Source organism: Colletotrichum scovillei (genome assembly GCF_011075155.1).
Source record: "Colletotrichum scovillei strain TJNH1 chromosome Unknown Contig00002, whole genome shotgun sequence".
Classification (NCBI taxonomy): Eukaryota; Fungi; Ascomycota; class Sordariomycetes; order Glomerellales; family Glomerellaceae; genus Colletotrichum; species Colletotrichum scovillei.
Window position 1 is genome coordinate 2303533 of NW_023336260.1, and position 500190 is coordinate 2803722.

Here is a 500190-nt window from a genome sequence, read left to right on the forward strand (position 1 = left end):
TGTTGAGGATATTTCCACTCAGCAAAGGTGTTAAGGAGAATTTCCACGGACACAGTAATTCAAGTAGAAGGACCCGACTAATGTGAGGACACTGAAATCATATAGGTCTACTTGATATCCACAAACGTATTAATGAGCAGGCTTAGGTTCGTGGAATAGAATCGCGATGCCGATATTTGCCATGAAGATGGTTGACTGCACCATGGTGTTGACATACGAATATCACAAAGGTGAAGCACCTTTGGATGGGGTGATCCTGACCTCTAGTTCGCTTCGCGATAACTTTGTAGGGGAACAGGCGGACGTTTACTACTCATTCATATCGTTTACAGGCAGGACTCAAGCCTTCCTCGACAACATTACAGGCCCAAGGGCTACCTACAGCTGCTTGACAAACATGAGTAGCGCTATAAAGACTACGGCAATGTCTCTCAATGTGGTGAGAATAGAGACGATGGAGGTCCAGGACCTATGGAAGACTCATGAACGTGCATTCAGATATAGTGCTAACACATGGCTCATTAGCAGGTATGGCCGGCACACTCGTAACCTGAACTCTGGCAGGCATTGAATCCGACGCAGGCAACCACCGAACCCCATAACGAAGAATAATCAAGTAAGTAAGCTCTCGGATCAGCCGTACATTCGTATTTTTTCTCTGAGAAAGTCTGATCCGGGAATCTTGTAACGCCACCCGGCCACTTGAAAATGCCGGTTTCCAACCGTTAAGAAATCCACCGCCAGTGGATTCGGGAGACTTCCGCCTCCATTTCATCTCGCCAAGGACAGACGGACACCTTGCTCCTCGTCTCTCTGAGAGCCGCCCGTTGCCGAGGTTTATTCGCCGCAGATCAAGCACATAAGAAGGACAACCAAAGACTGACTGCATAACCAACTCGCCGTGTCGATTGGTCTGGGTGTAGTATGGTTAGGGCCAAGTCCCCTACTAGCGACACAAAACTTTCTCCTGAGAGCGCTCTGGTTTTTGAGAAACCCAGCGGTGGTGTGTTGCTAGTCTCCTGCTGCGTGCAGTTCACCAAGGAAGGATATGATATACTAAGGAGAAGCAAAAAAACTGTCTACCACGCTAAGGTGGCACATATCCACAACTGCTGTTGTCATAAAGCACCTAGATGGGGCATGACACACAAGAGTTTGACAATCCAAACCCTTCTCTGTACATCGGTTCCCCGGACGGTAAAATTGGTACAACACTTTCAGTGGATTCCAGACTGCTCTTTAGGAAAGCAGAACGCCTTTTGGATCTACTACCTTGAGTTTAAATGTAGGCGCCGCGATAGGCTAGCCACGAGTAATCTTTGCGACCCATGCTCTGCATAAAACCATGCCGGCTTCATCTTTCCGGCTCTGGCAGCGTTGATCAGTTCCAGGTGAACGTAGTCGGACTGAATTCGCTGTTCTAGACGCCTGTGTTCTAGAGCGACGGCTTACGCATATGCTACAAGTGACTTCACGACAGCTCCGGCCCCGATCATGGCCCCGGCATGGCCCCGAGTGGGGCCGTGATTATTTCCGGAGCGGCTATTTTATCCAAAGAATTGGCCACGGGCCATGTCTTCCCCTTCCCCCGTGTCCAAAAACACCAGAAACCCCCCGACTCCCCCCCGAATCCACAATCCCGTTGCCTCAGGTCTAAGAATGGCCCCCGAAACGAGGGAACGAGCCTCACGCCGTGTCCGAATGCTACGCTATCTCCTCCCCAAGACGGGAGGATCTTTACATAGAAACAAAGATCTCCCCCAATGCACCCTCCCCTAGGTAATCATCAAGTCCACCCCCTTTGTTGCGCCGCAAGGACCGTTTCGCAGAGGGCCAGCGCATCCAAACCGCCAAGATGATAGATTGCTTCACAACCTTGTGGATCAGCAATACATCCCACCCCAAGAAAAAAGCCCCCCCACGCTCTGGCTCTCTCGAGTCTCAGTGTTTGGGGCCCCCCAATTGTCATTGTCGCTCGAACAATAAGTCAGCTTGGCGTGGAACCTCACGAATCGGCTGCTGTCCCGGGGGGCCTTCCAGTGGTTATAGCGTCTTTTTCCTGGTCATCGCGCTTCAGCTTACTTGTAGGTTCTTTGGTCGGCTGTAACCGTACGGACGGACTACCGTGCACCTCGCTGTAAACGCTTGCTACTATTTCGATAAATCATCAGACAAGGAGGAACGGTAGACTTGGGACGACAAGCGGCCGGCATTGCACATCTTTCGTCCCGTCCAATCTTGGCGCGTGTCGGAGGGCCGGGCCCGGCCCGCTGGCCGCTCGAGTTGGCCTGCCACGCTGTCTTTGCCCCCCGACTGGTCAGGTACACTGCGAAACCCCCCCAATATCGAGTTGCCCACTGCTTGCTTCCTTTCAGCATCTCTGTGCGCCGTTCAAGGGACACCTTGATAGGTACAGTCGTCAAGTCCCAGATAAGATGCCACATGCCAACGAGTACCAGCACATGTTTGGACAAGCAGGCAGGCAGGCACACAACTCGTCTCATCATCGTTCGTGACGTCAACAGAGGCTCAGATTGTATCATCCACGGAACATCCGTAGAGCCTCTCGCCCATCTCTTCCTCGCCTACGGTGGCCTCGGTGCTAACCCTCTCAACTCGACTCAGTCGCGGGTTGTATCAAACCTGAAGCCCAAGGACTTTCCAGAAGCGGTAATTGCGAAGCAGGGTTGAAGGACTCGGCAGGCCTGCCAAGGGCGGTCACATGCCAGATGCAAAGCCCCGTCGATCTTCCTTTCTCGTCCCACCTAAACCTTTTCGCTTTCTTCATTTACCTGACAACATTGACAGGTGACCAGCGTGTCGGAGATTGAGCAGAGGCCGGCAAACAAAACATGCCAGTAGAGAGACGTGTGTGTGCAAAAGGGCAGATTGGGCGCCCGTCCCAAACAATCTAGCCAAAGTTGCCAGACTAGATAGGAAGCAAGGTAGACCATAGAGCAAGGTAAACCCCAAGTCAGTAACGCAAGATAAGAGCTTGACTCGCAGACAGGCGAACCAGATATGACGTCCGCATAAGTGCCAGAGTCGTCTCCGAAACTCTCTCAATTGTCTCTGGCACTCTGTAGCAGTAGGACCCTCTACTTAGAAATTTTGCGAGCCAAGTCCGAGTCTCTTGCGCGACTGCGATTAAACTCCAGGTGCTAGCAACCTCCCCCCTTCTCCCGAGTCCCCTTCCCCCCCCTTTCATAGAGAAACTCTAGACTAGACAAGACTCTAATACAACCCTTCTCTACCCACGCCAAGTTTGCACGTCATAATTACCACCTACAACAACACCACCTTTATGGCACATCGTGAAAATTGAGAAGAATCACCAAAAGGATCAAAGAGAAGGGGGAGAAAACTAGTTTGTGAAACTATCGAACCCGCTCAGCCTCGGCATAGACCAGGAAATCAACACACCGCGACACCCCGGTCGTGATACCCAGTCTCTACCCCACGCGCGTCTCGTCGAAAGCAGATGTCTGTCTATCTCATCTCCCCCGCCTCCCAGGAAATCGACCATCGGTGCCCCCTCCCCCTCCATTCCACCCGCGCACTCTCGTCCTGGTAACGAGTTCCAAGTAATTAATAGGGCAGACACTCGACAGCAACAACGTTTGCGTTTCTGTTCGTTCGTTATCATTCCACGCACGCCAACGTTGCGCAAATCAAGGCAAAAACCGTGCCGGCTTACTCCAATCAAAACCATCACCCCACACCCTTTGAGAGGTCTCGCAAATCAATGGGTGTGCCGATGAGCTGTCTCTCCCCCAGACTTTTTGTCTTTGCACAATCAGCAATCATTTCCCCAATCCGCCAGCCCGGATTAACAAGACACGACGCGTTCTACTGCATTCCACTTATCCCACCTTGGTCAGCCGGGGTGTTCGGTTTAGCATGTCAGATCATTGCATGAAGAGCGGCCCACATCGCAGAAGCTTGGTCTTTGCTCCCTTCCCCTCCCCTTCTCTGTTGTGCACTCCCATTCTTTCTCTTCTCCGTCTGGAACCTGTAAGTGCGTGTAAAGATAGTCATGTTACAATGACTGTATTTCCAAGCAACCTTCAGAGAGCAGGGAAGGTCTCGGCGAGTTGGTGTACCCCCGACTTTGACAGCTCCAAGCCTCTGGCTCTCTCTTCCCACCCCATGTCGCTCTCGCTCCTCAAAGTCCTTCCTCCTTCCCTTCCCTTGATCCGCGTAGCCCGGCAATGTGTGATGTACCTACTCGCAGGCTTCCCGAGAATGCGGCACAGCCGAAGAGAGACTTGAGGTGATGTGCCCACCACACCACCATGCCCCTCCAACTCTCTGTAATCTGGGCTGCATGACGACTTTTTTCTTCTTCACCCGCTTGTTGCCGATTGTATGTTGTAAGAGAAGAGACCGGTCCGGTCCAGTTCAGTGGCTTTTGGCAATCGTACCAGACTCACACAATAGGATTCTCAGCACATGCAAGCATAGCAAATCTTCACACGATGATTTGTTTCCGTCAAAAACTCCAATTTAGTATTTTTTTCTTCTTCTTTTGTGTGAATTGGTCCCGTGTTCCGTCCCGTTTCCCCAAGACTCTATAACCGAATGGGGGGTTGTGAAGTTGTTCATCCCGGCCCAAGAGACAATCTGCCCTACTTTCTTCAGGTGTTGTACTCAATGATGTGTAAAAAAGAAAAAAAAAAAAAAATGGAAAAAAGATCCAGCGCCTATTCGCTCATCCTCCCAGAGCTCCCCTTAGCTCGTCTAGTCGCTTGTTTTTGGGCACAAACTGCCTTGTTGGTTTCCTGCACCTTTGGTATCCAGACTTTGATTGGCTTGATGCGATTTGGAAAAATCATGAATTTTGGCTTGCTTTAATGATGTGAAAGGAAAACAATTCAAAAAAGAAGAATCATCATCATCGTTGAATGAGCGGACCTAGCCCAGGAGAGCAGGGTGCCAGTCAGACTTGTGCTCGTCGGGGTGCTCGCCGTAGTGAACGGGACCGAGCTTGAGGAAGCGAAGGCCGTTGCTGCCGTCGCTGCTCATGCTCGAGGTGCGGCGCTTGAGGGGCGCCGGCTCGGTGGTGGTGGTGGTGGCGGCGGCCTGCTGCTGCTGTCTGAAGGGGTAGGAGGACGAGGTGGTGGGGGCGAGGGAGAGGAAGACGGAGTTGTCGACGGGAGAAGACATTTTGTATATGTTGTTTTTTTGGTTGTGTTTTGGTGTGGATTTGGTTTGGTTGCGAGAGTTGGCAATCGGCGTGTGGGAGAACAGATCAACTGCTTTTGAAAGACACTGAGAGTTTTGGCGAGTAGAGTCGAGGAAGGATGAGAGCGTTGGGATACAGATAGAAGGAGAGGTAACGGATGGGAGGGGAGGGCCGTCCAACTTTATAAGTTTGGATTTGCACCGGAGGACACGGGAGGTGTGAGCTTGGCTGACCTGGTCGCAGACCACCACCTTACCCCTTCCACCCGGCCCACGGGCAAGACTTCAGAGGTAAGGTGACGGGTGGCTTGCCGGGTCACACGGTGGGTGCCGTCTCAAGCCGGGTTTGCTCAGAAAAACAAAAAAAGGTTGATACTGGGGGTCCTCGGTCGCAGATGGAGAAGGGGGACAGGACAGGGAAGGGGGGGAACGGACGATGGACATGGAGGGAGGGAGGGGGAGGGGCAAGGTCACCGCATCGTATCGTATCGCACGCTGCCTATCGTCCGGAGTACACTACTCTTGTCAAGAAATGAGAAATTGTGTATGGCGCGCGTCGTACGCACCAAAGGTGCATCTCCCGGATCGGCCGTCTGGGCAGAGGGCGACTGTGTTTGGACGACGCAGCAGGCGATGCAGAGAGACACAGACCACAGACATCATGTTACGGTAACGCCATGGTGAAGAGTCAGAGGAGGGCGTGAAATGCGGCGGGCATTACCATAGTCACAAGCTCAGAACACAGGCAGGCACTGCACAAAATAGGAAATGCCGGGATCTGGCGTTTCTCAAAAGCCATGACACATGCACGGGCAAAAATGATGTGTTATTGTTATGTCCATACTCCGTACCCGTCGTCGTAGAGAGTTGACTGAGACTCTTTGCGGTGGGTATTAGAACAAGCTAGTAAGGTGCCTTGGGTAAGGTACGAATCAATTAGACCGAAGACTCTTGCGCGAGACCGGGATGGTGTTGCATTTTGATCTTCTCAAACAAAAAGCTCGTCCAGCCAAGAGATCTAAATTTTGATATTGCTGAGGTGTGTTTCTATGCGAATGGGCTCCGCTTTCGACCTTATCGCGCTTGAATTGAGGTGTTCTGCGACAAGACGGATGGGGGTTGGGCATCCGAGCGTCTCAACTCTCAGTCACTGCTTGGGGCGGCCATGGGGGGCGTATTGCGACTTTGCTTCACGCATTTAGATCTAGAGAAGTTTCCTAAACCCGCCAAGAAGCATGAGATTTTCGGATCAAAGTCCTCGAGATAGTCCAGGTCCAGAGACAAGCAGGAACCAAATGGGACAAAAATAAAGAGGAAATACGGGCCTCTACGCGCGGTCGCTTCCGAAACCCTTATCAACCAAGTATCAAATCGGCCCTTGTTTGGGAGGGTTTGGATAATTATTTTGGTGGCCTTTTCTAGAAACTTGTATCTAGACCCAGAAGCTAGAGACATCCTGAAGCTTCCAAAGCGGGAACAACGTTGCACGTGGGCCCGTAATTGGCTGAGCTCCGTGTCGCGACAGCAGCGCTGGAGAAGTTTGTAAGTAATGTGAGAAATGCTCGAGTCTCTCTTGCCTTATCCGCAGCTGACGTGGGGTTGGTGCGCTTGAAAGCGAGAGAGAAAAAAAAAACACGAGACACCCGCCGCCGCCGCCGCCGCCGCGAAAAAAAGCAAACTCGCTGCGAATAAAATAAAAATAAGTAAAGCACAAAAAGCGCAGGGGGTTGGTGCAGAGTGTGGGTACTCCAAAGTCGTGAGTGGGCGTGGGGAACATGGAAGGCGCGAAGGCTTGCCGCAACCTGCAAGAGATGATGAAGTTTGTGGTTGTGTTGTGAATGCCCTCGCCATCACCAGATCTGATATCACGAACAACTGGAATATCCGGGGAAAGTGGAGAAAGCCTCGGTCGGCCCCAATTGAGGCTCTTTCCCAATTCTCCAACGTCGTTCGAAAATGGAATGGGAAAGTAAAAGAGGAAGCCGAAGGGGGCCAAGGTTCTTGCCCCCGGGTCCCGTGGAGCGGGTGGCTCCTCATTGGCCGCGTCGGAGGCCGCAAGAGGATTTCTCGGAAGGGACCACGAGAACCGGCGCTGGGGCCTTCCCTCCATCCCTTCCTATATGGGCAACAACGAACGAAACCCAGATCCATCGCAAGACAACCCGACCACAAAGTGCCCATCTCATGATCCGGGGAAAAGGAGCCAACGTCACTGCATGGGCCCTTTCGGATGTGACGCCGAGGTGGGGAGGAAATCGCGGGGGACGCCGGGGACCTTCAGCGCCGTGACTTTCCTCATCCTTCCGCATCCGAGAACCTTCGGCAACACCCTCTCTCTCTTTCTCTCTGTCGCTCTCCCCCGCACATGGTTGGCAACAAGAAATGAACACCCCATCTTCCTCTTGGGCCTCGGTACAATGTATCCAACCGTAGGTATCATACTCTACCTGTCTCGCACTCGGCCGGACACAGTCTGCGGCAAAGTGGACACAACACTCCGAGACTAGCCGGCCCGTCATCACCGCCGTGCCGCTGGCTTGAACCCGCCCGTTGGTTCCTGCTGTGCCCCGGCGGGAAAGCACACACACACGCTGTGGCGCGGCGCGGCGCGGCGCGAGGGCGCGGGCGGGTTCAGATCCTTTTGGCTTTGTCTTTGCCCCTTCAGCCATGTCCCATGTGGTGTGTGTAGTTCGTAGGATTCAACGGGCGTTTCGGGAGGGAAGAAGGCAAAATCCTGAGATCGCCTTTGCTTGCATATTCTCTAGCAATAGCATTTTGATCCTTCCGCGGGGTGCAGTCCAACGAGTGAGTGCCTTGCTCATTGTTTGGTATTTTCCCCGCGATCAACGTTTGACTTCAAACGTTTCTTCTTGTGTTAGCCCTGATGATATTCCAATCCCGCTTGGACAGACAGAGGTCTTTCAATGTGAAAGGCAAAGGAAGAGTAAAGAAGAAAACGAGAGGGAGAATGAGGCAAACGCCGGAGGAGAAGGGAGACACCACGGCATCCTGTGTTCTGGATGGTGAAGAGAAACGAACTGAGAGGTTTTCATACCTTTTACTCCTTGCCATCAAGGAACAGACACCGCCTCCTTCGACCCATTCGCTCGTCATGTTTGCCAGACTTTCTTTCGACAACAAGAAGGGCAAATCCTGACGTATTTCAAATAAGACTTCTCTGGACAATGCCTTGTTTCCTGCTGCCTTCAAACACAGCCCGGGTTTTGGAGACAAAGAAATGCTGACTTTGGGACCAGACTCTAGCGAGCCTTTCCGAGGCAAACCTTTGCCTCGTTCCACCGTCCCCCCCTTTCTCCTCGTCTCTCATCTCTCATCCGCGCCGAAGGTACTCTCATCCCCTCTTCCGCAAACGTGTTCTTTCCCTCCTCGACCGCAGCTCCAGGAGGCAAATCATTTCCCCAAGAGGCCCAGTCTGTTGCGCGATATCTTTCTGCAATCTTAGAGGGGGTGTTCCAACGGAGGTCGTCGTACCAGAGCAAGAGAGCCAGGGTTCCTTGAAGTCGACAGATACGACTCCGCTTCTCGATCGAGCTTCAAGGCAAGCTATCGAAGGCAGTTGGCGAAGAAGGGTGTTGAAGCCTGCCTCGTATGCGACCGGCGGGCCGCCCGCAGAATCCATCGTGAACCCTGGCATGGAGAGAGAGGTGATTGCGGTGCGTGAGGTAGCACGACATGGGCAGTAGTGGTGTGTATGGCGTGTGAAAGAAGCGGTGATGGGGGGAAGCATCGAGACGTTGCATGAGAAGACGAAGTGTTGCCACCAACACGAGAAGGCATCTCACTGCCTGCCTGCTGCTTCTGCTGCTGCTGCTGCAACTCTTCCCCTCAAAGCTTCGTCACAAATGTGCCGCAGTTTGGGTGATTCCAACTTGCATTAGTGGACACATGATGCGAATGTTGCGTGTGGATGGCCAAAGTACTGTACGAAGAAAGGGACTTCGCGAGAATCGTTCCAGGGATGCGTAGTGGCAGTCCAGCTTCCTTTCCGTTCCTAGAAGGTGTGTGGAAGCCTTCGTCAGGGGGGAGAGGCATACCCATCCGCGGGCTGTGATGAATGATATCCACCCTTGATCAGGGTTAGTACCATGTTGATGTGGTCTTGGTACGGATAGGGGGCAGGACAATCGAGGTAACTCACATCGGGATCAACGGTTCATAGAACGATTTTGACCGCTACAACATCCGCAGTCCGTCTCCTACGGAACCGTCCTTCCGCATATGCTTCATCAACGCTAGGAGCTGATGACATCCGGTTGGTGATGGGCACCGACAAGGTGCAGATGCCATCTAGACCATGCCCGCATGCCCGGTCAAGACCTACGGATTCCTTGATCTCCTCTTCATACTGTCCTGTCGAGGAGACTAACACCCAAGCACCCCTGTCGAGTGACCGCTATCGAAGTCTTGCGTTGCAATTTGACCATCTGCAGCAGTAGAAAGGGTACGCTTTCCGCGCGAGATTCGCTGGTAATATTGGCAGGAAGTTGAAAAACGGTCGATTCTTGCGGCAAAAAGTGTATAAGTCTGGCCGAACGCTATTGAATTTGAGCCGCCGTCATGGGCGGCTACCGGAAGAACGAGTGGTCGTCGGTCGAGTCGGGCCAAGCCGCGAGTCCCACGAGGCGCTTATAACAGGGGGGTTCGTAATGGTGATTGGCTGGCATGCGACTCAATCACACCTCGCCCGCTTCGTCGAGGGACAGTCCAACAACAACACCTGCGCCATGCTCGACTTCGCGGGGCATACTGCTTATTTTCCCGCGATAAACCTGTTGGAACGGTCGACAAGGGCGCCTGATGGTGTCGTCTTGCTCTCATGCCGCGACAGTGTTCCAGTTGGTTGTGAATGGCGGCACCCGTAATCATAAACGAGCTCTGCCCAGCCGCCACCTGCATGCTCACTCGTACAGGGATGTTGGTACATCTTGTCAATACTCAACTCAATGCCGGTCGTGAGTGAAGCCCAGCAAAAAGGATATGCAGATGTGCAATAACTCGCAAAAACACCCCTGGATCTGCTCTCCAAGTCCTAAAGAAGAAGTTGCGGAGCTAGACTGCGAAGTGATGGGATAACGTCTTGCCCTTTCCTGATGTGGTCAAGAACGTGAAAGACATGCGTGTCGAAGGCACTCGGTTGTCAAGTCGTCCCGATGTCCGTCTCGTTGCCTGGTAATGACAAATGTATTGCCCCTTGTCCAAGAGAGCGCAAGCAAGGAGTATTTGAGTTGATGCAGAAACTCCTTCATTGAGGTGTCAACTCACCGTCAAAATGACCCGCAGCTAAACAGACCTCAAGCCTGTCATCCAGATTACATAACAAACAAGTCTACCTACAGGGGCTGACTGGACAGGGTCTGGTCCGAATATGAGTCCGTTGGACTACGATGGGCTTTTAGAATTGAAGAGATCTCCTGGCCTAAGATGTCATATTTCTAGGCGGGTATGAAAAGGGGGAACGAGGTCTGCTTCGCCGCCATGAAATTGGTGTACCCGGACTGACCACTTGGCTTCCCACAAGTGACATGCCCAATGGGGAAGTTTTCTTGGCTCAAGAGGAGGACGGCAGTCCATCGAACATCGATGGAAGTGAGGCGACCGGGACCAGGGGGTGCGGTACCCCATTGTTCGGAATGATTGGCAGGCTAGATGGCCATGTGAGGTATGCTGCGGGCACAAGGAGTGTTGGGGTGTTCGAAGAAGCTTGCCTAGTCAGACTGTCGGTAATGATAGGCCGCGCACAAGGCCGCATGAGGGCACTGTGGTGTGTTGGACTCCCGTATGGTCCAGTGGTAAGGTCCTAGCAAGCTGAGAACCCCAGCACTTGAACCAATACATCGCCTTGACTGTGGGCCAGAAGGTCTTGCGGTGAGGCAGCTTCTTCTCAGGACTCGGAAATAGATGATAGAGCTAGTGCTCCAGATACATGGTATCCACGAGGTCGGGATTACTCTTCGTCAACGGTGGTTTGCCATGATGTTCGCCTCCAGACGGCCATGAAGGAGACTAAGTGGACGAGCGCGCCCCCTCACCTCGGTTTGCCCGGGACGCAGGAGCAGGCATTAATGGTTCGATTTACGAGAAAGAGGGTGTGGCTTGCAGGCTCGAGGTACTTTGCCAGCTCGGACTTGGAGTTGGGAGGCGCCACCGTTGCGACTATTTCGCATTGTGCCTTAGGGTGAGACGCCGTTGACGATGAGGTGCTGTTGCATCAGCACGCCACGCCGATGAAGAGTCCCTTGACGTTTTCCGAAAGCCGCAGAAGACGGGAGAGTGACGAGGGATGGTGGTGTGTATGATGATTCTGACAAGCCACGTTTGGCATATGGGGCCGTTGGCATCGGAGACGGAGTGAAGACTGCTCGAATAGCCGTCTAGCTCTACAGTAAGCTTGCCATCAACAGGCTGAGCGGACAGTCGACACCGCACCAACGGCCGTATTACAGTGGCTAGCTCCAATTCGGCAGGGTCTTTGAAGAGATTGAGACTGGAGAACACTGAAGGATAAGTCGAGGCAGCTTAGCCTACGGAGAGGGAGTTGGTTAATAATTTAGCATACGGACGTATGTCGAGGTGCACTAAAATAGTGCGTAGCTAATCCGACTAGCTGGAGACGTTGGCTCGATGACCTCAACTATTTGGTATAGTCATTCATCTCAAAAAGGCTAAGTTGCTACCTAGTCCTCCTCATTCGATGGTGGCTTGCATTCTCTAACGCAAGAAACCTACACATTCCTCAACCGCCTCAAACACAAAGAGAAAAGCTCAGTATACGTACCTTTCTTCTTTTTCGCCAAATTCAACGACAAGCCATCGAGCAGAAGCTGGAGATGAAGGGGGAATTGAACATGCCTGAGTAAAGGGATAGAGAGGTAAGGGGGAAACGAGAGCGGCATAGGGACGCAACGCATAGACGTGGAGCACATTGTGTTTGCATCATCTGACGGCAACAATGGAAAAGGCGGGGGATGGTTTGCTTCCGTGCCAATATTCGAACCGCAATACTCTGCCGTTGGGACCTTGTGTGGACCATTCCAAATGGCAAGATGGGATGTTTGACGGCAGTTTGAAAAAAGGCAGCAAATGAAATCACTGTTGTTGGTGATGAGAGAGGAAGTGGCAGGCGAGATGACAGGGACGAGCAGCAAGATTCGGGGGATGGCAGGGAAGGAGTGACGGGAGAAGGAAGAAGCAGAAGAGCAGCAGTGAACCCAAGGAAGGAAAGAGAGAGAGAGAGAGAGAGAGAGAGAGAGAGAGAGAGAGAGAGAGAGAGAGAGAGAGAGAGAAATTCAACATAATCACATCGAGGTCATTTCACGAATGCAGTTGCCCAGATCTGTCACTTGCTTCCTTGTCCACTCGGTCAAGTCCAACCAACACCGAACCAACGCCTCATGCAGGTTTCGCACTGTTCTCTCATCGTGCTCTCCCACATATTCTACAGTGCGTAGCCCATCCCGACTTGGAAACTTCATTTCGCCTGCTTTGCTCTGTTCTGCTCCCGTCTACGAATATTCCTCCATTCTCTCTATCCCACACTAACGGCAACACCATACATCCCAACCCAACCCAACGCTACCTAGTTCATCAACTCAACCCGGTCAGTGGTTTCTCATCCCTTGCCAGCCACAGCCCAGGAAACGCCATGTGCCCCCCGATCAAGCCATCGGGCTCTTTCGGACACTGTTGCTGGCCACGTTTATGGCTGGCTTAGCTTCCTCGGGCCCTGACGGCGAGCATGCCCTCCCTCTCTGCATCTCATCTGCGCAAGGTCAAGGTTTCTCCTTTTTGAAAGCATCGCGCTTCGGCTTTGCACTCGCCTCGCCCGCGCCGTCCTTCGCTACCAGGAAACCTCCCGACACCTTCAGACGGGCAATTCACATCCTTCGCCCCTGCACTCTCACATCACACCGTCAACACCCCAACGGACAAGTCTGGCGACCCCAACCGAGCCGAGTTTCGCCCGCTCTTAGCCTCAGCCGGCCCATACTTGAACCTCATTAGGCTGTCCTGGTCTTGGCCATAGATCTATGTGGCGTATTCTGTCCTCCGCAAGGAACAACAAGAACATGGACCGATGAGGGACGTGACGACCTTTCCTCTTGGCATCTTCGTCTTGCAAGAACCATGCCTCAGATGTCGACTCCACTCTTTTATGTGAACCCCTGGTCAATCGTGGCATTCGCCCTACCACTGTCACCATTACCTGTTCCAGCGCCCGTTCTCATCAAAGGAACTGTCCTGTTTTCACAATTCTGCTGTCTTCAATTCGTCACGAACATTATGGACCGTCTAGGGTTTAGTACGAGACGACGGGTACGTCTTGGTGGAAAGGCGTCCCGCCGCCTACCTACCTTCATTACTCCACGTTGACTACGTTTCGCCTCAGGAACCCTATGCCTATCCCTGGACCTAAACTTGGACCCGGAATTGGACCTGGACCCAGGCCTGAACATGGACTCGGCTGGGGCAGGATTGACAATCTGGTCAGGAACCTTGATGCGGATATCGATGAATACGTCGACCGGCAGCTCGATCGACCATTCTACTGACACCTTTGGTCTCTGCTTCTTTGATCCAATTTGAAATGTAGCCAGGCGGGGTCATAATCAAGTACTTCGTTTGAAAGCGGCTGCTGTTCTACTGTAACTTCCTCATGCTGCTGTCGTATGGTTGTCTGCTGCTTTGACCCCCAACTTGCACTCTCCGCCGTTCCAACTCGGAGCGGAGGAGCATCTCAGTGCCTGTACGCCTGCCTGTGGTGCGGCTCTGTCATTGAATTGGAAGCTCGTGTCTGGACGAGTTGATGTTCAATCTAACGTCTTCCTTGCGGTAGCATTGCCCCCAGTGGGTTAGAGTAGTAACTCCGGCAGGGAGAGTCAAATCCGCGAGCGATCTAACGGTACCTGTTCGCCCTTATGATCAGGACAAGGTGCCTAGAGAATCGGCAGCGCATTGAGGAATAGATGGGAAATACCTTAGCTTTGGCGGATACAAAGGGCGCCATCAACGGAACGGTCTTGCCCAAACTAGACTAATAAACAGGGCTTGACGCGGATCGCTCATGTGCGACATCGTCTGAACGATCCACTCAACACAGCGGCCCATCTCTACGCTTGACAGTACAGTCGGCTTGGGACGCACTAGGAACTAACTGTCCACGAGGGGTCTCCCGACACCATCAGGTCGAGGACAAACACAACTCAAGCCAGGGACATGGGTCACCCATTCTTTGTAGGTACTTATGCTTGCCCTACCTTATGCTGAGGGGACTGACCATACGGCACGGCACCAGTACGCCCTGCAAAGAGCTCAGTGCTGGTTGCTGCTGCTGCTGCTGCCACGCCAAGCTATCCCCGGTCGAAGTGGCCGATGTTCTGTGTTCCCACGTTCCCCAATAGAAAGTGCGGCCAGTGGGTGCCATGCGACAATAGGAACACACGAGAGGTGCACCTACCTGCCCTACCCTGCCCCGAATACCCGTCACCAGTCAGTCATTGAACCGGGCGGGGCGGCTGAGGACATCCATCTTCCATCTTCCTCTTTCTCTGTCTCTGTCTCTCCTACACACACTTTCTCGCTTCCTCTTTCTTCCTCTTCCAACATCTCCAGAAACTACATTTGGATGACATTGTCATGCCTTGGCAGCCCACCACCAAAGGCTCTTGAAGAACCACCTGCCAGACGTTGAGCCGGCTCAGTAACGTAGTCGTCGAAACCAACATCTTGGGTCACGCGTTGCCCATACAGCACTCGAGACGGAACACCAGAAAAACGAGACATTGCGTCAACAGACCCAACTTTGGCTGGGCTGTGCCTCTGAGGTGCAGATTGGGGGCTCTTTCGTTCTAAGTGGATATCACGTCCAACAACACCCATTGTCTTCCAGAAAGGCCGCCTGCGTGATACCCTGGTCTTACCAACACAACAAGGCGGGACAGTACCCGGCTATCACGTCTCATTTCGAACTAGCGTACGACTTATCAAAAGGGCAAAAAGACAGGCCAGAATCTTTCACCCAGTCGACCAACCATTGCACTGTTGTGCGTTGGAAGTACACGGGTGCTTGCTAGCCCTGTGCGGGAGAGCCAACGGCCTGGGCTGAGTCGGATTAGGCTGGTTTCTCCACGGCCGCCAAAGCATCTCCACAACCAGGCAGCTTGTCGACCACCTCCTGCAAAGGGGCGGATCAAACAACCCATCTGCCCGGTCCGCACCCGCAGCCAGCATCTCTCCCAGGTACATCGACTTGCAAGGTACAAGCCATTTTCACGACCCGTTGCATCTTCCACATTATTTCCCTCCACCAAGTTACAGCCCTCCCTTGCGTCAACTTGAAGACTTGCCAGACAGACGCTTGACGCACCACTATCTCCCGACTGGCATCTTCCAACACCAGAACAGAGAAACTTTGACGCGTTGGCGAGCAACCAACAGCCAAGCTGCGTCTACTTACATTTGGCATCACCGGTGTGATAGCTGCCTGTTGGTCCTCCTTCCCTTGACTGGCAGATTTGACGATGGCAAACAAGTCAGCCCACTCCCGACAGTCGATTTCAAGCCAATAGCCAGTCTTGAGCTCGTGTCACGACGATATATAAGACAGACGACATATCCCGTCTTGAGCTTCCAAACAATACACTCTTCATCCAGCCAGAACAACAACTATACAACACACGAGACCATCTCTCTTACCAGTCACTTCTAAGAAACAAGTCGTTCGTCTCACTGATTTATTGCAAGACGAGTCTTCCACGCCCGTCACTATCGAGCTTTACAGACAGAAGAAACAAAGCCTCACTTGGAAGCCCACCGCCCGCGGCCTAAGAGACCTTCTCACAACAGCTTCGGCTATTCTTCTTCTTCTTCCTCTTCTTTCCACGGAGAAGAATCCCTCTCCAGCCAAAATGTGCTCCAGAGTCATCATCACATGGGGTTGTGGCTGCACCGAGACACGGCCTGTATATGCGTGCAGCTCTCACGGCAATTGCGGAGGTGTCGTAGACAAGCCGCAAAGCCAAGATGGCACTTGCTTCAACTGCCAGAAGCAAGGGAAATCGTAGGTCCGTTACAGACTCATCACTCGGTGAGAAGCCAACTAACGGTCTCTTGGGCATTAGATTCGACGACGGGCTGAAAGTAGACATAAAGCCGAGGGAAAGAAGACTATGAAGAACTTCCTTTCACCGGACTCGACCAAATTATGAGGCTCACGCCTGCCGTTCCGCTTCTCTTCTGTGGCGTTATCATTGCCAACGACTCCAGCAGAATAGAGCTTTGAGAGACACCATGCTGTCTCTATTATTCCGTTCATCAGTACGCTGGTTTATTCATCAACCTTTCTCTATTTCCTTCCTAGCAACCTACGATGATGGAGTATCGCATGCGGACTTTTCTAGACTGCGTGAAGCAGCAGCCTAGTTCGCAAGGTCGGGCATCTCGACTCTCACGAACACTCTCCCGGTCAATAGCTCCTCATTGTGGAGATATCAATTCAATCATTTAAACTCTAATCCACGTGCTTTGCAAGTCGATGCCTACCTTACATATGCAGAGCCAATGTTGGTGACTTGACTGTCCATATTATGCAAGATACGGGAAAAGAATTTTCACTGCCAGACAGTTTGAGAAAGCAAATTGGCAGGGCAGGCTCAATTTTTTTTTTTTTTGGTCCCCGGTCATAGTCAAGCCACATTCGCGGGATACTTGCATTTGTTGTCGGGCCGTACTCAAGCATCCCGTTTTATTTTTCTGTTTTTTTTTTTTCTTTTTTCTTTTCTTGAACAACGCCTCTTGGACCCCGAGACATGGTTTCAAAATGGGGCTGGGGCGGCAAGAAAACACATCAGCATGCGACCGAAAGTTTGGCCTACTGGACACTTGACTACTGAACCTGTCAAAAGAAGAAAGATAATCGACAATGTGGTACGGCAGTGAACACACGGGAGCGGTCCGCCTGCGACAGCACGTTGCCTCGCTCGACGGGCAGTAGCATTTGGCTGGGTGGATGTTTTGGCCTCACAAGACATGTCGGCCCCTGTCGGTTCCCGGAAAGGCGATTGATTCACTTGCACACACGCACACACACATACACACACAAATTTGTGGCTAACACGACAAACAATACTTCGCCCTCAGAGACTGCGCCCGGCAAGCGCTTGATTATCCTCCAACGGCATCCATAAGGTTGTTCGAGAAGGAAGGGCGAACCCCCTAGGCAAGCCACAAAAGACGCCCCAAACCAGCATGAGGCTGGAAATAGATGGCTGTAGTTACGGCGCGTAGCGGGTAGGATTCCCACGACCCAGCATGAGCATTGCGTCATGTGATGGCAAGCGAGTAGTTCAAGTTTGGACGCGAAATTATTGACGCGAAGAATACGCGCGACAAGCGACAAGCTGTTTATTTGCCTGGGAACAGAATCGAATATTGTGTACCACCTTTTCTTCATTTCGGTTTTTTCGAAAACAAAAAATTTCGCCGTAATAGATGCGTATAGTGCTTACTGAAAGTCCGGATTTATCGAGTCAGGAAAAGGAATGGGGAAGGGAAGGAGACAGGGATGAAAAACTAAAGAAAGCAGATTAGTAATATCCATCACGAGAGAGGAAAAAAATTGAGAGGGAAGAAGAATGAAAGAAAAAACAACAACAAGGGGACCTAGGCTAAAGGAAAAAGAGAGAGGGAGAGAAAGAGAAAAAAGCCATAGAAGCAAAGAGGAGGGAAAGAGAGTGACGCTGGATTGACAATATAAGCCCGACTCGCAAGCTAGCGAGCGGTAGGGCAGAGTGCAGACAGACATGGAGGAAACGAGACACCATGCCATCAAGCTTGGACCAATGCTACGCCACGCTGCGTTAGCGTAACGGCGGAGACCAACGTCAACCTAACCTTCCATTGAGGAGAGGTCTGGAAGGTAAGGTACCGTGCTTCGCAAGTTCGCAGATGGGATGGCCTCTTCGCAAGGTAAGGTGCCTGGCCCTTGTTCATGGCCATGTCAGTGATGGAGGATATCCATGGATGTGTATGACGAAGCTAGCGGAAACACACACCGGCCCGGTCAGGCGTCCCGGGTACCAAGATGCTGTGAGGAGCCGAGAACTACAACCGCGATAAATGCTCGACAGGGAAATTGAAATTCAGCGAAGAAAGAATATTACGGCGCTCTCCTGTGTCTGGGAGGGAGTATGATGTACCCGCACAAAGTGTTCCGTATGGATACACCTCGTGATCCTGGACTGAGCCAAGGCAAGACACCGCAGGATAGGACGAGATAGGACGCTCTCGCCGGATGTAACCCGCCCTTCCTCCCATTCAATGCGCGCGGCGTGCGGCGTGCCTCAAAGGAGAGCGAGCGAGTGCGTCGTATACTGACGAGATAGAGAGCCTCTCGAGACAAGGCAAGGAGAAGCGAGGTGAGGTGGGCAAAAGGCAGGACAAGGCGAGAAGAGGAGGGGAGGAGGATCATGGATGAAGAAGAGAAAGTTGAGGAGACGGCGGCACAGAAACAAAAAGATGAGATGAGGATGGAGACGAGGAGAGAGGGAGCTGCATGAGGACAGGACCAGGGTAGGAGCCTCCAGCAGACTACCTTACCTTAGCACTTCTGCCAGGCACTAAGCTAAGGTACGTGCGTACCTTCCCCCTGTCATCCGTGTCCGCAAGTGGGTCGGGAGATTGACACCTCTTTCCGTCTTCCTAGCTCCTTCCTGCCTCCCTAGCTCCTGCCCCCATAAGGTAAGGTAGGTACCTTACCCCGGTACGAAGTTCCTAAGGTACTTACCTACCTAAGGTAAGATACAACGGTACCTTGCCTCCTGCCTGTGCTGCACTTCACCTCATCCGAATCCAATGGAACACAGGGCCACCAAAGATGATTGCACTTGCATTCGTCTGTCTGAATGTCTCCTCTTCTCTCTCTTTCTCTTACACACAGTTCACTTCTACTCCTCTCCATGCTTGCTCATGCAAATCTCATCCCCCTTCCCCTTCCTCTTCTCCCATGCTCAACATGGCAGGGAACATGCGTACACTACGACCTTCCTCTCCAAAACTTTGCCCTGCCCTGCCTTACCTACATCTAGGTAGCCCTGACCTTGTTCTTTCATCTTGGCAGGGCGTTCACACAGCATCGCTGGAGCAATTCAAGCTGCAGATGAAGTCACCAAGACTGACGACCGGGGACAGGAAGGCAGCACGTCTCATTGAATGCGCCCCCCTTCCCCTCGCCCCTGCCAGCTTCGCTCCAGCTACCTGGCGTCGAGGGCCCAGAGAACAGGTCTTTGGAAGGACCATTGCAACTAGTTTGCCAGACATGCTTTCCTAGTTTCCACCCCGAGAGATCCTCGCCCTCATATCTGACCCAGCATGTCGTTTCTCGGAGACTACCTACCTAGAACGAGAACCAGGAATTAGAATCAGTAGGCCCAACCCAAGGTAGAAACCGACGCTGCCTTACTTCTGCTGCTTCCGCTTCAGGACCCAGGAACTGACATGTGGAACAGCAGCTATGAATAGCCCCGTACAGACGGATATGTACCTTGCCTTGAACTCGCCAGGCACGATTTGGTGTGATAGTCCGGCCAGAGGATAGACAAACCGAATTTTGGGGCGAGGACAAATATCTCAAGTATACAAGGTCACGCATGCACCAACTCTACTTTATGCTTGTGTTCTGCCGGCATCACAAAGCAACCTACTTCATCGTACCGCACCACATTCCTTGCTTGACATGCGCCGTACGACATCGAACGGACATAGGCACGCGCTCTCTCCTCCATGGACACGTTTTTATCCTCTCACAACCCCCTCAACCTCCATCTGCTACAGTGCCCGGCTTGACACGCGGCATGGCAGTGAGACTCCGTCTTGCTACTGTATGCAACCTTGTACAACCTGGCCGACCCCCCAAAGAAGGGGGCTAATGTGGTCTCATTCCCGCGTCATATCAACGCAGCATCGCGACGCAGACGACGTTGGTTCCTAGTTCTTGCCAAGCGGCGACTTCTGTCGCACGCCCACTGCCGTCCTTCATCGCCATCTCGCTTTTGGCCAGGGACCCCAAACCAGCTCGGTAAGCTGGACTTCCAAGGGGGTCAAGTTGGCAAAGCAATATGGCTGACTGGCGATGCGAATGGGTTTCCCGATCTGCCTTTCTTCGTCAATTCGACAGACATTTCCACCGGAAAGTGGAGTTGGCAGAAAACTGTTAGCAATAACCACTATACGGAGTACATAGAGCTGTCCCTGGATTTTCGACAAGGGCACTTGCACGCGACGGGAGCCCGTTCCTTTCGCACTGGCCAGCTCGTGGTCGAGGCATAAGGCAAAGCAGACGGTCCGTTTTTGTTTTAAGCAACAACCCTGATATATCAAAGCTGATCATGTTTGGCAGACGGCTTAGACAACAGCAAAGATTCAGTTTGTCCAACCATTTCGAGATACGGATAGTCCACCACGAGGACAATAGCCGAACAGTTTGTCATGTCTGTTTTCTCTCTTCTCACCCCTCCAATATCATTGCCCATGACTTCGGCCCGCAAGCGCAAGTCACTGTGCGCAACAAGCATAACACAAACAGAGACTACCTTGCCGTTTCCTTCATGTCAAGGTTGAGCAGCGACACCACGACGGCTACATACAGACGAGGTGACCGGGGGCCATTGCTCATCTTCACTTGGCCAGCCAGTACTTTTCCGCTTGTTGCGGATCATCGGCCAGCACTGGGGCACCCCTCCCTCCTCAATTCCCCCATGTGCCTTGGGGGCACAGAATGAACTAGCATTGCTGACAGGCCTATCGCGCCCGCCCGCATGGTCTTCGGCGGCTATGCACATCGCTTCAATCCTGCATAACACCAATCATTGACATTCAAAAAGTTCACAAACCTCATTGATTGTGCCGCAGTTCTGCACTTTGGACTTCGTCTTCCGCTCGTCGAACAATACCAGCCGCGCCGTCCACCTGCGTCAAGTATACCTGCGACGCTCACTGCACTGCCGTGTCTTTATCAATTCACGATGTTTTATACCCTTCTCGAGAATCTTTGAAGCCAGTGAACGGCACCTGAGTCTTCGCTCGCCAGTCCGAGCCACAATCAGCGACGGGAAGCGGAATCCAGTCCGCAAGCCGGCTGCTAGCGGTTGAACGAATAACGAGGATGGCACGGTTGGCCGCTCAATCCCCTCTTCCGTTTCCTTCCATCCCTGCATGGACCCATCCATGCCTAGATGGCCGGAGGATGAGGAATAGTGTGAATGAAGAGACCTGCTCGAGCTCGCAGCAGCAACTCAGCTCGCGGCAATCCTTCGCCCCCATCTGCAAACCTCAAGCCTCCACCCAATGCCTCCATAACATGCTAGGGGCAGGGCAGCCCCTGTCTTGATCGATCTTTGAGTCCCACGGTTCGAAGTCTAGCGCTGTGTCCGTGTCCCGCATCAGCTTGAGGTTTCACTCCTTGCGACTGATCGATTGATACTGCCCGTGAGCTTTGGTCAAGACCAGAGGGGAGCCTAGGAAAAATGTTGATTTGGCAACGCACAAGAACCGCCTCATGATGGAACCCGAGTCCGATGCTCTGTTTTCTCTCTATTTCAACTCATTTCGTTCCAGTCATTAGTATTCAAGCCACAACAAACTATTCTTTCCTTTCCGCATTCCCGGCTCAAGGCTCTTCTTGTTGGGGCCCTTGCTCACCGGCTCCGGCTTCCTTGGTCCGTTGACCGGGTTCGTGTACGACCCGAGACCAACAAGCACGATGAGAAGTCCATCGGACCCTCACCCCCCTCCTTTCTTCATTTTTCTTCTATCCGTTTTTGAGATTCGGAATTCCACGCTGTAGCAATTTACAGTGCTCGGTAAAGGCGCCTGTTGGGAAACAGTCCTTCATCAGCGAACTAATGAGAAGCTAAAGGCGTAGAAATGGCTGTGTTCGTCGGTCGACGTTGAACGCGGCCATGGTTTGACACTTTGAGGTCTTAGCGGCCTGTTCGGCGGGACTTTTTCTTTTTCTTTCCCCTTTCGCAACTACACCCAACGCTCCATCTACCTGGTAGCTGCACCCCGGCGTTTCTCGGGCCTCGGGGGTAGCGGCACACCCTTCGTTACCTGCGACCCCATAAGGCACTTTTCCTTCATTTCGTTTGTCTCTGGAGTACGGCGTAGAGGGATTGGAGAATGGGTGTGCCACACGTTATGCGTATGCGCATGTTGGATCCAGACAAGCCAAAGAGACGCGGCTTGGCGTCTTCACACGCAGAGCGTGAACAAACCCGCGAATCACAAACGAGTTTGTTGACCGCGTGTTGGTGTGGCCTTGTAAGCGAGCGTCCATACACCCGTACAAGCGCCGCCGACATTATCGTCGTCACTGCTAGCTATGAGAGTTCCTTTCAGCCCATGCACCCAAACTGATTCGTAGATTACTTGCAGAGTTATGGGTGATGACTCGTGGAGCTTGAGTCGTTGTATCCGTCGATGTGATGAGACCGGGATTCGAGAGGCGAGATGGAGAAGAGGCAGGGGCCCCGTCCGGAAGAGGATTCGAAGAAGACGCGTCTCGGACGTACCCATGGTATCCACGATACCCATGAGCATCATCATGGGCCATGATCCATCCTGGAGATTCTCCCACCCTTTCCCTGTTCTTTAGAGGAAGAGGTAAAGCCCGTCTCCGTTCTTTGCATCATCGCTCCTCTTACATACTGGGCCCCTCGCCTACTTATCCTGCCTTGCCTATCCGCATCACGAGGGGGAAGGAACAACAAGAATCTTAGAACAAGGAAGGCGTGAAATGTTTGGATGAACGCCTTGGGTGCGGGTGGCGCCGCTGTCGCCCGCGCCGCCCACCGGGCTACGAGTTCTCGTTGTCGAGCGAGCTTTTCCCATTGCGTCTTGGTGCCCAGTGTCTCGCGATGTGACGTGTAACTTTTTCGTTGCACGCCTTCAAAAACCCCCATCTGTCTGCTTTCCTTGTGCGCGTGCCTGGAAAATGCATCGAGAAAGTCTGAAATTAAACAGAGGCAGTCAGTACAGGGTCGACCGACCGACCAACATCCTACATGACGATCCCGGTCCCCCTCTCCAAGGGCCCAGAGGCCCAAAGGGAACAATTGGGTAGTGAAATGATGACAAGGTGCAGATCCAGACCCGGCCGGGTTGGCTCTCCTCTTAGCCTCACACCCTCTTTTTCCTTCTTCTTCTCTTATCCTTTTTGCTGCCTGTCTTGCCCTGGGCATATGCCAATCTTCCCCATCCGTGCTCTTTCGGGGGTGGGAATCCACACACCTGCTGTTGTTACTCAGCCATGACAACTCTTGTGATGGGTGTAAGGGCGCAGCATCTCCGGGTCATGGGGTCGGTCGGAACTTGGAGCATCCGTAAGTGGGAAAGGGCTGCGGCGCTGCGGCAGCGGAGTCGGAAAGCAGGCAGAACTAGGCAGGCATAGGCAACAGCAGCGCATCACGAACGTACAACAAGTCGAAACGGGCAATGGCAGACGATTTCATCACGATTCGCAAGCATCGAGGTGACGACAAAAGTGTCTCACAATCTCGTGATTGCAATGTACGTTGTGCATCAACAAGTCACGAACCAAGCCCCGAGGGGGCGGCCATCCTCTTGTAATATCAGTCTGGTCCAATTTCATGAGGTGGTTCAATCTGCGGCAAGATAGAATAGGAAACAAGGGACTAATCATCCCCCCTCTCATAGCGAGATAATTCCAATCTGTGGTTTTTGTGTGTGTGTGTTCTTCATCCTCTCAAGAAAAGGGGTTCCCAGGTATTGCATTGCTTCTTCGCTCTCTCCCCTCTTCCACACATCAAGCCACCAGGAGCCAACCCCATTTCCTTGGTTTCTCATCGTGCCAGTCCCCGACCGCCCCCTTGCTCTTGCACCCCCTTAATCGCCTTATTGTACAAAAATCAGCTTTTTACATAATTCACCGCAAGCCCTTTTTGCTTCTTTTGAGTGGTTTTTTTTGGTGGATGTTGTTTTTGTGTATGAGGGTATGGTTGCTGTCCTTGCGTCTCCCCAAGTCTGGCCCCTCTATCGTCTTTGCGTGTAGCAATCTTGCTTTGTGTGATGTTGCTTGTCTCTGAGAGCACTTCTATAAATGCAATATTCCTTATCCTCCACGCGAGAAGAGAAAATAAAAGAGGCAAAATCTCAGTGACAGCCTGCGTCTGTAATGAGATGCGATATTCCAATCGACCAGAACCAGTTAAGCCGTAGAATCATTAGTCGGCATATTAGGAAAGTGAAGGATAGTGGCGAACCGAGGACGCGATTGGATGCTTCTTCGTAACTCGGCGCACTATTAGTTGCCGGAGCCGCCGGGTCCAGGTGTCCGGGGAGACCAAGAGGGAGACTAGACTATGTTAGAACTTGCTCAAAACATCAGTCAACAGAAGTGTAGCTTACAGTCGGCGAATAGCTGGGGCTGGTCGGAGACTGCTGGGCTCCTGGAGTCTGTTGGAAACTCGGGCTTGTAGGCGAATACTGAGCCGGTGAAGTAGGAGACCACGTAGGCGACGCAGGTGAGTACGACGGTGACGTGGGACCAGCCCCATGGAGGTTGGGGGATGCAGGGCTGTAGTTGGGACTGGCTGGCGAGTAGCTCGGGGAAGTGGGTGAAGCATACTGCGCGGGCGATGTCGGGGAGTAGTGCCTAGGTGAAGAGGGCGATGCCGGTGAGTAGCTTGGCGATGTCGGGCTATAGTTGGGGCTTGCAGGGCTGGTGGGCCGGAGCATGGGCGATGTTGGCGAGAAAGAGGGCGACGAAGGACTGAACTGCGGCGAGGTAGCCCCGTAACGCCCAGCAGCACCGTCAATGAGCGGCGATGTGGGCGAGTAGCCGGCGTTGGGAGACGACGGCGAGTATCCGCCATAACCGCTGCTGAATGGTGACGTCGGGGATGTACTGAATGGGCTCGTCGGCCGTCCAGGACTGGCGCTTGAATATGGGTTGACAGGAGTAATGCCAAATCCACCGCCATTGTAGTCGGTATTGAAACCGCTGGGACCATCGGGGCCAGCACCAACAATGGGGGAGAAGTTGCCGGCGGCAGGCGAACTGAGAGACATGTAACCCGAATCCGCCATGGGAGACCCAGAGTCGTACGGGGTGGCAGCACCGCCAGCCTCGCCGCCCTTGACCGGCATGCCAGGCATGAGACCCATGCGCGAGTTGTCGCTGATGACGGTCTCCAGCATCTTGGGGTCAAGGAGAACGTCAAAGTGACCAGTTCCCATGGGGGCCATCTGGCCAAGCATGACGTTCTCGGAAATTCCACGGCAGTCGTCCAACTCACCGACAGCTGCAGCCTCGAGAAGGATTTCCACAGTCTCCTCGAAAGAACAACGCATCAGAGCACCAGTGTCGGCTCTGTTGATACCGTGACGGGTGACGGCAGAGATGGTACCTCTGTATGTCATCACGTCACAGAGAAGAGCAAGATGTCTGTGGTTGACGTAGGAACCGTCGAAGGCAAGCACCTGAGTCAACTCACGGATGAGAGCCGCTCTGGCACCCTCAATACCGAAGACTTCGACAACCTGCCACAAGTGATTGGTGTACGTGCGATTGGAATCGACGCCATCAACTGCCAAGACCTGACGCAGAGCTGTTCCGGAGGTGTCCAGGTACCACTCTGAGCAGCGCTCGTCGGCCTTGGCAGCCAACAGAGCTCCATCCTCGGTCTCGATGAGCTTAACCTCCTTGTTCAAGAAGGCTCTTTCGATGCCCTTGACACCACGAAGAGAGAGAGTGTCGAGCAAATGAGTTTCAAGTCTCTTCAGCATGACGTCGTCCTCAATCTTCTTCTCGCCATCTTCGTCCTTGTCATTGCCTGCATGCATGGGACGAATACGAATGATTTGCTCTTCAGCGTTGTTATCACTGAAGATGACAGCAAGATCGTTGGGGTACTCCTCCTTGATGCGCCTAGCAACGTCCTCAACAGTCAGCTCCTTGTCAAGAAGCTTCTGGCGGTCCAGAGTGAGACGAAGCAGCCATCTAGATTGGTCTTCCGTCTTGTCGTGCGACTCGTCGGGGATAAGGTAGTAAGACTCAACCATATCCAGATCGTCGGGAATGTTGGTCGAAGTGATCTCAGGGTCGTAGTAAATCTCGGTGACAGCCGTGACGGAGCGCAGAGTCGTGTGTTCGACCGTGCTTCGAAGTTGCTTGGCAGCTTCTTGACTAGCGTTGTCCTCACCACTCAGATAAACAACCATGGAAGGAGTCTTGATGTTTTGGGCCAAGTTGAGAATTTCCTTGAGACGAGGGACACCGAGAGTGACGTTCTTGGAAGAGACACCAGCGAAATGGAAGGTGTTCAGTGTCATCTGAGTGGCAGGCTCACCAATTGACTGGGCCGCGATGACGCCAACCATCTCACCAGGACTGACAAAGGCTCGGTCCCAGCGGGTTTCAAGCTCTCCCAAGACGTGCTCGAAAGCCATCTTGTTGAGGCGTTGCTGGCAAGCAATACGCTTGAACGCGAGTCGAGAGCGGATCTGCGCCTTGAAGAGAATTGTGGCGCTGTAATCAGCCTCCTTGGAGATGTCATCCTTGCCACGGACGATAGTCATTCTCTTAAGCATCTCCTGTACTTTGGGGATGACATCTTGAGGTCGCAAGTCGCTGCGCTGGAAATCTTCAACAGCAAAGAGCTTCTTGGCAGTCTCCATGAGACGAATCAAGTTCAAGGGCAACTGCATCGACTCATCATCCTTCCTCTTGAAATTGATCTCGCGAACCTGCTTGCGATCAGAAAGCAAAGCTTCGAACTCTTCATCCAGAAGCTGCTGAACGGCCGGGTCGCCTGCCATCTCGTTGCCGTACTCGAGCCACTCAAGCTCTTCCGGCCTGTTCTCGTCCATGACATCCAGACGGAATCGGTCGGCGAACTTCTTGTGGGACATGTTGAGGTGGTCCATACGCTGCTTCTCGATGTAGATGGCATCGAGACCATCCTCACCATACAGAAACTGTAGGATATCACCCAAAGAGTTTCTGACGGTACCATCGTACTTGGCACTGACGTCCTCGAGCGCCTTGACAAGACGACGCTGGATGTAACCGGTCTCAGCGGTCTTGACAGCGGTATCGATCAAACCTTCTCTACCAGCCATGGCGTGGAAGAAAAATTCACTAGGCGTGAGACCACGGAGATATGAGTTCTCGACGAAACCACGAGCCTCGGGCGAGTAGTCGTCCTTTGTGAAATGCGGCAAGGTGCGGTACTTGAAACCGAAAGGAATGCGCTTTCCTTCGACGATTTGCTGTCCGACCAGGGCAGTCATCTGGGAAATGTTGATGGATGAACCCTTGGAACCGGACGATGCCATGGTGACGGCATTGTTCAAATCCTTCAAACTCTTCTGCGTAGTTGTACCGGCCTTATCACGAGCGGTGTTCAGGGCCTTCGAAACCTTGCTCTCGAAAGTCTCACGAATGTTCATACCGGGCAGAGGCTCCAGCTCGTTAGCAGTAGCTTGTCTTGTGAACTCCTCGACTTCGGCCTTGTGCTCGTCAATGTGAATCTGGACCTTCTCAATGGTGATCTTGTCGGGAATCGTGTCGCCGATACCGATGCTGAAGCCGTTGTGTAGCAGCCAGTAGTTAACTGTTTGCTGGACACCAACCAGGAACTTCATGGCCGCTTGAGGTCCATGCTCATTGTAGACGATATGGACGATACCACCACTGGCAGCACCAATGTTCTTCTTGGAAAGCAGACCGTACATGATCTGTCCTGACTGAATCAGGAGACCCTCATCCTTCAGGGGGTTCTCCTCCTTCGAATCGGGGGCACTGTGCAAGCTGACAATGTTGGGAACTGCCATGCTCATGATCTGCTTTCCAGTCCACCTTGGTCTGGGCCGAATGATGGCGGGTTGGGGAATGTTGCCATCCCAGTTGGGAACCCACAGCATAATGTTCATGACTTGCTCCTTCGTGAGGAACACATCACGACGACACAGCTTGTAGGCACCAGCAAGAGTGTCTTGCACGATACCCATCAGAGGACCGTTTCTTTGCGGGGAGACGATGTTGATGGGGACCAAGCACAGCTCCTTGACTTCAGCCCTCGTCTCTTCACTTTGGGGGACGTGAAGATTCATCTCGTCACCGTCGAAATCGGCGTTGTAGGGGGAGGTAACGGACAAGTTTAGACGGAAAGTTGAGTAGGGCATGACGCGGACTCTGTGACCCATCATAGACTCCTTGTGCAGAGATGGCTGACGATTGAAAATGATATAATCGCCCGTAATCAGATGACGCTCGACCTTCCAGCCGTATTCCAAAGAAATTTGTCCAGCTCTGCGGTGGTGGCGCAAATCAATTCTTGTACCGTCGGAGCGAATGACGTACTTGGCTCCTGGATGCTCGTTGGGCCCGTTTTGAACAAGCTCGTGAAGCCTGCCGATGTTGTACGGAGTAACGGTCTCGGGGTAGGTGAGAGTTCTTGCGATACTGCGAGGAACACCAACCTCGTCAAGAGACAAGTTGGCATCACCGGTAATGACAGTACGTGCCGAAAAGTCGACACGCTTTCCCATCAAATTGCCACGAAGACGACCCTCCTTGCCCTTAAGACGTGCACGAATAGCCTTGACGGGACGACCACTCTTTTGCAGCGCACGAGGTTGGCCGGCGATGTCGTTGTCCATGTATGTAGCCACGTGGTACTGCAAAAGCTGCTCGAAATCTTGCGCAATATGAGCAGGTGAGCCTTCGCGAATGGCCTGCTTGACGTTGCTGTTGGCGCGAATGATATCACCGAGTTTGTAGGTCAAATCGTCTTCGTTTCTAAGTCCCTGACCGGTTCCGTCCATAGAAATACTGGGACGGACAGGCGGGGGCGGAACGGGAAGAACGGTCACGATCATCCACTCTGGGCGAGCGTACTCGAGGTTGAGGCCCATATCTCTCAGATCGTCGTCACTGATGCGACGCAAGATGTTGTGGGCCATCTCTGGAGTGATTGGGGGCTCCTCCTTCTTCTTGACGCCATCTTCACCTTGAGCTTCGTACTTGGCAATGAGCTGCAGAGCCTTGTGCCGTACCCTGGGCTGAATGTTTCCACAGCCGCCATGGTTGACGGGAGCCTGCTTCATGTTGAGGCCGTACTCTCCATCATCGGGCTTCTGCTCCTTAACCTCGTTTTCGCAACGAGTCTTCTTCTTGCAAATGTTCCAAATGCGGTTGAAGCGAACCTTGGGGTCTCTCGTGTTCACAGCTTGGAGAAATTCAGGGTCGCTCTGAGAAGCCAGGTTAGCAAAATCAAGTCAAGGCGGCTGTCAGACATCGTAGAGTAGACTAACTCTGTCGGCCAAGACCTTGCTGCAGTTATGACAGACGATCTCCAAAACCTTCTTGACTTTCTTGATAAAGCCAGGATGGTAGACGGGCTTCGCCAGCTCGATGTGGCCGAAATGTCCAGGACATTCACCCATCGCCTGGTTGCAGGTCTTGCACTTGAATTGACGATCGATGGAACCAAGGAGAGGATCATTCAGACCGCCGTCGCGAGGCTTTGTCCGCGTCTCGTCCATGGTCTCGGGGTAGACACAGTGACAGACACTCATGTTCTTGATCTCCTCAGGAGCCATGAGGCCGAACTGAATCTCCTCGACCGTTTTGATCGGCGCACTCGAGTGCGTGAAGTAAAGGTTCGCCATTTTGATGGTGTTTTCGATGTCGTTGGGAAAGAATGTGTCGACGGGAAATCACGAGGTATAGTGTCGGAAAACAGGCAGAAGTCGCCAATAGTCGTTACGCGACCCGGAAATGTCGCAAACGAGGCGCAAAAAAGTCGGAAAGCGAGAATCTATCGCGCGAAGCGCTTTTCGAGATGGAAAAATCGGACAAGGTCGTCTATCGATGGCGCTCTTGACTACACCAGTCCCCGGCCAGAGGCCCAGGAGAAGGTTCCACTGATCCTCCCAATCGCCGCCACCGTAAGTGCGTCGAAGAATCGAAAAATAATCGCGATCGTATCAAGTCGTGTATCGTGTCGGAAATGAATGTGCGGTCCAGGGGCGCGATTTCCGACGCGCGTGGTGATTATCGATGCGTGGATTGACGGAGTTGTAGAAGTGAAGACCGTGGAGGCGAGAATGAGGAGCGAGGTCAGAAACAAATCTTGCCTCCAGGCGGCTGGCGCAGCCGGCAGAACTACGCTAGCCGGATTTGGTAATTACCCTCCTTTACCTTCTTCAGGCTGGATACGCGTGCCCGAGGTCGAGGATACCCACAAAAGTCATGAAACTGCATGGGCAATCGCCGACGGACTTAAGTACTGGGTACTCCATATTCTCCGTTCTGCCATGTACATTTCCCATAGTGAATCGCTCACTGTGCGAGGAGAAAAGTCCTGAGGAACTTCAGCTGCAAGCCTGCATCACGCCGATGAGTCAAGAATTCCTAGGGAACCTTTACAGCGGTAAAGATGAAATTGGCGTTGACCAGACTTGATGGCTGAGGATTTTTGAGACTCGACTCCCTCGCTAACATTTCCTCCAATGGCTGTCGAAGTCTCGTCATTATTAAGCAGCCACCCAGCTTCGAGAGCTTTTAGAGTCCTGGATCATTCTGGTCTACATCACTGCAAGCCCCATCGCGCTAAGTCCGAGCAAGGGTCCGCACACCAACGAAGCTCGTCCCATGGCGACGCGATCCAACGCCATGTCACGCGTTTTTGGTGTTCACGCTTCAACGTTAGTTCATTAGAAGCCTGCCTGTCAACGTAGAAACCACCAACGCCTGGGGGTATTATTTCCTTCATCTTCTCCGACCTTTGCCACCAATCCTACCCTTTCGAGAGGTCATCTTATCCTCCACGACTTCGCTGTCCGGTATCTCACCATCCGCACCCGGACTCCTTCTCCGCATGGTACCGGTAGATACCGCAACGAACTCTTCCTCGCTATCGCTCTCTCCGAGATCGAAGAGTATCGGCATTCGGAAGGCTCCAGCATCGCTAATGTGCCCATTGATAACCGTCGAAGTTACGACATCCACTTCCTCATCCTCCGCGTCTAAGCGTCTCTTTTGCAGCTCCTCCTGGCCGTATATGTCGAATTCGTCCTCTAGTTCCTCGTACTCCTGGTTCTCCTCAACCTGCGCAAAGTCGGGCGCAAGTCTGGACCACTTCTGTTCGGGTATGACGGACCAGATGTATATTCTCCCCGTCTCGAGGCCGCACGTTGCGATGAAGGGTCGATCCGGGTGCCATTCCACAACGCCTTGCTCTTCCTTGGGGCCGTCCAGTATTCTGATCAGACCTGTACTGCCCATGCCTCTGTCCCAGACATATATTTCGTGGTTATTGTACGTTGATGCTGCGACGTACTCGGACGCGGAACTGAACGTGACGTGGTTCCATGACAGCCTGTTAACTTGGTCTGAGAACTTGTGTTCTTCTGTGAAGTGTATGGTATCGAGATCGAGGTCCTCAGCCGCGAGATTCGGAATATGGAAGGTTCTGACAATGCGGTCTTGGGCGTTGATCAGGAGAACCCTCCCCGAGTTGTTCAGGCGCAATGTTGTAATAACACCACTGCATGGCTTTTCTGAGTATATCGTCTTCCGAGTCTTTGCATCGATGACATTGATCCATCCCTTGTTGGTTCCCGCCAGGATATGCTCTCCCGTAGAAGTGAATATCGTGACGGTGGTCATCTGTTTGGCGTCGTCTTTCAACTGTTTCTCGGTAGGTTCGCCGTCGATGTCGGGGCGTTTCGGTGCCGAGCTGAGGGGGTATTTGACATCGGTCACCTCTGACACATCGACGAGGATCGGCTGATCCTCAAAAATCGAGGCAACAAACTGGTGACTTGCCAAGTTAGCAAATTCTCAACTTCACGGATGTTGGGGCTATTCAACTCACTGATTGAAGGGATTGAGCTCCGCGATGTATGCCGGAGCCCGGAAACGGACCTCACGATACCGTTTGCCATCTTTCAAATCCCATAAGACAGCCTTCCATCCTTGGCACGCTGACAGCAGATACCGGCCGCCCCTAGACCAACTCAGCGAAGTGATGCTTCTGTGGTGGCCGCGCATCTTCCTCGCTACGCCCATTGTTTCGATATCCCAGATGACCACTGTGCCGTCCACCCTACCAGAGGCCAAGAGGTCACCCGATCGGTTGAATCGTAGGCATGTTGAATGTCCGGATCGGATTGTGTTCGTGTTGTTGATCGCGTTGATGGCTTCGACCGCGGCGATGGCCTCATTCTCTTCATTACTGAGAAGGAAGTTCATAGTCGCGGGAGGCTCAGCTGCTTCCGCAAGCTGGCGATCTGGACGAGCTCTGCGTGATTTGGATTGAGGGAAGTGATGGTGCAGGTCGCAAGCTTGGAGTGGGCTGGATTCGCAGAATAGATAATTGTTGGAGTGCAGCCGTGCGCATGCTACTGCCTTTCTTGCGCCTGCAAGGCTGAAGTGCTCCAGGGATCAGGCCCCACAACGCTGCCTGCCGCCGGATACCTCAGATATACCTACAGCACCTCTCCGAGCCTTTGCGCGTGCGAATTCAAAAGGGGATCTCAGAAAAAAGAGGCTTACATATGGTAGAGCGAGTCAAGTTCTCTTAAGAGCTACTTGCCGCTAAAGATCGAATTTAATTGGCCATCGAATATCGTCCTTAGACGCTGAATGCGCTTCACATTCTACTTTCCTTCTTCGACATAATAGGCACGACCAAGAGAGGATTAGAAGACGGAGACGTCTGTCTACCATATTCATGCTACTTTATTTCTCTAAGAAAAGTGGGAGGAACTTTCCCGTTTGCATACTTTTGAAATTGACAGAAAATTAAAGTAGAGAAATGAATAGTACAGCATGTCTATGGTGAGTTACATGAAAGGGGACTGCTGCCTTTCCACATCCCTGATCCTTGCACACATCTCAGCTCGAATTTAGACCCCGCTGAAGCAGCGGCAGAACAACCCCTCCCCCGCCATCCCGTCTACTGGGCTGTCTGAAGTTCGTCTCCAACACTGCCTTGCAGTAGACCTCAGACGGTTAGTTCTTCCCCATCTTCACAATGGCGAACTCCAAGTAAGAGTCCATGGTCAATTTGCACCGCCCTGTTGAATTTTGATCTGACCGCCTCTCCAGATTCGAATACGTCAAGAGCTTCGAGCAGCCCGACTTTCTCTTGCCCAACACTTGGATCGTCGTCCGCATAGACGGGCGAGGTTTTACCAAGTAAGTCAGGAGGTTCGAGGGGAGATCTGCCTTCATCGACGTTGCCTTACACCACGTAGATTATGTGCAAAGTATGGCTTTGAAAAGCCCAACGACAAGAGGGCCATCGACCTCATGAACGCCGCCGCGAGGGTCGTCGTCACCGAGCTCCCCGATATCACCATCGCATACGGTGTCAGCGATGAGTACAGCTTCGTGTTTCACAAATCATGTACCCTCTTCGAGAGAAGAGCCAGGTAAGCGAGTCGTTCTCTCGGGGAATCCTTACTGGTTTTGCTCCCAGTATTTCAAGCTGTATTTGCTAAGTTTCTTTAGCAAGATCTCAAGCACAGTCGTGTCCACGTTTACTGCCAACTACGTGCACTTATGGTCGCAGTATTTCCCAGATACCCCGCTCACCTCGCCTCTGCCGAGCTTTGACGGGAGAGCAGTGTGCTATCCTACCGTGTCGAACTTGAGAGACTACATGAGCTGGCGCCAAGTCGATTGTGAGTGCCCTATTAACGTGCTTATTCGTGCTCTGAGGAAACTAACCTAGTGAAAAGGCCACATCAACAATCTCTACAATACAACATTCTGGGCTCTAATCCAATTAGGTGGTCTAGACAACAGAGAGGCAGAGAAGCTTCTGGCAGTGAGATTTCCTTAACATAGGCGTACTCATGCAAAGATGATCTAACTATATCACAAGGGTACCGTATCCGGAGACAAGAACGAGATCCTCTTCTCAAAATTCAAGATCAACTACAACAACGAACCCGAGATCAACAAGAAAGGCAGTGTAGTCTTCCGAGACGTGAGTCATACCAAGCTGTCTCATTGACAGAATGCGTGAGACGCAGAAATTCCCCTGACCAAGATATCATTCTACAGTACGAGCTCGTCGAACCAGGTACGCACAACGCCGCGCAGGCGGCAGATGCGCTCGCGGAGCCTGTACAACAGAGCAAGACACAAGCGGAGAAGGACAAGAAGAAGCGCACCAAGGCCCGCGTCGTCATCGAGCACCTCGACATCATCAAGGACGACTTTTGGGATAGGAGGCCGTGGCTGCTCTCCAACAAGCCAGGGAAGACCCCCAAGGAGACTTGAATGCCTTGAACCTCTCGAATAAGAAACCTTGGCTCTATTTATCGTCTGGTCTAGAAGTCCCTCTAGTCTACACGCCGTCAGAGAGACATAGATAGGTCTGTATCCGGATAGACACGGCAGACTGCTTAGAGAAGGACGAGGGGGTGGTAGGCATGAGGTAGAGCTATCCACAGGGGGATGCCATATCTAGCTCTATGCCTGCCGATCCTCCAAAGGGAGATGAGGTATACATCACTTTAGAAGGCTGAGGCCAAAATGCAGAGAACAAGAACATCGTGAATCCTGGTTGATGATTAAGCCTTCCAACGTTGAATCTATTATCTTCGAAGCAGCAGCAGCCTGTGACTGCAATAGAGCCCCTTTTGCTCTGGCGTCCTAGCTGGACGGCGTGACCTTTATCTTCTATCTATGAATCAATGCTTTTTGGATATACCTTGCGCCATATGATACCGTAGTTCTCTGTTATGAACAGGATCGCCTTTCCACCGCCAGAGCCCTCGAACCAAGCCGTAAAGCTGGCGGCTGATGCTCAGCGACGTCGGCGCCGCACAGCCTGTCGCTCTTCGGCAAAGTAGGCACGGCGACGGGGTCTCGTCTTCGGGTTGGTGATGCGTGGCGGAACATGTCCACGTTTGTCACCCCTTTTTCGCTCCAGAAACCCATCCTCATCTCAGCCCACAACATCAGCCAGACACCCCCTTCTTCGCCTTCTCCGCTTTCCTCGCTTCCCTCTTCGCCTCCTTTGCCTTTCTCCGCGCCCTCTTCTCATCCTTCAACACCTTCTTCGCAGCCCGATCAACCCTCCTCGCTTCCCTCGCCGTCTTCCTCGCCGCCTTAGCAGCCTTCCTCGCTCTCCTCTCCTCCTTTGTCTCCCCCTCTTTCCTCTTCCCGTCCACCTTTGTTGTTGCCATCGTCATGTTCGCAATACTCGTACTGAAACTCTGAGGCGCCACAGCCCCAGTAACCTCCCTCACCCTCTCCTCCACCTCCCCCTCCTGCTTCATCCTCTCCAACCCCTCAATCGTCCCCTCCAAGAATCCGCCCTTGACAAAACTCGCATACAGCATCCACTTGCCCCCCGAGACTTTCTCAATCTGGTTCAGCCGGCCCGCCGTCACCGTCTGCGTCACCTGTCCCGGTTTCGACGTATCCAGCCCCTGTAGCTGCTCGTCAAAGGCGTTCATCCACCACGTGTCGCTCGTAAAGTGCGCTTTCGTGCCCAGGCCTTTGGTGTTGTCTTTGCGGTTCAGGAGGAGCGGCTTCGCGAGGCCGATGCGGTCGTCTGTCGCGTGGAGGGAGTGGCCGCTCCCGCGCCATCCTTGCGATTGGAGGAGGGCGCGCGCGTCCATATTTCTTTCTTTCTTCCTCTCTCGTCGGTTGTGGGAGTTTGGAGGGGTTGTGTCGTTTGATCGCTTTCGATGGTAGATTCTTCGGTTTCTTAGGTTCGCAACCGGACGGAGAGAAAAGTAATCAGTAGAATATATGTCGGTAGGATCGAAGGTGTCATGAGCGCATGGGGGGCAAGTTCATGGCTGAGCATTCGTTAGATTTTGTCTTCGTTGGGCGGCTGCAAATGGAGGGAGGATTGCGACGAGGTACTCGATCAAAAAGTTGGTCGGTGAACTGGAATTTTTCTGCTCTGCCGTTCTTATCTTATCTTATCTTAGCCTCAAGCCAGCCATGAGACCCAGCCCCACCAACATCAATTGTCGACCCAACCGACAGCTGACCATTTCACGTCATTACCTCGATGACAGGAAACATAGAGCCCTTTTTGATTGAGTAACTAGTTCATGTTCCAATTAAAAGTCTCTTTGCATGACTGGGGACTAATCAACGTAATGCGCCTTGGTTGCTCCCTCCAAATCTGTGAAAACTCTTGCTGGTCGACAGATCCAAAAACACTGGCGCTCGAGAGCTAAGCGATCCAATTGTGTAATACCGTTTCGACTTTGAACGTTTCTTCGTTGATGAGGTATCTGAACTAAACACTTTTGTAGCTCTCCCCTCTATGATTGTACAAGCAGATGCCCCATTTTTTGGTGTCCCATATGCATCCCGAAAATGTGAAAAAAATTTACGCCTTAACCTTCTTAGCCGCGGGCTCCGCGGCAGCCTCATCCAAAGCACGCTTCTCAGGCTCGCCAGCAAGCTCTCTCTCCGCCTTCTCGAACTTGGCCTGCTCCTCGGCGGTCAAGTTGGGCAACAGCGGCTTCTCCTCACCCTCCGTGATGTTCAAGTGGAAAGTACGGATGATGGAATCAGCATCGTCAATGGCAATTGGCCTGACGTCTGCCAGGGCCTTGATCTTCTGAGTGACAACCTTGACCTGAGCATCGGTCATGGTGAGACCAAGCTGCTCCACACGCGACTTGATGGCGTTCCAGCCAGTCAATCTTGATGCGAAGTGGACGTATCTGCTCATACCGAAATCGGCGGGGTTGATGATTTCTGCATATAAGTTAGCCATGTCCCCCGTTACGAAACAGTCCAATGAACATACCGTATGTGCTAGGGTTGTTAAGGATGGCCTTGGCGTGGATACCGGCCTTGTGGGTGAAGGCACAGAAACCGGTGATGTAGTTGTTGAAGGGAATGTTGATCTCGACTGCCTCGGCAACGAGATCCTCAAGCTCCTTGAGCTTGTGGAGCTTATACTTGGACTTGGTGTAGTCGGGGGCGGCGACGATCATGCGAGCCATCAGACCACCGAGAGGGGTGATACCGTTGCGCTCACCGATACCGATGACGGAGGTGTCGACTGGAAGCAAAACATTAGTCTGTGAGAGGTACGAAGCCGTAAAGTATTGAACTCACTGTGGGTGGCACCGGCCTCGAGCGCGCAGTAGGCGTTGGCAATGGCGCATCCAGTATCGTTGTGGAACTGTTCAGGTGTAAGCATTAGGTATGCGCCGTGCTCACTCGGTCCGAAGATGACTTACGTGAGTCTCGATATCGCAGCTGACGACACCTCTCAGAGTGCGGACAAGGTCGTAGACTTGTCTGGGGCTGGCGCAGCCGACGGTGTCGGCAATACCAACTCTGTGAACACCAACCTTGTCGACGGCACTGTAGACGGAAAGAAGGTCGACGAGGTCGGAACGGAATGAGTCCTCGGAAGAGAAACGGATCTCGAGGCCCTTGGACTTGACGAACTGAATAACCTCGATGGCGGTGTTGATGATGTAGGTCATGTCCTTGCCGTGGGAGTGCTCGCGGAGGTATGAAGAGGTGCCAATGACGACATCAACACCGTCAACACCGGTCTCGACGGCGAGGCGGGCATCGTCCATCTGTGCACTATTAGCCTTTGCGTTGCCTAGGCGTGCGGATGCAGAGAGCTCTTACGTGGCAGCGGACGTGAGTCAGGATCTTGGACTTGAGGCCGAGCTTACAGATGGCCTCGCAATCCTTGCGGGACTGCTCAGAGGCAGCGGGCGAGGTAAGCTCAATGTAGTCGACTCCAAAGTCATCGAGGGCCTTGGCAATCTTGATCTTGGTCTCGGTGTCGAAGAAGGCGTTGGCGAACTGCTCGCCCTCTCTCAGGGTGGACTCGACTATACGTCACACGTCAGTGGGGGTCACTCGAAAGAAGCCCGTTCGGCAGAACACACTAATCTTGTATCGGTCAACGTTGCTGAGGAAGTCGCCGACCGGCTGGTAAGGGTTGCTGTGCTTCTGCTTGGTCTATATCGTGGAGGTTAGAACAGTTCGTCACCGGAACCGCGAAAGCGGTTTTCGGAGGCGATTGATGGTCCTTACAGGAATGGCAGTGTAGCCGGGGTGGTCTAGACGCAACAAAGTCAGTCATCAATTGACAACGATACAACGCACGAGAAGCTGCGAAACTTACCAGCCTTGTTGGTACCGTTGGCAGCGCCATTGCCGTTCGCATGGCCATTGGTGCCATTGGCGTGGCCATTGGAGGCCGGGACGTCAGGAGTAGGGCACATTTTTTTATGTTCATGCACCGTATGTCGTATACTAGAGTGGATTGTTCGAGGATGGATTGATCGAAGCTCGGGATAATGGTGGGATTTATAGACGGAGGTTTGAGCAAGTTGAGTCACAGTTCAAAGATGGACTGGGAAGATGGACGGTAGGCCAAGAGTATATGTAAGGAAAAACTGGAAGTAAAAAAAAAATAGCACCGGGCGAGGCGAGGCGGTACGCAACAAGGTGTGGATTGGGCGGGATGGCCAGTGATGACCGAGTACGGCGTTCGCTGTTCCCAAGGTCAGCCAGTCAATGAGCGGAAAAAAAGAATTTTTTCCACTCTTTAGCCCCGCTCATGGCACATCCCCGACCGCGCTGCAGCACTGTGCCATTGACTCTTAATCAACATTTTCCAAGGGCCGGTCGTTACGTCTGTCCTGTCTGTACCCCGCTAGATGCCACCTGAAGTGGGCTGCATTCGACCTCTCTCATTGGAGAAAGGCCTCTCCACACAGCTCGCAGGCCAATCAGCCCCCCGTTATCGGAAGATCGATCTCCCACTTGGAGGTCCACGCTAAACCTCACGCGGTAATTCCACATGCTGCAGCTTGCCTGGGTTCATGGTCCGTGTCCGTTTCTGTGCCATCCTCCCGCGCAGTCCTGCCACCTGCTGATGGATCATGGTCCTGCAGCAGTGATGGCCCTGCGTGAAAAGACACCGCCTTTCGTCCTCCTCGTCGGATCCTGCCCCCCAATATGATGTCTCTGCAGCCATTGTTGGCTGATTTGTGAGCGGCGAGAGGGGCCTGGCCTACCAGTTGACAAGGTTCCTGGAAGCTGCAAGGTCAGCTACCTGGGCGGAGCGCCGACCTCCTGCAGCAATGCAAAGAGCAGACAGTTGCTCTGTCGCAATGGTGCCGTCGGAAGTCATGACCTGACCGAACTGTCCTTGGAAGCTTCAATCAACTCTTCCCCCCACGAATCTGAGTGGCGCTAAGCATCAAAGGCGATAACTGGGACGAAGTTTGACAGAGTTGGCCCGGCTGCGCGGTCCTCCTCGTGGGTTCACGAGCAACACGCTCATGAGCCGAGCGTGCCTCGCGCCAACCAGCTACCACGTATTAAACATCAGACCAATTGCCGCCAGCCCGACCTATACTAGTGATGCAACTTGCCGTGCTTAATCCGGACCCCAGTCGGATATCTCTTCAAAGACAGTGATGATGTGAGGAGCTGTCCATCTTCATGCTCGTTAAACAAATCGAACAAGCAATGGAAAACGAGAGGATTAGCTGGGCACTCGAGGTCGTCGTCGGACCCTAGGTACCGCGACGCCATAATATGGTTAGGTCGCTTTGTCGGATCCTCCGAAGAGCCCCCCGTCCGCATTACCGACATACTCCCAGACATCATCTGGCTGCCGGTTGCTGGGTGCTGGGGTAGACGCTGCTCCAGTTTTCCCACGAGGGTCCACACTTCAATAACGGATCCCCAGACGACGTCATGCAAGTATGACTCCTAGAGTCCTTGCGATGTCCGTACGGATTGGATAGGTATTGTAGGTATTTCAAATTATCTGATCTACTGTCTCCGCATCTGCTGCGTTATACCTGCGAAAGAACAAAAGCATTTACAGTGAGTCACTTCTGGTGTGCAGCCGCACCTTGATAATATCTCATGAGCCAGAGAAACCTACCTGTCTGGTGTTTCGTTGGTTGCCCTCATCGTGAATCAATTCCTCATTGTGTCCCATCTCAATGAGTCGAAATACATGAAGGCAACTCAGTGATCACGAAGAAACCACCAGTTCACGCCTCGCTTTTACTGGATTTGGACATACAACTTGGTATGTATATAAGCTCATTTCCTATCTAATGATAGCGATTTACTCTACAATGGAGGTTCCATGGCGATATTATGGCGGCTACAAAGCCATTCCAAGCCCAGAACCGAGAAAGAGTACCCAGACGGGTACGAGGCGCGAAAGCGCACAAGTCCATCCCAGAAAGTGAAACCCACGAGAACCAGAAAACCCTTATCACCCCAGCAAGTGCTTAGATATCCACCAAGAACATGTCGCCGCTTGAGGCAGAATGGATGTGGCCCCGCAAGAAGGTACGGCCTGGCCATCAAACAGACCAGACGTACTCACCATCAGGGTCGCCCTCCAGCGCCGGTCTCTTGGGCTGAGGACCAGCGGTTCTCTCGCGCTGCCTAATGGCCATCATCTCAGTGATTGAGTAGTATCCCATGTAACCGTAGTCCTCTCGGGTCACTGCCACGTACTTTCGTCGATAATGCTGGCTCTCAAGATCTCCCAGCGTCTGGGCCCCTTGCTTGATGACCTTGCCCACCTGGTTGTTGACGGACGGATTCTGAGCATCCTGACTAGGCATCTGAGTACCCTCCTGTTTGACTTTCATCTCAGAGCGCTGCTGAGAGCGATCCGGGGACTGCTGGTATTGAAGATGCACTTGAGACTGGAGATGCTCTCGAGCCCGCCGGTCATTCTCCCAGGCAATCTGCTCTTGCTGAAGTTGCAGTCGCATGTTTTCGCCTGGTAGTCCGGAGTTGACAATGCGAAGTTGCTGCGGTAAATGGCCATAAACTCCATTGGCAGCTTGCGCACCCGGGAACTGTTGTGTGGCGTGTGAAGACTGGCCAAAGCCCGCATTTGGCTGGTTGTTGTGACGAGTCTCTGCAGTATGAGCCTCTCTAGTTGGTGTTGACGCCACGTGTGCCTGGGAGGCGGCATGACCCAGGGGCTGAACAGCTCTGGAAGACCGGGGCTGCAACGAGTCACTCAGAAGGGGTTGATGCTCTGCCTCTTCAGACATCAGCCTCTGTAAGCGAGAAAATACATGAGATCCATCCTGAGGCGAAGCAGCTGGATGATCGTTGTGTCCATAGTTAGGAGTCGTCTCCGAAGTTGTCACCGGAGCCATCGCTGCGGGCTGATGAGCTGTAGGCACATCATCGTCTTCAGGCCAACTCGGGATGGGCGGATAGAAGGTGGTCAACCCTTCGTTCGTCATGTACTCCCGAAATCCGAGTGGGTTCGCCGCGGAAGCAGCTGTCGCGTCCTTAAGTTCAGCTTGATCCCAGACATCTTGCAAGGTGATTGGAGGCAGTAGAGTAAGGGCGGAAATACCCTCATGCGCCTGACGGTTCTCAGAACGCACTTGGGCGATAGGCTGAACGTCCGCCTCGTTTCCGTGGATGTTTTGGGTGCCCGAATAGTCGCCAGACGGAACAGCTTGACTAGTGGTGTTGGAAGACTCCTAGTTCCGGGGCACATTGGCAAGCAGTGTCATTGTCTCCACCTCGAAATCGGCTCCATTCGGCAGCTTTTGTCCCTTAGGCAGAGCAGCCGCGACGGAGACGTCGATTTCATTGACCATTCCAGCCTGGAGCTGAACGTCAAAGACTCTAGCGTTGACGGGGAGCACCTGACCCTGAATGGGATGAGATTGCTGTACAGTAGACCGGTTTACCTGCACCCACAATCGCCACTGACGTCCTTCCTTCTCAAGGAACAGCGGCAAAGTTGCAATGACCTGAAGTCTCAGCTGGGTGGCGGGAATATGAACGGTCACAGACTGCTTGCACTCTCTTTCGAGAGGCTTTAAGCTCATGTTGAAGCGGCTTCCGATATTGATCATCGGATGAGCCTGGATAGTCAGATTGGTGATGAGTGCATCGGCAGCGCCTGTGAGCTTGATTAGTGATATTGTCATTTTCATCTCTCTCACACTATACGTACTCTTGCCAGGCGCGCGGAACTGCTGATCCCACAGAGGCTTCGGAGGCGGCTGTGGGATGACATTCACCTGCGGCTGAGGCTGCGCAACACCAATGGGTTGGAACGTCGCGCTGGATAGGTTTGCTGTCTGGCCAGCAGGCGGCGGGAAAGCAGAAGGCGTACTGGGTTGACCGGGCGTCACCGCAGGAGAAGGTCGTGCTGCGTCCTCGCGCTTGATGTTGTTCGCGACAGAGGGGCTCGGGGATGCGACCGATGTGCTTCGAAGTCTGTCCATCGTAGCGGAAGCAGCTGGTAGTCCACTCTGGCGAGCGGTACCATTGCCAAGCGGCGCTTGATCACTGACGGTGGCTCCGGCTGCCTGGGGAACTGTGGGGGCTGGCGAGTCCGCGGAATCACTCTTGCCCCCAACATGGATGGTAATCTTCTTGGATGTGGACGGCTGCTCAGTGGCTGACTGCTGGACCTTAAGCTTGATCTTGGGCTGCGAAGGCTCCGGGACAGCTGCCTTGGCCTTTTTGATTTCATTGGCGAAGAATTCCTACATCCTTGTCAAAAGTTGATCTCGTAGTCGTTAAGGTGAGACATACCTGAAGTTCTCGCGCAAGTTCATAGATTTCGCTTCCTTCTTCGTTGTAGTACTTGGCGTTATCCCACAGCAAGCTAGCTGCTTCTTCGAATGCCGCCCAACTCTTCAAGTCGCTAATGCCGGTGGCCTCGTTGCGCCCATGAACGCCCTTCGTGGCCTTCTGAAGCTTTCTCAGCGACATGGGATCCTTGACGACTCTGTAATAGTCTTTCAAGGCCCGCGGAGGAAGGTTGATGAAGGGTTCAAAGTAAGCCTCGTCCTCGCTAGGCGGCGTGTTAGCATGATCCATAGCAATGAAGAGAAAGGGTCACTTACTCAGCTTCTTTCTTGCGAATCATTTCCTCCACAATCTTCTCTTGAGCTGCCTGGAAGTTGAGGCCCTTGTATGGGACGCCCTCGTAATCATAGTCAGGGCGACTAGGCGTGGCATTTCGAGCATGCGATTTGCGAGATGTCACGGCCCTGGACGATGACGATCTACCCGGTCCTCTGCGGCGGATAAGAATAGTTGGCTTGGAGTTCTGGCTTCCCTCGTCATCGTCCTCCTCGCCCTCCGCATCATCATCTTCCTCTCCGTCCTCTTCGTCTGCTTCAGCTTCTTCTCCCTCTTCCTCATCATCTTCCTCAGCATCTTCCTGTTCCTCAGGGGATTCTGCGGCACCCTGTGGCTTCTCAATATCGTCGTCTTCGGCTTCGTCCACGCGGTGGGCGGGCAGAACGGTCGGGACCGCAGTATAGCCGCCTCTAGCATAAGCCGGGTTGGTCTTGGTCATGAAGTTGCTCAGAGCTTTGCGAACTCTCTCAGCGTCGTCAAACTGAGGAGTGCTCCTCGAGTAGTAGTCCTTGGCGTTGGAGACCATGCGCTTAAAATAGCTCTCGAGTTCGGTGAGAGTCGAGAAATCGCCATTCTTGAGCTTTCTTTCGATGATCGAAAGCGAAATCGGCATCCTCGTCTTCTTATAATATTCGGCGTTGCCCTCTCTCGGCATCAGCTTCTCGAAATAGACTGCGACCTTGCGACCACTAGAAGAGTTGGAAGATTAGCACACGCCGCTGCGTCTGATTTGCAGATGACACCACTGCAATCAAAGTCCAAGACACTTCGAGCCGATGCGGAAATCGACTTGAGCTATGCCATAGCTAAGATGAGTAGGTCGGTAGACTCACTTCTTGTCTTGAGTCCGGCGGATCTGCTCGAGGAAGTATAGGCCATGTTCGGTAGTTGACTCGACTGTCTCCCCCTTGCTGAGGTCATATTTCTGCGAGGGAGGAGGAAATGTTAGCTATTTTGTTGAAGAGCCGTAGTGTCTAGGAGTCCAGAGAAGAGAGTGCGCCGCGAGGGTCTAAAAAATCGGGAAACAGCCGGATATGGGCACGATGGAGGGAAGTGCAGGCGAAAGGATGCCCGGGCCAATGTCACTTGTTCCGGTACCAATGGATCGCAAGTCAGATTCCTCGTGAAGCCCTGTGAAGGGCGACACAAGCAGAAAAAGCTTCCGTCGACAGGTGAGGGGTGCATTTTGGGGTTATGAAGCACAATGGGAGCTCACCTCAGTCAGTCTCTGGCGCTTTGCAGCGCGTTCGTCAGCTTCATTCGCGCCATTGACGGCGGATGATCTCCGCTTGTTGTCCATCAAAAAGGTGAGGACAATGGTCGCGGACGCATGCGCTCTTTGCTGAGAAAGTAAGAAAGAGCTGTTTGCTGTATTGTGCCTGCAATGGGTGACGGCAGGTGGTAGCCTTTGGGTGGGTGAGGTGGTGGTGATGCTGCAATTGCGACTGGATTGCAGAGACGCGTCGGGTTGGAGATGGAGACGGAGCGGGTAAGGAAGGCAGGTTCGGGGCAAGGTTGGTGGCAGACAGGGCTGTAGACGGAACCTCGTAAGGTAAGGTACGTAGCGCAGACCGAAGTTTGGAAGGTAGGTACCTTAGTAGGCAGGTCCCCGGAAGTGATGCAGCTCTCCCCACGTTTTTTTCCGTCGGGTTGAGATGGGGGTAGCTTGAGATCTGAGATACCAGAAAAGCCCAGGCACTTGAAGTGGGATTATTTTTTTCTGGCGCGAAGAGCTTTCGCGCGAAGGTGCAGGTGGCAGGTGGTGAGTAGGTAAGTCTTTCAAGGTTGGGGATGCTAGGGGGATTTCCTCTGGTGGGAATTTCGGGGCGGTGGTATTGACCTTTTGCGCTGGCCACTGAACAACAGGAGCACCCAGAAGGAGAAGGTACGAGGACGAGGTACCTCTCTCGGCGACTTCCTGTTACCTTGTGCCTCAGGAACCCAGTACAAGGTGCGTGGGTGCCTTTTTCTCAAGGCGAGTTCCCAGCTCCAGCAAAACTGAATTGACGGGCTGGCGGTGCCGCTGCCAGGTGGCAGGAATAGGACGGGTCCCGTCTACGCCGTTGAGAACTGCAAAAGGGTAAGGTAGGTTGCAAAAAGTTACACCGCCCACAGCATGGACTGTGCTCATTCTCAAATGGAAGTAGGTATCTACCTTAGTCAGTGGAGGGGATCTCTCAAAATTGCAGTGAAATCAGCTGAAGCTGGACCGCATGCACAGCAGCACAGCATCCCGAGTACAAAGTAGATTTAAATGTCTTCCAGGTTATTCGAGGCATGTAAGAATGCAGCACCATAGCACTTGAGTACTTCTTCTAGGCCAGGCCAGACCGGGCCTGGGGCGGAAGTTGCCGGCAAAAACGCCTCGGACCCTGGGGGCCAGCAGATGATGGCAGCGCTGGGGTTCAAAGTACCTCAGTGAAATCCAATCCGACTTTTGTTTACTGCTCCGTATCTTTGCCCACTCTTTGAATAATAACCCCTCGATGCTGCGCGCGCCAGCCTCCCTCGAACATCATATTTCTGACCTCGAGCTCCCTCGTTACTTCCCATCTCCTCCTTCGAGTCAGTGGTGCAGCTGAACCGTTGTTTCAGTGCCAATTCCTGCCTACCCCGCCTGCATCGTTGTTTACCTTTTTTTTTTTCTCTTCCTCCCCTTCCTCTTCCCCTCCGACTTGGCTTTGTGTGTGTGGTCGCCTGACCTGCCGGAAGAACTGGATCTTTCGCGCCCTCAGACTCCTCTTCTGCGCCCGAGAGCATATCGCCAGTCTCCGACAGCTTCGCCCGTCACTGAACCCCTTCGTCCCTCGCAAACGAGCTACCCCGCCGATCGCGTCCGCGGTTACGTGCCGAGACTCGACGCCACTCTCGATCCCACAGACGCACACCCCCATCACAAGATAGACGAACCGCCTCCGCCATGGATATCGACATGAGCCGTCGTAACAAGGTCCCGCGGGCTTTGTCTGATACAGAGAGGGCCCGTTTGGACGAATTCATCGACTCTATCCACTACTCTGCACGGTAGGTTATCGTATTGTTCTCACCCTACCGCGATTCCATTGACCGTTGACTAACTTGCTTGTCTTTTCCCTTCAAGATACTCTGACAGCGAGTACGAGTACCGGCATGTGCAGCTGCCCAAAGCCATGCTCAAGGCCATCCCTAAAGATTACCACGACTCTTCCCACGGAACACTGAAGCTGCTCTGGGAAGAGGAATGGCGAGCGCTCGGCATCACTCAGGTATGCCCCGCGGCCCCCACGAGGCCCCTCTGCGACGCGCAATAGAAGGCTAATGTTGGGAACACAGAGTTTGGGTTGGGAACACTACGAGGTCCACGAGCCTGAGCCGCACATTCTACTCTTCAAGTTGGTATACCCCTCAATCCGGTCAGTTGTGCGTGTTACTCACACCGACCAAAATAGGCGCCCACTCAATTACCAGCCTCCCCAGTGAGAACGGCATAGCGAGAAACGTCTCGTTACCCTGCAATCGCAGTACACATTCCCGCTCCCCGCCCAGCAGACTTCTGCTTGGGCGATGCTCTCAACGACACGAATGACGGCCAATGATGATGGAACTTTTCTCTTTAGATATTCAGGAGAAGAGGTTGAGAGATAATGATACCTCGTCCTTGCAGACCACGGCACACGGTATAAAGACGGCGCATACCACTATGGTTGTTGCATTTTCTTTTAGGTGGTTTGAGTCATTGGGGATCTGTCGGTGTTGGGTTGTTTGCTGCATGTCTTGGAAGTTGAGAAATGGTCTCGTCTGATGAGAGGTCTATTGTCCTGCATCACGGCCATCGTCTATGCCACGCTGCCGCTGTTGTAGCGGACACTCAGTCTCCCCAATCGATGAGACGAAGGTCATCATGGACGAGTGATTGCTTCGTCTGGAAAAGAAGGGGCGGCGTGTCGGTTGTGTAGATGGTCGCTGTTGGCTAGTACCTGCATAGCTGGACCAACGACAGTAATGAACAGAGCTCAGGAACCAGGAGATAGATACTTGAAGCTAATGCAGTGTTACAAGATGCAAATAGTCTCCAAAGAGCATGGGACCTGTGGGTGGTAATTTCGAAGGCATGCACGCAATTTGAGCTTCGACCACCTGTATTTTGAGACATAACAAGATGTCGTCGAGGCACGCGTATGGGCTTGGGTGAATAATCTACGGATCATAACTACGAAATGATGGCACCACTACACTACGATGATTAGTCGAGCTTTTAGACCTCCTAGATCTCGAGCAGTGCTGTATGAGGCTTTCGGATTTACGAGCGCTACCGGTAGGTAATGCAGCAGAGTGCTGTTAAACGCCACTTTGTCAATGCGAGAGTCCGAAGAACGGAAGCATTTTAGCGCTTTTCAGGCATCTGAATGGGAGTACTATCAATCGGTCGACACGTGCAAAGTTGCAGGGAATGAGCGGAGGCCAGGCGTATGACAGAAGCTCCGTGGTCTGCAATCGGCAAGTCGGCGGGATGCACCAAGCCGGAACGAGCTGAATGGCGGCGGCGGCATCCGAGAGACGAGCTGGAACGGCGGCAACTTATTTTGGCGCCAGAGTGGTCCCAATTGGCTCCTACATCTGCTGATTTTCCACCCCAAAGAAGGACACCTTTCAACCAGGCCATGGGGGCTGGAGGTACCCGACACCAGTGAATACCGGACCACCCTCGCTTTCTCAAATTAGCGTTTGGTGCCCCGTAAGAGTTAAGACAGCATGCCGGCATTAGACACTTTGGAGTGAGGTTTAAGGTACGGGAAGCTGGAGTGCGAGGCCCAGACATACCAGGATACTTTGATGTTAGTAGCAGGTCCCAGTGGTCGCATTTCAGGATCAGCCAATCCTCGCCAGATAAAGTAACACGATAATTACCTCGAGGTACGGATACTTTGAGGGACCCCTCAGCTGCATATTAATCAGCTCGGGGGGTGCCATTGCTACTTCCCCGTTTGTTTGCCTTCCTGCCATATTCGTATACAGTTGAGGACAGATTCGCATGACTCTGTAGCCTGCCAGCGTCCTTTGACAGGAAGCGTCTAAAAAGGCCCGACAGTCCCGTTCTTCCAGAACATCCCATTTTACACTAACTCTGTCCTCTCTGCCCTGCTTACATCACCTTCTTGAATTCCTTCATTTCAGTTGCTCCGTCGAGCCAGAAGGAGAAGAGAAAAGCTCAAGGCCCCAGCTCATGACATTGATAGGGAGACAAAGGCGACGCCACTTCTGCCACTTGCATCTCCGGTCTAAGACTTGAGACAAGAAACTGGATCGCCCCCCCATTTTACCTTTCAATTAACCTCCAACGTCCTCGGCCGTTTCTCCGAAACGAACCTCACCGAACCTAAGTCGACCCTGCTTGAGCGCTGCAGCATTTCCATCTCAGCCTACCCAAGTCTCGGATCTGCGCTGCAGAAGCCCGGACACTCGCAACGTTTCAGCCGAACCTTTGGAAACTTGTCAACTTCACCAACGATCTCCGTTAGAGTTGCGCGAGCAATTCACAAGCTGGCAACCGCCTGTTCTTGCTTTGCAGCTGCATATTAAACCCTCCGATCAGCCACCCGTTCCGCGAAGCTGGGAGCTTCGGTTGATCACCATGAAGTCTGCCAGCAGATTATTCTTCCTCTCTGTGTTTGCACTCTGGGGTTCTCCAGTTCAATGCGAGAGCGCACAAGATGATTGTGCGGTATGCCGCCGTTTATTTTCTCCTTCTCTTTCTCTCGAGGGCCTACGTCACCGCCGCAGTGTCTGAGTACCGAATTTCTCTCTCTAACTCGTCGTACCAGATCTCCCCAAAGGCCATTGTTTCCGACGCATGCGCCTCGTACTCTACCCTCGATAAACTAAACACCAAGGTCAAGCCCCTAGTCGACGACCTGACGAGATCGACCGACTTCTTCTCACACTACCGACTGAACCTTTTCCACAAGAAGTGCCCTTTCTGGAACGATGAAAATGGCATGTGCGGCAACATTGCCTGCGCCGTAGAGACCCTCGACAATGAGGAGGACATTCCCGAAGTCTGGAGGGCGAGTGAGCTCGGAAAGCTGGAAGGACCGCTGGCGAAACACCCTCCTCGAAAAGTGCAACACGAGCGCCCCGAGCGGCCGCTACAAGGAAAACTAGGCCTGGAGGTCGGCGAGAGCTGTGTGGTGGAATACGACGACGAGTGCGACGAGCGAGACTACTGCGTCCCCGAAGACGAGAGCGCGAGCTCCAAGGGCGACTACGTGAGCCTCCTCCGTAACCCCGAACGATTCACTGGATACGCTGGCATGGGCGCCGCTCAAGTCTGGGACGCCATCTACCGCGAGAACTGTTTCCAGAAGAGCTCTTTCCCGCACTCAGCGTCTCTGGGACAGTCGCAGATCCCCCACAAGGGCCCCGCGGCACAGGACTTCCGTCAGGTTCTGGAGGCAGTCGGGCGCCAGCAGGCCCTGGATCAGATGCGCGAGACGCAGCCCAATGCTCCGTTTGCAGCCCAGACTGGTCTAGAGGCCGGTGACGAGTGCTTGGAGAAGCGTGTCTTCTATCGTGTCATCTCTGGCATGCACGCGAGCATCAGCACCCACCTCTGTTGGGATTTCCTCAACCAGACCACCGGTGAATGGCAGCCCAACGTGGCATGCTATCGCGGCCGCCTGCACACCCACCCCGAGCGAATTAGCAACCTCTACTTCAACTACGCCCTCGTCACTCGCGCTGTCGCTAAGCTTGGTCCCTTTCTCCAAGGCCGCGACTACACCTTCTGCTCGGGCGATATCGACCAGGATGCCGCGACGCGGTCCAAGGTCCTCGAGGTCACCGAAGGAGCGGCGAGCGTGCCTCAGATCTTTGACGAGAGCCTCATGTTTAAGAACGGTGAGGGTCCGTCGCTGAAGGAGGACTTCCGCAACCGCTTCCGCAACGTCAGCCGCGTCATGGACTGCGTTGGCTGCGATAAGTGCCGCCTCTGGGGCAAGCTGCAGACCAATGGCTACGGAACCGCACTCAAAGTCCTGTTCGAGTTCGACAATGCCAGCGAGGATATTCCCGTCCTGAAGCGCACCGAGCTGGTGGCGTTGTTCAACACGTATGCCCGGATCAGCAGCTCCCTCGCGGCAATTAACAAATTCCGCGCGATGGTTGATTCCGAGGAGGCCCTCGCCGCTGCTGCGGCAGCCAAGGCGTCCAGCCCGATCCCCGACCGGGCCAAGAAGCCGCACAACGTGGTGACTTCACCAGACGCCGAGCCCAAGAAGGTCGATCCCGATGATGAGTACGGCGAGGATGAGCCTCTCCAGGAAGACACCCTGGCGGACATGTTTGACGAAGAGTTTGGCCGCATTTTCAAGGCCTTCAAGTTTGTCGTCCGCCGATGGGTTCAGGCTCCCAAGACTATGTAAGTTTGAAAATATCACCACAGAGAAAAAACGGTGGGGAACGGAAGACTAACAGCTCTCAAACAGCTTCAATGTTGTTCTTTTCGAGATACTGCGATTCTACCAGTACTTTGTCGGCCTGCCCCTAACACCTAGAACTTGGCACTTTGAGCGGCCGGACGTAGACGAATTGTAGACGAGTCGTAGATTGGTCGGTTGCTCCATTGTCTAGTTTTCGTTGTTGAACATCTCAGCATGGCATATCATTATACTTTGCATGGCCGGGCGGTGGCAAAAGGCGTTTTTTATTCATATTCTTACGGAGCTAGAATGCTCCATAGACTAGTATCGTGACCAGTCTGTACATATAAATCGATGCAAGCACCCCAAAAATCGGCTTCCGTTTCCTGGGATCATACAAATGTTTATGGATCCTTTACTCGTACACGCCGTCTTCGGTGATACTGTTCCTTCTCTTCTTGGACGAGTTATTTAGAGGGATGTGAGTGACAACATTGCCAATCTTGGCCTTGACACCCGAAACATCAATTTGCCACCTCCGAATGCCACGGAACCGCGGCGTCTTCAGCAGGCCATAGGTGCGCAGACACTCGTCTTCTCCGGGAAGGCCGAATGCCCAGCCGATGCTCACGTGGAACGCGTCGTCGACCAGCTCCGTCGCGTGGGCTTGGTACAAGGGCGGATGGTCGAAACGGACGGCGACACCGTTACATTTGTTGAGAAGCGTACGGAGCTGCGGGTTGCTGCCGGTGGTGCTGGTGTCACTTTGCGAGGAGGCGGCCGGGCATGCTACGCGGAGTACGAGAAAGGCCCGGTCCGAGTCTGGCGATTTGAAGAAGCCCAGGCCACGGGGCGATAGACTGAACTCGCCGGTAGCGGAGGACAAAGAAGACGTCAAGGCGGAGAGAAATGCGTCCTTTTGAGTCGTGGTGAGGGACAGAGGCCGCGAGAGCGAGATGTGGAGTGGCAGGGGGGCTTTGAGATCCGAAGTTAGAAGCGAGGTCAGCTCCCGCGTGCCAAGCAGAGGCGCGATTTCATCCAGCAGGGCAGTGAGGAGAGAATGCTGGTCCGCAGAGGGGTGCCCTTCATGTAGAGATTAGTTGGGATGATTTCAGGCGGGTGTGGCAACGAGAGAATGGAATGGTTGAGACTCACACTCGACGTATACGTGAGAAGGCCAGTTGCCGACAATATGGGGGATGGTCCTCTTTCGGCCCTGGTGCAGGGCTGGGTTGTCGGCAGTGGCATTCCGGACCGTAGAAGCGTACAGGTCGTGGAACTCGGCCGGGAGGGGCGGAAGCGTCAATGTGCCGGCATTTGTCTCCTTCGTGGTCGACGAGGCGGGGGGGTTGTGCCGCGTTCCTTTCTGACCGCCGGCGCCAGTGCCAAGTGCAGGTCCGGCGAGCACGGAGCCATTGGTATCCTCTTTGCGCCGCTTGGCCGGAGGTGACCCGGCCTCTGAAGCTGAGTCAGAAGACGAGTAGTCCACCAGAGCCATTGCCGGGTGCCAGGGACCGACAAGAAGAAGGCCGGAGAGAAGATCCTTGTGATACGTGTTTCTGCGTCAGTAACGAGGTAATCGAGCCAATAGGCATTGAGCAAGTCTTGATCCAACACCTCGTCGCCTGAAAGCGTCTAATGGTGATTGGGAAAGGTGGCACTACAGGACGAAGGCATTTGGTGCCCGTAAGTGGAAGAGGGTGAAGCGGGCACCGGTCGCAGCGGGCTGCCTGTGTTGAGAAGCACAATGCGGTCGAAGCTTTGTTGCAAGATCTCGATCGAGGTGCGCCGAGGCACGCAACGCAGAGCAACGCCTTTCCACCCACTGGTACCGGGCATCCGGGCTACCGAAAGGCTTTTCTTGCCTTACAATATGTTCACGATTTCGGGAGGCTCCTCTAGCACATTATCTGACTATACTTTGATCGCAAGTCTGTCACTGCCATGAATTCGGCATAAGGTTGCGCAAATGAGAGCCCCATTTCTCGGTTTTTCTTTTGGCCTGTAAGGAAATGCCGATGACCGTAATTTTAAGCTCATTGCCCTTAGTTGCTGGCGGTGAAGGCCGTGCCCGGTTGGGCGACGTGTTCCCTCCAGGTATCGCGAGCAAGCATTGCCCTGACAAGAGGGGCGATGGAACGTGGACCGGACCCTTCCCGTATGCCCCCGTTATGCGGTCTGAGTATGCCGCGAGTTCCTTGCGTGTTGAGTGCTTACAAAGTGGAAGCAGCGGAGGCGGATGGAGCGTACGTGGACGCTTCGGCCACGGAGGCTCCGTTGCATCACCGTTCCTTTGTTCATACTGGGTGCCGGTGTCGGTCCCGTTTACGTCCAAATGTCCGCGCAGTCCGACTCTATTTTTGCGCAGCACTACTAAGACTAAGTCTGATTAGTTTTCGTGATTTTGCGGCTGCCACATCAGCCCTGCGACATTTGCGGGATACCAGGAAGCTAAAGGATACATACGTAGTAATGTACTCGGTACACTACAGAGTAGAAGCTAGGTGGATTGGTGGAAAGGTGAAGTGGGATGTTGCGGTTGCCGATCCCCTGACTAGAGGATTTTTTTTACTTTTCCAATGGCATGACGTAGGGCTCAGTAACCAATGCGATGTCCGACTATTGTGCAGTAGACGTTGTTCAAGGGTCCGCGTGTCCCGTTATCGGGTGCCTGTGGCTGAGCTAAGTCAATTTAGCGGGCAAATGTTTCGTTTCTTCTCGTGTCTTGCCCTACCTATTCGCGGTCCCTCGAGGATGCCGTTGCAAGACCCTGCAGGGATCGTGACAGTCTGAGCGGAGCCGCTGAGGGGAAGAGGAGAAGATGGAACCGCACGTGAGAGATGTCGGAGAGGCTGGGGGGACAGTAGTGGTTCGGCGCCAATCTCGTGATGCTGGATCAAGGGAGACTTGCGAAGTTCTGATCAGCGAACATGTTAAGGAGAAGTCAGCGATGGGTGCTGACATTCTTTCTTCAACCTGTTCAGGAAGGAAGGCAAGATAATGCAAGGTACGGCAGCAGGTATCGTACGAGGGAGAGCCTCCAATCAGTTGGTCCTATTATCCTGGACAGTGACTTTCCGTCCTTTGAGAAAATTGCCCAACACTGCAAATGGAAGGCACCCTCGGACAGTAAGGTAAGATGGGTAGCAGGTTCCCCGCCGTGTCGCGTACTTGCCCACACCATTCAGTCATGCGGTCTCGGTCCAGTCCCTTTCTTTCCCCTCCATCCCTTCCCCTCCTTCCCACCAGACATGAAAGTTCCCAAGTCCAGGTCCTTGTCACTGCAGCCACAAATCACAAAAAACACCACAAACGAGGTTGCTACCTTATGCAGTAAGGCATGTAGTGAGTGTTCAGGTCACCAATGGAAAGCTCGGCTGCCCCGGTCAGCGCAGGTCCCATGATGGTCACTTCCTATGCTGGCATCTTCCCGGAAGTCCAAGCAACAAGCGCAGAATTCTCTGTGCTTGCTGCATTCGCACACTGAACACGCTCACTTACTCACACTCACCTACACTTACTTTACCTTGCTGTGTACATCATAGGGTACGGATACTTTGTAGTCTCACTCACATGCAGCCGACCTGCCCTACAAGGACGGGGTCTAGTGTACAAGTCCATGGTAGGAACGGGCCTGGACTGGCTGTGCCTGTCGTCGGCATCTCGCCCACCCTCATGCTCATGACTCTATTGCCCCTCGCCTGGCAAGCACCTTACTTCTTTCCCACCAAGCGGAACAACGGACGACGCTGGAAACTATCAAAAGGGCACCCGCGCCTACTTTGGTGCGACCCAGGATTCCACGTTCTCTCAACTCTCGTCTCTTGTCTGCATTGCATTGCTTCGCTCTGCATCTCGCATGCTTCTTTTTTGACACAACACCTCAACTGTCCCACTACCATCAGCAGACTCACCTTCGGTGTGTCGCATACACCGCCCACACCGAGATCACTTCATTGTCTTGGCAAAGGACGGACTCGCTTTCGGATCATTCGAAATAAACATCGCAATCTCCAGTAAACGAGCTGCCGACCTATTTTGAGGCTCCCGCTAGACCACTTGCTCATCTCTATCCCTACCTTGACTCCGTCTTCGCGACTTCGCCTGTGCACCGGGTAACCCGATTACCTCACCGTAAGGATACACACACCCGTTCACCGGTATCGTCGCATCGACGTCAGTAGCCATGGACGGATCCGACAAGCAGTGGGTAAGTCAATGGCCTGGCCAAACTCCAATTCACTTCCATCTACCCCAGCGCAGCGCGCACTATTGCAAGTGCCAGTTGCTGCTGTTGTCAATATGATCTTTTTGCTCATTTCCCGATTGCGCGCTACTGCCAACATCGTCATCGCCCACGGTTCTTTTTCTGCTCTCGCTTTTCTCCACATTTCCGATCCCGTCACCGTCGCATCTGTGGCCTTATCATTGCCCTTCTAGCCTGTCTCCCAACGTTCCAAATTCCGTCACTCCCGGGTACCCAAGCAAGTCTCGACCCAACCAGTCACCTTGTTCAAGTGTCGTCAGCCTTGGTCGAAGCCGATCGTCCCGTCTCGCCCATCCTTTCTATCCTGTCAGGGCACCCGACGGCCCCAGCTGCTTGCGCCCGAACTTGTTCTTCAAAGCCACCCTCTCCGTCCAAGCTACCCCTGCCAACTTAGATGTGCTGTCGCTAAGGTACGGACGGGTCCCCTGCAATGCACGGCTCAAGCCACCCCGACCACGCTGCTTTGGAGTCCCTTCTTGCGTCACTGCCCATCCAATCTGCCGGATTTCCAAGAACAGCTCCGAACTCTGCCTCACATCATTCGTACTGCAGCTAAGCCCTTGACGACGTAAATAATACGGGTCCCTCCACATAAGCATGCGCGGCCTCTGGTTGCTCTTATACTTCTTATCTCCTCATGTTACTTAACCTTGACTCATATTTGTTCTACCATTCCACACTCAACTCATCAATTAACTCAACTCTTGTAGGCTAAAGCATACTTGCTCGACCCTCTTACTGCTCCCGAACCAAGCCAAGAAACAGGTCCCGGAAGCTCTTTCATAAACCCCGATCCACTGCTTCGAACTTTCTCGCAGAAGAAGAAAGGCAAAGAACCAGTTCAGAATAGCGACAAGAGCCAGACCAGCCATAAAGCTCATAGCCGTACCTCATCGTATCCCACTCCGCCTGCATCCGCAAGCCCAACTCGATCCAGCTTTCACTCATCCAACCCGTTTTCACCGACTTATCAGCGCGCTTCAGTGTCCGTGTCTAGAGGACCTGCTTCTCCAACATCGCCTTCTTCACCGGGCCATCCCTTAGGCCGCAGTACCAGCGTTCGAAGCAACGGTCTCCGAAGCCCGTCTTCGCCGAGCAACCGCTTTCCACCAAGCACAAGTGTCACTCGAAGCATCAGCGCACGCACTCGCTCTAACGCTGAGGCAAACGGCACCCAAGCCGATTCTTCAGTTCAGCGCAGCAAGAGCGTGAACTCACACCAAGGCTCCAGCGGTCTTAGACGTTCCGGTTCCATCAACCAGAGATTTCCCGGCGATATGTCTCATCGACCTCTAGACATGATCAAGCGCGAGCAGCGCGCCGCGGACCGCGCGCCTCACCTTAGAACGCGCAAATATGGCCCCGTGACGGACACCATTGACTCGCTCGACAGTATCGGCGGCGTCTACCATCACGGCGGTCCCTATGATGCCACTTTGGCATCCCGCAACCGCAACAAGAAGTATGCGCCTGTTGAGGCTGTGAGGGAGTCCAACATGGAGGCCTTGAGGGCTACGCCTCGCGAATACATTCAGGATTCCCTGGACAAGCATGTGCCGTTGCAAGGTACCGGCCTTATTCCCGCCGGTGGCACTGACATGAGCGGCAATGTTATGAACTATGAGGAAGGAGCCGATCTCATGCGTGAGCCCAATAACCAAGGCGGCGCTTACAAGAGATGGGATGGAATCGTAAGTCGACACCGGCCCTGGAAATTTGCAACGCGATTTGGAGACTAACGAAAGACAGCAATATCACCCTGATGATTTGAAGGGAAAGGGAGAGCCTTCCTACACCTACGAGAGAGACCTTAAGGAGAAGAAGCGCATGCGTAAGGCTTCTCTCGGCAACAGCCCCGCAGAATACGAGATGCGCTCCGGCATCAACGCTCAGTCACGTAAGGATAACGGGGCAATGGTACGTCAGCGCAGTGTCAGCAATGCTGCAGACGGAAGACCCGGCCCCTCCGAATTGCCTAAGGGACATTCCAACAGCGCCGACGTCCATCGCCACAACAGCACCGGCAAGCATTTCGGCGACAGCCTGAAGCGTCGTTTCGGCAGCATACGTCGCAAGAACCACGCTGCGGCGTAGATGTCTTTTGCGAAGACGGTTCGATTGTTTTCTATATGGCGTTGAGACTTAATGATTTAACAAACGCCGCCTTTCACCAGCATTTCAATTAGTGTCGCTTATTGCGGCAAGTGTACGATTTAGAGGTCCGGTACCCGAAGGAGGATGCCTCGTGGCGGGAAAATTGTTAGAGCGAAGACAGAGTGCGCAGTGTGCATTTGTCTGTCAATGAGCAAAGGCGTTGATGGAGACGAGCTGGCGTCAACATTATGCCAAACAGCAAGAGCCTGCAAATTATATACCGCATCACCAAAAGAAACGGGAATTTTCTTAGTTTAAGTAAATAGTATACCCATCAGTATGAATATTTTCTACATCTTCTATACCATGTGCGTCAATAATCGTCCCACATCCTAATATACTCGCTGTGATGGCATTATTTCACAAAGTCTTTGTCAATCACAAAAATGACGCCTTAGAATAGAGGATACTACACGAGCGCTACGCTTTGCTCTATCTCGGATGTTTGCTTATCCCCAGTAAGAGAACGCTGCCAGAAGACCAGAAACCCCATCAGCAGCTAGCTCCCTGTCTTGCTTTTCGTTCTCGACCCCCCGTTCTGTTCTCTCAAACATTCGCCAAAATTCCAGATTCTCACCTCATTTTTAGATCTATCTAAAAGAATGGCTGAAAATTTTCTGCTTCTTTAAAAGTAGGCCATGCCGCTCCATCCCAAGACACCTTCCAACTCGCCCCTGACCTCGAGGACGTCACCGTAGCCGCCCTTTCCGGCGACTTCGAACCGGCGCCCGGCGCCGAGCTCGTTCCAGCGGGCGAGGAGCGCGCCGTCGACGATGCTGCGGCCCGCGCTGGTGTCGACGCCGGGCGTGCGCGCGTCGAGGGGCTGTAGGCGGTGGGCTTTGGGGTTCGTCGCCGCGGCCTGGGGCACGGCGCCGGCGATGCTGTTGGCGAGGGACGTCAGGCGGCGGTAGGCTTGTTCCCCGAGGGGATTGAGCGAGGCGAGGGCGCCCGTCGGGGAGGCCAGGAGGAGGGTCGTTGGCGGGTTCTTGGAGGCGTTGGCGGGTGACGGGGATGCTGAGGTTCGGGGGAGGGAGAGGGCTGCTGTTGGGTGGTTTGGTGCCGCAGAGAAGGAAGCACGGTTTAAGAGGAGATGACCCTGGAGTGATTTAGGATCTGTAAGAAGTGTCAGTTTTCTGAGACCTTGGACGGCTGGATAGTGCTCAAGAGTTGGACTTACGCTCTGGATCGAATTGCATCACGTGAATTACACCGTCCTTGTCGCAGACGACAATGTGCAGCTCGTCGCCGGCAACAACAAAGTCGGCCGTCGAGACCTCGAACTTGCCCGCGCTCTTGCCAAAGAGCATCATCTTGTATGGCTCCTCGGCGTACCCGACGAACCAGACACCCTTGAAAGCGTCCGTCATGAGACAGTAACCCGTGCCGCGGACCTCGCGGACCGCGGTTACGTAGCAGTTCATGTCCATGAAGGCGACGGGCAGTAGTGTGCCGTCCTCCTTAAGACCGCGCACCATGCACTTTTGTCCCTGGGCGACGAGCATGAGCCCTTGGGAACCGACCTCGCAGATAGCGGTGACGGCGCCGCGAGGGATTTCCTCCTTGGCAACGAGCTTGAGCTTCTTGTTCGTCTCCGGGCGTCCAGGTTGCGGGACGACGGGGACGACGTCGTAAACGAGGATACGGCCGCGGATGGGCAGGTCCTCGCCGCGGTTAATAGCGGTACCGATGGTGATGAGCATACGACGCTCCTTGGTCTCTTCAGAGACTTCCAAGTGAAGCGTCTTCATACACATCGCTACCTCGTGCTGCTCGAGCTCTACCGTGTCGATGACAGACCAGGTGGTAGGACTCATGAGCTTGATGATGCCGCGTTCGGTCCGGGGGTATATGGTTGTGGTCTCCTTAGCCCACTCCTTGTGGTAGTCGTCATCCTTCGGCAGCTCAAAGGCCTCGGAGACACTGCACGCAACGGCGTAGGTTTCCATTGGTGGATGATAGGCAATCAGGCCAACCGCATCTCCCACGGGAATTTTGCGCACAGAAACGCCCAGTTCGGCAAAGTTCGCGTCCGTGGGAAGCTGTGTAACTCGCGTTTGGCCCTCGGAATCAGCGTAAATGAAGCCACGCTCACAGCCTTCTGTATGGAATGAGCTCATGCCACGCACACCAATACCCTGCAAGCCGACAACCTTCGGACTGCTCTTGGCGGATTTGATGATGAAGGACGGCGAGGCGCCAGGCAAGAAGACGGTGCTGTAACCGCTGATGTCACTGCAAGCCCGAAGTGGGACAAACCGCGGTTGCTCGTTGGCGTCGTCATCGGCAACTTCGACAGGACTCTTGGCAAGAGAAGGATTGTTGACTTTGCGGAAATGAAGAGTCTTGGCCAGACCAACGGATTCGTCTTGTTTTGTGAGACGAATCGGTTCGTATATAGTAAGATCGTCATTTGCATGACGAAGCTTTTGCGACAAATGATTAGCAGAAGCTACCATCTCCTTCGATGCTAGAAGACTTACGATGAGGTGTGGTGAAGTCGCGGTAGCGTCCCCAAGGTCGGCCATCAAGATTTCAGTCAGCGTCTCTTGGACGGTGCCTCGTCGGACGGCATAGTCTGCAGAGAGGAAAGGGGGGACGTAGGTCAAGCCAGCAGCAACGTAGACTGGCTTGGAAAGGTCAGGGAGAGCGTATATCTGTCAATAGGTTAGCAAAACGTGTCCCAGCTGGATGATGCTTGATACTCACATAGAGAGCCCCTGCCGCGCTCAGCAAAAACATAAAAATGTGGTGGTCTCCTGTCGCGGCCTCATTTTTTGTCCTTTGGCCAAAGAGATCGTGGGTGTCCTTGTACAGGCATCCGGCAAGCCACTTCGTAGAGAGAATTGTGTCGTCTTCTCTTTCCATCTCCTCCAACTCACAATTGCTGTCTATCTGAGCCACCATAATGCTCGAGTCGTCCCGTATGAGAAGAAGGTAAGGGTCAACGATGCTGGCGCTGATCACCCGGGGCTCAGCACCGGTATCCTCATCGAGCATTGGAAGGATTTGACTCAGCCCGAGATCTGATTAACGTTTAGCGACGATGGCGAAACTTCAGACAGAGTGCAACACAACTTACCTCCATCGTAGCACCGTACTTCCGATTTGAGAACCTGAATGATCCTCAGATGTTTTCCCATAGTACCCGCCTCCACGGTGAAGCCAGCCGCGGGATCAAATTCGGTCCCTGACAACGCCTCGAAGCCTGCACCAGTAAGAGCATAAACGTCTGACGTCTCGTATCCATCTAGATCGACCTTGGAAACAATCATAAACTTGTCGTATATAGATGAAGCGTCAAACTCGCTGCCCACTGCGGCATTGGCCCCCTTATCGCCTTGCAAGGATTTCGGAATGGGTTTCTGGACGCACATGGTCCAGAATCCTCTAGCCTCTGGAAACTCGAATTTGCCGATGACCTTCGGCTGGATGTTCTGATTCATGATAGCAACAGCGCCAGCAATGCCCTTACCCACCGCACAGGCGAGCTGCAGATCAGATACGACACCAAATGAGTTCTTCTCCTCCTCGCTATCTGGGACGAACGCTTGCTTGCCTGATACCATATCCTTGATAGGCGCTATGCTCAGCAAGGAATCATGGATGCGGAAACTCAAGTCTCCTCCTTTAGAAACCCCATTGGCAGTCGCACCGTGTTGAATCGGTGTTGTCGTCGTTTCACCGTACAGATCGTCGTCGTCGTCATCATCCATATCCTCATCGTCCAGGTCGTACTCGAATGAATCGTCGACCAACCGTGTTTTTTTGCGTGCATTCTGCGCCTGCTTTCGTGTCCAGCCGAGAACAAGTGAGTCACTTCCCGTAGTACCTAGGAAGAAGACATTCTTGCTGAGCTTCGAGATGGAGGAAACACTGCATTGAACAACATTGCCGCCAACTTCGACTGGGACGAGCTTAACGCTGACCCCTGAGACTGTGCGTCCATCGATCTTGAAGGTGATGATGGCCAGTCGCCCGTCGCTTAGGACCATGAGCAACTCCCCATTCTCTGCAGACATGAGTTCAATGTAGCAATTCTCGAGCCGCAAATCCAGATCGGACTGATCTGCAAGAGGGAAGTTTGTGGTTTCCTTTGTGAAAGCATTGACAGCCACACCATTCGGCTAGCCCCAGCTCCCGCGCAACTTACGCAGATTAGGAGATTTGCCTGCGGAAGTCCCACTGAACACTGAACGGATACAGACTTGAAGCTTCTCTGAAGCTTCGCTGAACCATAGTGACGTTGTTGGATTCGGGTTTGCTGCAAGTCGAGCGTGAAGACCTTGTAAGAGAAGTGGTCCTTGCGAGGTAAGGTGTGGGAGCGGCGCTGTGTCGAGGATATGATGCCAAAGGTGGGCTCTCTGTACTCATGCAAGAAGGCGAGGTGCACAGGATGAAGGAGACTGGGATCAAGCTGTGGTAGAGGGAGGACGTATGATGTTGAGTGTGGTACATCTGCTATGTTGCTAGTTCCATTTGTGGCCGCTGCAGCTGACGGCTCTTTTGCCGGCCGAGGTCCATCCACATCTTCATCCCAGTCATCCATATCTATGTCCTCATCGACTTGCTTGAAGGGTAGAAAGGCGATGTATCTGGGGCCAAACCTGAGAGCGGCGCATCGCGAACCTGGATCGGCAGCAAGATATGTGCGGTAATTGTTCAATGGACCATCGAACGGCGACCCTTCTAATTCTTCTTTCTCGTAGTAGTGAATGGAGATATCCTCGAGTGCGTGTTTCTCAGGATCCCACTGGACCAAGCTCAGCCTGGCAACTCTTGTAGCAATCAGGAGAGCTTCACCCCCTGACTTGGAGTGTTGCAATTTTATTCTTGCCAGTCCCGTCACAATGCCAAAGATTGGGAATTCGGCGACAAGCACGAGCTTGGTGTTGTTTGATCGGTCGGCGCGAACCAGCATGCCGTCGCCGCCCAGGAAGGAGGACTCGAGGCCGTCATCGTCGTTCAATCGGCGGTCGTAAGGTTCTTCGGCTCTCGAAGCCTGCTGCTCTCGGGTCTGCGATGTGTCGACTTCGGAGGAAATGGTCTTTGTCGAGAAGATCTGCAGTAAAGAGCCCTTTGCGACGACCAGATTATTGCTTTGCGCCGAGATGAAGGGCAAGCTGAGACTGTACTGCACACCAGTGGGTGGCGTGAGCTCTGTATAGCACTGCATATTGACAGTCTCAGTCAATTGCCTCCAGGATCCTTGCTGTCATTAGTGTATAAGGGCGATGTATAGGATCGTAGACTTGCAGAAGCGCAAGGCAGGAGGTTGTCTGTCGCAAATCAATTGAACAATAAGATAGCTCCCGTCCTTCCAAGAGCTCTGGTCGCGCAAAAGCCCATGAAAGCGTGTCACGCATTCTGATTGGTGAGATCTGGGCAGGCGGATCAAAGAAAGAGCCGAAGCTCCGGGGCGTCCAATATTGCTTGTGTAGGTAGGTGCTGCCGCAGGCCTACAGCGATCTAGACTTCAGCACTTGCAGCATTCAGCAGCCCCCGTGGCCCCTATCAGCAGTGTGACGCTCAGGTGCAGCACACTAAGGCAGGCAGGCAGGCTACCTAGGTACCTTCCTGCCTACCTTCGAGATTGACTGGGAGCTGGGGCCTCGCTAAACCTGTCGCCACGGCAGGAGCTAGCAGCTCAGGCAACTCTGCTGCCCGTGTTACGTCACCCGGCGCAACCTCTACTGAGGCATGCTAAGCTAGAGCTCCCCAAGCACCGAGGAATTGAGCAGTGAAACAATGACGATGCCCACAGCTCTGCGCCAGCTTTATTGATTCTTCAGAAAACATCAACAAAGGTCTAAGGTCCAAAGAATCGCCATCGAACGCTACAGCCATACGGCCAAACCACGATTCATCATGGCCAACGCAGGCCTGCTCCAGACCAGTCTCATCTGGGTGGCCTACGCCGCCGCAGTCGTCTTCTGCCTCCTGGCTGCCATCATTACCACCTTCACCTGGCAGACGCCCCGGGAGCGATCCGCTATAGTCAGCATCGTCGCTATTGTCAGTCTGACAGCCCTCCTGGCAACCGTTCTTCTGCTGCCTGTCGATATCGCTCTCATCTCATCCACAACACACGCATCGCTTGGCGTGAAGAAGGACTGGGCTACCGAGGCGCGAGTTCACGACATCCTTCAGACACTGCGCATCGTCTACTATTCCCTCTATAGCTTCGATGCTCTGCTGTGTCTCTTGATCATCCCGTTCGCCTACTTCTGGCATGAGGAATACGATGAGATCGAAGTCGAGGAAGGTCGGTCATTCGGCAGCCGCCTCATCAGCGCGCTGAAGTACACACTCGTCTTCGTTATTCTGGTCCTGATCCTTTTCTTGGTCGGCTTCTTCGTACCGGCAGCTGGTGATCACAACGGTGCTCACTGGGACCTGGATTACTTCAAGCGCATCTTGGTCCAGAATAACGGCCAAAAGGCGCTTGCCTTTGCTCTTGGACTCCTCGTCACCCTCGGAATTCTGCTGTATGTTATCTACACAGCAGCTGGACTGGCCCTGCTTCCCATGTCCTTCATCAAGTCTGCGCCGTCAATTTCTGCGCCCCAACTTACTGAGAGCACCGCAACCGCTTTGGAACAGAACCGTGAGCGCCAGCGCCAGCTTGAAATGCGCAATGCCGGTCGTCCTGAGGGTATGTCGTCCAAGGACAGGCGTGAACTTGAGGCACTGGTTCGCGAGGAGCGCACCTTGACGCGTCGCGAGAGGCTAGCAGCCGAGGCCTCCGGAGAAGGTCGCAGCACCATTTACAGATTTTGGCTCAAGGTCTGCGCCGTCTTCCGACCCATCAAGCTTCTCGGCGGTATCCTACTGCTCTTGCTTTCCGTTCTGATCTGGGTTTCCATGTTGATCACGGGTATCGACAAGGCAAAGAACTCCTTCTGCAAGGGCAAGTGCGGATATATCCTGGGTCACATCAACATTTTCCAGCCCATCAACTGGATCTTCATTCAGTCTGCCAAGGCCTTCCCGATTGACTACGTCTTGATGGCCCTCCTGGTCCTCTTCTTCTTCAGCAGTTCAATCACGGGCATCGCCACCATCGGCATCCGATTCTTGTGGGTTCGCATCTTCCAGATCCGCAAGGGACGTACTGCGCCGCAAGCCCTCCTCATTGCGACAGTCATGCTAGCTCTGATTATCCTTGCCATCAACTACACTATCGCAAACATGGTTGCTCCCCAGTACTCCATGTACGGCACTCAGACATACTGCACAGCTCCTCACCACGCTGGTGAGACTCCCGATTGCAAGGACAGACCGGATTATATGGTACAGTGCTCTGAAGCGCTGGATCCCGAGGCCCTTAAGGTCTGCACGCCTTCCATCATGGCCGAGTTCCTCAACCGCATCGCAATCACGTGGCCCTTCTTCGGCCTGGTAGACTTCTGGGCCCAATTTGTCTTCCTCGGTATCTTCCTCATTATTTTCGTTACTGGACTCTTCCGCGCCCCTAAGCTCAACGTTTCCGAGGTTGACGAGGACGCCGAGGAGGACGAAGAGGAGGGATTGCTGGCAAGCACCGGTCGCAGGTTCGGAGCAACGTGGCAGGATATCACGGGACGCACGAAGAAGACCAGTTATGGTACGCAGGAGGGAAACAACGGTGCCGGGTCCTCCGAGGCCTAGTTGAGTCGTAGGAATACGATTGATAACAGAAGTATTGTGCCGAGCATATACGGAAAGGGTTGTAAAATAAGCACATTGCATATCATCGACGGTATGGGAAGCGTGGAATTTTGTATTGAAACATGGGTCAAGGCACACACACGACGGCAGGAAGGGAACGGGCTGGGTCGGTAGTCTTTTATTTTTCCTTTAAGCGACACAGAATGCAGAAACATTGTTTACACGTTCTCCTCATGACGCTCCCAACATAACCCGTCTTTCGCTATCCTTGCCCGGCTTGACAAACCGGACAGCTTTGTGCGTCCGGTCATCAAAGGCCGCGGCCGGGCCGACGTGCATCTCGTGCCAGCACCTGGTGCAGTAGACGTCCTCGCAGCCCAAGCACTGCAGCGTGCCATCCTCCAGACAGACCGTACACCACGTCGCGGCATCCTCGTCGGTGTAGCCCGTCTTGGACGTCAGCCGCTTCTGTTTCACGGAGCGGTCTGCGGGCTGGAAGGTCGGTACGGAGGGTAGACCCATGCCGCCGCTGCCGCCGTCTGACGAGGGTCCCCCGAGACCGCTGAGCGCTGCCATGCGGGCCGCGATGTCGTTGTCAAAGTCCGATGCGGCGTCGTGCTTGGGAGCGCTGGATGGGACGGAGGGAAGTCCTAGGTCGGGGAGGCCGCTGGCCCCGCCGCCTTGGGCTTCATCGTCTGCCTTGAGGGCTGCGATGGTCAAAGGTACCGAGGGGAGGGAGAGCTCCGTGCCTCCATCACCTCCACCTTGATGATCTGCTTTCTGCAAGGTATCTTCGCCCTCATCGCCCGACGTTGGCGGAATGGGCTCACGCCGAGAGTTATACTTCGCCTCCTCCAAAGCCTGTGAGAGCAGGTCATTCACCTCACGGCCCATTTCCCCGCCATCCGAGTCGTCATCATCATCATCGGAGTGGTCCTGCTCATTGCCCCGGGATGGGTCCACCGAAGTCTTCGAGAGCTCTTCTAGAAGGGCGTTCACCTTGGCGGACTCATCTTTGGGGTCGGATTGCCACTGCTGCGGCGCACCACCAAAGTCCTCATCGCTGAGCAGATCCTCGAGGGTCTGGTCATCTGTTTGAAGGAGGGGATCGACGTCATCATCCCCCGCTTCTACCGTCGGAGCCGCCGGAGCCGGAGCGATGGTGGACGACAGCGCGGGCGATCTCGACGACTGATGCTGCTGCTGCGGCTGGGACTGGGGCGGTGCTGCTGCCTGTGGTCCGCCCGTGTGGGACCATGCCCGAGATGGGGACGCCGGAGACTGCTGACCGAGACGAGAGCTCGCTGGTGTGGTGACCTTTGCGGACTGCTGGGGCGGTTCCTCGCGCTCGGGTGTGTTTCTCAGAGACCTCAACCGAGCGGCCAGTGCATCCTCCCTCGAGGGCGGCTTTGCTGGCTCGATGCCCGTGAGGGAGACATTCAGGGCACTTGTGATAGAAAACCTTAGCAAATTGGTGGTCCCGAAGATGCCGGTGGTCTTTTCTTCTTATTTACTTTGATGACCTGTCCAATGACACTCCGGGACTGCCGCCTTTCAGCGCGTTCAGGCGGTCCAGCAGACTCTTGTCGGGGCTGCTCATGTTCAAGGCCTTTTCTGGTCTCCTTTGGACCTTTGACCGAGACCGAAGAGGTAGGTAGGACGCGGGTATAAGGGTAATCAGAAAGATGACTTTGGTCAGACAAATCGAATCAGAGTAGACGAGACCCCGCACATCGGTGTGATGGGTTGAATCGAATGAGCTTGTATTGATGCGAGGGGGTTGAGGTGTCCGCCCGATTGTGGAGGCAACAACACTATGCAGGAAGCACGAGGTCTGAAAGGTTCGAGAAAAGTGGCGCAAGGCAACCCGCGAGGCATCCAGGGACGAGAGAATCAATGCTGAAGAATATGGGGCCAAAAGTTCCACCTCAGTGTTGTCTCTGGGGTATCAAGGTCTGGCACTGATAGGCTAATTGATTGTACAGCTCGTACCAGTATGACCAGTATGACCAGTATGACCAGTATGACCAGTATGACCAGTATGACCTTAATGCAACAGGGCCGGTGAGCAAGTCAGATCATGGGGGTGAGAGTGAGAGGGTACGATTGCCCGTGATGAGACCTCGTCCCAATAGCAGGCACGTTGGCACAGTGAGTGACGAAACTGAGATGAGAGGCGAGCAAGTGCGAGCTGTCCGCTCCGCCAACTGGGCGGGCGGAATGTGATGGATGCACTGCATGCACAGCCTCAACCTATGGGAGTCATTGCTGAACGTGACAACCACAGCATCAAATAAGCTTGAATAAGCGAGATGGGTGGGAACATGGTCATCACTAGACTCTTATTAGGCAGAAACTTGTGCTGTGGCGGGCGGATGGCTGTGTGCCAAGGTACCTTTCAAGCTTGCTCTTTGGGTCAGCAAGTCCCTAAGCTAGTCCTATCAGCATCGCCCGACTTTGCTCTGCTGGAGATTCTCGCTCGCTAAAATTTCAATTAGTTATTCGATTTCTTCGATTCCGTAGAGAGGCGGCAAGGCGGTAATAAGAACCAAGGAATGATCTATTGAACTAGACAGGCGATCATCTACCGCGGTTCGTGGCGTAGCTTCTTTCCACTTTGCTTTGAAGGGAGGCACGGAGGGCTCACTCTTTATGTACCCTGCTGGAAACAACCTTGTCAACTACAAACGGGCGGCGGAGTGTGGTGGGCAACTGCGTTTGTCGGTATGTTTTTTGATATCTAGTAAACTGTGGATCGTGTACCATCGCAATCGATGCTCGTTGCCTTGGTGGCGCCGTCTCCGAAGCTTATGTCAGGGCTCAGGGGGCGCCAGCCATGGATTTTCCAAAGAGAAACAGCCTACGGTGAGATTTACGATGGGAGCGGATCCATGAAGGATCGTTCAGCTGTGCCACAACCTTTTGGCTTTACCAAATGCTTATTGCCTGCCCATCGTGATGTAAAGGAAAAAGGCAAGCGGCATGCTGATGCTGCCTCCACTGTCTGCAGTTATAAAGATATCCAAGGCTTCCGCTTTCCTCCTCGTCATCGTTCCTTTCAAGACCTTCGAGAACACCATCTCACCCAAAGAGCCTCCTTACTTTACCAACTTTACCAAGCGACAGGCAACGCCCCTGCTTGCATCATAGACTGCGGCACCCCTACATCCCAAGAAAGACACGCACCGACCCCAATCCTTCTTTCAACGGCCTGACTTCATCGCGCATTCCAACCGCCGCACACCTAAGAAACTCTTACTGCGCCGATCCTAAAGTACCTTACCTTACCGGTAAACCGTACTTCGTCTTTACCCAAATCCTACCGAACACAGCCAAGCAATCAAGAGCGGAAGGAGGACAAGGGAAGCAACCACACAACTTTCAGGGCGTACCAATTCTTCCGGCCTTCCGTCATACTTGGTAGTGTGGTGGCAACCAGACCACACAGTCCATTACACATCACATTGCCCATCGTCTGACGGCATATTGGACCAGTCCGAGCATCCCTGCCAGTGTGGATAGACCGTCACACTTCGAATCTCTTGGCACTCTGACACGCCCTGCCCATCACTCTTGAAACGGGAAAGAGACAAAATTCCACTCGCTCCCACTTCCGCCAATTCCTGCAACCTTTTTACATCTTGCATCTTGCTCATACCAATCTCAAACTTTGGCCTAATCACTTTCGAGTCGCACACGAGACTTGCAAGGCCTTATTCCGTACTGTAGATTGGGATTTCTGCAGCGTCGCATTTCGATCAGCGTCGCATACACACCTACCTTCCTTCCTACCGAATAGTCGGGCCTAGCCAAACACATCACAGCGAAAGCGAAAATGAGATTAGATCTCGCAGTCGTCGCGCTGACGCTGCTCGCGCCCGCGTGGGCCGCCGCCGTGGAACCCGGTCTCCACGGCTCCGACGTCGCATTCCTCGCCCCCAAATCCGAGCGCGACAACGCCCAGCAGGACGAGAAGCTGTGGAAGCGCAAGGGCGGTGGTGGCGGCGGCGGCGGTCGCGGCGGAGGCTCTTCTTCAGGTGGGTCCCGGTCGGGAGGTGGCAGTCGCTCCGGCGGCTCCAAATCCGGTTCTGGTTCTTCAGGGTCAAGCTCATCAAAAGGCGGTTCATCAGGTGGCTCAAAAAGTGGCGGCAGCAGCAGTGGTGGTTCCAGGTACAGACCCCCGTCTTCTTCTCCTTCTTCGTCAACCGGACGGTGGAGGTGGCCGTCCTCAGGCAGAGGCAGAAGCAGCAGACAGCAGACTAACACGAAATCAAGTACCTCGAGAGGCGGTTCTCGCGATAGCTCTGGCGGATCGACAAGGACAGGAAGCGGACCGGTCCCGGCGTATGGAGGTGGTAGATACTATGGCGGCGGCGCGACGGTGCCCTACACGGCTGGCGCAAGGAGGGGCAACATGGTGCCGTTCCTGCTCGTCGGTGGTGCGTTGGCCTTCTGGCCTGGGCTTTGGCTCGGCGCGCACATGTATCCCTACAGCCACCCGTACCGGTACTACAACGAGACAGCCCGCCAGAACCAGACGAAGCCAGTACTGTGCGGTTGCCAAGAGTACCAGCCCTGCGGCTGCGACGAGAACAACAGCACCGAGTACATGAACTCGCTCCTCGGCAACGGCAGCTATGCCGCGCTGAACAAGTCCGTCGTCAACATTGGCGAGTACAACGGCAACGAGACAATCCTCATCAACGGCTCCCTGCCCAACGGCACGACAGCTGCCGGCGGTTCCGACGAGGTCGGCTCCGCTGCCTTCCGCACCGCTGTGGAGACGCTCGGCTTCTGGCCCGTTGTTGTGGTTGTTCTCGCTACCGTCTTCGCGGCATAATGCGCAACCGATGTTGGATGTATGACCACGCCTTTGTACACTAATGATGGATGGGTTTACATGCATAAGGGTTGGCTGTATGACTTTTTTGGGGTTTCTTGGAGTTTTATTTTGGAACAAGATACCCTACAAACGACGCTGGAAGAGTCCCATGATTATGAGGGCGGGTTCCATCGCTGGGGTCGGCAAAATGAAGCAGTAGTTAGTGATGAACAAATACAAGTATGATATGCTAGCTGGTCGAAAATATGCTGAGTGAAACTGCGCCAGATGCTGCTGAAATACCAACTTAAGGTAAGCCGGCGTCCGCATTGAAAAACATCAACGCCAACTACGATGTAAAATTGCTGTTACCGCCTCGGACTGTCGGGGACGCTGTTGACCGCTGCACTCAAGCTTCGGCTACGGCCTCTCTTTCAGCCCGTCTTCGCTCACACCAAACACCCAACTCTCTCCAAATCCTTTCCTTCTCAGCCGGGCGGAGCGATGCAGCAAGTCCGCTCGTGCTTGTAGCAACAAAGACCTTGGCGCCAGCCCACGCCTGAAACGCCTCTACACCATCTCCTTCGATCCCCTCATCCTGCTCCGCCTTCACAACGACACCCATGTTCTCGCTCTCGTCCTGCCACCCGTACCGAAACTCCTCCTTCTTGATACCCCTTCCGTGCCTCACCCGCCAGATGCTCTCCCAGATCGACTTGCCCACGATACAGACGACCTCGGGTCTGCAGCCCCGGACCTTCTCCTCGAGGGCCCCGACGCCCTCGTCCATCTCCGCCTTGGAGAGCTCGGCGCCGTTGCGGCTCGGGCGGGCGACAATGTTGGTGTTGCCCAGCCCGTACAGCGCCGGCAGGTCGCGGTCCTCCGTCGGGGCGCAGAGGCGCGGGGTGATGCCCGAGGAGTAGAGGAGCTTCCAAAAGAGATTGGAGGGGTGGGCGTAGACGTGGCCGAGGGCTGCGGTGCGGAGGCCTGGGTTGAGGCCGACGAAGAGGACGAGGAGGTCTGGTGCGAGAATGTCGGTTAGGTGGGGGAGGTGGGCGTAGGTTGAGGGTGGCGCGTAGCCTCCGGCGGCCTTGCGTTTGCGTTTTGATTTTGGTTTTGCGGTTGGCTCTGGCTTTGGGCTTGGTTTGTTGGAGATGTCTTGTAAGTCTTCTTCTGCTTCTTCGAATTTGAGAGAGATGGATGTTGAAGCGGACTCGAGGGCTTGCGATTTGGTGCGGCCGCGGGTCGTCTGCTTGGTGACTCGGTTCGGGGACGGGACGGGGCCGAGTGGAGTCTGCTTTCGCGGACTACGACGGAGGGGCCGCCGCGGGGGATCTCTGGGAGATGTAGAAACGTTGTTGGCAGTGATAGTACTGCCAATGCTGGTGCTGGGCGGTTCGCCTGTCGGGGTGAACATGAAGTCTTGCATCTGAAGTCGCCCCTTAAAGCTCGCAGCCTTGGGTTGAGGCTCCGCGTCAAAGAACGGCGAGTCCATAGCTGATTTTGATTGTCGAACGTTGGAGAAACAACTTCAGATTCCAGTCTGTATGGCGGGCTGGGCTACCCTGTCAGGTCTCAACCGAGCCGGCCGTCTCATCAACAACAAGGTCCTAGTTGTGATGTTTGTTGGAGCCACTGTTGTACGTCTCTGTACGAGGCTTTAAGTGTTAAATCTCGTCAAATGAGGGAGGAAAGAATCACGCAGCCTCAGACATGCGTTGACGTGCTGCGTAATACGAGGTTCAAGACGAAAGAGTTTGGGTAATATGTATTTTGATATCGAGAATGCGCCTCCAGATGTGCTCACTTGCAGCACATCGGCTCTATCCCTTGATGTACTCAGCAGTGTCGGGCAAGGTATGATTCGGGGTATTGAGGGTGTCCTTGAAGCAAGACGATGAATACGGCACACCGTTGATGGGATCGGGTTTGGGGAGAAGTAGTTCGATTTTGAGTTTGAGGCAAGTTGAACTAAACGTTGCTTGACAGGTCCTGGCTAGAACCTCGCCAACATGTTAGGACGAAGTAGCTTAAGGTAATTTGATTTAGGGGTCCTGCCTTCCTTTGGCGTCATCCGTGCTACTGGACCCACAAAACCTCTACAGTTGTTCAAAGGCAGGAGCGACTCGCAATAAAGAAGCTTCAGCTTGACTTTTATCCAGCAGCAAATCCGTAACGACTAAGATAGCTCTCGTCAGCATCTTGATAAGTCAGCGGCAAACCATCATCATAGAATGACGGATATTCCTTCGAAGATTTAACGTTTAGCTTAATCAAGTGCTCAGGCTTGTTGTTGTTGATTCTACATCACCAAGATAAAAACCAAGACTTGCTTTAACGGCCAAAATTTCAAACTGCAATTCAATTTCAATTGATCAAGCAAAACGGAAACTCCTCCACATATGGTATCTATCATGCACCTCCAGACCCGTATATACAATGTATCGCTATGCTCCAAAAGACCATGAACCTCCATTCAACGAGTAGTACCCTCTCCTTTTCAACTCTGACGGCATCTTTACCCAGTTTACAGGACAATGATGTTATCCACCCTCCGCCCTTGGGTCTCAATGAAGTATTTTCTCCGAACCCCCACACCGAGGGCATTGCCAAATTTCTCATATGCCTCTGGTCCACCACCGCGAATCATCACCATAGCGATGGGGTGCGGCCGCCGCAGCCCCGACGGTGTGACCTGCTCAACGTCCAGGTGAGGCTTAATCATCTCATATTCCCACAAGTCAGGGGCGCTGAACACATAATTGGTCTCGAGCTCCTCCTCGTCGACAATGATGACAAGCTGTAGAGATCGCGGCGAGGGTGTGTAGGAGGGAATGTTGGCAATCTTTTCACTGAATGAGCAGCCCCCACGGCGCAGGACAATAATCTGGTGATTGCGAGGCGCTTCGTCAGGCAGGCGACCGTCACACCCAAAGCCTGCTCGATAGACTGTCTGCCAAGAAAGGTTCGGAGGGGTGTCGTCACTTGGGATAGAAGCATCAGTAACATCGGGAAGCGGAACAGCCCCTTTGCCCACTGCCAAAGCACCCATATAGCTCTCAACATGGAAGTTTGCCTTGGCACCAGCGGGGAGTGGCGCCGGGGTATTGGTGGGATCAAAGACAGAGGTGACAGCGCGGATCATGGACTTGAGCATGGACCTGTAGGCAGTGTTCATACTCTTGCCGGAAGTCTGGTCTTCTACGAGCTCAGATTGCGCCTCTTCAGTGAGCTGAACTTGATCGTCAAGGTCACTAATTTCAACCTCCAGCCCCTCGGCGGGGGCAGGTGCACTGGCGTTACGCTCTTCCGGCTCCCCGTGCATCATGATGAGCTCGACAAAGCCATTGTATCGAACACGATTGAATAGAGGATCGGAAATGCCTTTCAAGAGGTCCGCGTCAATGTGAACTGGCTCATCTCTTCCTAGCGGCATATGGTTGACCTGGGTGACCCTCCATGTATGATCGTATGCTGAATCAAACGAATCTTCCTGAACGAAGTGGACTTTCAATCCACTCAGAGCAGAGATCCTGACGCCTACAGGTGTCTTGAAGGCGGCAGTGTTGGCAAACAGGCTATTGAAGGCGCTCCCAACGCTGCCCTGTTGAATATTTGCCGGAAACTCAATGACTAGCGTAGGCTTGAAAGGCAGGGCGGCACAGGTGCCGTTGTCTGGGATGAGCGTGCGTGGAAGTGTCCAGGGGAAAAAAGTATGGTTTGCCTTGTATCTCGATATCGAGCCATTGCTGCCTTTTCCGGCGGGAACCAACTCAACTCCACTACGTGGGTTGGAGATGGTGTGAAGATTGACGAAACTCGCTGCGTGAAAGACATCGGGCCGCGCAGCCAGAACAGAACCCGTAAGAGGAACTTGCTTTGGGATAGGGCAGGTATTCGTAAAATTCTCGTCGTAGTAGACCTCGACGCTGCTGTGTTGTTTGCGACGTTCCTGCTTCTTGTTTGGCCTCGTTCTTCTCCGAGGGATGATCAGAGGATGCGCCTCTGTAGTGAAGACATAAGCGGCATCGAGCTTGTTCAACGGGTGGTCTGGATCGAAGAGCAGATATAGATACTTGGTGGTCTCTCCAAGAAAAAAGCTCTGCATACGGTCGGCCTTCTCCCCAGTGTCGACATTCTGGAGGCCGGACCAACCGCATTTCGTGTAACACAGTCTCTTGATGTCACTAAGGACCATCTCCCCGACGTGCACATACCAGGGGTCGTTCGTAGCGCGATACAGGTAATAGTTGGACTCGATGAATTCAGGGCGGCCAGGCCACCAACCAATGCCTGAGTCGACTTGTCTCTCACGTACAGACCATCTCTCGGGCAACGCCCCGTAACGTGTCCATAAAGCTGTATATAGTAGGTTGGCTTCCTCGGCCTCCTCAATCTCACCTGCCATCGCAAGCAATCCAGGATAAAAGGCTGCTAAGCTGTCAATCCAGCTTGTGAAAGCGTACCCGCGAGTTCGGTGACCAGTCATGTAATATGGGTGATGCGCGTCATTGTACAGGTGGCGCTTGATAGCTGCGTGCGCATGGTGCCACGCCTCCAGGAAAGCACCAGCAGAGTTCTCCTCAGGCGTTAAAGGTGTGTCGTGTAATGTATTGGGATCGAGCCACTGCCGATCAGTGGGTGGCTCTGAGGCGGTGATATTCGGTAGCTCATGACCAGACAATAGAATATGGCTTTTCAGTGCATATTCAAAGAAGCTGTCAACGCCAGCGCCAATCCCCGAGTCAAAGCTGACCCACTCGCCCTTTTCAGGGTCAATTGCATTACCAACAAGACCAATGTCGCTCTTGGCCTTCCACACTGCCCAAAACGCTCGCTTCGCCAACTGTTCGAACCTTGAGTCGCCTGTGAGCCTGCTGAGAACGGTGAATTCTAGGACAAGGCTTCCGGCGCCGGCGCTACACGTATCCGTCTTTTCGTTCGTCGCTCGAGTTGAATCCGGGTCATCGCGAGAGACTTTATGCAGTGGAGAGTTGACGTAGAAAGGTATGCCGTGTCGCAGGTTGACTCGTGGATACGGCAGCCCTGTGTTCGTATAGAAAGCAGGCAAGAGTCGCTCTGCAAGGTCCAAAGCTAGTCTGAGAAGCTGCCCATCGTACTTGAAGTTGTTTGGCCATGCTATGGGGTGCAGCTCCAGCGGATCAGAATCCTCGTCTTCGTTGAAAGTTTGGCCCGGGTTATAGCCAGGTATAGGCAACTCTCCTATAGCAAACAAATGCGCGCTCAGCAAGCCGCCGACTCCTCTGATGACTGTCTCGAAGACTTGAACTTTGCTGTCCAGATCAAAGCCTCGCGCCCTTCGCCCTTCCCCAGACGGCCCGCGTCTTCCGTCGCCATAGTATTCGACGAAAGCTGCGACGCTCTGCTGGAACTCCTGCAGAGCCCAGACAGCAGTATGTTCATCGGAGGGTGTCCCTGCGAGGATAGCCAGGGTCGAAAGGCTGTCGATGAGGGTAAGGGAGTAGTTGCCAAGGACATCGTTCAAATCGTAGTTTCCGGGGTTCGCCGGGTCGCGCGTCAACGGTGTACAGGATATCGGGCGTAACTAGATGCGAAGTCAGTCTGTTTCCAATGCCTCACAGATGCTAGGTGTTTGCGTACCTCGTCCTCGGGGAATGCAACGCGCATGTAGTTGTCCCAGCCATGGTGGAAGACCTGGGTAGTTGCATTTCGAAGTTCGGCAAGGTGAGCGTGACTTAGTGCAAACACAACTGTCGGCCATAAAAGACACAGGTAGCCCAGGATGGATGATCGCGATAACATGGTGATGCTATCTCTTGTGGCGCTGGGCAGGGTTCCCATCAATCAGCCGGCTGCCAGCGGCAGATGCCTCTCGATTTATGCGGGACTGAAGTCGAGGCTCTTCATGGAATTTGGGCCATCAAGCAAGTTGTTCTTTGAAAAATAACATGGGTATCACCGAAAAAAAGACAATATTCGCAGAGAAAATATGGAACAACGTTGAACTGAAAAACGTCGCCCGCCCTTGATAGGTCTCGTGTCTGACGTCGAACATCAAAGTGGGATGCGATGTCTGTCATCTTCCTCCCATTGGTGGAGCTGCTGACTCAGCACGCCTATTTTCGGTGCGTTGCTGCTGTAGTGCTGCACCTCAACTTCTGGCACCTACCGTAGTGTATAGTCAGATTGGACGAACGTGTCTTGAGTCAGTTGCCGATCAGGCTTCTAGAAGGTGTTGATAAAGTCGTGATGTTATTCCCTGCCTTCTATAGATCCGGCCAACGGCAATAAAATCTTACTTTCAATTGCCGTTTGCATGAGGCACACAATCATTTATATGCTCGATCAGCACAGATATAATACCCGATTATTCCCCGAGAACGCAGCAAGAGCAGCTTGGAAAAATGAAGAGCAACATGATTGGGGTTTATGCGGTAAGGTATGAAACTGAAAAGAATGATAGTACTTGCTGGAAAAAGTTGCAAAATCAACTGACCTTTGGAATTTCTACCAAGGTGGTGGGGGAAATGGATAGAAGGCATAGGCAAGCTTCGTAAGAGAAGCTCTATCTAGTGTAGGTTGATCAGGCCGAGAAGGAATGGAAGAATCTACGTGACCCTCTTATCTTGCTTATCGCAAAATCTTACCTCATCACTGAGAACAAGGTGTGGCCAGTGCACTCACCACCGTTCGCGCTAACTGACGGGAAGCTTTCTTTCTTCCAACAACCCCACAGCGCCAAAATCCTCCAAAGTCAACCTCATCGAAGGATGCTTTCTCGAAGCGCTTCTGTTGTTGGGCGACAGGCGCGCCGCATAAGCGCGAAACCTCTTCTTCTACATGACCAAGTTCTAACCCACAATATCGAGGCTATCTAATGAAGACTTCGATACGATGCACGCTTGCCTCACGCCCAGGGCCGATGATAGTCAATGTCGGAGCGCAGCGGTCCATCACCGGTGCTGCCCCCACAACGTTAAGCCATTCCGATCAGAACCGTGTCCCAGTTTCAGGCAGCATTGAGGGGAAGCGAGCTTCAGCATCGACTTTGTCGGCGAGGGCCATTTTGGGGCAGAGTTACCGACAAGCTGTGACGTCTGTTCGGCCCACTTGAACTTTTCGTACAGCCGGTCATCACCCCTGGGTATTTGTGATGGAACCGCAGCTGGCCGCCAAACGGGCCGCGCACACCGCCAGGCCAATTCGGCAGGCCCTGGCTTCAGCCTTCCGCGCCCATCTCGCAGGCTTAGCAGTCGAACATCTGCCATTCACCATGATCGTTCACCAGCTATACTCCAGCCCCGATACTTCGCGCATGATGTTCCGCGTACCAGTCGTTTCTTCCGAAGTAGTGAACGTCTCTCGAGTAGGCGGAGTTCCTCATTGAGCGCGCGGGGTATGCGGCTTGACATACACTGATACGCGGCTGAGGCGACGCCGCCTGGACACCGAAGTTACTGCGAGAGTAGCCCGCTACAGTCTACCGTCATGAACTTTACTATAACGCCCGTCGGCCAGGATTACATCTCGCTTCACAAAGCTACATCCCACATCTTCATTTCTCAGTGGTACATCAAGCAGGAGCCTCTTGCTGTATGCACCCTGTCAGTCAAGGTGCTCAGCCCTCGGGCTGAAGATCTCCTTTGACAGTCTGCGGCGTAGTTCTTGTCGTCCCCCGATTCCAAATCAGAGAAATTTCAGAGAGCTCTAGATCACGAAAGCGGACCTCGCGGTGGATGTCGCAAAGCAGTCATTAGAAGTCTGGAAACCTGGAATGCGGGCGCAATCTTCCACCTCCGTTCCCTCTTCCTGGGAAATGTTCGATGCCATGTCGATTGCCAGATGGCGAACCATTCAACTCGGCACCGGGTCTGTTTCGAACATCCAAATGAGGCAGGAGCACAACGATTTGGATTCCCTCCCGGAACAATAACAATCTTGTCTTCACCGACTTTGGACCCGATGCTCTGGAACGAGGCCTGCAAAGAAGAAAAAATGAGGCAGAAGCTGCAGAAACTCTGGACCAGAGTGCGTGTTTGCAGTCATTCCATTGGCAGTACGGAAACAGAGCGTCTACTGGTGGAAAAGGGGAGAGCAGGGTGAGCGATTGTCTCCATGACGCCGCTGGATGGCGCGATTGGCTTGCTTGCTGTTCTGCTTGTACGGATGCTGCGACTCCTCTGCAAGGGAAAGGTTATACCCGGCAGGCGGTTCTATTCTGCACTTCTGATTCGTCCCGAGAAGACGGATAGCCATTTGACTGGCTAGGTTTTGCATGAGTAGTGGCTTAGCCGCTGCAGATGAGAATTACCGACCACTCCTTCGCCCGTTTGGTGGTGATCTGGCAGGCTCATTCCGGATATAGTGCATGGCAGATGTGATGGATGGCATGATCGTCTCTTCGGCCTGGCACACGCGCTTCGCGCTTCGCAGCTTCGCCGTTGGATCAAGAAGACCGGTTGGAACAGGCGCAATACGGGTTTTGGGCGGCGCCTGCGAAGACCAGAATCCGGGGTTGACACTCTCCAAGTGTTACTCGATGTCACACAATAACTTACTGGGCTACTGCGACCAGAATCATGGGTTGAACAATGGGCTGCGCACACCTACGACCCCATGATACGACCCCATGGAGGCGGCCGCCGACAATGGCGTGAGGTGACAAACGATCTTGTCCTGGAAAGATCATCGGAAAAACGAAGTGGACGACCTTGACGTGTGTATTGGTGTATTGGGCAAGGTTAGCCTGCCTAGGCACGGCAAGTTGCAACAGAGGGCTACATCGCTTCGAGGATGGCAGCTCAGCCCAGTCAAGCACCCCCAAGTTGATCAACACTATCGGAAACCCCATGGCTGACAGTGGCCCGTGAGCCAAGCAAGCGGGGGGGATGCTCTCGTCCCCAGTTCCCCCTCTCTGATCATTGGGGATCATTGGGGCTGCGGCGTCTCTAGACGAAGCAGCGAAACGGAAGACCACGGACGGCAGCCGAACAATGGCAATTACGAGAGAACAAATCAAGTGAAATCTCTAGCGTTGAGCTCGACTCCGCGAGGGACCCGTTGAAGGACAAGGGAACAGGCACCAGCGGCCCTCTTTCTCTTGATTCCACCCACCCCTAGTCGCCTCTCAAAGATACCCGGCGCAGGCCACAAACATAGTCTGGACAAGATGAGAGTTTGCGTTTTTATCGCGCTGTCTCCATCCAATTTACCGAATTCCTGGGACGGTTGATGAAGTGTCTCTGCAGACCAGACCGGACGTGGACTCGAGAGGGTGGGGGCTGGAAGAGGAAGAGAGGTTGAAGGCTCCACACCCAAGGCGCGCGAGCAAGGGAACGTTGCGACTGCGGAACGCCTAGTGGTCCATGCAAGCCTAGCACCCGTTGCCGTACGGAGACGAAAGAGGGTACGGACTACGGTACGGAGTGCGGAATACGCACGCACCATTACCCGTGATTCGCACCATAGGATGGGCATCCAAGGCACACCCCCTCCCCCGGCGAGGGCTGGTGTCTGTCTGTCTTGTGAGCGTGCGTTTTTGTGGTGCTTCAAGCAAAGCAGGGAGGTTCGTCGCTTCGTCACCCCTTCCGGGCCCCTGGTCGCGGTGGTTCCCTCTCCTCTCGCCGAAGGCTTTCTCTCTTCCCGGATTCTGGAAAGCAGAGGATCAATCACAGGTCCGCAATCGCATTCCCGTCACACACCCGCACCGGTCAGCATTCTAGGTCAGGATGAGCATCCCATGAAAGCATAAGAGGGAGGGGGAAAGGATGGGGGGTGAAGAGGAGATTCCCTCCGACCCGTCAGCCGTTTCCTTTTTTTTGCAACATTCGTTCAACGGGGACCCCCGCTCGATCAGATGAGACGATGGATCATGAATGCGCTCCATGAATGCGATTGAGATTGTGAGATTGCGCGCGCAATCTTCGGGCCCGCGCTCGACTACGACGCAAAGACGACGACGACGACGACGACGACGATGATGATTAAACCATTCATGGACACCAGGAATTGTGAGACAGCATTAAACCGAAGCGGATTGACGTCCGTCCCCGCGTCAAGCCGGCTACGAAAGAGAGAGGGAAAAAAGGGACCAAGAGATGTTCCACTAGACTGGACGTAGTCACGTCCGGACTTGATTGCATAATTCCGGCCCGTCTAGCGTTCACTTTTTTCTTATTCACATTCGCCTACCCACGCTATCCTACCCGATGCCCAATGCTCAATGCCCCATTGATCGGGGAGGGTACTCTCTTCACCCATCGTCATCTTGCCTCGGATCGAACCTATCTCGTCAACGGCCGAGAGCTTGGTTTGCTGCCAGCCTGCCGCGCCACTGCCGAATTACACGGAACAGCTGCTTGCCCTCTTATACACTTTTTTTTTTTTTTTTTCTTATTCTTCTGTGCTACACAACCTAAAGTTTTGCCGTACTACGTGACTTGATTACTTGCTTTAACTTTGTTGGGGAGATGTAGAGAAACGGGTTGATAGGGAAGCAAAGACGATCGATGACTTACAGGATCTCATTACCTACCTTGCCTCACTTTACCTGCCACATTTGAACTCCCGGCAACTTCACCCAAGCAGCCAGGCCAGGGCAGGTCAGGCCAGGACAGGACGGGCCCCCGGAAATTCGGAATTTCTCACAGCCTTCCCACTTCACGTGAGTGACCGTCCGTCCGCGAGAGCAGCTCGCGAGATTTTTTGGAACAGGAAATGGGCATAATGGGCACAGCAATGGACAAGAACCTTTAGTCCGGGAAGCCGAAAATGCCAGGTCTTGGCGGCAAAGGGCGACAATCACAAAGTGCGCGGAAGCCGCTCTGCGGGGCCGCCGGCTGGGGTACCCACCACTCGCCGTCTCTTTCACGTTCTGCCTCTTTGAGTCTACCTTACCTATTGTGTACTCCGTAGGTAGACACGGAGAGAGTATCGTCGTCCTGAATGTCCCTCCGCCCCCGTCTCTTCATCATCTCTCTCCCCCTCCTCTCTTTCCGTACGGATACACATCAGGGTCCAAAGCGGACCACCACCAAGGCAGCGGGCAGGCAAGCAATGGAGTCTATCAGGCAGAAAAGTGTACCTACTCCGTAGCCTACGGGGATGATGCCCCGGGGAAACATCAAAGAGGGTACGGATACTCAGTGAGAATCTCTTTTCCTTCTCGTCTCCCATCTTCCCCCACCCGTGCCACCCTTCCTTTGCCTGGAGCGCGCCGCCGCCGCCATGCTTGTCCCTGCCTTTTTTTTCCTTCTTCTGGCCCTGTGCGCCTTACTACGTATGTCCCCTGGTCACAAAGACACCGCGCTAGATATGCCCCTCTGCGACAGTGCGACTAAACCCCCCATAACCTTGCAATGCCTCTTTACGGTTACTGCAAAAAAGCTATGGGACTCTCTGACAGTTGAACCTCTGTGATCCTCTTTCCTTCTCCCTCTCTCACTCTCAGTCTCTCAAGGGCCCCCCAAGTGATGGCCTCTTTTAAACACTTTCTTGCTACGATCCATCCCTCCCCCCGTCCCCTCCCCTTTCCCCCCTTGACCCTGAACGGACCCGATATCCACTATCCCGTCTGAAAAGGGTAAAAGTTTCGACTTCTCAGGCTGCGGAAAAGCAGCATGTCGCATCCGGGCCAGAAGGGCCGCAGACACGGCCTGGCTGTGGATGTTAGTCGCTCTATTCATCGTATGAGAACTTGAAGCGGGTGCTTTATAGCGTACTTTTCTTGCCGGTGTGGGTATCCACCACCACCCGCGCCGCCGTTGAGGAAAAGCCACACCCGCAACCGCAGCGCAGGGCACATCTTTCTTCTCTCCCTCCATGCCATCTGGTCTGCCTTTCCTGGTCTCCGGGTCGTTCATACCCTTCCCACAGCCCAATCACCCTCGCCTTCGCCTGTTCCTGGGCAGTAGGGGGGCAGGAGGAAGAGAGAGCACGGACGGGGCGCCCGTTGAAGAGGGCTAGCCCCCCCCGGGGCCCTCCCTCCAGCCCGACATGAAGCATGAACATGGGTTTGATGTGACGAACAAGGCGTGCTAACTCGTCTCTCAACGTCGTCGTAATTGCTGTTCGACAGTGGTGTAGCAGTAGAAGAGGAGAACAAGTCGCTTTGTTTCTCTTGGCGTATCCTGATGACGATGGCATGAATGGGCCAAAGTACGGGTAGATGAGCTGTCTTCCCAGTCCATGGTCATGAGACGACTCCGAGCGTAGTCCCGTTACATTGGGCGCGTCGGCGAGTGCAAATGCTGCCTTGGTCCCGAGAACTCGGAAATCCTGCCTGGAGATAGATGAGTTGTGACTCTTGGCCCATCCCACGGTGTCATAACGGGCAGGCGGATTGGACGGCGAGTCTCTTCCTCGTCGGGTAACGGCATCGGTAGGTATCAAGGCAGCCTATTCACAATGGCTGAGGACATTTACATGGAAGATTCGCGACGATGGCGATGTAGCTGGCCTTGTGTGCACAGTGGTTCAATGTAAGGTGATATTTGATGAGTGTATGTTTGTGAATAAATGTTGCAAATGGCATAAATGAATATAGACAGTGAAATGTAAATGTACGCGAGATAATGATATGCGGAACCCAGAAGAGCCCTTGCCGCCTGTCGTCCTCCTTTCCCTCCCAGGATGAGAAACCATACGAAATGAGTGGTATCTTTTCAGCCAAAACAAGAAATCCAAGACCAAACCAAAAGGAAACAGAATGCAAAATGACAAGGAACAATCTATACGTCATCACAGCCGCTTGGGCTTGGGAATAGCATGCTAAGGCCAACCTCATAGGAGGCTACCGTCGGAAGAAGTGAAGGTCACCATCACAGTTGGTGTTGATGTGTGCGTCGTAGATTTTGTCTGAACCTCGACGATTCTTCAGGCCAACTTGGGCTTGGGTGCCGTGCGTGCTCTGACGGCCCTAGGCTTCGCTGGTGCTCTTTTCTTGGCAGGCTGCTTGCCCTTGGCCTTGCTGGACGAGGATGCCGTCTCTTCCTCAGGGCTCTCCTCCTCCATCTTGATCTCTACTTGGCGGCCGCGTGGGCGAGCCCTGGCCACTGTCTTGAACATGGGCTCTTCGTCGACACCGTCTTCGGGATCCTCGCCACGGTACTCATATATTTCATCGAGTATTTGTTGTCGCCGTTCTGGGTTCTGCCGTACTTCGACTGTGTCGTCAAGCAGGACGGCGCTGCTTGTGGCGAGGTTCCTCAGGCGGGTTTGCTGCTTCTTTGTCCTCCGCGACTTTCCCGGCTGAGTAGTAGGCTCGGCCGTGTAGCCCGAATCTACCATGCCACGCTCGACTGCCAGATACTCGACGTCACTTGCGCCCCACGCAGTTGTTTGTCCACCGCCGAGCTCCTTGAACTTGCGGTGGACCATCTTGAAATAATGCGCATCGACGAAATCGAAAGCCATTTTGACCTTATGTCTCTGGTACCTTGTTAGTTGTGTTGCTCACAAAAGAATCCCTACACCATGAGCATGACTTACGTCTCTGAGTGACCACTCCAGAAAGTTGGATCTTCCTCTCGTCACCTGCATTTGCAAACGTGCAGCAGAGCTTGTCATTCCAAACCTCTCTCTGTGCTCGCCCGCAATGATATCCCACATTCCGTTACCCTTGCCACCTGAGATAATCATATCCCTTTGACGATGGAAGAGAAAGGCAACGTCTTCAGGGCATTCCGGTTTGACGACGAATTCATCGGGGAGCGAGTTGATATGCGCCATCTCGTCATCGGCGGTCGGCTCTTCAGATGATTCTGCCTCGGACTGTTCCGCTCGACCTCTCAGGCGAGGAGATCTTTGGCACCGGCCCGCTGCTTGTTGGCTGTTTTGACGGGCTCGGGTAGGTCCCCGAACGACTTCGGGACGTTGTATCTGTGTGCTTGGAAGGGCGTATCCCATGTAACGTCTCCTAGTAGCCTCAGACTTGAAGGCTGTGATATCAGAGTCCTCTACCCAGGTGTGAGTCGGAGGCTGGGCATAGTACTGCGCCTGGGCTTGCGAAGGATGCGGAATTTGTCCCATGGAAAGCTCGCCCATGATAGGCTGCGGCTGCATCATTTGCTGCTGGGGTTGAGACATGTAGTAGCCGTGGGGTGGCATCTGAGGGGACATAGAACCCTGGTCCGATTGAGGTTGCGCGGAGACCGTGTAGTTACCAAAGTAGTAGTCTTCGGGAGGTTCGCGTTCGTGCTCAGGTTCTGCTTGGATGTAGTTCATCTCGAAATGACTCTCGGTTGTGGGAGGGTTCATGGCCATAGGGGAGCCAACCTGGCTCTGGGGAGCACTCATAGCCACAGTGTTATGCCAAGCCATCCTGGAGGATCCGGAAGGACTGGACTGGGGCTGCATGGGAGCCATCGCTGATGGGTACTGGGGAAGAGTTGTTGTTTGTTGCATGCAGGGCGAGCCGCCACCAGATACTGGAGTCAACATGTGGGATTCACCAAGTTGCGACTGATGGTTGAAAGTTGTGACCTTGTATCTGTCAGACACGTCTGGATGGCTGCTTGAGGACATGGGATATATCGACTTACTGCAAAAGGAGGGCTTCTGAGGTCTGGATAGATTGTGGTAGGAGGCTGTGCCACTGAGGTGCGCCTGCTGGGCATGGGGTCTGATAGTCCGTCTGAATGCATAGTGGTTTGTTCGACGTAGTTCTGGCTCGTCATGATCAAATGGTGACCAAGAGGAGTTTGTGGACAGTTGGAGTAGATGTGGAATGTGGAAGTGAAAGTGTTGAGGTTGTGGAGAGTGGTGTGTAAGTGGCAATGGGAAACTCCAAAGAGTTAGATGTAGGCAAGAGCTTTGATGGTTTGTGGTTGTGTGAAGCTTGTCTTGTCTTATAAGAGGATGGGAAGGGGGGAAGATGGACGGTAATAAAGAATTCAAAGAGTCAGTGAAGTCTGCCTCTCCGTAATTGGACTTGTCAAGTGGGATGAATGAGAAGAGAGCCTCGCGAGGACGAGATGGCCGCGGCCTATTAATGACGAGCGAAGTGGACAGCGATGGTGCCGATCTAAAGGTTTGTATTTTTTTCGCAAGGGGAGCCTGCCAGTCGAGACGATTTGAACGAGTGCCACTCTCCAGGATAGAAAGCAGCGGGGACCATCGCCAGGGTTCGAGGAAGGGACAGGGGGAAGGATAGTGTACACGAGGTACATGAGGCCGTTGTAGTCTGGAAGGTAAGGTAGGTGTAGATAGGGCCGGGACACAGACCAAGAGAGCAGGAGACGAGGAAGAGCAGCAGGAGGAGGGGTTACCTTAGGCAGGACAGGCAGGACAAGCACAGCACAGCAGAGAGAAGAGACGGCGACAACGATAGAGGCAGAACCACAGACAGAAGCAGAGACAGACTTGCATGCGGGGGCATGGGTGAGTATGGTTCCTCGCAGACGATAGCCGCCCGGGGCTGGTATGTACGGGTACGCAGTAGTGCAACTCTGTAGATGCGGGTCGATTCAGTCGGCCGAGCAGCTTTGGGGCCTTGTCTTGGGGCTTGGGGGGGGCGTGTGTCTGGAAAGACCAGATAGAGCGAGGGAAAGAGAGAAAAAAGGGCATGGGGCGTGTGTATCCACAGCTCCATGGATGGGGGTAAAAGAGAAAGAGCAGGGGATAGAGCGAAAGATTCTGAGAGGCTACCATTGCCAGCAAGAACCACACCTCATACACACCTACATACACGACAGAGTAGCAGCAGACCAGCAGCAGCAGTCCCGATGACATGACAGTCACACTCGCAGATGCAGCCCAGTCCAGCCCAGTAGGCTGTATCCGTAGCGATGTTACAGCCCACCGGAGTAGGACGTCTACCAGTCTCCCAGAAACTCGTCCAACGTACGTACTCCGTACGCAGTAGAGTAGTTTGCTCTGTCTCATCTCCGTCTCTGGCTCTGTCTCTTTCCGTGCGGCCGCCTTACAGCGCCTAAATGGCTGACAGGTGTGGGACCAGTGGGGAAGAGAACGACTGATAGAGCAAGGCTCAGCATAGTAGAGCTTGATAGTGAGTCCGAGCCTCTGAGCATACATACCTACCCAGTATTGCATTTCTCGATTATTTGAAGGTACCAATGAGAGTGGCGAGGGTATAAGTCGGCTGCAGTATAGAGCGAAGAGGACAACCGCTTGTTTCTATGGCCTGGCTCATCCGACATTGATACGTCTTTGTTTTCTGAAGCCTGTGTGCTTCGAAATCCAGGCCTACCAGCATCTTCACTCGGCTACCTGGACTTCGTTAAGTAGAAGGGGCAAAGTTATTGGGCAGATTTGTACTTACGTGAATGGCGTGGACAGGCAGGTAGATGGGGTCTAGAATATATTAAACGTCCATTGGCGATGGAGACACTCGATATGTGATGCTCCTTGTGCGCGGGCGAAGAATCTCCAAGGAGGAGGGGGATGAGCGTTGACCTGCGCCGCATGTGCTGCCTTCTCTGATGGATCCTAGATCGTACGGCTGCACGGCACACAGCTTTTTCTCACTCTTTCTAGCTGTAAGGCAGAGCACGTCAGGGATGAGTATCGGCGATGGGGTCTAGTTCAGCGTGAGAAAAACAAAAACCCCGCGATTCCGCTGCTCTGAGTCCCTTGAGCCATGATGAATGTACTTGGATGGGGGCGGGAAGCATTGTCTACCTAGGCCATGAACCTTGATAGCATTGTGTACTGGTAGTCAGTATCCGAGATCACAGACTTGGGAAACGAGGCGGCATCAAGGAAGTAGTGTAGCACGGAAGCTGTAGCAGAAGAAACGACATGGGCACAGGCTAACTCCTGCTGGGGTTGTGGGATAACTTGCCTCTTTCTTCCCCCATACTCTGTATACAGTACGAGGACCACTTGCTTGGGACAACCCCGCCAGCCGGAGGTTACACTGGATGGTAGGGCTCTCGCTGAACTTTGTAAAGTGCAGAATCGAAATGGACTTAGCGGAGTTGCGTTGCCAAAAAGCAATGTTATCAAGTTTAAATGCTGGAAGGGCATTATGTTTGGTGTGGGAGAAATGCAGACTTGGATCGAAGTGTGGGTGACTGTAGCAGAACGGTTGACATTGTGACGTCTGGGGGCTATCAATCTGCGTCCGAGTTGTACACTACGCACGTAGTTACGCACGTAAAGGACCCAGATACGCCAAGATTGACGTGGACCATTACAACGGGGTTGCCCCGGGACGGGACTGATACGGGTTTGCTCCCGTGGTGGATTAGTTGATAGACGAGAAAAGAGGAATCAAATCGATCTTGACGCTATGTCAGTGGGTGAACTCCCTGCTCTTAGTGCATCGCTGTCCGATTGGAGAGAGCCGCGAACAAAGTATAGCATTGAGGAAGTCTTGGAAATGTTAGCATTCTCCGGCGACGGCGGGCATGGCAATGCGAGTGAGTGCCAGTCGTTAAGGTGTAGTGATGTGTGTCAAAAAGAGGCGATGGGGTATTATGTAGACTTCAACCATCTCATAAGTGTGTAGGTTGAAGATATCCGGAGCATAATTCCGGGGTTCAAGTAATGAAATGGCCATCAGATTAAGGTAGCTAGAACGACACGGTAATCAAACTCGCGAAAAAATGCCCAGTACAATTATCAACGAAGAGAAAAAAGGAAGTTGTGAGGATATGCTACACTCGATGTCGGGAGCTGGCCCTGGTCGACGTTTCGGTTCCGGGTCGGGTTCAAAATGGGGGTTGGTGAAGAGAGAAGAGAGGAAGAGAGGGAAGGCAAAGGATGTGAGTGAGGTGAGCATGGACTCCGTCTGTACCTCGGGGGTCAAGCCAAAGAGACTCAACAGAGGACAACGGCCGAGTCCACGGGTGTCATTGCATGAACCGTGTGATTGGCTCCCTGAGCGGCCGCAACGGGGTCGGCAACCTGGGAAAGCCGGGGGTAGGAAAAGGCAAGTGGGGTCTTGCGGTACGTATCTTGCGCGTGCCTGCCTCATTCTCATTCTGCTCTCATTCTGCTTCTCATTCCCATTCTCGTTCAGGTCCTAAGTGAGTCCTTCCTTCCGTTCCGACTCCCTGCGGCCTTCCTACCTTCTTGACTTCCTGCTGTGTGGCGTGCCTGCCTTCCATTCGACACATGCGACATACCGCAACTGTACATACCCAAGTAAGTACCTTACCCGTCTGTCTGCACGCGTCAACTGTGCCGTCCTTGAGCCGGATCCGCTCCTTCACCTTCTCCAGTCCAGGTAGGTCCAGTTTCCTGGAGTTCAGAATTCAGATAACTGATTTCTCCTAACCGGCGTATCGTTGCCTTAATTTTGATCATCACATGGTCAATGAGTCTAAGGGCTGACATGTGTCTTTACCACCAAGTCCTTTTCCACTTGTGAAAACCTTGACTCAATGATAAGTCAGAAACTTAGAATCTCTTTCAGCGGCACTTCCCAAGGTACATTACACTATGACTCTCCTCTCTCTCATGTCTGTCACATTTGCCTACTTGCTATCAGTTTCGTGGGCGGGACCCTTACGATAGCTAAGGGTACCGTTGCCGAAATCTGCATTGCCCTAAGGTCTGGTCACCTCAGGCCCGCCCTACGCCAAGAGTCGCGGAACAGAACGGCCAGTGCCCAGCTACCCCCAGCACCATCCACCAGGTGAGAATCTTCGAGAGACAGGGGTGGTGGGGGTATCCCTAAGATAGACCTCTGATGTTTGGGCGTGTGGGTTTTGAGGCTGCAATTCCTCGGACAAAGCGGGGGCACAGTTCCCATAGGACTCGCTTGTCGACCTTGACTCCCCGTCGCTGGGTGTGACCGGGACGCGTCCCGTCAACTTGGAGTCTTGGACATTGCTTGAGTGGGCACCGAACTGGACCGCACTGGAGTGGGCTGGAGTCACTGGAAGAACCCGGGCCCTTCAGGATGGAATTGCTTAAACTGTTATCCGAGAACTAGGTACTCGTCGTTGAAATTGCCTTCTTCCTGGACTACCTTGCTCTTCTCTTCCCAGCGTCCAGAGAGACATGCTCATGTCAGGCCATGGCTCGTTAGAAAAAAGAAAAAAGTCAGGGGGGCTTCCCTTGCCTGTGCAGAACTTGTTGCAGCATCGGTAAACACGCGCCAGTGGAACAAAGCTTTCACATTGTCTCGACTCTCGCCTCCCACCATGGCATTGAGTCTCCATGTTATTCCCATTCCTTGGCCACGGCGATTATTATGCGATCAAGCCACTGTCGATCAAGGCAAGCATACTGTGGTACATGCTCCGTACAAGCCAGGCCATGCACCCTGGTGTACGCACCTAGCCAAGCTAGCATAGTGAAGGCAGTGATGGCATACGGAGTACTCTGCTTTGAACTGGGCAGTCCCCATAAGCTTGATGGACACGGGACCAGCAACTTCACAGTGAAGGCGACAGAGGATTGGACAAACGAGCGGGAAGAGGCGGGAACCGTTCGATCCCGAGGGCCCATAAGCATAAGCTGCCGCCCGCCACGATCTGAGATCCATTTCGTGCCACGAGAGGGTTGCCGCATAATCTGGCTGACTGGCACAGACACTGTTCTCTTTTGTGATTCCTCGGAGTATCCCGCCCGTACCTTCATACAGTCGATGTCTTACTATGGGGATGGGAGTCGAATTGAGGGGGGCCCGATCACAGACTCGACTCTGAACTTCTGAAGAACCGGTTGATGCCATGCTTGCCCCCACACAGCGGGCGTTCATACGCCTCCCCCCTACCTGGCTTGAAGCTCGTTCGAAAAAGGGTGAGTTGCCACAAGGCAAGGGAAGAATGGGCTGATATTGACTGCGATGCATGCAACTTTGAGACCCTCGACCATGCCTTTTGATTGAGCAGGAAAGAACAATAGCCACGTATGGTCGCCGGTGCGAAACAAGAGGAGAGGAACGCGACTTTGCTGCAGAGAGGGAGGGGGGAAACGGACGCTGAACCAATACGCTCAGTTCTCATCTCTTTAGTCGTCAGGGATATCCTTACACAGTACTAGCGCGGACCCGACAGTCTGGTTCGCGCTATTTTAGCGTCAGAACTAGATGAAGTCCACCCTCATTTGAGGCTTTCATTGGCTCGCCTCGAAAGCATTCTGTCAGGGCTACCGGGATCAGTTTGAAGCCTGAGGCCACCAAAACACCATCCAACACCCCCCTCCCCCCCATCTTCCCCCTCTCACTTTGAGTACGTACTGCCCACCTACCGTCAATTCCCGTTTTATTCACCCTACCCCTACCGTGCCTTCTCCACTTCCACAAGCACACCTCAGTGGTCAGAAACCGATCCTATTCTTCGGACTTAGCGCGCGTCTGTTCTTTCGAATTGAAGCTTAAGCACATTCAACCACTCATGGTGTCGCTAGTGACTCCCAGATAAACCATTTCACTTCCAACAAGCGGCCAGACTTCATCACCAACAGCGCAAGGTCAATAGAACGCAACTTTGTCAACTTTTTAACCGCGATATCACACACCCACCCACATTCTTCTAGACTTCACACGCCGCTGCCTCGTAGCTACCTGCCATCACACGCATTCTTCCACACCACCTGCGCCTTGCTGCAGAAACGTGCCCCAACTTTGTTGCTCCTGGCCGCTCCCTTCCGCGATCCCATGGTTCCAGATGCGGGTACTGTACCGGAAGCCATGACGCATCCTTGATGAGCCAAGTCAAGCTGAACCTGTACGTCCTGCCTCGAGAGGAGACGACACTGAAGCCGTCCTGCCTTCGCGTGCCGGCCCTTCCTCATGTTCCTCAGACCGATGGTACCTTGCAGATCGCCGTTCTATGGATAGATGCCGAAACAGAAGGCTGAGGTGCAGTCTGATCCTCTGGCCTTTCTAAGCCCCCCAGCCTGTGCCACGTTGAGGTTCGAGGAGACCGCTGTGCCGCCTTAGCCTCTCAGTCCCACTCTCTTCGACATGTCGTTACCATGATATCTCCCATTCGGTTGCAGGGACGACCGCTTGACGAGTCCCGAGGTGCGGCATCAGAAGCAGGCGACATGGCCGCGAGCCCGAGGTCAACTCTCTCTGCTCATGGTCGCTTCTCGGGTCGTCGACTTTTCCAAAGGAAAACTTTACCGGCCGCAAACAGCCTAATGAGGGACTGGCCGTATCCCCATTCCCTGAAATTTTACGCTCTTAGCGCCCAGGTCGCATAGTTCGTCGCCCCCATTGGCCGTCACTGCCTCATCACGCCGTTGGTCGCGTCTGTCACTGTCCCTGACGCGGTTATGGGCGTCCATATTCACAACCTGGGTCCGAATCAAGCCAACACTGCCTCTTCTTCGCCTGGATTTCTGGTTTGCATTGCATTGCACATTCTCATGCACTTTGAGCGCTTCCGATCTCTCGGGTCGCGAATGCAGCTGGTCTCCGGCAAGCGTCCTACTGGATATGCCAGGAAACAGGTATCCACCGCAAAGCATCGTCTGCTAGGGTTTGGTACTGCAAATTGTCTAGGTCCGTCTTCAAGCAAGTCAACACATTCTGGCGGTAAAACAGTATCAAATCAGCCGAGAGGAAACGATATTCCTTTGGTCGGACGGGGTGACAAACTGTCTGGACGTGGCAACCTCCATCTTCATGCCAAGCCATGCTATGGATTCAAGAACCCTGACCAGAGGTATCCGTCCGAGGCACCGAAGTACGCTCAGACTGACAGCGATCTTGCCGCTCGCCATGTGAGCTTTCCGTCCGAGATTTCCAGTGGGCAGTGGTTCGATGGCGCTTGCCATCGCTGCACCATGCAACCCCGAGACTCCACCATCCATTGCAATCAACGAAGTCTGACGCCCCCCTTGGACGAGGACTTGCTGGCCATTCCTAGGGCACCATGAGAAAAGCCTCAGGGTACAAGGAGATACACCAGGAGACTTCTTCCACACTTTCAAGGTCTCTCCCGGCCACATGCGGAATATGGCAAGCTCCACGCCGGGTTTTTGGGCATCCATTCGGCTTCAAGGGCATGAGCTCTTTGCGGCTAGAAGCGCGTATCATGGAAATCCGTGCTTGATCCTAAACCTTGGGCAGCTTTATTTTCACTGAAGAACTGCTCAATGAAGGCAATCACAGTTACTTATTCTGGAAAAAGGCGCAGCGATGGTAGCTGATAACTGGGTAGCCGGACGGCCTCGCTCTCCCGTCGGACTCTGATCTGAATTCCCCAAAGGCAAGCCCTGCTACACCCACGCGAGGTTTCCATAAACACAAATACCTCCTGGAGGACGGCGCCTTGTATTCGTGGTGTCTGCCTGCTCGTCAACGATTGGAGAAACGAGGCAAACCACCTGTCTTCAGTGATGGCGGTCCTCTGTACACGGCAACCTGCTGTCGCCATCTCCCCCGGCTCCCGCGAATCAAGGACGGCACAACCGGTCCGCGGCGTGACGAGGTTCTGCAGTTGTCATGGATTGCCAGTCTCCGGGACTTCACCGTTCAGTAGAGGGGGTGGACATACTGGAAGCCGCGGTGGTTCTGTGGAAGAGCTGCCAGGAGTGGTCCAGTGTGGACAAAGGCGGGCGTTAGGCCCTCCGCCGGTTGCGCCCGTAAGAACATCTTTCTCCATGTCGCATCTGGAACAGCGGCAAAACGGTCCCCGGGGAAAGAAAGAAATCCCTTCTGCCCCCTTTCCAGGGTCAAGCTTTGTGATTGCGTGGGAATGTCGAACCAGACAATGGCCTGAAAGATTCGCAAAAGGCGCAGCCGCCACCACCACTACCACGACCTCACCCATCTGCAGGATGGGCATACGAAGAGGGGGAGCAAAGCATCTCGAATCCTTCGGCAATTAATTTCAGCCCCCAATGCTGCTCATCTCTGTCCGGTATCATGTCTCTACCCGAGCCGTTGACTGCGAGGCTACAACCAACGGCCGTAACGATTGCTCCGGCCGTTTTCAAAAGCCGCTGCTGGTGTGCGCGCTCTCGCTACGCCTCTGTGGGGATAATCAGCACTCTAATCTGTACAAGAAGCTCGAATGTACATTGCCGGGGAAGCTCTCTCATCTGATCTCGAGTTGTGGGTAGGGCGGTGTTGAGTCAATTTCCAGTCTGGCCCACTCCCAGCACTGAACTGGTCATCACTACGGATACTACCCCTCGTTGAATGAATATGGTTACGTCGGCACAGTTTGGTGACGGATTTTGAGCGATGTTGTTCTTGGTAGAGGATAACGCCTCGCAAGGCATTCTCTTTCGATTTGGCCTTCTACCTTATAGCTCATTGATCACGTTGTTTTGACTGGTCGTCAATCCACGAGGCCACAACAGAGGCCCGAAAAGGCGGCCAAGTGCCTGCAAAGCCCCCTCCTTGCTGCCCCGGCGACTCCGGGTATCTGCGAAGGAGAAATCGCTGCCAAGAAGAAATTTTCCATGGGCAACCCAAAAGTGTATAGTTTTCGTGGTCGAGTTCAGAAGCTATCGCGAGGGCGTATTAGGGTGCCCAAGTGGTCATCACCGGCAGCCCCTCCAGCACACACGTGTTGAGGCCTTTGAGGTCTCTCTCTGCACCCCAATATTTCGGCCGCAGTATTGGAGCTGACGTCGGGGTGCAGAATCCTTTGCTATTTTCTGCAATCCTCCTCTTCCGCAACTACAGCATTCCCGGAGCTGCAGCTGCGCCGCTTGAGCGGTCAAACGGGCACTCACTTCAGCTTGTCTGCAGGAACAAGGCATTCGAAACGTCATGTCAACCTCCCGTCGAACTTGTTTCTATTTCGTATTCTGTCCTATTCCTACCTTGCGGTGAAAAAGCGTTCCAAGTGGCGGAGCGTCGAGCCCCACGGGTGAGGCTGTGAAGCCCTTCTGCGTGGGAAAGAAACACCATTAGCCAACAACACCAACGCCCAAACAGCCCCCAATGACTTCCGACCACGCCCAAAGCAGAAGACAGAACAGCCCCTTCGTGCTTCGACCAACGATAGACGACGGAAGCGCACCAGGAACCCGTCATCTTCTTCTCCTTTCGTATCCACAAGCATCAAACAAGCGCAGAACGTCCCATCAATACGTTACACACACTCGAAGCCATCGTTTCCGCGTCCACTCGACAGCCCCCTTCCCCCCTTCTTCCTCCACGCGATCGAGAATAGTAGCCAGACAAGATGCAGCCCGCCATAATCTAAGGTTAATCCCGGCCGCCACTCCCGCTGCCACGGGTGGCGCAGTACCTCGAGAGAGACAGAGACGTCTACGGAGCGTTTACCGCAGGCTGTTGGTAAAGCCCATCATGACTGGTTCTTTGTTCGCCAGGCTAGGATGCCATCACCCTCGAGTAACGTGCAATGATTCGTCCCCTTTCCATGATGACTCTTTTGCCTGATATCGTGCCTCATATCGATCCCTTCGCCAGAACGAAACGGCCTCAGTCACAGGGCGCAGGGCCGAGCGAACGAGAATTAAGAACACGGCGAATCAGAGCAGCTGGACCAACATCCCTCACGCCTTCGCCCTGGTTCGATTCTCTCGTCACCTCTTGGCCCCCCTAATTCCATGAGTGGAAAGTTGACAAAGTAGACGAAAGGTGTGCGTCTAGACCGGGAAAACCTGTCCATTCTTGCCTTCCCATTCGACGGGGAGTGAAAAGAAGGCATCTCTAGTCCCTGTCATGATGGAGATACCGGACGAACGCCCTCGCTCTCGTCCAAGCGAACCATAGCCCCCCCTCCCCTTTCTCCCTTCACCCCATGATCCCATCATCTCGCCGCCCCTCTCGCCAGCCCTACGATTCTCTTTCTGAACGATGAAACAAGCGACGATGGCGATGTTCCCAACGCCCTCGAGAAAGAAGATACTTGTCAAGCTTGTACCGATACAAGATACAGAGCCCAGACCGTGCTTGACTCCTTGACTCCGCGATGATACCCCCTCCATCAAGGCGGAGAGTGTCACAACCGACAGATACTCTCTTGTCCTTCTCTCCCCACCGCCGCGCCGATACAGCCACTGGCGGCCGCCGAACGAGACGTAACGGAAAGGGAATCCTGGCCAGTGTGCCTATGCTATTGATCATACATTATCAGGTCTGTTGGGCCGTCACATACGCGACCGGCGGCTCTCTAGCGAATAGGAGCTACCTCCGAGTTCCTTTGAAAAAAAGACTTCATCCCCCCTCGGTCAATGGAGTCCTTTTACGAGGCAAAGAAGGGGAAGGTGGTCGGTCTTGAGGGGGGGTTGGAGTCCTCGGACTTTCTCTCGATACCCGCTCCAATGCGACTCTCATTGCTCCATGTGATGATTGGGGAATCGAGCGCTCTCAGGTCTAGGGACCTATCATTCACACGAACGTGCCCATCGTCATCATCGTCGTGATCATCGTTCGTCCACTTCGTGATCGTAAGGCAGAACTGAGGGATACCATCCCCCCCCAAATTGCGTTTCTGACAAAGGCGAATGAATGGGGCCGTTGAGATTGAGCTGTTCTCCTCCTGACGCCCGCTGATGCCTGTTACGCTTGACAGTACCTGAGGCTGATTGATTTCCATGTGAAGGTCCATTTGGGAAGGATATGATCATGTCTTCCTTCGCATTGTGTACAGTCTCGGCGTCAGTGCGGTCACGATTATCCGTAGTCCGAAGTAAACTCAGAGGGGGCATCATCGGGAGACTGATTCACCGCTGGACACATGTCAGCCACCTCACTCATACATCACCATTGTTTGACGATGCATCCAAGGATTGGAGAGGGTTGTCATCGTATGCGTCAAGTGTTTTCGGTCTTCTCAGACACAGGCATTGACAGGTGTCACAGCAAAAAATTGCTTTAATTAATCTTGTTTATTTCGGAAACTGAAACAAAGCTACAGCTAATCACAGCGTTCTTTTGCGCAAGTGTGTGCTCGTGGAAAAGAAACCTACACCTTCACCCGCTATTGCCAATGCTTTGATGATCCCAGAAAGGAGAAAAGAAACCAGACACTAGAGCCTCCGAGGAAAGAAATGAAAACGTACAAGACGACCGCCGAAACCGAAGCCGCAACCCGATGTCGCCTGATCATATCGTGGAGCTCATTGTCGAATATACGCGTGATTATACCGTCATCAACAGACTGTGCTAGGAAACCCGAGATGTAAAAAAATGAGGCAAATAAGTGTAGTGTACCAACGAGAATCGCTTGTTGGTCGAGAGCTTCCATTCTGGGATACCAATGGCAAAAGCAGGTGTATAACGTAATAGAAAGATTTCCGTCTTTCGCTGGTCCAAATATATCCGGTTGCAATGCAGTCGCAAAGCAGTGATGTTGCGCATCTCGGAGCATGGAAGGATCGCTGAGAGCTGCAAACCTAGTCACTCATCCCCGGACCCCAACGGAGGGGCCTAATACAACGTCTGCCGAAGGGGCATTCACTCACTCCTTTCTGGCAAGCTGTGATCGAGCTGTCCGCTGCTTATCTGCAGATCTTGAAACTCGCCCCAACGTATGTGTTCTGCCTTCGTTCGCACTCCTGTGGGGATGTTATAACGCAATGGCTCTCCCATATCGTATCTCTGTCGACTTCTATGCACCCTCGAGTGGTTGCACAAAATTATAGTTGAAGTCCAAGAGGCCGTCTAGCATCCAATGCTGTGGGTCAAAGAAATCGTAGTTGGTCTCACCGTAGCTCATGCCGCTCAGCATGCTGTTGCTAGGTGGTTGACTTCCGATCCCGCCAGAGTTGCCAGGAGTGAGTGCTCCATTGGCAGCGAGCAGGCTGTTCGCTTGCAGTCCTTGGGTTGCCGGCATGAGTGTGCTGTCCAAATGGGTCGATGACGCTGAGGACTCGTTCGCTGAGTCTGGATTAGTAGGTTGTTTCATGGCTATTCCGGGTGGCACGTAGGTCAGTCATCACAGTCACACCGAAGAGAGACGTGGATGCAATGGCTCGAGCACTGGGTGGGGAGGGGATAGAGCTTTATAATTACCATCAATTGAACCTCTTCCTTGGGCTTGGTATTCTTCCCTCCATCGCCAGACAGAGTCAAATACAAGACTCATGCTATGGCGGCAGCGCACCTTGAGCTGTAAGGTGTCGTCAATGAGTAGTGGTGAATCGTCGTTGTCGTAGGAAGCCGTGCTGTTGTTATCGAGTCGAGCTCCGTTCCACATTTGCACCATTAGCTCTGCTAAACGCCACTGCAGGTCGTTGTTCACGACGCTCGTAGCACGAATGGCATTGATTGTCTGGTGGAAGAGATTGCGGCCACGATCGAAATCAATCGTTTTGGCAAAGAACGACCGCATGAGCTTGAGTAGGGCAAAACCCGCCGCGATCAACATTTGCTGGATGTAATTCGTCGCATAAAGCAGGATTGTTCCGGGAGAGTTCTGTCCGGGTGATGTGACCTTGTCGACCTCAAGAATGTTATCCAAGAAGCTTGTGGTAGCCCTCCAAAGACCCATGAGATCATCGATGTAGCCAGGTGTGGTACTCGAGTCAAAGAAGCCAGCTAGACGCAAATGGAGTGCTGCGGCTCGCATATGTAAGTTGACGATTGGTCCCAGATGCTGCGAGAGGACCGACGCCTGAAGTTCGTTAAAGTCCTTTCTGTAGACTCTCATCAACATGGCTCGATGTTCGTCACCGGCAACCCCGCGAGGATCGCTAGCGTTGCTGTACATTTCCTTGGACACCTTGTCGCAGAATCTTTCGACTTGGAGTCTAGCCTCCAATTCCGGGGTCAATCGGAAGGGACCATCTTCGCCTCGTCGAACGGCCAAGGTCCAGTCGTACAGGGTCGATGCCGGCTGGCCGTAGCCAGTACCAATAGTCTGAGCCACAATATTGCAGACAGCCCATGTTGACACACGGTCATGCAGCTGCTCTTTATTGAGGTCGACCGATACTCTGGAGAAGTCTTGACTGTGGTTTGGTCTATGTAGGCCAATACCCGTCGCAACCTTCATCATAACACCACAAAGAATGTGCGTAGGGTCAGCACTTGTCGTGCTTGTTGGCAGAGGCCAAGTGCATAGCAGACAAAGAGCTTTGACGACAAAGTAGCTGCTGGGAACATCTCCAATGGTTGACCACAGCAATCTGGTTAGAGGTCCAGATATCGAGGTCAACAACGTAGTGTCTGCGCTATACCGGCGAGCAGCAACCGAAATGATGGACCAAAACAAAAGGGCGTGTTGTTGGAAATACTGATCAGGCGTCTGTTGCGGGTTGAGGAAAGGCAAGAAAGGGTGGTAGTATGCGAAGAATTGACTGAAGAGCTGATTGACTGACTCCTCGGTCAGGCGTACGTTCTCCAGCTCGTGAGTGTAGCGTGGTAGGCTGTACGACCCTCCTCTCTTGAGGTGCAACAGGGAGGATACAGCCTCGTCGGAGCCCATCAGGGAAGGGTTTCTAGTGTGTGTGTACACGCTTGTCGCAACCGGGGATTGGAGGTCTTGTTCGTCCTCGTCGACGGTGTAACCCTGATTTTGGGCGCGTGCAATGTTGCGTCGCAATCTGTCGATTTCCTTTTCCATCTCGGCGTGCTTCGACCGCTTGCCTATGCGCTTGAAGTTGGACTCAATCTTACAGGAAAGCTTGAGGCGGTTACACCGTGAACAGCTCTGGAAAGGGTCTTGAACAACATCGCATCGCAACTATTCCAGAGGAAGCTTGGTTAGTGGGGGTGACTCATGTCATGATTCTGGCCGGTGGGTTGACTCACTTTCTGTTGTCGACACTCGTTACATGCGCGCTTGACGCCGGGCTGGCGCTTTTTGGAATCAGGCTCGCCATTGTCATCGTCGTGACCGGCATTGCTGCCTGGGCTGCTATCGAGGGCCATGCTGCTGTGCTTCCTCTTGGGAGGCCCATTGGGCGCATGACGGGCGCTCATGGGACTTGTGGGCGAGACGGGCGTCGCCCCGCCGGCAGAGACGACGTCCATGCAGGGCACGGGGGACGGACAGTCGCGGTGAGACAAGACAAGACACGGCACAGGCGGGCGCGGGTGACCCCTCCCGGGCCGGGCGTGGCGTGAGGTGCGAACGGAGCTCGCAGGAAGAACTCGGCAATCGGAGATGTCCTGGACGGTGAGCGAGACTCGCTGGGGCGGCGGTCCGGTGTCGCGACGTGCGTGTTGGAAATGTTGATGTGAGGTGGGAGCTGGCGCGGCCGAATGCGGAGGGCGGGGAAGAAGGTTGATTTTTGACCTGAGGAGCGAGGCAAGATTTGCAGTGGGAAGGTGGAAGGGGACCTCGTTGCGCCTGCCCAGCCGTTGGACTTTTGGAGGGGGACCAACGGGGGTGAATGGCTGGGAAGTGTCATCCCATTGGCTGGCTCTGTCTGCAGTTTCCCCGCCCTTCACCTTCTGTGCTTCTGCAGCGGGCGGGGTGGGTGACAGAGTCTGTGAGAGCACTGAGCAGTTCTGCCAGTTTACACATGACAACTTCCCAACCGGGAAATGCGCATCGGGAACTCGGACCCGACTTGTACCGGTTCTTGCTCTTCCAATCTGCCCAGACCGTGCCCGGGCTGCTGTCAGAATAGTGCACAGACAGGCGGGATACTCCCCGGCACCCCAACTCCCAAGCCTCCGACGCAGGAGATAGCAATCTGAATTGACAAAGATAGCCAAAGTCGATATTGACGATAGCTGCTGGTCCGATATCGTCCTCTTTCTCTGCCTTTATCCACCCTTACTCGCCCTGCATCTGGGGACCTGTTCCCACGCTGCCCACAGCGTTAATAGAGTAGCCAAGAGGAAGTCTCCATTGATGACAAGACAGAAAACCCAAAAGTGGAAATTCCAGGTGAAAATTGGGTCATCAGGCAGGTGAGCGCCAGCCTGAGTGGCTGCTCTGAGGTCAAAAGGCGTGGGACTGTGACTAATCACATATGGCGGCCATGGGATGGGCAGGTGCAGTGTGCAGTGTGCAGTTGCTGCTGCACGTTTGGCCCTTCCTTCCTGACATGGCCGTGGCAGAACTCAAGATTAACCTGCCGAAGAAGCTCATGATCAGACGAACACTCGTACCTGAGCAATTACGTGGAGAGACTGACTCGCGGATTTCCAGAAAATAAAAGTTGCTCTCCTTCTCAGTCGTCGTTACCTCTCTTAACTGCTCATCTTCAATATCGCCCATATCGCATCACCACCTACAAGTTGTAGCAATGCCCGAATCCGAAGCCAAGAAAGCGCCCAAACCGCCTCTGAAAGTCGGACTGGCACTACCCGCTGTCTATCAGGGACGCGGCTCTTACACTGAAAGCTCGAAAGGGGTCCGGGACGTCCAGTTTGTCATGCCGGGATCACGGCCTAAGCAAGGTGAGCGCGGCTTTGTTTCCCGATGCCCGTCGAGTCAACCAGATCGCAACTGATCATTCTTGCAGTCGATGTTCTCCAAGTAGACTCAACGGCTACATCGCAACCCTTTATTGACCCGGCTGTCTTTCAAAAATGGAGCGACAGGCCTTGATATCTGCGTCCCATCAAGTGTTTCTATAGAAACTCAAACCCGATCTTATCGTATGCACTTTCGGGATTGCGACTGTCCATCACTGTCTTGGCAGAGATGCTTCATCCCGGATCCGAGCGCTAGGTGGCTGTTCCGGAACCATTTTAGGCCCGGCAACAAAGCATGTGCCTCTGCCCGCCCGAGCCATCTGTCAAACTCGAGGCGCTCTAGTAAATAAAGTTGGGGAAAGATGAGCACGCGTGCGCTCCGGTAACTGTGGCCGGCATCTCAAAACCCCAGAATTCCTCCCCGCGGCTCAATTTCGACCACTCTGGGGTCCGATCCGGTGTCTGGTCTTCAGACCGTTCGGCTTGAGACCTGCTTGGCCATGATCCACTCTTCAAGGAAGATTGATGAGCGTCGGGATTCACGTGGGGCCAAGTCCTCGGATTTGGAGTTGCAACAGTCCCACGTCCAGTCAGATCGGTATTATCGAACAGAGGTTCCGCCACAACATTCATCCCAAATTTGGAATTCATCCAAAGACGGATAATTAGGATTGGATTTACTGCATCACCATCACTGTCTTGAGCACGACAGGATTCGCGACTGCACACAGGACGCTAAAGTCTCACATCTGAACAAAGTCCCAACTTCCAAAGTCCCAATTCTCAAGCACTTTCCGCCAACACCGTCAGCACAATGCGGGCTATCGGCCGGGGATGCTGCTCGACTGGGCGAGAAGTGTAGTATCCACCCTCCGGGTCCCTGCCCGGAACCGACCCACCATGCCCACTCCAACTGGGGTGAAACGGGGGACATAAGCCAGCTTTATACTCAGATTTCAAAGCAATTGGTAGAATTGGTTTCGAAGGATTGAGGGTGAGCATTTCCCTAGTCAGGTCGTCTCAGAGTTTCTCCCCGCGTCCACTTTCCGCGTGCGGGGTTCCGGGCACTAGAGGGCGTGGCGTTGACCATCGGCATATCGAAAAGGGCATGGGTTTGGAATTGACAAAGTGTCCCACGTAGGTCGGGTCGCTACCTTTCACAGCAGTATAAGAATCCAATGCTCAGCTGAACTTGGTTCACATTTGCCTATCTTTGAACCTACCTGTGTACTCCCGTTGCCTCCATCTACCTTACCTCAGTTCTGATACCCCTTATCAAGAATCTCGGCTCGATTCTCATACTCTTTTCAAGCCATGTCGACGCAAACAAACGGTGACACCCCAGCTGGGGACTACACTGTTCCCTTCTTCTTGGATGGAGAAAAGGTCATCGCAAAAAAGACCTTTGACGTTGTGTCACCCGCTACCGGAAAGGTCATTCACAAGTGCGGCAGCGCAACTGAGGAAGATGCCTTGGCCGCAGTTGATTCCGCGGCCAAAGCCTTCAAAAGCTGGAAGAAGACTACGCTCGGCCAACGTCAGGAGATCTTTCTAAAGGCTGCTGCTATCATGGAGTCTCGGAAACAGGAATTGGCCCGCATCATGTCTGAAGAGACGGGTGCTGCTGCAGGCTGGTCAGAGTTCATCTTGGGTCTGGGCATCGGCTGCCTCAAAGACGTCGGCGGACGCCTCCTCACCATCCAGGGCTCTCTCCCAACAACCAATGACCCGAACGTGAGCGCAATGGTCCTCAAGGAACCCTACGGAGTCGTCCTCGCTATTGCCCCTTGGTCAGTAAATCAGTTATACTTGTAAGTGATTAAACAGCTAACACCCAACCAGGAACGCCCCGTACATCTTGGGAGCAAGGTCAATAGCATTCCCCATCGCCGCTGGCAACACTGCCATTCTCAAGGCCTCAGAATTCTCTCCTCGAACCCTGGTTGAGATGGTTTCTTGCTTCCACGAGGCCGGCTTGCCCAAGGGTGTTTTGAACGTTATTGTTCACGAGCCCGCCAACGCTGCTGCAATCACATCATCGCTGATCGCCCACCCTGAGGTCAAGAAGATCAACTTCACCGGCAGCACAGGCGTCGGCCGCATCATCGCAAAGCTGGCAGGTGAGAACCTGAAGCCAGTACTGTTGGAGCTGGGAGGAAAGGCCCCGGCCATCGTATGGGATGACGCCAACCTCGAGCTGGCCGCAGACCAGTGCGCAGTTGGCTCTTTCCTTCACGGAGGGCAAATTTGCATGAGCACTGAGCGCATCATTGTCCACAAGAAGATCAGCGAGCAGTTCCAGTCGAAGCTGTCGGCCTCGATCGAGAAGATCTTCCCGTCGCAATCCGATGCGCCTGTGCTCATCAACGCGGTTGCTGTTGAGAAGAACAAGAAGCTTGTGAAGGATGCTGTCGGCAAGGGCGCTGCCCTCGTTGCCGGCGACGTTGACGCAGAGCAGACGTCAAAGACAAGGCTGCGGCCCATCGTCATCAAGAACGTCACAACCGACATGGACATTTACAAGACGGAATCTTTCGGCCCCTCCGTAGCGCTCTTTGAGGTAGAGACCGAGGAGGAGGCGATCAAGCTCGCCAACGATACAGAGTACGGCCTGACATCTGCCGTCTTCACGGAGGATCTGCGGACAGGTCTCCGCTTCGCAAAGGAAATTGAGTCGGGCGCCGTCCACATTAACAATATGACAGTCCACGACGAGCCTGGTCTGCCCCACGGCGGCGTCAAGTCGAGCGGGTTTGGCAGGTTCGGCTCCTCTGGTCTGGACGAGTGGGTGAGGACCAAGACGATTACCTTCCGCAATTGAAATCTGGTGGTGTGCTTTTCGTAGCGTTTAGATACCTTGACCCTGTCTGAATGGAAAGAAGGGGCTTATTTCACGGCTCTATCTGGTTCCGATGCAAATGCTATGTATCCGTTAACGATTTATTGATTTCCCTCGCCTCTTGCGGCACGACTGTATGACAACATTATTACGAATAGAACCCACGTGTCCCATAGACCAGAGACTACTCCGTAATTCTTGCTATCCCAAAATTCGATGAGGTGTCAATAGAGCGGTGTTGATCGTTATGAGCCAACGACGATCTTGGGGAAGCAGTGCCACGTGAGTGCATAATTCGACTTTAGCTACCTCGTTCAGTTACACGATCGGCGCACTCCTATTTCGCCCCTCCACCCTTCCAGAATATTGGGCAGTTCACGTTCCACGGTCGATCATAGGTGGGAAGCCACATCGGCAACGACTAGAGCCGCGACAACACACATGGGACCTTTCGCTTGGCGCAGGTAAGTCAACATGGACGTAGCTTCCGATGGCCTAATTGAGTTTCAGCCACTGGCGGAAACTGAATTCTAGCATGCTGCATAAAGACGGGCGGCATAATGCTGACAGCAACACTTCAATCATTGGTCTGCCATCGCGAGTACGCCTCCTCCCCGCAATTGCAAATACGGAGTCAGAGTTTGAGGGGAATTGCTTGCGGCTTCGTTGCCGTGGGTTCAGGAACGGAGATTTTGCCCTGCCGGAGAGTTCGCGATGTGTCATAATGAGTACGACAACTGCGCACCTCGATTCTTAACTCCCCGGGTGAGGTGTGTGCCCCTGAATAAATGTGGCCAGATGGAGGAGGACCCTATATCCCCTAACTCCCCTGGTGCCCGTATGATATTCAGGGAAATCGTACGTTTCCAATGCAAGAAGTGAAGCTGGCATGTGGCCCGAGTCTCTCCTCGTAGGCTTTGTGTTGAGATGCGCCGGCAGTCTGATACCCGAGTGTGTAAATACCTAGGAGCAATGAAGACGAAATGGAAAGGTCCAAATGCGAGTGATAAGGCGATTGGGCTGAACAGCAGTCGTCCGTGCGGACCCTGTCAAGCTCTCAGTGCAATTGACGCTAAACCCATTTGGTATACAAGCTCTCGGGATCCTTGCATCACAAATTCGAGTCGCATCTCGAGAATCTTCAAGGCCGACTGACATTCCCACTCCCGATTGTCAGCAATCCCGCACAATGCTTTCCGCACGGTCTCTCCGACCAGCCTTCCGTGCGGTACCGACCTTCTTCCGAAGCCCGGCAGCGGCACCGAGACCCCAATGCCTCCAGAGACGATGGTACGCCGACAAGAAAGCCGTACCACCACCATCACTGGCCGCCGCCGCCGAAGATGACCTTCCCGACCACCGCAAGCTGGGTATCCAGCAGGAGCTCTTCACCTCTTCCGTCTACAGCCCCGGTTCCCCGATATTCCTCCCGAACGGCACGCGAATTTTCAACCGACTGGTCGATTTCCTACGACGGCAGTACGTCCACTACGGCTTCGACGAGGTCATCACGCCAAATATCTACAAAAAGTCGCTGTGGGAGGTGTCGGGCCATCTACAAAACTATGCCGACGACATGTACACCGTCACCAGCCGCGCGCGCGCCCCCGAGGAGAAGACGAGCTGCTGCGGCGGTGCTCACGGAGACCAGCCTCACGAGGGAGCCAGCGGCGAGCAGGCCACCAGGCAAGCCGAGGGCGAGGACGACGACTACGGCCTCAAGCCCATGAACTGCCCGGGCCACTGCCTCATCTTCGCCTCAAAGAACCGCAGCTACCGCGACCTGCCCATCCGCTACGCCGACTTCAGCCCGCTGCACCGCAACGAGATCTCGGGCGCCCTCAGCGGCCTGACGCGCGTGCGCCGCTTCCACCAGGACGACGGCCACGTCTTTTGCCGCCCGATCCAGATCCAGGAAGAAGTCTTCAAGACGCTCGACTTCATGAAGACGGTCTACGGCGCGCTCGGGCTCGAGCAGTTCGACTTTGCGCTCTCAACTAGGCCCGCGGACCACTACATTGGCACCGACGCCGAGTGGGCGCGGGCCGAGTCGCAGCTGCGCCAGGCGCTGGAGCAGGCCGGGTTGAAGTACACCGTCAAGGAAGGCGACGGCGCCTTTTACGGCCCCAAAATTGACGTGATGCTGCACGACTCGCACGGCAAGTCGCACCAGGCCGGCACGATCCAGCTCGACTTCCAGCTGCCGCAGCGCTTCAACCTCGAATACCAGGCGCCCGCGCCGCATCTAGAGGCGCAGGGCCTGCCGCTGGACGGCGCCGAGGTGTCGCCGGCGGACCTGGAGACGTACGGACCGGTGCCGCCCGTCATGATCCACCGGGCCATCCTGGGGTCCGTCGAGCGCCTGATGGCGCTGCTGATTGAGGAGTACAAGGGCCGGTGGCCGTTCTGGCTGAACCCGCGGCAGTGCATGATCCTGACCATCAACGACACGGAACCCGTCATGAGCTGGGCGTCCGAGGTCAAGGATATCCTGACGGGCCACGACCGCGTGCGGGACCCCGCGAACCCGCGGCAGCCACGGCCGACGGGCTTCGCGGTCGAGATCGACACCAGCGCGCGGTCGCTGGCCAAGAAGCTCAAGGAGGCGAGGGAGAAGCAGCCCGGGTTCATTTTGGTCGTGGGCAAGGGCGACGTTGCGGCCAAGCAGGTGACTGTCGAGGCGACGGACGGTCCTTCAGAAGGCTCGGGAGCGGGCGCTTCGAAGGGAGCTCGGCAGCAGATGGATCCCCTGGCTTTGCTGGAGAAGATGCAGGAAAAGGTGGCGACGTATCAGTAGATGATGGTTGTTCGCGCGCGCGTCCGTCCATGTATAACAGATGTAGAAATGTACACTACCACTACAACAAACGCCGGCTTAGCGGGTTTTGTATTATAGTCATGATGAACGCAGGCCAAGCCTCCTCCAGCATTACTAGTCGTCTTGCGACGACGGACCACCTCCATCCACACTTCCGTTCCCAAGGTATATCCTCACCGGTCATTCTCAACTCCATGAAACAATCCCATTGAAAGAACAAAAAAAAAAAAAAAGTCAACAACGCAGCGGAAACCGGTTTAGTGTCCCATCACCTCGTCCTGTTGGAAGTGCTGTTCGCTTGCTGGTGGAACAGCGGTCTAGAGCCAGGCGTCAGTAACTGACAGCATAGTCTGATTGACACGAGTCCGCTTCCGCCGGGGGCTCACTCACCGCTTGTACTTCTCGTCAACCTCGCCGCCGGAACTCTCAATGCGTTCGACCAATTCCTGACGCTGTCTGAGCTGCTCCTTCATAAACTCCACAGTCTTTTTCAATACGAGACCCTCGGAGCGACCCTGACCTTCGAGGCCGGGGACCAGCTCCGTTAGGCGATCGAAGCCCTCACGGATGGCCTGGCGTCGCTTTTGCTCTGCCAGCGAGCAAGCAGTACGTGTTAGCGGATTTCGTCGAATGCGCCCAAGGGCGTGAAGGGGACTGTAGATGGGTGTATGCGCGCAACGTGTATGAAAGCTTTGCAGTTACTGTAAAGGGGGAGATTGTAAAGGCGCACCAGATGCGATGTGATTCTGCTTCTTCTCAGCCTCGGTCAGGCGCGGCTTCTCTTCTGGCTGCTCGGCATCCGCGGCCGCTGAAGGGGAATTGGACTTATTTGGGGAAGACATTGTGGCGGGCACATTCAGTTTCTATAGGCGCGCGGATGCAACAAACGACGGGGCAATTACTAGTGGAAGTGCTCCATGTATAGCAAAGCTGTCGGTGTCTTCACTCGTGAGTTGACGTCGAAAAGAGAGGAGGATGGGGTATATGTGAGTGTGTGTATGAGTGAAGGAGTTTGTGTGTGTTTCGCACGATCACATGCCGTTTCGCACCAAAGCTCTGAGATCAGATCCCCCTCCAGACTTTCCTCCGTATTGCGATTTGCGGGATTCGCAGAAAGCCACCAACACCCCTGTCCGGTAAGGTTCCTGCAGCACGTTTGTTTCCGCCCGCAGGGCTACGGATAGGTAGGTAGCTGGCACCGGGAACAGGAGCTGAACCTGTCGCCCAACGCTCCTTAGGGAAATACATACATGCCTTACCTTACCTTTTCTTACCTTGAGGTAAGTAGCGCGGTAAGGTAAGGTACCTACCTACCTAGGTAGCCACTCAGTAAAGACAGATAAGATAAGCCCAAGAAATCATCAACCGCGTGGATCTGGCGGGGTTGGCACGTCCCAAGCTTTCAAGGCTGTGTGACCTCATTGGCATTGGATCGGGATTGATTGCTCATCCAGAAATTCTACAGCTTGCGGGCCCACAATCCGCTATCTGTACAGAGTAGACCTCCTTTATTTCCGATAGCTGCACTTCGATCCCCATCCTCACTCCGTTGCATTACTCTACTTTCAAAAGAAATAAACCAGATTCTTCTGGATCGCCCAATTGACGCCGAATCTTGCCCATCCTCCGCACAGATCAAGCGCTTCACCCTCCACACGATACACACCTAGACGCCCACCACCAACATCACCATGGCCGACGTAAAGACCGCCTCCGACCCTCCACCCGAATACACAAAGGCCACCGAGCACCTCACCCGGCCACGAGCACCCTCCGCCGCAGCCGGCGGTCCCGGCGGCCCACGAGGGCCGCTGCCCCTCAACCTCCCCGTCCTCTCCTACCTCAAAACCAAGCGCGTGATCCTCGCCTCCGCCTCCCCGCGGCGGCGCGCCCTCCTCGCCCAGATCGGCCTCAAGGACCTCGAAATCACACCCTCGACGAAGCCCGAGGACCTCGATAAGTCCGCCTACGGGCCCTATGAGTACGTCTCCGCCACGGCCCGCCAAAAGTGCCTCGACGTCTACGAGACGGCCCTGCAGACGCACCTCGCCTCCATCCCGGACCCGGACCTCGTCATCGCCGCTGACACCGTCATCGTCACCCGCGACGGCCGCGTCCTCGAGAAGCCGAGGAGCGAGGCCGAACACATCAAGATGCTGCGCCACCTGCGGGATACCCGCGTGCACAGGGTGCTGACGGCCGTGTGCGTCGTCGCACCGAGGGAGGACGCCAGGTCGCCGGGCTATGAGATCTGCCAACACACGGAGGAGACCAAAGTCTACTTTGCGCAGGAGGCCAACGGCCTGCCGGACGACGTCATCGAGGCGTACGTCAAGACGAGGGAGGGCGCGGATAAGGCGGGCGGGTACGCCGTGCAGGGCATGGGCGGCATGTTGCTCGTCGAGAAGATTGAGGGCAGCTTCGATAACGTGGTTGGCTTGCCGGTGCGGCAAACGCTGGCGCTGGCGGAGAAGGCCATCTTCAAGCAGGATGAGGAGGAGGTTGCAGAGGATGAAGAAGAGGATTTGATGTGAGAGGTTTGCCCAAAAAGAAAATAGAGATGGAATAGGAAGACCTGCTACATACCCCCAGCCGCCTCCTCAATACGAGGAGGAAACACATTTAGAGAGGGCGCCGAAAGATGATGAGCTGCCCTGGTTTATGGCCTTCAAGTTAGATGATGAAATGAGCTTCATCTTGACATACAGCTAAAAGCCGTACATACTGCGTAACAATAGCTCGTGAGTGAATAACAATTGACGCGGGCTCAGTTGCCAATCCCAAGCAAAGACTACACACACTGCCAATGAGTAGTCACGTCATTGAAAATGCTGAACAACATCAACCTCTATACAGTGGCTTTTTGTCACCAATGGTAACGTAAGGTAGTCTTCCATCATCAACTAGGTACCTTTTCGCAACTTCTTCGCCGAGTCAGTAAGTCTATTGGCAAACATCGAAAACAGACCTTTGCTACTGATTATCTCTTTGTGCAGGATAACGTATCTACATCCAAATAGACGTGCTACTCAACATTGGGTTTGGAAAACTTAGTAAGATAAGCCCTTCCTTTCTGCCTCCTTGGTAGCTCGGTGGTACTTCTTCGTAACTGAAGATTCTAACTTCCATCCTTTAATGCCTAAATGTTTCCTGCTTCTGTGCTTTTGTCACGGTATTAGTTGGCATTCAGTGAGAATTCAGAATTTGGCGTCACTCACACAAAGACCTTCAGGCAGCCAAGCAGCATTAAATCAGGTTGTATCACCCTTCATCTGCACGGTTCATATAAGATGCAGAGGGCAAATTAGCCCATATGAAAGGACAAGGTACTGAGGCTACTGTCTCCATTCTACTCGAGCTGCCAGTCCATGTCAGACATCAATGTGGGCGTGGAATCTCAGGGAGACTGTGACTTTAGGGAGAGCTGACCCGGCATCTTTCTAGGCCCGTCGTCTGCTGATGTAGGACTTCGGTCCGAAACGACTCTCTGAGATTGGTTGCGCATCCTTACAATGGCCTTGGCTTCTCATCTGAGTAGTCCCTCTAAGACTACTACTATTCTGATCCAGAATAGCTTTTCGTTCTGTACATCCATACTCCACCAAATTATCAGCGATATGCCGAATGACGGCTTTCATGAATATACTGTCTAGAGAAATAACGGCTGGGCGGATCTTATTCACGGAGCCACACGATCAGAGTCTGACAAGACGGAGCTGTGCCTCCTAGTTCCAGACGCCACGGATAGCACAAGAGTCTCGGGGGCTGGAAAGCCACGAGCCCCTAAAAATGCTTTCTGCGGAAACGGGTATTACGCGCTTGGCAAGGGAGGGAGGGGGTCCCGTAGGTAGCCTTTGTAGCTGACCCGGGCCGATATGTAAGGGGTCGTCTGGCGGGCAACGGCGAACAGAGATAATGGTGGCTTCTAAACTACCGGTAAGTGTAGGTATCTCAGATGGTTCAGAAACATTATCAGGTGCTTGTGTGGTTGTGTAACACATACAGGGCGTTAGACTGACGCGATGGGCTTGGCATGGAATGGGGATATTCTTGTGTAACCATCCTATGAGAACGGAATATTGAGCCATTGAAGGGGGGGGGATGTCACTGGAAATGTGTAGAATTTCCTTGCCAAAGGGAGGTACGGTTGGTGTTTGGCTGGAGCCAGTAACTTATTCTTCCTTGACTTTGGATCCGACGGTCATTTGTGTTCAATCGCGACGTCGTCTTCTGGAATGCTTCTAAGTAGACCCCAAAGCTCTGATCATATTGTGTGTAGTGTTTATTCATGTAAAGAAAACTCCCTGACTCCTAGGTAACATTCAACGTCCCCAAACACGTGCACTGCGGGTATTAATGACTCCAATATATCTGTGATATCGTCCGTTGTGAAGTCGATGCCACCATCGGGTATTGCGTGTGCCTGTAACATGCTTCTTGATATCTTTCCCAAGGTATTGCCTATTAATATTAATAAATGATTTGCCATATCTCTGCATCATCGTGAAAAGCTTCCTCGCTTCAAGACTTTGTCGGCCGTTTGAGGGGATGAGCCTCCGTGTTGAAAACCCATTCATCCAAGCTCATGAGCTCCGGGTCGGAGAAGATGAGGTAAAAGTACTTCAACGTCTCAGCAAAGAAGAAACTCTCCATGGTGTCCTCCTGCCGCGACTGGCTATACGTCACATCGACGACGACAGCGTGGGCGTCGTCGGTCTGCGTAGCTTTTTGGACGGCCTCGAACATGTCCCACGCCATATCCAGCAGGTCCGCCTTGCCGGTGACCCGGTACAGCACAAAGAGGCTCTCAATGGCCTCGGGGCGCAGGTTGTAGTGAGCGTCGTCGATGCGCCAGAAACCCCTGGGCGCGTGCTGGCTGCTCTGCGCCACCCATTTCTGCTCGTCCCACTCGCACACCTCGACGGTGTCGCACTTTACGACCTGGGACTTTTCGGGCATGAGACCGCTCTTGAAGGACTTGTACGCCCACGCGCAACCCCGCGCGAGCTTGTCGCCCAGCTCGACGTCGTCGGGTATGTCAAAGAGCTTGCCCGCCATGGCGAACATGCCGCCGGCGAAGCAGGACAGGTGCTCGAGCTCCGAGATTTGGTCAATCTTGCGGAGCTTCTCGTTGACGATGGCGGTGCCGAGGAGCAGGATGTCGTCCTTTTTCGGCGTCATGGGCCGGTAGAGGAGGTGTCCCTTTGCAGCCTTGGCCGCGCCCCTGTACATTTTCTCGTATGCCGTGTCCAGGCCGCCGAGTAATACGTGCATCTTGGGGAGGTACTCGTAGAGCGAATCGCCGTCTCCGCCGAGCTTGAAGACGTTGTTGGTCGTCTGGAAGTCGTCGCGGACGTTGATGAAGTTGGGCCACATGCCAAGTAGCAGGGTCTCGTCCTGGATTCGGTCAAAGGCCTTTTTGATGCGCTCGATGGCGTCGTAGAACTTGAAGTCGCCAGTCAACTGCGCAAGCCTGGTGAACTCGAGGGACATGCTGCCGATGGAGGCTGCGCTCTGATAGGGGTCCGGCAGGACTTTTCCAGCGCGGAGCTCCTCGAAACTGAAGCTGTAAGGCGGGAAGCGGTTCGGCGTGTCGAATGCCGCATAGAGCATGTTGGCGAGCTCAACGGCCTTGTCGAGGAGGACTTGCTCCTCGCTGAGATCGTACGCGGACAGAAGTCCACCGAGGTACCGGACGTTGGTCTCGAAAATGTTGCATCTCGTCTCCGTCGCGTTGTTCCAGTCAATTGTGCTGATGTATTGGACTGCGTCATTGAAGTCGTCATACATGCCCATCAGCCAAAGAGTGTCAAGAGAGTCAACCAGGGTGGCACCCCATCCGTTGTAGCGATTCTTTCCCCTCAATGAGAGGGGTTGCAATTCGTCGTAACCCCAAGCATGCCTGGTGTATGATTGCCAGCTCTTCTTGAAGGCGTTCCGTACTTCATTGCGACGGGAGGCCATGAGACCAATGTCGAGGCCGATGTCTCGCTTCTTCAGACTGTCTGAACGGTCTGCGGCGAACTCATATTGTATCTTCGGAAGTGAGAGAGGTTGGCCGTTGGGAAGCCTCGTCATCTCAGCCAGAGGGACTGGATGCTTCTGTGGATGTGCAGACCAGTCATAGCTTTTCCTGATTGTAGGTTTGGCGATATCTTCGCTGCTAAGAACTTCCTCAACCTGCACCGGAGTATCATTCCGTAAAAGTAGAACCGAGAGCACTACAAAGACGACGAGCAGCGCGAGTACCCGGTAGGTCGGCGGGGAGTGGTTTCGCAACTGAAATTTGGCGACCATATTGGACGAAGAATGGACAAAATCGAGGCAGGAGTGACATACGGAGGACCAGGGTCGGCGGGAGGGGAAAATAGGCGCGGCAGACATTATGTAGTAGGAGCTGACTGTCGTCACTCGGATATCGACCGTGAGAGAGGACCTTTGGGGAATTTGGAGCTCCTGTTGCTTCTTGCGGCGCTTGACGTCTCGAAGGTCGGCTGTCACTCTGGTGCGTCCCTTTCCATGAAACACGAGGGGTGACCCATGATTTTGTGCTTGACTGCGTCCTTGGATTGTCTGTGCAAAGGGATTAAGGGGGGGTAGTCCTGTACGGATGGAGGGGAGGTAGATCACTCGGACTGTTAACGATTCGATCCATGTGTGATGCTATGAACTAACACGCGATTGGACCTCTTTCCCTTTGGGAGGCTGAGTAGACTTGGTTCGAACTGGAATGACGTTTGGCTAAGATCGAGGCTAAGGCAGATAGCTCTGGTCAACTCCGCGAATGACACGCAACATGGCTCCCTAAGCGTTGCACAAAATGCTTCCGGAAGAGACAGCTGTTTGGGGAAGAATCCAAAGCAGAATCCAAAGGGAGGACCACCCATGTCATTATGAATCGTTGACTAGTTCTCAGAGGCCGGAAAAATGTGCCATTCCAACTGCCTTAAACCTAGATAGAATGCTCACCACGAGTCGTCGCATTCTGACTAGGCAGGTAGGTGGAGGTGATGGCTCAAGCCAACAAGAGCGCGTTGTTTCAAGGCACCTGACATGTTTCAAGGAACGTGGGCTTTGGGAGGAAACTGACTGAACTGAGTTGACGTCGGCCGAAGGCGCATACGGAGTGGAGAATGGGAAGTGGGAAGAAAAGGCGACTTGTGGGGGAGAGTGGCTGAAAACGGCGGTCCCGAATCTGAGACAGATGGCATACCCCACCGGGCCGAGCTTTTTCGGTCTTTTCCACTTTTTGACGGAAGCAAATTCGGGGGGCCCTTCACCGTCAGCCACACTTTGGCAGGTCTGTGGCTGGAGCTTTACCTGCACTAAGGTACCTTGCCTGACCGCCTAAATTTTTCAAATTTCTGCCGCATCCCACCTTGCCCAGGCGGCCCAGGATCGTCGGTGCACTTTCGTCGCCTCTAAGGAACGGCCGACCAGCTTTTTTTCGCGAAAAGAGTTTCTGTTGTTTGCACAACCTCAACGCCAAACAATCATGTCTTCTATGCGCAACGCCGTTCAGCGTCGCTCCCACAGGGAGCGCGCTCAGCCTCTAGAGCGCCAACGTTTCGGCCTCCTCGAAAAGCACAAGGTTCGTCCAAGACGCTCTGCACCAGCTGCTCGTCGAGATAGTTTCACTAACTACCCATTCTACGCCTGCAGGATTACTCCCTCCGTGCCAAGGATTACAACAAGAAGAAGGCTACGATCAAATCTCTGCGCGAAAAGGCCGCCGACCGAAACGAAGATGAATTTTACTTTGGCATGCTCAGCCGCAACTCCATGGGTTCGCGCCTCAAGGACGGCAGGAAGTGGTCCGGTACCGTCGCTGGCGACCGCGGCAACAAGGCCATGGACATGGACACGGTGCGGCTTCTCAAGACACAAGACGTCGGCTACATACGCACCACGCGCAACGTCATCTCCAAGGAGGTGAGACGTCTGGAGGAGCAGATTGTCCTGATTGGCGGCATCGATGCGGCAAATCACAATGGCGACGACGACGACTTGGACTCCGATAGCGATGCCGAAGAAAGTGCCAGGAAACCTACCGGACCGAGAAAGATTGTCTTCCTGGATGCTGCCGAGGCGGAAGCCAAGGCAAAGTCCGCCGAGAAGGCAGCGATGGACCTGGACGACGAGGACGAGGACGAGTTTGACGGGTTCGATGACGCCGAGGGTGACGACGGCGACGAAGATGCCACAGAGAGCAGGGAAAAGCAGCTGGCGCGGTTACGACTGCAACTACAAAACGCCAAGAAGAAGCTCAAAGTCTTGACCAAGGCGGAGCAGGGTCTCGAAATACAGCGGGCAAAGATGGCCAAGAGTGCGACCTCGGGCGGCACGACGAGAAAGGGCAAGAAGATTATGGTCCGGGCGCGCAAGAGGTGAAAGGTTTCTCCCAAATTCAGCGTCTTTCAAAAGAATGGTTGGCGAACACAAAAAGCATGGTTGAAAATTGGTGTTTTTGGTTGTTATTTTATCGTGTCTTCATTTCAAATCCTAACATTCTGAGCGGCGGCTGTGGAGAAGGACGGACCTCCTCCAACCCTTGCTCAGAGAAGTCGTCATGCGATACCCAAGGACACCCCGGAGTATAGATCTACATGTACAAAGAAGGAATATCATCGCTCCCTATCCTATTCCTGGATAGGGGTCTCATAAGGAAAATTCCCATTATTCCATCAACCCCTTAAACAAACTCGTGAGAGACGAAACCAGTACGAGAACAATGCATCAGCTCAAAAGTGGTATCTCATTTCCTTCCTTATCATTCCCGTATTCATCATTTTGCTCTTTTGCTCGGAAGTCACTTGGACTTGACACCGACGCACCTCGCAAGCCCCTTGACAATGGCAGCAAGGGCTTTGAAGCCAATCGTCAGCAGCCAGACGAGGCACTTGAACAGCCCAGCCACGACCTTGAACAGCGCTCTTAAAGGCCAAGGCAGCCTGTCGCGCGTCTCCTTGCCGACCTGCTCCAGCTTCGCAAAGCTGCTGTCCTGGCTCTCGACGTCAATCTCAAACTCCTCCATCTTACCCCTGCGCGCGGCCGCCGCGGCCCTCTTCTTCTCCTCTCTCTTGCTCAACCGGCTGTCGCGGCCGCTGCCACCGACAGGATCGTGCGGCGCCGGAGGCGGCTCAAAGGTCTCGACTTTGGTGTTCTTCTCGTCCGCCGCCGCGACAAGCATGAGCGCCGCGACGGCGACGTCGACGATGAAGAAGCTGTCAATCTTTGCGGCGATGGCCGTGTCGACCTCGAGGTAGCCGCCGCCCGTGCCGTCGCGCGTCAGCTTGGCGAGGTGCTGCGGCGACTCGTGGTGCTCGAGCGTGTACTCGACCCGGCTCCAGGCTGGCGAGCGCTCGATGGTGACGCAGAAGGGGGTGGCGAGGGCCGGGTGGACGAGGAAGTGCGAGCGGGAGTCCTCGTCCCAGACGAGGCGGGCGCACTCCGTCTCGGCCGTCATGATGGCGTTCATGTCGCCCGGCTTGTCGAGGGCCATCTTGGCGGCCGCCAGCGGGTAGAGGAGGGCGACGAGGCCGTCGTTGGGCGGGTGCTTGCGGGATTCCTCTTCCAGGGTGGTGGTGAGGACTTCCTGCCAGTGTTTGCTCTCGGCGCCTTTGCCATTATTGCTGCTGTCCTTGTGACCGACGACGCCGGAGAGGATGCTGCTCGCTGACGAACTTGCCATGGGGTTCGGGGCCTTGTAGACCTTGGCCGGGTCGTGACGGCTGAGGGTGACGTATGCTGATGCAGACGTGGGATCGAGCCGGATGTTGTAAAAGGGCTGTGATGTCGAGGAGAGTGTGTACACGGGTGCGTCCTTCTCCTGGGACAGCTTCATGCAGTACACTCTGCCTTCTGAAGGAGGTGCTTTCCATCCGTTGGAGACCTTCCACAGGCTCTTCATGTGCTCATTCAATGAGACATTCGGGATGATGGGAGGCTCGATCTGTCTCCTTGGCCATCTTTGCGCTGAGCCCCCGCTTAGGGGACTCCTCATGGGAGGACTCCTGTGCTGATCATTTTGACCTTCCGCTTCCTGGGGATTTGGATACCATGTTGTCCGATTAATCACGGCCCGTGGGATATGAGTTGGGCTTGTTTGCGTGGGGAAGTAGTCTTGTTGATTGAGAGGCCTTTCCGGGTTATACTGAGGGAAGATGGATCGCAGAGCGGGTTGTTCTTGTGAAGACGACGATGGTTCCTCGGGGAACGGAAGCTTTGCTATCGAGCTTCTGGACCGCGTGCTGTTGTTCCGTACAAGCGTATGTGCTTGCGAGAAGGCCGTGTCTGATCGGGGCGGGATATCGGCGACGGGAGGGAGCCTTTGAATGGGCGATGCCTCCGTGGCCGACGGCGGGGGTAGGGCCGGCAGCTCGCGACTGCGCGGCGAGGGCTGTTGAAATTGCTGCTGTTGTTGCTGCTGCTGTTCACCTGATGGGGCCTGGCGGATGCTTTGTGGAGTTTGCGATCGCTCAACCGGTGTTTGGACTCTCTGTTGCGGCGTCTGTCTTCCGTGACGCGGTGGAGATGCTTGATCGACGTGGTGAACGCTCTCAGGAGACACAGCCCGGGGCCGCTCACGCGATTCCGATCTTCGAGTTCGAGATGCCGGCCTCCTTATTGTTGGGGGCTTGGAGTTGGGGTTCGGGAAGAGTGAGTACCCTCCAGAGGGTGGCTGTGTCGACGACGACATACTGGGCTATGCTGGGGCGGATTATCTCGAATCGAATGTTGTCGTTGATTTTTTTCCCCCGGTGTGTTAATGATATTCAAATCTGGTCACGAAATATGGGGGTAGGGGGAGTGGCCTGAAAGGAATGAAGAACAGGTAGTCCAGCTGCTACCGATGCATGATATCCAACCCAGTGGGCACCAAGCAAACAACAAACAAGTTTATTATTGCAGTACTAGGTAGACAACACAGATGAAAGGAAGAGAAATCCCGTGTAAACATACGACTACCAAAGATACCAAGAGAGTGTATATACGAATTACCTTACTCTCGTCCCTCCTTTGAAACAGCGGCACTACTGCGCGTGGTACAGGGCGGCAGGTCACCCACGGGAAGGCCAGTGTAAGCGCTGGGCTTCTCGACAGACGGGCCGCGGTGAGTGGGTGAACCGTGAAGCCAAAGAGAGGATGGAGGGGCGGCCGGAAGGGGGGAAAGGATGGTGGTGGTCGAAATGGGTAGACGAAAATAGATTGTGAAAGGTTGCAGGCTGGGCCAATCAGCCAGACAATCACACTGCATTCTAGGCGCCGAGACCAGGGTGGTGAGAGACAGGCGCGCGGGGTTGGTTCGGCGGGAGACTTCGTGCCATTGGCCAAGCTCCCCAAATTGGCTGGTACTCTATTGATCTTGTTGAACTCTGACCGCCCTTGATCTTTCCTTTGGGCTTGGGGTTTCTGGGGATTTGCGAGAATGCCGACGGTGCAAGGTCTTCGGGCATCGAAGCGAGCATGTAACGTGGGAAGCTACCCTGTCCTGGCCGGGGCCGTTGAGGCACCTTGCATCCGCCGATCGTGTGGGAAGTGCTCAAAGTGTGTGTCCACGTTCCACATGGCTTCGAAAGAGAAAAATCATCGATCCATCTCTGTGTCTACAAAGGTCAACTTTTCGGTCCAGGAAGTCATAGGTCTACCCGTGAGACAACTCATAGGTTTCGGTCTTGCGTCTTGTAGATTGATGAGACGGTCATGAGTAATCCTGAGTGCGCAAGCAACGTTCCACAGTGGAGGCGTCTTAGGGTACTTTGGTTCAGCGCCTAGCTCGAAGGTTGCCGTGAAGCACCAATGAGTGGCAGGAGGGCGAAGGCGATCGGGAGAAAGACCGGCCGTGGTCGGCTGGCTGACTAGAGATTCTGTCAGTTTCTTGACCGGAGTCTCCGGGCTCGGGCGATGCTTCTGGGGCCGGGCGTCGCCGATACTGTCTCCGATTGTCGGCGCACTATATTCTATTGTTGGTGGACCCGCCGTCCGAGTAGGTCGATTTCGCTCCGTGTAAGAAGCCGACTTAGTTTTCAAGGTACTACTCACAACATCTGTCATTGACCATTTTGACACGGTTGCGTGCGCTTCCTCCCCAGTATTCAGCAGGTATATATTTTTGCGAGATGGCACAAATCGTGGTGATTGGGTACCAAAGCAACCCTCGTCCTCTTTAGATTTGAGTGACCGCTAACACGAGACAGAGCCGGCGTGATAGGGTTGAGCACTGCTGTAAGGCTTCAGCAAGAGGGCCACAAAGTAGCAATAGTGGCCAAGGATTTCCCGACTCCGTTTGAGACCGTTGACAGCAAAGCTTCAATCAACTACACCTCGCAATGGGGCGGCGCTCACAATCGTTGGGTCATACCGGCCAACGAGATGGAACAGCGCGATCATGCGATGGCCCTCAGAACATTCCGGCACATGGAGTCCCTGGTGGAGAGCAATCCTGAAGCCGGTATTACTTTCATGCCTGGCATTGAATACCTCGATGATCCTCCGCCCCAGTACCAAGCTCTCAGCGAGGAAAAGGCCCAGAGCTTGGGACTGGTAGACTTCCGGCTCCTGAACCCGACCGAATACCCAGATGACAAGGTGAAGTGGGGATGCGAGTACAAGACGTGGTGTGTGAACCCCATGATCTACTGCTCGTTCCTCCTTCGCAAGTTCTCATGGAATGGAGGCCAAATCTTCCGCAGAGAACTCCGTGATCCTCGTGAGGCGTTCTCAATGAAAGAGTTGCCGAACGTGAGACATGTAGTCAACTGTTCTGGTTTCGGATTTGGTGACCCAAATTCATTCATCACGAGAGGTAGATCGGCCACTGACATCCAACTTACTTTGACGACTTTGCTGATGGGGCTCTTCAGGTCAAACGTGTGCTGTCGCCAACTTCAGCCCAGCAACAGTGACAAGACAGAATGGTGATGGATCTTGGACATTCTGCGTGCCTCGGAATTTCGATGGCGGCACGATCGTAGGTGGCACAAAGGAACCTGACAATTGGGATACCGAACCGTCGCCAGAAGTGCGGGAAAAGCTCCTCAAACACTTCGCTGCTACATATCCCAAGATCCTCGGGGACGATGGTGAGTTTCGCGTCCTCAAAGATGTTGTAGGCCGACGGCCGACTCGAAAGGGTGGCATGAGGTTGGAACGAGAAGAGGTGGGAGAGAAGCGCACCATGATCCATGCTTATGGTTTGGGGGGCAGGGGATTCGAGATGTCCTGGGGTGTAGCTGAGGGTGTACTTGAATTATTGGGAGACTCGAAAATCACGCCGAGACTTTAGATACGAATGCACTTAGCTACCTCAAAGCATCGGTGTAGAGATTGAATACCGGTTTCAGACAACGTTGATTCAGGAAACCTCGATCAATGTTTTCTCAATGTACAATACCTATGCATGGTCATCAAGTGCCATGGAAAGCATGGAAATATGAAGGTCGAGCGATATCGGCGAGGCTATCTGATTGGCCCATTGATGACCTGCCCGAAAGCGAGGGAGCGTTGGAGACGACGGTGCAGCTTCGGCCGGTACCTGCATGGCGTCACCCGCTGATGCGTGAGTGGTGGAAGTCCATGCTTGGCAGGATGTCGCAAAAGATAAAAAAAATAAAAATTCTCAGCTGTCGGAGGCAGAGATTCTATTCGCCTGGATGACCAAAAAAAGAAGGGAAGAAATTGGGTTCACCTTACTGGAGACTGCCATCCCAAGTCCCTACTTGTAATTAACGTGCCTACCGGGCCTACCCCGCGCTCCGATAAGCGGTGAAATAATCAGTCCCCTACGGATACAGGACAGAAGAGTCACACACAAGGTGGGATGTTTTGGAGTCATTGCCCCACACTCAACTTTCATCATCCTCAACCTTCCCACTTCGAACTTTCATAGCTTCCTCTCCAGCAACAGCAATCAATTGTAGTCGAAAACAGCTCAATCCAAGTCGCAAATATGGCCCACACTATTCTTCACCTCCGATCCGAGACCAAGGTGTGCCACGATTCTGGAAATCAACATTGACTTTGAGTATTCAGAGATAGCTAACTTTTGACGTCAGCCCTTGGAACACAGGAGCGCCCTCACACCCACCACTACTCGCAAGCTGGTCGAGGCCGGCTACGAAGTCAGAGTTGAAAGGAGCCCCGTATGTTCTCGCTGATGTACTACCCCTCTTTCGTGAGGGACGAATCATTGACCCGACGATCTTCAGGTTCGCATCTTTGACGATGCCGAGTTCGAAGCCGCTGGCGCAACCCTTGTGCCCGAATACTCCTGGGAGTCAGCCCCATCGGACGTGATCATCGTCGGTCTCAAGGAGCTTGAAGAGAAGGAGTTCCCTCTCAAGCACGTTCACGTCACATTCCTCCACGTCTACAAGGTATACAAGCCCCAATTGAGCTGGGTCCCACCAGACAGCTCGCTGACCAAGCTACAGAACCAAGGTGGCTGGGAGAAGACACTCGGCCGTTTCCCCCGTGGCGGCGGCACTCTTCTCGACCTCGAGTTCTTGGCCAACGAGTCCGGTCGCAGAGTCGCAGCCTTCGGTTTCCACGCTGGTTTCTCTGGCGCTGCTCTTGCTCTCGAGAACTGGGCCTGGCAGCTCACCCACCCTGGCGAGCCCTTCCCTGCCGTCGAGGCATACCCCAATGAGGATGCTCTTATCGTCGATGTCAAGAAGGCCTTGGACGAGGGTATCGCCAAGGCTGGTCGCAAGCCCAGAGTCATTGTGATTGGTGCTCTTGGACGTTGCGGTTCCGGTGCCGTTGAGATGGCCAAGAGAGCCGGTGTTGAGGATATCGTCCGCTGGGTAAGTCGTTTCCAGTTCTGTCATCGCAACACGCTCTAACATGGAGCTGCAGGATATGGAGGAGACCAAGAACCCCGGCCCTTACAAGGAGATCACGGATGCCGACATTTTCGTCAACTGCATCTACCTCAGGTACGTCTCTTTGGGATTAACTCCACCTTTGAGCCTTTACTAACACATGTCTCCCATAGCCAACCTATTCCTCGTATGTTACTCCCCTCTTAACCCAGTGTCAAGCATCCATTGGCATGCTCTCCTCAAAATGGAGTAACATGATCAACTCGTGGAGTCACGATCATGAATTGGTTGACACAGCGTACGATTGGCGGAGCCGTAAGCTGACAATGCTCTTCTAGCTTTCCTCAACCGCGAGTCTCTGCAGGTCCCCGGTAGAAACCTCAGCGTAATTTGCGATGTTTCTGCTGACACCACCAACCCCCACAACCCCAGTAAGTCACCTTTATACGGCTCTATCAATTAGACAATGCTGACAATGCATTTACTCATAGTCCCCGTCTACACCGTGGCTACCACCTTCGACAAGCCCACCGTCCCCGTCGAGGGACTGGAGAACCCTCCCCTGAGCGTCATCTCCATCGACCACCTTCCGTCTTTGTTGCCGAGGGAGTCTGTAAGTTTGACAACGCTGGAAATGCATTCGCTGGAAGTGTAGCTGACACAAATGACAGAGCGAGGCCTTCAGCAACGACCTGCTGCCTACCCTCCTGAACCTCAAGGACTGGCGCAACGATTCCGTCTGGGCCCGCGCCGAGAAGCTCTTCCAGGACAAGGTCGCTCTGCTCCCCGCCGAGCTTCAGAAGAGAGAGGCCTAGTGGACCCCTATTCAGTCATACCTTTGCTTCTAGAATGGAATTCGGCGTTTTGAGGGGTGGAGGATCTTATGAAGAAAACGGGCATACCCAAGCCGGGTTGTCAAATAGATCAAAAAGCTTACATCATGAGCGGACAGACTCGAAGAATGATACACACAGCTAGAGCTGAAAACTTGAGGCCACTTTGGTATCTGTGACAATGACCGCCATCTCTAGGCTTCGGCCCCCCTTTTTGGATTGATATAGTCTACATGGTGTGAAATGTTGTGTGTATATTTGTACAAGCCGAATGGCCGCGCCATAGAGCAGGGTGTCCCAAACCGTAAATCCAGAACGCCCAACATATGCATCTCCGCCCCCCTTTTCTTTCTTCACACGGGGAAATCCGCGCCCCCTCCCCTGAACGACTCCCTCCCCCCATATCAGTCCTCCAGCCATCACCGCCTCTCCTCCGCCGCAACACTCTTCCGATCCCTCGCCGCGTACCCGCCCACGCGCTCGCCCAGCCTCATCTTCTCCTCCTCCTTCCTCCTCGTCTCGGCGTCCTTCTCGGGCAGGCCCCACCACTCGCGGATGAAGTCCTCCTGCTGCGCCTTCTTCACGGCCTTGCGCTCTCGCTCCTTTTGCCGCTCCATGCGCTTGGCGAACCACTCCTCGCGCGCGGCGTCGTGCTCCTCCGGGGTGGCATGGGCCTTCATGCAGCCGTTCATCGCGCGGAGCTGGGTGCGGCAGACGAAGGAGACGGTGAAGGTGCGGTTTAGGGCGCAGTCTGCAAAGGCTGTTGGTTTTTCGGTGTTTGTCAGTATCTAGTGGTACCGGGCTTTGCTTTACATGGAGCTTTCTTGAGGTGAAGGATTTGTAAGGCAAGGGCTGTGCTTGGCTTCGGGAGAATGGGGACTTGAAGGAGGGCAATATTCTCCGGAGAGAGCTACAGAGAAAGGAGAGAGAGAGGAAACGGTGTAAGGTGACTTCCGGGAAAGAACGAACCCTTGATCTCGGGAGCGCAGGCGTTTCGCACCCGCGCGTGGTAGATGTCTCTGATCTGCGCCTCCTGGGAGGCCGAGAGGGGGAGCGGGTTGCGCGAGGGCATCGGCAGGCCCGCGGGGTCGCCGCCGGTCGGGTTCTGAGCCGCCATCGCGGCCATCAATTGGCGGAAGAAGGGCTGTGGGAAGTGGAAGAGCGTCCGCTTTGCTCGGGTCGGCCGTCTGGTCGGTCGGTCGAGGGATCGGGGAAGAAAGAGTTCGAAGGTGGACGGCCGGCGTTTTCGGAGGGTCGGGCGGCCCGGATTGATTCTTCTGGGGGAGGTTCGTAGAGCAATGATTCGTTACGGATCGTCGAACGGCAGCGAGCCTTTGAAATAGATTGGAAGCCCTCTCGGAAGAAGGATAAATCGTGTCACTTGAGTTTTCTTCAATGATTCTGTCGGCAGATTCCCCGAGGGCGGCGGGTTTGCGCGGGTGGTTCGATCTGGGTGGGTAAATCTACAGCTACCCGTTCGTTCCTCTCGCGAAATGTGACCCGTGCTTTCGGACGGAGCTTGCCAATTGAGACTTTCTGCCGCCGACGGTTGGGTTCACCGCCTACCTTACTTGGTGCTAATGTTGGTGACCAAGCAAACGTCAACGTAATACCTAGACACCAAAATAGCAGCCGCCTGAGTAGCATTTGGCATAAGCACATTGAGGTTTTATAGTGCTCCGTATTACTCTAGACAAGTGTTACCCAAAATTAGTAGATTGAGTGGGCATCTGGTCATGTTCACTCGATTATATGTGTGGAAGACAATGTTGCTTTTGGAACGCCTGATCTTTTATTTTTACTGATTTTTGCAAAACACTACATCGCTTCGTCTGTCTGACCCCGACAGATCCGCTGGATTCACTCGTCTTTCTTGTCTTCTCCCTCGACCTCGCCCTCAGGGGTAGCCTGGTGGAACTCAAGGCTTTCTCGGTTATCCTTGCCTTTCTTCTTCATAGAAAACTTGCTGCTCCAGCCAGATATTCTGCTTTCCTTGGCGTCTCTGGATTTGGCAGGGCCTGCGGACGGGCTGCTGGTGACGCTTTCATAGCTTCGGCCAAGCAAACCCTCCTCGCCAAAGTCGTCAATGTCACCAAAGCTGGATCGATCCGCAGACAAGTTCTTGTCCGAGTTCGTAGTGCTCCCAGGCCCTTTCTTAAAGAGACTCGAATCCTTGCTCAGACGAGACGAAAGACTGAACTTGCTGGAGCTGCCTTTCCTGAAGAGTTTCCTGTAGGCGTTCTCCTGGTCCTTGGTATTGGAGTCAGAAAGTGTATTGGAGACTGCCCTGTCAAGAGTCAAAGACTCCCGAGATTCGGTGACCGATGCCTGTGTGTGGACAGAGAAGGCATCGCGGGACTTTCTGGACTCTGTTGGAGACGCATCGTAGCCTTGCGGCAGGTCTAGGCTGGGCGTAGAAACATCCCTCGTCTTGCCTTTTTCCTTTGCGTCCTTGTCCTTGGCTTTGTCTTTGGCTTTGTCCTTCGACTTTGCCTTGTCCTTCTCTTTGCCTGAGTCACTTTCTTTATCCTTACTGCGGAATAGTCCCCCAATAGAGAAGGTTGGCGCTGCTGGGTTCAAGCTCTTGCTCAACAAGGATTTGTTGTCTGAGTTCTGTTTGCTGGCTGGTGGTCGACTGCCAATGACGCCAACCTGACTGGGCGAGACTTGAGGATCGTTCAAGGCTTCATGATCCAGGATCTCGTCTTCGGCTGAAGCCAGTGTCGTTTTGAGAGCCGCTGGCGAGCCGTGGAGGGAAGGTCGTCTAGATGGAGTTCGTGACGCCCAACGCCCGTCAGCTGGTGACCAAAATCGGTTTCCTCGGTCAGCTGGATGATTCCAAATGGATCCGCTGTCGGTGGACGGTCGTGGCAAGTCCGCCGAGGCCATGGAAGCCGGTCTGGGGCTGCTTGGATCTCGGTCCCCGTACGAATTCCATGGTATCAACCTGCGAGCGGATGAAAACATGCTGCGTCCCAGGTTCGATGCACTCGCCGCCTCAAGAGTGTCAGGTCCAGCAGAGTTCCGGTTCTGGGTGTAGGATGAGAAGCTGGTTCGGCGTCGATTGGTTCCATCCAGTTCATCGGTCTGCCGAGGGAAGGACTGACTCTGGCCATGCTTTAGGCTTCCCAACATGGGGCCACCGTCGTCAGCAGCTTTAGAGCCTTTAGTTCTATGCCAATGAATCAAATCCGTGAACCGGTGTCCATTTGCAGCTGGCGATGGCTGTCCCCCGGGCGAGGACGTGATGTCTTTGAGAGACGAGGGATCGCCGTTGTCAGGTGCAAAGGGTGGGAAAGCGGTGATATGCGATGATCCAGGGGGGCTAGAAGGAACACTATTCGAGCGTCTGGACGATCCTGGCGACTGAGCGTCATCTTCGTACCCCGGGATAAACGGGCTTCTGCGCGAGAGAGAGTCAGGGCTGCTAGGTTCGTCGTCACCCAAGATGCCAGAAGGTAACAGGGCAGCCGCCGTAGGGCTGAGCGGTGCGTTCCCTGTGAGAGCCCTAATATCAGCATCAGAGAATTGGTCGCTCCCAAAGGCGTCGCCTCCGGACATATCCAAGAAGTGCGAGAACGGGGCTCGACTGGTGAACCCGATCGGAGGGTCGAAGGGAGAATCCGAGGCTGAGAAAGGGCCCGTGGGCGATGCGACGGTGTTGGGAAGAGCATTGCCGGTGCGACTTCGACGCTTGATTTGTGCCGAGGCGTTCGGATCAAATTCGACGCCGGAAGAATTCGCCTGATTGTAGAACTGCATGCTCTGTTGGTTCTGGGCGTAGACCTGGGCATGTAGGACGTGGATGTGACCCTCAAATTGTTGAGCCTTCCTATTCTCCATGATGAGTTGGCTCTGAAGTTCTCGGCGCTTCATCTCGAAATCTCTCTTCATCTTCCGGTCGTCCTCTCGCCAAGTGTCGTCTTCCTCGCCACCAGGCAGCTTTCTGCGTGCATCTTCAAGCTCCTTGAGTTGTTCCTTCTTTTCCTTGTATTCGGTCTCGAGTTGGGAATATTCATCTTGCAAGGCAGAGTTCTCCTCATCCAGGTGCTTGATCTTGAGATCACGGCTCTGCGCAAGACTTTCCTTTTCCGACGCAAACCCGTCGCGAGTTTTACGCATAGATTTGGCTTCAGCAACACATTTCTCAATGTTGTCCATCGCCTTCTTGCGCTTTTCTTGCTTCTCCTTCAACAGGTTCTCCTTCCGCGCCTTCTCCTTGGTGGCCTGTCTCATCTGTTCGCCGGTAGACTTGACCTTTTGCCTCAACTGCGCGGTGTTATCGTCCTTCTCTTTCTGAATCTTCTTTTTCTCCTCCTTTTCTTTTTTCAACCGCTCTTCGAGCTGTCTGAACTCGCTCTCTTCGGTTGCATGTAAGGATGCTGTCTCAACAAACTCCTTCCTCGACCGTTCCAAGGTGTCGGCAAGTTCCTTGAGCGACGCCTCAGGGTGATCGCTAGAAAAATCCTTGATTGATGGTTGCTCCTGACTTGCTATGGACGGGGAGTGCCTGCGATTGACAGTGTTGCGTCTCTGGCCGGAAGTGTTGTCTCGCGCAGCGGCGGATCCGCCTTCGAGGGACGGTGCCGCTTCGATGGTGGGCACCTGGCTACGACTGCCATTATCTTCAACGCACGGAATTTGCCCTGGTCGTGGGTCTTGATCTTGGAAACTGTCGGGTAGTCTCGAATTCCCCAGTTCTGGCCGTCCGTCGGATCGATAGGTACGCAGTCTTATGACCTGGCTACCTGCCTGGAAGTTATTCGGTCCAACGGCAATGACTCGTATATTATAGCAGTGATTGGGCCTCAGACCCGTAACAGTAATAGCCGTCTCCTCCTGCCTCGATTCACCAACTGTGCAGATATGTCAGTTTAGTATTCCACGACCACCCAAGGCGTCGAACAAAGACCAACCATTTACGCCATTGACCTGGATCAGGAATTTCTGCACAGGTCGGTTGTGCGTCGGTCGCGTCCAGTTGAGAGTTGCCGCGTCGGGTCGAATTCCGGCCAAGGATACATCGGGGGCCTCGGGAACGTCCACTCCAAGGATGCTGATGAGATCGGTTGTCGGTTTCCAAAGAGTCTGCCAGGCGCGATGAAGCAGCCTTCACGATGTCAGCAAAATTTTGCCAGAAAAGTCGCACGTGTTGAGAAAAGCGGTAGCGAACAGCAGGACAAGGCGGGGAAGGGGGAGAGGCGCGTGGGTGAAACTGACCAAATGACTGCGGCGAGAGTCACCAGCATACTGGCATGCCGCACAAGCAACTCATCCAGACTCCAATAACGAATACCCTCACGGGTGTAATGTACGGACCAAGCGAGACAAAGTTGTGCGTAAATGGGAGCGATAACCCAGAATGTTGCAAGGCTGGCGGCGGCCAGAACGAACTTTTGGAAACGGCTATTCGGTCGCTTGAGCCACCAGGCGATGAGGGAGCTTACGAGGAGGAATTTCATGAACAGGGTCCATAACATCGCCGCTGGCAAAAGGGAAAGAAAAGAAAGTGGAAGTTGCGGAAGAGTGGAAGAAAAGCGAAGGAGGAAACCTTTCGCTAGTCCTCTCTGGCGCGGTCGGTTGGGAGGAAGGATATGTCGGTCAAGAAGGGAATAAGAAGGAGGGATGAAAATCTCGGCAGTTGTGTTCTCAGCGGCGGCGATGTTGACAAGCCCAGGCACAAGTCGTACTAGCAGTATTGCAGGCTCCTCAGACTCAGGTGCTGCTGTTCGGTTCACAGTGGCACTGTCCACCACTCCCCTGTACCGTGTATCGCGGCTAGCGGCTGATACTGTGTGGATGGGGGCAATTGGGGTGTTACCTGACACTGACACGCAGCCCTGGCGGCATGGCAGCGGCCAGCTAGGGGGAAGCTGGTACTGCTCGACGCTGGCGCTGGGGGAGATGGAGGGGCGGTAAGGCAAGTAGTGCCGGCCGCCTCGAAAAGGTCGGGATGGGGAGGGGCATTGCCGCATTGCATTGGACACCGGCAGGGGTGCAGAAGGGAGGCACGAGAGTCTTTTCCCCGTGAGGAGCGATAACGGGCAGAGAGAGAGAAAGAGTGTGCTCTATTGTGTTGTGTGTGTACGATGTACCTAAGTGATGTGCATTGTTAGCAAGTGTGTCTGGTCTGGAGGTGAGAGTGATAGGGAGGGAGAAGATAGGAAACACCAGGTCGATGGAGAATTGACGGGATCTTGTTGATTTATATCTCTGATTCACGGCATGTATTTATTTACAATTATGGTTTTAACCTCGTGGCATTCGAACGGAAATCAAAGGTTAATTGCCTATATCTTGCAAGGTGCTTGTTCGTCCTTCCTCCAAAGTATGGGGAAGCTGCCTCGTTTTCAGCCCTTCATGCACTCATTCGAAAGCAGTAGCTAAGAGAATGTGATGCGCCCTTGCGCACTGCAATGAAGCACAATAACCATATGACAGGCCGCGATGTCTCCTTCTCATTGAATGCTGGTGATGAGGGGCAACGATGAGACTGTGGTGTTGAAGTGCCCAAGGTAGTTGCCGTTGCAAGCGTCTTGACGTAAGGTACCTTACCTTGAGCCTCAGGTTCTTCATCTTTAACCTGAGGCGACGTGCTTTCCATTGCACATGGCACGGCGTCTTCCATTCTCCTATGCGCACGATCACAACACGTCTCATTCTCGCTAATCGATAACTTCAAGTGTCTACCTTAGTAAGTCTGGTTGACTTACTATTCCATGACTTGGTCAAAATGCCAAGATTTGGCTCCAGAACTGGGGCGTTTTCTGGTTTATGGTTCCTGGTGCTCCTTCGTCCTCGCTAATGAATTAGATTCACTAGAAGCCCAAGGATGAACGCCACGTCGCACAGCCCCGATTCCCACACCCGACGTAGCGCCCATCGTCAAGTTTCTTACGTGAGCCGAGTATTCAGCTTCATCATCATCATCATCAACCCGAAAAGCTTCTGCTCGTATCCGAGACCCTCCCACGCCACTAACTCTGCCTCTCCCGCCCGCAGGATGTTGCACTTGAAGACGCCTCCGGGGCCATGTGCTGATGTGGCTGGTTGTTGAGTGTCCCCTGCAAACGAGTTGGAGTGAGGGGCAACCAGACGAAAGCGACCTATCATGCCCTGAAGACGTCTTGCGGCCTTGGAATGAGGGGGTCCCATCCCACCAAGTCTGAAAGCAACCCGACTTGTCCAATCCATCGTACCGGGCATTTGGCGGGTACCTTGTCATCCCAGCAAGCAGCTCCCACTCCAGCACTATATTTGGACCATTGAGGGGTCCTCGGCGGGGACTACAAGTAAGGTGAGCTATCCTCCTGGCGACCTGACTTGTTTACTTCCACTCCGCCATTTGCTTCTCCTATTTATTTCCACGTTGAAATTGAAGTTTTTATCAAACCAGCTCGTCCTCTGATCAGTCTTTAGCTCTAATCGCAGTGCTCGAAACCTCTCCCATCGCCATATTCTCCTGGCCCATCATGGAAGCCATCAAGTCCGCTCTCAACATTGGCTCTAGCAAGCCTGCCGCCACCGAGCCCTCTGCCGAGCAGCTTACCCAGCTCAAGGAGAAGTACACCAAAGCTGGACAAGACCACGTCTTCACCTTTTACGATGACCTTCCTACCCCTGAGAAGGCAACTCTTTTCGAGCAATTGTCTGGCTTCGACCCCGAGCACATCAACAAGATCACAGACCGCGCTCTCAACCCTCCCAAGACCGAAGAAGATGCATCCGCCCAATCTGGCCTCGAGCCATTGCCCGAGTCTGCCACCGCCAGTATCCTCGATTCCAAGACCGAAGACATTGAGAAGTGGTACCAGTCGGGTCTCGAACTGATCGGACAGAACAAGGTGGCCGTTGTGCTGATGGCAGGCGGTCAGGGCACCAGACTGGGCAGCTCAGCACCCAAGGGCTGCTACGATATTGGGCTTCCCAGCCAAAAGTCACTCTTCCAGATCCAGGCAGAGCGAATTCGTAAGGTCCAGGAGCTTGCCGCCAAAAAGGCCGGCACCAGCAGCGCCGTCGTGCCGTGGTACGTCATGACCTCCGGCCCCACTCGCGGCCCCACGGAGAAGTACTTCCAGGAGAACAACTACTTTGGCCTTGACAAGGCCAACGTCTTCATCTTTGAGCAGGGTGTCTTGCCTTGCATCTCGAACGAGGGCAAGATTTTGCTCGAGTCAAAGGGGAAGGTTGCCGTTGCTCCTGATGGCAACGGAGGTATCTACCAGGCGCTGGTTGTGTCAGACGTCATGGGCGATATGCGCAAGAGGGGTATTGAGCACATCCACGCCTACTGTGTCGATAACTGCCTGGTAAAGGTCGCCGACCCCGTCTTCATCGGTTTCTCGGCATCCAAAGATGTCGACATCACCACCAAGGTGGTGCGTAAGCGCAATGCCACCGAGTCTGTTGGTTTGATTCTGCTCAAGAACGGCAAGCCAGACGTTGTCGAATACTCCGAGATTGACAAGGAGACGGCCGAAGCCCAGGACACTAAGCAGCCCGGAGTCCTCAAGTTCCGCGCTGCCAACATTGTCAACCACTACTACTCTTTCCGCTTCCTCGAGAGCATCCCCCAGTGGGCGCACAAGCTTCCCCACCACATTGCGCGCAAGAAGATTCCCTACGCCGACCTCAAGTCCGGCGAGACTGTCAAGCCCGAGAAGCCCAACGGTATCAAGCTGGAGCAGTTCGTCTTTGACGTCTTCCCCATGCTGGACCTCAGCAAGTTCGCCTCTATGGAGGTGAAGCGCGAGGACGAGTTTTCGCCGCTGAAGAATGCCCGCGGCACGGGAGAGGACGATCCCGACACCAGCAAGCGCGACATCATGCTTCAGGGCAAGCGCTGGCTCGAGGCTGCCGGTGCTGTTGTGACCGGCGCGAGCGAGGAGGATGGTGTCGAGGTCTCCCCTCTCTTCAGCTACGTAAGTCGTCACTTTCTTGACATGGTGTGCATGCAGAAACTAATATTCATGGTTCATAGGGCGGCGAGGGTCTGGAGAAGCTCAGCGGCAAGGAAGTCAAGGCTCCTGCCGTGTTGGAGATGGAGTGAATATGTAGAACGTAATGACATGGGATGATAGGCGTTTACGACCGAACCGCGGGTTTTAATAAACTATCCGGGTTGATGGGCCAAAGGCTGCACAATGAAGTGTGCTGCTTCGAATTCTGGAGCATATATAAAAGTATTGATTCGTTGCCAAGCTAGAACTGGAATGAGTGATAAGTGCTCATGTGCCTCAGCAACCAACCATTTTTCTCGTACTGTCATAGCACGCATGGTTGCTGGTTCTATCATCTTCGATGCTTCATTTTCTCTCAGGCTCTGCTTGTTATTACCAGGGAATCCATCTCCAGGGCAGCCAATCGAAGGAAATGCAGATGGGAGGCGTAACAAAAAAGGGAAGGAATGCAGGGCGGGAAGATTACCTTACCTTGCACCGTTGCCAAGCATTCCGAAACCAGATCTTAGGGGCATCTGGAAATTCCTTAGACTCACCTCAAGGTTTGTGTATGCCTGCCAAGGCCTAACACTGAGTGGCTTGCAAAGACTTGCACACTGTGCCCGAGTTCCAGAGAATAGGACTTTTGGCCGCGTGGAAAATCTCATCTAAATCGGGATTGGACGAACACACGCACACACCAAAAAAGAGAGGCAACATGGAAGGGCCCTTGACTGAGATTTCTCTTTCTGAACTACGGATATTTACCCTCTTCTGTCTTCTGTTTTTTTTTATGGAGAACGGATAATAGAGCAAAAGGAATACTCCGTAGACAAAGGGGAAGAGGAAAAGGAGAGCATGGGCAGTAATTCATGCGCCCACTTCAACTTTTTGCACAGGTGACATCGGCTCCTCGGCGGGTGCCACCAGGTACCTAGACCTGGGGGAGGGAAAGCCTGGGAAGGACGAATACACAGTAGGTGGATAGATCCATCTTGACCGGTAACGAACGGAGAAAAGTGCCCGGGTGATGAAGATATGACGGAGGAGGGCGATCAAGCCCAAACTTTTGGGAGACATGAACGGCAGAGGAGAGCAGACCGTAGAGTTAGTTGCCTGGCCTTTTTTGAGTTACAGTGACAGAAATGGTGGGGAGGGGAGGCAGGCGTTTCGTCTGGCTCTCTGTATTATCGGGTGAATGAGAATTGGTCAGAGACTTCTGGGAGGATGGAGGGGTAAATTTTTGGGTTATGACATCAGCAGACAAACAGAGAATCTGACTGGACTGTTTTCGCTCCAGTGGTTTCTTTCTCTCATTTGACGAAAGGGGGGGGGGAGGGCGGCGAACTCAGTCCCCAGCAAACAAGAAAAAAAAGTGTCACGAGTACTTTTAGTTACACCGCCGAGTCAGGCGGCTGGCCCCGTCTAGGGGGAACAGGAGTGTGGAGTGTCGTATTCGATCTGTGCAGAGTACGAGGGTGCTTGCTCTGTATTTCCGTGCGGTAAGGTATCCGTAGGCAGGCAAACAAATGGGAGAAGTTGGTGCTGAAGATATTATTGATATTGTCATTGTGTTCCGGCCTGCATGTGAACCCTTTGAGAAGGTAGGTACTCAAGTCAGGAACGACTAGGCACGGACAGAGGGAGGAATGACACCTGAAGGAAGTACTCCATAATTCAATCGTGTTGCCATCAAATTGAACGTGGGCTTGCAGAAATGGATTCCTCAACTAAGGTACGAATACTCTGTAATTAGTAGGTAATTACCTAGGCATGCCACTTGAGTGAAGAAGGGCCTCGGCTGAAGGTGGCTCATGTAAGTCAAGCCCACTGGGCCCTTTTCCCTCGTGCCACGGCATGCCAGGCCAGCTCATCGTCCTCGCCCGGTTCTCTCAATGCCGGCAATGGCGGCCATGTTAGCGTCCATGGTCCCTTTTTCCAACCTGAGCCCGGTGAAATGCGGTCCAGCCAGTGAGTTTTGTGAGGTGAGTGCGGTGCGCCGCGGTAGTCCTGGGCAGGAGCTGGGCCGACCAGGGGTTGCTTTTTCCATTGGGGTGGGCTGGCCGTGGCGCTCCTCCCCAAACGGTGAAAGTGGTCCGGGGGTTATCCTTTGGGGGTTGAAATCTTTTTTTTTTTCTCTGGTCATGGTCGTAGGCGGTCTCCCCTTTTGCTGGGCAGATGCAATCCAATGTCCACATTCACATGATCCGCGGCAGCCAGCGTTAGGTAAGGCGGGCAAAGAAACGAAGGAGAAAAAAAAGGGCAGCCTTGGCCTGCCGTAGCTTGTTGGGCCCGGCGACCAACGAGCAGGGGTTGGCTGCTGGGCTGCTGGGCTGCTGCTTCCTCCCCCCGCCCCTGTCCGCGCCAGGTCCTGCTCCCCCCCGTACCTCACCCTCACACTCCCGTCCAGGTCGCTCCTCAGGATCGCCCGCGAGCGCCGCAAGCCGCCGCCTTTCCTTTTAGCTCCCCGGCCTACTAAGGTACCTTAATGCTGCAGCTGCTGCCGGTCTACGAATAGTCGTCCTTCCCCAAAGGATTCAGCTTCGTCATCTTTGCACCATCCCATCCCATCCCATCCTCTCCGAACCGACCTGCTGAGCGTGGGCACATACGGATACATATGTACTAAGGAAAGGCTGCTTGTATCTCTCTCTTCTGAGCCCTTTTCTTGCCCTTCTCCCCTTCGCCTCCAACCCCGCGAAACCCCAAACTCTAATCGTGATTCACTGTTCACTGTACCTATTCTCTTCGACTTAAACAGGCGTCCTTTCTACCCGTGATTCTCTCAGCCCGACCCATCCCTCGCGAGCGAGCGAACGAACGAACAACCACTCTTAGCCACCTTCCACTCCCTTGCTGTGTGCGCGCGCATCTCTTGAACTCAGTCGGCCTCTATCGACTTACGGATACTCACAAGTCACTGTCGCTCTCTCTGTCGCCCCTCCCACTTCCTTTCCCACCCTCGTCCCCTGCATCCCAATAATAACTATCCACGAGCTTCCCCAACAATTACGCTTTCGCCTCCGCACACCTCGCGGCCCAGCTCAACCCAGCTACCCGACTACCGGCCTTGCCTAGGTTCGAGAGACCACAACATCTCGGCCAAGAAAGTCAAATCACTGTCGTCTCTATCCCTACGTTCCGGCTCACCTGCTTCAAGATACCCGCCCTCCAACCTGTTGCAAACGGCGACACAACTCCTTAGTCGCCATGCAGTACGTACGGAATCTCAGCGCCTCGGTCTCTTCGACATGGAACTCTATAAACCCGGCAACCCTTAGTGGTGCCATCGATGTCATCGTCATCGAGCGAGAGGACGGCTCTCTCAACTGTTCGCCTTTCCACGTGCGCTTCGGAAAGTTCTCACTGCTGAGGCCCTACGAGAAGAAAGTCGAATTCAAGGTCAACGGCGTCAAACAGCCCTATTCCATGAAACTCGGCGAGGAGGGAGAGGCCTTCTTCGTCTTCGAAACAAGCGATACTATCCCGAGGGATCTGCAGACTTCGCCCTTGGTCTCCCCGGCGTCAAGTCCTCCCTTGAACCCGGAGAATCCCTCTTCGCCTGGACTCGGGGAGCCAGAGCTTCTGGATCTGGATTCGGAGGCTTCAAAGCCTCGACGACCGCCTCCATCTGTCCTGCACGCAGCAACATTCGGACCCGGACCCCATGGTTTGTTCCTGACTTGCCCTACCCTTGTTGATCTTCTGTATGGCAGCAAATGCTAACTGCTACAGGGCTAAACACACCTCTATCAACGTCCCCCGACCTTTCATCCCACGCACGACTGCGATCGGAAGACTGGGATTCTTCAGCCGCCCAGCGCCCTTACAGTGATGATATCTTGCGCAAATCAGCTCGTACGAGCGACCGAGTATTCGGCGAAGGCCTGACTGACTTCGCCATGTCCGAGCGATCACAAAGCCCTCCTCCGTTGGCACCCAAAGAAGCGCTGGAACGCGCTCTTATGCTTTCCAAGGAGCTGTCAGCCAACAACATTCCTAGCCATGTGACCGAGAGCGGTGACCTCATGCTTGACATGACTGGATTCAAGAGCAACGAAGAAGATGTGTTCCGCGCCGAGATTCTTGCGCGAAAGATCCTCTCCGAGGAGCTCGAGGGCCCGTACGACATTGGTTCGCTTTTCGGCATGGACGAACATGGAAATATTTGGATCTACAGCAGTGAGGAGGCCAAAGAGGCTGCGAAGAAGAAGACCATGGAAGCTGGCTACCGCCTCCATTCCGTGATCGCGGCGGATGCTGCGTCCGACCCGGGATACCAGAGCGACGGTAGCGATGTGACTACCACCATGCCTCCTCCAAACCACCGAAGGACCGAGTCAGACGCCGGTGCATCTGGCCTGCACACTCCTCCTACGACACCTCCTCAATCGACGGCTGGAGACCCAAACTTGAATTACGCAAAGACGCTGCGGTTGACTAGTGATCAGCTCAAAGACCTGTGTCTGAAGCCTGGAGAGAACACCATGAGCTTCACCGTCAACAGGGCAACGTGCCAGGCCAACATGTACTTGTGGAGGCATGAGACGCCCGTTGTCATCTCGGACATTGATGGCACGATTACCAAGTCGGACGCTCTAGGCCACGTTCTCAACATGATTGGCCGTGACTGGACACACGCTGGAGTAGCCAAACTCTACAGTGACATCGTCGCAAACGGATACAACATCATGTACCTGACCAGTCGATCAGTGGGTCAATCCGACACGACTAGGGCGTATCTCGCCGGCATTCAGCAGGGTGAATACCGGGTGCCGCGGGGGCCTACCATCCTGTCCCCAGACCGGACCATGGCCGCACTCCGCCGCGAGGTCTACCTCAGGAAACCCGAAGTTTTCAAGATGGCCACTCTTCGGGATATCCGCAATTTGTACGGCCCTGATCGGACACCATTCTTTGCTGGATTTGGAAACCGTCTCACGGACCAGATTTCGTACAGGACGGTGGATGTTCCCAAGAAACGTATCTTTACCATCAACTCCAATGCTGAGGTTTCTCTCGACTTGCTCACGTTGAACAAACTCAAGCTGAGTTACATCAACATCAATGAGGTCGTCGATCATTTCTTCCCTCCCGTCAGCACTCTGGTCAAGGGTGGAGGAGAAGAGTATACGGACTTTTCATACTGGAGAGATACCCCATTGGATTTGGATGAATTCTCTGCAAGCGATACAGATGACGATAATGAGCAAGCTGATCTGGAAGAAGATGTTGACGATGACGAGGAGATTGGTGATGAGATGGGACAGAGCTACATCTCCCGAGACTCGGTCGACGATTACGGCGACGAACGCGAAAGCATCCTCAGTGGAAGCATCGACGACGATGACCAGCTGGCCGCCTCCATCCTGGAGGATGACGATGCCGATGACGAAGACGCCGAAGAGGAGGAGGACGACGAAGAAGACGAAATGGCTGAGCTCGAAGTGCGGAAACAACGCGAGCGAACCCCTCAGCCCAGCGGCAAGGAAACCAAGTCTTCCACGCCGGCATCAACGATGCTCGTGGAAGACATTGGCGCGGAGTTGATCACTGGGGTAAATCATCTCACCCTTGAAAAAGGCGTGCAGAAATAGTGTGCTAAAAAGGAGGAACAGGCTTCGGTTTACAATCCTAATGTTAAAGCAGGTGCGAACTAATATCTCCGTGTCGATGCGCTTCTCTTGTACAAGATCCGGGAGTTTTCAGAAGGTGGCTTGGTGATTACGAGCATGGTTGACAGGACGGGTTTGGGGGGGTTAGGTTTCCAGGAAGGGAAGTGTTGCGTTTGCATAGCGGGAGGCGTTTGGACTTTGATATCTCTCACTCGATAGTGATCTTGCAAAAGACGCTACATCACTCAACTCTGCCGTCATTCTGGTTCATGATACTTGTGAGATGCCTGTAATTGTCTTGATTTTAATCTCTATCGCAGACCACTGTAAGTATACACCGCATTTGGCCCAGCATACCCATACTCTGGGTCGCATCGTTCTCTTGTGACCGGTTCCAGAAAGATGGATACGAATTCAAAAGAGCCTCTTTTTCCTCAACCCGGCCCTTAAGGCAAGACGTTTTTTATCATTCCGCGTCTAATCGACCATAGACCAAAATATGTACCCCTGGCTACCTTGGTCGCCGTTACTACCAATGCCCCTCATTCACCCTGCCATTGAGGTACCTGCCCGTAAAGTACGTCCATCGTGGACTCCGAGTGCTCCAAGTTCACCGAGTGGCCCGAGTCCTAAGAAGTGCCCTCCATCTCCGCATCCTCATCCACGTCCTTGCCAAACACGTCCTCCATCGTACCGCCCTCGACGCCATCGCCGCCGATATCCTCGTCCGCCGTCGCATTCGTCGCCTCAACGCCTTCCATTGCCCCATCACCGCCCGGTGCGGCAGCAGCACCGTCCTCGTCGTCTTCCTCTTCGTCTTCGTCCATGCCCGCTTCCTCCCACGCTTCCTTGAGACCCCAGCTGACGCCGCTCAGAACAAAACGCTCGCTCGGCAACCTGAGACCCCACTCGTTCTGCGCGACCTTGGGCAGCGCCGTCTTGTTGCGCTCGCGCGCGAGCTCCTGCAGCCAGTCCTTGCTGACGCCGCCGGCACCGCCACCCCCGCGGAACTGGTAGCCCAGCCTGGCGGCGATGGCGAGCTTGACGGCGTTGGCCGTGACGGCGGCATCGCCTGCCGCGCCGGGGATGGAGCCCGCGCCGCCGCCACCTGATGCTTTGCTGCCGGCTTGGGAGGTGTAGGGGTCCGCCGAGAGGTAGATTGCGTCGGAGAGGATGCTCGAGGTGTGGCGGTAGGCGAAGTCGAGGAGGAGGAGGGGCACGCGGGACTCGTACGAGGTGACGCCCTGGGAGGTGAGGAGGAGTTCTATCATGCGGGAGTCGCGGGGTCGCGGGGCCGAGGCGTTGGGGGCTAGAGGGTTTGATGATTGTTGCTGCTGCTGCTGTTGTTGTTGGCCGCCCTGTTGCGCATTTTGTTGTGATGGCTGTGAGGTTTGTTGGGTGGACGAGGACTGGGTCGGTTGGGTTTGGGATGGGGGTTGAGAGCCTGCTGTTGATGTCGTTGCTGTTGCTTGGGTGTTTGGTGCGGTTTGCGAGGCTGAGGCGGCCGAGGAGGGGGGCACGCCGTTGGTTTGCGGGTCAGCGGATTGCGAAGCCATGATAGCGGTGTCGTGTTGTGTTCGTGGCGGCTAGAGTGTTATCTCGTTATGAAGTATCAATGGTGGTTTGATGGCGGGATGGCATATCCCCGTCGGGACACCGTTCGAGGATTAACGATCGTCAACGCGACTAAATAGTAGCTGCTGGTGGTGTGTAGATGGTGCGTGATGTTTGGAAAGTCACCCAGACGAATTGATGTAACTCGTAAAATCGTGTACAAGGCTCGCGGGGGGCCGAATGGGAAGGCGAGGCCGGAAAGTCGGGGGTATCAAGGGTAGGGGAGGTAGTTGGCTAAGGTAGTTGGGTCGCGGAAAGAGCTACCCGCCTGGCGCGTCGAGCGTGAGGACCTGAATTGCCCATCTGCACCCTCACCTCAGCTCCGATTTCTTGACGGGACTTTTGTTGTTCCGATCCATTGCCAGAAACTCGACGCACTGACCACAGCTTAATCCCACATGGACCGGGGTGTCTGACGGGCAAATCGGCAGGGCGTGGATTGGATGACCTCCAAAAACTTGCATGGAGGGGCAATTCTGCTGCGTGGTAATTGTTCTGCCCCACCACCACACCCGCCGATGCAGGACATGGCTAGAGTGGTGGTGTCACACTCTGAGGATTTTTTTACTTTTTAGTGGCGGTTCCCTTTCCCTGAATGAATTGAGTCACAGTGGGTTGTCTGCCGTATCTCGATAAACAAGTGACATTCCACTTTCCTCAATTGATCCTTTTGGCAACTTCATTTCCTATAGTTGCCTCCTTCGTCAACACTACCCTCCCATTGGGCTCTTTTGACTTTCATGCGAGTGTGAGAGAGATAAGAGAGAGAGAGCATACAAGATTACCCCTCCCCCTCATACGTTACACATCCACATCCAACAATATACACACAATAAGAACGGCCATGGAAACAACACTACCCTTCCCCTTCCTTATCAGTGTGGCCGTTCCGCCCGGCCTGGCCAAGCTGGATGGCCTCGACCGCGAGCAAGTCTCGATCCTCGGAGCCCCCTTCTTCGAGGCCAACGACCAGACCCTGGACAAGTTCCACAGCTTTCTGAAGCAGCACAACGCAGAGTTCCGCGGCTACTTTGACGTCACGGGCATCTCAGCAAAGGACGATGTAGTCTCCCTGCTCGATGCCGGCGCCCGCATGGTCTTCGTCTCTCCCGAGAACCTCGCCCAGTACGAGGAGTTCGGATCCCGTGTGGGCTCCATTCTCACCACCGACGATGTCACGACGAAGCCCGCCTCCAAGCACGCCGTCCTCGTCAAGGACTTTGATCCTACCCTCTGCAACCTGGGCTCCTTCATCGAGCACTGCAAGGTGGAGAAGCTCCCGAACCTGTTTATCAAGCCTGTGCCCGAGAGCAACCTCGAGCACTTTGTCGATATCGCCAAGCAATGCAACGCCATCCCGGTTCTGCCGTCTGACGGCCTGACGGCCAGCAAGGACGAGTCCAAGAAGCTCCCCCTTTCCAAGCTCATTGCTTCATTCTGGAAGTCGGACCGGCCGGATGGCCTGATCCCCACCGTCGTGTGCGACGAGTCTGGCACCGCAATGGGCCTCGCCTACAGCAGTGCAGAGAGCGTCGGAGAGGCCCTGCGGACCAGGGCTGGCGTCTACCAGAGCCGCAAGCGTGGTCTCTGGGTGAAGGGTGCCACGTCCGGTGACACCCAGGAGCTCGTCCGCATCGCCCTGGACTGTGATAATGACACGCTCAAGTTCGTCGTCAAGCAGACTGGCGGTTTCTGCCACCTGGATCAGCACGGCTGCTTCGGTGACCTGAACGGCATCCCTAGACTCGAAAAGACATTGCAGTCTCGCAAGAAGTCCGCGCCCGCGGGCTCTTACACTGCTCGCTTGTTCTCTGACGAGAAGCTTCTGCGAGCCAAGATTATGGAAGAGGCCGAGGAGCTCTGCGACGCAAAGACTCCCCAAGATGTTGCCTTCGAGGCTGCCGACTTGATTTACTTTGCTCTCACAAAGGCTGTCAGCGCCGGCGTAAGCCTCGCTGACATTGAGAGAAACTTGGATGCCAAGGCATTCAAGGTCAAGAGGAGGACGGGAGATGCCAAGGGCAAGTGGGCCGAGAAGGAGGGCATCAAGACTACCACAACACCTGCCCCCGCAGCGGCGCCGGCACCGGCACCGGCAGCAAAGGCTGAGAAGTCTGAGAGAATTTCGATGCGCCGCTTCGATTTGTCCAACTCTTCCGCCGCTGAGATTGACGAGGTGCTGAAGCGCCCGTCACAGAAGTCCCCCGACGCTATCCTGAACATCGTCAGGCCCATCATTGACGAGGTTCGCAACGGAGGCGACAAGGCTGTTCTGTCCTACACCCACAAGTTCGAGAAGGCGACATCACTCACCTCCCCTGTGCTCAAGGCTCCCTTCCCCAAGGAGGCCATGCAGCTCTCTCCTGAATCTACCAAGGCGATTGACATCTCCTTTGAGAACATTCGCAAGTTCCACGCCGCTCAGAAGGAGGACAAGCCCCTGAAGGTCGAGACCATGCCTGGCGTGGTTTGCAGCCGCTTCTCTCGACCCATCGAGAGGGTTGGTCTCTACGTCCCTGGTGGCACTGCCGTTCTCCCTTCTACTGCCCTCATGCTCGGTGTCCCCGCCATGGTCGCCGGCTGCCAAAAGATCGTCTTCGCCTCGCCTCCCCGCGCCGACGGTAGCCTCACCCCTGAGATTGTCTACGTCGCCCACAAGGTCGGCGCCGAGAGCATCGTCCTCGCTGGAGGTGCTCAGGCCGTCGCCGCCATGGCGTACGGCACCGAGAGCGTGACAAAGGTCGATAAGATCCTCGGACCCGGAAACCAATTCGTCACGGCGGCCAAGATGTACGTCAGCAACGACACCAACGCCGGCGTCAGCATCGACATGCCGGCCGGCCCCTCCGAGGTTCTCGTCATCGCCGACAAGGACTCCAACCCCGCCTTTGTCGCGTCCGACCTGCTGTCACAGGCCGAGCACGGCGTCGATAGTCAAGTCATCCTCATTGCCATTGATCTGAACGAGCAGCAGCTCCAGGCCATCGAGGATGAGCTGCACAACCAGGCCATGGCCCTGCCCCGTGTCGACATTGTCCGCGGCGCCATTGCCCACTCAGTCACCATTCAGGTCAAGACCGTGGACGAGGCCATGCGCATCAGCAACGACTACGCGCCCGAGCACTTGATCCTTCAGATCAACGATGCCGAAAAGGTGACGGAGAAGGTCATGAACGCCGGCTCCGTCTTCATCGGCGAGTGGACCCCCGAGAGTGTCGGCGACTACTCTGCTGGCGTCAACCACTCTCTGCGTAAGTCCTACCCACGTCAACGATGAAAGATATTCCATGACTGACCGATGACTCCAGCGACCTACGGATACGCCAAGCAGTACTCTGGCGTTAACCTCGCCTCCTTTGTGAAGCACATCACCAGCTCCAACCTGACGGCCGAGGGCCTGCGCAACGTCGGCGAGTCCGTCATGCAGCTCGCCAAGACGGAGGCTCTCGAGGCTCACCGCAGAGCCGTCGAGATCCGCATCGACCACATGAACCGTAAATAGGTGCTTTCGGTTTTTGACGTTGACCACCAAAAAGAAAAGTCAAGATTATTGGATGAATGGCAAGGGGGGTTTAATGATTTTATGTAGTTATACCAAAAATGTCATTGGACATGTAGAGAAAAGACAAACCTTCTTATATTGGAATTCAATGCTGAGCATGTTCGTGACCTATTTTGTCTCTGAGATGGTGACAAGTATTTCAGACCGCACTCAGCCCGCATAGCCATCAACGTTCTTTTGCACCCATCCCATCCCAACGTACACGTCGAAGACTCATTAGAAGACGGCCATGATGTAGCAGGATACGACTCGGAGCTACGTATCTTCAGAAAGACCTGACACCTGTCTATTTACTACCATTGCAGCAAGGTCTTGCTAAGTGAGAGCCCCCTAGGCATGAACACTGCCTCTACAACAGCACAACTAATCAGATGACGGTATTTAGAGGTAGAACAGCTTCCCGATCTCGGTCCGACCTCACCCTGTCGACCTACGAGCTTGATCCAGGGACGAGGAAAAGATGAGTTTACTTCTAGCTGGAACTTTCTACCGCCGCTGGAGAAGGCGATGTCGGGACTCTCAAACGTGGCTTAATCTTCTCTTTCGGCTTCCCCCGGGGTGTTCATCCTTCCTTGCCTTGGCCATTTAGTGACGAATCAGGGTTCCTGTCATTTCGAGTTCATTTGATGGACCCAGTCAAGACCGTCAGGACTAACTACAACGTCCGCTGGGTCCCGTCTTCTACTATTCATCTCAACGCAGATACAAACGCTGAGACGGAAGCGGCAATGCTGCCAAGGGGTCTCCTCACAATGGAAAGCAGGGGTGCAATCGAGGTTTAGGCCTCGTCACCTTATGCTCAGCAATTCTCAAATCGAGTCCAGATTTGAACCAAACATGGTAGATGCTTACAAAAGTACATAGTAAAATTAGGTCGTCAAGGTGCTAAGCTTGCGGTTGTCACAGACATATGAACAAGGGAAGTCTTTATGATACACTAGCCTGCCTGTAACGGTATCTCATACACTCTATACCCTAATCTCCCCGGAAATCGCCAAAAACCACACATTTAGTACTTGGGCTTCATCGTGGCCCTGAGTCTGGAGTAGTCAAAGAGACCCTCGATGCTTCCGACGGCGGAGATGGCAATGTCCTGATCCCAAAGCTTCCTGCTGGCAAAGTCCATAACGTCCTTCTCGGTGATGGCGTCGATGGTGCGCTCAATCTCGGCGGGGCTGGCGCGGCGGCCGGTGGTGACGAGCTGGCGACCAATGTCCTCAGCAATGGCGGTGGTGCCGTCAAGGGAGAGGAGAATGGAGGCCTTGAGCTGAGCCTTGGCGCGCTCGGTCTCGGCCTCACTGACGTTGCGGGCAAGGCGCATCCACTCGCGCTGGGCGAAGTAGACGAGATCGTCGATGCGGTCGTGCTTGTCGGTGACGAGGTAGATACCCCAGAGACTAGCATGTGTTAGCAATTTTCTCCTCCTTACTGCATGGACGTTACTTACCCAGTGTCGCTGTAGCTGGTGGAGAAGCTCATGAAGCTGTTGGCAATATCGTGCTTGTGAACGAAACCGCTGAGCTTGCTGCCCTGGTGAGCGGCGTTACCGATAGCCTTGTCGTAGTTGCCGACAATGGCCTGGGCGACGAGGGCGGTGTAGTAGTCGTCGTCGTTCCAGCTGACACCCTCAACGGCAATGGCGATGTTGGCGGTGGGGATGTTGTCGTCACGGACACGGACATCAGATCCGATGAAGTCGGCCTTCTGCTTGGACAGGAGGTAGGCCGAGGTCTGGGGGCCGGAAGTCGGGAGGCCGCTGAAGTTCTTCTCGGCGAGCTCAACGAGCTTCTCGTGGGGGATACCACCAGCGCCAACAAGAACCATGCGGTCGGCAGTGTAGTTGTTCTTGATGTAGTTGGTGAGCTCGGTGCGGGTGATGTCACGGATGTTCTCGCGGGGACCAAGGATGGTGCGGCCAAGGGGCTGGTGCTGGAAGGCGGTAGCGTGAAGGTGGTCAAAGACGACCTCCTCCATCTGCTTCTCGACCTCCTCGGACTCGCGGAGAATGACATCGCGCTCACGCTCGATGGCGGACTCCTCGAGCTTGGAGTTTTGGAGAATGTCGGCAAGAATGTCGACGGTCTGGGGAACGTCGGAGTTGAAGGCCTTGGCGAAGTAGACGGTGTTTTCGCGCTGTTTCAATGTCAATGGGAGGAAATTTTGATGATTTCGGTCGACGGGAACGAACCGAGGTGTAGGCGTTCAAGTGACCACCCATGTTCTCGATCTCGAGCTCGAGCTGCTGCTGCGTCCGGTTTGTGGTGCCCTAAATATTCGCATCAGCAGGTGTGTCTCATCGCATCGTCGTCACTATTTGACCTACCTTGAAGGCAAGGTGCTCGAGGAAGTGTGCGGTGCCATTGGTCTCGTCGGTCTCAGCCCTTGAGCCGGCGTCAATCCACACGCCGACGGTCGAAGTCTGGGCGAAGGGCGAGTAGTCGGTGGCGACCTAAATTTCAATTGTCAGATGCAATTCGCGACGCGTTTTTGGAGGCCAATTGAGCCATAGAGCGGATGGGTGGATTGGGATTGCATACCGTCAGTCCATTCTTCAATGTTGTCGTCTGAGTCTTGCCGAAGGGGGTGTTGGAAGGCGTGGCGAAGCCCCGGGTAATTGGGCTCGCTCTGGAAAGAGCAGCCCGGCTTCGCAGCCCCTGCGAGAGGTTCAAAGCTAGTCTCCGGGACGCCATGGCGGAGTTGTGGAGGATGGGGAGTGATATGAGGTGTTTGATGAAATCTTTCGATGAGGTTTCGGCTCAGAAAGCTTTCGCCTTTCGAAAGGCTGTGTGTGCCTTGGAATCGAGGCGCGAAATCGGCTTCCGGAATGCCCCGGCCCAGCAACTGGAGCCAATCAGAGGAGGTACGTAACTAATCTGAGGCCCCAGTATCCTGGCACCACCAGATCCACCGTGTGTTCAATCTATCTTTTATTTTGTCATTGACTTATTTTCCCCGGAAGCAGCTGAAAAACAATTGCGAGGAACTAGCTTACACTGACTTAGAGAACTTGATTGAGCCTGCCTTCGTGGTATCTTACACATCAATCCTTGTCTTGTTTGGAATTTACGCTTCATGGCGCAAAGTTGTCCCTTTTCAATCGATGAATCATTCTCCTTTCCATTTTGTCCGCAAATGCCAATTGGCCAATTAAGCGGATCCTGCCCTGTGCCAGGCGACAGCCGCTCTTGCGTCAAGTTCCCAGTCGTGCAGCTGAGACCTTTAGGATGAGCTGTTAGTGCAGCAGGTCGGTCACAGGACTGCCTTTTTGACTTCACTGCATATGCCAGTCTCACAGACTCCTACATAGGATGAAAGCATGTTACAGCACTTCAACTTGGGCGACTGAGCAAAAGCCTCTTACCTTTCCTCACTTCAGTCGCCATCAATAATACATTCATCAACCATTGCTTCGTCACTTGCACGCTTTCCTTGTAGTTCGTACCCTTATGACATCAAGATGCCATCAGACAATTACAACTTTGCCGAAGTCTTTCAGTCTCTCTTCGTCTCAAAGCAAAAACCAGCCCCAGAAATCATCGCCGATACCATGAAGGCCGTCATCCAGAGCTACCCACCTCTTGGGCAGTATACGCAGGTCTCCAATGGTGGTCTTCCGATCACCGCAGTTCTAGAGATACCTGCTTCACGTGCGGGCGAGTCCTGGGAAGTTGCGGTGTGGCACTCGAGTGATGGAGCCGACTGGACCGAGACTGCTCTTGCTCGCATCGCCGACGAAGACGCTCCGACGACCTTGCAAGCTGTCCCAGATGATGTACGACGGTTCTTTTATTCCGCTCCTGTTCCTTTCAAATCATCGTTCCAGTTCACACTCAAGTTCCGACACTCGTCAGACGAGCCATGGAGATGGACTCGCGATGAGCTAGGCGTTGGTGATGGCACTGTGGTGCTCAACTCGAGGCCCATTCTTGAGACTGTTTCCGAAAGCATTGATGACGTCGTGTCTGATTTGAATCCTGCATGGAAAGTGAAGCCAATGATGAGCCAGTGTCCCGGAACTCGGCTGTGGTCACTTGAAGCTACTATAGATGCCGTTGAGGGAGATGAGTCGAAGTTTGCCGACATCTCGTTGGGCGTGCCTTGGGGAGGGTTTCTGAGGTATGTCTGATCTTTAGAAGTCCAACCACCATCAGGATCAGAAATGTCTTGAGGACTCACTTCCCTCTGTTCTAAATTCATCTAGCGGAGTGGGATGCTGACAAGAATAGGTGGTTTGCGCTTATCCGTATTTGGACGCCGTGGCTGGCCCCTCGCCATGGAAAAGACTCATTTCATCTTGACAAAGATGGCGTCCTATGCTCATTTTTGAATTCCGAGGGCAAACATCTTGTCTTCCTCGCAGTAAGCGGAGGCAACCATGTTCTGCCCGTTTTCCGCCATGGCGAGTCCGGGCAATTGTCTGTTCACGTGCGTCGCTAGACCCATCCTGCTCGATGAGTATAATGCTTACTGGTCATAGGCCCGTAATGATAGTACAAAGCCAGAACCTGCTACCATCTTGGTCGGAACAGGAGACAACTTTGAGAGCGCAAATGCCTGTGTAATGTATCAAGCTAGACAGTACATTCTTCAAGAGAAGAAGGCCAGTGATGAGCTGTTGGCCGAAATGAAGGCTATTGAGGAAGGGGTCAAACCAGAGTGGATGGAGAACTGGTATGATGGACTCGGATACTGTAAGTTTGTGACGATTCACATCATCAACTCACCCTAACCCCCTGATGTATGCTAACGCGCTTCATAGGCACCTGGAATGCTCTTGGGCAACGCCTCACAGACGAAAAGGTCTTTAACGCTGTCGACAAGCTAGCCGAGAATGATATCAAGGTCTCCAGCCTCATCATTGATGACAACTGGCAGACAATCGACTACAGAGGGCACGGCCAGTTTCAGCATGGTTGGTGTGAGTTCGAAGCTGAACCGAAAGCTTTCCCTCAGGGCTTGAAGGCCACAGTGGCGCACATTCGCCAGAAACATCCGCATATCCAGCACATTGCCGTCTGGCACGCTCTTCTAGGTCAGTCGTCTTGTTGCATTTCAAAGCACAGAACATGCTGACTGTATCAGGATATTGGGCGGGCATTTCACCGGACGGAAAGATTGCTCAAGAGTACAAGACGATAGAAGTGATCCGGGAGGATGCCGAGCGACGAAACCTACCACTCGGAGGCAAGATGACCGTAGTCGACAAAGACGACGTCGACAGGTTTTATAACGACTTTTATAAGTTCCTCGTTGACTGTGGTATCGACGGCGTGAAGACGGACGCCCAATTCATGACTGACACCTGGGTCTCAGCCAGCGCACGCCGCGAGCTCATCGACGCTTACCTAGATGCTTGGACCATATCCTCCCTCCGGCACTTCAGCATCAAGGCTATCTCCTGCATGTCGCAGACGCCGCAGATCATGTTCTACAACCAGATGCCCCGGCACAAGCCGGCGATCCTCTGCCGCAACTCGGACGACTTCTTCCCCGAAATCCCAGCCTCCCACCCCTGGCACGTCTGGACAAACGCCCACAACAGTCTCTTCACGCAGCACCTCAACATCCTGCCCGACTGGGACATGTTCCAGACCGTCCACGACTACTCGGGCTTCCACGCCGCGGCACGCTGCGTCAGCGGAGGGCCCATCTACATCACCGACGTGCCCGGGCAGTACGATCTGAACCTCATCAAGCAGATGACGGGCCCCACGATCCGCGGCAAGACCGTCATCTTCCGGCCCAGCGTCGTCGGCAAGACCATCGACCCCTACACGGGCTACGACGACGACGGTCTGCTCAAGATTGGCAGCTACCACGGCGCCGCCGTCACGGGCACCCCGATTCTCGGCGTCTTCAACATCTCCGCGCGCGCCCTGACGGAGATCATCCCGCTCGCCGCCGCATTCTCCGGCGTCCTGCCCTCCATGCGCTACGTCGTCCGCGCGCACTCGTCGGGCAAGGTTAGCAAGCCCGTGTCCTCCGGCTCGGCCGCGTCTTCGCTGACGGTGTCGCTGGACGTGCGCGGATACGACATTTTCACCGCCTACCCGCTCTCCGGGTTCGACAGCGAGACCAAGGGCAAGGTGTGGACAGCCAACCTGGGTCTGGTGGGCAAGATGACTGGCGCGGCCGCCATACTCAACAGCGACTTTATGCTGCGGCACGATGGCAAGGTCGAGCTAAAGACTCGTCTCAAGGCGCTCGGCGTTTTTGGTAAGTACTTGGTGGTGATGTTTTCCTAGAAGGCATAAGAACAAATGCTGACGAGACAAAAACAACAGGTCTGTACATCTCGAAGCTACCAGAGTTGACAATCGAGGATGACTTCCTTGTCACCATCCAGAACTCTGTGATCCCGGTCCACACGGTGTCCCTCAGCAAGGACCACGATTGCGTCCTGGAAATCGACATTGAGAAGGCGTGGCAGGAGATGGGTCTTCACCCTGGCTGGGGCAACGAGGTCGAGATGACGGTTGTGTTTGCTATTGATCACGAGGAGGCCCAGGAAGTGTAGATGCCCGGGCTGTTTGATATTAAAACTACCCCCTACTTCTAAAGATCATCAATCAAGCTGAAGTAAAACATCCATCTGGTTCAAGGTTATTCCGTTCGGATGAGGATCCCCATACAACGTCGTATCAAAACTACCAAGCACGCTCACCTTCACTGCTTCTTCTCCTTGGGCTGAATCCCCAACTTCTTCGCCTCAAAAGCAACCGTATCAGCAATATCCTCCCTCAAACTCCTGCTCTCCGCCTCCCACCCAAAATATTTGCGCGCCCTCTCCGCCTTGCTCTTGGAATTGAACCCCCACGTCGCGTTCGCCTTGCCATCGCTCTGCAGCACCTCCTTCATCGTAGTCTCCTTGGTCAACGCCGCCGGCAGGAACCCCTGCTTGAACGCCTCCTCCGCAACCCACCCGGCAACCTCGCGCCACGCGTGCGTCCCGCTCTCGACAAAGTAATACGCCCGCGGGCCCAGAATCTCCGGGTCGGCGTTCTTGGACGCGTCCTGCGTCGCCTCCGCGAGCTTGACAAAAAGCCGCGAGAGGTCGTGCACGTGGACGTTGTCCCACTCGGCCTTGCCAGGCGCCACGATGGGCGCGAAGCCCTTTTCCAGCGTGGCCTGCGCGAGGGAGGGCACCTGGATCGAGCGCTGGTTCGTCGGGCCGCGGCCGCGGCCGTAGATTGTGGGCGGGCCGACGATGGCGGTGCGGACGCTGGGGGAGTTGCTACCGAGGACAATCTTGTCAATGTCGCGGTGGATGGCGTCGTCGGGGAGGGAGAGGATGCGGTCAATGTCGCGGATGTCGTGGTAGTCCTGGTCTGGGAGGGGGGCCTCGCCGTAGCGTTTGTTCCTCATGTCGTACTGTGGTTGGGGTGTTAGTGGCCACTCGCTCAGATATTGGAAGAAGAAGAATCTCTCTCTCTCTCTGTATGTGTCTCACCCATTGCAGGATACCGGTACCCGAGATGTGAAGCCAGAAGCCCGGCTTCTCAGGCGTATGGCCCTCTGCCAGCCCCTTTGCGATGGCCTTTGCGGATGGCTCATCATCAGCAGACCCAGCGGTGTCTAAGTCCCTCAATGTTAGCCTCTCATCCCATCTCATTTTCGCTCCTCAGTCAAGGACACTTTTCGTGAAATATGTTGAAGAGAGAAGTTTGAACGGACGGCACATACGAATAACTATATCAGCAGCAGCCGCCTCCTTCTCGATTACGCTCGCGTCCTCCAAACCGCCGAGTACTATGCGAACCTTGGGATACGCCTTCTTCACGGGAGCAGCACGCTCTTCATTGCGCACGAGGAGGGCGTATTCGTATTCCGGATGTTTCTCGTAAAGGGCGTAAAAGGCGTCGCCGCCAATGTAGCCTGACCACTCGTGTTAGCAAGAAGATCAAATAGATCGCTGGCCTCGGACATTTGCATGTCGGGAATGAAGGTCACTTCGTACCTGTGACACCCGTCCTGATTTATACATTAGCTATGGGATTTTTGAGAGAGCATGGACACTATGGGCATGCTCACAGAAAGATTTTGACAGTCATGTTAGATGGTTCGTCAATTTAGCAATATCTGTGTCTGATGAAAAGGATCCAATATGTCGAAAGGCAGTAAGATGATGCAAAAAAAGAAGGTCTACAAATATGAAGAAGTATGCCCGTCTCGTACTTATAAACTCCAAGCAACCCCGCCTCCATTGGACGTTGTTCCTCTGAGAGTTAAGACAGCTTATTAATTCCACGCGGAAACCGCTTAGCAACCACGTTCCGCGCAACGCACGCCGTGGCTCCCCCCAACAAGACAGCTATCCCAATTCGGTGACAATCAAGTACGATCTCAACATGGATGTCTAGAAACTTGGGAGACTACCCGCTCGTGCCCGCCTAGCTGCCGTTCTCGCGTGTAGAAATGCAGTGGGGTCATCCCGAACAACTGTACCTAGAAGCAATTGAGGGGTTGCGGTCGACAGGTTGTGACATCATGGATCAGCACGCCTTTTTTCTCTCTCCCCTATCTGATGGCGCCTTCGTCCCGCCTCTTTGTTTGCTGCTTACACTGCGAGCTGGTTGGAGCTTGCCAATCTCGTAGTGGTTGTGTTGTATTGTGCTGGTAGATCCGGGTTGACGATCCGCGGAATGGTCTGGTTCATCGGGCCCCCGCTTCTCTTGCTGCCCGCATGGGGGCATCGCCAAAGGGACTCGCTGTCTCAGAAGGAGACTTCGTCAGCGTGGAAGGCAAGTGTGAATCCTACCAGAGAGATATAGATAGGATCTTGGAGTGGAATCGGGTGTCACTTACCCTAAAGAGCTTCTTAAGTAAGTCGCCGGCTCAGTATATAAGGTAGGTCAGGTACTGACAATGAACTGAGGTCATTCTCGGAATCTCAGGCATTTCGCGTAGTATCAATTTGACTCACAAAGTATCCTTGGATACTGCTCTTATCTTCTCAGCCTAGCTTGCAGGTGTTTCTGCACAACTTCGCCTTTCCTCCTGATCCGGACGAATCAACCTCAATTTACACGACTTATACGACCCCGCGAACTGGCTGCCGCAGTGTCTCAGACACGCATGTCAAGCATCCAGATGAGAGTGAGCCTTCAAGAGTACCTGCCGGCGACTTCAAAGCACGGAGACTGAGTATGGGCACGTTGGCAAAGTTTTGATGCTGGTGGTTGCTCATCATTATATTTGAGGGCGTTCGCGTTGTTAAGAACTCGAACGCGCCCATTCAACTGCGGATTCTAATCCGAGTCTTTTCATCTCATATCGTCTATGTGTTGTCATCTCTCCAATCAGTTTGCCATCCAACTTTTTGTAACCCAAAACGCCGGCGCGATGTCACTCTCCGCGCGTGTCCTTGTGTAAGGAAATCGAAATCGATCAGATTCCAAGGAAAGAGACCACTTTTCGTCGACCCTTGACACCTGTCTCGGTTGGTATCAAAGCAAGTCATCCGACGGCTTGTATGTATGTACTTTCGAGAGTCCAGGCCGTGCCAAGTTGAATCGGAGACAACAGCCCGCCCATCGAAGATATGTGCTGATCATCGGGCTTGTATGAAGGGCACATACGGCCCACTTCCATACTGTCCTTTATGCGTCTTCGAGGAGGATGACGGTCTTGGTGTCGCCGAGCTTCTCACGGCCGTTCAGACCGGGAATTTCCAAGATGAAGAGATAGCCGACAATCTCACCGCCGAGCTGCTTGATGAGGTCGGCCGCAGCCTTTGCGGAACCACCTATTTCGTGTTAATGGACCTGTACGATCCAGCCTCGGGGGAATGTTGCGCATTTCAGCACAGAGTATGTAGCTTACCAGTAGCAATAATGTCATCGACGACCAGGACCTTCTGGCCAGGCTTGATGGCATCCTGCTGCATCTGGAAGAAGTCGGAGCCGTACTCCTTCTGGTACTCGGCGGTAACGCACGGGCCGGGCAGCTTGCCCTGCTTGCGCACCGGGGCGAAGCCGGTGCCGAGACGGAGGGCCATGCCGGGGCCAAAAAGGAAACCACGGGCGTCGAGACCGACAATGACGTCGGGAAGAGTCGGGAAAGCCTCCTTGACCTGCAACTCAAGGGCATCGCCGAGAGTCTGGTGAACTGTGGGGTCGAGGAAGAGGGGCATGATGTCGACAAAGTCGATTCCCTTGATGGGGAAATCAGCAAAGTGACGCAGAGCGCCCGTGAGCTTCACCTTCCCACTGGCGAGTTCGGAGGAGGCGGCGGAGGCGGCGGCGGGCTGTCGTCCCTGGGCATCTTGAGGGTGGACGGGGTGGGCGGCCAAAGGGTTGATTGTAGCCGCAGAGGCGTCGTTTGAGAGGGGGAGTTGTTCGGAGGACATTGTGAAGAGAGGAGAGGGGAGGAACAGGCGGGTTAAGAAGGTCTTCTGGGCGGATTGGAAAGCAATGATATGAGTCTGTCTGTATCTAGGTTGGCAGAAGAAAATTTTGGGGTCGGATCCCGGAGAGTAGACTGAGTGTGAGCGAGAGAGGAGGGGTGTGGGACACGAACAAGTGGCAGGTGGTAAAAAACGACGGTAAGGTTAGGTTGGCTAGCACGCAAAGGTAGACAAGGTCCTGAGGGTACGTGGAGATTGTATTGGAGCTGCTAAGACAACGGAGTTACTAGGTACCGGTTCCTTATTCTGACCGAGGGGTCATGGAGGGGTGAGGAGGTGTGCGTGTGTGCCAGTGTGTGTAAGGTACTCCGTACCCATCGGGACTGAACTGAGGTGTGTGAGAAAAGAGTGTGGGAAAGAGACTGGCAGGCTAGTCCAGCTCGGCTCGCCGGGGGTGGAGAGTAAGACAAGGCATGAAATCACGAAAGCAGGCTGGCAGACGGCGTGCAGGAAGGTCAATAAGATACCTTAGGTACAGAGAGTATCAACTGTGTATGGTCAGGGGTCATGGAGGTAGCAGAGGCGGGAAGAGAAAAATAAGGAAGAAAAAATCTACTAGGGCGGCTGGGTAGCGTAGACTCCGGAGAGTGGTGAGAGTGAGAGTGAGTGTGAACGCGCGCCATCGATTAGGAAGTGGAGAGTTGTGATACGGGTAGGGTGTCACTACGTGTGGTGCGAAGTGGGCAGGTCGATTGCAACTTGCCCAAGAGTGGTCCGCCGCGAAAATGACAGCGATGAGGGTACATGGCCAAGCTGGTCCAAGGCTTGATAGGAAAAGCTCATTTAAGGCGCTTCGGGATATGCCTTAGATAGGATGGCGAGCGTTCATTATCTTTGCTTTTCCTTTGTCTCTCCTGACTTCCGAGCGCTGCCTGTTGATGCCCTCTCTGTCTCTTCGTTGCCGCCCAACTTGGGAAGCCCATTGTGTTGAAACATACGGCTCAAGCAAGTTCATGTTGACTCGGAGATACCTCAAAAAGGTGCCGTAGTTTCCGCAGATGAGCAACCAATAGATGCTGGGGAGCACTTGATTCCTTTCTGGGCTGTTTCTCGTCTCTTAGGTCGCGCGATATCGTATCTGGCTGTAATAGCAAATGGTAAGCCGGCAACGGCGCAGGTGGGAGGTGGGATGTCTTTCAGCCAAAATTGATTGCCCCTCCATCGCAGCAGCAACGACCCCTCCATATCCCAAGGCAGGGGACCTTGGACCGTGGACGAACGGACCAGGGAGCGCAAGAAGCAGTTCCCCACCATGCCACCACCTCCGAGAAAGGGACCGTGACACAAGCTGTCTCTGTCTCACCCTCGCCAGGCAGCCCAGCACAAACGCCAGGAAGCCTCTGGATGTTGCATGGCACGTTATCACCCGGGCCGTGAATCAATGATAGCGGCATCCCTTGTCTTCTCCTTCTTTTCGTAGGCCTTTCCCTCACCAAGAACGGGCATGCGCATAGACATCATGTCATGGCCCTGAAGGGTGTGAGCTAGTTTTCGGTGAGTAGCTTCGTCAAGCGCTGCAGAGAAACCTGTCTAGGCAGTCTGCAGGTGGACGACATGAACTTTGGTTGTGAATGTGGTTTGCTCTGAAGAGACGAAGTACCAGAACCGGAAGACATTTAGCCTTGGACCAGGGCCCTTGTCTTTTTTCCCTGTCAGACACCGATGAGGAGGAGCGCAGCGATGAATGGCGAATGTGGTGCAGTGTCCTGCATGCGCGTGTAGGTGGTACAAACATGCCGTGCTATTTCATCACCGCAATACCCGTACAGGCCCGTACGGATAGCGCAAGGCAAAGCAGGCATGGCAGGCTGTTCGAAGTTCGAACAACCCGGAGGGCTGTCAACGGTTTGGTTGCACATACAGCTTGCGCCATGGCGAAGTTGCGGCGACGGTGGTTCTCAATACTGCCAGCGAGAATCGCACTGGTACCGATTTATGTGGATCATGCTACCTTCCAGGTTAGTGATTGAAGCTTGAGGATGGTAGGCACTAGGGTCCTGAAGACCCGATGATACCGGAAACATCTCAGCTCGTTTCAAACGTCCGAATTATTGTGCTTTGGGTGAATAGGTCAAGGGTGGATAATAAGAGAGCCGTGAATGTGCTGATGTGGATTAGATGAGCTGTCGATGTGGCAGAGGAGGTCGAGAAGCACGCTCGAGCACACATCGGAAGAGGTACTACCTGATTATGAGGCAAGTAATTTCGTAGGAGAAATAGAGGAAAGGCATAGTACACAGTTGGTAACAATCCTGGAGTGTCGACTTGCATAGGAACGTTCTTGCCTATCTTCCCAGCCCGAGGCATCTACCTTAAGGTAGTGACCTGCCTCATAATATTATCCTCATTCATGACAAGCAGGAACCACCTCAGTACCCAAGGTACCTCGAGGCTCATGGGCTCTTTCCTGCTCCATTTGGTCTCGAGGCAGGTTAGGTAGTCACTGCTGAGGAGCCTTTGCTATCGCTCTTGCCTACGTACACGACTCTTCGAACTTGCTCCTTCAAACGGCCCCCAGCTCAAGTTAAACGGGCCGCTTGAGGCGAACTGCGGCTTACGAGCAGCTATCCCTCCACTCCACCCATTTCCTGAGGTAGAACATACCATTCCTGCTCCTATTTTGCTTCTAGATGCATTCGGCCCATGCATTATTCCTCTTTTCTGCAAAGCCAATTATAGCGTACAGACACTACAAAGTCGACCCGGTGTCTTGGCTGTACATACGGAGCACTTCCTTGGACTGCTAACCTACCTAGCTTCGTCCTCTCCAGCCAAGGGAGTGTACGGCAGCCAACACAAACCTCCACATATCGGGACACTTATACGGCATGGCCTCGATAGAACACTTTGCTCAGGCCCAACAATGCTCAAACCCGAGCCAAACCGGAACGGCCAAATCGTTACGGCAGATGTTCAGGAGTACTCCTAAGTGCTGTACCTGCACCCACAGCTTGCACTTGTACTAAGTTAACTTGATTCTGTTGAGGGCTTACATATCAAAGCCCACTTGTCCGGTACCTGTCTGACAGGCAACATGGTTCCGCGTCTTCTCACCTTACTGCGTATGTATGAGCTTCAGCCACCAGCAACGATGGGGTCCTACCGCTGTGCCATTCCGTCAATTATCAGCTTCCACCCCACCCATTACGTCGCGGGGTCTCGCCCGTTCACTGTTCCCATCGAGCCAAAACGTTCCGAGAGAAAGACAAGCCGCCGCCGCAACATCCTGCTATCACTTCGCATTGAGTCACGGCCGCGGCCAGGGTCGCCGTCGAATCACACTTCAAAGGTCCCCTGTGAACGACATGTGCCCCCGCGCTCTCGACAGGAAACGAGCCGTATCACTTGGGATATCCCGTTGATCTCAAGCGCCAATGCATACCGCGATCCAAGCAGCCGCCGACTCATCCCACTACCACACCACAATGTTGACCACCCACGAATCCTGCCAAACGAGACTCGGCACCTCAGTGAACCAATGCCTAGTACCAACCTTAGTATCCGTATACCTAGTGTACGTATGCCTCTACCAGGACATACGAAGGACTCAGCCCTGGCATGGACGGGCCCATCTTCTTGGCAACCCCATCAGATTCTGTCCGAATGTTTCGAGACCATCTTATCCGATCATTTCCGCCCAGCCGTCCGTTGTCCTGGAACCTTCCTTTCCGATTCCTAGCATGTCACCAATAGCCCAGTCTAGAACCTAAGCTTCGATCCTGCTTCCCGTCAACTTTCGAAGATCTTCGTCCATATTTCACCTGGAGCTTGGGAAAGCTGGTGAACAGTGTACCTGGTCGATAGAGTCTGGATCGCAACCGCTGCTGCCGTTGTCTCCACAACATCACTACACGTCCTACAGCCATGCGATTCCGATATAGATACCAAGTGGTAAACTACGTTATAACACACGAGAATCGCTGTCTATAATCACAATACATGCACAGACATGTAGCGTCCCATCCCAGGTCGGAAGCCATTCCGCCAAACGCATTTAAACAGTGCCACCCCTGGCCCTTCTGCTGAGTGGCCGAAATCAACATATTTTTTTGTCATCGATTTGCCATCAGGCCCCGTTCAAGCCAAGGACAAGACGCGGCCTCCCCACGGACAGTGGAACTCGATTTCATCGGGCGGCTCGGACAGAGATGTCAGCCGCTGTACCTTGGTGTCTTTGCCGGGCAAAAGGTCTCTCCTCGGGTTCTTTGGAACTAATATACCTCTGTAGAATACTAAGAACAATTGCCTTTCCCAACGAAACATAACGGGCTCTCTCGGTCATCCGGTAGTCATCAGGAATTCCCTGCAACAGGCCAACACTATGAGTCCGGAACAAACTGTGGAAGCACTTCCTATACGAGCCGGGGATTATCGTAGCCGCAACATGAGACGGAAAGCTTCACATGCCCGGGGCCAGCGGCGACCAAAATTGGGTGCATTAGCGGCGTCCAAAACGCTCCGGCACAGGTGGAAACGGACCCGTTGACGCAACCTCACGGCAGCAAGTTTTCACAACCGGATGCCTTATTGACGGCCCCTACCCTTTCCGTTTGGCCTTGAGAAGCTTGATGATGCCGTAGCTCCGGCGCCGCTAGCGGGTAGTCGATGCAAATGAGTCAGTCTTTCATGGCCGACCATCGAGCGACCTATTCCTCACCGCTACTGTCCGAGTCTGGTGTCATTGGCTCCGTGATCTGGAGAAAGAAGGAAAAGGCCTAGGAGAAGAATATGCAACTGTGGGTAACTATTTGCTGACGTCGCTCGAATCTTTGTAGGGAAGATGCAGTCAGAGACTATTGGGTCGATGTCCTATTCGTGCCAGGTGGCATTGGTATCTCTGATGGCTGTTGGCCGGCTGCAATCAGCCCCCATTCCAACTCGTCCGGGGAAAGCGGCTATCCGTGGACCAATTCTGCGCGCTGATGATGTTTCTTTGCTTTTTCTCTCTCTCTGCCTGTTAGGCAACGGCGTCGTCTCGCCGACGCAACCACGGTTACCGCTGTGGCCGGCCCTACCCAAAACCGGAATGAAGCTCGCTGGTTCCACGGGATCTGTCGGGACTCTACAGAGACCGTTCAGCGGCTTCGGTTTCCACGAGTGGCCAGAGCGAGCCGCACCAAAGCTTGACCGAGTCGCGATGCTCTGGATGAAGAGGGTGTCGACCGCGTGTGTCATGGCTCCAAGACGGAGGAGTGTGGTGGTAGGACGACATCATGCAGGTAGCCGATTTCGATTTTGACGGCGCCAATGAGCTTCCTAGATGGCCGATTGAATGAGGATCTTTGGAGACAAGAAGCAGACTGCGCGACTCAACGGCTTTGGCAGTATTGCGTTTTCTCTTTTTCCAACTCTACACTGATTTAGTTTACTCTGTAAGTAGATAGTCACTCTTATTCATTCGCCTCTTGTTTTCCTGCAGGTCATGTATATTCATCAAAGCGGTCAAATTAAGTCACCAAAGTGATTGTTGGGTCGTCTAACATGTTGATCATTAATCTCTACGTAAGTATTAACATTCTATCTTTCTTTCTACCCCCCAGAAAAGAAAACTAGTAACCGATCTTTCGTAACAATCATGCCAAGGAAGGGAACTGATGAGTTTTTGGTATCTCTAATCTAATAAAACGTGGAAACCATGAGCGAGTATGGGGTATTAAAAAGAGGGAGGAAACGAGACGAGGAAGTGGGGGTATCTTTCTTGGTTCTTTCCGCACCAATTAGCCAAAAACGCAGACGCGGCAAGAGAACAGAATAAAGAACAACATGTACGCCCAAGGTATGCGAAAGAGAAAGAAAGTTGTTCGTTATCCATCCATGAAAGAAAGAAAGAAAAAGTCGTACGCCGGTTATTGTTGGTATCGCTCGATGCTGAGAGAGAAGGAAAAAGTAACCCAGAATGCCGTGTTACACACCCTGGACAGAGTGCAATCTCTTGCCGAAAGAAATGAAGGCGCTCAATGAGAGTTCGGATAACGCCTCTGCAATGGGGGAAACCGTTCGATGTAATGGTGATAAGATAGGGCGATATCGGCATGTAGGAGCCGAAGAGAAAGCCAGCGGGAACCAGCCGAGTTTGGGGTTGAGGGCGTTTGCGTCTGATTGTTCCGCTTCCTTTCCATCAGTGGAACTGCAGCCGGATGATGGAGAAGAACATGTTCTGCAGGACGTGGAACATGACAGCCACGCTCGTCGGGAGCAGCTCCGGCCACACGGCGAGGTCAAGCTTGCCCTCCATACCGACATCGACGCCGAAGAACCAGCTGATGAGCCCGCGTACGATGACGGAGGCGACGAGCTCGCAGGCCCAGGTGACGGACGAGGCCCAAAAGGTGAGACGAAAATCGTAGTCGTAGTCGTCGCCCGTCACTTTCCCGTCAAAGGCGAAGTATGGGTAGACGTCCTTGTTGGGCCCAAAGTGCAGGACCAGCACGCTGCCGAGGAAGGCGGCCATGGAGACGTTCTCGGCGAGGAAGCGGATGAAGACGTTGCGGGTGCAAACTTTTTGGTACGAGGCGTAGGACTGGTCCGTGAAGTTAAGGGCGACGGTGATGCGGTGGTAGAGGCGGGACATTGTGAGCGGGGTGAGGATGATGAGCGTGCTGCTGGAGAGGATCTGGAGGTAGATGAACTGTTCCGGGGAGCGGAGGCGCGCGTACAGAGCGCGGACGTAGGTTTGGTAGGTGAGCATAAAGTATCTGGATGGTGGTGTCAGTTGAATGTTGAATCACTCATGCCAAGTGGTGAAGGAGTACACTTACAGTTTGAAGACCCAACTCAGGGGGTAGCTCCCCACTCGTTCGCCCTCGCGGATACCCAGAAGCCAGCCCGTGAGAGCATCAAGTAAATGAACCGTGATGATCCAGCTGTAGACGTACACGATGGTCTCCAAGTTGTTGTGAGGCAGCGTGCGCAGGTAAATCTCAGCGTAGGCCTCTCCTATGACGTACGCCATGAGCCCGACAAAAAGGGCCAAGCAGAACCAGATGAAGCGGACGAAGCTGGCGGGAAGCCACCTACGGCGCATCCTAACGCCGCCCATATTGCGAGACTGCTCAGCGGCGACCTGGAGCGTCGCGTCCGGGTCAAAGGCATCGCTGCTGAGATTCGGCCGCCGGCGATTATCGCGACGGGGGATGCTCCCTTCGGCCTCGCCCGTCCACCAGGACGTGGTGAAGATGCGTTGGGTCTCGGAGAGCGACTGGCGCAGCTTCAGGTGACGCTGGGAGGTAAGGAGGATGCAAAAGGCAATGGCAACTGGCATGGCCATGACGATGAAGGTCCAGGAAATCCAGGCCGTGTTGTGAGCGGTGAGGAAGCGCGTCTCTGGGACCAGGTAGATGGGGATAGGGACTGCTATCGAGATGAGGGCGATAATGGACATCGTAACGGGAAAGCCAAAGGATTGCGGCCACCTATGATTGAGTGTAAGTATGTCTAGGTGCTTCTGAGGAGCGTGAAAGGGGGTCTGACGTACCAGTTCAAGCTGTACAAGTTGAAGACCTTGGTGATCCATATCAGAGCCGTAATGTTGTAGAAACCGTAGTACACGAAGAGAAAGAACCAAAAATTGATCTGAACTCTTGCTTCTCCGTGGCCGGGTATCTTACGCCCAGACCCTGGCAGGGGCTCACTTCGATCATCGTCATCCTCGCCGGGAAAGGAGTACTTTGGGAACGGTATCGCACACCACGCAATAGCCTAAGTTTCCCTCCCGTGTTAGTCCCAATCACTCGCCAACTCTTCGATCCGTCCGTCCCCTTGTCAAAAGAATTGCCAAACATACCAGAACAGCAGGCATCAGCACCAAGACTCCATACCGACTCCACCACACGTCGACAACGCCCTTGACGGCACTCTGCTTCGGTTCGACCCAGACGTTGGAGATCTTGCGCCAGGTGCGCGCCCACGCGCTCAAGTCCTCCCAGTCGCCGCCCCTTGCAGCATCATTATCGTGGTTCTCGAGCCCCGAGGCGGACAGAAGCGCGCCGTAGCCGACGTATACGCTTCCACGGTTGTTAGACGTGAACAAGCCAAGGGTGCTGGAGCGGCGGCGGCGGCCGGGGACGTCGGATCGCGGGGGTACGGCGCGGAAACGGCCCAGCAGCGGGGAGGCGTCGCTCGTGAGGCGGGTGCGGGACTCGTTGCCTTGGGTGAATTGGAAGAAGCTCGGCATCGCTTGAATCTGTGAGGTTCGGTGGGTAGGTCTTCTATCTTTGCGACATTTGGGGTGTGTTGTTGTTGTTTTGTTTCTTTGGTTTGGGGAAAAGTCTCGTCGTGTGCTTTTTCCTTCTTTGATTTTTAACCTCGTTTCGACGCGATTTCTATGTTCTTTGGAGAGAAGTAGTTGTAAGCTCGTCTAACACGTTGTTATACAGAGACGCTGTGCTGAACTAGACAAATGCACAAAGGCGGATCTTGAAATCGTCGTGTGGGCGTCGGAAGCTCGTGGTGTGAGGTGAAGGAATCCCGGACGACCGTCCTGTGTAAATTGGGATTTCAGTGCGCTTATGACGCTAAGGCCGCCATGTACCTGGGACGGTCCCTGGAATCTCGGTGGGCATGGCGGATCCAACGTCCTTGTACAGCGGGCGCTAGCGCGTATTGGGCGGAGCATGGAGTGCGTTGGCAGTGGGGGCTTCGGCCACGTTCTGCCCCCCGATGTGCCCCCGGCCCCGGACTGATGGCGTAAGAGGACGGATGCATCAATCATTCGCATATCAAACGGAACAGGGGAGATGAGCTTGTAATGCGATGTTGAGATGACAAGATAATAAGCCTTGCATTCGTGACTTCCTAAAGAGTTGGATTACTACCGCATATCCGTCCATGTCTCTTAAGGACTCTCAGCAACTCCTTGCGTATGCGTATTGATGATCGCTTGCTTGTGCTGTCTTCGGACGAAGACGCTGCCTAGAAAGATGAAGACCTCATGATGCCCGTGCTAAGTCGTGCAATGGTGTACAGTGTGGTTATTTGTAGCCTCTTTACTCGTCCTGGTCCATTGTCTCCTCGAACCCTTCTGAGTCGCCAGTATCCGTATCGTCAGAATCATCTCTATCTTGAGAAACATCAATAAACTCGGTGCTGTTCATGCCTTCGCCCTCTTCGCTATCAGCGTTGCCCTCCGTGCCAATTTCACTCTGGGAATCCTTGGCGTCGTCTAGAAAGGCCACGACTTTGGCAGTTGGCGACTTCTTTGGTGGCTCTAAAACGTCGCCGCTCCATGGCTTGCACTCTTTGACGAGCTCGCCACACTTGAGACACGTCCAGCCTTCACCTTCTTCGCGCTCTAGTCGAGTTGCGATGCAGACAAAGCAATAGATGCAGCCGCAAGGAATGGTCTCGTAAGGATTGGTGATATCGGTTTGGGATGAGCCGATAACACCGCTTGATGCGGCCGCTGCCATGATCTCGGTTTCTGTGCTCGCAAGGGCGTTCTGATCCTGATAGCATATGGCGCATGTGCGTTCGGGCAAAAAGCCCAATTCGCCATTAGCCGACTTATCTTCGTCTCCCTTTGTGGTGATGATCTCTTTCGTCTTGCGCCATGTCCTTGAAATCCACCTCCTCCACCGGTTGATGCCAACGAGCGGCAGTATGAATAGCAGAAACTCCGTGAAAGCGTGCCAAACAAGTTGTCGGTTAAGGTATTCAAAAGAGACCTCTCGGCTCACCTGACTAGTTGGTGGAGCCAGGCGCATTCGTAAGACTCTATCGAGAAGGGTGCGATATCTTCCTTGCAGTAGAAAGACGAGAAACGAAACGAAGGCTGCTCCAGCGTGGAGCGTCGTTATCCGAGACGTCAGCCGCGACAATCTTTGAAGTCGAGGGTTGGGCTCGTCGCTATAACCATCGTCGTTCTCGAGCAACCAGTTTTCCCACTTCTCCCAGCCGTATTTCCCAAATACGGTGGCCAATCCGTATAGTGACTTCTGCCACCTAGATGGCGCAACGAGGACGGATCCATCTTTGCGCGCATCCGTGTATTTCAGGTTCTGTAGAGCTGCTCCATATGTCGCGTCGTTGTCCCAGACTGTCAACTTGAATAGGATGGCGCGAAGTGCAAGAAGGATCTCGGCAGACCAGTCGTCTTTCAGGTGGCCGCCAGCGAAGTACTTGAGCGCATCGCCAACCTGGCCGCGAAGCAACTCCAATAGTTCGTCATCGAGTAATTCTGCGTCGACTTGCCCGACCCTGAAGGCGGGGCGAGTGCCGTCTTGCGTTGATATCGAGTCCCATGCTGAACCGAGGCGACTGAAAGGGAAGGGCAAACGATCAATCTGGGCGCGGGCGCGCGAGGAATCACGCTGGGCGGCGAGTCGTGCTGCGTTATCGGCTTCGCGGGCTTGTCGTCGTGCTGCCAGGCGCTGCTGCGCTTGCGCAAAGTTGGTCGATGTCATCTGGGCAGCATTGGGTGGTGAAAGGTGGTGGTGAGGTGCAAATTGCGATGCATCACACCTCTTCCCCCAAGTGGCTGATGATAAGGTGACGGGATGTCTGGCACCTCGAGAGTGGTAAGTGGAGGAAAAGCCGAGGTCCGCTCTGCTCACCTGCATCGGCTGCCACCAAACCCGCCTGCGCTGCTCAAGTCCCGGAGGCCCCTGCCTACCGCGGATGGGCTGGGGATTATTAGCTGAGCCATGACCTGGGCGGGAGTGGCCTGAGCCGAGAATCGGCCGGAGGCTGGAGTCTGACGTCCCGGGACGCCCGTGCCCTTCCAGTGGAGGTCAGGTCCCCTGTCCTTCTTGTACGACCACGGCTTCCTGAACCCCCGACTCTTAATCATTACCTTACCAAAGCAACTCTACTTTGAGCAAGTTGGCTGTGGTCTTACAAACCAATATACATCTCTGTCATGCTGTTTACTGATTGCTCTGCAGATGCGATGCAGAAGACAGGCTTACATCAGACGGTGTGTCACCAACCTGGACCCCTGTACAACCTCAGAGCGGGAGGAGGTTGAGTGCTTGAGATGAACGTGCCTCATTCACCAACCCTTGCCGCCATAGGGACGGAATACTACCGCAGATAGTCATCGTCTCCGCATCTCTGCCATCACTGAAGGTTGTCGACATGAACACGAGCGGACATACCCGACACGCCATGCGCCATTCTATAGCACTGTGCTAAGACGGGGAGGTGACCCTTGCCTTACCCGCAGACATCTTCGCAGCTTTAGGGTGTGACAAGAAGGAGAGAAGAAGGGAATCTTGCATTCAATTCGCCAACGTCCGGCCACCACAGCTGCAGCATCAGGTCAAGCTTATGTCGACTAGCGCCAACAACCCATCTTCTCGGCCTTACAAGTCTGAGAGGCTTGCAAGGCATTCTCAGGGCATTCTTCGCTTGTCAGATTCTTGCCCTGTTGTCTCAAGCGATTTGCGATTACCCTGAATTGACATCTCCAAGCCCATCTCTCTCACGCGGAGCTAATCTGACCGCCGGAGTTGAGCGAGGCCAATGACGCACATCGTGAATTGGACGTGTGTGAAGCCTTCATCACATCGCATCGTCGGTGGTAACGTTACCCAGTAACCAAAAGCCCGCTCAACCTCAGTATACACAGCGCCCCGGGTTTGACTTGATCGTACTACACAAGCTTTCAAAACTCGTTGACAAGGGTTACAGTCAACGAGGAGCTCGCCTATCGTGACGAGATCTATTTTACTGTTAGCAATCTAAGCCTGAAGAGTAAAGAGTAGAGGACCAACCTCGTGCCTTGCGCTAGAAGCTTCCATCAAACATCGCTGCCTACTCAAACCTGCTGAAAATGCAATGTGAGTCTATCTCTAGCTGGATTCAATGACAGGATAACTGAAGACACTGGTTCTTGGGTCGACAGACGGGTAGAGCGGGAGGCTCAGACTAGACATCGTGCAGCAGGCTTGCTAGGAACCGTATACCTGCATGAAGGCATTCCTAATTCGGAAAAAGTGTACACTCTAGGCATCCTCTGCCCAATCGACCGGGACGCAGGCGTGGCTCAACACGGCTTCGACGTAACCCGGCCCATACCTAGCCTCTCACAGTGGTGCTTACCAAGATGCTTCTATTTTCACTTATCGCTTCAGAGTCACTCACTCACCGCGCCTTTTTGTGGTTCCAGCTCCAGAAACAGTGTCCGAAGTGGCTCGGAGCATGGCAAAGTGGCGGGCGGCCCGAACAACCAGCGCGTATTGAGAACTACGGAACGCTTTTCTGTTATGTCATCTCTCTTCACCCATTCCCTTCCCCGGGCGATGTCTTGCATGCCCAGATTGGGCTGGTCAAGATGTGAACGTGACATTGAGGCATCCAGTATATTGACAGGGGCAGAGACGGTTAAGAGTTCGTCCATCGTCAGTTGTCAAGGCGAAGATTTACATAAACACCAGCAGCGTCTTCTTTGAACTTGGACGATCTGAACACAGAGAAGCAATCTGGCATATGAAGAAGATCAGATCCTCCTTCACAGTCAATCACGACGTCAAACTAAGCTCACTGTAGTTCACGATGGAGCTCACGCCAAACACCAGCCCAAGGGAAGCCAATAGCCCGGGAGATACGCAGCAACGTGCTGGGGCCGCCAAATCAAAAGCCACCATTAGAGCATCCCTCGCCTGTGTGCCCTGTCGATCAAAGCACGTCAAGTGTGACTCGGCCTTACCAACCTGCCTAAGATGCCGCTTGGAAGAAAAGACCTGCTACTACGCAAAGTCTCGCCGAGGTATTCGGGATGCCAAGAAACGCAGCCTCATCAACGATCCTATCGCACCTCCTTCAGTCTCGCCGGACACGCCAGTCTCTTTCCCATCTCCCGAGGTGGCGAGCTTCGATATTCCCATTCATGTAGTCGACAAGCTACCCTGTGGATGGTCTCTGGCCAGGAGCTCTCATCTTCCTGACTTGAACACCGCATCACCGACTTCGCTGCTCTTCGACCTTTACTTCACCAACTTTCACGATACCCATCCGTGGCTCCTCCCCAGAAACCAGCTCCTAAGTCGTATTCGGTCGAACCCTGAGCCTTTCCATTTCCTCACAAGCTGTATCATGTACGTGGGATCACTCTTCTCAAATGCTGTCTCATCAGAGGAACTTCGAGAGAAAGCATTCAGTCTCGCAAGTGGCAGCTTGCCTATGACTTGCTGGACTGTACAGGGTCTGCTCGTTCTCAGTGTTGCCGCTTTTGGCGAGGGTCGATTGGACTTGAGTGCGGGGTGGATGGACGCTGCGACTCAGATTGCCCTCGATCTCGGCATGCAAGATAAGTCGTTTGCAGATGCCGCAGGTGATCCTTTCGTCGCAGAGAGCTCACGGAGGACCTACTGGGCCCTGTACTGGCAAGGCAACATGCGAGCGATGCGCGAGGACTCGCCCACTTTCATGTTGTCCGGCGTTGTCGCAACCACTGAACTTCCATGTGAAGAATGGGAATATCAGTCAGGGGTAAGTCACTATTGCCGCCAATCTGATATTGGTGCTAACAAAAGCCAGGAGATCCCACAGCCGCTGTCCCTGAAGAAGTACAACGCAAGAGATCCTATGGATGAAACGAGCTATTCGTCGTGGACGTATCTCATTGATCTGTGCCGGTTGAGCACGGAGTTGATACTCCCTATGCCAACACTGCCACCAGGACTGTTGTCTAATGCCATCGATAGAGCCGACTCCAGATTGGTCAGTTGGCTCATTAATCTACCTAAATGGAAACAACAGTTGGTGGACTCGGGAGGTGCAGTTGATATGGTTCTGTTTCACGCGATGGCCTACGCGCATAGGTGAGTGCCTATCTTCCGTCCATAAAGTAGTCTGATGCTCCATAATACTAATCGAAAGACAGCCTGAGGATCAAGATGCAACTACCCATGGAAGCGTCGGGATTTGGGATCCGGGACCTGCTCACGCTTGGCCCGCTCTTCAAAGCGCGCGACATGACCTTACCTCGGATGCCGCGATGCTCCAGCTCGCCGTATCCATGGCTCGAATGCTCAACCGCCCTACAAGCAGGCCTCTCAACAATCGGTCTCTTCAACTTCTCGCTGCCGCCGGCCCGATACAGCCCTGCGTGCATCATCGGGCTGCGAAGGGCCGCTCTCGCACTGCTTGATGCGAGAATGTATGGTGGGTCAGATTCACCGGCTCTGCTTGAGAAGCTTGATCTCCTGCTCGGCGTACTCAAGGTTGCCGGAGAGATGTGGCCCATCGCAAGAAGCATTGGCAATGAGGTCAGTGATGTGTTGAGAGAGCTTAGTGTGACCAGCAGCCGTAACAACGTCAATCAGTTGAATTCATGCATGGATGCTTTCATCACCGATATGTCAGCTTCTGCTGTGGCTCCGGATCCTGGCATGTTTCCATTCCCTGAGCCAAGAACAGTGGAGGAGATGTTCAACTGGAGCACTGGAATCATGAACATGGGATTGTGAGATGATGATAGCGGTAGGATTATGAGCTAGGCGCATGGTTATTTCTCTGGACGTTCTGAGTAGAGACTCAGCTACACAGGAGTAAGAGCATCAAAAATGATTGGTAGTCATCGGATTCATCGAGAAAGGCTTGGTTTTCGTGTTTGGTTTCTACAGCGCTTAGATGTATCCCTGCGTCAATGATATGGTTTCTCATCTTGTCTCCGCCTAAGAATCATTTTGGCTTGACCATAGACAGAAGAAATTTGTAACTGACGTGACAGTCGAAGTAAAGCTTGTGGCACACATCCAGGGCAAAGGTTCGTTGTATGAATGCTGCTGCATTGCTAGAAGCATATGCTTCTTCTCTTGGCCATGTGGGATGCCATTGTGCAGGTAACCTTATTTCGCCTTGTAAGGTGTGTCGTCAGGACGGGAGAGTTTCTCAGGGCGCTTAGAGTGACATCCTGCGTTTTCCAACAGCAAACAGCGCCCATGCTCCTCAAACGCCCCACTACCCCGCGATGGACCGCCCTCTACACCAGTGCCCCGCCACAGCGATAAGACGGCCTGGGTCTAAATTTCCAACCGCTTCTTCGTACTTCACGCCGCCTTCTCGAATACGAGACTTCAACCTCTCGACAACACCAACCCGAAACTCCTTGGGATCGAAACGACTGTGGTATCGACACCTTGGTCGCTCACCAAGAAGACCACAACATGAGCTTCGCGATCGAGGTGCCCGGCGATGCCAACCCCCTCAGCCTGCAGGAGCTCTGCCGCGTTCTCGAATCCGCGACTTCGGCCGACTACGCGCGCAGACAGGCCGCTGGACAACAGCTGACATCATGGGAAACGGAGAAGGGATACTTCTCTTCCCTTCAGGTATGTAAATCCACCCTTTGTGTACGATGTGATCAAGTAACTGATCGACGCGCTATCCCTAGACCGTTTTTCTCGATAAGTCCCTTCCCCACGAGCTTCGATTCCTAGCCGTCATTCAGCTTAAGAACGGCATCGACAAGTACTGGCGCCTGCTCCCCCACGTCAAAGGTGGACTGGACCCGGAAGAGAAGAATGTCGTCCGGCAACGCTTGTTCCAGGGCACGCTCGAAGAGGAGGAGACAGGACTGTCGCTGCACAACTCCCTCGTCACCGCTAAAGTCATTAGGATTGACTACCCGCAGCACTGGCCGGAAGCACTCTCGCAAATCATCGGCTTGGTCAGGTCCTCAAAGAACGGCAACCAGCAGCATCTTTATGGTTCTCTCCAGATCCTCCTTCGCGTTGTGAAGGAGCTGGGCACCGCTCGCCTCAGAAGATCCCAAACCGCCCTCCAGTCTGTCACCCCCGAAATGGTGTACTTGCTGGGAGAGATTTACACAGAAAAGTCAGCAGTCTGGGTTGATTATCTCACGAGTGGTCGTGGCGAGGAGGATGCAGCCGATGCGGCTATGCTCAACAGTCTCATCTCTCTCAAAACCATTAGACGGTTGCTCGTGGTAGGCTATGAGGCTCCTCATAACGACAAGACGGTCGAACAGTTTTGGACCGTGTCTCAAAATCACTTTGGCCAATTTCTTGGCTTTGTGAGCCACGACTCACCAGTCCCGGCACCCTATCAAGATACGGTAGGAAAGCACCTCCTGCAGTTTACAAAGCTGCATATCGACATGTCCGAGGCGCATCCCGCCAGTTTCGCCGTTTTGCCCAATTCTTTACCCTTGGTCCACGCCTACTGGGATCTCGTTGCGAAGTTTGCAGAAGTTTTCGAAAAGTCAGGTGGCATCCGGCAGTCTTCCGGTGATTCGGGTCCATCAGAGTCAAAGTCAAAGGTCGAGGGACCCTTGCTGGAAAGACTGGCCCTGAGGGGCCTGCTGCTGATGAGAGCATGCTTGAGGATTGCATTTTATCCCAAGCAGACGTTCAAATTCCGGAGTGCGGAAGCTAAGAAGGACGAGAATGATGCTGTTGCGCTCATCAAGCAAGAGCTTCTCAAGGATGATTTCGTGGTCCAGATGGCGAATATCATCATCACACATCTCTTCGTCTTCCGGAAGGCAGATCTCGATGCATGGGAGGAAGACCCCGAGGAGTGGGAACAACAGGAACAGAGTGAGGGCAACGCCTACGAATGGGAAGTCCGCCCCTGCGCTGAGAAGCTCTTCCTTGACTTGCTTGTCAACTTCAAGGATCTCATGATACCACCTCTGCTTTCTTACTTCCAAACTGCGTCAAATTCACAGTCAGATATCGCTACAAAGGAAGCAGTGTATACGGCTATGGGCTTGGCTGCACCCAACGTCATGAACGCATTCGATTTTGATAGTCTCTTGGTCTCGACTGTTCTTCAAGATGCGCAGCAACAGGGGCCCTTGTATAAGGTTCTCCGCAGACGCATCGCAATCATGGTCAGCCAATGGGTTACGGTCAAGATTGCCGACAACAGTAGACCACTCATCTACGAAATGTTCCGCCACTTTCTCAATCCCGCGGACCCGAACAACGACATTGTCGTCAGAATCACAGCCGCGCGTCAGCTGCGGTGGATCGTGGACGAGCTTGCCTTCAGCGCAGAGGCTTTCCTCCCCTATGCAGCTGATGTGCTTAATGAGCTACTTCAGCTCATCCAAAATGTCGACGTGGACGAGACCAAGCTCGCCGTGCTGGAGTCTATGCGTATCTTGGTCACGAGACTAGAGAATTACGTCTCTCAGTTCGCAGACTTTATCATGTCAAGCCTACCGAGCATTTGGGAAAACTCTGGAACGGAGGAGTACATGATAAAACAGGCCATCATCGCGATTTTTGCCGCGCTGGTTATGTCCATGGGCAGCGACTCTCAGAGATACCATCACCTGATGGTCCCATTGCTCTCAGAAGCAGCCAAACCGGGCTCCGACCTGCACACGTACCTGATTGACGAGGCATTGGAGCTATGGAACTCTGTTCTCATGCAGAGCAACCCGCCCTTATCCGCAGATATTATGAGCATCGCGGAATTATCACTTCCCCTGCTGGAGTATCAAACGGAGACCGCTGCGCAGGCTTTGTCCGTGGTTGAGTCCTACATTCTCCTTGGCACACAAGCTGTCATGGAAGATAGATTGCGGCGTCCATTCTTGGTCGCTCTGTCAGGCGTTCTAGACTCTAGAAGCCGAGAGCAGGTCAGACTCGGCACCGTGTGCATTGAATATCTGATTCGGGCCGCCTCTGAGCTCGGCGGAACCCAGGTGATTACGCAGGATCTTCTCGAACTTGGTTTCTTGAAGAAGATTATGGAGGCTCTCCACGATGCTTGGGAGGCACACCAGACGACCGGACCGAACAGGAAGGTCAGCAAGCTCAACACGATAACAGAACGCGACTACTTTGCAATTCTCTCACGACTCCTTATCGCCGACCCGACACTCTTCGTCACCATGCTCACATCTTTCGGGCCTCTGGAACAGGTCTGGGCCTGGCTCAGCGGCGAGTGGTTCTCTCACCTCGACGGGCTGGATCATCTTCCTAGGCAGAAGCTGTCTCTCCTGGCCCTGGCGCGTCTGATGGAGCTCCCGCAGCCCATGCAGAACCTCACACTGAGTAAGTTGCAAGACTATTTCACGCTGTGGGTTGGCACCATTGCCGAGCTCCAGGACGGCACGACGGACGGCACCGACTCGCTCATCTGGGGTGAACTCGAGCCTACGGATTACGATACGCCCAAGAGCATCAAGGAAACGGAGTTCGGCGCCAAAGACCCCGTGCACACGATCAACGCCATGAGATTCGTGAAGGAGAGGCTGCAGGATATCGTCCAGCGCTCCGGTGGAGAACAGCAGTTTGAGCAGGAGTGGGCTGCCAACGTGGACAAGGATGTTTTGCAGAAGTTTTGGTCGTTGACGCAGATCACGGGTGCTTAGGGAGCCAGTGCTGCAGCTGCTGCGTTTGCGTGAGCTGGTCGTCGGGGCTGAGCTGTAATAGACGGGAAAACACGGGAATGATTATGATTTCATGACGAGGCTGTCAGATAGAGAAAGATAGGTGCTCATGGCGCATCTCCTGGCAATGGCAGATGTGAATACAGAAACGATTTGAAGCATAACGTCCGAAGCACCGGTTCGAAGAGAACGGGGTTTTATGGAATACTTGCATTGGTGGCATAAGTGACCGAATCAAAAGTCGTTCTAGATATGCCTCGCTCTAATCGCCAAGAAAACGACACTCTCATAGTAATCTTGTTCTACAACTTGCTCTGGCCATCCTGCGGGATCTTGACAACGACCTTACCCCAGGTCCCCCGGCTCCCCAGAGCAATAAGCGCGTCCGGGATGCGCTCGAGCCCGACAAACTCCTCGTCGGTGAACTCGGTGCCGCGCAGCTTCCCCTCGGCGACGAGCTTCATGATACCCTTCCACACCTCGACGACGGTCTCCTTCTCCTTGACAGCGTACTGGCCCCAAAAGATGCCGACGAGGCTGATGTTCTTGAGGAGCACCTTGTTCATGGCCACCTTTTCAATCTTGCCGGCCGCGAAGCCGATGATGAGGATGCGGCCGTTCCAGGCCGTGCACTTGGTGCTGGCGTCGACCATGCCGACGGGGTCGTAGACGATGTCGACGCCGCGGCCGCCGGGTGTGAGGGCTTTCACTTTGGCGGGCCAGTCGGCCTCGCGGTAGTCGACGACGTAGTCCGCGCCAAAGGCTTTGGCGACGTCGAGCTTGCGCGGGGTCGAGGCCGTGGCGATGACGGTGGCGCCGAAAGCCTTTGCGACTTGCACGGCGGCGAGGCCGACGCCTCCCGCGGCGGCGTGGACGAGGACGATGTCGCCGGGCTTCACGCCGGCGCGGACGACGAGGGCGCCGTAGGAGGTGGGCGCGGTGATGAAGAGGCCGGCGGCCTCGGTGTAGGACCAGCCGTCTGGGATGGGGAGGAGCTCCTTTTCGCGGGCGACGCACTGGGAGGCGAAGGCGCCTTGGGTGGCGCCGAAGACGCGGGCGCCGACGGGGTATTTTGCGTTTGACGAGGGGGCTTTGAGGACGATGCCTGCGAATTCGCAGCCCGATGTCCAGGGGAAGGCTGGGGTATTTCGGTTTAGTATGTTATACTGAGATGTATATGTGCTAAGTCCCTGAAGGACAGGAAGGGGAGGACCGTACGAGGTTGGGTCTGGTATTTCCCTTGGATTTGAAGAATGTCAAAAAAGTTGGCGGCCGTGGCGTGGACTTGGATGAGGTACTCGTCATCCTTCTTAGGGACGGGGTCTGGGAGATCCGTCACGCGGAGCTCCTTGGGAGACTTTTGAATCGTTAGATCGAGTGCTCGTTTAGGGACAATCGTTCCTCAATGGTGATGAAGCTCACCTTGACATATTCCTTAATCTGAATGCCGCGCATTGTGAAGATGGATTCCACTGTGATGTCTGGGACTCTTCGTAGGTAAGGTACTTGATTTGAGATGGATTGAAGGCCAGATGTGAGGTAAAGCTGGCCGAAGTTATGTGTAAGAAACTACCATAAGAACCGGATGAGATGGACGATGAATATTGTGAGTTTGTATGAACCTAAGATTGAGGATATGAGCTGTCGTTAGTCTCGAGCTTCTCTACACGTTGTTACCCCGGACCGGGGGTCTTGGAGACGCCGAGGAGGGGGGGAGCCGAGGCAACGATTGCGGCCCCTCGTTGGCTGGATTTGGGGCCTTTTCGGTGTGCGAATTCCGGGGATGTGGAGGAGGCTCGGTGAGCAGCAGAGAGAGACATGGCCCGAGCGCCTGCCTTAGAGTCCAAGATCTAGATGCAGATTGGAGGTTCTTTGGCAGGTAGGCAATCAGAGGGATCCAGCCCATCGGCATCAGCTGTTGTCGTCATTTTGGCTACAAATGTGGCGTGTGGATGGCCCTAGTTGATGAACTGGTTGCAATACCTAGGCAGTTGCTCATATTCTGCGCATCTGATTGAGATCGTATTTGTATCTGCGCAGTCCAAACTCCGTACCCATAGACTACCTACCTGAATTGTCATCGACGACTTCACACTTATGAACGTTCGATTGAATCAGGCTGTTCCGTTACTCGAGGGTAGGCACACTTCCAGAATTGGCCACAAAACTTTCCCTTCAAGAGATTAGGTATTCCTGCTCCAAGCCCTTGTGGATGGAGATCGGGTTACTCGCGCGCTATTTGTTGCCGAGTTGTATCGACTCGTGAATTCGAGGTAGAAGTCAATGGATGACAATGGAAGAGATGACTGTGGTTATGACCTGAGGCTACTTTTAAGTTGGGGTCGTCCAGGGGGGCGGTCGTTTCCCACATGGGAATTGAGGGACGTGGAATTCGATACACCTAATCCTGACAATGTAGCTTGGTCGATCATCGCGGACGAGCATTGATCTATTCCCCAATAGAATCATTTCTCTGCCCTTGATGTCAGAGATAATAGAGTGCCAATGTAGTTCCTGCGGCTCGTCTTGCATCAAATGGGAGGGAGCGCGCCGCCGGCAAAGACATCCATCGATTTTGACAGCACTGTCAAAAGTGACATTAGCTGAGAACCCCCCTGTGGTTACCTACACCTTCCGCTCCCACCGGCGTTAGCGCGCTGCGGCAAAAGGTGCCTAATTCGACCTGTTCCGTTCGTGAGGCACCTGCCATTAATGCTACTTAGGTACCTTATGGACTGCCATCCTTGAGTCCAGGCTGCCAGGACCACGAGTCACCACCCAAAGTACCCGACGCCGCACAGCGACAGCACCCTCAGTGGGCACGGCCCAGCGCTAACCGTAGTTATCTCACCCTCCCGCTCCATTGCGTAAGGTATTGGATCCGTTCCGCCGCACCTCGTAGAACTGGCCCATGCTTGCTTCTGGGCATCTCATCGCCTCCAGTGCTGCTGCTGGCTGCTGGCTGTGGCTGCTGCCCCTCCCCGACGCCATCATTGGAGCCCACCAACCGTCACCAACGACACAAACACCCAATCCTGCGCAGCTCCCCTCCGGCCACCTACCTTATTCCACCTGCCTAACTGACTTCCACCTTGCCCCAGCTTGACCTCGCATTCGGTCGTCTTGTCCACATACTCCCAACAACTTCTTCCTTTCCCTCCAACAACTCACGCCTTTGCCTCTCCTCCACCCCTCCGAGCCATTCTCAGGCCTTCCAGAGACCAAGCCGTCGTCATATACTAGGTACACATTCAGACATTGCCTGACTACCAAGCACCTCCATCGATCGCGCCGACGCTCCCGTAACACACGAGGTCATGGCCGACAACGCAGAGGGCACTGCCGATGCCCAGGTCACCTTCAAGGTGAAGACGGGCCAGGATAGCAACCATACTATTACCATGTCTGAATCTGCCTCCGTACTCGACCTCAAGACCAAATTGGCCGGCGAAGATTTCGAGAACGTTCCCGTCGAGCGCCAGCGTCTTATCTACTCTGGTCGCGTAATGAAGAACGACGACACACTCGCCACCTACAAGATCAAGCCCAACAACACCATCCACATGGTCAAGAGCGCAGCCAGCAACCCAGCTCCCCAGCCCGCAGCTTCAGCCTCCACGCCTGCCGCACCCGCCGTGCCCTCCAACATGGCTGCTGGCACTGCCAACAACATTCTCGCTGGACTCACCGGAGCCAGATACGCCGGACACATCAACCTGCCCAGTCGCGAGACATTTGGAGCCGACGGAGGAGTAAGTTTCCTAGAGTGCTGCGGCGAGTCTTGCGTGGCATAAACTAATCTTACGTTTCCAGATGGGTGCCCCGCCATCCGACGACCAGTTGGCCCAGATGCTCTCCGATCCCTCCATGCTCCAGACCATGAACGCCGCCCTCGACAACCCCGACTTCATCAACTACATGATCCAGAGCAACCCACACCTGCGCAATGTTCCTAACGCACGAGAGATTATCCAGTCGCCATTCATGCGCCAGATGATGACCAACCCAGACATGCTTCGCAATGTCATGAGAATGCAGCGCAACATGGCCGGCGGAGGCGGCAACGCTGCCTTCCCTGCGCCTGGCGCCACCGACACTACTCCTGCCGAAGCTGCGGCTGCTGGCGGCAACACGGGTCAGCCCCCCAACCCGTTCGGCTTCCCCGCGGGTTTCCCAGGCTTTGGTGGCGGCGCTGGTGGAATGGGCATGGAGGGGCTCGGTGATCTCAGCGCGCTCTTTGGCCCTGGTAGTCCGTTTGCGCCTCAGCAACCCGGTGCTCAAGGTGCAGCTCCCGGTGCGGCTGCGGCGACTGGCGATAGTGCCCAGACTACAGCTGGTGCCGGAGCTACTGGAACGACAGGCGCGGCAGCGGGTGGACAGGGCGCAAACTCTACAACGAGTCCACCCCCGGCCAACCCCTTTGCTGCTCTGTTCGCCCCGCCTCCTTACGCAGCTCAGGGCCAAGCTCAGGGTCAAGGCCAAGGCCAGGCACCCGCAAATCCCTTTGGCGCCTCCCCCTTTGGTCAGATCAACCCAGAGATGATGCAACAGATGATGAGCATGTGGGGTCTCGGTGCAGGCGGCGGTGCTGGTGGAGGCTCTCCGGCTCCGCCCGACAACCGTCCCCCTGAGGAGCGTTATGCCGAGCAACTGCGCCAGCTCAACGATATGGGCTTTTTCGACTTTGATAGGAACGTAGCCGCTCTGCGTCGCAGCGGTGGCAGCGTGCAAGGCGCGATTGAGCATCTTCTGAGTGGTTGATTATGACTTGAAATACATGACCGTGGGGTAGAGAGAGAGGAAGAGAGAGAGCAGAGTAGTAGCAGGAAGCGTCTCAAGAGGACGCATGACTTAATGGCCTGTGAACAGGATACGGAGGGAAGTACATACCACACCTAGTTGTCACGCACTTTGGTTCTGGCAGTTTCCGAGGCGATATGGAAATTAACCAGGCATGATGTTTATGAAAGTTCACAACCCAACATCTTGAATCCTCTCGTGACTAAGGAGACCACGTGAAGCCTTGTTATTGATGAAATTTAAACCACGGAGAACGTTTGTTATTGATCCCGGTCAAGCAAACGTCTTGTATCGCGCTCAATTTAAATGTGGTGGCTTGATTGAATGGTCGTTCCCAAGCTCCGGCGCGATCCGGCTTAGATCGGCCCCGGGTGATTGAGGTGTGCCGGCCCAGAAATCGGCGCCGTATCGTCTACAGGCTAAGAAACTCAACTCACTACCAAACACCAACCGTGGTTCATGGCGGCTTGAGTCTATCAGCCTTCCTCCACAACAACGTGTTCGGATAAGATGTAGCGAAAATGATTCAAGGAATCTTCTATGCTAGGTTCTTTCCCAAGGAGGGCAAGTAATCTTTTTTTTTCCCTCCTTCTGAAAGATCCTTCACTGCGCTCGCTCATTTCAGCTTCGCAGAGGGTCATCACTCAACGACGCACCTCAAGTTAACCTCCATGTAGGCCCGCACATCGTGGCCCAGTCGCCGCCGGGCTGCATCACCACGCCGCCCTCCGGATCTGGGGCGACGGCCGCGATGAAGCCGCCGCTCATCGACTGGGAGGTGATGCAGGAGTATATTGTGCCGCGCAAGGCCTTTTTCAACCGGTACATGACGGTGCAGGACCCGGAGGGCAAGTACGCGGTGCTCGGGTTCCCCGTGCTGATCCCGCATCAAAAGTACCAGCGCAACGAGTTCATCTTCAACTTTGGGCTGGTGCTGGACGCCGACGCGGATTTGGCGCAGTATGAGCCCGTCGTGCGGCGGTTGGCGGTCACGTTTAAGGAGATGGAGAAGCAGAATGAGTATTTGAGCCAGGAGGGCAGCGGTGGAGGACCAGGAGCGGCTGGGATGAGGGAGAGGAGGCCGATTGAGAGTTTGTTGGAGATTGTCAAGGAGGATTTGAACAACTATGGCGAGTGCATGATTCCTGTTGGTAAGTTACACACTCTCCCCCTTTTCGCTCTCCTGTTCCGCGCATCGCCAATCTCTCGAGACATCGCTGACCGCGGAGGGCTGCCCAAAAAGACGACGCAAACACCATCAACATGAAGCTCTTCCCGCACCACGCCAGCCCGCCCCAGGTCCGCGGCTGGCACGTCCCCGTCGCCAAGATGAAATTCGCCGAGATCGTCGACCAGACCTGGGACCTGACGATGCAGAAAGTCGTCGCGCACATTGACGGCGTGAACGACGTCCGCCGCATCGCCTGGCTCGCCGACGTCTCGCTCGATCTCGCCACGCTGGCCCTCCGCCACCTGCTGTACTACGACACCGTCCTGCTGCTCGACATGTTCTTCTTCGGCAGCTGCTACGCGCCCCGCCCCGGGATCCACGACTTCGTCGCGGACCGGGACGGCATCGTGGACGAGTGCGCGGCGTACGTGTGCATCCACGCCCGGCAGCGCGTGAGCAACTTTATGCTCATCAAGCTCATGACGAGCTTCTGTGTGGGCAAGAGCGTGATGGAGTGGCTGCGCGCGCACCAGGAGGCCGGGTTCGACGTGCTGAGGTACGTGGACGTCCGGCGGCTGGTGCAGTTTGGCGTCATCAAGGGGTGTCTGTACCGCGTGCACAAGTACGTCGTGTCCAAGCAGTACCTCGCGGGCTTGGCGACGGGCCAGGCGCGGCCCAGAGCTGGTGGCGGGGGAGGAGGGGACGCGCTGCAGGTGTATACGGACGGGTGTCACTCGTTTGATCAGATTATTACGGAGAAGAATCTCACGGATGGGGAGATTATGGAGAAGCTCAAGGCTTTGCCGGTGCCGAGCGGGGATCTGACTGTGTTTTATCGTTGAGGGTGTATCTTGGGGAAGTGTGAGAGAGCGAGAGAGAAAGATGTTGTCATGAGCATGGTGGTTTTACATTGTTCTAAGTTTTTGGTAGTGTACAGGTCATTGTACAGATATTTGCACATGGTATCGGGTGTGATACATCAAAACATTTCGAAAGACGAGAAGCGCTGTGGCAGCCTCTCGTTTACTCCCGCGACTTGCCCTCCTCGAACGCCTGCTGACGCTCGCTCTTCTTGGGGAACTTGATATCCGGGTTATTCGCAACGGTCACCTCCTCCTCCTCGGTGGCCAGCTTCTCCTTGACCATCTGCTCCAGCTCGCGGCGCGACAGCTTGCGACCCTCGGCCGCGGCGAGCTCCTTGAGCTGCTGCATCAGCACGCGCGTCTTGCCCTTGAAGGGCTCGCCCGGGTAGGCCTTGCCGCTGTCCTGCCACTCCTTATCGCTGACGACCTCGATGATGCGGACGTTGTGCTTGCCCTTGCGGATGATGAGCACGCGTCCGTCAATGAGGAACTTGGGCACGTCCTGCGGGTACCAGAGCTTGACGGGCGTCCAGTCGAGATTTCCGGGCACGAGGCCGCGCATGTCCTTGCCGGGCGCGGCGGCGACGTAGGCGCCCTGGGCGCGGGCGATGCGGTGGCCCTCGCTGACGGAGGTGGCGAGACCCGCGGCGTAGAGGATGCGGGCGATGCCTTGGTTGTAGATGAGGTTTTCGGGGAGCTGCATGTCCATCTTGGGCGCGTTGTTGAGGGTCGTCGGGTGGCCTTCCACGGCCTTGTAGGGGGCCACGGTGTTGTCCTGTCCCGGCGTCTCGGGGGAGGCGCCCACGAATTGGGTGCCGGATCCCTTGCTGTACATGAACTGGTGCTGCTGCTGCTCCCTGATGGCGACGTCGGCGCCGTGGACGAGGGAGAGCACCTCGAAGGCGAGGGTGTGCTGCGCGACGCGCGCGGGCGGGTTCTTTGCGTGGTCGACCATGAGCTTCTCGATGTTGGCGGTGGGCAGGAAGGTGAAGAGCTTGAGGAGCCGCTCGACTTCGGTGTCGGATCGCCTGGCGAAGTAACCGTAGAGGTCAAAGGCGCTCGTCATAAAGGGGTCGAGCCAGACGGCATTGCCGGCGCTCTTGCCAAACTTTGCGCCCGCGCTATCCGTCAGGAGAGGCACCGTGAAGCCAATGGGGTCGTCTCGCCAGGTATCGGGCATGCGCATGTTGGGGTTCTCCTCGGACGCGCGGATCGTCTTGACGGCCTCGATGCCCGTCACGATGTTTCCAAACTGATCTGAGCCTCCAATTTGCATCTGGACGCCGAGCTTGGAGTACAGGTGCCAAAAGTCCCATCCTTGCATCAGAGGGTAGGTAAATTCTGCGAGGGACATGCCGTCGCCCTTTTCCATCTTGTTCTTGACTCTAGATAGGGGGTCAGCATCTTGGCCAATGGGGATCTCCCAAGGTAGAACTCACGTATCGCGGCCGAGCATGGGCCCTATCCGCATGAAGCGGCCCAGTCTCTTCATGACATCGTACAATGGCAAGCTTTGCCACCACATGTTGTTGTTCACGAGATGCCTCTTGGCTGCCCAGTCCGCCTCGTGGCCGTACTTTCGCCCCAGAGCTTCCACATTTGCCCATATCTTCTTCAATTGGTAGTGGATCTTGGTGATGTTCATTGAGACTTCGCTGTTCGCCATGACCTCGCGCGTCTTCAGTCTGTCCGTTGGGTCACCTATCCTGCCCGTCGCGCCTCCGACCAGCGATACGGCCGTGTACCCGTTGAGGTACATCCAGAAAAGGGGCATAAAGGGGAGAAGGTGGCCGACGTGGAGGGACGCGGCCGTGGGATCGACGCCGACGTATGCGCCTATTCGTTTGGTCCGCAACAGTTCTTTGACCTGTGGTGTGCGCCTTGAGTTTGGTCAGGTCAGCAAACATATCTCGAGTAGCGACAGCTGAAGGGGAGGGCTCGACTCACCCTGCGACGTCCTTGACGTAACCTCGCTCCTCGAATACATCCCAGATGTTCTGAATTTCACCCTGCTCAATTGCTGTGGCGCGTTTTGCCCACTCCTCCTCTCCTGTCTTGCGCTTCTCCACGACCTTTTGTGATACCCATCTCGCTTGGTTTTGTCTGAAATGGGCTACTGGGAGCGCGGCGCATCGAATGCAAATGTTCCGCCGTAATTCGGGGAGGCGGGCCACCAATGTCGACGACATGATGGGGTATGTGTGTTGGTAATTATAAGATCTGTACTTCTGAATGCATTGGAACAAAGACCGGCAAAGAAAAGCTCAGCACTGGATAGGAGTCTGAGGATGTGAAAACCAACCCTGCCAGCAACCAGAATGACTGACACAGGTCAGCCCAGAGCTGTCGCGCAACTGATCCCACTCCGAGCTCCAAAAATTTCCCTTATCGCGATGCCGATAAGACCCATCGCGCATGTACGTTGACCCGATGGCCGGCCCATGCCGACTTTCTTCGTCGACCGAAATCACGTGGAGCCATTGGGGTACCATCAGCCAATCACAACCCTTCCAATGTCAGACGCCCGTCTTCACGATCCGGAACCTGTGCCTACCCTCGGCTAAGTGGACATCATCGATTCCGGCACTCTAAACCTAGCACTCCTTCTCAACTTCCAAGCCTCCAAACAACGACATCCCACCTCCCTCCACTTGCGAATACCAATTGAACCGCCCGTGAACTACCAGCGATCACCATGGCTTCGATTGTGCGCCCTGCTCTTCTCCGGCAAACCGCCACGGCGGCCCGCATGGCCCAGGCCACCCCGATCCGTTCCGCCTTCGTCAAGAACTCGTCAAGAGTCGCCGCCTTCCACACAACCGCCAAGAGGGATCTGTTGCCCGTCGGTCCTCGTACGTCGCAATCACCTTGCATGCTATACATTTACAATTGAATCATTGCTAACCTATTCACTGCAGAGGTCATTCAGGGTGGAGGTACGAAAATCCATGTGAAAGTCAAAACTTTGGAAAAAACGCAAGACGTCCTAACCCGTGATAACCTCTAGTGAACGATCCTGCCCCCGTTCCTCCCCCGAGTCCCGCCCACGGCTCCTACCACTGGAGCTTCGACCGCATCCTCGCCGCCGGCCTCGTCCCCATCACCATCGCCCCCTTCGCCGCCGGCTCCCTGAACCCGACAACCGACGCCGTCCTCTGCGCCATGATCCTCATCCACTCCCACACCGGCTTCCAGAACATCATCATCGACTACGTCCCCACCAAGCACTACCCCAAGTCGCGCAAGGCGACCATGTGGGGCCTCAACGTCGTCACCGCACTGGTCGGCCTCGGCCTGTACGAGTTCGAGACCAGCGACGTCGGTGTCACTGAGGCTGTCGCGCGTCTGTGGAAGGCTTAATTTGGGGGAGAGACGGGAGAGAGGTGTCGTTTTGTCCTGCTTGACAGCAAATAAAAGGCTGGTCATCTGGGAATAATATCCGATTGAGGATGCGACAGGGGAGGCGGAGACGTCATGCTAGGATACCAGTACCAGAGAAATGGCGCTGAAGTCGGCTTACTGTATGTGATTCAGGGGGCGCCAGGGTTTAGAATTGGGACGGCCAGTGTATAATCACCAGTCTAGGCAAAATTGGATTCTTTGTCAATGAGCCTGGTGCGACAATTCTGCAAGTGAAATTAAATGTGAGTCGGCTCTAGGATGACAGGTTAAATGTTTATCCGCGACGGATGAGGTGTTCGATGTCAGGCAGATCTAATCACCGCTATGCAGTCGACGGGGGAGAAAATCGACTGAACGAGTAAACGCAATGACAACTCGTTAGAAATCTGGGACTCTTGTGCAGATTTCACGTGTGTCAGCGAAACCTTCAAGAGTCTAATCTCGTTTTGAGGTGCAGTTTTTACATTTCTTCGCCCAAAGTCTCTGAGAAGCAAATTCAATGTTGAGATCAGCAACCTCAGACCAAGAACGCACTCGGTCAACATTGAAATTCCAATAAGTATCATTGTCAAGAAAATTACCATACGCTAAATCATGTTCGGGTCATATATCTCGAACTAGTACTTCCAACCACCAGCCGCACAGTACACGGCCGTACTTACACCAACCAGCCTACTCATCAATCATCACTTTTATCTCGATCACACTACTTTTCCGAGGCGCACTTCTTCTACACTTAGAGGGAGAAGCTGGTGATCTCAGAGCCTCCCATATGGTCCATCTCAGGGGTCGGCGGAGGAAGGTTCTCAACCTTGGTGTTGATCCAGCACGACGCATACATGTTGACACGGTCAATGCAGGCTCCGTCCGTACGAGCCCCGACCCTCTTGGGCGAGAAGCCGTGGGCCTCAAAGACCTTGACGTACCAAGGGCTCAGCGCCGACGAGCGAAGCAGCACCCGGCCGCCCATCTTGAGAGCACGGTTGAGCTTGGTGATCTGCGCTGCTGCGGCCGGGGCGCCGGGGTCGAACCAGTCCATGCTGTCCATGATGACGGCGACGGTCAGCGTTCCGGGGGTGATGCGGTTGATGACCTCGTCAATCTCGTCCGTGTGGATGCGCAGGCCGTCAAAGGCGTTGGCGCGCGAGAGCTTGGCGTGGGCCTTTTCCGAGAGGTAGTCTGGATGGCACCGCCGCGTGAAGTCGCCCGTCATGCAGACGTGGTAGTACGGGTTGTTGGCGGCGATGTGCGTCTGCTCGGCCACGGGGTCCAGGGTATCGACCATGTAGCGCCAGATGGCGTGAGAGCGGACCTTGCGGGCGGTCGGGGAGGGTCCCTTGACAGCCTCGCTCTCGGCGTGATCGTTCTCGATCATGGCCAGCTGGTTCTTGGGTACGCCGAGGGCCGCCCAAAGGAAGCTTTCCTGGCTGACGACGAGCTTGCAGACGAGCTTGGACAGTAGGGCGGGGCGGATCTTGGTGCGCCAGACCTCGCGCTGCTCGTTGAGAGTCTTTGTGGACAGGAGCTCCTTGACGGCGGCGCGGCAGCCGAAGACACGCGAGATCCAGCGGAAGACGCGGATGGCATGGCGGGAGCCGCCAGTATCGTAGAGACCGTAGCCCTTTGTGTTGGTGAAGACGTGGACGTTGTTGAGCCAGTACTGGAATGCGCGGCTGGAGAGGTGAGGAGAGAGCTTGTTCAGGAGGAGCGAGCGGAAGTCCGGGTGCTTTCCCTCTCCGAACAGCTTCCAGAAGTCCTCGTAGGGAAGAGCAGTGTAAGACGCAACCTTGAGCTCGAGGAGGTGGTTCTGGGTAGGGTTCAAGTCGACAGCGTGGATTCTGGCAGGGCTCTGCATTGCGTAGGAGAGGATGTTGTCACCAGCGCTGGTGATTGCCAGGACCACGTCGTCAGAGCCGAGCTTCAGAAGATGCTCGTCCACTCTCGAGTCCTCCCATGTAAACGCGTAGATATATTCGTCGTTGAACTGGGTGTGTTTCTGAAGCTGGTCATCGTAGTAGATGCGCCAGTGGTGGTTCTGGTAGAAGAAAGAGGGCAGCGGGAGGCTAGCGGACAAGTTTTGGATCGCTGCCATGAAGGCCTTGGACCGGATCTCGGGGGCCGATCGATCAATGGCGCGGGTGAGGGCATCGCCCGCGTTAGCAGGCAACAGGTACGGCGATTCTGTAGCAAGGGCATCGATCTTCTCAATGATCTCATGCGGCAGACTGGTAGCTGAGAAGGGCTTCTTGTGGCATCCGACCCAGATGTAGTAAGGAATGTGACCGAGGCTGTAGTTGCGGGTGTTGATGTTCAGGACACTGCCAAACTTGTACTCGAGATAGTCGCGGCGGCTAGCCTCGAGACCAACACGGTCGAGGTCGAACCAGGCGCGCCAAAAGGTCCTTAAGAACCAGTTGACGTGACGCCCAACCAGTCCACCAGTAAAGTTGCGGAAGGAGAAGTCGGTCTTGGACTGTACATAGAAGTCAACGACTCCCATGACGCCATCTGGAGACAGAAGCGATGTGAGGGATTCGATAACGGAGTAGTAATCAGGCTGTTGGGCAGACGGTCAGTTATAGTCATTTCAAAAAAGACTTCTTTGGATAACTCACGATCATAGACAAGCTGTAAGACATGGTGATGAGGTCCGCGCCGCCGTGCTCGGCACGCTTCTGAGAGAAGTAGCTTAGGACAGGTGAGCGAGGAGGGACGCGATTACTGGGGAGATCATTTTCATAATCTTCCAGTCGGAACTTCCTCGCGTCCTCACAAACAACCTTGACATTGTTCCAGCCAAGGCGCTCGAAGCGCTGTCGGGCGACCTCGCATAGAGACGGGGAGAAGTCCACGAGGTAGACGCTTGTGAAGAACTCGGGCACGTTGACAAAGCTAGACATAGCTTCAATGTTCCATCCCGTTCCTCCACCAACCTAACCATTGTCAGTCGAGGTTCGAAAAACATAATGTGGCCTGCCAGAATGACTTACATCAACCCAGACTCGCTTAGCCTTGTTGCCCTTTTTGGGACCTTTGGCCTTCAGCTGTGCTGCAACAAGCGCAAGCATGTCCTCTCTGCCTTGCAGGAGGACCTTCCTGGTAGCATCATACGCGCCGGCTTGCTTCTTGTAGAAGCTCTCTAGGGCATCCTGCTGGTTGCCCTTCTTGTCGCCATTGTGCGGCTTGATGAAGCAGGAGTAAAAGAAGAGCAGGAAAGACTTGAAGAGTCCGGGTGCCTCTAAGCTTTCCGCGTCATTCTTTGAAAGAAGCTTGGAAAAGAGCAGGCCGCTGAGGGCTACTGCACTTAGTCCAGCAAAGGTAGTCTTGAGATCAAGGTCGAGGGGCAAAATGTTACCACCAAGAGAAGCCATGGTATTCTCTCATTGCTCGTGGCTAAGAGAAGGATGCGTTGAAGCTGATTCGAGACTCTTGGCAAGTTGAATTGTTAAAGAAAGCGTATACGTTGAAGAAGCAGAGGAGAAGAGTAATAGGCAGCATCTAATAAATGGCAAAAGGACGGCACCGCTATATAGACTTCTACACAGAACGGCTGCGGTATATTTCGATGGTCACTCGACCGGACATGTTGTATGATGTACATTGGATAGCGTTGAACAATACGGCGGAGGGCGAGGTAGCATCTACGTGAGTTACTCTCAGAGCGCGCAACGCAAAGCTGAGACCATAATCGCAGTGTTCAGGAGAAGATCGTGGTTGAGACCTAGGACCCTGAAAGAGGGAGAACCCCACCAAGAGCTTCTCAATTGAGCCAACCCCGCCAACCTCGTTGTCGAGCTCCTAGCGCGGCCGCGTGGGTGAGGTAAAACACGGCTTGTCCATGCCAGCGCCTGTGGGCCAAGTCGTGTCGACCAATGGCCAGAGCACATGGGCAAACCATCTGGGCATCAGCCTCTTGTGCTCGTAGAATGGAATTCGCCAGAGCGAACACGCCTGCGCCAATCCTCTGTTAGTTTAATGGCACGGGAGGTTGCGAGACGTATCAGTCCCTCTGCTTCCGTTCCCATGGGGTGTTGGGACTGCAATGCGTGGGGACAATGATATCGCCTTTACCTTGCACTTCCAAGCATTGCCTGTGACGAAGGCTTCAATGTTCTTATCAGCGAATATGTCACCTATAAGCCAATTACTTGAGAATTAAGCTAATTAGAAGTCATTTCGACCCCTTTTCAAAGTTCGAGCAGGTTGATGTTCATGACGAGTTTCTGAAATCAAGTCAAGCGAGTGACTACTCTGTGAGTACCACAACGTGGGTGGTTCCAGTGAACAAGGCTCGTACGAATGAATGCCAGCTTTCCAGATTGGCTTCGAGGCCACTCAATCGATGGACGACATATCGTCCGTTCGAACCAAACTAGGAAACTACTTGTTGCCATGCATAAATCGTAACGTAGTGTGTCGGTATGTGCAGACCACAGATTGTCTGGGGTTTGGTGAGCACCAAACGATGCCAATGAGAGAAGAGCCCCAGAGCACATGGCTCCATCGACCGCCCCTCAGGAGCTCATAGACGTCCTCATCCCGCGAGAATCCCTAATTTCTTGTGGAGCTTCATGCTACTTTGATGATCATCCAAAGGGTATTGAGAGAGGGGATTTAAGTTCCGCTCCTGGGCACTACCGACTCAACCAGATGTGATAGCTGGTTTTCCTTAAGCCATCTATGAACGCGTAGCCACGTCGGCCATTGTTGGCTCGTTTTTGCACTCGTAAGAAGCGCTTGATGTTCCTCATATCGATGAGTGGCAGCCCTGCCATGAGCCTCAGTTTCGTCTGCTCCGTCGTTCTTGACCCGCGTCTTTGTCGGCCTATGGGGAGGTCTCTGGCCGAAATATCACCGCCTGTGGTAGTCCTTCCGATGTTCCTATTTGTGAACCAACAAGCCAGGAATGTAGTGAGAAACTTTGATGCTTTTTCTGTACAGATAGAGTGAATAAGCATTAGCAATTGGCAATGTACACTTTTGCTCTTGGAAGTGAGAGAGACCCGTGAAGTTGGGGCTGCCCTTTTGCTTTTCCCCGGCCTGGGAGATGCACTGTCTAAATCGCCAGATGGGTCTGTATCGCACAGTACACTCAATGCACTTTCGCTTCTTGGGAGCAATAGGATCTGATCTAGCAGCTTTAGAAAACGTACAGAAGGCCACGGACGTGTTAAATCGGTGATCAAAAGATACGAATCTACGGAGTTGACTTTTTGGCTTAAGAGAGTTTATGAAGTACGCATCCCTAGATGTACTTATCGTACTTTCGTGAACGGGGGCTGAAAGTAAGACCTGAGAAACGCCTTCTCCTCGAACAGAGCACCTTCATTGATCAACTTGCCTTGAGGGAGATTGGGTAGTCTTGATTGATCAATGAGCTATTTACAAGTGAGCAATGCAAACATAGTTCTCACGTTCGGTTGATCTTGCCTACCCATCGAGATCGTCAAACTTTTTAGATGGGGAACCATATCAGCGTGCAGGAGCCTTCTTCCCTGTGAACCTGGCCGTGCATGCCCTCATTCATAATCATGCTTTTCTCAAGCTTTTCTCATGTTCCATCGTTATTGAATCACCGCTCTAGCCACTTTCTGAAATGTTGGTGGTCGATGGCGGCATAGTATGATATCAGCATTGTTGCCTACCCGTGATCCATTGCTTATGTGCCGGTATTATGATAGAGTATGGCATTTCACTACAAGCTCCGGGAGTAACGGTGACTAAAATAATGTTGTTAAGAGAGAATTCAACCTGGCTCGCATATATGGCAAGGCGAGGAGTCACGTCATGACCGTCAACCAATACTTTATCGATCTAAGGAAGGGAGTGCCTAGATCTTGATCCTTTTGATGGGATGCGAGATGCCGGTTTCGCGAGATGGCAGTTGATGGAGCCAAGGCACTGAAGCTTGCCTGGTCCTTGTGCTTTCCTTAGGTAAGGTACCCGGTTCACAGAGGCACTTCCCATTTCGGCGCTGACGGAGCACTTTCCATATGTACCTTCCCCCAGACTTCCGCGGGTAACCCCAGGGTGCGTGCAACAGGCGAGCTCGGGCGATTCGACCCATACTTCCGCGACCGGTGACCAATCCAGTAAGCACGTTAGGCGTACCTTACCGATACAGGGCGGCGCGATCTCGAGTGCCATTCAGTTGACGCTTGACATCAAAGGCCCAACCTTCACTTCGACATATCAGATCCATCGCAACCCTCGACAAGGACGACGCGCAAGATCCAACCTCATCAAAAGCCATCCCAAACCTGCGAGCGCCCATCACAGGCTGCCCGCGATGCCGCCTGCTGCGAGCCAAAAGGGCACCGGCAAGAAAGCCGGGCCCGGTGCTATGCGACAGCGCAGCCGCAACACGACCCCGAGCTCCGTCGTGCCCTCGGCCAGCTTGCCCCCTATCGACGCTGTCGACACCGAGTATCTCGAGCTACGTGTCGAGCAGTTTCGTAACCTCAACTACGATGATCTCGTAGACCAAGGCGCCTCCAATGCCGTGATGCCCGACTCCAAGAGTCTCGATGGCATGATTGCCCGCCTGCAGCGCCTGCAGGAAACCATCGACAGACGAAGCAATTTCTGCGATAGGGGTATGCGCATATTAGCCAGCACGCGCAAGCAATACGTCGACGTCGACGAGCCTGCTGAACCCGCCGCGAAGGCCGAGGGGGACGGCAAGAAGACGGGCAAGACCAACAAGAAGAAGAGAAAGGCGGCCGATACCCTGGCACCACCCCAGGAAGGGGGAGTCGGTAGGTCACTACCCTTCTTTGGCCCTGTGCGGTCTAGTGCTCTTTCACGCTTTTTCTTGGTTTGTTCGTGGGGCATAGGATGCTCACCGAATGCTCACCTCGTCACCGCACGACTAAGCTGGATTCCTCGTATTTAAATTCGAGTACTGACCTCGCCTGCTACCACAGAGCGATCATCCCCGCTTAGGGAATCCACTAAACCACGAAAGCTTTCGCGCGACTCGGCCAGTTCTTCCCTGTCACCCGTCGCGCCCGCAACACCATCAGCAATGGAAGTCGACGAGAAGAAGAAGAAAAAAGAAGAGGCCGAAGAGGAGGAGGAGGAGGAGAGTTCGGAGGACGAGGGCGCGCCGCCCAAAAAGGCCCAACCCGCTGCGCACACCTTTGGCGACGATCCCTCCACCTTCCCCGACCCGACCGTCTACGAAATTCGCCCGACACACCCAGGCATGCCAGAGGACGAATTGAAGGAGATATTCTCTGTCGCTGTCTTTCCAAAGACTGATCTGGCGGATCTCATTGCTGGCGATCCTCCCGACAAGGACTTTAGTAGTGCCAAGCCCACGAACCAGATCAGCTTTTCGACCTTCTCGACGTATATGGAACCCTACTTCCGGCCTTTTGCTGAGGAAGACCTCGGCTTCCTTCGAGAACGCGGCGATCGCGTCACACCTTTCCACATGCCTAAGAGAGGCAAGAAGCACTACACTGAGATCTGGCAAGAGGAGGATGGCGCCATGGCACTTGACAAACCTCAAGGTGCGCGCGAACAGTTGGCGCCCAACCAGGCTCGTGGCGCGATTGACAACATGGACGACGAGGTTGCCGAGACAGATAAACTCTCTGTCGGTCCCTTATTGTCTCGATTGATGCAAGCGATGCGACCCGAGAACCGACCCCAAGCAGACGAAGAGAAAGCACCCAACGGCTTCACCAACGGAGATACTGTCATGAATGGCGGCAGCGTCAACGGAGAAAATGGAGATACGCAGCAGAGCTTCGTCGATGATAAGGCTCCGCCGACTGTGCCGCCTGCATCTTTCATGCCCGAATCGAACTCCGAGGCATGGAAGAAGGCTTCGCATCCAAAGTTGGAGTACACCCAGGTCGATGAACGAATCAAGCAGGAACTGAAGCACATTGGCTTCCTTCCCCAGGAAGGTAATTTCGAGCCGGAATACGATGGCGCATTCGACGATGAGGTGGCAGCACGACTGCGCTTACTGCAAGGCCGCCTTCGAGAGCAAATGCTCATCAACGGCGCTCGCAAGTCTCGACTCACGGAGCTCGTCAAGGAGCGCATGGCGCACCAAGAATACCAAACAATTCTGGAGGATCTCGACACGCAAGTGCAGGCTGCCTATCTCAAGCGAACCCGTACAATGGGCAAGAGCAAGAAGAACAAGCGACCTGGCGGTGCTGGAGGCGGTAGCCACGCGGTTGGTGGTGCGGCTGGTATGGCAAGACCAGGCATCGGCGACATGACGAAGACCCTAATGGAGCGCCGGAAGCGCTGGATCGATACGATTGGATCTGTATTCGACGACGAGAGCCTTGGCAAGGTGCCGCGTGGCTCAGATCCCGAGTCCTCCATCTTCAAGGCTCCTGTCATGGCTGATCTGATGAAGAGAGAGAAGTCGCAGTGGGACGAAGAGGTCGAGGAGGAATAAGGTATTCAGCTCACCCGGCTGAGGAAAATGGGATGATTGTCAATATGTTACGACTAGCACTGGTACATGCTTTGGTATCCTGGGTTCTCGGTTTTGGGAGGTAAAACTTTGGAGTGGCAGTCGACCATTGGACTGGACTCGGTGGACGGCGTTAGGAACAGCATAGAGGACTGGATGTGACGAGGCCTCGCTCTGGAGTTGATGAGGCCAGCCTATAGCCAGATCAATACTTGGTTGTGTGAATGAAAAGACTAAGATACCAATATCTCCCATGGTCTGACACGGCCATGATCTCCATCAACTGAATCATAGGAAACGGGTATCTCCGGGTACCTGGGTGCCTTTCTTGAAATTCAAAAAGTTAGCAGACAACTTTACCCTATAGCGAGGCGTGTCGAGCTGACCGCGTCCTCGCTTTCTCCAATACGTTAAAGGCAGACTAGATAGACACGATTCTCATTAACCAAGATGTGATATCTGATCTCCAGCAAATCGCGCTTGATCGTTCGAGCGTGGCCATCCGGCGTATTTGAGCTTCCCCACATCTATACCGCCACTGCTCAAAATCGCACAATGAATGTACTCGCAAGATCTCTCGATACAGACTACCTGAGCTACGGTGCCCTCTTCACCGGTCTCGAAAGCGCCTCTGTTCACGATGCCGTTGCAGAGCGAGGCTATGATATACAAACCAACATCCTCGGCATCCCGCCCTACCTCGGATTCTTCTCACAATGGGCACCTTCTCACACGCGCCGCGTCGAGGGCTTATGTTCGTAAGATGGGCGCAATTCTTTGTGTGGGCTCAGTCCTTTGCGTTGGTCTGTAGGCTGCTCGGGAGGAGGAATGAGCTTGCTGAGGCGGCAGTTTTTGCGAGTTTCGTTTTTCTCCAAGCTGCGAAGATTGGGTGCATATGGCATGTATAGCTAAGGTATTGTGGAAGTTTACGAGGATCGAAACAGTTGCTGACTTGTCATAGTACCGTGTATTGGAAACCGTCCCTAGAGATGAGTGGTGATGTGCTTCTGCGTACTCAGTCGTAGCACTCAGTTTCAATTTTGTCTTCACCAGACAATGTAGGATTCACGAGGAACCTCGCATTTGAGAGGTCAGTTTCTGATCATGACTGGAGTCACGAGACCAACTTCTCGTGATGAGGCGTACAGACTACAGACATCCCCACGATGTAGAGCACGGCGCCGGCACTTGCAGCGGCTCGGTGGAACGGCGTGGGAGTTTACATACAATTCTGCAGGTGGTTCATATGGAAGTCTTCTTGGTTAGCTTATCGCCTAAAATTGGACGTAATGCCTATTAGACAAACGAGAGCCTTGTATTGGTCCGCGGGCGGTTTGGCAGTCACTTTCTCAGGGACCTTCCTTGTGCGGGGTAGTGGAGGGCCAATCAAGCCTCCATTTGGGGGGGACGTATCCCAAGCGGCCGGGCCTTATCATCATCCCACCTTTTTCGCAGGTGGCCGCCGGTCCAGGCCCGTGGGCGGCGCAAACGGCCGCTTCCTCACTATCGAAGACGGCCACCTACCTGTAGTGTCTAACTACCCTTTTGGCGCCAGCGAGTCCTTCTAAACCCGTAATCTGTGATTTTTCTTTCACCAACACCTACAGCTGCTCATGAAGACGGGTTTCTCTGGCCGAGAGTTACCAACAATCTTGCCAGGATGCATCTCGTTCCCAAGGAGGTTTGTACTTTTTGCCCATTGTGCCCAAAGTTTCCCTCTTACACATCCCTGTCGCCTTGGCAGGATTTGGTAGAGACAGCAGTGTTAACGCGGCACGTCGTGATTGTAGCTCGATAAGCTCGTCATCTCTCAATTAGGCTCCCTGGCTCAGCGGCGGCTTGCCCGGGGCGTCAAATTGAACCACTCTGAAGCAACGGTACGAATACCTTCTTTTGCGGTGCTATCACCGCACACAGAGTTTGTATGCACTAACACAACTCAACCGCAGGCACTCATCGCCAGCAACTTGCAAGAGCTCATCCGCGATGGTAACCACACCGTGGCCGATCTCATGAGCTTGGGTGCCACCATGCTGGGGAGGAGGCATGTGCTCCCCACAGTCTGCAGTACCCTTCATGAGATCCAGGTCGAGGGCACCTTTCCCTCAGGGACCTATCTCGTGACTGTCCACAATCCCATCGCAACGGACGATGGTGACCTGGCGCGCGCCTTATACGGCAGCTTTCTCCCCGTGCCTAGCAATGACCTCTTCTCGATGCCCGAAGTCGCGGCGTACGAGCCCAAGAAGGCGCCCGGCGCCGTCGTCACCGCGGTGCGCAAGGTCGCGCTCAATGAGAAGCGCAACCGCATCAGGCTCAAGGTGAAGAGCAAGGGGGACCGCCCCATCCAGGTCGGCTCACACTACCACTTCATCGAGACAAACCCGCAGCTCGAGTTTGACCGCGAGAAGTCGTACGGCTACCGGTTGGACATCCCCGCCGGAACCTCGGTGCGTTTCGAGCCCGGTGATGTGAAGACGGTGACGCTCGTCGAGATTGGAGGCCACAAGGTCATCCGCGGCGGCAACAAGCTCGCCTCGGGCGGCGTCGAGCTCTGGCGCGCAAAGGAGATTGTGGAGAAGCTTCAGCTGGCCGGGTTCGCCCATGCGCCGGAGCCCGAAGCCATCATGAACTTTGCCGAGGTCTACCAGATGGAGAGGGCGGCGTACGCGACAATGTTCGGTCCCACCGTGGACGACCTGGTCCGACTCGGCACCACGGATCTCTGGATCAAGGTGGAGAAGGACTTCACCGTATACGGCGACGAGTGTAAGTTTGGCGGCGGCAAGACGTTGAGAGAAGGTATGGGCCAGGCAACGGGCCGGCCGGACTCGGAATCTCTGGATATGGTCGTCACCAACGCCCTCATTGTTGACTGGACGGGCATCTACAAGGCCGACATTGGTGTGAAAGACGGTATGATTGTTGCTATCGGGAAGGCGGGTAATCCGGATGTCATGGACGGCGTGACCCCGAACATGATTGTCGGTAGCTGTACAGATGTCGTCGCTGGCGAAGGCAAGATTATCACCGCCGGCGGCATTGACACTCACATCCACTTCATCTGCCCGCAACAGGCAAACGAGGCCGTCGCTTCAGGTATCACCACCATGCTTGGAGGTGGTACGGGACCAAGGTGAGAGAGCATTCCCCTGAAGAGCAAGTCAGCTTGTTCCGTCGACTGACCAACCTCCTATAGTGCCGGCACGAGCGCCACAACCTGTACGCCCGGCAAGAACTACATGCGCGAGATGCTTCAGGCCTGCGACACATTGCCCCTGAACATTGGCATAACGGGCAAGGGCAACGACTCGGCGCCTGAGGCCCTGCGCGACCAGGTCATCGCCGGCGCCTGCGGCCTCAAGCTTCACGAGGACTGGGGCACCACGCCCGCGGCCATTGATACGTGCCTCAGTGTCTGCGACGAGCTGGACGTGCAGTGCCTCATCCACACCGACACGCTCAACGAGTCCGGGTTCGTCGAGTCCACCATCAACGCCTTTGCCGGGCGCACGATTCACACCTACCACACGGAGGGCGCCGGTGGTGGCCACGCCCCCGACATTATCTCCGTCGTCGAGCACCCCAACGTCCTGCCGTCGTCGACGAACCCGACCCGGCCCTACACCCGCAACACACTGGACGAGCACCTCGACATGCTCATGGTCTGCCACCACCTCTCCAAGAACATCCCCGAGGACGTCGCCTTTGCCGAGTCGCGCATCCGCGCCGAGACCATCGCCGCCGAGGACGTGCTCCACGATCTCGGCGCTATCAGCATGATGTCGTCCGACTCGCAGGCCATGGGCCGCTGCGGCGAGGTCGTCCTCCGCACCTGGAACACGGCGCACAAGAACAAGGTCCAGCGCGGGTTCCTGCCCGAGGACGAGGGCACGGGCGCCGACAACTTTCGCGTCAAGCGCTACGTGAGTAAGTACACTATCAACCCGGCTGTCGCGCAGGGCTTCGGTCATCTGGTGGGTAGTATCGAGGTCGGCAAGCTTGCGGACCTGGTTGTCTGGGACCCGGCGTGGTTCGGCACGAAGCCCAACCTGGTTATCAAGAGCGGTCTCATCGCGTCCGCGCAGATGGTAAGTCTCCCTCCCCTCTGGTCTCTCATGCGTTTCGTCAAGAAAAAGAGAGGGGGAAAAAAGCATCAACTAACCAATCTCTCACAGGGCGACCCCAACGCCTCCATCCCGACAGTCCAACCCATTATCGCGCGCCCCATGTTCGCGCCCCTCGTGCCGGCCTCATCGGTGCTCTTCGTCTCGGCCGCCTCCATCGCCTCGGGCGCCATCGCGTCGTACGGCCTCCGGAAGCGCGTCGAGGCCGTCAAGGGGTGCCGCACTGTCGGCAAGAAGGATATGCGGTTCAACGACAGCATGCCAAGGATGAGGGTCGACCCGGAGAGCTACACCGTCGAGGCGGACGGCGAGGTGTGTACCGCCGAGCCGTCTGATACGCTTCCCTTGACGCAGGCGTTTTACGTCTACTAAGCGTTATGATGATGATGATGATGGCGGCGGCGGACTCTTCTGGTGTTGATGGGATGGACATCAGGATGGGTGTTTGAGAGGTTCGGCGTTGATGAGAAGATGAAAGTATGATGAGAGGGCACGTCGTAGTGAGGGGGAAGGGAAGGAACATTTCAAAGCATAGCGGCATTACGGGCGGGTAGTTGGGATGGGGATATTGGGGTGCTTATTATTAATGACACATGAGAGAAGCTACCTTACCTTATGAAAGGGTTCCAAAAAAGCAATAACAGCATTTTCTATTTCATGACTAAAATCAGAACATCAGAAGCATGCAGTACAGTGTCAGAGCGTTATGATGGGGGTGGTTAAGAAAGTCTTGGCTGTCGTTCTGATAGAGTAATGCCAACACAACACCTCTCTCCTTCCCGCAAAAGCCTAAAGGATCGACGGACAGATTCGACCCACGCGTTGCATTTACGTGTCCACGTACAAGGTAATAAGCTGTGCATACAAGGTAAGGTAGGTACGTAGAACGGTGGCTAGCTTGGTATTTCCAAACTCTCCATCAGTGAAGTTGGATGATGTATATCCGACTTCAGTCGGAAGTGATAAGTTCTTCGATCCTGTGTCTCCCATACGCTCATAGCCTGGGTGAGTAATTTCTCCATCGACTGAGTCCATCTTCCCAAGGCAAGATACGCTGCATAAATCATTTCACTACACATTTCACATTCATCATTGAAGGCAAACAGCGTCAATGTGAAGATCAATATTGTTTGATTCTCTCATGTCCGTCATTATACATACAGGACTAACTGGAAAACAAGCAGAGCCAGCCCAAACCAAAAGCCCATTGGATCCATAAACCGCCCACACTCAAGTTGGGAGTTTTGTATTCCTTTCTCTCTCTCACACGTGTTGTATCCGTTGGAAAAACCGTCCCAAAACCACACGCCTTGTGAAATCATACACACCGCGTTGCGCGCGCAGTAGGCTCACGCAACGACCGAGGACCGAAGTAGATGTGATCCTTCCTTTTTTCCCCCTCCAGTTCAGAACCTCACACACCCGTGTATATCTGCGCCAGCATAGGGACAGTAAAGGGGTAAGGATCGACGACAAGCCGCCGCGCAACGAGGTATCATCTTTGCAAAAACCCAGAAACCTAGAAACAAGAAAAAACGAGTAGAAGGAGGGGTGGAAAGAAGCAAAATGCTTAGTTCTTGCCCTTCTTCGCTCTGCTCTTCTTGGCAGGCTCCGCTGACTCAGTGGCGTCAGCGGCCTTGGTGGATGTGCGGCGGCGCTTCTTGTCAGGGCTTGCGGGAGTGGCAGCAGCCTTGGCCTCGGGCTCAGCAGCAGGAGTGGCGGTCTTGCGCTTGCGGGTAGAGGCGGGCTTCTTGGGGGTCTTGACGGGAGCAGGGACTTCCTCCTCCTCTTCCTCTTCACCAGGAGCATCGACGGTGTTGGCCTGGTTGAGCTGCTCGGCGATGGCATCCTCAACATCGGGGACAACATCAACAGGGTTGATCTGGATGTTGTGCTCCTCGGCGTACTTGAGAGCGGTATCATCGTCCATGTTTCTGGCCTCAAGGTTGCCACCCTGCTTGTAGGAGTGGACGCGAGCCTGGTAGAGGCGGAGGTTGTACTGGTAAGCGTTGTTCCAGCCGGCCTTCTCCTGAAGGTTCATGGCCTTCCAGCGGCGCTGGCCCTCTTCCTGAACAGCACCCTTGGGAGCGGCATCACCAAGGTCGTTGGCAATTATGGGACGGGCGGTCTGCATGTACAGGAAGTAGGGGGTCAGGGGGCGCTTGGGAGCATTGGGGTCGTGGGTGCGCTTCTTGCGCTCCTTCTTCTCCTCAACAGGGGCAGGGTGGTAGGCAACACCGGGCTGGAGACCAAGGGCCAGGGGAGCGATGCTCTGGGCAGCGTGCTCCAAGGTGTTCAAAGGGTGGTCAATGCCCGGGATAGCCTCGTGTGCAGACTCGCCGAGAAGCAGGCTGGTCTGGCGGTAGTAGTCCTCGGAGAAGTTCTTGATCAACTCCAGGATGGTGATGAGGCGCTGGTGAACCTGGAATGGGTGTTAGCATTCTGTCTGATCAGATGCGGTTGAGAAGAGAGTAGTAAGATGCGTATAGTTGTGTAGTAGGTAACGTGTAGTGGGAAATGGGCGAACAAGCTTAGCTGAGCTGAGCTTGAAGAGCTTCTGTGGGTCACAGCTCCCGCGGCAGACGCGGGGTCACATTGGGCCATGTAAACAAAACGAGCATTCTGACGCAGCGTGTTTTTCCCACTGCCATTTTCTCGGAGCACATTTGGCTTATCAATTGCAAATGTGCCCGTCTTGTCTTGCGCGGTGCCAGCTGAATCTCTGGATAGATAGCACACAAGCACGCGCGGCTGACAGTTCACGCCGAGAAACGCGTTGAAGAAATAGCAAGACAATCCAGATGCTTGGAGTTCTGATGGCAGCGGAAGCCAGTGAAGAAGCTGGCGCAATATCGACCACAGAGTAGCCGAATGGGCAGTGGTGGAGCGGAGAGTGAAATTGGGAGAACATGGTGGCGGAGAATTAAGATTTTGAGGAAATGGTGGAAAGGAGGTATCTTACCGAGTCGCGGACGCGAATGAAACCCTCGACATCAATGTGTCTTTGGGGGATCTGGAGGGGCTGCACGGGCTGAGCAGGCGCGACGGGAACGGCAGCGACGGGAGCGCTGGGGGTAGCGGCGAGGGCCTTCTTTGAGGGGCGAGGCATTGTGATGGTTGTGTTTTTGGTGGTTGTGGTGAGGTAGAGAGGATTTAGGGCCGATGGGCGCTGTAAATCAAGTGCTGCTTTGACGCGACGATGGCGAGAAGCAAGAAAGGGTTGTGCTGGTGTTTGGTGGAGTTGCTTTTTTATGGCACTCACAAAGTGGCGCAAAGTTGGGAGGAAAGGGCGGTTGAGATTTGGGGGGGTTTGGTGCCTGGGAAAGTGAAGAAATGGGGGAAAAAGAGGGAAGGGGATGGGAGGTTGGGGGGAGGGCCTGAGCCGAATATGTAGTGCAGACGGGGTGGGAGGGGTTTGGGAGTGATTTGGCACCTTTCCGGGGGGGCCAAGTGGGAAGGGGAAGAGGGGAATAGAGAAAAAAAAAATTCAGGCACTTCGCTCTTGCTCGCCCCAAAAAAAAGCGACCTGGGCGAGTTTTGGGGGGCCTGCTCTGTCCCCCCTCTCTTTCACCTAAAGTATTCCCATTCTCTTGCCCTGTCCTTTTTTCTTCCCCCAAGGCTCCGGCAGCAGCAGCAGCAGCAGTAGGCTTTCCAGCCCACAGCATGCTTGCACGTTTATTCCCCCTCTTTCCCGGTCTTCCACCTTTGCTGGCGAATCCGCGGTGATGTCGCTTCAGTTGTCGCCCGTGCCGCCAGACGGTTAAACCGTTAAACCACAACTGTCCTCTCCCGTCCCTCTCGGGCGGGAAGTACAAAGTCTCCACGTCTGCCGTCTCTCACTGCGTACTGCGTACCTGACCTTACCTTACCTTAGGTAGGTCGTCTACACTGGTGCCACCTAATGCAAACCTTGGTTCCCATATTCCCACACTCTCTCTGCGCCAATATTGAATACCCTCTGAGCCTCTGAGCCTCGAGGTAAGGTACCTACCTACCTTAGCACCTCATGTACCTCTGGCACCTTCCCTCAATCACATCATGCGACGCGTGAAAACAAAAAAAAAGTGCCCGACACCCCTGCAACACTCAAGGGGATGCATCCACCTCAGTGCTGCTAATCAGTAATGGAAAACGAAAAAGCTCCTCCAGCCTGGCCCGATCAGTCTCGCCCACCTCAGCGCGCCTGGCCAAGCCAGAGCTGGCTGCTGGAGAGGTTATGCCATCTCAGCATCATCTTTTTGTGCACAAATGTGGTCAGCACATTGCCTCCACCAGACCTTGTAAACTCCCAGCGCAGCCCAGGACCTCCAGCGTTTTCCACTGTGAATGACGGCCGATGGGACACTTTGATCCACTCCGCCAGAGCCATGAAGCAAAATAAACGAAATACTTTCACGCAAAGACATGATACAGCGCCAGCTCACTCAGCACCAGGCGCCAAAACACGAAAAAGGCATCAGAAGAGAGTGACCCTTTGAACAGAAAAGAGGTCACTTGTTATCCATATCTTACCTAAAGGTACGGCCTACAAGCTTTTCCTCTGCGTCCCACCATTCCTCTCCTCGTTCCCTTAGGTAACCTTACCTCACCGAAAAAGGTACCTACAAAAGGTACCGCTGGCCATCAGCTCCCCCCTCGGCATCGGCGCTCGTGTTGATTGCCGCCCAGCACAACTGGACTCGACCTGAGTCCCTATATATCGAGCCTTGTGGTTTGTCTCTTTGCTGTACTTTGCTATTGCAAGTCAATTAACTGGTCGTTGAGTAATCCTCTTTCTTGGGAGCAAGGCTATGCTTTTCTTGCTACTATCTTGATCCCCGACCTGTTCTGAGCATCTGCATGACTTATTCGTGGTCGTTGCGGACGCTGTAGTGCTCCAATCGCGCTATCTGGTGCGCTGCTTGTCGCTGTGATGCTCTGGCGGTACTCTCACTGTACTTTTAGCGACGTGGTATTGGATGGTGACGGGATGCCTTGGAGTTTTGCACCCTTTTCTTCCTCCCTCGATCGCTGATTTTCGGCGGCGGGCGCCCACATTTTTCTTGTGTGCGGCGTGCACCGTCCATGACATACACACCTCGCCTCTCCATTGTTTAGCGGTAATGCCCTGTCGCCCAATGAGGGCCCTGCAATCGGGGGGCGCCCACGCGCCTTCCTGCCCAGTACCAGTGAGCGAGTGTCGGGTCCCGCCCGTTTTCCCAAGCCACCCGTGGGCCTCGCGAGGAAAAGACCACAACGCCCACAGCGCGCCTGCACTCTGTGCACAAGGGGGGAAAACACAATGACCGGGGGGATGGGATACCTCAGGTAGGTACCTTACTCCATACCATACCTTAGAATCCGTCGGTGATTGCACTGCCCCCATCCCCGACCGACAATCTCTGACTCCCCTCGTCCACCTGCTATCACTCACTGACTGTGATCCCTCACTCCTCTCCTTCTGTCCGTCGGGCTGTCCTCGCCGGCTTAACAGGTTCACAGTGCTGTGCCCTCCAGGCTTTAAAAGCAGCAAGGCTTCTGAGCACTCGGGTGCCTATCCCCGCCTGTGTCTGCCTGAAACTGACTGGCCACATCCAGATCACCTCAAGTCCTGGACTCCCAGGTGCAGCAGCGGCGGCGGCACCCCATCCATCACCGTACTCTTCCACACCCCCCGCCGTTCTGAACTCGCTCTGGTCCCCGGGAACTTCTCGTTCTTCTCCTCGTCTGTCTGTCTCCCCCCGACAGCGGCCATTTTCACAGGCCTTTCCCCACTGCTTCGCCCGAAGATCCCTCATTGTCGCCAACTTCAGAGCTTCTGCCCCCGTTATCGCAGCTGGATCTGTCCGACTCCGTCTCTGCTGGCCTGGACCGCCAGTATGGACTCTGGGCTCTAGGCTGCCCACCCATCTCATTCTCTGCTCAGAACCTGACTTTCAGACTCGACACCGAGGACGCTGAAAGCCTGCTCCAGCCGAGGCCCCCTCGTTTTTTCCCTTCCCAAATCACGGGTACCTTCGGCCAAATATCGGGAACCCAGTCATCATCAGTGAGGTGGTCCTGCCAGGCACTGACGTGCTGAATTCTTGCCCATCACTGCCGCGCTTCTCACACCTGGTTATCGTGTCGGTCGTTCAGCAGCCATAAGGCCTCAGAAGGAATGAGACGTAGTCTCGTCGGCGGTGTTCGCTGGACCCCCAAGAAGTCCAGCACGGAGGGTTCCCCGCTCACTCGCACTCAGCACCGAGCATCTCGGGTTGCGTGTTTCCATCTTCAGCGATGACAGCGAACACCCTCTAACCGGCCGCCCAGCAATTCATTCTGGTTCTCGGGCAGTCTCAGTTCTCATGAGGCTATTTTCCCAGCACCATTGGAGTAGCCGCCTTTTCCCCGCCGTCGCTTCAGCTGGTACACCCGCAACTTGTTTTCATGTCCGAACAGTCCAAGGTCACCTTACCCAGTGTGCTCTCTCGGCCACAAGAGACTGGACCTATCCCTCGGTGCTTCCCTGTAATACTCCGTCAACGCCGTTTGTACCTAAGGTAGCTCCAGAAACCTGCTTGGTCGGCAACAGCTTAAGCTCTTCACCAGCCTGGAGCACCATCATCACCGGTGGTGTTGTAAACGACCCTGAACCAACTGTCTCCTGGCCTGAGAGGTGTTCATGCGCTGGCAACTACTGGAAAGCGTAAACGCCCTGCTTGAAGCCAGATGCTCTCGTCAAGATTCACTGGGCACCTAGAGAGTATTCACAAGCAATGTGCCCTTGGCTATTGGAAGGCATCTCCCATAGGAGTCATTTGAAGGCTCACAGTTAGCCACTGGGCATTTACATTGACGCACTAGAAGCAAACACTTGTACGGACGTCTGAGACTTCGGACATGATGCTGTTCTATTCTTTGACAACTGCCCGTGTTCTAAGGAGCTCAGGCGGCCACCATTTCTCTGAGACCCTTGGAATGAGGTGTCGGAGATCCATCTAGACTCCCATCCTTCTCTGGTCTTTCTCGGGAGGTGTAACCCCCACTGGACGACCACACGGTGCTCGCCCACCACCGGTGTCCAGCCTGCGATGGTTTGTCCTAGAGCACGGGAAGCTCTCGTACGATACCTTGTCAACTTGCAGAGCTCACCCGTTCCCATGTCGAAGACAGCGTGGCGGGCTTGTCTTGACAAGCATATCAGCATACAAAGAGTATACACTACTCAAATGTATTGATCGAGACACGCCCATCTACACCACGTATATTAAGTCAGTTCAATAGGGCCTCCTTCACAACCGCGGCCGCAGAATCGCCTTAGGCATGGTGTTGTTGCAAAGCACCCATTGTATACGGCACACCGAGCCCAGACCGAAGACTTCGACGGACCTTACAACGAGCACACATGTGCCGCTCATGAGGCTCGAGAGTGAATAAGTTTCAAGGCACGGTAAGTGGAACTCTATTCACTAAATCAAGTATGGAATTGCTCAATTCAATCTCTGGATCAGTGAAGGACACTGGAGTCTTGATCTCACGTAAAGTCACAGGAGATGTGGATCCATGAGAATGAGCAGCGGAATTCTGACCCTGCTGCTTGTGATTGTTTGGCATACAAAGCTTCGATTTCCAGGTGGCATAAGCAATACACACAATCAATTCACGGCGCATGAGAGACAATGTGAGTCTACGTTTGACTAGATGGCAGGTCTGATCAGAAGCAGGCAGCGCGAACGGAATTACCTACCCAGTCGCTTTTACTGTGGTGAGTCGCACCCCTGCGAGGCGTTGATCAACGGCCACCAACGCGTGTTTCTCGCCTAATCATAACAACTCAGACGCGACTCCGTAGACGTTCTGTAACGGCCTGTCTCATCCCAGACCACAGAACATGGGAACCAAATCCATTAGGTCTCTCTGGAAGAGATTTTGCCAGATGTCTCATGTTGTCTACACAGCAGGTGATTCACAGAATGAGTGAGTTTGTTCAACTCATCCATAGCTGTTGTTCCTAGGATAGCTATGACGGGGTAGCTCAGGTCCCGCTTCGAAACTGTTACCTTTTTTTTTTTTTTTTTTTTTGAGCTATCGAAGCTTGAGGGAGCAGCAGTAAATACTCAGCATCGTCACTGGGTACTTTTGGTATCAATTTAGTGAGTTGTATCAGGAGCACAATCAGTAGAAGATGCACCATTGACAGCATGTCCCCAAGTAATCAGCGATGAACAGTTGCGGCAGTGTTCCGCGACATGAATCCTCGTCCTACGCGCCCATCATAGATGAGAATGAGATGAGAATGAGATGAGATCAGTAAGCTTCTGCTACCTAAGGTACCGTAGAGTTGTCGCCAATAGAAAGGCCCAGAAAGCTGAGCTCAGCCCCGCACCAAAAAAGATGCCCCCCTCTCCTCTCCAAGTCTCCTCTCCTCCCCGTGACATATGGAAGAGTTCCCAGTACCTAGCTCCCTCACCCATGGCCCCCGACCCCGCCGCCAGAAACCGGCCTGACCGCCAACCGTCTCATCCCGTTTTGAAACGAGGGTCTCCCCCCTCCCGGCCTCCCCATCGAAACTTGAGGTGACGACTGGCGTCTAAGGTCTAAGGTCTGGCAGAGGAAGAAAGTCACGGCTGGAGGCAGCCCAGCCCAGTCGCTGCTTTCCATTGGCAGCGGATCGGCCCCGGTGAGGAGCCTCCACCCAGGTGCCAAATGGCGACGTGGAATAGTGGAGGAGAGTGTAGCGGAGCAGTGAAGCATTCCAGCAGTTCTCAAGTCTTGAGATGCCTACGAATATTCTCAGTGCATCGAGTTCGCATGAGTTTCTTGCTTGGTTCCTTGCCTTCTGGGCGCCGGCCAGAGGTGTCAGCCTGAATGCCTGCCCGGCCGTCGCAGCTGATCAGGGTATGCCAATGTGAGTGTGATCTTGCAATGTTAAGCAATCGTATTCACTTTTAGCGATGAAGAGTTGGGAACTCTCTTAGGAAGTGATGTGTATTCGTACTCATATTCGTATGTACGTATGGATCCCCTCTCACATCGTTGCCAAGGATCTGGACAAGGCCGCAGCTTCCAATTCCCACTTCACTCAACGTTGTCTGCACCTGCCCAAGCAACGACTGCCCTCAATACCGGGTACCTCAGGAAGCAAACTTTTTGTCGGTGAAGGCTGCGTCATAATTCATTGCGCTTCCATTGCAGATGTCCGAACTTTTACTCTTTCCCCTTCCAATTCGGATACTCGACCAAATCCAACATTGACAAAAACATCGGATATTCCATATCACCAGCCAAAAAGGCAACCACGTCCTCCATCATCACCACAAGTTTATTTTCAGCTGGCCAAGGTCTTGCCTGACGCGCGCCCACACCCGCACCCGCACGTCGGACACTTAGCACCACCGTGAACCAGGCCTCCCGAAAGGACCGGCGATCAAGCTACCCAACTACCTTACCTTGCCGAATCGAATCCACACAGCTGCGTTGAGCTTGATGCAGACCCCTGCCCCATCCGACCTGGCTTTCTCTCGTCACCGATACTTTAGTCTTGTATGTGTCCACCACCCATCTTCAAGTACCCCAAACTATCTTTCCAACTCCCAACCCATGGCGCTACTGGCAACCGCTCCCCTGTCTCTGATTCGAGCTCCCAATCGGCATGCGCAAGCCCCTCCATCACTGCCCACTGGCATTGGTGGGGGAAGCTCTTGGCAGCAGCTATCGCGCAGTAGTATGATGCCATGGCACCTGGGGGCTTGGACCACAAACCACCGCAAAACACGCTGCGAACAGAGGACGGGAACCAAGGTGGGAGGAACGTGTGTGCGCGTGAAGGAGGGGCAGTGACAAGATGGAAGCCTCAGATGGCGGTTTGGACTGGGCTGGTCAAGATTGGATGGAGAGACAGTCACACAGCATTCACAGACGTGTGTACGGAGAATGGTGCTTGGTCTTGATTCCAAGATTGTCTGTCGGCGCCCTCCTCTTCACTCGAGCCGCCTCCTGTTCCTGGCTTCTGATAGCTCCATCAAGTTCCTGTTCCAGTCCCCCTCCCCCATGCTCCCGAAGCTTGGAAGAACGCAGTTACGCCGTCGTGTTGCCCCTCCACCGCCTCCAGCCCTCATCAAAGGCCCCTCCTTTTCTTTACTGCCCCTTGCTTGTGTCATATCTCTCTCCTTATTTCAATGACCTCCCCCCTCCCTCCCGTCATCATAACTTTGTTTTGCTTCTGCGCAAACCCCACTTCACCTTGACCAAGTCACTAAACAGTCTCTACAGACTTACAACAAATAAACACTACTAAATATCAGAAGAGGAGAGAGAAGAGCAGCACGAGAGGTACAAGTCAATCAACATGCTCGACGCCAGGTCCTACCCGCTGCTGGTCGGCCTGCTTGTGCTGGTCTGCCTTGCCCAGCCAACCTACGCCTTCGGAGCTGGTAACATTGCCAGCATTTCCAAGATCGAGGGCCAGAACTGTGAGCTCCTTCCCTCCCACCCGCCATTGTCTAATGGGGAGAGCAGATCCGCTAACTCTTCTGTCACACAGGGCGCCACGGCGATATTGAAGATGCCCTCCTTACCCTTGCCATGGCCCGCGCCATCGGCGGCAAGAAGTTCAGCAAGATGATGGTTTCCCGTGTCTACTTTGGCAACTGGCTCAGAGATTACTCCCAGGCCATTGATGTCGGAACCGTCAAGTCCGTCTCCGCCGAGGCCATTCGTCTCCTTCTCTGTGTCTTGGGTTTCTTGACCTTTGGCTACGGATCCAAGGAGTTCGAGGTCACGGCCGACCGTCTTGGCTGCTACCGCCCCGAAGACCACATCGACAACCCCAAGAACTATGCCGATAACGTGGATGCCCGCCAGTACGACAGCCGTCTGAGAGGCCCCGTCGATGAGAACGTCGAGCTTGGCATTGACCGCGAGTCCGGCATGAAGAACTACATCGCGAACGAGCAGGCTGGTATCATGACTTCTGCCGCCCACGTTCGCAACTTGTTTGCCCGCTGCATCGAGCTGGCCCGCGGATACTCCCGCAATAAGAATGAGGCTGATCTGTACGAGGCCATGCGCCTCATGGGTACTGGTCTTCACTGCTTGGAGGGTGCGTGGCTCAATCACATGATTCATGAAACCATGAGAGAATATCGCTAACGAAGTGTGGTACAGATTTCTTCGCCCACAGCAACTACTGCGAGCTGGCTCTGATTGAGCTTGGCGAGCGCGATGTCTTCCCCCACGTCGGCCGTGACACTCGGATTCAGCTGAACGGAGCTAGAGGCGATGTTTACCCAATTGTCACCGGCACCTTCGGAGGTGTTGACTTCCTTCACTCCGTCACTGGCGAAGGTACATATTCTTGAAATGCTCAACACAAGATTGCAGCTAACAGGACCAGTCTCCGACAAGCTGACCCAGAACGAGATTGAGGAGCTCGAGGGTACTCTCCAGGAGAGCAAGAACAGCGATACCAGCATTCTGCGTAACCTTCTGGACATGATTCCCGATGGTATCTTTGGCGGTAAGCACCAGAGCAACCGGGTGGACGAGCTCCAGAGCAACGCGACCTCGTCGCAGCTCCAGAACATGCAGGTTTCTCCCAGAGAGCCTGAGGAGTACACCCGGTACATCCAGGATGTCTTCAGGCAGATCATGCCTGCCATCGAGTTCCACGACGAGATCTTGCAGGGTATCTCTGAGGCCATTGAGAAGATTCCCGTTCTGCCCAAGATTCTTGAGCAGCTTGAGGAGCAGCTGTCCAAGTTTGTTTTCTCGGTCATCGCCCCCTTCATTATTCCCGTCATCAACCAGATCCGCAACGAGCTGCGCACTGGTTCCGCCGAGATTATCGAAAGCAGTGAGAAGGAGCAACACGTCGTCTTTGACGATGACCGTAGCACTGACCCTACCCACTCCATGTTGTCCAAGGACCACTTCACCAACGTAAGGAAAAATTCATCCAGTAGGCGAAATTGGTGGCTAACATGTTGATAGATCTTGAACGAGGTTGCTGGCCGCTGTGCTGCCAAGACTCTCCAGTGGGTTGTGCCCCAGCTCATGGAGGCCATCGATAACGACAGCGTCGATGTTAATCGCACCTTGAACCGCATTATCTTTGGCGTCCTGCACCACCCTGCACAGCGTGACATGGGAGACGATGGCGCTCGTGAGGGCCGTCAGCAAATCTTCCAGTTCTTTGAGGAGTGGTGGAACAACATGGACAGAAGCCAGCAGGATGACTACCGCCGCAAGCTGAGTCGCGAGGGTGTTCAGCGCGGTGAGAACCACAAAGAGGGTGTCCACGACACTGGACACGGCCACGGCTGCAGCGGAAAGCTCCACATGCGCAAGCAGTTCGGCGAGCCCAAGAACTGGGAAGACAAGGTTGCCGACCAGGCTGCCGGCGCCATTCTCGAAGGTGCTTCCGGTGCCATCGCAAACCTTGTTGGTCAGCAGACTGGGGTTAAGGTCCCCAAGTACAAGCACCAGCAGGAGGAGGAGGAGAGCGGTGGTGGTGGCGGCGGCGCCGGTGGTCTTATCGGATCCATTCTTGGAGGTGTCTTCAAGAAGGACGAGACGGAGACACAGCACAGCAGCCGCCGTGACGACGATGGCGGCTACACCCAGACTACGACTGAGTACGGCCGCCACGGAAACAAGTATGGTCAGGCTGAGTACAGCGAGACCCAGTACCCCGGTGGCGGCAGCCGTACCGAGTACCGCAAGTATGAGCAGGAAGACAGCTCTGGCGGACGCCGAACCAGCGGCCGCGAGTACGAGGAAACTACCGAGACCCGTCCCTCTTACGGTGGTGGCTATGAGCAGCGCACCGAGACTCACCGTTACGAGGGTAACACTCAGTCTGGCTTCAGTGGTGGCCGACGCGACGAGAACGACGGCTACGGCGGCCGTCGTCAAGAGGAGAGCAACTATGGTGGAAGCGGCGGCTATGGCGGCGGTAGACGCGATGATAACGAGGGCGGCTACGGCGGTGGCCGTCGCCATGAGGAGAGCAGCTACGGCCGCCAAGAGGAGAGCTACGGTGGTGGTGGTGGACGTCGTCATGACGAGGGCGGCTATGGTGGTGGCGGTGGTGGTTACGGAGGTGGCCGCCGCGAAGATGAGGGAGGCTTCGGCGGTGGTTATGGCGGTGGACGCCAAGAGGAGAGCTATGGCGGCGGACGTCGTCACGACGAGGGCGGATATGGTGGCGGCGGTGGTGGCTACGGAGGTGGCCGCCGCGAAGACGAGGGCGGCTACGGCGGCGGTAGACGCGACGACAACGAGGGTGGCGGCTATGGACGCCAGGAGGAGCACCACGGTCGTCGCCGTGACGATGATGACGAGCGCCGCGAGGGCGGCGGCGGCGGCTTCGGCGACTTCATTGGCAAGGTCGCTGAGCAGTTTGGCGACAACAACAACAATAACCGCAGATGGTAGGACCGCTGCGGCTGTTTCTCTTGATTCTTGGCAAAGATTGCTGCCGGTTGTATTCTGGTAGATGATGACGACTGGCTTATGAACAGGGGTAGCTTGGGGGTTTAAGCTACGGGTACAGGTTTAACGAAGAACAATAACAAAAAGTCTTGCTTCTGACTATGAGTCCAAACGTTTTGTGTGTGTCATGTGATGTGAAGGGTACAGGGTGAGGATCACAATGTGTTGATGACATTTGAACATGTAAACGAGTTGCTGAGTCCGGGCAGCAGTCTTCTACTATCGTTGGCAGCTTGGGTGATGGTCGACCTGGATTTCGATCATTCATCAGGGCTATCAAGTGCCGTGACTTTCCTCCCCACACGCCAGCTAAGAAACGGGACAGTTGAGCCGAACTGATTGATCTTACCACATGGAGAAGGGAGGAACATGGCAGAGACGTTCCGAATGTGACTCTGTTTCCGTTCTAATCCCCCTCCCCTGCCTAGTGTCCAGATGGACGGCACGGCAGCCATCGCCAGCGAACGGGTTTTGCGGGGAAAAGAGTCGTAGTCAACCTGATCTAGAGCCGGGACGTGTGGCCGTCATGCCGAAGCGTTCGGCACGGTTGAATTTTTTTTTCTCGCCAGGTGCTTACCGAGTAGATGGTGAGAATGGGAGATTCTAGGTTATGGTTTTTGATGAGGTGATTTGACGATATACAAAAAGCAGGAGGATCTTATTGAGGGTTTTATTCCACGTCTTGGTCTGGTGGTTTTCCGTTTCTGGTAGATTGATCCAAACCTATTTTATCCCCCATCCTCCGACTACCACGCAAACATTCAAAAGTCTGGAGGGGTAAATGATGGTGGGATCATCGTTGTTCTTTTGGTTCGGTTAAATTTGGGTAAATGTTCGATTTTCACCTTGGATCCCGCTCTTTTCTTTGACTTTGACCCCTGATGACAAGGTACCATGTGAATGAGAGAGGAAAACACGGAGGGAAAAGAGTAGAAGAAGAATTAGGAACTTGAGCAAGGTGACCAACGGAGCGGAGGCGAGCTCTCCTTCTTTGGTGTCGTATATGTTGTTCTTGCTTATTTCCCCGTCATTAGCCAGAGGATCGTGGCTCTTTTGAATTATACGATGTACGATATATGATACACAAGCTCATCACCTCTGTCCTCGAGTCTCTTCACCAGTATCACGTTCACCCCGTATATAAAACTCACGGTCACATCCTCGAGTAGCTCCTCACAAATCTCATACCACGAAGAAACCATCCAAGTCTCTCGAATCACAAATATCGGAACTCAAGCCTCAGTTTACCTCCCCAAAGATGCACCTCACATCCCCCCTAACCCTCCTCCTCCCCATCCTCCTCTCCCACCAAGTACAAGCCCAATCCACAGGCACAGGAACAACAACCCGCTACTGGGATTGCTGCAAACCCTCCTGCGCCTGGCCCGGCAAGATCCCCGCCTCCTCCCTCGCCGCCGGGCCCGTGACGACCTGCGACCGCAACGACAACCCCTTATCGGACGGCGGCGCCACGCGCAGCGGGTGCGACTCCGGTGGCGGAGCCTACATGTGCAGCGCCCAGTCGCCCTGGGCCGTCTCGGACGACCTGGCCTACGGCTTCGCGGCCGTGCGGATCGCGGGCGGGACGGAGGCGCAGTGGTGCTGCGCGTGCTACGAGCTGACGTTCACGGGCGGCGCGGTGGCGGGGAAGAGGATGGTTGTGCAGGCTACGAATACGGGGGGGGATTTGGGGCAGAATCATTTTGACATTGCGGTGAGTTTTGTTTTATTTTCTCTGGTTTCCTCTGCTTTTCTTTTCACATCATTCCTTCGTCCCAGACGTCCCGGAGAGTTACAAGATACGTTGGAAAACCGCTGGGTAACGTATACGAGAGGGGACGAGAGGATGTCGACGCTCCCTCACCTGGTGACTATTTCTATCACGAAAATCAACTTACCGGAAGGAAACAACGTGTGGAGGACGAGTCCCTTGATACGACACAGAGATAAAGAACTGCCTGTCCCCGAAGCACAGAGTGCCGTAAAAAGACAACAGAGTACACTGACGTGGTTGTATCAACAGATCCCCGGCGGCGGCGTGGGCCAATTCAACGCCTGCACGGATCAGTACGGAGCGCCGGCCAACGGGTGGGGCCAGCGGTACGGCGGCGTCAGCTCCCGCGCCGAGTGCGACGGCTTTCCCGCGAAGCTCAAGGCCGGGTGCTACTGGCGCTTCGACTGGTTCAAGGGTGCCGATAACCCGAGCGTCTCCTTCCGTCAGGTGACTTGCCCGGCGGAGATTACCAACAAGAGCGGCTGTAGGCGCCAGTGATGGACCGGGGGGGACGTGATCTGCTCCCCGGGGCCTGAGGATGTTCGAGTTCCGACTTCAAGTTCCAGTGTCGATGTTGACTCAGATCTGCTCCGCGGGTTCGGAGCTCACACTGAATTGTATGTCGAGGCTGGAGCATGTATAGTCACTTTACGTCCGTAGCTGCAAGTCAGATATGCCATCTGGCATCAAAGGCCAAGAAATGTTCCTGAGCGACCTTGTGCTAGAACACCTTGGCAAGCCTTCTCACCTAACAGCCTCGCAGGGTTTGGGGCCAATTTTGACTGAGAGAGCCTTCGTAGCGAGCTTACAGAGTCATCAAATGAGTTCACGAAAGGGTTGAAATCAGCTCATCTAAGACGTCCGTCTCATATTGGTGGTGGCGACACATGAACACAAGCGAGCAGATTGGCCCCTTCCGCCGTTGATCTTTCGTAGCGCAGCTAAACAGACGTATGAATCTCGCAACACAATTGAGACATACTTTCTTTAGCCATTATGTTGCCTCCTGAGATGAGCGCTATCCAGGTTGGCTGTGCTGCGTGGCTGTGTGCTGGGCAGGTAATAGACACCGTCGTTCCTGGTTTTTTTGAGGCCATGGCATTGCGGATTATAAGAAGCCAAGCCAGAGCCAAGATGTTCACCTGAGAACTAAATCTTGCCCAAGAATCCTCAGCAATCTTGACACAGCCTCAAAAGGCGAATACCTGCCATATCGTGGAATCCGCCAACGTTGTGCAAAAGACGCGCGGTCAAAAGTAGGGTTCAGTGGCAGCCCGTCAAAAGATTCCTCTGGCGTTGCCATTGTTCTCGGGCGTATCAGTGTCGCAGCCAGCCTAGATGCTTTGACGAATCACGCGACGGGCTAGTACGTGACGTAGAGGGTCGATCGGCTTTTTTTGCCGGTTGAGACAACAGAACGGCGCCAGACCGCCGCCGCCGGGAGCCTCCAGATTGCCGAGAGCGGCGCTGGGGAACCAAGAGCGGCTGTCCGGCATCTTCGGCTGGCATGGAAGGAGTCAGGGTGATTGTTGAAGAACTAATTATTCAGATTGGTGAAGCACGCAACATTCCGGATGAGACCAGACCAGTTTCGCCGGAAAATGTGTTCTCTACCAGCAAGGGTAGGTAGAGCAGTAAAATTGCCAACCGTAGGTGTGGGAGATAGCCCCTGTCCCCGGTGGATCTGACCCAGGGAGCAGCCAATGTTTCAATGACGTCTGCTTGGGCACCCGCGTTTGTGAGGGGAACCTAGCGCTGGTACTCTCCAAGTACCTTTGCTTCAAGGTGCCTAAGTCCGGACGCCGGAGGAAGTTTGCAGAGTAGCATCGCGACGAGTAGCGGGAAAGCCAGAAAACCGAATGGTATGCTGGGTGATTCCGAATTGATCAGCCAGTTGATTGCAGACATGGTGTCTGTGAGAGGCTCGTTGCCATCTGAAGGGATAGCAAACCTGGAGAGGTATGAAGTCGGGATGCCAAGAACGGGCGGAGGTCGAGTCATCGGGACTAGAGGGAAGGGTCCGGTGGCTAGAAGCTTTTCCCGCTGATTGACTTGCAGCGGGAGAGACATCGTAGGATCCCGAGTGCTGATGTTGGTGCCGGCCAGTATCCATCCCGATTTGGTACAGCGAAAAAAGGCACTGGCCCTTGTGGAGGATAGCAGCACGCAGGCCACGCAATGTGCGCTTTCCATGGTCGAGCGCCAAGTGGGCGGTCTGAGAGTGCACGTCCAGGCTATTGGCGGCCATATGCAGTCGAGCGTCTTGCAGCGGTGCTGTTTGGCAAAGGCGTCGATTTGAGCCGCAGACCACCAATTTGGTTGGCGTCGTACTACGCGCCCAAATGGTACGATCTTATGCTGTGCCTTGGAGCAATAATGATGCGAAGCCGCCCATGTTTTTTCCCTCCAGAAACCCTGTTAACCCCGTGGCGCTGAGAAGAATACTTCCCGAGACGCGAATTGCGCATTGTTGATATTGAGTGAAGCGCTATACATGTATAACGACCGTCGATCGTATAGTAGAGAGCCACGCGAAAGGTGCCGTCAGACCGGGAGACCCGAGAGATTGAATGCCGAGAACGACCGGGCGGGCGTGGTCGAGCTGTCACGCACATCGGCTGGTGCAAAACGTCTGGAACTGTCGGCACAACTTGCCCATGACTGTAGACCGGGCCCGTGTGGTGGGAGAAACTCAAAATCCCAAGTGGAAAAGGGGGAGGTGTGAGAGACTTCGATGCGACGAAGCTAAGGGGAAAAGCTCGACAGTCGAGAACTGGTCGTAATCAGATCGGGCATTGTGTCACGGGTACTGTTGTTACAGACGATGGACCAGAGAAGACTCGACAACTCTGTTGGTCAGCCTGAACGGAGAGATGCTGGCGTCCGTATCCGAAGGCGGCAGCGGCAAGGCCCAGAGCAGTTGGTGACCCTCTTGATTTTCCATCTCTCTCTCTTCCACGCTAAGACACGCGGTACGTAGACAGTAGTAGTCTGCTATTTTAGCGGGAGGGGATCAGAAGGAGGCCACGAATCGTTCCCCGGATGAGAAAGACTAGGAAGACCATTCTCCTGGGGCTATCAATGTGGAACGGGCCCATCATGTCAGCCTATGAGGTTTCATAGCTAGTGAGAAAAATGTAGAAGGCAAGCGGGTGCCGTAGTGATTTGAGCCGATGCGGCGAGGATGGGAAGCGGGAGCCGGCACGGGGGAACTGGGTAGGTCGTTGGAAGATCAGACAAGCTTTCGAGGGAATCGAGGCAACGAAAAAGCTTAGCCACGATGACATGCGATCCGATGGGCGTCGGGCGAGGGATTGGGCTGGGGATGCCGTGTATCCGTGGGCGTGTGATGTGCAGGCTAAGACGGCACGGCGGGGGACATGTAATGAGACTGTTTTACTTTTTCCTTTGATTGTTTGTGGCATGCGGTGACCGACACCAACGGCAAGAGCGGCACCAAAATGATTGATTTGCAGATCGAAAACGGCTGTGGTTTGTCCATTTTCTTTCTGTATGCGTATCAACGTCGACTTTCGAGTGCTAGTGTAGTCGCGCGAGCAAATGCAGGGCTGCAGGTACAGGGTCTTTGGGGCCATTTGGGGCCCAGTAGGTATAGTATAGAAAATAGCCGCTTTGGTGGTTGAAATTGTTGTTGGTTTTATCTGCCCGCCGGCATCCCGTAATAGTTGTGTGGGAGTTTGTGGTCACTGGGTGGTTGTGTCGTGATAAGAGCTCGGTTCTTCGGCTCCTCGAATACGCTGGGATGATGCAGTTGGAGTTGGTGCATGCCGGGCCTCGATACACTTCACGCGCAAGGGATTGATTCCATGTTGTGCGGGTCGTTCGGCTGAGGTGAACAGCTCCTGTGAGCAGCCACGGGAACGGGAAGCCAGAAACGATCTGTGAATGTTCGAATCCAGGTGCTTTGCTGATGGTAAGGTAGACGAAAGGACTCTAGGGTCCCATCTGGAGACGTAGACAAAAGTCAGAGTCCTAGTCAGAAGGGAAGGAGCACACAGCAGCAATTGGAACTGTGGTAGTGCCTTTCATCCATATCTTAGGTAAGGTGTGTGTGTGTGTGAGGTAGGCAGGTAGTGGATGTACATCAGCAGGTACTCGCCGGTACATGTCTTCTCTCCCGTTTCCCTTACTTCCGAGTGGTCCGCCGTGTTTCTCTTGCCTCGTCCAACTGGGGATGTTGTACCCTACAGTTGTGCTCGCTCTGAAGCGTGAGTTGTGAGGTGTGGTTGACGACCTCCTGAGTCCTGACTGGCTACCGGGGGAACTTTCAACAGTCCCCATCGCGATCCACTCCACCATCTCTGCCAGCCTATCCGTACGGTGCCGTACTTGCGAACCAACTGGCTGCATCTTTGCGTCCAATTCCATCCGCGCATCATGAGAGTCCTCCAACTGTCTTGACTCTGTTACCGCACTTGCACCGTATTCAACCTGGAACGCTCTTCAGTCGACTGGTGTCCACAATCTGCTGTTCATGTTACCCATTGGTACTCGAATCCACTTCTCACAGGTCGTTGTCAAGTGCATCATGTAACGCCCATTCCTCGTTAGAAGTAACAAAGCAGAAGACAGCCCGCGTATTGGAGGATGTACACCATAGACGCCAGCCGGAACGCCAGCGGTAACGACTGGGCAGGTAGCTCACTAACGGTGTGCGGTGGCCACGGGCAATGGAAGACGAAGCAGTTTAATAGCCAACGAAAGGTACATTGAGAGTACCTGCTCTTCCTTTTCTGGGACAGGCAGGTAGCGACAACGAGGACGAGGACGAGGACGAGGACAAGTGCAAGTGCAAGTGCGAGGACAGGGCAGGGAGGCTGTGCATCAGTTCCCTCGCCCCTAGGTACTTTACATACAAAGCCCGGCCAGGTAAGGTATGTGCAAAGTACCTTGAGGCTTGCTTCTTGGTGCCCGACGCTGCACTCTGCCGGTGATCCGATACCGCCAATTTGGCTACGGATACTTCTCCCGTCCTCGTCATTCTTGTATGGAGTACTTCGTACCTCCTGCCCCATGCTCCAGCCATTTGGTCCTCAGTCTGTCTGCCCGGTCGTTCAAAGTCATCCACCATGCCACCCGGCCACCACCCTTCTCTCTCTCTCTCTCTCCCAAAACTCCCCCAACACCACCACCACACACACACTCTTCACAGTACACACCCGATTCCCACACCCAACTCTCTCACCCCCCAACCTGGAACCCGAACCTGGACCTGGACCTGGACCTGACCTTGCTTTCCCTTTGACCTGATCAGTGTGTACGAATACAGAGCGCACCTGCAGCAAGCGCACTGGGAACGACCTGACCTGAACCCCGCTTGGCATTGAAAATCGCGCCTGCCCCAGCTCGCTGACTTCCCATTCAATCGCTTCTCTCTCAGCTCGCCTTTTGATCACCTTCTGCTTGCCATTTCACCAATCTCATCCCTTTCGCCTCGGATCGCGACTCGACCTTATCCTCGAGCATTCACATTGTAGCCTCCGCCTTGAATCGACTCACTACGCACTATTACTTTCCGTTCGTCGTCTTCAGACCGAGTCAGCCGTGAATCTCTTAACCAGATCTCCGACGACACCGATTTCCCGGGCATTTCCGCCTCGCTCGTTTGTTGGTTATCCCACCTGAAAGCTGGTGTTCATTCCACTTCCCGAGCAGCCACCCACGATTTATTCACACCAGGTTGATGGTTTCAATGCCCTCAACCCGTTCGTTGAACATGTGAGGGAAGCATGTGTAAGTCATTATATGCCCTTTTCACTTTCTGTACAATACACACATAGAAAATCATGCCTCTGGTCATCTTGCCCATAGTAAGCAGGTGAACGCCTGCCGTGCTCTCTATCTCTTTTTCGCGGCGGCCAAGAGGTGCCAAAATCCCCCGGTCTTGGCACAACTCACTGACGTCTCACAGCTCTCGAACAGATTCGAAATGTCGTGTATGTCTCAGCAAAACTCCTTTCAGATGCCCGCTGCTTTCGATGCTATCGTCACCGTATTCTTCATTGATGCGCACGCTTCTCTGCTGCTTTCCCGTTGGCTCCTTCATCATCTCGTCGCATCACGTTGCTGCTGCCTTGGCCCGCGTCACTGTGCCTCGCAGCTCCTCTGTGGGCAGACCTTGGCGCGAATGCCTCACCACCCGCATTTCCCCAACCACTTGTGTATCTTCAATCACCAGCTGACCTTTACACAGTCTGCTGTTCAGTAACCCTGTTTGGTCGGGCGCGAACACCGTCCCCTCGACTCTCATCAAGAACATCACCTCTCTGTCGGTATGTCTCGTCGCCATCATTCTTATTCCAAGTCTTGATCTAAACCAAGTGCACAGAGCAAGGTAGCCTACCAGGACACCATCACAGCAAACCTCACCACGCTGAGCACGACAAATACCGAAACGCAGGATGGCATCATCCGAGGTCTGCTATACGTCCCCGATCTCAGCGTCACAAACCCGTGTTTCGAGCAGCAGTACGACATAATCCCCCGAAATGCCACTACACAGGCAGAACTTCCTCCTACCAACTATAACCTAATTGCCATTGCGCCATGGTTTAACGCGACCTGCACCAAGGCTTATCTTGCATCTGCACGCCTCGACCCCATCCGCGCCTTCATCTTTTACCGGCCCAACAATTCGACCAACGAACCACAAGGCGCTGATTCCCCGATATGGGATCTTGAAGATGGTGATGCATGGCGAACCCAGAACCGTTTTCCGATTTTCGCCGTGCCAGGCGCCGAGGGCACCAAATTCATGAAGCAGCTCAGCTTGTATTCTGGAAACATCTCCGAGATCCCATATGGGGAGGAAATCCAGGAGATCTACGACCCCCACGATAATGATTACGTCCGCATATGGACAGAACTAACCATCAAGGACCGTGACAGTGTCCCTGCTATGTGGACATGGATTCTTACGGTCGTTGGCGTTGTGATATTCATCATCGCGTGTCTATCACTCACGATGCACCTAGTACAAAGAAGACGGAGAATTTCACTACGAAGAAGGGTGCTGAGCGGCGAGGTTGATCTGGAAGCGATGGGAATTAAACGAGTAACCGTACCCGTGGATCACGTCAAGGGCTTCCCACTTTTCACCTACAGTTTCCAGCCGGAAATGATCAGCACACCTTCTACTACAAGGCCACCCAAGTCCGTGAGGTCACCGCGAAGCATGCGGACTGACCAGCGAACAATATCAGAATCCGCCGTCCCGAGATCGAGGGCCCGAAGAGCCAGCGTCAACAGCTCAAAAAGCACCGTTGCCACGAACTATCAGCCCCAGTGCCACATTTGCTTGGAGAATTACGTCGACCGGGACTCCGTCATCCGCGAATTGCCTTGTGGCCACATCTTTCACCCCGAGTGTATCGACGAGTTTCTAAGTCTCAACAGCTCACTGTGCCCAATCTGTAAGAGGAATATGCTCCCACCGAACTACTGTCCCAAGATCACCAATGGCATGGTACGCCGTGAGAGGGCCATTCGACGATTGAGGGAACGGGTAGTATTTGACGAGTCAGACGACGAAGAGGGGGAGGTGAAAAGCAAGCGTTGGGGCAAGCGGCTATTCGGCACGGACAAAGCGGCATCATCCCCGACAGAAACGCCCATGACGCCCGTTCTGACTTCCAAGTCCCCGAAAACAGTGCAGGAGTCAGCAAATGTCGATACGCCGGTGGATCTCGAAGCTGCACCCCTGTCCACTACACAACGTGCCCTCGAACCGACCCAAGAGGAGCAAGAAGATTCGGACCAACCCTCGAGTCAATCCGAAGGTCAAGACCCGCCACATCCGCAACCCCAGCCGCCCAGACAAGCCGCTGTTCATCAGAATAAACGCCGGAAAGCAGGTGGACTGCGGCTCCATATGCCTGGATCAGACTCGCATCAGAACCATCCACGGCCTGAAGGACGAAAGAGCCCGTCTCAGTTGGCAAGAGCGCGAATGAGAGCGCTTGCTGGTACGCCCTTTGACGACCCAGATGGTCGCAATCCAGCGTGTAAGTACAAATTCCATGCGACATGAAGCACATGTTCTGACCTAGGTTGCAGGGAAACGTTATGTCGTCAAGGTTTTCCCAGGATTTTCATGACAGTTGCATGCACTGGAAGCATGCCATCAAATTCGGAGTTGCATGGTGTAATGGCGTTTAGGATCAGGCAGTAGGACTGCCTTTTGGAACTTTTGAGAGGCACACAAGGGAATAACATCACGATGCATATCTACGACACTCCCTGGTACCTACCTCTGAGGGAGGGGTGAGGAGACTTTCATTTCACAATCACGACGATAGACTCGGTGGGCCCAGATTGGCCCTCGGATTGCTACATTTTGGCACGGAATGTTACTCTTGGGCTGCTGTAAAGAGCCCAAGCTTTTGGACTGGATATACCCCATCGGCACGGTTAAGCATCAACGGCGATTTGGAGGAGGGTATGAATTGAAAAAGTTACGTAGAAATCAGTGATGGCAGCTGTGCACTGCTCAGACTAGGTAGTCTTGTGTCGGCCAGACAGCAGGCAATGAAATCAAAACTTGAGACCTTTCACGGTCTAAGAGATAAATTTGTTGGATTATATACCCTGACTGTATTTTCCCTTCAAGGCTAGATCCCGTTCAGGCCAGTCTTTTGCGCGTGTCAAGCCAGGACAAAATCACCAAATATACTGAGTCTAACAAGAGGTACCCCAATCGGACTCGTTTCTATTCCGTTTGTCATACAAAATATAAGACTTCTCCACACGTGGTATTTTCGCTATTGTCGTTTCATCCGAATCATGGTATATGCCAGCTTTCATCTCATTTGTTTCGCCAAGCCGGGCCAACTGATCGTCTCAAGCACTTTCAGTTATGCATTATAAACACCCGAAATCTTAACTTTCATCCACTCGTCATGTCTTGGCAATTCCATGTGTTGCCGTATTCCTTCCTACATTCTCTGCCCTCTCTCATTATGAACGTCCCTCAATGAGCTTGTCGTCTTCCTTTGTGCCTCCTCTGGCCAGCGCTTCGCGGATACGGTCGTTTTCGGCGGCGCGGATCCGCTGACGAGCATCCTCAAGTCGTTCGACTCCACGATCGATAGTCTCAATGTGGACTGTCAACGGGATTGCTATGGCCGAATCACGCACGAGTTCGGGAGCGGCAACGCGGTCGCGGAGGTCACCCAGCCCGGCCTGGATCTTTTCAAGGTCCACAATAAGAGCCGATATCTGCGCAACAGCCGTGACGCGCTGCCTATCCACCTGGCGCAGGAGGGAGAGCTGGGCGTTGAGGTTATGCAGGCGTTTGTTATTCGCACCGACAAGAGTCCACAACGTCCAGAGCACCTCGTCTCGACGGGATTTTACCGAATTCGACGAGCGAGTGACGATTTCGTAAATTTGGTTCAGGTTCTCCTCCGCCTTTGTGAGTAGAAGCAGAACTCCTTGCGCTTCTACTATGAGAGAGGAGATCCGGTCAGAGACGAGGGCGGTGTGCTCGATGTATTTGTCGAGAAGGGTCCGTTCGGAGAAGGGTGTCACTGTGGGAGTAAAGGGGTAGAAGAGCCAGCTGGACCACTGGGAAACCAGTCCTACCTCTGTCGTCTCTGATGCAGAGAGGGTATCGAGATAGCGAGATGTCCAACGATTGATCGAGATAACGGAGTCGACGGCGGATCCCACATGAACGTTGAACTTTTGCAAGTCAGAGGCCGTCAAGCGGGCGGTATCGATGTACTCGTTGAACTCGTACACCAGCTCGTCTCTCTGTGGCAATTCCGAGTACCGAACCATGGTGCGTAGATCGCGTATCGAAGACTCGGAACGCTTCATCTCCATTGGTAGGGATACGCCATCGGCACTGCGTTCGAGGACTTGCTCGAATTGTGACTGAACGTTCATGAGGTCGTCAAACTCAACGTTGGCAGACTCAGACCCTGACTCTTTGCCTCCGCCTGGTGAAGTAGTGAACGAGGGGCAAAACGGGAGGTCTAAGTATGCCGCGCCCGGGATGCGGCAGAGCGGCGAGAGCGATGTTGTGATTGACTTGGTGACCATATTTTGAAGCATTATGGAGGCGCCAAAGAAGAGCCAGACTGCCAGACATAGCGCCAGCGGCTTTTGGATATAGCCAAGGGCCATGCCAATGACGTTGAATATCCATGCTAGGATGTTGAAGGCTGCACTTGGAAGAGACTCTGACAGGCGCTCCGCAACGGTCTTGGGCTCAGCCGGTTCATCGTAGTAACCCCTCACTCTTCTGGGGTCGCCACGTCTGGCAGATGTAGGACTTCCATTGCTGGCTTGGCGTATCGCACGACGCCGCACGTCCTGCTGCTGATAAGAGACGTCGCTGGGGCGAACGGTCCGCGAGGAGTGACCGCTACTGTGTTGGGGGCTGGTTCCCGTCCCCGAAGTAGAACTGAAGCGCATGGATGGCATGATAAACTCCGGTTCGGGAGAGCGGTTTGGGTCTCGTCGTACGGTGGGCTGAAATGGCGAGCGAAGGATGACTCGCTCATCGTCCGCTTTGTTCATGAAATCTTGAACGCTGTGGTGCGACTCTTGAGAACCGCCGATGCTGAATGACTGTGACGGCATTTGCGACGGCTCCGTCAGGAAGCTATCATCCTCCTCCAGATCGTTGAGAATGGACGTGTCGAAGCTGTCGTTTTCGCCGCCTTCCACCAAGCGCCAAGAACTCTCGACGGGTAGGTCTTGTTGACGTTGTGCAGGCATCGTGCCTAATAATATTGGTGAAGCCTCGAGGCTGTGGCTGAGAGGGTCGTTTTCCGAGTCTCAACCAGACAGGCAAGAGTACTGTGTCGTGTCAAGAGATGATGTTCCGTCCATGGGCAAGTCAATTATTTACTATTGGATTTTGGAGTATAGATGATCTCGCGACGCGCCGAGCGCGTAGAGTGGCGAAGTTGACCGCCAGGGTCGGGAGGTCGTAGCTGCCTTGATATAAGGCACAATGTTGATGATTCCGGATATTATGTCCGTACTAGTGAGTCATTCGACGGGAGCTAGTAACAGAAACGGGTGCAACGGTTGTTGGCCAAGAATAGGCAGAGACAAAGGACGATCAAGGCTTGTTGATGTTTAGAGAAGGTTTACAGACGTCCCAAGCATATCAACATCTGGCGTCATAGGCTCCAGCATCTGCCCCTTGCATGCGCAGCAGCTGTCGTGGGGGACAGCTTCAGGTGGGTAGCTTCTCCGCTGAATCCGCTGAAATGGCAGCAGCAGGGACCATGTGGCAGCGTGACTCGACATTTGATAAGCTTCGCTTCCCCTTGTCGTCACATGGACGTCCAACGATAAGACGTGCGGGAAGGGGTGCAGCACGGTAACACCCCACGCCTCTCGTGCCAGAACGGATCCCGGTGAAACATAATACCGCTGATCCGGGGGAAGGTACCTTACAAGTATGACGGGTGGAAGGGACGGGACCGGGCTGCACACACGACAGTAAGGTGGATACTAAGGCTTTGCCCCACTTGGCTCCGGCGCGATTCCACCACCCACTTGAGGAAAATGGCCATTACCTCTACCTAGCCTCGCTTTCTTTCAACGCCCGTACAACTCCTTAACATCTACAAATCGAGAATCGCGTCGCGCGCACCGGAAAATCGCTCATCGCAATTCACTTGCGCACAAATCGCCCACGATGTCGACTGGCATGGATCAACGCGAGCTTGAGTCCTGCATCAAGCAGCTCAATAAGGTCGTACAGGCCAACGAGCCTCCTGCGACCGCTCTTGCTCTCCTTGAACGACTCAAGAAGGAGGCTGCCCCCACGGAAGAGATGCTTCGGGTACGTCGCGGATCGCACTGTTCCATCGACATGCGTGGTCTTGGCATATGTTCCTGCTCACCTTGTTTGCTATTACGGCGGAACCTAACTGACCTCGTCTGCACTCGACCAGTCTAGCAGAGCAGGTGTCTTCGTCGGCAAGCTTCGCCAGAACTCGAACAAGGAAATTGCTCGCGCCGCTACAGAGCTCGTCCACAAGTGGAAGAAGCTGGTCGAAGCCGAGAAGCAGGGCAAGATCAAGAAGGGATCGTCTCCGGCTGCTCCGTCGCCGACCCAGGCCCCGGCCCCGAAACCGTCTTCGTCATCTGCGCTGAGCCAACCCTTCAAGGGCAACACCGAGACTCGCCGCGCTAAGGCCGATGGCGCCGACGTGAAGCGCACTAATGATGCTGTTCGCGATTCCTGCATCGAACTCCTCTACAATGGCCTCGCATACCGATCCACCGCTTCCGTCAACGATGTTCTCCATAAGGCCATCGAGGTTGAGTTGGCTGCCCACAGCCATTTCAAGGGCGTCACCAAGGACTATCGCGAGAAGCTGCGCTCCCTGTTCAGCAACCTTAAGGTCAAGAGCAACCGCCAGCTTGGCGTCAATGTTATGGAAGGCAAGATCACTCCTGCTCGGTTCGTGGTCATGACCCACGAGGAGCTCAAGTCGGAAGAGCAGAGGAAGAAGGAGGATGCTCTGCAGCAGGAGAACATGAAGAAGGCTCAGGTTCCCATGGCCGAGAAGAGTATCAGCGATGCTCTCAAGTGCGGCAAGTGTGGCCAGAAGAAAGTCAGCTACAGTCAGGCGCAGACTCGCAGTGCTGATGAACCGATGACGACATTCTGCGAGTGTACCGTATGCGGTAACCGCTGGAAGGTTTGTTGGCCATTGTTTGATTCTCTTTGCCAACTATGCTAACTAAGTTGCAGTTCTCTTGAGCGTACGATTCTGGAGAGGAGGTTTCGATTTTTTCAACTGACGGCGTGATTTTCACTTATACCCCGTTATTGAAGCACGGGATTATGGTCCTGCATTTGGCACTCGGGAGTGCGGGCTTGGTTGGTATGGAGTTGGGGAAGAGGAATGGTCCTCCGTATTTTCTCCTTTATTGATTCATTTTGCTCTGCCCTTGAACATAAAAAGCTTCGGGCATCAGATGCATGTGTGGCTATCGATGATCGGTTTCACAGAGAGCGAATTACACTTTAGATGGGGGGCTTGATTACTCCATAGCCATGTGGCCTGTATTAGGTTGAGGCTTGGGAGCAATCGACATCTTGCAAAGTGCCTAACTGGCATTGGCTCACTACCTTATTACATCGCCCCTGATCCTTACCACATTCACTTGAAGTGCTCTCTATCTGATGACATCATGGCGCCACATTATGTGCTTTCCAATACAATATACCCTTGTCGCCACTGCTGAGGGATATATGGGGGGATTCAGAAGAAGACTTTTCTGCAGTGGACATTGCGACAACTGAGTGTTCATCTCGTACACAGGGTGAAAGACCTGCAGCCATTGGGAACCCGGGCAGGGAATAGCAAAGCAGTATGGAGAGGGAGTTGATCTATTAGTGGTGTGTATCATTACTTCTTCGCCGGGTCGATCTTGAGCACTGAGAATAGATCAGCTGAGTGATCGTCCTCCTCCAGGCCCATCGCCGCCACATGCTTCCAAAACTTGCTGAGATGTCTCGTGCCAGAGTCGCACAGGATAGTGACGACCTGGCTGCCCTCAGGAAGCCTCGAGGCCGCCACGACCGCCGCAACGCAGTTGACCGCGCTGCTGCTGCCGGCGAAAATGCCGTCGTTCTCCACCAGCCACCTCGCCATGCGGCACGCCTGCTCGTCCGTGACCTTGATCGCGTCGTCGATGAGCTCCCTGCCGGCCTCAAAGTTCTCCGTGACGCGGTTGATGCCGATGCCCTCTACGATGGTGTCGACCTGCGTCCGCCGCCGCGTGCCCTCCTTCTCGGTGCTCGAGTACATGACGCCGTGCCGGATCTTGTTGTACAACCCGCTGCCCTGGGGGTCCGCCAGCACGACCTGCAGGCCCGGCACGTTGGCCTCCTCCTTTAGGTACTTGGCCACGCCCGCGATGGTACCGCCCGTCCCCGCGCCGGCGACAAAGGCGTCCAGCTTCCCGCCGGTCTGGTACACGATCTCCGGACCGGTGGTGTGCAGGTGCGCCGCAAAGTTGGCCGGGTTCTCGAACTGGTCCGCAAAGTAGCCGACACTGCCGTCGCCGGCCTTGGCGGCGTGCTCCAGCGCGCGACGGCGGGCGAGGTTGACAAAGTGCTCCGGCGACGCGATCGGCGCCGGGTCCACGCGCTCGACGGTGGCGCCCAGGTGACGGAGCAGGTCAACCTTTTCCATGGCCATGTCGTTGGGCATGCAAATGTGCGCGCGGTAGCCCCTCGCGCGCGCGAGCGTCGCCAGGGAGATGCCCGTGCTGCCGACGGTGCCCTCGTAGATGGTGTCGCCGCGGCCGGGGACGAGCTGGCCCGCGGCCTCGGCGCCCTCGATCATGGACAGCGCAACACGGTCCTTGGGCGTGTTGCCGGCCGCGTTCAGGAACTCTGCTTTTGCGAGGATGACGCGCCCCGTGGCCTCGCTGAGGGAGCGGATCTTGATGAGGGGCGTGTTGCCGATGGCGCCCGCCACGCCGTCCGCGATCAGCGGCGGGTTCCAGGCGGAACCGCCGAGGGTGGTGAGAAGAGCGGCAGCCGCCGCTTCATCGGCTTCGGATGCAGTCTCGTGGTCTTCGAGTTGCACGGGCGGGCCCCAGAAGAGGCTGCTACGCCGCGAGGGGTCCGCGGTGGATGTGTTGTTGCGCGCGCGGCGGTTGCGACGGCGCTGGTACCGGCGTTCGAGGTCCGGATAAAAGTCTTTGAAGCCTAGGGTGACGAGAATGCCGGCCGTGAAGGCGAGCGCTAGGGCGGCCGAGCCATAGGCTTTGGGATGGTTACTCAGAGACATGTTGTCTGTGTCATGTGTCGTGCTCCATCGTCCGCGTTACTCTTCCCGCGAGCTCTTGTTGTTGTCGTCGTGTATCTCTTGACGAGACGTGGTTGCGGTATCGGAAAACAAAAACACTGACAGGTGCTCGGCGCATGAATTTCAACCATCTTATTCTACAGGGGATTTGCCCGCTAAACTGCAGGTGATGTCATTTTAGCTCTTCTAGACCCCTGCCTTTCAGCCTCAACGGTGCCTCTGTGACCGTCCACCGCGCTGTGCCTCCAGGTTCCTCAGGCGTTGAAACTCCCGTCGGGGCATCCCTTGGCAGGGGACCACGGTGGTGGAGGTGAACAGGAACGGGCATGTGCGCTATGGCGGATTAACAGCTGCCCCGTGGTAGAAGGGAGCTCGGGCCATGTTCGAACCTCTCTGCCAAACCGAAGATCCGCGATTTGCAACCATTTTGTTGACTTTCCCAAGCCGACCCCCATTTCGCCCTACCGAGTATTCGTCCCGCTCGACGACCATCGGAACCTCTTCTCGGGATGGATTCCCCCGCCGTCACCCGTCTCTTCCGCGAGCTCTTCCGCCGGCCCGCATGCCAACCACGGCGACAATGCACGACTGCCGCCGGCATCCCGGCTCTAAGCCATCACCACCACCGGCCTCGTGTCCAACATAACCACAGCGGCGGCGTAGCAGCTCCAGCATCATCCACCTCCTCCTCAAGAGCTGCCAATGCCTCTGCGGCACCTCAGCAACGGCGACACTACGCCGTCAAGACCACATCCGAGAGACAGGAAAGGACAAACGAGTCAAAATGGCAGCAGCGGACCTCCCTCTTCCCGAGCGACCGCGCCGACGAGTTCGACACCTACCCGACCCTCAACGCCCGCGACCTGGCCGCCCGCTCGACCCGCCCGCGCAAGGCTAAGATGCTCACCCGCGACTTTATCGAGGACAGCCTCTACAATCCGGCCTACGGCTACTTCTCCACCCAGGCCGTCATCTTCTCCCCCGGCCAACCCTTCGACTTCCCCTCCTTCCGCGACGAGCCACACTTTTACCGCGAGCTCGGCCGGCGCTACACCGAGTTCGAGGACGACCTCGACGACAAAGAGGGCGTCAACGACGCCCGCCCGCTCTGGCACACGCCCACGGAGCTCTTCCGCCCCTACTACGGCGAGGCCATTGCCCGCTACCTCGTTTCGAACTACCGCCTCACGACGTACCCCTACCACGACCTCATCATCTACGAGATGGGCGCCGGCCGCGGCACCCTCATGCTCAACATCCTCGACTACATCCGCGACCTCGACCCCCAGGTCTACGCCCGCACCCAGTACCGCATCATCGAGATCTCACCCGCACTCGCCTCCCTCCAGCGCCACCACCTCCTCTCCACCGCCGATTCCCGCGGCCACGCCTCCAAGGTTGAAATCATCAACCAGTCCATCTTCTCCTGGTCCGAACGCGTCCCTTCCCCTTGCTTCTTCCTCGCCATGGAGGTCTTTGACAACTTCTCCCACGACGTCGTCCGCTACGACCTCGCCACGGAAGAACCCCTCCAGGGCTCCGTCCTCGTCGACGCGGACAACGACCTCTACGAGTTCTACTCACCCGACCTCGACCCCGTCCTCGCCCGCTTCCTTCGCGTCCGCCACGCCGCTACGGGGGGCCGCTACCCTCTTCCCTACCCCGCCAACCGCGTCCTCCGCCACCTCAAGTCGCGCATGCCGCTCATGCCGAACCTCTCGGAACCAGAGTACATACCGACCCGCCTCATGCAGTTCTTCGACGTGCTCGAAAAGTACTTCCCCGGCCACCGCCTCGTCACGAGCGACTTCCACTCGCTGCCCGACGCCATACCGGGCCTCAATGCCCCCGTCGTCCAGACCCGGTACGAGCGCACAACGGTGCCCGTGACGACGCCTCTGGTACGTTCAATGAACACACACACACACACACACACACACACACACACACACACACACACACATGATGAATGCCGTTGCTAACAAAAAGGTCGCAACAGGTCCACCAAGGCTACTTTGACATCATGTTCCCCACAGACTTCCAAACCATGGAGGCCATGTACCAGGCCATCACGGGCAAGCTTACGAGGCTCATGTCGCACGGTGACTTTATGCAGCGGTGGGCGTTCCTCGAAGACACCCAAACGCGCAGCGGGGAAAACCCTCTGCTGAGCTACTACCAGAACGCAAGTGTGCTGGTAACTGTATGAAACCAAATGTAGAAAGAGAAAAAGAACATATACCCCTTTTAGACTACGGAAAGTTCCGCAACACAGGCAGCACGTAACTCTGCTGTTTCAACTTTGTTCAGATTGTCTTCCTTAATTTTGTTGGAATACATAGAGAGGAACTACAGGCCCATCTTGCCAGTGATCAACTCCTTTTCCCTGCTTTGGTCATGCTCGAAATCGCAGCATATCCTGTTTTCGCCCATGCCCCCATCCATCTAGACCCCGTGAAAAGTAAATTGGTTGCCAGACATGTTGCAGCACATCAGCGGGATATCTCTGTCGCTCAAATGTTGAGCTTCTCCTTCAGCCACTTCTCTGCCTCGGCGACAGCCTCGTCCAACTTCTCGGCGTTGGTACCCTGTCCTTGGCGGGTAGGCTCCTTGCCGCCAGACTTGCCTCCAATCACACCACTGACCTGAGAAGCCCACTGCTCGGCGGTAACGCCTTGTGAGGAGAGGTGCTGCATTGCATGTTAGCTTGTACTTCCATACTCGTACGAGGAGGTCAACTTACAGTGCCAACGTAGACGCCGTGGGCAACGGCACCCTCGTTCTTGCTTCCACCAAACAGGTAGACGGAGCGCTCCTTGTCCTTGGACTGGAAGTGCTTGACAACTTCGCCAATGGCCTTGGCGTTGGCGGAGATTGGGAGCTGACCAACAAACCACTTGGAGTCTTTGTTCTTCTCGAAATGCGCAGCGACCGTGTCGAGCGCAGTCTTGGACTCAGCCTTTTGGCGCTTCTTCTGCTCATCGGTGACGGACTTGACAATCTTGTCGAAGCGCTTCTTGATGTCCTCCTTGGTGAGAGTCGAGATGGTCAATTGGTTGAGAGCATGCTGGGTTGACTTGATCTCCTGCTCCTTCTCGGGGCCAAAGGCAAGTGCCTCAAGTGCATCGAGACGCTTAGAGAACTCGGCAGCCTCGCGTTGCACCTGGTGAGCAGCATCGCCAGTGTAGGCGATGATGCGACGGATACCCTTGGCAATACCGCTCTCCTCAACGATGACAAGGTCCTTGATCAGGCCGGTCTGCTCAACGTGAGTACCTCCGCAGAACTCCACGCTGACCTTGCGCCACTCTGCGTTCTTGGGGTTTGCGAGGAGGGTGTCAACATCAACGCCGACCGACACAACACGAACGGGGTTGGGATATGTCTCGCCAAAGACGGCACGAACACCCTCGATTCCCTTGGCAAGATCGAGATCTACCTCCTTTGAGTAAATCTTGCCATTCTGGCGGATATAGGCGTTGGAGAAGTCCTCAATCTTCTTGAGCTCGGGAATAGTCACACCCGTCTTGTGAGAGAAGTCGAAACGCAGCTTCTCGTTGTCGACCAGAGAGCCCTTTTGGTTGATGTCATCGCCGAGAACTTCCCGGAGAGAGTGGTTGAGGATGTGGGTGCCAGTGTGGTTGTTGCGGATGGGCGATCTTCTCAGCTCGTCGTACTCGCAGATGACTTCGTTGCCAGAGGACAAGTTGCCGTCCTCGAGATAACCACTGTGAACAATGTAGCCACCAAAGTTCTGAACATCGAGGACCTTGAACTCGGCGACACCATCAATGACGATGCGACCAGAATCGGCGACCTGACCACCAGACTCGGCATAGAAGTTGGTCTTGTCCAGCAACAGACCCAAGGGAGTGTTCTCGGCGATACCCTCAGTTGACTTGATGAAACCCTTGCCGTCGTAGATCAGCTGCACCTTGGCCTTTGAGTCACCCTTGACAAACTTGGCCTCATCGTCCGTTCTCGCAATGTTGAGCTGCTGCTCGAGCTCGGCGATTTGATGGACGTTCAGCTTCGCAAACGTCTGTGCAGCGTTCTTGACGACCTTGCTAGCCTCGCGGGCCTTCTCCTGGGCAACCTTGACCTCCTCATCGTCGATATCGAGCTTGCGCTCCTCAGCCATCAGCTTTGTGAGATCGACGGGGAATCCGAAGGTGTCGTAAAGTCTCCAAACCTCGGCACCAGTGAGCTTCTTCTCGCCCTTCTTGATAGCAGCGTTGGCGAACTTTTCGAACTGAGCCTCGCCACGGTCAAGGGTACGGGCAAAGGCCGCCTCTTCCTCGTCGAGGATCTCAATGATATCCTGCTGCTTCTTGACAATCTCGGGGAATTGTTCACCCATCTGGTCGACAAGAGCAGGAAGAATCTTGGAGAAGAAGGATCCAATCTCGGCGTTGAAGTACTTGCGCGCGTAGCGGACACCGCGGCGGAGCACTCTGCGGAGGACGTATCCGCGGCCGTCATTGTTGGGGACAGCTCCATCGGACATGGAGAAGGTCAAAAGACGGATGTGGTCGGCAATGACACGGTAGGCAGTGTCAATTCCGTCGGCGTCGTCGGCTCCATACTTGTCCGTGTAGGGCCTGGCGCCAGTAACTTCCTCAATTCTCTTGAAGAGGGGCGTGAAGATATCGGTGGCGTAGTTGGAAACGGTATCCTGGAGCGCAGAGACGAGACGCTCGAAACCCATGCCAGTATCGACGTGCTTGGCGGGGAGAGACTTGAGTGACTTATCAGCCTGGCGATCGTATTGGATGAAAACGTTGTTCCAGATCTCCACGACCATAGGGTCATCCTCGTTCACCAAGTGAGCGGCGTTGCGACCGCCGCCGACCTTGTCGTAGTGAACCTCACTGCAAGGACCGCAAGGGCCCTGGTCACCCATCTCCCAGAAGTTGTCCTTCATGTTGCCAGGCAAGATGTGGTCGTCGGGGACACCAACGGATTGCCACAGGCTCTTGGCCTCCAGATCGGGCTCGAGACCCATCTCGGGGTTACCCTCGAAGTAGGAGACGTACAAGCGGGCAGGGTCCAGACCATAGACCTTGGTCAAGAGCTCCCATGACATCTCAATGGCCTCCTTCTTGAAGTAATCTCCAAAGGACCAGTTGCCCAGCATCTCGAAGAATGTGTGGTGGTAGCTGTCCTTGCCGACATCGTCGAGATCGTTGTGCTTGCCACCAGCGCGAATGCACTTTTGAGAGTCGGTCGCACGCTTGAGAGGGTACATGGGATCCGACTTTGAGATGGTTCCGAGGAAGATGGGCTTAAATTGGTTCATGCCCGCATTGGTGAAGAGCAAGGTGGGGTCATTGTGAGGGACGACGGAGGAAGACGGCACTGAGATAAAGCATAGATGGTTAGCCAATTGGCACATTTGAAGCAAAAGTTAGAAGCGCAATGCCTAGATGAAGAATAGCAGAGGCAATTTCCTCTATCGCGCCGTGTTGCTGAGGGAGAGTGGAAAGTCGGTGACAACATACCGATCGTGTGGCCCCTCTTCTCGAAGAACTCGAGGAAAGTCTTGCGCACAACGGCGCCGGGCCACTTTGGCTCAGCCATGACAGCGGTGGGCAATGTCGAAGTAGAGTGAAAGCGCCTGTAGGGAAAAGTAGCACTCGATGCGATGAGTCCAGACGGTGAGTGGGTATCTGTCGTGGATCCAACCGACGCTCGAGTCCTCTTGGAAAAAGTGTTTGTTGATGGTGATGAGGGGAGGGATGATGTTTTATCAGGGTCGGCACAGCTGTGACTCTTTTGGCGGGATGAGCTGCTTGCTAGCGCGGCAGCTGCATTGCTTCGGGGTAGGAGGGGCAGCGGCGTCCGTGCCAGTGGCAGAGGCAGAGGCCGAGATAGAGATAGCTGGGGCGATAGCGGCGGCGGGCCTGGTTGCGGGTGGTGGTGGTGGTGCAGATGCAGATGCGGGTGCGGCGAGGGGTGGTGGTGGTGGTCCAGGTCCGGTGCTGTTGCTGTTGCTGGAGCTGGAGCTGGTGGTCCGGTGGTGCTCCTGTCGTGGAAACTTCTACAAGAATGAGTCAAAGCCAGTACAAAAGCGCCAGAGCTCCCCGGCAGTCGCAGCCGGTGCTCAAGGCTACTTCGTCCGCCACAGCTGAAAGCCAGAGAAGAACGCGCTTGCGCCCGCGCCCCTCGTACGAGCACAGCAGCATTAGCAGTAGCCAAGGTCATCCTTCCTCTCCGCATCCTTTCCAAGTTCCCCCTCACCCCTTAGAATATATATCGACGAATTGGATCTGCCCAGAAGAGAGCAGCAAGCCAGCGAGCGAGCTCTACCGGTACTAAGACCGTCCACGGATCTCCTCTTTTCCTCTTCTTTCCCCCTTCTTTTTGCTGATCCCAGCCGCAACTCTCTCTCTCTTCTCTTACCAACCAAACGGAAAAAAGACAACCGACACTGGCAAAAGTTGTTCTCCGCTTCTCGCCGTCCAAAGACCTTAGCTCACCAAAGACATTCGAGACTTTGGATTGACTTTGGGCCCGCGTTCTTCACTTCGCGACGGGATATTCCCTACCCTTCCGGAAACGGCGATTCGATATCAGCCGTACCGTACCTTTCTCACTCTTTTTTCTCTCTCAAAGCTCACTTTTGAGAGAACCTCGGACCCGATTGGCAGCACCTCTGTACGCCCGCTGCTCAGCTGCGTCTGTCGTGTCTCTCTTTGCTGCGAGTCTAGTGGCCGCTTCGGGACATTGAACAATTGACCATCGCACTTGTTTCCGAATATTATCGTCGTTGTCGTCGGTCAGCAGCTCTGCGGACCAGGGAGCTGGTAGTGCTAATAGGGGTGGTACACCAGAAGAAGCGGTTGGACAAAAGGCAGAGAGGAAAGAGGGAAAGTTCCAGCAAAAGTCGCCGAAATATGCTACTGCACGGGACCCAATCTCCCTCCCACGCCCTGGAGGCGGATCAGCACCAGCACCAGCACCAGCACCAGCATCCGCAGGCGAGGCAGCTAAGGCGCAAACGAAAGGCTGAGTCCCAAGACAACGAACGTTTATCCAAAAGGCTCAGTCTTCTGAATTTGGGTAAGTCAACTGCCACAACACGAGCCCACGACAATATAAGCTTTCTTTCCGCTTTCATACTAACGCATCATGCAGAGAAGAATGGCCAGAAGCTCTACGTGCCCGTGGAGGAGCCGACTCCGTCTTCAAGCATTCCAATCCCCGCAGACTCGTCGTCAGCATCCACATCTCCTCCCACCACCCGTCGCCGACGTCGTGATCGCAAACCGTCCGTCGATGAAGAAGTGATGCAGCTCGACGACTCCAAGCACAAGGTCTACATTTACAACATTGACGATGAGCTGTCCTCCTCCGAGAGCGAACCCGACGAGGGCAAGCTCGTCTTCCTCCCGGACATTGAGAAGCACCTGCGTCAGACGCGCATTCCTCCCTCCATTTTCGCCAACGACGAAGGTCAGCTTGCTGGCATGCAGGTGGTCCTCTACAACGAGCCCGCGTCCTTGACGGTACCTCGTGAGCAGGATAGTGTTCGCAAGGCCATCGTCGAGTCGCGCGCCCGCATGCGCGAGAGGCAGCGTCTCGAACGCGAAGGCAGAGGCGCCCCAGTGCAGATGCCTCCGCCCTTCGTCTCTCAGCAACCTATAGACGCCATCATTCCGGACCCCCCAACCCCGACCGGGATGTCGGCACCTGTAGACTACGATCCCGACGCCATGGATATGGACTAAGGGGACCCTCCAAGGCAAGTAATGATTGTGTATTTTATGACGATACCCTACGCCGTCACGAATGGGCATGTGTTATTGCGAGACCCCCGGCATCTTTAGCCAGGTCAACGACGCGTTTTTCATTGGTATCATTTCGATTCGTGTTGGTAGAAGTTACTACTTTGTACAATTGACAACAGTTATTTGTAGAAGCATCCAGCCGCCATCTCTTTAGACATGCAGCCTCGATGTGTGAGATCTTGCAGCTTCTTGACGGAGAAGTCACTTCCTGGTGCATTCCCATCTTCAGCTGCGTACTCCCGTCTTGATGATTTCCAGCCTCATCTCGTCTTTGATTCGTCTCTGGCCAACAATGCAAATTCCTCCCACGCTTCGAAAAAATCGCCATTGCAACAACGTCAAATCAACATGCCACCTCCCCTCCGCTCCCGTCCTCACTGCGCCCTATACGGGTACGGCTGACCGGTGTGGTTCGCCGCAACAGAGGGCTGCGGCGGCGTGACGCCATACTCCTGGGACGGGTCGACCTTGCTGCCGCCGTCGGGGGGCGCATACATGGGGGGCCGGGCCGAGTTGGGGTCGTAGGTCGGGGGCGGCATCCCCTGCATGCCGTAGTAGCCGCCGCCCTGAGCCTGCGGGTGGGTGTTGTAGTACTCGGGGCGGTAGGTGTTGTAGGTGGCGGCGGGCCAGGCGTAGCGGCTGTCGACGCGGGCGAGCTGGGCGCGGCTGAAGAGCCAGCGGTGGTAGCCCAGGGGCAGGAGGCCCTTTCTCAGGCGGCGCTTGCCGTGGGCGTAGCCTATGATGAGGAAGGCTGCGAAGAGGGTCGTCAGGCCGAGGAAGACGGACCACTTTACGATGACGCCCGTCTATTTGGAATATGTTAGTTATGAAGGGACCAAGATGACAAGCAGTTAGTGAATGAACTTACCCGACTGTACCACCATGGAATAGCCCGTCCATTCTGTATAACCCAGCCGGGAGGGAGGTCGTTCGAGTTGACCACCGTCTGGCGAGCGCTCAGGTATGCGGCATCCATCTTGTGAATTGTGTGATTGCAGGAAGTCGGATTCGCCCCTTTTTTGCGATTTCCCCCCTTTTTTCCCTTCCTGTCAAGTTCCCTTCTCTCTCACAATCTTGGTGAATGTCGAAGCTTGACCCAAGCCTTTGATGAAATGGTGATGGAGTATTGGTGATGGAAAAGGCTGCAGATCAACTACGCCAAAAGAGGACTCCCTGCTGCTGAAGATTGGCAGAAACGACCGGTGCAAGGATAGCTACAACCAGACAAGAGAGAAAGTGTGGTGTGTATGTGTACGGAGTAGAAACTTGGCTCTGTTGCCAAGACTTTTGAAGTGCAACGGGTAGATGATATATTTGAACACAAAGAACCAGAACAAAATAAGAGTCGGAAGGAAACTTGGAATTAAACAATACGGGAGGGGAGGCCTGCTGCTCCAGCCCCCCCAGTCACTGATACACTGATACAAGAAATGACACCCCCCGGCTTGGATCGTCCGGTCCCTCTCTCTCTCTGTCTGCCGTCTTTCCTGTTCTGTTCAGTCTGTTGCCATTTGCTCGGACATGGGGGCGTGGGTGTCGGTCGGCGGCCTGTTGGCCTGCTGCTGCATCGTTAACTCTGTTCTCCACGGCGCATGGCTGGTGTGCCAGGGGGAGGGGGAAGAGAGAGAGCGAGGTTTGGGAGGTTGGAAAGGGTGGAAACCGGGCCAGTTGGCTGACGGAGCTGCTGTCGCTTCCAACAGGTGCCCCACACGCGGGTCCACGGGTACCTTAAGGTAGTGGGCACTTGACGGGTGTTGCTGTTCTCGGGGAGCGCAGCAGCTACCTACCTTACCTCAGTGGGGGATGAGTGCGGCTCGTGCAATTCTGCGGCAGCGCTGAAGCACCAGAGCCGTTTCATCCACCTCGGGTCCCGAACGGCGAACCACTTACGACACGTACGGATTTGTACCTCACCCAATGGTCTGTTGACGATTGGGCGACGTCGAGGCGTAGAGGTCCCCTTCTGACGAAACCTGCTGTACGAAGTACGGGATATCTCTACTGCGAAGCCCCAGGAAAGGACAACAAACGAACCATAACACACATTGCGAACACAAGGCGAGACACTTTCAAAGCATCCTGCCGAATCCTCAGCCTCTGAGTCGAATCCGCTATCGATACCACCTCATATTTAGCCAATTCAGGACAGACCTGAGGGCAATCAATGGCGTGGTATAAGCTCTTCACATAGGCTTCGCATAGGGACTGTGTATGCTTCAAACCAACTCACTCAGTCATTCACTGCACTCACCACCGTCCGAGACCCCCCATCCTCGCTCTCGCTCAGCTCACTGTGCTGCCTTACCTCAGTATTAACTGGCCATATCAAACAAGCGACAGCGCTGCTGATGCCTTGAGAGTCAAGCCTGCTTGCTCTCTGTACTGCTGTGACTGTTTCTCCCGTATCCCACCGGCCGAACACGACGAGGTTGAGTTCGTCGGAACCCGTTTCGCGCGTACACGCCCGCGGAGAGCACACGGCTTCGTTCTCGGTCATAAGCATCACGCAATTACTTTCATTTACGAGTCCCATCTCTTCATTCTCGCTCCGGTGCCCTCCATGTTCGTAAACCACCAAAAAAAAAAACTCAAGAGATCATTCTACTGTACTCTCGCAGTCAACACGTAGTGCCACTCGTAAGAACCCAAGGCGAGCAAGGAAATGAATGGCGTACGTAAGGCAGTCGAAAACTTACCATGTAAGCGACCACAAAGTAATATCTGACCGTTACTATCCAAACCTCGATAGAAACTCTACTGCGTCTACTACAACAACAACAAACCCCCCCTTCCTCCAACAGAAACATCGGATCAATCGGCATGCGTCAGCCACAACTCTCGTCAGCCGATCATGGTTCAGTAAGGCGAGAACGAACTAGGTGGGTGTGTGAGCTTGATCAGTGATGGGTTGGGGGGGGGGGTGGGGGGGGGGCGGGCGGATGCCGGCTCACTTACATACATCGTCATATCACACATAGTAAGAGAAGTAAGACGGCAAGGTACACATTGACCTACACACTCACACCTACACAAACCCGACACGGGCCCTCAGTAAGGCTTAGCAGCACGGAAAAGGGAACAAGCGTAAAGATGAAGCTTGATTTGTGAGGCACACAACACCCAATGCAAAATATGAATCCCACTCGGGGGTTATATCCTTGTAGGAACATCATCCCACGTCTCGACACTACACCACCATACTATGATAGCTAGCGAAGCCCATCGTGAAGGAGGAGAACGTAACAAGCTCGTCCGGGAACTACTCGCCGGAAAGAAAAGCACAGGCACTCTCTTATTTCCCTGTCCCTTATTATTAGGTATCTTTCGGGGTTCCCACTCAACGTTCAGACCGAATTTTCCCATATCGGGAAATATAGGGCTGGCTATATGACCAAACCAGTCTCGCAGCCTGCGCAACCATCCATCGCTCTTCTCCCCGAACGAGAGAGAGAGAGAGAGAGCTTGGATATAATTTTCACTCGGCCGGCGGTTCGGATCTCCAGCCGGGAGGGGGCTTCACTGACCACCTCTCTCCATCCCAAAAAGAGAGACTCCATCAACAATCCTCAAATGGGGATGCAGAGTAAGGTTGGTTGGTTAATCACCAAGAATGGGAAGAACAGAGCAGGCGAGCAGTGCCTCCTGTATAACGCGTGCCACCAGCGCATCTCGCCGTGTTCTCTTTGCCTCGCAGGTTTTGTCGATCCGAGAATAGCAATGTTGGTGGAAAAGCCAAAGGCTCTCGAGCCTAGTCTGTAGACGTCACGTAGTCTGAGACCCCGTGTGTCCGTCGTCGTCATGTACCACGGATACGGCCGCCTCATCTCGTCCCGTCTCGTCGACGACGGGCAGTAGTGAAAAAGCGAGAAAGCCGTGTGTCTGCTTCACATCACCCGTCCCTCCACCACCCGGTATCCTCATCGTAGCCGATAATCTCAAAATCGATATTCATACTCCGGAGCATCGTCCCCATCGTGAACTCCTGTCCCAAAAGTCAGCAAAACCCTCATCCTCCCCGTCCCTGCTCTCCCAATATGCGAGAAACTCACCTCTTCCTCTTCTTCCTCATCCTCACCCTCACCATCATCTCCTTCTCCTCCTTCACCACGATACCCTTCGTCACTCCCCTCCCACTCCTCACAACCACCCCTCCTGGCCCTCCCAGCACTTTCCTCCCCCTCCAACATCGCCATAAACCTCACCTCGTCCTCCCTCCTCGCCCTCCTCCAAGCCTTTAACCCTCCCATGCCCTTAACCCTCTCCTTGGACCCCTCAAACACCTCCTCCGCCGCAATCCGGCTCGCGGCCCTCCACTTGCCAATCAACTCGACAAGCTCCTCGTCCGTCTCCCCTTCTCCCACGGGGCCGCGAATCCGCTCAGCCTGCCGTAGAATCTCCTCCCTCCCCTCCGCCTCTCTCTCGCTCTTGCTCCCTCCACCAACAAACCCAAGCCCGGGACCCGTCTTTCTGGCACCAGCACCGCCGTAAGGTCCCGCCGTCGTCGTCCGCAACGGCGAAGGCGAAGCACCCGTCAGCTGCATCCCACGCGCGCGCGGAACGCTAAAGGGCCGGCGTGTAGGCGTAGCCGTGGCCGTAGATGTAGACGTGAACGTGCCGCTCACCCCCCGTTTCCCAGGCGTCGCAAACTTCTCCGTAGCGTGCCGTGGTGTCGTCGTTGCGGCCCCCCTCGCAGATGATGGCGACGACGCTGCCGCGGGGTCTGTGGTCGCCGCTGCCGCCGAATCACAATCATCGTTCCCTCCAGCCGCAGGATTCTCCACCGCCGCAGCGTCCGCGGTGCTGACCTCCCGGGTCCGCTCCGGGCCTGGGCCTCGGCCTGGGTCTTGGTCTCGGCCTCGGTCCCGCTGCACCAAGGGCGACCTAAACGGTTTCCGAAGCGTCTCGTTTGCCGCGTCGACACGTCGGCGTTTCGCCGCCGGGGTGAGCATGTGTACTTTTTCTTTTGATTCGTACGCTGGTTTTTGTCTCTTCCTTCTTTTGGAAGTGACAATCGATGAGTTTTCAAACTGCGCGTGTCACCTGTGCTCTGCAAGAATGCGTGTAAGAAGGCGGGCCGCCTTTGACAGGGCCGCTGTCGCTTTTTGGTAAGTCAAGTCAAGTCAAGGTGAAGTAAGGTGTTACTGGAGGCTTTTTGCGGTTGACTGCGACTGCCTGTGCGGACCTGGAAGAAAACGCACCCACGCGCCACTTTTTTCGACTTTCAGGACTCGGGGTAAATCTAATGTCATGTTCGCCATAGAAAGAATATGTCAACATGACATGTAAAAAGGCGACATCCATCTCGCGCTTCCACGGGCCGCGCCGCGAGACGGTCTCAAAGTCACCAGTGCCAAGATCTTGGCTAATCTTTACACACACATCACGGTCTGGATGAATATGCAAAATTGTAGATCAACAGTTCATTCCAACTATTCAGCCATTGCCCTTCAGTAATCTACAGAAATCACACCAAACGCCCCGAGATCATCCATCTTCTGCTGCAGGCCAGTTTTCCATGCTTCCAGTCATCTCACATGTCCGTGTGCACATCATTCCCTCCAAAGCCGTCTCGAACATGAAGAGTAGTAATACTTTCCAGTCCGGATGAAGAACGAAAAATAAACAGAAAAAAATCAGAAACCCTGTCCGTGGCCAATGTTGCGCCTAGCAATGCAGCATAATCCTCCGCGTACACAGAGATATAGAAGAGAAGGTAAACTAAACATCTTACGTGACGCTAATGCCGTAAAGTGAAAAGAAAGAGGTATCATAGAACCAAATGCACTCCATACATGGTCTGAAGGAGGCCAGAATGCAGATGAATGGTACAGATAAGGCGTCGAAAAAGGCGTCGAATGAAGAAGAGAAACTTGAAATCAAGAATCTACCCGAATCCTCTTGGGTTCGTTTCCGGCCTCAGGACCGTCATGCGGACCATTGGCGCTGATCTCGGGACTCTTGCGCTTCGTAGCCGGATTGTCATCTCGCAAGAAGCTAGGACCGGAACCAACGACTGGAGTCGCAAAGTTCAATGGACTGGGTAGTGTGTTGCTATCGCTGCCGCCACGAGCATACCATTCCGGATAAAAGCTGCTCGGACTGGGCAGAAATTCGTTATTTAAGAATCGGGACGGAAGGGCGGAAACCGGAGTGTCAATGTTCATATTGCTGTTTTGTTGCGGGGGTGGGCGAGCAAACGGGTTTGGTGGGCCCGTGGCGCCAGCTGAGAGAAGCGTTTGGGCTGACGGGGATGGCGGCGGCAGAACCATGCCGGAAGAGTGCGAGTCGGATGCATGGCGCCGAGTCGTCTGGGATGTGGTATCTGTCGAGTTGCGAGGAGAGTTTGACTCGGCAGTTGCGCTACCGCCATCCGAAGGTTCGTCGGGAATCTCCACCCTCAAACGGGGACGCGCACCACCACCAAGCTTCATGCTATTGGTGCGAGATGGCGGAGTAAACGTTGTCTCTGGAATGGACGATACGGAGATGTTGCGGCTTTTGTTTAGAGATTGAGTGCTGGCGCGCGGAGGCATGGGCGGAGAAGTAGTGGAACCATTGGTCCGGGATACTGCGCCAACATCAACTGACTGAGAGCGGTTACCTTCAACCTTGATGTTGCTCTGGTCAGGGAATGGGGGCCGATTAGGCTCTGCCTTTATGCTCTGCTCAGAGGCGAATGAAGCCAAGTGCTGAGACAGGATGGAGCGGTTCTCGTCAATGGGAGTGAAGATGCTGTGCTGCTTACGCTGCGGAAGCTTCTTGATCGCGCTATCCGTGTTGAGCAGGGGCGGCTGGGGTCTTTGGGGCAGCTCAGATCGTGGCTCTGACGGCGCTGGCATCTCCTCAGACTGCGGCGGCGAAGGCTGATGTTGTTGCGGCTGTTGCTGTTGCTGTTGCTGTTGAGACTGAGGTGGCTGCGGCTGTTGCTGTTGCTGGGGTTGAGGCGACGGGTGCGGTTGCTGCTGCTGCTGCTGCTGCTGCTGCTGCTGAGGCTCAAGTTGCTGTGGCTGTGGCGGCGGGGGTGAGATCTGAGGTGGTTGCGGCGGCAATTGCTGAGTAGGAGGCTGTGGCGGAGACGGCGAGATCCGAGAAACTTGAGGCCCAGGCCCTTGCGGACCCTGCTGTTGCGGATAGTTTGGCGGCATGGAACGGCGCTGGTCCTCCATATGCTGTTGCATGTGTGGGGGATGATGGTTGGGCGCGTATGAGGAGTATTGAGGGCCATGTTGCTGGTACTGCTGGGGGAGTCCGTGAGGCATGTTTGGTGGCATATTGGGCTGGTTCTGGGGGTTGTAGATGGCGGGGTTGGGCATGTAGGCAAATCCGTTGACGGGAGGCTGCTGAGATCCGGGAGGGCCGACGGGTTGAGGGCCCATGTTTGGTCCCATCCGGCGGATGTCTTGTCGAGAACCAGGCCGTGATCCCATGCCCGGCTGCGGGGTGTGGCCGCGTTGGACGGGAAGGCCATGATGTTGCGGGAAAGGCACGCCATTAGGAATCGGAGGTGAAGCTGAGGGAGTGTGGTGTCGCATATGAGGGAATGGCGCTTGTCCTTGGAACTGAGGCGGAATCATGTGAGACTCCTGCGGCGGGGTACCTTCAGGATCCTCATCTTCGTCCTCGTCGTTGCCTCCGTTGAAGTCTGAAGGGCCCTTGTGTTCATTCGGGCCGCCATGCTATCTCAGGGTCAGCGTTTCGCATTCGCGACTCAGAAAGACTGGAGGAACTCACGTATGTGTATCTAGTGATCATCTCCCGCATATCCGTGGAAGAATACTCATACAACTTCTTGTTGCTGCCGAATATAAAGACAGCGACGTCGACGGAGCACAGCACGGAAAGCTCATGCGCCTTCTTGAACAAACCGCCTTTTCTCTTGAGAAAGGTACTATACGCGACGCGACTGTCAGCCAAAGGTTTCTGGATATGGTGAGGGATAGCCAGGGCGCGAGCTTACACAGAGCGGTTTCTGTCATCCTTGATGGCCTTGATCTCAATCTTTCTGCGTCCCATCTTGAATTAGATGCTCTGGGAGGGGCTGCTGACGGGTATGAGGCAGCGAAACGCGTTGTACGGGGGCGAAGACGATGTCGAGGCGAGCGACTTCAAGGCCGATCAGCGATATCGCGGCGGCGGCGTCGTCGGCGAGGTCTCAGCCGTTGCAGTCGCGATGTAGGGTCGACTGGTCGTTGGTGAGGTTGAGGATGAGGATGAGCGTCTCGAGGAAGCGAGAGACTGGTTGGAGCTCGGAGGAGGAGGAGGAGGAGGGACGCGAGCTGGATATATCTGATCGCAGCGACTAGCTTGGCTGGTCGGGAAAGTGAGGTGGAAACAAGAGCTAGGCCGGGGAGGGCTGATCGCTTTTATCTAAACGGGCTTGGTCGTGGGCAGTGGTTCCGAACTGGCGATGCGTCAGTCAGTGGTTGCATGGGACAAGGCAGCGCATCCCGGGAGCAACGGTATATGACAGGCGGTGGGAGCAAAAGGCTGTCAGAGCAGGGGAGAGAGTTGACAAGACGACGCATCAAGAACGTACATTGATCCCATTACAAGTGCAGATGCGACAGGTTCTGGGATGGACAGGCGATGTGAGGTGCAGGTCGATGGGGCTGAATCTGGCGTGGATGATTCTAATAATAGACGCGATCGTGTTCACTTTTTGGGTGCGGGAAGGCAGGACAGTTGAAGGAGGGAAGGGGGAAAAAAAGAATGGGAATGGATGGTGGAGGGGGAAGCAACAGTATTAGGTGCAGCCAGCCAGCCCGGTACAGTACCTCAGGTGTAAGGTAAGGTGGTAATGGTAGCAGCAGGAAGAGTAGGTAATGGGGGCAAGGCAAGGCAAGGTAAGGTCAGGCAAGACAAGCCCACATCAGCGACCTAAGAGTGTGTGTAGCAGACGGAGTAGGTACCGAAGATGAGTGAGTGAGTGAGCACTTCCACCCAGTGAGGTTGCGGCAAAGAGATGGAATAGGTGGGAATCGGGGAGCGGGAACAGCAGAGAGCAGTGCGGCGGGCAGCGCAAGCATCAATCAGCAAGTGCAGCAGTTTCCGTACCTAGTAGCAAGCCAGCAGTTTGGAGACGACGGGAAGGGAAGGAAAAGAGCGACGACCAGGGGGGTAGGCGGCAGGGAATGGGGGTCGACGAATGAACGAATCCTAGGCCGAGGACGGGACTGGGGGTGGTTTTCGGGGAGCGAATGAACTGGGTGACGGAAGAAATAAAAAAGGGACTGGAACGGGAGAGAAAAAAAAAAAAGAGTGGAAAAGGAGAAAAACGGGGCGGGGGGTCGGTGTACCTACCCCAATGAACCCCTGCTCTTCTCACTTCAGGTTGGTCTCTGATCATTCGCTATTTGACTAGGTAGGTATTCACTGTTCAGTGGCCAGTCTCACTATGTAGGTACTTGTGAGAAATCTGAGTGAGGAAAGGTCGCTGATTACTCTCGTCTGCCGAGTCCAGAAGCAGAAGGCCTCATCGTCTTCCATGTCTACTCCGTACGGAGTACCTAGGTAGGTATTTCATTGTGTTATTGTGTAAAGTATCCAATGTCTCCAGGCCCTGCCAATTCGCAGTTGGATGTGAGTGGACCAGTCCAGTCGGCACCCATCATCTCACTTGGGCTCACTCTCTCCTGACATTATGCCTACTGCGTAGATGCTACCTAGATGCTAGATGCTAATGCTAGGCCGGTCCTGCTCTCACCTTACTTGCGCCGTAGCACTTCACCTTGGGCCTCACTACCACAGACAAGGCAAGGTCGCGAGGACTCTTGGTGCGTGCGCAGTTATGACGGGGGGTCCTGGTGGCCGTTGCGGACGCTCGTGAAACAACAATGTGAAGAGGCAGGGAATGAGGTCAAGAGCTGAGACTGGTCGCGAACACTGTGTGGCGCCTGCTTCTTTTGGGTTGTTAGGACAGTGTTGGATCGCAATCTCCACCACCACCCTGCGCACTGTCTCAGGGTCTGGTGGATCCCCACTTGTACCCACCCCACCCAGCTAAGGTACCGGCCCCGACTTCGACGGCGCTGCCGCTAGTGAGACACTGCAGACAGGATACATGTGGCAGGTGTCGTCGAGACATTTGACGTCTAGCGGACATGAGGTGCGTGCGGTTTGCGGCTTTCCTGCGTACAACTTGCGGAAACTGCGAGGATGATTCCGGCGACACTGCTCCTTCTTGACCTGACTGTGTACCTTACCTAACCTTGCCTTGCCTTGCAATTCACCTCTTTTCTCTCTCATTGCGTCAAGGAAACCAATACCACGAGCAGACCACAGACTACCGTCCGAATACACTAGACCCAGAAAGTCTGAAGATCGAGACCCTCAAGACCATCTCTCTACACTAGCCGAGAGCATTGACGTCCGCAAGCCTCGACCTGGTCAACTTCAAGTGGACTCGACATGCGCCGGAACTCAGAACCGGACTCCTCCTCCCTGGACCTTGCTAAAATCCCACAGGTTACAAGTTACAACCCGTCCACCCATACACAGTACATACACCATATCTACATACCTTACTGTACAATCATCGCTCACCAAGCATCGCCGTCCATCCCTCGCTCGCCCAGACGGTACCACCCACACTTGCGCACAAGTCCCCGTCCGCCCGATCACCTAACTGCTTACTCTGCACATCCTAAGCAGAAGCATAACGCCGTAAGGCCATGAGGTAGGGATGTAGGCCGTCATCAGCTACACCAAAACCCAAGCAAACAACGTGCCCGGGCCGCATATTGAGCCTCTCCTTCCCACCACAACATCCGACCGCGCCGCCATCGCCGCCGGCGCAGGAACGCAGGAACCATCACTTGCATTCAGGGCCAGGAACAACCGGTGGGACGCGGCGGACAGTGGACACGCACAGAACAGAAGGAAACTCTCAGTCTGCTACTGCTACTGCTACACAGGCACTGGCTCTGTGAATCGTGATGCGTAGCACAGACCGCGGCCCATCTTCAATGGTCCATACTAAGACTCCCAGGGACCACAAGCACGGGAATCTGTCATCCATTCTCAAGTCTCCATTGTGTCGAAACCGACTCAGCCCTCCCGATATCATGTCCGGCATTCAGCACCCTACTTCAGGTTGGACAATTGAGTTCGAGGTCCAGCCTTGGCGTCAACGGCTCCTGCATTTCTACGTTCCTGTTATCTATCTGCCCCTTTTCTTGTGTACATCTCACCCTTTGTCAGAGTCTGAGTCCCCCTCTCCCTCCCCTGGCCCACGACAAAGCGAGGCCATCGCCAAACCAAACGGACACTTTTCAAGGTCCCAATCACCACCCCAATCATGCAAGGTACCTAGCCGTCTAACCCCTTCCCTGGGGTCACGGGTGGACCATGACCATGCTCCCGTATCTCAAGCGTGAACAAGAGGTGGACTGGGAGGGGGAACTACTACATCAGAACCATCCCCTCGGCGGACTATTCCACCGACAGGACAAGGCTTCGAAGAAACCCTACGTATCATCCCAGCAATGCGGCATTCCCGCCGAAGGTGCCTGTCTGCACGTACAGCTGCCAAACCGGTCACTGTCAGGGCCATTTTGACAACGTCCGTCCGCTCCCACGGCTCTCAGCTGTAGATCTCGCTTCACATGCATCTAGGCCCCCCCTCCCTCGCCTACATACATCCCGCGCCTGTTTGATGAACCCAGTCGCCCATCATCTCGAATTAGATCAGGTCCCCACCCTCAACGATACCCCGCGTCCATGATGACAATCTTCCCACCGGTTGCCCTGGCGTGCCTGGGTCACGTCAGGGCCCTTTTTTTCTTCCCAGAACGCCCAGAGATGGTTGGACGTTCGAGAAACACCAATCCCTCCACCTCTGCTGGGCATCTCCAGCTTGAACCATTGTCTTTGGTTGACAAGCTTCGCAGCGACGGGGGCCTTTGCTTTGGAATCACTGATAACGATCCAGAATAGCCCTTTGCCAAGCTCTGTTTCTCCAGGAAACAACATTATCATTGGAATCTATGGTACGCAGTCTCCTCGTCCAGACAAGTCTGCTACCGATATTGTATGACTGCGAACGAAGAAGACGACCCAAGAAAGAGACCAAGTAACCACTCGGAAACTCCCCCCTTCCTTCTCGATCTCCTCATACGCGCCTACAATGCGGCCCTTTTGCCAGAGATTATGATCAAGATATCCCGAATTAGCAACTTCATCTTGCGTACGCCGTACGGCGACATCAACAGGTCCGGTAAACCCATGTCAAATATCCCGTCTCGTCACAAGAGGGTTCGTCCTTCTACCGAGCAGCAGTCGTCTAATTCGTCCGGGGAAAGATTCAAACTAAAGCAAGGTCGAGCCGATAACCGCTGTCGTCGCAAGAATTCACAATTATGTCTCCGTCCCATCATCAACCGGCAACACGCCATCCCACCTTTTTTCATTTCTAAATCGAAATTTAACCATATCATTAAGTTAAGCGCCGGCCCATTCCCAACGAGCATGGCGCTAGTCCAACATTTCGGAGCCGGGTTTGGGGATGGGGGTTGGGCAGCACGAACGAAAATGCTTGACTTCACATCTTTCTTCTCCGGCACGGCGTACCCACCCCGGTCAGGTTATCAAATAACTTGCCGTGTCTGAAGCGCAAAAGAGCCTCTTGTATCCCCATCCATCCACACACGCATCACTTTCCCAGGTTTCCCTCTTTCTGGGTTGTGACGGTGTGAGCTCGACATGCATGTTTCTTCGAGGCTAGCAAAGAGACCGAAGGTGTTCCTGGGTGCAAATCCCAAGCCGATTGGCCAAACGCACCCTACGATCCAAGAAGCCCTATGCAGGTTGGTGGTGCAGACGTGCTTCTCCCCCTCCCCCGTGCCCCCCCTGCGAGGTCGTCCAACCCATGCCTTGCGGTTCTAAAAATAGGTTTATTTTTAGCACAACACACTTGGCGTGCATATGCTCACCTCTTGCTCCGCAGCCACGCGACCTGGCGACCGTTTTTCTTCCCCTCCAAAGAGCCAAACCCAAAGGCCTTTTGAACCACACACGCACGCACCACTGCATCTCGGGAGCCAATTATTCCCCCTTGCCTTTTGTCGATTGATTACACGTCTTTTCCGACTTACACAGTACGTCTACGTAGTCCGTAGGCTGTAGGCTGTTGGTGGGTAAAACTCATTTGCTCCACCCCTGATATGTCTAGTCAATGTTTCCTGGCGCCGCAAAACCAGGCTGGGGGGTTTGGAGAAACCATGCTCTCACACACCTGGCTTGGCAGAAGACTTCATGTTCTCTCTGAGGAGCAGGCCCTTGTATAACCCCAACCACCAAACCCATCATCATCATCATCAGCAGCAGCAGCAGCAGCAGCAACAATCACCAACCACATGTTCATTGCAACCCGCGCATCCCACCGCGTCCCTTTTTTTTCTTCTCATCTGACTTTGACTTCCCTTCCCCCTTCCCTTTCTCCCTAATCAACCACAAACTGGTTCTGAATTCCCTAACCCTTGCACGGATGGATTTCCACACCTGGGCTACGTCAAAAGAGGTCCCCAGCCAAAGCAACCTCGATCTGACAAGCGGGACAACAAACCCCACCTCCAAATGGTCCAAATGGAAACAATCCCTAGGCTAACCCATCTTCCCTTTCCAAACAAAAAAGTTCTTGATCGTTTCGGCGCGTCTAGAATGCCCTTGTTGGCACCCATCACCCATTGTCCCCTCATCCAATCGCCTCCCCTTCTGATATCACCCTTTCCCTCTCTCGAGGTTCGTCCTTGTTTTCTTCCCTAAATTAGCCCGGCCATCGTCCGTCGTGATTTACCCGATTCGCCAATCTGGAAACGAAGATGATGGCGCCGCGAGAGTGCACATTGATACATACACAAATCCCGGATTCTTTCTCTCCCCCCCCCTTCCCACTTCCCCCCTCCTTCCTCGGACCTCTCCCCCACCCATGTTTGTATCTAGGTATCGGCACTACCCTTACCTGTCTCTGATCTTCCCGTCTCTCCAATCCATGTTCATCTTCTGCCGCATCTGATTCTCCCGGCAACCTACCTACACTACCTCTTCTCACCTGCCTCCATGTAATCATCGGCCCATGCTAGCCTCTTCCAAGAGCCTCCCCGTACTGTCCCTCCCCATTCACCCAACCGCCCACACTAGCTACCCCGACTATGGCATGCAATATCCAACCGGGGGGGTTCTCCAACCTCGAAAAACCAAGGTAAGCTGGACCTACGCGTACATAACTGCAGAGTAACGACACACACATCACCATAGCGGAGAAGAAGCAGTAGTAGTTAGTTAGTCACTTTGTTGAAATGAATTTCCCACGCGTGTGATGAGATGGCTACTACCCACGCTTTTACGCGGCTGTAGCTAAACTTAACAACACCAGACGCCGTGCCGATGCATCATTACATGCTTTGCTTAACCGCTTTGCCAAACCCCCCTTCCTTCCCACCATTCGGCATCATTTCTTTTCTCCCCTTGCTCGTCGTGACGTGAGAGCAGTCCATTAAATCTGCCCCGTCCAGTTTTGACAATGTTGATCAAGCCTTTCCAAATTCCCAAAGCTCCAAGGGCTCACCCCTCAGATTGTTTTCTTTTTTGTCATCGTACACACACCCTTTTCCCCCTTGATTGTAGAATTGCATGGTGAGTTCCAATTTTGGACTGTTCGGTCCGACCTCTTGTATGAGATTTCTCTGGTCCAAACGCTCGCAACTACCCCAGCCTTTCTTCAACATGAACTTTCCCAGTCTGTTGATTGTGCCTCAACCCCTTGACCCCTTGCGTGAAATCGCTTGGCATAGCCCTATTGTTAGCAACTGGGTGGTTGCGGGTGGGGTTCTTCCCCCATTCTGGAACGTTCGTCGGTAGTTAAGCGACCAGCTGCAGCCTTTGCTGTTGATTAATTGGTAAGCGCCGGAAACAGCTACCGGTCGTCCGGTTGTTCGGAGTCTGTCGTCTCAACCGTATTTTAGTGTCCTGCGCTGCAACGTCTGGTCCGTTGGAGCCTCTGACAGCTGCCAGTTTCCGCCGTCCGAACTCGACGTCGTCTCGAGTCGTTCATTGCCCGGGAGAACCGGCTCCAGCAGCTGGGGCATTGTAGGTACCGAAACCGCCATGTTCTGCGATGCCGTTGTCGGTCTTCATCGTGCCGTTAAGCATAGGACAAAGCCTTTGCGAGGATTAGTATGCGTGCATATGGAACAGAAGTCATGGGGGAAGTGGAGAGGAAGAGAAAGCATGTTGGGTAGGTAATGAGAGAAGACTGTGGAAAGCAAGCAACAAGGAGTGATGATGGCCAAGGGGGCATATGCTTATATGACCCTAGTGCTCATGCTGCTGTTGTGCCAGTAGGGCTTGGAAGTGTACTTGTTGTACTTGAACTTCTTTGCCTTTGGCTTTAGGGGCTGTTTTGGCTGTCCCTTGGACGATGCCCGCCTATTGGCCTTTTCCTTGGAGCGGTCGCGCTTCTGGTGCTTTTGATTCCCGTCGCCTTTTTGCTTTGGCGGGGCTGCTTTTCGCTGGCGTGCCCTCAACAGGAGCTCCCGCTTGAGAACCCAGCGATTGTTTCCCCCACGTCTGAACATGCTCCGGAGATCTGAAGTGGGACGGGGAGGTAGAGAAAAAGCAAAGGGAGCAATACTTCTTGTTTGTCTTGATGTGTCCGACTTGTCCACAATTGGCACACTTTCGGGTTGTACCGGTGGCAGCGCGGTCTGCTTCGGGGGACCCTGCGTCGAGTCCACTCTTGGAACGGTGGAGTCCTTTTTGTTGCTCTCGTCCGATGCGTCGCTGCTTGTTTCGGTTGAGCCGTTCAAGCTCCTTATCAATCCTGCTAGGTGGTCAATCAAGTGTTCAGCATCTACGGAAGGATAATGCCTACTCAACCAGACGACGGCGGTCGTCATCAGCGACACCAGTCGGTCGTCCTTCGTAGATACTAAACACGAGATTATGTGAGCGGGGAGCGCATGAAGGTTGAATAATAGACCTGAAAGGGGATGGGGAGGGGGCCAGCGCGGTGGGAGTTCGTACTTGAAATCCTCCAACTCCAACTCCTTCTTTCTCTTGATATAACGGTCTATAATCACAGGGTCTTCGAGAATGATGACCTTTTGCTCGACAGCACCTTGATCATTGAGAACTTCTCGGGTAATCTTGAGTTTCTTTCGCTGGTTCCGGCTAGTTGATGTCGTCAGGCCGGTAATTTGACTCATCCCTTCGTCGGCATGGGCAGGAGTCTGGGCTCGTTGGGGGTTGAATCGGTCATCTTCGTCTGGCGGCAGAGGGACCACGAGATCATCGTCCTTTTGTGTGCCATCCTCCAGACTGTCTTTTTGCTTGTCCCAAATTTCACGAATGCCTTTTCTGTACATGGCCTCTTGCTCCTTGACGTTGTAAGCGTGGCCGTTGTTCGCCTTCCGTTGTGCGTCAGGGTGGGCTGCCATGGCGTCAGCTGCAGTGGTATGGGATCCACCTTTCTGGACAGTCTCGATGTAGCCGCCCTTCATGGAAGTTCTGATAAAACTGAATCCAAGGCCATGGCCAGTCGGGTCTCCTTGTCCGTGAAGCTTGAGCATAGCCTTGCCAGCGCATGCGTCGATGAAAGCCTTGCTGGTTTTCCACGGCGCCATCTTGTCTGCTAGTTTTTCTTCGTTCTTCTCGGCAGCCTTCTTACTACCCTTGGCAGTGCCTGCACCCGTGCGATCGTCGTCCTCATCCTCGGCAACCTCTTCATTGTCGTCCTCCAGGTTGACGTTGTTAGGGTCGAAACCAGCGTCTTCCAGCATCTGCATACCCAACTGCATACCATCAATCAGGCAGACGTCTTCAGGCTTGATCATCGCTCGTATTGAGTTCTCGTCCATCAGAGTCTCGCCGTTCCTAAGGCCCCAGAGTCCTTTCTCAACCTTAGCGTAGGATAGGAACTCCTTGAGCTTTTGCCGGTTTTGAGCGTCCGTAGACTCGGCAATATGTTTCGTCACCTCTGATAGGTTTACCAAATGGTGCTCGTTCCTTCTCATCATGCGGTACGAAATCATCTTGATTCTGTTCTTCGAGGCATTCGTAACCTTTCGAGAGTGAGGGCCAGGGACCTCAACACTAGGAAAAGTCTGGCCAACCACGTAAAGATGATCAATCTTGTGCAGATACCAGTTGGCTCCGTCGACGCCCGTTGAGCTGCGAACACAGAGGAAGTCTGTAGACCGCGGCTTGTGCTTGAAGATGGGCGCCCGGTACATTTGGTTGTGCAAAGTAGGCATGGTCTGTCCGACCTCGACCTCGCCAAAGATGGCGAAAGGCGATCTGTCTTCGGGCAAGAGGACGTGCGATTCACCAATCTCCATCTTCGGTGGCGTCTCTTCGTCATCAACCTTCTTTTTGCGGTAGTAGTTAATGACACGGTTTCCCATGCCAAAGTTGGAAAGAACGGGTGGCGTTCTCTCACAGTACTCAAAGAGCACAGCCGTCGAGTTGTCCGTTATGCCCAAGTCCTTAGTGGTTTTGAAGACCTCATGAGCCTTTCCCTTCATGGTCTTGCGCTTATGGAAGCCCAATTTGCTGAACCTGATCGTCTGACGCTCATGCTTACCAAACTTGAAATGAGGCCGGTGGAATCCATCTCGTCGAATGTCCAGCTTGACCTTGTAGAACGGCCATGCCAGTTTAAGCGCAGGCATACTGTGCTCGACGGCAAGATTCCCCAGAGTTGCTCTGACCTTGTGTTGATGGTTCTCCTTGAGCGCCTCATACGCATCGTCGTTGGACATGTTGAAACGGGAAGATAAATCAGGTCTCAGGTGACCGTTCGCCATGCGCGTCATCTTCTGCTCCACACGTTGACGCTTGGGGCCACGCTGCGATTCGGCTTCTTCCAGGAGAAGATATGGGTCGTTCAAATCGAGAATGACACGCTTGGAGGCGCGCTTAGTCACATCCTCAAATGAGTCGAATGATGGTGCGGTGAATCGAGGAATTTCTGGCAAGCCCTTTGGCGGTGGCGGACGCGTCTTCTTCTTTGGTGGCGGCTTTGGCTCTTCATCTTCCATGAACTCAGCCTCCCAGTCAAAGTCAAAAGCATCATCATGAGCGCGCTTGACGGAAGCCGCGGCGGCTGCCTCGGCTGCAGCCTCTTTTGCTTGTTGATCGCGGAAGTCTTGCTCAGCCTGCTCAATACGGATGGACCAGTCATCGCACACCATCTCAATGTCTTGGAGGGTAAAACCCGCCACTGCTTCCGAATCGGATTCTTGCTCGAGATTGAATTCTTCAGCTTCAGCTTCGTCTGAAGACTCTTGCGGAGCGCAAGACATGAGTCCTCTAGACTCATCGTCGATGCGTCTCTGCTTACGAGTCACAGTCGCGGGTCCGGGGATGCGGAAAAGCTTCTCTTGATCGGCGGCAAGATCCAGGGTGAGCTTGGAGAAGATGAGGGTCTTTGGCTTCTTAGTGGGCTTCTTCTCGATCCACCGGGCCTTCTTGGGAGGCAAGAGTTCGTTCCATTTCAGAATAACACCCTTCTCCCAAGTCGGCCAGGCCTGCTTGACCAAATCTTCAGCAGTCTCAGCTGGAGCAGGAATCTCGGGATCTTGGTTGGCAGCTTCGTAGCCAGGTTCAGGATCGAAGTTGATGTCGCGGTATTGTGATGGATCGGCGTCGTCGGGATCGTGAACGTGAGGGGCTGGTGACGGCGGACCAGGGACTTCGATCGGAGAAGACGGTCCATCGCCAAACAAGTCGTCGGTGTCGTTGCTTGTACCTCCGTCATCTGTCAGACCTGGAACGGACATGGAAGTGGCAACGTTGCCTTCGCCTTCCTCCTCGTCCGGAAGATCGTCGTCGCTAATATCCTCGAAGTCTTGGGCATCGTCGGCCTTCCCAGACTGGTCGAAAGGGGTATCATCAATAGTGATGCCCAGCTCTCCGCCATTCTGGAGTGTCGCGAGAGTCCGCTCGATTTGCTCTTCGTCCTGAGCATCCTGCGCCTTCTGCGCTTCCTCACTGCGAGGAGGGGATTTGGGAGTGTCGGCGCCCATGTTGTCGATGCTTTGCACAGATATCCACCCTCTGACACCTCCGATATTGTGCGCCGACCTGTGTCTGTTCTATACCATGCCTCGCGTGGTGTCTTCCGATGCGTCGGGGTCAGCTTTCGTTCGTTCGGAGCTCGTGAAGTCGATGGGGCGACGCGTCGGTCGGCTCTGGGGAAGCAGGAGGGAAAGTTCACGTAGAGCCGCAGAAATTTGGGTGACTCAGGTGCGATTTCTGCAGGGGTGCCTGAGGCGTCAGTTGTCAGCCAATTACTTTGCTTCGAAGAAGGCAGCAATGGCCAGTGGCCCGTGCCTGCCCGTTCTACCCCAGGCGGCCATCGGCAATGGGGTTTTTGTTTCTGTCATGGCATACCTAAAATCGACGGTGGAGGATGGTGATTTTGCGTTCCTGACGCGAAGTTGAACCAAGGCAGAAATATCGATAATTTGGTAAAGTGAAGTCAAAAAGGTCTGCTTGTGGGTGACAATATGGTCAAGCGTGCTTTCTGTGTTCGTAATGGCGCTTGATGATGATGGTTGTGGAGATAAGTTGTGTGAGATGGTAAGAAGCTGGTCACCGCGGTAAGTCAACTTTGTGTAATTTGGAATCGAAAAGGAAAGGAAAAAGTTTGCACGATTAGGTGCTGAGGTGCCTGGCTGAGAGAGACAGACAGCCCGAGGGTGTTGATGGACGGGAAGGTCCTAGGTAAGGTAGGTACCTACTTAGACAGGAGAGGAAGAGTGGGTCGTGTTCACTTACACGGGAGGAAAGAGCAAAAACCGTCTCTTGAGGTCTACCTTCCTCAAGGTGGTCCAGATTTCTGAGCTACATACCTTATACCTAGCCATGCTGACATGCCTACTTCATCTTCGAGTTGTAGTAATCTCCTATAACCAAGATATCTTCAAGGTGTCACAATTTGCCCTTGTCCAGTGTATCCAGATCCATGGCAAACAAAGAAGTTTTCGGCAAGTCGCTACCCTTCTGACCTTTCAAGACACCCATCTCCACATCAATCGCTTTTCTGAACCGCATTTCCCCAGACTTGCTCTTTCACCAATATGGCATAGCGTCAAGCCAAACATGCTTCACCAATGAACAGGACAAAAAGCCACGTTTAATCTACCTCCTTGTCCATTGTCGACTCCAACCTTGATTGCGAGTGGCTGGCTGAGGATCGACCCGCTCCGATCATCTCGCGTAATGCAAGACAAGATCTGCTATAATATTCGCAACTCCGCAATCTATACGCAAAGAACCGTAAGCTAGTCGACTCCATCCCGACATTCGGGTAGATATACTTCCAAATCGCTGCAGAGTGGAAATGGTATGCGAAGATACGCAGCATTGAACATTCGTTTGATAAGTTTTTGTATTTCTCACAATCTATGTATCTTCGATGAAGGAACAGATTGCATACGCGTACAGATAGCATCCTTCCAAGACGGTCTTAATGCGAGGTAGTCTTTTGACGCCCACCGTCTGCCTCCTCCCTCTGGTAGTCAGAAAAAAGCCTTTTGTGCAAACTCCATACGCCCTTTTCTTAGTAACGAGTAACGATGACCCTCCCGCCATACTCCTGCTACCCCTATCCTAACTTTGATCCCCAACGGGCCTTGAATGACGGCAATCACTTGCAACGCTTCTCCACGATGCTGACACCATTCTCCTCGTACTCCTTGCGCGAGATCCACATCTGGTGGAAGGTACCCAAGCTAGCCAGGATGCTGCCGCCGATCCAGGCGCCGAAGCGACGCTCGCTGGAGAGACCAGCCGCGTGGATTTTGATCTTGAGGCCGGGGTACATGGCCGTAAGCTCGTTGTTCAGACGATCGTTGAAGCCGTTGAGCAAGCTGGTGCTGCCAGTGACAACAATGTTGCCGAGGAGGTTGGGGCGCAGGTCGACGTCGACAGCGTTCAGGGCGGCGCGGATGAGCTCGGGGATCGTCTGCGACTTGTTCAGGCGGAACTCCTCGTTGGTGGTCGGGAACGCCGCGGTCTCGTCCCACATGCCCTCGGAGACCTTGTACCGCTGCTCGCGCCACATCTGATTCGCGCCGTTGGGGAACTCAAACACGCGGCCGGGTTGCGTCTTAGCGAACTCCTCGTTTTGCGGCACGGCGTACTTGCCGGGTCCGCGCCAGGTCTCGACCACTGACTCCTTGAATTCCGTAAGGAGACGGTCGTCCTCATAGGCGCGGAACGAGTCGGTGATGGAGAAGTCGAACTTGCGTTCCTTGAACTGAGCAGGAGCGCCTGCATCGACGGGGGTCTTACTCTCGACCATGTATGTAGGAACGGGCTCGATCTTGGGCTCTGAGGTCTCCCACAGGCTACGAATCTGGGACGACAGCCACAGGCCACCAACGGGAGACTTCTGGATGGATCGCTTCAGGACCATGCCGTCGTGGATAGCTGTAACCGAAGTGTTGGAGCCGCCGACGTCAATGACCAGGGCGCTCGCCTTGCCAGCGGCAAAAGCAGCCAGGACGGGCGTTCTGCTGAGCCAAAACGCAGGGCAGCCCCAGTTCTCCATGATAATCTCAATGGCCTTTTCTCTAGACTTTGCAGAGTTCCACGGCGCCTCGGTCATCAGGAGCGGATTCTCTTGCAGGGCCTTCTCTTGCGACTCCACGTCCTCCATGGCCACGTCGACGTCGCCGTTGGCCTCGCCTCCCTCGACTTCCTCCTTGGGGTCATCATTCAGGCCGTTCTTGGACGGGTGAGTTGGGCGTCCGGGCTGGAGGCGTGTGATGAGCATGTGCTCCCAAAGCTTATTGGCGACATCCCAGTCCTCGACAACACTGTCGCGCGTCATGTAGTTGCGGACCTCAAGGTCGGCCCGGGGGATCAGGCACTCGTCGCCGAAGACGGTCGTCGGGGTATCGGAGGAGCCAACACGGCCGTAGAAGGACGGGAAGACGGACTTGGGGACATCTTCGCCAGCGAATCCGGCGCGGGTACTGCAGTAGCCTGGGTCGAGAACCAGGGCGGAGACCTCATCTGTTCGCGATGGTCAGGTTGGGTCACGCGTAGAGTACAGCTGGCGGTGGGCACTTACCTCCTCCGTAGATGTCGGTCGGCTGGACGGCCGAGGACAGCGGTTGTTGGGACATTATTGCAATTCGACGTATGAAGCGACAATCCACCGAAGTAATTGAGATGGTTCGAGGGTGGTGGGGTGGGTTGTTGCGATGCTTCGGTCGATTGAAAGTCGCGTCTGGTCAAAATTTGGCGCGGTGGTTGGAGGAAGGTGCAAGGCTGAGAGATTCCAGCCACACCCCACTGTGTCATAGCGCGACACACTGTACGAGCTCTCGGTGAGAGCTTCTGACCGAGCAGGGATGCCTACCATTTAATTACAGAATCGTCACATCCCGCTGTACAGCACTTGAGCATGGGGTCTAAAGAGCGGAGCCTCAACAGAAAGACCATGCCATTCACTTTGGCGTTTTGAAATACGATTGGGCTACGAATCTTGCGGGTATCTCATTTTCGTTTTGATTGTAATACAATTAGTTATGAATTCAAAGCTTCATGTCACAATATATTCGTCCTCTGACTCAAAATCTCGTCCCTCTCCGTAGAGAACTTCACACGCGCCGGCCAACGGTATGTCCATAACAGCATCCGTCCCCTCGTTCCATATATTCTTCCAGTCGTATCCTCCCCCCGGCAACCTATGATCTCTCTTATTTCTAGACCTCTTCTTCGGGTCATCCCTCAGCCGCCCCTTGCTGTCAATGACCCCAATCTTAGAGGCATCATCCACCACCGTCTCAATGGAGCTCAGCGGCAGCGTCAGAATCTCCGTATTGTACGCCGCGAGGGCGATGTAAATATAGACCCCCAGCATCGTGAGGAAGGCCGGGATCGCGAGCGACCACCAGCGGTTCGGATAGTAGTAGATGCCCAGCGCGTGGAGGAAAGGCGAGGGCAGGTAGGACCAGAGCAGGTAGACAAGAAAGGTCAGCGTCGAGAAGAGGTACAGCACGAAGCCGTAGTATTCGTAGGTCGGCACCTGCGGCGACGCGCGCGGCACGGGCTCAAAGTCGTCGTCCGAGGCATCGGGGGTTGTCGGCCGCGATGGGCGGAGGAGCGACGTCAGTGACGGCGAAGGGGGTAGAGGGGTTGGCGGGCGACCGTAGAAGGGGGGCGCAAAGTAGTTTAGGTTGTGATGCAGGGGTCGCGGGGCCGGTAGCTCTTCGTCGTCGTCGCTGGACTCGGAGGCGAAGGATTGGTTGTCGAAGAGGAGCTCTTCTTCTTCGTCTGAGGATAGAGACATCTTGGGCGAGAAGCCCGATCAGCCTGGCCTCTGCTATCAGTGTTGCGACAGTGGAGTTGTGGTGTTGCAAGAGGCAGAATTGCCGTTTCCCCAGGTTGGCTCCAGTGGAAACCTAGAATTGGCCCTGTCCGTCCTGCCCCTGTCTACCTACCTTAGGGAGGTACCTGGCATGCACGGAGTAGTGGGGCCGCTTCGTCCTCAAGGTCGGCGCCGATTAGGTAACTTTCTGAACTTCTTGTCTTCCCGTTCACCAGACCCTTGGTGTCATCTCCTGTAAATCCATCAGGTCACGAAACTCGTGTTAGTCTAAAAGGAAGTCCTATTCTATAAGCAAACAGTTGGAGCAATCTTTGCCAACATATTTTGCAGGTTCTCGTAGGAATCGATATGCCCTTAGAAATCAAGAATGTGACCTTAGCAATGAGCAGCCCAGATCACTTACATAGTGTTGAACTTCAATGCGCCTTGATTCAATAATCTAGCCTCTTTGAATCAAGAATTGACCGATCAACTATTTCCCTTGTCTTTGCCTCTTTGATTTATACCGATTCTGACCAGCCTCTGTCTCGTTCCCCTCGCTCTAGACACATCAAGGAGCAAACTATTCCGCCCGTGCTACGGATACACCCATCCGCATCATCTTCTCCCAAACGCCTGTCGGAACCAACCTATTCGCAAAGTCAGAAGCAAAATTCCGGCAAACACCAACGTTGGACTGGACATAAAACCAACAAACTCACCTCTCAGATTCTCGTCTCTCCTATTCTCCCCTCTCCTCGTCGCCGCCGGCTCAATCCAAACCCGATTCCTCAACCCGTTCCGTACCCTCACGGCCTGCGCCCACGTCAACCCAAACCGGACGCTATTGTGCATACTGCACGCCACGATCCCGCACGTCCGGCACCGAAAGTACACGGCGTACGCCCTAGACCGGCAAAACGTGCACGCCGGCGGCTGGACGCGGTTGTTCATGTCCTCCACCTCCCACGACGTCGGCAGGTGATGGCTGCACAGGGGGTCCTCGGCGTGGATCGTGAATACGGGCCAGGCCCGCGGTGCTCCCGCCCTCTCGCCCGGACGCGCGAGGGGAGGTGGTCGGCGTCTGTTGGCGCGGGGTTCGGGGCGCCACTCTCGCGTTTCTGGCTGGATTATGGGGGTTAGTCCTTGTCAGTGGAGGGCTCAACACTATGGGAAGCAATGTGTCGATTTCAACGTACCTCGGTGTTTCTACCATCTGGGTAATACATGATGATGCTGAACCGTCCCCGGCCCTGTCGAATACGAGCTTCCCGGTCCATGTCGTATGCGTTGCGATGATCTATGAACGGTATTTCTCCCACGGGTTGGAAAGCTTGCACTTGCGGCTGGGGAATTCCTATAAACGACAAGTTAGTCCCCCCAAATCTTATTGATAGCCACAGGCGTTAAAGCGGCAATCGGAAAGAAATCGATACGGCCGGCCTCGATCGAGATCTGTACTGGCGCAGGAGGATATGGCACAACCACAGGCTGAATCTCTTAGTGGAAATTGTGCCCCCTTTTATGGTAATGGTGCGTTTCTATATTATGACTGGGCGTGAAAGAGGAGTCACTTACCTGCAGGAAAAGCTTCCCACAAACCATCGGGATTTGCTTGTGGAAAGGGCTGAGCTTGCGGTTGAGCTTGCGGTTGAACTTCCGGTTGAACCTGAGGCGGTTGAGGCAGCGGCGGAGGAGGAGGCGGGAAAGGAGGATGCTGAAGTACCGGCGTGGGAACAACAAGTCGACCATCTTCCCCAAGCTGGCCCTGCCGATACGTCGTCCTCCGATCCCTCATATTAACACGACCCGCTCTGCAGTTTTGCACACAGCCTCTCCTCCACATCCCGCCGCACGAGAAGCAGAACTCTTCGCCGCATACGCACCTACGAATCCTCCTGGTCAGCCAATTTCTTGTTCCAGTCTGCTGTTCAGGATATGAATAAGGGGAAAGGGGGGGCTCAAAAGCTCACGTCATGTGCGTACACCCGCCCGCACGCTCGATAATCCTCCGACAACTGGGACAAGGCGAAAGATGAAGCTCGTCCATGACATCCATCAACGCCGCATCCTCGGCCTCGGTACCACACAGCTGTCCCGGGTGGAGCGGTCTCCGACACTGGCGACACGTCCCCTGCCCACATGCAAGACAAGTAGAACCAACACCAGCCGGTATGAACGCAGCACACTCCGGCCTGGCACAATACACCCTCTCCTCGCCCGGCGTCTCCTCCTCAACCCGGACCTGTCTATACAGCCTCACCAGCCGCGGCAGTCCCGCGCCGGCCTGCTCGACGTTTTCCGGTGCCAGAGGCTGACAGCACCGCGGCGGCCAGCCTCCCGGACGCAAGCCCGCGCGGAGACAGCGCCGGAGACAGCGGGAGCACATGCGGCAGCCGCAGGGGAGGCGGCAGAGGGGTCGTCGTGCTGTGAAGCAGACGACGCATTCGCTTCTGTCGTTGTTGTCGTTGTTGTTGTCGTCTTCGGCATCTGAGGTTTCTGCACTGTTGTTTCGAGTATCAACAAGGAGGCGGTTGCGTTCTTCCCAGCCGATGTAACCTCCCGTATCCTCATTGACAACATTACCGGCGTTATTGTTGGCATCATTATCGTTGGCCCCATTTTCATCTTCGTTAACAATGGCGTCGTCGCCTTCTATTCCCATGACACTCTGTCTCATGGCAATAGCGAGCTGCTGGTCAGGGGTAGCTATTTCGAGCGCCCTGACGGCAGCACGCTCGACCTCGCGTTCCGTCGCAAAGCGCAACTTGTCGATGTTGAGGAAACCATGTTCAATGATGATGTTTGTAATATCTTCGTCGAGGCGTTGAAAGAGGTCCATCTTTGTAGGTTTGGTCTATATCCTCTCCCTTCCATGCTTTCAAGCGGAATGACTTTGATAATTGATGTTGAATGCCTCTCTCGCTCCACGGAATATCAGTACGTCTCGCTCTCCTCGGAGTCGCAGGCTGTCAGCGATAAAAACATACCCAAGGGGGAAAAAAAACGTACTTGGAGTTTCCTTCATTCAGCGTCACGAGGTGGACTGACGAACCAGTGAATGTGTTGTCCCTCGTTATGCATTTCAGTCACTTCCAATAAGCACCGTCATGGTCTTCTGCCATCTGAAGACCAAGACCCGTATTCACTTTGCGCACAAGACACATGGGTAGGGCCCAAGGATACAGAGTATGGCAGCCTTGAACTATGCTTCTTGGAACAATCTACACGGAGGTCGATGCTGGAATACGTGCTGCAGTTGGCTCTTCTTCCTAGACCAAGGCCTGCATGTTCGACTCAAGCTCAGCAGAGCTGAGCAGTGTAGTGCAAACATTTACAGAATTAACTGTCCGGAAGTCGACTTTCGCCCATGGATCTGTGAGAAACGGCCAAGTCAAGTAGGTCAGTAACGAGATTTTGATGACTCGGGAAGTTCAACCGAAACAAATATAGCGGGACAGAAATTCTCGTTTTCAACTTTGGGCCCAAAGCTACCTTCTCAGGCACGTGTACCGTGGTTTCGAAGAATCATACCCAGTCACAGGTCACAGGTGTCATGGAAAACAGCAGAGTGTCATTGAACAGTGACGGACTGACTTGACTCAAATTGATAGATGACAAAAGAGCTGCCTTGCCCCTGCCTATCTTCTAGACCGGATGAAACCGGCCTTGTTCCCACCGCTCCGACATACTAAGGTGTTATGCCCAAAGAGGTGGGGTTGATATATCATCGACTCCCTTACGCCATGAAAGCTGACTCCCTCGTCATACCATAATGGGATATTCTCGTCGACATTGACCGTGATATCTTTACTTGCTTTGTCCAAACGACCGCTGCGCTGCAATATAGTGGCAAGACCTGTTTCTGCCAGAATGAACCCCCAGAACCAACCGCCCATCGGTGGCTATGGCCAATGAACCCCCCCATAAACTCCAAACATTGTAAACTCCGACGCTGCTATCCGGGATATGATTTGAAATGACAAAGAAAGAAAAAGAGTGGTAATAGTAACATCAGATATAAAGTAGAAGATGGGTATAAATGATCAATAACTGAAGTCCACATTACCCATCTGGGATAACATCTTTGCTTCCGCTTCCGTCGAGCTCGCAGTCGCGCCGGTGTTTGTTGATGTTGCTGAATTTGAGTTTGTTTGTGAGGTTTGCGTCGTTTGTGAAGTGGAATTTGTCTGTGTTTGTTGCAGTTCGTGTTCCGGTGGGGGTTGACCACTAGGCGACCATCCTTCGTCTAGAATCTGTTGGAAGCTCCAGCTGGGTTCGAACCTGGTGCTGTTCCAAGCGTAGTCGACACGTTCGTACATCTCATCAATCTGCTCAAGACTGATCTTGCTTGTCTCGAAGACCATGCACCACACAAATAGAACCGCCAAAATGCAAAAGGCACCCCAGAGGAAGAAGATCTTGGGACCAATGTCTGCATAGCCGGGTCCCTGACCAACCATAAATGGAGTGCCGTATGCGATGCCGAAGTTCAACAGCCAGTTGGAAGCGGTCGAAATAGAGGCAGCCTTTGCACGGATCTTCAAGGGGTAAATCTCAGACGTAATAACCCAGCACACGGGGCCCCACGATGCTGCGAAGAAGAATATGTTGATGGCGCAGAAGACGATCAAGATAGTTTGCGCAGCCTGCTGTAGGTTCTCTCCGGCAGCTGTAGAGAAGGAGGCGATGAGGAGTTGACAGACTGCCATGCCGATGGCACCGACCATGAGCAGCTTGCGACGGCCCCACGATTCGATGACAAGGAGTCCCGGGACTGTTCCAACGACATTGATGATGTTGATAATGAGAGCCTTCACGTAAGGGTTCTCAACCCGGGCGCCATCGAAGAAGGACGTGCTGTAGTACATGATGAAGTTGATACCCGTAAGTTGTTGCAGCATTTGAAGGCAACATCCAGTGAGAGTTCTTCGACCAAGATGGGGGGACCCATAAAAGATTTCCTTGTAGGAGTCTGGGCCGAGTGTGAGTTCATACTCGTGGTTTGCCACGATTTCCTGGAGCTCGTCGAGTAGTGCGGGATGGGTAATATCGAGGCGACGGAGGCGACTGAGTGATAGACCCGCGGCTTCTGGCTTGCCCTTCTTGACAAGAAAGCGTGGTGTTTCGGGAAGGACGAGGAGACCGAGAGTTAAGACGACGGCCCACACAAGTTGAAGGCCGAGCGGGATGCGGTAGGCGGCGCCCGAGTCCAGCCTTTCGGTCAAGATGTTCACAAAGGACGCAGACAATAAGCCAATCGTGATGGATAATTGGTAGGCGCAGACGAGTGTACCACGAACCCACTTCGGAGCCATTTCTGACTGATAGACTGGGACGAGGACTGAGATAGATCCGACGCCGACACCAGCAAAAAACCTGTGCGTTTGGTCAGCGACGCGTTGCGCGATGAGCCGGCACAACCAATCCTTTAAGCATACCTTCCGACCAAGAGCATTGGGATGTCGTGCGCGCAGACTTGGAAAATACCGCCAAAGCTGAATACGCCGGCGGACAAGATGAGCGAAATGCGACGGCCCCAACTATCGCCGATGGGTGCGGCGAGGAGAGCACCGAGGACTGTTCCGGCACTTAGAATTGCGACGATGATGGAGGATTCGGCGGGCGAAATAGCAGGCTTCAAGTTTTCGGTATAACCGGTGGAAAAGTCTCGTCGGAAGGCCGTCATGGAGAGGATACCGTTAATCGTTCTACAATCCGTCACGAATCAGCGTCCTGGTCTCGGAAGAATCCCCCCACGAAGACACGAATATGAGCACCAGCGCCATCGCGTTCTTTTCCTCGTCTCGTTCGTTTGTCGTTGACGGTGGTGCTCGATCGTATTGCCGCATTGTGCATAGGTGTCTGCGTGTGCTTACCCAGTGTCGTAGCCAAAGAGCAATCCGCCCGAGGCGACGAACAGACCGACCATGATGGCCGGGGCCGACGAGCCGGCGACATTGTCGGGCTTCTGCCAGCCCATGGCTATCGCCATGGTGAAGGGGGGTTTCGGCTCGAGCAATCCAGAATGGAAGCGTTGTACTATGAGAGGGCGAAACTCTCGAGGGTCGTCGAGAATCGAGGTGGAAATGGGCCGGCGACCATTTGAGTGAAGTGACGGGCGACGGGGACGGGGACGGCGGGCGAGTGAAGAGTGGTGAATCGACGAAGTGTGGGTAACGATGGATGGATAGGATGGAATGGGACAGGACAGGCAGATGGGGTGTGGAGAAGAAAGCAGGGAGACAGGCGAAGGTAAGAAGCACGAAAGGTCGGGCAGTCGGGTCCCGGGTACTCTACGACTAAGGTAGTCAGTCCAGTGACTCCAGTCCAGGTCGGAAGAAGGAGCCACCAAAAAAGCCACCACCGCCCACCTACTGCGTACATACGCCCACCACAGTGGCACAGTGGGAGTCTGAGAGTCTGGGAGTTCTGGGACTGAGAGAACGGGGGCGGCGAGGCACCTCAGAGAATGGGGGCCTGGGGCACAGAGAACACTGTGAACAGCGCGAGTCTGGGGTGTGTGGAACCCAAGACGGAAGATGAACCAGTCAGAGAGATGGAGGGCAAGGGGAAATGTGGAGATGGAGGGTGGGCAAGAAAAGCAACAAGACTTTCCTTTCCCTCTTCCAGTTCTCGCCTTACCTCAGCACGCTCAGATCAGCTTTCTCTCTCTCGAGTCTCACCCCCGCCATCTGCACACAGCACACAGCATCAGCTCGGAAGAAGCAAAGCAGAAAAGGCACCAGCAGCACCACAGTACGTTGTGAAAAAGTGACAGGGACCATACGAGACGCAACAATATACCTACTCAATTCAAAGTTGCGAGGTATGGGCAGAAAAAAAAGGCACAATTAAGCTGTCCCGGAGACAGACTCAGAATCAAACACTGTAAAGCCTCGACGCAACCAACAAGATTGACTTCTGCCACGTCCACCTTCACCCACCCATCGTCCTCTGCTAAAGGGACGAGGGTGGAAGGACGAAGGACCCGTGGCACCGTGGATCAGCACAGTTTTTTGAGGGGCTTTCCCCCCCTCGTCTCCCACAGTATGGGCGACTAGCGATTCTTGGGAACGGGTGACTGTGCCTGTCTTGTCCCCCGTGTCCCCCTCGTCTGGCTCCTCTCTCTTTTTTGGGAACCTCGATTCTTGAGTCTTCTGCTGGGTCTTGTGCTTGGGTTTTGCTGCTTTTGCGAAGGCCCCAGCCCAGTGGCTGCGGCTCTAATTGGTCCCTTTGAGCAAGAGTGGTGCATCCGGCCGTGCTCACCTCGCCAGTCACATACCCCTTTCCCAAGACTATTCCATATCTGGCGATGGCGTCTTTTACTCTTGTCCCCCCTTGGCGCCAGAAAATGAAAGGCGGGATGGAAATATGGAATTGGACGGGGCATTGTATCCGTAAAGTACCGCGTAGTGGACGTGCCTGGACCGTACGAATAAGTATCCGTACCTCGATGAGGTTTGCCAGCTCCCAGCTTGCTGTTCATCTTATTCTGTGATACATAGGGATTTGAACAGACGCTGTTTTTTCAAGTTGTCGGGTCTTCACAGTCGAGCCTCGTGAGCTTGCTTGGAGCAAAGCTGATGTACAGACGAGGTACCCAGGTGGCTGAGTGGCTGAGGGAACTGAAGTGTTACACATGCGACTGCACTGATGCATTTCTCTCGCCAAAACGTAGTCAATCAACCACGTAACTTGCTGGATTATTCCATGGTTTGGCGCTAGGCTTCCCCTTATTTGCGGGGGACGCTGAAGTCTGGAGGAACTTGGATCATGAGGAACTGAAGTCAATCCTGGGGCGGAAGGATGAACTTCTTTCTCGGCATGGCCGCTTGCGTACACGCATTCATACACAAACATCTGGAAACCTGTTAGAAAAGCAAAGCCAAGCCAACAACCTTCGTCAGTATGTCCAATGGCATCTCTTGTCGGATGTCTGACCATTTCCCCCTGGCTTCCCTGGAAATCGGGTTGTCGGGGTCTGGAGAAACTCAACTTCCAGAAAGTTCAGGGACGACAGACAGGACGACACACAGACGTTGAAGCATCTCTAGGGCTGCGTGTACACTACAGTTTGACCATGCAGCAGCCGGTGTTAGTGGAAGGTTAGTTGTCTTGGTCTGATGTGACTGTAGTTTCCATGGGTGTCCCGAGCGAGGGGAACACCGCAAAAACTATGTCTTGAGAGCTGGCCTGCCTACCCTAATGATACCTTACAGACATGTCAGACATGTATAAATGCGGTGCTGGTGAGGTGCAGCACTCAGGCGCCTGCTTCCATCCCTTGACTACCCTCAAGGTACTTTCCCTTCCTCGTCCTCGGGATCGGGGGTCTTGGTTCATGTCTCTCAATGGCAAACAAAGGCGACTCTGCATTAGCGGCCACGACACTAGCCCAGCCAGGCAAACACTCTGCAGGCGACGGGCTGACGGACTTTGACTGGACCTGTCGGCGTCTCGCACGCACTGTGCTATCCGTCTATCGTCTTTCGCGAGTGATTTGCGGAGTACGGATACTGACAGCGACAAGAGTATCCTCCATTGGTAATTTGGTAGTATTCTCTAATTAGCATCGTGGCTTCCTGCTTGAGCTTCGCGCCGGTGCTGTGCTGTATCGTGCAGGCCGCACATGCATTCAGCCTACATTGCCTTGACTCAGCATCTCCTGCATCTTGGACGCTGTCTTGGTGCTTGGCTGGAGGGTTGTTGTTCTACTGCAACAAGTCCCCTACGCTGCTGGGTTTGGGCACTCGTACGTCGTACCATCTTTCCACTCGGGTTGTGGACAACGGTGAGATATGACTGACTGACCACTTGACAGCAGCCCGGCAGCCCATCACTCCCATGGCAGGTCGAATCTTGATAAGCAGTCATTAGCAGCGGCCTGCCCTGGCTTCTCAGCTATGTGACGGTGCCACGAGTGCCTGCTGCTTGCTACCTCACCACCTTACCTTGTACCCCGTGCAAGCTGTGGGAAAGGGTCCCCATTCGATGCCGCGCAGCCGTTCGTGACCCGTCTTAACCCCCAGCTGAGTCTGACAAGGCGGATGATGTTCAGGGACGATGCTTGAGTATCCGTCGTACCCTCAAGTGTTGTATCGCCATGATCAGGAGGCGCTGCTACAGATGACGACAACGATGGTACAAATTCTCCAGAAAGCAATACAGAAAGTCTGTATCCGCTGCTGGCGGCGGCGGTCGCTTATTCCATGATTCCGAGCCTTGTCCTCGACAGGTATCGCGTGCCTACGATTCAAGAGATGCGTGGCGTGTGAGTGTGTGTGTGCGTGTGTGTGTGCGTGTGTGTGTGTGTGGAATGCAGAGGCCGTTGGTGTCGGCACACAGTGTTAGCTTAATCTGGGGTTCATCTCACCATTGAGAAGCCAACTTATCTTCCAGGCAAACACACTGTGAAGCTTGACCGCTTTCCCATCAGACCACCAGCCCAAGACAGCGGGATTACTGGTAATGACACAGTGTGATCTCTCCATAAGCCATCCGACAAAAGCCGGGCAGGGGTGGCGGACAAGGAACAAAAGATCACCTCAGTTCGCGCAGACAAATTGCGGGGAAACTCCGCCAGCCCTGACAGAATTGGGGACGTACCTATCCGTACTCCGTACCTTATCGCAAATTCTCAGCTGCCCGTCTTTTAGCTCGTAGTTCATACCGGCCAGCGGACTTCTTTCTTGCCAGGTACTTCGGAATACCTTAGGTAAGGTAGGTATCCGTAGGACCGTAGGCAATGGAAGTTCTGGTATGGACGCCAATGGCAATGGGCGGCAATGGCGCTAGTCAACTTCTACTTACACTACGAAGCCATGCCTACAGGACGTTTACCACGATTCCTCGTCATACATTCTTGAGTTCAACTTACAGTAAACCAAGACCAGCCAAGCGACCCCCGAATAGCTAGTCAGCTTCGCTTGCCAACTTCTGAATTCCTCGCAAGCTTGCTCCAACAATCAACCTTACCTTACTGAGGTGCAACCCCAGACTTGAATGTTCGCTGCTTCCAGCCGCGGCCCCGGCTCCAGTCTTTAGACTCTGTCCACTCAGAGAAGACCCGCCCTCCCCAGACGCCGACGCCGACGACCACGACCACGACCACGACGCCCTCGCAACCTCACCTCACCCCATGACCATGCCGGCGTGCGGCACAGCTCTTTCCGCACCTCCACCACTTTTTTCGACCTCGACGCTCACCCGTCGATTTGTCCTAGTTTTTCTTGTGTTTTCCAAGTCGTGCTGCTTGTGTGCCTCTCGCCTCGAGGTCGGTTATGCACTTCACCGGCAACTGTATTCACGTTGTGTTTTCACCCAAGCTCTAGCGACAGTTTTCAAGACTAGTAAGTAGTAGGCGTTTTGTGAGAGGAGGGCTAGGTTGGCCTCGCAGCTTGCGACAGACAAACACCCCCAACCGTCAGCTTCCACTGAGCTACGAGAACGGAGCTCCGTGGGCATCTATCACACGTCCCGTGTTTATACGGAAACCCGAGGCGGCACAGCTCTTCCTTCAGCCCATATTTTCTCTAGGGCTGATAAGGCAGCTCGCTAGCTTCAGCTTCCGATGGCGGGAAGGTCTATCCAAAGCAGCAATCAAAGTCAACGGAAATGAAACAGCCAGGCGAGACTTCCGAGACACGAGGGATGCTGTCTCATCTGCACCGGCAAGCCACGAGCACCACATTCCAAGTAATCTGACATGCAGATACATTGCGAATCAGCTCTGGGCCAGCCTACATGCACGAAGGTAAAGGCCCGCACAGTCTCGTGGAACCAACACACTTCCGCCCTACGAGATATTGCTCGAGCAGCGCACTGACAGGCTCCTCGAGAGAGAGAGAGAGAGAGAGAGAGAGAGAGAGAGAGAGAGAGAGAGAGAGAGAAGAGAAGAGTGGGAAACAGTCCGAACTCGACCTTCTAGAACGTTTGCCCGGGCATTGACATATGTAGTCAAACTTGGGCAACAAAGAGGACGTCGAAGGGCCTGGTAATCCTGGCTGGTGTTTGTATTTGGACTCATACTGGCCTCTTACTGTTAGTTGACAGCCCTGGTATGATAAGTCTCATAGTAGGCCGTTCCCTAATGTATGGGCAAAGCCACTTATACATCGCCAGACGCCACGGCGTTGGTCTGGAATCTTTTGGTGATTTGCAGTTAAGCAAACCCTGCCGACGTCTGGGTTTTGCTTTGATAACCTACTCGTCCAGTTGATGCTACAATCTTGGACGAGCTCTTGTGGTATACAACTCGAGCGCCTGGTCCAAGTGAGTATGTGGCCCCCGGAGCCTAGGTCCGAAGAAAAAAGCAACTATCACGCCTCAACAATCCTCGGCCTTTCACAGTTCTCCTGCAATCCGTCCCATGCTGTCGTGAGCTAGAACGGAATCACATCAGTCCTCTCCACCAGCCTGTATTTTGTGCCTTTGACACTTACCCTAATCCCTTCAAGAAGTCATATTACATGGAAAGCCAAAGCCAAAGCCTCAACGCTTCATAGGAGGCGTTATCAAGAAATTTGGTATGGGGTTCGCCTCAAGTTCCACGGGCATGGCAACATATTGTGGCTGACCTGGGTAAATCGGTGTTCAGCACGTCTGCTTGTGACACAGTGACTCCCTCTTAATCTGAACATGTATCGTCTAAGCCTCACAAGATTGCAAATACTCGGCTTACTGTCAGCGACATTATCATCCCACGAGTTCACAGAGACCGGGATGGCCCCCCACGACGCAACATATAACATGCGCCTATAGTTTCGCGTGAGGAAAAAGGACCTCACTGCAGGCTTCTCGACTGCTCTGCTACAAGGCCAGTGGGCATGATATCAGTGGATAACGATAGAGCATATAAGTCAATAGGAATATTTACTCGAGCGGGATACCGTCCGTCATGAATAATACTCGAGAGCCTCCGCGAAGATACAGTATCGTCCAATACGAGAGCAAAGCACAAGCGCTCCATGGAAAGTGCCCACTCGTAGTTGAATTTGGACAATCCTGCCACGCCCTGTATACATCAGTGGAGAACCTGGCGGGTATACGTCGTAAATATGTGTGATTTGACAGTTGATTCCCACCAACGCGCGCTGAGGTGTGGCTTCGATGATGATCTGATCCTCCTGGTTCGCCTGCAACGATCGACGGCAGTGCGGTACCCACAAGTCGAGCACCCCCGTTCGGCGAGGAAAAGCTTCACACAATACCAACAGCAGCAGTCACAGGCGAACGACGAGCTCTTTGTTCTTCTTTTATATCTTCATGACAATGGGTCTTACATCAAGCCAATTTTTTTCTACGACTATCAACATCCACGTAGCACAACGCATCGCGTCGTCATGAAGTAAGAAATGTTTCCGTGGTAGTGTCATCGAGGTCGCCCTGAACCTGGTCCAAATTACCTCATTCATGATACATCCCCCCTCCCCAGAGAATTCTGCATATGGGCTTTCTTAGCTCTCTAATGCCCTTGATAATGGCCCAGCCGACGGTATGTGTCGCCAAATCATGATAGAAGGATTTCGTAGACAAACTCATGATTCAACTCGGGCGCTCTTGCAACGTATCATCAAAATTCCTCAATACGTCTCTGGTCTCTAAGTGTGTCCACTCTGCCATACCTTTGGGGCCTTCTTGAAGGCGTCCAAAAATGAGAGCCTCACAACGGGTTTGACCTAAGCAGCGTATGGGGAGTTCGGATGATGTTAATGTGGTAAGAAGACACAAGTTGGAGCACATCTAGCTTCAGCAGACCTCCATGCTCCACATAAAGGCCTTCGATAGAAGCCTGTCAGTATATAGTCTCCATTCTCTCTCCATGGAAAACTGGAAGTTGATGATAAACTCTAAACATGGGTGAATCTCAACCTTCCTTAAGGAAAAGGTCGGAGATTGGGAGTGGAGGCAATGGTTATGAAACTGCATCGAAAGTCCAGACTCCCCTTCCGACCAACGCATACATCAAATCGTACAAATGTCTTTGATCCATGTAGACCCGAGACGCGATACAATCCTTTCACAATGGGGGGAATCTTGCGAAGCTGGATGCTGTCGATCAAGAATCTTCGCAGACTCCGCGTCACCCAATTCATCTACCCGTCCTACGCGAAGCATACCCGCACTTCCCCACGCGCATCCCGGTGGAATCGAGAAGAGGATGATGACTTCGTGCTACGTGATAGGCAAGTTCAGCGTAGCGATGGCTTCATCAACATAGGGGTTTGCTTCCTGTTGGTGATATCTGTCCTACGCCAAAGCCCCCCCAAGGCATCTTCAAAACGCCAACTGCTGTAGACCCAGCAAGCGAAACCGAGGAAGCGATAGCTCGAAGACGAATCATACGCTCTGAAGGTGAGAATTTAACATCAACATTCACTTCGGCAACCTATGACCCTGGAAGAAATTCAAAGATTCATACGTTAATACGACCCAGAAAAGCTGGAACCTCACGATAGTAAGGAACTGGCAATTGTCAGCATGAGTAGGCGCTTCGCTATCCTTTCCTTCTGTATCTTCAGCGTGTTGGCGATGGAGCAAGTCACGAAAGCCAGCGGGCAAAAAGACGGTAGCGAATAACCTCATGAATTGCAACGAGTCTCGAGGAAACAGGACCTATTCCCTGGACAATCCCAAACGCCGGCGCTGAATATGCTTTAATCGTCCTCCCCAACTAATCCTTGCAACAACCATCTGACACACCGTCTCCAACAGCTACTTCTTTTTATCCGTATTCATACAAACGCTTCAATGTCCAATGCCGCCAGCGACCCAGTTGTTCCATTCTGGGTTGCCAGGTGGAGGGAAAAGGCCCTGATCTTGCTGTTGCGCCGCGGCAGGTTGACCCTGCTGCCCCTGCTGTTGAAGTCTCTGCGCCTCCTCCTCCCTTCGATGCTGCTGCTGCCTCTGCTGCCTGTAGTAGAGAAGAAGCACCAGTGACAGAGCGAGGAAGACAATGATGAGGCTCTCGGCGATGCCGTCGTCCTCCAGTGGCACGCCGTCTGGGCCCGTGCCGCCGATGGTATCATCAAAGATGTCTTCATAGTACGGGTCGTCATAGAACAGTTGATCGTCTTGAAGGAAGTTGGCAATCCACTCGCTGAGTGACCAGTCCTTCTTTGGTTCTAGTGTGTGTGGTTAGCCGATGTGTATCTAAGTGATTGCGCCGTGTTGACTTACTAGGATCGTCTTGGATTGAGTGAATCGGGCCGTGAGTGAACGTGTTCCATGCGCTTCGGAGGCGGAGCTTCAGTAAACTCAAGGTGACAGGAAGATAAGCCTCCTCATTAACCTCGAGTGCTTGGTCGTAGTATCTCTTGGCCAAGTGGAAGTCTTGGGTCAGGCCAATGCCATTTTCGTGCATCCAACCAAGGTTCCAAAGGGCCTGGGCACTCTGCGAGTAGTCCGAGGCACCCGTGTAACACTGAACGGCCTTGTTGACGTCCGGCTCGGAACCAATTCCGTGGAAGTAGTAGTCGCCCATCTTGACCTGAGAGTCCACGTTCGACTGCCTGGATGACCTCGTCCAGTACATGAGGGCGAGTCTAGGGTTGTTGAGTAGGTTGGGGCGGGTGTGTTGCTGAAGACCGAACCACTCGGGAAGCGGCAACCAGTCGGGTATTTGGAGTCGTGACTGGACAGGATCAAGAATGAAAGCGACGTTGTTCTGCGCGCGCTCATATCCTTGCTCTGCTGCCATGACGTATTCCAAGAAAGCGAGCTCCTCGTCGCCGTAGTAGTAAGCTTGGTTCGCCTCGGCCCACGAGGAAACAAGCGGCTCGGCCTTTTCGGCAACGTTTTTGTAGTAGCCCAAAGCCATCGCGCACGTCTTGTCGCGGCCCACGCCGTTGTATACCATCTCAGCAAGGTAGTAGTGAGCCTCGATCTGGCCGTATCTGGCGGCAAGCTCGAAGTAGTTGTTTGCAATGCGGACGTCCTCTGCTCCGCCCTGGTCCAGGTAGAGCACGCCCAATTCGATCTGGGATGGAGCGTAGTCCTGTTCCGCTGCCGCTTTAAAAAGGTCGGTGGCCATGGCAACATTCTTTGGCGTGCCGTACCCGTAAAGCATCATGAGACCGAGTCCATGCTGGGATTGAGCATCCCCGTGAGAGATGCCGCGCTCAAACCATCTCTTTGCTTGATCAAAGCTCTGGTCGACGCCATCACCACGCAAGTACATGCGGCCAATGAAGCCAGCGGCCTTACTCGCCGTCTTCTCGATACCCTGCTTATGGTTTTCGATGATACGGCCGTCCTTACGCCAGTACCGTTTCGCCACAGTGAAGAAGTACTTGCGAGCAAGGTCCAGATCCCGGTCGAGACCCCTCTGCCCCTCGTAGTAGATCCTTCCAAGGTTGTAAGATGCCTTGGCGTCGCCCTTTTGCGACATGAGATCGAGGTACTCAATCACATCATCAATGGCGGCATTGGCGTCGGAGTTGGGGCTCACTTTGATGGCGTTCATACCGGCACTCGAAGCGCTAGCACCCTCGCCGTAGACACCGCCAAGCTCATCAGCGATACGATACGACTCAACCACCCAAGCCATGCCGCCAGGTGGGCCCGAACGATACCAGTCCATTGCCTTGTCCGCAACTCTCTTGTAGTACTTGCTCGCAGCTTCGCAATTCTTCGGCGTCGCAATACCGCTGTGATGGCGGTAGCCAATGGCCATTTCCGCGCGTGTGTCGCCCTGCATCGCTGCAAAAGTGTAGTAGAGGAGCGCCTTTGCCTGATCGGGAACAACAACATGGCCAATGCCAGTTGCATAGTAAAGGCCAATCATGTACTGTGCCGTGCGATTTCCGTGGACCGTTGCGAGGGTGTGGTAATGATCGAAAGCGACCTTGAGGTCTCTCGGGTAGGTGTAGTTGCCATAGAAGTTCATCTCCGCGAGAAGGTACAGCGCGTCCGTGTTGTTTTGCAAAGCAGACTGTTCCAACAGCTTCACAGCCTCCAACAGCGGACCTGTGACCTTGGTCTCTTGCGTCTGGTGGCTACCAGGAACAGGTGCAGCCTTCAGGCTGGGCACGACTTTGAGGGCATATCGGAGCACGGTGTAGACGACAGTATAGCGGCGTTCACGTCTCGGGTAGGTTCGGGGTGGTAGCTTGATCAGTTGTTCGATTGCGAGTTCGACCAAGTCCGCTCCTATGGGAAATCAGCTCTGTCAACCGTCATTCCCCCCACCATCGCAAATAGTGTACATACCGGGCTGCCTCGGAGGTGGGGTGTGGTGTTCCGGCAAAACATCCGTTTGTACTTTCGCATGCTTTCCTTCGCCGCTGTCGTGATTCTTTTCGTAATCGTTCAAGACCTTTTGCTCGTCGACACAGAATACAGTGGCTGCCTGCAACAGCACTTGATGATATGTCAGCTTCCGTTCAGCCGTTTGGATGCAGTGACTTTTAACTTACGGCCTAGCCAGAGCAAAGAACGCCTCATCTCGAACGGTAATTATGTGCCAAATTCGAGCGCAAAGTTCCGCGACATGTTATATCTCACGGATATGCGGTGTCGGGAGAGGGTTGGTTGGTATTCCTAGCAGTTGCGCAGCTCGATGCTTTCAGAACAGCTGTCCTGGCTTTAGGTCCACGTAGATGGAATTGGGAGCTCCAAATGAACAGGGATAGTCCACTGAACGGGACTTGATTGGTCGCTAGCTTAGCCGGACGCCAGGTACGCAATACCGCTGCAACGGGGCGCTAGCTCTGAAAGCTACATACTTGTATAAAGCGGGGGTTTGCATAAAAACGCTTCTTGATTGACCGGCCCTCCAATGCGCTCACTGGTGGTTCTTGCTCAAGTTTCTACGAATTTCATAATCTGCAAAATTTCGATCTCAGCCGGGTAGAAGTGAGAATACGGGCAGGAAGCTTCAAATTTGACAAGGCCATAGAAGAGAGGACAAGTCTTGAGCTGTCTAAGCTGTGTGCCATCGACGCTCAGTAAGTAGTTGCAAATCTCAGTTTTTGGTCAAGGGTCCATGCTCATATAAGCCATGCACCACAGGTCAACGTGCCGTGAAAATGTACAACCTCTCTTGCGTTGACGGCCATAGATTTGGCGATGTTTATGTTCTCGACATTCAGCGCCTCAATGCTGGTCTGTCCGCCATCTCATCAGATCAGAAACTCAGCCTCTTTGATCCCGCACGAGTGGGACAGGGTCCGATCAAGTCATACCAGACCAATCATGGCAACTTGACATGCCTTAGGACTTTTGACTGGCAAAACTCTGTCGTCTGCACGGCGGGAGAAAATGGGGAAGTCTCAGTCTGGGATATGAGGGAAGCATCAAAGCCGCAGGTCGCCCATTTTGCTGGTATGTTTTCTCACTCTGGGGAGTGAAATATCTGCCGAATTCCACTAACATGACATTCAGCTACACAGTCACCTATTTTGTCTATGGCATGCGACCCTAGAAGCAACACGATAGCACTAGGCACGGAGTTCCAAAACCACACCGCATCCGTGCTACTCTGGTGAGTCTTCCTTGGATCACAACTACTCACCCCAGCCCCAGAATATGGGACCTCTAACACGTTCTGTAGGGACATCAGAGCCGGCCCGAAGCAGAGGCTCCAGTACGATGAAGTCCACAGTGACGACGTCACAGAACTCCGCTTCCACCCTTCAGAATCTCACATACTCCTCTCGGGATCGACCGATGGACTCGTCAACGTCTACGACACACGGATTTCGGACGAAGATGAGGTCGTCGTCCAGACATTGAACCAGGGCTCTGTCCACCACACCTCCTTCCTCAGCAATACCGAGGTCTATGTGCTGACCCACGACGAGAAGCTGGCCGTGTACAGCGTCGCGGAGGACTGCGGCTCTGGCGCAGCTCTGGTCGACTTTGGCGACGCAAGAGAGACACTAGGCTGCCAGTACATTGCCAACATGACGACAAAGGTTGACGGAAGCGGTGCTATCGTCGGTGCTGGCTCACAAGAGTAAGTTTTGTTCATGAACGGTCCCTAATGTTTACCAGTGTAACTAATAAGTGAATCAGCCGCCAAGTCTTTGAGTTGGTACACCTGTCCCGTACCGCCGAAGGCAGCTGGGGCTTCGACAGGGCGAACAGTGTTGGTCTGCCGGGGGGGCACGGCGAAGAGATTGTTCGCTCGTTCTGCTTCTTCGATGACGAACAGGTCGTCTTCACTGCTGGAGAAGACGGTAACATCAAGGCTTGGAGGCCCACATAGGTCAGAGAATCGAAGAAAGCAAAAGTAAAAAAATAAGAACTTGAGAACGAAAGTGAATTGTTTTACGGCTATGCTGCTCATTGCGTTTGGGTATCATGGTTTCCCCCCTTTTCGTGTTGCCAAAGAACGTCATCCCCCGAGTTAGCCGTACTTGTCGTGCTTTCCCTTGACCTTCAACATCAATAACTGCTCGTGATAATCGCCCTCCCTTCTCGCCCTCTTCAACTTCCTGACTTCGTCGTCCTCGAGTCTGCGTCCCACCGCTTGTTCGAGCTCCTTGCGACTAATCTTTTCCTTTGCCTTTTCTTCCTTATTCGCTTTGAGCCGCGGCTTGAATCTCGCCTGCATCCTGATACGCCATGTCGTGTTGAATGTGATGGACTCTTCGTCGCCTCTGACGTCCGAGGTGGTAACATTGGGTTTCGGCGGCTTGACGGAGAGGAAGGTATCGCGTAATGTCTGGACTTGGAATGTACCAGGGGTATCTGCCGTTGCGATGATATTGAAAGATTCTAATGGTGAGACAGCCGCCGATGTCGCTGACAGTACGCCGTTCTTGTCACATCCCAGATATCTACGGCTCGTTAGCACATGGCTCCCACCAACAACATTCTGCAGGTTGTTCTTACTGTCCGTGATGGCCCTTGAATCTGAATTGCTCCGTCCCTGTGATCCTATTCGCAACCCACACCTGCCGCACGTCGTGCGGCTCAGCCGTAGACGGGTTGCCATCGACGATATTCTCGATCCCCAGCGTAAATATCTTGCCTACGGCATCGCACGCCAAGGCAGTAGGGGGCTCCGTCGGCAAGACGAACATGACGGGTCCGACAACATCCGTCACGGCATCGGCAGACACCCAGCTATCGTCGTCGCCGTCCGCGTTCGCCGTCGATGCGGAAGCTCCGCCGGTGCGGGCGACCTCCCCGCCCTGCGCGTCGCGGTCCTGGGCCTCGGCTTCCGCGCGCTTTCTCTTCTTGGGCTTCTTGTCGCCCTTGAAGGACAGGGGCTTGACCATCGCGTTGTATCGCTCGTATTTCGTGTCCCCTCTCCGCTCGCAGGACTCGATGAGGAAGGTGAGAGTTGCGTTATCTTTGATGCGGTTTTCGGCGATAACCGGTAGGCTTTCTTTTTTGGCCAATCTTGGGTGCGTGCTTGACCTTTCGAAGTCTGAGAATGGTGATGAGTAGAGTTGCAGGGACGTTTGGACGTTGTGATTACATAAGGGGCTATCTGTGCCCCTCCCCCACCTTTTAGGTACCGACCCGGCAGGTGGTATCGCGGAAGCTTGTCGATGAGCCTACGATCTGGCTGGATTCCTTCTTGTTTCATTCGTTGCTACCTTTTTAAACTTCTACAACCCAGATAAACACCATGGTTCAGATCGCACAACCGGTGGTTGTGTCTCTCAACGACCTTAAGGAGGGTGAGTACCGTGGAGCAGGATCGTAGGATGGAACGGATAACAGCTTACATGTGAAATTCACATCATAGGCAACATCCCCTTCGAGACTCTGAAAGAGGCCTTTGGGCCCGAATCTCTAGGTATTCTGGTGGTCAAGGATGTGCCGCCAGAGTTCACTCATTTGAGGCACCAGACCTTATCTTACGCATCTTACTTGGGCAATCTCCCTGAGGAAGAGCTGGGTACGATGCAAATTGCTACCCTTCTGCCCACCACTGCTTACACATGAGCAGTCAAGCTTGAGAATGAAAAGGCCAAATACCTGACGGGCTGGTCCCTGGGTAAAGAAACACTCAAGAATGGCCAAGTTGACACATTCAAGGGTTCATACTATGCCAACTGCGCATTCTACGTTGATGCAACTCTCGACTGTGCTAAGCCGACGGCCGAGTTTAACCAGAACAACTTTCCCGAGTACCTCTCGCCTAATATCTGGCCTTCACAAGACGTTCTTCCGGGGTTCAAGCCAAGTGTGAAGAGTCTTTGCCGAGTCATCATTGATGCGGCCGTTTTGGTAGCCCGAGCATGCGATAGATTTGCCGAGTCTGAGATCCCAGGATATACCAAAGGGTACCTTGAACACGTTGTCAGTACATCCAACACGACCAAAGCGCGCCTCCTGCACTACTATCCGCAGACGAAAGAGGCCCTTTCCAAGATTGGTGCAGCCGACGATGACTGGTGAGCCGTTGGATTGTAACCGCCTTCAGAAACCCACTAACAAATACTAGGTGCTCAAGACATAAAGATCACGGGTTAGTGGGCCCCTGCTAGCAGTAAAGCTGATGGGACTAACACTATCGGTAGATGCCTGACTGGCCTGACGTCTGCCATGTTCATCGACGAGAAGGAGACTTCTACCGCGGTACCTGAAGCCACGAACAATACCATAGCAAGCCTACCCCCTTTGTCGGAGCTGGCCGCGTCTCCCGATTCGTCGGCAGGGTTGTATATCGAATCGCGGAGCGGAGAGACGGTACAGGTCAAGATACCGCGGGACTGCATCGCTTTTCAGACCGGCGAAGCTCTAGAGCGCATCACGGGCGGCAAGTTCAAGGCAGTACCGCACTTCGTAAGGGGAGTCAGGGCATCTGTGAGCGACGGACGCGTCGCGCGTAACACGTTGGCCGTCTTCACTCAGCCAAACCTTGGTGAGGAGGTGGACAATGAGCAACACATAACGTTTGGCGAGTTTGCGCGGGGCATCGTGGCCAAGAATACTGTAACATAGGATTGTCTTCGTTACGCTGATGAGAGTACGAACGAAGCCTGTCAAAGGTCACAATCGGCTTGTTGATTGCTCCGGTGTATGTGACTAGTAGTCAAGTGAAGCCGACCCCGATGTTGAATTTGTCAAGATTGTTCGGGGCCACACGGTGGGGCACCCGACAGCAGGGGCCCGGCCGGTAGTCCCGGAGCTCGGTACTTGGTGTCAAAGGGGCCAGTCTATACTCCGAAAGGCAGCTCGGAGCCGTAGCTGAATATTCCAAATCATAGACTTAGAGGACTAGCCAAGCCGAGGCCCAAGAGGCGCAGAAAGATAGCGCATGAAGTCTCTAGAATTGCGTGATGCTAATGGTGAGTTTCGAGGTTGCTCAGTCAGCAAAGCTTTCGTGCGCTTGCATCATGATTGCAAAACCTCACCTATTGGCAGCTAATCCGTGGACAAGGAGCTTTATCAACACCTGGAAGCTACCCCGCCCCCGCCGCCTGCTCCAATGGGGGCCTTTCGTCACCACTTCTGCCAGGTAAGGTATCCGTATTGCTGCTGCTGGGCCACCTGTATCGCATATCCTCCAGACAAAGCTCCATGAAGCTCCCCTCGAACGTGTTATTAAACCTGACTCGACGCCCAATCTTTGCGCCGTCTCTATTCCCACTCATCTCATCCTCAAGTCCGACGATATCGCTCACCAGCAGAAACACTGCCCGCCTCCAACGCAGCCTAAGCACCACCCTCACATCCCGTTTCCGCTACACATCATCAACAATGGCCGTACCACCCAAATTCGCAGCTCACAAGCTGACCTTCGGAGCGGAACCCAAGCCCTCGGCCGACGGCGTCCCCGCGCAGCCGCACACCATCGAGCTCTACCTCGACTACGTCTGCCCCTACTCCGCCAAGCAATTCAACACCTTTTACAACGCCGTCGTGCCCGCCATCCGCGCGAACCCGGCCTGGGCCGCCAACCTCGAGGTCATCTTCCGCCAGCAGGTCCAGCCCTGGCACCCCTCGAGCACCCTGGTTCACGAGTCCGCCGTGGCCGTCGTCAAGACCGCCCCCTCCAAGTTCTGGGCCTACAGCGACGCCCTCTTCAAGGCGCAAAAGGACTACTTTGACGCCAACGTCGTCAACGAGCCGCGCAACGAGACGTACAAGCGCCTCGCCAAGCTCGCGGGCTCCGTGGGCGTCGACGAGAAGGCGGTGCTGGACCTGCTCGTCGTCTCGGACAAGCCCGACGCCGAGGGCGCGCTCAACGTAGGCAACGGCGTGACCAACGACTTCAAGGTGCTCATCAAGCTCGCGCGGTTGACGGGCGTGCACGTCAGCCCCACGGTGCTGTTTGACGGGTACCCGAACAACGAGATCAGCTCCGGCTGGACGCTTGACCAGTGGAAGGAGTGGCTTCAGAAGAACATTGTCTGACTTGAAGGGCGGCGGGGTCCGGCGCGGGACCACCGGCTTTGAGACGATGACATGCTGTTTGGTGCTCTACTAGCTAGTAGGGAATCTGGCAGGGTTTCCAGGTTGGATTCTCATAGTAGCGGTCTTCAGTCACGTCAATCATTTAACCTAGCATAAGCAGCTTGAGTCCGAGAGTCAATCAAATAAGAAGAAACAATAATTCATGTCAGTTGCAGCTCGTGACGATTAATTGTTATCCTCATGAATTTCGGAAATGTTGAAATGTCGTACACCATCCGGGCGCTGGATAATACCGATTCAGTCAAGTCGCGTCGCGTGGGGAAAAATTAATTAGTACCGGGGAAGGTAGATGCGTGCAGTGACCTCATCCGACCTCAGCATTCTCATCTCACCATCAACCTCTCACTCTCCCTAATCCACCCATCTCACTCACTCTCTCACTCACCTTCCCTTCCCTTCGGACAACTTCACAATGTCCCTTCTACGGCTCGCCTTCATACGGCAACCCCCACAAACGATACGAATCCTCCCCACGATACGCCAATGCGCTCTCCGCCCTACCCTCCGGAAATCTCTTCTTGAGAACCAGCAATGTAGCCTGAGACGGCCCTTTGCCTCCGCACCACCGCCGCCGACCACCGGCCCCCGGGCCGTCACCACACCACCGAAGCCGCACTCAGCCGGCGCCGGAGGCTCTGCCGGTCCCCGGGCCGGGAACCCACGTGAGTAGTAGACCCATCCATACTTCATCTCACTGTCTCTGCACACAAAGCCAACGGTGACATACTAGAACTGCCTGAGCGACTACTCATCTACCACGCCGGCACCGGTCGGACGGCCTTTCTGGCCTTTTGGAAAATCACCACCGTCTTCTCATGCGTCTTCTTCTGCTTCGTAGCTGCCCCCAGCTACGTCCGCGCCGAAGACAAGACGCTCACAGAGGCAGCGGGATGTAAGCTCTTCACTCCCTATCTCACCCACACCTTCACTGCAATCCCATCCCATCATCCCCTATCCTCCTCCTCATCCCCTCTCCCTTTGCTCCACAAACTCACAGCGCCTGATATATCTGTACTATTCCCATACATCATAAGCTATCGCACACATACTAACACCCAAACCAGTGGCCGCCTGCGGCATCATCCCCTTCCTCTTCGTAGCCTACACCTCGGCCCCCTTCGTAACCTACATCTACCTCCGCCTGCCCCCTTACGCGCGCCAATCCCGCGCCCTCCTAGAACGCTACGTCCGCACCCTCCCGCCCACGGCCCAGCTCGAGATCGGCACAATGGGCCTCGCCACCCGTCCCCGGCTCACGGCCGTCACGGCCGCCGAGCTCCGCCCCGTGGCCGCGGACAGCGGGCCCCTGGCCACGCGCCTCGGCATCATCACGCACACCAAGGACGTCTCGGCGCTGATGGCGAAGCGGAGGTGGTACCACTACCGCCCCGTCGGTCAGTTTGGTATCAATAGCGTTGAGGCGGGCGGGAAGACGAGCAGCAGCGGTGGCAGTGGCGGCGGCAAGGGCGCTAGTCATGGCGTCAATGATGGGTGGGTGTGGAATATTGTGCGCGAGTCGCTGGGTAAGCGCAAGTGAGGAGGGCGAAAAGGGTTGGCCGGTTTGCCAAGCGCGTCCCACCATGTATTCGAGACTCTCGAGTCAAGGAGAAAGAAGTGCCGGTCAGGGAGACGGTAGCATTGTACGATTCAAGCAAGACCAAGAGAGGGCGGAAGTTTACGTACGCGCGTTCCGCTAGTCGTGTACGCGCTCGCTGCGTTGTCACATTATCTATGTAAAAAAGGGGTGTATTCATGAGGGTGAGGGCGTGGATGATCGGAAGCCCACGCGGGAATTCCGGCATCCATCGCGAGCGCGCACGCGGCAAAGCATCACGTTCGATATGGATGCCGAGAGACAAACGACATAGATGTGTATACTATCAAACAACAAAAAAAGTGGCAGATGATACCTCACCCCTTCCCTGGCGCAGACGCACTGCCACTAGTCATTCGATTTCGCCACAGTCTAAAATCTGCTGATCGAGTCAAGGACTTAAGTCCTGATAAGAGAGCTATTTTGGACCCCGTCCAACGGTAACAGTGGGATCGAATCATCGTAGCATATTCCACAACGTCGTGGAGAGTATTCGCACTTTGCCCATGTAAGAGGCGAAAAAAAAGAGAATGCTCTACCTAGGTTGAACCATGTTCCGGGAGGCAATCGCCATCGCATCGCCTCTGAAGCCCCTGTTTCCCCGCCGCTGACAACCTTGGGATGTCCAAGTCGCCTTCCTCGTCCAATACTCTTCTCACTTGCCCCTCCGACTGGGTCCCAAACTAGGGGCTTTTCTCGTGTAGAGTGTGAAAATGGTGGCTTGTTGGTTGTCAGGAAACATGAGGGGAGAGATGTAACCATAACCATGCTATGAAAGGGTCCAGAACCAACACACTCACAAACCGAGGCTAATAACGAAAACGAGCTGACTCTGCGTCTGCCGGGGCCACAGTTCAGCCCCAAAGCCCCATTTCCAGCCGTCACGACCACCACCACTGGGAAACTCACGGCGAGGAATCCGTCCGCACACCACCATCTCTACAAAACGTTGGTTGGCTGGCTTTGCGCCTCTCTGCCCTCCCTCTTCGGCCACCTCCGTCCGTCCGTCCGTCGCCGTCGCCGTCACCCGCCGCCGTAAGACGGCCTCCGTACCTGTTACCTCACCACACCCATTTGCATCCGGGCGCCGAGTAAAACCCCGAACTATACCTACCGCTAAACTCCGGAGTCATTCCGTCGTACACAATCTCACACACCCTCCCCCTCTTCCATGTTGGTGCCAGTGGGATGGAAGGTAGGTAGCCGGTACGTCCAACGCCCCCCGGAAACCAACAAGTTACCCATATCTCTGGAATTGCCGATGCCTTATCGTCGCTGCCTCACCGTATACTTTTACCTGTGGGATATGGGTAGCGACCTTTCCTTCACCCTTAAAACCCGGCATCCGGCAGTCGCATCTAGTATCATCCCGCGCAAAGATGAAGAAATTCAAAAGGCGAATGAGGAAGAGCGCATAACGATCAACCCTATCATCCCGATGCAAGTGCGTGTGTACTCGGAGACCGGGTTGTCAACGCCCGGGTAAGTCACGAATCTACCCGTAAAGCAAATCGGGACTCAATAGTAGATGAAATTGTGTGTCTTGGAACTCTACCATACCTTTGAGTGACTTGCCATTATGCTTGTGTCATGTTTCGCAAAGTCCACGAGGGAGGGAAGGGGGGGCGGGGCAACATCACTTTGTTTAAAGTCCGAAACAACAAGACGCACGTCAAAGGATGCATGTACGCATTCCAAAACCACATCACCAAACTTGACCGTCGGCCACGCCGAGAAACCTCAATCCCAACAAGAAAAAGTATGAAGAACGTAGTCTAGAAACATGGGACGAAAAAGACAAAAAGCGGGGAAACCCGTGGATTATGAGAATCCTTCCCAGTCTACCTTACCTTACTGTGTACATAAAAAAGATGCGACGAAAAATGGAAGCAAGATTCGAGTCTATTGGACCTGCATGTCCCAGATCACAGATGGTATGCATGTGAGATGGACAATCCACACATCCTTGGAATGTCCTTTCCCCTCCCTCCTCTCTTCATCCAGTCCTTCGCAGTTTTGCACACCCCTCTCCTCAGAGGGATTCAAACCCCTCCTCACCGCTGCACGCCACGCATATTCTTGCGTCAACTTTCCCGCGCATTTCACACCTTACATCGGCGATACAGGAACCCGGTCTGGCCGCCGTTGCGCGGCCTAAAAGAAAGAGACTAGCTACGGGGTTTGGTACACTAGGTAGGTCTTCGTAGGCGACCATCGTTGCAAATGTTAGAAGAAACGTGCCAATACCAAACTCTAATAGCGACCTATCACGAAACAACGTCACTCGTGGCCTAGGTAGGTAAAGGGTTGCAAAGATACTTACTCCCACACTCCGTACTGCATACTTGGTGTAGGTAGGTAGGTAATGGCAAGGGCAAATCTCCAACATCTCCAAACATCTCTTTGCTTCCCGCCGCGTGCTCCCATCCATCCCATCCATCACTTTTTGGAGAGTTCCTCGAACCCGACCCGAACGAACCCGGTCCCGGCTGCGAAACACGAGGCACAGATAACTACATGCCCCTACTCAGTTACCTACCTAAGGGACCCATGCAATGCCAGCGCGGTGCAGACTGCAGTGAACCCAACTCCTTGGCCGATCTGGTACACGTACCCACGCGATGTCTCTCTCTCTCTCTCTCTCTCTCTCTCTCTCTCTCTCTCTCCAAAGACTCTCCAAATTTTTTCAACTCACCGTCCTCATTCCCTGTCCCCCGTCATTCAAATGAGTGACGAACATGGACTGTTCTCGACCCTGCCCATCACTTCTTGCGTGTTAAATTTAACCTTTTCTCCTGCGTGTACTCCGTAAAGGAACGCCCCCCCGGACCCGTCGCCAAACCCTACACTAGGTACCTTACCTTATCGGCAATCGCTCACTTGCTACCAACGGCAAACCACAGCGGCAATCGTCGTCATTGTCGAAGCAGAAGCAGAAGCAGAAGCAGAAGGCGAAGGCGACGAGAAGAAGCTAAATTATGCGGTTTTCGTCAGCGGTTGATGTAAGCTTGCGACTCAACCGTCTCACCACATTTGAAGTTTCCAAACGATGCCCGCCCTTCCTCCCTTGGGGTCCCATAGGCCCTGGCTCAAGGGTCCCCCCCATTGAATGTCACTGCTCCCCACACTTTCTCTCGCGGATCAAAAGAGACTCGAAACTACGTAGTACATACCCAGAGCCTTCCGACCAGATACCCCGACATCCGACTCCCGGCTTCCGCGCCGTTGCGTCGCTCTTCTTCTCCTTCATCTCCAGGCTCCGTCTGCGGTGCGGCGTGCTCTACGGGGTACGGGGGAGGCCAACGGAATAGCCGACGGCGACATTGTAAATACTTTTTCGTGTGGGATAAACCGGGCAGTCGTAAGTACCAGGTAGCTGTTGCTGTATAAGCGAGGTCAGACGTATCACGTAAGTATGGTAGGTATACCTACCACCCCGCTGTGCAGCCTCCAAAAAAACAAAAGAAAACGCATTTGCCGACCGCCGAGACAATACCTACCCCGTACCTTGACTTCACCGTAAAACCTGTCGGTTAGCCCGTTTGCCCCGTCAAGGCTCAACGTTGTTTCCAGTGGAGGTTCCCTTTTGATTCGCCCTTTGACAGACAACCTAAGGGTGTGTGTGTGGTATGTGGGTGTATGAGTGTTGCGTATAGGGAAAAAAACGTCTTTTTCTGAAAGGAAGTTGAGACCATCTGCTTATGCAAAGTGTATTTGGGGGTGGGAGTCTTTCTCAATGTGCGGCTGAATGAACCCTGTGAACATGTCAACATCAGATGCCGTGGCCAATCAACTCGTTCAATCGCGAGACTTTGCGACCGCTTTGGGGACTTCCCGGTAGGAGCTCTCTCGCCTCGGGCACTCACGTACATACACCACACCCAGATCTACCCATTGTCGACTTCCCGTCCCACCCCCCCCCCCTTCTTCCAATCGTTTTACTCCTTGCTTGCCAAGCAAACGATGCAGCGAATGCCCGTTCCCGCGGGTTGCCTCTCGTTTTGCCGTTGTCTTCTTCACTTCACATTGCTAGGTGGTTTGAATTTGTATGCGCGCGCAAGGTGGTATCATGTCCGTATTGATCGGTCCAAGTCAATGGAAGCAACGAAACTCTTCTCTCTCTCTCTCCTCTTACAGTTACTTTTTTGGGCCTTTCCATGATTGTGATAGTAAGCAAACAGGACTCCTCGTTCGCGTTGCCAGGGTGAGCGCCGTCCGTACGCCGAACCGAATTGGGCCGCGTCGTTGGCTCCGTCATGAAGCAATATGCCAAATATAGTAATACAGTCCAGAAATACTGACCAGGACACCGCTTCGCCAATCTTCCCTCTCTCTCTTTCTTCGCACCGTCCCGAAAAAACAAAAGCCTCTTGGGAGCCCCATTCCCGGTTAGGGGCCATGCTTCCGAAGGGGCATGAGTGACGCCGGCGCCCGACATGGATCTTCCGTTGTGTTCCCCTCCTCCTCATTTTCATCGTAATCGTGTACATGTATTTCGTCGCGAAGATAAACCGTGTATATGGCGAACAAGGACCGTATAAAGCGAAAATCCAAGATATGTACGTGAATCGCTGTAGCTGCAAGGGGCACCTATTCGTCGGTCCAGAGGCGATTCGCGGAGGCACCCCATAGGCTGGCGAGTGTTGTTATGAACCGGTAAATCGTCGTCGCTATACCAAAGGTGTAAAATATCCCGTAGATGTTGCCGACAAGAAGGTTAGGTAGCTTTGCAAAAATCAATTTGGAAACGGCTCATCGCCGTTTCATCATAGGACCACTGCCATCGTAATCCCAGGCCCGCTTGAGACCGCCTTCGTAGACACTGGCCACGGACTCCTGCCACATCGCCGGCGAGACAAAAGTCTGCACGGGGGCTGCAGAGTATTGCTGCGCCAACTGTTGAGAGGCCACTGGGAGAGTAGCATTGACAGCCTGAATGTCTTGGAGAGACGGGGCTTCGGGTGCACCTGAAGACGGAGAAACACTAAGCGAATTGGACTGGGGAGGCAGCGTCGAAGGCTGTGGTTGGACCTGAGGCGTACCGAAAGACGTGTTCCATTGTCTATAGACATGTATTAGCGGGTGCCTTCGTTGAGGTAGGTGATTGTCGACAACAACTTACTCAAAAATACGTGCGGGATTCCACGCTGGCGCATCCGACAACGACATGGTTTGCTGCATTCCCGACGCTTGGGAACCTTGACTTGCCATCATGACGAGTGACTGTATAGCAGGCGAGTCACTCTTGGTATCCACAGGTCCGGCAGAAATAGGAGGTGTAATGGGGTGGCTGGTATAACTGACTTGGGAGTGTTGAAGGTTCTGCGTGTCCAACTGGTGGTCCAAGGAAGCAGTGCGTGCCATACCCGGCCTGTAACCCCTTGGAGGACTGGAATGGTTGGATGATTGAGGGCTGCCGTAAGGGAAGCTGGGCTTGAGGACAAAGGGTTTCCTGACGTCAGCAGAAAACGCTTCGCGCACCGCGTCGACTTGCTTCTGCAGGTCGGCCATCGGCCAAACCGACATGACCCTTTCGAGCACTCGCATGTGTCTCGTGAAGAACTCTCTCGCATCAGTGTTCAGATCAGGGTCTGGGGAGACGACGGCCACCTGTGTACCATAAAAGTTAGAGAGCCAGTAACGGGGAATCGCAGATCATAACCCACCAAATGGAGCACAATGCAACACAGTCCACAGTAGACGGTGAAACTGAACCCACGAAGCATACACTGCAGTCCGGGGAATCCAAATGAATTCAAAACAGCCTCCTGGAGCCGGCATAGAGCCTTGGCAGAAGAGTAGCAGATCATCATGTGCTGTTTCCATTGTCCATCTTGCGCGTTCGGGTCCAAGAAATTCAGCTGCGGTCGATGAAGCAGAATCAGGGTGAGATAGTAGTAGGAGTGCAGGTTGCCAATGTAAGGTGACGAAAGCCATGGCGGCGAGCCATCGGGCGGGAAAGTAACCGACAAGTCCGCTGGAAGGTCATTCAACCAGGCATTCAGGGCCGGGTTGAGCTGCACAAACTCGGGATCGACGCCCCAATCCTTCGTCTTCTTCTTCTTGAGATGGCCATAGGCCGTGTTCATGCGGCTGACGTTGCGGACAATTCGTGCAAAATAGGTGAAGTTACGGGTGATGTGGTACTCAGAGTCGTCGCCTCCAGGGATTGGGCGTGGGACGCTAAAATCAATGGATTCCAGCTCCACGGCGAGATCAGTACGGCCTAAGGGAGTTAGCAGATTCTTACAAGACGTTGAGAAAGACCAAGTGCCAACCTTGGGGAGAACCAATCATGGTTTCGCACACAAAGATAGACTGCCAGATTCGACTCTTCATCTGGCAATCCAAGGGAGAAGAGCCACATGGCCTTCCCGCTTGATGATCCGTGTAGTGCTCGTCCAGACCAAGATCCTTGCCCATCTGAACGCATTGGACAATCGTCATCCAGGAGCGGTAGTAGTAACCACGCTTTGGTGCTGCTTCCCGAGCCTTCAAGATGAGAAGCAGGGCTTGCAGAGTGCTCAGCCTCGGTACGTCCATAAAAGAGTCGGCGTGCTCTGTCATGATTGTTAGCCTTTGCCTATCCAGCTGACGAGTGTTTTCATACTTGTTGCCAAAGCGAGCCACTGCTGCCCTTGGGCAGGGTCGTCGGCCAGTCTTCCACCCATGGCGAAAAGAGCTTCGAGAATGAGAGGCGAGACGGATTCTCTGTTGGTATTCCACTGGTGATAGAAGACACTTTTGCTGAGAACAGGCACGTAGGGATGCACGTGGCTGAAGAAGAGATCAAAGTAGTGCATGACCGTCTCGTCGTCCGGCATCAGTTCAGGTGGGATGCGAATCTTGAGGCCTGGTCCGGTGATAATGGGCGGAAGAGGAGTCTTGTACTCCTCATCTTCAACGGCGGGCTCCTCATCATGCAGAAAAGAGGCCTTATTCCTCAAGTACGGCGCTGCAGTACGCGTCAGTAACTCTACCGCGTCCAGAAAGCTGCGAGAGAGTGCCTACCTGTTCCAGCTTCGTTGACCTTCAGGGAACCCAGAAGATCAGCAAGATCTGATTGCTGGTAGGAGCCGTCATTGGAGTAGGTGTCGGGAGGGGAGTCCGGACGTTGACTCTGCTGAAGAGGCGGCGTTGGGAAGACGTTCTGACCGGTGTAAGGCTGCTCCATCATAGAGGACGAGGGAGAAACCGTAGTGTAGTGCATGTTGTGTTGATGGACCTGCTGGTCGGAGTAGTGGACGGGTGGAAAGACGTTGGGATCTGAATATGCGCCCTGCGCAGCATACAGTGAAGGATTGGGCTTCTGGCCCCCTGCCATCATGGACTGTTGCTGCATAGGAACTTGCTGGCGGAAGCTGTTCTGTAGTTGCGATGAGGCGGCAGCGAACTCGTCCCCGACAGGCTCATAGGCGTCGGTCGAGGTGCCATCGTACTGGCCATTGGGGCGCACGCAATGGAGCTTGAGTCTGATACACGCCGAGCAGGGCCAGGTGTTCGTTGTGGCCGCGTCGCACTTGATCTTTCTTCTTCTGCATCCTTCACAAGCTCTCATCACTTGATTTCATCAGTTTAGCTAGACTGCACGCATGAAATCGTTTGTCCAAGGGAAAGTGAGCGTACCCTTCAATCGTTTATGACGATTGTGTTCATCCACGAAGACATAATCTACAGAAAGGCACATTTGGTTAGACAAGACGTTGTGGGCGAACCGGAGCGGAGGGCGGTAGAGGTGGAGGTGGATGGCGCACTCTTTTGGGTTTCCCGTTGAGGGAACTGCTGCGGCGCGAAAGAGAAGCTGCCCATCTGGGAGCTCTGAGGCAAGATGCGCCTCACGGAGGGATCGTTTGACATTGTGATGTTGGACGTGACGAGTCGATTTGTTGGTAGCGGTGAGGTCGTGGAAGTAGCCTCGAATGGAGAGCGGAGTCAAAGAAGCGGTTACATTCAAGCCGGTTGCTTGAGTTCTGGGTATGCGTAGCTGGCGACGACCGTCCCGACCTGGCCGCGCACTCGGCGGCTCTTTCTCTCTCTCTCTCACTCGCGCTCGCTCGCTCGCTCTCACTCTCACTCTGAGTGAGTCCTTCAGTGCTGGAGATGTCGGCGACTAGACAGACGTGTCTTGTGTAAAAGACTTGTTGGAAAAAGAGGAAGTTGTAGGAAAAGAAAGTACCAGAGGGGAGTTGTGTCTCGAATTTCTCTCGCTGGGAGCGCGCTGGGCTAGGAATTGTCCGGATTGGTGGGTGATGGTGAGGGGGGTACGCGGGAGAAGGTCAAGCCTTATTATGAATGGACGACAGGTCCCGGCGTGAGGCGTGAAGGGTTGACGTGGGTAGACCTAGAAGGGGAGGCGACCGGGGTAAGGAACAAGATCTGGGCTGGGTACACACAGGCAGGGTCATATCACTGAGCTGCTGGGGCCCAGAGGAAACCGATGTTCGATGATGGATGCGACCAGGAGTCGATGGGGGGAGGGGGGGGCCAGGACCCAGGACTGCCTAGGATGGCAGGGTAGGCTAGACAGTGGTGGACAGTGCTGTGAGGAGGTGAGGATGAGGAGAAGAGGAGCGGCAACGAAGGAGAGCGAGAGAAGGGGTGTGTGTGTGTGCGTATGCGTGTGAGTGTGTGTCCAGGGTCGCAGGAGGCGGACAGGGTTGCTTGAAGGTAAGGTATCCGTACTCCGTAGTTGCAGTGTGTGTGGTTGTGAGGTAGCGTCGTCGACGGGTGTTGGAGAGGGAAGACTTGACTTGGGAATTTGGGACCTTGGGTGTGGATTGTGGAGTGGATAATGGGAAGAGAGAGAGAGAGCGCGAGTTTGAGAGACAGAGAGAAAGAGAGAGAGAGAGAGAGAGAGAAAGTGTGTGTGTGAGAGAGGTGTGTGGGTGTGTAAATGTGTTCCTATGCGGATGTGGAGGAGGGCGTGAGCCAAGGGTGGGAGGTCGAAGTTACGCATTGCGGCGACGGCGTGAGCGGCAGCAGCAGACGGACAGGAAGAGCTCAGCATTGAGGCCTGGGGTCACTTTACTTTCTGCTCCTCCTTCCCCGCCAGCTTGACCAAGTACCTTTCCTTCCAACAGTAAGGTACCTTACTCCGTCCCTCACCTAAGGTCAGGTAGTGAAAGCCGGGCAGGGCAGGGCAGCGCCATCACAGTAATAAGGTACGTCCCTGGCTGCGCCAGCAATAGCACCAGCGCCATTGAGACCGAGGAGACATGAAAGGTACAAGGATGACACGCTATCGGTAGCGTGAGGAACAAGTACCTCATCCGTCTCTCTACCCTCCTCCGCCTTTGCCTTCTTGCCTCCCTGACGGATCTCATCTGTCTTGCTCTCTCCCAGAGTCCCAATTAACTTACTAGTGTAAGGTAGGTAGAGGAAGATGGGCTCCTCTTTGCCCCTTGGCAAGCTCGCCTCTCACAGTGCAGCATCATGTCCATTGCGATCCCGGTGCATTGCGGCTTCGAGAGATGGCTGGATGCGGTATTCGTACCTCATCTCACAGAGAAAGGTATCCATACATATGCCTACGCAGTATCCGTATAGCGCTCTGTTGTCTGAACGAATATCCGTACCTTGGGGCCAGACAGGGCAGGCCGAGACGCAGAGCTGGCGGGGGGGCCAGCGTGCAGGGCAGCGTTGCAAGTCCAGAGGTAAAATGCCCTGTCGCAGGCCGAATCTGGCAGTGAGATGAAGGATTGGCCGGGGGATGCGAACTTTCAACTCTCGACGGGACTCGGGACTCATGGCCAGCACATGGAATAGGTACGAATACGTAGGTACGCAGGTACGAAATACCTACAGTCCACGGATACTTGACTGACGGCTGTTGCCTTCTATTCTCATTTGCCAGGTTGAAGTCTGATGGCTTCTTTGATGGTGGCCGCGTGAAATTGGACCCAGGCTTACCGGGCCCCGGGAAATGGCGTCGACAAAGAAGAAGAATTGGTTCTCTATGCAAGCCAAAGAATCGTGGTAGTATACTTCCCACCCGGCATGGATTAACACCGCCTTAGTGCGCACTGCGCAGTCGTTTCCCCCTCCTTCTCTCTCTCTCTCTCTCTCTCTCTCTAAATCCGAGGTACTCCGTCCGTATCCGTACTTTCTACAACAAAAAGTACTCCGTAGTACTATTAGTCCGTCTTTCTTTCGTCTTGATCAGTACTTTGTACGGATACCTGGAAGACGTCGACGACGACTGTGGCCAAAAGGGGTGACCGAGGCAAAAATAAAATAAAAATAAGATAAAAATGAGGAGACTGGACTGGGCTGACACACAGACAGCAAATAACGGGCAGAAGAACAAGAGACGGATAGAATGTCTCCTGTTTCTTTTCTTGGGTCGGACGGGGAAGGCGGGGGCGACGTTCGAGGCATGACACAGACAAGGAAGTGCTGATAAAGTGAACCACCATTTCCAAAACAACCTCCTCTCGAACTCATCACTCAGTAGTGTGCCGTGTGCTATGTGTGTCAAGCACGCCTTCTCTCCTTGACGTCGTAGGGCAGTGCGAGCGTGTTCGAGCTGGAGACAATTTATCGACTGGTGTAGGGCAGGGCCAAGACCAGACGTTCTAGGCACATCAGACACAAGAGCGAGGATGGATGCCGGAGTGTATCAAGGCACCAAATGCTTCAGAAGGAGGAAGAGGGTTGGGCCTCCAAGGGATGATAGGGGTCCACGTCCGCCCAAAGTCCGCAACCCAAGCATGATCTGTGCCAATGTCCGTCTTCAAGGAGCAAAAGAGAGTCGAGGCAGTTCGGTCTATCCGTACTTCATCGTCGATGAGATGGAACATACATCAGAGCGGCGGCGGTAGCCGATGTGTCGTCGGTGACTTCAGTCTCAACTCTCAATCGACAGGACCATCCATTGACAGGCCAAAACCGAGTCAGAATGCGGCGAGCTGCTGTGAGTGATTGAGTGCATCTGTGCAAGGGACCAGCACGAGGCATGTAAGGTACATGACCTCTTGTCGGAAGTAAAGGTGAGAGGTACCCGTAAGGCAAAAGGCATTGGATTCCATGGTCGGGTGTGTATGCGACCAATGCGCCGCCCGAAAGCCCTCTTCGACTCTCGCGAGTCCTCCCTCAATGCCCCCCTCCCCCTTCAAGTCTTGAGGCCAAGTTCCTGCTCCCATCAATGGAGGGGGGGGATCCCAAGATGCCCTGTCTATGTGTGCGCCCATTTTCCAATCCGAGTCGACTCGTTGGACGGCTTGTATCCGTACTCAGTGCAGGGAAAGGAGACCGTCGATGACCATGTATTCGCACGTAGCCATTGTTGAACGCACTGTACAAGATCTCGACTTGAGCCCAGCTGCCTGCCCAAGGGCGCAACTTGATGGGCTTTCGCCTCGTCGTCATCGTCACGCAGGGCAGTGTCACGAATACAGTATTGCTCCACACTGAGTGTATACTGTGAATGTGCATGCGCACGAAGTGAGCAAGGAGAATGCGCCGCTGTCCCCAAGCTGCCAAAGTATCCTCTGGCCTATGTGCCTCTGCCTCTGCAGCTGGGAGGCTAGCCTGACCGTACTTTGCGTCCAACGTCGTCCCAAGAAACTCAGAGACTTCCCAACAGGCTGGCCCAGCCACACTGTAAATAAAAAAAAAAAAGCGCGCCAGCAGCAAAGAGGAGATTTGTTAGCGGAAAGATAACGGGGAGGACGGTCGGGGGAGATGTTTGAAATGGCGGTAGGGAATAGCGCGAGCGTGGTAGGGTTGCCCATGGAATTAAGCACCCAGACAGCGAAAAGGGCACAAAATCGACAATGCCCCATGTCATCATAATAAGTGGCCATGCTCATTCGATATTGATATCGAATTCCAACTCCCAAGATACCGAGGTGCAACCAAATGAGGCAAGTTGCCTGAGGTACGACTTCTGCATCGCGCTTCCTTTTGCTCCTGGCTCCAGCCCTGGCGGAGATTCCTCGCACTCCCAGTCTCCCTCCCACTTGGGTGTCATGGTACTTCGCGCCCTTTTTAGTGCCAACATCCATGTGCCGGATGCCTCGACGTCTCCGCTGACAGGATGGGAGCTCAGCTAAGCCAATGGATCGCGTAGGGTGTCCATCCTGTTGCCGCAGTAAGCACACACGACGACAATGACCAGATGATCCGCATCTTGAGGAGTCGAGCCAGGTGGTACTCCGTAATAACCACCTTGTAAGGAGTGTCTAGCGTCGAGAGAGCAAACCAGGCAGGCGGATTAGCATTGGCAAGCAAGGTATCTGTACCCGTACCCGTCCGTAGGCTGTAGCCGTACCTTACCCGCCTTGTTGCCCTGCCCAGTAGGGCAAGTCCACCAATTTCTTCATCCACAGCGCCAGTCAACCTGGCATCTCTCGTGGGGTTGGTGGTCCCAGTCTCGCCCAAGGCCCAAAGGGACCCTCATACTCCTGACCGTCCGAGGGGGCAAGGGGGCTGCTAGGAGACACATAAGATTGAGGACGGGTATGGAGACGGTACCTGAGGCTTGACCCCGTCTTATCCTGCCTTGATGGGTCAAGTGCATCATCCAGTCTTGTTCTCGAAGGAGTCGACCTCCACCGTCCACCGACCCCGTTCGGCCACAACGGGGGACGTGGAAGGTGGAGGGCTGCGAGGGTCTTAAAGCAGAAGCTCTGCTCGGGAGCCCGCTCTGTCGGCCCCAGACCGCCCTGGTCTGGGCAAAGGGCAGACGCACACCACAGAGTGTTTGAACTTGAAGTTGTGAGCTAGGTGGGATTCCGTAGACGGATAGTAACACATATAACCGTCCATGGTGTCGGTGGAATTTGCCAGGTGCGGAACTACCATGCACGCGGTTTTCGGCTCTTCTTCTCTCTTGGCTTGGGTTCATTAGATATTGGATCGTCCTCAACGATACTGGGTGCCGCAGAGTAGCTGGCATACCTAATCATCAAACCTTAGGGCGAGAAATTAGGCTTGCGAACCGAGGACCAAGCATTCAAAGCTATCTTTTCGGCAGACGTTGTCCCGTCTGCCGTCGTGCTAACGGGATGAGACAGCCGCACCGTCGAAAGCCGGCGGAGGCGGAGCAAAAGACGGTCGTCGCACCTTTGCCAAAATGGCAATGACAGGTGGCCGGTAGAATGGCTGAAGATTCTCTGAAGGCTTCTAGTCTAAAGACTTGAGCTGAGCCGAGCGCTGTGTTGTTGAGCTTGGATGGCGTGGTGAGGCACTTGCACCGGCTCGAATCTCTCCTGCCTTAGTCTGCAACTTTGATCGGCAGCAAGCCATCTCCGGGGTTGGAGAGGCCCTGGCAGCCTGGCACGACGCACGCCTGGCTGCAACGTCAAGCCGATTCGAATGGTGTCCAGGAGGCCGAGAAGCGGACCGAACCAGAGTGCTGACGTCGAGCGGCGGCGGGAGGTTGTAGGACGAGATAGCCCGAGGAATGTGCAGAGTGCTAGGTAGTCGTGGGCTATGGACGGCCCAAGGGTGTGTATCTTGGAAGCTCCTACGGATTTGCAGCGCTATGCCATGCCATGCCATGGTCAATGATCCATCGAAAGGCCCTTTGGTTTTGCATGGGTACGGCGTGGGATGCACAGCAACGCCAACGACAGGTGCATGGGGAGTGGTCGGAATGGGAGCTTGGAGATGGGAGATGGTCACGATCCATTGGAACGGAGACACGGTATCTGCCGCTTTGTACCGCGGTAAGGTACCGCAGTTGCAGTCGCGAAAGGAAGTTTTGGTTGTGGGTTGTAGCCAGGTGCGATCCCTGGCATCTCCACTGCCCGCTTACCTTATCATTACAGGCCGGCTCGTACTTACCCTAGCCCATTGCCTCCACCGGCTGGGTACGTTAGTGCGTGCTTGTCCACAGTCCACCAGAGCTTGCAGGGGCTAGTACTTGGAGCTAGGCCGCACTGGATATTAGGTCCTTCGAGGTGCTCTCGATGCTTGGGTAATCATCTTTCGGTTCGTACCTTCGTACCTTCCACTTCCCTCTATCTGATGACACCGTCTGCACCAAGTATTCTTGCCATGTGTGCCGCATTTCCTTTGTTAGGAAAAGTGTGGGAAGGTGCCTGCCTACTGCGTGCTTTACCTACGTATGTACCGTGAACCAGGCTAGCTTAGGTACTTAGGTGCCCATACTTACCTGTCCATAGGTAAGGATACGTACCTGCTTTTTGTCGATTGCATCAGGAACCTAGGCAGGTACCCAAGATATCTTGCTTGCCTCTAGCGTCAAGCTAAGAATCTCAACTTGCCACTCTTCTGGCCGGCCTGGGTTTTGCCGTTGCCATCTATTTCATTGTTTCTCTATGTCTACTATTCATTTCCCTTCTCCATTTCTTTCTGCACGCATTTCTCGGTGATTGCAATGGAATATACGGATACATAAAATGTCAACGGTGCCTGCCAGTGGCTACATGCGACTAGTATAGGTACCTACTCACTATACTGCTGCAGCCATGGCCGTCACTTTTCTATACCTCGACCTGAGTAAGCTAAGGCAGTGTTCGGACATCTTCCCAAGGTACTCCAATGTACTCGCTGCCTAGGCCTGCAGTGACTTGAAGTCAAGGGACTGCAGAGAGGAGGGAGACGGCATCCGCCGTACGGCAAGGTACGTACTCTGCACTGCATCTCAGATGTGATAACGCACCTCACCACACCTCAACTCTTCCCACCCCCCAGTGCCGCTCCCCTCACCCACGAACCAACTGATCAAAGCAGTTGCTAGGCCCTTCTACTACGGAGTATTCGACTTCCATCCCCAAGCCACCGCCTCCTGGCATCAAGTACGGATACCTATTCACGCCGGCCTTACCCAGCTTTGACGACGCAAAGACGCCAGTATCCCCAACACTCAACTGGCTTCAATACCCTGCCGACGAGCCCCCATAGCCGAGTCCACACTCTCTTCCCCTCGCCTCTCGAGTCCCAGCAGCTCCAGCCTCTAGACTGCCAGGGGCCTCTCCCCTTGGCCAGGATTGACTTGGTGCCGCTCGCATGGGAATTAGAGCTGCACCACCATGCTCTGCTTGCTGGGGTTCGGTTCTGGAATCCCAAGACAAGGTTCGCCGTGGAACGGCCATCCTAGAATGCCTCTTGAGCCAATTCCTTGAGTTCCAGGCCCAGCCGGTTTATGGCACTCAACTTCAAGTGCCGCTCATGGAAAGCATCGAAAAGCAACGACGTCGCGGCGTTTACCATTGTCACGGTGTCACCCACACTGAATAATACGCTCCAAATTAGCCGGCGGACTCCCATTGATCAATCACTATCTGAATCTCATCAAACATCGAAACCTGCCACCGAGCTGCGTAGGCACGTCCTAGTACCTACTTTACGCACTGCCGTCGACGAACCCCGGGCTTTGATGTAATTTCGGCGCTGAACACTTGGAAGTTGGGACCTCGAAATCACTTCCTGATCCAGTATTATCCAACCGTCCCGCCATGCCACCCAATCGAACCCTTCTTCGGGCCTTCGACGAAGGTTCTGGCCTCATCAGCGCCTTGACGCACTGACGGCGCTAATCCAGATGACACTTGGCCAAGCTACTCCTCACACTACTCATTCTGCTACTCGTCTCACCGGGCGCCTCGTCATCATGCCCTTTTGGGCTCACAGTGCCGCACGAAGCGTCTGACGGATACTGTTCGTCGTGTTTCTGTGTCTACTCTGCAGACCAACCGTCTCATGTGGCGAGCTTGTTGGCCACATCGTCAGGCCACGCTGTAGTTCCAACGGCCTCGCCGGATTGTGAAGGTCTAAGAACCCGCAGCCCGGGCAGTATGGCATTCGTCGCGCTGCGGATTTCTGATGTTAGATGTTCGACCAATTTGTATCTTCGTGCCTGGAGGCACTGAAAATTGTGCCATCACGCCACTAAGACGAGGCCGCGGGGGACAAGTCCTCGTACCAAGAACTACAACATCTAATGTCGGATATATCATCCATGCCGCCACGTCGGTTTCATTGTCTGCATCTGGTGCGCCAGCTTGCGTAGACCTAGCATGATACTGATGTACACTTCCAGAAGGAAGATTGGCAGCGCATGGAGAAGCTACGTACGCTATGCCGCATTTCTCGCGGGGAATTTCGAGCTCCTGGACCAAGAAGCATACCACATACCTAGCCATCTGGACCGGAATGGCCTGTCAAAGATCAAGACCACGACCGTGGAGCGACTTACACACATTGGCACTGGCCCAATCAGTGAGCATCACTTCGAGCAAGCCTTCGATTTCGGGGTAATCCTTGGGCGAAATTGAGGGGACGCGTCCACATTCTAGGTTGATCAATACCTCCAGAAATTGAATAGGCCGGTGGCGGACCGGTGTCGTTTGACAGACGCCTTGGCCCTGTCCAACAGCCAAGTTAATATACATAGCTCGCGCCGCAGCTAATAAGAAGGACGGATGCAAGAGCCAAAAATGCAAGAACATGCGTGGGATGAGCTCGCCTGGCCATCAACCGTATGGCCTGCAGCCTGTCCTTGTGGGCGAGAAGAAATGGGATGATGAGGAGCCGATGTCTTCATAGGACTGGTCGATAGCTTTGTGGAGATCGCGGGGTCTGATGGCGACCATAACCTGCGCCCTTTTTTCACTCTGGGTAATTCGCCAATATCCTCACGGTCTCGCGAATGAGCCTGGAACGTGCTGCTATTAGCAGAGCCCATTTCAAAGGACTCGCCAACGGCTCTATGTCCAACCATAGGCCAACAGGTCGATGCCGTATAGCTTTGCGGACAAGGATTGATAGTCTTATGGAAGTTGCACATCGGTCTGGAAGGGGAGACCCAACTTCCCCCCATCTTCAAGCCGTTGGTGGGAATTAGCTTGCTGTTTCCCTCGGCATCCCTCACGGCGTGCCATCCTCCACTCTCGTCCTGGAGATGCTGGCATCGGCAGTCTGCCAGCAAATAGAATGCAAGCAGAACCACCTTTTACCAGCCAACCGAAATGGGCAGTGTCATAAGTCCACGGTGAGCAGGGGAGCTGGTCATAAAATGGGGTGAGCAAGCCAGTAGTGTCATCATTCACATGCTAAAAAACTAGCGGTGGCCACCTGGCTCGATAACATCGCAGGCCTTCGAACAGGAACCTACCGAGGAAGCCGTCATCCACGCCAAGTCTTACCTTACCCTATTCGATCCTGTCAGGCCTGTCCCCAACATGCCGTCCAGCCTTTTGCAACCCTCAAAGGAATACAGTCTATCCACCAAAAACAAAATCTCGAGCCTGACACGAAAGGGGCCGTTGCTGTGGCTAAGAGCTCCAGAGAGTTATTGGACGTTCTACCAACCTTCATTTTCTTTGAATATGGAAAGGGGACGTTTATCCGTACAACTGGCGCACTGGTGGTTTCAGGCCGCATGGCTCGCCCTGCATCCTGGGGCTGTGTCTGCCTCGGATCCGAACTCGTGCCAACGAACCACGCGCCTAGCGCTAGGAGCTAGCATCTGTCACGCTCGGTTGTTCCCTTCGCACAACTGGTTCCTGGAATCGTTCGTTCAGGGGGGACTCCTGCTCTTCGCCCCCAAGATCTCGGGCACGCTGTCGAGCGTGGCTGGATGGGCAAGGGGGGAAGCCAAGTACGGGATGGGATTGCCTTTGGATGCACGAGGGGCGTGTCCAGAGCCAGAACGGTCCGAATGGGGATCCAGTCGCTCTGCTGGATGTCCACTTTGCTACTGATCCATGTCCGTCAGATTGTGTTGGACATTCCGTGACTCGCATGCGGTACATTTGCTAGGCGATCCGACCATGCAGGAAAAGCCGACGAGAATAACGGTCAACCGCCAAGAGAAGGCAAATATCACAACGAATATTCACAAAGTTACACTTTGAGAGGAAGCGTCACAACATCCGGCATGATGGTGGCGTGGTGGAGGAACAGACGACTCGGCCGAGTGCCAGGGGAGCTGCCCATCGGGCAGGGTCTGTCCCGTCCGCCCGCTCCGGGGAACCTCTAAAGAATGGGCAGCAAACCAAGACATAGCAGCAGTGCCGAACAACTACACCACCTAAACCGTTACGGGATAGAGCATCCGACGCGGACTGGACAGGGACACCGGGACGTGTTGACGACTCTGAAAGGTGACATGCCGGGGCACAGTGAGAAACAAAGCAGCCTCAGCGGCGGAAACCTCGGGGAACAGCCTCGCAGCGCGCGGCTTGCAGATTGTGGGCAGTTCCCCATGACAGGTGCCAGTCTGCGGCAGACAGGATGGAGGCGTGCGTGGTTGAAACGTTTGGAGCGGAACCTTCAAGTTGGCTTCCGCGAGGCTTCTAGACAAGGATTGCGGCGCGGTGAAATCAGCCCTCATCTTGTTCTATTGCTTCCATCATGCTTCCAAGTTCCGCCGAGCTTCGAGAAGAAGCGGGAGAAGGAATGTGCGATATCCGCGTCCGGGCACCCAGAAAGCCAATTTTCCCTAGCCCCTCATCGAGTCCGCCTTGCGGCCCTTGCCTGTCAATATCCGTAGATGGTTCAGACGACGGAGTCGGGACAAAAGAACGTGGGGTCTCGTCCGGCACGACGGCTTGTCTTAGATATTGAACGGGCCAAGGTGGCCTTCGTCATTACATAGAGGATGCTCATTTTGAAATTGTTCGCAGAACGTGGTTTGGGCGAGCATGGGAAGGGAAATGGAGCAATAATGACGGCTTCGTAGCTTCTATCAATTCGGTCTGAGGATATACTAGTAATCAAACTTTGAATAATTCTCCCTGCAGGCCAGCTCTCCTATTTCTCAAGGGTCCTATCAGCCTTACGCCGTTGCTACGTACTCCGTACTACAAGCCGGCAAGGCACCTGAGATGATCTTAGCTTGCTAGCTCCAAGAGCGTGTATTCGCCCGATGGGTGTGGTAACATGGGGGCCGAACAAATCTTGATGGTGCAGCAAGGAGAGAGAGAGAGAGAGAGAGAAAATTACAAGAGACAATCTTCATGGATGCTTTTTGGGGGTTTTGTTCCGTCCTCTCAATTTCGTATCCATCAGCGGGAAGGATGGATCATGGGTGGTATGGCGCACGCACGCCGTATGCAGGGCCGCCAGGCACAGGCACAGGTACAGGCACAGATAGCCCGCAGGCCGCGTCCTCCATTTTGGACGGTTGATGGGGGTCGTTTTTGGGGTCCTTTTGAGGGGTAAAGGGGGCGGGAAGGAAATGGGCATCCACGCATCTTTCGACTTTCATTTTTTCCCACCATGCCAAAGAGGTTATTTTAGATTTATTGGAAGATCATCGACAACCTTTTTTCAGTGGATCGCTGACGACACGGCTCTGAAGATGGGACGGCCCCGCAATCTCTGGACCGATTCGGCAAGTGAGGGGCAATATTTCGAGAGTGCTTTCCATCAGTCTAAGATTAGTGATTCATGCGTCCGTTGCAGCGCCCACTGCACTTGACTGCTGATGCGGTCGCTTATCTAATCCTCGTCCACTGAGCGGGGTCGAGCCGGGGGCATATGGCCAAAAATATTGATTCCCTCATGCCAGGTCATTTCTTTCCCATCCACAGCAACGTCCATCGCCAACCAAGTTCGCAATCCACTCCAACCGTTGACAGGGAAGACCGAAAAAAAACCATCGTATTGCGCATCTGCAAGATAGACGCCATTAACCAACATCATCTCACCGTCTCATTCCGCCGCTACCGAATAAGCAGGGGCCGAGGCAAGAAAGAAAGAAGAACCTCACTTTTTTGACAAGGCTATCTCCTTTTCCCCCACCACACATAGCTGCTACCCTGCTTGTATCCCGAGATTTTGGTGGTATTGGGAGATTTCGTCGACAAGAAAGCGAGAGAGAGCAAGAGAAAGAGGGAACTGAGATCGAAGAAAGAGAACCAGGTTGGGGGCCACACTATTTGCAACTTTGCCGGGGCAGCAACTAAATCAAACTAGCGGACTTGGACTTTCATCCTGGTCAAGCGACAAGCACGGATATCTTGACACCATGGACAAAGATCTTGACAATGCGAATCCGACCATCCTGAGCGCGGCCCAGATGCCGACGCGTCAGAGCAAGCGTGAAGCACCCAAGTCGGGCCCATTCCACAAGTTCGACGATGTCGTCTTCGCTAAACCCTGGTACCTCTCGGAACCGTTCTGTGATGATGATTCACTGTGGTCTGAGCCGGAGGCCGATCACTCTCAGTGGACAGAAGAGCCCATTGATGAACAAGAAATCTACGGTGAGGAACCCTTTTTTCATACTGCTCCCCCCCTTTTCTTCCATGCAGTGGTTCACCTTACCAAGTATTGGGGTTTGCATGTTATGAGCTCCAATCCTGCCTGGTCCTGTTCCTGGAGTGTCTCAAGCACGGTCCTGCGTAGTCGGGCAAGCGCCACTTGATGCAGACCACCCACTCATCACGCCGTGTACTTCACCAAGTGGATGTTGCAGTTGCGCGTTGTCCTTGCTCCTTGATGAGTGGTGCCCAAAGATGCTTGTCCTCCATGCATTGGCTTCAGACTTCACGCTTGGAATGCCATCCTTTCCGGGTGAACTCCTCCTGCGCGTTTTCCGGCTATACTAAGTTCCTGGGGAGGATCACGCGACTGACGTTTCATAGACTTGATATCATCCATCTCAGACCCAGAGCACCCCCTCTCCCTAGGACAACTTGCTGTTGTCAACTTGCCTGATATTCACATCAGCCCTCCTCCGCACATGGCCATGGACCCCAACAAGTTGGTTCAAGTGTTGGTCGAGTTGACGCCAACCGTTTCTCACTGTTCTCTCGCCACAGTGCTTGGTCTGGGAGTTCGCGTGCGCCTCGAGAAGGCACTTCCTCCCAATTGGCGGGTGGATGTGAGGGTCAAGGAAAACGCGCACGCGCAAGACGATCAAGTGAACAAGCAGCTCAGTGACAAGGAGCGAGTTGCTGCCGCGCTAGAGAATGATACCCTGAAGGGGGTTCTCGACAAGATGCTTGAAACCTGCGTCTGAGTAGCGAATCAAATCTCGCATATAGAGGCCGGGTTCATGCCCGTTTGATGCGAATCTCGACGTCTTGTCATATCAAAAAGCGTGACGCCGAATATGGCAATGCCTCGGGACAAAATGGTCCGCCCACCGGCTCGCCCGACCAATCCGTCTGATGGGGGCCCAAGTCATGGAATTCAGCCCTTAAAAATAGACGATCGACATTCTGCACCGTTTTTTACCAAGGCGTTTGCCACTTTGGCTGGAGAATTTATCGGATATCTGCCATGGAGAGACAACCTCTAACCCCGGCGTTTTGGTAGCTTCTCTCGAGGGAAATTGATCGACAGGTACACAGTGGGAAACGATCTCCATTTGCGCCTAAGCGCGGATATTGTAGCCGGTCAAAGAAACGTTACCTCGCCTCGCACCCTCCACTCCAGGGCCCTTGGGAAAGTCGGAAAACAGGGTCCCAGCGGGATCGACTGGCAGTTCATGACTCTTTCAACCCGCGGCAAGACTCCGAGGTAGGGCTGTGCGGGCGGCGGAATTGTTCACACATATTGGCATAGCTTGGCCTGTGTGTGTTGGCTCGTATGTGGCAGCTGGTTCCCTTCTCTTTCGTCTGACTCTTGAGCGCAGGCAAAAAGCCAGCAAGCTCTGACGATTCGGATTATGCGAGCAGCTCGTCTGCATGGTACTAGCTGGTAGCGAAGGACCAAACGCAATGAGTGAATGGAACAAACAGTTTTTTTTTTTTTCCCTACGACCTTGATTTGCCAGGGATGTGTGTTCTTTTCTTCCTCTCAAAAGGCTTTCAGGTGGCTTCGTCACCTCACAATCTGAACCCCGTTCAACGTTGCGCATGGATGCAACGCTATATCGGAGAGCATATATAGACCGTTGATAAACACACGCGAGGTATCCGTACGGATAGCCGATCAAGATACTGAGCACATCCCTGACGCCGCTTACCGCGACAGCCGACGTTGCTTACCAATCTGAAGGGTTCAGGACCGCGCCACCGATGGAGGGGAAAGTTCAGCAGAGCTTTTGCCGAACGAGAGGTCTACCTACCTAAGCTGGATGTGACCGGTACGTAGCCTTATAGGTGCTGGTGTGGTCGATTAAAGGTCAGGAACCATCGGATGGACGTTTCTGACGTATGAAGATCTGCAAATATTGATTCTGTGGCTTTTTCTCTCTGCAACTTGCTAGGTAGTCCTCGGGCCAAGAAAAAATGTCTCTGAAGAGGGGACTTTCGATTGAATGATAACCCCATATCTAAACCAAGTTTTTTTGTTTTGTATGATTGCATCCCGTATCCCCTGAACCGGCGTGGTGGACAAGAAACTTGCCATGGCGTTACATTGTGGCGCCCGACTTGACAGCATTCGAACGTTTCCCCCTTCCCTGCCGCTCCCCTCCCTCAACGAGAAGGGACAGGACGGTGAAAAGGGACCTTGAAGTAATTCATGTTCGGCACTAGCAGAACTAGGGGGGCAGTTTGTTGAACGAGAGTGTCGTATGTAAAGCTCAGCGGGAAATTCCGCGTACCGGTCTCGCGGTTTTTGAGAGGGGGCATCCCCCTAACCAAAAAGTTGGATTCTTCTTCCCACTTCGCGCGAAACTCTAAAGATGAGCAGAACATGAGCAAGCTGCTTACTGTGCAGCTTGAAGCCCTTGCCTTTCTTTTCCCCCTTCCATCCTGCCACCTGAACTTTACCGATCCCTCAGAGTATACGGAGTACTGGCAACGAATGAGAGGACCTGGTAAACGGAATCGAGAACTCGCCCCCGGCGAGCAAGGCATGGTATTACATGGCGCGGCATGGCATGGAGACCTGGGTTTCGGTTCGGTGTCTCGGTCAGACAAGACACAGCATACCGACTACATGATCGTTCAATTTATCCGGTGCCGGCGCCGCGGGAGCTAGGAGGGGTGGTCGTCAACCTAAGGGGGTTCGGTTATTGGGCCGCTGGGGCGTAGTGTAGATGCGGCAGGAAGACCACCGCATCTCCCTACGGCCGTTGGTGAAGATCTTCTTCCTTCGGGAAGGGGGACAAGGTATCTCACACCCAAAACCTCGTAGGAAGAAGGATTTCACATACTCGCATTTCCCTTCCCCGTCGTCCAGATCTGCCCGAGCCTTCCGTGGCCCAAGCTCTCTGGATCACTCACTGTCTACCCGTCCCTTTTTTTCTTCTTTTTTTTTCTTTCTAAATGTCCCTCTGCGGAACCACGGAAACACACGTGTTGTGGTGACACGATCTTCGCGTAAGTGGCCCTGTGCCCGACGCCCCATGTCCATGTCTCTTCTCGTTTTCGTTGTCGATGTCGGTGGTGATGATGACATTGACAACGTTTGATCTTGGCGAACCTCGTAGACTTCGTCAAGTTCAACGGCAAGAAGGCAAAGACTGACCTTTCCTCTTGGCGCTTATTCTCTTCGAGCGTTGTATTACATGGCATTGTGTGAACGACCAAGTGGTCGATATCCTATTAATTACCAAAAATGGCAGGAGAGCTGTGGCTCCGTTGAGAGATGCGTGTAAGTCTAGAAAGGTCTGATGTCACGCGTCACGCTATGACGAACATTCTTTGATGAGATCGAGAGTTTCGAGGCGGGAAGGTCGCAATGGGAAGCGGCAGCGCGGGATATCTTGCACATGTCACTAGCCGTGCCAACGGCCAGCCTCATCATCTAACGTTGACAGCAATCTTCTGCATGGTTTCCCAATCTTTTGATTGTGACAGCGTGAAGCATTGTGACGCAACTTTCCGACATGTGTACTTGACAGCATCGAATGCCAAGGCGAGAGCTTCCCTTCCCCAGCTCCCTATTCCAGAAGCTGGGGAATCTTTTGAGGAGAGACCCCTTTGACTACTCGAGAAAGGAAGTTACCAAGGAAAATTGTTGAGAAATTTGGGGGTTCATGGGGGAGGCAGGGGGTTGGTTGATGGATGGGTGAGAGTCTAGTGTACTGCGTACTGTGGTATGTAGTTGCAGTGCAGGTTCGAGGTAAAAATGGTACAGGTAGGCAGGGGGGTTTCGAAGCATATGCCGAAAGGTTCGTCACAGCAGGCGCTTCAAACTGGGCAGGTAGGGTGAATACCCTCAGACTGGCTAGCTGTTTCTATTCACAGAGCTCACGCACTCACCCATCACCCACACTGTCGCCTTCTTTTTCCCCAGTTTCCGGCAGGTGATACGGTACTGGTGGTGGTTAGATCAGGCTGGGGTTTGGCGGCAAGGGTACGGAGTATGTAGTGGTGGGAGGGTTGCGTTGGAGAAGGGGGAAGGAGGGGCAAGGGAAAAAGCAGGAGGAGGAAACATGGTTGTGGTGATGGTGGTGGTTGGCAAGGACAATTTGAGCAAGGGGAACTTCCCTCTAGATCTTTGGTACGCTAGAAGGAAAGTGTGCTTTGGGTGTCAAGATATGTATGTATGTCGGCTGATGAGCGTGACTTGCAGCAATGGGGTTGTAGAACGAGGTGTGTGCGCATGTGCGTGTAAGTAGGTATGTGAGTGCCAGTGAGTACCAGTAGGTGTGTGTCTCCTTGCATATTGCGAAGCAGCATCATTTTGCGAGGTGTGGCGGCAAGGCGGTGACGGGTTGTTGATGGATGGGTGGTTTTTCCCCCTCGTCGTGTTTGTTGACCAATTGCCTTTTTCGCAAGGTTCGAGACACGCATTGGCTCCTATCTCTACATAACAGGGACAATGACTGACATACATTTTCATTTCCAACCCCTCGGCCACTAGGCCTTTGGCGTGTAGCCTGGGGGAATGTGGAAAGACGACTCATTGCAAATTGCTCTCAGTGCTCCATCTCTCACTACCTTAGTCAGATACACACTATTATCCATGATATCGTCGCTCTCTCTGTATGTTCCTCTGCTCTTGCGATTCGGTGAGGGAATCGCCAAGGCGTACGAAGTAGAATGAGGGCAGCAAAAGCATGGCATCGGCCGGCCGGAGCCCGCCGATCCCCCTTCTAATCCTGGATCCAGCCCAAAGTCCACTTGTCACGTCCTTTAGAGTCTCTATCTCTTCTCTCTCCCTCTATCACTTATCCTGACCAAGCCTCAACTAAGGGTATTAGCTCTGTCTTCAAACAGAGTCTAAAAAGCACACTAGGTATCGGTAATAGAGAGCAACGCGCCGGTGCGGGTTCTTAATGTTAACTCCGATCTCCAGGTTACGGCAGTTTTAGCAAAAAATAAAAGAGGACTAAGAGGTTTGTGATGGAACTAGGACACCGTCCGGTTTTCCCTGTAGGTTTGGTCCTTGGAGGGGTTCAACAGGGTTGAGCAACCATAAGGTTTGGGGCGTCCTTTCCTTTCCCGCCCCCCTTCCACCACCCGCGGAATGGGATTTTTAACGTTTGCACCTTTTTCCTGGCCATGCAGGAGAGGGAGAGGCCCGTAAGGACCCAGGCGCAGGCTGGCGGCACGACACCACACACACACACACACCAGGCACTTCCTCATACGTACGGATACAGTACCTACACACGGACTAGGTCGTTCATTTCTTGTTCCAAAAGGAATGTTCTATGCGTCTGTTCTACCGCAGACGCTCGCAGACCACAGTACTCCGTAGACACCACCCACACATGTTCCCTTTGTCAGATCGACTTGGCGTTGAACACACATACATCACCTACGGAACTACCGATGTTGTTGTGGCGAAGCAAGGAAAAAGGTTCGGCGAGTCAAACAAGACGCATCGCATCACGCAATAGCCGCTGTCGCATGAGCCTCTTCATTGTGTATCGCGTGTACGTCTTACGCAGTTTTCTTTCTTGACACAAGTCCACGCATGAGGCTATAGAGTATGACGCGCAAGAAGGGGGCAAGGTCCAAAAAGTCGACATGATGGGCTTTACGATAGAGTTTGGCCCCCAATGAGCGTCGTCACCTTGGCAAGCAACATGATGGAAAAGATGAGAGCGGCGATGTTGAGCTGGTCCATCATGCCTGATCTCACGGCAAAGAAAGCAAGGGAGTAGGTAAGTAAGTAACTATATCCGCGTACGGATATTCTTTACCCGCGCGCACTCGCGCGCAGCCATGTGGAAGTCAAACTAGATTCAGGTCGCCGAATGCTGTGTAGTTGAAGGGTCCCCCTTTCCCCCACATGGCTTGACATGTCACCGTGTCAAGGCATCATAAAAAAAAAGGGATCCGCTCCGTCAGAATTCATCAGCAAAACTTCCACTATCCGTGCGCTAAATTACTTGTTCACCCTTCCCTTTCTCCTTGCGTTCGCTCGCGTGGCTTAGAGTTGGGTGATCGAAACTTTACTCAGGGGTGGGAACCGCCGAGCCGTTCGCGACGACCGCCGCCGCCGCCAATGGAACTTTACTACCGTATCCCGTATGGTACCCAGCGGCAATTGGGCCACCACCACCTCCACACTTTGCAAGTTTCCCGGTTCCAATGGTAATACACTAAGACGACCAAGTACCGGCCGAGATTTTGCCAGTAGCGTAGTGGGTGCCGTGGTGTTCCGCAATGCTGCTATGCGACCTCAGTGGAGTCTTTTTTTGAACGGAGACCTGTTCTGATTCAAAAGGGACTCTGAAGGTTCATCCGGGATTTTCCCCTTGTGTGTTGTCGAATAAATTAGATTGGGATGTGGGGGTGAGGAAGAGGGAGGAGGCTCCCATCTTCTGCATGCCTTTCCTTGGTGTCTTGCTTGGTTGGTTGGTACAGTACCACCGTATGTAGTAGTGGTGGATTGGTGGCATCCGTAGCTTGGAGAAAAAAAAAAAGTAGGGCTTTAGCTACAAACCGGTTGTGGAGAGGAGAGGTACGTCTGGCGGTGACAAGTTTGACAACGAAACAATGTTCCAGCAGCTTGTTGTTCTGTTAGTTTGAGAGCTGATCCCCGTCGGCTACAGCCGCTCCAACGGGTGTCCTTCGGTTGTTGACATGTTGATCATTGAGATGCCAATCTGTGTCAATCTTTATCCCGTTCAAGGGGCCATCAACGACAGGCTCGCATTGGGGCCTAATTATGCAAGTGGTGTTGTATGTGTGTCTGCCCCCCTCTCCAGAGAAGCCTCGGTGTATTTTCAGACAGTCCGGAATATGGTCGGTGTGTGTTGCTGCTTGTTGGTGCCGGGGTCTGATCCACTGCAAGGTGAGATGGCTGGGAAGCTTGGGAGAATGAGCTATTGCGGATACACATACAACCTGGAGGACCGGGAGACGTGAAGAGAGAGGGATGAGACGGTGGGCAAGATGGGGCGATGTACGGATACAATGATACTCTAGGTATAGCAAGAGGAGGAAGAAGGAAACTCCGCACTCAACTTAGTTACTGTGGTATCCGTTGTAGATACTACAGATAGGCACTTGGAATGCAACGGCGGGGCTGGCTGCGATGGGCCGGCCGAGGGATGGCGAGGTAGCTCTCGAGGAGTTCGAAGCTCCTCCCCTCCCCCTTCCGGGTTCCGGGTTGGTTCGCAGTAAGCTTTTCAGTGGAGGGATTTTCTTTCCAACTGCACCGCCGTTCGACGACCCCCGGTTCGATCGGCGTTCCGTATGGCCGGCCATGACGATTGGGATTTTGGGGAGACGCGGGATTTGAGGACTCGCCTGTCGGGGAAGTCGGATCGGGGATCCCAGGTTTTACGGCTTTTGTTCTTCAGTGTCGCGGATGGTTTTCCGCTGTATATTTCTATTGGACGTTGTAATGTGGCATGTATCCGAGGCGTGAGATCTTCTCCCGCTCGAAACTTGTATTCTCAATGTAACTTGGACATTTGGCTCAACGACATTGGGGCAGTGCTCTCTTCCTTGCATCTGTAGTTTGACTACCATGACAGAGTAGATGCTGTCTTCCCTGGACTCCGTTTGAAAAGGTCTAGCCCCCGCCGATACTTTCCCATATCGAAATCGAAGAAATGCCATCGGCCCTTTTTTAGAGGGGAAACCTAGTAAGCTGGGCAAAGAAGCTGTGGGATACCGCTGATCCAAAGTGTCAGAACGATTGAAGGGGTGGACTCTGAGATTGTCACATAGGTTTCGTTTTATTTCTGGGGTTCTTGTCTGGGGGGTGTTATTAGGTTCTGCAGTGTCGGTATGGGGCTCGTTTCACGACAGTTGGATCTGCCAAGGGCATATTCACCCCCGCTCTCGAGATATGTTACGGATGTGAACATCTCCGTGCTGTCAACTATTGTCATCTCATGTCCATGGAGTATGAACCATGTTAAGAAACGGTTCAACTGGAGTATCTGAAGGAGCGGTCATGTTGCTGAAGGCGCGGGATTGTTGCGGAGTTCTTACGTTTACATATGCCTCTTTGTGAGGTAATCATATTTCATGCCAAGTCAATGACACGTCTTAGACGATACTCAGAATGAGCAGGGAAACAGCATACCTCAGAACACGCTGGAGGGAAGGACGGTACCTTGACGGTTTGTCTTACGTGTTGGCCATCAATGTTCTCAGTCACTAATAGCATCACAGGCCAAGACTATCAATCAGGGTAACAGTTCTTACCACGCTGATTCACAAGTCTATGATTGCAGTAAGCCCATGGGAATTTCATCCCACATCCAAGAGCCGGTGTCGAACGATGGTCATGGGCAAAATGACTCTGTGTCTCGTGTTCTTGGACTTGTATCGACCGAAGACGAATCTAAAGCGCGCAGGCTATACACGGCCTCAGAGTTACGAGTGTGACGGGGACGTATGGTCGCCGTGGCTTTGCAATATCTGCAAGCTTCGTGGTTTCGATTCTTCGCCAAGAAAGCTTCTCGGAGTGGATTCAAGACGCCGAGAGTCTGGAAATTAAACATCGTACCATTGCCTTGTTTCTCACACGAACTCGATCCAAGACAAACATCAAGGCAGGGCCATCAGAGACCTGTCATCCGCCAGGCAGCAAGGACATCAAGAGGGCACAGCCTAGGTTGATAGTGTTGGGATGGAGAGGCAGAGTCCTCAGTTGCACCAGACGATGGGATTCTGCTTGACTAACCCACAGGTCTATCCCGTCATTTACGTTGAATCAGTGAATAAAAATTGACGGGAGCAAAACAGATAGAAATTCGATATGAAGTTGCCCACGCAACAATGCCTAACCATATCTGGAACCTAACCGCGCACTGCTCAATTCACCAACAATCCACTGGAAATGCGAGACCTATGCACCTGCAGTTTGCTATCTTCGATTCCTTTGCGATTTTGATCCAGAATCAAACGCGAGAACTTTCCGGCTCTGCAAGCTCGCTAGATGGGCCCCTTCCGGCCCGAGAATCGTCAGCAAGGACCCGGTTTCTCCGCGTCCCGAAAATTGGCCCAGATCGTCTAGTTGGTTAGGATGATACGTTGTGGTTCTTCTATACAGCGATCCGTGTTGACGGCGGTTCGAATCCGCCTCTGGGCAATTTCCCTTTTGCATTTTTGCAAAATTTGTTCCTCCAAGTAAAAAGCATCATCACCGTCACTTTTTTTTCTCATTTTGGATCATCCGGAGTTGATGGCTATGCTGTCTTTCTCAAACGCGTGGGGTTGGTAAACTCACTCGACAGGACGAACTTTGGAGAACTTGCATGCATGACTAAGAAAGAAGCGACCAACTGACTGCATACAAGCCCGCTGAACATGGAAAACCTTCCCCGGGGTAGTCTAGGATCTACGTGTAATAATTCAATCTAGTGTGGGGGAAAGCTATTCTGAGCACCCGGGCGTGAGCGAGTGCTTCAACATGATATACAGCAGGTAGATGGACACGGCAAAGCCGCACACATATTCTTCCAATGCGGGCTCGTCCGGCGCCGGACGCCGATCCGAGCCCCCTTGTCTTCGGCCACCGGTGCCCGCAAGGTCCCCGACCTTCCAGGATGGCGTAAGGAAGAACTCGAGACAAGATCCCGCCAACTCTTCCCCCCCTCCCCCTTCGCCCCCTTCTCTCTCAAAGGAAAGATACAGAGTACATAGATTGGGGAAATCGAAACACGCCCCCTCTGCACACACCATTACGCCCTCCTTCGCCTGGCTGGTCTAGACCCGCGTCTTCAAGCATGGGCACTGGAGCGGGGAACAATAAGTCTTCGAAACCAGACACCATCTTTTCTTAAGATAGAAAAGCGAAAGACGCTCGTTCCCCCGTTTTTTCTCAGTAGTTCTTGGTGTACACAACGGCCCGAGTTGTCTCATGGCCGGCTCATCTATTCGCAGATGCCGACAAACCTCGCTGCCTCATCACATGTGAGCCCAATCGCTCTCCATTCTCTTGAGCCCTTGTTTGGCGACTTGCATGACTACTGGCCCACACGCAAGCGCCTGACCGTACTGTCTCAACAGCCGCATCGTTAGAACCGCTGACCTTGCTACATTCCTGCATACTGCTGCTCTCCCACCACACGCTACTGAATCACCCTCTTAGTCGCCAAGAGCGCCACTCTCCATGAGGCTTTGGTAGAACTCAGGCTCGAGGAAGGTTGCCACGCTCACGTCCTCGCTGAGACCCTTTCTCCTTCTTGTCTTCAGCACAAAGTCTCTGGCCGTGGCTTGTGCACTTGCCGGCTGCAGCGGCCGCAGGATAACCTCCTTGTCGAGAGGATCACCTGGCACAATGCTCCAACTGTCAAACGTCAAGCTGACCATGGCCATGCCCTTGGTCTTGATGCGCAGGTCCGTTTCGAAGCCAAAGGAATCGATGACAGGAATCAGACCGTTGACGCGATAGAGAGGCGTGCCGGCCACAGGGCCATCCTGAAGGACGTGGCCACGGCGCCTAGCCAATGTTGTATAGACCTCTGTTGCGGAGTCCTCAGGGCCAGTCACAGAGACGGAGTACAGAGGCTCCATCAGTCGAGGGGAGGCCATCAGGAACGAAGAGTAGCAGGCCCGCCTAGAAGTGGGGATGATCTGACCGCCTCCCCGGAAGATAGCTTCCGACGCCAACGACACATCCGTGATCCTGAACTTTGTATTTCGAATGGCTGTAGCGAGCAGGTATCGTTAGCGGTTGGTTACCGGTGTGAGAGCAAAGGCTGGGGAATGGCCTGATGTGGGGACTAGATATCTGCTAAGGGCCGTGCCCCCATCCCCGGTCGACCACAGCCCCCTCCTAAAAGGCATGGTTGAATGAGGTCTCGTGCGCAGAAGCAGGTTTTGTTTTGACAGGTCGGGGTAAGATGAGGGGACCATAGTCTCGCTGCGAATGCAAGCCATGCCCAAAAACCCAACCCCAACCCCGGTCCCATGTGTGTAGGACCCTCCCGGGAGCTAGTCCCGCCTGCTTGGGGACCAATGGCAGGATACCAGGAAGGTTCCAAGGACAAGACAATAGACAGGAGGCGGATGCTAACAAGGGGTAAGGGAAATAAGGACTCACGTTCTTCGCACAGGGGCCCTTCTCTAGTTGCCCAGCTGAAGCCTTGGCGGATGGTTTCCTTGACCGTTGTCAAGAGCTTCTTGTCGACCTGGAGTTCTGTTAGCCCATTGCCTGGTTGTCTGAAAGCGGAGGGAGGAGATATTACCTCTGAGGGCAACGTGTCGTCCTGTAGAATATTCGGGCCCATCTCATCAGGACCAAAAGCCCAGATGCTTCTCGCTGCCAGCTTGTCCCATCCATAGGTGTCTTCGAAGTACTTGGCTGTCTTGCGAATAGGGTCCTTGATCTTGACCTTGCCTGACTCAATGTCTTCCGAGATGCCCTTATCCAGCTGCTCGGCAACCATCGTGATCTTGTTCTTCTTATTCGGCGTGATGGCGTAGCATTTGGTCGCTGACTGCTCAACGACTGTCTCGCAGAAGCGAGTTACTGGATCCGAAATCTTAATCTCCATATCGGCGTAGAGGCGTCTAAGGTCATGCAGAACACAGTCCATGTACAATTCGCCAGTGCCCAAGACGATGTGCTCTCCCGATTCCTCAACCTTCGTAGTGATGAGCGGATAGCTCTTTTGGATTTTCCGCAGACCGTCAAGCATCTTGGGTAATTCTGACGGGTTGATGGGCTCGACAGCTACCTTGAGTACAGACTCGGTGAAATGTGTGACAGGTTTGAAGATATAAGGATCCTCATCATCTTCAAGCTTCGGCGGGATGAGTGTCGCCGTTTTGACGATGGAGTTGTCGACTCCACCGAGCAGTACGAAATTGCCCGCCGGCACGCCGTCCGTCGGAATGTTGTACCTCGACTCTGCGATGAAGACGTCAGAAATCGTTGCCATAGCCATGTCTTCGTCGTCATCTATCGAGTATCCCTCTCCAAGAACTCGGACTTGCGAGCCAGGATGAGCTGTGCCGCTTAGCACGCGACCAAACGAGTAAAAGCTCTTGGCGTCTGCGGTGCTGAAAAGTTTTGTTACATGAATTACTAGCGGACCGTCTTGGTTGCAAGTCTTCATGGACTGAGCCAACTTCGTATCCAGAGGGCCAGTGTAGTACTTTTCCAAGTACTTCTCCGCAGACTGGTCAGGTGAGGGAATGTGGCCTACAATCATGTCGACGAATCCTGTTGAGGGACCGAAGAACTGCTCGCAGACCAGTTTTAACAGCACCTTAGCGTCAGCCTTGTACTGAGAAGGCTTCAAGGTGATGCCGAGGCTGCCCAAGACAACCTTCAATTCCTCTGGGCTGTCGCTGATTGTGTGCGTAAAGATCTTGTAGATAGGCTCCAGAACGAAGTTGACAAAGGATCGGCTCGATCGTGGCTCTAGCGGCTTGCGGGTGAAGTTTCGTTTCTCGGGGTTGAAGTAGATATCGCCCCATAATCTCTTCGCGAAGTCCTCGGTGTTGATGCCGCCGTACGTGTCTGCGTACATCTTTGCGAATGACTGTAGAGTGAAGCACCACCCCATATCCGTGCAAGCAAAAAGAACATTGCCCTTCTCGGGGCTTATCCGTCTTTCCTCGCCCTTGCCCGGGATAGTGTTTTCGATTACCGTGTTGACCTCCTCGATGACGTGCTTGAGCTTGAAGTAGGCATCCTTGGGCGGCAGCTTCAGCTCCAAGATGAGGCGGTCCATTTTGTTGACAATGAGCGTCAGCGGGATATCCTCCAGAACAGCATGCTTGATGATTTGCTCCGTGTTGACCTGAACGCCCTCCACGACGTCAACAACCAGGCAGACTCCGTCGGCTAATCTCAGACTGGCCGCGACCTCATCAACAAAGTTGACGTGGCCGGGGGTATCCAGAATGTTGACCAGATGGGATTTTCCTTTGGAACTCGGAAGAACCAAGCTCATGGGCGAAGCCTTGATCGATACGCCTCTTTCCCGTTCCACAACATGGACGTCGGTGTATCTCAGCTGCTCATCTCTCTTCTTGCCGACCCGGCGCTCGAGCCTGTCCGTGATATCGTGGGTTTCCAACACCAGCATATCCATAAATGCCGTCTTTCCATGGTGCAGGTGTCCTGCCAACGCAACATTCCGTATTTGATCGGGGAAGTTCATGAGGTCTGTCATAAAGCTGCGCTCGAAGAAAACGGGTGGTAGGTCGGCCTCTTCGATGTTGAACTTCTTCTGCTCGACGGGCGCAATGATCGGCTGCGAGAGCAACTGCTCGTCTTCCTCTCGTACAAGAACTTCGACTTCATCTCCGTATACTTGCTGTGCCGTCGGGTAGTATTGTTTGTCCTCGTGCAGGATGATCGCATTTGATGGGCCGTCATCTGTTCCCCCAGGTTAGCTAACTTCCATCGGCGCAAGAGCAAAATATACATGCCGTCAATTTCCATCAGTTCTTGGCCAGTGGCTGCGGGCGCCTCGCTAGCATCATCGCCGTAGACGTAATCGCCCTCCGCCCCTCGTTCAGACGCCTCTTCAGAGCCAACATCCTCGCCGATGAAGTTACCGAACCTATGATGACAATTGTCAGCCCAACTATATTCTCAGCCAAATGATTGTTATGTTGACTTACTCGTCGTATAAATCATCCATCTTGGCGTCTAGGGGTGCAGGAGATGAACTTTTTGTCGTGGGTTGCTAGGAGGCTGCTGAAATTCTAGTCCACGCGCAGTCGCGTTCCCAGCATGACGGCGGCGCAAAGTTTCTGGCAAGGCTACATTGTGGCTGAACCAGAAGTGTGGCTGCAAGGCTGAGTGGCTGAAGCTATGTCAATTGGTCGCACGGTCAACGCTAGGGAAGCAGGTACAGTGGAGCTTGGGACAGGGGACCTCCGACAGAGAGCTGCCTACTGCGCCACAAGGTCCCTGCTGTGGACAAAGCCACCGGAGCGGTGCAGGGTCGGAGCAACCCCACCAAACATCCAAAAAGGCGGCGAGGGGGGATTGGAAGCAGCTCATTCTGATTAGTGACACTTGCCCAACAAAAAACTGTTTACTTCCTTCTCTCTTCACAGTTAAGTAGGAACGGTTCCCGGCTCATCCTTGAAGAAACTCTCCTTCATTTATCCAAACCCAAACATCCAACATATCCACCTTCAAAATGGCCAACCTTCCCCCCGTCTACATCGTCTCTGCTGCCAGAACCCCCGTTGGTTCTTTCTTGGGGTACGAATAAGCTCACTCGACAAACATTATCTTGACCGCTTGATCGAGAAGCTAACGTATCATCTTCTCCCAGTTCTTTGTCTAGCCTGAGCGCCACGCAGCTGGGTGCTCACGCCATCAAGGGTATGTAAATGTCTTATCAACGGTGCGAGACGCGGGGCAAGCTAACATTTACCCCTCCACAGCTGCTGTCGAGCGAGTCCCCCAGATCAAGCCCGAGGATGTCGAAGAAGTCTTCTACGGCAACGTCCTGTCCGCCAAGTACGTCTCACGCACATATGAAGAGTTATAATTACCCATACAACATTCACGTATTCTGACCGAAAACCAGCCTCGGCCAGGCCCCCGCCCGCCAATGCGCTCTCGGAGCTGGCCTCTCGCAGGGAGTCGCCGCCACGACCGTCAACAAGGTGTGCGCCTCGGGAATGAAGGCCATCATCCTCGGTGCCCAGACTATCCTCACTGGCAGCGCCGACATCGTTGTCGCCGGTGGCACCGAGTCCATGTCCAACACTCCTCACTACCTCCCCGTCCTCCGCAACGGCGCCAAGTATGGCGACCAGACCCTCGTTGACGGTGTCCTCAAGGACGGTCTTACCGACGCCTACGGCAAGAAGGAGCACATGGGCATGTCCGCCGAGCTCTGCGCCAAGGAGCACGAGTTCACCCGTGAGCAGCAAGACGAGTACGCCATCAAGACCTACCAGAAGGCCCAGGCTGCCACCGAGGCCGGTGTCTTCTCCAAGGAGATTGCCCCTGTCGAGGTCTCCGGCGGCCGTGGCAAGCCCGCTATCAAGGTTGACCGCGACGACGAGGTCAAGAACCTCAACATTGACAAGCTCAAGGCCATGCGCCCGGCTTTCATTCCCAATGGCGGCACTGTCACCGCCCCCAACGCCGCTCCCCTCAACGACGGCGCTGCCGCTGTTGTCCTCATGTCTGAGGCCAAGGTGAAGGAGCTCGGCGTCACCCCTATCGCAAAGATCCGCGGCTGGGCCGACGCCGCCCGCGAGCCCGAGCGCTTCACCATTGCCCCCGCGCTGGCCATCCCTAAGGCCATCAAGCACGCCGGACTTACTGAGAAGGACGTCGACTTCTACGAGATCAACGAGGCGTTCTCCGTCGTCGCCCTCGCCAACATTAAGCTCCTGAACCTCGACCCCGAGACCGTCAACGTCTTTGGTGGCTCCGTCGCCATCGGACACCCCCTCGGCTGCTCCGGCGCTCGCATCGTCACCACCCTTTCGACCGTCCTTCGCGAGAAGAAGGCCAAGATTGGTGTTGCCGGTATCTGCAACGGTGGCGGTGGTGCCTCCGCCATTGTCATTGAGAGCCTGCAATAGACGGACACTCAATCACAGCAAAACTTCAAGATCCCCCCTCTCCCAAAAGTAGAAGTCTCGGAGCTCCGAGTTCGTACGGTCCAAATCAAGTAATTGGCAGGAACGTGGGGCCGTGACCCCGTCGAGCACCCACGTACACACGCGCAGAGTCAGCGGCTTTGCCGCATGTGACGCTGGTGGTTGTGCAGACTGCAGAAGACTTGACGCACACCACTTTTTTTTTTTTTTTTTTTTTGGTCTCGCGTCATGGTACATGAGCCGATGGGTGGGCTCCAAGACTACTGAAGGAAAATTTAAAAACCTCAAAAAGACAAAAAAAGACAAAAGTATACCAAGTTTTAGATATAGCGCAATGGGCGGCCATTGCAGATCTTTTTACCTAATATCACGAATCCGACGACCGCAAAAACTTCTTCCTTACCACACCCTACCTGGAGACTAAGACCACAAGTGCCCACTTGGCCGCCGTGATTTGCGTCTTTTTCTTGCGTTTTTCTGCACTTCCTCATGCACCGTTCTCGGATAGATCCTGGGAGATTTGACTGATTAGATGATCTGATAAGATCCACCCATGTTACATCTTCGCCCCCTCCCTCCCCCCTCCTAAAGAAGAATCTAGACAACTGGAGCTGTGGCTGTGTAGATTCCCCATTTTCTGCAATACCTACTTATTACGATGTCAAGAAGAAACCTTTGCGGCTTCGTGCATAATTAACGCGGTTGCCGAAGCTTCGACGCCGCGACATCGGCCCCGAAGGTGTGGGACTTACTGTGCGGCCCGATGCTATGCAAGGTATGTAAGGTACCTGGGACTTTTGAAGTGACAAACAAGTACAATGTTTTGAATCGAGATTTCTGCTTGCAAGACCTTTTTATTTTGCGCAACTACAATTATTGTACATTTGCAGAAAAGAGAAGACTGAAAAGGAATGAGTCGCAAAAAGAGGCGCATCTCATTCTTTCTCATGATGAGTGTTCGTGAAAAAAGAGAGAATCATCTGCCAAAGCCTCCTCACTCTACTCTTCTTTCTGCAATCAGGTCGAAAAATTAGGAAAAAAAGAAGTCATGTAAACGCCGAACCTTTCCCACGCCATTCCCATGCCAACCCGTCCCGACGATTCTACGATCGTGGTCAGGGCATCAAGAGAAGACCAAATCCATGTAAAGTTGGGGGTAACATGGCAGCCATGCCGCTCTGCACCGCTATGCCGCCTGGTATCTTCGTAATTGTGAACTTTCAGCCTTCGCCCATCTTGTCTCCGATCTCACACATGTTGCTGTCTTCTTTGCCCGCGCCACCTAAAAACGCCGGTTCCGCTGGATCACGACTTCACTACTCTGCAGTGTCCATTGCGTCCCCTGCGTCCGAGGCGGGTGCGATGCCATCCTTGAGCCACTTTGACCATCCCTCGTTGGACTTTTGGACGTCGGACTGACTCATGCCCTTCATCCAGGGGCTGTTGAAGACAAACTTCTCGCGAAGTTTCGTGTCGCGTTTGTTACTCGCGTTCTTGAGCCTCTCGAGGTGTCGCTCCTGGCCCTCCTTGTCCTTGGGAACGTTGTCGTAGACAAAGTACTCAGATGTACCAGCCTTCCACACCATCTTGCTCGAGTTCAGACAGATACTGATGGAAAGGTCTTCGTCGAACGAGATGGGCTTGGGAATGTGGCTGTCTTCAAACTTCTCGTCGCTAGAAGGAAGATTGCGGGCCAACACTGTCTTTTGGAGCTTGTGCCGTGGCACACCTTCTGTCGGCTCGACTTGGATGAAGGACGAGATGTAGTATTGCCAGCGATCCTTGGCCTTCATCTCATCCATGTAGAAGGTGGTGTCTTCACGCTGCAGCCAACGGACAGAGGCTTCCGATTTGAGCGGGAACTGTGAAACGTGTTAGAAACAAGACAGAGAGAGAAATTGGTGTTCAAGTGGACTTACCCAACAGATGACAAACATCTCGCCATCCTTGACGCACTTCTCTGCGTACTTGCGGGAAGCAATCTCTGACTGATAGTTTGTCTCCTCCTTCTCCCGGCTGTGGAGGTACTGCTGGATGAGATCCGGAGTCTTCTCCTTCGCGTCGGTGCTGCTGCAGGTGAGAGCAAGACGGCACAGAGTCTTGAGGAGGTCCTGGATGGTGTACAGCTTCCAGCCGCTCTTAAGGTAGTAGTGGCGTAGAACATCCTGGTAACGGACCTCGTCGATATCGCCAGTGATGTATTCCTCAACAAGCTCAAGCGTCTTGGGCCAGAAGCTCTCAGGGTCGTCATGAGGGCCGAAGTAGTTGAGAGTGTTGTCGGCCAAGCCAATATCCTTGGCGGGACGAGGTCGGTTGACGCGGTTAACCTCTTCGACGACACTCTCCTTGCTCTCCTTAACATCTCTAAGACGGGTGTAAATCGTCTGGAACACGTTGAAGAAGACGAATATGGTTTGGTTGCAGAAAAAGTTGTGCCAAGGCCGCGAGAAGAAGCCATCGGCCTTCAGTTCGCCATCAGCGGTGAGGAGAGCATCGTCCCCAGTCGTGACTATTGGCTGCGGGACAATCGGCATCCAGCGGTCGTTGGACACGTCGGGGCCAGTGCCATCCTCGGGAGCATCGGGCATTTCTTCTTCGTTCGCTGACCCAACTTCGGGCGTCGTCTCTTTGCTGCCAGATGCCGCGCTTCCCTCCTTCTGCGCACGCGGCTTAGAGCCGTTGCGGCCAGGATCGAGCACGCCACGAAGTAAATCACCCCTTCTGCCAGCACGGCGGCTGCGGCCGTTGGTAAGTTCGGTAGGGACGGCCTCTTCAGTCTCATCCTCTTCCGATACATCTTGAAGCCTCGGCAGACGACCCTCTAATTCTTCCTCAGGAATATCGAAGAATGCAGGGATGAATGTCTCGAAGAAGTCGGCAATGCGCTCCTTCTCTGGAACGCTGTGCTGGCCGCTGCTGACAGTGTAGAGCATCATCAGACGAAGCAGCTCGACGACAACCTTTTTGTCGTTGAAGTCCCAAACCAACTGATGACGCGGGGCCTTGCCCTTCAAGCTGCGCTGGCGCCTCTGCTCCTCGGCCTTCGTCTTGATGACGTCGACAAGGTGTTTAGCTGAGAGGTTCCTCTTGTCGGTCTGCTTGACGAGAATGCCCATATGGTCAAGACTCTTGAGGTGCATGTGCTCAACTTGAGCATGCCACACCTTCTCCCACTCACGCTGCGAGAAGCGCCATTCCTCGTCCTTTTGCTTCATTCTGGTCAACACAATCGGGACCACATTCAGCGGGTTACTAAACAAGTCGTTGACGACTTCGGGACCCTTTTCACCATAGATCTTCTTGCAGACACGCTTGAAGACCGAGGTACTGTGTCCAGCCAAGGCCTGCGGCATCTGGAAGTGCTCTCTCTCCGCAGGTGACATGACGCTGATCTGCTGAGCGACAGGCTCCAAGAGCTGAATGCACTTAAGGTTTGCCTCGATATTGAAGTCGTAGTCGTGACGTTCTTCTTCGATGCGATGCAAACCCTCCTCGAAGCCGTTCTTGCGATGAGCGACGAATCCGGAATCTTCGGAGGCCCAGGTTGGGTGCGACGCCCAGTCATCGTTCAACACGGAATTGCAGAGTTCATCGCGGCCGCTGCAAGGCTTGAGACGCTCCTGATTAATGGTTAGCGAGTGCAAATAGGACAACGAGTCTGGCTGACATACCCTTTTGGGAAGAAGACGATAACTAGGCCCGTAGCCTCGGCAGTTGCTCAATGACACTTTGCCGCTAGGAGGCGCGGGTCTGTTATCGACGATTTCGTCATGCGGCTCGTACTTGAGGAACGCCTTCCAGAAACCTAATAGCTCGGGATTCGCAGCAAAGAAGACGCTGCCCTTGTGAAATACTGTGTTGCGGTCGATGATGGATTGACTGAACAGGTTGCAGACTTTGAGAAACTCGTTGAAAGACGTCTTGTTGCTGAGGTACTTCTTGACCTTCTCGAAGAAGGCGATCTCGTCAGAGTTCGAGGTGGTCGACGCGGGAGGTCCCAAAGGCTCTGGCAATATCGGCGTCAGTGTCGGTTCGACCGCGGGGACATCGGAAGTCAGCGCCTTGTTGTGAGACATCTTGGTTCGCTTGTTGTTGACGGCCGCAGGGGGAGGAGCGCCAGTGACAGCTCGGTTGGCTGAGACAGCAGCCTCCACAATGGGCGGCGCAGGAACGGGCGTCTGCTTGTCAGTTCTTGGTCGCTTCTTGTTGTTCTCCTTGGAAGCACTTGGGGGAGCAAAGCTTCCCAAGGGAGGCATCTTCTGGCCACTCATAGTCGGCTGAGGTGTTTGGTTAGGGCCAGGACCGGGCGGAAGCTCATCGCCAGGCCGTCCGGGTGTTCCCTTTCCTCCTTGTCCAGCAGATTCGGGCAAGAACTGCTTGAAATCTTCGAGTAGGTCAGGTGCAGTGTGGAACAAAGTCGTGACTTGGGCGTACACGTCCTGGATCGGCTTTTGTTCGCGCTGATAAGTCTGGAGAATTTCAAGGAATTGTTTGTAAATCTCAGGCTTATCCTGAAAGCGGTTCTGCGGCGTGGTTAGTGCGCAAGGCCTCAGACTGAAGGGGGATATGAATAGCAAGAAAAAAGTCCAGTTAGACTGACCTTGATTTTGTTCACGTAGCTGATGGCATGGTTGAACTCTACCGGCCCACGGCGCTCCAAGTTTGCCTGTTGTTGTTGCTGGTTGGTCGCGCCGTTCAGATTTGCGGGTCCCGTTACCGGAGTAGGGGTCTGCGCATTGCGAGGAGGCTGCTGCGCGTTGTTCGCGTGGGCAGCGCCTTGCGCCGGAGGGCCACGCTGCTGACTTCCACCAGGACCCTCGAAAGGTGCGACGTGACCCTGATTCATAAACGCAGGCGCACTGAAGTTCGCTTCAGGGCTCTCGATGCTGTGTTGTGGCTGCTGGGGCGGCGGTTGTTGTTGCTGTTGCTGCTGCTGAGGCTGTTGCTGCTGCTGTTGCCAATTGTTTCCGCGCTGAGGAAAGAGCGGCTGAGAAGCACCGTTAGGGTGTGGGTGGCCTTCAACCTGCGTTCCTCGGCCAGCAATGGACTGAACAGTTGTGCCCATAGGGGTGGTGACCCTGATGGTGTTAGGGTCGTTGCCAGCACCGCATTCAATCCGGTAGCCTGGTGGCAGGAAGGTATTGAAGCCCTGGATTAGGTTCGGATGACCAGCGAATAGCTCCGAGACGCGATTGATGACCCCGGGAGTGTCAATGCTGCTTTGGTCAGTTGTGTCACCTGAACAACGGATCAATCACATACGCCTGGCTTTTGAAGTCTTTCATAATGTCGAGGAACCGATTGTACACGTCTGGCTGGTCGTGAAACTGTACCTTGACCTGATCAAGATACGTCAAGGCATCCTACCATTCATAGTCAGCTCTGAACGATGACAAACAAAACATTTAACCCCAAACCAAGCTTTACTTTGACCATGATGGGCGTATCCATGACCGCGGTTGCATTTGGTTTGCAGGCTACAGAGAGGAGAATTTGATGCGCATAGCTCTGGGGGGGAATTGGGTAGATGGGAAGATGATGAAGACAAGGCGATGCGCAAATGGACGTAGCGAGATGGAAGGACGGAATATGCACGCGGGGCGGCACTACATCCTGCCTGGGCAACATGCGCCGTATCGGCGCACCAGCCCACATCGGTTTCCACTTTGGATGCGTCCAGCCACAGGCAAGAGCATCGGCAAAGGGTTCGCGGCTGCCTCCTTCTTCATCTGGCAAGTTCACAAATGACTTATTTCAACTTACGTTCAAGATGGGTTGTTGGCCTTGGGCAATGCCGCCTTGGCCTTGCGGACCTGGCGGCCCTTGACTTTGACCGCCAGCAGCACCGGGGGCAGCGCCTCCAGTATTTCCACCACTGCCACCGAAAGGAGGCCCTTGTTGCATCGGAGGTTGGCCCTCGCGCTGCTGTAGCGGCCCCCCAAAAACAGGTGGACCACCGCTGGCAGCGCCTAGGGAGTTACTGGGGGGTACGGTCGTGTGCGGGATCGGCGCGAACATCTGGTGCTGGGTATTGGGGTTGTTCGGGCCCCCGTGCGGCGGAGGTCTACTGTTATCGGGTTGAAGGGGACCGCCGAAGTTCGCGCCAGGCCCCGAGGGAGCGCCGAGAGGCATGGGCGGCCCGGACGAGCCTGAGCCGTGGTTTGCGAGCAGGCCGCCGGGGCTGTGGATTGCGCCCATCGCGCGAGATGCGACGGGCTGGTGTATGGGGATAGAGCCAGCATTGCTGTGATGGGGAGGGCCAGGGGGGTAGCCGTCTCGGCGGCGTCTCTCGGCTTGTTCTTGTTCGCGTCGTTCCATTTCTTCGGCTTCTTGGAGGCGGCGACGATTTTCGGCCTCGCGCTCGTAGGCGTCCACCTCGTCAGCGGGTTTCCCGCTCATCATCCTGAGATCGATCGTCCTCTTCCACTCCGAACATTAGCGACGCGTTGGCATAGAGAGTAGAGAGGAGGTAGGGTAGAGAGGGGTTGTCCTCAGTTGCGCCCGAAGAGTCTGAGGGGGCTGGCTGGACTCTGCAACCGCGCAAGCTTTGCGTCGCCCGCCAGTCCTGCGACCGAGGATCGTGTCGAAATTGAAGACACTTACAGACTGATGCTACCAATGGTATGATGTCTACATGGGGATCCAACGTCTTATCTCAGATTACAGTATCGTAGATCTACGAGGACGTCACGTAGGGAAAATTCGTAGTGGTCTCCAAGCTTGCAAGCTGCTGCTCAAACCCCTTCGCGGCTGATTGGAATGAAGCCCCCAGCTGCGGCTTCTTCCGCACATCACGTGCAGATAACGACCTTATCATCCTCGATCCACTTTTATGTCCGAATGGGAAAAGCAGTCTTTCTTCCTCTCATGTTGCGCCGAAAGCTTATTATTAAAGCTGTAAACTTGACAATATGAGAAGTTTCCTCGCGCCTCTGCAGTCACTTAGAGTCCGATTTGGTTCTTTGTGTGTTGCGAGGTTGGATGTCTTCTTGGCAACGTTTTTGTTCCATTTTCTTTGAATAAGACGAAACGATGCCCTCACCTGGACGGAATAACTCAAACCTGGAGCTTTACAATTTCGGGTCACTGTGTAGACAGGCAGAAGGGTGTTGAGTTGGGTTCGCACAGTTACTGGTCTCTCAACATAGCTCCCTTGTGAATTCTTGAAGCATTTAAATCTCTTAACTTTCTCTTCTGCGTAGCATGACTTCCAATCGATTCCGATTGTTTGCCTGAACTGTGTCGGTAAGTGCCTTGAAGAAGTGAAAAATATTATACGTCTTATATTCTACCGTGTCGTTTGGGTATTCGTCTACTATTCTTCGTTGATCATCCATCTAAGCAAGTACTCAGTTCATCCACGCTTCAATTGCCAATTCATCAAACAAAAAGCAAAAGCCAATAGCTCAGCAAAAGCTCAGCCCCCTATAGGGAGCCTACGAAAGATCCGAGGAGACTCTTACCAGCCTCAGGTGTAACGATGCAAGGATTTTTACAAGTAGAAAACGGGACTCGAACCCGTGACCCGTAGGAGCGAGGCAATTCAGAACGAGCTGACATTCCCCGCCACACCACGGGCCTTGGTGACGATAATAAATGAATTTGTATCCTATAGAGGGTATTGGGGTGGCCGTTCCCGCAGACCCTCGCTCATGGCTCATAGCTCATAGTGAAGTCTGACTATGGTACCTTAGGCATAGTTCCGCACCTCCTTGATAATCCACTATTTGCGATGGTTACTCACAGTCCGGCAAGGTAAACCGTACGGGATGTTAAAGAAAGCATTGGGATCACATACCACTTCGCCATTGGCAACAGTACTCGCCACACTTACAACCTCGATATTCCCAGGCTGGATCTATGCTATTTGTCAGTTTCCCAATCTCGAGATACCCGAAAACGAAAATAAAATAAAGGGACAGCATGGCATCTGCTTACAAACTTGACACCGTCCTTGGTCTCCCACCACACATCCTTATCATCCCCAATCGTCTTGGCCTTTGAATTCTCGGGCCACGGGCTAACACCAACCATGTGCGCCTCGACGAACCGCTGTATGTTTCTCTGCGCCTTATCCCTGCCGTCGTCGCCCTCGTAGGCATCGGCGCCGAGCTGCTGGTAGTCGCGGGGATCCTCCCACGGTTTCCGCGGCAGCCTCTCAACGGCTGAGTTGAGGGGTGCCAGCACGGTGGTGTTGCGCCCTTGGTCGTCGAGGCGGCGCGAGGCGGATTCGATGTCGCGCGTGAAGCCGGCGAAGACGTTGATGCTCCGGTCACGGCCCATTACGTCGGAGAGCCTCACGCCTCCTCCTCCTCCTCCGTCTTGGCCCGGGCCGGAAGAGGAGGGGGGGTCTGAGGGCGGCGGTGGTGGCATAGCTGGACCGGGGGCGGGGTCTACGGATTCTACGATGGGTTTCTGGCGGAAGAAGCGGGGTGCGTAGCCGTTGAGGCCGGAGCGTTCGACGGGGAGGGATCTGAGCTGGGCCGTCACTGCGGTGCAGGTCAAGAGAAGTATTATGGCGGTGGGCCGTCTCATTATGCTTCTTGTTCTTTGGGAATGGGGAATTTGTGTATCGAATTAAGATTCCCGTGGGCGCAGTTCAGGAATGCAGCAATGCAGTCGCACTTGCCTTGGAAACTACTACACTGATGGCGCGCGTCACTTCCATGTCGGATGCGGCTTCGCGGCCATGGATTTTCCCCACGAGACCAGATTTTTGGGAATCTAAGGGCGACGATTGGCTGCATCATAGGATGACATCACCCATGCGCCGATGCTGCGCAGCGCGGTGCTCTCCGCCAGCAGGAACACCTGCGACTCGTTGTGGTAAGGTATGTAGGTACCTTGCTCGCTGTAAGGCACACCAAATCACCAGCAAAAGCGCAACCACCTCATACCACGTGATGCTCGATCAACGAGGCAAGTCACAAAACGCTTACTTTCCGAAGATGCCTTCACGATGCTGAAGCGACTTCTATCTTTCGTTCCTGCATTCCCGACGGATGAGCGCACTCGCCGAGATGCACCGAAGACGGCAGCCCAATACCCCTAGGTATTCTTTACTGTTTCCTCTGAGGCTCTGGGGCCTATTTTGTCTCACAGAAGGGGGAGCGATTGCGGAGACGGGCAGCCGTTCCCCACACTTTTCTCGATCCGCGGGTTTCCTTCTGGCGCAGGTGAGTTGAGGTGAGGATGCGCGAAACGGCAGTCGGGGCAGTCGGGAATTATTGCTGCATTTGAACGAGAAAGACTGGCTGGGAGAATCCTGCGCCTCAGCATTCAGCGACAAAAAACGATGCATGGCCACTACTACCAATTGTACTAAGAGTTAAGATTGTGATATCCTCAGGAATCAAGAAAGCTTCTCATGAATCATGAGAGGTTGAATTGGAAACCAAGTCGATGGGATAGGTGGCAAGTTTCTGTATGGGGGGGTTTTACGGTCAAAGAAGCTTGAGCACCTGACACATCTAGGCTTTTGCTACGTCCTGCCGCTTTTCCCCAAGAATGCCCCCTTTCACATGCGAAAAAAAGATGTACGGCCTGGGTTCCCCAGACCAGCCCAGTCAGCCCAGCACCAGCCCCCAAGCACGACTCCAAAAAAGAAGTCCCTGGAGCCGGAAATGGCCCGTGAGAGGAAGAGGATTTGTACTGTACTACTGTGTATTCGACTATAATTGTACGAGTGCGGAGGAACAAGCTGGACTGGAATGCAGGCCGAAAGTGGTCGCCCAGCAGCGGCAAGGGAAAAGAGGGGACGGCAATGCGAGTAGATCCTCGGTCAGGTGCTAAAAGTTCCGGACCGGTCAATCATCTGACCTGCACCTCTTGTGTGGGGGATTAGGTGGGAGGGGGGCAAGTGAGACTACCTACTACGTACGGTAGGTACCTACAGTCCTGCACAGTACGTGGTGGCTATGCCTCTATTGCACGTAGCTTCACTCGTGAAGATTCGACGGCGCCGTGAGAATTGCGCTCGATCAGCCGCAGCCTTGATGCAGCCGCACAGTCTTGAGGGGCAGAAGGGGCTGGAGAAGGGTTTTGGAACGTGTCCCATGGCATGGGGCATCGCAGGCGACGGGTTTATGCCCGTGAAGTTTGTCGAATACCCGTTCACCTTGTTGACACGAGGCATGTGGTACGCACCCAAGGTTGTGGGGAGAGCGGGAAGGCGACGGGACGCCAATTGCTGGTTAGAAATTTGACGGCAGACGTTTAGTTTTGGTAGCCTCTCAGACGGGGAGACAGGCGGTTCGAGGTTCAGTCAGCTGCATGAGCTCGAGCACGAGGGTAAGCCCGTGACCTTGGATGCACCTTGGGTACAAGTGGTAAATGAGTGGCCTTCACATGTCAGAGGCAGACGATGGACGGCTCGAAAAGTCCTGAAACTGTCACAAAATTCTTCATGGCCTTTTTTGCGGCAGCTTACTCCAACAATTTGACTCGTGAAAGTGTACTTACCTATACAGTTGGAGCTAAGGCTGGCGCAGGCGTGGCAGGTGAACCGGTCTGCCATCCCTTCTCGAGAGAGCCTCAAGTGCATCTTTTGAGGTTTTTGGGTCAAACGGCCTCAACATGTCTACTGTGTAATGCCCTCTCTTCCGTTGGTCAGTTCGGTAAACGGAGCGTAGAGGTACCTCAGTAATAGACGGGGAACCTTTAGTAGCCAGACGGGGAATTCGAGACTTTTAGAACATCCCCCACAGTTTCCCCCAGTTTTGCAGGTCGCGGTCCACCACCGAGGAAAGCGAACGCGGGCCCAGTCTCGGCCAGAATTACTGCGAGAAGCCAACGAGTGTCTAGGGTCTCTTTATGCTAGAGGAGCTGTTCAGTTGCAATGCCCTCCGCAGACCGGACGCAATTGCCTGTTCGTAGTTGGTAGACACAATATGGAGGAAACTTTTCTCACGATGCGCAATTGGGGAAATAAACTGCACATGGAAGACAAGACTCAATTGAGATTCCATCTCTCTTGTCGCTCTCGGCTTCCCCACACCTGTACCTCAGAAGAAAAAAAGGTGTCCCATTGTTCCTCGGACCACTGCCACCGCTTGACCAAAAGGCTCATTCTTACTGGTACGTTCATCTGCCTCCCCCCGTTTAGTGACGCCAATTCTCCTCCCCCAGGGCCCCAGACCGTCCCTTTCCCCGACCCCCAACTCTGAGTCTCTGACCCAAACTCGGCCCAAAACTCACTAGCACCGCGGGCAAGCCCAGTCGTGGACTCGTGTGCCATGGAAGTCCCCAGTGCGAAGTTGCCCCCCCTGGTTTCTGCTTTTCCCACCGGCGCTTCGACCTCGGCTCACGAATCGCCGTGTCAGCGACCTTTCTGCCACTCCCTCCCATCTGCGCGCACCACCTCACGCAACCAGAACGACTCGTCTCCGTAAGGTATGTACCACTGTCCCACTGCACCGTACCATACGGTACGAAGTATACCCCCCCAGGTCCCTTGCGGAGCGGATACCACTACCACCTGCACCTGCCTTCGGCCCCAGACCCGCGTCGTCCTTGTGCCTTTGTCCCCATCTTCCCTCGGCGTAGCAACAAGACGAAAGGCACCGCTCCTCTTCTCGTTTTCTTCTTAAACCTCTCCATCCAAACTCTCTTCCTCCCCCACCAACTTTCCTCTTCCCCATCCTCTTTGTTTGTTCTCCATTCTGTCCTTTGGAGCGCATCAATACCATCACATCAATCAAAATGGCACCCAGAGTTATCGTCGTTGGCGGTGGTCGTAAGTTACCTCAACCCCTTCTTCCTGCTCACACCTCCGCCTCTCAGTCTTACCACTCTCTGTCTGCCGCGGCCAATCTCGGCCTCGTCTTACCCGCTCACATGCTAATCCGTGCTGCCAGTGTCCGGCTTGAGTGCCGCGCATACCATCTACCTCGCAGGAGGCAACGTTGTCGTTCTCGACAAGCAGGGTAAGTCTAATAAACCCATTACTACCACGCTGCTTGTGATTGTCGCAAGGCTCACGCTCTCACCCTATAGGCTTCTTCGGAGGCAACTCCACAAAGGCCACTTCTGGCATCAACGGCGCCTTGACGCGGACACAGGTCGACACCGGAATTGCCGACAGCGTCAAGCAGTTCTATGATGATACCCTCAAGTCTGCTCGTGACAAGGCCCGCCCCGACCTGATCAAGGTTCTTACCTACAAGTCCGCTGCTGCCGTCGAATGGCTTCAGGATGTCTTCAACCTGGACCTTACTCTCGTTTCGCGGTTAGGGTAAGTCAATCGCAGAAGCCCAATGTACAAGTTTCCTCAGGTTCTAACCTATCATACAGAGGTCACTCCCAGCCCCGTACCCACCGTGGTCACGATGCCAAGTTCCCCGGTATGGCCATCACATATGCCCTCATGCAGAGACTCGAGGAGCTCGCTGAGACCGAGCCCGAGCGTGTCGAGATCATCAAGAAGGCCCGCGTTACCGGCCTGAACAAGGACGGCAACACCATCACTGGTGTTTCATACGAGTTCAACGGCGAGGAGCAAAAGGTTGACGGACCCGTCATCCTTGCCACCGGTGGTTACGCTGCCGACTTTGGCGAGACCTCCCTTCTCAAGAAGCACCGTCCCGATACTTTCGGCCTCGCCACCACCAACGGCACCCACGCCACTGGTGACGGTCAGAAGATGGTCATGGCCATCGGCGGTAACGGTATTGACATGGACAAGGTCCAGGTCCACCCTACCGGTCTGGTTGATCCCAAGGACCCCGGTTCCAAGTGGAAGTTCTTGGCTGCTGAGGCCCTTCGTGGTGAGGGTGGTCTCCTTCTCAACGCAGACGGTGATCGTTTCTGCGACGAGCTTGGCCACCGTGACTACGTCTCCGGCATGATGTGGAAGGAGAAGGACAAGAACAAGTTCCCCATTAGACTCATCCTCAACTCCAAGGCCTCTAAGGTCCTTGACTTCCACACTCGCCACTACTCTGGCCGTGGTCTGATGAAGAAGATGACCGGTGCTGAGCTGGCCAAGGAGATTGGCTGCTCCCCCGACCACCTCCAGAAGACCTTCACCACCTACAACGCCATTGCCGATGGCAAGCAGAAGGACCCTTGGGGCAAGAAGTTCTTCCACAACCTGCCCGTCGACATCAACGATGACTTCCACGTCGCGCTGATGGAGCCTGTTCTCCACTTCACCATGGGTGGTATCGAGATCAACGACAAGGCCCAGGTCTTGAACAGCGAGCAGAAGCCCTTCGACGGTCTGTTCGCCTGTGGTGAGCTTGCTGGTGGTGTTCACGGTGCCAACCGTCTTGGTGGCTCTTCCCTACTTGGCTGCGTCGTCTACGGCCGTGTTGCCGGTGACACCGCCAGCAACTACCTCTTCCAGCAGGCCCTTAACGGCGTAGGAGGTGCCACCTCCCGTCTCGGCCAGATCTCACTACACCTGGACCCCGCCCAGCCTGGTCGCGTCACGATCGACTGGAACAACGGTGGTGGCTCCGGCGGCCAGGGTATCCCTGCCCAGCAGACCACATCGGCCGCCGGCCCCACGCCCGAGAAGGCGGACGGCCAGAAGGCTTCCAAGCCCAACAACCCCAAGGAGTTCTCCGTTCCCGAGAAGGAGTTCTCTATGGAGGAGGTTGCCAAGCACAACACCAAGGAGGACCTGTGGGTCGTCGTCAAGGGTGTTGTGATGGATCTCTCAAACTGGCTCGAGGAGCACCCCGGTGGACCCCAGGCCATCATGAACTTCATGGGCCGCGACGCCACTGAGGAGTTTGAGATGCTGCACGACGACGAGGTTATCCCCAAGTACGCACCACAGCAGGTGATTGGCCGCGTAAAGGGCCAGACGCCGAGTTTGGAGCTGTAAATTTTGAGACGATCATTTACGACGAGCGCACGACGGAATCTTGGCTTTGGGTAAAACAGTGATAACCGGAGTAACGGGTGCGCATTGGCGCGCTTTTTTGAATTTGGGCATTTTTCTCACATCTAGGGAATGTATTCATAGATACATGTTGTAGTCTCTTGGATTCAATGGAACTCCAAACTCTCTGTTCACTTGACTGCCTTTTCTCCATGTGATATGTATGACCATAATTGACTTAATGCCGCCGTCTAGGCAGCCGTGTATGTTTCCCATGATTTCCGCTGTCGTGCCGGTAATCAGTTCAAAGCCGTCCATAAATGTCCACACTAGACGAGGGGGCTGCAAAGGTGCCATGGATTGTTGCAAGCTTCGGAGTAGCCAGTGAGAATGCTCTTTTCATAGTCCGCCTGTTATTGTTTCTCTCCTCTTTGCATGGCATCAAATCGAGAACATACCGCAGCTATTGTCTACGTTTCCTGAAATTCTCATGCCACATCGCTTTCTACCCATATCTAGGGCTGAAACTTCCTCCTCCTCCCTCCGTCCTATGAAAGCAACGACTGAACGCTGGACGGGGCTTGGAAGGAGGTCGCAACTTCCAGCTTGACTCGCCGGGATCATTACACTGACAAGCCTCGGTGTAAAGACATCGGGTGCGGGTTTACTTCACGTGCTACGTGGAACTCGTGTCTCATTATAGTATCCAACATGTGTATCACCAATTAACTACTATAAGATGAATAAACCCCTACCCCAGAGCCCCCTTCAAGACTACTTTAGAACTAGACTGCCCCGTCACTCTCAAGATGCTTCTTCGTTCTCCTCGGTCTCCTTGAGCGGCTTTCTCGCGTGAATGATGTACCTGGAAAGTTTCTATTAGCAATGTCAAGCACAAGCGGAAGCCGGACATCGAACTTACACAGGAATGTATCCATGCATGTTCTTGTTCTTCAACTCATTCCTCACCCCAATCAAGAACACATTCACCTCCTCCTTCGTCCACTCGAGCGCCCGCGTAAACGGCGCCATGCTCCACGCCTCGAGCCCCTCGAGCATATTCTCGAGCGTCCAGATACCGAGCTCGCGGTAGTGTGGGTCCTTGGGCCACGCGTTGAGCGGCCACTTGTACTTCGTGACGACGACGTCCTCGAAGCCGACCTCTTCGAGGAGGGGCTTGAGGCCGGGGCAGTCGACAAAGGGGCGGCCAAAGATGTTGCAGGCCTCCTCGAGACGGTCGACCCATTCGATGAGGGGGCTGTCGGGCTTGAGGGTGCCGTCGTCGCACTCGGGGCGCATGTGGCCTTCTTGGAGCTCGAGGTAGCCGCCTGGTTCGAGGAAGCTGTCGGTGTGGGGGTATTTTGATTAGTTTTCCGTGGTCCGGGTTAGACAAGGGGGAACTATGAGATGCTGCTTTACTCGTATGATTGTTTGAAGAATCTCTTCCAGTCGGAGATGCTTGAGGTCATTGCGCGGGTGTGGATGTAGTCGAATTTGGTGTGGTATGTCCAGGGTTCCTCGAGGTCATCAACCTCGAACTTGACGTTGGGCGGGACGCTATAAGAGAGAACATGAGTACGACTGACTACCGCTTGTCTGAGAAGAGAAGTAAAGACAGTTCCTACAACTGAGTCTGCGCGGGAGACAGATCGATACCAACAACCTAAACAAAGCAGCAAATTAGCAAAACCCCACGGACATCTTTACAGCCAAAGACTGAGTCAAAGTGGCAAGAGCGGAAATATACCTCGGCGTCGGGATGTTCGTCACCGAATTCAACGCACCAGAGTCCGGTGCCGGTACCCACGTCGAGCACGCGGCCTACCTTGGCCTCGGGCTGGGCGATGGGTGCGAGGCCGAGCCTGTAGTCGAGGGTCAGGAGGAAGACGTTGTGCTGCAGATCTGTGATTCATTAGTTACCCATGTCAGGAGTACGTTGAGACGTGTTTCCCATCACGACTTACCCAGCCTATCGGCTTCCTTCTCATCGTTCGGGTAGCTATATTCTATGCCATGTTAGCGGACGATGTGGACGCAAAGAAGGGCTCCCCAGGTTATGAGGTGGATCGGATACTCACGACCGTCTTTGTATCGGTGGTAGGTTCTGCCGTTCTCGATACGGTGGTTGAGGATTGAGCTTGCCAAGCTCGTGCTTGAAGATGCAACGCTCTGAGAAGCCGATGACTTAGTATAGACATTCAAAGTCTATGGCATTGTCGCGTTACGCGGGGAAACTTACAGTCGCCCGGTCCGATGAGCTGTCGTCAGCGCTCTAGAATAACACATTATCAGGATATTTGCGGTTTCATGGAAGATGAGTGATAAAAGCAGAGAGGAAATCAGAACCCGGCTATAAGCGATCAACTCACAAAATCATCAGCGATAATGACAGGACCATTGTTGGCAGCAGGTTGCGGCTCTTGATCGGTGGTAGACATGACTGCGACTAGTTGAATATAAGATTGGCGAATATATATCTCTCAACTCTGTGAATGAGTCCGATGAGGGGAAAATAACATACAAGGACGAAGGGGATGACGAACCCGAGAGAGTGGCAGCGGTCCCCGTTTATCACCCCTCCTCCTCCCCCCCCCCCCTCCTCTGTCTCTTTCCGATGAAAAAACGAAAGATGATAAGTTGTTTGCCCCTCTCTTTCTCGGTTGGGAGACAATTATGCACGTTGGTGGCAAGGTGCTGCCGGTGGAGAATGTTTGTGCTTCCAACCGCATGGGTCTGTGAACGCATTAGGAAACCAGAACGCAGCCCATCTCCGAGGTACGCGTGGTAAAGTAGCAGTTGTAGACATCCTCAACCGGAATCGTCGATGATTGGCTCCTTCTGTGAAATGGGTCAAGGGAACCTACTTGTCACTGGCGTGGGCTTGCATTCGAATAGACGGGACGTACTGGAATTTTTGCTCGATGTTCATGCTATTTAGGAGTTACTTTCGCCTGCGGAAGTGCTCCAGAGACATTGAATCTCTACTCGAACCGGAAATAGATCAATCAAAGCTCGCTCAACTTTTTCTAATAGAAGAAAATCAGAGACGTACACAGAGGGAACCCCGTGCAAGTGCTAAGGCCTGAAATCCATTGACAACAAGAAGAGGCCGACTGTCGCAAGAAATCCTACACGTCATGTCTCGAAGTCCATCCTAAAAGCTTTCGTTTTCCCTAGACAGTTCAAATCGAAACATTAGCCTTCAGCATACCCCTTTGTCGTTGACAATCTCTAGTCGCAACTTGTCACCGACAACAACGGTGATATCTAGAAGTCTCTATAGTCATTAGGCATGATCCGGACCCTTCGTTACCGATATCACCATAGTTATAAAGCTGGTATCAAAGTCTCTAGCGAACATGATGCGCAAGCCATTTCATTCCTGTCACTGGATCGAAGACAAGATATCACCCACTACCCACCTTAACCTTCAATATCTCACTACACCCAACACACAACTTCAAAAGAACTCAGACTACAACGAAAAGCGCCGAGAGGACCCCAACAACTAAACCACCTCCGCCCATCAAAAATGTGCAACATTCAACAATTCATCTGCAACCTTTGCGACCGCCTCAAAGTAGTCTCCCTCACCTACTGCAAACAAGTCCTGTACGCCGGCCACGTCCCCTACTCGCACGTCCTCATCAAGATCAAAGACACCTTCGTCTGGACGCCTTATGAAGACTGCGAGGGCCTCACAATCGACCCGGTGGCGGCCCGTTGGATGAAGTGCGGCTCGTTCAACTGTAAGGATGACGAGGCGGAGACGGATGAACAGTTTGATGCTGATGATGAGATGAGTGACTAATATGTCGAATCATGACCGACGGTGATTAGAGGGTAGTTCGAGATTTGCTGGGGGAGAGATGACGACATGCGTGATGGCTGTAGTACGTATGTGGGTTTCGAGTGCCAGGCTCTAGAAAAAGATCGAGGCAACTAGCTACACGTTGGCTGGGCTTTAGAACAATTACAAACAATATGGAACTCCCTTCTTTTCTCACTGGGTTATACAGTTTACAATAATTCTTATACTCAAGGATCAAATCTGCCATTGATATTGTGCGTAATCGGCTTGCTATTCTAGTGGTATCATCTTATTCTGTAACAACCCGCAACGAAAAGGGACGGCAGAAAGGTATTAGGGACTAATGACAGAAAAAGGGGGTTTAGATCCGGCCAGGGATCTGAAAATCGGAGACGTTTGCATCTCGAAGAATTAGAGACCGGAAAAAAAGTTGGCGCTTTTTTAGTCGTAATGATGCTGGATGCTGCAATCATTCAAAACATACGCAGAGAATCTGAATTTCAAATCGCGAGGCTCAAATGTCGTCCATCAATCTTTAACGGCGGACGGGAGGGGTTCGGGCACCCGTCAAAGGAGGACCTTGGGAGTTCTCCATGTTGCCAGTCAGTTCAGCAACACGCGCCTTGATACGCGCTACGCGGGATTCGATTGCTATACATGGTCAGATCTTGGACGCCAAAGGTTTCTAGTTTCATGGTAAGGCTTACTCTCTTCCCCGCTTGTGTCGTCGCCATCGTCGGTAGTCTTGCTGTATCCGCCGCGGCTCTGTTCTTCGCTTTGGCGTTGAGCTGCGCGCTCCGCAGCGTTCTTGCGGATCTGGGCCCATCGGTCGACTGCGGGCGGCGATCTAGGGCCATCCTCGGGAGACACCGGAGCGGACGAGTTGTCCGCAGGAGGTTCGGGGGTCTTCGCACGTCTCGCGATAGGGGGCGGAACAGCATCTTCGGAGTCGTCGTCAGGGACAAATGCGGGCTGCTCTTGCAGAGGGCCCTGGTCAAACCGCGAGAATTCGTGCCGAGCCTCGTTGGCATCGTCGGTATCGACGCGAGAAAGGGATTCATCAACGGACGGCTCGTACTGCGGCTCGTGAGCTTGGGTCTCAACTGGGGCGGGTTGAGGAGTCTCCATTGGTGTGATGTAAGCCTCTGCAGGTGTTGGTGTGGGGAGATTGGACTCTGAAGCAGCGGGTTGGGGGACAGGAGAAGGAGCAAGCTTTGGCGGCTCGGGAGTTGCTGTCTCGCGCTGGAGCATACCGTTCAAATCTGCGGCGGCATTCTCAGGCAGTTTCGAGTTCCGGTTCTTGTTACGGCCAAAAAGCTTGCGAAGTCCACCTCCACCGGTCTTCTCCTTGTGGAGCTTCTTGGACTTTTTGTCCTTGGGGCTGGTGTCCGGTTCAGGGGTGAACATATTCTCCCGTGCCTGGTCATATGAGTCCTTCGGCGGGGGCATCGGAGAGCTGCGGCCCTCCTCGAGTCGGTCGGTCGGGTGCAGACCACTCGGGGCCTCTGATTCCTTCTCGGACGGAATGCGAGGTTCGTCGTCTTGCGCGCTAGGGGGAAGCGGGGATGGCGAACGAGGGAAACCTGGCGAGTTCTGGGTCAATGGCGAGGGCTGCGGTTGCAGCGAGGGCGACTTGGCTGGGACTTCCGGGCGAAGCTCGGCTCCGTTGGTGTTGCCGTTTGTGTATTCGTTATGGCCTTGACTGTCCTTCCTTTGCATGGTGGAAACACCGATACCACGCCCAGCAGTATTGTTCGCTAGGTATGCCTCCCGGATCGCTTCCTTATCATACTTGTTCGCCCATTTCATCGCTGGAGACGCCTGACGCATGATTTCTGGCTGGAGGGTGAATACGCTAGTGGTCTTCTCTCTCGCCGACTCATCATTTCGGCCTCGGCGAGCCTGCAAAATTTGCTGTTGCTTCTCCTGCTGCTGACGGGCCTGAAGCTGTTGAGCAGCAGCTTGAATCCGAGCCTGTTGATCGGGACCGATGCTCGATTTGCTGACATTGGGATCTGTCTTTTTATTGCCCTTCTCAAGTGTATGCTTGCCGGTTGATTTACGGCGGTTGACGCCCTTGTTGCGTCTTGTCCAGCTGAAGAATCCCTTCTTTTCGGCAATGTAGGCTCCCTCCTGGGGCTCGGGGGCGGCACCGGCAACCATCTCCTCCATGACGAGCCATCGACCACGTTTAATGGTCGTCTCAATCACGGCGCAGCGGCCAAACGCAGATTTTCTCTCGGGAGTCTCTTCGGGTGCAAGACTGCTCATCCAAACCCACCAGAAGCTCTCGTCGAGGTCGAAGCGGGCAATGCTTGCTAGCTCGCCAGGCTCGAGACGATCCGACTCTAGGCGTGGGTTGTGAGATTGGGAGCTCCGTTGGCGTTGAGCTGTCTCGATGGGCGGCAATTGCTTATCGGGCGGCAGTAGCATGTTCGGGTTGTTTGGGTTGTCATCCACAAAGCCAGACGAAAGGAAATCGGCCCAGGAAGGTGTAGTCGGCCGTCCCAAGCCCATGTTGCCAGCCGCAGGTGTGGTTCTCAAGCCCTGGGGTTTGCGAGCCGCGGCTGCCGCTTCTTGGTCATCGTCGTCGTCGTTGTCCTCGAGAGCGCTGGTGAAGCCAATGTCTTCGAAGCGTGACCAGGATGCGTCGCGCAAACTCGTCGAGTGTTTTGAGCTGGAAACTTGAGACTGGTTGGCGGAGGAGATTGATTTCAGGACGCGACGGCATTCTTCCGTCAGTGCCTTTACAGGATCCTCGTACTCGGAGAACTCGCGCAGAGCTTGGTCCTCATCACGGTACTGGAAGTGATTGGCTCGACGGAGTAGCGCAAAGGGGCCCGGCGAAACGGTGTCCACGATCATAACGACCCTGTATGTAGAAGACTGCATCAATGATGGCTTCTGGGGAGGATACTCGGTTTCCTGAAGCAGTTTTTGAAGAGACATTGGCAGCAGCGAGATGGAGCCCTGCGTCTGCTTCTGAGGGGCCAAAGATCGCAGGTAGGCGAAGAACAGATGGCTCGTAGCATCAGCGGCGCTGAAGCATGTTAGTGCTGCTCGACCCTCGTGGTAATTTTACTCACCTTGCCCATGCCTTGTAACCACCTTCGAAGCCACTGCCCGTGTCCTTGTGTTCGAACGCCCACCATGCAGCCGTCCGAGACAGTTTCCGTCCGCCCAATCCGTTCATCTTGCTGTGGGCGGCAATTGCAGACATCAAGTCGAAGAAATCGAAAATGATACATGAGCGAGCTCCATTATCCACACTCAAAGGGATGAATGTTTTGAACGAGTCTCTCGCCATATTCGAGTCTAATGCGCTGGTCAGCTCACGGTGCCCATGAAATACTCACGTGAAGCGCCGGGCCCATTTGTGCAACATACCTTGCTCGCCGACTTTGAACAGCTCGTATGCATCCCAGCCTACAACACCACCTGCAAGGCGACTCCAGCACCATTTAACTACGCCAGCAATGACCTAGTGAAATGTAAGCATATCAGTGGTAAATCTGTGTTCAAGATTCACAAACCATTGGCTCAGTCATGCGAAGCTCTTGTGACAAGAATTCGCCGCGCAGAGGTTGGCTTCCATCGAAAAAGTGGCGGATGAAGGTCCGGACCGCACTAGGGTCCGAAGTAGGTCTAAACGGCAGCAGCAAAAAGGGGTGATCGAGGGCTAGGTTGTGACATGTCAGTACACAGTTGGCGCAATTGGCCGAAGTTCAGAGAAAGGCGACGCCATGAGCTCAGAGGCAGATGCAAACGACATACCTCTTGCTTTCAGCTCGTCAGTGCAACGCCTGATCAAGTCCTGGATCTCTTCGGGCTCGACCGTCTTTCTCGTGAAAGCGTCGTCCCATTTTGGCTTCGCGGGCAGCTGATCGGCATTGTCAAAGTTGGCGCCCTTCTTTGCCTTTTTGGAGCCGTCCTTGCTCTTCAATCGGGAGAAGAGGCTAGGCATCTTGTCGGTGGACTCTCGCCTCAATCAAGGCGATTGCTGTTTGGAGCGGGGAAAGGCGCGAGGCATTCGAGGTTGCGACGGTTGGATAAATGGGCAGGCGCGCCTTCTTTGACGAGGGGCAGGTTACAAGTCGTGTAATCGGAAGTGAGACAAGGAAAGTCAAGAAATCGATGTTGGGTGGACTCGTTCGGTTAAGGAATTGGCCGGGGGGGGTAAGGTAGGTAGTCGCGGAAGGGTCGCGATAGGGGGCGGGAAGTGTGAGTGTGTCGTCGAAAGAGAGAGGTGCGCGCGCGTTTGCTCTTGGTCCAATGTCAATAATACGTCGTTGGAACGGTCCACCACGCGAAGAGATTCCACTAGGAAATTGCGATAGCGGGGGGAACCAACTGCTGAGGGTGAGGGTATCGGGAAACAAAGACGGCGGGGTTCAACGAAACGAAGGGAAGTCTCCAGCAAGGGAAAGAATGGTGTTAGGAGAAAAGAAGGGATGGACGGGAAAGGAGAATAGGTGATGATGTTGCAGCTTTGCTTTGGGCACGAGGGAAACTGAAAAGAGAAGAGGCAGCAGCTCTGGTGACTGTGACCCGTGTGTCTCCCGGCCGGCACTCAGGTTAAAGGCAGGTCCCGTTCTCACCTTACTTCTTTCTCTTTGGCTTTTTTCCTAGCATTCAGGGGCGAATGAACAATCGGCGGGCTATTAATTGGAGAAGGAGAGAAATGGTATTATTTGGGGGGGTCCCCTGTAGCCTTGGCCTGTCTGCCGGTGCTTGTCTTTTGGATTTTTTTTTTTTTTTTTTTACACCACACTCTACGCCCTCTTCTTGCCTTGCTTTCTTTTTTTTTCTGCTCTTCTGTTTTTGATCTGTAGCCCCCAGACCCCCTGTCTTGTTATTTCAAGGTGGGCACAAGTACCTTTTGTGTGACGATCACCGCAGGCGGGTACCTGACTACGACCCTGAGAAGGCGACCCAATGGGGAATAGCTCTTCATGCAGCGCGTTAGGGGTGTAGCTCTTCCTCAGTCCGTGGGACTCTGTGCAGGCTCTATGGCTCCCAAGAGTCCTTGATGGCTTTTGGCGGCGTCTGGTAGGTTCGCAAGGTCGCTGGCCCGTTGTTTGAGTCTCGACTTGTCGACCGTGGGCGGATTTTCGGGTGATGCTAGTGGCACCTCAGAATCAGGCACGCCGCCCGCCGTACCGCTGCAACACAGCTTTCCCTTTTCCCCTGCCTTACCGATGGGACTAGGTTGGGAGAGTGGGAGAGGCGGGAGGGGCACGACAGGCCCTGAAATGAAATTAAATCGCTGGAACGAGGATCCTGGTCCTAGTGCCAAAGGACACAGTCGGCGCCAATGAGACAGACCAACAAGATGTTGCCAGCAGAATCGAGTCTCTACGCAGTAAAGCCTACGGAGACGGTCAACGCCGCCGACCTTTCTCTCGCCGGGCTCGCCTCAGGCACTGTGGCCGAGGCCCTGTCAGTTCGACCGAGTCCTGATTCAGTCTGAACCGTAGATGGGTGACCACGGGGCGGACGTATCACCGCGGTGGGGGAGAGGCTGTTGGTGGCTGAGGACTAAGATCTCAGGCGACGATATTAGCATCACTCGGAGCAAACGGTAGAAGCGTTGCGGCGCCCGGACAACTCTCAGAGGCACCGAGAGAACCGGCGATAATAAGTTGGGTGGAGGAGATGGAAAGGCTTCGGTGACGAGGATCGAAGGCAAGACGATGCGCGGAAGTTGGAACACTGGACGACCAAAACCAGAGACGACGCGCAATGTGTGATACTAGGTTCAGTGCTTTTAGAGCTAATGCAGAGTATGCAATGCCTGTTGCCGCTGCTGGTGCTCAAAGTAGGAAAACCTCAGACGGCCAAAGACAATGTAGCAAACCCGGCGTCGGTATCGGCTTCTTCATCGACAGACCGGACGAAACAAGTTGAGGGAAGGAAAGCGTGCCTTATCAAAAGTGTGCTTCGTTGGTGTCACGGAAGGCTTTTCCCGTCAAGCAGACAAAGGGTTGATCTCAATGATCCAAGTCGTCTACCTAGGTACTATGTATAGTCGGTACCCTAGGTCTCCTTGCTCGTATACACCCTTTCTCGAGATATCACCGGCCATGCCTGGTTGAGTCCATGAATGAGGTGAGACAAGTTGTCTCTGCTGCTTGTTGCTTGTTGCTTTGCTTGGTCCGGGCAAGCGTGGGAACCCCGTCAGTCGTCCGCACCTTAATTGAGCCCCCCTAGCACCCATTAGCTCCGTTCGCCCTACGCACCTTTTTGGTGTCTTCCTCACTGCTGGGCTCTCGAGCAGCTTGGCAGCCAGGCTTGCCAGGGTACTTAATTGATTGATTCTTAGCTTGAACTGTAGTGGTTGCTGGTGATATTAAGGCTTTCGGGATACAGGCCAATGGTGTTACTGGTACAGAGTATCTGACCTTGCTGTGGAAAGAAAAGGAAAGAAAGGGAAGGAAAGATGAGGTACACAAGATACAATTGGGAGAGCCCGGAGCAATGTTCAACACCTTCAAGGTAAGGTAGGTAAGGTACCTTATGGTATGATGAGGTGGTTTCTGCCATCGCTCCTCCCTTTCCGGGGGCTGCTTTATGGTTTACCTCGCTCCTTCCACATGGCGCCGCAACCCAGTGGGGGTGGACCCTGTCTCGTTTCGGAGCGACTTCCATCTGCCTCGCCTGCTGCGGGTAGATCCTTCAGGCTTCACCTCTGCAAAGCTGTATCCGTAAAGGTAGGTAATTAGGTACGGATACGGATACAGTTTTCGTCTCTTCTCTTTCTGCCATCCATTGCTTGTCTCCGCCGACATCCCCTAGCGCTAACAATTCCAAAAGCACACCTGCATCTTCTACCTCATCCCTTGATATACATCCACGATGCCAATGTACCCCGCGTGCCCGCCAGCCCACTCAATCAACCGTTGAAGCGTTGGTGTCATTCGAGGCATACCTAACATGAAGTAGATTTCAGCCCGTATTCACGCCTCCTAGCATCGATACCACCGCCACGGCTCATCTCTCCAACGGCTATGTGTCGCACTCATCTGTTCGTGTCTCATGGTACCTTAGAAAACATAAGGTATGACTACAGATACCTAGACGGCGAGACGCGTCTCGAACCCGCCGTTCGCTTGGTTGATGTTCCGGCGCCCGTCCGCCCCACCACAGATCCCCGGCCAGACACGATGCGGAACCATTGTGCCTCAGTTGGTGGAATTCAATTGACGCAGAAGAAACAGAATCGCGACTGACATTCGAGAAAGAAATTCACAAACAAGAAAACCGCCGCGCCGCCAACTCGGCTCAAAAGCCCACGGCCGACCGCTCACAAAGGTCCGCAAAGGACGCCACACCATCCGTGGTGGTCCAGAAAAGCCCACAACTCAGAGTAATCTATCTCTGGGCCGCCCAATCTGCTTCTCCCTTCTATCCTCAGCTCGCCGTCAATGCCAATAATAGGTCGAGGATGATCCTGCGTTTGGTCACTTGGTCGCGCATGAGTTGGCCGGTGCCAGCACATCCTCGTCGTCACCTCATCCATACAGAACCGGATCTTGCACCCATCCATCGTGCCGAGCACCCCGCCAGAACAAGTCATTGGTTGTGACCCGTGCGCTTGATCGTCGTGTGCTGGCATCCGTCTAGGGGTGCTGTCAAAGCCTGACGAACAGCAACCTCCTCATCACTTGCATTGGGCATCGTGTGCGTCACCGATCTCTCCGCAACCTCAGTAAATGCTGTGCAGATGGCACTCGCTACCAAATGTTCGTATCGTCTTCGCGTGGCCGCATGTTCGGATGTTTGGCCAAGTAGCCTCGAAATGGATACAGAGTACGGACACAGTCGCTCTTGACAGGTCACTATGACACGATTGTGATAATACCACGCGGAAGCGGAAGCGGGCCAGCATGGCACGTTACGTTCATGGGCATGATGATGGGCTCCCTCAAACCACCCGTCGGCGAGTGCGGCGACGCTCGAGCCTCCAACTGCGTCCTTCCCATTCCATCCCGCCTCTTGGGGATTTGTCCTGGCCAGCCTGGTACCTGCGCATGAACACACCTTCAAGGGGCTCAAGGACTTGCTTGCCTGCTCACGTTTGCTCCGCGGACTCTGAGTGGCCAGGTTTGGATGCGAAACTCTCCTCTGGGCCTGCCTGGATGAATATTGGGTGCGTTGCCGATCGATCAACGTCAGAAATGTCTCTTCAGACCCCACCAATATGGCCAACTCAATTATCGGACGATGTCTCTAGGCCGAAGGGCACTAAAGGGAGGGACGCCGTCGTTGACAAACGTGAACAATTGCGGCCACCATCCATTGAGATGGGATCCGCCAGGAGCCAAGATGGCATTTTTGACCTTCTTTTGGTGACACCATTTCTCAAATGTGGTGAAAGCTGCTGACTCAAATATATCAAATACCTACTGCTTCGCAAAGTCTCCCTTTCATCTGCCGGCATACAGCTCCGGTAGCACGACGCGGCTGCACCAACCCTAATCTTACTCCAACATCGGAAGGACCTTGAATTCCTCGCGATGACATAAGCCACTTCTATCTGAGGAGAAACATGTGACCATAGATTGCGCCGCGGCGAAACGCGGTTCAGAATGCATTGTGGTAGGAAAAACATGGTACATCTCAAACGTTTGGCCGCGAGGGCCCTATACCAGTTTCGAGAAACTGTAGCAAAAAGGTTCAGCTCGCCGTCTTACTCTGCTCAGCTGTGTACGTTGTCTCACGCCAGCTTGTGCTAATTGGGGCATTCCATTCTTCCGCTGCGCTTCCGTTCGCTTTAACTCGTATCGTCCACCCCAGCCCCGCAAGCTCGTGAGTCGGTACCGTAATCCGAGACATTATCGGAGCCGGCTTCGGGGTGGCGACAGGACCTCGAAGTGGGACCCGGAGGCCGGGTCCGGGCAGCCGATGACGCGAAGGTGCCGCATTCCAATGGTGGCGCTTTGATCACCCCGGAATGTGAGATCTGCTTCACTATTTTAGCACCGAGTAGTGGTCCGGTCGTTCGGTTTTTTGCGGTATCGACCGCATCGCTTCGTCGTCAAGCTCGCTGTTGGCTTGCACCTACAACAGGGAGCCGCGTATAACAGCTGCTAGGCTCACAAGAGGCAGGAGACAGATGCAGGCACCTCGTCTTACAGAAAACTTTACACTGGACATGACAAGGCTGTTTCGGAATGCATTCCATCTAGGCTCGAAGATCTCAACAGAGTGCTAGTATTCGAGAATGCCATGCATGATTATTATCCAAGTCACTTACAACAGTGGTCACCACCCAGTATCTCAATGGCGTTGGCGGCATGTACTCGTTCTAGCTCTCGTGTCATCCTCATTCGTCCGTATGGCGCTGGGGTAGGGTAGCTGAAAGGGGGTATATTCGTCCCTGTGTTCTCTTAGCCAACTTGTTTGGATCAACTCAAAACGTTTTGACATGAGAGCGGCTATGCTTCTGGCGTGAATATACGCTTATTGCATCATTTCCGCGATGAGGCTCTGTTGTGTTATCTGCACAAGTGATTCGTATCGAGATTCGAGTTCAAAGCTGTGTGAGTGACGCATATCGGAGACGTGACCTTCAAGGCGATCAGTCTTTCCCAGTTACGGGGCGAATTTGAGCCTCTCTTGAGATGCTTCAGCAGGGTGTGAAGTTTGTATTTTCGAGGCCATGCGCTAGATAGACCTTCGAGACTACGTGCCTCTTTTTAGCGGCACAATAAATATGTATAAGAACGTAGATACCCTCGTAACTCTTGGCTACTCAATCTGCCGTCTGAGGACGTCTTTCAACTAATATCTATCACCTACAATAAGCTGCTGTCCTTTACGGAGTGACGTGTTCGGGGCTTACCTACCTAGATACTCGGGCTGAGTGAAGCAACCCCTGAAATTATGAACTACAAAGGCAATCAAGAACTCTGGTCGGAGAGAATTGATGATGGATTTGGTGATAAACATTCCCGATACTCGTCTTGGAGATGGCAAAGTGCGGATGACCTGGGGAGAAGGAAAGTTTAGGAAGTTGGTGGGCACGACGTAGAGACTTCAGTGAAAGTTATAAGGCGAACATGAGGTGATGAGAGATGCTTGCACACCAAAAGAACAGACGCCGCACATAGTCTCGAAGTACTCGGCTTGCAGTAAGCGAGAGCAAGCCGATTAAACATACCTTGCACAAAGTCACATACCAGTGTAATGCCCACTGGTGGATCACTACGGCTCACATAACACATGACACGTGAAGAGTCCCCTCACCAATCTGCAGGTCATCTGACAGCTTCCAACTTTGACCCTTGGACTTAAGTCGGTTCGAGACATCTCGGCGGCAAAGTCGAGGTGCCAAGAGACGCAAGGGCTGCGGTTCGCTCCTGCTTTTCTTAGGACGCTTTGAGGTTGTCTACATGTATGATAATTGGAGTTGGGAGTTGGGAGTTTGGGGAGATGTAGTATAGAAGGATATTGAAGGATAAGAGAAGACGTTATTCGTGTGTTAGCACTAGAAAATAACTTCATGTTATTGCCATAATGTGATAACTAAAAAACATTGTCAGATGTCCATAGGTCTCCAATATCCAACAAGACATCTAGTCCCTACCACCTTCCAACTCACAACGCTAATGCATGTTATGCCTTTCACAACACACGTCACATTCAGTATTTTCTCACAGCTCCATCTTGTAAATAATTTACTTGATAACTCTCATGAGTATGTCCACAACTATAGCCTTCTTCCAAGTCAACTCCCAAGATACTACTGTCCACGATTATTGCCCACCAAGGACAACTGAAAACCTAGCGTACATAAATCAACCGTTTGAAAGTCACGAGAACTTCGGGGTCAAAGTATTCCCCATAGTCCGATGGCTTTGAACTCTCTCTTCGGTTCGGCCCAAGCTCGGGGCCGACTGGGAACCTAGCCGGGGAGGATCGAGCCCATCATGCACACCCATATTTAGGCGCAAGCATATGTATGTATAATAACTTTTGGTTATTCCGTCTGAAGAATAGAAAATCCATCATAGTTGAAGGGATGACGTGCGCGGGACTCTCATAGGATCAAAAGTATCATGAGTCCGTAGGAGGAGGAGGAGTGCATGCGCGCGTACGCCAGTGCAGGAGCTGCAGCTGAAACCCCTATTGGAAGACAGTCAGCTAGAAACAATGATGGGAGTAAGGATTATATAAGTGGATTAATTAGATGCAGGAGAAAGAGAGAAGGGGAATTCAGAGCTGCTGCGTTGCAACGATGTGATTACAGCAACTTACAAGACCGAATGTGACCAGATCGTGAACAGTATCACCCACTAATCTACCTGGACCAAAGCACTGGATTTCAAGAGAAAACCGGGACTCCTCAAATATATCTTTCCATTTCAGAATGGTATCTTAGAGTAGACATACGATTCCGCCACTCCGGATACATCGAATGCAAGACAGGCCATGCGCCGGAGCAATCAAACCACGCCAACGTGAGCGCTTTGTCCGCGAAACCAACAACTCAGCCACCTCCGCATCTGCCATCTTCAAAACATGCAGCAGCTGCAAGATTTGTTTCCTTAAACTCTGCTAAGAGAGAGGGAACGAACAGGCCAAAAGAGAGAAAAAGAAGGCGTCTCTGCTTGGCGTTTGGGACGAGGTCCATGAGTTCCTACTAGTCCCATGAATCCCGTTGCGGAGTAGGGCAACGTGAGCCTGCCGAAAGCGACGGGACGGAACAAGTAGTCAGCCCACTCACAGACTACCTTACGTTTACCCAAAGCTCACGATCGCCAAGGACGCAGACCAAGCCCGGGGGAAACGGCAACGTGTCTGGGGCTGAAGCTCTTGCGACCGGGCCAAGGCTGATGTTTCCACCGTGGTCGAAAGTTCGCCTCTGCCACTGAAGCCTCCGCCAACTATGTGGCTTGTACGCTCAAATTTTCGTCTCTCCGCGTCGTCACCTCTTCAGAGTATGTCTGTCTGTACGTATACGTAGTGTACAGTGTGTTCTCCCTGACGTAGACTATGTGAGCTTCAACCTTTCAACCTGCACGATTCGGTCTTGTCCGTTTCCATGAACGCTACTTAGGGCTGAGAAAGCTTGTGAGGGCGTTTGCGCCGGGGTCTTGTCGTCCGTGAATCTGGACCAGGTCGATGGGTGGCGGTGGTTGTGATTTGCTTGCCTAGTTCTGCAATTCTATATAGCTGACCCTTGTGGCATCTGGGGAAGGGCCAAGGACACTAAATTTCTTGTCTTGTTTTGAATTACTCTCACTATACCCATATCAGTATTTTGTTGTGAGGGAAGCAACATGTGCGGAATTACGGCGGCTATCACACTCCAGCGGAGCGATTCCGCCAACAGGAACAGGGACAGCAACGAAACGAACGGAGCCAAGAGCAAGGCAAAGAAGATCTCGGAGCATGGGACCTTGCGTCAACAGTTTCAACAGAGTCTTGAGGCCATCGCTCACCGCGGTCCGGATGCCTCTGGTGTCTGGATCAGTGATGATGCTACAGTCGGTATGGAATCCCCCTTGGTAGGCATGATTCGGAAACAGTCCAACTGATCATGTGGTTTTAGGTCTCGGCCACTGCCGTTTAGCAATCAACGACCTCTCTCCAGACGGAGAGCAGCCACTACACAGTGACGATGGCAAGATCCACGCCGTGGTGAACGGAGAAATCTACGACCACGATGCCATCAGAGAGAGATGTATCAAGGAGCACAACTACCGCTTCAAGGGCCACTGCGACAGCGAGGTCTTGGTTGCCCTGTACAAGATCTACGGCGCCCCCGGCTTCTTCAAGCACCTGCGCGGCGAGTTCTCCTTTGTGATCTACGATGAGAACAAGGACCGGGTCATCGTGGCCAGGGACCGTTTCGGTATCAAGCCGATGTTTTGGACTGTACAGGACCAGGACAACGGTGCCAGCAAGCGAATGCTCTTGGCCTCGGAGATGAAGGGATTCCGAGCCTTTGGCTGGGAGCCGGAGTGGAATGTCTATGGGTTGCTCAGTGGATCTTCGATGCAAGCCGACTGCACCGTGTTCAAGGACGTTCGCAAGCTGGAGCCAGGAAACTGGATGGAGATTAGAGATGGCGAGATCAAGCATCGCCAGTACTGGGATCCCGAGTTTAAGGATAAGGTATGTGGCATCCCCGGTCATGATAGGTTCTGGTGAGAGGCGCAGTTTTGCTAACTCGTGACAGCGTGAGGTGGAGACACGGAGCGCGGAAGAGATGATCGAGGGTGTGAGGGAGCGTCTGATAGAAGCAGTGAAGCTTCGACTCCGAGCTGATGTCCCCGTGGGAATCTACCTGTCTGGAGGTACGGTGCCGTCAAATCAAAAAGATCGAAGTACAAGACTGACCTAGTCACAGGTATCGATTCATCAGTGATTGCAGGAATTGTGACGAAGCTGGTAAAGGAGCAGGGCATTGAGCTGGGCAACCAAGACGCCACGAAGCGCATCAAGTGTTTCACGATCCAATTTCCAGAGTCCTCAGGCTTCAACGAAGCTGGTGAGTGCAGAGCCCCCTTTGATCACTTTAGGAGTACCATACTGACGCCCGGCAAAAGATATTGCTGAGCGCTCAGCCGACTTCCTCGGCGTGCAGATCCTCAAGAAGGACATGAACGAGACGGAGCTCGCCGACAACTTTGCCGATGCAGTCTTCCACACCGAGCACCACAACTTTGACCTGAACAGCGTGGGAAAGTTCTGCCTGTCATCACTACCTCAACAGCACGGCGTGCCCGTCGTTCTCACCGGTGAGGGCGCCGATGAGCACTTTGCAGGCTACCCTTTCGTGCTGCCGGCCTTCCTCATGGAACCCGACGTCGCGTGGCCCCAGTCCGACATGACGGACGGCGTCCGCATCCCCATGTATCAGGAGATGACGGACGACCTCAAGGCCATGTTTGACCGGATCGGCATGTTCGAGGACGAGTCCTCCTCGGGCGCGGGCGCCGCTCCCAGCAACTCGATGCGGCTCGAGCCCGAATGGAACGCCTTCTCGCCGTGGGTGCGGGAGACGTACAAGACGCCCGGCTCGGCCGAGTCGACGCTTGCGCCCGAGGTCCTCGAGAAGATGATTGAGAAGTGGCACTCGCTGCACACGAGCCTCTACGTCTACACAAAGGGCCCGCTCGCCAACATGATCCTCACGTGTCTGGGTGACCGCACCGAGATGGCGCACAGCATCGAGGCTCGCCCTCCCTTTCTGGACCACCACCTCGTCGAGTACGTCAACAACCTGCCGCCGAGCGTTAAGGTTGCGTATCAAGAAGCTGCCGGGGAAGCCGCCGGGACAGGGACGACCGGCACCGGAGCTAGCCTGTGGTGGAAGGATCTCAGCCCGGCGCGTCAGAAACTGAGCGAGAAGTGGATTCTCAAGGAGGCCGGGAAGCCGTTCATCACGCAGGAGCTCTACGAGCGGAGGAAGCACCCGTACTCGGCGCCGGTCAAGTGGCCGCGCGGCGGGCCCGTGTATAAGATGATTGCGGGGCTGATTACGCAGGAAAATATTGAGAATCTGGGCTTCATGGAGTGGGATTCCGCAAAGAGGTGGCTCGAGGAGGGCTTCGGCGAGGATGCGAGCCCCAGAGCGTTCCGAAAGCTGATTTGTACCGCTTCCTGGGTTGTTCTCAGTCAACGGTTTGGGGTGAAGAAGGCGGCCGTGGATCAATGGTCAGCGAGTGCGTGATTGGATGCTCGATTGGGAGTTTGGGACTTTTAGAATTCTGTGGTGCGAGATACTCTCAGGTATCTTGCCCCGTACCGGATACGATATACGATAAATGAGTTTGGATTAGGAACGCATAACAAGTATTCAAGGATACGATTGGCTTTTGAAAAACAATCTGGGACAATGTATTGATGCATTGAAAAATCTTGGCTGCATGTGTACACTTTAGACTTGCTTCGTTGGGGTCTCTGTCTGGCTTCTGATATGGGGACATCCGGACCGTTGGGCGGCCCCGCATCGGAGCCGAACCCGAGAAGTAACCATGTCCCTTAGGCGGTGCCGTGAAATATTGCCCTCAACAGCAATATTGGCCTGCTTTAACCTCTTGCTGCACCCAACCCATGGGACACAAGCATATCCAGCAATTGACGAGTGCTACGCGTATAACTGAGCTGGGTCATCGTGTCGTCGGGGTCAGATTTGCAACAGTCTGGTACCATTGGCCAGACTGGTCTGAAGCAACGCTGGCAAGGAACCGAGGCACCCATCCCTTCCCCCAAGGTGCCACAATAGGGGTTCTGTCGATCGGCTCCCCGGCCAATTGGGTACGCAAGCTGAAGCTCCGTTGGGTCCAAAAGTGCCCCGAAGCCCCGGCTTTGCGGGCAGTGTCAGCTAGCCGTTTTTTAACACGCGGCGGGGGGGTAAAGAGGTACCCGTGCATCCACAGCAGGGAACGCGTGCCGCCGCCTGTCTGAAGCTTAGCCCTTCCAGGTCCCAATCCCTCCAAATGTGGTTTTGCGTCACAAAAATAACCCCCAAACTAAAGGTCCCCCGGTCTTGTCTGGACACATGGGACGGAAGTTGCGACCACGAGACTTCATCTCCAATTTCCCACAACCTTCAACCGTTCCCCGTTTGCTCGAGCCAACACACTGAATTGTCGAAACTTACAACTCAGCATAGCTCTTGAGAGCTTTTCCTTCTCTACACACACATTGACGAGATGTTTTAGAAACTCTCAAACCTGAAGCTCGCTCCCTTTCCGCCTCTTCGGCTTCTTCTACACGTACACGTGAGCAAAGTTCCTCGAGGAGCTTTGCACCCACGAGCCAGCCCGCCATGGCTGCCTTTCTCAAGTTCTTGAGGAGCATCTACGACCTCGATAACCTCGACACCCGCTTCACGAGCTCCTCTTCCGTTCCCTACAAGACCATCGTCGAGGCTCGAACCGATCCCGCGCAAAGCAAGGAGCCACCCAACAAGGTCCAAAGCCGCTCCCAACCGTCAAAATGGGGGACACCGGAATACCTCCTCTACATCTTTCTGCTTTCATTCATCGTGCCATACATGTTTTGGATCGCGTATGATGTATCGAGGCGTACGTCTGGTCCTCTTCCTCCCAAGATGAAGCTTCCGCTGATGCTCAATGCTTCCATCCTCTAGCTTCTGACCCCCGATACCACAACTACGAACGCTTCCTCCGTGATGGCTGGATACCGGGTCGCAAGATCGTAAGCTTCACACAATGCGCAAAACCACCCAACCTACACGAGTCCCGCTCACCCCAGCCTCTCTTTCTAGGACGTATCCGATTCGCAATACCACACATTCCGCGAGAACCTCCCGTTCATGGCCCTCCTCCTGGCCTTCCACCCCCTCCTCCGCAAGCTCTGGAACACAGTCTTCCCGATCCCCTCGGACCTGCACAAAAAGTCTGTCTCCGAACAGGGCGACGCCCGCCTCGAGCAGCGCGCCTCCTTCGACTACCGCTTCGCTCTCGTCTTCCTCGTCGCCCTGCACGGCTTCTCCGCCCTCAAGGTGCTCGCGATCCTCCACATCAACTACCAGCTGGCGACCCGGCTCCCGCGCCGCTACGTCCCCGCCGCGACCTGGACGTTCAACATCTGCATGCTTTTTGCGAACGAGCTCTGCGAGGGGTATCGCTTCGCCGCCATTGCGCGACACATCACCCCGCCGCCCGCGACGAAGAACTTGCTCGATGAAGACCCCTTTCTCGTGAGGTGGGGTACGTGGATGGACCGCCACGGCGGTCTCATGAGCCGCTGGGAGATTCTCTTCAACATCACCGTACTGCGGCTCATCAGCTTCAACTTGGACTACTACTTCAGCCTCGATCAACGCAGCGGAAGCCCCCTAGAGGTAAGATCAAAGCTCTGTCATACCAACCCCCTCGACATCACTGACGTCCCCAAGAAGAAGCAACTCGACCCCTCCAACCTCTCCGAACGAGACCGCCTCGCCATCTCCGCCGCGCCCAGGGACTACTCCTTCCGCAACTACGTCGCCTACGCAATCTACGCGCCCCTCTACCTCGTCGGCCCCATCATGTGCTACAACGACTTCATCTCCCAGCTCCGCCACCGCCCGGCCTCGATCGAGACCCCGCGCACGATCCGCTACGCCGTCCGCTTCCTCCTCGGCCTCCTCGCTATGGAAGTCGTCCTGCACTACGACTACGTCTGCGCAATCTCCCACGCCGGGCCCGACTGGTCCACCTACACGCCCGCCCAGCTCTCCCTCCTCTCCTTCTTCAACCTCCACATCATCTGGCTCAAGCTCCTCCTGCCCTGGCGCCTCTTCCGCCTCTGGGCCCTCATCGACGGCGTCGACGCCCCCGAGAACATGCTCCGCTGCGTCTCCAACAACTGGTCCCCCAAATCCTTTTGGAAGGCCTGGCACCGCTCCTACAACCGCTGGCTCATCCGGTACATCTACATCCCCCTCGGCGGCGCAAACTTCCGCTCCTGGGCCACCACCGTCCGCTCCATCGCCACGTACCTGCTGGTCTTTACGTTCGTCGCCCTCTGGCACGATATCCGTCTGCGCCTCCTCATCTGGGGCTGGCTCATTGTGCTCTTCTTACTCCCCGAGGTCCTCGCACAGCTCCTGTTCCCCGCGCGCAAGTGGGAGGGCAGACCGGATACGTACCGTCGGATCTGCGCCGTGGGAGCTGTTGCGAATGTGCTCATGATGATGATTGCCAACCTTGTCGGTTTCGCTGTCGGACTCGACGGTTTGCAGAGCATTCTCTCTGGTATTCTACATGATTGGTCAGGTAAGTTAACAACAACAACCCCGGGGGGTTTCAGCTCTACTCTTTGGACATGAAGCGGACGTGCTAATTATGATCCTCTTAGGTGCACTGTTCTTTATGAGTGCGTTTGCCTCTCTGTACATGGGTGTCCAGGTCATGTTTGAAATCAGAGAGGCCGAGATGCGAAGAGGCATTTCACTAAAGTGTTGACGGGTGTGCACCGTCATTTGTCACCCAAAACGTTTGTAGCAAAATTACCTGTTTGAATAGCGATTTTTAAATGTTTAGTATTATGATACTAGACAGTTATCATGCTGTACTATTACTTGATGCAACTCGCTCCCCCTTCCTTCTTTGCGCCTCCCGACGTTGTGATGCTACTCATGACAAGGAGGGGACGAAAATTAGTTGAGGTCCCTCCGGGGTATAATAACAATGCAGTGCCTGCTCCCAAAACCGTGTCCAGACTCCTTCTCCTTGCCTCTCCCTCTTTATACATAAATACATACATATAAGTCACCGTGTCTGCGTCTTCCGTCGATTAAAATGGGCGTGCGCTTAGGTTCCTTTTACCCTCCTCCTTTTCGCTCCCTCTTTCTGACTTTATTTCCGGTCTCAGTGCTTGGAGGTGATGGTGCCCAGCTCCGTATCGTAGTTGCGGAAGCGCTGCTGGGCAAACTTGCCGTCCATGCCCAGCTTCTTCTCCGTGATCCACTCCCTCAACCAGATGAGGCCCTTTGCAATGAGATAAAAGACGATACCGGCCACCGCGATGCCGATAATGTACGCCGCCACCTTGCCACTGCCGTTCTTGTCGATGTTGAGGAAGTCGTAGGTGTAGAAGCCCTGTGTGTAGTATGTGACGTAGGCGAGCGCGAGGTACAGGGCGAGGACGATGATGAGCCAGAGCATGTGCACCCACTCGAGCTGGGCGGCGCTGGTGCGCGGGATGACGATCTCGAAGAGGGCAAAAGCCGAGTTGAGGCCGTGCTGGGAGATGTTGCTAAAGGCCTCGAATTGCTCGGTGTACCAGGGGGCTGAGTAGATGATGGCCCAGTAGACGATGGTCACGATGAAGGGGTAGGTGACGATGGTGCTATAGTAGAAGGCGTGCAGGGCCTGGAGGGGTCGCGGGAAGCGGTCGAGCAGCGGGGTTCCAGAGTGCGCGTACGTGAAGGTGTGGATGGCCGAGATGAGGAAGTAAAATGCGAGTCCCCAGTAGGTCAGAACAGTCTACGGAGGGGGGATCCCTCAAGTCAGTCTTGCGCCCTGTTCACCATGTTGGCACAAAATGATATTCGAGGTTTACTTACGAAGTAGGAAAAGCTCTGGCCGACGACCTTGCATCCACCATCTTCGGCGTGAGTACAGGTCCAACCGATGACGAAGAAGCGGACGACAAATATGTACAGACTCTGCGAGAAAGAAGACGTGTTAGTTCCCACAAGCAATGCACTGTTTGGTGGTGATTTAAAGGGCAATTGCGCGCTGAGAGGATGGTGACGACATTGCTAGACACCCCAATGCACAAAGGGTCCTCAAACGCGACAGAGAAGAGTAGGGGAAAGCCAAGACTCACAATTAGCGCTCGGCACGCAGCCAACAGATAGGGAGAAAGTAGCCATGAGGTCTCGAAGCGGTGAGAAGGATCCCAAAGATCCCTCCCAAAGCGGAATGCAGCGAACATCGTGATCTGCCGGGGGGATGATTGATGCCGGCTGGGATTGAGGGGGAGAAAAGGGGGAGTGGTGAAGCCCTTTACCCTCTCAATTTTCCTTCACGATGATGAAGTTTTGGAGTTGAGCTAGAAGGACGGGGCAATTGATCGAGGACCCAAGAGGATTTTGAACGTGGGCCTTGGCTTTCGGCGCGGGTCGTTGGTTCGCAGGGGTGGTCTCCGCTGGCTGAGAAATCGCAATTACTTTCTGGTGCTGGGGGGACCTAGACCTTGGTGGCAGGGCGCGCCGAGTCTCACGGGATGTCGCGTGCCGTATGTTGATGCGGGAGACTGTACGATTATCGATACAGAGTAACAATCGTTGATGATGTTCGCGGCTGTGAACAGTTGGATGCTATCTGCTGTATCTTCTGTTATTGTTGCTGTTGTTATTGTTTTTCCTGTCGATGCCAGCTTGCGACCCCAATGAAGAATGAACTGATTCGACCACCAGGGACTATGTAGCAGTCGTAAGCAACGTCGCGAGGCCCAATGTGTAAGCTGGGCCGCGGAATGCGACCATAAAGGTCTACCAAGGCTGTACACAGGTACCGACGGCTCCACGATAGGTATGGCCGATGCCGACACCTCTTTTTTTGGTTCTTCTATCCGCTTTTTGTGGCCTAGGAACCTGGTCATCAAAGAGGGTCTTGACCGTTGCTGCAGTTAGCCGGAGATGATGTGGGGGGTTCATGTACGATGCCAACGGGAGCATAAGGGGGGAAACCATGGGTTTTCTTCTTGAATTTCTCGAGTTCGGCCGAGAGCGTCAGAAAGGAAGATTCCGCCCGCGACATGTCCACCTCTTCTCACAAGCGTCTCCCTTCCCAAACTTGGGGTTCGACTGTAGCGAGTAAGACGGTCAGCCGAGAATAGCTGAACCGTATTTGCTGAGCAGACAGGTAAAGAATGCCACCGCGTGTTTTGGGCTATGTTGTGTGGCTGACGCCAAGTTAGCTGATCCAATATGATGGTGCTCTACTAAGAAGTGGCTCCTCGTCAGCCATAATTGATGACAGCAGGAGCCTTCGATAGTGAGGAGATATCCGGACGGGCGCAAACTCCTCCTCCTCCCGCTAAATCAGTGAGAAGGTGTCCTTGAATAATCAGCTGAGAGAGACCATAGCCATTGTGGCTCGGCTGGCGCGACTGCTTTTCGGTTTTCGGCCACCACGTATTCGTAGTCCATCACGCCGTTGCTGTGTTGCCGTTCCCCTGGTACAGGTGCATGCTGCGGGGTGAGGCTCCTGCAGAGAAGAAGTAGATGATTCTCAACTTTGGTAAGCAGATTGTAGATCGATCTCCAGATGAACCGACCGTCGATCGATAGGTGTCCCAGACTTCCAGGCCGAAGGTGGCACAAGGGGCACCGCACGAACGGAGGTATGACGGGATCGAAACCAGGACATGCCTTGCAGCCGCGCTTGTTGTGCAAGATGGGCTGAATCGTGGATGCCCGTCATTTCCGCGCTTGCGTTGCGATAGAGAAGCGCGATGCAAATACGGCCGCCACTTTCCGACCCTTGAAGGAGCCACTGCGAAGCCAATATTTGTCCACGGTGAAAATTTACCGCGAGGGGTTGAAATGTAGAGGAGATCGATGGCTCGATCCCACGGGAGCCACAATGGCTATCGTGACGTGAGCGACCCCTTGGCGACGGTAATGCGGAAACTTGTCAAAGTCCCACATGAGCCCCCCGGAAGGTTGTGGCTCATCACATCGTCATGCCCATCATCTATCGAACTCTCCGTCGTCTGCCCTGTAGGCCCTCAGGATGGCCACACGGTCGTATCCCCATCGCTAAGGTAGAGGTGGGTTGGCAATGTTCGCCAAAACCAATACTTCGCCAAACTGACTTGAACCGTTACCAATTGCAGTCGTATGAGCCACCGAGCGAGATGTGGTAATCTGGTTCGTCCCGTATCATTGGGTCAGAAGAAATCGTCAGCGGGCCGTTTTGGGCTTTTATTGGAGTTGAGGAGGCCACAACGGGCCGCATGGCATCGGCCGTTGGGTCGTGTCTGTTAAATAACCGGACCAAGACGCGCTGGAGTAGGATCGATAGTCAATATTAGCATTAAGCGTCGCGCTTCTTTGAACCGAGGCTTTCGGCCTAGTAAAGCCCCCATGAACTGCTCAGCAAGCTCCGTCGTCACTCCATCAGAAGCGTGGTGGTTGCTCGCACAGACTAGCTCTATAGTCAGCGTCAGGGGCTTTTGGACCGAACCCGACGAGGCTCCTCGGTTCATCTCGTCTTTTCTTGGCCCTCTTCTCTTCTCGCCTTCCCCTGTTCCAGGCATGTCAAGGGTGTCGCAACTAATCTTGAACGGCGGTCAACAACTGGGGAAATTCTAGTCAAGGACCCCAAATGAACGCTGCAAATCAGGTCAAATATTCGTTCGATCGATAAAGATGTTACCGGGAAGAGTCAAGGGCTGTAAGCGGGCTCCATGGCCGGGAGACGAGGCCGATCGATCGGCTCAGTGAGCCTATGTCCACAGATGGAAATGAGGCCGGAGAGGCGAGCTGTTGATACAAACTCGTGTCGAGCAACGGCCACGAGATGGTGGGTGTCAATTGTCGACACGGTCGGCGGTTTGAGACTCAGGTCTAGCTTCCGCCGCTTCAAACATCGTAGGCCGTGCGATCGAAGACCCACTAGGAGCTGATGCCCGCGACAGGCGTTAGAGGAATAAAAAGTGTGAGAGCATAGTGCACCATAAGCATTTGGGACAGCGGCATTGCACACCCCGTTCTGCGAATCGTGCCCCCATTGACGGACATAGCTAGACACCGAATTTGGAATGCTTATCGGATGTCGACATGTGATATATCATGAGATGCGAATTAAGTGATTTTTGTCCTTTACGCCGCGAATATGGTCAATCACAACCTCCAGACAACGGCACACCTCATGCCGACGTGAACCGGGGCTCATGGCATCTATACCACAGTAGACTGTACTTGTCGAGTTGTGTTTGGTATTTGCCCGGCGGGTTTGGCCTGGGCTGGGCCAAAAACAGGCGAAGCAAATAATCGCATCGCCAGGACTTCTTCAGGCCCTGTCGTCGTTGACAAAAGACCCAAGAGGCACCTTTGGATGGCAAGGTTGCAGTACGAAGTGCCATAACCACTGAATGTGGGCCCTCAATGGCGCGTCAAATGGAACATGTAACGGCACTTGGGCAGAGTGGGAGGGCGGCCTTCGCAGGCTGTGCCTCCAAAGTGTACGGATACCCCTCTCCTATGAATCAATTCCATCGTGTGAATGCGAGTTATTGATTGGCGGGCCGGAGGATGACTTCTGGAATGGGCTGGATCACGGGTGACGACGACCAACTTCCCCAAAGCATCCGTATTCGGCCATGAAAGGAAGCTGTGTCAGCGGTGGAACAATACTGGTGGTAAGACGACGTCCCAGGCTGGCTGTCAAGAGCAGGGGGTTGGATCCCAATCGAGACTCGGTCCTGCATCGTGGAAATAGTCTCGTAGCCCTAGGACAAGGCACCTTGTCTCCCGTTGGCTGTCGGCAGAAAGGTGTGAGTTGGATTTGATTGATAGTTTGGAAAAGCATCGTGTACTGTAGGTACTAGGTAGTGCGAGGTGCCAGTCAGCGCAGGCCGCAGGCCGCAGACAGCAGAAGTTTGGCTGCTACTTTCTGCCGTGTTTGGTGGCTGACGAAACATCTGCCCGTTTGCCTTGGCGTGCATATACTAGCCGCAATGACTGCGTCGGTGGATGGCGGCTGATTTGTTTCTTTCGGTGGGTTGAATGCTGGGACGGCCCTTCTTGTCAGCAGTCTGGAGGGGATGATTTGACTCTGATGCTGCAGAAGCAAGCAGAAGATGCTTTCGACGGGCATGCTATCGGCATCGGCTGCAGCATTAGCATCAGTGTGTCGAGTGCGTCCCGGTCCTAGACCACACGTCAAGGTAGGGGGCGGAAAGGGAAGTGGGTGAAGACATCTGCTCGGTAGGAGGGCACCTATTAACACAATCAACGCGTAGGTGGACACCATCGAATAATGTCTAAGCGACGGAGTCAGTCACAGCTCCCGTAGTCTGGCGACCCAGTCAGTAAGTCCAGTGGTGCCAAGCAAGATGGATCTACTCTCTGCACAAGAAGAAGAGCAAACAGACTGCGCTTCCCTTTTCATCATCGAGGGCCACACCTAAGGTTTTTAGCATCATGTAGATGCGCATCACCATCCGTACAAAGTATCTGTACAGAGTATCCGTACTTAAACTGGAGTTTGGAGGGCCAGAGGTCGAGAGCCGGAGACCGCTTTTCGCCGGAAGAGAGGGGTGGCAGTTGGAAGTATTGGAGGATTGAGGGGTGGAGAGAGAAAGGCTAGGTACTGCGTAGGTTGAAGACAGGGTCCGGGGTGATTGGGGGCTGTTCTGTCCCCTGAGCCCGAGCGGGCAGCGCAAAGACGATTTCGAATTCAAGCAGCGAGCTCTGAGGGGAGAGAGTGGTGCTGATTCTGGGCCTGTGTTTACTGTAGGGCGAGGTCTTGGTGAGTACTTTGTACAGAACATGGTGCATTTGAGATGGTGAGGTGGTGAGAATGGTGAAATCTTGCATGGCGAGGTTGGGGCTGATGTGTGATCCGTAAGGTAAGTAAGGTAAGAAGGTAAGGTAAGGTACGGAGTACTTGGTAGTCCACGGGTTCGTACATACTCCGTAGGGGACCCTGCAAGTGAGTCCCTGTCTTGGGAGGAGCCTCGGGTGGTTCTGGGCCCTTTCCCTTTTGCAGCTCGCCATGTTCTTCCCCGTTTTGCTCAGGGGTTCGAGGAAAGAAGCAGCGCTAAGGCAGAAAAGAGCAAGGGCGGCAGGGGTCCATGGGAAACGATTCAACTCACAAGGGGGAGGAAGGAGGGACGGGCGGGTGGTGCTGGGTCCTTCCTTTCTTCCTTCTGCTGGGGCCAACCTGAGGCGTCCCTTTTTTTTCCTTCTTTTTTCTCTCTTAATAACCTGGAGCAAATGTGATGGCTGCGGAGGGGAGGAGGGGGGCAGCAAAGCAATAGAGCGGTTCAATTAATTGCCTGGAATGACCAAGTGATACAATGAATCTCGGGAGAGGCGATGAACAATCGAACGAGGGCATCCAGCTAGGTACTCCAAGACCTTTTCGGGGAGTGCCTCAGGTAGGTAGGTAATGGAAGAGATTTCATCAAAGGAGAAGGAAGCAAAAGTGGCATTCCATAAGAACCAAAGGCGAGTGTCATAACTGCAAGGGCGAAGAAGCACCGCCGCTTGTAGGCACGAGGCTCGAATGAGAGAGGTAAAGGGAGACAGAGAGTGTGTACGGATATACACGTACGAGTACTTTACTTTGGGACAAAGAACATACTTGGATCGAAGTATCTTCTCTGGAAGCTTCAGGTACCTACTCCGTAATGGTCCCATGGCAGCGGCGGTCGCAGGTGTCAGTTGAGCCTGCCCGATTCCACGTCCTTGTCAATGTCAAGTGACTGTCACTGGATGTCAAGGTCAATGTGTCATCAGTTGAGCCTGCCCGATTCCACGTCCTTGTCAATGTCAAGTGACTGTCACTGGATGTCAAGGTCAATGTGTCAGTGCTGTTCAACCAACAGCAGCAGCTTCTGCTTTCTTTTCTCAATCGATCCTGGAGCCCTGCCAGAAACAACACATATGTATGTACTACGGTAGGCACACGCACTCGCACTCGCCCCAAGCTGCATTTTGTTTCTGGGTGAGGTACATAGCCTTACGGTCGGGATTCCGAAGTATTTTCCAGTACCTTACTGTGTGGTACTGATACCTCAGAGACATCCTCTCGGAACATGTATCTGGAATACCACTTCGACTAGAGAGGCACAGGCAAGAAGCTAAGGTGCTTGGAGATACTTGCCTTACCTAAGATGATATACCTCGGGCTCAACCCTTCCCCTACCTAGATACCCAAAAAAAAAGGCACTGGCACCATTTTGAATCTGCACCTCACGCTGCGCGCGGCGTACCTTACCTTGCTTGCACCACTCACTCACTTATGGCAATGGATCACAAAGTAGCAGCAGATGTACCTCAAGTACGAAGTAAGAAGTATCTACTGTGTGTATGTAAAGTGGTGGTAGAAAAAAAAGGAGCAGGGCGACCACCACCCACCTTGCCCGCCTGCTTGGTCTTGCCTTTCCTTGCGTTAGCGTAGTCGCCGGCATTCGAGCCACTCATCCCTCCACCTTCGTTCAATCAATTCAATTTAGTGGAGGGTGGGTGGATGGATGTACGTCTGTCCAGGTCCGGGTCCAGGTCCAGGTTCAGGCCCAGGGCACCCCCATCTCATCCCATCCCATCCCACACCATCCCATCTCGTGGTCCATCGCCGCGCAAGTCACTCCCTCTCACTCACACACCCACACTACACACCACACTCTCTCACTCGCGAACTGCATTTCCGGGCTTTCTTTACCATCCCAGCAAGAGGCGCCTTACGTACCTTGCTACCAACAGAGCTTCTTTGCCCTTTTCCCTCCTCTCAACTTCTCGCTTCATCTTGTCACTCTTTTCCAAGGCCACGAGGTAGAATTGAGATCAAACTCTCCATCTGTCTGTACCACTCACTACCTACCTACTTACCTTACTCCGTACACTTTGGCCCGCCTCAACCGTCCAGTCCCTCCTCTTCAGACTTCAAACTCAACCCTCGCCTCATCCATCTCCGCCCTGGAATGCTATCCTCTGCCCCTCTCGCCATTCTTGTACGAATACACGACTGAGCGTACGACGAAAGCCTTGACTCTTGAGCCTTCTTCCCGGTCCCGATCCCGCCGTCATCGCTTGGCCTTCCCGGTTCTTCTTTTTCGCTTCTCGTTGTCCAGAGCCTAACCCTTTTACTCATAATCCTAATATTATCCCACTTCACACTATAATCTATACCTTACCCTGTCTGGCCTTACCTTGCCTCCGACATCCCTCCTTGCTCACCCGCTCGCCCTTTTTCACCATTGCGACAACCCCGGATCTATTCTTGCTCGCTCCTGTCTCTCTTAACCCCCCTCTCTCACCTTCCAGGGGCTGTCCTGCCTGTCATGCCAATCTGCGACTGCTGAACACGTCCTTTTTCTCCCATTAGACGCGGCTGTTTGTTGCAACATCTCGACTCTTTGCCAATCTCATCCAACCAGAGCCAGCCATTCGCACACCCAACACTTCGTACAACAAGCACCACCACCACCACCAACACTTGTGAGACCAGCAGTGACAGTTGTGGTCTCCCACACCGCGCCCGTGTCGCACAACGTCGCACGTTATATCTCCGACTCTGCTATTCGACCTCCCGCATCGCACGACTCCGACCGAACCACCAGACCCGTACTGTCGAGCGGCTGTGGCAGTTGTCGCACGCCAATGGTCTCTGCCGCTCGTCTATAGCCTCGCCAGACACAGCTTCTTCTGTACGCCATGGCTACATCAACGGGCTTCCCACGCATGTCCTTCGGGGCCAACAACAACCTCGACTTGAGCTTGGACCTGCCAATTGTTCTCTTCCCCCCGTCAGACGACCTGCCTTCTCCCATTTATGAGAGTGATGATGAGGATGCTCAGCGAACACCGACCACGGCTACCGTGCCCCAGATCCCAGACCGCAGCACACGCCGAACAAATAACGAGTCACCGACACTGGGCAGCCCCAAGGTCCCTCGCCATCCCATCCCCTCAATGCAGGCCGCTTTCGCCGAGTCATTTCTCGAAGTCGCCGATGGCAATCCTACCCAGAAACCGAAACTCAAAACTGCTGATGCAAAGATTCGTCGCGAGGAGCTCATTAGCCAGGAACGCGAAGATGACCTACCCGATATGCTCTGGCGATTTCGCCCCGGCCAGCAGCAGCACGAGCTCCAGAAGCTCATGGCGCAGATATCATTTGGCGTTTACTTGCTACTTCACGGCATGGCCAACAGCGCCGCCCAGGTCGTCAGTATCCTGCAGGGTCACATCGACGAGGTGGACGAGTTTCTCGAGGTGGTCATGGAGGACTTTGAGCAGGCGACCAACGATTTGAAGGAGAGAATCGACTACCTTCGCTTGCCCATGGAGAACCTCGAAGTATTTGAGAAACTGCTAGAGGACCGCAATTTCCGCCTCGAGATCGTCCAGGGCAACGAAAAGATTGAGCATATCGTAGCTCGCACTAACATCCAGCTTGAACAGTACGACAAAGATGTGCAGCATGGCCTCGCCGCAACAAAGGAGTTTGCTGTTTATCTGGCTCACCAGAATGCAGGCAGTTGGCGTCAAGATCGTCCAGACGTGGTTGACATCTATGCCGCAATGAAGGGCAATACTGAGGGCTGGTACAACGCATTTGTAGAGTTACAAGCTCAAGGCAAGGAGTTGAATACCTTGGTCGTCAAGCTGGGGAAGATGGTGGCTGAAATGAGCAAGAAAGCCGGCGAAGTGAGTCGAAGAACTTGGGTAAGTCGGACCAACCGCTCTGTGGTCTGTCCAGAACTAACCGCTCTGCAGGCCAGCATTCCGCCGTTCAGCCTACCGCTGCAAGGCGCCCGAGTCGACGATGCCCCGTCGAATTCACCACCAGCTTCACCTCCCAGAGACCCGAGGCGCTCTACGCTGCGCGCGAATAGTGTGAGCGGCTCTGTCTCTACTGGGGAGAGGTCAAGTTCCAATTTGGCCTACTTTGACATCCCAATGCAGATACCATCGCCAGTAGCTTCCCCTGATCAGCGATCGGTCAAAACCCATAGAACATCGCACTCAAACAACACCATGCAGTCTTTCCACACCTCTCACTCTCACAACACGATTCATTCACAAACGACCACTAAATCTCATAAAACCACACACTCTCACAACACCAACCACTCCCACGAGACGGCTCGCACAAGCCATACTACTCGCACCAACCAGAGCTCGCATTCTATCGCGCCGAAGCTCACTCTGGAGACTCCCGACGGGCCAATAACTGAGCCCGTCAGCGCTGAGGAGGAGGTGGAGGTGACACTGGACGACGGACCGCTATACATACTCCAACCAAGGACCTACACCCCACAGCCACCAGAGGAACGCATGCCTTCACCCGCCCCGACCGAACCATCAAGCAAATACCAGCCCCAGCGCGAGGCGCCTCTCCCAACGAAGAAGACATCGCTTCGCCAGAGAGTTTCTTTGAAGACGACCCCTCCAGAGTCAATCCAAATTCCGCCCCCATCATCAGACCTTCATCACACTGCGCGAGAGTCTCCTCGGGAGCGTCAGGCCCCGGATTCCGCCTACGGTTCTGACTATGACCAGCGGCAGCGATACCATGCAGCGAACGAGCTCTCTCCACCTGTACAGCAGCCGCCTGTGCTACCGTCTCCGAGGTCGGAACACCAATATTACCGCCCGGTGCAAGCGAGTCCACACTCTCCACTACAGCAAAGGCCGCTCACTGCTGGTGCGCAGCCCAGATCTCCTTATGGTCACCAGTCTGGGTACTATCCCACTCATCAGAGGAACGCACCATCCCGTCTGGGAGGCGCAAGCATGTTGAGCAACGTCACGACCATGACATACGACTCGCAGATGACAGCGAGCGGAGAAAAGCGACTGAAGAAGAAACGCAGCGCTTTTGGCTGGCTGAAGAAGGCATTCTCGCTTGACGAAGAGGAACAACGAGCATACGAAGCACGGAGGCAGCAGCAAACGCCCAATATGTATTACGACGGCAGAAGCCCCAAGTTTTTAGACGGCAAGAGAGTGGCGCCGCCACGGACGGCAGACAGCGTCTATCGCCAAGGAGGCAGCGTCTATCGACAACAATAAGTCGGCCGTGTCATAGCAGGTTGTCATGGGCCGTAACCCCCACATGTGGCTCGTCGTCTGTAAGACTGGGAATCATGCCGAGTATGGACCACTCTTCGAATTCGCCATTTTGCGACTTGCGCCCGGTATTGGACAGAAGAAGTGCGATATTGATACCCCTCGGGCGATCATTTCTTGATATTACATCATTGTAATCATGCCACTCAACAAAAACCGTTGAACATGCTTCGCGATGTACATTTTGGCTTACGGGGTTTCCGCGAGCACATAACCATCTACTCGTTATTTCATGTTATTTGAAACAGATACTCGCAAGCTTGCGAAGGAAGAAAATTAGCATTAGTGCCCTGCCAGGCGTCGAGGCGTTTTAGTCATTAATGTAGCGACTTACCGTTTTTTCGGTGCATTTACAAGTCAGTCTTATACATATACGCCCGATGGAGGGCAGTAATATACGATTCTACGAGGATCCAAGACGAAATAGCGGGCCAAACCTCAACCCAACTCTAAATGAAAGCATCACCCCGCAATGTAGTGAACATATGTCATGCCTACGTTTGCTCCGGTCTACGCCCTTATGTACGCCCTACGCTGTAAGGCTAATATTCTTGTACGATTGGCCAAGTGCTTTCTAGGTCGGTTTGCCGTGTAGAGAGCTCCGATCAATCCGCAGATCCTAGACTGCTCGTTTTCGTTAACTCTGTACGCCGGTTTTCTGTACAGCCAAGACCAGTCGGTATCCGCTTCATAAATTGTATCAAGTAGTATAAGAAGCCACCGCAAGGTCCTGTCAGACTTAAGGGTATGCCAACTCTGATTTTTTATGTGTCTCTTGAATTACTATTTCACCTTTCCTCAATATTCATCACCCTCCTCCCCGCTTTATACCTCTACAAGCAACGGAGAAGAGGAAGGGTTCGGTAGACCTCCCGCCCGCCATGACATCGCCAGCGTCCAAGACGTGGCTCATCACGGGCTGCACGAGCGGTTTCGGCGAGGCCCTCGTGCGGAAGCTGATGGCGGAAGGAGATAATGTTATCGCCACGGGGCGTGGCGGGGCGGAGGCCAGGCTTGCGCATCTGCGAGACTCGACGACAGCGGCGCGGTTTCGGATCATGGAGCTCGATGTCGGAGCGGCGTCTGAGGCGGAAATACGGACCAAGGCGGCTGAGGCGTGGGGGTACTTTGAGGGCGGGGTTGATGTTGTTGTGAATAATGCTGGGTATATCGTCTCTGGGCTTGTCGAGGAATTGACGTGAGTTCTCTCTGGGGCCTCTCTTTTCCATGTCCTCCTTTTGTCCTCTTTTCCGTGCCCCCTCCTTTTCCACCCCCTCCGGAGTATCCACTGACATGGACGAAACGAGGAAAGACAAGAGGAGATGGAAGCGAGCTTTAGAACAAACTTCCACGGTCCGCTGAATGTTACGCGTGCGTTTCTGCCGATGATGAGGGAGAGGGGGACGGGGACGCTGGTGTATGTCAGTTCGCAGGCGGCGTGGCACGTTGAAGTTGGTGCCGGGGCGTATAGTGCGAGTAAATTCGCGCTCGAAGGTTTGTGTGTTTTGTGTTTTCTTTAGCCAACTCCATCACTTACACCTTGTACACCCTAAACATCAGTCTTGTTTTTCTGGAGCTTGGTGTCGTCTATGGTGTCCTCTCATCCAACCCCCCAACCCTGAACAAGAAAGAAAGAGAGGAAGAGAAAAAGCTAACCCTGCAACTTTGAACCCTCCCAAAGGCGCCGTCGAGACACTCTCCAAGGAACTATCCATCCTCGCTCCGAATATAAAAGTCATCATCATCGAGCCGGGCTTCTTCCGCACAAAAGTCTTTGACAACATCTCCAATGTGCCCGCCCGTATCCCCGAGTTTGCAGAGTTCAACGCCGCGATCAGGGCGGGCGCCGAGGCGCTTCCGGGGACGGAGCCGGGGGACCCTGAGAAGGCTGTTGCGAGGATCGCGGAGCTGGTGCGCGGCGACGGAATGGTGAAGGAAGGGGACGGTGGTGGTAGAGAGGTGCCGTTGAGGGTCGCGTTGGGGAGCGATGGGTGGGAGAGGATTCGGGATAAGTGTGTGGGTGTTTTGGAGGGGTTGAGGGCTTGGGAGGATGTTGCCAGGAGTACGGATTTTTGAAGATATCACTAGTAGTCTGTTCTGTCAAGAGATTTCGGAGTTCACAAAAAAAAGTCTGTGAGGGGTAGACCAAGATTCCACCTGTAGGTTTCTATTCCTCTTGTCTATTCAAGCCCCGGGACAATGCAAAAGTGGTCACTCCCCGACGCCGTAGCTCTTTACTCTACTGAAGAAGAAGGGCTTATCGTTCTTCAACGCAAACTCGCCCAGGTCGTCCGTCAGCTTGTTGTAGCTGTAGAAGCCCTTCCACACGAGCTTGGTGTTTCGCGCGCCGCCCTTGCCGGCGTTGCGCATCTCTAGATACATCCTGTACGTGTACTTCGCCCCGACTCCCTCCGTCTCGACGGCCACGTCGCCCTCGACCTCCCCGAGCGGCCTGTCTGGATGATCGAGCGCCGAGGACAGCCGCCACCGCCCGCGGAGGCCGTGCTGCATGACGACGGACGGCAGGTGCGCCGTGCCGCCGCCGCTACTGCGCCGATGGAGCTCAAGCAGGTCCTTTGTCATGTAGTGCACGACGTGGGCGGGTTCGTCGGTGGTGAGCAGGCTGATGGCGGTGCCGTCGCGGAAGAAGCGGAGGTAGCGGTAGTAGGTCACGATGTGGACGGGGCTGTTCCAGGTGATTTGGTTGGCGTTGGCCTGGCCCGGTCGGATGTAGTTCACGGTGCTGATGTAGCACCCGTTGAAGCGGATCCGCGGCCTGTGCCGGAACATTCTCCGCCAGGACGAATCGTAGAGTTCTGGTAGGAGGGTGAGGGTTGTGGTCTCGCCCTCTTCCTTGCGGCGCCGCGCGAGCTCCTCCATGGTCACGTAGTCGAGGTCGCCGCTGTTGTCTTCCTCTTCCTCCAGCGGTTCCCAGGAGACGCCGCGTTGCCAGTGGTAGTGCATGCCCGCGAAGCCGAATTCCGGGCCGAGGGCGACGCGGCGCCAGATCTGCTGCTCCGTGGCGACGACGTAGGCGAAGCGTTTGCATATGAGGGACAGCCGCACAAAGTCGCCGACGTCGAGGACGGCCACGTCTTTGAAGATGTGGACGAGGATCTCCTCGGGCATGACGGCAATGGGGCAGGGCGGCGCCGGGTCGCCTTCTACCGGCGGGGGCGCTGCTGATACGGCGAGACCTGAGAAGCCGGCAATCAATTCGCTCATTGTCTGCGTCTCAACGGGCTTGTTTGCTGCGCTTGTGGCGGCGGTCGCAGGACCTGATGCTGAGGGCTGCGGCGCTTTCGCGGCACCGGCGGGGAAGTGCTTCTTCCGGTATGCCAGGTCGACTCTATTATCCATCTACAGCGAAAGCTTCAGCATGATGCCAGTGGAAGAGTGCAGAATGGCAAAGCCTTGGTTGCTCACCCTGAATGCTTTCCGGTACAACTTGAGACTGTCCCCTAAGCTGCCGATCGCCTCCTTTTCGACAGCTTCTTCAAAGTGATCCAGGGCGGATACCAGTTCTCTGGCCTTATTGGGATCAGACTGGCCATCCAGTGTCGGACCGGACGCGGGCGGTGCTGGTTCATCGAAAACGAGAGATTGTGCGTATTCCTCATCCTCGTCTATTTGAGACCTCTTGGTGACTACGCTTTTGGGAATCTCTGCAGGTACCGATTGCTTGGATGACGAAGATGCCTCCCTTTTCGAATGAGGCGCCCGGGCTTCTGGTACTACCTTTTTGTGCTTCAGCTCAGTCTGCCATTGTTGCCGGAAAGACTCCAGCTCAGAATCGAGCTGTGGGGGTTGGTCTGCCATGACTGATAGCTATGATGCTCAAACGTTATGAGCCGGTGAAGCTGGGGAAGTGCTATGACAGTGACATTGATTATTTATTTAAAAGTCGAGGTGGGTGATGGCGTTGTTTGGCGGGTTTGAAATTTCGTATATTTCTTAGAACCGAAGCTGCGACATGAGATGTAGTTAAAGTCGACCACTCATCATCGACAATGATGCTGTAAGCAGGCACGGAAAGCACGCCGAACTGGAGTCAGACGGCGTGTGAGGTGCCACATGAGGTCCACCGTGCCTGGTGCTTATCGGTGACATTTTGTGGCGCACCGATGTATCCACCAGAGTTCCAGCCAATTGGGTCAGAGGATCGGTCCGTGACATCACCTTAAACGGTTTGGGCTCGGCTCGGCCAGCAAGGTGCCCCGGCGCCACCCATTTCATTATCTCCGGCAAATTTTTGGGGGAAGAAATGGAAGGGACCAGAGTCGGAGCGCGCACCCGATTTCGCAGTCATGACGAGGCGACTCTCCCGGTCTAGTGAACGGGGTAAGGCTAATTAATTCTCACCCTGCCTCTTTTTCCCACTTCGTGAAAGCTTGTATCCTTTTCCTCACCCCCTCATCCGTCGAACCGCTCGCCATTTTCCACTTTGGCCAGCTTCTTACTGCACCACATTTCTGCCGAACGGATGGCCGCAGCATCTCTCCCAAGCTCCGACTTCCCCGACGATGCAAGCTGGTCCGCAATGACTACCATCCACCAGGCCACCCGAGGCCAGGACCACGACAGATTTGATCCCGATGACTCTTTCCCGATGGCGCGAATAGCTCAGCCCCCGACCAACGGCAACGGAGGAAGCGACGATGATATTACGGCGCCGCAAAAGATGATCTCGGCCATGTCGGGTAGTCTTTTGACATCGCTGCTCGGTAAGCTAGCTAAAGCGCAAAACGGGATATGAGCTTCCCACATGCTGACACGCATCTGCAGTGACGCCCCTTGACGTTGTCCGAATCCGATGGCAGTCGCAAAATGTCACCCCGCCGACGGTAGACTTTTCACGGCTGGCTATGACCACCGACACCCTCAAGACTTTCAACACATCGAACCTCGGAGTCACAGCATGCTGCCGGGAGGTATTCTTCATGAACAACAACTCTGAACTATGTCTCGCGATGCCGAGAGCGGCAGAAGGCGCGGGAGCTTCTGCTGCTGCTGCATGCTCTGTCGAGGAGGTTGAGCGCAAGACAATCAGCTCTACAATGGACGGTCTGAAGAAGATTGCGCGAAATGAAGGATTCACCAGCCTATGGAGGGGTTTATCTCCCACATTGCTAATGACGATCCCGGGCAACATCATCTACTTTACTGGCTACGACTGGATGAGATACAATAAAAAGAACCCAATCGCGCAGAGGCTCAATGACGATACCGCTCCGTTGGTCGCCGGTTCCGCAGCTCGCGTTCTGGCTGCAGCTGCCGTCAGCCCGATCGAGCTCTTCCGTACAAGAATGCAAGCGTCGACCGGCAACTCTACGACCGGCCATCTCGCAAACACGTTCCGCGACATCAAGGATATGGTCCACAGCAGCGGATATACTTCTCTATGGAGGGGCCTGACCTTGACATTGTGGAGGGATGTGCCCTTCTCAGGCCTGTACTGGTGGGGATACGAGACGATCCGGGGTAGATTGACGGATTTCCGAGAGACCCGCCGCGGCCGGACTTTGGATACTAGAGGATCGCGAACTCAGTCGCGACGCAGGTCCCAGAGCCACGAAAACCACACGGAAACCATGACGGACAGCTTCATTGCCGGCGCCGTCTCGGGCGGATTCGCATCGATAGTGACGATGCCGTTCGACGTGGGCAAGACAAGGACGCAAGTGTATCGCGAAGCGCCCCGTCAAGCGGGCGAAGCCAACGCGGCCAAGGCCGCTGCGGCCGAACAGGGCTCCATGGTACGCCTGCTTTGGCACATCTTCACGACGGAGGGCATCGGCGGTCTGTGGAAAGGATGGATTCCCAGAACGCTCAAGGTGGCTCCGGCGTGCGCCATCATGATCAGCAGTTACGAAGTCGGAAAGCGGGTATTCAGGGGCGTGAACGAGAAGTCTAGGAGGGACGCGGACTAATATTGGAGCATCATCACTACTCATTCCATTTCCAGCATTATTGGGCGTTCAGCGGGCTGCTATCTATTGACGACGGGAAGGAAAAGAACCCGGGCCTGGAGTTTGCATGCCGAGCGGCATACGTCGCGGTTGGTTTAGACATCGGGGAAAACCAAAAATCGTGTAATTCTAGTTAAGTGTAATGATACCTCGTCCACAAAGTGGTTTTACTTTCATGACATACTTCAGTCATGGCTGATCCCAGCCTTGTGGTGAAAGGACGCATTGTCCAATAATGGACTTGTATTAACTTTGAGGTGAGATAAGGTAAGGTAAGGTACCCAGGGTAAGCCGGAGATCTTGATGAAGTCACCACTTCGTCCCAAATAGCCGACGGGAGCTCTCAGGGGCAATTGGGACCGCTAAGCAGCTAGGGCCGCTGCAGGGCGGCAGCTCCCAGGCAGCTCCCCGCCCCCTACCAGCCACTAAAAGCCTCCAGGACGCGCCAGAACAGCGGGTCAATCAACTCGCGTTAATGACTTTTTCCAATTCGTAGCGCGTCACCACGCGACGTTCCGCAAACCGGGTGTTCGAGCTTTAAGGCCAATGGAGGGCTAAGGGAAATCTCATTCTTGACTACACTCCATACTCCGTCTCTCTTCTTCCCCCACTCCAAACCTCCTTCTTAGCCCATTGTATTACACCTCTTTAACGTGAATAAGACCGAGCCAAATCTGAATTCTGGATCAGCTTTATGACGAACTGAAAGTTCTTGTCAGGTCCGACTCTCCATCACAATTAGTCCTCTACGCATCTCCAGGTTAGCAACCTACGCCGTCCTACGTCCGCGGCCAGGTCAACGGCCTGCCAACGTCATCGTCTCCCTCTCGTACAGCCTTCCCTCTCCACACGCCAACATGTCCACACTCAAGCGCAAGGCCGGCACGCTGTCCGCCTCCGACAGTAAGAAGCCCAAGCAAGATGGGAGCATCATGTCCTTCTTTGGGGCCCCGAAGCCGGCGGCCGGCAACAAGGGGGCTGGTTCCACCGCAGCAGGTGCCGCCGGTGCTGCGGCCGCTCCTGAGGCGCCTGCGGTCAAGTTTGACAAGGCCAAGTGGGTTGCCGGACTGACGGCCGAGCAGAAGGAGCTGCTGCAGCTCGAAATCAGCTCGCTGCACGAGAGCTGGCTCGCCCTTCTCAAGGACGAGGTCACCAGCAAGGAGTTTCTGGACCTCAAGCGCTTCCTCAACAGGGAGTCGGATGCCGGGAAGAAGTGGTTCCCCCCAAAGGAGGATGTGTACTCTTGGTATGTCCCAACTCTGATTCCCGCATTGTGAATCCTTGGCAAAGGTCATCCTTTTCTAACCGTAAGCTTTTACCAGGTCCCGTCACACCCCTTTCAACACAGTCAAGGTCGTCATCCTCGGCCAAGACCCCTACCACAACGTAAACCAGGCCCACGGTCTCGCCTTCTCCGTCCGCCCGCCCACCCCGGCGCCCCCCTCTCTCAAGAACATGTACATCGCCCTGAAGAAGGACTATCCTTCCTTCTCCCCGCCCCCCAACAAGGGCGGCCTCCTGACCCCCTGGGCCGACCGCGGCGTCCTCCTCCTCAACACGTGCCTGACGGTGCGGGCCCACGAGGCGAACTCCCACGCCAACCGCGGCTGGGAGCGCTTCACGCAAAAGGTCATCGACCTCGTCGCCGCCAAGCGTTCGCGCGGCGTTGTCTTCATGGCGTGGGGCACGCCCGCGGGCAAGCGTGTCGTCAAGGTCGACGCCAAGAAGCACCTCGTCCTTAAGAGCGTGCACCCGAGCCCGCTCAGCGCGTCGAGGGGTTTTTTCGACTGCGGGCACTTCAAAAAGGCAAACGAGTGGCTCGTTACCCGGTACGGCGCTGGCGCCGAGATTGATTGGGACCTGAGCGGGACGACGAAGACGGTCGAGGCCAAGGCTGTTGCCCCGGCGGAGACCAAGGTCACCAAGTCGATCGACGTTGACGAAGATGAAGAGGCTGAGATGGCTATGGCTGCGGCTGCGGCTGAGGCTGAGAAGGAGAATGAGAAGGCCAAGGATTCGCCCAAGGATGATACCGAAGAAGAGGAGTAATGTGAAGAGGTTACGATGAAAAAGAAACGGCACGGGGATGACGGGCTACGTAACGGGCAAGGCGGGCGTTTGGTAAAATCACGGTTTGGAATGAAAACGAGCAAAACGCCGCTTGCCTTTCGAGCCTATCTTCTAGGAAAAGGGTTTGAACGATTTGACGACACTTTGTACACCAGGGCACTAGATGATACAGCCTGATACAGGTACATGAGGGACCCACGCTTTAGATGCGAACATGCTGGGTCAGATGATGGAATTAGCTACTCGGGACTTATTACTGCAACAGATCTTAATGCAGACGATGGAAATCACCGGAGCCTTTCTGAAGCGCAAATATGCTTTCTCCCAGATGCGTGAGAACATGAACGGTGCCTTTGAAAGACATCCGTTGAATAAATTGAAATCTAGGAGGCTCTCATGCTACCGACGAGCTTACAACAGAGCAAAGCACAAAAATATGCCAGAAACCATCAAAACACCTTGCACAGCATTTTTATACTCTAGAAAATAGTAAAGAAAATGTGTTTTGGTATAAAAACATGAGAACACGCCGAGAGAACATGTGTTTTTGTATAGAAACGTGAGAGCATAGCGAGGAAACATGCCTCGAAGTACGCAAAACATAGTAAAGAAACATGAGAACATATAACAAAACATAAAAATATATCGAAAAAACATCGAAACACCTAAGGAAACAGCCAACAAAGCATTGGAACACATTTCAAAAACGTGTTCTCGTACGGAAACATAGCTCATGGGAAGAAAACATGCCTCTAAGCAGGAAAACATGCAGTAAAGCAGATAAGCATTCTTGAAAGCATAAAAACACGCAAGAAAACAGCCAAGGAAACATGGAAACGTCCAAAGACAATAAGGCGACATGAGAGCATGCTAGCAATGCAGGAGGTGCAAATTACGCACTCTTGACTGTACGTTCAATTGTGGAACAGTCGATAATCCGATCAGATACCAGCACGTTCCTTCTTCACAAAGTACACAGTCCAATTCGACTATGTCTTGAACGAAAATCAACCCAACTGTAGTGAAGCACTACGACATGAGAGTATATGCTGCAGCATGGCCCTGTTTTGGCGCAATTGACAGTTAATGGTGGGTTCTTCATTACTGAAAGAAGTCACTGGAACACTCGAAATTGGTTCGAATCCAGGCTCAACGGCCCTCTCTGATGTAGCTTATATACGATATTTATATGTACAGTGAATTGCAAAAAGATATGTTCAAGAAAAAATGGTTCAGAGACCAGGAGTGGCAGCAAAGCACCGAACTCTGTGATAGCCCAAAGCCCCAAGCGTCGTCAAGCCTTCGATGGTCTTTCCCAGCCGTCAGAGTTCGATTTCCAAAGATTGGCCGTCCAACCCCCTTAAGCCAGAAGCTCGACAGCGTCGAAACTGACACCAGGGCTGAGGTACTTCTCGCCGGAGCTTCCGCTGATGATGTTGATGGTGAGGATCTGCCACTCGCTCGTGCTCTGGATCCATGCGGACTGCGGCACGGCGAAGGTGAGCTTGACGTTGTTGCCGCGATACGTGCCGACGGTCAGCGAGCGGGTGCTGGCCTGGTTGGTGGCCGCGGGGAGGGCCGAGGCCCACGAGTTAACGTTGATGGCCGGGCGGCCGCCGATGTAGCCCTCCGTGATGCCGATGCGGACAGTGTGGCCGGCGGCGAGCTGGGCGGTGGTGAGCTTGAAGTAGATGAGGTAGCCGCTGTTGACCTCCTTCCACATGTAACCGGGGAACCGGTTGGCGCTGTGGGTGCCGACGATGAAGTTGCCGGCGTTCCAGGTGGAGATGCGGGTGTCGGAGGGGTGCATGTAAGTGGGCTTCATGGGGGTGTCCTCAAAGTTCAAAAAGCCCTTGGGGGTTCCATCTATGCCAAAAGTCAGTTTTTGTGTTCTTCATGTCCTCAAAGATTGTATAGGAGATCAAACTGACCCCACTCGCCGATGCGCCAAATGACAGCATCATCCTGAGGATCAACACAGGTGATGGTGTTGACGGCAGTGCCGGCGCCAGCCTTGATGGTGACGGAGGAGGTGGCGACCTCGAGCTCGTCCTTGTAGACGGTCAGAGTGTAGGTGCCGGGGATGATCTTGGTGATGGACCAGGCGCCACCGGAGCCGGCGGTGCCCCAGTACTGGGCGGCGGAGTTGGACAGCCCGACGACGTATGTCTTGCCGGACTTCATGTTGGAGAGGCCGACACCGGAAGCGTAGCCGCGACCAGAGGCAGGCACCCAGCCATCGAGCTAGATTTGAGTTAGATTGGGTATGCTACGCGGTTGTTGGATAGGGGAGTTGCTGCTTACGCCGAGGTCATCGAACCAGGACCAGTCGGCCTTGCGGGCGAAGAGGTTGCTGTTGGGGTCCTCGCCGGCGGTGAAAGCCAGGACGGAGGGGCCTTGGAGACCGGTGCGCATGGGGTCCGTGTGGCCCATATTGTAGTAGTAGATGTCGTACAAGTCCTCGCCAGTCGGGTCGGCGCGACGGACGAGAGAGCGGAAGAAGGGACCGCCGCTCGCCTTTTCGTGGTTGCTTCTGATCATGAACAGACCGACGCCGGTCTTCTTGCGGCCGACGTAGTCGACTACTTGAGGTCAGTATTATTCCATAGAAGTCGAATAGGGGAAAGACGCATACAGTCCATAACTCTGCTGGTTGTTAGTCAAGTTTTTTGCGAAGAAGGGTGTTCTTGTAACGTACCGGCCGTAGTTGGAGCCTTGGTAGTGCTTGCTCTTGGTCAAGCCGGCGCTATTGACGTTGATGTCCTGGGCCTCGATGATGGTGCTGCTGGCATCATAGAAGTCCTTTTTCGTAGTTTGTCAGCTGGCTATCATGGAACAACGATCGGTTGGAGAGCACATACACTCTCCGTAGAGTCGTGGGAGAAGATTCCACCCGGGATGCGGACGATGTAGCGCATAGCAGAGACCGAGTCGTCTGCCTTGTTCGTAAAGAGGTAGACATTGTTGTTTCCGTACCGGACAAAGATCCAGTGCTTGAGAGTCTGTAGATGTTTGTCAGGATACGATGCTTCGAGGTTATAGTGGGAAGGGCTCGAAAGGGGTATGAGGAGGAAAGACGTACGCCGTGGACGACCGAGACCTTAATGACGTTGCTGTAGCTCGTGATGCTGACCGTGCTAGTACCGAGTCCTTTCCTCATGTTAGTCCTGTTAATTCCTCTAGGACAAGGCGGCATTCGTAAACCTACCTGATTCGACGTGGGTGTTCTTGCCGCCCCAGCCATTATACTCGACGCCCTTGTAGTTGAGCGACGAGATATCACCGCAGCACTTGGTCACCTTGATGACGAGGTCAGAGCCGCTGTCAATGACATACTCGGAGCCATTGTCCGTCCAGCCAAAGGCCGCCAAGACGACCGCTGGCAGGAAGAACAGCGAGCACAGGAGTGAAAGGAACAACATGGTTGCTGTTGATCACCCCGAGTTACGGAAAACTCGCAGCAGCAGTGCGAGTCTTGGCAGCAAAAAAAAGGAGTGACAGAGGGAAACGGAGAGGACGGCAGATGCGTAGCTTCCTTTCCTCTTCCCTGAGAGGGCGGGAAATCTGGGAACCCATCACATTATATTGGCAAACCTCGAGCCCGCCCTGCCTGCCATCCTTCTCCTTTCTTTCCGCTCCGCTCCCAAGAACTGAAGCCCACACGGTAAACCAGCCCAAAAGGAACTTAGACGTTCCCGTCCTGGCCGACAAGACGTGATGCGGAACTGCCCTCCAGTCCTTGACAAACCTAAACCCCCCCTCTCAAGCAGCAAGCTTAATTACTTGAAGGAACCTCTATGGTGGGAATAGATTGGGGGTTGCGATGTAAGCGGAGGAGGGTGCGTGCTCAAGCTGGTCCCTCCCCCCATGCCGTCCATCCAGGACCATGGGCCCCTCGGCGCTCATGGCCCTACCGGGCGCTTCGTCCGTGATCCTTGGGTCCCACTCCTTATATCCGGGCATTGAACCCCCCGGCCGGACAGGAATCCTCCGGTTGGGAACTTGGGAAAGAGAAAAAAGGTTCTTCTTTTCTGCCCACCGTCCACGTAAGTCCCCTCCCACGTGCGCCATGCTTCTTGCTTGTCTGCCCCTTTTGCATCACCGGGCTGATAATTTGGTAGTTCGTTCGAAGGGGTTGAATCGTGGAACAATATTGGCCGGGGGATTCCACTGGGCAGCGGTTCACATGGCCCACGGGCTGGTGCCACTGCCACTGGTGGAAATGCGCGTAAAAGCACCGCTGAGGAAACCCCCCGCCATCGGAATAGTCGGTCCTCTCAGAACCCTTGTCCACGCGCTCAAGGTGACATCCGCGATATTGCTTTATTGGCATGGCCTTTTCTATAACCCGCACCGCAATCTTCTTTGGCTTCGCGCCTTTTTGCACCGCCTTACGACAGTCGTTGGCTCATGGGCACAACATACATGGGAGCTGGAACATGCCATTGACTGCATCGGGCTGCATGTTGCATTCACATGCCGATCCCAAAGGCTTGACTTGGAGCTGCCGGCTTTCTACCCTCGCTGACAGGCGCCCTCTCGCGGCATACGCCGTTGATCGCATTGGCAGTCAGCAGCCTGATTGACAGGGATGCTATACACGCTTGCTTCGCAATACCGCATTCAACCTCTTGCTGAAGTGCTGACACAACCCATCAGCTCCTATCCCCTACTAAAGGCAAGGAAAGGACGACCTGATTACCAAACATCGTACCCGTCTGATCAATAAGCAGTCGACACTGCTTGAGGGAGCCGGAGCTGCCCGCCAGAGAAATGCAAAGTCAGAAAATACCTTCAAGAGAGCACCGAAAACGAGAAGGGTTCCGTGTACGATACTGTAAGAGGAAAGTCCGGATCGGCGCAAGGATCTCGGTGGGCCTCCAACGACTCACGAGGAACACATGGTGACATGGTAAATGGTGCCCGCTCCGCTATCCTGCTTCCAAGTCCCGAAAGGAGAACCAAGAGATGGGCAGGTTATTGCGGCAATTCTTGTATGCTGCCCACAAAACCTCCATGGCTATTAAATGGGGTTTCGCTAGATCGGTTTTACCCAGTCTTTAAACTCGGTATAACAGATCACTCACTATTAACGTGCCCTTGACAAACTATAATAGACGGCTTTAGTTCTGGTGTGTCTGTGGCTACGTACTCAATGCAAACTGGTCCCTTTCAATTTTCGAGAGACTGACGCCAGCATACCTAAGGTAATGATAAGACGAACTTATGCACAGTTCTCAAGAAGATGTACTTGCACAGAAAAACCAATTGCGCCATACCAGTCTTGCCCTTACCAATCGATAGACAACCCTTCATAATTACCATGATGCACAACCTGCTGGGATAGGCAAGGCCTGTGTTTCAAAAGCAACCGCCCCCCCTCCCCCCCGGTCCTCAAAAGACGCTCTGGAGCGCCCGCTCCGCGAGCGCGGAACAAACCTATCTAAGTGTGTTAGATACCTGCATTTAAGACAAAGTCGTGGACTGCAATTTTCTCTAACTAGGTAGGAGACTCACAACGGGAGCGTTCTGTGCCTTAACCGAAAACGAGATGACGGGATAGCTAAGGGTCCGGACATTAGCTCAAGCGCCGGCGCCCCTCTTTCCGCCCCGATCAGTCCCGGAAGCCCGCCCTCTGCCTTTAGTACGGATCCCACCGGCCCCGCACCTCCGCCAACAATATCTTCCGGAATACGGAGTACCGCAGTCGGCTTGGCCTGTGCACGAAAGACCATTACCAACGACGACCTGACTTATATTGTTATGAAGACAGGAATCTCCTCCTGGGAGCCTACATTGACACATAGTCGAGGGTGCGCTGCTGTCGGGAGATGTAATAAGCGATGAAGGGCCTTGAAGCGCTCATACCTTGGAACCAGTCTCGGCACTGCCTTGTCGTCACGATGTACAGTGCAAAGCTCGTCAGCGTCTCGAAACCACACACCTGCCGTCCTGTCAGGTCTACAATGACCACACGTTGGTGGTATTACCCAGGCCCTGGTATCGCTCGCCCATCAAAAGTCTCATTCATTCATGAAATTTGTACATGCCTAGTGCACAGAAGATACACCCCAAGTCTATCCATCAATCGGACACCTGTACTCCCTCGCATGAGTCTCCGCCCGCGTTTTCCCCTCAACCTCTGGCCGGGACTGGTACGCGTCCAGGCAGCTCTGGTGATAAATATGCCTGCAAGCCAGCACGACTAACGGTCCCAGCGGCTGCTCTCTCGGTGTCGCTACAACTTCGCTCTGTCCCTCAGCGCCTTCTTCTGGCGCTGCCTCGTCCGCCTCTACATGGGAGTCTGATGCCACAGGCGCGGCCTTCCCCTTCCCTTTAGAGTCTGATACGGCCTGCGATACGTCGCTGCCGCTTCCAGTCTTCCCCTTGTCTCCAGCAACAACTAAGGCCTTCTTTTCTGCTTTCCACTCTTCTTCCCGCGCTTGCTTCTCCTCCCAAGCCTCAAAGACATTTCCCGAAACACCAGGGCCCCAGATCCGGCGACCACAAGCTTCGCAAGTCGAGCCCCTAGGTCGCCAGCCTCGTTGACGAAGGTCTACAGCTTGCTTGACATTTACAAACAGGCTTCGCTCAAGAAGTCGGTTGGAAAGCCGAAGTATTGATTCTTCGTAGGCATAGGCTGAGAAGATCGATGCCAGGACAGAGCGCAAATCTGCGAGGTTTGGTGACGAGGCCGCGGCTCGAGTGAGGAAAGCTCGTAGGATGCGGAGGAATGACAAATTGCTCCCGGCATTTGTAAGAAGTCTCCCCCCACCTTGACTTCCTGCTGGGCTAGAAGTTGTTGTCAGGAGAGCCGTAAAGGTGTGTTGGACGAGGGATCGCAAAAGAGCCAAAAGCTTATCCTTATCAAGATCGTCAAATCCATCGTGAGTGTCATCAGAAAGAGTGCCATTCTCAGTGGTTCCTGTAGTCTCAATGGTGGACGATACCTGCCGGGTTGTCTGCACAGCTGCGTCGATCAGGTTGAGCCAAAGCTCTTCATCAGGTGACAAGACCTCTGAAGTTGACGACTTTGTCTTCTTTTGAACGCCATTCGCCTTTCTCGAAGACTTGGTCTGACCTTGACAAAGCCAGATGCCCACATGTACATACTTCTGCAGTGCCCGCAAGATTTCTTCAGCCCCTGACTGCAAGTTTCCAGCTTTATCGTTGTTTTGAGCTCCTGTCAGGACACCTTGCAGGGCAGACTCGAGCGTACCAAGGTGCTTGACAAGTCTGTCCATAGCATCCTTGATCTGCCCCTCTCGAGCCATGAGCACAACGGCAGCGTCGATGACACCAGTCTCTTCCATAGTTGGAAGCAGGGCATTAAGGCGGAGGTTAACAGACTGAACCAAGCCAATGTAGTCAGACACATGAGCTGGGTCAAATCTGCACATAAGTTGCACATAGCGTTCAATCAGAGCTCGGTCTGGGTTTGCTGGGGATTCCCCGTCGCGCTTTTCTGGCTCGAGCAACGTTCGGAGGTAGAAGAATTGCAGCCCCAACGAATCCTCGGCAGAATCCAGAACATGCTGGTGGATGTCTGCAGGCTGCCCTGATAGAAATTTCGCCGCTTCGACAGGATTGGTCTCGATAAGCGCCCTGGCGTTGTTCCTGATTGCGTCAAGGACTTCTTGAACCTGGCGGCGGTTCAGGCCACTCTGTGGCCGTAGACAATCCCCGATACATTCAAAGACGGCGTCCCGGTCAGCGGGGTCTTCGAAATAAGTCTGGACAAGCTTGCCATACTGTTTATCAACCTTGTATTGCCTCTTCAAAATCCGGTAGAAACCGGCCTTCTTGAACATCGGTATGAGCGTGTTCGCATCGGGCGGTTGATAAATCGATAGGAGGTACTCGGCGCTGAGCTGTGCATCTTCGGCAAGATCTGATCCAGGGTAGTTGCACAGTCCGGTTAGAACCTTCGTAAGAGTAGAACCCGGGAAGAGCAAGTATTGAGGGAACTTTGGCAGGTTCCGAGCGATGAACATATCGAGATAGATCGTGTCCTCGGCTGCGAAGTCCGCCGGATTCATGATCTCCAGAAGTATGGATACGATGTATTGACGGTCGACTGTACGGCCAAAGATCTGCTCTTCCGGCACGTCGCCCCTGATGCCACCGTTAACTTGCTTGTCCGGCGAATCGTTCAAAAACGAATCCTCAAAGGCCTCGTTCACCGCACTCAAGAAACTCGGGGCATCAAACTTCAGTATCAGTCTGAGATAAGGAAATGACGGTTCTGTATGCTGATCTGGCCGTGTAAGGAAGCGTCGATTGCTGCCTTTGGGCCATGTGACACTGTTTCCTGAGAATAGAAACCAGTAAATCTCAGCCTTAGCCTTCGAGGCAGTGACGTCGTCCATAATCTCGCCGGTAGGATATACTCTGCCAGTCAATGTGTAGGAGAGGTAGGGGAACATCTTCAACGCGTTCACGCCGTATATCTCGTCCTCCATGTTTCCGGAAGACATGTAGTCACCATTGCTCATGAGAGGCACCAGCAACGTTAGTAGGTCGATCAGCGGTGTGATGTAATCGTTCAATGCCTGGTTCCAGACATATATCAGCGCGTCGTAGAGGCTGTGCTGCTTGCACAGCAGTGTAATCTGGTCCAGGTCCAGCGTCATAGTGTCCATGTGAACGATGATCTCCTCAAGTCGACTCTCCCATCCTTTGGTTACGTAGTATGTCACCACAGCCTTGACAACAGCAGGTGGTACGATGGTAATGTTCTTGTCAAGAATATAGGGTTCCATGGTTTCGAAGAAGATGCCCTCCACGCCGGCGTCCTCGTACCACTCGTACATCTCTTCGAAGAGGAATTCAACGTCGCCCACATTGTGACAGGCAGTGAAGCATGTTTCGCAAAGCTCCCGCACATGGTTATCATCGGCTGCTGATTTGTCCTTTTGCCGCTGGGTGAAGGCATATTTGAGCGACGCTTTCATAATTTCCATGAGCTTGTCGCGGACCATTGAGTGTCGCAGCGAGGTGTCTTCAGGCAACCCAATTGTGAGCTTGTCTGCATCACCAGTGTAGTACGATGTGCCAAGCTGTATCGCGCCGACGTAGTCACCGTTCTCCATAAGAGCAATGATTCGATCAGCCCAGTTTGATAGCGACCCAATGGATACATCGTTGAATCCAAGCAAGAAAATTTTGCCCTTGTACGTCTTCAAACTCATGTAAAATGCGTCAGCTACAACACCATGCATAGACGTATCGTCCTCATCCAGCTGCTCCACTAGGGTGTGTAGTTGTTTCGAGAAGAGATCGGCATGATATATAAACTTGTTGATCAAGTCGAAACCTTCTGTCTGCCGCATTGTTCGGTCTTCGAGCACAATCAAGCGCTGTGATATTGTCAGGACAGTGAGTACCGAGCGACTAAGCCACTGCACTGCAACGATGGCTTCTTCGCACTTCCATCTGCTCCGTGCCTTAAACTTGAGCGTCGGTGGTTTATCCTTGTTCTCGGCCGGTATCTCGTCAACGTCTAGGACAGTCAAGACGTTGGACCAGCAGTACACCAATTTGACTTTGGAAATATCGCTTCCTGTGACAGGATCCGGAACCTTAAGCTTCACGGCAGGGAACCACGCCAGGCAGCCAGTCATGGCGCTATGGTGAGCAACGTCCTTCGGCCTTGCCGACTTGTGCTGGGTTTGCGCGACGGGTGTCGTGGACACGATGACCAGTAGATAAGGCGTAAGCATTGCAGTGAGGCCCATAGTGTCTGTTGCACGCTCCGTGTTGCCAAGGGGCAAGGGACTGAATGCCAGGACCGTGCTGGGCTTGAGAGGTTTGCCGGCTGGAGGGGCAGCGTTCGGATACCTTCCTAGTATCCTCGTCGTCTTCACGGTTCGGCCGAGGGATCCTGTACCTCTCGTTGCCAGGTGTGAGAAAGCCATGCCGCGGTCGTCCGCCGACACGAGCGCAGTGTGCCTTGTTCCGAGGAAGCCGAGATGGGTCACTGCGACTCCTGGTAGGTGTCCATCAACAGTCCGGTTTTGCAGTTGCGGCTGTTCAAGGTGTGGTATGGAAAGAAACGGCCTGGATGCTCGGTTCGCCTCCCAGGTGAATATGTTTCCGTTCGCATGGCCTCCGGCAATCGTGGTATGGTCTGCCGAAACTGCGATGGCGGTGATGGCGCCAGACTCGACCGCCTTTGTTCCGGGGCCGATGATGGTCTTCAAGACCTGATTGTAATCAAACATTAATATTATACCCTTCGTAGTCCCCAGCACGATCGAAGCTGAGACAGCAATGCATGTAGGGGCGCCAAAGTTGCGCTTGCCAGCCTCGGAGAAGGCCTGGCTGTTGAGTTTCTTCAACCTCGTCCATCGTACAACTTCCCAAGGTGGGGATGGGGTGTCGGTATCGTCGCGGTCTAGCAGGTTTGAACTGAGGGAAGCGGAGCGGCTGTGACCGGTGAGAAAGCCGGGGGAGGAGGATCGCGGGCTGTGAATGAAGCTTGCGGATGAGATGCGGGACTGGAAGCGACGGTCGAAGGGTCGGAATGAGGGGGTGGGACTGCTGAGGCCGGGTCGGGAGGCCACAGAGGGGAGGACGCTACTGCTCGGAGACGAGATCACGGAGCCCTGAACACACAAGGTTAGCTAGAGCGCATTGGGATACTGCGAAGCTGTACTTGCCTGAACCGAAGGGGAATCATCAGGAACCGACATTAGGGAATCAATCGGGCTCCCAACCCGCTTGGGAACGGCATCCACGGAGCCTTCGTCAGATACATTGTCGGCTTGCTCGCGCAAAATCTCTCTGTATCGATTCGGAAGTGCGCCGCTCTCGGTCGCCGGTGGTGTGCTGCTGGACGTCTGGGTTTCATCATCCAAAAGGCCGACGATGCCGTCTTCCTCCCTCTCGGCCTTTACGGTCTCTTCATCACTGGAAGCTTGTATGTCCTCGGAGGACCGGTCGTCTTGATCTGCCATTGTGTCTCCAGGTCCATCATCTCTCTCCTTCGATGGTGGGGTCATCAATGGCGGTTCATCAGGCGCATTGCTGGCGATCGCAGGTTGGAGAGTTCGTTTTGGATTCGGAAGCTTGATAAGTGCTTGGAGGAAGGGAGGATTCGTAGAAGAAGCCGGCTCAATCAGGCTATGAACTGGATATGGCAGAATCTTATGAACGAAATTGTGTTCTCTGAGGATACGATCCCACTATGCCTACTCCTATCAGACGAAGGTGAGCTGTTGGTCAATGGTTGTCTAGTTGTCTTCTGAAAGAGGCGCATTACGCAGCTTGGACACCACAGCCCACACTAACCGGGCACCTTACAGTTCCAGGTTCTAGGTTCCTGCCGCCTACCAACCTGGAGCTCCAACACGGACCGGGGTTTCTCCGGCGGGCCGCAAAATACGCTATCAGCTGCTTAGGTAGGCGGTAGGTACCTGAGGTACCTCATGCTCACCGTGCCGTGGTGGATCTTCAAAGTTACATCACAGCGCAGGTTCGCTCTGCTCCTTGCATCCACTTCCCCAGACTCCCATTGCGACGACTTGTTTACTATCAACACAACCCATCCGAAAGAAGAGCCGCAAGCCCAAGCTTCGAAACTTCCCACCCTTTCAGCGTGGAGACATAAAGCCTTCATCATGTCTTCAATTGGTCCACAAATGCCACCGCATCTCACAAAGAGAAAGCGCACTCCGGATGGCCAAGGCGCGGACTCACCACTACCAAAGCATACGCGCAACAACACTGACGAAATCGACCTTGACGACGACGACTCCGACGATGCATACGGACCGACTGCGCCGAGCGCAACAGCCGCAGCAGCACCCAACAATCCCACACCATCATCGAAGCCCTCCATCGGGCCAACCCTCCCACCATCAAACCCAATAAACTCGAGCGAAATCCCCCTCGACGACTCAGACTCTGAAGACGGCTATGGCCCAACAGCACCTCGCGCATCGGCGCCAGCCCAAGAGGCCCTCGAGACAAAACCCCCAATAGGCTCAACGCTTCCTCCGAAACAAGCCATAGGTCCCGCTATGCCACCACCGGACCACCGCCCCTCCGCCGCAGACTCGGACTCGGACTCGGATGACGACTACGGCCCAGCCCTCCCCTCCTCAACAACAGCCGTCCAACGAGCACAAGCCGCCGCCGCAGCAGCAGCAGCGACGGCATCCCAAGGCCCCGCGGCACCGCAGCGCGACGACTGGATGCTCGCGCCGCCCACGCAGTCAGGCTACCAAGAACGCGACCCCACAAAACTCAAGAACCGCAAATTCGCCAGCGGGAAATCCTCCGCCGCCGCGGGAGGAGGCGGAGGAGGCATCAGCAGCATATGGACCGAGACGCCAGAACAGAAGCGCAAACGCCTCGAGGACGCCGTCCTCGGCCGCGGCGATCCGACGGCTGCGGGCAACGAAAAGAACCAGCAGCCGCGCCGGACCAAGGAGGAAGTGGAGCGGGAGAGACGCATCAGCGAGAACATTGCGAGCGCGCGGGGCAAAAGCATGTACGAGGAGCACCAGGCAAACAAGAAGCACGGCGGGAAGCCTGGGAGGGATGAGGAGGGGGAAGATGACCCCAGCAAAAGGGCTTTCGACAAGGAGAAGGACATGTCCCTGGGAGGCAAGATTGGGACAGCGCAGAGGAGAGAGTTGCTCAACAAAGCAAAAGACTTTGGAGGCCGGTTCCAGAAGGGATCGTATCTTTAGGTGTGGTCTTTCAGCATGTACCAATTGCAGAAGAATCCACACACAAGAGTTCTGGTTTACTACTCGGCCAGGCAAAAAAGGGGGGGGGGGGGGGGCTCAATACCACAAGGTTGCTTGAATACCCTTTTCGGGGCGAAGCATGTGTCACTAGTGAAGAATCCACGGCGTCCTTCATGGTTTCGATATTGTGCCAATGTACGCTGCGGGCATGAATCATAAAATCACATACATTCACAATCACAATATCAATCAAGTGGTCTGCAAAGAAGTTGTTACGTTAACTTTGATTGTCATTATTCCGTGACGAGTGATGCCTTAATCGCCGCAACTCCGCCGCTCCCCTTGTAATTCCAGAGAAACCAAACCAAAACAGGTCCCGTGTGCCTGCAATGCAAACCTGCCTCTGCCGCAGCGCGGCCTGATCCACCCTCCACATCCACCGTTGGCCCATGTGGCCTAATCCCACTCCGTCTGTATGTAAAAGTATGGGTATGAAAAGCGGCGTCGTGTTGCATATATAATGCAATAAACATCGCAGGTCTATGCTGAGATCTGCAAATTGGTCTCGGGGGTATGATGTACATGAGTAGCACAACAATAAAAAACAAAATCGCGTTCGCCTTAGTAGGTGATACAATCATCAAAAAGGCGGTCACCGTGCCTCAGTCATGGCGGTGGTGGTGCCTGCGTTTGGTGCAGTCTGCGTACCAGCCTCCAATTGGGATGGTGTGACGTTAGCACCATTTGCCGTCGGAGATGGAGTTTGCTGATCGCCACCGCGCCGGAGGGGGTTGCGGAAGGCAGGCAGCCTAATGTTGGAGAGGAGACCACGAGATTCCTGGTTCTCAGCATTAGTCGGCGAGGCTTGCGAGGTGTTCTGGTTTGAGGCAGGCGCAGCCTGTTGATGAGTACGAGGACGACGGTCCGATCGGTTGTTGCCGCGACGGTTGCCGTTGTTGCGTCCCCCAAGACCAAATCGTGCACCACTCAAGTTATACCACGCAGCTGGGGGGGCGTTGGGCATGTTGGTACGCGATGCCGTGCGGGCCATGTCGCCTGTGGCGTTGGGATCTCCTTCGCCAGGGGTTGGTCGGGGCTTGGGTGTGTAGTAGTCGGCCTTGCACAGAGGACAGCAGGCCCTTCTGCTGGTGAGCCAAGGATCGACGCAGACAGCATGGAAGGCGTGGCCGCATGTTAGTCCGCGAATATCATCATCGTCCTCAAGCGTGTCGATGCAAATGGCACAAGTATCACCGCTGGTAGCCATCAGCTCAGGCGGAACAGCAGCATTGATGTGTTCGTCGTCTTCGTCCTCCTCCTCACTGTGAACACGTTGGAGATGAGTGGCAGAAGTCGGGGTGGTCTGAGTAGCATCGGCATTGGCAGTTGTAGTCGAGGTGTCTCCGTCCTTCTTCGCCGCATCTTCGGTAGGTTTCTCGGCGATGGCTTTGTTCCCGGCGGCGGTAGCGGGGCGATCTTCAATCGACTCGCGCTCTTTCGAGGGCAGCTCCGGTACAACTCCATCAACAGATCGGAGACTGTTCGCCCGACTGGGAGGCGCAGAAACACCGCCGGCGGTAGGCAGGCCCTCTCGTGCACGCTCAGATACCCATGTCTTGTACTTTGTCATGGGGAACTTGTCGTTGACCTCATCCATCGTCATTAACTTCTTCTCGCGGCGCCTACGGTGCGGGCGAGGCATGTTCTCAAGGTTGATGGGTTCGCCATCCTCGTTGAGACGCATAGCACGATTACGAGCATTGTACCGGAAACAGTACTTGACGCCAACGATGATCCTAGAGACGGTGTTAGATGGTTATTGAGCGGGTATAGTCAAGTCTTAAGCAGGCTAACCATAAGTTCGTAAAAACTACTCCAAAGCCCAGGGCGACGAAGAAGAGCAGAGGGGAGCTCGTGGAGCCACCGTTGCCGCCCCCTCCTCCTCCATTGCCCGAGTTACCGGTAGGCGTCGGGTTGTCGGTGGTCGTTTGGATTACGCTCGTGGCATCGTTGACGGTCGACGTAGGGTCGGCGCTGAATGGTGCAGACGGCGTAGCGGAGAAGGTCCCCGAGGCCGAAGAAGAAAGCTGCCGCACCACGAGGTGGGAGACCTCGACGAAGACCTGATCAATGGCAGGCATTTTGACGGCGATCTAGGAGTCGAAATCCACTTCCTGGCAGTTGAAAAGTCGAACACCGTTGGAAGGTGATGCCGAAAGAAAACTCACGGTCGGGAGAGAGTCGAGTTCATGGAGTTGAGAGATGGGTGTGGCTAGGTTGAGTGACTGCCTTGATTTGAAACCGGAAAGCCGAAAACAGCAACTACGGACGGAAATGGTCGACCTGAACCCCCGTTCGCATGCGGCGTGCAATCGATACAATCCGATAGAGTAACGAGGGAAATTGCCTCTAGTAGAGATAGTATTCCCGTCTGTATACGAGTCGTGATTCCAATCTACTCTCAAGCCGTGGGAGGCGTGGTGAGTAGAGCGAATTGAAACAAGAGGAGGATCACGACACGATGTCGGATGGTGGTTGGGGAAGGTTGACAAAAGCAGGCAAGAGAGTGCGGAGGGAGGGAGAGTGCAGGTGGAGTGGGATAAGTATGGAACAGGACATGGAACTCTGACGGACAGTAAGAGCGTAACACAGCCCGGTCGCAGTGAAAAAGTGGGAACCACAAGTCGATGGGCGGGTAAGTGCGAAGGGGAAGGAAGAAGAGGAGTGGAGGAGGAGGAAGGACCACCCAGCCCAGACAAGACACATCAGACACCCCAAGGGCCACCAAACCAAACCAAGCAAAGTGTGGCAGAGACGTACCCAAGTACCCCTACCTTGCCTTCCAGTGTACGGAGTAATAGGTAGGTAGGCCAGTCAAAAAGGTGCAAAAAGGCACCACGGCACACGAAGGAAAGAGGCACTGAGGCACAGAGCGAAAGGAAAGACTGGGGAAGAGCGATGGGAACGGAGAAGCGGCCTGCAAGATGGGATTGGGCAGGGTATGAGTTAGCCCGCGCCAGGGTTGTATGCAAGGAGGTGGAGGTGCTGAGAAACCGGGTCTTCTTTGTGAGGTGGTGTTGGTAACCTGGCACGCTGCACGCCGGCCTGGATGAAATGGGTGTTGGCTGCCCTCACACTGTGCCACTGCGAAGCCTCAGACAATTAGCATTTTCCAATCTGTGCTGGTGCACACACCTTCAGGCCAGGTAGGGGCACGAAAGGGTGTCATGGAGACGGGCGACCAAACTGAGCATACTTGAGTACGGATAGTGCCCCGTACCGACTGCTTCGCAGGTACCGAGACAGCACAGACAATCCACCATGGATGAAAGCGCTGCCTTTTGAAAGGAGTAGACTGCGTATGTACGTATGTGGAAATCCAAGGCATGCGTCTCGTAGGTGACTGAGATGGACGCTCGCGGGTCTGAGCGAGCAGTCAAAGGGACTCAGGGCCGTCAATTGTTGCAAGTCACCTCGTTTGCACCTTCACCCAGCTCGTAGGACGCCCCGGTCTAGTCTGTTTCGGGAAACAAAGCGCCACGCCAGAGACAATGTGAGTGATGGAACTCGACCCTCGGACAGACGACTATACCCCTTTAGGACTAGCATCATATCTCGCTCAAGTGCTCACATAGCAAGTGGGTTGCTCTCTTAAAATGTCATGGTTGAATTGGTTCTTGACTGGGGAACCGGCAATGAACCGGCGGGGAAACTGGGAAAATGGCCTTCTGAAATCTTGAACAATTCAAAGACAAGCGTATTGTTCTCAAGGCAAGAAATGTAAAAGCAGTCGTCTACAACTAAGGTTGGCCGGGGGCTTACCTTACCGTAGATTGTCTCTTCCCGCTGCTTTTGACGGATACAGTGACTTAAGCCTGACTCTGGGCTACCTACCGCCGTGGTGCTTAGGTTCGCTTTAGCGTCGCTTGTCTTTTACCCCCTACTAACGGAGCATCTGAGGTACCTTACCTTACACAAAATCAAAGCTCAAGCGCCGCTTCCCGTGATGAACAATCCGATTCTCCTCTTCATCTCGGCCAACCCGTTGGTTCTTTGTCGTCGTTCCCGCTGCCGTCATGAGGCTGATACTGCAAACCGCACCCTATCGGATTTCGTCTACCCCTATCCTAGGTAGAGAAATCTCGCATCGAATCAAGGGGCCCAGCATGATGCTGATCTGACACGCAAGGTACCGTATACCACTGCCGGACTGCCTGACGTTGCCTTAGCTCAAGGTAGTGCGTACCTGCCATCAAGGCGCCTGAAATTCCAAAGAGTCTGCCTGTCGCGCCCGCACAACCTGCACCGCAACACCACCTCAAGTCACGAACACCAACACCGTTCGGGCCTGCTGACACCGCTTCCAAAGAAGAAGGGGTTTCTTTCCCTTGCTGATATCACGTCGGATAAATCATCCGTGCCCTCAGCTTCCATTTCGCCCACTTTCCCGTTCACGATTTGAGTTCCAACGTCAACTTCCTCCAAGGCCTCGGCAAATCATCATTTCTCGGTTTTCAACAGGCATGGGTAATGAACAGCCGACCATGCAAAATGCCGTCTTCTTTGTTCCCCTTTGTCTTTGCATCCAAGCCAAATCCCGCACCGCTACGGCCGGGTACTAGGCTACCGGTCAGCTTTAGCCCGCGGTGCGCATCATCGACGCCATCCGCCCTCCGGCGGCCCAGGCCGATGCTCTGGCGATGCCTCCAAAAGAACGCAGGGGATGCTGTGGGGATGCGGCGCCGGACGGTGGAAGGGAAAGACCGCGACACCATGCGGCGATAACCCAACGGAGAATTGCAGCAGCAGAAGCAAGCACCTAGCGGCTTACGCCAGAAGCAAAGTTGACAAGGGTCAGAGTAGGATACGACTGCTCGGTTGTTTCGTCTCTCGCCAAACGATCGCCCGAGTCCAGCTGTCTGGAGCCGCGTGTCTGAGGGTTTGATGTCTCTTTCACGATCATACCTCCTGGAACTGAACTGCCAACATATTCGCTCATGCCTGACATTGAAACGGAAAGGCATACGAACAGCAGGCACCTAGATGGACATCCCCAATGGCCAATGCAACCTACGATTATCAGCCGCTTGTACGGAACATGGCTGGAGCAACCAACGTCTACCTGTTGAATTTGCTATGCTTTCTTTTTGAAGCCATAGCGCATTATTATGTTGCTTAATCCTTGCCCTCACGAACGGGGTTCTTCCAACTTAGAGTGCTTTGGTTTTCCCAGCCCCGGACATGGCGCACATGGATCCATATCACCGAGTCAGGCCAGTGTCAGACGAGCCATCGGATTGTACAAAGTCGGAGTTGAGCGCTGGGTTGTGCCTTGCAGGTGGGAGCAACCGAGCACGCCATCACTAATCCGTGTGTATCTCGTTTCTGACGTTCTACTGTGTATTGGTGTGTAGGGAACGCGGCACCGATTCGAGGCGACGGCTACCCCGGCCCGGGAGAAGCAACATACCTACCAAGTAAGCCCTCAAATCTTCAACACCAACATCGACGACATACCCCTGGCACATCCCGCATAGGTACATGCGAGGAAGAAAGAGAGAGAGAGAAAAAAGAAGCACAACACGCACGTATCCGTCCAATACGACGAAAAGCAATAACTCAATCTTCTGGCACGGAATACGACGTCCTTACTGTCCCTCGTCTGGAATACGTCTCAACATCTCAGACATGATCATTAATAGAACCTGCATCTCAGCGCAGCGCTCCGACGAAATGGACGGTCTGAAGGTCGTGAGAACAATTAATAATAGCCACGAACTATTGTTCATGGCGAGTAACGACATGCTGGCTGGCTACCGCTGCACGCGCTGCAACCACTCGAAAAATCAGATGGCCAGCTTCGGAACGCTAGGGCCGACGGGCAATTGATTTCACCCCATCTTCTCAATGTTTCAGCATCACGGACAAAGACGACGCTTTTTTGCCACGACGACTCTATCGGCAGTGTGGGTTTGCTTGATTCAAGCGTTTGTCAATGTGTCGTCCTCCTTACCGAGTCGAATTGACTCCTCGGACCTTACCACCAGCATCTCGAGAAGATGCACTCACTCGGCCACGTCTAATCGTTGTCAGTGCCACCTCAGCCAGTCCGAGCACCAGACCGCTGCTTTGGCAGTCGGTATTCCCCAGGGTGCCAGGTCAAGATGTCAGACGCGAAAGCGCAAGAGCACACCACCAGAGTATCTGTACGGAGTACTGCTCTGGCAACACGACACATGTATGTCTCACACATCTTATTATCAGATGCCACGACACGAACAACCTTACGATTCTTTAGCCACTGAACGGCTCTCTTGGACGCTGCTGTGTCTTGCTCCGTCTCAACAACCCAGGCCCCTGGAAACGCTCAGGCGCCCACCTAGGAAAGCTTGATCTCCTTGGAACCACTGCTGTTCCTGGGGACGACGAAATCGATGTCACGAAGGCTTCCCTCGGTACCTTACATGACTGCCATTGAACCGCCGAATTGCGAAAATGAACTCCCTACCGTTATCAGTGATTAAATCATATGATCAGTACGATAACCAAACTACAACTTCGCCTCTGCAAAATCGTATCAAGCTGTCTCGAAGGAGGAAACACGCGCAAAGACAAGCCGATTGATCCGTGACTAACAGGACAACAGTACGAGGAAATAGTCTTTTCACAGTGCGTCTGGGGATACTGGCCCGCTCCAAGGGGGGGCTGCTTCGACTAATGACGCTGACCGAAGGTGAGTGCCGTCAAATCCGGACACACCAACTTATCCCCGCCATTGATGACGGCGACGAAAACGGCTTGGCTCCCGGCCTGACCAGAACATTCCCGGTCTTCGTCTGCAGCGTGCTTAGATACCGACTTTTCTGGGCTTTCAAGCCTCCATCGAAAATTCAAGCCTACGATGCAGTATGGTTGCGGTCTCTTCGAACACGTCTGCGCACTAAATTACAACAGAACGCCCGCTGTGAGCCAAGTTTTCATGGTTCACTAGAAAGATCTCACAGCCTACTCTCCACGTCTATGAGGGAAAAAGTTACCCTATCCTCGAGAGGCTCGAAAGCTGGGAGGCTGGTACGCGGGGCGGCTGTGAACAGAGCCTGTGTGTGCAACTGGGATCATGCCGTCATAGCATCCGCGGCAGAATAGTGTCGATCAACTTCTATCGGACCCGGGGTGTTGCAGACGGATCAGTAGATGCCCCTCGCCGTCGGAATGAAATTCATCGGATTGCCCTGGCCGCCGGCAACAACCACGCCATAACCTTATGCTTCCGGGTCTTGCGGATTTCGACGTTCAACCCCGGAGCCTTCCGAGCCGCACATCTAGGTCTCTCTTTGGGAGCCATCTGACTTAGGTAGTTTTCCTCTCCATCCCGCATTTTATGGCGCCAACGAGAACACTAACCAATTCGTCTGCCCGCTCTCGTTGCAAGTGAGCAGCACGAGTTGTCTCGTAACTCGGTGGTCGTGTGGTAAGGCCACAATTTTCGCGGGGGCCAGGTGCTTATCTTCGCCGCGCAGGAATGAGGATATTCTTTTGTCATCAAGGTCATCATCGATTTGACTTTCAATCCCCGGAAAACAGCTGGCGCAGGGCTGTGCAGACACGCCATTGAACGTTGAAAGAAGGCTTGCCGATCCCAGATCGCATTCCACACCTCCAATATCTCCCAGTCGCCCCCCAACCACTACCGAACATCGGCATTCAAGATATTTGGTGATCATGTGCGGTGTGTCTACGACGTACCTGGCTATAGGCCACAACTGCGGTCCTCTGCTTGTTAGCACCGCGATTTGGTTCCGTATGGATAGGCTCGTATCGTGGGTGACCTGTCAGCGGGCCATGCGTGGATCGGGTGGGAACGAACCGCGCCCGAAACAAAATATACAGGCCCCCAATGTGTGAGGTCCTCGGGAGTCTGAAAGTCGAAAAGTCCTGTTTTCGCGAATCACAACGAGACTTGAGCCTACTATTGGATCGCCAGTAGTCCATGAGATCATTTTCTATGGAACGAACAGGCTTCTTTGTCACCCGAGCCCGGCCCCCTCTCCATCCGCTCCACCCTGCTCTGGTGCTGTCGATCTTCAACGCCGCGCCATCCGGGGGGAGTCTGGACTTTTTTTTTCGCCTACGAGTTGGTTGGCTCGCGATAACGGCGATGCGGCAGACACACCACGGCAGCAAGGCAAAGAGGAAAGCCGTCCTTGATGGGGCTTGTTGCTAACGCCAGCCTGTCAGACGCTTCAATTCGCACCCGTCGATCAGTTCGATTTCCGGCGAGCAATTCAAATCTCCCCAAACCGTCCACGGCGAAAACCCAAGTGCATGGTAGCGTTCCGAGCATTCCAGACTTTCCAAGTGGTCGTCGTGATGCGGCATATGTGCGCGATGGCTGGCGCCGCGGGAAACTTGGAGAGGGGTAACGATTCTCTCCAATATCGTCGAGTTTGGTGTCCTCATCCACTCTCGCGGCCCCCAAGCCTCAGCCAAGAGAGGCTGGGCATTTGGCAAAAGTAGACTATCTTCTGTTAAACCCGAATTCCGTGACGCGGCCTTCTGCATTTGGTACCCTTGGAGTACGGGTACGGGGGGCTTCTCCTCACTTTCAACCCCGGGCTTCAGCTGCAGCTGCAGCTGTAGTGCAGGCAAAGGACGCGGGGTTCTCTGCGCGATGTTCGCTCCGATTCGGGAGGACCTCTGGGCGCGGTGGGTTATGTAAGATGTGAGGTGAGGGCAGCAGAGAAAACCACGCGACCAATGCCAGATGAACGGGTGCCCATCCACGAATTGAGGATTCATCAGACTCGACGCCCAGAACAGCGGTTCAAGCGGACGAACACTCTGGTTTCGGTATATCATTGACTGGTTCGCGAACTTCTATCTACCCCCTTGACCGTTGGAATTCTGATTACCAGAGGAAGCATGAAGGCCGAGCGCCCAGGTAGCGCATTGTGGCTGATCTATTGTTTCAAGTGCGACAACATCAAGCTTTCTCTCCCTATATTTCTTTTTAGTCGAAGAAGCTTAATATATTGCTGTTCTTGTTCTCCCTCTATCCGTACTGCGTACGGAATATGCTTTCCAATATTAGTGCACGACCTCGCGAGGAATTTTGTATGCCGAACCAGTCTTGTCTCGCGTGCCCTTGCCAGGTACGGATTCATCCACGGCGGTCCTGAGTCAAGTTCCCTCCCGGGGGCCCCTGTCGCCCATGAATTTGCGGCCGCGCGGGTCTTTTTTTCCCTCTCTTTTCCTTTTCGAACAGTTTGTTCCCCCTGTCAGATTGACACACTTTGACAGCCGTCAGCGGACAGCCCACCCCGGGGAGAGTACTATATCTTCGGCGACCCCCGGCCTCGGCGCGGACGACGGCCGATCGGGAGACGGCTCATCCGAGAATTTCGCCGGTCCGGGGTGTATGTGCTTGTGTGTGTGGCCGGTGTTGGGAAAGTAACTGTAAGGTTTTGACATATTCTTCCTCCAACAGGTCTCCATTTTGGCTTCTCCCGAGTATGGATGGAGGGAAGAGAGAACATTTTGCCTCATCTTGCCTCTTCCGGTTCTCTTGATGGAATGGTCGCCAGTGTCGGGTCTACTACATGCCGCACCGACATTTCTGTAGATGTAAAAGTTATTGTGAGCTGGAGGACAGATCTCGACGGTCCTCTTTAGTTGAATGAAGCCGACGTTCGAAGTCGAGCGTGATGGTGAGGGTTGTGACGATTGCTGGCGATGAGGCGCACATGGAGCTTACACCGGCCTAGGCTGCGATTCGGATGGAGGAGGATATCCACTTCACTGTCCTGGGGAGTTCTGGTCAAATTTACCTCGAACTCTAGGAGGCTTGATGCCTGCTTAACGAATGGGTTAATCATCTTGCCGTGATGGCTTTTCCATTGCTTTCCACGTCTCTCTACATAGGAACGAACACAACTGGTTCCAAACGTACCAAGGTATCATCGAGCTTGAACTTCTTCGCTATTTCAGCCTGGTACTTACCTAGCCAAGTAAGCCTGCGATCCACCAAGCCCGTCAGTTCGTCTATCATGGTTGAAGCGTGAGTTGATAATTCCCCCATCATGATTGAGCTTATGGCGTGATGCAACAAACGAGGGAACTCCTTGCGATTTTTCCTTTTCTCGCGGTGTCTAGTAAGACCATATATCCAGCAATCTTTCTAGTAACTTCACGATTGCTCGGCGTGATCATTGTCTTGTTTTTGGGTTTGGCTCGATATCTGGAGAATGCTTACGATGTGGTAGCTAACATAAGGCGGATGGAATCCCTCGCACGATGGTAAGATAGTTTGCTCCGTGAGCAATCTTACGCCCCCGCTCTTCTAGGGGATGTTGTAGGCTTCTATCAGACATGGCCGGTCTTTTGAGCATTTTCTACTTGCTGTGATAAGGCTCGCCAGTATCTGAGTGGATCTGATGGTCTCACTAACCGTAAACTGCTGTCGTGATGAGGCGCAACTACACATTCTCATTCTTGACATTCTCGACCGTCACGTCGCAGGAGCAAACAGGGCCTCATGGTCGTAGAAGCTGTAGAGAACTGAGTCCATCCGTTCAAAGGTAGAATTGCAGAGAATCAATTCGCAAAAAATGCCACGAGGGGTGCTCCCATGCCCAAGTGTTCCCCGACTTAGGACCGGAGAGAAGAACATCCTTGGGGTTCTCGAGATAATCTACCCTGACTTCTCCAACTTTGTCGTTTCTTCACTAACCAAGATCATCGATAGTCGCTAACCCCCGTGCTTCCCTGGAAATCGATCTTGCATGGAGAGCCCCTTGGCCTGCTGGTCTGGGCAAATCTGTGACGCATGAAGGGTCCTCATACGGTGGATTATTGGGGTGATTTACAAATCGAAGCCGGTGTATAAAACCATATCCACTGCCCATGCGGCAGGATCATTCTAGAATCGGCAGAGTTAATGGAAGATGATACCTTTGTGACGGTCCAGCTTTTTGTTTCTACTGGATGAGAGCAACAAGAGAGTACATCCGTAGAGTACCAGTGTTAACAACATGACGGTCAGCTTGTCCTGCAAGTCGGTCGAGGCACGGCCACTATCCTTGGAGGTTCCAGCAAGACGGGACTCGGAAGCCTTTGCGAGCTGATCGCTGCATCTCCAAACACCACAATGAAGCGAATGATACGCGTAAAGAACGTCCCTCTGATGCGGAGTTCGGTTTCAGTGTGGCTTGCATGTTCGCTGCATCTGAGGCATTTTGCCAGCAACCCGATACCCCGGGGGACAAGTAAAGCCTCGTTTTTGGCCCGTTTGGGTAGGTGCCTCCGCACCAGCGGGCTGGGGCCTGCATGTCGCTGACAATCCCCATCCAGTCGCCCGGGCGAGCTGGGCAGGAAAGCTGAAGTGCCAAGGTTGGCTGAAGGAGTACTGGTACGGAGTACCCAAGGTAGTGTAGCGTTGTCGTTGGCGGAGTTCTCCTCCCAAAAGAACCGATGGAAGGTTTGTTCTGCCCGGGTTCCGACAACTCGGCTCAGGTGCGTGCGTTGCCCTCCGCACTTTGGGACGGGCTGGGCGGCCCCACATGGGTGCAGGACAGGTGCGGGCCTACGAATCCTCGGCGTGGATTGACAGAAGTTTCCCGTATTCCATACCTTCCTTTAGTTCTGGGATATCGAAATCATCCACCGCCTGGCTCTCAAGTCTCAACAACTGCCACCCCGCCTTTCAACGTACCTTAGCCCACTACCCCGCCGGCGCCCACGGAAGAGAAACAGCTGCAGCTGGGGCCGAGTCTACTTTTTTTCTCTTTCGTTTGTTTCCTTATCCCCGTGCCCATACGTCCGACTTTACGGCTAGATTACCACCCCCAAAACCACCCCCAGCCATGCCTCCCACGAAGCTCCCGGAATCCGGCAATCCGCTGTAAGTCGAAGTTTATTCCTCTGTCTTCTACCCGGGACCCTTTATCGCGCGCGGCATTTTCGGTGGATGTTCATTTTCGCCTCTCCATCTCTCATCCCATTAAGCCTCGCTGTGCCTTTCACCGCTTCCCACCAACACCTAGCCTAGCGATTCTGCGAGGGAAGGGGCTGCAATCATCTCGAAGCGGTGGCGGTGGCTGAGCTCTCGGCATCCACACCCTCCTCAACAGCCTCTCGAGCTTCACTGGTAGAGGTGGGAAAGCCAGCATCTATTGTACTGATATGTGGACAAGGACACGGAAGTCGGTGGCAGTTCACTACCCCGAGAGTGATCCAATCTTTACCCTTTTTTGATTTGAGTTGTACAAGGAAGTGAGCTAATACAGAAGTCTGCGTCAATAGGGTCTTTTTCGACATCACACTCGGTGGTATGTATCAAATCATTCGCCGTCGGGGGGGCTCAATCTTTCCTCATGTCTTGGCCGGGGTGCTTCGGGGAACGAGTCTCATGAACTGCTCTGTCGTCCTATGGCCTCTTGAAGTCTTGGGGCCACGAAGCTATTCGCAGGCATTGTGCACGTGTGCATATGCCGAGAGAGACGGATCCCCGCAAGGTTCTGCCTTACATGCTGGGCACTCTTGTCCACGAACGAGCTAGGTTGTCGTCGTCCAGATGAGTCTAGGGGCTTGGAACTTGTCCCCTCTTGGCCACAAAGACGCTACCATCGGCGGTCGAACATCGCGGCTCAGGCAATCCCGGCTCCGGGGCTCCGAGCTGCTGGTGTGCTTCGGCTCTTCGGTGTGACCTTGATCTCTCGGTCTACGAACCTACCCGGCTATCATTCCCAAAACCCCAAAGTCTGGAAATACGTCTTTGCTGTCTATTGTTTGACTATATCGTTTCTCTCTAACACTTCTTCGGTATTGTCTCTAGGTGAACCGCTCGGCCGCATCACGTTCGAGCTCTTCAAGGATGTAGTCCCCAAGACGGCTGAGAACTTTCGTCAGTTCTGCACCGGCGAGTCCAAGGATGCCCGGGGTCGTCCGCAGGGCTACAAGGCCTCCAAGTTCCACCGTATCGTGAGTTCTCTTTCTACGTAACACTACTAGCCATCGTACTCAAATTTTGGACTGGACATCGAAGGAGGAAGGTGGTGGCGGAGATACTTGACAACGGTGACAACGGCTGACGGACAATATCTCACAGATCCAAGGCTTCATGTGTCAGGGCGGCGACTTTTTAAACGGCGACGGTACCGGCTCGGTATGCATCTACGGCACCTCCAAGTTCGCCGATGAGAACTTCAACCTGAAGCACGACCAGCCTGGTCTGCTCTCCATGGCCGTACGTGAAGAACCTCCTTTCCCATTTTGACACCAACTCATTGTAACGTGACAAAATTGGCGATTATGATGCTTAGACTAATAATGCCATCTTCACAGAACGCCGGACCCAACACAAACGGCTCCCAATTCTTCATCACCACCGTCCCGACTCCCTTCCTGGACAACAAGCACGTCGTCTTTGGCAAGGTCGTCGACGGTATGGACATTGTCAAGATGATGGAGGCCACCAAGACGGGGTACCGCGGCAAGGACCAGCCGAACCAGGACGTTGTCATTGCGCAGTGTGGTGAGATGTGAGGATGGTTTTGGTTGATAAAATCCTAAGGTGATGAGCTATGAGGCGGGATGAGCAAGGACATGTTGTTTGGGCAGTCTTGCTGCCCGCCTTGTGAGGCTGTAGCATCAGAATCCCACGTTCTGGCTCGTGATACATGGAGTTCGGAGCGAGGAAGCTACCGTATGCGAGGCGAGAGAGGGATAGGATGACATCCGGCTTGCCCGCTGGGTTCACATGTTCACCTAGCAAGTTGACTTGATCTGGTTCAAGGCCCAAAACCCCCGTAGCCCATGAGAGACGCCTCGTGTCATGAATACTTGAAAACGTGCCCCTTCCTCGTCTTCAACTTGTTCCTGGTTCACACTAGACATCTCCTTATCTCCTCTCCCCTTATGTGGGACCACGAAAAGTGAGAAAACGATAATTGCCCATGGCTCTGTATCATCTGTACGTCGATCAGAGGTAACTGAACACGGATTTATATTTCGTTGACGTCTGGCTGGGTATCTAAATGTTGAAATAAGTGATGGCAAACCTCATCATAATCTTGAGCGCCCAGGCAGCGCGCCCGGCAGGACGAGGGGGCGGGTGAAGGCTGGGCGGAATGCTGAAAAGCGTGTTCAATCGAACTAATTACAAACAACCATTTCCTGAAATTGAGTGTTACCGCAAGGAATGATGGACACCATTTCATACTCGTAGGACTTTAGCAATAAGTCATGAGGCACTTAGATATGAGTGGCTTACTCCCACAACCCTTCAGGCCCGACCGTCTTGGGGTTTCCTATAAGAGACGGTGATGCTTCTGTATATAATGAAGACGGAAAGCTCTTATAATGAAAAGAAACCTCCTATATCAACTTTCAAGCTTCCCATCTATCTTTAATCATACTCCAATAATCAAGTCATCCAAAAAAGTCAAAAGAGTTCACCCCCCCGGTGCTGAACTGGGGGCTACATCTCTTGGTGCTCAGGCTGGGATTCGAACTCGGGTATGCGCTGAGCCTGTCGTCGAGTAGGCTGGTTGGCGTGAATAATTGGTGACCGTTAACCATTCCACCACCCACGCCACAGTTTGACCTGACCCCCCGACCTAGGGGGGCGCCTGCTGTGCTGGTGACGAGAATGGAATTGAGGTGCCCTATAGACCCTTGATGGGTTGGTAGGCGGTGTGAGGATGAGGGAGAGCAGCGAGTGCCCGTCCCGTCAAGGAATGGGATGAAGGTTTGTTGTTATTGTTGTGGTTGGACGTGGACAGGAAGGTGCAATATGGGTGGTGGCTGCCTGGGGGACCATTGAGGGGTTTGGGCAGCCTTGCCTGTACTTCAGCCTCGTGAACCCTTCAGTCACTGCCAAGGCGGATTCAGACTGTCCCTGGTGGCTTTTGCTCTGATGGGAGCCATGCCTCCGACATCAACTAGCATAGCTATGCTTGGCTACTTGGAAGATTCTGGAGGTATCGGTGCCATTTTCACACAAGAACGCTGCTCATGGCACAGAACGCTCACATCGAACACATGTTTGGTACTATAGTCTTCCTATTCAATTCAAGAGATATCTTGCAATTGAGGTCATATCAAAGTGCGGATACTATGTACTGATAAAGATGACTGGTCTTGAACATAGCCCCAGCCGATCAGAGCGACTAGGCTACATGGAGTGGGTGGGTAGACTGAACAGCGTCGGTGAGTGAGCTGAACAGCATCAAGGTTGGTCAAAGAGGTCAGTCATACGAGTCCGCATTATGGCTATGCCGAACCTTGAAATCATGTCACATGCGAGTCACCAAGAAGTGCAACGAAGAAGTGTGTGAACTGGCTTCCATAGTACTACCACCCTCCAGGCGAGCATTATAGCCTCTGCGTTCCATGACTACCTGTTTTTTGTGTGTTTGCCTCCCTTCAATCATCCAATCCATAACCACATTCCTCCAATCCGTATCATGTCTCTTAAGTGCAGCGTCGAGCCGCCCAACCAGAAGGGGAGACCTGAAGTCCGAATGTCGAGATGAGTAGAAGAGGTGTAGAACGAAGCCTTGAGAAAAGTGCGAACCATTTTGGAAGCCCTTCCTCCCATATACCCATGGGGGAGACTTGAAAACTCTTGGGAGACAAACCCTCCCTGATGACAAAGAAATGGCCTCAGAATATTGAGGCAACTGAAAGAAGAAAGAAGTTGGTATCATCCTTTATCCTCCAACGCCGACCGGAAATTCCGTTCCGGTTATATGCCTGGGTCATCAAGAAAGAAAGAAAGAAAAAAGCCCTGCCCCGTCCTGTCCACCTGGGGTAATGCTCAGAAATCCGAAATGTCGACCGTGATACTCCTGTTCATGACCCTTTGTCCAATTCCCGTTGCCGTTGATGCCGGGAAGTTGAAGAGAACGTGATGCCTGTAACCGAATGTATGTACTGTATGACTTTGGCGATACCGAAAAGAGAGCCCAAACTCCAAGAGAGTGGTATGGGAATGCTGGGTATTGTTGAAGAATAGCACTGAAAGAAAAGAAAGAAAGAAATTGTTGAACCAGAAAAAGTCGAATCATGTTGCGCATGGCCCAGTAGACGATGTGTGTCCCTCAGAATGCTTGCGCGACGTGGACCCCCAACAGCTTAGTTGCCCTGGCCGAAGTTCCAAGAGTCTCTACCTCTGACATGACGGCCGTGGAGGAAGGGGGTGACGCTGGCCTCAGCAGACTGTTGACCACTGGTGGGAGTCGGAGCGGGAGTCTGGGCATTGAGGGTGACAGTGAGGAACGAGTACAGAGTCATAGCAGGAGCAGAGACAGTGAGAACCCGAGCCTTATTGGTGCCCTGGGCGACTCCAGAAGGAACGGTGGGAGTCGGAGTGCGAGTAGTGACCGGAGTGCTGCTGTGAGTACCATTGCTGGGGGCCGAGTTGACAGGGGCAGCCTGGCCGTCGACGCTGACCTGGAAGGGGTTGGCGAGCTGGTCCTTGATAGCGTTGAAGTTGTAATCCGTCTCGTCGGGGAACGTGAACGCAGACAGATCGTTGGCAGCCTTGTTGGAGTTTGAGGAAGCCTTGGCACCAGGCACAAGCTTCTCACCCTGGACCTTGATAACAGAGCAGCTAGAGTAGAGCTCAGGCGTCTCGATATCCTCAGAGGTGGCAGCGCGCTTGTCGTCCGTGAAGCCGACAGGGAAGTCGGCAAACTGGCCGTTCGTGGAGTCAGCGACGACACCCGGCTTGAGAGTAGGCCACGTCCAGACCCAGTAGACGGAGTACTCTGAGTTCTGGGCCAGATCCTCAGGGAGCTGGAAGGCCGTCTGGCACCAAATGTTGACGCCCATGGGTTGAAGGGCTTCATGCGCAGAGGCGTTCTGACGCTCCTGTGAGATGGGCGAATCGTTGACCTGGTAACACTGGCCGTCGTCGTAGTTGCGGGTTGCCAGGAGGCGACCAGTGCCATCGCCACCCTTGCCGTCAGCAGTCCACTGGCGGTGAATGTCGAAGACGCTTGGGTTAGACTTGGGCTGGGCGGTGCCGTAGATGAAGACAGTGCCGCGGTTGAGGGGCTTGTTCTCGGGGGTGGTCGGCTTAGTGACATGGCCGTTCTCCTGGTAGCGGAGAGAAACGAAGTCGCCAGGAGCAGCAGTCAAGGACGGGAACTCTGCAGGCTGGGCGCCGGGCATGGACTTCTCGCAGAGATTGAAGCCCTTTCCGGGAATGCGCATAGTGTATCGCTCGTCATCGAAGCCGTTGAGACGACCAGCCCAGCCATTGGAAAACCCATCAGGACCAACAAGAGTACCGTTGGCAGCGACGCGGTTGAGCTGCTCGACCCAGGTGTGAGACTCGACCATAGGGACACCGATGATGGCGGCGACAGCCATGGCGAAGGAGTTGACGCGAACCATGGTGAATTCTTGGGATATGATTGTGAAGAGAAAGGAGTGGATATTCTTGTGAATGGGATATTCAAGTGATGAAGCTTTTGATACTCGCTGAGCGCAAAAGTAGGGAAGAGTTTGGTGGACTCGTGAGCGATTCCAAAGGGAAAGTGAGGAAAGTAAAGAGTAGTAAAGAATTTGATGAAATCAAAAAAGGATTGAGTGCGTGTCTGGGTGAAAAAGATGAGTTAGGGTTTGCGTATGTATGAGCTGGAAGAAGGACGGGACAAACCAGGTGGGGCGGGCTGAGATATCTTTTGGCAGGAAGGAGCGCAGAGTTTTCGAGTCTTCCAGAAGAGTCGAAGTTGTAATGTTATGATTGATGTGAGTGTGAGTGTGAGTGTGTGTGATGTGAAAGTTTGAGATCGATGGCTGGGCCGCCTCGAGGTTGTTTTTATGTACGTGGGTTCTTGGTTTCTCGGTGAATCCGGTTGTTGACTAGAGTGGCAGGACTGAACGAGACCAAGAAGTTTGTTTGTTTACACACGTAAAGTTGTATTCACAATTAAGGACGTCCGGCGCAGTCAGATACCAGCTGAGTCAAGAATAGAAGGCGAAAGAAGAAGAAGAATAACAAGGCCTTGTCGTGCTACATGCGACGATGGTCGAGGTCAAAGATTGATATCTCGGGTAAAGTGGGGCGGCGTTGTAAGCTGCGAGGTTGTTGAAAGACGAGGAAGGATCGAACAGTCGACTCGGTCCGGGAGGAAGGAACAATAAAACGAATAAAGGAAGGTGCCTGCCTGCCTCAAGCGCGTACAATGAAATCCACGGAAATTAGGGTGGTCTGAAGAATGGGCCTCAAGGGAAGAAGGGAAACAATGCGATTGTTTCCGCGTTCTTTTGCGAATCCCGAGGGAAGAGGGCGTTTGGTGGATGAGGAGGTGAGGTGAGGTGAAGACCACAAAGCCATTTCGGGATGAGAGGCCGGGCTGGTTTAATATCACGTCTGTCTGTCACCCATGGGCCATGTCTGCCGCCTTCCATAGCCTGGATATCCCTACACGCATCTAGACTCATGCTTTCCCTTCTGTCTGCTCAACCCGTGGACGAGGGTCGTGATCGACGCAGGATGGGTAGCCGAATGACAGGCAAACACCCATGCGGCGCATCGTGGGAGTCGCGATCTAAAACGATAACGGTGGAGGACGGGATGGGCACTCGGACAGGGGGATTCTGGGCATCTGGCCAAAGGGCGAACGATACCGGTCGTGTGCCGGGGCCGGCCATAGGGTCGGACGGGGCCTGGTATGGGACGAAGAAGAGCGCATGTTTCTGATGCGAGGTACTGGGCGCCAGTCAAGCACGATGCGCCAAAGTAGCCAAGGTTGATGTTTGACAAGGAACGGCGGAGGTTGAAGTGGACTTCTTGGCGCACAGGTCTCAAGGTTGAAGACAAGGCAAGGTAGTCACGGTAGTCGCGACAAGGCATGTAGTGTGTATGGCATCCGCATCAAGGTCGGGGAGACGTCGGGTCGGGCGGTGGGCACTTGACGGGAGATGGTCTGCACTAACCTGCACGCGAGTGGGGCTCTCTGCCTACCTTGAGCTGGGTAGGTACCTATGGAAGTTTGGGGCAATAAGTACCAATCGGCGCTGCTCTCCCGCTGTAAGGTACCGACGCTCGTGGGGTTGCACCGATCTTGGTTTAGGCGCCACGGTCCTTGTAGCCAGGGATGGGCAGCGAACGACGAAACATGTATCTCTGAAGGCCAAAACGTATGGCCGAGAGACTTTGGACCCCATGCTTCACAGCAAAATCTGGAACAAGGGGCTCGCACTCCTCTTGCAGAGAGTCCAGAAGGTCCTGACCGTCCTGCGAGTCGCGATGCACCTCATCCAGTCAACCAGGCCCATGCGACCCCTGCCCGCCGTAAGCGAGCTCCAGACGCAAGGGTCCGCCACCACGTCGACTGGCAGCTAGCACCTCTGCCGCTCTGCAACTTACGGCGCCTACCAAAATTGGCACCCAGACCACCACTTGCTTCTCTCTGCTTGTTCCACCTTCAACGCGCCGAGGCCATTCCCGTCGACCATTTTCTCTCTTTTTCCTTGCTTATTTCGCGTGTCGTCCACGAATACATGGCCGACCACCGTAAGATTGGCTCAGCCTCTTTTCTCCTTTCCTATTTGGCCTTGCCGCGCCGCCGCCGGACACAAGGGCCTGGTAATCTACTCGATTGGCCACCGTTGGCGCAGACTGCCGCCAGACGGTCGACGAAGATGGATCCAGGAATGGAACAGACAAGGAAGCGAACAAAAAAAAAAGCCAAGTGCCCACTGCCGTCTGTCCACGCAACTAAACTGACCAGTGTTCCATGGCAGCTTACTTGATGCCAAATCAAAAATGCAAATGCTTCGCAAAATGTACTCCTTGCGCCAAGCACCCTGGTCTCTTTTGCCGCGGACGGAGTCGCGAATATACAAGATTCCAACCCACCTTGGAGCACCGACCTACTCCAAAATCCCACATCAGGGATCTTAATGAGCAGTGGCAATAGCCAACAGTTATGGGCATCGAACACCACGACCCCGGTCACCACCTTTCATTCCAGACGGACCGAAGTCTAGGCAAGCGCAATGGACCGCCGTCTACGGATGTCAGGGAAGCACAAGCTTGGACGTCTGGACGGCGTCTAGAAGAGCAAAATGCAACTCGACTCGAAACACGGACCAGTGGCCCCTACGGAGTACACAGCACACAGCACGCGATGAACAACGAATACCTGACCGGGCCTTCGTTTTCAGTCTTTTGCTCCGTTTTCGCTGTCCGTGGCTCTGTTTGCCATGTCTCTGTTCAGGTTAATTGTTACAGTAGACCAAGACTAACAGCAAGCAAGAGTCGACGACCGCACAGAAGTTGGAAAGTAAGTTGTTGTTCATGGTATTCCCAGTTCTGCTTTCTCATCCGCTTAGACCACCCCCATCTCAATTGTCGAGAGATTGTCACCTACGCCTCCGAGCTCAATGCCCCGAAGCCGTCAATCTGCAAGCCACACCCCGGCATTTCAACAATTGGATCCCCCTCGCTGGTGGGAATTCACAAATCGTCTTGTCTCATCGTCCGTGCGCATCCCGGTCCTTTCTTTTTCTGCTCCACCGCTAGCAACCCGCCCCGGGCGGCGGGCGCGAGATCTCGGCGAACGGCTTCAGTCCAGTCCAATCGTGGCTGAGTATGCTGAGGCTCAACTTGACAGCGCTTGCTCAACCGCCGATATACCTTGTCACGCGATTGATGAATCTTTCGACTTCAACTCTTCCTCAAGACGGCAGCTCGAACGGGCGATTATCTTGAAAACTCACCAGAAATACCAACCCCCTATTTCCCGTCTTTTGCCACTGTTCGCGATATCACACACCTCGGTCACCAACGTTCAGACATGCAGCGTTTCACCTGCGGCTGCCGTCCACGTTGTTCAGACCATGCACCCGCGAACCCTCGTCCGTCCCATCCTAAGAAAGGAAGAACCCCTGCGAACATCCTCCGCTCTTGTTTTTCCCACTGATCGCCCTCATCCTCTCTCTCGCTTCATCTCCTGGTTTTGAGCACTCACATTTTTCGCACGATGCGATGGGTAGGTCTCCACGTGCACACCTCCACTCGCTTCTCCTGCTCCGCAATCTCGTTCTCTTGCTTGGAATGAAACATCAAACTCCCACGTCCCACTCGCGCTACTGAATCCTCCTGGCGAGGCCGGGGAAGGGGGAGTTATTATTATTACCGTAACGTCCGGGCGGTACTGGTGACGAGGACAGGGACGATGTTGACGACGACGACTACGACTACGAATCCACACCGAGAGCTCCGTCGAGTTTGCGACAAAAGGCAAACCGAAGAAACGGAGGAACCACAATTTGGCAGCGTCTCACGAAACATAAGTCTTGGCGACAGAGGATCATCTGATCTTTTTAAGCTTCCATCACCTCAAACGCTGATGAAAAAAGAAAAAAAAAGAAGAGGAAGAGAATACCCACCGGTGCCACCACAGGTGACCCCGAATGCGAACACCAGGCAGGCAAGCAGGCAGGCATGCCACTCTTCTTGAGCGTTTCATCTCATCACTCCAGCGAAGCTCTCTGAACCACTCGCTCGTCCCAACACCAACGTTTGGCGGGCATGAAGGATGACAGGAGAAACAATACGTCTCTTGTCGGACCAATGTAACCGTGATGTGGGAACCGAAGCAATTTTTGTTTTCACATTCTGCCGAGGGGACCAAGTGAGAGTAACAAGTTTCCGTCTTCTTTCTCCTTACTAAAAACTCTGGTAATAACAAAACGTGATTATTGGTATCAAAAGTTGCTGTTTCTCTCTAGCACATGGCAACATGTTTTTTTCTCTGCCCCTATTCCGTTCAAGAGGAGCCTTTATAGGCGTTTCACACATGAGTCGGCCGTCAATCATTCCATCCCGCCCTAAAGTCAAGAACATAAACTCCCGCGCAAAAAGTACACTATCCCCTTTTTTCACCTTTGCTCAGATGCCGCTGCATGCGAGATTACTCCTCTCCAGTTTTGCAACGTACGCGCAAGCAAGCAGGGCACACATCTCCCGGAAACATGCTGCATTCCCTTTTCCCTTTCCCGTCTGTACAGCTCGGCCGAGTGTGAAGTTTCACTCCCAGTTCCGGTGTCCGTGACCACCAGCCTCGTCCATCACAGCTGCCGGCGCTCGATGGTGCACCAGCTTCTGGATCGATGATGCGGGGTAGTTCTCCCTGTTCTCCATGTCGAGGCTGTTGGAGCGCGCCCTCTTCCTGCTACCCGTCAACGACTTGAGCGGGGTGAGTTGATCCAGCGAGGGCAGACCGCTGCTGCGCTGTTGGTCGACTGGTGACCATCCGGATCTGCCGTCTGTGCCGGCCACGGCAGCGACTGCCGAGACGGCCTGGGCCCACGGCTGCTGGTTCCATGTGTGGTGGTCCTTGCTCTCGGCCCAGAGATTGGAGTTGGCGGCCGCGCTGCGGTGGTTCTCGTTCTGCCACTGCTGCGTCTTTGGGTCTGACGCCGCCTCGCTCCAGCCGTTCCACTGGTGGAGGCCGTGGAAGGACGAGGTCGTCGTGTCCCAGTCGTGGATGCCCTCGACCTCGCCCTCGTCGTAGACGCCGACAGGCACACCGCTTGAAACTTGAATGCCTGCAGTCGCCGAGAGGTACGGGTCGGGAGCAGCAGATGACATGTCGGCGACGATGGCCTGGTTCTCCATAGAGCTAGTACAGGCCGCGGCGGTAAAGAGGTCAAGCTGGTGGTGATGGTGGTGCGGCCCGCCGGCCAGCTCATGACCGCCATCGTAGCTACTTGCGTACGACGAGGTGAGGGAGGCACTTGGTGGAGGCGTTGCGAGTCCATGTGAGTAGGGTTCCATGAGCCCAAGTGTTCCGGTGGATGCCAGGCTCGGCAGCTGGCCGGGCATGGTGACAGATTCCCAAGCATTGCTCATGTTGTCGTTCATGACGGCAGCGAGGTGGTGAGAGTAGGGGGGTGTCGGTGCCATGAGCATCTCCCGGCCCTGGCCAGATGCCGGGTTGACGCAGACATTCTGCTGATGCGCCGAGGAGACGGGGTCCAGGGCCGTGAGGAAGCGCCAGGTCGTGCCGGGAGGGTTGAAGACGCGCTTTGAGCGGCTTCCCCGTCGGGATGATGAGGTCTGATCTTCGCCGTCCTCCTCGGCGGGCTTCCTGCCCTTCTGCGGCGCAGGCTTCTCAAAGATGGGGTTCCACTTGTCGTCAAAGGCGTGAATGGTGCGGAACTTCCAGAGAATGATACCGCGGCGCACCCAGTTGCGGCGATCAGAGTTATCAGGTGGGGCAGACCACAGCTCCTGGAACATGCCGACCTGCTGGATTAGCTCCGCCGTGGTACGCTCGGCTTCGAGGGCGGCGTCTTCCGCGGCCTTGGCTCTCTCCTCGTCGTCCTCGATTTTGTTCTTGTTGTCGACGGGCTCGAGGTAGCCGGCGCACGTGCTCAGGATGCTAGCCCACTCGGCCGCTGGGAAGGGCACGCGGACGTCCTGTCTGGGACGGCTGCGGCAGTCACACTCGAACTTGCTCTCCTGGCATCCGGGACGGTGCGTGTACTGCACGCCGACCTCGCTCGTTTGCTCAATGATGCAGGGCTCGTTCTCGGCTCGGCGGAGCTCCTCGGGCCGCGCCAGCTTGGTGACGCACTTCCAGCGGTGGTTCTGGAGCGCGGGCTGGGAAATGCTCAGCTCAACGAAGCCGTTGAGCTCGGATCCGGCGGGGAAGTTGCTGCGGGGATGGATCTCGAGTGTGACGGTCATCTCCAAGATGTCAAGCCACTTGTTGTCCTGGATGGCGTGCTCGAGTGACTTGTGCAGAGGAGGGAATTTAGCTTCCCATTCCTGGGACATCTCAGTGACAGCTGCGGATTCCTTCTGGGCCAGTTCGCGGTTGTACTCGTGCAGAAGAACGCTGCCGTTGAGGCCCCTGGAAAGACCGTCTTCCTTGTGCATGTTCTTCTCCAAATGGGGGTAGTAGTCAGGGTCGAGAGGCTTGCCGTGTTGGTCGTAGGCGTCTCCGTTCTCTTCCATCCTGACATTGGAGGAAGCGACGAAGATCCAAGCAGTCTTGGGCCTCATGACGACGAGAGAGTCCATGGCAAGGATCTGGGCAAAGTACTCGTAGTTGGGACGCACGTCTGGAAGACGGCCCTCGGCGAGGGCGACCAGGACTGGGTTGTCCTTGAAGGAAGCAATCTCCATGTTGTCCTTGAGACGGGCCTCACTTTTGTCAGGGTCCTTGACGAAAAAGAAGTGGTCTGAAACCTGTCAGCTCGAGTCCTCAAAGCAGGCCTAAGACCCAAACTTACAGCATCGGTGCTTCTCGAACATCTTCTTGACCACTTGAATGTGGCTGGAGACTTGCTTTCTCTTTCTTTCCTCTGCCTTTTGTCCCGGCTGCAAGCTGCAGCAGTACGCGATCCACAGGTACTCGCTGATGAGCATGTTACGCCCAAATTGCTTGCCCTGCATGCTGTACTTCTTTCTACCCATATGCGGGATGATGAGCAGTGCTGAAATGCCATGTCAGAAGGGACTTCAAGCTACTCAAGTGGATGGAGACTCACAGTCGAGGAAGGCATCTTCCAAAACACGAGGCCAGATCTGCTTCTCGTTGGGATCCTTTTGGTCCTGCTTGTCCCGGTAAGGCCGGAACTCGGGGGCATAGTAGATGGGGTTGATGTCATGTCGTGCCCTTCTGGCCATGTGGAGAGCATCAGGCCTTCTCAGGCTGTTGCTGCTCCTGTAGGTAGAGCCAGCCTGGGATGGTACGATAGGTGGAGTGGGTATGCTCGTCAGGCTCGGTGAGAAGAGGCCAAGTGGGCTATTACGGCACGACGATGCGAGGCTTCCCAAGTGAGAGCCGGCGGACTGGACATTGCCCGTCGACTCCCTCAACGGCTGCCGCCCAGTCGGTGTGCATCGTCTGCTATCGTAGCTGTAGACTGGGGAAGGGGAGTATCGTTGAGAGGGAAGCACAGGGCGCGGATGCTCCATCATCATGAGGTCTGCTTCCGCTGGAAGCAATCTTCTTTTCTTTGTGTTTCTGGAGATAGTCCTTGCGGAGGACTGGTATGGGACTGGTTGATGCGTCGACCTTGGTCCGTTCTTTCTCTCTGCCCCACGAGGAGAGTAGAGACTTCAACTGGATTGTAAAAGGATTCCTTGACAAGCACGGAACCCCTGAGTGAAAGAATGGAAGATAGCTGAGAGGCAAAAGACGTAGGTGAAAGGAATGACTCTTCAGGAATTCCGTGACGGGGCGGGCATGGGTTTTGTTGCTAAGTGAAGGAGTGCAAAAGGGCGCTTGTTCTCCGTGTGATATGCTCCGGGGTCAAGATTCCTCGTGGTATGTCCTCGGGAGAAGGGCTGAGAGAGCGGGAGAGGAATGATGGCGAAGTGAGTGTAAAAGATGGTGTTTTCCGATTAGGAAACAAACAGCAAAGTAAAATGAGCGTGTGTCTGAATTCCGCAGCTCGAGAAACTGGTTTGAGAAAGGCGGGCGAGCCACACGTGCCTTTCCTATGCTTGAGTGTTTGGATCAAGCAAAAGAAAAGTAAGGATGTTGGAAGATGGAGAGAAGGCTTGGGGAAGTTGAAAGGAATGACACTGGCATGGGACGTACGTCAATATAAGTTCCTGAAGCCAGGTACACCCGCTCCAAAGTCTGAAAAGAGAGGAGGCGAGGGAAGGTTCAATATCGTTCGACAGACACACCCTCAACACCGTAGTCTACCGGGCGAAGGAGACGGCGATAGACGGGACTGACAGAGCAAGAGAGAGCTTTCGAAATTTCGTTTGGCACCCCAGGTTCCAGATCGAGGGCCAACACACGCCCCCCTTCTTAGCCCTCTGCTTCATCGTCCTCCTCATCCATTCCCCGGGTATGCCTGTGGACTCCTCCTAGTCTAAGGGCCCTGTCCTCCTTGGGACAGTAGATACAGAACATGTGCCTGTGAGCCCCGCTCGAGGCTCCAGATTATCCCGACTCCTGCGTACTGGACCCTCTGAGCGGGGTGAAGGGAAGATCCCTTTTTGGACGGCGCTGGTCAGCACTGCTGAAGCGGGAATGTGGTCTGGGTGAAGGAAGGGATGGCGGGGCAGTGAGAGAGAGAGGGAAGTCAATCTGAGCACGAGCTTCAGAGGGGACATGGAGAGGTGCAGACAGGAAGCTCCGGCAGACTAAGTCGGATCAGGGCTCCGAGAGAGACTAGCCAGGGTGAGGGAAGCAGAGCGAAAGAGAAGGCAGGACGTTAGTGAGCAGTATAGTAGGAAGCACAGGGCTGGAGCCGTGCCTGTCAGAGGAGGATAAGGGAGGAGGGTGATTCTATTGGCAGGTCCAGCGACGTTGTATGACCCGAATTTGACTGACTTGACTTGACAGTTCGGAGGATCGCGAGGTTAGCCGTAGCTGAGCTAGAGGGCATCGGGGAGCCAGTCTTGTCGATATGGGCCCCGTTGAGGTTTTCCCTGTCGCCCTACTACTACGGTACGGTACCAAGCGGACGTGCGTGTGCATATGATCGTCTGTCAGTTCGACAAGGGCCATCTCCACATGGCAAATCATGGGAAACTAACGAAGTTGGAGGGGTGGACACATTGAGGGCGCTGGCATGCAAGGGGGCTGGTCCAAGGAACGTTGGCCTTCACGGGGGCCAACTTGGGACGAACTAGATAGAGACCACGGTTCTGGATCTGCACGTACCACGCGCACCAAACCATACAGCACCACCACCACCACCGTCACTCATTCAGACCCGTCCAATCGAGAGTTCTCTTACTCTTTCTAGAGGCAAGTCTGGAAGAAATATGGGACGGGCAGGCAACTTTTTCTTCGATTTCGGCGTGGATGCTGATTTAGAGCCTCCCCGCCGTTCCGCTCTCTTGTCAAAAAGTTAGAGCATCCTTCGCAACACGAGCGGCAAAATAGCAACGAGTAAGAAAGACAAAACAAGAGGATAGAGTTAGAAACACAGGCGAAGAAAGGGAATAGTGCACAGTGAAGCTGGTATGTAGCCAGATTAGAAAGAGACAAAAACACCGAGTGAAGGGGAGAGAGATGCATTCCTGCTGTGCGGGTCAAGGAGGCGAAGAGGGACAGACGAGTACGCAGCTCGAGGCAGGACAGGCAGAAGGAGGCGAAATGACAGATGAGAGAAAGGTTTTTGGTGTGGAACGACGATGTTCGCTTTCCTCTCTGCCTTTCCCCGCGTGTTTCCTCCTCCCACTCTCCTCCTCTTCCCCATCCCTTCCCATCTGCAACGAAGATGGTTCTCTCGCGTATTGAAGCTATTGCCATTTGATGTTCTGGTGCACGGGGCAAGGTCCCAAATAGCACAGACAGTATTAGTCTGTAGTTGACTTGCAGTTTCCGCCCTCTCCAGAACCCCACCGTTTGACAAAACAAACTCCTTTGGTTCCCGTCATGGGCTTGACATGGGGAAAGGTGCCCCAATAGCGGGACGGTTTATTTTTTGCAGGAGGTGTTCTGTTCGGGGAAAAATTGATCGGAAGGGTGACAAGGGGGTGAGCAGGGGCCCAAATCGCGGGGCCAGGGATGAGTGAGACAGATTTGCATACAGAATTACAGATGCGGACTACCACTCAAGTTAAAGAAAGTAACTGCCAAAGGGCGATACCGTGTAGAGATACCTGGGCCAAACTTCTCTGTTTCTGAGTTGGTCGTATCGATTGTCACTTTGAGGGGGAAGACGAGAATGACGCGACGATAGTGCAGTTCGTCAGGGAAATGTTGTGAGACGATGGTGGCATAACACCGACAAAAATTTGGATTCGCTTCTATCTTTTCCCTCTTGGGACCGTTGATGTTGATGTTCCTCCAACCGCTCACATATCCATCTCGTCGGCATTGTCGTCTCCGATGGTGACCCTTTTCCTGTTCTGGCCCATGAGCTGCGAGAGAGCGACCTTGTTGACTTGGCCCCCGATCTTGCGCTGCATCTTGGCAATCTCCTCCTCCGCGTCGACCGCCTCGGCCTCGGCGTAGTCGAGAACCAGCTTGCGGCCCAGCAAGTGGGTGTCTCGCAATGCGTTGAGAGCGTTTTCCGCCTCTCGGGGTGTGACAAACTCGGCAAAGGCAAAACCCCTGGTCGAGTTGCCAAACTTCTTCGGCAGGCGCACCGCCCTGAGCTGGCCATAGGTGCTGAACAGGGTGCGGATGTCCTTCTTGGTCGCTTCGAAGGGCAAGTTCTTGATGACGACCTTGGTCCGCTGCCCCGCTGCCTTGCGGGCCTTGTCCTCCCGGCGACGCTCCTCTGCTGCGTCTTGGCCCTTGTGGGAAGCCTTGACCGCAAGGGTGTGCCCTTCCAGCACAAACCCGTCCATGGACTTGAGGGCTGCCTGCGCTTGTTCCTTTGTCTTGAAGACGACAAAGCCGAAACCCATACTGAGCACTTGTCCAGGCTTCTTGGGGTCCATCTTTGTCTTCACTCTGGCGGAGGCGAAGCCGTCCAACGGTTTAAACGTTTCTGCCAACTTATCCGTCGTGGTGGAGAAGTTGAGGTTCCGGACAAACAGTGAGGTGGTTTCAACGCTGGCCTCGCCTTGGTCGTCTCGTCCCAAAAGCTCTGTAACGCTCAACTTCTGAACACCGGTGGGCCGATCCTCCTTGCCCTGCGTCATGTTTACTGAGGCATCATTCTTGAACAGGTTCTTCGGGCCCTTCTCCAGAAACAGCACAGTGTCCTTAATACGCCTGTACGCCAGCTTGGCGAAGGCAGCCTTTGCATGTGTTGGCTGCGCGAATTCGACGATGGCAATGGTACCACTAGGTGGCATCAGCACCCTCAGGACTGTGCCGTGCTCCTCAAACATAGTTCTCAGCTCCTCCATCGTAGTCCCGAACGGGAAGTTCTTGACCAAAATGGTCGTGTCGCCCCGCTTTTGCGACTTGAGGGCATCGAGATCCACGCCGTTCGACACAAAGTACGACTTGGTCTCTTGGATGATCGACGTCTCGGCGATGGCCTGCTTGACACCGGCATCTGCCGAAGTGGGATCTAGCAGCTCTGATTTGGACACGCCCAGCCGGCTTGCCACGGAAGCATTGACTGCATCCTGGCTCATGTACAGAGAATTCCAGTTGAACGTGCTAGAGGCGGCATCGGCTTTCTTTCGGATCAGGTTCTGCTTTTTCAAGGGCAGCTTTGAGATTGCGAACTCGTCCAGCCCAGCATCGCGCTTTCCCTCAGCGGGCAAGACGTGCAAAAGACGCCCTTGAAAAGTCTGACCATCCGTCGACTGGAATGCAGCAACAGCTGACTCGGCACTCGTGAATTGGACCATTGCAAAGCCCTTGCTTGCGCCTCCAGCAGTGACTGGCAGATGTACCTGGTGGGAAATTAGCAATCTGAGCACATCCTTGATGTTCATATGAAGAGCTGAGAAGGCAATCATTTTTCAGAAAGTCGAAGCATCTACTAAAATACCGATCCAAGGTTCGCATCAACCATCATTTGATGTAAGCTGTCCCTATCTGGATTCATCACATGATTGTATGGCACGGAGTGGCGTAAGATTGATATGAAAAGCTCTCTGCTTACCTCTTGCAGCTCCCCAAATTGTTCAAAGTGTGCCCGCAAGTCCTCGTCTTTGGCACTAAACGGTAGGTTTCGAACGAAGAGTCTAGAGTTTCGCTTGATGGTGGCGAGGGTGGCATCTTCCTCGACCTCCTGGGAAACCGGGGCGTCTTGAACAACAGCTCCACCGTCAGTCTCGGCCTTGGGCTTCTCGGCCGCCAGCTGCTTTTGCTGTTCCACGGGAGCACTTCCGACTGTCTCTCCACTGTCTTGCTGGACTGGAGGTCGGGGCACTTCGCCATCTTCAACTAGATCAAGTAGTCGATTTGTCCTCGAACGAAGCCAATCATCGTCTGTGGCAGCAGCATTGGTAGGGGCAGACGTAGTCTCGTCCTGAGGCATGACTTCCGTCGGCTCAGAGACGGGGTCAGCGTCAGGCATCGCCTCGTCCTTTTCCGGCAAAGGCTCTGTACGACCATCTCCCTGTGGTGCCTCCCTCATCTGCCGTTTCTCAGGCCGAGACGGGATGGCCTCATACTCGTCGTCACTCTCATCGTCTTGAAGCAACTTCTTCTGCTCTTTAACAGCGGCAGAGGCCATGACATCTGACATCTCGTTTGCAGAGCTTTGGCCAGTGCCCATGACCTGCAAGAACTCGCGCAGCTTGGGATCCGATTCATCCAGATCCTCTCGCTTCCGCTTCTTCTTCGCATCCTTCTCGTCACTGGCAGGGGGAGGGGCAACGGATGCTGACGGCGTTGCCACAGACATCTGGCCGCTAGTGCCCTTTGCCTTTGCAGGGGCAAGATCTGCAATCTGGGGAGGTAATATGAGTACATGGACAGTCGTTTGTTTACAAGGTGATGGTGTCAACATACCGGTCTTGCAAGCTCAACATTGATCCTTGACATGCGGATGTATGATCTGTTGAAATACTTGACTGCCTTAGCAGCAACCTCGGGAGTCTTGAAACCGACATAGCCGATTCTCCGTTGAGGAATTATTTTGACGTCTGTGACTTCACGACCTCCAGCTGAGAAGTGCTGTCGGAAGTCTGCGTCTGTGATTTTGGGCGGAAGACCTCTCACGAAGATGCGAGAGGTCTCCAATGGAGTAGCGTCGGCGGCGGTAGCAGCCATTGTGTGAAAGGGTATCTCAGAAAACAAAATAAAGGCTCCAACAATAGTAAGAAGAAAAGATTATGAGCTCAATTGCTCGGGGGGTTGTGGTGGCTATAAAAGCAGAGACATACTGTCGTGTAGTCAACAGAGGAAGACGGGAGAAGGCCTCAGTGATATTCAAGATGGAAACGGGACTTGCCTTGAAGTTTTTTTTTTCTTCCGCCCCGTCGTTATCGTTATCACCATGTGACCTTCCGCCCCGCCTTGTCAACGCTAGCGCAGGTTACAGCCGTAGCCGTTTCCACCCCGGAAGGAAGACTGTGGCCCGTGCGCCCATGACAACCCAACTCGATCGAATGGACCCTTCCCTGTCGCGGGCACTTTGTCAGGCTTGCTCCAAACACGCGACAACCACTCTTGAAAGAAACTCGTAAACCAAGGCAATTCCTCGGTCCAAGGATTTTCATGTAAGTCGAACCCTCCGCGATGTGCAGCAAATCATTGACACTCTCGTCAGAACCTCGATCCCTATAAGTGAGTTTCTCCGAACTAGACGAAGGCGCAGCAGTGGACGACGAGTTGGAAAAGGGGCTTGCGAGTTGTGCCGCGCAAACCGAACGAACCATCTGGACCGAGGCTGACGACGCGATCGCAACACTCAGATACATTTTCAGCACCACGACATCACACAATGGCCGACGCTAAGAGCACTTCGCCCGCTCCGCGCGAGAAGCTGGAAGGTACGTTGCGACAATAGATTGGGTCATCTGTGCAGGAACTGGACGAGGATAAGGTTGAAGACGAGGCTGACGCAACCGAAAAACAGCCCAGGTCAAGAGCGCCGACATGGTGAGGAGCGCCAAAGGACCGCCCAACTGCGACCCACGATACTGATGTTGTATAGACCGAGGATATGCAGCAGGAATCCATTGAAGTCGGTATGTAACGTCATTCCTCGGAAAGCCCCTCCGTAGGACCCCGCTGTGTTCTGACGACCCCTCCACAGCTCAGGAAGCCATGGCCAAGTTCACTATTGAGAAGGTACGCGTCCCCAATTCACTGAGAACATAGCGTACGACATCGTTTACTGACAAACATGATCTCCAGGACATTGCCCAGCACATCAAGCGAACCGTGAGCCTATCGCAGTTATTTTTATCGCCTGACTGTATACAGTTGCTAATACTTGCGGCGATTTCAGTTCGATGAGCGCAAGGGACCTACATGGCACTGCATTGTTGGCCGCAACTTTGGCAGCTTCGTGACCCACGGTACGTCTACCAACAGCCCAACGTCCGACTTCCGGCCATAAAAAGAGGAGATTACGAGGCAACAAACTGGACATGACCTGATCATATCTAACCCGGTATACAGAAACTAAGCATTTCATCTACTTCTACCTCGGCCACTGCGCGATCCTTCTCTTCAAGACCCAATAGACGGCCAAACAACCAAGCCGAAGAACGAAAATTAACCGACAAATTACTGTCTAAAGACTTGGGACCCCGCCCAGGGACGACGCATCGCAGATACGATGTACAGGACATAACTTCAAATAGGGAGAGGGCCCGCGACTAGACTGGCCTCATATGGGATAATGGGAATATGAACTTGTGGAAAAAGGCGTGTGCGGGAACTGCTTCTTTCTTGGAGGGGGAGAGATGACTGTCAACCAAAACGGGGGGTTCAAAATGCTGCGTTGGGCGAGTAGATTTTTACCGTGATCTTCTGCTAGGCGGCGTTGGAGCCCATTCGTCAATCAAATATGCTTCAAACGTCATGTCTCGTGATAACTGCTGTCAGTAGGGCTTTGTAGGCTTCCTCGCACCAGCCAGGCATTTGGCGCCTCCCGAAGCCCTGTTGAAATGCAGAGTGTACGATTATGGAGGACTTCGTGGTTCCTGGGAGGCTGTTTACGATCGGCGTATTACCAAGCCGCAATGCTCTTCTTGAGGACAAAGTCTCGATTCACTACAGGTGCTTCAATCTGACCTCTGCCGTACCTTGCGATGGATGGTGTTATGATATGCTTATTGACGGAACACAAGATGGCATGCACTGTGCTCACAAGATCAATTTCAAGGCCACGGTGAGCAAGATAACAGTGATCATGTGCTGAGTTTAGTAACAGAAAGAGAAATTGTCAGTTCTCTCAAATGCTACCCAATATAACGCTCTTCCCAGACCTTGACTGAACGTAACGCATTGAGATATGAATGTCTAGAACATGCCCACGACCTTCATCGAGAATGGTATAACGAGAGAAGTACAGAGGTGTAATCTTCCATCTATACGGGTCTCTATTCAAAATATAGACGCGCGTGTACTTTCCTGCTCTCACAATCTCCAATCGCTAGCCACCTCAATATCTGATAGATATTACAACGACTCCAGAGATAACTGCCTTGAAATAATCGCCACTATGAATAACCGTAACCTCTTTGATAAATGACCAGAGCACCCGTCCGCCTCATTACGAGACACGTCCGCAAGTGTACACCCATTGACATATCACCAGGAGAAAACACCATCCGTTTAACTACCTCCTTTAGGCACGTCAGACCCGAGCAACCGCATCGCGGGTCCAGACTCTCTTTCGACCAAGAGGCAAAGGGAGGGACCCGCGGTCGAGAGCCTCGTTTCAGACGGCCCCTTTCTCTGGCGAATCAGCACTTCCAAGGCCGTTGTTCGCGGTGATTTCTCATCCGTCCGACAGCTGTCTGTCCCCCCCCATCCTTCTCTGGTTGACTCTCTCCGGATGTGAAGCCGACAGGACGACATCTTGTGGGGATGATACAAGGGACATTGGTATGTTCAATCCGTTTAGAGTGACCATCTCATTCTCATCCGTCTTGCCCCTTTTCCTTCAAGTCCCTGAGATCCAAAGTCGAGACCGGAATCTAGGATGTACCAGAACAATAAGGAAGCAACACCTCACGACGTAATCAAATATCTCAGGCACATGCTTCTGTCTCTCCTCCATTCCGAGAATCAAACTTTCAACAAAAGGGAATTGCGACTGGGCTGGGTACCACGGCGCATGTCAATCTTGTTCTACTCAAATGTCCCCGTCTCGGGACATAAAACGAAACCGAGGCCCATGCTCATTTTCGTCTCAAGTTTTCCTTAGCCTCGACGTCGTTGCCGTGGAATAAATTAAGTACGGATCGACGCAACCAAATCAAAAAAAGAGACTTTCTCCATTGAAAAAGGGTTGTCTTTTTCTTGTAACAGTATGACCCAGAACACCGGGTGGGTTGACCTTTCCCCTTCCTCGGCCGAGACACACACACACCCACACGCTCACGGGGAAAGGGGAAACCACTTTGCTGAAGTTGCTCTCTCTCTCTGTCTCTCTCGCTCTCTTGTTACAGAATGTCAATAAGGGGGGTTTGTTATGGGATGGGATCGACGTCGGCTTCCCGTGCCCACCTTTCATCCACTCACTCGTGTTATCCGAGCGAGAAGTCTGCACACCATACGAACCGGTCTCTGGGCAGATTTAAGACTTGAATTGATTTTGCATTAATCACCAAGCGCAACAAGATACCAAATTCCCAACCGAGCCTCTTTTCAGAACGTCAATTCGGAAAATCGTAGCTCGTATGGGAGTCATCCCCAGCGAGGCGGTGTCTTTGTCATTCGTTCTTCCGAACTTCAACAATACGTACAGTGCAAACCCCCCGGCCCATGGGCACTTTTTCGTTCCGTCAGTTCTCCACAACGGGTGAGTTGGGAACTTGGGGTAACACTCAAAGTGGCACTTCCCTCGAGAGGCGCTGCCAGGCACCCAGCAATAGCAGGTTGGGGTTTCTGTTCATGTCCAGGTTCCTGGCCGGTACCTCCCTCCAACCTTGCGGGTAGCCAGGAAAAGAATTAGTATCCGTACGTATCTAACCATCAACAGGCGTAACCCAAGGAAGCGGGCCCTCTCACCTGACACCAGAAGCGGCTGGCCCTCCTCCTCCACCACCCAAGATGCCAAGGTGTGTAGGTACTGTGGTAGGTACCTACGAGTCCCGTCCCTCCCCCCCAAGGAGTCCCCTCCGCTCTGCGGCACCCGCGCCGAGCCAAGACACAGACATGCGCTAGAGCCCAAGAGATCACACGCTAACGTCGACCTAACTAACGACTTGTTGTTCTACGGATGGATACTCCGTACGTATGTTACACTACTGCGCAGTCTTGCGCTTGGAGGGGAAGAAGAAGAAGAAGAGGGACTCGCAGGTGAGGGCAAGGGAGGGGCAAGAGCGGAGGGCGACAGCCCGCTTTATTTCTCGGCGGCCGGTGGCTGGCTGCTGCCGGATCGACATTGATGAGCGGGCTGCGGGATGGGCAGACGAAATGCAACGGGGTTTCGTTGAAGGCGTGCAGTGGGTAGAGAAAGACAGAGAGCGACAGACCACGTTTTTCTGGAAAGAATGATCTGCAAAGGTGCGTTTCCGTCCCCTTTCGTGGAAGACGACCATGGGGTCCGCTGCTGCGATTCTGTCTGTACCTATTCAGAGGTGAACTGAATCCGCAAACATTTGGACCAAGGGGAAATGGGACCGGAAGACGAAGCACGCTGGGACAACACACGACTCAGCTCCCACTTGGCAAATATCCCACACAGATAGACGATGCCGTTAAGCTCTCCCACAACGAAATGAATCAACATAACAAAGTCTGCTGGGGTGCTTCCTCGACAGATCAAATCACCTTCCGGGAACTTTCTGATATATGGGCACCCGCACCATGCTCACCCGACATGCAAAGCGCGAACCGCCAGTGCGTGAGCAATGTGATCTGAGAGCAGTTGCCATGGTGGGGGAATGGATAGGGAAAAGAGAATCGTAATGCGAATTGCCGCGCTGCTCCCTCCCCCTGCCATACGCACGTTCGAATGGCCCTGGCGTTGCTTGTACATGATGCACATGAACCGAAAGCCATTGAAGGAATTGAGTGCTTTGATGAAGAAGCGGGGTAAAGACCAATGTGAATGAAGCCATCGGCGGAAACTTGAGCAATTCATCTTTTTGCTCAAACCTTTTGGTGTCGTTGCAGATTCTTTGGGGGGCTGGGTGATAGATTTCCGGCAACCGGTAACTGGTTTCGGACGTTGCGCGACGACATGGTTGGCGGGAACGGAGCGACCATGGGTACTGTCGACGAGAGACCCAGGGTGTCAGCCAGACCACCACCATCCTATTCAGGGTCCTGGGGGCAGGGGACAATCTGCTGGACGATCAGGGCCCTGGTCAAAAGGGTATTTCGAGCGAAAAGCATCAACCCTTCTCCGTGACGACATGGCAATCGTCTTCTTTGCAATCCGCATTGCTTGTCGGCAATAGGCGAGTCCCTCTCGTATTGGAAGGAATGTAGGTTCCGCAGGTCTTCGTCAAGAGCCCCGGGGATCCTGTTTGAGGCGTAGAGCTGAGCATCTCTTCCTTGTCGTCTCTCGGGTGAATGGCCCTGATCAACGGAGCGGCTACGGAAGCAGGCCGGAGTGCTGGCTGATCCATCATCCGCCTCTCCTCCTCCTCCCCACCTCACAAAACACCTTTGTAGTCACCACGCATACTTGGGTTCGCGACGCACAGGACAGCACCCGGTCCTACTTTGTCCGAACCATAGAGACCCATCTATCTGGCTGGACCGGCTGGAAGGTTTCTCGGCTGCATTGGTGTCTGTCAGCCTTTCAGCACACACCATATCTGACAATGTTGGTCGATGTACTGAGCGGTTCCTGTGTGTAGCCGTCCTGTAGGTAGATAGGCCCGGTAGGCTTCTCATCATCTTCGGATGGAGTAACCGTTTTGGTAATTCTGTGCTACCCATGCGTGTAGCATGTCTCACACATTTTTTTCTTGCTCCGGCTGGCTGGACTCCAAACTCCCGAACAGTTGGAATGGGACTCACTCTATGAGGGTTCAAATATTTGCGTCGCTTAGCATGCCTGTAGTACTCTCCTTCAGCTTCGCCACATCGATTGTAGGCATTGTTCCGGGAATTTCCTCTAAATCGTCGACGAAAAGGAAGAGGGATCGAGGGCTGGAATCGGCCTGCAACGCACGGGTCTATCGACTTAGCTACGGCATCTAAGGCCCAAGTTGGGCAACGGGGCGGGGAACGATGCATGTATCGCGTGTGTACCTACACCCATTCGGCTTAATCGCCATCCGCCATCTCGACTCGGCAACGTCTCGATGAGTATCCGTACACCGGGCCAGTCCGGCCCTTAGAATGGGATGCAGCTAGAAGGCTGGCCCACACTTGGAGAAGAAGAGGAGGAAGCTCAGGCGCGGCATCGGGCCCAGCAGGTTGGAAGCACTGGGGTACAAGGTGATGAGAAAAAGCTATGAAGCAGGTCGACCCATGAGGTTCTCGCCACTAGTACGATGCTGGCCTCCGATTTTAGTAGTCCGCCTGTGATAGTTGGCAGTGATATAGCACCTATGGACTGTGAAGTGTTAGATGCAAAGGTACTGGCTGGTAGGCCTGGGCATCCGAGCTCCGTTGCAGCATTTGGAGCTTGCTCTCCACACGTGAGCTGAGATGATCCGCCAGGTGTCAGACACTCAGATCGGACAGATGGGTAAGAGAATAAGGTACACAGGTGCCGCTGAAGATAGAGACGGACGGCGGCTGCGTTTGCGCGGGCACAGGTGTCTTATGTCATCCAGTAAGCTGACGTCTTGTTGCATTGTTATATTGAACTTGACTGTCATGGTGCTGTATTGCCGACGGTCAGGTAGTTCCTGGCAAAGAATCGACAGAAACTGTTGCTTTCGTAGCCGTTGCCGGGATGGATTGCTTGGGCAGCGTCTGATCCTGTCCTTGTTTCGGGGGAAACACATATGGCTCTCACTGACCACCAGTGGCCCGATTCGAGGCTTTCCTGTGCGTAGTCGGATTCGATTGACATGCGCTCATTCACTGAACCCCTGTGTAACCTGCTACCTTTTCTCCGTCGCCGGTAGCGGGTTTTCTGCTCTTTTCCCGCGCTGAATCCGCCGGTTGAGTTTGTATGAAGAAGACGCCGACCCATGTTTTCAGCAACAAGAGCCCGTTAGTGGCCAACGGCCTCGGCATGTTTTGTTTTCTCGTTACAGGACATGGATGGTCACGGCATCAGTGCTCAGGGCGATTTTGACACTCAAAGCTTCAAACGTGTTACCTGCAGATAGATTAAAGCGTTGCTGGAGGCAATGTCGGTATCCAATGACGAAGCACTGGACAGAGGCAGAAATTAGACGTTTATGCTGTTTTCAGGATGCTCCCTTACGTTCTCCATCAACGTCCGAAGTTTGACGGTGCCCCATGCTTTTAGAGGTGGGGTTGTTGTCTGCGATGGTCCTTGGACTTTGGGGTCGGTTTTCGAAAGCAGGCGCCGAGTCACACGGAGAAGACTCTACGGATAGCTCCACAATAATAATGGTGTGGTTGGCTTTGCTTGTGGTGGCTGTTGATTTGGTGTAAACAGCTTTGTGATGTTGATGATTTCCTGCAGTGCCAGCTTCTCGCAAACGATCCGATACCTAGTAGACACTGTCAGGTAGTCTTTGGAATCGAGATTCCGCGTGTTGAAGGGATCCATGGATGAGCTGACAGGGGCATGAACGTCGGGGGCATGGTGATTGACGAGATGTTAGTCTGTATTCCGTGTAACCAGCAATCGTCGATGTTGCCGTCGTTCTGTGCTAGATTGTGCTGCACACAGCGAACTATGCTCAGGTATGGCATTGTCCGGCCGAAGCCCAGCAGTCCGTGCTGTTTGAAGCCACGAGGACTGGGCCATTGCAGTTTGTCGCAGTTGTCTGGCGTCTGCATCATACTTCGCTCACAAGCCGGGAGAGGGCCCCTGCTTTCTGCAAAAGTCGTTCGAGGTTAAATAGTTGGTAGATGGAACAATACGTGGTGATGGCAGGCCGACTTTCTCGGACGCGATCTTAGACTGAGTAATGTTCCGGTGGGAGAGTTGCTGTATACCAGCGCCAGTATTGAACTCAGTGGTACAGAATGTGTAGGTCCTCGTTGATGGCGCCGGAAACAATGCACGAGGTATCCGTACCTGGCATGAAGCCAGTTTGGGTGTCCGTCTTCCATGGTCACACAGGAGCGTGGCAGGTGCTGTGGCCTTGTGTTCTTCCGCAACCCAAAGGAGTGAATATTAGCGCAACATGTTCGCTACACCAAACGACACCGATCCGTCTAGCCTCCCTCCAAACACGATAGTACTGTCGAGATGGGTGGGAGTCGGTAGGCTGCTGGCTGCCACGCTGCATGCCGTACTGACTATGCGCCTACCTGCTGTGCGTTCGCCATTGTCGAGTCAAGGTGAAATGTACGCGTAGGTAGACCGAAATGCACCCGGGTGCGCTACCTACTATTGCTGAAGTATCCCTACCTTGACGTCCGTCGCCAGGGAAAACGGCAAAGACATGTTTCAGTCGAGGTTGAGACAATGAGACGCACCGACCGAGACAAGCAAAGAACGGCTCTATCTGGCAGGCAAGCGAGACTTGCAGTTGAGATTCAGGCTCAAGCCGAATCTCCAGCTGCCATCTGCCGCCTCCCCTGACGTGGAGTACAAAATGCAAATCAAATCCAAATCAACCTGCATGTGTAGCAAGCCTGTCAGCGAGAGAGTTGCCCATATACGGTACGTACACTACTGCGTAGCGATCGGCGCTGCCAATCGCGAGCATGGTTCGCCTTACGCCATGCTCTTGGTAGTGTAGGTACGACAAAGCTGACCATGAAATCAACCAAGCCAGTCTGGAGCCTTGCTTGAGGAGGCCATACGATGGTGAGTGTCATTGGGGGCTTGAGCTCGTACCCAGGCCGTGGCGCTGTTGGCTCCTGGCCTGAACCGTGATCGTGATGGCTGTAAGTAGGTACTGCGTCACCTCGGGCGAGCGCCCGTATGCAGGCCCGCGATAGCTTGCAAGTTGGTGAAGCTTTGCATGCCGGCCCGCCAACATGGGCACATATTCTGAAAGTCGACGACTGTGGCCTGCCTGCCCTTGAAGAAGTGGAAACTGGGAAGTGACGTGACGGGAAAAGCCAGCGGATCCGAGGACACAAGCATGATCCATCATCCCGCACCAACCATCCCACGCCGTTTGAGTACTCATTTTGGCGGTTAAGGGAAATACTATTTCGGCGTTAGTCTGGCCCCGACGATGGATCCGATTAAAGTGCCTTCCCTTCCCGCGGGAACCCGGGTGGCCACCAAGTTTGTGTCCGATGTTCGCTGTGTGTGTCGCTCTCTGAGCGGTACGGAATATGAAGAAATGATGGCAGTAACTGCAATTGTAAAGGACGTCAAGAGTCGATGGCGGGCAGCTCGAGGTGAATGGACGACAGGGGTCTTAAGCGGGCACGGCGCGATAGTCTTTGTTTTTCTGACTTGTTTTTTTCTTTCTCGATCTCTGTGAAAAGTCGTCTGTAGCATCGTTCACCGTCGAAGATTTGAGGGTCTTGTTTCTTTTTCTTCATTCCGGGGAAACACCAGCTGGGTCTCAAGGCTTTGGAGGCGTTGTCGAGGAAAGAGACACGGGCAATTGAGGTAGGTACCAATATTCGTACCTACTGGTGTTCGTACCAGAGGAAGGTACGAAGACCACAGCAAGAGAATGGAAGGATCGACTGGGGTTCCCGAGGTACCTTCCCGACGCCTCCGTACTTGCACTTGCAACAACATACATTTCCAGACGGGATCCACTCCGAGATATCCACAGACAGGTACAGATACTGCAGCGGTACATGACCTCGTGGCTGCAACCAAAAGTTAGGTATGATTCTCCCGCGGCCCCAGCAGCCCAGCACACTCGCGCATCGTCACCCAATGTGCCCATCCATCCACTTGGGCGCTGCTGCTTCACTGGTGCTTCAATGGCAGGTGCAGGTGGTAGACGGAGGTGTACCGCCGAGACTGAAGTGAGGGCAGGAACCAACGATTCGATAACCTCCTTCCGTTCCTCCCGTCTCTTCCATTGATCCTATCGTCCGCCTCAAATCACTTCCGTACCTTGCGGAATAATTCTACCAATCCTCCCTCACCTTCTGTCCTCTCCCACGCGCGTCTTCACTCTCATTGGTTTCCTTCAACACTAGCAGTCATCTAGCCGGGATGTGCGTTCTGGTCTCCCTTCAGCCAACCCAATTCTCAACTTACCGGAACTTGGATGTTGTCTGCCAGTTAACCACCCGGTCGCCTATGCGGATGCCTCTACTGCGCCCTCGAATATGTCTGAGTGATGTCAGAGTCTCCGAAGAGCCTGGCATAGAGATACAAACGCCGGCCGTGACTCTCTGTGTGGAAGCCCCAAGTAAAGTAGACTAGCGGTAGACTGATCAGTGGTCACAGTCACACTCCTCGACGATGGGACACTGCAGCAAACAGTCAAGTGACAGCGCAAGCTACTGGACCCATTTGGATCCTCATGAGACCCGCACCAGCTGCAGCATGGGAAGGTCAGGTACGGCCGTCCGTCCGTGACTCCATTTGAAGGATGGCGAGGCGACCTACCACAGTAGAACGTCTGCACAGCACATGGGCTTCCCCTCATCACACCTAGCCGCTGCATCTCAATGACTGCTACGTACACAACCGCATTCCGCCATGACACCGAAGACGGCCCAGGTCAATCTGGATGAACTTGGCTGAAGTCGAATTGGTCGGCTTGGTCGGAAAACCCTTACTTCTCTACTCCCGTTCGTTGAACCCTCAAGAACCGTTCAGCCAGCAGCGATCGCGCCGGTCAATTTGGACGGATGCGGACATGGCGTGGGTGGTGCCAGTGGTATGGCCCTCTTCACATTCCATCTAGAAGGAAGGGTGTTCCCACTCAGGCACACGCACCAGTTGCAGCGCGGTCGACGTTGCGTGCAACGAATTCTATCGGTCACCAGCTGCCGGCCACGTTCCAGCCGCAAGAGGTCGAGCAAAGGAGAATACCGACCTGGCGACGCCAGCCAGCGGCACCACCAGTGGCGGACGGGGTTTCAGCCCGCCTTACCTTCCCATGCCATGCCAGCGAAGCAGAACAAGATGCAGAGAAGCCTTCTGGATACCCAGTCATGCCAGTCTGGCGTCGTCTTCCTGACTCGCCTATCTCCTGTCGTTGATTCTTACTTCTGACCGCCATGGAACAGCACGGCAACTACTCAAGAGGCATATTCTGTACTCAAACCTTCAAACCCATCCGACGGCTTCTTCCCCGGGACGTCGAAACCAGTATCCGTTGTCAATGGAATCCATCAAGCGAGCGACACTTGCCTCTACTCAAGGTCCGACAGGGGGTGCACTAGCCGCTACTGGCCCAGTGCGCTCACCATCACCATTGTCGCAACATGGAACCTGTGTATCCATCAAGTAAGGACAGGCCGCGTTCTGCAGTCGAGGTACCGGCTTGGTACTCAGCCCACCGAGGAGGAACTGCAGGGCAGCACCACCACAACAGGACGAGACAGGAGACCATCTTTCACCCAAGGATAGCGCCGAATGGTAGCACGGGAGTGGACCGGTTTCGTCCCTGCAAAAACAATTTACGGTATTGCTAATCGTGGGAGCAAGTCACTCTACCAAAAGCACCAACTTCGTCGTTCTGGTTTCCCAGTCACCGCTGGTGATGTATGAGCACAATGGTGAGAACATCTTCGTCGCAATATCCAGCATGACCCGTTCGCGGGCGCAGATATATCCGTACCTCTTCAAACGGGATGAGATGTCTTGCAGACAGATGCAGCAGCGCAAGGGCGATGGATGGCGGCGGACCGAAAGTTGAGGTATTGAACATGTAACAATGTTACAGTTGAGACGGCGAGAGCTACGTTCGGGTGGCAGATCCACTAGCTACGGTCGAGCTGGGACTGGGCTGGGCCGGACAAAGCGGTTTTGCCCTTGATTGCCCGCCAATCCAGTCCTTGTTAAGGTTCGCGGCCGTGTGTCAAGTTTGGACGGATTGCCCTTCGTTCAAACAACTGGAAGCCGAAGCAATACGTCGGGCTGTTATGATTGCAGAGAATAACTCGACGGAACATTTGGTACCCACCTCCGGTCCCGAACAGGCGGACGGCCGCATTGCTGTTTCTTTTCCCTCTAGAAGAGAAACATGAAGCAAAGACATCGACGAGCAAGACAAGAACGGCATGGGCTGCTGGAAACGATGGGACAAAGGCAGGCCAACACAGACGAGGTTTGCCACATGCTGCCTGCTCCCGTTTCCGTTTCCCGTTGAGCATCCACCAGCGCATGCCCCTTGGTTTTCTTCTCATCAATCTTATCATAACAGCAAAATGAAAGCGATGGAGTCATGGAGACAGAGAGACAGGAAGGACAAGGGGTAGCGACTGGGAATATGGAACTTTTCGCAAGAGTGGGAACAAGACGGAGAGGTGAGTGAGTCGGCGGGCCCAATCACCGAATGACAGGGGAACGAACTATGGGATTCGAAAGGGAAAAGTCAAGGCCAAAAATATCCATAGAGATACCACCTCCCTACTCGGTGACAGCACTGACAAAATTCAAGTCATCCTTTTCCGGTACGATGCGGATGAGAGGATGGTCCGGTTGCCTGCTGTGCAACGGATTTCCTGGCTGTTCGTCTCACCATTTGGGCTGATTAGCTTTTGTTTTACAGTTTCTTTTCATCTATTACGGTTTCTTCATGTCCTTTGCTCTAGTTGTCAATGTCATCCTGTGAAAGTGGACGTGGGTGGGCCTGGACCCCGTGACTCGGAGAACAAGCATATCTTAGTAATTGGATGATTAGGGATACGGATAGACAATAGACTATTCGTAAAGAGGGAGGAGGCAGGTGAAAAAGAGGCTCAGAGGGATACGGTGAAGGTTAAATGGATTATGGAACGAGGTGAGGGACCGCCCGCTATCGGATGCTATGCCGGGCTGGGCCCCCGGCCGGAAGTTGTCATGTAAACCTCGCCCATGCCCAATGCTTTTCGAAATTCTCCATAGGTTATTACACAGTACGCGCGGGTCGGGTTGGGTAACTTGGGGGGGTGTCTGGCTTTATTATTGCCCACCTCGTCTTGACTTCTCGCATTATCGCGCGCAAGTGGTGCTTTTGCCTCTGTGTTGTCTCGCGGCCACCGTTCGAATGTCTTCGCCCTTTGGCTTCCTTCTGCCCCCATGTGGCACCACGGCTGCGTGAGTGTGACTGGCCTTGACTGATCCAGTGCCAACTTATGGAGTACTGCGTACAATCACATCTCATACGAAGCAGGATGCCAAGCACCGTCTTACCCAGTCGATTGTCTTACTCCATCAGGCCTCACCTCGGTCTTCCATTCTAGGTTTCCCCTCTGGTTTCCCCCTCCAAAGCTGGCTGAGGTGGGCTGGGCCGACATCAAGCGTCCATGTCTTTGGCGGCAAATGCGCAGAACAGAACAGAAACTGAACGTACAAAGCAGGGCAGCACAGACTCAATGATTTGGGGTTACGTCTTTTACCTTGACCTCGTCACTTTGTACTTTTCTTCATCTCATCTGGCTCACTCTACGCCTACGTATACGTTGCTTTCCTAAGATGGAAGTCTTCAGTCATCATGGCACGAATATAGCATGCGTACTGACTGGACTGGAGTGGCCGCCTTGGTTTTCTGACTTTCTGTACGAATACTGCGTAGGCCTCAAGGCTCAAGGTACATACAGCAACACCGACGGTCCCCTTGGTTGATTTCGCACACCCCGACCACCCCTGTCGCTTCGGCCAAAAAGGTCAGAGGTACAAGAAGTACAGGCACCAGGCGTCCGCCAGAGTGACCAGACCCCCGGCCACGGTCGTTGGTCCAGCCAGTCAGAGCATCCGCTTGCCCTTGAGATCGTACCCATTGTGGGTCCCCTTCTTCCTCTTCTGCTCAGTCACTCCCTCCCCCGTCCCCTCCCTCCTTCGCTCTGGAGACTGAGCCGATGAACTCAGCAAAGTACACGCCAAGTACCCGTTATTGGCCAGGCGTGACACCCTGTCTCGCATGGGGGTGGGTACACAGTCAGGTACATGTCACCGCAGACAGCCACAGCGGTCGCTGCAGTAAACCCCGATTGCTCCAGCGGTCTCTAGCGGTCTCTCCAGCGAGCTTTCAGTTCAACCCACCATCGTTCCCAAAGTACCTGCTCTTGTACCCGCACTAATTACTACCGGTGGGTGGCCCTGCTGCGGTCCGGCCTGCCTGGGCTCTCTCTCTCCCACTCCTCAGTCCCTCTGCTCACTCCAAGTCCCACGCCCACGGCCCATTTGTCTTTTGGCTGGGGACCTGGGCTGGGCTGACTGGCTGTGCAGCCTGTGCTTCCTTTCCGCTGCTCTCCTCTTGTCCCCGATCTCGACTTCCTTCCCTTTACTCTCACCTTCACCTCCTCCTCACCCTGTTGTCTACAAGGCTTCTCTCTCGCTTGTTTACCTACTGTGGTGAATCATTCTTTATATCCATTCTTCAGACGAAAAGGGCAAACCTCGAGCCTCAAACCCCAGCGCCCCGTCCTCGTCCATTCACTTCTTGCGAAGCCGGAAGAATCCACATTCAACCTCGCCATGGCAATGTGACGTCCTGCCGACCCGCCCCATAATCCGCCTGCGAGAATAATAGACGCAACTCAACCACCAAAACTCAACAACAGCCCCCTTTTGTCCGCCGATACCCGACTCGATATTCGACTCTACACTTATTCAACTCTCAGTTCTACTCGAAATATTTGCTCGCAAGGCGAAAACTGAGCCGGAGCATGCGAGGTGCAACCGACCGTTAACACAGCCGATTCGCGTGATCCGAGAGAGCGAGCGAGAGAGAAAGAACCAAAATGCCTTCTTCACTCAAGGTTCCGGAATCCGGCCTCATTCTTGAGAGCTCGGCCGCCTCGGGAAACCCTGTCCCACCACAGGCTTTCTGCATCAATCTTTCTGACCATGTACTCGAGGACATGATCAAGTGTGTACAGGGTGGTGAGGACCTCCAATTGTCCTTGGGGAGCAGCCCGGTAAGTCCTACGCAACGCTCTTCTTTGCCCATTTCCTTGAACCCCCCTCGAACAATTCATTTGTCCTCCCGACGGGAAGAGCTGGCAGCTGTACCTGTATGCAAGGCGAAAAAAGCAGTGCACCGCTGCCCGTCTGGGACATCTGCTGCTGTCCGATGCCTACACAAACGAATTCCGCCCGCTAGCGGAAGCGCTGTTCGTTGACAGATACTAATGCTTTCTCGCTACCAAGACGTTGCTCTACGGCTCCAGTTCCCACACCCTCTCTCCCATCTCCGCGACATTCTCACACGACCTCTTCCTCACGAAACCATTCGAATCAACGAAACGAGCTACACGACTACCACAAACCTCCTCACTATGGAAGAAGCTGCCCGGCTCCGAGGCTCCCAAGAAGGGCGAGCAGGCCAAGGCCAAGGGTGCACCTTCAACCTCGTCGTCCGGGATGGACTCAGATATAGAGAATCTGCAGAACTCCATCGCAGCGGCGACGGCATCGAAGAAGCAGTATGTTGACAGTGGCTGGGTCATGGTGGTCATGACACAACTAACGAGGGTAATAGATCAAAGGTCATGGATAGGCCGCTGCCGGGCACCAACAAGAAGCCCACGGCAAAGGGTGCCAAGTCCAAGTTGCTGTCGAGCATGGCGTCATACGGCAATGGTGGCGGCAAGTCATCGCCCTCAGGGTCACCGGCTCTGGTAGCCGTCAGCTCACCGTCGATAAATCCTGTCTACGCTTCGTCGCAACAGATCGTCGAGAAGTCCAAGGAGCAAAGATCTATGATTGTACATGAACTAGCGGTGCAGGAGCGGCCGGCCGACTACCTGGAGAGCCTATGGGAAGGCAAAGACGAAGATTTCAAGCCTGCCCTGGAGAAGGTGGCCCAGTTCGAGCCGGACACGCAGATGTGGGCACTGAGAAAGAACTACTGGAGAGAGTTGGACGTGTGGAAGTACGAATATGATACCCAAGATACCCGACAGAAAGCGATCGACAACGCAATCCGTCAATTCGATAAGATGCGGCTGGCAACTACGGAAACCGAGTGGCAGAAGCTCTTGCCGCGGGAAGAGCGAGGAAAGGGCAAGATCCTCAGCAAGTTGCAGGCAAATATCGCCAAGGCTTCCGCCGCACCGCCTCCCAAGATCAAGGTCAGCGATGCGACAAGCGACAACGGCGAGGAAGACGTCCTCAAGATGAAAGGCGGCGAGACAATGTCACGATCATCATCGAATCCGTTGCCGCCGAAACCGAAGAAGGCTGCCGACTCTCAGGTTAAGCGTCTCTTGTCTACGAATAAGAAGCCCGCGACGCCCAAGGCTGCGCCGACGAAAGCAAAGGAAAAAGCAGCCCCAGCTGGCAAGAACGGCCGGGTTCTCTCTGCAGAGTTTGTCACCAACTCAGACTCGGATTCAGAGTCTTCAGAGGACAAGCCGATGGCGAGCATTGTGGCTTCCAAGCCTAGGCCAGCGCCTGCACCTGCACCTGCCCCCAAGAGAAGGATCGAACATGCACTCCCACCAAAGCCGAAGATTGCTGTGCCCAAGGCAAAAGCCAGGCCAGTTGAGAAGCCTGTAGAGCGGACTGTGGAGAGATCAATTGAGAGGCCCAAGGAAAAGTCGCCTCAACCTCCACGAGAGACTGTCAAGGCGGCCAAACCACAGCCTCCCAAGCGACAGAGGGAAGAGGAGGCAGACGACAGCAGCTCAAGTTCTGGCGCCCCCTTGGCCAAGCGCGCTAAGCCCAAGGCGCCCATCAAGGCGCCCGTCAGCCTCAAGCAACGGCCCGCAGAACCCTCACATGCATCATCCCGCAACTCATCTGGCGTCTCCCTCAAGAGCAAAAATACATCACCGGCCAAGTCGTCGCCTTTGGCTTCGTCACCGCCAACGAACGCATCGGATCTTGAACACTCAGCACCACCCAAGAAGCGCAAGGCTATGGAATCTTCCGACTCCAATGAGAGCGCCCGGACCAAGCAAGCCCCTAAGCGTCAGCGCGGGCTCAGCCCCGACCTGGTCAGCAAAGCCGCGCGTTTCAAGGTGTTCTATGAAAAGTATGAGGCTCTGCACTGGGAGATTGCAGACATGCGCAACCCACCCGAGGACAAGATGGCGGATCTCCTCGACATGCGCCAGCGGCTGAAAACTCTCAAGATTGAGATTTACAAGGAATGCCCGCCCCCAAACAGCGTCCCCAGCAGCGCCCCCATCGCGGTCGCTTAGGGAGGGACCAAGAAGGACAATTGCAAACTGCTTGAACGGCCGCTTGCCAAGAGCAACGTATCGACGAAGAAGACGGCGAAAGAAGCCCCAGCCAAAAAGGCGAAGGCGCAGAAACGTGTTTTGGGATTTCTTTGGAAAAAGCGATAATTTTTCGGGACATCTCAAGAGAGTCCTCGACTGGACGGCCACTTGAAAGCATCAGCAACAGCGAAATGATTTTCTCACCTTTTTTCTTTTCTTTTCACTTGGGCTGGGATTGCATCACAGGGGACGGAACGGGCATCGGCGACCAGCATATAGGATTGCATGGACTCTGGAAAAAAAAAACCCCAGCCAACTGGTAAACCGTGGATGCGGGCCAGGAATATTTCCTTTTGGAGATAGTCACTTTCTTGTCTTCTTCATTTTGATTGATACCAGGTGGTAGTCAGCTACACGAAACAGAACAGTATCCAAATGAAAGTCATCTGAACGATTACATTGCCTACCTCTAACTGATGAATTTGAATTGCGGCGACTGGTCCTGGTGATACCCCCCAACTTTCGTCGACAGCAGTGATGATGCGGTGTATCCTTACGAATGCTGAGGAACGAGGCGGCGTTTGTCCATACAGGGTGTCAACGTCATGACGGGACCCCCGCCCCCTGGCTGCAGACCTGCAAATCCTTGGCTGTTTGTCCTGTCGAAAACGGCCGTGCGCCTACTCCTTCATCTCTCCTCCATTTTCTGCATAATACGGGGCCGGGTATCCGTACAGATACATACTTTTGGCACGCGACGATTGCCAGGCTGGTGCTTGTCATGATTGAGAGACCTACATTTTGAGGAGGAAGAAAATGATCGATGTGATCATTTGCGAAGTTTTCTGATCTAATCTTGCACCGTGACATGAAGTGGCTTCCCAAAATATCCCATCCGTTGTTCCGCAGGACCAGCGGTAGTTTCCGCTTGGGAGGGAGGTTACGACCCCACTAGAGCTCCCCGCAATTCATTAAAATGGGTATTGGGAAATTTGTTCTCGGGGTTTGGGTGGGCAAAGCAAGAAAGAAGAAGATATGTCAGCGGAGATGGATTGTTCTAGTATTTCTGCTTGTTTTCTTTTCGTTCTTGGGAATCAGGGTGATAGAAAGCCTAGAGACGAGCGAGTGCTTTGGGGGAGGGGGTCCTGGCTTTTGGTAATGAGATTGGTTTCCTAGGTACACAGTAGGTAGGTAGGTAAACTTACTTACGTGAGCATCTTCGTTCCTCGTCGCTTCAAACCTCAGAATTATTCATGTTTCTTTGCGTAGGAGAACATGTCCATGAGCTGCGTACGAGGTTCTCAAGTTTCAATGCCACAACTTTTGATCCAGATCTCGTTGAAGATGGGGATGGAGAGGGGGATCCAAGAACCTCACACCTACACACGCATGTCTCTCAATTTTGTCATTTGTTCCTTTCTCTTTCTTTCTTTCTTCTTTCTCGCTATCCAGATCTAGTCTTCCCTGCAGACAAACAAGCAAAGCCAAATGACAGATTGGATTTTGCCCCATAAAGAGTTTACTCAGAAAATGAATTATCTGTAAGGCACCTTATGTGCAAACTTGGTTGGTTTGCTTTGCCCACCTGCATCCTGTGATCCTGTCCTGCAGCAGGCAGGACTCCCCAATGAAGAAAGTCAAAACCTTTGGAAAGAAAAAAAGCAAACTAACATCGGGATGTACGCCACCAAAGGCACCAGTGACCCTTTCCCCATGGAACGCTGTATCCGAGGTTTTTTGTCCAGCAAAGAGAAATGGAAAAGCTTGAATGGGCGGGCTTATTCCTCTGCGATCCACCGATGTGTTGGCAGGCTGACGGGTATGGAGTCACAGACTTACCTTTCCTCTCCGTACCTACAAGTCACATTTCTACTTAGTGTACTCCGTAATAGCGGGGGGGACCGGAAGGTGTGGAAGGTGGAGGAGGAGTCCCGGGTTTGCCAAGCTAATGCTCCAGCCTCCAGAACCCCCACACATACGCCGGCGGCTCCCGGCCCGCCCGCCGTTGGTTTACTATTTAGCCTTTCCCGGGGTCGGGGGTTGTCTGTTTTGTTTTGTTTGGAGGTGTGGCGGTTGCCACCCGGTGTCCGATGTTGCAATGTCACGTAAACTTTACTTGGGAGATCCCACGTCATCCTTGGTCGGCTAGGCCGCTGCTGATATGCAACGCTCAAAAACGGAAAAAGGCAGGCTTTGATGAGATGGGATGGACCATTGAACTGGCAAGAGAGGTAATCATGAAAGATGCAAGGATGGAAGAGTTGAGAGAGACTGCCCCCTATTCTCGTGCAGGCGTACAGCGAGATGGGGCCTGTCCGTTTGGGAAAGAAAAAGGTCTCGATTCTATGTGATTTCTGCTGATTGTCAAGTTTTGACGAAAGAAAGACGCGCAGATTCCCTTTGGATATAAGTCCAAAAAGCTAGTCTGCGTGCCTTCTCACTTGTTTTGAGGCGAGGTACTCTGAGTGTGGAAAGGCAAGTAGACGGACCATCGTCTAGTACCTGAGCATTTCCAGCAAGAAGAAGGGCAAATATGCAGCATTGCCTAAATAAAGACGAGTGGAAACTTGCAAGATATGGGAAAGGTGCAGAGAGCGGTTTGTCTCTGTGTCCATTGCAATGCCAGGCTGCAGAAGTTCAGTGTGCAGGCTTCCGCTCCATTGACAGCTCAAGACTCCTTTCATATGATGGAAATTCAAGATGTGGTCATCTAGCCTGGAAAGAAAGAAATAGAATCGTTACTAGAATGACAAGACGTCTCCAGCCATTCAAATATGGCAGATGTCTGCTCCCAGATCACAGCTCTTAGCTAGAGGCTCTTGAACCTCTGTAGCATCGAAAGGAAGCAATCTCAAGCTCCTGTTGCGAACCAACATCACCGACAAGTTTGTCACAACGTGCAATGTCTCGCAATCTGTACGATCCTCCTTTCCACTACAGCCCACGAAGGCCCTACCCAGCGCGATACCCGCCGCCGCCCTCGCCGCTTGAGATTGAAGCGTATCTCGCGCCGTACTACTACGTACGGCCGCCGCACGAACGGGCAGCCTCACCGATCATGAGCCCCTTATTGAGTGGTCGACACCGAGATGAGGATTCCGGGGCCAGGGAACGCGGTGACCGTCGAGGTGAAGCCAGCGATGACGAAACTGAGCGCGTCCAGAAAGCCGTGGGAAGCCTCTCGCTCATTCAACAGGCTCCGCAAGACCGTAAAGCCGCTGTCCGGTCACGCCAGTATCGCCTCATTCAGATCAGGCTATTGCTAGTTCAAGTCCATGACCAGCTTGAGATTGCACACGAGTTCTACAACGCAGCGTTCAATAAGTTCCGGGGGCAGGTGGAGAAAATCAAGGAGTCCAGCCCAGCGACAAAGAATCAGATATGGGTCGACATGCTTTCGAAGGATGCAGAGAAAGGCAAGAAGGAGGCGGACAGGGAAAGATCGCCGCCGCCGCTCAACTTCGATACAGTAATGGCGCAGGTGGAGACTTGTTTGCAGTCACTTGAAGGCGCTCGGATGAAGAACTCGCCGCCAGCTTCAGGCTTTGACGACAAATCACCAGACGCCGAGGGCCAATTCAAGGTGGTCGTTGACGCTGTCAGGGAAATTGTCGACCTGGCCGCAAAGGCTCCAGAGGAGAACCTCGTGTGCGAAGATCTGGTGGAGCGCCTCGATAGAGCTCGGAGTCTGGCCGATACCACTTCTAACGTCTGGAGAGCCGTGCTATCTAAGTTGCCGGCTAGAAGCATGGGAAGCACAAAGTCCAAAGATCCAGAATGGAACCCCAGTAGCGAAGAGCAACAATCGGGATCTTAGAGCCCGTCGTGAGCGATGCGGTAAGCGATCGTCAAATTCTAATGCGTTGTCGATCGCTTCTTGCTGGAATCGTACTGTGCTGGCCGATGTGGAAGTGGCGATTGGCGTCTGCGGTAAATGTGTCGGTGAAGGTTGGAGTTTGAGGTGAAGTAAGGGAGACATAGACTACATTGTTAGGAGGGCATATTTGTTCGTTAGTAGTATCCTTGGTCCACAGAGCCGAAATCGCAGAAAAAAAAATGTATCTTACCTGAGAAGAAAAAAGGTGAAGCACCGTCCTCAACAGAATGATCGGAATTGAATTGTCAAGTCCCTGGCCAGCCGAGGCCAGCCAGGATCCAGACGCTGCGTATCGCACTCAAGTGCTCTGCACAATCTTTTCGCAACGGCTCTCCCATAGGGACACCGAGTCCAGAGCTCATCTTCCCCCTCTTCCCAGAGGAAATTAGGGTATACATGAGAACGGCCCGGGCCCTGCTTTTCTGATGCCAATTGCAGACGTGAAATCACGCCAGACCCTCGCGGGCAGACCCGTCATCCCGCACTAGGCAGGCGACATTGGGTGAGTGGTGTGAAGAAGTTACTCCGAATTTCTCATATGCCAGTTTGGTAGAATGAGAGACTTCCGCTTGCGCGTACATCTCTCCGTTTGTAGCATAGAAACGCAGCGTTGAAGAGGACGGTGCTTGAAGAAGGGAAAAAAGAAGAGGAGTCAGACTCTGCGCGGAAATTGGCGCTTTATATATGAATTTTTTGTGACGTGGGGTTGCAAGGGTCTTTGGCGGCAGCCTTGCAAATGAGGCTAACCAATCAGCGAGCTGGATTGGCAGGTACCTCCGGAAGGAAAGACCCCTCGAAGCAACCCCCCACCTGCCAGATCTGGACCCCACGTTTTATGGGTCCCGAAGCTTAGCGATAAGGATCCTTATCGCCCTGCCGCTGTGGTTCCTGCGTGAGGTCTTGGTTTTGTATTGGCGATGGGGTCTTTGGTCAGGTCCAGACCGCCGCACAAAATTTCCGTGACGCTGAGGCACATGCCCCCCTTCTCGCTTTCTCGTCGACGACGCACCTTTTCTTCTGGCCAACGTTATTTGTTAAATTTCTTCTCTTCTGATGCGAATTCTACCGGATTCGAATGTTCATAATATACAATTGCACGTAGAATCTTAATCCGCAACCATGATACTCGAACCGAAGGACTTCCCGCAGATGTGGCAAAAGCCGTCAAGTGATGACTTACTCAGCACACTGAAGCAACTGGAACTTAGTCCTCCGGTATGGAGTCACAAGCGCAGGCGATCCGATATTGTTCATGAGCAAGAGGCCACGGCGTATTTTCGGCGCGAAGTAACGATGTACCTATCGTCCATCATCAAGAGCGGTCTCTCCTGGATCGAGGACGATGACAAAAAGGAGGAAGTCTGGTCAGAGGCTAGCCGCAGGATGACGGAACGATGTGGAAGAACCGGTATGTGTTGACGATGAATGCTGCCTTTCCTGAACTGCGCAGCCTCTAATGCTGCACGTAGCCATGGGCGAGATTACTCGGCGATGGCCCTTTAGAGAAGAGGACCTCACGCCGACCTTTGAGCTCATCATCCGGGAGCCGCCCTTGACCGGCGACTCACTTGGTCTCAAGACCTGGGGGTCTTCTTACGTTCTCGCCAAGCACTTGCCATCTATCGGTTCGACAGCTCTCTTCCGGCTCTTTGACGAATCTCTGGGCGAGCCGCGGCCATCTGTCTTGGAATTAGGTTCTGGTACAGGCCTACTTGGACTTGCGGCGGCAGCTTTGTGGAAGGCTCATGTGATTCTCAGCGACTTGCCAGACATCATGTCGAATCTTTGCCATAACGTTGAGGCCAACCGTGCCACGGTGGAGAAGCTGGGAGGTTCATTGAACGCTGGTGCACTTACTTGGGGTGGCTCAGGGGATGAGGAAGTTGACCAGGACCTCTTTGGCAAACGAAACCAGTTCAAGGTACGTGACTATTGAAAGTTGCTACGGAGAGACTGCTAATCTGGCTCATAGGTTGTCCTTGCTGCTGATCCCCTTTACGACGACTGTCATCCAGGGCTTCTGGCAGGTGCTTTTGCTGAGCAGCTATCAACCGCAGACGATGCTCGCGCAGTTGTAATGGTTCCGCTACGAGACGAAACCACCAAAAAGCTTCTCAAGGCTTTCCGAGATGCTATGAGAAGCCAGGAAAACCCTCTACTATGCATTGAGGAAGGAACGCTCGATGGCCAGGATGACTGGGGTGAAGACGAGGAAGGCACCGACGTGACTTGTTGGTGGGGAATCTTTGCACGCAAGCAGCAAGTATGATTACCAGAGGAGCAATCAGTGAAATGATCGACTTAAGACATAAATCTAGACGATGAATAATGGCATAGGCCCGTCCCCGCAAATTAGAACTAGATCTAGACAAAATAGAATTCAATGATAGATGAATCGGATGCCTTGACATACAATAATCAGGTGCGACCAACTTCACCGTCTATCCCAACCCGTTGCCGTGTCGTGTGTCCAGCTCACAACAGGAGGCTCCTTCCCCTGGGAGAACCTCTTTCCATCTTCTGTGTATATCTGCGGCCCTGAATCACTGCCTTTTCAAAAATCACCCGTCGCTCCCTCCTGCCTCGAGAAAACTCGTGGATCACTTCTCTGCGGTCCTTTCTCCTCTCTTCCTTACTTCCAAATTTCCTCACTTCCAGACTTCCTCACTTTCAAGCTTCCTCACTCCCTCACTTCACACACATCTTTTCCCTCTTCTCACAAACTGCCCCAAACAAACCAAACCAAGCTATCCTATCCACGATACACGGCCTCTCGGTATGCACCTGAGACACCTGCAAATACAGCGAACAAACGACTAACCTTCAGGATGGTTGGTCAAATCACCTACACCGAGGAAGAAATTATCTTCATTCTCCATCACAGTCTCGTCAAGGACAAGGATCATAAAGACACCTTGCGCGAGTACGAACAGCGATTCAGCAAACCTCTCACCATGGCTCAATTGAAATACGTCAGAGCCAAATATGGTCATGATCCTGAATTCGGGTAAGTTTTCTCCCTCGATGGGCCCTGTTACTACTATTTGGCCTATACCTCCCTTGATCTCTCCTTCTTTGATTGAAGAACGTGAAGAGTGCCGCTTTCTGATAAGTCTTTGGCAGCACGGCAATGATCAATGGACAGGTCCCGGACAATGGCGGTAATAGAAAGACTGCGGTTCAATCTCCATGGCAGTAAGTCGGCATAGCTTCTTAGGAGACGTGACCCAAGTTACTCATTTTAATCACTTAGGGAAGAGATGGTTGCACCTATCCAGTACAAGAACGATCAAAGCGATCAATCCTTCACAGTTTCTACGAACGAGGATGAATCAGCCTCTGAGGATCACATGCTGCAGGCCCTGGCAAGCTATGTGTACGATTCTCCCTCAGAGGCTCCCGAGAACCTGGCTTTGTCCTCCGACAAGGCACAGCAGGATGAGCAGGCGCGCATCGACGCAGAGGAATATGCTGCCGCACACGAAAAGATTCTGCAGATGTTCCAGGAGAATCCCGACCGCCCGTATGGCGTACAGCCTGTTCAGCAGTACTACGAGCAGATGCTCTTCCCTTCTACGGTGCAGAAGCGAAAACGGGATGAGCTTGAGGAAGCGGATGAAGGATCGATCACAACCCCGGATTCAGGTTCATCTCCTGCAGTGCTTGAAGGACCTCAAGAGAGCATTCCGAAGCGTTTGAAGACCCAGCCGCAGGAGACATACCTCCAGGAGCTCTCCGCTCAGTATTTATCTCCGATGCTGAACAACAACGCACCCCAGACGACCGGACATGATGATGAAGCGTTGAACCTACTCAATTTCAATCTTCCTGAAGTCCCTGGAACCCCCGAGAATCTGAGAATGGGCACAGATCATGTGCATGCGGAGAGAGACCCCAGTTTGTCACCCCTGACAAAGCTTCTCAATAGCATCGACAATGAGTATCCTCAAGGACCAACAACTGACAGCTCGTTCTTCACACAGCTCGATCGTCAGATGGACCCATCTGGCTATAGCACCGTCGACTTCGAGAATACTATGTTCCAGGAACCAAATCCACCAGCTGCTCCCATGTGGACAGGGGCGGACCCAACGATGTTATCTGCGAGCCCCAGCCTCAATTTCTCCCAGTCTATGCAACTTGCGCCATGGGAAGCACCACACAACGAGGAAGAGAGCAACTTCTGGGGCACCCAATCAGACACCTGGCAGGGAATGACTGGTTATGATACTGCGCCGGGATTCAACTTAGATCCGCTGGTTCCACAGTATGCCCAAACTTCTGCACCTCATGCCTATGCTGAGATGATGGCCAGCGCCGGCGGACCATACCAAGGCTCCGGAGCCTTGACTTCTGTGCAGCAACAAGTCGAAGGCCAGAACATCGCTGGCTTCTCTGGCGATATCAACGTCGACTGGAACAACGTGAGCAATGCCGAGTGGGATGAACTGTTCACGTACAGTGCAGAGCCACAGGGCCATGCCGACTATTCTCAGCAGTTCTTTGGTCCTCTCGAGTAGAGCTACGATCCGCACTTTTCCTTCTTGCATACAATCTCTGGGTTACAGTTCACACACAAAATTTCTGTTGCCTGGAGCACAACGAAGCATCACATAACAGCTTGCCTACTTCCCAATACGATACCCCCTTTCTTCCCCTTTTCAGCAGATTCCTCCTTTTCGACAAACTCCTCTTCGACAATGAACTCACCATATTTGGACCTTCAGTACGCAGGCACGGTAGCTTGCAAATAGATAGATAGGTAGTTGGTGGTCATTGCGACATAAGCTATAAGATGATTTCCTCCCAGATTGGCCACAATATCCATTGTGACATGTAATGTAACGAACGACGCTCCCAGCCTCCCTTGTTCTCATAACGACATTGAAAAAGACGCACGATTTTCTAGCCTCCCATTGTCCAAGCTCCCAGCGCCAAAATCCGTCCACGATGGGTATCTAGTGCAGTAGAAACGAACAGACGGGCGCTCTCCCCCAGGTATGTTGTGTGTTGTTTTGCATGTTGTTTGTGTGTATGTGTGCGTTTGTTTGAAACTCTGGCCTCTCCAAGCAGAACTTTCTTCGCAATAGACCTACCCGCTCTGCTCTGCCTTATGAGGGTGGTGTAGTAGGCTGTAATAGTGGTTTTCGTGAGGAAACCCTGAAGAACAATGCAGAAAAGAAGAAGAAAAAAGAGAATTGAGACAAGGTTTGAGGGAAAATAGGCGTTCAGACCACTATGGTTGTTGATTTCCTCGACTCGCCCTCCTCTGGTGGGAAGCCAAACACGAGCCTGTACAGGTCGCGCAAGAATATATACTGGCTAGATCTTTGGGTCATGTAGTGAACGCTCTTGGCCAGGTCGTGCGCCGAGATACGTTTGCCATGGGGCGGAAACAGCGAAGATCCCCTGAATGCCGTGTCGGCCTGAACAAGGTTCTTGTAGTGCTGTAAAAGTGTCGAGTGCGCAGGTAAGGACCCGAAGGAGCCCGTGGGCATATGCTTGACAAAGGCTTGGAGAGCTGACTTCTCGGCTTTACTGTCAAGAGCCGGGTCTCGAGTAAAGCCAACGTTCATGGCAGCCTTGATGACGAGGGCTTTGATGCGGTTGCTGTTGCTGTCCTCGCCTGCCGTAGTCGTTGTTGCCGTGCTGGATGTTTTGTTGCTGCTCTGCGAGTAGCTCGACAACTGCGAAGCGCTGCTTGACCACCGTCCCCCACGTCCGCTGTCAGATGTTGTGCCTAGAACGAGGATATTTGGCACTCGGGGCGAGGAGCTCTCTGGAGAGATCGGCGTGTCTTCAAATTCGGTCACGGGAGTTTCAGGAACTGGTGGCGGCTTCCGTGGCCGCTCCTCGGCCAGGCTTTTGTGACTTTCCCTCTTTGAGTATGACGATCGGTTCGACGCTCTGCTCTCACCTCGAGCAGGTTGATCATACTGCTGCTGATGGCCGAAGAAGCTCGTCTGGCTCGGTCGTGGGGTGTTTCGGTCTGGCCGCACTTGGGTCCACCCGTCTCGGAAGAGGTCGCAAAGCTCCCAGCATGCCTGTACTGCAGAACATAGGAGCTCCTCGTCAGGAGCTCTTCCGTCACGCTTATTCTGTCTCAGACTGAATAGCATCTCGGCAAGTGACCAACACGCCTTCAGCAAAGAGTCCGTCTCATCGGCCAGTTCGCTTCGCTGTTTCATCAATCGATGGCAAAGAGTAATATAGAAATCTAGAGTACGCTCCCGGAAGGGCTCTGGGAGGTTCTGGATATCCTGAGCGCTATAGAGACTGGGATCATGGTTAGCTAATTTTCCCGACCCTTATGGATCTCTGGAATGAACTCACTGGTTATTCAGTTCAAAACTGACTCTCAAAACAGAATCAGCAACTTCATCCTTCCTCTGTCGGACGTCGAAAAGGGACTGGCAAAAGTCTCGGCAATGATCGAGATTCTCTCGGACATGGTGATCATAGTGGTCTTCGTCGCGGTTGTCATACAGGCGCTGGCAAAGCCTCCAGCATGCCATCCAAGCTTTTTCGTGAGCATCGGGAGTACCTGAGCTGTTGAACATCCGTGTTCGATGAATCGAGCTCAAGTTCGCTAACGTGTTACACAATGTCCAGCACTCTTGAAGAGCGGTTCGTAGAGCCCTGATTTCCGAATCCTCTTGAGGCAAGGCAGGGGTGGCGAAGGGCTCTTCGTCGTAATTTTCGGTGTCAGTCTCTACTTCTCTAGCCTCGTCGATTTCTGCTTCGCGTTAGATCATTCAGTCGTAGGATGAGTGTAGGCAATCTACAAACTTTCAAGGCTGCTTGTGCTGCTAGACCTTAGCCGGGACGACTCATTTAGCATGTCGTGGAGGTCTTGCGCGCGTGGTGTGGCGCTGTCTAGACTGTACCGAACGGGCCGGATATCTGTGGAGAGAGGAGGTGGCGTAGGTAGTCCAGGAGATCTCGACTGTTCTAGCTCAGTACTTGAATGGCTTCAGGTGAAGCTTTTGGGCAGCCATACCTTAATTGCATGATCGGTGACGGATGGAAGACTCATTGTATCGGTCTTGGGTGACGATCTCGTGCTGCTTTGATCCGGCTTTACTGTCGGCTCCGTAGAGGCCTGTCTCAAGGTCAGTCTATGCCTGTATGGGAGAGAGTTTCCATGATTTACTTACCCAGCTATGAAAGCTTTCCGGCGCATGTATGACTGATACGGCTTCTTCACTGCTGCTCTGCCGCAAATGATCGGGAATGTTGGTTGAGAGCATCATGAGCTAGAATGGGTCAGTCACGCTGCCTGGCTTTGGAATGGCATCCAGAAGACTAACCTGAGGATGTGGTGCCGGATTGGTAACATTAGGCCGGGCCTGGACCTCCTCCGCCTCTTCGTCCTCGATTTCCGTTGTTTCGGTACCAGTCGAAGTGACTGGTGAAGGTCCAACAATATCACTCGGGCTCATCAAGTTCAAATTCGTCGACGGAACTCTCTGAATGGAATTGGGGCGCAGAGAATTGCGGCCGGAGTGATCTGAGGCGTTCGAAGACCTAAACCCATATATATATAAGCTTGGGAACTACAACGACACCGTACGACCATAATTGCTTACATGCTGGCGAAAGGGGATTGAAAAGAACCGTTGTCGGGAGATGAGACAGACATGTCGTTGTGATGGGAATAAGCAGATATTTGACTTCCGATAGACGACCGGAGGGGGGCTTCGAGTGCCATCGTCAGTCTCTCGACTCGTTTGTATGCGATAACCTTCCGGCACTGACGCAGGTAGTGATGGAAGTCGGTCGGGCTGTCCAGCAGACTGGTATTCGGCGGCTTTCAAAGTCGAGAATGCCTCGGGAGCCCCACGCAGTTTGCTTTCTGGTCGGTTGGGTCTACTCCTGGGCCGCACTGGATAGATGGTGTTGGTCGTGATCCTAGAGGCCGTCGAGGCGAAGGAATAAAGCTGTGCTGGAAGGTCTCGTAGACGACGGCCCGGGGATCATCAAGCTTCCAGACTAGCAACAGCAGGCTCGAGAGTGAAGAAGCTCGAGAGCGAGAGGGTGGGGAGGGCAGTTTAAGAGGAGCTGTGCCTACTGCTACCTCAGTGCTGGGAAGAGTAACGGTACGGAGACCGGGGTGGCTCCAGGCCGACCCTAGCTGACCGTGTCTGTGCCTCGCTCACGCGAAATATCGACAGGGCCAGGTTTGGTTTCGCTGCGTCGCGGCGGGTCTCCTGTGGCAGCAGGGGTACCCAAATAGCGATCCTGACGATTGAAGGGTCAATATATGGGGAAGGCAAGTTGGCTCGACCTGGGGGCAGCGCGACTACGGCCCTGCTGGGAGAAAATGGGGGAATTTCAGAGAGCCAGATCAGGCTGAGAGCTGTACGTCTGTTTCTGCGACCTAAGCTTAGGTAGGTGTGCTGCAGTATGCCCGTCTCTTGGGAAGGGCGGTTGAGAGAGAGCTGCGGCTAAGATTCGACCAAACGGGTGACTAGCACGGCTCCACCGACGGCTTCGTCGTCTATGCGGTCTCGGGCAGCCGGGCAAGAGAAGCGAAAGTTGACAGAATGGGAAAATCAGGTAGACAGACAGAAGATGAGCAGTCGACAGCTGATTTGAGACGGCGCGGTTGATGTGGATGTCCAACATCCACTGTACAGACACCCGGCAGGTGGCACGGAGGCGGGCGGTTCGGTGGTACGGGTAAAGAAAGAAGCCAGCCCTCCAACGGAACGGCGAGAAATTGTTATGATTTGCAGGGCAAGATAACCAGCAGTAACAAGAATGGGTGTTCTCGGTGCTTCCCAAGGAGCAAGACAAGCTGGATTTGAGTTGTGGAGGAGAGTCAAGTCAGAAATGTCAGAAATTTGTGTGTTGTCTGAATGGTTGACCTAGTTCCGATCCGCCCTATGGACAGGCACCTCACATGGGAATAAAATAGAAGGGGGAGACCGGAAATGGATCGTCGTAGCGTTCGTTCGCTGGCAGTTGAGCAAAGGAGAGTGATCCGACAGGACGAAGGGAAGAAGGCTAAGAAGTCAAATCGTTAGAGTAGAGAGGGCCGAGGTGCCCAGAAAGAAGAGAGGTCCACGGGGTGGGATCCAATCCGCGATCTGGGTTGGCCGCACCTCAGTCGGAGACAACCACCGCGGTACCACCACCATCTTTTGCGCCTTCTTCGTTCCCAAGAATCCCAGGGTGCACCATTCTCCACGAACTTGAGCCTAGTTAAGGCAGGCACCGGGCAGCATGTAGAAGGCGATGGATGAACCAGTCAGAGATGCAGCTGCGCGTCTTCTCCCATGGGCATAGCAGCGCACCTCCTGACGGGTTCAACCAGTCAGAGTTGGGCACAAGGTGGTGTCGGTGGATGGGAAGAGCGACGTCGAGCTGTGGGCTGCATGAAGCAGACAGGCGTCGGCGCTTAGCAAAAGGTGGGTCTCGCTTCCGTCCAGTCGTGCCCGTGAACCACAACCGACCCCTGCACTTGACGGCCCCACTTAGGATGGAGGGGCTTGCCTTACACTTGGAGGGGTGATGAAAAGGCAAGGGGCGCCCGGCCAAGATGGAAGGAAAGATCCAGGGCCACCACTGCTCCAAAGGCAATAGCAGGGAAGAGAGAACCTTCCTCAGCGTGTATCTCAACCGCCCCGCCGTCCCTTTCAGGTCTGGAGGCACCTTAGGCAATGGCTGTTTGCGGAACTAAACGTCAGGTGTATAGTAGGTAAGGTAGGTATGAAGGAATATACGGAAGGAACGTATTTGATCATGGGTACGGAGTACGAGACTGCCAATTTACCTGACGAAATGGAAGTGAATGTGGTGGCATTGAGGTTTTGTCTGCCAAGGTACCTCACCGAAGATTTGCTTTCTTATACCTCAATTCGGCTCTGACGTGGGACAACTTTGACGAGAATTCTTCCCCGTCAATCCCAATGTCTACCCATCGTATCAGAACCATTTGGAGTCCTAGACAGAGAAGACACTTTCCTCTGTGATTGACCGACACTGAGGCCGGCAGCGACAAGTTGTGTAGACCGAGCCGGTATGCTGGGCCCAACGGTATCAACCGCGGCCTGCATGTCTGAATTGGGACTTTTGTCCCTCTTCTGATTGCGTGCAGTGTGCCTGCTCGCATATCGGAGATGGATGGGCGGATATCTCTCGCAACCTCCTCCAACGCCCTCTTATCCCCCCATCAGAGAGATTCGCGGGCCAATCTGACGATGCCGTGTCATTGAAGACGCGGGAAACACAGTCACGCTACCTGGAGTTGCTTATGTACTGTGCATTTGGGGGCCGTGATATGCGCGTGCACCATTGTGAACGGCTCTGCCCGTCCGTTGTCGTGGACATCTTCGTTACCAGTCTCGGTCCCTGTTTGCCGCCCTGGTGGGAATGTGTGTGTGCGCGCGAGGCGGGGGAGCTCCGTTGGGACTTGGGGCAGACGCCTAACACCTCTTTACTTCGACTTTCAACAGCGCAGGCTGCGGTGGACCACAAACTCATTTGCCGGCTCCAGCAACGAAATCGAACACGGCCTCGACCTGGACCTTCGGTTTTTGACGAGAATTTGGAAAGTGTTTTGAGAGTCGCTCGGCAGCCAAATAAACAAAGCCGCACCTCTGCCATATGGTCAGAAACGACTAGTGCCATGTAACCGGGGCTGTTTGCTCCGCGACAATCGGCCTGATCAGGTCAGTAGACATCGGGCCAAGGTTGACCCATTCATCAGGTAAGACCCCGAGAGAGAGGTGGTTGGTGATGTACTCTTATTCATATACCACCAGTCTTCACTTCACTATCGTGTGTACTATCAACAGACGGCTAATCGTTGTAGGAGGGTGCAAGAACAAGTTCCTCGCGAGCCCAACGTGTCTGCCATGCATCAGACGTAATTCGTACTCCGTACTCAAATCCCCGCTTCTCTTTTCTATTCATGGCAACACGGATTCCGATAATCTGGAACGGCGTTTCCTCAGTACCTTACGGATATTGAAGGGGGGAAGAAAGAGAAATTTGTAGCGGCACCATGCTGCGGTGAGGTGCACCGTTCGACACAGAGTGGGCCCTGATCGACCTTGATTCACACGCTACCAGGTGTGACAGGCCACACCCAAGCCTACCGTTTGTTTAAACCGTCTGTGGTAGGGATTGGATGGAAGCCCGGGCCCGTTGCGGCTTCAAATCCTACTGGCGGGTACATATCCCTCCTTCACCGTTGGTTATGCGTTGGCTGTTGGTTCGAGTCTTTCTTCGAAAATCTTGCTAGCCAGACTCTGTCAACTGCCTAGACAGCTGGGCAGCAGCCTATCCTATGGTTGCATTGAGTATTTGGTAAGTTTCCTTGTGGAAAACAGAGCAGGATATGCCTGACATTCAAACTTGTGACTCAGTTCTTGCAACTCGATGGTTATTCCTGTTTGAAGTAGCATACTTAGAACAAAGGTACGCTTACAACAAATCATATTCGGACTTATATTGGAGAACTTTTCCTTGAGATTGGCGTACAGAGTACAAGTAGGCTACACACATTTCAGAAATTCAAACCCAAGTCAGTTATCCTGGGCAATCGCTTCATAGAAACGGGTAACAAGATCCGGCCAAGCATCCCAACAATTGTGTTGCTCAAGGAAACCCCGCCCCTGTCAGGGTCCCCGGCGACCCGTCGATGTCTCGCAGACAGACTCATCACCTGACAACAGCTCGCTTCGCAAATTCATCGACGTTGTATGTACGCTTGGTACGCTTGGTACGCTTCGCAAACTGCCCAGAACCTGGAAGGCGTAATATTGCTGGTCCTCGACACTAACTTTTCAATGTCCGTTGAGGCCGTCATTTTCTTGAAGAATTGCATCCCAGCCATTGTTTTAGTACAGTGATAGCCCTGGCTATCATGTAGGTGCCTTCGACTGATCACAGCGCTAGCAAGAATTTTGGTAAAAGCAAACCACCTCGACCCCAGCGACCCGGTGGGGTGTGCAGCTCCAGCCTCCAGGACCCAGGAATCCGTGGCCGGGCACCAGTTTGCTGATCGTCGACGGAGGGGCCGGACTATTCACCCACCACACCTCCACGCTTCGAAGGATCAGATACGATGTCAATATCGCCGACGCCTACGGCACACTCATTTTCCAGGTATCAAGAACGAAAGGGAAACCAACTACTAGCCAAGGATGGTACGAGATCTTTTCCCTCTCCAGTCTCCGTGAGCCCTCCCCTCCCGAACGCTGGCCTGCGACTAGCCGGGGTCTCTGCTTGCTTCGTGGTATCCCTGACGCCACGACCGCATCACGCATGCAGTCCAACGCGCGTAGGCGCCAACAAGCAGCTCTGCGGGCTCCCTACGGCTCTGGACTCCCCATCCGGTATGGCCTTTCTCTGTACGACATGTAGGAAGCTGGAGTTATGCTGCAATTTTGGACACAGGAGAGCCAGTCGCAGTAGCAGTTGCGCGCTAAAGTCGAATCCTTTCGCGGTTGCGCCAGTCCCTCGAGCTCGGGATCCCGAAGTAATTGTGTACTCATGCGAATGCAACTCGATGCCATGGAGCTGTGGGTCTTTGTTGCTAAGTTTTGCTTATCTGTGAGCAGTCTTCCGGTTCCGCGTATGCGTCAGTCTAGTTCGGCCAGGCGGACGTATCTCCAGACTCTGAACGCTGTGCAGCAAACCAAGGCTTGTTGGAGCTACCCTGTGTCCTGTGACAAATCACCACCATCCGCGAAATGAAAGCTTCGGCGGATATGGTCCCATTCAGGAAATCTGGTTGGTGCATCTCGCGGCAAAAACCACCACTGCGCCATTCCCAGACCCTCGGGTCTTCATGTTAGCCACTACTACATGGCCAGCACAGCACTTTGCACCCGTTGCCTTGCTAAACCCATGTCTCCGTTGGTGCTTGGAGTATCACGCGAAGAGGAAAAAACGAGGAAGAATGGGTCACCATCTACCAGGATTCAACAATCAAAACAAGCACCAGGCAGAAATCGGCAGATTGGCTTGGGCTCTCCCGGATCGCGTACCCGGACTGCCTGTTTCTCTGCAGAGCCCAGAACAATCGCGAAGGTTCAAGCGGTGAACTCCGCCTCGCGTATAATTCTGGCCCCCAAGGTCAGCCTGCTGTACAACGTCACTGACCGGAAAGATGCTGGAGGCTCTTGGGCTGGTACATGCTGTGCTAGAAGTGATGTTCTTCGTCCATATAGCACCGTCTCACCACCCACCTAGATGCCGTTGCAGCAAGGCGCATGTGGTCAGCGATTAGCGGCCAGGCGGACTGACATGAAAGCTACTTTTGCCTACTGGCTGCTACCTCTGCCTTGACCGCTAGATCAAAGAGATGCGCTGCTTTCAGACTCGGAGAGAACCAGTCATTTTGCTAGAGCATCAAAACATTGTTGGGATGTGACACTGCTACACACATGTGAATGCCTGTTTCATAGGTCGCCTGATATAGCTGCGTTCTTTGTTGGAGCGATCTCTCGAAGAGCTGTCACTGTGGGAAACCAGATGGTTGACCAGCAAACAAATTTGTACTACCGACCAGGTGCTGAGCCCATTGACTAGGACCCAACATGCTGTCTAATCACATGACGAGCGACGTGAAGACTAGTAGAGTCATCTTGGAGAACCGAGACCCTCTGAGATAGCATTCCTGCGTACAATTGCAGCCACTGTCCATTTCCATGTGGCGGGGTTGCATCTGGGCCTGTAGTTGTCTCGATGCCAATCGACATGCCTCTTGCCACCGCTTGCTGAGCTTGCTTTGAGGTGGCTGGTTCTCGCTGCCTGTAGGAGTCGGAGACGGGAGCTTTCCATCTGTACTGAAGCACATGTTCGCTGACGCTCCGTCACGGCTCGAGCACAGCTTTCCCCCTATTTGCGCAGCGTACTCTGCCTTCCACGAGAATCCCTAACGCCTTGCAATGCCAATGTTTTCCAAAAACTCCAATTCGTGAAATCCATTCCCGGCACTTTACGGGTTCAAGGACATCTTCTTCTCGTTGCGACCGTCGGGGGTGTACCTGTAGGGATCTGTAAGCTTCCGAAAAAACGATTCGGCGCATGCTGCTCTATGATATACGTACTTGAGAAGCTTCTCAATAAGGTCGACGTGGGTCATGACCATGCGGCGGCAGCAGTAGCGCTTCAGGCCAAGCTGGTCCATCGCGTCGCTGTTGACGTGAATGTTAACTATCGCGTGTCGCTATTCAGCATCGCGATCGTGGTGACTCACCCATCCGTAATGCCGTCGTCGATGAGCTTGAGGTAGCGCTCCCACAGGTCTCCGGTGACCTGACAATAATTGTTAGATACCAGGCGTCCATCGCATGCGATCATCTGTGCCGACGAACCTTGCCGCAAGAGAAGCAGCGAACGGGGATAATCATTGTGCCTGAGAAAGTCGGAAATGGAGCTGTGGCAGTTTGACGTTGGTTCACTGAGAGACCGTAGCGGTTCCGGTGCGTCGCTTCTCGAGGTGTTGCGTGGTTTGAGGGTCCTGGGACTGTTGCCTTCCGAAATCGTCGTCGCCGTCGTCAAAGAAAACTTCCGGGGCTTTCCTGTCGCAGTGGAAGGCGCGCGACCAGACGAGCGAACAGAAAATTTGTCGGTCCGTGATTTCCTCCGCCGCTTATCTTATCGGTGTTGATTGTGGGGGAGCTCCACCAATTGCATGGCCGGGCGACTGGGCGGGACCAAAATTTCTTTGGGAACTCTTGAACTTTTTTTTTTTCTTAGTAGGAACGAAAGAAGGGTCGTGTGTGCGAAACAGAGCAGGATTGAAAGCCAGAGACTGCCCGAACGAAGAAAAGTCTCCAGGCCGCCGCTTCCCTTCCTTGTCTCCTCGCCTCGAGATCTTTGCGACTCTCAATTGCCCGTACTTGAAAATCGTCATCGGCTTTCGCGCAAATTTATACCTACACAATGGCTGGCCCTTCGACCCCGAGAAGTCGGGAGGACCAGAAGAAGCGTAAGAGAGAGCAGAACGAGAGGGACGGACAGGCGAAGCGCCTTCGGCAAAAGACCAAGACGGCGGGCAAAGCAAATGGCCAAAAGAACGGAAACACCGACGCCGACGACCTCCGCGACGGCGCCTTGAATGTGCTTTCGCAGCTCCAGAAGAACCTTACCGACGACCAAATCGAGACCGAGCTGGTCAAGCTCGGCGACACGGATGCTCAGGAGGCGGGATGGCAGGTCTCTCTGCCAATGGGCGGCCGAATGGCTGACATTGATCCCATCTTTGCCGAGAACGAGAAGTAGGTGCCAACTCAGCAGACGTTTCTTGGTCGACTTCTGGTGTCTAACATGAGGGGAACTAGGTACCTGATCGTCACTTACAACACATCCTTGCAAATCTACTCAGTGGCCGAGTCACTATTAATCCGAAGAATTGCCCTCCCGGTGGTCCAAAACACATACGCGGAGAAGTCGTCTGCCCCCACGATCGTAGCTACGCGCCAGTCGCAGCTCAAGCCCGACTTCCTCTGGGTGGCCTGCTCTGACGGCAGGGTCTGGCGGGTGAACTGGAAGAAGGGAACCGGTGTCTACGACGAGTTCCGGACCCAGTCGCAAACGGCGCTGGACCTATCTGTGGCATCAACCGAGGGACAGAAGAAGACAACGGAGGTCCTGTACGTCTCGGAGGGGAAGAAGCACGCCAAGGGCGAGGTTGTCGCATACTCCGGCCCCGATTTCAAGCAGCCCACCGCCGAGGTCCTTTTCGCTACGAAGCAGGTCGATCAGGCGATCCACCTACTGCGCTCTAGCCCCAATGGCAAGACCATTGTCGGAGCTACCAAGGACGGTCTCGTCGTTGGAACACTGACGCCGGAATCCGAGTGGGAGTTCTTCACGTTCGATACGACTGATATTATCTGCGCCCTCGACATCCGGGTTACACACAGCAAGGACAACTCCCTCGTCCTCGACCTGATTGCGGGTGGTGCCCGAGGTGCCATCTACTTCTACGACGACATCCTCAGAAAACTGCAGAACCTCAACGGGCCAAAATCTAAGAGAGAGGCTCTCACGAGCCGCAAGTTCCACTGGCACAGGAGGGCTGTCCACAGCGTGAAGTGGTCAAAGGATGGTGAGGACTTTCAGTCGCCAATGACTACCATCTGCAAACACTAACATGCGCCATAGGTCAATACATGATTTCCGGTGGTTCGGAAAATGTTCTCGTGCTCTGGCAGATGGATACCGGCAAGAAGGATTTCCTCCCTCACTTGTCGGGAAGTATCGAGAACATCGTTGTGTCTCCCACCGGAGCATCTTACGCAATTCACTTGGATGACAACTCCGCCATCGTCTTGTCCACGGCTGAGATGAAGCCATCGACGTACATATCTGGTATTCAGTCCGCCGCCCGGTTTACCTCGACGCCAAAGGACTTGCTCGTCAAGCGTGTCTGGTCTGTTTCCGACGAGGTGCGGCATCCAGTTCCTGCGGCACTGAATCCTGCCGAGCCATCAAGACTGTATGTCTGCACAGGAACTGGTCAGCAGTCTATGTTGGCTGGCGAGATCCAGTCAGCACCCTTGTTGCAATCATTCGATATGGAGTCGTTCCGGAGTGTCTCAAAGCAAGCTCTGGCAAGAACCCAGCCGACAGATGTTAATATCACGTCAAAGGGTAACCCCATCTCAGAGCCTCGCATAACCCATGTTGCATTCTCGCAAGACGGCAGGTGGTTGGCGACCGTTGATGACTGGCAACCTCCTAAGCGTGATTTGGAGAAGGTGGCACCAGAAGCGCGCGAGCAGTTTGTAAGAGAGAGGCGCGAGATCTACCTTAAGTTCTGGTCTGCGACTGCTGGCGAAGAGCACTTTGCCCTGTCTTCCAGAATCAACAGCCCGCACGTCACAAGTCGGCCAGAGACGGTCCTGGCGCTTGCGGCAGATCACACGACGAACAGATTCGCCACCCTCGGAGACGATGGTACGGCACGGATATGGCAGTCAAAAACAAGGCAGCAGGATGGTATCGCATCCAAGGACAACGCCGGCGAGGTCTTGCACTCGTGGTCATGCACTGTTGCCGTGGGTCTCGGAGGCAACGTGGGAGCTGACGCGCTTACCACCACTGGAGAGACGACGGGAGAGCGCAGCGGCAGCCTATGCTTCTCCGAGGACGGCTCGACACTTTTTGTTGCCTTTGGCCACTCAAACGATGGCGGCATCTATGTGATCGATACCAAGACTGGTGAGATTAGGTCGACACTGGAAAACATGTGGAAGGGCCACATTCGCCGCCTTCAAGTTCTCTCCCCATACATCATCACCCTCTCGGACGACCTGAGAGTGTTTGATGTGGTCGCCGACGAGCTGCAGTACGGCCTCCAGCTGCCGAGTGGCCGCAACGCCACGGCAGTCAAGGAGTTCAGCCACTTGGCTGTTGACCGCAAATCACGGACGTTTGCCGTCGTCGTACCTGGCGGCCAAGCTTCGCAGCTCGCAGTCTTCAAGCCGGAAGAACCTGCGCTGCTGTGCGTGAGGCGCATCCCCCACCGTATCACCAGTCTTGTCTCCACTGGAAGCTCATCAGGCTTCGTCGCAGTCGATGACGCGGCGCAACTCTGGTCAGTCGCCGAGGCCTCGGATCCCGCAGCCGTCGCCCTCTCAAGGCCATTGGAGGATATGCAGCTGGACGGTGAGCCGGTTGCCGCAGACGTGATTCTCGACGACGCCATCGAGGATGAAGAGATGGCCAGCGACAATGAGCAGGAGGCGGAGGCTGCGAACGGGGAAGAGATGGATTTGGATGATGACGACGCCCAACCGGCTGTCATCAACAGGCAGAAACTTGCCGAGCTGTTTGATGCGGCGCCGGCTTTCGCCATGCCCTCGGTTGAGGACATGTTCTACAAGGTTACGGGGTTACTGGCGACGAAGCCTCTGGGATCATGAAACGGCTAAACAAAAGTTGTCAAAATATGTGCATTATACCCGATAATAGAAGAATGTAGTAAAAGCATTTGGATCTTCAAGGGTTTTCCTGTGGAAATGTTTGGTTGACTTGGCCCGCGTACTAGGCAACTCCCTTTAGTCCAGGGCTCTTCGCGCAGTATTGACGTGCTGCTCATCATGGATGCGTTGTGTCTGTACACCTTGATGGACTGTCGGGTAGGCAGATACGTACGACCGGACCGCCTGGCACCTTCCACACATGCCACGAGAAGGGCATATAGGTCCCCTCAATCCCATTCCTGTCACCAGCCAGCAGGCGCCCGTCTAGGTCGACGGGTCAGGTCAAACTGGCTGGGTGGTGGAGTGGTTTATGGTCAACAATCAAAATTTCTAACGCCAACCAGCCTTACTCGACGACAGGCTTAGCGAGTACCCGAGTTCGAATCCCAGCTTGAGCACCAAGAGATGTAGCCACACCGGTGGTGAACTCTTTTTTGGTGTTTAGGTGATTTTGGATTGGTAGATATCGGGGGTCGCTTGGTCTTAGTATGGCGAATGAATATAAATATGAAGAAGATTGAGTTATTTAAGGTGATTTTCAGGGTGGTGACTCTATGACTGCCAGTCAAGGAAGATGTTGTATCGCTTTCGCGTTTTCGCGTTAATTGGCGCCTGTGAGGGTTGGGCAGCGGTCAGATGGAATGTGAATATGCGCCGGTTATTCGGTGACCCCGCCGTGCCGAACTGCGGGGCAAGCCGATCGGCGAGGTGCCCCGCCGCCCGCATTACGCCATCCCGTTGCCCAATTGCTCAAACGACGGCTTACCTGAACAGCGGCGCGCCAAATGCTGCGACTTCGCACTCATGTTATCCGGATCATACCACTGATATCTTCTACACAGATTTCCATTCAATAGACGATCTACCTATTTCAGTTGCCTTCCCTAACTTCTTTCTAGTGCAGCTTAGTCCTGTCTTTTGTCTTTTGATCTCTCGACCGTTTTTGAATTCCTGTAGAGTATGAGACAGCAGTAGTGAGACACACAGCCATGTCTTTCACATCCATTCCGATCCTCGACCTCGCCTTGGCGCAGGATCCCGAGACGAAACCACAGTTTCTCATCGATTTGCGCCATGCACTCATGGAAGTTGGGTTCCTGTACCTCAAAAACGTCGGTATTCCCGACGAACTGTTCAAAAGGGTGATTAAAGAAGGCAAGGGCTTCTTTGAAATACCCACCGAGGAAAAGTACAGCGAACTCCTTTGATTCAAGCAATGATGCTCTAGATTGAAGACCGGTTTGTAAGTGTGCTGACATTCTTGATTAGACTAAAAATCGAGATGAAGAACGCCAAGTCCTTCCTCGGCTACTCCCAACTCTCAGCAGAAATCACAGCAGGCAAGATAGACCACCGCGAACAAATCGACCTCTCGACAGAACACCCGCTGCCGGGACCAAACGACCCGCTCTACTACAACCTCCTCGCCCCAAACCAGTGGCCCTCTGAATCCGCTCTCCCGGGCTTCCGCGCCACGTTCACAGAGTACATGAACCGCATGGGCCAAATCTCCATCGCCTTCACCTCTCTCATCGCCGAGGCCATTAAGCTGCCCGCCGACGCCTTCAACAAGTACTTTGACGCCAACCAGCAGCACAAGCTCAAGATCGTAAAGTACCCAGACCTCCAGGAACTCGGCATCACGGACCCCAAGATCCAGGGGCAAGGCGTTGGTCCGCACAAGGATAGTATGCTGAGCAGCTACCTCTTGCAAGCGAGCCACCACCGCGGGCTGCAGGTGCAAAACGTCCGCGGCGAATGGATCGACGCGCCGCCCGTCGAGGGCACGTTGGTTGTGGCCATCGGGCAGGGGTTAGAGGCGCTGACGCGGGGTGTCTGCGTGTCGACGACGCACCGCGTGCTCAGCCCGCCCGCCGGCGAGGGCGCGCGGTTCTCGATCCCATTCTTCCAGGGGGTGAGAGGGGACGCTGATTTTGAGGACCTCGAGACCGTCGGGGTCGGGCGGGTGCCGGAGGATATCCGGGAGCAGAGGCGTCTTGTGCTTGAGAGGAACGGCGGGACGAGGCTTGATGATGTCGAGTTTACGTTCCGGAAGGGCGGGGTGGCCAAGACGCTTGGGGAGGCGACGTTGAGGAATCGGATCAAGAGTCATCCGGACGTGGGGGAGAGGTGGTATCCGGATATTCTGGCTGCTATTCGCGAGGAGCAGGCTAGAGCTGCTACTGCTGCTGCTGGCGGGAAGAAGGATGTGAAGGGTGTTCCGGAGGTTTCGTCGGTTCCTGTTCCAGCGCATTGAGAACTCGTAGTGAGAGCGATATGTAAGCCTCATGAGGGTCCTCTCTCCTCTCGCGGTAGTAGTAACTCTATAGACCCATATCTGGATGAACTCGTCGGTTGTACCCGCCGAGAATCCAGCTCGCACCATGAAGTCAGCAATTTCACACAGGTCATGAGAGCAAATAAGCTCGGCCACGATGGGTGCCCGAAGTTGTGGAAGCGTGTGTTTGTACTCGTTTAATCGTGTTTTTTTCTTGGTTTCCCGAAAATAAAGAGGGCAAGATTTCAAATTACGCCTTTTCGCTGCATGCCCCGGGCCAGATCTTGACCGACTCCGCCCATCATTTCTTCAACATCACGCCGTGCCGCCATGCTCGTCCCTGAAAAATCCTCACAACTCCGTTCTGTTCATGACTCCTCTCACTCTCGATGTCTCTTCTCTCTTTCAAAATTATGCGGTAACGAAGGCGGGGAAGCAGTCGGCGAGGCCCTTGCTGTGCTTGTTCTCGGCGTGCTCGGTGAGACTATTGCAAGAAGACGACATCAGTACGTGAATCGCCAAACGCTAGAATCATGTAGAAAGACTGAGGAGGTTGCGACTTACGCGGGAGCCTTGGTGGTCTTGAGGAAGGTGGACTTGCAGATCTGGCACTGGATGTCCTTGGCGGCGGCGTTCTGGTCGCAAAAGTGTCAGTCGCCGGGACCTAGGAAGAATATTGAATGCGGAGGAATAATACGTACCACCTTGAGCTGAGAGCCCTTGGGCTTCGCGTCCTTGGCGTTGCGATCACGCTTCTGCTGAGCCTTTGCGCCCTGATTCCCCCAGAATGTCAGCATCAAATCTGCCCCTCATTTTCATGGTTTCCACCGGACCCTGATCAGCGGTGGGGTGAGGGGGAAGGGTTCGTTGGGTGTACATACGTTACCCATTTTGATGATATTTGTGGGATGTAGAGGTACTGTCGGTAGAGCGAAGTCGAGTGTCGGAAGTCGATAACGGTCGTGAAGAGTTCGTGAGAATTCGGGAAGTGAGGAAGGAAAAGAGGCTCAGGCGGGCGCAGACCGACTGGCCTTTTTTTTTTTTCTCTCCTGCCCCTCGGACGACCCCGTAGCGCTTCTGCATGGATCGACATTCCAGGCTGTCTTTGGGCACGGTCCTTCCGGGCCAGTAGCGTACCAGTCGCACTCTCCACCTGGGGTCTTCACCGACGGCACACTATGAGTGGGTCCTTTTTGCTGAGGAAAGAGCCCGGGCCGGAAATTGTTTGTAGCGTTCCGGGAATGTCGCTACAGAAGCCGTTTCATCCAGTCTGGTCCTCCATCCTTTCACATGCCCGAATAACTGGCATTATCCGAATTCTATTTGTCGTTCGTTTCGTTTCAACGGACCCGTTTTTCCCAATAGAGTTACAGCTTCCACTCAGCTCCTCTGTGGCTTTCTGACCCGACCTACATCAACGACGAGCCTAAGACGAGTGGGATTGAGCCCAGGCATTACCTAATTATCTTTTGATACGGAGTACTTTGATACCACATCACTCAGTGTACTGTCCTCGCGATCTGATCCACTCCCTTGCTGCTTTTAAGAGCGCGTCAAGCTTTGTTCTGGGGAGCTTCAGTTGAATCCTACTCACACCCTCGTTGTAATTCTTCAAACCTCTTCTTGCTCCGAGAACCCAGTTTCTCGCGATCACAGACGTGGTTAAGGAACGTCGCGCATTATGGCGACCTGGACTCCCAAAGTTATGTCACCGGACAAGCTATCTGCTAAGGAGTTCAAACATTTGCTCTCGGAATACGAACCTCTCATCGAGTTCATTTCATCCACCAAAGGCGGTATGTCGGCCCTGGATCGCGGCTCTTCCCCGCAGAATCATTGAGCTTGCCAGCAGATTCCTGACTTTCTCTATACAGCCAAGCCTGGCCAAAAGACCCTGAAAGAATTGGACCACTTCCGATTTGTTGAGGCCCCGACACAGTTTTCTGAGTATGAGCCGAAGCGTGTGATGGACCATGACGACGTCAAACTCCTAGTGGAATGGAAGCTGTAAGTGCAAGCCTTTCTTGATCACGCGTTCCCCGACAACATGTCTATGCGGAGCTTCAGACGGGGCTGTCCCTGCAGGTCCCTGTTTTCTATATTTTCGTATAAGTGTGTGCATGTGTTGAGTCATGTGCGCCCCAATTGCTATAATGGTTGGAAGAATCGAGTGATCTGATTTATTTGCTGTAGCCGTCATGGGACATTCCGTCCAACGCTCATGAAATTGGTGTCATCCAACGAGTCTTCGACTGTTGCGAAGACTATCGAGGACGCCATTGCGAGCTATCAAAGTACATCGGACCTTTCAGCGGCTTTGGGTATCCTGACCAAGTTGAAGGGCATCGGTCCCGCGACAGCTTCGCTTCTTCTCGCGGTACACTTTTCTGAGAAAGTCATGTTCTTCTCCGACGAGGGATACTACTGGATGTGCAACAATAACCAAAAAACATCACTCAAGTACAACATGAAGGAGTACGAGTCTCTCAACATACAAGTAGAAAAGCTCACCAAAAGACTCAACGTGTCTGCCCTTGACGTGGAGAAAGTAGCCTACGTCATTTTCCACCAGGAAGGAGTTGATCCCAAGCTGGCGCTCAAACGCAGCCTCTCAAAGGCTACAAAGACGGCCGCTCCGCAGACAAAAGCGACAGCACCGGAAAAAAGAAAGAAGAGCCCCGAAGATGTAGTCGAGGACAAGATGCCAGTCAGAAGATCGAAACGCGGGAAGGCTGTGTAATAAGCTTAATGTGGTCAGCGTTCGGATGGTGAATATCGGACCCGTCCGAAACACGGCAGCTGGGAACGACAACCCGCATGATATGGTCCAATCCACGTCGATGGATCTGCTTGAGGTTGGCACTCGATGCATGCGTCCACAGCCTGAAGGTGTGGTAAACGTTGCATCATGTATCCCGGACTGGGCTGAATGGAGAGTCGGAGACTGGTCTGGAAAATGGGAACTAGAACCCTTACCATGCGGCTACTTTTCACTTGTCAGTCAACTCTCCCATTGGTCTTGCATCCAGGAACGAGGTTCATTGAGGTTTGTGGCGGCACAGCGGCCCGGCTGTAGCGTTGCCAGCGACTAGGAGTATCCCCCACCGTTGAGCCGCGGCGACCCGACCTTTTCCCGGCCCCGCGTGATCCTGACCCCGGAACCTTGTCGGCGGCGGGGCCCGATGCCATCGCTCTAGGAACATGCTCCAACTCGTCCATTTCACGAACAAATACAACACGGAGCTTCTGCAAGTACCACCCGGTACGTTGCAGCTATTCACGCTGCAACATGGAGGACGACATGTTCCAAAATGAATATGGGCAAGGCGATGACACGTCGCCACTGCCGGACCTGGATTTCTCATCCATCTCAGACGACCTGCTTTCTCAGTTCCTCTCACCTTTTGATACCCCCAGTCTGCTTTGGTCACAGTCTTTTCCCATAGCTCTGGACAATCACCCACGAGGCTTTATGCGTGCCGACGAAATCTTCACCGAGAATGGCGGACCCATCCCGCTGCCACCAAGATTTGCTCAGATTAAACGAAGCCTGGTCGCGGGCAAGGAGCACGCCATAGTGCAATCATGGGAACGCTTATTAGTAGCTCTTCGAGCCGAGATCGCCGTCATTGGCGTCAGGAAATCAGACATTATCCCGACCATCGACTTCTCGGAGCTTCAAAATCATGCCCGCGTCTCCGACTTCACCGCCAAGCTCCGGCGCCGAGGTGGTGCCATCATCCGTAACGTCGTACCGGCCTCCGAGGCTCATGCTTGGCGCGAAGAGACGGAGACATACCTGTCGGAGAACCCGCACACCAAGGGCTGGCCAACGCGCGACCCGCACCTGTTCGGCATCTACTGGTCCCCGTCACAGATCAAGGGCCGAGCCCATCCCAACGTCTTGGCCGCTCAGCGATTTCTAATGCGACTTTGGCGCTCTCGGGACCCCAGCGCACCCGTGGTGGCCGACCTACCGGTGGCATACGCTGATCGTCTTCGGATCCGAACTCCAGGCGACGAAGCCTGGCATCTGAATGCTCATGTAGACGGCGGCAGTGTCGAGCGGTGGGAGAGTGATGGTTACGGGAACGCCGGGACGTACCAGCGCATATGGGACGGTAAATGGGAAGACTACGACCCCTGGGATAGCAGTACGCGGCTCAGAGTCACCTCAGATCTCTACAACGGCGCGGGCTCATGTAGTATGTTCCGCATGTTCCAAGGCTGGCTTTCCATGTCCGACATCAACCCGGCCGACGGCACACTCCTGCTTTGCCCCATGCTCCAGCTCGCCACCGCCTACTTCCTCCTACGCCCCTTCTTCTCACCGCGCAACCCCTCGCCAACGTCCCCCAACTTCCTCGCGCGCGAGAACTGGGCCCTGGACTTTGCCCAAACGAGCATCATCCAGGGCGCCGTCCCTTCCTACACACAAGAGCTCAACTCGGCGCTCCACCCCCATCTCCAGCTCGACAAGTCCCTCGTGCGCATCCCGCCCGTGCGGCCGGGCGACTACGTCGTGTGGCACCCGGATATGGTATACGGCGTCGACAGGGTGCCGACGTCGTCCGTGCCCGCGACCATCATGTACATCCCGGCCTGTCCCCTGACGCAGACCAACGCGCTGTACCTCGCCCGCCAGCGGAAGGCGTTCCTCCTCGGCCAGCCGAGCCCGGATTTTGGAGGCGGCAAGGGGGAGACGACGCACACGGGCCGGCCCGGCACGCAGGAAGTCAGCGACGCGGGTGGGGAGGACGGGCTTAGGGCCATGGGGCTGCTGCCTTGGGAGGATAAGGAGGGCAGGAGTCCGACGGAGAAGGCGCTGGTTGGGATGGCGAACGCGATTCTGTTTCCTGAGAGCTATGACATGGTTTGAGCATTTTCTTGGTGTGGAAGCGGTGTGCATGGCGTTTGGGTCGATTCCTGGGTGCATATGGGAAGCGAGTTTGGTAAAGCAAATGGTTTGGAAAAGAGACCCGTCAGTGTTATGGTTTAGATTGTCAAAATGGCGTATGAGACAACGAATCTACATGTAATATCCAGGTGCCGCCTCCAATTCACGGTAGCCTTGATTCCGTCGGCCACGCTTTTGCAGAAAACAAAATCACCAACCCCGGGAAAGGAGCCATAACTGCAGTAAGACTCCGCCATGACGTCTCTAACGAAAGGCCGCAGAGAGACACCTCCTTTCTACTCTGACTGATGAAATGGCACTCTCTGGTGTTCAATTCATTCCAGGGAAAAGTAGGTGCTTTCAATAGAAGAGTCCAAGCCTGTGTGTACTAATCGCTCGATGACCATTATTAGATCCGATTATGAGTTTTATGGTATCTTCAGACCAGTGGTCGGTGAGACGTCAACTGAGCTTCGGGTACCCTGCTGCCACGTTGGATCCTGACAATAACGGAGCCATGTTCTTCATACAACCAAGCACTCTCCTCGAGAATCCGTTCTGGCTGTACATCGACATCGTGAACATTTAGGGAGCAAGCAGCGGCCAGGTATCTTATCATCCTTAAGGCCAATCAATAAGACGCCATACGTTGCGCTGCCATTTCCTTGCGTCTCATAGCAGGCTAGACCTCGATATCAGACGCTACGTGAGGCCACAAGGAACTTCTGCAAACATCACGGATCTTACACTCAGAATGCCTTACTTTATCAGCCAACCAGATTTTCCAGTCAGATATGCACTTTTGTAACGCTTCCCACGACAAGTCTGCCTCACTCATATGATGGGCTGCGGATACGTGGCCAGTGTCCCCCAGCGAGGAGCAGATTCGCCGAAACCTGTCATCACTGCATGTGCTACGGTTGCGGCGGGATTATGATCAACCAGCGCTGGGTGCCTCATTGGATGGGTTGTCTTCCAAAACCGCCTTGCGTTGCAGAGCCTGCCGCAACGAAGACGCAGCCTGCAGCAAGAAGATGCAGCCACTTTAGAGCAACACTTCATCGCTGTGTTCTACTCTAGGGAAGTCGAAAAATCAGTCAGCGATTATTAACGCCGCATGACAGCCTACAGCAACCAACACACAGCCTGCTTGCATGATGGCGGACCTGAAGCCCCAAGATGTTGAGTGATACGAGGGCGGTCGCGCTTTCCGTGGTGCTTGTAAGTCTGAGAACCCCTTCCCCCAATATCTTTCCATGGGTGTCTGGAGAAAAATAACGCAACCGAACAGGATCTTTTCAGTATTCCCATCGTCCGTCGAAAGCCAAATTCCCGTGTACTCGTCCTCGACAACGCGCTCAACGTCGGCCTGAGGATCATAAGCAGTTTTCAGACAATTGTTTCCAATCATCAACGTATTCTACCATGGCCGACCCCTTAAGCATCGCCGCAAGCATTGCGGGGCTTCTCTCACTTGCGGATATTGTCTTTCTGCGCTTGTCCAAGTATATCAAGTCAGCCAAGAATGCCGAACAAGAGATCAGCGACTTATGCAAAGAAGTCAATTCGGTTGGGGGAACTGTCAACATGTTGTCGCGATTGGCAACCTCCCTGGAGGCGGAGGGCGACTCTCCCATACAGGGCTTCCGGATGCACCACATTGACGGCTGCGCGACAATCCTATGTGAGATTGTCAACAAGACGAAGAAGTATGAAGACAAACCAGGAGGAAAACTTAAACGACTCACATGGCCATTCTTTTCTTCAGAGACCAAGAAAATGCTTGCAGACCTCTCTCGACACAAGGAAAACATGAACCTTGCTTTGTCAGCCACTTCATTGGATGCATTACTGCGTTATCTCGCGAAAGAGGAAGAAAGAAATAGAACCACGGCTGTAATATTAGCCGATGTTCAGAAAACCAAAGAGATTGCGGTACGGATTCGCGAGACCGCCCAGCGAGAGCGAGTCCTCGACTTCTTCCTGATATACAACCCGCAATCAGATTACGAGATGAGTGTAAAGCTACGGCACCCAAGGACGGGCTTGTGGCTTGAACGCCATTCTTCTTTTCAGCAATGGCTACAGAACCAAACGTCCAGGCTTTGGTTAAGTGGCATTCCCGGCGCAGGCAAAACGGTACTCGCAGGCTCAATCATTGGCCATGCTCTTGTGAGAAGCTCAGAAACCGTTGCTGTGGGCTTCTTCTTTTGCGACTACAAGAACGAGGTGACGCAAAGCTCTGTCAACATTCTTGGGGCTTTGGCGTACCAACTGGCGATACAGAGCGAGGAAGCATATTCGATGCTTGAGGAGTATTACTCCGAACTTCACCCAGACCGAGGACTTCCTAGATCTGCCAACCCCGAAGACCTAAGGCGGATTATCATAAGAATGTCCCAAGTCTTCGAGCGTACCTATCTGGTGGTTGACGGTCTCGATGAATGCGGAGACCACGCAGAGGATATCGTGGAGGCGCTTTGCGACGTGGCAGAAAACTCGGACGACTTATCGATGGCGCTACTTAGTCGCGACGAAGACGACATACAACGACACCTTCGAGATACCGCAAATAATTTTCACAATATAGAGATTGCGGCTCACACGGAGGACATCACCGAGTTTCTCACGTCGGAAGTAGAACGGCGAGTCCGCAATAAGAAGCTGGAATTCGAAGATCTCTCTCTCAAAGCAGAGATTCTGGAAAGCCTTGTGGCCGGGGCACGCGGAATGTAAGCATTGTTACCGTGGAGATAGAGAACATGGAAACCCTGCTTACTGAGCTTTTGAATAGGTTTCGCTGGGTTGCTTGTCAACTGGATCACCTTGGACATTGCATATCAGACGAGGAATGTCGAGAAGCCTTGCGCAGTCTCCCACCTGATCTTCCAGAGACTTATATGCGCATCTTGAGGAGAGTTCCCGAAGCAAAACGAGAATTCGTTCAGATGACACTGCATTTCATCGCTTACGCTGAGCCAACCCTCAACACTGCGCAATTAAAAGAGATTCTTTCAATACCGTCAACTAGCAATCATCTTAGCTCATCTGGCATCATCAGGGAAGACGCAATCGTCAGGTATTGCAGCAGTCTGCTTAGAAAGTCAAACGACGGGTCTCACCTCGAATTCGCCCATTTTTCGGTTCAGGAGTTTTTGACCAGCAATATCCTACAGTCGTCTAATTTAGGGATGTTTCACATCTCCAAATCCCACTGCGATAGACTTCTAGCAGTGCGATGCTTGGAATATCTTCAGCTCGACAACTTCAATCATCAACCAACAGCCACAAGTGAAGAAATTACCTACATGGAACACAGAAACAACGAATATCCTCTCTACAAGTATGCTGCGGAGAATTGGATATGCTTCGCGAGAGAACAGTGGATACATTCTGAGATACTAGCCCAGGCGAAGCGGCTCTTCGATCCGCAGAAATCCACGCAATTCATGTCATGGGTAGCGACTTTAGTCTGGGAGATCTGGAACTCTACATTTGATGAGCTCGGTCGGGAAGGAATTAACACAATGGCTGTTGATTCGATAGCGGGAATCATTCAGGACAGTTTCCAACCACTGCACTTCGCGGCGACTATGGCACTACCAGAAATCAGTTCATTTCTACTACAGACTTCGGACCATCACGAAACCAAATGCATGCTTGGAACCCCAATAAAGTGTGCTGTAAATTGTCTTTGCGGGGCTCTAGAGCACTTCTTCTTCTACTATACCCATACACCGGCGTGGTTTCAACGCTACACAGGAACGGACAGTCTTGAGTTGTCTTATACTATCGAAACCGTGGAATTGTTTCTGGACATGGATCTCCACACACCAGAGGATCTTTTACGTGTTTCTCTGAGTGATGGAATCAGTATACGCAACCTTTCGGTCGCCCAGCTACTCGTTGAAAAAGGTCTTGTTCCCACACAAAGCGACTTAGACCATTTCAAAAGAGTTATGCACACGGTTATGGACGATAAAGAAATTTACTGGGGCGAGACATTTCTGCCATCACTATGCAGCTTCTGCGAAGCGCTTAGCCATGGAATTGATACTTCGCCCTTGTATCTTGAGTTTTGTCAGTCGGCGTGGGAATATTGCCTGCGGATTACTCCGAGTCTCGTTGATCTCGAAGGTTACAACATCAGTTCCAAAGTTACTAATGATGCACGTAGCCTAGAGACGTTGGCATTTGATGTGGTTCGCTGGAGCTTCGACATTACTGTCTTGCAAAGAGTTGTTGATGATCAACGAGTGGATGTTTCAACCATTCTAAGCCCTGGTCAGGAAGATGGGCTATTGCATGCACTGGTCCGATCAGGGAATGGTGATTGGGCAGGTGAAGATTCTGACTGGCTCGTCCGGGCTGAGAAAATCTTGGACTTGCTGTTGAGCGTCGGTTGTAGCCTTTCCAAGCACAACAGAGACGGACATACACCATTGACGCTTGCAATCAAAGAAAGACTGTTTAGCTTTGCCGAAATCATCTTCGAGAGGTGTGAAAACGAGCCGATGGCCTGGGAATGCCAGACTCCAATACTGTTGTTGGTTGCTGAATCAGGCTCTGAGGGTATCTTAGACCTACTTCAAAGTATGGGTCTGGAAGTTCACCTGGCCGACTATGAACACAAAACCCCGTTACATTGTTTGGATGCCCATGCGGAGTTGACCTTTGTCAAGAAATTGGAATCGCTGGTTCCACACGCAAGGCAACTTCGAAGCAATGGAAAGTTGCCATGGGAATGCTATGCAGACACCATCACAGCCAAAAGATTCGACTCGCCACCTGTGGAGGTGCTAGAGTATCTCGTTCAACCGCTAGTTACCCTCTCAAATCCTTTCGAGGCGTCGAAGGTGTGGGAGCACTACGCCTCAATAATTTTGCGGGGCAAAGGCCTTACATCCGAGTATGTCGATGAAGCAGTCAGATGCCTGGTACGTGTTGGCATATTCGACATGTACGAGAAAGATTGTTCGAATTCTGCGCTTTCACCGATCGCTGAAGCCTGTTCGAATGAGTGGTTGGTGGATCCTAGCAGCATAAAGCACTTTCGTCTCACGGACGACACGCTGTGTTTCTTGTTGAAGGCCACAACCTACTGGAACAGTTTCCAAGGGTCACTTTGTGCCGTCGAACTTCTGAAATTATCTTCCACTCTCAACTACGGCATGACTGTAGGTCAGTTGTTAACACGAGGCATTGATGTCCATCGACGCTGCAAAGGGTCGTCCACCCTGGAACATATTTGCGCGTTACCAGCGGCCTGTGAAGACGACAATTCCAGGGTACGACAGCTTCTTGATCACGCAGATCCCGTATGCTTGAACCATACAAACCCAAGCTCTGGTTTGGGGTTGATTCATCTCTCTAATGAGAAGGATGTACCGCAGTTCAGGCAGGGGATAGTCGAAATGCTTCTAGGGCATGGTGTTATTCCAGATCTGCGGATTAGTATCTGGCCACGATCATCGGCATTGGTTTACCACTTGTCTAAGAAACATTCTGACATAGCGGCTACTCTCCTCCGTCAAGGAGCGGATCCTTCAGCTCCGGATCGAGATGGATGGACAGCGACTCACGCGGCGATTGCACGCGGTAATGTGTCTTTTCTGTCCGACCTTCTCGATAACAGGAAATGCACTTGGAAAATCGACTGGGAAGGTCAATGCGACCTTACTTATGATGGAAAAGCGTACGAAGGCATCAGACCGCTGCATTGCGCAGCCCTGTCATCTGTCGATTGTCTCCAGGCTATCCTTGAGAAGGTAGACTCTATCAGTCTGGAAGCGGCGTCAGAGAATGGGTACACTGCTGTTCACTTTGCAGTAGTGGGCAGGAAAATCAGCGCGGTTGAGCTTCTCCATGATCGAGGTGCAAACATCAACGCGAGGTCAGTTGATGGCCAATTAGCCCTGCATATTGCTGTTGCTAAAGGCTATCTCGCGGCCGTCGAAAGACTCCTGGAACTGGGCAGTGAAATAACACCCGATTGTGATGGAAGGACGCCGCTGCTACTAGCGTACCAACGAAATGATCAAAACATCATTGACTGCCTTAGAGACCACGATAAGAGCCAGCGCGGCGTGGTTCCGGCCGGTATGCGTTCTGCAGCTCTTGCCAAAGGGGTTTTCAGAGCTATCCAAGCTGGGAACCTCTCTTCTTGTCAAGAGATTTTTGCATCACTGCCGACAGTGGATATAGATATACCTGCCATATTTGGGGGCCTTACAGCTCTTGGAGCTGCCGTACGCTTTGGGAAACTGAACATAGTAACTTGGCTTCTACAACAAGGTGCAAATGCAAATTACCCCTGCGGAAACGACAGTTCCATCATCCTAACGATGATCTTCCAACCCCTTTTAAATCCAGGATTACCAGCAATGCTCGAGAGATATGTTGCGACCGGTGGTAGCATTCTGAGGGAATCAGGATGTGTGGTGGCCACGGCTGTGAGGGCCAACAATGAAGAAGGATTGGTAATTCTTCTGGATCATCTGAAAGCCAAAAGGAAGCATCATGCGTAAGTTAACTTCCAAAATTGATGAGATTCAACAACTCATATGGATGTAGCGAGCAAGTTGATGCAGACTCGTCGGCATTATTTGCCTTGGCTGTGAATAGAAAATGGCAACATATGACGGCCTTGCATTGGGCGGTAATGCAGAACAAAGTGTTCTTTGTTCAGCTCTTAGTCGACAATAGCGCCGATCTCGAGGCCAAAGACAATTTGGGTCGCACCCCCCTCCTCCTCGTCACAACGGCACCTGCTACGGTCGACAATTCAGTTGTTATTCAAATTCTTCTCCAGGCTGGCAGCAACATCAACTGTCGCAACAACACTGGCGCTACACCAATGGCCGAGGCATGTGTGAGGGGGAACTCTCTTGCCATTTCAGCTCTAATGGACTGGGACCCAGATATGTTGGCCAAAGATCACAGAGGGCGCAATGTGTTGCACTATCTCTTCTACAGCAGAGAGACTAACGAAAGAGATAGCTGTAGGCCCGCACTCTTCATCAAGTTCACTCAAATGGGTGTCAAGCCGAGCGAACTCGACATGTTTGGCTGCTCTGCCATTCATCTGAGTATACACAACAAATGTATGACAGCCTTGTTGCTGAATGGAAATGCCCAGATTCAGGAGGAAAGGCCTATTCCGTGGTCAAGTTTGTTTTTAAACCCGTATGCTGTCAACGCAGCATGCCTGACAACGGCCTTTCGGCTGTACCGTCGAAAGCTATCAACTCAAAAGTTCCGTACGCTGCTGAATCTTGAGGTCGTCGGTCCCCGGAATCCCCTCTGCTTCGCTGCATCCACAGGCCAAATACAAGCCATGGAAAACATTTTGTCTTTGGGAAGTCTGATAGACTTTGAAGGCTGTCCTGAGGGGTCCGCACTCATGGCAGCATCCAGCGCAGGAACTTTAGAATCCGTCATCTATCTCGTTCGCCATGGCGCGAGCATCTCCTTCCAAGGACACAACCACTTTCGGTCTGCAGTGAAGCTGGCCGCTACTTCACCGCGGGTCCTTCGCTGGTTGCTTGTAGATCGATTCACCGACCAGAAGAAGCTCGACCAGTTTTGCCACGAATCAACCTCCCTATCGACATGTTACAAGCCGTGGAGCGGGATTCACAAAGCCGAGATGATCATTTCAGGACGATGGGAGCGGCAGCCATATGAGTCCTCTCGGCAATACTGGGCACGTCTATCAAGCATGACAGAAGAGTTCAGAGGCAAGTTCCTTCCTCCTAACAACGGGAAGACAACGCGGAGACAGTCGAAGCTGGTCCCGTCAGAAAGTGTCAAGATTGCAGCCGGTGGGTATTTTGTTCCGTACGATGCCTCGTTAGGAGAGCGCGTGACGAGGAAGAGCAAGTGGTCAGAGTTGAGCTTGGAGGTTCGAGAGTGTCTGGAGCGTTTCTGCTTATGATCTTGAGGAGAACTCGTGCTATCGCGTGGGAATTGGGCTGGTTAATATCTCATGAAGTTATCATTCAGGCTGACGTAAGGTGAACTAATGATAATCACGTTTCTTTTAAGATTCTATGCTACTTGCCAAACCATAGTCTCTACTAACAACCAAGCTACCAACGCTTCCCGAGCACTCTTTACACGATGACGTGAACCGTACCCAGCCGAAGGAGATCATTCTTAGAGGCGGAAAACACCTGCTCAGAGTATCGCTAGACCTTCTCGCATGTCCTGAGAGTAATTAGGCTCACCCGTTGTCTTAGATTACAAGGCAGCCAGCAGCCGAATCAGCTTTCCCTGGCACCGGGCCGCAACTATCATTGGTATCTGAGCAGTTGACGACAGTACGGGACCCCCACCTCCCTCATGGCTAATAAGGAAGAAACTGGCCGCTCTCTTCGGAACTACGCAACAAGATACCTCACCGTCCACTAACGCTACAAAACGAAAAGAAGAGTAAAAGATATACATGCAACACCGGGCATTCGCCGGTCGTCTCCGACCCGACTACTACTCCGGCCCTCACTGGTTTATCGATGGGAGAGCGGACGGGATCCCGAGTTCTCCAGTGGGTGTGGTCGCATGTGCTGTGTCATAGTGGTGAAGGTGGTGAAGTTGGAGCTGTTACTGAGAGGCTGGTGGTGGTGGTTTCATGTCAGGGGCAAAGAGGGTTCTTGGGATCGAGTCTCAGACGCAGTCAAAAGAGAAATGTTGGTTGTATTGATCAAACAATGTCAAATATCTGCTCTGGCCGGAGACGAACATGTCAAAAAGGCATCTGCAATGCCTTCAACCGGCAAAAGTTCCGAAACCGAGAATCGAACTCGGGGCTATGCCTAGCCTCTCACTGAGATGAGAGGGCATCATGTTGGCCACTACACCATATCGGATGTTGATGGAAAATCTTAAGAAATGTCTGTCCTAGTAGCTGCAGTCAGCAGGCCACCCCAGCAGCTCGCCACCCAAGCGGGCTTAGCGCCCAGCGGACCCACAGCACCGGCCACAACCCCCGAACATCGGCGTGTCTACCGACCGAACGTCTTCCGAGATACGACCTCGAGCGAGTCATGGCACGGCTCGCATCCCATGTCAGAAACCCGACCAGTTCGTCTCAGCCCCCAATGAATTCGCGTTTACTGGGCGGTCATTTGTTTGGCGTTGCAGTCTTGGGATTCTTTGGCTTTTTTGGAATCTCGTCTAACGCACCTAGTTCCATGGACTAGTCCGTCTTTCTTGCCTGCCGCGCCGGTCTAAAAAGTAGCTCGACTGAATGGCAGGCACCCAGGTCCACGGGCAGACATTACCCTGGTGTTGGGGATCTCAATCTGACTAGTGAACCCCTCCCTCCTCGCCAACCACGGACACCACGACCATCCATTACCGTGATCTGTCACCACGCTACCCACCGGCATTGAACCCCCGGAGAACCGGGAGTAGGATGGTCGGCATGCAAGTGACAAAATGGGATAATGGCCAACAAAAGATTGCCATGCTTACTACTTACCTGCTTCTTGTCCACAATGTTTTATTCTTTCATTCCTGTGATTTCTACTGTTACTTTATCTTTTATATTCATTTGAGAATACTCTTGGAGAAAAGAAGAGGAATAGTGATAATAGGAATAGGAATAGGAATAGGGACAATAGGAATAGGAATAGGAACAACAGGAAGAGGAATAAGGACAACAGGAATAATAGGAGTGATAGGATAAGCGCTAGGGAGGGTACCTAATAGAGCGGCAACCGAAGGTGTCGCCCACCCGGCATGGTACTGTAGGTAGTGCCAATGTTTCGAGGAGGGTGTGGGTAAAGATGACGTTGATCGATGCTTTTGTAGTTCATCGACTCTTGGGAAGGTGTTCTGCCGGGGGGAGATCCCCTGGGCACGTTTGGGGGCCTCGTTTATAGCCTCAGAAGTAGACGGTACATCTTGCATGGCGGCACGTCGATGTACTCGATACATCTTGGTCTTGGCTGTCTGTTCGGGTACGGTCTCCTCTTGCCTAATCTGATCTTCTTGCACTTGCGATTGTCCGTTCTCTCTCGTATGCGAGACTGGCATATCAGTGGGACGCCTCTGCAAGAATAGCTTGATGCGATTGTGAATCGTGAGTCGTGAAAAGGAGATTAGGAGATAATCTTCCAGGAAGAGATCCGAATCGTTCGTCGGAAGTGCAACATGGCCCCCGGTTCTTGTCGTTCGATTCGTCATACTCGTCAGAGCTGGCGAGGTAATGACGCAAATCAGATATCACATCGGAGGGGAGGGCTCCAAATGCCCATCAAACAGATTCCGGGGCTGGGATATCGTGGGGATTTCCTCCTCGACAACACGCAGGTCGCTTCGCACACGTGTATGGCCCGGAGGCCAGAACTTCCTCTCTCGCACTCTCTCAACCCCCGGTCTTGGCAGGGTGGCAGGCAGGAAAAAGATCCGGGACTTGAATCGTGTATTGTGCATCGGACAAGACTACGGATACGGATTGCAGCTCAAAAGCCACTGGGAATGGAACCCCAAAATTTCCAACTTTCTCTTGTTGGACTGACTCCAAACTCCGCCAAACCCCTCACAAACTCCTCATCGCCTTTTCCCCCTTCAAGCCTATCCCAGGAAACCGATGTTCCCAGCACCCCGGGAATGGACTGTCTTGGGTGGCAAGGGGTCCTATCCGAGCGGCTGGCAACACAGCTCTTCTCGGGTCTTCTGACCTCGTATGCTCACCGTTTTCGTATGAGGAGTCGAGACGGTCTCTGGACGGTTGTGAGCAGGTCACGCAAGCATACCTACTCACACCCCTCTCTTGAATCGCCAAAAAAAACGCACAATGTCGCAACTTCCTTGATTAACCCCCCAGATGGGAATTGCGTCACTGTAATCTCAATAAGGCAGAGTCGGTTCTTATCTTATGTACTTTCTGCCTAGTTCCCCCGGACTCCCGGTGGGAGTCTCAAAGCTCACACCCAAGAGAGCGGCACGACTTGCCTGTCCGTTCCGATTGGGAAAGGCTTCGAAAATGGTTAAGGTTTCTTGTGTAACCCGTCAACTATGAGATGACGTTGCGGAACTTGGGCGGCCCCGCGCCGCCGGCCAAAGGAGTTGGTTGCGGGAGTCCCACTCGCAGCTTGCCATTGCTTACCTTTCTCCATAGTCCCAAAGTGCTGTTGTCGGCTAAAGTGAAGGTTCACTTACTCATACAAAGCATGCCATTTCGGCAAAAGATGGGTATATCCCGATAGGAATCCCGATTTGTTATCAATTCAAAGCCCGGGCGAGTGGGTGATGGCGGCGGGCAAAACTTGGGCAGAACTTCTCCTCGTCGGCACGAACAATTAGGTGCTAGCTCGGTTATGCTGTGAAGTCGAAATATCGAGAGCTGAATCGGGAAAAGAGCCTGGTGAATACCGAGACATGTCAAAGCTTTCGCTAAACCAAGGCAAGAGAAAACATGGGAAACATCAGGTCTCACTTCGGCTCCTAGTCCGAATCTGAGTTCAAGTCCCGGCTGGCAGTAAATGAGAGGCTGCAGCTGGGCATCCCATGGCTTTATAGAGGCCCTTTCGAATATAGTCGCTTCTTCGGTTCGGTCAGACCGAGCGGCCTTGGGCTGTAACTGTTAAATTGTGCATTCTTCAGTAAGTTCGACTAGCCAACTACAAATAGATCCATTGTCAACATCAGTGCATGCTCTCCACCATCTATGATGAGCTCATTAGCTACGGGACGGTGCTCAAAGACAGTGAGTGCTATGAGTAGGATCAGGGTGTAATCCCGCGAGGCATGTTATTAAGTTAGGATATTCCCTTCAAGCTTTACTGGGCAGGACTTGAAGGCATATATAGCACTTATAACGTCGGACAACCGGACAGTTCGCTAGTGAGACGTACCCAGCGGGTGATGATATTTTCTTGGAAAGTGGTCACCTTGACCTGGTGGTTTCTCTTTAAGTTTGATTTCACTGAAAATACCCATATTTGCGCTTCTCCGGAGACATTTTGGTCAACCGGCGTCCGTAGATTACTTTGATGTGACATTGTATCCCTACAAGAAAGATACTCAACACCCTGACTGCGGGGTGTGGCCGTGTGAGATCTTTCTTTCCCTCATGATTACATGCTGGTTATTTTCAAGCGCAGAGCCAAGCCCAGCTCACCCGAATTCGTGAGGATGAATTCAAGGAGAGACGCTGTCTCGAAGTGTAAGACGTTCACAATGACTTGGAATCTCACACATGATGGGACATGTCGCCGAGCATCTCGAATACGTGTGAAGCAATTGGCAGTTGCCAGCTGGAGAGGATCACCTGTGACCTCACGCGACCAATCACACCCACCCTGGGCGAACTGCCTTAATTACCATGCCCTGAGGTGACACCGTGACAGCAAGACAGCGGCAGGTAGCGGGCAGGCTGGAGGAGCACAGCAGGCCAATGCAGGGGCCGACAGAGGTCTGTGCTTGGCTTTGGCGAGGGGGATGCCTTAACGAGAGTTGTGATACGTGGGCGGAATTGCTCAGGGACCAGAGGCTAGCCCTTCCAGCCCTTCTAGGCCTTCTAGCCCTCGGATCCCGCCAATCTCAGCCCAGGGAAGGGACGGAGGCGATGGATGCTGCTCCAGCAAAGTACCTTTCATTACCTCATCTCAAGGCTTAAAGCACACCTAGTATCCCGTAGCTGACATGGGGGGGGGGGCACACCTGCCTGTCTGTACCTTATTGTTAAGCTACCCGAGGCATGGCAGTGATCGCACTAACAAGGCCCCGTCACCGAGGTCGTGCGACGCACCTTCCCCTGCCAGTGCCAGCCCACGTCCGCCCGCCCTCCCCTCTGCCTTCTTGTCAGGGCCAGCGCCAGCAACTGTACCGACCTACTTCCTGCAACACAGATACCACTACCAGCGCCTACTACAGCACTAGAGCCTTCCTTGGGACCCGACCTTGCGAACGAGACGAAAGTGGATCTCTTTTCTGCGGCTGGGCTCCAATTCTTTCCTCTACCTTACTTACTACGGCTACCTGGCGTTCTGCAACCAAACTACACGTACCATACCTCACAGCAAACCACACAAACCCCGAGTCATCCAACGACACAGCAACTGCAACACAACCCTCAACAACTCAAGTAAACAAATCTGTCCCTCGACTCAAGCCCCGAAGCCCCCCCGACGCACGTCCGTTAGCCTGCTCCCGACTCACGGCTCTCCCGACGACCTTGCATCGCCAATTGGCCCGATATACCACCTTCTTTCTGCCCTCTCTTCCCACACCATCTCCCTCCCTCGAACCGCAATCGCCTTGTCCCAAAGACCGACCCCCCGGGCAATCATCCACATCCTCGCGAGAGGGGGGCAATGACCATTCCCCCGCCGAACCATGGCTGATTCGGCCAGGTCCTCGGACAAGAACCCCCGGTCCCCCCTCAAGTCCAAGGTTGTACGCTCTCAGAAGATCTCTCCGCCCAACGATTCCCGGCCCCCACCACCGGGCGTGCCCGACGATCTCGAGGACTTCAGCGACCGCGACATCGAGCAGCACCGCCGTGTCCCCTCCGCTCCGGGAGGACCCATAATCCCGCGTTCCCATACGCCCGGTCACCTTGCCTCAAAGAGTCAAGACCGTCGCCGCAAACCTTCCGAACTCTCCATTCGCCAGCGCTCCCAGTCGGCGTCCCAGGCCCAGGCCTCACAACAGTCTCGTACGACACCCACGAGCGCGAATACCCCTAGGCCTCCGCCGCCGTCCTTCCGGCCGAGCAATACTGCAAGCGATGCCACGACGCTGAACAGCAACGATGGCTCCGAGTCTACCGGTGGCCACGGCTCTGACCGTGACGGCCGCCGCCCTATCGCCATGCGCTCCACATCTGCCATAGCCGCAAAGCCTTCTTCGCTCCCTCTCTCGTCATCCTCAACACGCCAGCTCTCGACGACAGTCTCCTCAAGATCCGCTCCTAAAGGCCAACATATCCCCTTTCCGCCCCTCCAGGACCCAAAGACTGCGCCAGACGTACCTCCAGCCCCATCATCAGGCATGTACTGGTCGCGAGCGCCTGTCTCAGGGGCTCCCCATACGTCACTTCGCGCTCACACAACCACGCTTGTCGGATCCAACATATTTGTGTTTGGAGGCTGCGACTCCCGCGCCTGTTTCAACGAGCTCTACGTCTTTGATGCAGATGCCTTCTACTGGTCCGTACCGCACGTTACCGGCGAGATCCCTGTGCCACTGCGCGCAATGACCTGCACAGCTGTCGGCAAAAAGCTGGTGATTTTTGGCGGCGGCGATGGGCCCGCCTATTACAATGATATATACGTTCTAGACACGACCAATTTCAGGTGGCACCGGCCAAAGATTATAGGCGACCGTGTCCCTTCCAAGCGTCGCGCGCACACAGCTTGCCTCTACAAGAACGGCATTTACATCTTTGGAGGCGGTGATGGGGTTCGCGCTCTCAACGATGTCTGGCGCCTCGACGTTAGCGATATGAACAAGATGTCATGGAAGCTTGTCTCCGGGCCCGAGCGGGCCCCGCCCCCGGGCGTCCGGGAGACTCGCCCGAAGCCCCGCGGCTACCACACCGCCAACATGGTGGGAAGCAAGCTGATCATCTTTGGCGGCTCCGATGGCGGCGAGTGCTTCAACGACGTGTGGGTCTACGACGTCGACGCCCATATCTGGAAAGCCGTGTCCATCCCGCAGACCTACCGCCGCCTATCACATACGGCCACCCTCGTGGGCTCCTATCTATTCATTGTTGGTGGACACGATGGCAACGAGTACTCCAACGATGTCCTACTACTTAACCTCGTTACCATGACGTGGGATCGTCGGCGCGTCTACGGATTGCCGCCTAGCGGCCGTGGATACCACGGCACTGTGCTGTACGACAGCCGTCTGTTCATCATTGGTGGATTTGACGGCAGCGAAGTGTTTAGCGATGTCTGGATGTTGGAACTGGCTGTGCACGCGTATTATTCCCAGATTAGCCACTTCACTATTGAGGTCTAGGATTCAAGGAAGAGCCTGGGAGTCTGCCGTTGTTCTTGCTTTTTCAACAGCATCTTTGTCATATACCGTAATCTGGTTTAATCTGGTTCTCCTCACCCCAAATTTCGTGCGTCGTTTTCCAAAGCAGCAATGCTTCTTATCTACAGTTATCTACCTATGCTTGATGACGGAACGGCTTTATTAAAATCCCAGGTGGGCGATGGATAGGCGGGCGGGCAGGCAGGCATGCGTTATCCTTTGTTTTTACTTACTTATCTTATATACCTGTTGAACATATTTGACCCCTTTCACATCAGAGGGATAGAGGTGCATAGTGTTGGGATCTGCTCTTTTGTCCTCTTCGCTTATCTATCATTGTGTGACGTGACGTGACGAATCCGTAATTGTGAGATCTCTCTCTCAACTACGGATACACTTAGTATGTAACATCGGGTGGTGGTTGCCCTTGTCTGTATCCGTACATCACCCAATCGTGGGATGCCGGATCGACAAACGCAACTCGTACTTTTTTTGTTTTTTTGACTGACTCGCGAATCTTTCGGTGTCTGGCCTGGCCCGTACCGCTTGCTGCGCGAGTAGGGGGCGGATGGATGGATGGATGGATGGATGGGGTTTTTGATGCGGGGAGGTACGTCATTCCAGCAAGGGAGTTATTCTCGATGATCATTTGGAGTCGTTTCATTTTTTGAGTGAGTCGAGGCAAGTACATACGTAGAGGGAGTTGGAGTAGGTATTCCCAGACTTGGAGTAGCAAAGAAAAAAAGTTACCGTCGGAGGTCCCAGGACGGAGGAGACGGATGGGCAAAGGAGGAGGAGGAGGAGGAGGAGGAGGGAAAGGAGGGGTGGGTTGCGCTCCGCCAAGGATCACGGGAGCTTGGCTCCCCCCTCCCTCTCGTGTTGATGTTCCGCTGTACCGATACCGTAGCCTAGCGTGTCCTGGTTGGCTAGTGTTTCCGTTCCCCTGCGATTTTCTCTTGGTAGATGGCAACGAAACCCATAACGGGCTTCGAAAATAGAAAGAATGGTGGCTTCGGATTGACAATTGCTTGGGGAAGTAGCAGGCACATATGGATCTGGTGTATGGTTGTATCACACCATCTGAGTGGTCTGATTTGTCCTCATATAGAAACAGAACTACTCGCCATCATTCTACACATGCTGACACGGGGGAACTAATTTGAGAAGTGCGACCAAGATGTGAATTAAGTAGAAATTGTATTTGGCAAAGACTTGCTAAACCGCCAGATTGATATATCAGACATCTAGTTTCTCGGTTGCCAATGTCGCTCTCTCATAGTGACATTCGAACAATCATCAGTGGGTGTTGAACAACGAGGCCGTGGCCTAGTCATTAACACTTTTCTCCCTATGTAAATATAACGCCGGCAATGCAAAATGAAAATCATCCGCCAAGCTGGTCATCTCCCTGCTCCGTAGGAAACTTTGCTCCGCGAAAAGACATAGGAAATAATTCGTACATTGAACCCTGTACCGGTTCTTGGAATAGGTGGATGGATGGGTGATAAGTCGGGTGACGCTTTTGGAAATGTTTACTTCTGCTCGGAAGCCTTGCGGGCGGCGATGCGGCGCTCCTCGGCAGCAACCATATCTGTTTGATAGAATGTCAGTAAAGAGCTCCGGTAGCAAGAGTGGGGGGATCAGCTGATCACCCGCTCGGAGAGATAGGTTTGGGAGAATGACAACGTACCCTTCCACAAGTCCTGACCCTCGTACTCCTCCTTGTGAATCTTCTTCTCAATGAGGTGCTTGTGCTCCGGGTCCTCGGGATCGATAATCATAACCGTCTCCCAGCGGCCGGCGCCCGTCTTGGCGTCCTGCATCTCAAAGGCGGCGGTCACGACGAGCATGACGACGGCGAGGGCCTGCGCGTAGACACGGGCCTGGACGAGCTTCTGCGCGCCGGTGAGGTACTTGTCCTTGCCGACGATGGCGAGGGCGACGCCCATGGACGCGAGCCACGACGCAAAGACGATGGAGTACCGGTTCTCGCGGCCCCACTCCTTGAGCTTCTGCATCTCCGTCTCGTTGGCCTTGGCCTCGGCGATGGCGCGCGCCGTCGCGTCCTTGTAGCCGTACATGGGGTCCTTTTCCTTGCCGTAGCGGATGGACTCGCGGTCGGCGTGGACGATGGCGCCAAAGGTCGCGGACGAGGTGACGAGGAAGGAGCGGAAGGGGAGGGTGAGCTGGCGGAAGGACGGGTATCGCTTGCTTGCGAAGAGGACGCCGCCGAGACCGACGGCCAGACCGGCCGTGCCGCCGATGAGGCCGGCCTTGACGACGACGCTGTAGTGCTCTGCCTCCTCTTCTTTGCTGAGGACCTTCATGATTGCGGTTTGTGCGGGGTGGTTGTGGTGTGTAAAGTGGTGTGGACCTTTCGGATCGTAGAGGGGGGAACGGGTGTTTGTTCCTCAATAAGGGGAAAAAGAATTGAAGCTGCAAAAAGAGTTGTTTAGGTGCGCAGCCTGGTAAGTTTTGGTGTTGTCGGGATCTGAGCCGGCGATGGTGGTCGTGGGGATACTGGTGTCGTAATTACGTGGTGGTTGGTGACGGATGGATGACGGATCGGGATTCGAAGCTACCTTTGCTCGTTTTCGCCAAGGTCAATGGAATGGTCTCAGTGAATTGCGGTCTTGAAAGCTTTGATGGTTGTTTCTGTGCAGCTGAAAATAGTGAGGCTGAAGAAGAGTGTCAATGGCCTTATATCCAATGAATGGAATTGTCAAAGGTGATGACAGATGCAGACGGCGATTGAAAACCTGGTGGACGGGACGCCGCGTGGGCGAAAAAAGCTCTCATGGGACCCAGAATCGTGCCATGAGGTCGTCGCTACGGCATGATGTAATGGACCCTTGTTGCCCGGTCTTTGCCGTCCCGCAAGTGCTGGCCCTGCTCTCAGTAACGCCTCGCGGCACCGCAAAGCGGCTGTTCAGCGGCCGGGCTCGCTCTCTCAGTCTAAGGTAGAGCCCTCCGCGGAATCACCCACCTCTGCAAACACCGAGAAATTTCCGCAGTGGCTGAGTAAGCCCAGAGAGAACAATTTCATCTCTTCTGATTGGCTGTCACCTCCCTCAGAGACACAAAAACCGGACGAGGCGCCGCACATTGCCATCGGTCGTCAGTCTGACCACTTTGCCAGAGAGTTCCCTATTTTCGCCGTTTGCTCGAGGTTCCAGTAAATTATGGGATTTCAAACGCCGAACGCCTTGTCCCCCCCGAGTCTTCAGGCAGACTGCTGCAGTGGAAATACTCGCGTATCGGGGATCATTCAGCTGCGGACCTGGAGATCGCCGACTTATGTCCACTGCTGTTCTGATGACGGGAACGCCGCTCTCGGGTTGGGTCAACTCTCTCTCCGCGTTGGTCGGGCCTGAGCGCCCGGCAAGAAATGCTGCCTTTCAAGTCCATCGAATCCGACCTGCCGAGGGCGACCTCCTTTGACAGCAAAGTCTCCCCGTAAAACGGCCCCTTTTACTCACCGGCCGCGCCCGAACGCTCAGCCCGGTGCCCCATAATATCCGCGTACGCACATGCCGTTGGACGCGAATAAGCAAGGTACGAATACTCGCCAGATGCTCTCTGTAAGGATGGGAGTGGTCTGATATTGGTAATCTGCATTTCTGGCACCACTCTCAGTCGCCTATACCATTTTGCCATTCTCCTTTCTTTGATTTGTGCGCTAGCCAGGCGCATGCGGCAAAGAGGATTTTGTAATTGCAATACCAGAGTGCGCATGAAGGGTTGATCCGAAGTCGCCCTAGAAATAATTTGTCGTGGCTGTTGTTGTTTCTTCCCAGCCCTTGACCGCCCTGCAATGGCTATGAGTTGTTCTCATCTCGCAAGTGGGGGCTCAGGGTCCAGCCATGTTGAACGACGCTTCGCAACAACTAGGAAAGCATCTAGCAAGATGTCAGCTGGTCACCAAGCCCATGCATTGCCTCTTGCTTCATACTGGTGCTAGGTAGCAAAAGGAATCGCATATATGTGTTTGTCAGTCCATTCCCGCGCCGTGTTGGGCGTCTTCCCTGCAAAGCGCGGCGCTTGGAGATGCCTGGGAAAAGTGCGTGATGTTTCTGAGCAAGCTTCGCAGATTCGCAAGACCGGCCTGAAGCGAATGTTCAGCGCAGAAAGTGTCAAACAACACATCTTGGCGGTGTGTGGACGAGCATACAGAGGCGGTGAGTAGAAACTCATCTCATGGCTGCGTCAAACCGGCAAAACCCAAACCCTTTCCAGCGTGGTAGTGGTGGTGCCGTTGGTGCATTGGCGCGAGAATATAGGAGGCCAAATTTCCGTAGTTTAACTCTCGTCGAGTTTCGGGTGCTCTTCTGTTTCAAAGCTTCGAGAGATACTCAGGGTCCAAGTCATGCAGTCCACCAATATCCACATGCAACAGAGCTTCCGCCCCGATTCAGGGTCCTCGCTATTATGCGTTGCATACAGAGTACAGATGCGCCCCGTAATTCTCACCGCTGGTTGTGTGATGAATTACTCCGTTGTAATACACAGTCTATGGATTCGTGTGTCATTATGGCAAACAAAATCACAGACCAGGTCAAGGTCTCCTACGTAGTAAATTAGTGAAGGCCCGTCCTCACGAGGTATTGATGAAAGGGACGGGGGCGATTCCCGTGCGCCTCATTCTTCAGCCCGAACCGTCTTCTAGAAACCTTCCATGATCCTTGCTAGGGTCAGGGTCCTCTGTGCGCTCCCGCCTGCCACGTTTGCCCTCAGTCCCCCGACAAAGCCCGAGTCACCGAGCGATTTGTAGCTTTTGGGCGTACGGAGGACGGATCTCCAAGGCTCGAAGCCACGGCAGCTGATCTGAGTCTAAATCGTTACTAGGCCTCAAGAGGCTGCTTCTTCCTTGTGGAAGGTTGTCTTCGCTGGTGTAGGTAGGCATTCGTCTCGTGCGCCCCTTTAGCACCTACATTCCCAATGTTGTCCGTCATCCACAGCGTTACTTCATTCGTATGGTCGTCCGAACTGATGGCTCTGGGCCTCCTCTAGTCTGAATCATGCCTCATGCATGCATCATGGACTGTCGTTGTGCGGAGGCTGTTTGAGGGCAACCCCTTGTGGCATTGGGCCTACTTCGGCAATGTCCTCTCTAACTAACACCACGTCTAGGCTTCATCCTGGGCGAGTCCGGTCCGAAGCTCTCAGATCGGCTGCCGCCGAGTCATTCGCTTGAAGCGAACACGGCGTTGAAGACATTACGTACCTGTCCAGAATAATTCGGACTAAGCGCCACGTAGTGCGTATAAGCACTGGAGTTGCTAAGCTAGACATCTCTTTTCGCTTTACCTGTATGTCGAGAACAACCAAGAATGATTGGTAATAAACGTTGAAGCCAGATACCTTCTCGGTCATCCGAAAACAGACTCTGCGAGTAGCTCCTGTGAGGGTATGTCCGCAATCCAACGCCCTTCGCAATTGAGGAGTTCATGGGCGGCCAATATTGCTGTTGGATTTTGCAGCGTTACGCTAGAATCTAGGGCTTCTCAAATAAGATTTGTGGTTTGTGATGACTGAGGGACTACGGATATGCAGCCAGAGAGTCAAGGAGCCACAAGGCTCAATAGCAATAAGGCACGGAACCTGCAATAATCTCCTACCCGAGGGAGGAAATATCGGCTCGTGTGCAGAACCATGTGTATCCACAGGTGGGCCGGTGAAGAGTGATGGACAGCCGACCATGCAGTATCGAGATTGCGGCATTTCAGGCGTTACCCCGCTACGGTTCCTGGCATTAACATATTGCCATCTGGGTGGACGGACGAACGGTGGACAAACGCTGACGTTACCGTAGCCGTCTCCGCGATCTCGGCCGGGTCGTGTAACATGAGGAGTGTTCGGGACTCCGTGCCTGCGGGGTGAAGTGTGGGTGGTGGTGTCACGCCGGATCTTGGATTGCTCCTTCAACAGTTGGCTGGGTCGGCGGGGAGACAATTGTGGCAAGCCGGTTTTGATGAGCAAGATCGGCGAGGGAAATCGTACAATATGATGCTTCTGGCCACGGCCATCACATGCAGTACGTAGGTCAACGGCGGGTCATACCATCGAGAGTGCAGCCTAGGTAGGAGTGAAGTGGATGGGTTCGAGATCGAGGTGTAAACCCGAGATCGTACAGAGATCCGGTAGCTTGCGGCCACGCTTCGAAGCCCATGTGCACCTCATCTGGTGGGAGAGAGATGACAAGCGAGTCAATCCCCTGGAGATCTACGGCTCTTTTGGTCCACTGCCCTGGACCACGTTGCCTGTCGAACCACAGTCTGGGGGTGAAAACATGGCAGAAAAGTTGGTACAGCGCTTTGCCAATTCAAGCTGTATCTCACTGAGATGAAGGTTGCGGCGAGCCCCAGCAAGGGGGAAAGGTTATTCCAAAGTTTTTGGGATGAGGAAATGATGCATCGAGTATTACGGGGCACCGTTTGCGGCGGTACTTTGGTTTTGAGAACTTGGGATATCATTCGGTGTACGCAGTATGCGTTTGCTGTTTCTCGCTAGGCGCGGCTGCGGACAAAGTCGATCTTTTCCAACTTGTAAGTTGTCCGTGGCTTCCTCTACCTGCAACTCGTTCATCAGTCTGCAGGCGAAATGAAAAGCCTCGGTCTTCTCAAACGCGCCCATGTTCTGTGCTTGATGAGCCAGGGAGTATGTGTATCTGTTCGGAATTGCTGTAGATCGTGGGCGGTCGTCTGCCATGGTAGGTAAAGTGTCCGTGAGAAACGTCCCACACCGCCTTTCCTCCCAAGAGCGAGGTGTCCGTAGTGACGATGGGTTGCTCGTTACAAACGGTCCTCCCCTCTGAGACAGGTCAGAAATGTCGGCGAAATTGGGATCCAGGCATGCGGCGCTAAAGAGCGGTGTTCGTAGGCGGCTTTGGGGTTTGCCAGCCTCTGCTTCCGCCAGCCAGCCAAGGATACCTAGGAGCCATGTCCCTGAGTAGCAAAGTGTCAAGTGCCTCGCGCAGCCCACCCATGCGACGGTGAATTCATCCGGAGCGGGAGCGAATTCTGGGAAAAGGCAGCAGGGTGTGCACGGCGAACGTTAGGCTCGTTTTAGTTGTTGCGGCTAGCAAGGATATCGTAGCGAGGCACAGACCTGGCGCCCCTACGCTGGACTTGGCTGCGTCTTTGGCCTTGGGGGTGCCATTGTCGAAACTGTCATTCGTCGGATCTGGAGTGGACCGGCGTCGGTGGTGGGGTGTTGCTTTTGTTCCGCTTCTGCATGTATTCGCTGCACCGTGTTCCCATTCCCAGCCGTGCCAGCGTGCCATTGCCTCCACCATGAGGTAAACGTCGTGGGTAAGGCACCCAGCCCAGGACCCCGAAAGCAAACATGCAAGTATTGTAAGACCTGACCGCCTTCCTTGCTGCTGGCCCAGAGGTTACAGAGCTGAGAGAGACCCTGTTTCTGCCACTTTCTTTTGCGACGTTCCCACAGACTTCTTAGGAATTTCCATGGATGTCACTTTGAGCTCGCTTTGCGTTCCCTGAGTGCTTGACCGTCGTCATATGCGTAGAAAGCGAAGCAGGAAGCAGGCATCGTCCGAGGCGCATCTCCTCTCCCTCCATCTCTATCCTGCTGTGTGCACTGTGCAGTGACAGATAGGGATCGTATCTAGAATCTACTTACTAGAGGGGTTTGCTGGAGTGGTAGTGGTTGGCACACCGAGGATTCGGAACCCCTTCCGTAGCCTCCTACCTTCTTTCTGTCTAAATTAGTAATATGCTGTTGACTCGGCCGCTTCGGAAAGCCATGCAGCATTCTGCCTCGCTTTTCTTCTCGCTCGTCTTCTCAGCCAAGGACACTTTTCGTTCAGCAACAGTTTTGTATCTCGTCTTTGTTGTTGTAGACGGTCAATCACCGAGGACGGGTAGCGGCCGATGAGTGCAGGAGACTTTGACATGGAGCATGGGGTGGCCAAGCAGGCCTGTCCCCGACACTAAATGTCTGGCTATGAGTCAAGCATGGCAGCTTAGAGGCGGGTGTGCGGCAGCCCTGTCCAGTCATCTCGTGGCATCTCCATCCGTCGGTACCGTAGGATCCACCGCTACAGAATAATTCTGGGCAATTCGTGGCTCGCTGACGTTGATTTTCTGGTTTGACGTTGTTGCCAGCCGATGCTTCTTGCGGAGCTCTACTTGTATGAGAAACTGCCACGAAAATCAATATTGGGTCTTTTGGCACATCGCTCACGGCTCGCATCTGCGGACAAGCCCGGGGGGGAGGGGACGAGTTGGAGTAGCAGCCTCCAATATGTCTGAGTATTGTACGTTTGCTCGGGGGCATCGTCGATGGTCGGATAACTGACGCCTGCAATTGGCCTGCGGCTGGTGACGTCCTTGCCGGCAAGGCAGGTCGACGATCAGGCGCAGGGCCGGCGCAACTCACCCGCCAACCAGCCTCTCTCAGCTGAAGCCAATGGTGCCTGTCTTGTATGCGTAGGGTGTATTCGCACCAACAGCCAGCTTGACCAGCCTTTCGTGTGTCGCAGGACTCCGACCCAGCGCTCCGGGCTACTCGAAGTAGACAGGCTCACTGCTCCACGTTTGGCAACCTGAATCGTGCCCGTGCGTGACTTGTCGGTATAGGAGATGAGAGGTGATGAAATAGTTCCATCGATCCAAGTACGTATCCGTCGAATGTAGGCATTTGATGTGGCCTGGCGTGGATATGGTGGGCAGACAGGCTCGACGGCTCCATTTAACACAGTGACCATGACCTTGTTCGATTCCCAGAGCGTCCCCAAGAGACTGGGTCGATCACGTAACGGTTTGGATCCTGCTCCGTCCCCTGTGCTTGAGGCCTTCATCTCTGACACGGGATTCATATTCATCCCCGTAGAACCTGCCGTATGTGTCTTTTCCCTTCCTTCCTTGGAGAGTTAAGATGGGCTATCGCAGGTGGGAACAGCGGAAAATAGACGGTGGATAAGAAGCGTTTGATCATGGATCGTGTAAGTCGTTGCGCTAGGACAGCTTGTGACAGACGTATGTATGTAGACAAGACTTGGCCTGGGAGGTAGCGTCGAAAGGGGAGGCCAAGGGACCAATGGACCATAATTGGGGGCCGGCCGGGATGGTGCCGGCACATGTCGACGGACGCCGCTGGCCGTGTGGCAACAAGCCGATCTAGGAACGGTTCGATGCTGTGTGATGGGTGTGTGCGATTTTGGCGAGAAGGTATCCAGCATGGCAGAAACGCGTCCAAGAATGGTCTGTATAGAGCTATGTAACGAAACTCGTCTCTTATTTCGATTGATCGATCAATTTTGACTGCTGCTAATGTCAGAATGCCGAGCGGCGGAGAGAGATATGCAGCCATAAACGAGGTGTGTTATTCCAGACTTTACGGAGTACTTCGTACGAATATTCGCAGGTGAGAGAAGGGGATATCCGCCATTACGCACCTTGCCGTATGGTATCCGCCTCGAGGCAAGCGCTAAAAATCAGGACAGGGCTACAGGCAGGCACTGTTCATTATTGCTTTTTCTTCGACCTCGGTGCCTCCCTTGCCATCCTTCGAGACTCGAGAGTAAGAATGGAGTCGTGAAAGAGTGGGATCACAGGTCCCCTGGGGCGCCAGCTGGTCGGCTTGTTGCTTTTTCCTCGTCTGTTGTTCCTTCCTCGGTGGATCGTGCCACGCCTGCCTCAAGAAAAGTCCCTTGCTATGACCGTTGCCTTGCCTTTACCTTACCTTTTCCGGACCTGCCATTCGTCGAGAAGATCGTCTGACCCAGGACGCACTTGCCTGCCCGGTGTCATCTCCTGCCTCCTTCCTGTCGTCGCCGCCTCCATCGTTCATGCGGAGCGCAGAGCAGGAGCGCTTACCGCACTGAGATGCGTTCCTACCTGTTCATACCTTCCTTACCTGAGGTATCAGCTCGTTGGAAGTCTGCAATGGAAGATGAGGTACGGAGTACTTGGAAACTCAATATCACCAACGACGGAAAGGAAGAGTATGGTAAGCCGAGTTAGGTACCTTATATTGAGCTGAGGAACACTACCTTTGGAGGCAGGCACCAAGTATCTTGTACTTGCCATCTCTTGAAAATGTCAGGTCCTGCCTTACACAGTAAAGGTACCTAATTACCCCCGAAATATCTATCGAGGCCAAGGCCATCCCACACGAATCCCCTAACAAACGGCGCAGTTGTCTGTCTTACTCTACCCCAGGAAACATCAATGACCGGTACATCGGACCAGATCAGACATTTGGGGCTTATTTGCCTTTTGATTTGGTCGTTGTAGAGAGCACCGTTTGTCGTCGAGGAGTCACACTAACAGTCATCGGCCGTTAGGGTGTGTGTCTGTGTGGTGCCATTCGCCCGTGTTCCCCCGTTCTTCCTTGCCTCGCCCGCGCCTGAGCTTGGGCTCAGACCCAATATCTACGGTCCCGATGGGAAAGTACGCAGGCACGCAGGTAACCAGCATGTTGGTGGTGTGTGAGTGTGTGTGTGTTATTGCAGCAAACTCCCCATCTGGATCTGGGAGTGCTGAAAGTCTAAGGTGTAGCTCAACATCGGTGTGCCTGCCAGTCCGAGACAAGACGATTGGGTCCCCTCTCGCTTTCTTGCTTTGCCTTTCTCGCCATCTCCTGCATGCCTCCAGCTTGCTTCACCTAGGTACTGCGCAGAGACCGTACTTTACGTTCGGGCAGCTGGCACTACTTACTTTTGTAGATGACAGCCCTTCATGGGACAGAAAGACAGACAGACGGACAGTAAGGTGCTAGTAACATGGACTGGACCCCCCGTCGTCAATGACACCCCCAAAACCTTCCCACACTTCCCACCCCCAAGTATCGGCCGAGCTTTCGTTGAGGGGACCGCTTTCCAAGCGCCTTCCAAGTTCCGTGCTCTGCCTTACCTTATCCTACAGATACCCTCCTCCTTCTCCTCCGCCTTCTCTCCAAGTCCCAACCTACTTCCCAAGGTGCCCTTGGACCGATCAACCTAGAGCCTGGACTGACCAGGTCAAGTACCTTAACTCTCGCGCCAGGACAACCCGGATTTGTGCTTGTGTCGAGTCAACACATGCCCATCTCTTCCATCATACCGCTTGCCTTCCATCTTATTCATAACCCCGTGCCCTTCCTGGCTTTCGTCCCCGGCATCTGTTGTGCTTCTCCTCTTGACTTCGTCCCAGATCTGCTTCCCTCTGCCAAACATTTATACTACCTTTGCTTCCTCTTCACCTCGAGCTCTCAAGGCCTCGTCCACTTACAGTCTTGCATTGCCGACGGAAGAACAACACACAACAATCGATACCAATACCCACTCTAACAACCCCTTGTCGAGACTATAAGACGATTTCTTATAATCATAATAAACAGCATCGACAACACCCAAGCAACCGTTCAAAAAGTACAATACCCGTTGGCTCGACAGTTGACTATCTTCTTCGATGATCAACACTCATCTTCATCTTCAGCCCAGAGCCTCACCCAGCGACGCTGTTACGCCTCCACGGACATAGATCGGCCACAACTTTTCGGAGATAGCATCATCCAGCCGTCACCACTACTTCCATAGCCTTCCGGAACTAGCTCGTTTCCGATCTTTGGATAGTAGAAACCACTAAGACGCGGAAGACTTGCGCACTCGATTTTCGCCTCCGACCTTTGAACGCGCCTCTCGAGGTCATTACCAATACCACGCGCTGTCGCCGTCGCCGGAATACCTACCAATCCACCATCCTCGGTCGGTCCCCAGCCCACCTTTATTCGCCTCCCTAGGCGGTACACCAAAACTACGGCCACCACGAACTGTTCCGTCAGGTACCTCCCAACCTTTCGTTGCCCAAGGTACTTTCCGGGAAAAGGTACTTGGACCATCACTTTTTAAGCTTCGACCTGCCACCGCCGCAGTACCCCCAGCAAATCGTATTCGAGACACCCAATACCTACCTTTTGCACCGAGTCCGCCCCTCCCCTCATATTCCTCTGTCGATTCCCCAGAATTTGCAGAGAATCCAAACCAGAGACAAAATCAAGAGAAACAGGGGGAAAAAGAAGTGCAGCACACAAAGGCAGCGCATATACGCACGCATTCCCTCACACCCCTCCCCCCTCTTTTTCTTTCTCTTGACACATTACAGCGGCAGCGCTGCTAGTCGAGACGCGGACTCGATCTCCTTTTTCGGGGCGCATCCGCCGGCTGCATTCAGTGGCCCGATTAAATAAGTACCCACAAAAAGGGTCGAGAAACGTTCTGGGAGCCACGGATCCCCTGCCTAACCCCAATACAACGTCTACTTCCAGCTGACATGAGGAGCGCCCTTCGCTGGTTCAACCCAACAAGTACCGAGGACCCAAGGGACCCGTCGACCCGGTCCACCGCCGCCGCCGCCGCCCACAACAGCGAACCCAGGCGCACGCTCAGCAGAAGTGACTGCGCCAGCGCCGATAATATTAGTTATCGTGCGTCGGCTTCCTCTTTCACCACTACAACACCACCACCACCTTCTGCCTCCGACAACATCTTCGCTTCTCCTTCACCAGGTTCTTCCAATTCGTCATCCCGCACTCCAAACTCTCCCTCATCACAACCCCTCACACCCACCGACCCCTTTGACGTTCGTGATTCCCGCGCAGGCCTCTGGTCCACCAAGCCAATCACCATTGCCACACCCACAAGCACGAGGGACCCTTCATCCACCTCCCCCTCAGGCCCCGCAAAGTCCAGCTTCGACAGAAACCCCTTTGCTCTTCCCGACGAGCTCCTCGACTTTGCTCCCATCCCAACCAAGAGTATCGATATGACCACTGGCCCAGCCATGGATTCGGCCATGGGTCGGAGTCGCCAGGACTCCTTTGTCAGCGCTGGTCCAAAGCCAATTTCTATGGCCAACCCCAACCGCGACCACGTCAACCGCCAGAGACGAGAGAGTCTCGCTGGCAGCCTCATGGGTGCTGGCGCGAGCTGGGGAGGAATGTCATTCGGCAGCTTCATTCGCGATGAGTATGTCCCCGCCTTCCTTTCTGGCCTCCTACAGTTATTTGCGTTACATACATGCTTCGGTGGCGACCATTGGCATGTCATCAGTCGCAGCGACGCTCGTGCGAGAATTACCGCTAACCGGTTCTACTAGCATCGCCATGGCAGGCACGTCACCGTTCGCACACCAAGCCTCGCCATCCTTCCACTCCGGTTCCTATCTGCCGAAGCTTGAGGCGAGTTTCATGAAGGACTTCACTTGTTGCGGTTTGAACTTGCCGAACCTTCACGATTTGTTACAGCATTATGAAGAGTCGCACACGCAACCCAGTCCGAACACTGCGCGCAATGCACCCTTTTCTTCCCAATTCGCCGCGATACCCACACAGCCCTCATCCAGGGCCAGCAGCGCAAGACCACAGACTCAGCAACAAAACACCACTTCTATGTCACAACTTGGTCAACCAAGCCGTCCGGGTTCCAACCTTGGCGGAGGCATGGGAGGTTTGGGGATGCAGCTTGGTCAGCAAAACATAGCTGGACAGCAGCATGCACAGATGTCGCAATTCGACGAGATGGATGCCGTCGGTGACATGGAGATGGATGATGCTTTGGGAACCATGGAGATGGACGATAGCCAGAGAACCATGTCACAGACTCGGCAAATGTTCGGCCAGCAACAGCGACCTCAGTTGCACGTCAACGCCTCGGGTCTCACTCAAGGACTGCGGACATCCCAGCCACCAACGCCTGCAGCTGCCAGCTTCGGGCTGCAGCACAACCCCACGGTATCATCTGTAAACACCCCAACGCTTACTACCCAGCAAACGCCACAGCAACAGCGCCCCAACAACGGTTTCCAGAACTCCCCGATGCAGCCCATGGACGATATGGACGACATGGACGACGACTTGCCAGGCATGCCTATGGGTGGCAACATGGAGCTTAACGGATCCAACTTTGGGGACGTGAGCTTTGGAAACTCTGCCTCCGAGTTCTGCATCAATGATCCTGGCAAACACCTGTTCAGCCCCGGAGGTGCTCTCACCAACCAGCAACGGGCAATTCAGGCACATCTCATTGGAATGGGTTTCGATCCCAGCCAGCCCAACAGTGCGGCGAACAAGGCTTTGATCCAAAAGTTTGGCGCAATGATGATTCCGGAGGAACACAAGCCATTCAAATGCCCGGTCATCGGCTGCGAAAAGGCGTACAAGAACCAGAACGGTCTCAAGTAAGTTTCCACATCCTGGCTGGTGTGTATGACATGTGGCTAATCAGGGTCCAAATTAGGTACCACAAGACACATGGGCACCAGACGCAACAGCTACACGAGAACGGTGATGGCACTTTCTCTATCGTCAACCCTGAAACTAGTACTCCTTATCCCGGTACTTTGGGCATGGAAAAGGAGAAGCCTTTCTCCTGCGACGTCTGCGGAAAGCGCTACAAGAACCTCAACGGTCTCAAATACGTAAGTTAATACTTGATGTTAGGAGTAAACGAGGTGCGATGACTGACAAAATAAATAGCACAAGGGACACTCCGCACCTTGCAATCCCGATTTCAAGTTCTTAGCCGCAGGGCTCAACAATCTCGCTAGCCTGCCGGGTCTTATGGAGAATTCGATGACCAACCTACCTGGAATTGGCGAAGACCAGATGATGTAAGGGATCAATCCGTCCGACGATTCCACCACACCCTATTCAAGTGACTTCGAGGCATCGCTGGGGTCACTGGGAACCGTACAGCACCCCGACCTCGGCCTCGGAATCACGACTAAATATCTCGGCCATGCGGTTGGTTTGCGGCATACGGAGCGGCGTTTGAATGCTTTTGCGGGCGGTTTTCAGGTCGATTGTCAGGTCGATCGAGTCTGTTCCCCATTTTATACCCTCATAGACTTACCAGTAACGCTTGCGATTCTTCGACCACGATACAACTCCTTTCTAGATTAATACAAGCCTCGGCAGCTTCGGTCGAGGTTAGACGGCTTTGAGGCCATCAGAGCAGGCCGGCAATGTTAGGTTTCTTTTGGTTTCTTCGCTTGTTTAGTTTTCTTTGTTGGTACTCGGCTGCCTATTTAGGTTTGCTTTACCATTCGTTTCCACTGCTTTGGGAGCAGGAGCGTGGTGAAGAAGCTGGTTTCACGTCGCGGGATGGATCCAGTCCTGTCCACGAATCGCGAGACTTCCGAAGAGGGAATTATGATGCTTCAGGGGAGGATGGAGAGGGAATGCGGCAATGATGGTCTGGAAAAGTCTTTGTATCTTTGGAGGCAACGAGTTGGAAGAAGAAGAAGCAAAACAGACGATTGAGGGCTGGATTGACTATAGGGCTATTGAATAGTCTCTTGTCGCTTTTTTTTTTTTGACTTTCTCGAGTCTCTTTCAAAAGAATCTTCTCTCGCCATATGCGAGGGATTTACGCTTGATTTACAGAGTGTAGGCGTTGCAGTAGGGCATCGGTTGGGAAAAGTTTACTCATGATTTTTATTTTCATCTCTTTTTCTTGCCTGCTTTTTTCGACAATCCCCCAAAATATAGACTGAACGAATGTATTGACCGAACAATTTGCATAAAAAAACTCGCGAGCAGAAAAGTAACCAGAAGCTTGGTGTGATTGTGTTTGTGGGATATCAATGTCTACCAGACAGCAACTCCAGCACGATTTGAGTAATGAAAAAAAAACCAGAGCCAAAGTCGCTCTATAAACCAACACCATACAATGCCTAAAACCATTAGCCACCACATAAGACATTTCTTCGTTACTTGTGATAACCATAAGAGAGGTGAGATTGTGCAAGCTGGCCAGTTTGCACCATAACCATGTTCACGTTATTGAGGACATCTTGCTAGTCCCTTCCTAAACATGATTCGCTTCAGCATATCGAGGTGGTGTATCAAGCCGCGCCTGGATGAATGACAAAAGCACCCATTTAGCTCATCTCCATGCCATCTTCGTCGTCGGCTTCACTGTCAAGTAGCTGCGTGTGGTTGCTACTCACACTCTCCTTCCGGCTGACGACAGAACACCCATCTCCAAACCGGGAACCTGCCAACCCGCCGACATATTCCAGTTCATCACCGCCGACGACGCGGCCCTCCATGTCGATTTCCTGAGAGAGTTCGACAAGCGCCGACCTTGGCAGGCGAAGGAACCCTTGGGTCCGTACGATACGACCCCAGTGTGTGAGACAGAACTGTGCAGCCCGCTTGCGGAGCCACTCTTCGTTCGCAAGTCCAGCACAGTGCCAGATGACGCAGGCATGGTCAACGTCGAGTTCTTTGGAGAGTCGGTTCACGCACAAAAGTCTCAGATGCGGAATGCCGTAAATGTTCGACATGACGAGAAGCCCAGCCACGTCAGACAAATCAGTAGTGGCACCGCTCTCGTTGACAGACGTTCCATGTATGCTGTCTGTGTACAAGTAATAAAGAAATGCCTTGACCACTGAATATGGCTCGGGGATGTGCATCTTCTTTGTGTGGAATTCCGCCATCTGGGAGTTGTATAACCGGGCGAAGTGTGGCCAACGAGCCTGAAGAATGAGCTTGTGGACGTGGATTGGTTGGGATGTAGGTGCGTCAGGCGCGAGCCAATTTTGGCCTGCAGACGCGTCTGCGACACGAGACATCATGTCGTCGTCTTCGTAGTCGCCTTCCAAGGCCGTGACGATGAAGTCAGTGCCGCTGCCGCTCTCCGGAGGATGATCAAAGAGTTTTGCCAAGTCAGCCCCGAGCCCTTTTGAGGGTTGGTCGACCACTCGCGTTGTCGGCCTTGATTCTATACGTGGCTCAGACGAAAAGTTGTTTCCTAAGAAGCCGTATCTACGAAGATCGATCTCCATTATGTCGCTACGAGTGACAAGTCAGAAACGCCCTTGTTTGATGGTTAATTGGGATTACTCACCTCAGGTATTCCTCGAACCCGTTGGGGCCCAAGTCCGAAGCGACAGGGTCGGTAGGACACCCGAGCAGCCATGCCTTAGTTCCGTCTTCGTTCATAGTACAGTAGTGCCATCGGTAGCCTGACTTGAAGATTTCGCGACCCTCAGCTAGCTTTTGCCATCGCAAGGTTCCCAAGTCCAGTGCTGCAAGGTTCCCAAGTCCAGTGCTGATAAGGAACACTCCTTGGAAGATAGTGGTGCTTAAAGGTGGTGCCATGAGTCAACAGGTGACGATATGCATATGCCAGACCCCTGTGAGGGTATGTTGGGTCCGGAAATGAACTTCAGAGATGAAATTGTTCCTGGGGCCATGGGTGAAAAGGTCTTGAGCTGAAAAGAAGGTGGGTTGACTTGTTGAGTCCGCGAGTTGGCGGCATACCCTGAGGAGCCTACTGCAGGTGGTGGATGCGCCATAGAATAAGGTTGTCTTGGCGATCCAACAGCACGGCTGGTGCCAGATTGACGATCGTAGATCCCGACGTGAGGCGCAGAATCAAAAGCCGGACTACCCTTGAGATCGAGCCACCAGAGGTCGCCAATCTTGTCCATGTCCTCAGACAATCCGCCGAAAACCCATACCCTGTCTCCATAAATGTAGGCAGAGTGGTCGAATCGACCTACGAAACGCCAAGAGCGGGACCAAGTGAAGGTCTTGAGATCGAGATAGCAGATATCGTCAAGCACGTAGTTGTCGTGACCAGTTATGCCTCCAACGATAAAAAGTTTATCTTCGTGCAGCACCGCTGCGTGTCTTGCTCGACCCTTGGGCACAGGACCAGTTACTGAAGGCTGTGTCCAGTGCGCGGTTTTCAGATCGAAAATGATCAAGTCGGAGAGATAGGTCCGGTGCTCGTTTTCGCCGCCAAAGACCAGAAGTTTGTCACCTTGGTATAGAGTGGCAGTATGACCTGGATTTTGTTAGATCGCGGCGGTGAATGGAGCCGCGCTCCGTGATCAAGACAACTTACCCATTCTTACGCCGGGAATATCGCCGTAGTTGTCAACCAAACTCCACTGGTGACTGACCAAATCCAGCTTGAGGACATGGTTGTAGACCTCGTCAGTGTACTGATCGAAGCCTCCGAAAGCGTAGATATGATTGTTGCCACAATATGTGACCGAGGCGTTGACAAGGCAAGCTGGTCGCTGACCCAAGGTCCTTGTTACCCTTGGACGATAGCCATCGAGGGTACCTCTACTCTTGATAGGAGAGTTGGGCATGATGTAGGTGTTGTTGCTTGACGCTGCTGAACCCGGAGTTTGGTCCATCGGAGAAGGCGAAGGTTGCGTGGATGTGTTCGAAGGCTGGTTGGGTGTCGATAGGGCCTGAACTGCCGGCCCACCGAAGAGGGATTGGGCCAAGGCCCCAGGAGTTGCTGGTGATGGCTGAGGCTGGGCCATGATGGGCAGCGAAGGTAGGGTGAATGCTAACAAATCATCTCAATCGTATGCGAGGTCGCGAAAGTGGTGCTGGCTACAGCGTGTAGTTGGCTGAATAGCGTGGGGACGCAGGAGTTGCGGCAGGAGCGGGCGACGCTTTTCTATCGAGTGCAAGTTCGACAGAAGGACGGCAAGCGACAGATGGGATGGGATGGGATGGGATGTCGTCGCACACCGGAGACTGGAGGTGGAGATTCGCAATGTTCCTGCATAGGTTGACAACCCAGGCCTCTTAATTAGGGAATCACGGGCCACCCTCCTGTCTCCAGCCTGCGTCTCTGTCGTGGCAACTGCAGACGGGCTGTGTGCAGGGGACCGGGAGGCTGCGCTTCGTTCATTGGCTTGCCCGATTTTCGGCGGTTGCGCCCGACTCGCAACGGAATCCACGTGACCCCAGTCACTCCTCCAACCTTACGTCAGCAAGCGAACAGTGGATAGTGACCCCATTACCTAAGGTAGGCAGTTTCTATGGCAGAGAAGTTTGACGGTGCAACGTCAGAAAGCCCCACTCATGTCAATTTGGCAACGCCGCAACGCTGGTCCAAGCGTCGTTGCCCGGCCGCGACGATGGTGGGGCACAAAGTAAATAAAAGATGATGAGAGCTCCTGTCCAGCTTCAAGCTTTCTTCTCTTTATACCAAACCTCTTCACTCCCGCTATCCTCTACTACCTTGAATCTGCTCTCCTACGCTTTCGCGCTGGGTCAAGCTTCTCAATCAAAGCCTTTTCACAAGAATAATCAAGTCCTCTAGATCTCATCGCTGTCCACAGCCATTTGGTCGCCCATCCGACTTGGAGCCTTTCTCGTGACGGCACTACTTCGAATATCGAGCACAACGACAGAATACTAACAGAACACGCCAAACATCCAGGAACCTTTCGATAGAGTCTCTTGGAGCTCTCATCACCTCTTCCCTCGGTGCGCCAAGTTGCACCCGTTGGAGATTTACAATTCGTTTTATCACGATACCCCACATACACTACTCAAAATGGCCACTGCATCGGTATCCACCCCCATCAAGTCCCACAAGGGTCTCTTTTCTTCCCGCACCGCCGGCGGTCGCATGCCTCTCACACCTTCGCCCCGTCAGCATTCCGCCTCCGTCTCGGTGAACCTGAACTCTTCCCCCTTCACCCCTGAGAAGCAGTCTGGCAGCGACGCCTACCGCGCATCAGGCAAGTCAACCTATGGTGGCAACCTCACTGCCCACTTGGCTAGATCCACCACCACCAAGTCGTCTCACCGCGACTCTCCCAAGTCCAACATTGCCAGGGGCGTTTCAACTCCTCGCAGAGCTCTCGAGCTTGGCCTGTCCGATTTCGCTTTGACCAGCTCCGGAACCTCCAAGACACCTTCCAGCGCCAAGTCCAAGAAAACCTCTCACAGGCAAAAGACCAGCAAGACGACTGTCAACTATGGCGGTGACCGCTTCATCCCCAACCGCAGCGCAAGCTCTGCTATTTCCAACGCCGGCAGCAGCAAGCTCGACCGACCCGACAAGCGCTCAAAGGCCAGCGTGAGCGAAGCATCCAACGTGCTTTCATCCGCAACAGAGGATGCCATCGCTGCCCTCGAGGGTCTCAACATTGAGGACGAGGAGCCTTCCACGTACTCTCGTCCTTCTCCCAACACGGTTGCATACCAAGATTCTCTCGCAACCGCTTGCGGAGTCAGCCTCAACACCCGCATCCTGCAATTCAAGCCTGCGCCCCCCGAATCTTCCAAGCCCATCGACCTCCGCCAGCAGTACAACCGCCCTCTCAAGCCTGCGAGCGCCACATCAGCCCAATTTCGCCGTCGCGTTGCCACTGCTCCTGAGCGTGTTCTCGATGCTCCTGGTCTGATTGACGACTATTACCTCAACCTTCTCGACTGGAGCTCCGGCAACCAGGTTGCCATCGGCCTTGAACGCAACGTCTACGTCTGGTCCGCAGACGAGGGAAGTGTCAGCTGCCTCCTTGAAACAAGCCCCGACACGTACGTCAGCAGTGTTAAGTGGTCTGGCGACGGTGCGTATGTCGGTGTTGGTCTTGGCACCGGTGAGGTTCAGATCTGGGACGTAGCCGAGGCCCAGAAGGTCCGTAGCATGTTCGGTCACGATACCCGGGTCGGTGTTATGGGCTGGAACAAGCACCTTCTGTCCACTGGTGCTCGCAGCGGACTGGTCTTCAACCACGATGTCCGCATTGCCGAGCACAAGGTTGCAGAGCTGGTCTCTCACACTTCAGAAGTCTGCGGTCTGGAGTGGCGCTCGGATGGCGCACAACTGGCCACTGGAGGCAACGACAACCTCGTCTCTATCTGGGACGCCCGCTCGCTCTCTGTGCCCAAGTTCACCAAGACCAACCACAAGGCTGCTGTCAAGGCCCTTGCGTGGTGCCCCTGGAACATGAACCTTCTGGCTACGGGTGGTGGCTCTTATGATCGCCACATCCACTTCTGGAACTCCACTTCTGGTGCTCGCGTCAACAGCATCGACACTGGCTCCCAGGTCACCAGCCTGCGATGGAGCCCTCACTACCGTGAGATTGTCAGCTCTAGCGGCTTCCCCGACAACTCCCTGAGCATCTGGAGCTACCCTACGTTGGTTCGCAACGTCGAGATCCCTGCACACGAGAGCAGAGTCTTGCACAGCTGCCTCAGCCCTGACGGTCAGATGCTTGCTACCGCAGGTAAGTCTTGGAAATGTGAAACTTGATAATGACAACTGCTAACCACTGTCACTCAGCTGCCGATGAGAGTCTGAAGTTCTGGAAGGTCTTCGAGAAGAAGGCCGGTGCCAGTGCCGGTGTTGGCAGCAGCACATCTTCGGCCAAGGCAGACATGGTCAAGCAGATGACCATCCGGTGAACGGTCCACCATCGACCAAGCCTGGCGAATGTCGGTCAAACGACGTCAATAAATGTAGGTATATCTCCTCTGGCATTTGTCGGTCATGGGTTCCTGGCGGTTGGGGTCATCTTCAGCGAGGAGTTTGGTTTTATTGCATCCGACTCTACGTGGCACGAAAGGGCTTCTCCACGGGAAACGAAATTGCTTGGTCATGAGTAACGACAGAAGATATCATTCATTGCTCTTTAGCATGGGACAGATTTGTTTTTGCAAAGGGATGCATCGTCAGGGACGTGCTGTAGTATTATAGAAGACGGCCGTAGTTAAGTAACAAGGACCGCTCTTGCAATAAAGAAAACCTGGTTTTTACCTTTTTCTCATGCCAATACCTTGATCCAGTCTGTTGACGACCATATTTGCTCAGCATCTCATGGTTCCTGAGGTGGGCTGCAGAATAATTTACTTTGACCAGAGTTGCTTGCCGAAGACCTGAGGTGCGGCTTACACCCCGCATTCCGGCTTCAATCCACTTTCCAGGTGGCTTATCGGGTTAATTAAGGCCTTATCAGTCCCTGCGGGTAGTGTGGATCCTTCAGCGATCATCGCGCGGGCAGTTTGCGGGCAGTTTGCAGTTGGCAGGTGCCTGAGCTCAGCCTTCCCACCGTGCGGCTGCCGCCTAAGCTTACTAATAGGCGAGCGCCTGCTTCGAGCCTCAAAACGAAACCCACCAAACAAAGGCAATCTTGACCCGTACACATTACCAAGCGAAAAACAGGGCCCAGCCAGACACCCTGTCTACATCTAAATTCCCCGATATCAACCAGCGAAACCTCGTCAGCAATCGATTGCGTATCCGCCGTTACCGATTTCACACAGGCGCATGCCATTTTGGGCAGCGAGAAGTGGCGGACTAAGCAGGCGGTTCCCCATCCATCGACAACCCAAGAGCAACCTTGTGAGGCGGACTTCGATTGAATACTCTCGACCATTTCCGCGACTTCGTTTCTCAACTTAGTCCGACAGTCAGGAAGGAGGGATCAGGTTGGAGAAGGTGCGACCACAAGATTCGCACATCCGTCTCGTCGGTACCGAAGCTTGACACTACTTTCTTCGACAAACACATAGTTGACGATTACGACGACGACCAACAAACGCCACCATGTCTAACAACGCGGTGGGTAACGTCTACTCACAGATCATCGATGAGGTGATAAATTCCTCTCGGGTCGATTTCGAGGAGGGTGGTGTTGATGAGAGCGTGCTGGAAGAGTTGAAGAAGGGATGGCAGGAAAAGCTCACTCAACTCGAGGTCGCGGCGTTTCCATGGGACCCCCCTAAGGAAGCTCCAGCTCCTGCTGCACCACCTCCGACTACGGCCGCACCCCCGCCTGCGGCTCCATACTCTCAGGCCCAGCTCAGTCCGCAACTCCCAGTGCCTGGTCTACCTCTGCCTGGCGGAAACCCGGCTCAGCAGGCCAGTAACATGCCTGTAAAGGAGGAGCCATACATCAAGCCAGAGCCTGGCATGCAGAACGTGCCGATGCCGCCATCTCAACAAGACAGCGCTGGGCTCGCAGCTTACCGAGCCGCTCAACATGTGCGCGGTCAGTTCGGCGAGAAAGGCGCCGCCTCCATGAACGCCATACAAGCCTCGGCGACCAACAGGCCTGCCAACCAACCGCCGCTGCCCCAGATGCCCGGCCAGCCTCAGCAACAGCAGCAACAGCAATACCGCCCGGGAGTTCCTCAACAGGGCCAGCCCCAGCAACGTCCACCTAGCAATGGTCAGCCAGGTGTGAATCCCTCGCAGACCGACGGTGCTGGTGACGACTTCGACTTTGAAGGTGTTCTGCTCCAACGCAACCCTGATGGGTCTCAACGCGAGATTGGACGTGTTGATATCGATCGCATGATTCACGCGCGGATTGCTGCCAACGCCAAAAGCATGGAGGGCGGCGGCTTGATGCTGCCTCTCAAGGAAGCCACGAGGCATTCGTCGGCTGCCACGGCGCGATCCAAGGGCAAGGAGCATGGTGGAATTGCCGGTTACGATGGTTACGACGATGACGAAGTTGATGAAGACGCAATCAACTCAGATCTTGACGACCCTGATGAAGACAAGGATGACGACGAGGTCGACGATGAGGGTCTTGGACACATCATGCTCTGCATGTACGACAAGGTCCAGCGCGTCAAGAACAAGTGGAAGTGCGTCCTCAAGGATGGTGTTCTCACCGTCAATGGCAAGGAGTACGTCTTCCACAAGGCCACTGGCGAGTATGAGTGGTAAAGAACCCGACGCGCTTTGCACGACGAATCGACGTTTTTCAGTCGTATAAGGAATGGAGTCTTTTCGATTCTACCACTACCACTTCATTGCCTACCCAATCTCGATCTTGTAGACTAGCAGAGGGCAGAGGCTAAAGATCAGCCACACGCCCAAAAATTCAGCATCGTTCAATTTGATTTTTTTTATCTTTCGGGATGGCTGTCGACGCTCAATTCCTAGTGCATTGCCTCGGAAACCGTTTGCGATGCAATGAGATTGGATTTCGCAGTATGGTCTCTGTCTCCCATTGCCATCAGGGAGCCCGACCTGTTACTCATACACACTGCAGTCCATCGCATCTCAAAGGCACATGCGTCTCGAAGCGCAAAGGCATGCTTTGGGAAACGATGGCCGTGCCATGTTCACGGAGGCCATATGGGACGGAGAGCTTGGCAAAGTTTGACCGAGGATGGATTTCTACAGGAGGAAAAGGTCAGCAGGAAGACTCGCTCCAGTTAAGCAAATAGAGAAGACGGATCAGAGCATATCAGGTTTTCTCCTCTACGTCGTCAGTCTCGGTGGGAATGCAGCAGACCCCTTTCTTTCATTGCACGACAAAAGACAATCAACAAAATGAAATTCAAACCCCCCAAGAAAGAAAAAACGTGTACAACAGCAAGCAATCATGAAATCGTTTCTGATTTTCTTAGAATAAAATCTGCTGCCACGGAATATGCTCGTCCTCTAAATATCTATCGGCCCGCTGCTCGGCCTCAATGTGTTGAAAGTGAAATGTCCCAATATCAGTCGACATGACCCTTTGTGAAACGTACCTTGCCGTCTTGTCTTAACCTGACGATGTGCTCCGTACTCCCGTGGCTATATTGCCCACAGCCTCAACTCCAATTCCCTCTCACCCTACATTCACCCCTTACACCTCGTGCCCTCTCGTGTGAGTGGCATCTATACAAGCATGTAGAAACCTCGGCAGCGTGCCGTGCCGTCTTTGGAATCAAATCAAACTAGACCTGATGAAAAATTTTCTTTCTCTCTCTACTCCGTACTCGCCTTGATGTCTCTGTTTCAAACTCTAACTTGCCCTTGCGGCTTCTTCCTTTCCAAAACAACTCCCCTCCCGCTGTGATGGCGTTTTGACAAGATGCCATGGACGAATGAGACAGGAGAGAGGCACAGAGGTGATCGATGTGCCAACGTGTGATCGATACCGCCCCCGGTGTCAGCCACGTCGACGGCGTCCCGAGCTAGCCATCCGGCCGTGTTTGATGATGTCTGTGATGTCGGTCTAGCACGCTCGATCCGTTCCGTGGAGTGAGGCTTACATTCCTCGTGGCGGGGAGTTAAGGTCTCTTGCGTACTCTATCTTGCACTTGTGGATGGGAGATGGTCAGGTCTATCCTCTACTGGACATGCCCTCGGTCTCATTCTCATTTTCATACAGCCTGGAATGTTCGGTAGCCTCCTCCTCCTCCTCCTCCTCCGGCACAAATTATCCAGAAGTGTCTCCAGATCGCATGTTCGCCGCACATCATCGATGTGTATGTAGTTGCTCATAAACATCAGCCTAGCATAGCTAGATGTCACCGGGTTCAAAGCAGAAGAAAACAGGAGGAGGGGTGCTTCGAGCCATTCTCCTCCAGATGCCCATTCATTGAGCAGGAGACATTGATTAACGTGCGAGCAGGGCTGAAAACCGAGGCTCACAGTATCTCAACCAAAACCCCAAGAAACAGACCCCAAGACGTGGTGCTGCTTGTCTATCTGAAAGGGTACGTAGAATGTTTTACAGGTGTGATATTGAAGTGTTTCCCTCGTCTAGATGAATCGATCCTAAGTAGATCTCCGTTGAGCCCTAAGCTTGAATCCTCCAATTCAAGCATCGAATCCAGATAAAGTGCCCCCCTTCCACGTAGAAAGCACACCAAAACACCAAACCACCGGTTCGTTCCACGACCACCCCACTCTACAGGCAGCGGCTCATAGCAAACGCAAACGCCACACAAGTCATCCTTAATAGGCGGGCCCCCGGGGCCCGGGAGTTGGCTTCCGCCGCGCTCCCGACACGAGCACGATCGACTCAATTCGTAACCTCCAATGCTCCATGGCAACATGGTTCTTCCTCGGGAGTGATGACCTCACGAAACCTCCAGCTCGCGTCCCTCGGCTCGGCTATCCAAGGGAGTCGAGCCCAGGGGCCCACGGGGCAGCCAGATTGCCATGGGCAGACAATCGATCTCATCGGCTACAGGACATCGGAAAACCTACGTATCCGTAGGGCCTGGGCTAGATTAACCCGAGGGACGGAGGGTGAAGTGAGCCATGGCCCCATGGTGGCCGGTATTCCGCTTTCCGATAAAAGGGAAAAGTTTGGTTCTTCACCATGAACAGTACAACCTCGTAATGTACGTTGCGCCAGAAGAGGGATAGGAGTAATCCGGGAGCAAATCGCGTCTACCCATCTCGGCCTTATTCCGACTCGGTGGATACCGACCAAGTACCGACGTTGCATTCTGCAAAAGCAAATAACAAAGGCACTGGCAAGACCGTAAGACTGAAAAAAATCTCGAATGGCAAGTCCGTAGAGCCGTGATTCTGCAGTGTATCCATCCGTAGTACCGGGCACTTGCGGATAGAATACAGCAAAGACCGCATACCTTAGGGCCCGTCAATCGTCAACGAACGGCTCCTCGGGCTTGACCACCGAGCAATCACCGCAGAGCCCATCATGGGACCCTTGAAGGTGATGACCTCTTTAAAACCCGGCCTATGGGTCGATGGGGCCAATGGATCAGCGGCGAGCATAATCTGATGGGATCATCAGCAAGCAGCCCTTCAAAAGGCATCCACCTGTATGTAGCCCTCACCGAAGCCGCGTGTTTACTGCATACTCAAGCGCTCTGCTCTATGTTGCAGTAGGAAATGCTCGTCACTGCTGTCCTCCTTCGACGAAGCTGCGATGGATATTCGTGCAAACCCCCGTGGTCTTGTCCAGCGGGGTTTCGTTTAGATTGCATAACCGTTTGAGCTTCGCTTCATCAGCGGAAATCCCTCGGAGAAGTATGGATAGTGAAATGGTCCATGGAGCCAACGGTCGTCGTGTTCTTCTCGTCGAGGCCCACTGGCGATTTTCACGTCCAGCCTCTTGAGCCCCGCCGTTTCCAATTACTCAATCGGAAGTGTGTAGCATGCATCGACAGACTATGTACTCCGTACGGAGAAGGCTCTAGGTGATACGTATAGTCCACTATCGGTGAGTGCGCTTCGCATGCGAGCCTCAAACACGTGTACACACGCCGTGGTACGGCCCGTTGAGGGTCCTCGATGCGCATGCAGCGCACCAAGACCGGCCAGGGCATCCGTACTCCGACATGTCACGATAGACATGGTTCCGCTTTCGACAAATGGGCGACACGCGTGGTTTGTTTGTGGTGTATTTCTTCGTGGTTGGTTATTATAGAAGTGGAAACCAAGTTGTACCAAGGGCGCTTAAAATCCGCTTTGGATTGTTGTTGCTCATTCTTCTTCTTCAACCAGGGGATCGCCATAGTTATTTTGAGACGCTTACCGACGCGTCGAATGGTTGGGTGTCGGGTACCACAGCTGGTCATCGGTGGCCAGCTTTTGAATCCGTGACGAATGACTCTCGACCAGCCTCAAATAAGCCGTTAGGGGGCTTTTTGATGTTTGGCCAGGTATTGAGCTTCATCCCAGTCACTCACTACTCCGTCCTGTTTCGATATGGCTTACTGATCGGTGACCTGTTTGTGGTTCGCTAATTGCAGAACAGTGTAGGGCCGCATCGTTAACGTGGACGCCGAAATTAGTTTCACAGGGCTTCCACCAATGGGCCGATATACCCTTCCGAAGTTAAACATTCGTACGGTGGTCGTTGTCAATATATACGATATCACCCCATCAAAGGCTTTTCAAGGAGCACTGACGAAGGCTTCCACAGTCTGCGGCCAAATATGCTGTAGCCCTCTCGGCAAGCATTGTCCTCAACCGTCACCGAGTATGGAAACGTCTTTGGAGACGAGTTAAGACGAGATGAGATGGTTGTAACAATGCTGACTGGTGGACAAACGAAGTCACGTCACCCGACCAATTGAGAAACGCACCTTGTGCTAGTTATTCTCGAA

At 53.9% G+C, this 500190-nt stretch overlaps 119 protein-coding genes across 119 annotated transcripts; 59 read left to right on the forward strand and 60 right to left on the reverse strand.

Annotated features, from left to right (window-relative positions):
* Window positions 1-3902: 3902 nt before the first annotated feature.
* HER10_EVM0002101 (uncharacterized protein) lies at window positions 3903-5643 on the reverse strand. The gene has a single exon (XM_035471827.1). The coding sequence runs from the start codon at window positions 5164-5166 to the stop codon at window positions 4915-4917; it is 252 nt and encodes an 83-aa protein (XP_035336949.1). The 5' UTR covers window positions 5167-5643; the 3' UTR covers window positions 3903-4914.
* Window positions 5644-23211: 17568 nt separating this feature from the next.
* On the reverse strand, window positions 23212-30503 carry HER10_EVM0009624 (DNA-directed RNA polymerase II subunit RPB1). The gene is made up of 3 exons (XM_035479107.1): window positions 29536-30503; window positions 24625-29472; window positions 23212-24571 (listed from the first exon to the last, which is right to left on the reverse strand). Exons 1-3 carry the CDS (start codon window positions 29890-29892, stop codon window positions 24521-24523), a joined length of 5256 nt encoding a protein of 1751 aa, XP_035337552.1. The 5' UTR covers window positions 29893-30503; the 3' UTR covers window positions 23212-24520.
* Window positions 30504-30947: 444 nt separating this feature from the next.
* On the reverse strand, window positions 30948-32726 carry HER10_EVM0011285 (WD domain-containing protein). Its single transcript, XM_035480721.1, has 2 exons — window positions 32103-32726; window positions 30948-32048 (listed from the first exon to the last, which is right to left on the reverse strand). The coding sequence occupies exons 1-2, from the start codon at window positions 32477-32479 to the stop codon at window positions 30995-30997; spliced, it is 1431 nt and encodes a 476-aa protein (XP_035337701.1). The 5' UTR covers window positions 32480-32726; the 3' UTR covers window positions 30948-30994.
* A 447-nt stretch (window positions 32727-33173) lies between these two features.
* On the forward strand, window positions 33174-34519 carry HER10_EVM0005589 (tRNAHis guanylyltransferase; the record flags this gene model as incomplete). The annotated part of the gene is made up of 7 exons (XM_035475198.1): window positions 33174-33277; window positions 33338-33427; window positions 33487-33663; window positions 33743-33915; window positions 33973-34061; window positions 34119-34223; window positions 34301-34519. Exons 1-7 carry the CDS (start codon window positions 33264-33266, stop codon window positions 34517-34519), a joined length of 867 nt encoding a protein of 288 aa, XP_035337215.1. The 5' UTR covers window positions 33174-33263.
* A 683-nt stretch (window positions 34520-35202) lies between these two features.
* HER10_EVM0008979 (uncharacterized protein) lies at window positions 35203-36097 on the reverse strand (the record flags this gene model as incomplete). The annotated part of the gene is made up of 1 exon (XM_035478484.1): window positions 35203-36097. The coding sequence occupies exon 1, from the start codon at window positions 35866-35868 to the stop codon at window positions 35203-35205; it is 666 nt and encodes a 221-aa protein (XP_035337498.1). The 5' UTR covers window positions 35869-36097.
* A 384-nt stretch (window positions 36098-36481) lies between these two features.
* On the reverse strand, window positions 36482-38803 carry HER10_EVM0003311 (homocitrate synthase). The gene is made up of 8 exons (XM_035472992.1): window positions 38373-38803; window positions 38282-38307; window positions 38134-38206; window positions 37868-38076; window positions 37462-37812; window positions 37337-37403; window positions 37023-37280; window positions 36482-36970 (listed from the first exon to the last, which is right to left on the reverse strand). The coding sequence occupies exons 1-8, from the start codon at window positions 38470-38472 to the stop codon at window positions 36597-36599; spliced, it is 1458 nt and encodes a 485-aa protein (XP_035337045.1). The 5' UTR covers window positions 38473-38803; the 3' UTR covers window positions 36482-36596.
* A 1781-nt stretch (window positions 38804-40584) lies between these two features.
* Window positions 40585-44438, reverse strand: HER10_EVM0011540 (uncharacterized protein; the record flags this gene model as incomplete). Its single annotated transcript, XM_035480969.1, has 7 exons — window positions 40585-41736; window positions 41779-42164; window positions 42219-42756; window positions 42806-43067; window positions 43120-43827; window positions 43972-44063; window positions 44355-44438. 7 exons carry the CDS (start codon window positions 44436-44438, stop codon window positions 40585-40587), a joined length of 3222 nt encoding a protein of 1073 aa, XP_035337719.1.
* A 1620-nt stretch (window positions 44439-46058) lies between these two features.
* HER10_EVM0011290 (cyclin-dependent kinase regulatory subunit) lies at window positions 46059-46597 on the forward strand (the record flags this gene model as incomplete). The annotated part of the gene is made up of 4 exons (XM_035480726.1): window positions 46059-46162; window positions 46239-46383; window positions 46451-46509; window positions 46567-46597. The coding sequence occupies 4 exons, from the start codon at window positions 46059-46061 to the stop codon at window positions 46595-46597; spliced, it is 339 nt and encodes a 112-aa protein (XP_035337704.1).
* Window positions 46598-48828: 2231 nt separating this feature from the next.
* Window positions 48829-50710, forward strand: HER10_EVM0013398 (endoplasmic Reticulum Oxidoreductin 1; the record flags this gene model as incomplete). Its single annotated transcript, XM_035482759.1, has 2 exons — window positions 48829-50534; window positions 50602-50710. 2 exons carry the CDS (start codon window positions 48829-48831, stop codon window positions 50708-50710), a joined length of 1815 nt encoding a protein of 604 aa, XP_035337869.1.
* A 240-nt stretch (window positions 50711-50950) lies between these two features.
* Window positions 50951-52033, reverse strand: HER10_EVM0004204 (uncharacterized protein; the record flags this gene model as incomplete). Its single annotated transcript, XM_035473856.1, has 2 exons — window positions 50951-51618; window positions 51691-52033. 2 exons carry the CDS (start codon window positions 52031-52033, stop codon window positions 50951-50953), a joined length of 1011 nt encoding a protein of 336 aa, XP_035337106.1.
* A 2023-nt stretch (window positions 52034-54056) lies between these two features.
* On the forward strand, window positions 54057-57257 carry HER10_EVM0001566 (uncharacterized protein). Its single transcript, XM_035471310.1, has 3 exons — window positions 54057-54745; window positions 55513-56493; window positions 56552-57257. The coding sequence occupies exons 1-3, from the start codon at window positions 54722-54724 to the stop codon at window positions 56894-56896; spliced, it is 1350 nt and encodes a 449-aa protein (XP_035336909.1). The 5' UTR covers window positions 54057-54721; the 3' UTR covers window positions 56897-57257.
* Window positions 57258-57270: 13 nt separating this feature from the next.
* On the reverse strand, window positions 57271-62257 carry HER10_EVM0003817 (CPSF A subunit region). The gene is made up of 6 exons (XM_035473481.1): window positions 61152-62257; window positions 60036-61080; window positions 59663-59979; window positions 59437-59610; window positions 58134-59379; window positions 57271-58069 (listed from the first exon to the last, which is right to left on the reverse strand). The coding sequence occupies exons 1-6, from the start codon at window positions 62127-62129 to the stop codon at window positions 57582-57584; spliced, it is 4248 nt and encodes a 1415-aa protein (XP_035337084.1). The 5' UTR covers window positions 62130-62257; the 3' UTR covers window positions 57271-57581.
* Window positions 62258-62821: 564 nt separating this feature from the next.
* HER10_EVM0001410 (LMBR1 domain containing 1) lies at window positions 62822-64603 on the forward strand (the record flags this gene model as incomplete). Its single annotated transcript, XM_035471158.1, has 1 exon — window positions 62822-64603. One exon carries the CDS (start codon window positions 62822-62824, stop codon window positions 64601-64603), a length of 1782 nt encoding a protein of 593 aa, XP_035336893.1.
* Window positions 64604-64834: 231 nt separating this feature from the next.
* HER10_EVM0013444 (uncharacterized protein) lies at window positions 64835-66203 on the reverse strand (the record flags this gene model as incomplete). The annotated part of the gene is made up of 2 exons (XM_035482801.1): window positions 64835-66050; window positions 66118-66203. 2 exons carry the CDS (start codon window positions 66201-66203, stop codon window positions 64835-64837), a joined length of 1302 nt encoding a protein of 433 aa, XP_035337876.1.
* A 1374-nt stretch (window positions 66204-67577) lies between these two features.
* On the forward strand, window positions 67578-69674 carry HER10_EVM0010792 (uncharacterized protein). The gene is made up of 2 exons (XM_035480241.1): window positions 67578-68773; window positions 68879-69674. Exons 1-2 carry the CDS (start codon window positions 68439-68441, stop codon window positions 69441-69443), a joined length of 900 nt encoding a protein of 299 aa, XP_035337659.1. The 5' UTR covers window positions 67578-68438; the 3' UTR covers window positions 69444-69674.
* A 67-nt stretch (window positions 69675-69741) lies between these two features.
* HER10_EVM0006398 (mismatch-specific thymine-DNA glycosylate) lies at window positions 69742-71407 on the reverse strand. The gene has a single exon (XM_035475984.1). The coding sequence runs from the start codon at window positions 70918-70920 to the stop codon at window positions 69835-69837; it is 1086 nt and encodes a 361-aa protein (XP_035337285.1). The 5' UTR covers window positions 70921-71407; the 3' UTR covers window positions 69742-69834.
* A 356-nt stretch (window positions 71408-71763) lies between these two features.
* On the reverse strand, window positions 71764-75437 carry HER10_EVM0006726 (glycosyl hydrolase family 47). Its single transcript, XM_035476304.1, has 2 exons — window positions 75048-75437; window positions 71764-74991 (listed from the first exon to the last, which is right to left on the reverse strand). The coding sequence occupies exons 1-2, from the start codon at window positions 75246-75248 to the stop codon at window positions 71953-71955; spliced, it is 3240 nt and encodes a 1079-aa protein (XP_035337303.1). The 5' UTR covers window positions 75249-75437; the 3' UTR covers window positions 71764-71952.
* A 6470-nt stretch (window positions 75438-81907) lies between these two features.
* On the reverse strand, window positions 81908-84658 carry HER10_EVM0008638 (uncharacterized protein). Its single transcript, XM_035478153.1, has 3 exons — window positions 83948-84658; window positions 82896-83888; window positions 81908-82835 (listed from the first exon to the last, which is right to left on the reverse strand). The coding sequence occupies exons 1-3, from the start codon at window positions 84080-84082 to the stop codon at window positions 82281-82283; spliced, it is 1683 nt and encodes a 560-aa protein (XP_035337463.1). The 5' UTR covers window positions 84083-84658; the 3' UTR covers window positions 81908-82280.
* Window positions 84659-95156: 10498 nt separating this feature from the next.
* Window positions 95157-98515, reverse strand: HER10_EVM0002011 (uncharacterized protein). The gene is made up of 3 exons (XM_035482878.1): window positions 98011-98515; window positions 96271-97942; window positions 95157-96165 (listed from the first exon to the last, which is right to left on the reverse strand). The coding sequence occupies exons 1-3, from the start codon at window positions 98230-98232 to the stop codon at window positions 95867-95869; spliced, it is 2193 nt and encodes a 730-aa protein (XP_035336940.1). The 5' UTR covers window positions 98233-98515; the 3' UTR covers window positions 95157-95866.
* Window positions 98516-99266: 751 nt separating this feature from the next.
* On the forward strand, window positions 99267-100791 carry HER10_EVM0004804 (uncharacterized protein). The gene is made up of 2 exons (XM_035474436.1): window positions 99267-99612; window positions 99678-100791. The coding sequence occupies exons 1-2, from the start codon at window positions 99459-99461 to the stop codon at window positions 99761-99763; spliced, it is 240 nt and encodes a 79-aa protein (XP_035337157.1). The 5' UTR covers window positions 99267-99458; the 3' UTR covers window positions 99764-100791.
* A 153-nt stretch (window positions 100792-100944) lies between these two features.
* On the forward strand, window positions 100945-102451 carry HER10_EVM0007742 (aldehyde dehydrogenase; the record flags this gene model as incomplete). The annotated part of the gene is made up of 2 exons (XM_035477287.1): window positions 100945-101420; window positions 101473-102451. The coding sequence occupies 2 exons, from the start codon at window positions 100945-100947 to the stop codon at window positions 102449-102451; spliced, it is 1455 nt and encodes a 484-aa protein (XP_035337388.1).
* A 1207-nt stretch (window positions 102452-103658) lies between these two features.
* HER10_EVM0003330 (threonyl-tRNA synthetase) lies at window positions 103659-105266 on the forward strand (the record flags this gene model as incomplete). The annotated part of the gene is made up of 1 exon (XM_035473010.1): window positions 103659-105266. The coding sequence occupies one exon, from the start codon at window positions 103659-103661 to the stop codon at window positions 105264-105266; it is 1608 nt and encodes a 535-aa protein (XP_035337047.1).
* A 407-nt stretch (window positions 105267-105673) lies between these two features.
* Window positions 105674-106129, reverse strand: HER10_EVM0004151 (helix-loop-helix DNA-binding domain-containing protein; the record flags this gene model as incomplete). The annotated part of the gene is made up of 2 exons (XM_035473803.1): window positions 105674-105876; window positions 106018-106129. The coding sequence occupies 2 exons, from the start codon at window positions 106127-106129 to the stop codon at window positions 105674-105676; spliced, it is 315 nt and encodes a 104-aa protein (XP_035337102.1).
* A 635-nt stretch (window positions 106130-106764) lies between these two features.
* On the forward strand, window positions 106765-107920 carry HER10_EVM0009354 (uncharacterized protein). The gene has a single exon (XM_035478844.1). The coding sequence runs from the start codon at window positions 106979-106981 to the stop codon at window positions 107819-107821; it is 843 nt and encodes a 280-aa protein (XP_035337527.1). The 5' UTR covers window positions 106765-106978; the 3' UTR covers window positions 107822-107920.
* Window positions 107921-109567: 1647 nt separating this feature from the next.
* On the reverse strand, window positions 109568-112327 carry HER10_EVM0008790 (glycosyl hydrolase family 47). The gene has a single exon (XM_035478299.1). The coding sequence runs from the start codon at window positions 111669-111671 to the stop codon at window positions 109809-109811; it is 1863 nt and encodes a 620-aa protein (XP_035337477.1). The 5' UTR covers window positions 111672-112327; the 3' UTR covers window positions 109568-109808.
* Window positions 112328-112679: 352 nt separating this feature from the next.
* HER10_EVM0012143 (uncharacterized protein) lies at window positions 112680-113722 on the forward strand. Its single transcript, XM_035481544.1, has 2 exons — window positions 112680-112878; window positions 112950-113722. Exons 1-2 carry the CDS (start codon window positions 112783-112785, stop codon window positions 113676-113678), a joined length of 825 nt encoding a protein of 274 aa, XP_035337769.1. The 5' UTR covers window positions 112680-112782; the 3' UTR covers window positions 113679-113722.
* Window positions 113723-113753: 31 nt separating this feature from the next.
* Window positions 113754-117113, reverse strand: HER10_EVM0007007 (uncharacterized protein). Its single transcript, XM_035476574.1, has one exon. The coding sequence runs from the start codon at window positions 115984-115986 to the stop codon at window positions 114097-114099; it is 1890 nt and encodes a 629-aa protein (XP_035337329.1). The 5' UTR covers window positions 115987-117113; the 3' UTR covers window positions 113754-114096.
* Window positions 117114-117152: 39 nt separating this feature from the next.
* Window positions 117153-118881, forward strand: HER10_EVM0004059 (uncharacterized protein). The gene is made up of 3 exons (XM_035473716.1): window positions 117153-117429; window positions 117485-118092; window positions 118151-118881. The coding sequence occupies exons 1-3, from the start codon at window positions 117407-117409 to the stop codon at window positions 118570-118572; spliced, it is 1053 nt and encodes a 350-aa protein (XP_035337099.1). The 5' UTR covers window positions 117153-117406; the 3' UTR covers window positions 118573-118881.
* A 354-nt stretch (window positions 118882-119235) lies between these two features.
* On the forward strand, window positions 119236-120924 carry HER10_EVM0002439 (alanine dehydrogenase/PNT domain-containing protein; the record flags this gene model as incomplete). The annotated part of the gene is made up of 6 exons (XM_035472150.1): window positions 119236-119274; window positions 119342-119428; window positions 119495-120105; window positions 120494-120540; window positions 120601-120722; window positions 120781-120924. 6 exons carry the CDS (start codon window positions 119236-119238, stop codon window positions 120922-120924), a joined length of 1050 nt encoding a protein of 349 aa, XP_035336975.1.
* A 437-nt stretch (window positions 120925-121361) lies between these two features.
* HER10_EVM0001235 (uncharacterized protein) lies at window positions 121362-122068 on the reverse strand (the record flags this gene model as incomplete). The annotated part of the gene is made up of 2 exons (XM_035470990.1): window positions 121362-121702; window positions 121912-122068. The coding sequence occupies 2 exons, from the start codon at window positions 122066-122068 to the stop codon at window positions 121362-121364; spliced, it is 498 nt and encodes a 165-aa protein (XP_035336877.1).
* A 656-nt stretch (window positions 122069-122724) lies between these two features.
* On the reverse strand, window positions 122725-127144 carry HER10_EVM0003790 (fibronectin type III domain-containing protein). The gene is made up of 3 exons (XM_035473454.1): window positions 126163-127144; window positions 125859-126052; window positions 122725-125798 (listed from the first exon to the last, which is right to left on the reverse strand). Exons 1-3 carry the CDS (start codon window positions 126915-126917, stop codon window positions 122803-122805), a joined length of 3945 nt encoding a protein of 1314 aa, XP_035337082.1. The 5' UTR covers window positions 126918-127144; the 3' UTR covers window positions 122725-122802.
* A 797-nt stretch (window positions 127145-127941) lies between these two features.
* Window positions 127942-130149, forward strand: HER10_EVM0003019 (UTP-glucose-1-phosphate uridylyltransferase). Its single transcript, XM_035472708.1, has 2 exons — window positions 127942-129863; window positions 129923-130149. Exons 1-2 carry the CDS (start codon window positions 128415-128417, stop codon window positions 129989-129991), a joined length of 1518 nt encoding a protein of 505 aa, XP_035337017.1. The 5' UTR covers window positions 127942-128414; the 3' UTR covers window positions 129992-130149.
* Window positions 130150-132421: 2272 nt separating this feature from the next.
* On the forward strand, window positions 132422-135751 carry HER10_EVM0002416 (uncharacterized protein). The gene is made up of 3 exons (XM_035472129.1): window positions 132422-133551; window positions 133617-135439; window positions 135500-135751. Exons 1-3 carry the CDS (start codon window positions 133092-133094, stop codon window positions 135539-135541), a joined length of 2325 nt encoding a protein of 774 aa, XP_035336973.1. The 5' UTR covers window positions 132422-133091; the 3' UTR covers window positions 135542-135751.
* Window positions 135752-135783: 32 nt separating this feature from the next.
* Window positions 135784-137378, reverse strand: HER10_EVM0003966 (transcription initiation factor TFIID subunit 9). Its single transcript, XM_035473626.1, has one exon. It carries the CDS (start codon window positions 137050-137052, stop codon window positions 136126-136128), a length of 927 nt encoding a protein of 308 aa, XP_035337091.1. The 5' UTR covers window positions 137053-137378; the 3' UTR covers window positions 135784-136125.
* Window positions 137379-137727: 349 nt separating this feature from the next.
* HER10_EVM0011597 (histidine biosynthesis trifunctional protein) lies at window positions 137728-140740 on the forward strand. Its single transcript, XM_035481025.1, has 2 exons — window positions 137728-140361; window positions 140419-140740. Exons 1-2 carry the CDS (start codon window positions 137955-137957, stop codon window positions 140610-140612), a joined length of 2601 nt encoding a protein of 866 aa, XP_035337725.1. The 5' UTR covers window positions 137728-137954; the 3' UTR covers window positions 140613-140740.
* Window positions 140741-141490: 750 nt separating this feature from the next.
* On the reverse strand, window positions 141491-143711 carry HER10_EVM0005364 (mitochondrial-processing peptidase subunit beta). Its single transcript, XM_035474985.1, has 5 exons — window positions 143210-143711; window positions 142996-143121; window positions 142861-142938; window positions 142120-142805; window positions 141491-142069 (listed from the first exon to the last, which is right to left on the reverse strand). Exons 1-5 carry the CDS (start codon window positions 143360-143362, stop codon window positions 141682-141684), a joined length of 1431 nt encoding a protein of 476 aa, XP_035337201.1. The 5' UTR covers window positions 143363-143711; the 3' UTR covers window positions 141491-141681.
* Window positions 143712-143942: 231 nt separating this feature from the next.
* On the forward strand, window positions 143943-147591 carry HER10_EVM0008991 (raffinose synthase Sip1). Its single transcript, XM_035478496.1, has 6 exons — window positions 143943-144788; window positions 144899-145097; window positions 145150-145363; window positions 145432-145704; window positions 145755-146888; window positions 146957-147591. Exons 1-6 carry the CDS (start codon window positions 144130-144132, stop codon window positions 147187-147189), a joined length of 2712 nt encoding a protein of 903 aa, XP_035337499.1. The 5' UTR covers window positions 143943-144129; the 3' UTR covers window positions 147190-147591.
* On the reverse strand, window positions 147339-148871 carry HER10_EVM0006507 (uncharacterized protein; the record flags this gene model as incomplete). The annotated part of the gene is made up of 5 exons (XM_035476090.1): window positions 148704-148871; window positions 148630-148643; window positions 148356-148547; window positions 148123-148247; window positions 147339-148043 (listed from the first exon to the last, which is right to left on the reverse strand). The coding sequence occupies exons 1-5, from the start codon at window positions 148721-148723 to the stop codon at window positions 147339-147341; spliced, it is 1056 nt and encodes a 351-aa protein (XP_035337291.1). The 5' UTR covers window positions 148724-148871.
* Window positions 148872-149357: 486 nt separating this feature from the next.
* On the reverse strand, window positions 149358-151424 carry HER10_EVM0000954 (adenine phosphoribosyltransferase). Its single transcript, XM_035470718.1, has 2 exons — window positions 150495-151424; window positions 149358-150417 (listed from the first exon to the last, which is right to left on the reverse strand). Exons 1-2 carry the CDS (start codon window positions 151018-151020, stop codon window positions 150272-150274), a joined length of 672 nt encoding a protein of 223 aa, XP_035336847.1. The 5' UTR covers window positions 151021-151424; the 3' UTR covers window positions 149358-150271.
* A 3618-nt stretch (window positions 151425-155042) lies between these two features.
* Window positions 155043-159559, reverse strand: HER10_EVM0012047 (uncharacterized protein). The gene is made up of 4 exons (XM_035481451.1): window positions 158861-159559; window positions 158552-158775; window positions 157836-158489; window positions 155043-157772 (listed from the first exon to the last, which is right to left on the reverse strand). Exons 1-4 carry the CDS (start codon window positions 159248-159250, stop codon window positions 157196-157198), a joined length of 1845 nt encoding a protein of 614 aa, XP_035337760.1. The 5' UTR covers window positions 159251-159559; the 3' UTR covers window positions 155043-157195.
* Window positions 159560-159807: 248 nt separating this feature from the next.
* Window positions 159808-161686, reverse strand: HER10_EVM0007391 (Pex2/Pex12 amino terminal region). Its single transcript, XM_035476949.1, has one exon. The coding sequence runs from the start codon at window positions 161631-161633 to the stop codon at window positions 160062-160064; it is 1572 nt and encodes a 523-aa protein (XP_035337362.1). The 5' UTR covers window positions 161634-161686; the 3' UTR covers window positions 159808-160061.
* Window positions 161687-163015: 1329 nt separating this feature from the next.
* HER10_EVM0011031 (uncharacterized protein) lies at window positions 163016-165519 on the forward strand. Its single transcript, XM_035480473.1, has 3 exons — window positions 163016-164505; window positions 164554-164837; window positions 164900-165519. The coding sequence occupies exons 1-3, from the start codon at window positions 163570-163572 to the stop codon at window positions 165483-165485; spliced, it is 1806 nt and encodes a 601-aa protein (XP_035337675.1). The 5' UTR covers window positions 163016-163569; the 3' UTR covers window positions 165486-165519.
* Window positions 165520-166087: 568 nt separating this feature from the next.
* On the forward strand, window positions 166088-169470 carry HER10_EVM0008014 (importin-beta domain-containing protein). Its single transcript, XM_035477551.1, has 2 exons — window positions 166088-166349; window positions 166412-169470. The coding sequence occupies exons 1-2, from the start codon at window positions 166185-166187 to the stop codon at window positions 169367-169369; spliced, it is 3123 nt and encodes a 1040-aa protein (XP_035337411.1). The 5' UTR covers window positions 166088-166184; the 3' UTR covers window positions 169370-169470.
* Window positions 169471-169689: 219 nt separating this feature from the next.
* Window positions 169690-171025, reverse strand: HER10_EVM0006620 (zinc-binding dehydrogenase; the record flags this gene model as incomplete). Its single annotated transcript, XM_035476201.1, has 3 exons — window positions 170810-171025; window positions 170606-170744; window positions 169690-170525 (listed from the first exon to the last, which is right to left on the reverse strand). Exons 1-3 carry the CDS (start codon window positions 170840-170842, stop codon window positions 169690-169692), a joined length of 1008 nt encoding a protein of 335 aa, XP_035337298.1. The 5' UTR covers window positions 170843-171025.
* A 1365-nt stretch (window positions 171026-172390) lies between these two features.
* HER10_EVM0012251 (ubiquitin family protein) lies at window positions 172391-174399 on the forward strand. Its single transcript, XM_035481649.1, has 2 exons — window positions 172391-173139; window positions 173201-174399. Exons 1-2 carry the CDS (start codon window positions 172705-172707, stop codon window positions 174146-174148), a joined length of 1383 nt encoding a protein of 460 aa, XP_035337780.1. The 5' UTR covers window positions 172391-172704; the 3' UTR covers window positions 174149-174399.
* Window positions 174400-174708: 309 nt separating this feature from the next.
* HER10_EVM0013404 (nitrogen permease regulator 2) lies at window positions 174709-176200 on the forward strand (the record flags this gene model as incomplete). The annotated part of the gene is made up of 3 exons (XM_035482764.1): window positions 174709-174751; window positions 174865-175338; window positions 175431-176200. The coding sequence occupies 3 exons, from the start codon at window positions 174709-174711 to the stop codon at window positions 176198-176200; spliced, it is 1287 nt and encodes a 428-aa protein (XP_035337870.1).
* HER10_EVM0007975 (tRNA synthetase class I) lies at window positions 175319-178562 on the reverse strand. The gene is made up of 3 exons (XM_035477513.1): window positions 178169-178562; window positions 177661-178101; window positions 175319-177606 (listed from the first exon to the last, which is right to left on the reverse strand). The coding sequence occupies exons 1-3, from the start codon at window positions 178408-178410 to the stop codon at window positions 176382-176384; spliced, it is 1908 nt and encodes a 635-aa protein (XP_035337405.1). The 5' UTR covers window positions 178411-178562; the 3' UTR covers window positions 175319-176381.
* Window positions 178563-178736: 174 nt separating this feature from the next.
* On the forward strand, window positions 178737-180290 carry HER10_EVM0004293 (CybS protein). Its single transcript, XM_035473943.1, has 3 exons — window positions 178737-179073; window positions 179140-179157; window positions 179229-180290. The coding sequence occupies exons 1-3, from the start codon at window positions 178917-178919 to the stop codon at window positions 179579-179581; spliced, it is 528 nt and encodes a 175-aa protein (XP_035337114.1). The 5' UTR covers window positions 178737-178916; the 3' UTR covers window positions 179582-180290.
* A 69-nt stretch (window positions 180291-180359) lies between these two features.
* HER10_EVM0005623 (uncharacterized protein) lies at window positions 180360-182994 on the reverse strand (the record flags this gene model as incomplete). Its single annotated transcript, XM_035475231.1, has 3 exons — window positions 180360-182180; window positions 182239-182556; window positions 182614-182994. The coding sequence occupies 3 exons, from the start codon at window positions 182992-182994 to the stop codon at window positions 180360-180362; spliced, it is 2520 nt and encodes an 839-aa protein (XP_035337221.1).
* Window positions 182995-185800: 2806 nt separating this feature from the next.
* Window positions 185801-188220, forward strand: HER10_EVM0011556 (histone acetyltransferase subunit 3). Its single transcript, XM_035480984.1, has 2 exons — window positions 185801-186381; window positions 186550-188220. Exons 1-2 carry the CDS (start codon window positions 185913-185915, stop codon window positions 188049-188051), a joined length of 1971 nt encoding a protein of 656 aa, XP_035337721.1. The 5' UTR covers window positions 185801-185912; the 3' UTR covers window positions 188052-188220.
* A 1432-nt stretch (window positions 188221-189652) lies between these two features.
* On the forward strand, window positions 189653-192824 carry HER10_EVM0010407 (urease). Its single transcript, XM_035479867.1, has 5 exons — window positions 189653-189750; window positions 189860-189946; window positions 190019-191205; window positions 191269-192160; window positions 192248-192824. Exons 1-5 carry the CDS (start codon window positions 189730-189732, stop codon window positions 192566-192568), a joined length of 2508 nt encoding a protein of 835 aa, XP_035337625.1. The 5' UTR covers window positions 189653-189729; the 3' UTR covers window positions 192569-192824.
* Window positions 192825-193309: 485 nt separating this feature from the next.
* Window positions 193310-195551, reverse strand: HER10_EVM0008673 (HMG box protein). Its single transcript, XM_035478186.1, has 2 exons — window positions 195159-195551; window positions 193310-194618 (listed from the first exon to the last, which is right to left on the reverse strand). The coding sequence occupies exons 1-2, from the start codon at window positions 195303-195305 to the stop codon at window positions 193767-193769; spliced, it is 999 nt and encodes a 332-aa protein (XP_035337468.1). The 5' UTR covers window positions 195306-195551; the 3' UTR covers window positions 193310-193766.
* A 6458-nt stretch (window positions 195552-202009) lies between these two features.
* On the forward strand, window positions 202010-205727 carry HER10_EVM0003760 (heterokaryon incompatibility protein Het-C). Its single transcript, XM_035473424.1, has 5 exons — window positions 202010-202629; window positions 202701-203258; window positions 203324-203503; window positions 203553-204097; window positions 204149-205727. The coding sequence occupies exons 1-5, from the start codon at window positions 202506-202508 to the stop codon at window positions 205592-205594; spliced, it is 2853 nt and encodes a 950-aa protein (XP_035337080.1). The 5' UTR covers window positions 202010-202505; the 3' UTR covers window positions 205595-205727.
* A 1182-nt stretch (window positions 205728-206909) lies between these two features.
* Window positions 206910-207923, forward strand: HER10_EVM0012199 (glycosyl hydrolase family 45; the record flags this gene model as incomplete). The annotated part of the gene is made up of 2 exons (XM_035481599.1): window positions 206910-207365; window positions 207675-207923. The coding sequence occupies 2 exons, from the start codon at window positions 206910-206912 to the stop codon at window positions 207921-207923; spliced, it is 705 nt and encodes a 234-aa protein (XP_035337772.1).
* A 4644-nt stretch (window positions 207924-212567) lies between these two features.
* HER10_EVM0006929 (uncharacterized protein) lies at window positions 212568-216011 on the forward strand. Its single transcript, XM_035476500.1, has 5 exons — window positions 212568-213179; window positions 213358-213382; window positions 213640-213718; window positions 213775-215449; window positions 215502-216011. Exons 1-5 carry the CDS (start codon window positions 213176-213178, stop codon window positions 215540-215542), a joined length of 1824 nt encoding a protein of 607 aa, XP_035337321.1. The 5' UTR covers window positions 212568-213175; the 3' UTR covers window positions 215543-216011.
* A 180-nt stretch (window positions 216012-216191) lies between these two features.
* On the reverse strand, window positions 216192-218626 carry HER10_EVM0003119 (uncharacterized protein). Its single transcript, XM_035472805.1, has one exon. The coding sequence runs from the start codon at window positions 218169-218171 to the stop codon at window positions 216402-216404; it is 1770 nt and encodes a 589-aa protein (XP_035337026.1). The 5' UTR covers window positions 218172-218626; the 3' UTR covers window positions 216192-216401.
* A 153-nt stretch (window positions 218627-218779) lies between these two features.
* Window positions 218780-222488, forward strand: HER10_EVM0002093 (transcription elongation factor S-II). The gene is made up of 3 exons (XM_035471819.1): window positions 218780-219252; window positions 219365-220117; window positions 220171-222488. Exons 1-3 carry the CDS (start codon window positions 219106-219108, stop codon window positions 220177-220179), a joined length of 909 nt encoding a protein of 302 aa, XP_035336948.1. The 5' UTR covers window positions 218780-219105; the 3' UTR covers window positions 220180-222488.
* On the reverse strand, window positions 220832-222223 carry HER10_EVM0013292 (pyridoxal-phosphate dependent enzyme; the record flags this gene model as incomplete). Its single annotated transcript, XM_035482655.1, has 2 exons — window positions 220832-221458; window positions 221537-222223. The coding sequence occupies 2 exons, from the start codon at window positions 222221-222223 to the stop codon at window positions 220832-220834; spliced, it is 1314 nt and encodes a 437-aa protein (XP_035337860.1).
* Window positions 222489-222750: 262 nt separating the features above from the next.
* HER10_EVM0001469 (uncharacterized protein) lies at window positions 222751-224450 on the forward strand (the record flags this gene model as incomplete). The annotated part of the gene is made up of 2 exons (XM_035471214.1): window positions 222751-224142; window positions 224241-224450. 2 exons carry the CDS (start codon window positions 222751-222753, stop codon window positions 224448-224450), a joined length of 1602 nt encoding a protein of 533 aa, XP_035336898.1.
* Window positions 224451-224754: 304 nt separating this feature from the next.
* Window positions 224755-227821, reverse strand: HER10_EVM0003832 (tRNA synthetase class II; the record flags this gene model as incomplete). Its single annotated transcript, XM_035473495.1, has 3 exons — window positions 224755-224931; window positions 224985-227599; window positions 227743-227821. The coding sequence occupies 3 exons, from the start codon at window positions 227819-227821 to the stop codon at window positions 224755-224757; spliced, it is 2871 nt and encodes a 956-aa protein (XP_035337087.1).
* Window positions 227822-229137: 1316 nt separating this feature from the next.
* On the forward strand, window positions 229138-229971 carry HER10_EVM0005072 (uncharacterized protein; the record flags this gene model as incomplete). Its single annotated transcript, XM_035474697.1, has 2 exons — window positions 229138-229303; window positions 229379-229971. The coding sequence occupies 2 exons, from the start codon at window positions 229138-229140 to the stop codon at window positions 229969-229971; spliced, it is 759 nt and encodes a 252-aa protein (XP_035337177.1).
* Window positions 229972-230405: 434 nt separating this feature from the next.
* Window positions 230406-231007, reverse strand: HER10_EVM0003336 (uncharacterized protein; the record flags this gene model as incomplete). Its single annotated transcript, XM_035473016.1, has 2 exons — window positions 230406-230837; window positions 230900-231007. 2 exons carry the CDS (start codon window positions 231005-231007, stop codon window positions 230406-230408), a joined length of 540 nt encoding a protein of 179 aa, XP_035337048.1.
* A 2663-nt stretch (window positions 231008-233670) lies between these two features.
* HER10_EVM0003117 (DNA repair protein Dds20/Mei5) lies at window positions 233671-234980 on the reverse strand (the record flags this gene model as incomplete). The annotated part of the gene is made up of 2 exons (XM_035472803.1): window positions 233671-234013; window positions 234081-234980. The coding sequence occupies 2 exons, from the start codon at window positions 234978-234980 to the stop codon at window positions 233921-233923; spliced, it is 993 nt and encodes a 330-aa protein (XP_035337025.1). The 3' UTR covers window positions 233671-233920.
* A 493-nt stretch (window positions 234981-235473) lies between these two features.
* HER10_EVM0008658 (MADS-box protein GGM13) lies at window positions 235474-238971 on the reverse strand. Its single transcript, XM_035478172.1, has 3 exons — window positions 237989-238971; window positions 237763-237919; window positions 235474-237707 (listed from the first exon to the last, which is right to left on the reverse strand). The coding sequence occupies exons 1-3, from the start codon at window positions 238042-238044 to the stop codon at window positions 235908-235910; spliced, it is 2013 nt and encodes a 670-aa protein (XP_035337465.1). The 5' UTR covers window positions 238045-238971; the 3' UTR covers window positions 235474-235907.
* A 5371-nt stretch (window positions 238972-244342) lies between these two features.
* On the reverse strand, window positions 244343-249217 carry HER10_EVM0011480 (transcription initiation factor TFIID subunit 1). The gene is made up of 4 exons (XM_035480912.1): window positions 246052-249217; window positions 245900-245956; window positions 245660-245848; window positions 244343-245188 (listed from the first exon to the last, which is right to left on the reverse strand). The coding sequence occupies exons 1-4, from the start codon at window positions 249051-249053 to the stop codon at window positions 245077-245079; spliced, it is 3360 nt and encodes a 1119-aa protein (XP_035337712.1). The 5' UTR covers window positions 249054-249217; the 3' UTR covers window positions 244343-245076.
* A 1461-nt stretch (window positions 249218-250678) lies between these two features.
* HER10_EVM0000660 (actin-like protein 4) lies at window positions 250679-252279 on the reverse strand (the record flags this gene model as incomplete). Its single annotated transcript, XM_035470432.1, has 2 exons — window positions 252110-252279; window positions 250679-252051 (listed from the first exon to the last, which is right to left on the reverse strand). Exons 1-2 carry the CDS (start codon window positions 252162-252164, stop codon window positions 250679-250681), a joined length of 1428 nt encoding a protein of 475 aa, XP_035336829.1. The 5' UTR covers window positions 252165-252279.
* A 304-nt stretch (window positions 252280-252583) lies between these two features.
* On the reverse strand, window positions 252584-253402 carry HER10_EVM0005458 (uncharacterized protein; the record flags this gene model as incomplete). Its single annotated transcript, XM_035475074.1, has 1 exon — window positions 252584-253402. The coding sequence occupies exon 1, from the start codon at window positions 253331-253333 to the stop codon at window positions 252584-252586; it is 750 nt and encodes a 249-aa protein (XP_035337208.1). The 5' UTR covers window positions 253334-253402.
* A 540-nt stretch (window positions 253403-253942) lies between these two features.
* Window positions 253943-254580, reverse strand: HER10_EVM0008494 (uncharacterized protein; the record flags this gene model as incomplete). The annotated part of the gene is made up of 3 exons (XM_035478012.1): window positions 253943-254001; window positions 254074-254476; window positions 254551-254580. 3 exons carry the CDS (start codon window positions 254578-254580, stop codon window positions 253970-253972), a joined length of 465 nt encoding a protein of 154 aa, XP_035337450.1. The 3' UTR covers window positions 253943-253969.
* A 740-nt stretch (window positions 254581-255320) lies between these two features.
* Window positions 255321-256193, reverse strand: HER10_EVM0006093 (IBR domain-containing protein; the record flags this gene model as incomplete). The annotated part of the gene is made up of 1 exon (XM_035475688.1): window positions 255321-256193. The coding sequence occupies one exon, from the start codon at window positions 256191-256193 to the stop codon at window positions 255321-255323; it is 873 nt and encodes a 290-aa protein (XP_035337261.1).
* Window positions 256194-256910: 717 nt separating this feature from the next.
* HER10_EVM0002203 (glucose transporter rco-3) lies at window positions 256911-259593 on the reverse strand. The gene is made up of 3 exons (XM_035471925.1): window positions 259231-259593; window positions 258793-259062; window positions 256911-258730 (listed from the first exon to the last, which is right to left on the reverse strand). The coding sequence occupies exons 1-3, from the start codon at window positions 259344-259346 to the stop codon at window positions 257398-257400; spliced, it is 1719 nt and encodes a 572-aa protein (XP_035336956.1). The 5' UTR covers window positions 259347-259593; the 3' UTR covers window positions 256911-257397.
* A 7399-nt stretch (window positions 259594-266992) lies between these two features.
* HER10_EVM0006250 (uncharacterized protein) lies at window positions 266993-269946 on the reverse strand. The gene is made up of 4 exons (XM_035475841.1): window positions 269770-269946; window positions 269564-269713; window positions 267533-269503; window positions 266993-267477 (listed from the first exon to the last, which is right to left on the reverse strand). The coding sequence occupies exons 1-4, from the start codon at window positions 269795-269797 to the stop codon at window positions 267101-267103; spliced, it is 2526 nt and encodes an 841-aa protein (XP_035337273.1). The 5' UTR covers window positions 269798-269946; the 3' UTR covers window positions 266993-267100.
* A 435-nt stretch (window positions 269947-270381) lies between these two features.
* Window positions 270382-271562, forward strand: HER10_EVM0000511 (WD domain-containing protein; the record flags this gene model as incomplete). Its single annotated transcript, XM_035470290.1, has 4 exons — window positions 270382-270676; window positions 270737-270836; window positions 270906-271310; window positions 271370-271562. 4 exons carry the CDS (start codon window positions 270382-270384, stop codon window positions 271560-271562), a joined length of 993 nt encoding a protein of 330 aa, XP_035336816.1.
* Window positions 271563-271641: 79 nt separating this feature from the next.
* HER10_EVM0001268 (uncharacterized protein) lies at window positions 271642-272727 on the reverse strand. Its single transcript, XM_035471023.1, has 2 exons — window positions 272192-272727; window positions 271642-272136 (listed from the first exon to the last, which is right to left on the reverse strand). Exons 1-2 carry the CDS (start codon window positions 272578-272580, stop codon window positions 271704-271706), a joined length of 822 nt encoding a protein of 273 aa, XP_035336880.1. The 5' UTR covers window positions 272581-272727; the 3' UTR covers window positions 271642-271703.
* A 177-nt stretch (window positions 272728-272904) lies between these two features.
* On the forward strand, window positions 272905-274565 carry HER10_EVM0009745 (uncharacterized protein). The gene is made up of 5 exons (XM_035479221.1): window positions 272905-272988; window positions 273057-273209; window positions 273261-273708; window positions 273759-273782; window positions 273835-274565. The coding sequence occupies exons 1-5, from the start codon at window positions 272937-272939 to the stop codon at window positions 274256-274258; spliced, it is 1101 nt and encodes a 366-aa protein (XP_035337565.1). The 5' UTR covers window positions 272905-272936; the 3' UTR covers window positions 274259-274565.
* A 152-nt stretch (window positions 274566-274717) lies between these two features.
* HER10_EVM0012463 (uncharacterized protein) lies at window positions 274718-275868 on the forward strand. Its single transcript, XM_035481858.1, has one exon. The coding sequence runs from the start codon at window positions 274838-274840 to the stop codon at window positions 275672-275674; it is 837 nt and encodes a 278-aa protein (XP_035337795.1). The 5' UTR covers window positions 274718-274837; the 3' UTR covers window positions 275675-275868.
* Window positions 275869-276069: 201 nt separating this feature from the next.
* HER10_EVM0001887 (uncharacterized protein) lies at window positions 276070-277635 on the forward strand. Its single transcript, XM_035471621.1, has 3 exons — window positions 276070-276396; window positions 276465-276626; window positions 276799-277635. Exons 1-3 carry the CDS (start codon window positions 276147-276149, stop codon window positions 277269-277271), a joined length of 885 nt encoding a protein of 294 aa, XP_035336930.1. The 5' UTR covers window positions 276070-276146; the 3' UTR covers window positions 277272-277635.
* Window positions 277636-280325: 2690 nt separating this feature from the next.
* HER10_EVM0005176 (uncharacterized protein) lies at window positions 280326-286244 on the reverse strand. The gene is made up of 8 exons (XM_035474799.1): window positions 285083-286244; window positions 284955-284999; window positions 284340-284888; window positions 283939-284283; window positions 283607-283888; window positions 282995-283554; window positions 282451-282938; window positions 280326-282390 (listed from the first exon to the last, which is right to left on the reverse strand). Exons 1-8 carry the CDS (start codon window positions 285183-285185, stop codon window positions 282081-282083), a joined length of 2682 nt encoding a protein of 893 aa, XP_035337186.1. The 5' UTR covers window positions 285186-286244; the 3' UTR covers window positions 280326-282080.
* A 10588-nt stretch (window positions 286245-296832) lies between these two features.
* Window positions 296833-298845, forward strand: HER10_EVM0003302 (uncharacterized protein). Its single transcript, XM_035472984.1, has 2 exons — window positions 296833-297508; window positions 297890-298845. Exons 1-2 carry the CDS (start codon window positions 297271-297273, stop codon window positions 298264-298266), a joined length of 615 nt encoding a protein of 204 aa, XP_035337044.1. The 5' UTR covers window positions 296833-297270; the 3' UTR covers window positions 298267-298845.
* An 8412-nt stretch (window positions 298846-307257) lies between these two features.
* HER10_EVM0002552 (elongation factor Tu GTP binding domain-containing protein) lies at window positions 307258-311228 on the reverse strand. Its single transcript, XM_035472258.1, has 5 exons — window positions 311144-311228; window positions 310949-311082; window positions 308752-310895; window positions 308607-308694; window positions 307258-308211 (listed from the first exon to the last, which is right to left on the reverse strand). The coding sequence occupies exons 1-5, from the start codon at window positions 311161-311163 to the stop codon at window positions 307649-307651; spliced, it is 2949 nt and encodes a 982-aa protein (XP_035336983.1). The 5' UTR covers window positions 311164-311228; the 3' UTR covers window positions 307258-307648.
* Window positions 311229-311551: 323 nt separating this feature from the next.
* Window positions 311552-313482, forward strand: HER10_EVM0000546 (acetyl-CoA acetyltransferase). Its single transcript, XM_035470322.1, has 4 exons — window positions 311552-311735; window positions 311809-311858; window positions 311921-311996; window positions 312067-313482. The coding sequence occupies exons 1-4, from the start codon at window positions 311671-311673 to the stop codon at window positions 313076-313078; spliced, it is 1203 nt and encodes a 400-aa protein (XP_035336820.1). The 5' UTR covers window positions 311552-311670; the 3' UTR covers window positions 313079-313482.
* A 545-nt stretch (window positions 313483-314027) lies between these two features.
* Window positions 314028-319811, reverse strand: HER10_EVM0011216 (histone deacetylase interacting). The gene is made up of 6 exons (XM_035480653.1): window positions 318860-319811; window positions 318359-318459; window positions 317697-318312; window positions 316768-317619; window positions 315016-316716; window positions 314028-314958 (listed from the first exon to the last, which is right to left on the reverse strand). The coding sequence occupies exons 1-6, from the start codon at window positions 319496-319498 to the stop codon at window positions 314413-314415; spliced, it is 4455 nt and encodes a 1484-aa protein (XP_035337692.1). The 5' UTR covers window positions 319499-319811; the 3' UTR covers window positions 314028-314412.
* A 4655-nt stretch (window positions 319812-324466) lies between these two features.
* HER10_EVM0002962 (flavocytochrome c) lies at window positions 324467-327101 on the forward strand. Its single transcript, XM_035472653.1, has 4 exons — window positions 324467-324830; window positions 324952-325020; window positions 325091-325328; window positions 325388-327101. Exons 1-4 carry the CDS (start codon window positions 324797-324799, stop codon window positions 326925-326927), a joined length of 1881 nt encoding a protein of 626 aa, XP_035337011.1. The 5' UTR covers window positions 324467-324796; the 3' UTR covers window positions 326928-327101.
* Window positions 327102-327728: 627 nt separating this feature from the next.
* HER10_EVM0006341 (uncharacterized protein) lies at window positions 327729-329492 on the reverse strand (the record flags this gene model as incomplete). The annotated part of the gene is made up of 9 exons (XM_035475928.1): window positions 329294-329492; window positions 329164-329196; window positions 329003-329093; window positions 328889-328930; window positions 328672-328826; window positions 328550-328587; window positions 328344-328481; window positions 327847-328266; window positions 327729-327789 (listed from the first exon to the last, which is right to left on the reverse strand). Exons 1-9 carry the CDS (start codon window positions 329360-329362, stop codon window positions 327729-327731), a joined length of 1047 nt encoding a protein of 348 aa, XP_035337280.1. The 5' UTR covers window positions 329363-329492.
* A 1198-nt stretch (window positions 329493-330690) lies between these two features.
* On the reverse strand, window positions 330691-335383 carry HER10_EVM0009481 (uncharacterized protein). The gene is made up of 6 exons (XM_035478967.1): window positions 334510-335383; window positions 334269-334414; window positions 334123-334216; window positions 333822-334050; window positions 331443-333775; window positions 330691-331386 (listed from the first exon to the last, which is right to left on the reverse strand). The coding sequence occupies exons 1-6, from the start codon at window positions 334697-334699 to the stop codon at window positions 331271-331273; spliced, it is 3108 nt and encodes a 1035-aa protein (XP_035337541.1). The 5' UTR covers window positions 334700-335383; the 3' UTR covers window positions 330691-331270.
* A 7636-nt stretch (window positions 335384-343019) lies between these two features.
* HER10_EVM0006073 (asparagine synthase) lies at window positions 343020-345418 on the forward strand (the record flags this gene model as incomplete). The annotated part of the gene is made up of 5 exons (XM_035475670.1): window positions 343020-343230; window positions 343292-343857; window positions 343922-344039; window positions 344093-344233; window positions 344292-345418. 5 exons carry the CDS (start codon window positions 343020-343022, stop codon window positions 345416-345418), a joined length of 2163 nt encoding a protein of 720 aa, XP_035337258.1.
* Window positions 345419-346185: 767 nt separating this feature from the next.
* HER10_EVM0002139 (MBOAT family protein) lies at window positions 346186-348688 on the forward strand. Its single transcript, XM_035471864.1, has 5 exons — window positions 346186-346778; window positions 346844-346911; window positions 346982-347560; window positions 347615-348476; window positions 348559-348688. Exons 1-5 carry the CDS (start codon window positions 346520-346522, stop codon window positions 348663-348665), a joined length of 1875 nt encoding a protein of 624 aa, XP_035336952.1. The 5' UTR covers window positions 346186-346519; the 3' UTR covers window positions 348666-348688.
* HER10_EVM0009085 (uncharacterized protein) lies at window positions 348647-351674 on the reverse strand. Its single transcript, XM_035478584.1, has 3 exons — window positions 350035-351674; window positions 349769-349870; window positions 348647-349688 (listed from the first exon to the last, which is right to left on the reverse strand). Exons 1-3 carry the CDS (start codon window positions 350140-350142, stop codon window positions 349071-349073), a joined length of 828 nt encoding a protein of 275 aa, XP_035337509.1. The 5' UTR covers window positions 350143-351674; the 3' UTR covers window positions 348647-349070.
* A 4848-nt stretch (window positions 351675-356522) lies between these two features.
* On the forward strand, window positions 356523-360407 carry HER10_EVM0004693 (uncharacterized protein). Its single transcript, XM_035474327.1, has 2 exons — window positions 356523-358612; window positions 358664-360407. Exons 1-2 carry the CDS (start codon window positions 357599-357601, stop codon window positions 359960-359962), a joined length of 2313 nt encoding a protein of 770 aa, XP_035337144.1. The 5' UTR covers window positions 356523-357598; the 3' UTR covers window positions 359963-360407.
* A 493-nt stretch (window positions 360408-360900) lies between these two features.
* Window positions 360901-362095, forward strand: HER10_EVM0011584 (uncharacterized protein; the record flags this gene model as incomplete). The annotated part of the gene is made up of 3 exons (XM_035481012.1): window positions 360901-361217; window positions 361332-361513; window positions 361701-362095. 3 exons carry the CDS (start codon window positions 360901-360903, stop codon window positions 362093-362095), a joined length of 894 nt encoding a protein of 297 aa, XP_035337723.1.
* A 91-nt stretch (window positions 362096-362186) lies between these two features.
* HER10_EVM0013269 (F-box domain-containing protein) lies at window positions 362187-364022 on the reverse strand. Its single transcript, XM_035482633.1, has 2 exons — window positions 363446-364022; window positions 362187-363379 (listed from the first exon to the last, which is right to left on the reverse strand). Exons 1-2 carry the CDS (start codon window positions 363836-363838, stop codon window positions 362231-362233), a joined length of 1542 nt encoding a protein of 513 aa, XP_035337858.1. The 5' UTR covers window positions 363839-364022; the 3' UTR covers window positions 362187-362230.
* A 318-nt stretch (window positions 364023-364340) lies between these two features.
* Window positions 364341-366096, forward strand: HER10_EVM0000380 (uncharacterized protein). Its single transcript, XM_035470165.1, has 2 exons — window positions 364341-364743; window positions 364805-366096. Exons 1-2 carry the CDS (start codon window positions 364503-364505, stop codon window positions 365947-365949), a joined length of 1386 nt encoding a protein of 461 aa, XP_035336799.1. The 5' UTR covers window positions 364341-364502; the 3' UTR covers window positions 365950-366096.
* A 480-nt stretch (window positions 366097-366576) lies between these two features.
* On the forward strand, window positions 366577-368308 carry HER10_EVM0007489 (uracil-DNA glycosylase). The gene is made up of 2 exons (XM_035477044.1): window positions 366577-367234; window positions 367311-368308. Exons 1-2 carry the CDS (start codon window positions 366846-366848, stop codon window positions 368035-368037), a joined length of 1116 nt encoding a protein of 371 aa, XP_035337370.1. The 5' UTR covers window positions 366577-366845; the 3' UTR covers window positions 368038-368308.
* A 1110-nt stretch (window positions 368309-369418) lies between these two features.
* HER10_EVM0012316 (rhamnogalacturonan lyase) lies at window positions 369419-371480 on the reverse strand (the record flags this gene model as incomplete). The annotated part of the gene is made up of 7 exons (XM_035481713.1): window positions 369419-369950; window positions 369986-370302; window positions 370363-370570; window positions 370604-370640; window positions 370704-370860; window positions 370920-371109; window positions 371245-371480. The coding sequence occupies 7 exons, from the start codon at window positions 371478-371480 to the stop codon at window positions 369419-369421; spliced, it is 1677 nt and encodes a 558-aa protein (XP_035337786.1).
* A 2582-nt stretch (window positions 371481-374062) lies between these two features.
* On the reverse strand, window positions 374063-379326 carry HER10_EVM0001810 (vacuolar assembly/sorting protein VPS8). The gene is made up of 2 exons (XM_035471545.1): window positions 378720-379326; window positions 374063-378665 (listed from the first exon to the last, which is right to left on the reverse strand). The coding sequence occupies exons 1-2, from the start codon at window positions 379059-379061 to the stop codon at window positions 374136-374138; spliced, it is 4872 nt and encodes a 1623-aa protein (XP_035336925.1). The 5' UTR covers window positions 379062-379326; the 3' UTR covers window positions 374063-374135.
* A 202-nt stretch (window positions 379327-379528) lies between these two features.
* Window positions 379529-380756, forward strand: HER10_EVM0003105 (uncharacterized protein; the record flags this gene model as incomplete). Its single annotated transcript, XM_035472791.1, has 1 exon — window positions 379529-380756. Exon 1 carries the CDS (start codon window positions 379680-379682, stop codon window positions 380754-380756), a length of 1077 nt encoding a protein of 358 aa, XP_035337024.1. The 5' UTR covers window positions 379529-379679.
* A 258-nt stretch (window positions 380757-381014) lies between these two features.
* Window positions 381015-383449, reverse strand: HER10_EVM0001114 (uncharacterized protein). Its single transcript, XM_035470873.1, has 2 exons — window positions 382611-383449; window positions 381015-382552 (listed from the first exon to the last, which is right to left on the reverse strand). Exons 1-2 carry the CDS (start codon window positions 382895-382897, stop codon window positions 381409-381411), a joined length of 1431 nt encoding a protein of 476 aa, XP_035336860.1. The 5' UTR covers window positions 382898-383449; the 3' UTR covers window positions 381015-381408.
* Window positions 383450-392396: 8947 nt separating this feature from the next.
* On the forward strand, window positions 392397-394560 carry HER10_EVM0010893 (cyclophilin type peptidyl-prolyl cis-trans isomerase/CLD). Its single transcript, XM_035480338.1, has 5 exons — window positions 392397-392655; window positions 393057-393082; window positions 393589-393734; window positions 393862-393999; window positions 394098-394560. Exons 1-5 carry the CDS (start codon window positions 392618-392620, stop codon window positions 394296-394298), a joined length of 549 nt encoding a protein of 182 aa, XP_035337664.1. The 5' UTR covers window positions 392397-392617; the 3' UTR covers window positions 394299-394560.
* Window positions 394561-396507: 1947 nt separating this feature from the next.
* HER10_EVM0012480 (uncharacterized protein) lies at window positions 396508-399617 on the reverse strand. Its single transcript, XM_035481874.1, has one exon. It carries the CDS (start codon window positions 398154-398156, stop codon window positions 396891-396893), a length of 1266 nt encoding a protein of 421 aa, XP_035337797.1. The 5' UTR covers window positions 398157-399617; the 3' UTR covers window positions 396508-396890.
* A 2935-nt stretch (window positions 399618-402552) lies between these two features.
* Window positions 402553-406324, reverse strand: HER10_EVM0004396 (uncharacterized protein). Its single transcript, XM_035474044.1, has 3 exons — window positions 405276-406324; window positions 405018-405221; window positions 402553-404966 (listed from the first exon to the last, which is right to left on the reverse strand). Exons 1-3 carry the CDS (start codon window positions 405709-405711, stop codon window positions 402805-402807), a joined length of 2802 nt encoding a protein of 933 aa, XP_035337120.1. The 5' UTR covers window positions 405712-406324; the 3' UTR covers window positions 402553-402804.
* A 1844-nt stretch (window positions 406325-408168) lies between these two features.
* On the reverse strand, window positions 408169-411385 carry HER10_EVM0000506 (RNA recognition domain-containing protein; the record flags this gene model as incomplete). The annotated part of the gene is made up of 3 exons (XM_035470285.1): window positions 408169-410058; window positions 410271-411062; window positions 411125-411385. 3 exons carry the CDS (start codon window positions 411383-411385, stop codon window positions 408556-408558), a joined length of 2556 nt encoding a protein of 851 aa, XP_035336813.1. The 3' UTR covers window positions 408169-408555.
* A 673-nt stretch (window positions 411386-412058) lies between these two features.
* HER10_EVM0005885 (dynein light chain) lies at window positions 412059-412806 on the forward strand (the record flags this gene model as incomplete). Its single annotated transcript, XM_035475487.1, has 7 exons — window positions 412059-412107; window positions 412194-412216; window positions 412272-412305; window positions 412374-412408; window positions 412475-412501; window positions 412569-412638; window positions 412742-412806. 7 exons carry the CDS (start codon window positions 412059-412061, stop codon window positions 412804-412806), a joined length of 303 nt encoding a protein of 100 aa, XP_035337240.1.
* A 12830-nt stretch (window positions 412807-425636) lies between these two features.
* On the forward strand, window positions 425637-429048 carry HER10_EVM0009520 (uncharacterized protein). Its single transcript, XM_035479006.1, has 3 exons — window positions 425637-426346; window positions 426579-426853; window positions 426910-429048. The coding sequence occupies exons 1-3, from the start codon at window positions 426170-426172 to the stop codon at window positions 428573-428575; spliced, it is 2118 nt and encodes a 705-aa protein (XP_035337544.1). The 5' UTR covers window positions 425637-426169; the 3' UTR covers window positions 428576-429048.
* A 2450-nt stretch (window positions 429049-431498) lies between these two features.
* On the forward strand, window positions 431499-432632 carry HER10_EVM0001411 (uncharacterized protein; the record flags this gene model as incomplete). The annotated part of the gene is made up of 1 exon (XM_035471159.1): window positions 431499-432632. The coding sequence occupies one exon, from the start codon at window positions 431499-431501 to the stop codon at window positions 432411-432413; it is 915 nt and encodes a 304-aa protein (XP_035336894.1). The 3' UTR covers window positions 432414-432632.
* A 960-nt stretch (window positions 432633-433592) lies between these two features.
* HER10_EVM0008184 (uncharacterized protein) lies at window positions 433593-434742 on the forward strand (the record flags this gene model as incomplete). Its single annotated transcript, XM_035477716.1, has 3 exons — window positions 433593-433881; window positions 433943-434394; window positions 434446-434742. 3 exons carry the CDS (start codon window positions 433593-433595, stop codon window positions 434740-434742), a joined length of 1038 nt encoding a protein of 345 aa, XP_035337426.1.
* Window positions 434743-435301: 559 nt separating this feature from the next.
* On the forward strand, window positions 435302-436993 carry HER10_EVM0009029 (uncharacterized protein; the record flags this gene model as incomplete). Its single annotated transcript, XM_035478531.1, has 2 exons — window positions 435302-435480; window positions 435727-436993. The coding sequence occupies 2 exons, from the start codon at window positions 435302-435304 to the stop codon at window positions 436991-436993; spliced, it is 1446 nt and encodes a 481-aa protein (XP_035337506.1).
* Window positions 436994-437233: 240 nt separating this feature from the next.
* Window positions 437234-441509, reverse strand: HER10_EVM0000228 (uncharacterized protein). Its single transcript, XM_035470021.1, has 7 exons — window positions 440063-441509; window positions 439784-440000; window positions 439631-439729; window positions 439474-439575; window positions 439263-439419; window positions 438807-439209; window positions 437234-438749 (listed from the first exon to the last, which is right to left on the reverse strand). The coding sequence occupies exons 1-7, from the start codon at window positions 440182-440184 to the stop codon at window positions 437702-437704; spliced, it is 2148 nt and encodes a 715-aa protein (XP_035336785.1). The 5' UTR covers window positions 440185-441509; the 3' UTR covers window positions 437234-437701.
* A 4596-nt stretch (window positions 441510-446105) lies between these two features.
* Window positions 446106-447008, reverse strand: HER10_EVM0000508 (RNA polymerase N/8 kDa subunit). Its single transcript, XM_035470287.1, has 4 exons — window positions 446807-447008; window positions 446689-446747; window positions 446540-446626; window positions 446106-446476 (listed from the first exon to the last, which is right to left on the reverse strand). The coding sequence occupies exons 1-4, from the start codon at window positions 446840-446842 to the stop codon at window positions 446428-446430; spliced, it is 231 nt and encodes a 76-aa protein (XP_035336814.1). The 5' UTR covers window positions 446843-447008; the 3' UTR covers window positions 446106-446427.
* Window positions 447009-447377: 369 nt separating this feature from the next.
* On the forward strand, window positions 447378-450364 carry HER10_EVM0004464 (WD domain-containing protein; the record flags this gene model as incomplete). Its single annotated transcript, XM_035474108.1, has 4 exons — window positions 447378-447712; window positions 447776-448545; window positions 448602-450127; window positions 450269-450364. The coding sequence occupies 4 exons, from the start codon at window positions 447378-447380 to the stop codon at window positions 450362-450364; spliced, it is 2727 nt and encodes a 908-aa protein (XP_035337129.1).
* Window positions 450365-451226: 862 nt separating this feature from the next.
* Window positions 451227-452861, forward strand: HER10_EVM0009528 (2OG-Fe(II)oxygenase superfamily protein). Its single transcript, XM_035479014.1, has 2 exons — window positions 451227-451613; window positions 451694-452861. The coding sequence occupies exons 1-2, from the start codon at window positions 451414-451416 to the stop codon at window positions 452679-452681; spliced, it is 1188 nt and encodes a 395-aa protein (XP_035337545.1). The 5' UTR covers window positions 451227-451413; the 3' UTR covers window positions 452682-452861.
* Window positions 452862-453113: 252 nt separating this feature from the next.
* On the reverse strand, window positions 453114-453592 carry HER10_EVM0006587 (uncharacterized protein; the record flags this gene model as incomplete). Its single annotated transcript, XM_035476169.1, has 4 exons — window positions 453114-453186; window positions 453267-453337; window positions 453404-453475; window positions 453584-453592. 4 exons carry the CDS (start codon window positions 453590-453592, stop codon window positions 453114-453116), a joined length of 225 nt encoding a protein of 74 aa, XP_035337294.1.
* Window positions 453593-454068: 476 nt separating this feature from the next.
* Window positions 454069-455442, forward strand: HER10_EVM0005599 (uncharacterized protein; the record flags this gene model as incomplete). Its single annotated transcript, XM_035475208.1, has 3 exons — window positions 454069-454498; window positions 454577-454709; window positions 454896-455442. The coding sequence occupies exons 1-3, from the start codon at window positions 454384-454386 to the stop codon at window positions 455440-455442; spliced, it is 795 nt and encodes a 264-aa protein (XP_035337217.1). The 5' UTR covers window positions 454069-454383.
* A 549-nt stretch (window positions 455443-455991) lies between these two features.
* HER10_EVM0003595 (uncharacterized protein) lies at window positions 455992-457581 on the forward strand (the record flags this gene model as incomplete). The annotated part of the gene is made up of 1 exon (XM_035473267.1): window positions 455992-457581. One exon carries the CDS (start codon window positions 455992-455994, stop codon window positions 457579-457581), a length of 1590 nt encoding a protein of 529 aa, XP_035337071.1.
* Window positions 457582-459024: 1443 nt separating this feature from the next.
* On the forward strand, window positions 459025-460783 carry HER10_EVM0006733 (uncharacterized protein; the record flags this gene model as incomplete). Its single annotated transcript, XM_035476311.1, has 3 exons — window positions 459025-460331; window positions 460394-460541; window positions 460700-460783. 3 exons carry the CDS (start codon window positions 459025-459027, stop codon window positions 460781-460783), a joined length of 1539 nt encoding a protein of 512 aa, XP_035337304.1.
* Window positions 460784-470458: 9675 nt separating this feature from the next.
* On the forward strand, window positions 470459-473573 carry HER10_EVM0012265 (kelch domain-containing protein). The gene has a single exon (XM_035481663.1). The coding sequence runs from the start codon at window positions 470944-470946 to the stop codon at window positions 472576-472578; it is 1635 nt and encodes a 544-aa protein (XP_035337783.1). The 5' UTR covers window positions 470459-470943; the 3' UTR covers window positions 472579-473573.
* Window positions 473574-473593: 20 nt separating this feature from the next.
* Window positions 473594-475694, reverse strand: HER10_EVM0000340 (uncharacterized protein). The gene is made up of 2 exons (XM_035470125.1): window positions 474287-475694; window positions 473594-474187 (listed from the first exon to the last, which is right to left on the reverse strand). The coding sequence occupies exons 1-2, from the start codon at window positions 474921-474923 to the stop codon at window positions 474129-474131; spliced, it is 696 nt and encodes a 231-aa protein (XP_035336797.1). The 5' UTR covers window positions 474924-475694; the 3' UTR covers window positions 473594-474128.
* A 9177-nt stretch (window positions 475695-484871) lies between these two features.
* On the forward strand, window positions 484872-487212 carry HER10_EVM0006284 (uncharacterized protein; the record flags this gene model as incomplete). The annotated part of the gene is made up of 4 exons (XM_035475875.1): window positions 484872-485566; window positions 485697-486776; window positions 486836-487016; window positions 487075-487212. 4 exons carry the CDS (start codon window positions 484872-484874, stop codon window positions 487210-487212), a joined length of 2094 nt encoding a protein of 697 aa, XP_035337276.1.
* A 1268-nt stretch (window positions 487213-488480) lies between these two features.
* On the reverse strand, window positions 488481-490892 carry HER10_EVM0004090 (kelch domain-containing protein; the record flags this gene model as incomplete). Its single annotated transcript, XM_035473744.1, has 4 exons — window positions 488481-489399; window positions 489455-489691; window positions 489724-490399; window positions 490460-490892. 4 exons carry the CDS (start codon window positions 490890-490892, stop codon window positions 488481-488483), a joined length of 2265 nt encoding a protein of 754 aa, XP_035337100.1.
* Window positions 490893-491583: 691 nt separating this feature from the next.
* HER10_EVM0005292 (WD domain-containing protein) lies at window positions 491584-493992 on the forward strand. The gene is made up of 2 exons (XM_035474914.1): window positions 491584-493604; window positions 493661-493992. Exons 1-2 carry the CDS (start codon window positions 491921-491923, stop codon window positions 493780-493782), a joined length of 1806 nt encoding a protein of 601 aa, XP_035337200.1. The 5' UTR covers window positions 491584-491920; the 3' UTR covers window positions 493783-493992.
* A 536-nt stretch (window positions 493993-494528) lies between these two features.
* Window positions 494529-496683, forward strand: HER10_EVM0009388 (transcription factor IIA). The gene has a single exon (XM_035478877.1). The coding sequence runs from the start codon at window positions 494924-494926 to the stop codon at window positions 496052-496054; it is 1131 nt and encodes a 376-aa protein (XP_035337533.1). The 5' UTR covers window positions 494529-494923; the 3' UTR covers window positions 496055-496683.
* Window positions 496684-500190: the final 3507 nt, after the last annotated feature.

Excerpts from the sequence above, each read along its gene's own strand:
- HER10_EVM0005364 (XM_035474985.1), bottom strand. The coding sequence starts at position 143,362 with ATGGCGTCCCGGAGACTAGCTTTGAACCTCTCGCAGGGGCTGCGAAGC. Across the intron at positions 142,939-142,995 it reads TCGAGCACCTTGCCTTCAAG|GGCACCACAAACCGGACGCA; the intron begins GTAGGTCAAATA and ends GCGAATATTTAG. Across the intron at positions 142,070-142,119 it reads ACCAGCTACAGCGACACTGG|TCTCTGGGGTATCTACCTCG; the intron begins GTAAGTAACGTC and ends AACACATGCTAG.
- HER10_EVM0001268 (XM_035471023.1), bottom strand. The coding sequence starts at position 272,580 with ATGGTCAAGCCCCTGTCCTTCAAGGGCGACAAGAAGCCCAAGAAGAGA. Across the intron at positions 272,137-272,191 it reads TTCAAGGGCCATCACGGACA|ATATCTGGGATGTGACAAGA; the intron begins GTAAGAACAACC and ends AACGAGCCGTAG.
- HER10_EVM0007007 (XM_035476574.1), bottom strand. The coding sequence starts at position 115,986 with ATGTCGTCGTCGACACAGCCACCCTCTGGAGGGTACTCACTCTTCCCG.
- HER10_EVM0000546 (XM_035470322.1), top strand. The coding sequence starts at position 311,671 with ATGGCCAACCTTCCCCCCGTCTACATCGTCTCTGCTGCCAGAACCCCC. Across the intron at positions 311,859-311,920 it reads GGGTGCTCACGCCATCAAGG|CTGCTGTCGAGCGAGTCCCC; the intron begins GTATGTAAATGT and ends ACCCCTCCACAG. Across the intron at positions 311,997-312,066 it reads GGCAACGTCCTGTCCGCCAA|CCTCGGCCAGGCCCCCGCCC; the intron begins GTACGTCTCACG and ends ACCGAAAACCAG.
- HER10_EVM0003302 (XM_035472984.1), top strand. The coding sequence starts at position 297,271 with ATGGACAAAGATCTTGACAATGCGAATCCGACCATCCTGAGCGCGGCC. Across the intron at positions 297,509-297,889 it reads TGATGAACAAGAAATCTACG|ACTTGATATCATCCATCTCA; the intron begins GTGAGGAACCCT and ends GACGTTTCATAG.
- HER10_EVM0006726 (XM_035476304.1), bottom strand. The coding sequence starts at position 75,248 with ATGGGAACCCTGCCCAGCGCCACAAGAGATAGCATCACCATGTTATCG. Across the intron at positions 74,992-75,047 it reads TTGCATTCCCCGAGGACGAG|TTACGCCCGATATCCTGTAC; the intron begins GTACGCAAACAC and ends CTTCGCATCTAG.
- HER10_EVM0011031 (XM_035480473.1), top strand. The coding sequence starts at position 163,570 with ATGGAGCTCACGCCAAACACCAGCCCAAGGGAAGCCAATAGCCCGGGA. Across the intron at positions 164,506-164,553 it reads AATGGGAATATCAGTCAGGG|GAGATCCCACAGCCGCTGTC; the intron begins GTAAGTCACTAT and ends AACAAAAGCCAG. Across the intron at positions 164,838-164,899 it reads GCGATGGCCTACGCGCATAG|CCTGAGGATCAAGATGCAAC; the intron begins GTGAGTGCCTAT and ends ATCGAAAGACAG.
- HER10_EVM0012143 (XM_035481544.1), top strand. The coding sequence starts at position 112,783 with ATGTCTTCTATGCGCAACGCCGTTCAGCGTCGCTCCCACAGGGAGCGC. Across the intron at positions 112,879-112,949 it reads GCCTCCTCGAAAAGCACAAG|GATTACTCCCTCCGTGCCAA; the intron begins GTTCGTCCAAGA and ends CTACGCCTGCAG.
- HER10_EVM0000508 (XM_035470287.1), bottom strand. The coding sequence starts at position 446,842 with ATGATTATCCCCGTTCGCTGCTTCTCTTGCGGCAAG. Across the intron at positions 446,748-446,806 it reads GCTGCTTCTCTTGCGGCAAG|GTCACCGGAGACCTGTGGGA; the intron begins GTTCGTCGGCAC and ends AATTATTGTCAG. Across the intron at positions 446,627-446,688 it reads GACGACGGCATTACGGATGG|CGACGCGATGGACCAGCTTG; the intron begins GTGAGTCACCAC and ends TCACGTCAACAG.
- HER10_EVM0002011 (XM_035482878.1), bottom strand. The coding sequence starts at position 98,232 with ATGGACGTCGTCTCTGCCGGCGGGGCGACGCCCGTCTCGCCCACAAGT. Across the intron at positions 97,943-98,010 it reads ACGAGTGTCGACAACAGAAA|TTGCGATGCGATGTTGTTCA; the intron begins GTGAGTCAACCC and ends CCTCTGGAATAG. Across the intron at positions 96,166-96,270 it reads AGGAAGAGGTTCAATTGATG|CCATGAAACAACCTACTAAT; the intron begins GTAATTATAAAG and ends CACCCGGAATAG.
- HER10_EVM0004804 (XM_035474436.1), top strand. The coding sequence starts at position 99,459 with ATGCCCGAATCCGAAGCCAAGAAAGCGCCCAAACCGCCTCTGAAAGTC. Across the intron at positions 99,613-99,677 it reads GGGATCACGGCCTAAGCAAG|TCGATGTTCTCCAAGTAGAC; the intron begins GTGAGCGCGGCT and ends TCATTCTTGCAG.
- HER10_EVM0002962 (XM_035472653.1), top strand. The coding sequence starts at position 324,797 with ATGGCACCCAGAGTTATCGTCGTTGGCGGTGGTC. Across the intron at positions 325,021-325,090 it reads TGTCGTTCTCGACAAGCAGG|GCTTCTTCGGAGGCAACTCC; the intron begins GTAAGTCTAATA and ends CTCACCCTATAG. Across the intron at positions 325,329-325,387 it reads ACTCTCGTTTCGCGGTTAGG|AGGTCACTCCCAGCCCCGTA; the intron begins GTAAGTCAATCG and ends CCTATCATACAG.
- HER10_EVM0003760 (XM_035473424.1), top strand. The coding sequence starts at position 202,506 with ATGCTCGACGCCAGGTCCTACCCGCTGCTGGTCGGCCTGCTTGTGCTG. Across the intron at positions 202,630-202,700 it reads CAAGATCGAGGGCCAGAACT|GGCGCCACGGCGATATTGAA; the intron begins GTGAGCTCCTTC and ends TCTGTCACACAG. Across the intron at positions 203,259-203,323 it reads TGGTCTTCACTGCTTGGAGG|ATTTCTTCGCCCACAGCAAC; the intron begins GTGCGTGGCTCA and ends AGTGTGGTACAG.
- HER10_EVM0006398 (XM_035475984.1), bottom strand. The coding sequence starts at position 70,920 with ATGGACTCGCCGTTCTTTGACGCGGAGCCTCAACCCAAGGCTGCGAGC.
- HER10_EVM0003790 (XM_035473454.1), bottom strand. The coding sequence starts at position 126,917 with ATGCGGCAATGCCCCTCCCCATCCCGACCTTTTCGAGGCGGCCGGCAC. Across the intron at positions 126,053-126,162 it reads ACTCTCGCCGCAGTCATTTG|GCTGCTTCATCGCGCCTGGC; the intron begins GTCAGTTTCACC and ends GACATCGTGAAG. Across the intron at positions 125,799-125,858 it reads CCAGGTCAATGGCGTAAATG|TTGGTGAATCGAGGCAGGAG; the intron begins GTTGGTCTTTGT and ends ATATCTGCACAG.
- HER10_EVM0000954 (XM_035470718.1), bottom strand. The coding sequence starts at position 151,020 with ATGTCCTCCGAACAACTCCCCCTCTCAAACGACGCCTCTGCGGCTACA. Across the intron at positions 150,418-150,494 it reads CGATGACATTATTGCTACTG|GTGGTTCCGCAAAGGCTGCG; the intron begins GTAAGCTACATA and ends AACACGAAATAG.
- HER10_EVM0009388 (XM_035478877.1), top strand. The coding sequence starts at position 494,924 with ATGTCTAACAACGCGGTGGGTAACGTCTACTCACAGATCATCGATGAG.
- HER10_EVM0001810 (XM_035471545.1), bottom strand. The coding sequence starts at position 379,061 with ATGACCCCACCATCGAAGGAGAGAGATGATGGACCTGGAGACACAATG. Across the intron at positions 378,666-378,719 it reads ATGATTCCCCTTCGGTTCAG|GGCTCCGTGATCTCGTCTCC; the intron begins GCAAGTACAGCT and ends TTGTGTGTTCAG.
- HER10_EVM0005176 (XM_035474799.1), bottom strand. The coding sequence starts at position 285,185 with ATGTCAAACGATCCCTCCGTGAGGCGCATCTTGCCTCAGAGCTCCCAG. Across the intron at positions 284,284-284,339 it reads GGTCAACGAAGCTGGAACAG|CGCCGTACTTGAGGAATAAG; the intron begins GTAGGCACTCTC and ends CGCGTACTGCAG. Across the intron at positions 283,889-283,938 it reads GTGGCTCGCTTTGGCAACAA|AGCACGCCGACTCTTTTATG; the intron begins GTATGAAAACAC and ends CAATCATGACAG.
- HER10_EVM0002139 (XM_035471864.1), top strand. The coding sequence starts at position 346,520 with ATGGCTGCCTTTCTCAAGTTCTTGAGGAGCATCTACGACCTCGATAAC. Across the intron at positions 346,779-346,843 it reads CGCGTATGATGTATCGAGGC|CTTCTGACCCCCGATACCAC; the intron begins GTACGTCTGGTC and ends TCCATCCTCTAG. Across the intron at positions 346,912-346,981 it reads GGATACCGGGTCGCAAGATC|GACGTATCCGATTCGCAATA; the intron begins GTAAGCTTCACA and ends CTCTCTTTCTAG.
- HER10_EVM0012480 (XM_035481874.1), bottom strand. The coding sequence starts at position 398,156 with ATGGTTCGCGTCAACTCCTTCGCCATGGCTGTCGCCGCCATCATCGGT.
- HER10_EVM0002552 (XM_035472258.1), bottom strand. The coding sequence starts at position 311,163 with ATGGATGATTTATACGACGA. Across the intron at positions 311,083-311,143 it reads ATGGATGATTTATACGACGA|GTTCGGTAACTTCATCGGCG; the intron begins GTAAGTCAACAT and ends TTGTCATCATAG. Across the intron at positions 308,212-308,606 it reads AGGGCCCCTGTGCGAAGAAC|CCATTCGAAATACAAAGTTC; the intron begins GTGAGTCCTTAT and ends TGCTCGCTACAG.
- HER10_EVM0008658 (XM_035478172.1), bottom strand. The coding sequence starts at position 238,044 with ATGGGACGCAGAAAGATTGAGATCAAGGCCATCAAGGATGACAGAAAC. Across the intron at positions 237,920-237,988 it reads GATGACAGAAACCGCTCTGT|TACCTTTCTCAAGAGAAAAG; the intron begins GTAAGCTCGCGC and ends CGTCGCGTATAG. Across the intron at positions 237,708-237,762 it reads TGATCACTAGATACACATAC|CATGGCGGCCCGAATGAACA; the intron begins GTGAGTTCCTCC and ends ACCCTGAGATAG.
- HER10_EVM0003817 (XM_035473481.1), bottom strand. The coding sequence starts at position 62,129 with ATGCAGTGCTATACAGAGCTCACGCCACCCACTGGTGTGCAGTACAGT. Across the intron at positions 61,081-61,151 it reads GAAGCTTCAAGTCTGTATCC|CCGAATGGTGTGGCTGTCAA; the intron begins GTTCAGTGTTCA and ends AGCTGGGGCTAG. Across the intron at positions 59,980-60,035 it reads AGTACGGTGCTACGATGGAG|ATCTCGGGCTGAGTCAAATC; the intron begins GTAAGTTGTGTT and ends AACGTTAATCAG.
- HER10_EVM0001566 (XM_035471310.1), top strand. The coding sequence starts at position 54,722 with ATGGACGGATCCGACAAGCAGTGG. Across the intron at positions 54,746-55,512 it reads ACGGATCCGACAAGCAGTGG|GCTAAAGCATACTTGCTCGA; the intron begins GTAAGTCAATGG and ends CAACTCTTGTAG. Across the intron at positions 56,494-56,551 it reads ACAAGAGATGGGATGGAATC|CAATATCACCCTGATGATTT; the intron begins GTAAGTCGACAC and ends AACGAAAGACAG.
- HER10_EVM0004693 (XM_035474327.1), top strand. The coding sequence starts at position 357,599 with ATGGCTACATCAACGGGCTTCCCACGCATGTCCTTCGGGGCCAACAAC. Across the intron at positions 358,613-358,663 it reads AAGTGAGTCGAAGAACTTGG|GCCAGCATTCCGCCGTTCAG; the intron begins GTAAGTCGGACC and ends ACCGCTCTGCAG.
- HER10_EVM0003119 (XM_035472805.1), bottom strand. The coding sequence starts at position 218,171 with ATGCCTGCACAACGTCAACAAGACCTACCCGTCGAGAGTTCTTGGCGC.
- HER10_EVM0009354 (XM_035478844.1), top strand. The coding sequence starts at position 106,979 with ATGGCCGACGTAAAGACCGCCTCCGACCCTCCACCCGAATACACAAAG.
- HER10_EVM0011556 (XM_035480984.1), top strand. The coding sequence starts at position 185,913 with ATGCCGCCTGCTGCGAGCCAAAAGGGCACCGGCAAGAAAGCCGGGCCC. Across the intron at positions 186,382-186,549 it reads ACCCCAGGAAGGGGGAGTCG|AGCGATCATCCCCGCTTAGG; the intron begins GTAGGTCACTAC and ends CTGCTACCACAG.
- HER10_EVM0009528 (XM_035479014.1), top strand. The coding sequence starts at position 451,414 with ATGTCTTTCACATCCATTCCGATCCTCGACCTCGCCTTGGCGCAGGAT. Across the intron at positions 451,614-451,693 it reads GAAATACCCACCGAGGAAAA|ACTAAAAATCGAGATGAAGA; the intron begins GTACAGCGAACT and ends ATTCTTGATTAG.
- HER10_EVM0006929 (XM_035476500.1), top strand. Across the intron at positions 213,383-213,639 it reads GAACAGATTCGAAATGTCGT|TCTGCTGTTCAGTAACCCTG; the intron begins GTATGTCTCAGC and ends ACCTTTACACAG. Across the intron at positions 213,719-213,774 it reads AGAACATCACCTCTCTGTCG|AGCAAGGTAGCCTACCAGGA; the intron begins GTATGTCTCGTC and ends CCAAGTGCACAG.
- HER10_EVM0010893 (XM_035480338.1), top strand. The coding sequence starts at position 392,618 with ATGCCTCCCACGAAGCTCCCGGAATCCGGCAATCCGCT. Across the intron at positions 392,656-393,056 it reads CCGGAATCCGGCAATCCGCT|GGTCTTTTTCGACATCACAC; the intron begins GTAAGTCGAAGT and ends CTGCGTCAATAG. Across the intron at positions 393,083-393,588 it reads TTTCGACATCACACTCGGTG|GTGAACCGCTCGGCCGCATC; the intron begins GTATGTATCAAA and ends TATTGTCTCTAG.
- HER10_EVM0009520 (XM_035479006.1), top strand. The coding sequence starts at position 426,170 with ATGCCTTCTTCACTCAAGGTTCCGGAATCCGGCCTCATTCTTGAGAGC. Across the intron at positions 426,347-426,578 it reads TGTCCTTGGGGAGCAGCCCG|ACGTTGCTCTACGGCTCCAG; the intron begins GTAAGTCCTACG and ends CTCGCTACCAAG. Across the intron at positions 426,854-426,909 it reads GCGACGGCATCGAAGAAGCA|ATCAAAGGTCATGGATAGGC; the intron begins GTATGTTGACAG and ends CGAGGGTAATAG.
- HER10_EVM0001114 (XM_035470873.1), bottom strand. The coding sequence starts at position 382,897 with ATGCCTGCCATTGATCAGGTCTTCGTCGAGGTCTCCCACCTCGTGGTG. Across the intron at positions 382,553-382,610 it reads GTAGTTTTTACGAACTTATG|GATCATCGTTGGCGTCAAGT; the intron begins GTTAGCCTGCTT and ends CACCGTCTCTAG.
- HER10_EVM0002101 (XM_035471827.1), bottom strand. The coding sequence starts at position 5,166 with ATGTCTTCTCCCGTCGACAACTCCGTCTTCCTCTCCCTCGCCCCCACC.
- HER10_EVM0002416 (XM_035472129.1), top strand. The coding sequence starts at position 133,092 with ATGCAGTACGTACGGAATCTCAGCGCCTCGGTCTCTTCGACATGGAAC. Across the intron at positions 133,552-133,616 it reads ATTCGGACCCGGACCCCATG|GGCTAAACACACCTCTATCA; the intron begins GTTTGTTCCTGA and ends TAACTGCTACAG. Across the intron at positions 135,440-135,499 it reads GCGCGGAGTTGATCACTGGG|GCTTCGGTTTACAATCCTAA; the intron begins GTAAATCATCTC and ends AAGGAGGAACAG.
- HER10_EVM0000228 (XM_035470021.1), bottom strand. The coding sequence starts at position 440,184 with ATGGCACTCGAAGCCCCCCTCCGGTCGTCTATCGGAAGTCAAATATCT. Across the intron at positions 439,730-439,783 it reads ATCCGGCACCACATCCTCAG|CTCATGATGCTCTCAACCAA; the intron begins GTTAGTCTTCTG and ends GACCCATTCTAG. Across the intron at positions 439,420-439,473 it reads TCACCGATCATGCAATTAAG|TCGAGATCTCCTGGACTACC; the intron begins GTATGGCTGCCC and ends GAGCTAGAACAG.
- HER10_EVM0001887 (XM_035471621.1), top strand. The coding sequence starts at position 276,147 with ATGTCCCTTCTACGGCTCGCCTTCATACGGCAACCCCCACAAACGATA. Across the intron at positions 276,397-276,464 it reads TCCCCGGGCCGGGAACCCAC|AACTGCCTGAGCGACTACTC; the intron begins GTGAGTAGTAGA and ends GTGACATACTAG. Across the intron at positions 276,627-276,798 it reads GCTCACAGAGGCAGCGGGAT|TGGCCGCCTGCGGCATCATC; the intron begins GTAAGCTCTTCA and ends CACCCAAACCAG.
- HER10_EVM0008638 (XM_035478153.1), bottom strand. The coding sequence starts at position 84,082 with ATGACGAGCCAGAACTACGTCGAACAAACCACTATGCATTCAGACGGA. Across the intron at positions 83,889-83,947 it reads TCAGAAGCCCTCCTTTTGCA|GTCACAACTTTCAACCATCA; the intron begins GTAAGTCGATAT and ends GACAGATACAAG. Across the intron at positions 82,836-82,895 it reads TGGAGTGGTCACTCAGAGAC|AGACATAAGGTCAAAATGGC; the intron begins GTAAGTCATGCT and ends ACAAGGTACCAG.
- HER10_EVM0013269 (XM_035482633.1), bottom strand. The coding sequence starts at position 363,838 with ATGGCAGACCAACCCCCACAGCTCGATTCTGAGCTGGAGTCTTTCCGG. Across the intron at positions 363,380-363,445 it reads TGTACCGGAAAGCATTCAGG|ATGGATAATAGAGTCGACCT; the intron begins GTGAGCAACCAA and ends CTTTCGCTGTAG.
- HER10_EVM0004396 (XM_035474044.1), bottom strand. The coding sequence starts at position 405,711 with ATGATGATGGAGCATCCGCGCCCTGTGCTTCCCTCTCAACGATACTCC. Across the intron at positions 405,222-405,275 it reads GGAAGATGCCTTCCTCGACT|CACTGCTCATCATCCCGCAT; the intron begins GTGAGTCTCCAT and ends ATGGCATTTCAG. Across the intron at positions 404,967-405,017 it reads GTTCGAGAAGCACCGATGCT|ACCACTTCTTTTTCGTCAAG; the intron begins GTAAGTTTGGGT and ends GACAGGTTTCAG.
- HER10_EVM0000340 (XM_035470125.1), bottom strand. The coding sequence starts at position 474,923 with ATGAAGGTCCTCAGCAAAGAAGAGGAGGCAGAGCACTACAGCGTCGTC. Across the intron at positions 474,188-474,286 it reads GGGTCAGGACTTGTGGAAGG|ATATGGTTGCTGCCGAGGAG; the intron begins GTACGTTGTCAT and ends TCTATCAAACAG.
- HER10_EVM0011480 (XM_035480912.1), bottom strand. The coding sequence starts at position 249,053 with ATGGGCGCCGACACTCCCAAATCCCCTCCTCGCAGTGAGGAAGCGCAG. Across the intron at positions 245,957-246,051 it reads TTGGAGTTGGAGGATTTCAA|TATCTACGAAGGACGACCGA; the intron begins GTACGAACTCCC and ends TCTCGTGTTTAG. Across the intron at positions 245,189-245,659 it reads CACATCAAGACAAACAAGAA|GCTTTGTCCTATGCTTAACG; the intron begins GTATTGCTCCCT and ends ATCCTCGCAAAG.
- HER10_EVM0010792 (XM_035480241.1), top strand. The coding sequence starts at position 68,439 with ATGAGATTAGATCTCGCAGTCGTCGCGCTGACGCTGCTCGCGCCCGCG. Across the intron at positions 68,774-68,878 it reads AGCAGCAGTGGTGGTTCCAG|TACCTCGAGAGGCGGTTCTC; the intron begins GTACAGACCCCC and ends CACGAAATCAAG.
- HER10_EVM0011216 (XM_035480653.1), bottom strand. The coding sequence starts at position 319,498 with ATGATGAGCGGGAAACCCGCTGACGAGGTGGACGCCTACGAGCGCGAG. Across the intron at positions 318,460-318,859 it reads GCCAACAACCCATCTTGAAC|GATGCCTTGACGTATCTTGA; the intron begins GTAAGTTGAAAT and ends TATGAATGGTAG. Across the intron at positions 316,717-316,767 it reads ATCGTCTTCTTCCCAAAAGG|GAGCGTCTCAAGCCTTGCAG; the intron begins GTATGTCAGCCA and ends ACCATTAATCAG.
- HER10_EVM0009624 (XM_035479107.1), bottom strand. The coding sequence starts at position 29,892 with ATGGCGAACCTTTACTTCACGCACTCGAGTGCGCCGATCAAAACGGTC. Across the intron at positions 29,473-29,535 it reads GCAAGGTCTTGGCCGACAGA|AGCGACCCTGAATTTCTCCA; the intron begins GTTAGTCTACTC and ends CTGGCTTCTCAG. Across the intron at positions 24,572-24,624 it reads GCCCCAGCTATTCGCCGACT|TCTCCCTCTTGGTCTCCCCG; the intron begins GTAAGCTACACT and ends AACATAGTCTAG.
- HER10_EVM0008673 (XM_035478186.1), bottom strand. The coding sequence starts at position 195,305 with ATGCCTCGCCCCTCAAAGAAGGCCCTCGCCGCTACCCCCAGCGCTCCC. Across the intron at positions 194,619-195,158 it reads TCATTCGCGTCCGCGACTCG|GTTCACCAGCGCCTCATCAC; the intron begins GTAAGATACCTC and ends CACCCATTCCAG.
- HER10_EVM0008991 (XM_035478496.1), top strand. The coding sequence starts at position 144,130 with ATGCCATCAGACAATTACAACTTTGCCGAAGTCTTTCAGTCTCTCTTC. Across the intron at positions 145,098-145,149 it reads CCGGGCAATTGTCTGTTCAC|GCCCGTAATGATAGTACAAA; the intron begins GTGCGTCGCTAG and ends TACTGGTCATAG. Across the intron at positions 146,889-146,956 it reads CAAGGCGCTCGGCGTTTTTG|GTCTGTACATCTCGAAGCTA; the intron begins GTAAGTACTTGG and ends CAAAAACAACAG.
- HER10_EVM0007489 (XM_035477044.1), top strand. The coding sequence starts at position 366,846 with ATGTCCACACTCAAGCGCAAGGCCGGCACGCTGTCCGCCTCCGACAGT. Across the intron at positions 367,235-367,310 it reads AAGGAGGATGTGTACTCTTG|GTCCCGTCACACCCCTTTCA; the intron begins GTATGTCCCAAC and ends AGCTTTTACCAG.
- HER10_EVM0009481 (XM_035478967.1), bottom strand. The coding sequence starts at position 334,699 with ATGCCTAGCCTCTTCTCCCGATTGAAGAGCAAGGACGGCTCCAAAAAG. Across the intron at positions 334,415-334,509 it reads TGACGAGCTGAAAGCAAGAG|CCCTCGATCACCCCTTTTTG; the intron begins GTATGTCGTTTG and ends GTCACAACCTAG. Across the intron at positions 334,217-334,268 it reads TTCGCATGACTGAGCCAATG|GTCATTGCTGGCGTAGTTAA; the intron begins GTTTGTGAATCT and ends ACATTTCACTAG.
- HER10_EVM0007391 (XM_035476949.1), bottom strand. The coding sequence starts at position 161,633 with ATGCAGGTGAGCAGAGCGGACCTCGGCTTTTCCTCCACTTACCACTCT.
- HER10_EVM0008014 (XM_035477551.1), top strand. The coding sequence starts at position 166,185 with ATGAGCTTCGCGATCGAGGTGCCCGGCGATGCCAACCCCCTCAGCCTG. Across the intron at positions 166,350-166,411 it reads GATACTTCTCTTCCCTTCAG|ACCGTTTTTCTCGATAAGTC; the intron begins GTATGTAAATCC and ends CGCTATCCCTAG.
- HER10_EVM0003019 (XM_035472708.1), top strand. The coding sequence starts at position 128,415 with ATGGAAGCCATCAAGTCCGCTCTCAACATTGGCTCTAGCAAGCCTGCC. Across the intron at positions 129,864-129,922 it reads TCTCCCCTCTCTTCAGCTAC|GGCGGCGAGGGTCTGGAGAA; the intron begins GTAAGTCGTCAC and ends CATGGTTCATAG.
- HER10_EVM0010407 (XM_035479867.1), top strand. The coding sequence starts at position 189,730 with ATGCATCTCGTTCCCAAGGAG. Across the intron at positions 191,206-191,268 it reads GGAGGTGGTACGGGACCAAG|TGCCGGCACGAGCGCCACAA; the intron begins GTGAGAGAGCAT and ends AACCTCCTATAG. Across the intron at positions 192,161-192,247 it reads TCATCGCGTCCGCGCAGATG|GGCGACCCCAACGCCTCCAT; the intron begins GTAAGTCTCCCT and ends AATCTCTCACAG.
- HER10_EVM0009745 (XM_035479221.1), top strand. The coding sequence starts at position 272,937 with ATGGTTCAGATCGCACAACCGGTGGTTGTGTCTCTCAACGACCTTAAG. Across the intron at positions 273,210-273,260 it reads TCTCCCTGAGGAAGAGCTGG|TCAAGCTTGAGAATGAAAAG; the intron begins GTACGATGCAAA and ends ACACATGAGCAG. Across the intron at positions 273,783-273,834 it reads TCAAGACATAAAGATCACGG|ATGCCTGACTGGCCTGACGT; the intron begins GTTAGTGGGCCC and ends CACTATCGGTAG.
- HER10_EVM0005292 (XM_035474914.1), top strand. The coding sequence starts at position 491,921 with ATGGCCACTGCATCGGTATCCACCCCCATCAAGTCCCACAAGGGTCTC. Across the intron at positions 493,605-493,660 it reads TCAGATGCTTGCTACCGCAG|CTGCCGATGAGAGTCTGAAG; the intron begins GTAAGTCTTGGA and ends ACTGTCACTCAG.
- HER10_EVM0000380 (XM_035470165.1), top strand. The coding sequence starts at position 364,503 with ATGGCCGCAGCATCTCTCCCAAGCTCCGACTTCCCCGACGATGCAAGC. Across the intron at positions 364,744-364,804 it reads TCTTTTGACATCGCTGCTCG|TGACGCCCCTTGACGTTGTC; the intron begins GTAAGCTAGCTA and ends ACGCATCTGCAG.
- HER10_EVM0012251 (XM_035481649.1), top strand. The coding sequence starts at position 172,705 with ATGGCCGACAACGCAGAGGGCACTGCCGATGCCCAGGTCACCTTCAAG. Across the intron at positions 173,140-173,200 it reads CATTTGGAGCCGACGGAGGA|ATGGGTGCCCCGCCATCCGA; the intron begins GTAAGTTTCCTA and ends TTACGTTTCCAG.
- HER10_EVM0012047 (XM_035481451.1), bottom strand. The coding sequence starts at position 159,250 with ATGCCGAGCTTCTTCCAATTCACCCAAGGCAACGAGTCCCGCACCCGC. Across the intron at positions 158,490-158,551 it reads AACTTGTACAGCTTGAACTG|GTGGCCGCAATCCTTTGGCT; the intron begins GTACGTCAGACC and ends ACTCAATCATAG. Across the intron at positions 157,773-157,835 it reads CTGAGTTGGGTCTTCAAACT|ATACTTTATGCTCACCTACC; the intron begins GTAAGTGTACTC and ends ACCACCATCCAG.
- HER10_EVM0004059 (XM_035473716.1), top strand. The coding sequence starts at position 117,407 with ATGGCACAAATCGTGGTGATTGG. Across the intron at positions 117,430-117,484 it reads GCACAAATCGTGGTGATTGG|AGCCGGCGTGATAGGGTTGA; the intron begins GTACCAAAGCAA and ends AACACGAGACAG. Across the intron at positions 118,093-118,150 it reads AAATTCATTCATCACGAGAG|GTCAAACGTGTGCTGTCGCC; the intron begins GTAGATCGGCCA and ends GGGGCTCTTCAG.
- HER10_EVM0004293 (XM_035473943.1), top strand. The coding sequence starts at position 178,917 with ATGGCTTCGATTGTGCGCCCTGCTCTTCTCCGGCAAACCGCCACGGCG.
- HER10_EVM0008790 (XM_035478299.1), bottom strand. The coding sequence starts at position 111,671 with ATGTCTGCCGCGCCTATTTTCCCCTCCCGCCGACCCTGGTCCTCCGTA.
- HER10_EVM0002203 (XM_035471925.1), bottom strand. The coding sequence starts at position 259,346 with ATGGCGATAGCCATGGGCTGGCAGAAGCCCGACAATGTCGCCGGCTCG. Across the intron at positions 259,063-259,230 it reads CTCTTTGGCTACGACACTGG|AACGATTAACGGTATCCTCT; the intron begins GTAAGCACACGC and ends GACGGATTGTAG. Across the intron at positions 258,731-258,792 it reads CCAATGCTCTTGGTCGGAAG|GTTTTTTGCTGGTGTCGGCG; the intron begins GTATGCTTAAAG and ends CCAAACGCACAG.
- HER10_EVM0002093 (XM_035471819.1), top strand. The coding sequence starts at position 219,106 with ATGTCGACTGGCATGGATCAACGCGAGCTTGAGTCCTGCATCAAGCAG. Across the intron at positions 219,253-219,364 it reads CCACGGAAGAGATGCTTCGG|TCTAGCAGAGCAGGTGTCTT; the intron begins GTACGTCGCGGA and ends GCACTCGACCAG.
- HER10_EVM0011597 (XM_035481025.1), top strand. The coding sequence starts at position 137,955 with ATGGAAACAACACTACCCTTCCCCTTCCTTATCAGTGTGGCCGTTCCG. Across the intron at positions 140,362-140,418 it reads TGGCGTCAACCACTCTCTGC|CGACCTACGGATACGCCAAG; the intron begins GTAAGTCCTACC and ends CGATGACTCCAG.
- HER10_EVM0003966 (XM_035473626.1), bottom strand. The coding sequence starts at position 137,052 with ATGGCTTCGCAATCCGCTGACCCGCAAACCAACGGCGTGCCCCCCTCC.
- HER10_EVM0007975 (XM_035477513.1), bottom strand. The coding sequence starts at position 178,410 with ATGTCGTCGACATTGGTGGCCCGCCTCCCCGAATTACGGCGGAACATT. Across the intron at positions 178,102-178,168 it reads TACGTCAAGGACGTCGCAGG|GCGCACACCACAGGTCAAAG; the intron begins GTGAGTCGAGCC and ends ACCAAACTCAAG. Across the intron at positions 177,607-177,660 it reads CCCATGCTCGGCCGCGATAC|AGTCAAGAACAAGATGGAAA; the intron begins GTGAGTTCTACC and ends CCCCCTATCTAG.
- HER10_EVM0003311 (XM_035472992.1), bottom strand. The coding sequence starts at position 38,472 with ATGTGCCCTACTCCTGACGTCCCGGCCTCCAATGGCCACGCCAATGGC. Across the intron at positions 38,207-38,281 it reads CCGGCTACACTGCCATTCCT|ACCAAGCAGAAGCACAGCAA; the intron begins GTAAGGACCATC and ends TCCACGATATAG. Across the intron at positions 36,971-37,022 it reads TAACAACCCTAGCACATACG|AAATCATCAACCCCGCCGAT; the intron begins GTATGTTCATTG and ends ACTTATATGCAG.
- HER10_EVM0006250 (XM_035475841.1), bottom strand. The coding sequence starts at position 269,797 with ATGAGGCGTTCTTTGCTCTGGCTAGGCC. Across the intron at positions 269,504-269,563 it reads CCCACCTCCGAGGCAGCCCG|GAGCGGACTTGGTCGAACTC; the intron begins GTATGTACACTA and ends GATTTCCCATAG. Across the intron at positions 267,478-267,532 it reads CTCAATCCAAGACGATCCTA|AACCAAAGAAGGACTGGTCA; the intron begins GTAAGTCAACAC and ends CACACACACTAG.
- HER10_EVM0012265 (XM_035481663.1), top strand. The coding sequence starts at position 470,944 with ATGGCTGATTCGGCCAGGTCCTCGGACAAGAACCCCCGGTCCCCCCTC.
- HER10_EVM0009085 (XM_035478584.1), bottom strand. The coding sequence starts at position 350,142 with ATGTTCGCTGCATTCCGCTTTGGGAGGGATCTTTGGGATCCTTCTCAC. Across the intron at positions 349,871-350,034 it reads CTGCGTGCCGAGCGCTAATT|AGTCTGTACATATTTGTCGT; the intron begins GTGAGTCTTGGC and ends TCTTTCTCGCAG. Across the intron at positions 349,689-349,768 it reads GCCAGAGCTTTTCCTACTTC|ACTGTTCTGACCTACTGGGG; the intron begins GTAAGTAAACCT and ends CCCCCTCCGTAG.
- HER10_EVM0012463 (XM_035481858.1), top strand. The coding sequence starts at position 274,838 with ATGAAGCTCCCCTCGAACGTGTTATTAAACCTGACTCGACGCCCAATC.
- HER10_EVM0011285 (XM_035480721.1), bottom strand. The coding sequence starts at position 32,479 with ATGAACTTCCTTCTCAGTAATGAAGAGAATGAGGCCATCGCCGCGGTC. Across the intron at positions 32,049-32,102 it reads GAGCTCAATCCCTTCAATCA|TCACCAGTTTGTTGCCTCGA; the intron begins GTGAGTTGAATA and ends TAACTTGGCAAG.